The sequence below is a fragment of the Urocampus carinirostris genome, chromosome 2, assembly GCF_059441175.1.
Source record: "Urocampus carinirostris isolate Australia breed hairy pipefish chromosome 2, RoL_Ucar_1.0, whole genome shotgun sequence".
Classification (NCBI taxonomy): domain Eukaryota; kingdom Metazoa; phylum Chordata; class Actinopteri; order Syngnathiformes; family Syngnathidae; genus Urocampus; species Urocampus carinirostris.
In genome coordinates, this window is record NC_142350.1 from 37,060,507 (window position 1) to 37,496,341 (window position 435,835).

The 435,835-nt window shown below is 38.5% G+C and overlaps 6 protein-coding genes across 12 annotated transcripts; 3 read left to right on the forward strand and 3 right to left on the reverse strand.

The window, feature by feature from the left end:
- The first annotated feature begins 21,952 nt into the window (after window positions 1-21,952).
- On the forward strand, window positions 21,953-63,907 carry LOC148371793 (uncharacterized). 3 transcript variants are annotated; one of them, XM_088326405.1, is made up of 11 exons: window positions 21,953-22,108; window positions 22,634-22,799; window positions 22,923-22,994; window positions 23,094-23,161; window positions 23,539-23,639; window positions 25,420-25,536; window positions 33,721-33,795; window positions 51,971-52,106; window positions 58,561-58,643; window positions 58,717-58,813; window positions 60,512-63,907. In XM_088326405.1, exons 1-11 carry the CDS (start codon window positions 22,067-22,069, stop codon window positions 60,677-60,679), a joined length of 1,125 nt encoding a protein of 374 aa, XP_088182531.1. In that variant the 5' UTR covers window positions 21,953-22,066; the 3' UTR covers window positions 60,680-63,907. The 3 variants fall into 3 exon arrangements, with proteins under 3 accessions (XP_088182531.1, XP_088182530.1, XP_088182532.1); XM_088326404.1 differs by having other exon boundaries at window positions 23,085-23,161; window positions 60,512-63,905; XM_088326406.1 differs by lacking the exon at window positions 60,512-63,907 and adding an exon at window positions 59,152-59,323 and having other exon boundaries at window positions 23,085-23,161.
- zfpm2a (zinc finger protein, FOG family member 2a) lies at window positions 63,163-271,482 on the reverse strand. Of its 4 annotated transcripts, none has more exons than XM_088326401.1 (8): window positions 271,088-271,482; window positions 212,748-212,906; window positions 192,131-192,232; window positions 167,566-167,690; window positions 138,006-138,114; window positions 68,581-68,787; window positions 67,389-67,616; window positions 63,163-67,137 (listed from the first exon to the last, which is right to left on the reverse strand). In XM_088326401.1, exons 1-8 carry the CDS (start codon window positions 271,125-271,127, stop codon window positions 64,622-64,624), a joined length of 3,486 nt encoding a protein of 1,161 aa, XP_088182527.1. In that variant the 5' UTR covers window positions 271,128-271,482; the 3' UTR covers window positions 63,163-64,621. The 4 variants fall into 4 exon arrangements, with proteins under 4 accessions (XP_088182527.1, XP_088182525.1, XP_088182529.1 ...); XM_088326399.1 differs by having other exon boundaries at window positions 138,006-138,117; XM_088326403.1 differs by lacking the exons at window positions 138,006-138,114; window positions 167,566-167,690; window positions 192,131-192,232; window positions 212,748-212,906; window positions 271,088-271,482 and adding an exon at window positions 76,856-76,899 and having other exon boundaries at window positions 63,165-67,137.
- On the reverse strand, window positions 203,941-206,687 carry LOC148371795 (general transcription factor II-I repeat domain-containing protein 2A-like). Of its 2 annotated transcripts, none has more exons than XM_088326398.1 (2): window positions 206,163-206,687; window positions 203,941-206,000 (listed from the first exon to the last, which is right to left on the reverse strand). In XM_088326398.1, exons 1-2 carry the CDS (start codon window positions 206,395-206,397, stop codon window positions 204,550-204,552), a joined length of 1,686 nt encoding a protein of 561 aa, XP_088182524.1. In that variant the 5' UTR covers window positions 206,398-206,687; the 3' UTR covers window positions 203,941-204,549. The 2 variants fall into 2 exon arrangements, with proteins under 2 accessions (XP_088182524.1, XP_088182523.1); XM_088326397.1 differs by having other exon boundaries at window positions 203,941-205,124; window positions 205,194-206,687.
- A 17,869-nt stretch (window positions 271,483-289,351) lies between the features above and the next one.
- On the forward strand, window positions 289,352-310,290 carry LOC148371796 (uncharacterized). Its single transcript, XM_088327937.1, has 4 exons — window positions 289,352-289,673; window positions 293,394-293,556; window positions 309,785-309,935; window positions 310,017-310,290. The coding sequence occupies exons 1-4, from the start codon at window positions 289,634-289,636 to the stop codon at window positions 310,284-310,286; spliced, it is 624 nt and encodes a 207-aa protein (XP_088184063.1). The 5' UTR covers window positions 289,352-289,633; the 3' UTR covers window positions 310,287-310,290.
- Window positions 310,291-395,034: 84,744 nt separating this feature from the next.
- On the forward strand, window positions 395,035-418,772 carry dpys (dihydropyrimidinase). Its single transcript, XM_088326407.1, has 9 exons — window positions 395,035-395,426; window positions 401,831-401,989; window positions 404,470-404,649; window positions 406,119-406,308; window positions 406,399-406,555; window positions 408,424-408,565; window positions 410,790-410,932; window positions 413,970-414,177; window positions 417,053-418,772. The coding sequence occupies exons 1-9, from the start codon at window positions 395,175-395,177 to the stop codon at window positions 417,110-417,112; spliced, it is 1,491 nt and encodes a 496-aa protein (XP_088182533.1). The 5' UTR covers window positions 395,035-395,174; the 3' UTR covers window positions 417,113-418,772.
- A 6,258-nt stretch (window positions 418,773-425,030) lies between these two features.
- Window positions 425,031-430,753, reverse strand: dcstamp (dendrocyte expressed seven transmembrane protein). Its single transcript, XM_088327938.1, has 4 exons — window positions 429,725-430,753; window positions 427,442-427,771; window positions 427,291-427,358; window positions 425,031-425,242 (listed from the first exon to the last, which is right to left on the reverse strand). The coding sequence occupies exons 1-3, from the start codon at window positions 430,751-430,753 to the stop codon at window positions 427,314-427,316; spliced, it is 1,404 nt and encodes a 467-aa protein (XP_088184064.1). The 3' UTR covers window positions 425,031-425,242; window positions 427,291-427,313.
- Window positions 430,754-435,835: the final 5,082 nt, after the last annotated feature.

Genomic DNA, 435,835 nt, shown 5'->3' on the forward strand with positions numbered 1-435,835 from the left:
GGAATCCATGAAAAGTAGTCACCACCATGTTTGTCCAGCATCTTGCTGCTACGATATACTCATTTGGCATTACAGTTCCATCTTGTGGTCAACTATTACACAATGTACCTTTAAGGTTAAGGTAAATACGAACTTCGCGTGTTATTGAATCAAAATATAAATGTACGTAATACATTTTTAAATATAAAGCCAGATTCATGGAACAATCTACAAAATATAATGGTGTAACAAAAGAACACCCAATTTAACAATTTTATGCATGACCTACCAGTACGTACATTCTTCCATGAGTAGGGTAGAAAATTTGTTGGGGAAAAAAGAAAAATACTACTGGCATCATGTCATAAACATGTTTTATGACTAATACCTGTAACATAACAATATCAAAACTGTATTTATTTTTATAGATTTTGAAGAATAACCCATGGGGTCATTTTTGACCCCACTTATGCAGTACAGTTATATTAGCAATAATACTAGATACTAATACTGAATACTAAGAATATTTTGTGTTTACTACATCAGTTTTTAGCAAATTACTAAATATTTAAAAATCTTATAAAACCACAAAGAAAAAAAATGAGCGATGCTGATTTTCTCATTGAGCACGGCGGGGCAGTGGTTAGCGCTTGTGCGGCACAGTTCATGTCATGGGAACCTGTCGTGGGTTCAAATCCAGCTCCAGACTTCCTGTGCAGAGTTTGTATGTTCTCCCCGTGCTTGCGTGGGTTTCTTCCGGGCACTCCGGTTTCCTCCCTCGTTCCAAAAACATGCATTTCAGGTGAATTGGCCGGTCCAAATTGTCCCTGGGTGTGAATGAGCGAATGAGTTGTCTGTCCCTGTGTGCCCTGCGATTGGCTGGCAACCAGTTCAGGGTGTCCCCTGCCCACTGCCTGGAGATGGCTGGGATGGGCTCCAGCCCCCCCGCGACTCTAATGAGGATAAGCGGTAAGGCTAATGAGATGAGATGAGATGAGATTTTCTCATTGCATATGTTGATTGATACAAATATTCAACAGTTATATTCATATCACATTTTACAGTACAGTATAGTTAATAATGATCACTAAGATTGTAACATGCCATTGCCTGTCAATGCCAGGGTCCTCAAAGCAGGATGACAGTTTTTATCACTGTAAAAAAAAACAACGGCAACCGGGTGTTGAAGGTGCTGTACCTGAGTCAGATCAGGAGGCTTCTCCTGCTACTTGTAACCATGGAAACCAGTTTCTGTTTCATGTGGGAAAGAAAAACCCTACCCCCAAAAAATGCCTGGAGAGGGATGGGTGCCACCAGGCTGTACTTCCCATGACACACCACAGGATGTCATGATGACTGATTAGTATCACCTGTGCCGGCTCATTTGGCTCCAGCCGCTGCGGACTACCTTATTGGTTCCCCGTTCTTTTTAAGCCCAGTCCTTTCACTTGCCTGTTGTCAGTCCGTCAGCGAACTTCTGTTTCTTCAAGGCAAGTACTTTGACTCTGACTCCCGTCGGTCCCGCTTTTTGTACCAGTTTTTCCACCCTTCCGTTCCTGATCTCCCTGTTTGTCTCCGGCTGCGACTTCTTTTTTGACCCTGACCACGTTTGCCCCCCCTCCTAGCTTAGGACCCGTTTTTGATTCCGACCACGTTTTTGCTCTCCTGTCCCGGCTATCGACCTGTTGTTTCCGTCCTCGACACCGCCATCTCCCGCTCCGGAAGAACCACTTCCGCATCCGAAACAAGATCCGATTCTGTGAGCGGCTTGCTTCCCGCGTCCAGCGAGCACCGGATGGCGGGCACTGCCCTTCCTCTTTCTCTCAATAAACTTGAGATTAACGTTACGCATTTGGGTCCTGATTCCGTTCTGGTCGTGACACAGGAAGTGGTACGCCTTCGACCCTGGTGGTTAAAGGATTGCTTATCGTGAACTAAAAAACGTGTTTCTCTATGTTTTTGAGTCAATGTTTCATACAAATATTTGAGGCACCCCATATTTCAAAAAATGTTTGAAAATGATTACGTTTTTTGTTTTTTGTTATCTTAAATGAGCTTTTTGCATAAATTGACAGCATATAGTTTCTCTTATCATTTGCGGTCAATTGTCACCATAGCTCAGTAGGTAATAAATGCTTTTCCTTCTTGGTTAATTATTTTTCCGTAATTTTGGATTGTACTAGATTTTTAAATTTTTTTTCAATTTTGCTATATTTTGGAAAAATAATACTTAATAAGAGTAAAAATGACCAGCCAGTGAAACATATTTATTGTACAATTTCAAGCTATAATTAAACAAATGCACGAATATGTGCAAAATTGCACCCCTTTTTGATGTAATCTAATATTTTTTTGCAGAGCAACCAGGAGGTAATACAGGTTATCCCTTTCGTTTGACATTTTTGCCACCTACTCATATGGACGAATGCTACAATTACTCGGTTGATACCTGGAAAAAAAGCACTGTTACCTGGAGTACTGATTAAACAACACTGACTTACAATATTACTCAAATTGAGTTGTCATCTATACACCACATACTTATACCGCTGATACATAAAAACCACTTTACTGATATTAAACTGTATTGTTTTAGTTTTTATACACATTTTTTTAAAACCCAACATAATATTTTTATTAATATTGCATTTAATGTCATGTTTGTGACTGTTGAATATATACCACTATATTATTTTTCCCTTTTCCTAATTTTGTCATGATTACTCATTAATTTCACCTGTGCCTGCTCATTTGGCGCCAGCCGCGGCGGGCTACCTGATTGGTTCCCTGTCCATTTTTCAACCCAGTCCTTTCACTCTCCAGTTGTCAGTCTGTCAGCGGACCTCTGTTGTTACAAGGCAAGCATTTTTGACCCTGACATCCGCGTGTCCCGTTTTTGCACTCGTTTTTCCACCTGTCCGTTCCTGATCTCCCCGTTTGTCTCTGGCTACGACCTGTTTTCGATCCCAACCACGTCTGCTCTCCCGTCCGGCTTACAACCCGTTTTTGATCCCGACCACGTTTTTGCTCTCCTGTCCCGGCTATCGACCTGTAGGCTCCTGATTCCTTTCTGGTCTTGACAAATTTACTGTATTTTATCTTGTTCGTCCAGTTAAGTGATAACACATTGCTTAAAATGAGTAAAACGGTCTGTCATGTTGAAAACATTTTTAAAAGGACATTTTAAAATGTATATTTTTTCAAATAAAATGACTATATAATACTTACATTTACTACAATGATGTATGGGCGGCACGGCGGCTGAGTGTTTACAGTTCTGAGGTCATGGGATCAAACTTTCCTGTGTGGAGTTTACATGTTCTCCTGTGCTTGCATAAGTTTCCTCCGGGCACTCCGGTTTCCTCCCACATTCCAAAAACATGCATGTCAGGTTAATGGGCCGGTCCAAATTGTCCCTAGGTATGAATGAGCGAGCGAGTCTCTGTGTGACCTGCAACTGGCTGGCAACCAGTTCAAGGTGTCCCCTGCTTACTGCCCAAAGTTATCTGGGAAGGGCACCAGCACCCCCGCGACCCTACTGAGTATATGCGGTGTAGATAATGGCAATTATGTGTCTAAGGCACAACAAATTTGGGGCAGTTGTGCACTTAAAAGGTATCTTCAAACAATATTATTTACCCAAAAACAGCATTACCTGTTGAGCAGATAAATGAATATAAAAATACTAATCTCCTGCTGTTTACTGATATGGAGGAATACTACATATACTCTGCCGATCTTTTGAAGACCGCATATACTGTATACTGGACAATGGGACACTTTTGCAAATAATTATCAATTACATGAAATTGAACAATTTACTGTGGCCGACCAGAAAAGGCAGAAATACTGCACTACATGTAAAGTTTATGAAATGAAGACACAAAAGTAAATTTTCACAAGGACCATAAACACATTTTATACAATTTAACGTTTATGACAAAGTATAGCCCTGTGGTGATCCAACACAAAACTTGAATGAATCATCATAATGTCCAGGTCAAGTCAAATTCACTCATCAATTCCTGTTTACTTATAAATTTAGTGCTTTCATGCCTGTTTAATTTGAGATAGCATACAAACAAATTTAAAATCTCATTCTACCCACATCAAGATTATGCACACACTCATTGGAAAGCAAAACCGGTTAGGATTACATTTAAAAGTTGGATAAAGATTGCTAAAAACACAGAAACATAAAATTTTTGGGGGGTATACAATATGCACTATTTATGGTAAGATATGCAAATGCAGAAAATCTGAAAACAATGTGAGTTCCTGCCCGCAGAGTTGCAAGCTGTATTTTTTTTAAGTATAAATGAGAACTTGTTAGTGTATTGATTGATGGTGCACTTCAGCAGTCTGGGGCTAAAATCAATAAACACTGCCAAGGTGCCTGGAGATGGCAGGTTAAAGGGTTAAAGTATGCAGTGTTTTTTGAAATAAACCTGGGCTATATGTTAATTGAATGATTGAACATAAAAAGAAATAAAACAATACAAACCAGCAAGCTGTCAATTATTTTGGTGACCTCCCAAGTCTGGAGTCACATCAATCATTTAGCAAAGGTATGATAGAAAAAAAGGTTTGCCGTTAACAGTAGGTTTGAAGAATACAATATTGATGGGATAATTAATACGTTGTTTTTTTGTTTTGTTTTGTCTTTTTCCTATGTAATTTCCACCTGTGCTTGTCGTCCATGGTTCCTTGTCTCAATAAATCAGCCCTTAGGCATGTGTGTCTAGTCCAAGCTCATCTCATCGTCATGTTAGTATATCAGTGATGGGCCGTCAAGGCCTACAAAGCTTTGTCTTCTGGCCTCAAAAATATTTGAATCACGTGACTTCAATTATATCATGTCCCTGATAGTTCAGAATTGTCTGTCAGCTTCCTTTCATTGCTTTCTGCCTGGTTGCGCTGCTTCCAGATGTATGCTTTCATATTTTAGCATTTAACCAATCACATTTCCGCCATTTCTTGTTCCCAGGGTCAGTAATCCGTCCAGAGGCCTTCACAAAGCCTGTGAGACTTTTAACATCAGTGTTCGGGAAAGTTGTTGGTTAAGCAAATCAGATTCCGATTTGTTGAGAAGGCGCCTGCTCGCGGGCCTTAGGAAACGTCAGCGGTTTCACAAACTATGATTGGCTACCGTGCGGTGATGGAAGTATGACAACAAAAACTCCTATATCCACTGCTTCTGTTGAAGTGACATTTTCAGTCCTAAATCAAATAAAAACCTATTCCAACACGACAGGACAGGCTTGTCTTTCAGCATTAATTTCATCGGCGATATAAAATAATGTCTTGATGGAAATAAAAGGCACAGATGATCTTTATGAGAGAGTAATTGAAAACTTCTTGGGATAAGAAAGGAGTATGGACTCTTGCATGAATAAAAATCATTTTTGCTGAGTAAAAAGTATTCCTAAATAACCTTGCAATTTTGTGAGGTTATTATTGATGCTTTTTGTGTAAAAGTTTTATAGTTATTGAGGATCGGATCGATTTACCCTACTGAAGGCCTAAGTGTGAAATGCACGGCCCACAACTGGAGTTTATACATTTAGTTCTCACCTTTCTTTTCAGCCCTTCTCAATTGAGTCCTTTGAGTTGTCTGCCCACCAGAATATTTGCGGCGTTTCAGTTCACCTTTTTGAAGTTAACTCGAGAGATTTTGGAACGGTCGAAACCTTTGGATCAAATGATTCAGAATATGAATCGATCTTTTGGAACTTTCAAAACGTCTTTTGACTGGGACATTTGATGACCCATCGTATAATGTCACATCTACTAAGCAAAAAAAATGTTCCTAACCTCCCAGGAGGAACCTGGCAAACAGATGCCTGACTTCACCTCATTACAAAATCAGCAACTAGCATATTATTGCAATGGAAGCCACTTGAGAGATTAATCAAACCAGTGGAGAGAAACCAACGCTGCAAAACTTCCGGCTAGAAAAACAAGGTAAAATAAGAAAAACAATCAATAATCCTGGTTAAATGATTTGAGGTTATTGATGCTTATTCTTACTTTAATTTTTACTTTCTTATTGCGAGAAAAAAAAATCAAAATATAGTCAGCTATTAAAAATGATTTAATAAAAATATTTATTTATTACTTTTTTGGTCCTATTTCTTTGATCTTTTTTGTCTTTAGGGAGTGAGTGTAGAGAACCCAACTCCCTACCCAGTTATACACACACAGTTATAGAAATACGATTGACTAAATATTTTTTCAGCTTTTGATCTTGATTTGTTTTTCATTTCAAAGCGAAGTGAGCAAACTTTCCAATTAGGGGGGCATTGGGTTAAGAAAATTAATTGATTTGATTTTTTGTGACTCCCAATACAGAGTCTCCAATCTGATACCTTTGCAATTCATGAGAAAAAAGGAAGGGATGGGGACAAGAGTGCCAACAACCTTTTTTTTTTAGAAGTACTTTTTCTACCGTGATCTGTATCGTCATTATATTTCTACCATTTTCCCATGACGGGCTTGATTAATACGTCTACAGGCCTGCGGGCCGTAGCTTGCCCGCTCTAGGTTTAAAGCAAATGACATAAATGAATCAGCATTTGTCAAACTATGTTGTCCTCTTTTGTTACTGAGTAGAATATAATTCTAAATGAAATACCTAAACACAAAATGAGACAGTGAAATGAATTCATTTGATTTTTTATTATTAGATTTTTGTATCTGCAACTATCCGTATATTTATCTGGTGTCATGGTGGTTGGTTGTTAGTTTGCTTGTTTAGTTGGTTGGTTGGTTGGTTGATTGATTGGTTGGTTGGTTGGTTGGTTGGACCCTTTAACCACTAGGGCCATAGGGGCACCATTTCCTGTGGTGTGTCAGCCTGGTGGCGCCCATCCCTCTTCAGGCCAGGCTATGATAAAGAACGTTCACTTGTTGAATCAACTTAGAGTCTCCAGCATTTAGAAATTAATTAAGGGTGCAATTGGACACATACCATAGTGATAAGAACTGTCGGTTGAAACTCAAGTTCCGCGTAATTTCAGGCACATTCTGGATCGCTTTTGTAGTTTTTCATTACTACTTATCAGTAATTTAGTTTTGTGCTTTTTAACCGCTGTGCCGAGCCACACTTGTGTGCCCAGCCACACTTGCGTGCCCTGATACCCCGCCTAGTATGCCACAGAAAATTGCTTCATTTCATCTCTGCAAAAAGCAGGCCATTGGTCAGTACCTTTGCTCTCTTCCAGTGGCTCGCCGAATAACAGTAAGTGGCAGAAAGTAACTTTTTTTAAATGTACTATTTATCTGATACATTACAGAAAATATATTTAATAACTTTTCTTTGTAATTTTGTTTGACAAAGCTGTCTAAGTTTGCAACAAAATAATAGAATAAATTAATAATGTAAAAATCTTTTCACACAATTCTGACTGAAATTGACTGACTGACTTTTTTAAATGTTATTATAAAAAACTGAAAAAAGAAGGATATAGAAAAATGTTGGTTTTTTTCCATTTGAATGTTAATAGCGTTCTTTTTCCCAGAAAGAAAAACTAGATAACAATAACCGTAACCTTGAAAAACAGGTCAAAACTATGGTAAAATTGCAGATTACTGTAAAATTATTCACCAATATCAATAACATGTCTTTCTTGCTGAGCCACAGTGGCCACATACGACAGGAGAAAAATTCTACAGTAAAATTAAGCAGCATTATAATTACCCAATAGAAAATAAAATTGGTGCAGAGAATCAATTTTCACATATTTTCTGATGGATCGTGTGCCTCAAGATCTTTTGAATCAAAAAATGTGTGCCTTAGCTCAAATACGGTTGGAAAAAAATGATAGAGTGATCCAAATCATGTGCCAGGATTTGTTTGGATTTAGTTTATTTTAATTTTTTTAAAAAGCAACACACTATCTCACTGCATTGTTTCCATGAACGTCTGACAGGTCACATTTGCTGCCCTATAATAAAGGAGGATATATAGCGCACAAGACTTTGCTCAATGTCAGGACAGCAGGGGGAAAAGCAACACCTTAAAATGAGTGCTCCCTCCAGTCTTGGCACAAATGGCAAAGATGGTGTCAAGGTGACCTGATCCTGAAAGGATGCCTATTTCCAGCATAAACACCATATGTGAACATATTAGCCCCAAGGAACATTAGCTGTTTTATTATTCATAAGAAATACTCAATTAGAATACCAAGTGTACAAAGTCAGGAAATGAAAACAACGTATTGTTCATTTTTTTGGTGCTAAGGAACATGAAGAATTATGTCTATTCAAGACATGAGTTACAATATTCTTGTTCGCTTTTAGAAAGCAGACATTGTCAATCAAACATAGAGTACGTAAGGTAAAGCCATTCAGAAGAATATTTTTGGCAATAATATTTTCACCAGTCGTAGTCCATCATTTTATAAAACAATTGCACTTATATATAAATCAAGCTACAGAATAATCCATTATTTGTGCATGTAACTATAATGCTTTAAATTATAATGCTACTTGCAGTCCATGGAAAAGGACATCAGAGCCACTCAAGGAAAGCGACCAGTCAAATCTAGGGGCGGCAGTAGCTCAGGTGGTAGAGCGTTCGTCTTTGGATCAAGGGATCCCAGTTCGAATCCCGTCTCGCCCGTGTTACATGTCGAAGTGTCCTTGGGTAAGACATTGAACCCCTAATACCCCCAATAAGCAGGTTAGCGCCTTACATGGCTGCAGGGCCGCTATTGGGAAATGTGGAGCACATTGTAAAGCGCTTTGGGAAGTCATTGACTTGAAAAGCGCTATATAAAATGCAGATCATTTCATTTCATCTCATCTTTTTCTGAGTTTGGTCATGTGACATTCTCAATCAGAGCCATCATTGGCCTAGATTTAAATGCTTAAATCATAATAATAATAATCTCGATGGAGTGTTTGGTGAGTACAAACCTTGTTTTTTCATGTACAAAATGAAATATATTTCAGAACAACTGAAATGATAAGTTAATGCCAAATCAGAAGTGAAATATTTGGCTAAAGGTTGTCATACACAAATCTATGATTAAATATTTGCACTTATTTCCCTATTTCATTACAAATATTTATCATCCCAGATATTAAAAGGCCACATACATTCATGTAAAATTCCAAATTTATCATTTCTGCCTAGCCTACCTATACTGTATAACAGTAACGAGCTTTACATTTTTCACCTAGGCCTTCAGTTCCAATCTCAAAAAATAATTTGTTGTTCGCAAACAAACCAGCTCTATGTAGTGAAATTTCCTATTTTATTTCTGAAGACTCCGGTGAAGGAGAGATGTTGCCGACCCTGGCCCCCGCCACGCACCCGAATGTCTGGGTCTGACAGCCCCGGACGCCTCCGAGGCCGTGCGTCATCCGCGCATAATCTGCTCGGGGATCCAGTAACGTGGAATGCGCAAGGGGGGAAAGGGGAGGAAACAAAGGCGCAACAAGTAAAGCCTGTCTTTGGTAACAGATTAAACAAGACTGTAGAAGCAGAGTCAAAGAAGAAAAATGTCATGTGGATGATGAGAGATGAGATGAGAGAGAAGCATGGCTTGACCTGAACACAATGATTGATATTTTAGGCCTGACCTGATCTATAATTCAGATCGAGTCAGGTCGGCCCACCGTTACTGTATAATGATGTCTTCAGAGACCAGCCACCTGCTTAAACAGGATTACTAATGATAAACCCTAGTGCCTGAATTTAATTGACTGAATGAATGCATGGGACATTCAGGATTTATTCATGCATTGGTAAATAACAAAGTGATGTGTGCAACCGCTTGAGTCATACCTACAAATGTCATGCATTGTTTAAAACACGAACCTTTTTTAGAACACGTTTTTATTCTCTCTATTGTTTTATGTTGATTACCACAATTAAGAGGAATATTTGATCCATTGCAGATGTATGAGTGCACAGAAGAATGTGATTTGGAGAGACTTATTCCTTTGAACAGCTGCCGTGGCCACTATAAATGCATTAGGAGAGATTGACTGGATGCTTTGAGACAGGCCAACATGGGGCGGCAGTAGCTCATCCTTAAGCAACATAGACGTTGCAACCAGAGGGCAACTGATCAAGCCCTGGGTGCTGAGAAATGTAGAAATGACAACCGACTGTTGCAGAGATGTCAGCCTGCTTCCTGGCTGCAATCAGTGCCCCAGAACTTGACATTGTTCCCATTCCCTTAGCTCAAAAGAGAAGCAAGCATCCCTTTTCACACCTATTGAACTGACATCTCTCGTCTGCATGCCTGTGGTTGGATCCCGTTGTTATTGACATTTTCCACCCTCTTACCATCTGAAAAACAAGGTCACAGTAAGTTCAGCATTCTAAAAATGTGTGATACAATTGAAATGAAAAAGAATAAAAGGGCTAATGGGAAAAAAGCTAAAGCTCATCTTGGTCCTGTTTCCTTAACTACTTTAACATCTTTCACACTAGTACAGGGTGTTCCAAAATGGTTGACCCCTTTCTTGATGCACATACATGACAAAATACTCAATGGATCTCAATAAAATTAGTTGTGAAACTTTGAGGTCAATTAAATGGAAATTGTCAAAATTATTGGCCTAATAGATGGGGTCAAATATTTTAGAAGGCGCTGTATATTCATGAAACAAAATGATAAATTATAACAGAAAATAAACAAACAAAAATTCAAATTGTACCACCATTTCTTCTGAAGAAGTCTCTTACTTGAAAGTCCCTAACTCAGCCATTAGTTATCCATTTATGAAACAATCAACATACAGTATATCTTAAGATATTTTGATTAAAATCAAACATATGTAACCGCGGTGTACGTGTCCCACCAAAGATCCACATTCACGCTGGACTGGATGATGAGGTTTTTATTATTACAGTTTCTGCAAATGGATGAGTCACAACATTAGCTTTTTCTGCTGGGTCAGATCTCTTTGATCTCTTTGTAGTACTCTGGTAAAACTGACAACAAAGCATATCAAAGAGCTTTCTTTTCACTTTACAGAAAATACATTTTAGAATATCACAATACATGTATAAATCTTTGCATTTTAACAAGATACTTTTAGCAAGAGATCGTATAGTGGATTTTTAACGTTTACAATGAAGTCAACATGTTTTTCTTTACTCTGAATTTTAACCAACATCATCCTTTTTTTTAATGTATATGAAAAATAGGAATAAAAACAATAATGAGTATAAAAATGGGTCCAATTTACCTGCAAATGGATGAGTCACAACATTAGCTTTTTCTGCTGGGTCAGATCTCTTTGATCTCTACAAGGGGAATTAATATTTAGTAAAACAGAAACAAAACGAAAATAAACCTAAACAGCTTGACAATATCAATCACATTACTATGCATGTTGAGAGATTTGTCAGCTGGGGTTATAAAGTTTAAAATTAACTTATTTTGTGGAGCACCAAAAGATATGTCTTACCTTTGTAGTACTCTGGTAAAACTGACAACAAACCCCACCTCCTGGTCACATGTTAGAAGCCAAAACCAAACCCCACCCCATACCAGCAGATGGCACTGTTGGACTCAGCATTGCAGGACATTTACCAAAAACTATACACATATTTTAGCAGGAATTTCAATAAAATAAAAGTTATTATCACACCCGTTACATACACCCCCCTGAAATTCTGCTAAATATGGGAGTGCTACACTAAACAGAAAAAAAAAATCACATGCCAAAAAGGCAAATACTGATGAAAAAGAGGACACGAAAACTGGTACAGTATTACAAGGAACAAACTGAAGTGCATGTCAGTTCTAAAACTCTCCCAAAAAGGAGTGTGAAAAGAAAGGAGGCGATCAAACTCCTAACTAAGCACAGACTCAAAGATGCCTGTTACATCTCTGAAATATCAAATATTGTTCCTGTAGTTGTAAGTGCTCACATAGGCACAATTCTTGTTTCTTACTCAAGCTTTGTTACTCAAACTGAAAGTGCATCTCTACTGAACTTAAACTAGGAACTTGCAGATATTGCGGACAGAGGATTGTCACCTACCACATGGTCATTCATCTGACAAATAAGACGACTAGGAGGCCTGATGGACTGGCGGACCCTAAGACCATAACGGTTAGGTTGAGCACAAATAACCTGAGCTTGAAGGTCTGGGGCAGTCAAGTCTAAACAGTCAGTATCAGGGGAGTCTGCGTCCAGATGGTCAGTGTTCAATGGGGTCTCGTCTGGGAGACCCATACCCAAAGGGATCATGTTTTCAGAGCACTGTGATGGGCTTTCCGTATTGTCACTTGAAGTATGGTCAACATCTTGTTCGGGGATGTGATGACTTCCTCGACTGGATGTATCAACACTGCGAGAGTCGGACTGGGCATCAGATCTGCTGTCTAGTGAGTTATCCTCTACCTCTGGATGAACTTGCTCTTCACCTGCCTGTATCACCCAGTTTACTGTACGGACATCACTGTCTTCAACCGCGTCAGGTAAATCAGGGCATACATCACTTCCATGCATAGCAGCGTCAGACTCTGAGTGTTCAGATTCGCTGGCCAGATCATCCTCACAGGGCAAGAAGCTAACAGAGAGCAGCAAATTCCTGTGAACTACCTTTTCTTTGCCCGTCAGACAATCCTTGACTCTATAGACATTGAGATCAGGCTTGAGTGATATGACTTCATACGGGGTCGACTCCCACTTGTCTGCAACTTTGCGTTTCCCCGGGACACCTCTGTTGGCGATCAACACCCGGTCTCCCACGACGAGAGGTGATCCTTTGGCCCTACGGTTGTACAGCTTGGCATGACGAGTCTGTTCTCTGAGAGTATTCCTCTGTACAATCTGAGCAGCCTCATGTAGATCTTTCTTCAGATGGCGTACAAAGTCAGAGTAGCTGACAACAGCGTCATTGGTATTAGCATGTTGAAACATGACATCGACAGGGAGACGAGGGATCCTACCAAACACTAGGTAAAACGGTGCAAACCCTGTTGTCTCATGCTCTGTGCAGTTATAGCAGAATGTGAGCTGCTGCAGCATTTGTGGCCACTTTGCTTTGGGCTGAGGGGGAAGGGTTCTGATCATATCTCCCAATGTTCGGTTGAATCGTTCTGCGATACCATTTCCCATGGGGTGGTACGGAGTCGTATGGGATTTCTGCACCCCTGCCATCTCTAGAAGCTCTTTGATCAGTTTGCTCTCAAAATTAGCTCCCTGATCAGAGTGGATACGCCGTGGGAAACCATAGACAAGGAAGAAATCCTGCCACAGACGGCGAGCAACTTGTTTGGCGGTTTGATTTCTGCAAGGGAAGGCGTGCGCCATCTTGGAGAAATGATCAGTTACGACCAGGACATCTACAGACTTGTTCTCTTGCTCAGCAGTCCAAAAGTCTATACAGACCAACTCCATAGGCTCAGAGGTGACTATGTTCTTGAGTGGTGCACGGTTGTGTGGTTCCGGTGTTTTCCCTACTACACAGCGTTGACAGGATTTAACATAATTCACAACATCACGTTCCATGCCATTCCAGAAGAATCGTTGCCTCACCAGAGACAAAGTACGGTTCTGGCCTTGGTGACCTGCTGAGTCATGTAAACCTTGAAGGACTTTCTTTTTCAATGAATCAGGCACCACAAACTGGAAGATTTTCTTGGCCATGTGAGGATCTTTCCTTATTTTGTAGAGCATGCCATTCTGTACGGTGAGTCTGCTCCAATGCTTCAGTAGTTTCATCACACTAGGCGACTCGACAGCTCTCTCACGCCTGGTAGGTCTCTTGTGTCTATGCACAAAGTACATGGTTCTGCTTATTGTGTTGTCCTGTTCTTGTAAACCAACAAGCTGACTCTGTGGGAGTGCCGTTGACTGATCTCCCTTCTGCAGAAGATTGAAGTTAGCATCTGTTCCCATCACTTGACCCACGCCACCAGTGGACTGAGCACTGAAGACAGCAGCAACTTCTTCTGATGTCACAGAACCATTGGAGCCTGATGGAATTGCCCTTTTTACTGACTCGTCTGATGTCCCAGCACTCGCGTCTACAACAGCGTGACAATTGTTGGATACTCTGAACACCTCTTGCACAGTACTGTTGTTCACCCCGTTGACTTGGTCCAAGAGCGAAGTATAGGGCTCGGTAACAAGGCGATGACTCACACATGACCGTACAAATGGCTCACGGCTCAGAGCGTCGGCTACGATGTTCTTTGGGCCGGGAATGTACTTCAGGTCAAAATTGTATGCAGCTAGCTTCGCTACCCACCGCTGTTCACACGCATCAAGTCTTGGTTTGGTCAAAATGTATGTCAGTGGGTTATTGTCGGTCCACGTGGTAAAGTGTCTTCCTTTCAACCAATGGCTGAATTTATCACATACCGCCCATTTCAAGGCAAGAAATTCGAGCCTGTGTGCAGGGTAGTTGAGCTGGGAACGAGAGAGCGTCTTACTTGCAAAGGCGACTGGTCTGGCTACTTTTCCACCAGGTGGCAGCTGTGACAGGACTGCTCCAATCCCATCAAAGGATGCGTCGACAGCCAGAATAAACGGCGCATCAAAATCTGGGTGGGCCAGAGTGACACCTGTCACGAGGTCGTGCTTCAGTGTTTCAAAGGCGTTCTGGCATGCATCGGACCAATCTGCAGGCGTCAGCTTCACTTGACCTTTCTTGCGGGCTCTCTTGCGCTTATGCTTGTCACCAGATTCAGATGTGAGCCTGAACAGAGGTTTTGCCTTCGCAGAACATGCTTCAATGAAGCTTTGGAAATACATCACCATGCCTAGAAAAGATCTGATTTTACTAGGGCATGGCGTCTTGCCATCCGACTCCATTAGATCAGCGACTTGTACGTCATTTATCGCTCTCACTTTCTCGGGGTCAGTCCGAATTCCATCCTCACTGATGACATGCCCAAGAAATTTCACAGTCCGTCTGAGGAAAAAACACTTTTTGGGTGCGAGCTTGAGGTTGTGTTCCTTAAGGCGAGTAAACACCATCTGTAGGCGTTGGAGTGCAACTTCCTCTGTGGGGGCAAACACCATCAGATCGTCGAGGTAACATAATAGGCTCATGAAATTCTGATCACCAAATATTGACATCATCATCCTCATAAATGTTGCTGGGCTGTTGCAAAGTCCCTGAGGGAGCCGGTTGTACTCGTGAAGGCCGAATGGTGAGGAGAATGCCGTGTACTTTTTGTCGTCAGGGTGCAAGGGGACATTGTAGTAGCCTGACGTCAGATCCATTGTGGAGAAAAAGGCATTTCCCCCAAGTGCGGCCAAAGCATCAGCTTGATGCGGTAGTGGGTAGGCATCCTTTATGGTTCTTGCATTAAGCCTTCTGAAATCAGTACATACCCTTAGTTCTCCATTCCGCTTCCATATGAGAACAAGCGCAGATGCATAGTCGCTAGTCGACTTCTGAATAATTCCTTTCTCTTCCATCTCGTTCAGAGTCGTCCTCAGTTTTTCATACTGACTTGGTGGTATACGTCTGTAGGGTAGACGGAACGGCTTATCATCAACAAGGTGGATACGATGTACAAACTCTTTGGCCTCTCCACAGTCCATCTTATGGCGAGAAAAGATTGACTCGAATTGTTCGATGATATGAAGGAGCTTGTCTTTACACTGCAGCGAAACCTCACATGACTTCAGGTCAATGTCTTGCAGTCCCAGAGCTTCCAATGCACGCATCATGTCCTCTTCTGACCTGGGTCGGACCTCTTTGCTCTGTACACTCTGCACGTTGCACTTGACCTCCTCTGCATTGGGCAGGTCTTCCGCTGCGATACAAGGAGACACATCTGCAATTTTCCTGTTTCTTCTCAGCACCACAACTCTGTCCGTGGGATTAAAGACTTTAACAGGCACCCATCCATCTCCCCAGAGTGGAGTAACAACTCGTCCGACAAGGACTTGTCTGGGCGCAGCCTTAGATTGGGTTGGCTCAACGACCACTGTGCTCCCCGCTGATGCCCCGGCCAACTCAGGTAACTTGCCCCAAATAACGTACTCGGTCCGTGGATTCAGCGTCACGCAACTCTTGATCTTTACTGTCCCTACCTTGTCTGGAATGCAATCACCTCTCCATCTCTCTGTGTTGGAAAGCATTGACAGGAATTGACTGTGGTTATCGGACAGACCGTTGTCAGGAGTGGAAACTAATCTCCAATAGCCATCAGTACTTTTCAATTGAGTCAAAATATATTTGATGGCATTGCTGCCAAGGATCATCTGTTCTGTCTGGCCTGGCACCACCATTACTGGTATTATCATTTGGCACCCGTAAACTGTGACGTGAATGTCGTACATATCTCTGGGAGAAACTTGGTGTCCACCGCAGCCTACAATGACATAATCATCGGCCGTGTAACTCATCATATCAGGGAATTGCTGCAGGAGGTACTTAGCTGTGTCCTCACTTACTGTACAAGCCATCGACCCGCTGTCCAATAGCGCTCTGAAAGTGGGGCCTTCTTGCACAAGTACAGGTGTGTAAAACAGTTCGTCAGTCTCCGCTATTCTCTGAAACCCCTGAAAGATCAGCTTCTTCGATGGAGGTATCTTGTTGCTATACAACTCATAAATTGATTTATTATCTTGCATGTCAGGCATCACATCAGTGGTGGGAGGTATACTCAGTTGATCTGCACTGTTCTCCCCTAAGCGCAGATCAGTTAGTTTCCCTGAGGCAGTGGGACAACTTTCGTCACTGGACAATCACGTCGAGAATGCCCTGGGGCATGGCAGTGAAAGCAAAGGTTTTTGTCTCGGCAATGAGAGAGAGCACTGTGTTCGACTTCTTTGCAAATGATACATGGCTTGTCAGTGAAACCATTAATTCTGTCTCCAGGTCGCCTGGTTGGAGCTCGCCTTCTCCCTTGAAACTGGTTTGAGGTAACACGTATCAGAACCTTCTCCAACATACTAATAACGTCCATTAGAGAGACATACTGTGGGCTCGAAGTCTGAGGTGGCTCGTGCATGAGGGTTGGACCATGGTTCACCTCAGCTTTGTGTACGGCAATTTCCGCTCTATTCGCAGGTTGTTGTAGGGAATCTGCTTTGTAGCTCTTCTCAGCGTGGTATTCATTCAGCACCTCTAGTACCTCACATGCTGACCACTTTTCGATGGTTTTTGATCTGTAAGTGAGTGCCAGTTCCTTGCATGGGCAGTTCCTAATAAACATGCGAGTGACCTCTATTTCAGGGTTGTCAAATGTTTTGCCCTGCTCACTCAAGCACTCAGAGGCATGGTCAGCTGCTCTGTTTAGTCTCAGCCAGTAGTTATAGGGGTCCTCCTGGTGTTTGGGCAAAGTTGAATAAAAGTCAGCTAAAGGGACAGCAGAGTACTTGGTACAGCTAAAGTGTTTCCTGAGGAGACTATAAATCATGTCAGGGCGGGTATAGACGTCTATATTACTGTTTCTAATGCCAAACCTAACTACATCTTTAGCTTTTCCTCTCAAATGCATTTGGATTTCCTCTGCTTGCTCTTCAAGTCTCACATTACTCTTCTTAATAAATGTCTTCATTAGATCTTCCCACTCATGTAATTTTATTGAGTCTGAGCCATCCCCATTAAATGATGGTGGTTCTTTAACCTTTCTCTGTGTAACCACCTGAACCTGTGTTACATCTGACACATAACCTGGCTTACTCAATGTGTTTGCTACATCTTGTGTGGCAGCAGCGCTAGGAGCTACTGTATTGTGTGACTGTATACGTGAGAAAATGCTATCAGCCAATGTATGTCCTATCTCCTGAATAACATTTGTCATCTGATCAGCTACACCCTCAGAAATGTCACTCGTGCTCTGATTAAACATGTTTCAAATATGTAAATGAGTCAAAATCACAAAATAAATCAGAAGCCTGCGTAACACGTCACTGTATAGCAATTTTAAATACTGTGAGCTGATGGCATCATGAAACAATGTGGCAGGTAGGACAGTCCTCGGTTCGGAGAGTTTGATAGAAGTCACGGGTCACGGCACCAATGTAACCGCGGTGTACGTGTCCCACCAAAGATCCACATTCACGCTGGACTGGATGATGAGGTTTTTATTATTACAGTTTCTGCAAATGGATGAGTCACAACATTAGCTTTTTCTGCTGGGTCAGATCTCTTTGATCTCTTTGTAGTACTCTGGTAAAACTGACAACAAAGCATATCAAAGAGCTTTCTTTTCACTTTACAGAAAATACATTTTAGAATATCACAATACATGTATAAATCTTTGCATTTTAACAAGATACTTTTAGCAAGAGATCGTATAGTGGATTTTTAACGTTTACAATGAAGTCAACATGTTTTTCTTTACTCTGAATTTTAACCAACATCATCCTTTTTTTTAATGTATATGAAAAATAGGAATAAAAACAATAATGAGTATAAAAATGGGTCCAATTTACCTGCAAATGGATGAGTCACAACATTAGCTTTTTCTGCTGGGTCAGATCTCTTTGATCTCTACAAGGGGAATTAATATTTAGTAAAACAGAAACAAAACGAAAATAAACCTAAACAGCTTGACAATATCAATCACATTACTATGCATGTTGAGAGATTTGTCAGCTGGGGTTATAAAGTTTAAAATTAACTTATTTTGTGGAGCACCAAAAGATATGTCTTACCTTTGTAGTACTCTGGTAAAACTGACAACAAACCCCACCTCCTGGTCACATGTTAGAAGCCAAAACCAAACCCCACCCCATACCAGCAGATGGCACTGTTGGACTCAGCATTGCAGGACATTTACCAAAAACTATACACATATTTTAGCAGGAATTTCAATAAAATAAAAGTTATTATCACACCCGTTACACATACATGTGCAAGTTGTAATTTTACACACTGCTGTTAGGTTCAACATTCACCTTTTTTCTTATTTTCTCTTGTATTCTCCACTTTTTCATCTTTTCTCAACCAGACAAAGTCAGAAACATCTGGTAAAAACAGGTTGAAACCGCCAGGAATCGGCATTATTGGTCATTATGTCCCCAAAAGTCCTGATCCTGATGATGATGTCTGCTTTCAGCTTTGTCAAAGCATCATTGATTGTGGTTGCCTGTTCGACGAGAGCCAAGTTAGCATACCTTGCATTGAAGCAGAACCTCCACTGTGCAATTCAGCACCATGGTTAGCTCATCTGCCCACACACGCTGAGCATATTGATCAGCAAATAAGCATTCTTTGCGTTCTCGATTGCCATGGTTTGCCAGACACAGACCATGCCAGTAATCACAGCTATTTAGCACGTACCACTACATCAGTGTGCTTTGTGGACAGGCTTGTTAACTTTTTTTTAACTCATCTGGTAGCATATACTCGCATCAATTGCACTAAATGCCTAAGAGACCAGTTGCATTGTAGCTGTCAGTAAGTTGTCTCTTATTAATTGCTCTGTTTCTTTTTGGTGTCTGTGTCAAGGATTGAGCATATCTATTGTCAAGGTTAAACTTGAGATTGTATTAGGATAAAGACAAGAACACACTCTGAGTCGGAAACTACATTTTTGATAGCCCTTCCATCTGAGGGGCGTGCTTCCAAGATATGCTTCCAAGATCAGCTCAGGAAGGAACCATGTTCCTCCAATGGCTAGAGACTCATTTTTTGGGAACACAGACATAAAACAACACATCCGATTGGTTTAAGCGAAATCAAGTGAATACATTAAACGAATCTGATTGGTTTGGACAGAAGTCAAGTTAAGTCAAGGCATGTTTATTTGTTTAGCCCTTAATCACAAAGAGTCTCAAAGGGCTGCACAGATCAAAGACTATTGCAAAATACAGACTATTTTGACACCATCCCCTCATGTAAAACCTACATGAGGGCAAATAATACACATATTATCAACATACAATATATATAGGTTATTCATATGCTATAGAATAGAAGTGTGTTTTAAGCTTGGATTTAAACATTTCCACTAAGGTTGCAGATCGAATCTCAGGGAGAAGAGCATTCCACATTTCATTTCATTTCATTTCATTTCACAGCACCGGGGCCCGAATGGAGAACGCTCACGAGCCTGCCGATCTCTTCTTGGCTCTTGGGATCACTAGTAGACAAGCGTTTTCAGAGCGAAGGCTCCGGACCAGAACATAGGGGGAAATTAAAGCTGAAAGATATGAGGGAGCAAGTCCATGCATGATTTTATATAATACCAACAGAACCTTAAAATCACATCTTAAGCTAACAGGGAGCCAATGCAGGTTAGCTAAAATCGGGGTAATGTGATAAAAATTTCTTGTCTTAATTAAAAGCCTCGCTGCAGCATTTTGTACTAGCTGAAGGCTCTTAATTTTGGACTTCGGGAGAACGAAGAGTAGTGCATTACAGTTATCTAGACGGGAGGTAACAAACACATGAATTATAATTTCCTCGCATCCGACTGAGAATGCATAGGGCGAATTTTAGCAATATTGCGAAGATGGAAAAAAGCTGTTCTAGTAATATTCTTAATGTGTGTTTGAAAGGACAGATCGGGGTCAAATATGTTTATATGTAGTGAATAATGCTGGTCGCTATATGGCGTGTGAGCATAATAAATGAGCAATAAGGAAAGTGAAACACAAAAGGTACAATGCGTCACTGTGAAGAGAAAGGAATGTAGGGAGGAAAGCTCTTGAGCAGACATCCCGGCACTAAGGTGAATGCTATCTTGATTAATAGTTAGCGGGCCCCAAGAGTATACATTTGTTGCAAGAATGCAAACAGAACCTGGATACAATCTTTGGTGTTATGGTTATTTTGATCAAATCATACAAAGGCACATTCAAACTATAATCCAACTATAATTTCCTTTATATTTACTGTGAGTAAATTATATAACCTTGGATGTTTTTTTGTATTCAACTTTTAAAGTCATTGTCTAAATTTTTCCACTGTTAATTGCATTGCAGGTAATTGAAACCAATGTAAAGTTAGTTTTACTTTCGTTTCATTAATACTGTATGACTTTTTCTCTTATATCATGCCAAAACTATTACTTTTTATTTAAGTAACTGTGGAAATTCTCTTGGAGACGATTATTTGGAATTGTGTACATAATTTTTGCGATCAGATATTTAATTTGTTGTGGTACTTAACGCTACAAACTTGTCATGTTGGTTTCCCCCAAATCCCAGCAAAATATGTAAGATGTAGTTGAATAAGTGAACAGTGAACAATGTATAAAGCATTCTAGTTTAAGGTGTTTGGGCACACCTCATAGTAGCTATACTTCTGGCAATCTTACTTTGTTACGTTTTTATTTGAGCTTAGTGATAAATGTTTTTATCGAGAATTATTTTGAGCACTTTGTGTTCATTGAGTGTGTCAATAGCAATGCTATTCTTATGGATAAACCTCACGATTACATGTTTGCTTTCCAAAAAGTGTGCATCTTAATTTGGCTGGTCAGTTGGTTTATTTGTGTGTTTACAGCTTAAGTATTTGTCAAGTTTACTTTGTTCTAAATTATGCAAATCAGTATCCACACATCAGTAAACAATTTAAGCATCTTTGATACTGAACATATGTCATGTTAGTTCACATTTCAACTTGTGCATGTTCAATCTAAAAAACATCCCAAGAATTTTTTTCCTCAAACTAGCGTGAATTTGTGACATTTAACGACTCCTGCAGGCCAGAACTTAAATTGCATACTATACGCTTGCTTGCCAGAGCTCGCCTGGACACACCAAATTGAAATGTGAAAAATCACTACCAGTACCATGGACTCCATACGATAACCACTTATGACTACCACTAATATTACTACAGTATTCATAGAACACCTTGCAATCAGTGGTGAATGTATTTATTCATTTTTTTGGGGTAACGTAGTAACATAAAATGTTGTCACAAAGTTTGGACAGTTTTTAATATTTGCTTAGAATTAGTTTGTCGTTATATTAAATGTTAATAATGGTATCTTGTAATCCCCAAATCCAAAGTTCGCTTAATTGACGATACTTTGAGATCGGTATTTGTCTTTCCTCGGCTTCTGTACTACAACCAGGAAGCAAGTGAAACGTTGGCAGGCAATAATATTTGGATATTCAATTCATTTCCCTCGCTAGATACACACTTAAATTACTACATAAATAATAAAAAGATAAAAACTTACTCAAAATGAAGAAAAGACCTGAGGCTAAACCAGTTATTCCTAAAGAGGTAATGCAACGCTTGATTTGCAAAAAAAAGTGGACGAATGAACTCGGAAACGTCAAAAGATACATTTTTTGTAAGAAAAACCTGGGAAGAAGAATACATTGTTACTAATAAGTCTTAGAAATGTATTCCCTTACGATTTCCACGTGCTACACTATGACATTGTCTTGAAAGACTGGCAGAACAGAAGTTTTACCCCATTGATAAAGATTCCTAATAAAGATTAGGAATCACGGGAAAAGTGCACCTAAAAGGCTCAATCAGTTAATCTCCACTGTTTTACAATCGTTATTTGACCATTATTAGGAGGAACATGTATCATCGTGAGTTTTTTTTTTGACAACATGCTGCAGCCGCCAGATGAAAGTGTGTGAACACGTCTCCTATGCAAATTTGCTTATCCAGTTCAGCATCAAATGCTTTGTTTTAGTAGATTAAATATAGTTCAACAAAAATTATTCAATTGGTATACAATGTTGTTTTGAAATGCTTTGTAGAAACCTCAGAAATCTTTTCCCCTAAAAACAGGAAGCAGAACATGAAGAACAGAGTAGCAGAACTGAAGTTAAAAGTCAAACTTCTTACAGTTCTTTGCTTATGAACGTTGGAAAGTGTTTGCTCTTAGTCATCATCATCCCTCCTTTCCTCAACTATGCATCACTCCAAAGAGAAGGACAGATGTTGCTGCCAAAAGGTATTACATTTACAACAACCATTAGTGATTTATTTCAGTGCAACATATTGAAATTCTACAATGAAATCACTCAGAAAGTACTGGAAAGTAAGTTTTATGTTTTTGCTTTATGACTGTCTCCAGAGGGCCTGATTGTAGATGTTGGCTTGGGTCAAAGGATGCATCTCTTGTGCAAAGGACAGGGAAAACCAGTCGGTAATCAGTTGTTTTGCTTACACCATTTTGTGGCATATTTGTCTGTATGTGGCTTCCTTCTATCCTCAGGCTAACTAAAACCTGTTTTAGTTATCCTAGATGCACCAACTGGAATGTCCTCAGACATTTGGTTTTATGTTCAGGAAAATGTTGCCACGTTAACAAAGGTGAGCAATTGATAATTGCATTTATGAACACCAATTACTGTAAAATAAACTTGCCCATAAAATGATTATTAGTTTTTGTTAGAAAAAGTTACAAAATAATTGAAATAACTCTCAGTGAAAACTCATATTTTTCTAGAACAATTTTCCTCTTTAAAGACATTTTTTTCTGATGGGCATATACAGAACCTGTTTATTACTCTGCTATTTTGTCTGTGCTCCAAAGATCTTGCTGCAGGGAAATGTAAGGGCTATCAGCTTGTCCCATTTTATTCGTCCAAAATATGATCAAAGTTGGGTCACAGGCATGATTTGTTGAATTTTCTGACCTAGTTTGAAATCCATGGAAAAATCGTGTTCATCCATGACCTTCTCTGCAGGTTTGTACCTATGACCGAATGGGGCTAGGATTTAGCAAACGTCTAATGCAAAATGAAACCACAGGAACTGAGAAAGTTTGGGGAATCTCCACCACTGGTCGGTAGGTCTGTAAATGTTTTTATATCAACTCTATATCTGCAGTACAAATTAGTTCATGTTCACATTCTGGACTAGTTTTATATTGATAACATTTGGATCTTGATTGGATTACATTTTCTTCCAAATTGATGATCCACTGTAATATCATACTTTTCAGTTAGTTACTCAATTATTGAATCTCCAAACAAACCCAAGATTATAGCTAAAACAACTAAATCACAACTTGGATTAATTTAAACTCAATTTTATTGCAAATTCGCTATACTGTATACTTAGAGAAAAAAGGGGGGAATGGTATCTCATTTGTAACTTGTTATGTGTCAAAATAAAGTAATTAAAAACTGTCGTAAATATGTCTTGTGCATGTATAAAGACAACATTTTTCGACTGAATAGGGTAGGAATGACGGATGCCACATTTCTGGAATTTACCTATGTAATGCTATTTAGAGCTACTCAATCTTGCAGTCCCTTCCAAATGACCTTCTCTGTTGGGGTCTAAATCTGCCTATGGGTTAAGGACCAAGTCAGCATTCCAGTTTAACTTGGTTTCTACTCCACCAAACAAACAATTTTAGAGGCAAGCAATCTATTTTCCAGGCTTGTATATCCCCAGAGCTATTAAATAAGTGCTCTTTATTTAATCTTACGCAAAATGTGGCAACCTGAGCTTGATAGTTGGATGCAGTTCTGCCAAGGACAGAGTCAAACTACCATAGGTATTATCCCATGTACAGTGTACAGTGTTCTCGTTTGCCCGCGTCCCTGCGTCTTAGACGCGTCATTTTTGCTGGGGACGCATAGTGTCGAATCAAGGTGCGTCCCCGGGACGCAACTTTTTTGACACAAAATTGTCATTACTACCTGACACTTTTCTTAACAAAGATTTACCGCACTCAACTTTTCGTCAGGCAGATACGCCATTGTTGTTTTGGTCTCGCGGTTCGAGATTTCGTCTGCACGTCGATCTCGGCAAACGAGATCTCGTTACTCCGAGATTACGTCATTGTTGTGGTGGTTGTTGTCGAGTGAAAGAAAAGTATGCGTCCGAAAAAACAGTATTAAGTGAAAATCAACACAAAATTGCTAATTTCTTCAGTGTCAATAACAAGTCAAAACATAATGCAGAAAGTGATAACGGCAATAATTCCGGCACGAAAAAACGGCGGAGAAATTCTTCGGCAGATCGTGGAGGCAAGCAAAACACGTGTCTTGAAGTGAACGATTTGACGAAAGAAAATAAACAAGAATACTCCGAGCAAGAAAAGGACTTTTCAGTCAAAATGGACTAAATTATATTCCTGGTTACGCTATGAGGAGGATGATAATAGATTGGACCTTGAGAAGGCATTACAACTGTGGCGGGACAGCAAACCACAAATAATATACGAAGTGAAAAATCTGAAGTGAAAACTGCTTTGTATTACAAATTAACTGTGATAATTAAAACTGCATGAATATATAGACAAATATTTCAGCAATATTATTTTGTATAATGTACAATATTTTTGTGAACTGAAACATCTTGAAGTGATAACTGATTTGTATTACCAATAAACTGTGATTATTAAAACTTAATGAATATTTAGATTTATATTAAATATTAGTCGTAGATTTACAATTTCAACCTTGAAAACACTAAATTTTTTCAGAGGTAAAATGAACACTGAGTGTATGTAATAAATGTGTTTGCGTGTTTATATTTAATCTGGGAAAAATGTACTGTCAAAGATTAGAATAATTAAGAAAATATGGTATGATATGAGTTTTGTCGTCTTCAAGGATGGTGGATGATCTACATCGTCTACTGAAGGCTGCCGAGATCGCGACGCCTCTGATACTGGTCGGCTCAGAGATTGGCACACTCAACAGCAGGTTCTACAGTCACATACATGATGTGTAAGTTTCACAATATGAATAATTGATTACACATTGATGTTTTTTTAAATAACATCTGATACGGCCGGCACTGTGGTTGACTGGTTAGCACGTATGCCTCACAGTATAGAGTTTGTATGTTCTCCCACTGACAGAGTGTGTTTTTACCATGCACTCTAGTTTCCTCTCTCATTCCAAAAACACATATAGAGTTACTTCATGCTCATCATTGCTGTTTTTTTCTAAAACCTACATGAGGGCAAGGAAAAACTCAAAAACCTCAACATGAGGAAAATGAAGAAACCTTGAGAAGGTACCGCACATGACCCTTCCAGGATGACCAGGCTGCAATGGATGTTGCAATAACAAGCATTGCACAGATATTGTCAACAGGAAATATAGGTCAATTATAAGCTATAGAATAGAATTGTGTTTTAAGCCAGGATTTAAACAGTTCCACTGAGGTTGCAGATCGAATCTCAGGGTTAAGAGCATTCCACAGCACCGGGGCCCGAATGGAGAACCTGTGTATCCCTTCTTGGCTCTTGGGATCACTAGTAGACTAGCATTTTCAGAGAAAAGGTTCTGGGCATCAGGGGAAATTACATTTGAAAGATATGAGGGAGCAAGTCCATGCATGATTTTGTGTAATGCCAACAGAACCTTAAAATCACATCTTAAGCTAACAGGGAGCCAATGCAGGTTGGCTAAAATTGTGGTAATGTTATCAAACTTTCTTGTCTTAGTTAAAAGCCTCGCTGCAGCATTTTGTACCACCTGCAGGCTCTTGATTTTGGACTTCGGGAGACCGGAAAGTAGTACATTACAGTATTCGAGACGGGAGGTAACAAATGCATGAATTATAATCTCTGCATCGGACTGGGACAGCATAGGGTGAATTTGAGCAATATTGCGAAAATGGAAAAAAGTTCTAGTAATACTATTAACGTGTGTTTGGAAGGACAGATTGGGCTCAAACGTGACAGCTAAATTTTTGACTGTGTCACTCTGAGTTATATTACAATTGTCAATATTCAGAGCAGTTTTTGAGAACAAGTCAAGTGTTACCCTTATGCCAGACTTAACACTTTGCATTCAGCCCATTTGACTGGAGCACCTCTGTTGGTCTCATCTGACTGCAGCACCTTGTTCCTCATGCTATTCTATTATGTAAATGATTCCTGCTTTGAATATTTCCATAACTTTATCTCCGGTCTTCATAATTCTGTCTGTTTTCAAGTGTCCACTTTCACATACCTCTGAGCCAATCACCGAGCAGATGCATCCAAATTAAGACTTAATGCTCTCTGGTATTGTTATTCTCATCTCATCTCATCTCATTAGCTACACCGCTTATCCTCAGTAGGGTCGCGGGGGTGCTGGAGCCCATCCCAGCAATCATCGGGCAGTGGGCAGGGGACACCCTGAACTGGTTGCCGGCCAATCGCAGGGCAAACGGGGACAGACAACTCACTCGCTCAATCACACCTAGGGACAATTTGGACCGGCCAATTCACCTGACATGCATGTTATTCATTCAGGTCAAAAATGGCTCATTCAGAAGTCATCAGGGAACTTCTGGAGTCAGTAGGCTGAGCTGAGAGAACATGCGGCCAATATTTTTGCAACACCTACTCTTCTGTTTTTATCGTTGTAATTACAATATAAAATGTTGAAATAGCTTGCTTCCACTTCACGATTGTGTTTCACATGTTGTTATTTCTTATTTTATTTTTTTCTCTCCGTTTTTTAGCTTTAAGATTGAAGCCTGAAATTTGGCAAAATGACAAGACGTTACTGAAGGGGCTGATACTTTCGCTAGACACTACCTGCAAACTGATTGTTTTATGTAAATTTGTCCAACGACCCACATATCCGAATGACTCATTTCAACTACAGTGTTTGCCCCGTTCCTGATTTCCTATTTGTCTTATTAAATATTTACCACCATCAAACACATTTAACCATTACTCAGAAAACTCAAGCAACGCAAGGTTGCAGTGTTTAAAGGAAAGTGGCAGTGAGCCATGATGCACCAAGTGGACTCATGGTATATTGATATTTTTCTAAAATCCTGTCTTACATTATTAATGGATGTAACTGAGGTTCAACTTGGGTTTAGTCATTTTTTTGTAATACATCGCAATCGTGTTTTGCAAAAGTCAGAACTTTTTCACTATTTGGCCAATAACTCATTGTTAAATCATGAACACTGACCTTAAATGAGGATATTTTAACTCTGGGTTCCTTTGTTACCTCCCAGGTGATTGATCTTTTGGGGTAACTTTGTAATGTGAAAACCTTTTCCATGCTTTTTGGAATTCGTCCTCATTTGTCAATTCTTATAAATAGTTGATTTTCTTTGGATAATGGTATGCATCATTTGCAACTCTTTCAGCGGACTGTCTTTTGTCTAACAGTTACAAATTAAGCATTTTCTCAATTGAAAATGAAGCAGTGCAATGAATTTTAACTATAGTTGGTAAAAAAACTTAAAAGACTGATTACCCAGATTAAATTAGGCACTATTTGCACAGCATCATTAGAGGTTGTAAAATATTTATTTTCCAGCTTTGATTATTATAAGTAGTACGGATCTTGGATGGATGATTAAGATGGAAAAATTACGCACAAAAGTTTACTTTAGGAGAAGGCACATTCTTTCCTTGTCACTGTAGCTATAAACAAATGTAATAGTGGAACCTTTTAACCGTCTTACAATTTTGTTCTTACATTGTTTGTAAAAATATTTTCTTAAGCTATACCAAAGTCCAATTTTTACGCTTCCTAAAACAACACTACTCATAATCTTACTCAAAAATGCTGTATGGAATTTGGAACTTTGTAACACTGCCACCATCTCCTGGCTTAAAATCATGATCGCAGCCTTCGTCAGCTCGTTTATGATGCAATTGCAAGTACAGTGGGACCTCGCTACTTCGCGGTTCCACGTTTGCGGGTTCAGAGCTTTGCGGGTCTAAAAAAAAAAAATAATAAAATAAAATAATTAAAAATAATATTAAATAAATACAAATTTTTTTTTAAGCATTTTTGAAGGGGCGTCGCTACTTTGCGGATTTTCACTTTTCGCGGGTGGTTTTGATTCCCATTAACTGCGATAACCGAGGGATTACTGTACGTGCATTCCTTAGACCTACTACAATAAACTCTTATTTTCTCATGTTTTCGGTGGTCTGAGTGGCGTTTGAACTGTACTTGACCATTTTCATGCTACACTACCAAAAACCTGCGAGGGCGAGCATGAAGTCACTCTCGACATCCCGTCCCTCCATACCTCATTCCTTATGTTTTTGCCCCTAAAAGCTTTGCTAAAAGTAAGATAAAAGAAAATAAGCGCAGTGGGATTTTTTTTTAATAAAGAAATCAGTTGGGCATTGCTAACACATATTTAATAGAGAAAATATTCTACTTTCAAATTGTTAGGACACCTCATACAAAGCACCTCACCTTTTAGAGTCAAGTGTTTAACAAAGAACAAGTACAAAATGCAAAAGAAGGAATAATAAAAGAACTTTTTATTCTCATTTGAACAAATATAAGAAACCATAGTGTTTTGGATGAACCATGAGTCGCTGATCTATCAAATTTTAAATGTTTAAACTGTTAAAATATGTTATGTTGTGCTTCTCACTGTACCTCACTCATTCCCATTGTCCCTCTATTTCTTCCACCTAGGTGACAAGCAACATTGTGGTGATTAATGTGACAGGAAGTTAGTACAAGGGATGAAAGATTTAGTGTTTACTCAGGGAAGGCATTGCACCCTTAAAGGAGAAAATTAAGTAGTGGTGAGGTGACACCTTTCCCATTGGAACTATTACTCTAGGCATGAGTATGTGTGGTCATGAGTCTATTTCGACTTGGACATATTGTACGATTACACTGCCTCAGTTGGCCGAATCAGTTTAGCATATGCTGTAAATTTTAAAAAATAAGAGAGAAAAAAAACAATGTCCCAATGATTCTGACCTTGTAATACATTATTAAACACTTTAATACTGAAAAAAGAACTACATTTTCTTGATTATTGGAGACAGTTTACCTATAATCCAAAAAGTTTTCAGCGTTTTGTTGCAGGTATTCCACATTTAAGGTGGTTGTCACAATGAACATATCTTTTAAATATTCCCCTATGACTGCTTTTTGAGTGCATTGTAGTGACAAGTACAATAGCCTTGTATATCAGAACAAACAAATATCTACAATAATACATGCAAATCAGGAGTTCTCGGTATATTCATTTTAATTATACAGTATTTACAAACAGGGAACCTTTAGTTAAAATACAAGCAGAACACAAAAGAAGGATAAATTTAAAAAAGAAAGAGGAACGGATACTCTTTCCACCTGATACGTCCATCGACCTTATGTGTGACATCATAGCACCGGACCAGGACACACCACTCCCACCTGCTGACACTGTTAGAAGGATCACCTCCTTCCGAGCACACAAACAAGTCCTGTTTATTTGTATAGCCCTTAATCACAAAGATTCTAAAAGAGCTGCACAGACCAAAGATTATTGCAAACCACAGAATATTATTACACTCTCCCCTGATTTAAAACCTACATGAGGGCAAGGAAAAACTCAAAAATCTCAACATGAGGAAAATGAAGAGGTAATCCCTTTTTCCAGGATGACCAGCCTGCAATGGATGTTGCAATAACAAAAAATAAACAGATATTCATCCATCCATTCATCCATCCATCCATTATCTTCCGATCATCCGAGGTCGGGTCGCGGGGGCAGCAGCCTTAAAAGGGAAGCCCGGACGTCCCTTTGCCCAGCCACCTCCTCCAGCTCATCCGACGGGATCCCGAGGCGTTCCCAAGCTAGCCGAGAGACATAGTCTCTCCAGCGTGTCCTGGGTCGCCCCCGGGGCCTCCAGCCGGTGGGACATGCCCGGAAAACCTCTTGAGGGAGGCGTCCCGGAGGCATCCTTAGCAGATGCCGAGCCACCTCAACTGGCTCCTTTCGATGCGGAGGAGCAGTGGCTCTACACAGAGTCCCTCCCAGATGACTGAGCTTCTCACCTTATCTCTAAGGGAAAACCCAGACACCCTGCGGAGGAAACTCATTTCGGCCACTTGCATCCGGGATCGTGTTCTTTCGGTCATAACCCAAAGTTCATGACCATAGGTGAGGGTATGAACGTAGATCGACCGGTAGATCGAGACCTTTTCCTTTCGGCTCAGCTCCCTCTTCACCACGACGGACCGGTACAGGGTCCGATTGACGGCAGACGCTGCACCGACCCGTCTGTCGATCTCCCGTTCCATCCTACCCTCACTCGTGAACAAGACCCCAAGATACTTAAATTCCTCCACTTGGGGCAAGATCTCATCCCCAACCCCGAGGGAGCATGCCACCCTTTTCCGACTGGGTACCATGGTCTCGGACTTGGAGGTGCTGAACCTCATCCCGGCCGGTTCACACTCGGCTGCGAATCGCTCCAGCGAGAGCTGAAGGTCACGGCCTGAGGAAGCCAACAGCACCACGTCATCTGCAAAAAGCAGTGACGCAATGCTGAGGCCCCCAAACCGGACTTCATCCCCACCAAGGCTGCGCCTAGAAATTCTGTCCATAAAAGTTATGAAAAGAATCTGTGACAAAGGGCAGCCCTGGCGGAGTCCAACCCTCACCGGGAACGAATCGGGGCCAGACTCTGGCACCGGGCATACAGGGACCGCACAGCCCGGATAAGACTGTGCGGTACCCCATACTTCCATAGCACTCACCTCAGGGCCTCCCGAGGAACACGGTCGAACACCTTCTCCAAGTCCACAAAACACATGTAGACCGGACAGGCAAACTCCTATGCACCCTCAAGGACCCTGCAGAGTGTGTAGAGCTGGTCTGTTCCATGGCCAGGATGAAAACCACATTGTTCCTCCTGAATCCGAGATTCGACCTCCTGGCGGACCCTCTTCTCCAGTAACCCTGAATAGACCTTTACCAGGGAGGCTGAGAAGTGTGATTCCCCTGTAGTTGGAACACACTCTCCGGTCCCCCTTCTTAAAGAGGGGAACCACCACCCCAGTCTGCCAGTCCAGAGGCACAGTCCCCGATGTCCACGCAATGTCGCAGAGGCGTGTCAACCATGACACGCCCACAACATCCAGAGCCTTATTGAACTCCGAGCGGATATCATCGACCCCCGGGGCCCTGCCACCGAGGAGTTTTTTGACCACATCGGTGACTTCAACCCCAGAGATGCGGGAGCCCAACTCAGAGTGCTCCGACTCTGCTTCCCCAGAGGAAGACGTGTCGGTGGGATTGAGGAGGTCTTCGAAGTACTCCGCCCACCGATTCATAACTCCCGGGTCGAGGTCAGCAGCGCCCCACCGGCACTATACACAGTGTCGATGGCAAACCGCTCCACCCCCCCTAAGATGCCGGATGGTGGACCAAAATTTCCTCAAAGTCGGCTTCCATGGCCTCGCCAAACTCCTCCCATGCCCGAGTTTTTGCCTCGGCAACCGCCGAAGCTGCATTCCGCTTGGCCAGCCGATACCTGCCAGCTGCTTTCAGAGTCCCACAGGCCAGGAAGGCCCGATAAGACTCTTTCTTCAGCTTGACGGCATCCCTCACCGCCGGTGACCACCAACGGGTCTGAGGGTTGCCGCCGCGGCAGGCACGACTACCTAACGGCCACAGCTCCGATCAGCCGCTTCAACAATGGAGGAAAACTACACTGTTCCTCCTGAATCCGAGATTCGACCTCCAATATTTTATGTTGACAGATATTGTCAACATAAAATATAGGTTATTCATATGCTTTGGAATAGAAGTGTGTTTTAAGCTTAGATTTAAACATTTCTACTGAGGTTGCAGATCGAATCGCAGATGGAAGAGCATTCCACATCACCGGGGCCCGTATGGAGAACGCTCTCGAACCTGCGGATCTCTTCTTTGCTCTTGGGGTCACTAGAAAACCAGCATTTTCCAGGCTAAGGCTCCGAGCAGGAACATAGGGGGTAATTAAATCTGAAAGATATGAGGGAGCAAGTCCATGCATGATTTTGTATAATACCAACAGAAGCTAAAAATCACAAACAGGGAGTCAATGCAGGTTAGCTAAAATCGAGGTGATGTGATCAAACATTCTTGTCTTAGTTAAAAGCCTCACTGCAGCATTTTGTACCAGCTGAAGGCTCTTGATTTTGGACTTTGGTAGACCGGAGAGTAGTGCATTACAGTAATTGAGACGGGAGGTAACAAACGCATGAATTATAATCTTCGCATCGGACTGAGACAGCATAGGGTGAACTTTAGCAATGTTACGAAGATGGAGAAAAGCTGTTCTAGCAATAGTCTTAACATGTGTTTGAAAGGGCAGATTACACACGGGCAAATCGCCCTGCGAATAAAAGAACATTTCTTTAGTCATTTTGCATATCCAGGGAGTCTTTCAAACACCACTGCTCCCCCCAAAACTGATTCCTCTTACAGCTAACATTTCCCAGTTTTTTTATGCCAACATACGAGAAACTGCAAAGGAACAAAATCTTACAAGCCCTTATTAGGCACTCGCGTTACACTGTGTGGCCTGTTGTGTCATGACTTGAACAAATCATGAATTGCACTAACCCTGCGATCTAATCAGCATGTTGCGAGGTCGATCAATTTATTTAGTAAAACTAGACGGTCACGGAGGACAACCGTGTAGCCTGTGCAGTCCTTTGAGACATTTTGTGATTAAGGGCTATACAAATAAATGTGACTTGACTTGACTAATTTTCTGACCACAAAGAGATGTAAAGATGGGTACTTGTTAAATTTACTTTAACGTGTAACTTCTGTGGCTTATGTCACATGGCGGAAGTAAATGCAGCAAACCTGTGGTTTTATAACCCCTCTCAAGCATGATTTAAGTACTTGGCTCAAAAGCAGAAACTCAAAGTAAATTGCAAGGTTCAACCATTTTTCTTTTAGGTTCAGTTCAACAGCAGTGACAATTTCTCCCCAAGAAGCAGCATCTATATCAAACTTTCACATTAGACTTACATATTAAGGCGTGCGCCTCACTACATAGACCTGCGAGCCTCAACTGACACACTGGTTATATATTTAAGACCCCTAATTTACAGCTAAAATTTGAAATTATAGATGGATATTTATTGCTTCCAGAATAAATGATTATTGTGACTTGGATGACAGAAAATTGTCCTTTTTGTTGTCAGGCAAGTGACAGACCTGGTGTTAATCGATCCTATCCCAGAGGACATTTTTGAAGAGGAACAATGGAAAGATTACTGGTGAGTTAATCTTTTTTTATTACATGATATAGCGTTCCGTCGCCGTATTGCTGTTTAACTTTGCGTCTTCTGTGCATTGTGGATTTTTTTATATCTGCGGATTTTTGCCTACATCGCGCAATTTTAGCGCCACTATAATATAACCAATCCAAGAAAATGCTTTCTATTTCCTAGGCGATTATTGGGGCAATCAAAAAATAATCGTTTAGCTATATAGTTACAAACAAATTACACTGTATACAGCAATCCGTTCATTGGGGCAAGAAAGAGTGATGTCCTTAGGCAAATATATGTTGTTTTAAACTTTTGACATTAAGGGGACAGTGTTCATTATTTAGTGCCCCCTAGTGTTAAAAACATTAATTCATTAAAAATTTCCTACTGATTTAGGAAATAAGAAAAAAATAATTTAAAGGTTCGTTTTTTTTAATACTTGTAGATCAAGAAATGTAAATCTTTTTCACATATTAGAACCTCACCAGGTGGGAGCTAACATAATTTTCTGCCATCTTGCTGCAATGGGTACACCAAAATCTATTTTGCGAAAGGCCAGGCCCAAAAATGTGAAAATAAATGGTGCGATTTGGTCACTTTACTCTCCATAGTTTGGTTCCTTCCTTGTTCTTTTTACCACTCATTTTTGGCTGCATTACAATACAGCGACACCTAGTGGTCAAATAATGTGCACTGTATGTCCCTATGCTCCCATGTTTTTGGCTACAGTTAGCCAGCTAATGTTTACACTAGAGCTACCTTATTACATTTGAGCAGTTTTAATTCATAAAACATTCACATTGTGTTTTACATGAATTCATTATTTTACTTGGATGAATATGCTAGTGTAACACTGTGCCAAATGCATCATCATTATCATCATCATCATCATCCACATTATCATCAGTTGTTTCTGTTTTCTGGTCAGTATTCACCTTCTTGTCCATTAATAGCTTAAATTTCAAGTTAAGTCATGTTTATTTGTATACCCCTTAAACATCTACTAAAAACGAGAGACAGTTCAGTGTACATTACAAGCTATTTTTTTTAACAGTAACTTTTCTCAAAGAAGAACAAACTTCCTTGTATAATTTTCAATTTAGATCTCTTTTTGTAGTTTTAGACCTTCTGTATCCCACTGTTGTATGAAAGGATTTCTTTAAAGCACTTTTAAGCACTAAGCCTTCTTGTTTTATGATAAATTAATAAAAGAAGTACTTAAAATTAGCTCCTAGCAATATGACATTTAGTTATTCATTTCATATTGTACAATTTTAGCAAATCATTGTAGAATTGTTTTATTTTGATTTCATTTCTTTTGTTACTTTGATATGTCAGTTTCAGTCTTTGCCAAGTGTTTTACATGTACGCTCTCAGGCAGGGTTAAAATGTCTTCAATCCAATTCGAAAGTCTTGAAAATTTGAATTAGTGTCTTCAGACAGAGACATTTACTTTGGACCATGGGAAAGAGTCAATTTAATGAATAGTGGCTGTACGACAAATGTTCTTTGCCATGGCTAAAATCTGTGCCAGGTAATGGTATGATGCACCATGTATTGCGTGCAATAAATATTTGTGTTTTTTTTTTATTGTCGACTTGGTCCTAAATTTGATTTCAAAAGGTATTTAAAAAATCTTGAATTTAACGTGCATTACGCTTTAGGAACCCTGGCCCAAATTTTAATGTTAGTGTATCTCTTGTTAAACACTGTGTCGAGTTGTGGTAAAAGTGATTTTATGTAAAAACAAATTTGAATTTGCAGCATTGGGAGAAGAGCCCAAGGTTATTCAACTGTTTTGAAGGACTTACACGAGTAGATAGAAAGTGAGAGGATGTGTTAAAGAAAATAAAACCGCTATACAGTGTCAAGAAACAGGATTATGGGGTAGGGTAGCTGACTTTCTTGACTCAAGTTCCACACTTTTCCTTTATCGGCGTTTGTGGTGAGAAAAGTTGATTATCTTCGCTGGGCGGGCATCATTAGCCTGATTAAACGGAGACAAAAGAAAGTAATTTGCTGGTCTCAATCTTCTAGTGTTAAACAGATAAGTGGATGGTGTGGATTGTGATGCGGTTAAAACAGATTTTGTCAATGCGTCAGAAAACGGCTTTAATTCGGCATGTGAATGCTACTGAACTCTATATAATTGGACTTTTTTGATTATCATTTAAACACAGTTAATATAACAGATAACATACACAATTAAGGATGAAAATAGTATTTATTGTTCAGAAATAGACAACAAAACCAATAGACATTAATTTGTTCTGAGTACGTTTGAGTAAGCTAAGATTTCTTCTTTTTATAAATTTTCTATGTAAACCAATTATGCACATGCTCATTGTGAAAAGGAACTTACATAGGCTGGCTTCTCAAAAGGTCCAGAAAACAGTAGCAGGCATTTTTTGAAGAACACTTTCTTCTTCTTTGGGAAAACCATCCGTCATTTTTCATCTCTATTTCATTGAAACCAATAAAAGACAAGACATTTAATGTTTAATCAGATAAAATTTTTGGGTAATCTGCCTCAGCTCTTCAGAGAATTTGATGCTTGGTCATGTTGAAAGTTCTTTACCAATCTTGTTGAGTTACTCCTAAGTCCAAGCTTTCTGTTGTGATATTTTGCATTTGAAAATGGATAAACAACATCTAATTTAAAAAGTAAAAATAATTTTGTTTTCTAGTCCTGTAATCTGGGATGAAAGTTGTTTTTTACCTTGAATGCCGATTTATAGATGAGTCCTTCAAAATGGATAAAGAAAAGAAAATACCTTCTAATGCCCTTTTACCTATGACAAAAAGTGGAGCAGTTCTGTTTCTGGAACGTTTTGTGCTATTCATGTTGAGGAATGTCTAGAAATTAAATCACATGGGACATACATCTTATAATACAATTACAGTATACAGAGGCCATGTTTGTAGGACCAAAACAGACATTATGTCCTCAAACATTTCATCATAACGGTCCGATTTGAACGGTGGAGTTAAAATAGAAAAAATACTGGGGCACAGTAAAGGGATATCAAAATAATGCAGTGTAGATCTTTGCGTCACAGCATTGGCGCACGATTGGCCTGGAATTAGCTGGCTTTATTTAATTCCCATTTTGCCTGTATAGCTCAGCGGCGTCTTCATGAGGGTGTCTTTTCGTGCACGAGTTTATTAGCTGTTTGTTATTATCCATAGAAAAGATGGACTGCAATAGGGTGCAGGCTTGCACCTGAGAAAGGAGTCTGGGTAAACCAATACAGCTCTGGAGATTTGGAGGATTTACACATCAAAGCTCTGTTCATTAACCGATGCTCGCTCACAAAATTAGTTCTGTTGCGTCTTACAAAATGAACTGCCACTATCTCTATTTCTGTGTGTGGAGGTGAATTTTTGCAGGTTTATTCATATGCACTAATAAGGGTTTTGCTTTCTTACGTACAGTTTTTTCTCTGCATGCTATTCATTTCCTACCGGGCATGGATAATGCTTCTTGACGAGAAATAAGGCGGGGGGTTGGGCATCGGAGATTAGTGTAAATTCCGCCGTGTGTCTGTACAAATTGCATTTCAGACAAAAAAAACGGAGTGACTGACATCAGTAAGGCAGTGTTGTGCTGCATTCTTTGAGCTGTAGAACCCCTACATCTGCACTTAAAGGGCAGATAGCTTTTTATTTTGCTGCAGGTGCCCTCAGGGGAATGACACTTAAAGTATTGCAGACAGGTAACAAGGAGAATTATAGTCACCTGACAACATATACAGTGAAGAAAACAAGTATTTAAATCATGGAGGGGTCTTAAATTTTTATCGCAGGTGCATGCCCACTGTGAGAGGGATAAACTAAAAAGAAAAATCAAAAAATCACGATGTATTTTTTTTAACGATTTATTTGTTTGATAAAGCTGCAAATAAGTATTTGAACACCTGAAAAAATGAATGTTAATATTTGGTATAGTAGCCTTTGTTTGCTATTACTGAGGTCAAACGTTTTCTGTAGTTTTTCACCAGGTTTGCACACACTGCAGGGGAGATCTTGGCCCACTCCTCTACACATCTTCTCTAGGTCATTCAGGTTTCTGGGCTTTCGCTGGGAAACACAAAGTTCGAGCCCCTTTTAAAGGTTTTCGATTGGGTTCAGGTCAGGAGACTGGCTGGGCCATTCTAGAACCTTGATATGCTTCTTACGCAGCCACTCCGTGGTTTTCCTGGCTGTGTGCTTCGGGTCATTGTCGTGTTGGAAGACCCAGACATGGCCCATCGTCAATTCTCTGACTGAAGGAAGGAAGTTGTTCCCAAAAATCTCACAATACACGGTCCCAGTCATCCTCTCATTAATGCAGTGCGCTCGTCCTGTCCCATGTGCAGAACAACATGCTACCACCCCCATGCTTCAGAGTAGGGATGGTGTTCTTCGGATTGTACTCTTCATTCTTCTTCCTCCAAACATGCTTCGTAGAATTATGACCAAAAAAAATCTATTTTGGTCTCATCTGACCACAAAACTTTCTCCCATGACTCCTCTGTATCATCCAAATGGTAATATGCAAACTTAAGACGGGCCTTGACATGTGCTGGTTTAAGCAGGGGAACCTTTCGCACCATGCATGATTTCAAATCATGACGTCTTAGTGTACTACCAACAGTAACCTTGGAATCGGTGGTCCCAGCTCCTTCCAAGTCATTGACCAACTCCTGTCGTGTAGTTGCGGCCTTATTCCTCACCTTTCTTAGAATCATTTAGACCCCATGAGGTGATATATTGCATGGGGCTCCTCTCCAATTAAGATTGACCTTCATGTTGAGCTTCTTCCATTTTCTAATGATTGCTCCAACAGTGGACCTTTTTTCACCAAGCTGCTTGGCAATTGCTCTTTAGCCCTTTCCGGCCTTTTGGAGGTGTACAATTTTGTGTCTGGTGTCTTTGGACAGCTCTTTGGTTTTTGCCATGCTACAAGTTAAAGTCTTACTGATTTTATGGGGTGGACAGGTGTCTTTATGCAGCTAATGACCTCAAACAGGTGAATCTGATTCAGTATGATACATGGAGTGCAGTCTCTTAAGATTCAATAACAATTTAACTATTTATCCAAAGATATATTTTAGCCGGCTTATAGCTTCAACATTCGGTTGTTGTTTTCAAGAGGGACTGTGTAGAGTTTAGCACCATCTAATGGTGTAGAAGTTCATTCTTTAGAAAAAAAATCACTAAGGGGGAGGATGCAGGCAATTCTATTCCAACAACAAATGTTGTTCTTTAAACTGTACAATTTTTAGTCCGGCCTTATCTTTTTGGAGACGTATCTCCTAGTTCTACTTGCAGCTATTGTTTGAATTAATTTGTCCACTCTTGCCTTCAAAAATTTTATTGTGAAGGTGGTTGTCTCAGAGATCCGTAATTTAGCATTCCTCTTATTTGCTTTGTTAACTTGTACAACCTTCTCCTTCTCCTTTGTTTTCTGGTTTATGTAGCTCCCTCATTTGTTTTTCTATTTTACATGTTTTTGTTTAAAGGAACTGTTTGACAATATTTGGGAAGCCTTGCAGTACTTGTAATGCATATTCAGAGTTAATGACAACAACAACATGATTGTTGTTCGCTAGGTCACGCACAACCTCTTGCGTTGTTCACCCCAAATAAGAATCAGAAATAACTGGTGTTAGGCTTGTGGAGTGCGGTCTGTCTGAGACAGAAGTCGGCAAGCGTCTCTTAGGGCTTATGCGATGCGGCGCTTTGGCGCTCCTTAGCCGCTTACCAACACTTTTTCCCAAAAATGTGATTTGGGAAAAAGATATGGTTTCTGTAAGAGGAAAAACATGAAAACCTTTTTTAAAGGAGCTCTACGGAATTCTGAAATTATTCACTCTCTGCCACCATCTCCTGGTTTAATGTCATGATAGCAACCTCAGTCAGCATATTTGTAATGCGCGTGGAAGTACATGCATTTCTGAGACGGCCTTGAATAAACTCTTCTCTTTTCATCTTTTTTGTGATTTGGATTGGCTTTTGGACTACTAGAAGCAGGCCTTTTCTTACCTACACTATACATCTGCTACACTGACAAAAAAAAAAAAAATGACCTGTTGGGACGGGCATGAGGTCATTTTCCAGCATTTTCCCCATCCCTGATTCCTCAAATGTAATATGTTCTACCCCGAACAGCTATGTTAAAAGCAAGATAAAAGCAGATAGGCACAGTCAAAAATAAAGCATAAGGGCTATTTGAACCCATATGGGCATTGTTAACACATACCTAATAGAGGAAATATTAAACTTTCAATTTTTCAAACAAACCTAAAACGCACTTGACCTTTATTGTTTTCCAATGACTATTGACATATGCAGTATATGTGTACAGTATGTGTTAGTCTTATTTTTATAAGCGTATCATTTTTGCGGCTCCAAACTAATTGTTATGTTTATTTTTTTTGTCCGATATGGCTCTTACAACATTTGGGGTTGCCAATCCCTGGTCTGAGGCAATAGTCGCATTATCCTAGTTCACCACCAAGTGCCAATAATCACTAAACTCTTTACCAAGGTGAGAGCTTTTGAAGTGCTGGCTCCACAAGTGAAAAAAAAATGTCTCGGGGATGCAAATTTCTCCCTCTATTGTTGTATCACACATATTACTTAGACAGCAGGGATCTCTCTTAATTGAAAGAAAAAGCAAAAAAAAAAGCGTGGTGTTGTCTGTAGGCAAAATTACCTTCTTTCAAAGAGAATTTTAAGTGAGTGTTACTTCAAATGCTCTTTATCTCCTGGGTATTTTTTTTTCTCGCTGCAAATAATGCAGGACGTTGTGCTTAGGTAAATTCTTAGCTAGCTAAGTGTACAGCGTGTTATTATGCTTTCCATGACTCTCAAGACTGGACATTATTTGGAAAGACTACTGCTGAGTTACACAAAGGGTGTCAAAGGCTTTAGTAAATGGCAGTTAAGAAATTGCTTAGATAATTCTCTAATTTCGTCTGAAGAATTCATTTAACATTCAAGCTTGTTTCTCTTCTACAGAGTGTGTGGTGTGGACCATAAAACTAATTTAGCCCATTGGAAATATAGCTGCTCAGAGAGCAGAGACAATGGGGAACGCTCCTCTCTGATGAGATGGTCCTTAGAAATAAATTAATCCTGATTAATTTTCTTTTTCCAAATTTAATGCGACATAATTGTGGATAGTAAATCTCACCAGGATTTATTTTTCTATTTTTGGTCATACTCAGACATAAAAACAACAGAATGACATTGGTTTATGCTATCATTTCTTTCATTAAAACGAGTGGCCTTGAGAGAGAAGGAATTTATGGACGTATTACAAAAGAAGACATATACAAATATTCAAAAGGATTACAGGTATCCAGAGGAGGAATACACTCAACGCGCCAAATTGCTCATTAATCTGAGGTAGCATAGTGTATACGTCTTACATTTTCATGCTCAAGGGGAACAGTTATGCTTATTCTCTCCTCCAGCACACCTGATCCAAATATCAGCCTCTAAGCAATTGCTGAAAAGAAACCAATATATAACCTAATTGGGTTGATTCAAATGTTTTGTTCAAATGCAGTTCTCATTTGTTTTTTGTTGAACATTTGCAAAAATACGTAGAACTGTGTGGTACACAGTCGTGGATATAATATTGAAAAACTAGATCTTGAATAGTTTTGCCATCAGCTACAAATTGAAGTAGCATACTATTACCCTTTTCCCTTTTAGCTTTATTTTACTTTTAATATATGTCTATTTTATAAAATACATCATTGTATTTGTACATAAATCATTCATATAGTTTATTTATTCTAGCTAATTGCATTTAGCATGCATAATTAAGCTGATTTTTAATTATGTTTACATTATGACCGACTTGACAAACAGCGTCTCAATCTGTTGTGGTGTAAGGAGGACACCCTCTGCTCATTAAAGGTATTGCACATTTTTTTCATGGGGATAGCAACGGCATTTTAAATCGTTTGCAATACGTTTGCACCTTTCTTCTTTTTTTTGTTCTCTGCCATGTATTTCGTTTTGTATAGTTCTTTTTGATGAAAGGGCATCGGTATTCCAATTTTAGATAGGACAGGTTGTGTTTTTTTTCTACCTGTTCACTGAATCATTTTGACATGTTTTTTTTTAAACCTTATATTTGGCGTGAGCTCATTAGTGATTATTTGAGCTAATACGCTATGCGTATAGTTGATTTATAAAACTGCAATGATGGAGGTAAATTTCAATGTAATTTTAAGTTATGTTATTTACATTTACGAGACTTTAAAAAAATAATTTTCGTTTAGATTATCTTCGAAAACAAAATAATAAAGTTTGAAATATTTGTAGTCTTTATTGTGAATAAACTAACGCATTTATTCTGCCCTTGTTCCTTTATTGTATTTAACAGATAACGAACATGATTTAATCCTTGTTGAAAAAAGACTGAAGAGACTTGAGTGTAGTTTATTCTTTTTTAATGAAATATCAAGTCGGAATTTTTTGAAAGACTTTGAACATAAACAAAATTTTATTTTCAGGATATATCTTTGTACAACAATGAACAAAAATATTTTAAGTAGTAAGTAATGTGTATTTGTATAGCCCTTATTCACAAAGAGTCTCAAAAGGCTGCACAGACCACAGATTATTGCAAACCACAGATGATTATTACACCATCCCCTGATCTAAAACCTACATGAGGGCAAGGAAAAATTCAAAAAAAACCCAACATGAGGAAAATGAAGAAACCTTGAGAAGGGACTGCAGATGAGGTAATCCCCCTTCCTGGATGACCAGGCTGCAACGGATGTTGCAATGACAAATAACACACAGATATTGTCAACATTAAATATAGGTCATTCAGAGGCAATAATATATGTGTTTCAAGCCTAGATTTAAACAGTCCGTAATTGGTTTATGTCATGGCATCACGAAGATGCTGATATACTATTGGCTAAGTGTCCACCCACAGTGCCTCCTTTTCTTCCCTTTGTTTAGTGCAATATAAAACTTTAGTCTGTTTTAGTTTGGGGTCATAAGACTTGCAGATACATAATAACCACAGGAAGGAAGCTTCCAATTATCAAGAATTACAAAGACTGTTTTACTGAAGCAATCAGAAAGCAAAATGTGTTAAACCCGTCATATCAATAAAAAAGTTCAAGTTTAAATCTTACAAATGTTCAATGTTGAGCTTGGAGCCTGCTGTTCTGTGTATTGTCTGCCATGTGCTTTTATACTTTTTCCTGATGTCTGAAAGCCAGGCCCTAAAATGGCTTCAGCAAAACACAAGGGTCAAAAATAGAGTACAATATGTCTACTACCCTGGTCATATCCCTCGGGAGGGGTGACCGACAGCAAGACAAACACATACAAAAACAAAGAAGAAAAAGTAGCAAAAAATACACACAAAATTTTAGGACCATGGCCAACCCAAATGCCCAAGCACACAAACTGGTTAGGCACCTCGGCACCCAAGTTGGTCATGCTTTCGTCCCTCCAGATGAAACGGGACACAAGAAAGCGGCCATGACACAACACACTCTTCTGTTCAACAGCAGGGCCCGACAGCTTTCACTGGTTTACCCCTGCCGCATCATACAGGTGCCCTGCCCATCCGTTAGAACACGTCTAAACATCCCACTATCCTTTTACAACACCTCTCCACTCATTCCTATCACCAACAAGAGTTTTCATCTAAGCCCTTCAGGTCACTGGTTACCAGTTCAGACTGTACTCCGGCTGTAGAATCAGGCACCCCGTGGTCCCGGAGACTCAATGGATGCAAGTGTCTGCTCCTAACTCAAACTAAGGTGCAGCTCATCCTCTTAGTTTATTTTTTTATTTTTTTTATTCCGCATTTGAAAATACCCTTCATTTATTCACTTCTTCCTACAAAGGTCTTAGCAAATAATCACTTTAGTATGTCTCATACATAATCGTAAGTTGATCCCATGTAATAGGCTATGTTTAAAATGTTCCGTACTCATTGTAATAGTTGGCAAAAGCTCGTGTAATAGTTCATGTTTTTTTGTGCGAGCAAGCTCTCAGGTAACAGAGGCCCTGAATATGAAATGAGATGGTAATGAGATGGGGGAGCGGCGAGGGAAGGGAAGGAAAGCTTATCACTACAGGGCCAAATTCCGACAGTGAATTGCGCGGTTGTAACAAAAGTAACAGAGCGTCCATTCAGCCTGCACTAATCCAGATGGGAAAGTCAAACAGCAGAAAGTCCACGGCACAAACTCATTTCATCACTTTATTAATTTAGATATTGCCTCTCCGGTCCTGTTGGGAAGGATGTGGGGAAGGGGGTTAGAGGCATCTGAAATGACCAACAACGACGAGGCGTTCGGCTCCACATAACTCCCCCACTTGGTCTCCTCATGTTATCTGGTTAATTCATCCCGCCAATCTTGGCTGTCTTTACCCACTAAATTTCCCTTTGACACGCATGCCTTGCTTCGCATAATCCTCACTCCAGGGCAGAATTAAAAATAGGAGGGGTGGGGGGTGCAGGATGAAATTGGACAGGTGGCTGGAGAATCCTTGAAATACGGTTCAATGCCAGACCTTGGAATGATTGGAGCAGATTTGAACTGGGGGGCTGATAGAAGTTTTTCTTCCTTGTTATTTTTGGGATCAAGGGGTGAGAAAAGGGTGACAGGTGGAAAATCAACCAGCCACTTTAAACTCCCTTTAGAGTCAGGTCTAAATTGTACTGCCAGAATGACTTCAGGGAGAAACTGTGGCAAGGGAGATGAAAATGTCAAAGTGTCATTTTTCAGCAGTCTGATTTAAAAAGTTTTTCCACAGTGAAAGTTTGGAAATTACGAGAGGCGACACGTTTCATTTCCTGCGTGTGACTATTAATAAAATGATTGGGAGGGCTTCCTGTACCATAGCCGCTAAGCTGTCTTTGAAAAAGTTATTTTTAAGGCCTGAACGTCAGTTATGTTTTATCCATCAGCATGTTGCTATATTTGTACATGTGTAGTGCGTGTGTGCCTCTAACATGCAATGTTAAAATCAATGTAGGGTGCATGTTTTAAGGAAGGGTTTTCACTACTCAGTCCAAAAATATTGCCGACCTCAATCGGATTACTTCTTTTAGGGAAGCACGTTCAGGTGTTGATTGAAATATTAACATTAGTTGGTCAATGCAGCGTGTGTTTTGTGATTTGAGAGTGATCATACAAAAGCACGCTAAAGTGGAAGGCTGAGTGCTTAGCTGTTAACACTTGGTCATCAATCTGACTCTAAAATAGAAGTGGCCACATTTTCCAATTCACCAGCTTTTTAAAGATTTCAATACACTTTGTTTTAAGTTGATTAAAGTTACGTTGGTTGTATTGACATTTTAATCTTATTTACTTTCAAAGGTTTCACGGAGCTATTCAAGTTTTCATCTACCTTTATACGAGTTGCTGTTACGCCTAATTTTAGTTCCTGCACGGTGTGTTTATGGTTCAAGTGAAATATTAGTCATGTTGGTTGTGCTGAAATGCTAATTATCTACTGTAAAACGTTTCAGGGAGCTATTTACGTTTTTATGTACCTTATACAAGTTCCTGCTAAGCCTAATTTTATTCTCTGTCCTGTTAGTTTTTGCTTGAAGTGAGAGATTGGTCATGTATGTTTTTTGGTATTCTTATTTATTTACTGTGAATGGTTTCATAAATCTATTTAGGGTTTATTTGAGTTTCGAACAAATATTGTTGTTTCTTTTTGCGTTATTGAACATTTCTTATGCCACTTTTTAAGCCAAGTCAAGTCAAGTCATTTTTATTTGTATAGCCCTTAATCACAAATAGTCTCAAAGGGCTTCACAAGTTATTACATATAAGAAGTTTAGGTTATTCGTATGCTAAATTAGTTTGGAAATACACAATGCCTGGAGATAAAAAGAAAAAGCCTTGGACAGTTCCAGGGAATGGAGATGGATATCTTCGGTTTGAAGACAGACAAATTGGATATAAGAGAGCCACATGTACTGCATGTTTTGGAGGTTTCTCTTCTCCAGCTTAGGTGATGCAGATTTTCAGTTTATTAGCAAGCTGTGTGGGAGCTTGACAATTATCCAAGTTATTTGAATTATCTGTATTGGAGCAAAGAAACTCTAAAAACATGCCAGACATGCGGCTCTCGAGGACCGGGTTCGGCCATCCCTGAAGAGGGTCTCAGCTAAGTGTTCGTTTGCAAACTCTTAAAATTGCACAAGCCAATAAATATGAATAGTTCACCACTTTCATAGGTTAGTGGACAGTATTCCCTTGTTTTTCACAGGGATTGAAAACATTTTTGAAAAAGTGCCAGGGAGCCACTAGGGAGTGCAAAAGAGCTGCAAGCGGCTCTGGAGCAAGCTTAGCGAGTTCGAAGTCCAACTGTCTTTTGACAGTAAGAATGTTTTGATTACATGATGGCTTTGCGAGAAACTTGAAATTGAATAATTGTGCATAAATAATGCAGATTTGTCAAGCTGTTTTACTACGTGTATAAACTCAGACTGCAACATCATTGACCCAAAGGCGAAATCAGGCAGAAAAGGGGTGGGGCGACTGTTAGCCAGTCAGAATGCAGAACACAATGCACAATGAAAATCTACAAAGCTTTTGCACCAAATGAATATCAGCCCCAAATATCAGTTATCGGCCTCTTCTTGATATTAATAATCGGTGCCAGTATTGGCCCTGAAAATCCCATCGAGGTCGAACACTATTCTGTATACATGCCGAGCCATGTGACTGATCTTAAGCTGACCTATCCCTTGCACACATGACAAAGTGATAGAGAGGAGACCAAGTATTGATAGATAGATAGATAGATAGATAGATAGATACTTTAATCATCCCCGCAGGGAAAATTCACATTTTTTCTTGCTACTACTACATAAAAAAAAATCATTATATGTGCCAAAACTAGTTGCTAACTAAGGAGGGCTACAAAGATATTCTTCGGGCTGACATTAATCAGACTGATTCTAGCAATAATGTATACATTTTTTTTTCATGTCGTAGGAGCAATACTTAGTCTCCTCTCTATCACCTTGTCATGTGTCCAGGGGATGGGAAAGCTTAAGATCAGTCGCATGGTTCAGCTGTGTACTCAGCCTGCAAACAAGTGTCTTAATCGCGGCAGAATGTATTACTTTATTTTCCTAGACATATATATATTTTTAAAATGTAAGAAATGGTCATGAATGAGTTCATTTTCGTTCCTGTTTAGGCCAGCAGCCTAAAATCCGGTGCGGCCTATACAAAACAAAGTTGCGTTTCTTCCTTAAATTTCCACATGCGCCTATTAATCTTGTGCACTCTGTAGTCCAGAATGTACGGTATGTCCTTTCAATATACACTAAAAGTACATTACAGTATGTGTAATTTAACCGTTTCAGGCTAGTAATGTTGATCCCAGTTCCTGACTTTATAAGATAATGTATCAAAACCGGCAGCTTTTGTTTTTTCAGCATTTTTGCACACCACATGCACCGTTTACATGCTGTATAATGTGAAATTACTCATGCTGATATTGAGCGAGTACAATTGCTCCCTCCATCATAAATTAGGCTGACAATTGTGCAAAACTTGGATGTAAAGTGTGGAAAATTCTGGCCTAGTTCAGGAATAGGACCGGGACCACTGTCCCCCCCGGTGTTTGGTGGATGATCTACAGTGTGTTGGCAGCATTTGGGGGCAGGCTGTGCTGCTTGGAACGCCACTATTGACTAGGCTCCACCGGCTGAGAACGGCCAATTCACAGCACCAGTGAGCTAAGACCGATTAGGTCTCCTGAGTTACAAAATTGCCGTGCTCTTCTCTTTCATCAACCTTAAAAAGAGGATTTCTCATTCCCCAGGCAAATGCTTTTTTTTTTCCATCTGCAAAAGTTTTCATACTGAAAAACTCTTGTGGGTACAGTAGGACTACTGTACTGATTTCCGGTCACATTACTAAAAAAATCAAACCTTCATTTTACTGTAAATGTAATGATGTTTAACATATTATTTTGAAACGTTAAATATATATACAACACAAAGGATATAATTTTAAGGTCAGTCATATAAAAATAATTCAGTTAATTCAGTGTTTATTAACCTTTTTGGGCCAAGGCACACTTTTTTTTTTTAAATCAAATAATCTTAAGGCACACAATTTGTAATTAATACATGAAATTTAATTCCCAGCACGAGTGTCATTTATTTTTTTATGTTTAAATTGTTTAGGTTTAAATTATTATGATGTCAAAATTGACAGTATAATTTTTTTTCTCTTTCTTTTGTTGTCACATTTACTCTGCAGGTAATACAGGTTATTAATTTTGGTTGATCACTCTCCTTTTTTAATATATTTTGTAACCAGTTGTTGAAGGTTTATTACTTTTTAATCTTGTTTTTCTAGAAAATCAACAAATTAATACTTAAGATTAACAAAACTTATCTGCAAGTGGAAAACAAACCATTTTTACCTGTTTTAAGTTTTTTTTAAATAATTAAAGTCTAAAAACTCTCGTGCAAGATGTTTAGTTTACTTTGTTTGATTTGTTTTAGCATTTTCCCAGTGCAATCTTTAACGACTTCATCAAACTGAATAAGTTATTAAACATATCCCTCTGTACTCGAGCAGATAATTAGTGTATGAAAGCAGAAAGTAATCTGCTGCCATATACTGATATGACTGAACGTTAGTTACCCGACTGAAAACTGTAAGAAAGCAAAGATACTGACCAATGACATGCCTCTTTGTAAAGATAGAAATGGGACATTTCCTTCGGCACACTACCCTGTCCCCAGTACACTGGTTAAAAAACACTGCTGAAATTATGAATTTTTTTTGGGGGTGCCTCTAATAATTGTTTTCAAACTTAAAAAATTATTTTTGTATGTGATTGTTTATCCACCTTATTAAAAAGCAGGATTTAAATCGTAGGCAATTAAGAAATATTTTAAAATTTATTTAATTTCAATACTTCACACTTTTTCCAATACCTTTTTGTCCTGATCATTTCCCCAGTTTCTTTTAAAAAGCAGCATATTAAATGTTAAGTGTACGCAATTTATCAACACTTTTATTTGAATGCAATTCCCGGCCGAGTAGTATGCCAAAAATCTAGCTCTGCAAATGTTTCGTTTAAATGTGGCTTTTATTTAAATTTTCGGCACAACACAGACAAGCTTTCAAGTGTGCGTATTCAAAAATATTGTGGTAGCAAAACTAAATTTGGTTGTGGTGTATTTAAGCATTGAATACAAAGTAAAACCTACTAATAAAAACCTGTCTGAGTTCGTTTTTCGGCTTCCTTCACTTCCAAACCTTCGATTCAATTATCTTAAATTCTCTCGCGGCTGCTCGGCTTCCATTTTCTTCCGCTGCAGATGAAAACACGGACAGCATTCAAAGGAGGAAAAGTGAGCGTTTGGATTTGGATTGAACTCTGTTCCGCCTGCGGTAAATTGCTTAATACGCTACAAATACGCTACGGCATCAGCATCCATGAGCACTTCCGCTAACAATCCTATTCCATGCAAGCGGGATTTGATGGCACTCAAACAAGAGACGCTTAAAAGTCACTTGAAACACTTTCTGTTGCAAGTCTGAACAATTTCACAAAAGCATCGTATTTAACCCAAAAAAGTCGTAAGTCTTAGGTGTGACTCGACCAAGGCCCGAACATGTGACAACCCAGTCTCGGGCCGGGCGTCCAACCCTAAGGCCACAGAGATGCTCTGCATGTGAGACATGGCACGCTGCATGATAGGGGGCACCACACAATTTAAAGAAAAGTCTTTCATTTGCGCCTTATGGTCTTGAAAAGACAGAAAATTGATTTGATAATAAAAAATAGCTGACTAATTGAACTGTTGGTCCTAAAAATGCTTAAAAAGTAAGAATTTAGAAAACTAAACGGACTAAACATCAAGTGACCGATAATGGTAAAATTGGTTTTGTGACACAAAACGAAAAGAATACTGAGGAAGTCGTCTCGGGTTCGAAATGTATACATTTTTTTAAATGGTTGTATTATATTGAATCTGAGAATTTTGTTTTAATCGTACAAAGTCATTCAGAGAAAATATACGTGACCTTTTGATTATGCTTTGACATAAAAATATTGGCAGCCCATAATCATTTTTTACATTGGAAAATTTAAATAGCATACCGTTTAATAAAGCAACACTCATGCCAGAAATGTACTGCAGTTTGTAAAGGGACTGCGTGTATTATATGACCCCATTGATGGAATTGTATTGTGTAGTACAGGGGTGTCTAACATACGGCCAGCGGGCCGGAAGCGGCCCCAAAGGAAGTTCGATTAGGCCCGCAGGATATTTTAAAAGTGGAAAAAATGCACAAACGGCATGGAATTCACATTTTAATGAGATGACATACACGGATTGTCCACTAGGGGGCAGAGCGGTGCTGTTTTGATCAATGCAGTGTGATGCAAATTTGAAAGGCAGATTTGCCTCGTAGGTCTGGACAAATTTTATCAGTATCAACTACCGAGGTACCCCAAATTCACAGCCCTGGATGCTAACATTTTGTGCGTGTTTGGGGCAACCTACCTTTGTGAACAAATCTTCTCAGTAATGAATATCAATAAAACAAAAATGCGTTCAAAGCTCACAAACACACACTTAAATGACATTCTAAAGTGTCAGCTAGTCAGGACATGTCACCTGGTATTGATTTCTACAGGCGTTAAAGATGCTAAATATCAGGGACAAAAACAATTCCAGAATGAAGTCAGGTCAAGTCATGTTTATTTGTAAAGCCCTTAATAACAAAGAGTCTCAAAGGGTTGCACAGCAATATTGCGAAGACGGAAAAAAGCTGTTCGAGTAATATTCTTAACGTGTGTTTGAAAGGACAGATTGGGGTCAAATATGACACCTAAATTTTTGACTGAGTCACTCTGGGTGATATTACATTTGTCAATGTTCAGAACAGTTTTTGAGAACAAGTTATGGCATTTGGATGGACCAATAACCAACATTTCAGTCTTTTCAGAGTTAAGTTAGGTGACATCCATTCTTTTATCTCAGTGAGGCAGGCCTCTAAATTTCCAGTTTAGTGTGGCAGATTTTTCTATCGGAAGATATAATAATAATAATAATAATTTCCTTTGTATTGTCATTCTTTGTAAGAACGAAATGTCGATACACCTGACCCGTTGTAGCGAGCCGATGCAGCCGCAGCCAACAGAGGGCGCCGCCATTTTACCAATGTTATAAGTCTTAGGTATGACTCGGCCGAGGCGCGAACCAGCGATAGTTGAGTGTCATCTGCGTAGCAATGGAAACTGATATTTTACTTGGGAATAATATCACCTAATGGAAGCATGTAAATGCTGAAAAGAAGGGGGCCAAGTACTGAACCGTGCGGAACACCACAGGTAGCATTAAGTGAAGAGTACAGCTTTGTAAACACGAATCCTTACTGTATTGATTTAAAAAATGGGCAATTTAATGTTAGTCAGCAGCTTCACTACATAAAAGTAAGGTGGAATTCTGCTGTTCATGCAACTCCATATATTTTCAATATGTATTGTATTATTTATTGTATGTTTTAAATCAATATTGTTTATTTAATGGAGACATTTTTTTTACCACTAGTAGGCGCTAAAATTACAAATGTTGAATACGTGCTACCATGATTAAAATACTTTCTTGAAAATGTATTTATTTTATGTCCTTCAAAGTACGATTCATTGTCAGATACACCAAGGTTTTTTTTTTCTCATTGTGCTTTTTTTGCAATTGTTTATATATTTAAGAATCGCTTAATTGTTTTCCCTATTCTTTGACATCTGTCTCTGGTACAATGAATACGTATATCATTGGTGGTCTATTAGTTAGGATTTGGCGCTCTGACCACCTTGACCCGGGTTTGATTCCCATTGCATACAATATTTTGCGATTGTGGTCAGAGATACTTTTCGACCAAAACCGTAAAACAGTAATACCTCCTGTGTAACTGCACCCAAACTTTGAGTTATTTTTTATGTTAAAAAAATTGGTGTTATGCACAAGTAAATATGGTAATACACACATCCCCTTTAACTCTACCAGTGAACTGCCTTCCCCAGAAGGTAAGAAAAAGAATACAATTTTGATTAAGAAAATTAAAATGAAAAGAAAAGGGTTTTGTTTTTTTTGCGTGTTTCCTGCATCCATTTTGGGATTTTGTCTTTGCTGTGTATGCAGGTATGGTAAGCTGCTGCCGTCCCTTCAAGCCAAGCAGTTTTCAGCAGCTTGCGGGCTGAGCCGCTTGCTGATTATCCTGGGAGCCATTCAACCAACTATCAAAGAAAATGTCTCTGAGGAGATCATCCAGAGGCAGGTCAGGCTAATGCTCACTCCTCCACACACACTACAAGACAAGCCACAGAAGAGCATTCCCCACGGGGCGCCGTATTGATTATTCAAACCCGGCAAGAAAAGGCTGAAAATAGATTACAAGGTGTTTTGGAAAGCAATTTGAAAACTAGCGCAGCAAATGTGGGAATAAACGTGACACACATTCAGTGTTTCCCATACTATAGGAAAATTCTGGCGAGCCGACAGGGTGTAATTGGTCCCGGCGGAATCTCATAAACTTGTGCGATTAAAAAAAACATCATGGTATTTTTGAAATATAAATGCAAGGTTAATCAAAATAACTTAGGTTTCTCATTACATAAATGAGTGCAAACGCCATGGTGTGTATATGTGATTGCACTTGCAAAGATGAAAAAGTCAATATGTTTTATTTACATTTTGTTGTGTCGTGTGTTTTTTAGGGATTCCTTGTCGCTTGAGTTTAAAGTTGCTTAATACAAAAAGGTAAACGTTTTAATCAGCTAAAAGTTTTATGTTTAGTGTAAATATAAAAGCTTTTATAATTTATTAGAATTAAGGATTTTTTTAGATTATTTATTCATTTTGTGCATAATGTTACATTCCATCCATCCATTTTCTGCACCACTTATTCTCAGTAGGGTCGCGGGGGTGCTGGAACCCATCCCAGTTGTCTTCAGGCAGTGGGCAGGGGACACCCTGAACTGGTTTCCAGCCAGTTGCAGGGCACACAAAGACAGACAACCATCAACACGCTCGTTTATACCTGGGAAAAATTTGGACCCGCCAATTAACCTGCCGTGCGTGTTTTTGAAATGTGGAAGGAAACCATAGTGCCGAAAGGAAACACACTCAGACACGGGGAGAACATGCAAACTCTGCATAGGGAAGCAGGTAGCTGTATTTGAACCCTGGACCTCCACACTGTGGGGATGACGCGCTAACCACTTAGCTGATGTGCTGCCCTACTGTTACATTATCATTGATACTATAACAATAGAAGGGACCACCCAAAAAAATCTGTTTGTTCGTTTATTGTTTTTTGTTTTACTTTTTAGTTGTTGGCATTCATTATCGCCCTTTATAAGTTGTTTAGTGAAATATGTTTCGTAATGATAGTTAATATATTGATTAAAGCAACAAAAACAATTTGAGGAACTGAAAAAGTCTTCCCTTTAGTAAGCCGTGCCAAAAGATCTAGTTCTTTAACAAAGAGCCGTATTCCCATCACTAGTTAGAGTGGTTTATTCACGCACAAAGACTTGTGTCTTGCCTTAAAAATAAAGCAGCCTTAGACTAAATTACTAGTCACGAGTCAAGGTTTTTTTGTTGTCTAAATTTGAAAAAGCGGTAGATTGTCTTAAGAAGATGTAGGCGTTTTTAAGGGGCGGAAGCCGTAGTCTCGGCAGGTATGCGTATCTCATAAGTTGCTCATTACAATTACCTCCTGTAAACCAACGAAGAAGAACCGGCATCCCGTAGTAGCAGCGATCACAAAAGCAACAGTACTGATATCAAATACTGTAATTTACAAAATCATCAATATGCGTCTTACATTTAATTGAATTTAAAACTTGTATCAATGATTTGGTCGGTTTACTCGCTGATGCAATACCTCAGAAAAGTACAGCATTGGCATGTAAACAACACTAGTTAATTTTATTACCCTACTTACGAACGAAGTTCCGGACAATCGTTAGTAAGTTTAATTTGTTTATAAGTTGCTTCAGTGCCTTATTTTGTGTGAATGTCTCAGGTTTAGATAAGAATGTTTAAGGCTTGTATAAGTAACCTGTATTGTTTCGTACTGAAAAATAAACGTTTAATAAAATAAAATGCTCTTTAAAGATAAATCAAGTTAAGATTAACTTACTTTTGGAAGATAGGCTTCAAGAGTTATCCGACTTCCTCCTCCGTGGTAGAAAGTGGGCGAAAAAAAAGCGATCCAACTATTTTCTCAACCGCATCAAGCTTTCTTATTCCACTTTCATTTCAAAAGAAATGGCTTGCATCTTTGCACTTTACACCAACCATATTAAATGGATGCACGAGATATTAAACAATAAAAATGTCAAATACAGAATCTTTATTTATAACCTCAATGCCTCAACGAAATTTTCTATTTATTTTGCAACTTATTTGATTAATTTAAAAAAAAAAAGTGTGACTTTTCATGGTAAACACACTATTGTCCGAACGGTAGTTGATGTACTGACGCTGCCCTACTTACAAACGAGGACGATCTTTCGTCACTTGAATTTCGTAAGTTGCTTCAGTGCTATATTTTGTATGGTGAAGGTTTATATAGGTAGGTTTAAGGCTTGTATAAGTAACCTGAATTGTTTTGGACTAATAATAAACATTTTATAAAACAGTATGCTCTATAAAGATGATTAAAGTTGAGTTTAACTTACTTTTGGAAGATGCGCTTCAAGAGTTAGGCGACTTCCTCCTCCATGGTAAAAAGTGGCCGAAAAAAAAGCGTTCCAACAATTTTCTCAACCGCATCAAGCTTTCTTATTCCACTTTCATTTCAAATGAAACAGCTCGCCTCTTTACACTTTACACCAACCATATCGAATGGATGCACAAGATATTAAACAATAAAAACGTCAAAGTTCTTAGCGCCCTGGAGATACAGTATTGAATGTTTACACACGAACTAGGAAGTAGACGCCGGATTTCTTCTTCGGGATGGCTTCTGGGTGAGCTCTCGCAGCGCCACACGGCAAAAAAATAAGCACTACAGCACTGTCCTCTACTCAGAAAAAGATGCACACGATACGAAATCTAACTTACAGAAATGTCTGGATTTTTCAACATCCTGAAAAAAACGTTTTTCGTAAGTGAAATGGTCGTAAGTAGGGGAGTGTCTGTATATATAAATATGAAAACTATTACATTTACAAAAAGATTTGGTTAAACATGTCTTCCTTCAATTTTAGGCATACCACACAATAACAGTGACATCGTTTTTTAGTCGGATGGATATCGGTCTGAAAAATCATGCATCCCTCATGGTTTTCTTTCTGATAATTTCTCGCATCGACTCAGCCTCGAGTACAGTTGGACCGGCTTTCAATTAACAAGCGAGACGTTTATGCAATTCGAGCACAACGCTCCATGTTTGCCGTTTTCTTCCGTTGCCTTTCTGGTGCAACCACGTGCGCTTGTAGGTTAATCTGAGCAAGACTCGTCCTCTTTTCGTGTTCTTTCTGCCAGCCGCCCACCTCCAGTTTGATGGCAGAGGCGATGCGGGACCCGTTTCAGCTTTTCAAGTATTACAGTTGTTGCCAAGGAGATAAGCACATCATTGTGCTTGATTTTTTTCCCCCCACAACCAAGAAACAGGTCTTGTAGACAAGCTGCTCAAGATTGTGACGTGCACACACCGGAGGCTCGTCGAACTTAGTGAAGCGCGAAGTTGAAATCTCGAGGCCGCGTCCCGTTCCCGCTGTCGAACCGAACCGTAACACAGTGTTTGCCAATGCGTTATCATCACCAAATCAGCTCTGGAACTTCTACTTTGCCGTCATTTCCGGACTATAAGCTGCAAATGTTTGTGTGCATTTTTTCTTATGGTTGCCAGTGGCGCTTGAGCAGTAAAAGTAAAAGTGAGACAGGAGTTGTCAAGGAAGAAGTCACAAACACCAATCAAACCTATAGAAGAATAAGTTTAATTGCGGTTCCCACTGATCCTTGAAAAGACTTAAAAGGCGTTGAATTTATTATTCTTAAAAACATGGGCTTGATTCGCAATAAAATGTCTTGAATCTTATTTCCGAAAGTATTAAAAATGTCAACACATTCTTACGATTTATAATTGTCTTTGGACAGAAAAACTATAAAGAGAATAATCAACATAGCCCAGAAGATCATTGGCTATTCTCAGCACACCCTGACCAACGAAAGGAAGAGATTAATATCAGCAAAATAACATTAGACAACTCAATTGACAAATAAAAGTGTGACTTTTTCAAGGAAACACAAAATAGTCTGGGTGACCCCAAACTTCTGACTGATAGTGTATGTTTAAGCCTTTAAGTTAAAAACAATTAAGCTAGCCAAACAAAAAGGAAACAGCTGCTGCATGATGCTTTGCATTGATGAATCGATGGTGAATTGCTGGAAATGGTTGCGGAAGAACTGGAGCAATATATCCACCATCTATTTTCTGCAGCGGTTATCGCGGGGGTGCTGGAGCCCATCCCAGCTATCTTGGGGCAGTGGGCAGGGGACATCCTGAACTGGTTGCCAGCCAGAGACGGACAACTCATTCGCTCATTCTCACCTAGGGACAATTTGGACTGGCCAATTAACCTGACATGCATGTTTTTGTAATGTGGGAGGAAACCGCAGTGCCCGGAGGAAACCCACGTAAGATCGGAGAGAACATGCAAACTCCGCACAGGGCTACAGTAGCTAAAATTGAACCCTGGACTTACACACTATGGGGCTGCGTGCTAACCACAAAGTCTAAGTCAAAACAAATCTTTCAGGGATAACAAAAGCGGGTTGTCTAAACTGGAACACATTTCTACTGGTATGCCTAAGTTTTTGCCCTGTTAGCATTCAGCTACCATGCATGAAAATCTCTCACTTTTAGGAGAAATCCACCGTTTTGGGGGACTGACGTGCATTGTTTCGATCTGAGGAGAAAATGATTTCAGATGGGGAGAGAAGTTTTGTGAGATTTCCCAGAGTGTATCGGGCGTCCGGCGGTGGTGCGTTTGAATCAAATTCTGTAGTTTGCGCGGCCAGAAGTACCGTATTTTTTTGTGTGTAATGCACTCCAGGGCTTTTTCCATCTATAATTCTGAAAATCGTTTGGATTAAAACAAATTATTCTTTCCTGCAATCAGTAAACAAATTTGCCTCTAGGTGTTGCATGTGCTCCACCATAAAATGTTTTCTAAAGGATACTAGAATTTCCTACGCTGATAAAGAAAATTAAATTACATTATTACTTTGAGTTTTTTGAGTTCCGATATGAATTACTAATCCCAAGAAAATGGATTCAATGAACCACGCCGATTGAAATAACACACACCAATTTACTAACACAGAAAATAACACAGAGACGTTTCCCGCTATAATGCTCATCGGTTTGGGAAGATTTAAAAGTTTAGTATATTAAAGGTTGCGATTGCTCTGTATTGTTTTTTGGAGATCTGTGAACATTTTTGTTTCCGATGTTTTTTAGGGCTAGTGTGTTCCACGATTAGCTTTTTCCACATAAAAAACATCGTTTATTCTGTTAATATCAATTGAGATATTGATGTGTCGTGTGTTTTTCGCAGATTCCAGGTTGCTTGACTTGAAAGTTGCTTATTGTGAAAAAGTTTTAATGAGTTAAAAGTTCACTGTGGAGTGAAAAAAAAATCAATGTTTGTTACAATCGGGTAATCATCTTGTGCATGTTGCATTACTTTTGGTAATATACTTAAAGGGAGTCCTAAAAACCTTGATTTTTCTGCCTTTTTTTTCCTTATTTCCCATTCTTTTTTCTTGTTTTCCTCTTTTGTCTCTTTTTTCCCTGTTGTTTTCTGATTTTCCCCCACGTTTTCCTTCTTCTTTTTTTCCCTTTGTTTCTTTTTTTCATTATGCTTTTCTTTTTTTCTTCTTTTGTTTTTTTTAACTTTTTTGTTATGTTTTTTTTTGGCTGTGTTTTCTCTTTTTTTAAAAAATGACTTCTTATATACTGTTACATAATAATTGGTAATGCATAGATTAAAACGGCATGGCATCTGGGTGGTTAGCGCGCAGCCCCACGGTGTAGAGATTCAGGGTTCAACTCCAGCTACCACAACCTCCCTGTGTGGAGTTTGCATGTTCTCCCTGTGCCTTGTGTGGGTTTTCTCTGGACATTTCGGTTTCCTCCCACATTCCAAAAACTTTGCATGTCAGGTCAATCGGCTGGTCCAAAATTTACCTTTGGTCTATTTCTGTGTGCCCTGCAACTGGCTGGCAACCAGTTCAGGGTGTCGTCTGCCCACTGCCCGAAGCTAGCTGGGATTAGCTCCAGCACCCCCGCGACCCTACTGAGGATAAGCGGTGCAGATAATGGACAGATGGATTAAAGCAACAAAAACTCTCCAAAGGGTCTTCTGAGAGCCGAAAGAGCCAGCTCCTCTTAGTAAGCGGAGCTTATAGAGCCGGCTCTCTAAAAAGAGCCAGAATTCCCATCACTAGTTTACTTGGGTTTCTCTGTGCCTTTTACCCGTGTGTGTTTGTTATTTAAACTTTGAACATTTCTGTGTACGATTTTTCCGTGTAAATAGGCACATGTGGCTGATAGTCAGGTTCAGGTTAGCCATTGTATGTACAACATGCCTTTAAAAAAATGTATTGGGCTTGGCTTATAGTCAGGTGCGTTTTATAGTTAGGAAATTACGGTAAACATGTTCAGCCATCTTCTTTTTACTGAATTTTTACATTTCTGATTCTGTCTTCCTCAGAAATACCTTTTAAGCAATCCTACCCATCAAAGTAGTGCTGTGGATGAACATTACTTTCTAAATGAAAGTGCAGCACAAGTAAGGTAAACTAACTAAGATGATTTTGAAAAAATAAAAAATAATGATGCATTTAAAAAAAAACACCTTTTCTTAAAGGGACATCACACGATACAAGCCCCTCTCGAGCAGGACCTCAGTAAGCGTGATCACTGGGGATTCCTTTGATCATCAAATTCCAGATCACCTAAATCAAGTGAGTTTATTAACCTTTGAACAATCCTGTAAAAATCGCCGAATATCCCAATCCAAGATATACCCAAATAATTGAATGCTGCTCTTGACACCGTTTGAAGAGTTGTTCCAAACCGAAATAATCACTACAAGTCATCTTATTTGGAACATCAGAAATAGAAGGTTTTTATTCTCACCTAAATTTCCTTCTTTTGCAATCACATGCCTGCAGAAGAGAGTAACATAGGCATCTTAGCTAGGAAGCTGCTGGGACCATAGCTTGAAGCTTTACCAGGTACCTTGCCCAATTTGATCACAATTTGAAAAAAGTAACATTGTATTTTGCTCATTTTTCTAAAGGTATGTCAAGGCGTTCCATGAAGTGGCCATTTGGAAACCAAAACTTTACAGCTCAAAAACGTCTGCAATCGTGTATTTTTCTTGGCCAGTTTTTATACATTGTGAAAGAGTTGTAAATGTTTGACTTCTCTTTCAAGAACTCAATCACTGAATGGGCACATTAGCGTGTGTTAATCGCGTGTAATAAAGGATCCCAAGTTGCATTAAGCACGTTTATCTTCGTGTCTGATTTGAATACACATTGGAAATACACATACATATAGGTCGGCAATTTCAGGTTGGCTAACCAATGTGTCAATCATCATTTGACTCGGTCACTACTGGCTGATGATAATTAGAGCCAAAGTTAGCCCTAATAGGCTATCGTAAGCTAATGATTGTGAAAGAAAGCTTGCAATTGATTAAGAGTGGTTTGAACATGGCCAGAGGCCATATTGGAAATTATTTTGCAAGTTTGTTTACTTCTAAAAAGGAACTATGAGGCGAAAAAAAGGATTACAAGAAGGATCTTCAAACAAAATACTTTTAGGCACATTTTTTGGGTCATTACTACCATGTTTTGGAGTAAATATTTTACAGGGTTGGATTCACTGAACGTTCGTGAATGTAACCAAACCATATTTGCGGGGAATCCTATCATGTCTGCACTTTTAAAAATAAATGTGTCAAAAGAGTGCTTTGACTAAAAACTGCATTTCCCATAATGGCTGTCATGTACGATATCCGCCAAGTGATAGCACTGCGCTGCTAAACGCCAGTCTTTCATATCGATGCCATTGAGTGAAATTGAGAAATAAATGATCCTAAAAATGTTGGGAAAATGTATTATTTTCTTATACGGTAAGAGCTCTACATTCAAGAATAACTTGTTCCCAAATCGTGCTCTTATCTGGAAATGCTTGTATTTCGAGCAAACTTTCCCGATACAAAATAACTATTTAATTGGTTCCTGGCCTCCCAAAAACATCCAAGTTAATCTTAATTAGCTATAAAATACATCCTCCTGGTCATTAAAATCACATTCAAATGATAATTGAACATCAAAATACAATAATAACATAAATAAGATAATGACTTTAAAGCCTGACCTCTAGAGGTATCGCTGTATTGTTTTTGAAACATGACGTACGTGTAGTGACATTATTTTCCATACAACTGTAATGTTTTTGACTTGAATATTTCATAAATGAAGTAGAGACATCTATTTTAATGAATCAATCCCATTCAGTGTTGTCATTTCTAAGTTCCATCAGGCCCTTTGAGGACCATTGGAGTACGACACCCCTGCTCTACAAGACCTCAACAATGGAGCCTAAATGTATCATTTGAAAGAAGTCATCTTTTTGTGTGTGTACCCCAGATGGTATCCAAGCTTCAAAAGAAATTTCTGGAGAGGTCTTACCCATCGGTTGATCACGTTCACGTACAAGGAGGAGACCGTCGAACCATCTACGAGAATCCATCTGTTATCAGCCAGACACTAAGGAGGCTCGTGAGACAGCGACAGGCCAAACAGCAAAGCCAGTGACCCGTGAACAGAGCGTCAATAAACAACTTACTTTATGTTTGACCACTAGATGTCACTGTATTGTGCAACCGAATACTAAAAAAAAGCACAACGAGAATACCAACGACAGCTATTGACTAAGTCTATTTACAATGTGTTCAATGTTGCCATATTGATAGTATTTAATGCCCATATGCAAATTCATGTTCTTATATAAAACAAGTAGATGCAAATAAAAAAAAAAGTATTTTTCATCGTAATTCTTAACTATGACCTGATCTACAAACTGCATAAAAACAGCTATAATTAATTTTTCAAGAAAATGTACTAGCTCCAATCCAATACAGAATGTTTACAGAATGTACATTGTCACACTGATTTATTTTTATTTTTCAATGAAAATGTGGGTGTGAAGACTTTTCTTGAAGGGACAGTGTGCAATAATTGACCACTAGATGTCATTGCATTATGTAGGAGATTACAAATCCTGGAGCCTCAAAGTGACCAAACCGGCAAAAGAAAGAGTAGAAAATGAAAAAAGTGAGGGGGAAAAATGGAAAGCTTTTGATAAAGTGTCTCATAACAAACTTCTACAAAAACTGAAATGCTATGGTATTAGTGGAAAACTGCTTGAATGGATAACTGCATATTTGTCAAATCGTAAACAATGCGTAAAAATTGATGATGTTCTTTCAGCGTGGTCGGAAGTTTGTAGTGGGGTACCGCAGGGCTCAGTACTAGGACCATTATTATTTCTGTTTTTTGTGAACGACCTACCTGAGGCCATTCAAAGTAGTGACATCTCAATTTTTGCCGATGATGCTAAACTGTCGGCTTTCTTACCAAAAACCCAGGTTACAGGAACAATTGATTTTCTCCAAAATTACATTAAATCAGTTTTTTTTTGGTCCGAAAAGTGGCAACTGCAATTGTCATCTCATAAATGCTTAGCGCAGTCGTTTTTACATGGTTTTGTTCCACTGTATAACATCAATGATCATGATTTGCATGTTGTTACTGAACATAAGGATCTGGGTGTCACTCTTACTTCAAACGTAAAGTTTATCACGCATATCGCCAAAATTACCAACAAAGCCAATAACATAGCATCAAACATTTACAGACACTTTTACAACAAGAACCCAGCATTCTTAGTTCGAATGTTTTGCGTTTATGTTAGACCCGGGTTAGAATATAACAGCGTTGTGTGGAACCCTTACTTACTCAAGGACATTAACCTACTGGAAGGAGTTCAACGACGGTATACGAAGCGGATACCTGGGATGCACAGCTTGTCATATCCGGAAAGACTACAAAGACTGAACTTGGACTTTTTGGAGCTCCGTAGAATTCGATTTGATTTAATTTTTGTGTTCAAAGTACTGCATGGAATGATCGATGTGCCTTTTGATCAATTTTTTGAGTTCTGTCGTGTTGATGGTTTACGTGGTCACAGATATAAGTTACGGGTGCCTAGACCTACCAGCAACTTGCACGGAAACTTTATTTCTTTCAGGATACCAAAAATTTGGAATTTTTTGCCTGACCGGGTTATTAGTGCAAATACGGTGCAAACCTTTGAGCAAAGGTTGGCAGAAACAGATCTGTCAAATTTCCTTAGGGGAAATTTGACAGATCATGCTCACTCTCAGCATTAGTTTTTTTTTTCTTTGTGTCATGTTTTGATTAATGTATCCAACAATACCTGCAATAAACATTTCATTTCGTTTCAACGATAAAGACAACAAATGAACAAAGAAATATACAAAGGAAAAAAGCTAAGCAAAGAAAAATGAGATGGTAGACTCATGTTATGCAAAATAAATACAAATTTCCCTACCTCCTTTAAAAAGGTTATGTGGTTATATTTATGTATTTTTTCTTGTCATCCAAATCAATTTTGTGTTTTTTAAGAAAGAAAGTACTGTATTTTGCCACTCGGTGGCACTAAATAATACACACTCCTATCGTTTGAATCCATTTCTTCCATTTGCCATTTCCTTAGAATTAATTTATAAAATAAGGAGTCCACTTCAACAGATAGATAGGTTTATTCTGTTTTAATATTGGACAACAGCTAAGAAGATTTCTTTAATTTGACCATTACTGTCCACTGCTTTTGTTTTGACTATTAACTCATGTCACTATTGGCCAATCATGTTCCGGTTCTCTGAAATCCACACCCCTTAAGGATGATCTGTTTATTTTAAGTGTCTACTATAGGTTTGACTTAACACAGATATACTTAGGTCAAGTCAAGTCATGTTTATTTGTGACGCCCTTAATCACAAAGGGCTGCACAGACCACAGATTATTGCAAACCACAGACTATTATGACACCATCCCGTTATCTAAAACCTACATGAGGCCAAGGAAAAACTCAAAAACCTCAACATGAGGAAAATGAAGAAACCTTGAATAGGTACCACACATGAGGTAATCCTTTATATTTTATTATACAGCAACTTTTTGTGATCATTTTGTTGCTAAACAAACAGAACGATGGTGATTATTGTGAAATAAAAAGCCAAGCTCATCAGTTTATCCTGAGGATTTAAGTTTAATTATGACACCACAGCAAAATAAAAATTTCCAACAGATTTGGAATCGGATTCCATCCATATACATGCATAGCAACAACATTTTAAGAAACATGTTCTCCCATTATCAGGACACTGGAATGATAATCAGTATTCACACTGACCTTGTTTGTTAGCAATAAACATAATTATTTTTTTCTCCCCTCCCGGTGGGGTTACAAATAATTATATGCACAGTACCCATTTAGTAATACTGCTTTCAGTAACATTCCCTCATTTACAAAGTATTGCATCGAGAGCAAATTTCCAAAAAGGGAGACCAAAGTGTATCATGAAACAGAAATACGTGTACTATACAAGTATGCTGCCATCCTCTCTGAAAACATCCACATCTGGTTCCAAGGAAAAAAAGACAGACAGACAACCACATAGGAATGCAAAGCCATTGCGTGTATGCCAAAATGTGAAATGCACCACAAAAGAAGTGAAGAGTTCATCAGAAGCAGTCCGCAATCTCCATTTGGGGCATATACTCAACTCGCTACAGCAAATAAGAATACACAAGTGCCTCAGTCGCTATTTTTGTGTCTAAAATGCATCTCCTTTTTGTATCGTCCATTGTTTCATTGTGCCTACGTTACAATGTAAACAATATGAGTGCTACACAAGAATGACTATACAGTAACATTACAAACAACTCTCATATAAATTTCATTTGAATTTAAATTAAAATCACTACTCAATAATGATTGTGAAATAAATAAATGTGAAAGTGGCACCGATATTATCCTTGATTGGTTTTCTTCTCCTTTTCTTTTCCGGCCAATGTTTTTGCATGGTTACGTCATAAAACGACGGGAGGAGCTTCTCTTGATTGTCCACGAGCAGTTTTTAGCACTGCGGGATGCACTTTTCCGGAAACAAACAGTGTACCAAAACAAATTACCGTATTTCCTGGACTGTATGGCGTACCGGCAAACTTTTGAAATTTGAAAGTGCGCCTTTTCCCTGGTGTGCCTTATATACGGCTGACCAGATTGGAAGTGCATGAAGTAATTACTCTGTAGGTATGCCATATTCAAGGTTTTATGGTAATACCATGTTTGGGAAATGATTGAGCAATGATTGAGCAATGATTGATCAAATCGATAAACATTGCTGACCTTATTTTGAGGAACATCGTTTGTAACAGGGATTGAAATTGAGTAGAAGCGGTGGTTTAGGGACGCAGCATACATAAATCACTGCATTAAAATGTAACCTACACATATGTAGTCCTGATTTCATCTGCCTTATAGTCTGGTGCACCCTATAGTGTGGGGCTGGGCCATATACTTCGGTGTGCCTTGCAGTGCGGAAAATACGGTAAATCAAACAGGGAAATATGATGGGGGACAGAGTTGGAGTAGAAGATTCTGTTTTCTCATTTCACATGCTCCGCAGCATGTGACGAACAGTAAAACTTCTTATGGGTAATAAAGTTTGACAGGTTGTTGAACTGGATATCGCAGAGACGACAGTACTTGCTACTTCCGGAGGTGATTCCTCCCTTGTTGGCCGGCGGCGCGGCATCCTCGTTCGGCGATTTGGAGGAAGGCGACACGTTTTCGTTGGAGTCTGCCGGGTTTTCGGCAGCCCACGTCGGTGAGGGATTAACTGCATGGCCATCTGGCTGAGGCTGGTTTTCCTGTTGCGGCGCCGTGCCCGATCGTTCTTCCGGCTTGTGTCCCCCGTTGACGATGACCATGCCTCGGTTTTTGGGCAGGAGGGGGAGAGGCTCCTTGCCAGGATGCGGGCAGCCATTAGCGCTGGGCTGTTGAGTCGCTTCCTTCGTTATCCCCGCCTCACCTCCGCTGCCTCCCCCGTTAACGCTCTGTTCCTGCTCGCCGGATTCTCCCTGCACGGCTGGCGTCGCGGTCACGTTGTCGGTTGGCTTGATCCCGAAATATGGTGATATTTGCTCAGAACCTTTCATCTTCTTGATTGCTCCGGGATAAAGGCAGTGGGGCGGATACATGTTCTTGTCATCTTTTAACGGTATGGCCGGGGTTTCGGGAAAGGGCTTTAGACCTGGTACTGGCCCCAGATGAGGTGAGAACACGCCCCCATTCTGCACCATCACCTTCCCGTTTTTTTCACATTTGCTCGGGTTTTTGTCGTAAGTCTCACCAGTGTTGTTAGCGGGTTCAATCTTCACATCAGGGAACGTGGTCGTGTCTAGACTTCCCGTCTCATTGGGCAACGGGGTTTGTTGCGACTTCTGAGCAGTAGCAGCGGCGGTAGCCGGGCAAAAGTTCTGTTTGTGTGCCAAGTAGTTTTCTACTTTATTAAAACTGATTTTGCAAACTGCACATTCGTGGTAGTCCAACAGTCTTCTGGGAGAGCTACACGTTTTATCAGAGAGAAGAGAGCACTTTTTACTGAGGTCAATGGGGGCGTCTAACTCCATTTGCTCTCCTGTATTACATTTGGGAGTCAACATGGGTTTTGTGACAGTAAGGGAAGCCTCCAGGTGTTTGGGGACCATTCCTGGGAAGATGTCACAGCGGGGGTGAAAACGGTCAGAGAGGCTATCCACGGCTTCTTGGGACGTACATGGATTCATTGGGTGGATCCCGAGGAAGCCCGGTTGCCCCATTCCGGGTCTTTGGTGGTCCGGGTCTGGCAGGCACAACTCGTACATCTTCCTTCGCTTACGAGTTCTCATGGTCCTCTGCATGGAGGGCACCTTGTTGGCTGACATGCGCTTCATGGGTGGGTCGTGACGCGTGGCGCAGTAGTACTGCTTGTGCACCATGTAGGTCTCATGTCGGCTGAAGGTTATATTGCAGGCGTCGCAGGTGGTCTTACTCGGGTCGTTGTCACTCTCCACCAGACCGGTACTGGGTATTTTACCCTCCATCTGTTTGCCGTTGAGCCTGTCTTCAACACCTGTTGGTGTGGCCACCTTCTTCACCTGCCCCGATAAGTCCTTCTCTGGTCCTTTGGCCCCTGCGTTTATCATGTCCATCATGCTGGAGTTGAGGCAGGCTGACTGCATGAGGTGACTGTCGTTTTCGTTAGGGTGGCAGCCAGTCAACATGCTCACTGAAGTGTGGCCACTGTTGGGACTGACCGAGTCAGGGACCTTATCAGAAAGGGCGGAAAAATCGGGTGACTTTGCCATGTGTTGCCAGCGGCTGTTACAGTAGTGCTTTTTGTGCACCAAATAGTTGTCCAGGTTGCTGAAGGTGATATTGCATTCAAAACAGGTGGCGCCTTTGGGCATGAGAGGGCTGTAGATGACCGGCGGGTAGTTGTTCCCTCCGTGACGTAGCCTCCTGTGAACCAGCTCTGACATTTTAGCGAGTATTTCAGAAGCCTGGGGGACCACCGAAATGTCCTGGGAGAAAGCAAACTGTGACAAGAAGGGGCCCATGGGAAACGTAGGCATGTTATGCTGCACGGGGGAAGAGGCCAGGCGGGGGCTGGAGGGCTCTGATTTGATCCTAGTGTAAGAAAAACTGGCTTTGCTGCCCGGGTGTGCATCTCCCTTCTGAGCAGACAGCGTGGGCTTCTTCTCAGCCTTGTCGGCCTCGCCGTCTGTGCCGGTTTCCTTGTTGAGAGCTCCTTTGGGGCTTCCCAGCAGAGTGTCCTTCCTGTTGGCCAGCTCGGCGCAGGCCTGCTGCTGTTGCTGGAGGCTTTCCTCGGACCCCCTGGGGGAATGCTCGCTTGTGTCGCCTTCCCTGTGAAGTTTGTTGCCATGTCCATGTAAGTCCTGATGCTGTAAGAGTTCCCTGTGGCTCTGAAAGCTGATATGGCAGTGATTGCATCTGAAGGCCGCCTGTGACAGGTGAGACATGATGTGATGCTGGAATGTAATAAGAGAATCTGCCGTGTAGTTACAGATTGTGCATTTCAAGCTGGTGCCAGGAGGGAGGCTCTCTTCCATTTTGACACCTGTGAAAGAGATAAAAGGAACAACCTCAGAATCTCGCCTCCCAGTTCTCCTTTGCGGTAATTGTGCAAACCATCAAATACTTCCGCTTTATGCCAAGGATATCCCTCATGCTCTTGAGTTTTATTCGCTCAGGGACATATTGTCAGTGATGTCAGCGATGTTATTCAGAAATCCTCTACCTTTCTTGTCAAGATTTTTAAAATGAAGACATCTACTTCCCCCCAAATATTTTCTTCTCGAGATGACTCACCAGTGTGCGAGGTGCTCAGGTGGATCTCCAGGGACCTAGCCCCTGAAAAAGTCTTGCTACATTGTGGGAAGGGGCACATATTGGAGGTCGGGTGGGGTCCAGTGTCATTGTCTTCAACGGTCGTCTCTGGTTCCCTTTGCCGCCCGCTGCAGTAGTACATGAGATGGGCCTGGAGATTCCTTTCACTGCGAAACCAGATCCCACACGCTTTGCAGGGGAAGATGTCCTCTGGAGGAACACAAATAGAATCATCGTAACTTTTTAGGTGCATACCTAAAGGTGGGGTGCGTCATTTAAGAAGTTTTTAGAAGGTTAAATATTTTCTTTCTTTTTTTCAGTCTGCGTTAACAATGCCCAACTGAGTTCATACAGCCCTTATTTTTATTTTTCACTGTGCCTATCTGTTTTTATCTTGCTTTTATTAGAGCAGTATAGGGCGGAATACATTAGGTTCAGGAATGGGGCCTCGAGGGAGTGCTGGAGAGTCATGCTTTTTTTTTTTTTAATACTTTCTATTTGTCAGTGTAGCATAAAATGTTGAAAGTAAGAAAAGGCATTTCCTAAGATGAAACCCCCAAAAAGATGAAAAAAGAAGAGTTTATTAAGGTGTCTCTAAGAAATGAATGGACACGCATCATGACTGAGCAAATCGAGGCTGCTATTATGACTTTAAGCCAGGAGATAGCGGAAGAAAGTAGCAACATTTTAAATTCTGTTAACTCCTTTAAAAATGAAGTGATACAGGTATTATTACTTTTTTTCTCCAAAACACAGAATACCAAAAGCTCAGCCTCAAAATTCTTAGATACTTCCTATTCCTGTACTGCTACCACTGGGTTTGTGCCCTTTCTCAAGGGCAAACAAGAACACTGGACCATCTGCTTACCTCCCCGTTGAGCTGAACCCAGATAGCCTTTGCAAAGTAAACAAACAGACTATTTGCAAGAGGCCTGTATTTTGCAATTAACACGTTAGTCCGATCCTCAGAGTGTTTATGTGAACCCAAAACTTGAAGGTCATAGCTTCTTATCTCCAATGCAGAGACTCATCTGGGTTAATCGACGCCTTGTGGAGAAGACACTCCTCGTTAAGCGGGTGACTATGGGTAAGCTTGTGTGTGCATATGCTCACGATAGGAAGCACGTGCTTGTGTGCGTCTACCAAAAGAGCATCGTACATAAATGACGCTTACTGTTGACAATCGCAGTGGGCAGGATGGAAGCCATTGCAGCCTGCTGCGGCAAGAGTTGGATGCTGTCCAGCAGCCTGGCCGGGTACATGCCCTCGCTCAAAGACATGTGGTTGACGGCCTGCAGACGAGAGTCAAAGTCGACAGCAAATGCCACAAGCTCTTCGCCCTCCATCATGTTTTTGGTGGTGGTGCACCACAGCTGGCCACCTGGACAAAACAGATACAAGAGGATGTTTAGGTGTTGCTAAGTCAAAAACTGCAAATCTTTAAAGGAAATCTTAGTGGCATTTTTGCAGCGTCAAGGTAAGGCTAGACAAAACACATGGAAACAGTTGAATTTCAAACATAATGGTCAACACAAAAGCTGCTGCTTGGAAACTAAATATGACCCACAGCTATTTTAATGTTAATTGGTCTTGGAATAATCAAGATGATCAATCGAAAAATATGTGCCAGCTCTCAAATTCAAGTAATGGACAAAACTCAAAGCTACAGGGTAAGTTAAAATCCAAAGCGTTAGATGATCCTGGTTTAAAGCTCCCCCCCCCTTTCTTGTTTCCCATTTGCCTAACTGGTTTGTTGTCCTACATTAGTTTGTCAGTGACACCTTTTTACAGTCAAGTCAACCAATCGCATGAAGGTCAGAAAGTTTTCAGGAAAGCATATCTTAAGTAAGGGTAGAGGTAAGATCGGGCCTAAAAAAAATACAGCTTGACCCAATCCATTCCCACGGGTATTAAAGCCCAACCCAGCCCAAGCCCGACCAATTAACTCTGCATTACCGAGCCAAAAGCAAACCCAAAAGTTTACGTTTTATCTCTGAGGACTTGAGAGGAGGAAGGGTATTTTATGATGAAAAATGAAAGCCTTATATAATTAAATCGTTAAACAAAACTGCCTAAACATTTACGTCGTTTATATTCTGTGTCTGCATGTGTTACATTTACTGACAATTTACCACCATTGACAGACTTTTTTTAAGAGTTGACAGGAAAACCTTTAGGCAGTCAGTTATTTAGATGGCTTGGACATTAGGCCATAAAACACAGCAGCAATTTGTCTTTAACAACCAAGCGGCAATTTAAGTCAGTGAGCGACAAGAGAGGCTGAGGGACGAAGGAGAACAATTGCAGGCCGTCAACTTCATTTTTTTTGGTTTTAGTATCCATACATAGTTGTACTATAAACAGATACATATTTTTAAAAAAAGTCAGCAAGAGAGGAGCACAGCCCTGCCTGACCTGAACGTAATGATTGATATTTTAGGCCCGACTCAGGCATAATATCTTACCTATATGCAAGGGTAGGGTGTACACATTGTACTGTCAACCCAGTGGGCACCAAGTTATTTGAAATACCTTCTATGTATATTCTTTTGTATACTTGACTTTAGAATAATTTTTGTCTTGGTTTTGGTTATTTAAAATATGCTTAACCTTGGTTGGATAAAAACAAAAAATCAGAATCCGAGGAGAAAAATCACAGCTCCTCACAACGGCTTAGCAAAATTAGCTAATCTGACTGTTTTTATTATAAACCCCAAAAAGGTCTTTTACATTATTAGATTGTTGTGTTTTGGTAGCAAGCATTTCATTTTTTTTAAATCTTCTGAATGCATTCATTAAGTCAAGAAGGATGAGGGGGCTGTGGGTGTGTGAGGGGAGGTAGGAAAGAGCAAAGGCTTTAGCTAAGATAATATTTATCTCAGCACATGACAGGTTTTCAGCCGCACTCCATTTTCCATTGAAGAGATTAAAGTTTTTTAATATGACTATTTACAGAAATCTGGCTGAAGAGATAACAACAAACTATGATATGCTTTGGCTAAATGGCAGAATTAGGACATTGTTTCTGCGGAAAGCCGGACAATTAATTAAAGCACGCTGTTAGCTTTCAAAGATGTGCAAACATACCATCGCAGTGTCAGGCTGAGAGAGGACGTGATTTGAGCTCTAGCTGATGCCGAATAAAGAGAGTCCTGAAGAGAAGCGTAGGGGGCGGGTGGGAGTGGGCGGCAAGAAATGCTCTCACACATGCGTAACACTAATTACTCATGTTTACATGAAACCTATAACTTATATAAGTCTGCCTTAAAAACCGTCCGTAAACAGCATGAAAATGCTCTCGACCAACACTTCACGTCATCTGTTTGTTGGAACACCCTGAAAAGACATGTTTACAGTATTTTGACGTACATTTATCCCTCGCTGTATCGCGATTTACTTTACGCGGTTTTGATACTTTAAGGATTTTTGGCGTGCAACGTGCGGCGGGCATTGTGTTCTGCAGCATGAGGGTAAGTCGCCAAGAACTATGTGTGCGAGCGACTGTGATAGGCCAGTGTATGCTGTCAATACAACATAGTATTAACATTGAAAATCTATTTATCAATCAATAAGACTCTGGAGAAAGTCAAAAGAATGCAACGAAACCCTGATCACCACCAGGTGCTCAGTGGATTGTTATCTGGTCCGGAAATAGACTGACGCAGCATCATGGGGAGAAAGCAATAACAGGGCTGCATGTCCGACCAACTGCTACTATTACATAACAACTCTCTCAAGCTACCCGTGACGAGCCTGTAGCTCACCAATGTCTGATTCATTACCTATAAAGCGGATGACCTGGAGCTACAACTTGTGAGAAATTACTACATTGGTGACTTTTGAGTTTTTATCATTGAGTAGACCTGGCTCAACCCTAAGATTCTTGATGCTAGCGTGCATCTAGCCGGCCACTCTCTCCAACGTTTTGTTACACTAAAAGGACAATTCCACTAATTTTGTTGCATTTTTTAATCATAACAATAAAGACCATTCATCCAACTGCAATTCTGTGTTCTGTGTTTTTATTTGTAGATCTATACTTGTTCATTTTTTACAGTCATATATATTATATATTACTGTTATCTAAATGATAAAAAAATTGTTCTACTTGGCGGGTTTATACTATCGATGGACCTTTTTCGAACTAACCACTCCAAAAACAAAGGAATATTCGATGCTAAATTAAAGACATTGCAGGTATGTCTTCATTCAACCGCTATGGTATTAAAAGCACTGTCACAAATGTGTCCAAGGAGCAAAATGGTATTAAAATATGCCACCCGTGTGCAGGCTTACTGTCTTTGAGCGTGTGTGTGTGCACATCACCCCTTTTAAAAAGCAGTTCCTATCTGTCGGCCAATCAACTGTGACGAGACACACACTTCAGGGTGCTCCACTTCATCGTTTTGATTCTGTCATACCGTGCACTGCCTGGAGAGCCCCTTTGAATTTTTATCTCCTAATTAAAATAACAAAACTCCTCTCTACTGTCTGCCAGAGTTACAATCAAGGTAGATACAAACGCCGACTGGCAATGAAGGGGAATACATAACAGCCGGAGCCACAAAAGTTCCTCTCCTCTGCGTAGAGCGCTTTAGTTCCGACACGTTCGTAGCTAACAAAGGGAATTATGAAGTAAGTCCCGCACGTTGAGTTACAAATCGGTGTATTTGGATCGGTGCCGATCAAAGGCGCTGCGGACTCCTCGGTTGAAAGGAGGCAGATTATGCGGAGTGTGTAGAAATGTTTTACTGCTGTTGACAGCAGAATATGCCGCCGAATTGCATCCATTCAGTCAACCATGCCACTCTCCCATATGTTGGGTGCTCAAATGCTTGAAGAGGGCAGCAGGAATGGATGCACCAATTTGTTAGGGGCGAGACAGGGTTCGTACACCTTTTTCACGGCCAAATTCAAGCACTTTTAAGTACTTTCAAGGCCAATTTTGCAATTTCTCCAGTGGCGTTGATAGAAAAAATCCGGTGTTAATGGTGTATTTTGCAGATCCACATCCATATCTGGGATTTACATATGCAATTTTTAATCTTACATGTGCATTTATCAAGATGTATGAGTTTTAGACCTTGAGTAAATCGTGATTATATTTGTGAATCTGAACAATACGTGTGTAAATTTTTCTGAGACAAATCTCTCTCCATATAAATGTTGGGTAATTTGGCTTAAATTTTCATTTTTGAGAAGCTCTTGCCAACACTACCTTAACTTTTTTGCCTGGCCCATAATAAATGTCCATAATTGAGACGTAATCCTTGCACTAATACATATTTCATAGTACCCTGATTAGGTGTGGCAGGCGCCTGTCTTCTTGAGCGCGACCCGTAGGGGCGATAACGCTTCACAGGACACTGCTCTACAGTTTAATGCCAGCTGCCGTTATCCACGAGGGAAGAAGAAATTCAATGGCAGAGCAAAGCCACCAAAAAGCAGCGTTGGCATAATTTTTAGGCAGACCTTTATTTTAACATGGCAACAATTTCAAGAATTTACAAGCACTTCATCCAAAATCTTTGAAATTAAAATTCAATTCAAGCATTTTCCGGCACTCGTACAAACCCTGACTTAGACACTTTCAAAATATATGGTTTTGATTAATCCTGTATAAGAAGTATTATCTTACAGCACTCTAGACAATTAAAATGACGAACATCAGTTTTTTACTTACGAAGGCTGGCAAATGTTTGACTTGGGAGCCTCAATTGTTTTCTTTCATGTAGTAAACTGAATTCAATCAATAAAGCAAACAAGAAGGCACCAATAAACTAACAAATAAGAAGAGATGAACTCAAGCACCAGGTCGAGACAAAAATGAATAGAAACCCCCCCAAGGCAAATAATCTGGATCTAGTTAATCGTCAAAAGGTCCTTATTGTTTAAATAAAGATTTAAAAAAATAAAAATAAAATATTTTGCTTACATAAAATATTTGTGTTTTTATTCTGCTGCTTTCTTTGTATGGCTTATTTTTGCTTAACAAGGGAAATGGCAAACATTAAAGGTGATGTATAGAATTTTGATCTTTTTTACTAGCTGACGCCATCTTCGGGCTTGATCATAATTTCAGCCTGTCAAGCTGCTTGTGTGGCATATGCAAACATGTGCATTTTTTAGACGCTCGAAATAAACTCTTCTATTTTCATCTTTTCTGGAGATTGTGTTAGTGTTTGGACTGTATTTGAAACAGTACTTTACTTAGTTTCACCATTTTCATGCTACACTGACAGAAAACTGCAAGGGCGAGCATTAAATCAGTTTCCACACCCTTTGCCCTCTTTCCTGCTTCCTAATGTGTTGTGAGTCTCAAACAGATCTGACAAACGTAAAGAAAAATCAAATAGGCGTGGTGGAAATCAAGTCATAAAGGCTCTTTGAACCCAGTAAACACATACTTATTCAAGAAAATGTTCTGCTTAAAACTCTTTAAGGACAGCTCACACGATGCACCCCACCTTTAATAAGAGGAGCAATTGGCTAAGGTTGAAAGGTACGATAAAATGTTGAGCATTAGAAAAGCATTCCATCGAGGTGCAATATCGTCAACCCGCCACTGATACTTTGTTTTCGACGAAGCGTCCCGAACTCACAAAGGCGCCGTTTACGCGAGCGAAAGCGGGGTCAAGAGTGAGAGCGGAAAGACCAAACGCGAGTCAAGAAACTGGGCGAAAGGCTGCGAAAAGTGCAGCTTGCGATTTGCACTTGTTTGCCTGCTAACTGTCTGCGCTGAGCCGCCTTTGTGCGCCGGCCAATGCAGTTGGAATGAAGGCTATTGTCTAAATCCTCCTGCAGAGCACCTGATAAAAGAATAAAGAACTATGACATATTCTAAAAACAATGGAGGAATTAAGGAGAGACAATAGGCCAGCTGCCTCATTAAAACAATCAAAACGGCATCCTGTACGTGGTCCAGATAATTAAAAACCACTGCTTCCTAAAGTCTCTCAATACCATATCCAGCGGCTCACTGAGGCCCCGAGACCGGAGCTGGCGAAATGCCCTCTTCCCTTCTTCCTTTTGATTAATGCTTTATTTGAACACACGCTTGAAGATGAGCGTGCGAGGGAAATTCATGAAACGCATTTAGAATGCAACCCCCACCCCCTCGCTAAGTACTTACAAACTAATCAAACGTCTCAGGATGAATCACTCGGGGCATGCGCCACCAGAGATTTCAAAGTGCACACATCACAGAGGGCATTTTGTTTTAATTTGCTCACGTTGAACGACTTTATGAAAAACGGGATGGGAAATGTACAGTATCTACGGGGGAGGCAGGGCAAAGTGAGATACATGAGCCCCGCGTGTTTTTTTCGGGATATATATTTTTCTCTCGCCGCCCCGCAAACAGCTCGACGCGGCCGTATCTTAATGAAGTCGCAAACAAATCTCATGCCTTGTGCAAAGCTGCGAGACAACAAAGCGGCAGAAATAACAGAAGGGCTGGGATAATTAAACTGGCCCGAAGACAGGTATTCAAATGTCGGTGTGTAAACAGCGCAACTCTTTTAATAGTTTTGCTGTAAAATGCGTAGTTAAGCACATCAGCATTCGCCTCTCCCATCTGTCCAAACGCGTTGCGGAGGCCATTACGGATCTGGAGTGCGCTTGCACGTGCCGCGGCACCGTTTCAATGGGCTGACTCGCACGGGACCACCGAGGTCTCGTATTTCATTTCAAACAAGGTAGGGGCAAACATTTGGGAAGGGGGTTCGTACGTCTCTTGTGGATTTTTAAAGCCCATTGACCAATTTCTTCAGTACCGTTAATAGAAAAAATATGGTTTGAATTATGTATTTTGAAGAGCCACAATTGTATCTGCGATTTACACATGCAATTTTTAAGAATGCATCGTTAATAACTAATACTCCATGAATGCATTAATCAAGATTTATAGATCTTGAACAAAATTGCAAATACATTTATTTTTGAGAAACATCTCTCCCCAAATAGGTGTTGGGTAAAATAATGACCATTATTATGTATTATGTAACTCAAATATTCAGTGAAAAGTTCTTTCAATTATAATTGGGAAATGCTACCTTATTTTTTGCAGAGCCTATGATAAAATGTCCATAATTGCACTAATACACATCTCATGGTGCCCTATTTAGGCGTAGCATGCACTTGTCCTCTTGGGAGTGACCTGTAGGGAGCGATGACTCTCCGTAGAACAATGCCGTACAAACTAATCCCACTTAATCACAAGGGAAGAAGAAATGCAATGGCAAAGCGAAGCCACCAGTGCTACTTTCAAACAGACTTGTTGTAAAACATGGCAACAATTTCAAGCATTTACCAGCACTTCACCCAAAATTCAAGTACTCTTTAAACCTTGAAAACACAACATTAAAATTCAATCATTTTTCAAGGCTGTCGAGCACCCATCCAAACCCTGTTGGGAGGGTGGAAAAGTCGAAAATTACCGTACTGCTGTACTTCTGTACTAGATAACGCACCGGATTGAAAGCTGCATGCACACACTTAAGAATGAGGTTCAATCTTGTCTTCGTACAAACAGCACTTGATTTTTTTTAGCCGCAGGCTTGAACAGCCATAAAAATACCATACTGTGAAGAATAGTGCCAGACTGCTAGCCAGACGTATTTTTTGTGCTGTTGTCATTGGTGGTTGTCATGGTAACGGACCAGATTGCATTCACCTGACATCGTTCCTCAAGGATTAAAGCGACCCGACATTGATGCCGAAATGAAAGTTTAGGGCTTTTGAAAATAATGAATACAATACTTTTAAACCTCCCGTTTTCTGTCATTTATTAAATGAACTATTAAATATGGACTAATACCTCATTTGAAGAGCGTTAGAAATGTGAATTTCGTTCTGCATTCTGATTAGCTTAACAAGGGGCCTCAAGCTCAATTTACTTGGTGGCCACCGGAACTAGTTCATGGGTGATGTTGGGCCAAATCGAAAAAAAAAAAACATGATAAAAATATTCCACAGTTATGAAAAATAGCGTTTTAAAAATAAATTGCTCCTAAATACAATCTTATAATAGAAAAAAACATTTAAATGAATTTAACAGTAAACCAATCAATCAGTGACAAATTAATCCATAGTCTGTGTGGGCTGCACTTAAATGAGCAGTGTGCATTACTTGACCATTATTTTAGGTGTCAAATAATACACAAAGTCCATTTAAAGACAATGTAGATAAGGCATTTTTTAATTAAGCCGATACTTGATTGAAAGTTAAGATTGGTTTCAAATATTGATGAGCGTTACAAATAATAATTTAGCAATTGCCCCAAAAAGTAAAAAAAAATCCATTAATGAAAAAAATAAATAAATTGGTATACCTACTCATAACATTTTTGTCTGATTGCAATAGTTTAATCCGAAGTAAAATAGTTTTAAAATTCTTTCAAAATCTCTCTAAATGTTAAATCATGCAAGGGGAAAAAATGATTCGTAACCTTTGATTTTAGCCACTTCTTCCTGAGCCTAATAGGGATTGTAAGGCCATTTTTCTTTGTGTTGGCTATCCGGGCGCGATTGGCGGTCATTGGCTGCCGGCCTTAATTGTCAAGTTAAGCCAGTGGCGCCTGAAGCTGCCGTGAGGGCCCTAATTAAAAACCTTACTCTTCTCGTCTTCAAATCAGCTCCAGTCCAATGCAAACACACTTCACATACTCTGCGAATATGAACTGCAGACTGTTCAATCCTGGTTCTAAATAAAGCCCCACCACAGGTCAATTCAGCACCCCAATATAGGGAAGACCGATCCTGCCATATGTAGAAATAAATGAATAGAAAAATAAGTACCTATCAATATAAGCCATTTAAATAAACAAATGCACACATAAATCACGTAATACCAACTGTAAATATATGGCATTAATAAAATTTATTCATTTTGTATGCATTTTGTCATTTATTTTGTCATTTTTGCTGTATTTATTTTGTCATGTATTTTGTCGAGTAATTTGCTGTGTATTTGGTCACAACAACATGTTAAAAGAATGAGGAGGCGGGCCATTTGCCTAGACCAGGGGTGTCAAACTCATTTTAACTCGGGGGCCACACGATAGAACAAACATTCTGTCGGGGGCCGGATTAGTAGATTCAAGAGAAAGAAAATGAGAGATAAAGAAATAAGAGAAAGAGGGAGTGAAAAGGAGAGAGCGCGGGACAAAGAAAGAGAGAGAGGGAGAGAGCGTGAGAAACAGAAGATAAAAAGAGAAGTCGTGAGAGAGGGGGAAAGAAAGGGAGCGGAAAAAAGAAATCCAAAGAGAAATAGAAAGACAGAAGGATAGAAAAGAGAAAAGAAAGCACAAAGGGTAGGAAGAAAGAGAAAAGAGGGAAAAGAAAAAAAGGAAGTTAGAGCAAAAGTTAATAAGTTAAAAAGACACAGAGAGAGAGAAAGAGACAACAAGCAACAAAGGAAGAGAAAAAGAGAGACACAGAGAGTGAAAGGGACAGAGAGTGGGAGAAAACGGGTGGAAGAGAGAGAGAGAGAGAGAGATACAAGTACAGTGTCTTTGTTCGAGGCACCTTTCTTTGGCAACATCAAGTGGACATATTTCAACCTGCAGCTTGTTTTTCTCTTGCGCTTCTCTGAGTGTTGGATCGCGGGCCGGATTCAATCCCTCAGCGGGCCTGACCTGGCCCGCGGGCCGCCTCTTTGACACCTGTGGCCTAGACTATTCACCTATTGATTGATTAGCTATGAATTGGCTTTGAGTAAAAAACTCGACCCGCCCCTTTATTTGAGTAACATTTTGTTGCAACAGAATACACAACAAAACACATGACAAAATAAATGACGACATAAACACCAACATGAATAAATGTCAACAGAAATGACAAAACGCATCCATACAGGGTGTTCCAAAAACTGTATACACGTATTAAATAGCCTAAAACATTTCTGCTATTCATCCATCCATTATCTGCACCGCTTGCTTACACACAAGCATGGGGAGAACATGCAAACTCCGCACAGACGCGGTAATCACTCAGTCGCCGCGCTGCCCGTGGTTGGCACATCCATCCATCCATCCATTATCTGCACCGCTTACCCTCAGTAGGGTAGCGGGGGTGCTGGAGCCCATCCCAACTGTCTTCGGGCAGGGGACACCCTGAACTGGTTGCCAGCCAACCACAGGGCACACAGAGACACACAACTCACTCACTTCTTCACAGCAAGGGACAATTTGGACCAGCCAATTAACCTGAGATGGATTTGGAATGTGGGAGGAAACTCGAGTCCCTGGAGGAAACCCACACAAGCACAGGGAGAACATGCAAACTCCGCACAGAAAAGCTGGTAACTGGATTTGATCCCAAGGCCTCAGGGCTGTGCCGCAGACGCACCAACCTCTCAGCTGCCGTGCCGCCCCCTTTCTCATATTTAATTTTGGAGTAAGAATGGTCAAAAAACAATGTTCTGAAAACATTCTGAAAATGTGAAAATAAAGCTGAAGTGCAAATACTTGTGTGGAACTCTTTGCACTTCGACCTTATTTTTACATTTCTAGAATGTTTTCAGGGCAAATTCTTGTAAGACCGTTATCCCTCGTTCTGACTCTAAAACCAACCCTGAAATAAAAAGTCTACTGGCTATTTAAATACAAATAGTATAAACACGTTACAACATAAACAAATTGTCATATATTTAAGTAACACGTGATTTATTTTAGGTTCATTTAATGATGTTGCGGGCAGCACGGCGGCGCATTGGTTAGCGCTTGTACGGCACAGTCCTGAGGTAATGAGATCGAACCTCCTGTGTGGAGTTTGCATGTTCTCCCCGTGCTTGCGTGGGTTTCCTCCCGGCCCTCCTGTTTCCTCTTACATTCCAAAAACAAGCATGTCAGGTTAATTGGCCGGTCCAAATTGTCCCTATATAAGCGAATGAGTTGTCTGTCCCTGTGTGCCCTGCGACTGGCTGGCAACCAGTTCAGGGTGTCCCCTGCCCACTGCCTGAAAATAGCTGGGATGGGCTCCGGCACCCCCGCGACCCTACTGAGGATAAGCGGTGCAGAAAATGGGTGGATGGATTAATGATGTTGCATATATTTATAGAAATTTCTTAATTTATACATACATGCCAAAGTTTGGACTTTTATATTATCGTTTTATATTACAAAACGCAAAACACAATCCGTCTTCACAATAATCAAACGAAACATAACAACACGTGCTTGTTTAAACCCCAAAGTGTCAAACTTTTACCAAAACGGAAAGTGAATGTGATCATTGGAGCGGTTTGTTCTCGCACAAAGACTTGGTCGCACTTCAAAATAAAGCAGCCATGGACTCAAATATTAGTTTGGAGTCAGGATTTGTTGTTGTTACCTTAAAGGGGTTGATATTTTTCAAATAGCGGTAAAAAAGGGCCAAATGCGGTAGTCTAAACGGGTAAAGTGAGTCGTGTTGGCAGGTATCATATATGTAAATGAGAGGAATATCTTTTTTTTCTCATATACTAATCAAATCAATATTTTTTTCTTCCTTGCCCCTCTACCATTTTTTTTCACCCCTAAGAAACTAAAAATCTTTGCCCATCCTTGTAATAGCCCAGGAGTCCCAACCGTGGTTCCCCTAAGGACAGCTTAGGTGCCCGTAGATCTGTTTTCGAAATAGCTTACCAGGTCTGGGTAATTGTTGTTTTCTACTAAAATATATATTTAAAATAATTTACTGAGTCTTTTTAACCCTACAGCCAACAATTACCCTGATAATATGGTAATATGGTAACGCCATTGTAAAAAGTTGTTATTTTCATACCTGTCAACCTGTACGTTTTTGCCGTACAAAGTACGTTTATTATGCATTTTAAGACGTGTACGACATACAAGTAAATCTGTATGGAAAAACGCAAATTTGTCGATTATGGGTACCATCCGGTATACACTTACTATGACGAAACGGCAAATCAATCAACTCAAACGAGTTCGCCGCGGTAGCCTCTATCTCGGTATCGTTTTTTTTCGTTGCAAACGAGGCGAGCAGTTTGATGCTACTGTGCGCATGCATCTGCCACCTCGGATTTCATGTCATAGTTATGTAGTGAAAGGAAGTCCGTTTCTTTTTAGAGAACCGGCTTTTTTGGCTCAACTCATTAAATAGGGCTCTCAAACGGCTCACTTGCTTTGATGCATTATATTACAAACTATTATCTTGTATAAAGAAGTTAAGAAAAAAGAAAGTATAAAAGGAGAAAATGAAAAAAGACAGGTTTGTGATTATCCCTTTAATCAGTATATTACCAACAATAATTTAATGAATTCATAATTTGAATACGAAAATGTATTATTCTACTTAATTATATTTGCATGTATTTTTTCCTTCTACAGCGAACGTCCAAGCTACTTGATTTTTGAACTTTTTTATAATAAACCTCATTCATGTCGAGAAACTCAATATCTCACAACAAAATATTAATTAACAATATATTTGATATAACAAAACACATGCACAATATAACATGTTAAACTACATAAATAAACCCGTTTGGAAAAAAAATATGGTGCAAGATTATTTTGTATTTTGTAAGGGAAAATACGACTGTAAGGGCATGGAGCCGTGGAGGTTGACAGGTATGTATTTTAGAAATGCATATCAAACTCCTTTGCGCTAATTATCCTGAAACAGTAGCTCTTGGCTTGAAAAAGGTTGGACACCCCTGTAATAAACTAATCTTTACATCGGCACTGGACAAGACATCGCCAAACTCTACTTGTGTCCGGCTCATTTGCATACTGGGAGAGAATTCCACTCTCAGTATGAATTGTGTTCTTTTCAGGTTTTGGCACGGCCGCTAGGAGGCACTCTTCTCATGTTCAAGCTTCTGCTAGTGGATCGTGAGACATGAGAGATGGAGTCTGCAAGCACGAGTAAGTGTGCGTTTTGTCTTTGCCCTGAGGTAAACATCTTTTTGTCATAGGGACTGTTTAAAAAAACCCTTAAAGAGGAGTTTACATATAATATACATACACTGCATTTGTACATAAAAACAGTATGTTTTCATTTGAATTCAAACTTCCCCCAAACAAATATTGAATGTGTTTATACTCAGCTTGTTATGATTTGAGACAATTTTGGCATCAAGCTTTTGCTCATATTCAAGTTAAAGATATAGTGTTTACGACAGTGGTCTTAAACTTAATTTACTTGGGGGCCGCTGGAGGTCTGAATGTAGTTGGGCAGAATTATGTTTTGCAAAAGAAAACCTCCGATAAAAAATAAAAATCCACTGATGTCAAAAATATGGTTGATATATATATATATATGTATGTATATATACTTCACAAAGTACAATATAAAATAACATTAAGAATTAATATAAAAGTCAATCAATCATTAATAAATAAATCCATAATTTGATTAGGCTGCACTTACATGAAAGTGACAGGGTATTATTTGACTACTAGATGCCACTGTATTGTGTAGTGTAACCAAAAACGAGTGCTACAAAGCACAAGGAAGAACACAAACTACAGAAAGATGATAACTCAAAAAAAAACTGTTTTGTGTCTTATTTTTTGTCCAGCCTTTCACAAAGTATACGTGAAAGGATAATGGAAAAAATGAGGGAATGAAAAAGGGCAGAAAGAAAGGGAAGAAGAAAGGAAAAAGAAGAAAACAAGGGAGAAAGTAAAGGAGAGAGGATAGAACAAACAGAAAGGGAAAAATAAAAGGAAAATAGAAAAAAAACAGGGAAAGAAAATGAAAAAGAAAAAGAAGAAAAAACAAGAACAAAAAAGGAAAAAGGATAAAACGGGAAACACTAAGGTCCACATAAAACTATAGTGCGCAATAAAATCTAGCGCTTTTTAATGTCAAAGGATTGGCATGTATCCTCTTCTCTTGTCTTCTCTTCTCTTGTCTTGTCTTCTCTTCTATTGTCTTGTCTTGTCTTCTCTTGTCTTCTCTTCTAATTTATTATAGTCCATTCTCAAGCAGAACATAAAATACCTACATATGTATTTATTTTCCACTGTCGGAGTGCAAAACAACCCATTGCCAAGTAAAATTGGGTTCTACTTATTACGCCTTTAATTGAAAAGAGAATATTTCACACTTTAAGCATTGGCAATTTAAGACAATTTCGAGGGAACCATTTGGATTGGTGACAATGATTTCTTTTTTTTCTTCTTCTTTTTTTCTGAGCAAATGAGTTGCTTTCGTTACTCATGTGATAAAGAGGCCAATTTCAACTTTGGATTTTGGTCTGCCACTTTGGGCTTACACATTCCTACACTGCAATCCGTTTCTTCTCATTTATTCTCTCAAACACATCGAATGAAAAAAAAATAATGAAAAAAACTGTTGAAGTAAAGCTCCTGGCTCCTCCAACATGCTTTGCTCAGCTTTTTACTTTTTTTAGACAGGTTTGTCCCGTTGGGGTCTATATGAAGTCCCTTTTTTGTTGTGCCTGTATCCTGTTGACTGGGCACTAACCCAGGGGTGTACAAACTCCGGCCAGCGGGCCACATTTGGACCATCAGACCAAATGTTAAAAATATATTGATTATATGTATTAAATAAGGGGTTTCCAAATCATTTTTACCGAGGGCCACATGAGCTGTCTTCAAAGGGCCTGATGTAACTTATAAATGTATCCACTTCTTATTGTAAAATTAGTCTCAATGTATTGCTTAATTAAGTTACAAACATTACAGTTGAACCAATAAAATAATGCTATCCTTGTCCCTAGAGTCCAACATTCAAACAGCTGGCTACATGTTTCTTCACTCGCTTTCTTTTTTAGCTATTTATTTTATTGAACAAGATAAGAATCATATTTAAAGCAAAATAACTTTAGAGCAAGCTACATTGCATTTGGAGTTTTTCAAGAGCGTAAGTTTAGTATGGACGGAGGCATGTGCCCCCGTTGATAGCAGACAATCATTGTTTGGTCCCACCAATTTTATGTAATCACTTAAAGCCCTTGTGTGTTATATTTGACCGCTAGATGGGGCTGTTGTCTAATGCGAAAGAATACCAATAGCAAGCAAAAAGACACCGGACAAGCATAGCCGACTACTAGGAATGGATTCCGCTATGTAAAAGAAATACTCATTTCTTGATCTATGTTTTTTATTTTCTAAATAGCGTTGATAAGTCATGTATATTTGCCCAGTTTTCAAATCCATGTTTCTAATTTTTTTTTTTAACTGGATTGACGTTTTTTGTACCAGTAGGAGGCACTAAATATTACACACTGTCCATTTAAAAAAAATCTGCTACGTCCCCACCAATGTCAAGTCACGTCATTTTGAAATGGAAGCGACCAACAAGAAAATTGCATCGACCTAAATCAGGGGTCTCCAATGTGTTTTCTGCGGACAGGTTGTGAAAATAACTCACCAGTGAAGGGCTATTGTGATTTTCTGGGAATTTTGATTTCTAACTGGCATGATGATTTAGTGGTTGACTAAGCCTATGTTAACGACTTAAAAAAATCTCAATCTGGTCCTACAACATAACAACATACTAATCTGTATAAATCCATTTAAATCTATCCAAACTAAACGACTTCATGAATCCAAATTTATGCGTGTGTTTGTATGTGACTTATAGGCTTCAAAACGTCTGAACCGATTTTACCGAAAATTGACACAGTTGTACTTTAGGCCTCCACGAGTTTCTTTAAGTAGCTATTGTATCAACGCACTTCCAATAAATACCAACAAAATTGATATATCTGGTTTCATGGGGTCTGCTTTCCACGGTTCTCTCTCGCTCTCTAGCGGCCAAATTAGGTACTGCAGCTTCCAGCCACAGACCATTCTGAGCAGCCGAATTCTTTTTCTTTCTGCCAACAGTGGACCATTTACTTGTAACACGATGAGTCGTTATTTAAGAAATGCATACCACACTGGTAGCCTTTCGCACCAACATGTAAGTAGATGACAGCTTCAAAGGGTGGTGAGCCCTGGCCTACATCATCTTTTTCCCGCACGTATTTTGCCGAGGTTTTGGATCTGAGACAGTTATAGTAGATATACAAAATCAAATCAATAATTTGTTTGCGTTCTGCGCTTTTTCCAAGGTTTTTTTAAACCAATGTGGCCCGCCACTCTAAATGTTTGCCCACCCCTGTCACAATCACTATGCCATCCAGCTGTGGCCCTCGTCTGCCCCACTCTCTTATCAATCGTGGCTTGGAGTGAAGCAACCAAGGGGCCCCATTTCGGGTTTTTTTCCCCTTCAAAGACACCGACACGTGCCTCAGTTCTTCTCCAACATGGCTCCGGCCCTACACCACATGGGCTGGCTGGTTGTGCTGTGGGTGTGTGATTGCATTTTTTGTGTGATTATATGTTTGTGTGTGTGTGTGTGCGTGTATGGTGGATGCCAGCCTAATGCAAATGCTCGCCGTTTAAAAACTGGGAGGCTCTCTTTTGCCTCGTCTCTCCCTTTTGGAGAGGTCTACTTTTGGCCTTCTGGTGCTGGCAGTTCTTTTCTTACTCCAGAAGGACCGAGTCACAGAGATGCACCTGTCACCCACATTGGAATTCAAACATTATTGTCATGCTTGGGACAATTGAAATTAGCTTACCGCAGTGTTTTTCAGCCTTCTTGGGGGCAAAGCAGGCAATTTAGATTTATTTTTTGTTTACATAGTTTATATTATATTTGTTAGCAAAATTAAAAAAATATATATTATTAAAATGATCACATTTTAATAGTTGTGATCCCTGCCCAATGCCTGAAGATGGCCAGGATAGGTTCTGGCATCTCCGCGACACTAGTGAGGATAAACGGTGGAGAAAATGGATGGATGGACATTCGGATTGGTTGTACATTTCTTAAAATATTGATTGATTGACATTTAACCCCCACCCCCTGTTTATCCTAAGGTTAAGGTTATAATAAATTCTAAATCATCATCTTTATACGTACAATCATACTCAGGTCCCTCTAAGTGAGGCTCATGTTATGCAAAATAAATACAAATTTCTTGACCGATGAGTATTTAAAAAAAATCATGTTAATATAATAGTTTATGTATTTTCAATATTGTTTAATTAATTTATGTTTTTTTTACCACCAGGATGTGCTAAATAATACACAATATCTATTTAAGTATTATTTGCCTGTGATACTTTTTTGGAGCATGAGCTCAAACCATCAAGTTCACAAAAATATTTACCCCCAAAATCAGTGGGCAAATTATTCTGCAACATAATATTGCAGCAGAAGATGAGTAATTCTTTGATGGGGAAGATGGCAAATCATTTACCAATTACAAAGGGGTTTTTGTTCCGTGTAAAACTAGGGAAAGTTTCATGGCAAACATTATTTTATTGAGATTGTGTAGATTAAAAACTCTATATTCTTTAATTCTCTACTGTTTCTACTGTATTATGATATCAATCACTGCACCAGTTTATGACAACTATTAATCATTTTGTAGGAAAAGGCCCAAAAGCATGATTCATCTTGTATGCCTGGTCGGTGTTGCCCACCCGCTGCCCCCTGCCCCAGCTCATTGCCATTCATTGGTCCTGGCAAACCCCTTTGCTGCCCCAGGTATCGCCACGGAGCCATCTGGAGCCGACATCTGTCTCTCTATTGATCACGAGGGTTTAGCACTTGATCAAACAGACTGTGACAGGAAATTGCTCCTTTCCCCACAGAAAAGGCCAAATGCCTGCACGGGGGTAATAAAGTGGAACTCTGATGCAGTAACGGGTGAAGCGGGCAGGACCGCTGCTGCTGGATCGCCGACGCATCATCACCAACATTCTGTTTGTAAACCCCAAACAAGAGCCACGTCTCAATATACAGTTTATCCCAATTATCGAGGGTGATTTGTTTCAAGACAGTTATGATAAGTACAGTACCATTAAGTAGAGTTCGTTAAAACAGCAAGTAGTCGTATTGAGAACATTGAGTTATTCATTGATGTGTAAACCAGCGGTGTCAATCTCTAAACGAATATATTTCTCCCATGCGTATGGTAAGGAAACACAACGAAAAAGCGCTCTATAAGAGTGAATAGCAAACAGCTAATGTACTTCACTGACACTGGACATTTTTGCTGTAGCGACAAAAAAATATATATTTTGTAATTTTCTTACAAAATGCATTTTTATCAATTTGGTAAAAACGGATGTGGTAAATAACAAAGATTCAAACTATTTGGTAGCACTGAGAACCTCAACCGTCTTAATCCGTTTATTAGTTATTCGTTTATTTGTTTTTTGATTACGGACACCTGCAAAAGAAATTGCATTAGGATGCCAGTTCATTATTTCGACTATTATTCCTCACAGTTGTTTTTTATTGCTACTTTTATGCACTGTTTACATTATTGTCACTATTGGCCAATCATGTTGTTGTTCTTTGATATCCACACCGGTTCAGGCACATCTGCTTTTTGTAACTGAGGAGAAATAATTACTAGAAAAGGGGGATTAGGGTTGTGTAACAGGTTTGGCATTCGACATTGTGAGATTTTTTTTTTGTAAAGTCCTCTCCTGTTGTCTTTGCTCTTTGTTAAAAATTCATTGATGTCTTCTCAACTTCTTTTGAGTGTCTACTAAACGATGACCTTATCAATTAAAAACCTGACAACGAGCTGTTGATACGTGTGCTCACGTGACCCTCCGAAACCAGAATATTTTCAAATATTCCAATCTTAGACTGAATTTGCTGTTTGGTTAACTACAAAATATTGTGAGGGAAGAATGAAGCGGAATAGTGATTACAGTTATTTGTCAAGCTTTTGTAAGTAGTACACTTGAGTTAAGTGTGATATACACTCAGTACATATTGGAGTATAACCTGTGGCGTTCAATGTAATGCTGACACGGGAATTTTTATTACATCCGTCAGTGTAGAGTGCATTTGTTCCAGGAAGTCAGTGTAACATCTTGTTTAGCAAGTAGGAACAATTTTATTCTGAAGGTGACATTTATTCAGCATTGTAGAACACATTTAATTGTTTCTGTAGAGCCAAAGATATGTTTTGCGATGCCTACAGTGTTGGGATTGTCCTTTGGAATATGATGCAGATTTAGAACGAGGACACTAATTCCTTCCTCGCACCTCGGAAACCCCCCTCGTCCCTCTCCCCTCTATCTTCCACCAGTCTCCATCTTCCCCAGACACGAGGATTCTGATTAATCGTGTGACCGCCCCCCGTTTTGCATTTTACACAATCTCACATTGCCACGGTGAGATGTGCGAGGTTGTTTCGCCACTTTTGGCAAGCTGAAGAGATGTAGCCCAAGGAAGTAGCAGCAGAAAGTATAAGGCGGGAAAAAAATATGACCAGGGGACGTGATAAAAATTATCAGCAAGTGTGTTTTCCTGTTTGGTTTTAATCTACATTTAATTAAATTCTTATCTGCTGTGTGCTTATGGCTGCATTTGAATGGTGAGGCTGCATTCATTATGAATGGTAAAATTGAACTTGCTACTTTGTGTGTGGCCCAATAAAAGAAGCAAGCTCTTATTGCAGCGGATGCACAAACTGCGGCACACATGTGGAAATAAAAAATAAGCCAATTAAGATCGGTTTTTAAATGACTACTGTATCAAAACAAGATGCGGGAGCGCGCTTTATAATAGAATCTTGGCAAGGAAGAGACACATCTGACTGTTGGTAAACATCCCACAGTCAATTGTATTAGCGTTCGCCTGTTTATGGAACCGGCACAGTTAAAACACACGATCCATTTATCAAAAGATTTGATAATGTCAAATGCATTGTCAGGAAGTAAAAGGGTCAATGATAGGGATGGGCAACTGGAGGCCTGTGGACTGCATGCAGGCCCACACCACACTGCTTGCCGTAGTTACGGGTACGCTTTTACACGGGGCTTGCCATGATTACGGGTACGTATTCTGATGGGGCTTGCCATGATTCCAGGTGCGCTTTTGCACAGAGCTCCACGTGATAATGGGTACGCTTTAGCACGGGACTTGCCATGATTACATGTACGTTTTTGCATTGGGCTCAACATGATTATAGGTACGCTTTTGCACGGGGCTCGAAGTGATAATGGGTACGCTTTTGCACAGGGCCCCCCGTGATCACAGGTAAGCTTTTGCATTGGGCTCCACGTGATTCTGGGTACGCATTTGCATGAGTCTCTGCGTGATTACAGGTATGCTTTTGCACAAAGGTCGCCATGATCACACTTTTGCTCGGGGCTCGACGTGATTATGGGTACGCTTTTGCACAGGACTTGCCATGATTACGGGTACGTTTTTGCATTGAGCTCACAGTGATTTTGGGTACGCATTTGCATGAGACGGGGAATGATTACAGGTATGCTTTTGCACAAAAGCTCGCCATGATTGCGGGTACACTTTTGCTCAGGGCTCAACGTGATTATGGGTACGCTTTTGCACAGGACTTGCCATGATTACGGGTACGTTTTTGCAATGAGCTCACAGTGATTTTGGGTACGCATTTGCATGAGGCTGGGCATGATTACAGGTATGCTTTTGCACAAAGCTCACCTAGATTACGGGTACCTTTTAGCATGATGCACAACATGATTAAAGGTATGCTTTTGCACGGGGCTCAACGTGATAAGGGGTACGCATTTACACAGGGCTCTGCGTGACTACGGGTAGGCTTTTGCATGGGGCTCGCAGTGATTCTGGGTACGTATTTACATGCGGCTTGGCGTGATCAGAGGTATGCTTTTGCACATAGCTCGCCATGATTAGGGTATGCTTTTGCACGGGGGTCGCCACTATTACTATGTTTTTTCATGGGGATCGACATGATTATGAGTACGCATTTGTATTGGGCTTGCCATGATTATGGGTACGCTTTTGCATGGGGCTCGACGCGCTTGAGTGAGGGGGGCGGGGCGGCACAAAGGATCGCCAGATGAATGACTTTGAGCCGTCAGAGAAGGATCACGGAAGATAATCGCTCCCGTCTGCTGCTCTACAGTGCGTTGTAGCTGTCTTTAAAAGAATGTAGGCAGTCAAGCTACCTTTGCAGTTGCTCACAGGTTATCATCTGCATTCTATGTTTGCTTTTGAAATCTTAACCGGAAAATATTCGCTGTGGGGACAGGCTGGAAGCATCTTCCTGGCGGCTTCAGATGAGTTGTTGCACATTGGCACTTTTCTACCTCCAGCCTGCATAGCGCTATAGAAATGGGAATTACGGGTCTTTTTAGAGAATGGGCTCTTTTTCAGCTCGGCTCACTTAATAGTCTATTTCGGCTACAAACAGCTCTTTAGTTGTTTTTGATACTTTATTCCAGGGGTTTGGAAACTATGGCTCACGAGCCAGATATGGCAGATAAGACGTAGGCTATTGTAAAAATGAACTTGTCATATAAGCCACTTTTTTGTCTATTTAAGTTGCTGGCAAAAAAAGGTACTTTAGGTATACAAAGGTAATTGTATAGAGGGCGGAAAAGTCATTCAGAAAAACTCCTCATAGTGGCTCACACAATCGATGTGTAGCACCAATAAAAAGAAAGTTTTTTTCTTTATTGTTCACTTGATCGCTAAAATAAAGTCGATATCTTGCTGCTTGCACATACTTTGTACCTACTTGAGATGTTACTAACTACGATTCAAGATAATTTTCTGTCAATCGGTTGGTATGAACTGACATGTGTGCCCCTGTTCTGCCTCAACGATGCACACACTGCTAGGCTACATCAGACAGAAAGAGGTTTATATTACCAAAAATGAAATATTGTTTAAAAGTAGATGGATTCAGCTTTTCAGAAGTAACAAATTTAAAGGGTAAGACAGGATCCCTGAACAAACACACACAATACCAATTTTTGAGCAAAAGATAGAAAAAAGGCGTCTATAAGGGAGTCAAGGGAAAACTATTATATGAACATGCACGTAGGTCACAAAATGAACATTTATTTTACAAAATGATAGCCTCACTTGAAGGGACCTGACCTAATTGTTTGTAATCTTAGTACTACTGAACGAGTAGGTATTTGTATGTGACTTCAGGCTCAGAAATAGCTGAACCGTTTTTTGTGATCATTTACACAGTTGTACTTTAGTCCTCTGCCAATGTCTTTAGCTAGGTGTCGAGGCACCCCCAATTAATACCAACAAATTCGATAAACATCTGCTTTCATGTAAAAGCTGCTGTTTGGCGCTCTCCATTGGCTCCCTGGCGCATATAAAAAAAAAAAAAGCCACGGCCCAACAACCTCGCTCAAGTAGAATGCCTGGCCATGGCGAGCCCAAAAATTGTAGGCCCTTATATTATGCCTGTAATATTAAACATGGGGTGTAAGAAAGCCACCAATGTAGGCTAGCAAATGTGTTTGGAAATATGTTCTTCAGGGTATAATTTAACAATGATTGATTAGGCTTTCACAATATAGATACATTTCCAAGAAAATACAAGGTTTTTGTGGGCGGTCCCAAAGCCACTCTAAGGCTTTAGAGACAAGTTCCACTAAGCACTTTTGTCCTTAATGGGCAGCGGGCTGGATTTCCTTCAGAGAGAACACCGCTTCATCAGGCTGACCTCTCGTTAAGCGAGGACGCTAACTCACACAGCAGACAAATCCCAAATCTCCCCGAGTACATTTAAATACACACCCGTACTGAGACACAGACTGTGAGTACAGCGCCACATAAATTCCGATATCATAAATACTACTATCACACAAACAGAGAGGCCATAAAGCACCGTTGCCTGTGTCGGGGACTATAAACCTCTGGCGTTACTCATCGGGAATAAACACACATGCACAATTTACGGTGCGAGATCCCCTCTTTGTTTATCTTTTAAATAACCACAGTTTATCACTCCTCTGCATAAGCAAATTGCAGGCAATGTGTGTTGTTTTAACATTCGACTCAGTCCGGAAGATTCATTCCTGGCTATGAATTCAATTGTCTTTGCGCTATCGTGCACGCCGTAGGCACTGGGCCCTGTCCTCACCTGTTTGTTATCAACGGCCATCCTTGAATTGCCACCACCAGCTCGCGAGGCTCTGAACTTCTCACAATTACGCTAACAACTAATTAACATCATAAAGCACGTTGAAACTGACGGACAACACCCGCAACCTTCATTTGCACATGCTAAAATAACCTGTGCTTTTATTTTGTCGGATAACGAGGATTTGGAAACAGTCATTTGGCTCTCGGATTGCCGCCACTTGGGTGTTTTGAGAAAGGCCTTTAGGACAAAATAAGAATTGTCAAAACGGCCCTGTTAAAATACTTAAAGCTGTTTTTCCTTTTCCCTTTAGAAGAAGGCTTGCATGAACCTTGAAAGAGTGCCTGAAAAAACAAATTCCATTTCTCATTTAAATTTGAATATAAAATATTTTCAGGCATGCAGGAGTCGTGGACTTCCAGCTACTGGTCCGAATAACAATGTGCCGCTAGTCAATCCGAGACACTTTGCTGGCTGGCTGAACTAAGCTGGTTTAGACCGACAAGACGAAGGAAGCTTCCTCTCTCTGGAGTTTTTACGCCAAGTTCTTTTCTGCGAGAAATGACCACGAGACTTCTTAAAAAGTGCGTACAACTTCGAAGGGTGAGACGCTAATGCCCCGGTCATTACAGAGGAGGTAATACCACTATAATCTGCTCCGAATGATCTAAAACAGTGAATCTTAACCGGTAGGTCCAACTCAAAAGTGGGTCACAGACCTGTTTTGCCTCGGTTGCAGTACTTTGTAAACATGCCAACCTTTTGACATTAAAAAGTCACGGAAGACATTGCACAATCTGTATTACGTGTGAAACACAGTCCCCAGAATATGTATACAGTATATATATATATATATATATATATATATATATATATATATATATATATATATATATATATATATACTGTATACATACATATAAGACAAAAAACCCCCACAACATATAATTGATTGAAACCAGAAATGAAATATTGGAACTGTTAATTCACCTAGTTTCACTTAAGATAAAGGAGCCCTAGACTAAAGCCGTAAACTGGCCAAAAGATATCTAGTTCCGTTTTTCCGTTCTTTGTGAAACACACCGTCACCAGGAGGAGTCAAAATTAAGGTTTATTTTGAAAAAAGGAGTTAGTTTGTCAACATTTAAGACAAGAGTGCATATTATTCGACCTCTAAACGTCACTGTATTTTGTTGTGCAACCAAAAACGCGTGTTAAAAAGCACCGACTACAAAAACTCAAAATGACATAATAGCAATGTTTTTTTCCAAGTCCTTCACAAGCTTTCAGTTTTTTGTGGTACCCGTTGCAACAAGATGACCAACATTTATGGTCAGGCTCATGTTATATCAAATACATATACATTTCTCAACCAACCAAGTTTGAAGGGGAGGCAGAGACAAATCTAATTGAATAAGCACACACACACACCTCTGGGCAACGACTCCCTCATGATAAACTCTTATTTGTTTTTGTTAATATTATTTTAATCATGTTGTTACTATATATTTTATGTTAAATCACTCTTTGTCTTTAGTGATCAGGAAGCTGTGTTTAATGGCTTTTTATGGTTAACTTAGGTGCTTCTAGGAAATTGGGAAAGGACCAATTCATTTTTAATTATTTCATATCAGGAAAATTTGCTTGTTACTCAAGCAATTCAGGCTACAAACACATTCCTGGAACGAATTAAGCTCGTATGAAGAACTACCACTCTATTACATGTATTTCGGCTAATTATTCAAATAAATATAGTTTTTTTTACCACTAGGGGGTGCAATGTAATATACCTGTACACTGTCCCTTCGAAGGGAAGGTCATTTTGGTTTTCCTGGTCGTTTTGTTTGAAAAACCATGAATGCATTTGACTTACTCTGGGTTAAATTTCACATCTTTACATTAAATACATTCAAAAGTGGGATTTTTTTCTTGATTGAAGTGGTGGCTTGTTATTGTTATTAGGGTGTGATGGTGGGTTTCAAAGTAAGACCATTTGAGAACGAAGAATCTGAAATTTTCAAATGGGAGGCTCCCGAAGTGGATTGCTCTGATTGCGGATCCCCTGCATGTCCCATTTAGTGAATTAGCCATTCCAGATCCTACCCCCAATTGTCTATTTCTTTTGTTGCAGCAGTCAATGAAACATTAACACAGCTTTTGAAGCCTTCTCGGTTGCTTTCCCCCCAAAAGCCCCCAAACTGCAAAATATGAAAACAGATGATACCCCTATGCTTGAACGTAGGCCACCCAACCCCCCTTTGGCTCCTTAATGACACGCACATTCGCCGTCCCAGACATTCAGTGTGATCGAGAGACTGCGGCTGTTTATTAATAATGAATTTGGATGTTTGCATGCGGAATGTTATCAGCTCGCGCACAATCCCACCAATAGTTTGCCCTGATGGTGTAGCTGCGTTGCTCATTAGCAGAACATATTTAATCCAGAAGTTTCTTATCAAATGTCACACCTGCATCTCCAAATGGCATTTTCACATTCATTCGCCTGTATTTGGGAGATGAGGCTCCAAGGTGCTTTGCAGAGATTAAGAAGGAGAGAGAGTGCGAGCTTATTTTATCATTTAGCGGGTCTGGAAGGAATCCAATGAGTTTTTGTCTTGTTGTTGTAATTAGAAAGCCTTTTAAGTGATAACGCCTGCAACGGAATATGAATACGTAGCGAACAGGCCAGTACCCAACCGCCGCCACCCCTTTTCCCTTCTCTTGGTGTTTTCGAAATTGTTGAATGCGGACTTTTTGTTCCATGTACAACGAGGATTAACTCCGTGCTTCTGAAGTTTAATGAAAGACTTGAAAGTGCACACTTTCCTGGGTCTCCCTCGCTCTGACTCGGCAATGTTTTGTTTCTTGCAAAGGGATGGACATTTCCTTTTAAACTTCACGCGACAACAAATGAGTTTATGAGGGTTTTTTTTTGCTGTAAGATGTTGTTTAGAAAATAATGTTCTATCCTTTTTTAAAATAATATAGGACCTTAGTGACAGAGTGACGCATTGATGAAGTCGTTTTTTTCTTTAACTGATTTACTGATAGTAAAAAAGTTTAGGTTGCAGGTCACCTTATTTATTCACAGATACTAACTTCCCAGTGTACCATAAAATTTAATAATATTTGACCACCAGGTTCCACTGTATTGTGGAGTGCAACCAGAAACGAGGAACTACAAAGCACAAAAAAGAAAACTACGGAGATTCTAAGTGACCAAACTGTTCCAGTTTTCTCCTCATTTTTTGCCAGTCTTTTCACAAGTTGTTTGGGGTCCTTTTATCAGCAAGTTGGCGGACAATCATGTCAGCTCCCCATAGGTGAGGCTCTTGTTACGTAAAAAAAATACAAATGTCTTAACCTACGAGTATTTAAAGAAAAAGAAACGCACACATATTTGCCTAATATTCAAATCATTATTGTTTTTGTATACCACTGGAGGGTGCTAAATAATATATAATATATAGTGCATCCGGAAAGTATTCACAGCGCTTCACTTTTTCCACATTTTGTTATGTTACAGCCTCATTCCAAATTGTATTAATTTAATCTCTTGTCTCAAAATTCTACACAAAATACTCCATTATGACAATGTGCCAGTTCCTGCTCCTGAAAAACATTCCCACAGCATGATGCTGCCACCACCATGCTTCACTGTAGGGATGGTATTGGCCTGGTGATGAGCGGTGCCTGGTTTCCTCCAAACATGGCGCCTGGCATTCACACTAAAGAGTTCAATCTTTATCTTATCAGACCAGAGAATTTTGTTTCTCATGGTCTCAGAGTCATTCGGGTGCTTTTTGGCAAATTCCAGACGGGCTTCCATGTTCCTTTTACTAAGGAGTGGCTTTCGTCTGGCCACTCTACCATTCAGGCCTGATTGGTGGATTGCTGCAGAGATGGTTGTCCGTCTGGAAGGCTCTCCTCTCTCCACAGAGGAACGCTGGAGCTCTGAAAGAGTGACCATCAGGTTCTTGGTCACTTCCCTGGCTAAGGCCCTTCTTCCCCGATCGCTCAGTTTAGAAGGCCGGCCAGCTCTAGGAAGAGTCCTGGTGGTTCCAAATGTCTTCCATTTACGAATAAAGGAGGCCACTGTGCTCATTGGGACCTTCGAAGCAGCAGAATTTTTTCTGTATCCTTCCCCAGATTTGTGCCTCAAGACAATCCTGTCTCGCAGGTCTACAGACAGTTCTTTTGACTTCATGCTTGGTGTTTGTGATCTGACATGCACACTCAACTGTGGGACCTTATATAGACAGGTGTGTGCCTTTCCAAATCATGTCCAATCAACTGAATTTACAGCAGGTGGACTCCAATTAAGCTGTAGAAAGATCTCAAGGATGATCAGTGGGAAAAAGATGCACCTGAGCTCAATTTTGAGCTTAATGGCAAAGGCTGTGAACACTTATGTAAATGTGATTTCTTAGTTTTCTATTTTTAATAAATTTAAAAAAAGTGAAAAAAAAAACCATTTTCAAATTGTCATAATGGAGTATTTTGTGTAGAATTTTGGGATAAGAGATTAAAATAATACAATTTGGAATGAGGCTGTAACATAACAAAATGTGGAAAAAGTGAAGCGCTGTGAATACTTTCCGGATGCACTGTATGCCTTTTAAAGCTTCTTAATCAATTTGCTTCAATCGTTTTGAGCTATTCAGCTGATAATTCTTTCTGTTGTTCTTGTTTAATTTACACAATAAAATTGGTTTTCTTTAAAAGAACATTTAAGAAAAGCCTTACTATGTTTTGGACAGCATCCCAAAATTGTGTTGTGCGTTGTTTAGAACAACCCTCATTATTTGTTCATGTATGTTTTATCATAAATTGGGTAATTTAGTTTAAAATGTACTGCTAAAATGTATTTTTTTTTAAGTGCTGCTCCAAACAACCTGCCCAAAATGCATGAGCTTTCATTTTTTTTTGTAATTTGAAAACCCTTGTTTTTTATCCGGGGTGCTTCCAAAAAGGACCGACAATAGTCAAAACCCGCAAATTAGAAACATTCATTCATTTTTTGCGCCTTAACCCAGAAAAAACTGAAACGTTGATTATTGGTCCATCTCTCTTGAGTTGTTTTCAAACACTACCCTGAACCTAGACAAATGTAATATCACCCATAGTGACTCGGTCAAAAATCTAGGTGTTATATTTGATACTAATCTGTCGTTTCAGTCACACGTGAAAAATATTACTAGAATAGCTTTCTACCACCTCCGTAATATTGCGAAAATTTGTTTGATGCTGTCCCAATCAGATGCAGAGGTTTTAACTCATGCGTTTATTACTTCTCGGCTTGATTACTGTAATGTATTGCTTTCTGGTCTCCCGATGTCTAGCATCAAAAGTTTGCAGCTGGTTCAGAATGCAGCAGCTAGATTTTTGACTAAGACCAAAAAGTTTGAGCATATTACTCCTGTATTGACCAACTTGCACTGGCTCCCAGTCCACTTAAGATGTGACTTTAAGCTTCTCTTATTAACATATAAATGTTTGCATGGACTTGCACCCTCTTATCTCTCTGATTTGATTTCCCCCTATGTTCCTGCACGGAGTCTGCGCTCGGAAAGTGCCGGTCTACTTGTGATTCAGAGATCCAAGAGGTCTGCAGGCTTGAGAGCGTTCTCCACCCGGGCCCCGGTGCTATGGAATGGCCTGCCTCCGGAGATAAGATCTGCAACCTCGATGGAAGTTTTTAAATCAAGGCTTAAGACACACTTCTATTCCAAAGTTTATGATTGATGCCCACCTTATTATTCTTTATTGTCCTGTCTTTTTCCAATTGCCTGCCAGGTGGTGATAAGAAGAAGGATGATTTGAGATGAGTCAGCGGACCAACGTTTGACCTGACGCATGTGAACGCCTGCATGGACCAGCTGGCAGAGATGGGAAGCTGCGTCGTGGCCGTCATAGACTTTCTGGACTAGTTTACAGGCTGGGGGCCTCGCTGCTGTCATGCACTTTCCAGACAAATTTTCAACACGTTACCTAGTGTTTACTATGTTTGTGTGCTGTAATGCTAAATGAAATTCACCCTGGTCATCCTGAAAGGGGGATACCACTTGTGAGGTCCCTTCTCAAGGTTTCTCTTTTTCTTCACGCTGAGGTTTTGAGTTGTTCCTGGCCCGCATGCTGGTTTAATATCAGGTAAGTGTGTCATTGTAATCCTGTGCAGTCCTTTGAGACATTTTTGTGATTAAGGGCTATATAAATAAATTTGACTTGACTTGACATTAATATACACTGAAATCAAAGAAATAACCACATTTACAGGCTAAAGCATTCGTTTAACAAATAAAACCTTACACTGCAATGTTATTGATGCACAGGCAGACACACATGGTCAGGCAAATGTTGAAATGCAGGATAAATTTTGCAAAGCACCGAAAAGTAAACTGTGACACAGCGAGAGATCACTGTAATGACAATAACCAGTTGAGAAAAAGAATGGATGGTACTACGGTCTGGTTTCTTTATGTTTCCGGTATCACTGCTCTGAGATTACGTATTTCATTTTCAGTATTAAAAATTATGTCCTTCTCTCTGTTGTCATATTTATATATATCCATATACAGATCCAGAAACAGAGATAAAACTGAAAAGGTATTGATCCAATAATAGTAGTTCACACTTTTGGCTGTAACCTTAACCCTGCAGACATAATGTCATAGCCTCTTATCCTTTACTCTTAACGCCACCAGCCTATCTCGCACAAGCTGTCACCTCTCTTAATATGTTTCTCAAAAGCTCCCCTAAATCACAGAAATCATTGCACTTTCAGACATTTTTTATTTATTCTTTGCCCGCTTAAGAGTGAATCATGACGTGCGGTTTGGTTAAATGTTGTCCCTTTGTCCTCACGGTGCCCTCCGCCTCCCTCTTTCACGTCAACCCACAAGTACTTTCCGTCAAGGTAATTCCATTTTCTAACATTGGGAGAGCTTCTACACAGCAATTACTATGTCGGGTCTGTGTAATTGTGTCGGCTTACAGCGCATGACAAATATCGTCAAGCTAGACCCAGCGCGGTGATCCCGCGTGCGTGATGCTTTCGACATTTTCATTAATTGAAATCGTCACTGTGTAACCGCTCAGTATTACACTTGGGCAGGTATGAATGAAGGCTGCTTGAGCTTAATTACTCTGCAGCTAAATACGCATTGTCGGAAACCCAAATGTCACTCTTTATATCTGCCACAAATCACTAGTTTAATAAAGTGGGAGTAATAATTAGTGATCGCTTAAGCATTAAAATATTAATGAAAACTCAGAGCCATAATCTGAAACACTCTAGTCAAACATAAAAGACTTTAATGATCAGATGTGTCATCAACTTTTATTCTGCGTTGCTGAAAAAACATCCTAAATTGACATATGAAAATTGCGTTTATCATCTTGAAGACAGTGTAGATCTTGCATTGGTTCGGCTATTGCAGCCCATAGAAACTTCCAAGGAACTTTTAAGCACTCAGGGTTTTAATTAGCTCTCAGAGGGCCGTGGTTAGCACTGCACCTTTTGCACCTGACTTGGGGGGGAAGTTCCAGATGTTGCCCGCCGGGCTTTGCAGACCAACACTGATCCAATACACATTGGAGACAGCCTCCAAAAGGTAAACCCATTTTGTGGTTCAGTTGTTAAAAAAACAAACAAAACAAAAAAATCAATAACAGGAGAATATAGATGGTATCATCCAAATGACATGTATAGTAATCTTCGATTTTTTTGCTGTGGTTAGAAACAAAACTTTCGTCACAAACTAATACACATTAATTTCTGGTGTACGATACGATAATGAATACAAGATCATCTCAGGGGCCGAAGAAAACCTTGATTTGGCCCGCAGGCCCTAACGATGAGAAATAGGCCTTGGCGTGAGTTCCACCATTGAATTAAAATTAACCTTTCTTGTGACGGTAGCTAAAATATAGTGAGATATCTCACCCAAAATATAATCGTTGGGATTGAGCAAAGTAGAGTAGATAGTGCTGATAGTTTGCCTCAGATTACTCATATAATTAATGTATCATTAAGGTTTCATCCTTTTGCAAATACAAACCAGTTAGAAATGAGCAAGAAATCACGCAACAATTTACCACCCTGATGCTCATCATTCCACTGTTTCTTTTTTTCACATAGTGTTTCCCTCCGAGGGGAACTCTTGCTATAATTATAGTTTTTCTCGCTAGCTTCCCAAAAAACGATCGGCCTCATTAGTTTACGTGTCACTTGATTTCTTCTTCAACTTATTGTTTCTAGAGCACAATCTGATAATTCATTTTGAGCTTGGCATCATGAAGTCACTGCATGCATGTCCTTATTCACAAAGATGATATTAACTCCGTATTTTTACATATGGCTACAAAGAACCACATTAATTCATGATTGTCTTTTGCTGCACAATCTCATGACTCATGAAAGACCAGTTGGGAATTCTACACATCGACATTATTCTTTGAACAAATATTTACGATGGCATTAAGTCACAGTTATTCTCTCTTTACACCAAAGATGTGTTTGCTTTAAATTCATGCATTCAATTGTTGCATTTTACAGTATTTCTATAGAACTTACAAACATTCGCAGTCAATGATGATCTTCAGTCAATAGAAAGTAGGATAGGATTGACACCTAGATAAGACAGTATTTATTCAAACCAAGTCTTCCGTCTCTGGTGACTAACTACTTTCTTTCGTTCTCAGATTAGCTTTTATAAATATTGCATTTCGTTAACGGTTAAACATTAGATTTAACATTATATTCCTCTTTTAGTGTTTCTTAACCTGTGTGTGCCACAATATTTTGTTTGATGCACCTCGAGAAATTATCCAATTACGACTAATTGGTGACAAGAAATTAGAACCGGGCAAAATAATTAAATGTATTTCATTAATTTGCCATTTTATAAACAAACAATTTGAAAAAAAGCTAACTTGTGAAATAAAGAGTTGGGATTTTAACGAGTTGAGACGTTTTATTCGAATCACTAATTATCTATACAAACATAATTGCCCAGATTGACAAAGTGCCAAACCTTTTGGGCAAATCACTGTTAAGTATATTATTTAATGTATGTTAAAAAGGGGGAATGGTACAACTAATTGATTCAGTTTTTGTTGTCTTAAACCTGCAAAGGAGTTTGCTGAAGATGCTGAGGCTGTTCATTATTTTGAGTCAAGTCAAAACGTGTTTTAAGCTTAGATTTAAACATTTACACTGAGGTTGCAGATCGAATCTCAGGGGGAAGAGCATTCTACAGCACCGGGGCCCGGATGGAGAACGCTCTCGAACCTGCGGATCTCTTCTTGGCTTTTAGAATCACTAGTAGACCAGCGTTTTCAGAGCACTGTGGTTCGTTATTTTTATGTGCTATTTACATCATTGCCACCCTAACCCTAACCCTGTCTACCAGGCAATTATATGGTGATCTTAGTTATCCATACCCCTTAGTGCTGATCTGTTTTTAGTGACCCTAAGAATTTAATAAAAATAAATGGCTCAGGGGTCGGGCCTTTAGAACAGGTTGGACTTTCTTAACTGAAGGCTTCTCTCCCTTTCCCCCTTGTGAGTTCAAAATGAATTGATGTATTTTATCCTTATTTTGAGTGTCTACTAAAGTTTAACTTAACAATCACCTAGCCCAACAACATATATTTTGATGATCAGCAAAGAAACTACCGTGAATAATGCACAGCCCTAGTTTTTGATTAAAAAACAGTGTACAATTTGGTTTCACTTTTTCTCAGCTGAAACTAAACATTTTAAGTGACAAACATTGTTGAATACACGCGGACATGATACAAATGACTCATTAACTATGAACAAAGTACCAACATACGATTGACTATGTATCTAGATTTTGTACTCACGGTACCACGTTTTACAGAGTTGTTTTGACTGAATTATTTACCATAATTCCCCATTACGTTATACAACATCACAGTGTGAGGAAAAATAGTGTAATTTTTAGCTAAAATGTGATGCCGTTACCTTTGTCAATCGTAGAGGTGTAGTAGTTGTAATTTTATTCTTTCACCGCTGCAATCTGTGTTCGATTCCCATTGCATTCAATATCAGTCAACTGACCAATCAATTACAGTGATATATTACTGTAATACCTTGGTATAATGTGCACTCTATAAGAAACTTGAGTATACATCAATAGATACGGGAGAATAAAAAAATGAGGCCAATTTTTTTTTCTCTCTTTGTGGCTCAGTACTAAAATACCCGTGGACAGGTATAGGTGGCGCTCTCACCACTGTGACCCAGGTTTAATTCCTGTTGCTCCTGTTGCATCTAATTTTTTGCAATTGACGTCAGCGATATCTTTCGACTAATGAATCATTGCACAAATATGGTAATATCGTAAAACCTCATACATAATGCCATTATTACCTCCTTCTGACTCAGCAGTAGACAGTTAATAGCTATTTAGAAAGAGTTCATACAAAAATTATGAAAATTCGAATATAAAAACTAAACTGGAGTTATAATTTCATAAATATAACACTATCTACCGACACTGAACCTTGAGATTCTTTGCAATGGAAAAAAGGTGTCAGACACTACTTTGGACGACAAAACCACAAATTCTTCCCGAATCCAGGCTGTTTCCAGGGAACTCTTGTCATGTGCACGACTGATTCTTTGGAGCAGGCATAGGGGAATAAGTTGGAATGGGAAGAATACAGAGAACAAACCTGGCAGGCACGTTGAGGCCATGCCAGTCCTGCCTGCGCCACGCAGTGTGGCAGAGGGGCAGTGCCAGGAAATGTGGCGAGAGGAGGAAAGATCAAACAACAAGGGCTGCAGATCTCCACCAATCTGCTCTGTATTAATGCCAGAGCCAAGGAGCAGCTGAACCAGACGTGATCTTCAATGTGTGTGTCCGTATGACCATTTGCGGCTCACCGGATCAAATTAACAACGGCCTGGTGGCACAAGAAACGCAGTCAAAACTGTTAAATGGACGCAGATCCTTTTCCAGGTTTGCCGTCTGGAGTTCGCAAATCACACGCAGGTTGTTGCCGTTTTCTTTTAATACAACTGTCAATTATTTTTTTTCTTTACATTCAGTATGGACGTAAGACATTTGGCGGTATGGACCCGCCTGTCATCTCCAGCCGGTTGCATCTTGCTCCACAAATCGGATTTCATATAAATGCAATAAAGCAAGCAGACGGAAAATGAGCTCCGCGTTGCCATTGCTCCCCCCCAGACAGATGGCAAAATTTGTCAATATGCTTTCCAAAATTCCACGCAAATCACACGGCCATGTGTCCGTCTGCTCATCTTATCGGAGTACCTATGTTTTCTATATCATCTTTGTTTAGAGTGCTTTGAGGATGCTGACAAATGTGTTGGTAATTGGATTGAAGCAGAACTTTAAATTCGGGATTAGATGGCAATTAGAGGGTTTTCTTCAGTTGGCGGTAGGTTGTAAAAGGCTTAGTGTACACTATGTATAGAAAGAAAAATGGTTGCTCTAGACCTGTGGTTCTAAATTTCTACTTATTGACATATCTCAAAACTCATTTTTTAAGCAAGAACCACTACCCAACTGTTAATTGTAAAGTTTAATAGACATTCAAAATAAGGAAAGAAGACATCAATGGATTTGGAACTTACAAGGAAGTCATGGAGAGAAGCCTGCAGATAAAAACATCCAACCTGTTCCAAGGGCCCTCCCCTAAGTCCTTTCTTTTAATTACATCTCCTAAGATTGCCCTTAACGGTTTGGAAATCAAAGAACAGCAACACGATTGGTCGATAGTACTAATGATGTAAATTGTGTATAATATGCAAAACAACTATCAACAGTGCACAATAATAGTAAAAACAACAAACTGGCATCCTCTGAAATCTCCTTTGCAAGTGTCCAATATTAAAATAGAATAAACTTATAATCAACTAATGCAAAACTTCTAGCTAGTGCAGAGGTAGGCAAACTATGGCACACGGGCTCATCAGGCTTGTTCGGCTTTTTCACCCAGTCTGCTTTATAATATGTATGAAATGGTAAGAAAAAATACAACTAATGAAGAAGTGTTGACTTTGTGCAACTTTTGTCCCCAGTGTCCCCAAACATTCAAATAACTACATTTTTAGTTACATACTATTACCATACCATTAAACTAAATATTTATCACATTTCAATTCTGAGCGAAAAAGATCGCATTTTTTTTTTTAAAAACCTGATCAAGTGGATGTTATACATATGTATTTATAATCAATATTACACAAAATTATATATCATTAATATTATGAAAAAAATGAGTTGAAGTACTTTATTAAACTACATTGCTTGACTTTCCTTAATTTTTTTGGTAATGTTTATCCATAACAATTTAACTAAAAATGTCTAGTTATAAAATTAAGAAACAAATTATAATTTTAGTCTTATAGTATTTATAGTATTATACTTTCCAAGTCAATCGTCTAGTACTCCTCATCTTAAATATTATATTTCTTTGTTAAAGAATTTTATTTTTTAATACTTAAATAGCAAATGTATAATGCCCATCTGTATATTCTAAATGGTTCCTCCTGTGTTCACATTTTTCAAGAATAAAAACCCAATTCGATAATAATAATTTTCTGTTTTTAAATATGACTTCATCTTTTATTTTAATTCCCTTGAGTGCCCCTTGTGATGAGAAGTACAAATACTCCCTATTTAAGAAGCCCCCTTCTCATCAATATACGATTAAAAAGTCTACTATTAAGAGTGCATCTCCAGAAGCCATTTTGTAGTGCCGGCTGTGTCCTTTGAGGAATGTGGGAGGAGGGCAAATGTTCGAGGAGCAGATGCCACAAATGCTGAATCTCCCATTGGCTCATGCATTTTGGGGACTGACAGAGCATCTTATAACAATATTAGCTTATATCCCTCCTTGTCTCTTTCAAAAGAATCTGCAACCGCGGGCTGATAACGCTATCTGCTGATATAAGTCTCTCTGCAGCAAAGCGGGACGGGATCGTCGTTTCAGAAGAAATCTGGTCTCAAAATCTTGTCGGAGGGAAACTGTATGATATCGCCGTTATTCACAATGTAAGATAAAATTGCACAAGTTGGCAGCATGACTATCTTGTCATGTAAATAATTCAACAAAGGATTCCTCTATCTGTTGTGCACCCGAAAAAATATTTTCCTGCGCCAGTACAATATAAATTTCGAAGGAACATTTTGGTAAAGTGATTTTACAGCTTTGTTCGGTTTAGGATGCCTGTTTGTCATTTTGACAATTATTTCACACTGTTGGGCATTGTTTTGTCTATTATGCATTGTTTGTATCAGGGGTCTCCAACTCAATTTACTTGGGGGTCGCCGGATTAGGGTTTGGGTAAGGTTAAGTTAAATCGTGTTTTGGACAAAAACGTCTGATAAAAATGTCTACAGTTCTCGAATATATAAAAGAAATGCTAAGCAAAATAAGATCTGAAATAAAAAACATCAATAATTAATAGGAAAAAAAAACATTCCCAAAAAAAGAATCCATAATTTGCGTGCGCTGCACTCAAAGGGACAGTGAGTATTATTGGAACATTGTGCATTGTTTAGGGCAACCGAAAACGCTAATTACCAGGATGCGCTAGGTAATACGCACTTAAACTTGCATATTAAGGATGGGGGCTCCAATAATCATCTCATTGGCTCCCGGACCGCAAGTTTGAGACTGTGACTTAAAATTTTTGTCACCATCGAGCAATTATGTTGCTGTCCTTTGATTCAACCCCTTTAAAGGCGGATATGCCTTAATAACCTTAGAGATTTAATAAAAAGAAAAGGATCAAGTGCGTATTTTTAGAACGGTTGGAATTTATTAATTTCTTTGCTTACTATCACCGTCTACTAAATCATAAACTTATAAAGACTGAAATGCAAAAATAGAAGTCAATTATTCCAGACATAATTTTGAGGAAGCTCATATGGGATCAGTTAAAACATATAGAAATCATTTCCAAAAATTCACTTCAGATAATACTAGTGTGATGTGAGTCGAACCGCAGATGGCCATTCGTTTGATTTTGGACTGAGCTGCACAAAAAGCAGCCAGAAAAAAATGTACGTAAGCATTTTGAAGCTACTTGGTAGACTCAGACCCCCCTCTGTCTTTGTGCTCGAGCTATCACATTCTGGCTGGATGAGGCAGCGGGCGGGGCCGCCTCGTGAAAAAGTCATTTTAGCACTGAAGCCTTCAGTTCCGGTCATGCTCCGTACTGACGCAAATTAAAACTCGCCGCTAGCCTATGTAAATATGTCGCAGACCGCGTTGCGCTTAAATGAGCCGTGATATGAAAGACATCGGAAAGAAACAGAAAATAACGGTCCACTTGAGGGTGGGAGATTCTGACAGGTGAGATGGGTAGGGGGGCAGGTTTAGGACACAGGTTCATACACTTTTTTATGGCCAAATTAAAGCACTTTTTAAAAACTTTTCAAAGACAAGTTTGAGGTGGGGGAGGGGTTTTGTGGGTCACACGCTCATGAGAAAACTAAACAAAAAGGCTACTGAAATTAAATTAAACGAAGTTTTCAAGATTTTACAAACCTGCGTGTTGCGTTTTGGCGGATGGACCCAAAAACAGGGAAGCAGCTAACTATGGCAGGGTTTTTAAAAAGATTGTATTTAAAAACTAAATAAGGTAACGGACAAACACCGTCACAAAAAAACAACAACAACAAAAAAAAACAACAACACAATGTATCCAAACTAGAAAGAAAAAAAAACCTCACAAACCAGAAGAAAAGGTTTGGTCGCTCTGAAACTCTTTTACTTTTTATTCTGTTGCCCTGCACAATACAGCTAAATCTAGTGGTCAGGTAAAAAAACGTGACTAAGAATGTGGTGGACCAGCTTTTAACACCCAAAGTAAATGACCTGTTTAGCATAGCAGTAACAATCATAGTTTTTCACGTGTTTATAAACACCCTTTGCCTCTAATTCTCAACCTCTAATGAGACAAATATTCGTGTGTACATTACATTCATTAGGCTGATGTTGTTTATTGTTAAGATTACAGCTTTAGTTGTGCTCACGGGTTAATTGCAAAGAAGGACACATAGGACTCTACGTGAGGGGGGGACTAATATAATTTCTCACACTTACAAATGTAAACAAAAAGCATACAAAAGTGTATGTTTACAAACTGCAGTCTCATTCATCGTCATTAATTTTGTAAATCTGAGCTAAAGCTTGTTTTGAGACGACACTCAAGGCGATAAAAAGTAGCAAGTGAAATTCTGGCCGGTGAGCATCACAATGGGATGCGGCCACCCGACAGACGAAAGAGAGGAACAAGACAGTGGGGTGCCCCATGAATTTAGACAGAGTTGAAATTCATCACTTGCTTGGACACACTAGCCAGTTAACGGTAAGCACAAAATAATTTTTGTTTTATTTTGCTATCGGCCATTTCACCCTAAAATCATTCTTCAATATACTTGTATCAAAAACACCATGACATTTCAAGTGGCATGTGATATAGTCACTGTTGCAAGTTACTTCTCAAGTGATACTAGGATCTCCAAATAATGATAATTTTTAGATAATTCCCCACATTTGCCGGACAAAGATTTCTAGATCAAATACATGATTTAAAAAATGTACAATAATGCAATTTGTCCAATTGCAGTTGCCTTAGCGGGACGTCATCAGCCGTCAGATGCTTTGCACTTTGCTAACGAACACCAGTCAGACTGTTAACCTTTTTTCATTCAAATAACAGATAAAAATGAAATGATTCATTCAAAATTCTAGAAAAATATTTTTACAAAGGTTTTCCCTTGCTTATATTTCACATTTCATTGGCATGGCTAATATTGGTCATAAGCGGTTTTGTTTAGTCCAAACTTATCATCGATATGTCACTCCTATGTTAATAAGGGATTATTTTTCTCGACAATAATGTCAGTTAGGTACTTATATTGTTAATCATGCAAAACACTGACCTGATATTATAAAAATATGAAAAGTGCCTTCTTATGATTTCATTTTTTAAAAATTGTTTTTGGATACAAAACACCCGAAGTAGATGGGTTTCCTCCGGGCACTCCGGTTTCCTCCCACATTCCAAAAACCTGCAGTTCAGGTTGATTGGGAGGTCCAAATTGTCCCTAGGTGCGAATGAGCAAGTGAATTGTCTGTCCCTGTGTGCCCTGCGACTGGCTGGCAACCAGTTCAGGGTGTCCCCTGCCCACTGCCCGAAGATAGCTGGGATGGGCTCCAGCACCCCCGCGACCCTACTGAGGATAAACGGTGCAGATAATGGATGGATGGATGATTCTTTGCACAATGTAGGATTATCTCTTATTCAAAAGAATACATTTAATTTACAATCTAGGTAAAGACAATCCAATTTTTTATACTACTGTTTATGTTTTGCTTTCTTGCTCTTTGTCCTTTCTTATTTCAAATGGAATCCTTTTTTTTATGTCTCTCAAGCAAAGTTTCTGTATTTTTTTCATTATGCGCTTGTGGATGTCAGTACCACTTCATCATGGAAAAACATACACTGAAATGCATGCGAATGTCAAATGCAGTCATATTTCCCTGAACTCCACATTGATAACAGTCGAGCAACAAACCATTTCAGTTTACCAAAAGCATGACTAACATAAGGCCGTTCTGCAGACATGACCATAGCGAAAATAGCAAATTGCCAAAGGTGAGATCTCTGGACCTTCCATCCATGCTGTGGCTTCACTGCATTGATGGAGAAGGAAAAAAAGGAAACACATTCATAGTAGCTGCTATGAGAAGATGCTGATAAATCTGCCGGACCAGTTTGGGTCGCTCTCTGTTCTGCTGTTCCGGCTCAGATAGCAGAGGCACTTTACAAGGAGCCATCTCTCGCCCTGGCAACTTTGCGTGACCTTGCTTGGCTGAATTAGACTGTAAAATTGATTCAGCTCTTGTAATAAAAGGGCATACACATTATCAGCATTCTAATTATAATTAATACAAGCGGTAGCGGAAGGCCCATTATTTATGAGAGTAGCTCATAGTACGCAAACAATAATAATAATCAGCGGCGTATTTTTATTGATATGATGATGAACGACTTTCTCTCTTGCGCACAAAAAACAACAATGGGATGTGGCCGATCGCGCAAGTGCCGCTTATTTCATCGCTGCTTCCTTTCACCCCATTGCCCCCGTTTGCCTGCCGTCTTTTCCACCTCAACACCGCTTTCCTCTTTCATCAGTATCACCTTAGAGCGTTTCTTAATCAACGTTTATATGTCCTTGGGATATGCTAAAACCTCATCATTTGGGGCCAGAGTTGGGAGTAACGCATTACAAAGGATCGCGCTCATTCCCCTACTTGATTTTCTCGGTAACGAGTAATGTAATGTGTTCTTGATAACATTTTGTAACTTAACTGTCATTGCACCATGGTTCTTTACTCTGCTACTTTTTAAAAACAGATCAACAACGTTTACTGTACTGAGCCGTTTCTCCTCTGCTCATGGAGTAACATACAACCCTTACAACAGGTGAGCAAGGCTGGGAGGTTTATACCTACCTACAAATTACAAGTTATTAACTTACGGTGCACCGTTTTAAGAACATGTAATGTCTTCCAACTGACATTCTGATATTATTCATACTGTATATGCTCGCATACATAAGCCGTATTTACAACTATAAAAGAAAATAATGTAATCAGGAGGTCAGTTTATTTGCACATATTTGTTTGTGTGTCACATGTAGTGGATGGTTAGCAGTGTGTGGGAATGTGATGCCGCTTATACAAGAACAACAAAATCAATAGGGCAAATTCAAGCACATAATTTAAGTCTTTTTAAAGGTTAAATTATTTTGCAATACTGATTTACAAAACAATGTTGACTAAGAGAAAAAAATGTCTCGGACGATACCCAAAAATCGAAAAGGATCTGAGAGTGCCGGTCTTCTGGTGATCCCAAGAGCAAAGAAGTGTTCTGCTGGTTCGAGAGCGTTCTCCATCCGGGCACCGGTGCTGTGGAATGCTCTTCCCCCTGAGATCCGATCTGCAACCTCAGTGGAAATGTTTAAATCTAGACTTAAAACTCACTTCTACTCCATAGCATATGAATAACCTACTCTTCTCGTCGGCTGAAAAATAGTCTGTGTAATATAGTGTAATAATCTGTGAAGCCCTTTGAGACTCTTCGTGATTTAGGGCTATACAAATAAAAATGACTTGACTTGACTTGACTTGAGACAAAAAGCAAAATGGATATTGAGAGACTCAACTGTTAGTTTACAAGCTCACACGGTCGACTATATGAAGGTTAGTGTACAAGTTTTTTTCTATTTATTTTATCAAGTGGCTATTTTTAAGCGGTTGGTGTCTTCTCTCCTTCTTTTGAGTGTACTAAACTATAAACCTATAAGTATCCATACAAAATAATACAAAAGATAGGTGAATGTTGCTCATTTTGGGTGGTTTGAACCCAGGATTCATTTCTTGCTAGCTCCTACAGTGGTATATGTTTAATACGTATTAAAAAAATGAACTTAAATAGGTACATTCATTTTCATTAAAATGATTTCACAGGTTTATCATTAATTTGGAGTCGGGGGAACTTTAGAAGTATGCACCAATACAATTACAAAGAGGCAGAAGAATTTGCAGAGATAGTCTTGCAAAAGTATGGACAACTGGAAGAGTTAATTCCTGATTTTGAGAAAAGACTAGCAACTCCAAGCCTATACTAACCATCTTAACACCATTTCCAGTCACAAACAAATCATCACCACCAAGAAAATGATCATTATTTCGGAGGATGTCAGAATTAGGTACCTCCCCACGGATCTTTCGTACTACAACCAAAAAGGGGTAATAAAAAGAATATTTAAGAATCTGTTCCAAAATAAGCAAATAAGCTAATGTCATATGCAAACTTATATCGAACAAATATGATGACCCCGCCCCCAAAAAACAAGAAAAACTGGTCACCGAGAGCATCATTGTAATATTTTAAGTGGACACTGCTTTTTAAATACATGTTAACCGGAGATGTATAACGTTTTTGTGAACAAGAACAGACACATTTAATGTGTGTATCATTTTTTTTTTCATACACTGCCAAAATATGTTTCCCCTATATTTCATTCTTCCTCTTTTACCACGTTTAAGAGGGCCAGTGTGCATTATTTAGCACGTATGAATAATAAAAACAAAACAAAAACACTTAAAAATAAGTTGAAAATAAATACATTGGAATGAACAAAAATACATAAAGTATATGAACATTAATTTTTAAAAATAACTCCAGAATATGCATTTATTTTACATAACATGAGGCTCACCCAAAGGGAGCTGATATAATTGTCTGCCATCTTGGTGCTACATGTACCCAAAACCCTGAAAGAGACTGGGTACAAAAATACGAAGCAAAAAAATATGTTTACGTCACTTGGAGTCTCTGTAATTCTTATGCTTAGTTGTGCTTTTTAGCACTTGTTTTCGGTTGCACTACACTATGCAGCAACATCTAGTGGTCAGATATTACACACACTCTTTACTTATTTTACAAGTCGATCCATCCCTTATCTGCACTCTTATCCTCAGTAGGGTCGCGGGGGTGCTAGAGCCTATCCCAGCTATCTTCAGTCAGTGGGCAGAGGACACCCTGAACTGGTTGCCAGCCAGTCGCAGGGCATATAGAGACAGACAACTCACTCGCTCACTCACACTTAGGGACAATTTGGACCGGCCAATTCACCTGACATGCATGTTTCTGGAATGTGGGAGGAATCCGGAGTGTCCGGAGGAAAACCATGCAAGCACGGGAAGAACATGCATACTCCACACTGGAAGATTTAATCTCATGACCTTAGAACTGTGCCACGCACGTGCTAACCACTGCGTCGCCGTGCTGCCCCATTTTACAAGTCAAACAAGAAAAAAAAAGCAAGACGGATCATTCTTAAAATTTTTGTTTTAAATTAGAAAAAAATACTTAACATAAAAGCGTGTCGTACCATTTGCCATCATACCATTTTACCTCTTTGCAGTAAGTTAAAATATAAAGTATTAAAAACATGTCTTTTAATAATAATTTTCTTGCAATGGGTTACATATTGTTTTTTTATCGTATTGTTCTGGAGGAGCCAGGACTTTAATGGTTATCGCTACAAAAAAAAAAACATATGTTGTGCATCCTTAAAACAAATACAACTGTCCATCCATCCATTATCTGCACCGCTTATCCTCAGTAGGGTCGCGGGGATGCTGGAGCCCATCCCAGCCATCCTCAGGCAGTGGGCAGGAGACACCCTGAACTGGTTGCCAGCCAGTCGCAGGGCACACAGGGACAGACAATTCACTCGCTCGCTCATTCACACCTAGGGACAATTTGAAACAGCCAAATAACCTGACATGGATGTCTTTGGAATGTGGGAGGAAACCGGAGTGCCAGAGGAAACTGGAGTGCCCGGAGGAAACCCACGCTAGCACGGGAAGAACATGCAAACTCCACACAGGAGGTTCAATCTTATGACCTCAGAATTGTGCCGCACCCGCGCTAACCACTGCGCTGACGTCCTCAAATACAACTAATACTTGATAAAATTATCTTAAAATGGATTCCTGACACTCCAAGTGTTATTGTTTCTTTGTGAGTTTCTATTTTTAAAAAAAAAAGTTTAAGAACTTTCTGGAATCAAAAAACAGCAATTTCCTTAAATAAAAAGGCATGCAATAAGAGATCATTGTCCTCCTAAATATAACAGCCGTCATAAGCACAAAAGGCCATGCCGACTCAGTCACAGAGTAAAATAAAAGAGTGTGTCCCTTATATCATGGGTAGCGCTTATAATTAACTGTTTATGTATCTCTTGCCATTTCCCTTGTTTGATAATTATAGTCCACCCTGCCTAATTTTGCAAGGAATCGAAAAAAAAAAGTGCCTATCTTCCTTATTAATTCCCCTCGCAAATCCTTGATTATTTTCCAATTCTATCCTCTGATATCTTTGGCTGTGTTTGTTTCACTCGCTCCGCCAGTGAGCCGTCTGCCGTCCTTCTCAATCGCCTGTTTTGTTTCCCATTTTAATGAACAGTCGGATTCTTTTATTTCTCGACAAGTGCTGGATTTGCCTTATCACCCTCCGTCCCTTTGAGGGTTGCCAATTGGTTTTATCCACTGTTGTATCATTTCTTCGGCTTCCTCTTTTCCCCCCGCGAAGAGAAAGAACCACTTCGTCAACACGCCTCTCCGGAGCCGAAGATTAAAAACCTCAACATCACCTAGCTTCCGGCACCGCTCCCAACTGGTTTGCGTAAAAACTCAATTAAACCCGTCCCTGCTGAATTTCACATTACGGTACATTAAAAGAGAATTTTTCAGGCGTGATGACAAAGCCCGCGTGTACCTTTAAACCTCGGAAAACTGTCCGACTCTTCGGGGTTTTAGAGGCGCCTAACGCAAAACAAAGAAAAAAGAGCTTCAGGAGGAAAAGAAACATGCCCTTTGAATTGTTTATTCCTTTTGCAAAGTCAAACACAAACAAAGACTGAAACCTTTATCAATTGAATTCTACTGGCATCTTTTCATGATTAAAGAGAAGCGACCTTTAATGTAACAGAGAATTACCTTAACGTATAAATACATTTACACAAGCGTTGTTCCTAAGTGTCAAAATGTAAAAAAAGTTTTATATATATATATATATATATATACACATACATATATATATAAAGGGTTTGAGTCAGTATTCTCTGGGAAATATCTCAGTATGATAAATCACCATTAGATGGCAGGAGTGGGTTTGATCAGATTTTTGTCCACACATCAAGGAAGCCCAACATCCTAGAGTTACTCCCTTTTGACGGTGAATGTTTCTTTTTTCTAATGAAGGATAAGGATTCAAGTTCAAATGTGTGTAGGCGGCTATCATATGCAGACTAAGCGTAGTAAAGAAGTGTGGTGACAGTCATGACATATAAAATAGAATAGAATCAAATTTACTTTTATTGTCATTCTTTGTAACCATGCACACAGAACGAAATGTTGATACACCTGACCCGTACAGTTAAACTGTAGCGAGCCGATGCAGCCGCAGCCAAACAGGGCGCCAATAGTAACAGGCAGTTATTCTTCAACAGAGCTTATTCCTTTCAAAAAAGATGGCAAAGTATCCATCGTCATCTTCTGGTCACTGAGGGATGATGTTTTGTGTACGTCTGCAAGCATGCTGTCGCCCAAGGGAGCACGATCGCCATGGTGACCAAAAATGTATGATCCCTGAAAACACTGGGCGCTGAAAGGTTTTTTGCAAAGTTCATGCATCATTCATGCATCTGTTCAAGTGTTCTTGCAATACAATGTTACTTTAAAGGCAAGAGAGCCCTTGTGTTTATGGAAAGCATTGTTTACATATTGGAGAGAAAAAAGCTGTGAAGCTAAAATTCTGCATGAAATGCATCCTTTCACAAAAAGCTGTTCTCAGGTTTTCTTGGCAACAACTATTCTCAAGAAATAAGACATGTTTAACTGTTGTTTCCTAAACAATGGTATAAGCTAGAAACATACTTTAATTTCTAATTAAAGATAAAAGTTCAAGCTTTCTTTTTATATGTCCTATGCCTACATAGCTACAAACAACATTTTCTGTTGGCCTTCAAAATTGGGTCAAAATTAGCTGTCACCAGCTCTCCTAATTTGATGACAAGTCTGGCAATGAATGAGTTAACAGCGGTTGTCAACCCGGTGGAACCTTCGAGTTTTTGTGAGATGAAGTTGGGAGTCGAAAAGAAATGACTCGGCCTCCAGTGTGCAATACTGGGTGGAAAGGTGGCATTTAGTCGGGTGGCGCAGGTCGATGCGCGTCAACTTAATTCATCAGTGATCACTCACTTTCAACGACATGATAGCCAGTGTTAGGAATTATGTGTTACAAAGGAACCTTGTCCTGGAAGGCTATTACTTTTCTTTGTAACAAGTACTGTCACGAGTTATTAATAAAATCCATTATTCTACCGTCGTTATTACATGGGGCGTTACTGCGTAACTCATTAAATGCAGTGAATGAATTGCAATTTTCTCCGACTGTTGAAAGACCCTGTATCACTTACATTATCTCATAAAACCTTCGATCAACCCGCAACATTACAGTTATCTCTTTCTGTGTGGTGGTATACTTATCGCGGTTACACTACTTTGCAGAATTAGATTGTTCCTTGTGTTCTGCATTCTGTTTGCTAGACAGAGAAAAATTCTTTCTATCGCCAACAAAGTTGGACTTCTAGACCAGCTAAACTTGCTCTGACCCACATGGGGCTTCGTAGTAGCTCCCTGGCCCTTTTTCAAAAACGCTTGATAATGTATGGTTTCTGTAAGACAGACTTTAGGGTAAATGCAATTTACCATAATGTCCACATGATAGCGACAAAGTATGATGTAATTCATACAGTTGTGCAATAAAACAGCCAAATTATTTTTAACATCATAATTTGACAGTCCCGAAGTTATTTTTATTAAAAAAAAAAAGTAAATTTACAGTACTTTTTGGGGGTTGAAAAAATACCTGAGCTTGTAAATTGCGTTTGTTTTTGGAGATATATTAAATAAATAAATATATAAAGGTTTCTACTTTGCAGGTTTTTACATTTTTGGAACGCAACCCCCACGGAAAACAAGGGATTACTGTGTTTGAAGAGTGGCCATGTATGGTTCCGTTTCAGGCACAGATTACGAGAACTCTGCGTTTCTGGTCATGGAGGTTTTCTTTTTTTGTTCTTTTCCAGTGAAGAGGGGGGCGTGGCTTGTACAGGAACAAAACCCAAGGGGAATCAATGGGTGAGCACAGAACTGTCCATAAACGTGTACTAAATTTAAGTAACTATGCTTGTTTGCTGTTTTACGGTATTTGAGTTGCTGTCACTCAGTGACCTTTAGCAGCTGTTTTTTTTAATCAGCTGTGTAGCGTTGTGTTACTTGTGTACAGGGTTGGGTAGGGTTACTTTAACTGGATTACTTTCAATTACTTTTGGATTACTCCAATACCAAATATGCGAATAAAAGACAAAAGAAACTAAATATGAATACAATTATGACTCACAACACCTGGTAAGCTTTCTCTCCTGGCTTTGATCTCTTTGATCTCCGGCAAAACTAACATAAAATGCAACAGAAACAAAATGGAAATAAATCCAAACAGCTTGACAACATCCTTTGTGCCGTTCCATGTATTCTGTTACTAGCCAAGCCTGCACAAAATTGAGTAATTTTATTCATTTTTAGTTTCTTTTGTCTTTTATTAGCATATTTGGTATTGGAGTAATCCAAAAGTAATTGAAAGTAATCCGGTTGAAGTAGCCCAACCCAACCCTGCTTGTGTACTGCAGTGTTTTTGCTGTTACTTGCGTTGCTTTGTCTCTGTCCCCTTAACCTGTGTGTGTTTGTAATAAAAACTTTAAACACTGTACTGTTTTTCTTTGTAAATATATCATGTTTAAACATGCGGCAGAGATGTATATTTTTCTTCTATTGCAGAAAAAGAGTAAAAAAAAAATGGCTCTGCTTCAGCCAGGTCTTCTTTACAAGATGACAATCCTTCCCTCCCCCTCACTCTTTCCCTTGTTCTTCTGATCCTGGCCGTCCCTCCCGAGCAGTACAAGAATTTAAGGCAGTCTTTGAAGCCTCTTGGTGTTCTTCAACATTGTAAGACGCGCATGTTCTCATCAGGCTGTCAGCCCTGGGAAGGTGTTTTCGTGCTGAGATTAGTGGACAAGGTGCAGTCTGTGTTTTTGGCCAAACATGCCCATGCTTTGACACAAGGGGGGAATCAGACTCCAACTGGGCAAGGCACCAAGATCACTCCCTCTTCTGTCTCGGCTTCTTCTTCCTCCTCAATTCTCTCCAACACATGACATGTGTCACCGCCACAGATCTGCACTAGAAGATACAACTGGTTCAAGGTCGGGGCAAATCCCCAAAGCGGGGATGAGGAATCGAAACATAATGTGGAACCCTCCTTTCTTTTTACAGTAATACCTTACTGTATCGCGGTTTCACTACTTTGCGGATTATCATTGTGCAATGATATCTGACTGGTCAAACCGTCGCCCGGCCCTTTTCTGCCTGTGTCTGCATGTGCGTCAATGACGATGCAGCTTGACGAACCAACATTATGTATGCGCAAATATTTTTCAAAGTCAAGTTTCTGTATAAGACGTCATGTCAAAAAAACGCTCAGGACCGAAATAGCACCAAAGGGCAGAAGAAAATGCAAGAAACTTGAGACTTTTAGTGTCTTTTTTGCAGAGATGTTACTTGCAGTTGATGCAAAGTATGTCCAGTCCACGTATGATTTGGCTGTAGCTAGTGTCTGAAATGTTGTTTTTATAGCTGGGTTGGAACCACGGTGAACAATACAAATGTAACAATTTCAATAGAGCATTTTTTCATTATTTTTATTTTGTTGAAGTAGACATTACAGACAATGTAAATATATGGAGTTTTTTGTATGCATTTAAAATACAAAACAGGTCAGTGATGACCCTGTTGAGAAAATAATTCCATTAAAAGCAAATCGATTTGCCATTTGCTTAAGTCATAATTTTATGCTCATTTTAGGTGCTTGGTTTGTATATTGTACTTGATGGATTTTTTACATAAATACAGTAAAATAAGGGCATTTTATCAATATTAATTCAATCATTTTAATATGTCATTTTTATACTACATTAAAATATCAAGCATTTATACACTTTTTAGGACAGTAATCTTTTGCTATAATACGCTCTACTTTTCACTGTTTTGCTACTTCACGGACTTGCATTGTGCACAATGTTCTGTATTCTAAACCAGGCTGAATAGTCGGCCTTCACACATTTTTAACTTGCAGAATGTGTCCCCCTTTCAGAACATTCTCGGGCTAAACGGTCCCAAAGATAGTAGTTATTGGTCATACATGATAAATGTTTACAGTTTACAGAACTGTTATTTGTTAAACGAAGGTTTTGTTCTTTGATTTCAATGCAATGAGTATTTTTTGTAAAAAAAAAAAAAAAAAAAAAAAAAAGTATTTTTGGACCATTTCAATAAAAGTTAAATACAGTGGGACCTCGCTACTTCGCGGTTCTACGTTCGCGGGTTCAGAGCTTCGCGGGTCTAAAAAAAATAAATAATAAAATAAAATAATTACAAAAAAATAAAATGAAATTATTTTTTTTTTTAAGCATTTTTGAAGGGGCATCGCTACTTCGCAGATTTTCACTTTTCGCGGGTGGTTTTGGTCCCCATTCATCGCGATATCCGAGGGATTACTGAACCCTATAAAATCATACTACATTTTTTCAATGAGAGGAATTCCAAGGTACAATATTTCAGTTATTCCACATAAAATCCACGGTAATGGTAATTGCAGGGCCTCAAAGCAAAAAAAAAAAAAAACCTACCTGCAAGATTCGACCACCTTCCGAATTACAATCAGACTAAATGTGACTCCAGGTGAGCTAAAAACGAAGAGAAAAAGGGGCAGCGTGCAGTTATTTGCCAGTTACAATGCCCTAGACCTCAGATTTGGGAGTGCGGTGAGCAGAAAATCTGTTTACTATGGAGCTGAGTTCCTCTTCTGTGTGGATGAAAGATTTGAATAATTCATAAAGAGTGCCATCGGCATATGCAAAGGAAAAGCGGCACACCCTGCAAAGATGGCGTTCTCTATTGTATGCACTGTGCCCGTGTGCCCACCTTGCGAAACAAAACTGGATCAATCTTTGTTGCGGAATATGGAGAGGCTCAATAAGCCATTGAGTATTTAATTGTGCTAATTGACTCAAAAGCAGCTACAGTAAAATAATGGTATCGTCTCTCATTGTTGTAGCTCCAAAACTGCTGTACTTTTTTGTGCAGCCATCAGAAATTGTGGAATTTTTACTGTGATCCCTTCATCGCTTCGGTCGTCAGGGCACACCACCTGTGGTGTGTCTTGGGTAAGTAAAGCCAGGTGGCATAGACTAATACCACAACCAGTTTCTTCTTAAACCATTGAAATGGAGGGTAGTGGGAGAGTGGTGAAAAATATGTACACACACTCCATCCTGCCAGGTCGCTTTTATACTTATCTTGAGTGTCTGTCAAGGTTTGAAATATCAGAGAAAAAACAGAAATGTATAAAATTAATATGCCCCTGGATGATGTCTGGAGTTATGATGCTTCATAAATCCCGGTTTGATCACAGCGGACAAGCCTTAAACCCATGCTTACCTCATACGCCGAGCAGTGTTTTAGACAGAATTGTATTCTATTCGCGAAACAAATACGTTTTATCGTCGGTTTCCCAACTCGTTCTTTCTTTTAAGAGTCACAAATATCAAAAAGAAAGCAGATGGCAAGTTGACAAGCGTTACCTTTAATAGGATGGTGTAAAAGGTGAAAGCAAGGCTAAAAGGCAGCAAGATTGGATTGAGTGAGAAGCAGAAAGGGGGAAAACATGTTGTAACTTATCAGCCGCACTGCCTTTGTAAAGTCGGGGGTCTCGTGGCTTTTGTTTGTTTGTCTGTTTGTTTCTATCTATCTCCTGCCATCCACGCCGGTCCGTTCAGGCAACAGCAGCAGGTAATATTTCACGTCAAGATCCAAGCAAGCGTCCGACTGTTCCCTACAGTTCCGCAGCGACACATCCATCAGCGTCCCTCTTGCTCTCAAATGTTAACGTAGTCTGGATCTCCTTCTTTCCACCCGCTGGTTGGGATGTGTAAATGTTGTATAGCAGGGAGAGCCTAATTAGACCACCGTATGTAATCTCTAGGGCTTTACCTGTCAATAAGAATGTTTTGTGTGAGGAAGAAGCCTCTTTAAATGAAAGGCTTGGCTGTTTGATATGTAAAGCGCGCTTCACACTGTTTCAATCAGCCACATCCCAATGAGACAAGTTGTCACCAGAAGTACAACAATGACAACAAAAACAACTTTGCTGAACCCGATCGGGGTAGTAGTGTTCTAATTCAAGAAGTATGCTTCTGCAATCTTTTACTTGGGAGAGCGCATGCATGTTATACACAAGGTACTACATATGTATTTTTACCAACTAAGAGGCGCACCAGACTAAAGCGTATCTGATGATGAATCGGACTGTGCGTTTATTTATATCTTTCAGGACGACATTCTGTTCTCTCCATTCTCCAACACTCCATTTTGGCACTGTGAGTGAAAAAAAGTCTGATAATCAAATACAATCTAATGCCTTTCTCATGTCTGTATCACTAAAGGTCTAGTGCAGGGATGTCAAACTCAGTTGGCTCTGGTTCTGGATCTAGACTTTCTGTTCTGAGGCGGGCCGGATCAGGAAAAGAATGTCTCCTCCAAATTTTTAACTTATACTTTATCATTCAGCCAATTTCAGTAACCTTTTGGAGCATCTATTTAAAAAAGAAATCATTACTTATGATAAAAATATTTTTTTGACATACTCAAAAATTTATGACGGGCAAGATTAAATCATCCAATGGACTGGAACCGGCCCACGGGTCATATGTTTGACATCCCCGGCCTAGTGGATAAGTGTCAGCACTCTCACTGTTGCGATTCTGGTCAGTGACGTTTTTCGACTGAACAAGCATTGCACAAATACAGTACACAGTAGCACGCCGTAAAACCCTGTGTAGTAATGCTCACGTCTAAATACTGTATGCGTTTGTAATCCTAACCAATGTATTTTGCAATATATAAGGCATACTGCGTTATAAGGCACACTTTGAAATTTCTGGTCGATTCAGTGTTTTTGGGTGAGGCTTATAGTCTGGAAAATAGGCTGCCCGTCTTCTGAGCATATTCCCCTAACATTCACCCTCCTTCCCCTCTCCTCGCCCAGATGGCCTGTAAGGATGGCGTCCAGACCGACCAAATAACTGTCCCACAGTGGCTATCACACCCAGCAGTCTCTGACAAAGACCCTGCCCAGCCACGGTGACTGAAGCAAGCAGTGGTAGGGAAGCAAGCAGGATGTAATCTCTAGGAGCTGTTGATAAAGGGAAACACACAGGGTTTGGGTCAAAGGGATTAAAATGCTAGGGGTGCTGGGCAAAAGAAGGAGAGGGGCTACGGGATGGTGGCAGGAGCAGCGGGCGACCCACCCCATAACGGTGAGCAGTGAGAAGATTACAGGGGAAACGGCGCAAGGGGGATTCCTGTAAAGAGATGGAAAGAAATAACTGTGTATGATATTGGAATGCAGCAATAGTGACCAACATTCAACAGTATGCAGGCTTAGCCTGTTGAGGGCATCGGGTGTGTCGCTGCTTAGGTGACATTAGAAGTTAGTTTTATGGTCAACCGCACCAACTGAGAACAGGACACGTCTACACCAGACATTTCTGACACACGCCACCCGGAGCAGACCCCAGAATAAATTTCTGAGAATGTCAAAAAAAAGCATGTCTCGAAGTTGTTTCTATCAAAAATTATAATTTTTAAAACAAATGCAAACTAGATGCTCTCTCCTGCTAGTGTGCAGTAAATGTGTAAAAGAGCTGACAGGTTAGTAGCAGAAAATAGACATTCGTTTACATTTGGAACGTGACGTCTACATCTAAAAATATGGCGTGGACTCACTCCATGCAAAGGAACAGGGAAGGTGTTGCATACCTGGGGAATTGGTTTAGGTCCTAATAGCAGCCAGACTGCGATTACCAAGGGGTGAAGGGCCGCAGAATAAGCTGGGACATGGTTGCTATCGGGGTGTGGAAAGGGACAGGCTGACTCGGGTCAAGGGAACTCGCGAGGAGACACACAGGACCTCTGTGGGCAGCGGAATGGAGGATTGAAGTCGGAAATGCTGCACGTTGACGAAACCAGTATGACAATTATTGCAAAAATTACATATTTTATAAATAGATCCCATTTGACTTCACACATCATGGTGAGTTGGTTCAGGTACAAAACACAACTGTTAAACAACAGTTATAACATTTAATGGCAAAAAAATGGACCTCATAGTGTTATTAGTTAGTACTATTAGACCGCCAGATGTCCAAGTATAGTGTAGTGCAGGGGTCGGGAACCTTTTTGACTCAAAGAGCCATAAAAGCAAAAAATATTAATTTTATTTTGGGAAAGAGCCACACCATATATCATGAGACAAATTTACTAAATTGCTAAATCCGCGCCCCAGACAAAAGCTTAGTCTTCAGCACATTTATTTTTGATGATTTGATAAAAATTATGAAAAGAGAATAATGCCAGAGCCCCTGTCCCAAAATCAACAAACCACTTTAAACTTGTCTCTTTCTTGCAATTACTCAAGATCGGTTAAACTCCTTTTGACCCTTTTTTTCATACATATTGGTTTCAAAACCAGATGTAAGCAGTTATTGTGTAAAAACGTCACAACATTCTGCAAATAGGGAGCCTGATGAGCTCACTTTAGGCGCAGACGGCGTAGGGCGAGAGATGGGAGGGAGTGCTTGCACTTTTTGCATAGCTCTACCCATCCCTCCCACTCACCCAATCAAATGACTAAGTTCTCTTCCAGTATTTGGCGTATTTACAGTTCTGTGGATTCATCATAAGGTATCTGAACACTGAACACAGATGAAATAGTGAACTTTTATATAAAGGATTCTTTAGCGTTGTACAGCCAAAACGAGTTTTTTTTCCCCCTTTTTTTGTGTGACACCTTGACTGTAAATTGTAGTGAAAAACGTGCCCTATATATACTGCGAAGTAATATGGTGGTATTTAGCTTTGTTTGGCTTTGCGTGTACCTGAATAGGATAGATAACTCAAGTTTTGAACAAGATGGAGGAATTTTGCATGCAATCAAATTTGTCTCTGAGCCACAGATACTCATAGAAAGAGCCATATATGGCTCGCGAGCCATAGGTTCCCGACCCCTGGTGTAGTGCAACTGAAACCTAGTGCTAAAAAAAATATTTATTTATTTATTACTCAAGAACACACCCAATTACAGGTTAGAATATTGCACTTCACAATTATTTTTTAAAATATCTTATGTACTGTCAAATTACAATCTCAAAAAATATCTTGCCATTTTATTGCACAACTGTATGGATCCACTTTACTTTTTATGATACTTTGTCATCATGTTGACGTAATGGAAAATTGCATATACCTTCAGGTTTGGTCCTACAGAAACCGTTTTTTCTATTATAAAACATTTTTGAAAAAACATTAGTTGGCCCTAAAGAGCACCAAAGTCCAGCATGTGGCTCCAGAGAAAGTTTAGAAGGTCCACTAGTGCAACTTTGTTGGCAATAGAAAGCATCTTTCACTGTTTAGCCAAACAAAATGCAAAGTAATGAAACTGCAATAAGTAGACCGCTACAGAGCAAGAGATGACTGTAATTTTCTTGAACTAATAATCACTTTTAACATATTTTAGGACAATCAATATTATGGATTCATTCTTTAAAAAAACACTGCTCCGAGACCAACACTGATGTTGTGAACTACACTTACTGAATGAGACAAGTACAATGTAAACTGGACATGTTATCATAGCAAAAGAAGTTTTGGGATTGCCTAAGTCACAGGCTCACTTGAGAACTTTGTTCTTTCTTTCACTTTCTGCGTGACTGCGGTTGTCTAAATATTGCCAGTGCCATGAATAGAAATGGCATTTTAAATTAAGAACCGATCAGTTAGGGGGATGTCGAAGGTTCTAACTGAGCCTTTCATCCCTATGCAAACTTCACATGGTTTGGATAGAGTTCTATCAACAAAACACGTCATACACCTCTCAGTGGAAATAGGGTAGATAGGAGACTCAAACATATCAGGGTAAGACCCAAACATTGTACCCACAGCTTTCATTTCACAGTCGGTAGGGCAGCGCAGTTCAAAAGTCTTATTGTACATATTTTTGCCCTCAAGAAGCTGTTGAAACAGCTCACTTTTTACTTACATTTCAAATTGAATAGCCCTGTGTTTCAAACAGTCCAGCTCTCTTTGAGTATTCTGGTCGCTGGAGCGATGAAAGATTTGTTACCACTCAGTGCTCATGGGAGCACAAATGAAGTGGCTTTGACAAAGTTAAGACAACGACAGCATTGGAGCCCTACCATCTCCTTTACCTCCAGACAAACATGTACCGTATTTTCTGCACTTTAAGGTGCACCAACAAAAAATAGTCTTCTGTGATATTTAATTTTCATATATAAGGTACACAGACTAAAAACGAGAGACAGGGCTAGTGTTGCACAAAAAACAAATAAGTACCGTATTCGTGCATCTATTGTCCAGTCATAATATATCAATGACCACAACTGCATAAGATTAAATGCAACAAGGATGAAACCTGGATCGCGGCGGGGAGACTGCTGCTTTCTATCCACTAGGGATACGGATGACGTATGAAAAGGCATTAGGCTTTATCTCATTACCATACTATTTTGATTCACGGTGCCATGTTAGTGAATGGAGAAAACAGAGTGTCATCCTGAAATATATAAACACAAAATATCAGTTTTTAGGTGTGCCTTCTATTCTATTTACTATTTTGTTGTCTGATGTTTTATAGGGGGTACCAGGGGAGCTAATTACTATAGGTTTCTATACCCCTGCATAGAGCAATAGCACTTTGCCATCCCTGTCTTAGAAAGGATTCATGTCAAATACCGGGATCTTTGCTTGTGTGAAAACAATTTTATATTCATTTCGAACGATAAAGTTCACCAGGTTATAAGGCGCACAATAAAAAAAAACAAAAAAAACAATGCAATAATTATTATAAAATCAGGTATAACCACTGAAACATAGCTATATTTTCATAAAGAGTTTGTGGATGTAGAAGTTATGTATTTCCAATATTATGTACCTATTTTCTGGTCTAGGAAGAACAGAATTAAAAGACGTACTTTCAAAATATCTGGAAAAATGTTGTGTTTTTGGGTTAGTATATTTCATTTAATTTCATTTTCTTTTACCTAAAAACACACAAGTTCTGGAGCTTGGTATACACGAGCTATTGCAGTAGTATTTTACTGTATTTTCACAATGATTGATTGGTTACAAATATCGCTGACCACAATCGCAAAACATTGAATGCAACCAAATCTCTTGACCCACAAGACATCTATGATTTATTTTCAAATCACTTGTGCAAACCTTTTACAATAAATACGGTAATTCTCAATGGCTCTTATGCAGAGGCCTCCTTATTCCTTTACTTGTCTCACCTCGCGTACACTGAAACGTGAGCATTGCTTTTTTGCTCCATTACAAGTATATAGAGTTATCATGCAAATATGGTTGGATGGGGTGAAACGTGCTCTGGATGAGAGCTCGGTTAATTTAATGGAGGCAAGAATGTATGCAAGGGATAGATGTGAATGGCAAAGGATGTTTAAGAACGATCAATATCGATCGGAAGTAAACCAGTGCATGTTTGGGCCTCTGTTGATGAAGGGTTACATGGCATAGCAACTCAGCCCTTGTTGTGCTGTGGACTTAATGTTCGGTGTCATGTTGGGAAGAGCGAAGGGGAATTACTGTTTGGTGAATGTGAGTGTGTTCTTTACTATAGCCATTTTACAATAGGAGGATATGCCTTCGGTATATAAATAGATAGACAATAATAATGTAGGTATGCTTTTCTAATTTTATCCCCTATATAAGGGGCACTGGAGTAGAAGGCACACCTTTAAACTTCTGGCCAATTTAAGGTTTTTAGTTAAGTTTTTAGATTAAGTTTCACCTTATAGTCCAGATCATATGGTATACATTTTTTTCCACCTTTTTCTGGCCCTTTTTTGTCTGTCCCTTCCTCCTTCTCCCGCTCCCTTCTTTGCTTCCCTTGGGTCTCCGCGATGGATGGCCCTGTCTGACCGGGGCGACACTGATGTCTGCTCTTTCACACTTCTCTACCTACAGCACGCCTGTCTTCCCTCTCACAGCTAGCCCGCTCTTATTCTTTTTCATGGTAAATATGCAGACATCTACAACAAGCGAACAGTTTTTTTTCTGCTGCCGGTTCCATCAATTGTGGGCAGGATTATGCAAAAGCATAGCAAAAATTCCACATAACATTGTAAGGGGTCGTAGGAGTAATCAGAGCACATGCAGGGATTCATTTTTCAGTCTTAATGTAAATAATTTGGTGCTGGTCCAAATTTGGGTTGCTTGGCCTTGGCAGGGCGTTTGTACTCAACTGATTGAAATTCCAGTTTGTTTTGCCCAATAAAGAATAACAAAGTCAAATCCCAAAGGGGTTACACACATTTTAATCATTTAATGCAGGAAATAGTAAGGGTGTCGGAAAGCAGACCAATAGTGGTAGTTTGCATGTTAATATGGTTAATAAAATGAAGTTTGCCTGACAGAAATGTATAATGTGTACAGGAAGTTCACATGTTTTTCACCCTTTCATTAAATAGCCCAATTCAGTTAGGTAGACAATTAAATTATACATTTATAGTTTTGTAGCCACTCAAAATGAGGAGGTAAGACACCAATACATTTTGAACTTGCAAGGAGAACAGGAGAGGACTGTACAAAAAAAACCCTCACTATGCAAAATTCCAGTGTACACATTTTAACATGTTTACATGTTTTTATCACTATTTGGTTCATTGAATAATCCAAAACAGTTGGGTCAAGATTAAAAGTTTTTAGTTTAGTAGGCACTTCAAATAAGGAGAGAACACATCAATGAATTCTGAACTTGCGAGGAGAACACAAGAGGACCGAAGAAAAAAGGTCAAGGAAGACAAATTCTAAATCTGTTCTAAGGTCCTCCCCTAAGCCTGTTTTGAAAAAAATAAATATCCTAAATTAAAAAGAGCAGATCTGCCCTAAAGGGTGTAGGATTAACAGAATAAATTTATTATTAACAAAATCAATTTTTTTCTCTTATGTTTACTGTTCTTGCAATTTAATGTATACTCCTGAGCTACTTGTCTATAATTTTGTGCATTCAAATTGTTGATAATATTTTTTTTTTTCAGGTCTTAAAAAAATGTTAAATACTGTACGTAAAAAAATATTTCTTGCCTCCCTTTATGCCATTGCCGTTTGTTGCGTTCACCACTTTAACGGGGGTACAATTGCTAAGATACTTTGACCAGATTGCCCGATAAACCGAGTCTCAGATAAGCTACTAATGTTAAAGGTGGCGCAGAGAATAAAAACAGGGATATCACACTGATACGCTTCTTGAAGACAATGCTGTTTTTCATGCAGGTGGCTGAACAATCAATAAAATGGATTAACTGCAAAGCTATGTTAGAAAGGTTATCAACAAGTTCTCCAGTGTGACCACACTGGCGACCTCACAAAACAACTTTGTAATGTGTTGGAGCGTTTTCTCTGAGGAAAATCTGATTATGATGTGCCCAACCTCAGGATTAATTCCCAGGGATGTATGTTATCAAACAAAAAAATGGAAGCTGTATTTGAACCTAGGACGCTTTAAATGCAATGGTTGCAACTCTGTATTATCTTTTTATATTATTACACAGGGATTGATGCATCATTTGGGGCTTTTTTTCCCAATCCAAATATGTGTATCAATAATAAATAATAACCACTAAAACTAACTTGATTTTTGAACAAAAATGCACAGAACTGCAATTTGTACCTTTTAGGGTGGTGTTTAACCAGATGGAATTCTCTTATCTGAAAGCCCCTCTCCTGTTTCTTCTAGTAAGTTAAAAATCCATTCTCTTTTGAGTGCCTACTAAAGTTTCAACTTAACAAAACCTTTATTGTGTTGTTTTTTTATTTCAGTTAGCTTTATTAATATAGTAAACCTACACTGGGTTAAAAGGTAATTCGTAAATTTGCACGCCATATTATTCTCATTTAAAGTAAGATATTTTATAAAAAACAGCCGAATAAAGACTGTGAACAAAACAACAGAAACTGGGTCCAATTCATTTGATTAGTAAATACCAATTAGTAAATAAGGTTGTTTTGTTAAACTGAAATAGATGAGATGTTTTGATTGTTTGTCCCTTGAAAAAGTAGTTGTTTGAATCCAACTGTTAAATAGAGTAGCCATATTAAGTCTTACACAAACCCATTTTTGCTTATATTACTACAAATTTTATTTCACTCAATTTGACCCAATTTTGTCAAGTATCCCTTGATTAATATAAGAAATATACCAAAAAGTGGATGGATTTGACCCAAATGAGGTATTTTTAGTGCGTCTTGTATTATTTTGTGTTTTGTGCATTTAAACACAAACATACAATGCATAACAACCCACCCCGCCTTCAATAAATAAACTCAAACGAATAGGAAAAGCACAGTTTTGTCAGTACTTTGTTTCTCATTAGAACATTAAGATGTATTTCAAACCTAAAAAACGTTGTAAAAAAACGTTGGCATTCACCAGTAAAGCTTTATCCTAAAGCTTAGTGACAATGCTTTTCACACCTACTTACCACAGCAGAGATGGGGGTGGCGAGCTGGATCATAACCAGGCCTGAAAAGCAGGCTAAGGGCTTTTGGAAGATATACACTGAAGGAACTCTTTAATTACTGACTCAAGATCCCGGAGTAGATTAAAAACCCGGCCAGGGCTCATTTTCATATCTGCGGGATTTTTCAATGAATATAAAAATGGTCATTGATTATGCCGTTAAGAGGAGGGAATATAAAGCGCGTATCATCACATTAACTTGCGCTGATTAATGTAATAAAATGTGATCTTTTACACCCCATCTGTAACGAACAGATCCAATACCAGGGAGACATGCTCCAAATATTAAGACGCGGCTTCTCAAAATCCAGTTAACCAATTCGCTGTTCAAAGACAGACAAAGTAATAAGAAAGTAATGTACTAAATCCCGAGAACGGTGTGAACATGGAGGGATGAGCAGCAAAACAATGACTAATGCGTCCTTTTAACCTTTGTGTGAGTGTGTGCTGTGTATCTCTGCCGGTTTCCCTCTCAGGCTCACAATGAGCCTTCTGGAATGATCAATACTAAAGCATTTCACATCATTGATTATACCATTATGGACACGTTAAATGTCTGACACACTCTCATGCGGGCACATTAACCACGGGGAGGGTAAGAGCTGCCTCTTCAACTGCTGTTTTTCGTCCAGGGTATGTTTTTTGAAATGCTGTGCTTACAGCGAGTCCATGTACTTTGCTTGGATGATCATACAGCGGTACCTCCTTATAAGATCTCAACTCTTTAGAAGATCATACTTGTATCTCGAATTGGTCGTTTAACAAGTACATTTTCCTGATATGAAATAATTTTAAAAGAATTGGTCCGTTCCTATCCTCCCAAAAGCATCCAAGTGAGCTCTAAATAGCTATAAAACATATTTTTCCAAACACTAAAACACATTAGAACAGTAATTAAACAATGCAGTATTGAGATCAAAAAGATGATGTAATAGGATGAGCGCTTACCACCAGAGAAGTCGGCGAGACAGAGATTTGTGCAGGCTGCAAAGGAAGGGGTCGGTTGGTTTTTTTACAAAGAGGGGTGATGGAGATTTGATCATGCAGTACTTGTCAACTTATACGATTTCCCTATATCTTATATTTTCCTTTTTAACATTTGGAATTGTGTAAGCTGTACACAAATGTTTATACGGGAAAAAGATGAAATAAAAAACAAGAACGATCTTGTCTCGCCGATTTCGGCTCTAATCCAAATCATTTCAGTCACCGGCGGCAGACGATAATTTTGTCGTAGATTGCTAATATTGTCGCGGTATTCTAAAGAGTCTGTTTTGCTGTGAGTGAAATGGTTTTGCATTGTGTTCGTAAGGCTTATTTTTGCTTAATACGGGGAACCACAACCATTAATACGGGGAGCAATTTGCTGAGGATGATAGGTAAGAGACTGTTGATGACGCGTTAGCACTTACTGTACAATCAAACTTAAAGTTGCTGTAATTTTAAATGAACGTACACGCAACAATTCTTTACAGGACTAATTTTTTTGCCTTTGGTAGTTTGTATGTGCAGACTAGGACCAGCCTTTGGGATGCTCGTGACCTGGATTTTTGGTCATCTGGGAGCAATCTTTTTTCCAAATAAAACTCACATATCGAGATTCTTGTGTTTTGAGGTGCTCATATAAAGAAGTACCAATGTTTTTTTTTTACCTTAAATGCTACACTTACAGTGAGTCCATGTACTTCGCTCGGATGAATATAATGCCACGAGGGTGCAATACATCACTCTTATTAGCCACACCGGAGCACAAAGGTATCATAATTAACAGCGGCGGCAGGATTGAACGCTGCCCTGACATGGAAAAGTGGGCCTACTTAAGCTCTACAAGCCATTTAAATATGCACAGTGAATGGCACAACCCAAAAGCCTCCTGCTCGAAGGACAGCTCACGCTCATTAGCCTGACACCCTCAATGGCACGGATACGAGGGTAAACGGCTATTCTCGCCAACACACACCATTCTGCCCCCCAAAATATATACAGAGTAAAAAAACAAAACAAAAAAAACATTGGGTTGCTATCTATGTAAAAACAATTTAACACTCACCAGCGACCATCACTCCCTTTCAATACTATACCTTTATTGTGGTTTGTATACTAATAAAGCTAATAATGAAGTTTGTCTGAACAACAGTTATCTAAGAGTATCAGCAGTTTACATATTGTTTTAAACGACATTGGTTCAACAAATAATCCAATTCAGTTAGGCCTAAAATTAACTGCCTCAATTTATGGAGTTATTTAACGCAAAATGTTGCATCCCAATAAATTAGCGTGTATTTGGATTATATTTCACGCTATTTTCATAGGTTTGCTCTTCCTGCAATGTAGCATATACTTCTGAACTACTCTACTCTGAACTGTTTTCAAATTGTAGACGGTGACAAAAGAAATGCTTGGATGAGCCAGACAAAAAAATAAGCTGCAGGCGGATGGTCGGACTGATCGAATGTTGAAAATGTTCAAAACAACTCGTATAGTCTACTGAACCTATTTGACCCTACTGAAAATCTCACATTCCAATATGGGCCGAAAAAATACCATAGCTCCGTCAGTAATTTTGACATTTCAACAAGCATAGATGAAAAAATTCTCTGATATTAAAATCCCCAATACGATCTAAATGTATAAATCCCAATCTGTGTGTGTATGTGTGTGTGTGTTTGTATGTGACTTAAAGGCGGCTGAACCAGTTTTCGTGTCAATATACACAGTTGTTCTTTAGGCCTGCTCGAGTGTCTTTAGCTAAGATTCGTGTCAATGTACCACCAATACATACCAAAAATTGATTTACATCTGCTTTTGTGGGGCCTCCACTACCCTCTGGCGGTCAACTTGGGTACTGCAGCTCCAGTCCACCGACTAGTGTTGCCGGGCCATATTGATTGTTAACGTTAACTTAAATGAGCTAAAACGATTGAGACACCTTTGGTAGCTTGTATTTCACTTCAAAGAAAAAAAAAAGAAATTTTTAGGTTTGAGATACATCTTAATGTTTTAATGAAAAAGTGAAATTTTCTATCATTCAAACTACAAACTACAATAAAATAAAGTGCACAGAGAAATATTTAAACATGCAGAGTGAATGGCACAAATTCCTGCTCGGAGGACAGCCCACACTCTTTTGCCTGTCACCCTAAATGGAACGGATACAAGGGTAAACGGCTATCCTCACCGAAACACCGTTCTCCCCCAAAAAAGCACAAGCCCACACAACAGTGCAATAAAAGAAAAGATTGGGATGCTATCTATGTAAAAACAATTTAGTACTCATCAGCGACCATTCCTGCCTTTAAATACTCTCCCTCTATTGTTGTTTTTGTCTGGAGGTTTAGCCCGCGGTGAATGCAGATGGACATTTATGTGTCAGCAGCCATTATGCGAAATTTCAGTAATGGCGTGGAGTGTGTGTGTCGGTGGCCAATGCGAAGCGTGTCGTGTGGTGTCGGCGCTGGCGAGCTGAGCGGGGGAAAACAGACTGCCTAGTGGGAGAACAATGCACATAAAAGAATCCTGGGGCTTGACGTGGCTGTGAAAAGAACCATGGCAAGGCAGGACTGTGTGCCTATGTACATGTAATATAGACCCCGGGTGGGCGAAAGAAAATATATGCATGTTGAGTTTCATTAATAAGGTGAGAGTGCCAGGGGTGTGCACAGATAGACACTAGATGGTGCTCCCATCTTAGTACGAATCAGACGGAACCCAACTTAGATTTCTAGGTTGGATGAGATTGGGCATTAAACTGGTATGGCTCCAAACCAAATCCCCCAAAGAACTTTGTTTTAAATGATCCTGTGCTATATTACTACTGTAATTTTTTTGTTTTAAATGACAAAAAATGGAAAACAATATATTTTTGTAACATTAGCCTTCCATTTCTGATTGGTTGTGTAAAATGTTGAAAATAATGAAGCCAGTTTTGCAAAAACGCCTAATTGTATTCAACATATGTAAATAATAAAGCATTTTATGTATATGATACTTTTACACTAGGTATATGAGCTTCAGGGCCCACTTTTTGTCACTGCTACACTAAAATTTTGCGTCACTGAGTGTGACAATGACTGTTCAAATGTTCCATGTAAGCCCCACAACTTTTCCCTGTTACATCCGTCTTCATGCATCCCATTTAGCAAAATTACTATTACAAATGTGCAAGCTTTAGTTTCTGAAGCAGCCGCTCTTTTCCACCCAGCTACGCATCGAGCCTGACCGCACCGAGTTATCGCACGACTCAGTGCAATCAATTATTGTTGCGGCGGAATCATTAATAATTTCCTAATGAAAACGATTCTGTTGATCTCTCTTGTCTTTTAATTAAACATAATTAGTCGGCTGCTCTAAGCTTGTGGTGGGGACTCCTTTAGGGTACAATTTTGTTTTAATACACCGATAATGAAATTTCTACATTGTGCCAGTTGTTTAGTTATTATTCAGTCACGCCATTTTGCTATGTTCCGAGATAACGGATCATAAACCCTCACATGCCCTGCTTGCCGCAGTCTTTTTCAAAAAAAGAGGGTTGAATGTTCGACTCTCGTATCAACTCAAATGGTATTTAAAACACGGGAATGAAAAGCAAGGTTGCACGTGTCTACAAGAGCATTGAACAGCTCAGGGGTTTCACTCAACCAGTAATGAAACAGCAGCATAAGATGGGTCTGATTGCAAGGATTTAGTCTCTATGAAACAATACAAAGACTCAGCGATTTGGTTAATTCTTCTGTGTTCGGGCTTATGTAAAACATCTTAGTTACATTGGTCCGTTTCGAAATGAACAATGGCCCAATTTGCTCCAGAGGCTTGTTGGACGCTTTTGATATAAATGTGGCCTGATTAAAGAGGCTTACCAGTAAAAAGTTTTGATGACCTCAGAATAACCACTCCTGATATGCACATGTGGCATGTACATTGTTTTAGTGTTTTTGGAGGGAAACGGTAACGCGGGAGGAATAAATAAAATTGATTAAATGACACAGACGCCCAGTGAATGTTGTACTCATGACCCAGTTTCTGTTTGTTGAAGCAACATGTTTATTTTTCACTTGATTTAGCTTTGTTCATAGACTGTACATCTCTTAAACCAGGGGAATCTAAAGTGCTGCCCTTGGGCACCAGGTAGCCCCCTAATAATACCTGAGTGAGAAATACATGCAAGAACATACTTCAAATAAAAGTCATGAACACGCTGTATGGGGAAATGCGGAAATCGCAGAAGCTTAAAGAAATTTTAATGCTTTTCTACAATAGATATTAGCTCTAGCAGCAAAGTTTCCATATTCAGGTAACATTTTCTTAAAAATAACAAAAATAAAAAGCAGAAAGACTTTTATCAAATCAATCATTTAAACTAGTGTTTGTATGCTGTTTGCCACTTTCTAGGCTGCGTGGGTTTCCCTCAGTTAAATAAAGTGGAAACAAATTCAATTGTTGTTTTGCCTTTTTTTTCACAAATTCACAATTGATAAACACTACAAGATATTAAATTGTAGTGAAGGAAAATAGTATTGAGAGAAAGAAAACCCTCAATCCTCAATAAATGTTTTACAATCCCATTTTACACCCTAGAATCTTAATTCTAAAGCCTGACCTCCGAAAAGAACCCTTGGCCTCCAGTTATTGCACACTTTTTATGCCATTCATTTAGTAGTCCGGCCTCCGTGAGGGTGCTTTTTCTAGCATGTGGCCCCTGATCTAGAATATGGTTGGAACATTCATTAGACAAAACAGGGCATTAGAAACGGGAACTAATAATACATGTGACAACACTTCACAAATATAAATGTAATAGGAATACAAATTTTGGAGTTGTCTACCCTGAGCAGTAGGACACAACTGAAAATCATATGCATATTGAAGAGCCTTTGTTAAAACGTTCATGCCCCTCCTGAGAGTTTATCAATCTGTTGTTTATCTGCCCAGAAAATTCCCAACTGGTCCCTATCTTTCTCTCCGGGTCCCTGTCTGTCACCGTCACTTGCTCCTGGCGCTCCACTCTTACTGTAACACATAATTAGTCTGCAGACTTTCTTCCTGTTTCTAGAACTTCTGCGCTTCAAAGAAATTGTCAGAGTGTGGAGAAGAGCATTGTGGGAGTTCCAGGTGGATTTCTTGATAATGAGAGCTCAGTGGTAGAGTTGAGCGTTTTAGTAATGGCTGGCTGCGAAGGCTCTGCATGGGAGTTTAATGTAAAACAAACAGGGCTACGGTGACGGCCTGAGAAAGGCAGATATTGCCTTTGCCACAACTCCACTTCGGGGCTATTGCAGCCTCTTTTTTAATTTACAAATGAAAATTAGTCACAAATAATTTATATTCATGAATTTTAGGCATTCCGACGCCTCGAGCTCAGAAGGTTTTTTTTGCCTACCATATTTCAGGGACAGCAACTTTCCTATCAGATAAAATATCCTTTTTTTTCATTAAACTCACTTTCTACTTTAGGACTATTATCAACACTGCATGACGATTGCACTCACTTCGGGAAATATTTGGCGAGAAGTCCTATAAAGTGGAATACTGAAATCAGCTGGCTCCTTCAGTGCAGCCACTCAAACCAATCCCCAGTCAGATACTTTCCCCATAGATTCAAACTGGCGGACATCCAAAGCGACTATCTTCGCTAGCAGCCCCAAAGAAAGCCGAAACCACTGAAACGTGAGCCAGAACATATTCTGCAAGCATACTGTGCGTCGCGATATTTCCCTGTTTTCCATAAGTAACACATCTCAGGGAGCAATGAAGCGGCAGACAGAGAGGAAGCAGCGCTGGGGAAAGATATAAACAAACCGGGCCGTGGCTTTCAAGGTGGGAGGATAGTTGCAGTTGGACTCCGAAGAGAGGAAAAGAGTGGTTTCAATAAACACACGCTGTAATGTCCACACTTAACATTTCATTTCCAATCCTGTCAACCTATACTTTGTACCCGTACTTTATATGTTTTTTGATAATTTTAAATTGTCTAAGCCGTATGACAATTTATGTACGGCATTTTTTTTTTTAAAAGATGAAAACTTGTTTTTTTTCGGCAGACTGATCTCGCCTTGCCTGTTTTGGCTCTATTCCAGATCGTCTCACTCACTGCTAGCAGACAACGTCACATACATGCCAACCTTTTAACATTAACTCATTCAATGCCGTAACGTATAAAAATGTTTTAAGAAGCATTTTCCCTGAGTGCCACAACGTAAAAATACCTTTTTCTTGTTTTATTTAAAAAAAAAAAGTAGTATGAAGGGTTTGGCACGTCTCCTCAGTAAGTGTCAAGACTCTGGGAATGATTTTAGTATGAGAAATCACCATTAGATGGCAGGAGTGGCTCTGATCAGATGTTTGTCTTTAAATCCAGGAAGCCTAACTTCCTAGGGTTGCTTCCTTTTTCTAGCGAAGTAAGTTTGTGTATGCGGCCCTATATGGTGAATACGTGTAGTAAAGCAGTGAGGTGATAGTCGCAAAGCATGGACAAATGGATAACAGAGCTTAAATAGAGCTTATTCCTCTCAAAAGAAATAAAGAGGCCCATCGTCAACATCTGAACAGCGGTGGGATGACGTTCCGTGCACGCCCAAAGGAACGCAATCGCCATTGTGACCGAAATCGTGTAATCACTTCACTGTAAAAATTGAAAAATTCATGCCTCATTCATGCATCAGTTCAATTTTCTTGCAATAACATGCTATTTTACAAGCAAAGTGCCATTTGTTTATGGAAAGCATTATTTACAAATTGGAGGTACCAAAAATTATCAAAAAGATATAAACAAAAAGCAACACATTTTTGGGGAAACGAGTATTTTCGAGAAACTTGGCAAATTTCAACTTTTGTTTACTAAAAAATGGTTAAAGCAAATAATAAACTTCTTTTCTAATGAAAGATGAGGGTTCAAGCTTTATTTTGATATGCCCTAGGCCTATTAAATAAAATATTATTCTACATTGTCTGTAGGCCTTCAAAAATGAGTCAAAATGACTGGCACTGGCTCTCCCAAATTGAGAAAAATATCTCGCGTTGAATGAGTTTCTACTTTTTAAAGCCTGAAACACAATATGCCTCCATAATATTAAATGAAAATATGGAGATTTATTGCGATCGCTGGAGCGCTTTATTTAGGCACAAAACTTAGTCTGGTCAGGTTTGATTTTGTTTGGGCATGTCATTTGTTTTGTGTCTCCTTGTTCTTGTTACATTTTTCCTGGTTTTCTTAATAAATACCATCCTTCTTTTGAGCACCCCTGCCTCTTATGCTTCCCTGCTTTTGGGTCCACCCCCTAACACCTAACACGTAGATTGCTAATATTGTTGCGGTACCCTAGCAAATGTTATCCTTGATCAGGTGTTCTATTGGTTAATAAATACATTTGAGACACAAATGATTTGTGTTTTTATCCTACATAGTCTGTGTTGCTGTGAATTAATAGGGGCCCCTGTGTGTTTTTTACGTTTATTGCTTAATAAGGGGAATTGCGATCATTAATAAGGGGATCATTTGGCTGAGGTTGCCAGGTTTGCATTTCCCAAATTGAGACCCAGAAAAAAGTTTTACAATGCCTTAGTTTCCCTATCGCAGCCTGCCTCAGTGAAGCTCACAAACAGGCTGCTTTTGTGATACGGCGCATATTTGACTTCTGCAACTAGATTTAAATTAATTCGTCGTATAGTGTTATCGCATATCAGCGTTTAATGATTCGCTTGGCGGATTTCCCAATAATGAACTTAACACGCGACAATACCGAACAACTGTCACACTGGGACTTCATTGTGTTTAATTTAATAAGGTCGGAATGAAAGTGACAAACAAAGCTACTGTGAGTGTTCGCGTGTTACATGTGATGCACGTCATACATTGTCCATGCTAGCTAGCTCAACATACATGGTCAAAGAGTAGAACTAAAAAAGAAGGCTGAAATCCTGTTACTGCTTCAATTTTGTACCATAGAGAAATTTTGCAAGCAAAACGATTAGATTTTAAAGAAGTGCGTAATCTTCTTTAATAGCTTATCAAAACGTAAATGATCTGCAGATAAAGAGCACAAAGTTAAGTAGCCGGTTAAGAGGATAACTCCCCAGTGCAGTCGAGTGATTAGTAGATGAGAATTGGGAGAGTGAAAATCCGGGTAGCAAATCCCACTCCTGCCATTTATTCACTCCATTTCAGCTCTGAGGGTATTGTCACAGGGTAATCATTTCAAAAAAGGTCATAAATAGAGCTTTATTTATTTACCTTCAGCAAACACAAACCTAAACAAATACATAGTCATCATGTATTTATTTTGTGCCTCTCATTTCATTATCAGTCAAAGCCCAATTCTGACTTTATTTTTATTAAACACATTTTAATATAGCCATCAATAGCAGGAGTTTATGCAGTTAAAAGCCGTTTGGGTATACGGTAATCCCTCGCTGTATCATGGTTAACTTTTTGCAGTTGTATTTCTTCACGGATTTTTATCATGGATTGTGTTCTGCATTCTAATTGGAAGAACAGTCTGCCCCTTTTCTGCCTGTGTCTACTGTGCGTCAATAACGTTAGGGTCTAAGTCGTATGTAAAACAGTTTGACGAACCTAAATTACATACGCACAAACCGTTTTCAATTTTGGGTTTTTCTTATCACCATTATGTCAACACTGACATAAGCATCTGTCACTGGGCGGGTTCAAAAGGCAGAAGAACATTCTTTCTACCACCGAAAAAGTTGGACTTCTTGACATGCAAAAGCAAGGTAAAAGCCTTTCTATGCAAAATTTTTCTTATCCGATAACGTCCACATGATGGAAACAAAATATAATCTAAGGTAAAATAGTAGTGTGCTGAAATCATTTCCAAATGTCAATAGTGCAAATTAGTCGCAAGATTATTTTTTAAAATTACAATTTGACACTAGAGTTATTTGTACAAAACATTTATAAAGTAACGTATGGTTATTTGTTAATAAATAATTGAGCCTGTAAACAGGGTTTGTTCTTTGGTTTCAATGCATGATCACATATTTAATAAATAAATCATTAAAATAAATTATCACAGGGTCTTTTTGGAAGGTAACGCCACCAAAAGCGAGGGATTACCGCAATGTGCTGAAAACTGCAACCAAGTGTGTTCATGTAACATTGCATTTCTTTATCCTTGTGGCTGCCCTCCTCCAAACGTTTCAGAACATGGGTGGCTCAGAGAGGTGAGAGAAAGCAAAATATGACCAGGAGAGAGGCAGGAGTGAGTTGAGTGGATGAAGGATTGTCTGTGTCTTAGCGGCGGTTGCCGTGCCGTGTTGTGTTGCAGTGTGGTGCGATAACACCATTCCAGCTCTGCTTGCTTACCTTTGCTGTACACCACACAGTTGTTTTTGTTGTCCTCTGCTCCCTGCCAAGTCACATCCAGCAGCCACTTGGGGCCGGCGCTCAGCACCACCGGGACCGTGCTCTTCGTCTTCTGGAAGGCCGCAGATAAGACACAATCATTTGCCTATTTTGGTGATTAGAGCAACGCTAATAACCGACGGTTTATGCATCTGCTGCTCTAAATGGTCGGTTGTATACAGATAATTTGGAAAACTCTAAAGGAAGTCCATCCCAAACCATTTGAGTGTGGCGCACTGACAAAAAGTTGCGTTTGTTGTTGGAAAATAAAAATGAAAAACATGCAAGAGATTCTAGAAACGGATGTAACTTTTTACATTTTTGTGCAAAAGAGGAGCAACATTTGCATTATTTAAATTAAGATCGGTGTTTGCTTTCACATGCGTCTCACCAAAACTCTTAATGATTAGTTTAAAAAAAAACGCATATCCTGGCCACAAAGAGGAAAATGTCAAGATGCTGTAATGTCGAAGAATAAGGTGGCGCTCACGGACAACAAAAACAGACCATGCGCTTGTAGTGATAGGCAGACAAACATTTTTCCGCACTAGGTTCATTTGAAAAAAATTGGATTGTCTTTACTGACATTGCAGGATAAACATGTAATAAAGACCTAAAGGAGAAAAATAATCTAAAAGAATGTCAGGATATATAGGCAAACATATTTTCAAGGTAGTGCTTGAAGACTGGCACAAAATTGTAATAAGTGCAAAGAAAACTCGTGCATCATAACAAAAGTGCAATGGAAAGTAGTGCAATATTATTTAGACGCGAAATTTTAATACAACTGGCAAGATACATATTTTTCACAGTGTTGCACGCTTGTTTAGGGTAGTGAGGGCCTTGGGTAAGAAACTCTTTCTTAGCCTCTTTGCATTTGCATTTACTGCCCCTGCTTTGATGGTTTAACAATAAGACAAAGGTAACATTTGATACTTTTGAAGGAAAGTCCATTATCAGCGCGTACATCAGCCCTGTGCAACCATGCCACTTATTTGAAAAAGAATACTACTGGGAGTTTTGTATGTTTTTTTTTAAATTTCTGTTTACATATTTTTACATATTAGGGGTCTCAAACATGGTGTCCAGGGTGCCACTAAGAACAGCTGAGGTGTCTGCAGACCTGTTCTGAAAATAGTATGTGTGTGGTTGACTGTGTCTAGTAACCCTACTTCCAATAATTAACCTTGTAATAACATATTAACAACATAATAATAACATGATAAATTATTTTAGAAATGCATATCAAAAAATGGTTGCCCTTTGCGCTAATTTGTGAGACAGAGAAGCTCTCAGGAAAGGTTGGAGACCCCTTCCAAGTCATGTTTATTTGTATAGCCCTTAATCAAAAAGAGTCTCAAAGGGCTGCACAGACCACATATTATTGCAAACTACAGACTATTATTACACCATTCCAAACACAGTATTTTGGTGTTAGTAAACAAAATATGCTAGTATAATTCAGATGCGATCAGAAGCTTCGTTTCTATTTTAGCAAAAGTGATATAATATTACTCCAAATAATAAGATAATAGCAATTTCATACCACTCACTCAACTGAAATATTTAAGAAAATATATTACTGGCTTGAGTACAATAAAATAACATGCGAAAATCTATTGAGCAAAAAAACACTTCCTTTAAAGAGAAGTAACATACAGTGAAAAGATTACACTGGTGTATTATAGATCAATGTATCAAGATCATCACTTGGGCTGTATAAAACCTTCTCATGGGCTGAATTCGGCCCTCGGGCCTTGACTTTGACACAGGCGATTCAGCCAATCAGAATGCCGAATACAATGCACGATGCAAATCAATGACCGTGAAAAACTAACCACGTTATAGCGAGAGTTCACTGAACACGATAAATAGAGGAGATGACTTTGAAAACGAAGGAAGGAGTGTTCAGCGCTGAACTTTGAGCGCACTGCAGAGCGCACGCTATCGTCGAGATCTGACTATTCCCTGAAACAAGTAGGGAACATTTTAAGAATGAGTATCTTTTTCAAAGGGCAATTGAGGTGAGAGCTTTTATAATATGCTGAAAAATTATACTGAATGTGTAAAGTCATTTTTCTTCTTGGTCAGAGGTCAAAACGTGTGATTTTTGGGGGGAGAACGGAAAAAAGAGAAGAGATAGATAGCGTACAAGATCCTCTTAATAGAGTCCTGTGTGCGAGTGCCACAGTTTGCAGTGGCTGCATTTACTCAGCTATCATTTGTTGTTTTTCTCCCATGTTGTCTTTGGTTTAATGCTCGGCGTTGAGTGCATGTACATGCACCTGAATAGTGAAGTCTATCACTTCAAGGAAAACCGTCATTATTTCAATGCCATTACTTTTCGACCCCGAGGCCCGCTTCTTTATTTGGGTGTTACCAAAATAGTAATGGATTGCGAAAATGCAATCTCCGCTCAGTCCATCTGCATAATGCAATAGGAAAATAAAATGCCTCCTTTCAGGGCATGGCCACAACCTTCAAGGATGAATGCAAATGTCACACGAGCATGTTAAAGGTCTGAATTGGCACAGATATGCACGTAAGATGAGTGTGGGGCTGGGGCAATGCGTCTCCATGCCCCTACCTCCTTCTCTCCCCCTCCCTGTTTTCTCTTCCCATGAACTCCATGTAATTACATGGCAAAATCTCATACAACAAAAATACAGCATTTTTCATGAACACTGAGCATTTTTACCTGCAAAACACCTTAAAGTTCGGGTGCGCGTTATATGCGAGGTTTTAAGGTAGTATATTATCGAATTTGTGCAACGATTGATCAGACGCAAAACATTGGACGCAATAAGAATTGAACCCAGGTAGGAGTAGTGAGAGTGATGAATCCTAACCACTATACCAGCAGTGATATAGATAACGGCTAGGCAAGCTTTTCTGTACTGTATCATTGAGCAGTATAATTTCTGAACATTGCGGCACACCCCAATAATAACATCAATCATAATAGAAATACCAATAATAAGGCTTATTCCACTACCCAATCGCTAGACTAACAGGGATCTATTAACATATGAAAAGGCATCGATATGATTTAATCTTATCATCACACTATTTTCACTAACAGCAACAACCTGTACATCCTTGTTTTTGCTGAACTCTTTTCCATTATGCTCCATTACATCATTGTACAACGTGAGTGAAATTAGTAAAGTGTTGAGATAAAATTAAATGCATTTTTCTATGTCACCGACAATTTTAGTGGTTTACTGGTTAGTATTTTGTGCACACACACAGCTGCGATCTGGGTTTGATTCCCGTCGCATCCCCATCCGAGCAAAGGTGGTCACCAGTATTTATCAACTGATCAATCATTGCATAAATGCGGTAGCCAACTATTGTAAAGCCTTGTGTATGACGCACACCCACCCGCATGTTAAATGCACTATAAGCAAAAAATAAGGCACCTTTTTTCCTTTTTCATTTCTTTTTTGTGGTCCAGTACCAAATGTCCCACAGCTCAGTACCAGTCCACGGCCAAACACAGATAAAGATTATATACGAAAATGCTTTTGATGTTATCTCATTGCAGTAATCCCTTCCTGTATCGCGGTTTACTTAGGGGGATTTCGCTCCTTCGTGGATTTTATTTTGCATTGTGTTCTACTTTCTCATTGGCTAAAGGGAGGAAGGGTTTTTCTTGTTGGACTTCTTGCCATGCAAAACTTGCTCTGGAACCACATGCTGGTCTTTAGCTCTCCCCAATGGCTCCCAAGCTCTATTTCAAAAATGTTTCATAATGAAAAAATCTATGGTTTCTGTGAGACAGAACCAGAGGGTGAATGCAGTTTTCCATAGAATCCTTCTGGTGGCGTCATCTAAAGGAAAATGGATCGTGTCCTTAATCCAAACAGTTGCTCAATAAAACGTCAAGATTACTTGTATAATTATACAAAAGTTATTTGGAAAAAAATAAAACATTAAAAAAGTACAGTAGTTTTATTCTTTAAACAAATACTTGGACCTGTAAATTGGGTTTGATCTTCAATAAAAAATAAATAATTAAATAATCAAATAAATACATTGAGTTTTCTACTTTACGGCTTTTTAAAAATGCGACTTCCAGGGTGGCAGTAGCTCGTCTGGAGATCAAGAGGTCGCAGGTTCGATTCCCGGCTCCTCTGAGTTATATGTCGAACTGTCCTTGGGCAAGACACTGACTCCCTAATGACCCCGATAAGCAGGTAGTTCTTGCATGGCTGCTGCTGCTATCGGTTAGTTATAGTGTAAAAGGGAAAAAGTGTGAAGTACATTGTAAAGAGCTTTGGGAGGTCTTCATTGACTTGAAAAGCGCTATGTGAATGCAAAACATTTACATTTACTTCTGTGAAAACGAAGGACCATACATATACATTTACTTATATTTACAGTACCAGTGACGAATGTTAGTATTTGGAGAAAACAGAAAGTCGTCTTGAAAGATATATATATAAAAAAAAAAAAGCACAACAAGGGAAACAACTTATTGTTCTATGTGATGATGAATCGCTCTTCAAAGGACGTTTAATGAACACATTGCAAGATGGATGTTGGGATTTATTTCCAAGTTAACGTTAATCATGGCCGCATGCATTCAACAACGTTTGTCACCTACAATGCTTAGCCTGAGCTGGGAAAAAGTGAAAAACATGTTGTATCGATTTTTAATGAAGAATTAGTGGTGCACGTCTACACGGATAATTACGGTAAACTCCAAATGAGTGAGCATAAGTGGTGCAGACAATGCATGGATGGACTCCAATTGAAGATGTTAAATCTATACATAATTCCCATACTGTTATAACGCTGTGCAGAAAGCACTCTGCCCAAGCGATAAAAAAACAAAACAAAAAAAACAGACAATAAATTGTGTGGCCGATACTCTTATTTCTTTTCCTGGCATCGTCTTATCCAGCCTTGGCAGCAGATGAGAGAAAGACGACCTCTGTAATTTAAGTCATCCTGGATTTCACATTTCAAATTAGCCTCACAATAAAGTCCGCTATCTGGCTAACCTGAAAATCTCACACCCCTGTCAAAGCGGCAGAGCGGACTGGCCGATTGTTGCTACGACGACTATCTGAAATGGGAATCAGATTAACCCTTTCTTAGATCTCCAGACTGGAGCCATCTCTTATTCAGGTCTTTCTGCAAACCCCCTCCCCCATCCTTAGAGCCTTTGGGAATTTATGATATTCCAGCTGCTCTCTATGTAGCCAACAAAGATTCAACGCCGACCTAACTTGACTTCTAAGACGTGGTCCTCGCAACTCTTCCTATTTATGGCTGTAATTTTGTCACAGCGGGTGTTACATATAACTGGGTGAGCCGTCAATTCCAGTTTACTTTGCTTCACCCTTGTAGCAAACAAGTAATGACAGTTCCTTACCGCAGATTTACATAACTCATCCGCAGTGACAAAAGTGCTCTTTGGATGCACGGCGTTTAGCAGCCGCCGCAAAGACAAAGAGATGCACGAGAGCAAGTGCGGGCAACATATTTAGGATTAAGATAGTGTGGCGTCATTGCAGGGAGGAGTGTTTGCAAATGCAAATAACATTTGTACAACCGGATCAGTTGGCCTTAGTGGCTACTATGCAGAGCAATGCAGATTGACAGGCAGAAAATTACAATTTCCCTCGAGCCAGGGAGAAAAGTGATGAACTGGTTTTCCAGAAAACAACTCGCCCTTCATCCAGCGTATACAGTAAGATACTGTACGTGGGGCTGCCAAGATCAAATATTTTGGTATTGAAATCAAAATAAAGACAGGCATTTTGTTCATAACTTTAAATTTAACTGCTTGGCAGCTGATTTTTTCCTCATAAGTAGAAACATAAAGGAGATTTGTGGAAAAAAGCTGAAACAGCACTAAGTTAGGGTGGGATCAAAATGTGCACTGCGAAAAAGTCTTTTATAGAATTTAAGTAAAAATGTAAGCGTAAAATCAACATTTGAATTCTGTAAAATAGTCTTGTCTGTTTCCGTATTGTTTTCTTCCTTTAAAGGGACAGTGTGTAGTATTTTGAGCTTCCTAGTGATAGAAAGAAAATGATTCACGAAAAAAAAATAATATTGATTTGAATAATAAGCAATAATAACAGCATATAAACTTCCACATTTAAAAATACTTCTAAGTCAAGAAGTAAGCATTAACTTGACCTAACATAAGCCTCACTGAGAGGTAGCTAGACAAACAGTGAGAACAAAATGGTGCATATCAGTCACTTTGAGTCTGCTTGGTTTTTATTCCTCTTTTTGTGTGCTTTTTAGCACTTGTGATGTCCAGTCAAATAATATACACCCTTGTTTTCAAAACAAATTTTCGTTAAAAAAATTAAAGAGAAATGATAATCTGATTTGGCAGTGTTGTTCAAATTTGCTCATTTAAAGTATTATATATATTTTTGATTTATTAAAAAAATCAAACAATTAGGAATTGAGTAAAACGTTTTATTTTCTTATTTTAACAGAAAAAAGCAATCACAATTTTAGGAAAATATCCATCCATCCATCCATTATCTGCAACGCTTATCCTCATTGAGTCGCGGGGGTGCTGGAGCCCATCCTAGCTAACTAGTGCAGTGGGCAGGGGACACCCTGAACTGGTTGCCAGCCAGTTGCAGGGCTTTTAGGAAAATAAGTAAAATAATGATTACAAATATCACATGATTTTTCAAATTTCAAGTAATATTTTCTTATTCTATAATCTTTTAAACATGTTATAAAACTGGGTTTTACATTATATCTTTCTATTGTTTTACTAGAAACACAAGTTGAATGTAATAAAAAAAAATACCTAAAAAAATTACAGCAGTATGAAATTGAGCAAAACATACAGCATTAAAATAAGGACTTACAATCAAGTAATTTATTTTTTCGTTGCCAGATCAGTTCTCATTTAAAAAACATTTTTTATTCGAGAAAATAAATAAAACGGAAATGCTTTTCAGATTTGGCAGTGTAAAATTGTTTTTATTTATTAAATAAACAAGTTAAAATGTAGCTAAGTGAGAAAAAAAATACTTACAAGTAAGTTTTTATTTCTTATTGCAATAGAAAGGTAAAATTAGCAAAATACTGAAAATAATTCTCATGATTATTGTATGTTTTTGCTAAATTAAACTAATATTCCCTGATATTGTAATTTTTTGTATCCTTTCTCTTAGGTTAAACATGTAGTAAAAATGGGTTTCACATGACATAGTTTTGTTACTTCACTAGAAAACTGAATGTAGTAAAATGAAAAAAAAAGATAGATGTCGCTGTATGGTGTAGTCCAACAGAAAACGAGTGCTAAAATGCACAATTAAGAATACAAACCGTGGAGAATCAAAAAAGACTAAAACACACGATTTTATTGCAATTATTTTTGCCCAGCTTTTTTAAATTTTCAGGGAACATACACGTAGCAGCAGGATGGCACACATATAGGTGACACCCATGTTATACAAAGTATGTGCTGATTTTTCAAACTATGAGTATTGAAAAAAATGCATGTATATATGATAGTTAATGTATTTTGGAGAAAAATATTTAAAATCGATTTTGTCGAGAACAGAATGATAAAACTGAGATTTTTTTTTTTTTTATCTGTACTGTTCTATTGTAAATCATAAAAGATTTATAGGGGCAACTTTGATAATTATAATCCCAAAAAAGGCACTTCATAGAGTGAAAAACATAAGGTAAATGGGCACACACACACACATACATACACACACACGCACACGAGTAGTGATATAGTCTATCCGCCCTCTGCCTTCACCCCAGTGGTTTCAATACGCTCCATCTTTTTTCCTGAGCTGTGTTACCTTCCCCTGTGTAAGAGATACAGCCACCCAAACAGTGTAGTCAGCGAGGAAGTGATTACAAACTGATGCGCCAAATTCGCTATAAAATGAAAATCAATATTTCCACAAGTTGCTGCAACATAAAAGATAACCTTCATTGATTTTTGGAGACTTAGGCGTCTGTGATAAGATCTAATATAAAATTTCAGCCGTGCGGATTTGGATCAGAGCAGGGCAGCGGTTGGAACGATAAGTTCCGTGCACATCTCTCACAGCCGAATTTTTTTCCTCCCTCCCCCTTTCGGTCTTCCAAGGCAGGGCCGCTCTATTTATAATTGGCCCTGCGCGAGCAAAAGCTTCTATCGGGAATCTGTTCTAATTTTTATTACAGGGGAAGCTAAAGCCTGTTCCAGATAATTTGGAAATTTCAGGGGAATTGTGATAGAGCTGATGGCGCAGCCGGACCGACTCCAGAAAGGAGCTAACCTGTAATAGCCTCTGTGGCTGCGCTGATTAAATGTTGCCATAGATGAAAGAGCTGCCATCACCGCAATAAATTAACCAATCACACAAATCCCAAGTCGCTACTAATCCGTCCTTGATACCATGATCCTCTGATCAGCTGAAGGAGGTAAAGAAGAAAGTGTCTTGTGACACTCAGCCTGCCTCCGACTCCCAGCATCCCTCCCCGTGTAAACAACCGGCTAATGATATCGCCACTGACCATTTCGCCACCGGTGGCTGCTCTTAACCCGCTCCGTGGTCGGGGCAGGTGAAATCGATATCGACCTTGCTGGGAAATGATCATTTTCCTCATGCTTTTTTTCTCTGGCTCCCTCTGCCAAGGTCACCGGAGATGTCTTCTGACACCTGGGACGCAGGATTTAGACAACCAAGAGATCAAAACTGCACTAGGTGAATATCTTATGACGTCTCATCTCTCATCTCATTAGCCGTACCGCTTATCCTCATTAGGGTCGCGGGAGGGCTGGAGCCCATCCCAGCCATTTCCAGGCAGTGGGCAGGGGACACCCTGAACTGGTTGCCAGCCAATCGCAGGGCACACAGGGACAGACAACTCATTCGCTCATTCACACCTAGGGACAATTTGGACCGGCCAATTCACCTGAAATGCATGTTTTTGGAACGTGGGAGGAAACCGGAGTGCCCGGAGGAAACCCACGCAAGCACGGGGAGAACATGCAAACTCCGCACAGGAAGTCTGGAGCTGGATTTGAACCCACGACAGGTTCCCATGACATGAACTGTGCCGCACAGGCGCTAACCACTGCGCCGCCGTGCTGCATCTTATGACGTTTGTTGACTTAAAGGCAAAAAAAACTGTCATTTCTTGGATATAAATAAAAAGTTTTTTTTGGAGCACTTGCCCAAAAAATTGATAAAGAAAAATTAGCATCCTCCCAAGAAGGTGAGCTGTTTTAAACCCCTTCCCCTGTGACATAACAATACTGCTTATTGACATGAAAAACACACCCACTATGAGTATTTCTGCCATTGACCAAGCACATACCAATAATAATAATAATAATAATTTCCATATTGACCAATGACATGCACCTTTGAGAGAGCGAAAGCGTCTTAAAGTGAGACGGCTCTTGATTAGAGGGGAGCCGGCTCAGAGAGCCGTTTCATTCGAGCACGACGCTAGTTCTTTCCATACGTGTTTATTTATGTATAACATGCACTTGTGTATAACGCGCAGATGCCTCATGTTTGATTAAAAATTATATAACATTTTCTCATATAACAAACGTTGATTACCATGATAAAACTAATTTGTTGACAATGTAAACTATAAACACAATACCAAAATTGTTTTTTAAATATATTTATTTAATGTCCTTCAAAGTTCTAACATTTGTCTCTGGTCCAGTGAGTAAAAATATTCTAATGATAAGATAAAATCTAAAGCCTTTTTACAAGTCATCTGGATCACTGGCAGTCAAGTCGTTCAGCATTTTTACCCCAGTGATTTGTGTTTGATTCCCGTTGCATCCAGTATTTTGCAATTGTCGTCAGCAACAATATTTGTCTGATCAATCATTGCACAAATGCCGTAAATCCTCCTATATAACGCACAAATTGGAGGATTTTTGGGGTAGAAAAAAGTGCGTCATACACAAATAAATACAGGTGATCAATCAATCCATGCAAATCGAAAAAAAGCAACAAAAAATGTCCAGTAATTTCGTTTTTAAGTGAAATCTTATTGTCTAGCTATTTTGCCCAATTTTATATTTTAGTTGGTATTTCACTGGAACTAAAACAAAATAGTCGATTTTAACAATAAACAAAAAACAAGCGAAATTTGCTCACATTTTATTGAAATTTTAAAAATTACATAGTAGAATAGGACAATTTGTGTTATTTAGCGCCTCCTAATGGTTAAAAAACTGAATTCATTAAAAAACAAACAATAATCTTTTAAATAATAACGGAAAATACATGAACTTTCAAAGTAACATACATCTTAAAACACTGATTTAGTCCAAGAAATCAGCATTTATTTGACATAACACGAGCCTCACCTAAAGGCAGCTGACATACCGCCCATTCATGTTGCTGCTTTTTGATAACCGAAACCTTTATAGGGCGGATTTGCTTTTGTAACATAGGAGATTTAATTAAATGAAAGGGCCGAGGGGAGGGCTTTTAGAACAGGTTGGAATGTATTATCTGAGGGTTTGGTCTTTTTCTGTTCTTGCACATTCAAAATCCATTGATGTATTTTCTCCTTATTTTGAATGTCTTCTAAACTATAAACCTTTTATTAGGCCAGTTGACTTTTTCATTCAAAAGTGTCATGTTCTTAACATCACAAATCAGAGGAACAAGCTACTCTAGCCGTGGCAGGTTTAATTTTTTTTCCAACACAGAGAAAGTATAAAGGATTTGCACCTGTTCTACCAGTCAGTTTACAGCGGACGGCGCACTCACACCTTGATAACGCCCGTTACAATTAGTTGTTCACTTCGATGAAACAAATTGCATGTGGTCAACTGGAAATTTCATTAAGAGAGATTTTCCTCCAGCCTTCGTTATCGCCTCGCGTTTTAATATTTTCTTAGCCTCAAGGATGGATGGGTTGCAAGGGTCTTTTTTCTTTTTTTCTCTCTCAAATAATTGGACAAAGCTCACCTCGCAGCCTGTTTTTCACTCCTATTCAGGCTTACCCAAGAAAATGCGTGCATGTGTTTTTTTTTGCTCGCAGAAATAAGATTTTCTGTCATCACAGTGTAACCCCTTTTAAAAAGCGAGTTAGAAATAAAAAAAAAATCAAAGGATAATTCCACAGTTAAATAAAATATTGAAATTTTATAGAAAACACTTTGTTGTAAATATCTGATCATATAACTAAACTATCAAATAAGATAAATTATTTTAGCGAATGAAAATGATCTGTTATTCCCTGTTTGAACAAAGTTTTAAAGATAAGACATCAAAGACATCCTAGACATTATGGTGAGTGCCAATAGCCAGTTTTTCGTCGTTGCTTACTGTGGGCAGAGCATGCACGCATTAGTAGACAAATTTAAATTGTCCTTATTTGAATTCTCTTTATTGACATCCATATCAAAGTTGTGAAACATTGTATGCAATTAATTGGCACTGTAGGGTAAACATGTAATAAAGAGAGAAAAGTTTATCAAGATAATTAGGCAAGAAATATTTACAACATAGTGCTAAGAAACCGAAAAATCGAATAGTAATGGAAGTAAAAAGAATAATGCATTGACAGACATAACCTTATAATATGAAAATAATAATATGATAAATATGATAGCAATTGTTAGCGCAACCAAATTCGTATTTTTCTGAGTTGACTCCACCAGTGTGAGTCACATTGGACAAAAAACACAAACCAGACGAGTTTTGCTTCTGTTTCTCTTTGAAATATTGCTTGTGGTAAGGGATTATAGGAATTAAATCAAAATTGTGATTTACTTCTCATATATTATGTCGATGTTGGTTGTATTTGTATATTGTTACTTGACCTTCCCAGTTTCTGTGTAAATTTACAAGTTATTGTAACTAGCTCGGGCGCCCCTTTTGTGTTTTTTGACAGGTTGCCGCAGACGACTCAACGTTGTTAAAAGTTTTTTCTTTAACAAAAGACCGATACATATACATTTTATATTGGCCATCTCTGCAAACCAAGTAGCAAGCTCCCTTAGACCAAGAATCCATTAAATATCTGACCCATCGGAGAGATTCACGTCAAAGTCAGTCCTTTGACCTTGACTCCACGAGGACTCATAATGTTGAGAAACCAGTGATATCCATTGATTTCAGATCTCCTGAATTCTAAAATATCCAATTGTGTTTTCTTATCTTATTTGATGAAACTTTTTGCCTTGTTTTGATTATGTGATGAACTTTCTTGTCATTCAATCAAATTGTCATTAACATTTGAAGTGTAGTATTGTGTGACTTAAAATTCTGACAAAAAACAGATTTGGGTTGATTCTAAAACCATAACAGTGTACATCAATTTGAAGGTTGCGACCAATAATAGTTTATCAACCAAAAGTAGAGTAGATGGCCGGTCATCCAATTGATATTAGATACCAAACAGGGGTTAGTAAACCAATATCACCCAAATAAAAGTGTTCTTTTACTATCATTTATGTTAAATGTTGTCTGTTGTCTTGTCCATTGTTCATTAAATTGATGGCTTTTATCCAAATATATTTTGACTTCTGTGTTTTCTCTATTGAATTAAAAATCCAACCTGGAACTAGTTCAGTAGCTTTTCGTCCCTCTGTCTAACAGCCAAGGTGCTACAACGAGAAAGCAAATAGGAAATGCTTCATATAAATGGCCATGGTTACATCTGGCCAAGATGAGAAGATACCTACGTAATGCTTCAATTGCTTTTACACCCCTTCACCAAGGTTAGAGCATCTGCTACAGGGAGACTAAATAACAGAAATATGCAGGAATTGCACACTAATTCCCTTTTGAGATAGATCTTGGCTTCTACCCTGTCATAAATCAGAGAGTTTCGATATGAAATGAGGCAAGGCGCTCTAATCATTTCTGCATTTCAAATTGGATCACTGGCTCAATCGCTTGGCTTTTTAAACTGCTTGCCTAAGAGCAAATGTGAGGTGGGAGATAATTCAGCTGGAATCTCTGCCTGCTCGGCACAGCGGTTAGTTTACTGCTTGAGTGCGAGAGAATGCCGCCTCCGCCCTTCCCCCCTTTTGCCCGTCGTCCTCTTTTCAACTTTCTCAAATTGACTTTTCGTTTTAAAATCGATTAAATTGAGAGAGTCCCCGAATCTTTGAAGGGACACGCGTGCTCTTGCGCTCGCTATCAAAATATTTTCTTCATTTATTTCACCTTTTATCCCACTGGCTGGACTGTAAGCATCAAAGTAGGATTGCTCAGGCTTATTTGGCCTTCTCTGAAATATTCACGCAAGCTCGTATTTGAATTGTGCATGGGTGGCGAGGCGCGCGGACAAATAGTAAGTGCTAATAAAGCAGACAAATGAGCACTTCCCCAAGATTCTGCTTATATAACGGGAAATAACCCTAACGATCTGTCTCCAAATCATGGTATGCTTAAACATCTATGTAAACTCAAATGGAAGAGTGACAAATAATGACGGTTTTGTAAATAAAAGAAGGTGAAATAGAGGGAATACAAGTTTTGTTTTTTACTCATTCAATGGCTGCACAGTAGAACTGGATCATTGATGTCTAGTGCGGCCAATTTTTCAATGCAACTTGCAAGATATGTTTCACAGCAGTGCACCTGTTTCTGCTGAGGAAGAAACTATCTCTAAGTGGAGTGATAATGGACAAATAGTCTTTTAACATGAACACAACATTTATAATCAACTGATTGTTTTGATAACATTTGGCTTTAAAGTGACAGTGTGTATTATTTAGTGGCTCGTAGTTGAAAAAAACAACAACACCGTAATGATTTAAACAATCGGCAAAAAATACATGAACTATTATCTAAAACTGCCTTTTTGAAAAAATACAAATAGGTCGAATAATTAGCATTCAATGTTTCCGTAGTGCAGTGGACACATATGTTGCAAAGGAATAGGCTGCATTTACTCAAGACACACCACGGGAAATGGTGCCCCTTTAGTAGTTAAGGGATCTAACCAACCAACCAACCAACCAACCAACCAACCAACCAACCAACCAACCAACCAACCAACCAACCAACCAACCAACCAACCAACCAACCAACCAACCAACCAACCAACCAATCAACCAACCAACCAACCAACCAACCAACCAACCAACCAACCAACCAACCAACCAACCAAACAACAAACCAGAATTTATTTTAGATAACATGAGCCTCACCTAAAAGGAACTGACATAATTGTCAAACATCTTGCTGCTATGGGTAAAAAAAAATAGAAGAAAAATGTGGCAGTTTAGTCACTTTGACACTACCAGGTCATGGCTTGTGGGTCATTTGGTACCAGGCCACACAGAAATAAGAGAAAAGTTGCCCTTGTTTATTGCTTATACTGTATTTATCCATGTGTGCTTGCAATTTCTTTTTTACCAATTATAACCTCAAACTTAAAAACAAAGTTTATGAGGTATTACAGTGGTAAATTATAGTAGTTGGGCAATGGTTAATCAGTCCACACATACAGCCGATCAAATTTGCTGAATAATGCAAGCAGTGGGAATGAAGTCCAGATCAAGGCAAAGAGAGGACAACGTTCTACAACGTGACACCATAATGGAACATTATGGGAATGAGTTCAGCCAAATGTTGTACAGCATTTTACCAATCATGTGCGTCTTCAAGATAAAAAAGGTGATGCAACGTGGTACCGCGAGTGAAAACAAAGTGTTGACGACATCAATAGTGTCTTTTCCGCGTCATCAACCGTACCCTCATTGGCGCGATCCAGCTTTGATTCGTGATAATGTGCATGTTCAAGATAAAAAGCTTAGACAACGTGGTACCTTGAGTTGAAATATTGTGATGATAAAAATCCAACAGATTTTCCCATGTCATTTAGAGCCCTAATGATCTACTGAATAACTATGTGAATTTAGACTTATTATTATTATCATTATTATTATCACTATTAGAGTTATTATTACCACTGTTTCTGGTGGTCTGGGCTGCTAGAATAATATCAGACCCAGAACAGATCAGTGGTACGTAACAGGTTGCCGACCATTGCTTTATTAAAGAACATTTACGTGCACTTCCACTGTCAAAAAGTTTCATTTTGAACTTACCCCCTTTCCTGTCTTCCTCCACACACACTTTCTTCCCAGTCGTGTTCAATACCCCAAATTCAAATTTACCATCCTCTTCTGCTTTGGAGAACATTTCTCTCCCCCGAAGACATTTGATTTCAAATGTTAAACAAGAGAGCACTACATTTGTAATGCTTGTGCTGCAGGTCTTAATCATGTCTTGGAGGGCCGTGTTCAAACATGCACCTCCGCCGTGTAACATCCTCGACGCTTCACCACTCACTGTTTGAATTACGAGAAATTTCCCATTTGGATTCAATTGCTAAGGTTGTTTGATCTTTTGCATGTACTATATGTAAGGGCTGGCTGCCGACAAGTTGTGTGAGGGGCCATAATAGAAAACCGGGAACCAGTAATGTTCAGGTGTACGGATATTAATGCGGTCCCCGGGGGCCACGGTGGCAGGTGACATATTCTCAAGACGGATCTTCTCTCCGTCATTGGGGAATAAACATGCCCATCTCCTAAGAGTAGGATGAAAGGAATCCCGGGAGTCAATCAGTCAGCCGGGTCATAATAAATCCCTGCTCTCATAACGGCTCACATCAGCCAGACGCTGTCAATATAGACAAAAATAAAACGCCGGGCGTGATTCTTAAATAAAGTCCTTGACTTTCGATGAAGCTATCTGCCCCGCTTTAGGTTTAATATTCTTTTGAACTTCCGTCTTTCTCCGGGTGACTTAGAAATTTCACATTGCGTTAGAATTGCATCTCTCTCTGTGCTTTTTGTATTTCAGGAGACTCTCCTTGAGACTCAATTTTTGATTCATAGAATGAGTTCAGCGGAATATCAATTGCAGGGTTTGTACACCTATTTTATGGCCAGAATTAGGGAAGTTTTAAGGATTTTCAAAGCCATTTTTCCAATTTATCCAATACCAACAAATGAAGAAATCTGGTGCAAATCATGTATTTTGCAGAGCCACAAATATATCTGCCATTCCCATATGCATTTTTTAATCTTGCGTGTGCTTTATTTAAGACATATGATTTTTAGATCTTTAGTAAATATAATTGTAAATCAGTAAGTCCGTAAATATTTTTGAGACAAATCTCTCCCCATGTAGACACCTTGCTTCTTCACGCTTTGGTTATCACTGGTTCACTGCTTTGCGGATTATCATTGTGCATTGTGTTCTGCATTCTGATTGGATGAACAGAGAAAGATGCTTTCTATTGCCAACAAAGTTGGACCTCTCCACAATACATTTTAAAAATGTCTGATTACTATAGGATTGAGCTATAACAGCCACATGATGGTGTCAAAGTATTGTATAATCTGTAGTAGATCTGGTCCTTGATTCAAAAAGGTTATGGAGTAAAACAGCAAACTTATTTTTAAAATACAGAATGTGTATTTATCAGTGCATATGATTTTAGATATTTAGTACATTTTGAATATATTTGAGCTGAAAAATATATGTGTAAATATATATGGATGTTAGTTAAAAATGAAAGTAATACTTAGCTTTCATCTTCAGTTGAAGGAAGTTCTTCCCATTACAAAATACCACTAGGAAACGGTACAGCAATAAATGTCAATAATTGATATGTAATCTTTGCACTAAAACACATTTCATACTGCCCTGTTTAGGTGTAGTATCCATCCTCTTGGGTGCACCCCATAGGACAATGCCATACAAACTAATGTCAGCTGCCGGTATTTTTTTTCAAGCAGATATCTTTAGAAACCACTACTTAAAGCATTAACAAGCACGTTACCTACAATTCAAGGATTTTCCCCCCTGAAAACACAACATTTAAATTCAAGAATTTTCAAGGCTTTTAAGCATTTTATAGGAACTATGTTGATTAGGCTTCAGCTCTGCCTGAAGTTAGAGTGAAAAACAAAAGGACCGAAAAAAGTGTAGCAGATTTCCATACTGTTCACAAGGTTCATCACTAGCTGCACTTAAGGGAAATTGTGCCTTGGTTAATCCACTGTAAAAGCTCAACAATATTTACACTAAGTTAAGCAAATAAGATAACAACCTTGCCCCCCACTCTAAGCATTAGACGTGAACTCTCTTATCAGTGTCTCAGCACATGGACTGCAAAAAGATTGGATCCCGAGCTTGAAAATGCTCTTCGGTGCCCAATTAGTTTATAACATTCCACTAACTCGTTCTTCTGGTGAGATGGATAACAATGGGCGGGGGGACACTTTCAAAACTTTATTTCCCTATCCTCTTTAGGTCCAAAGTCTTAAAGGGACATAATCTAATCTCATCTCATCTCATTAGCTGTACGCTTATCCTTATTAGGGTCGCGAGGGGCTGGAGCCCATCCCAGCCATCTCAGGGCAGTGGGCAGGGGACACCCTGAACTGGTTGCCAGCCAATCGCAGGGCACACAGGGACAGACAACTCACTCGCTCATTCACACCTAGGGACAATTTGGACCAGCCAATTCACCTGAAATGCATGTCTTTGAAATGTGGGAGAAAACCGGAGTGCCCGGAGGAAACCCACGCAAGCACAGGGAGAACATACAAACTCCGCACAGTAAGGCTGGTAGCTGGATTTGAACCCACGCAGGAGGTTCCCAAGACCTTAGAACTGTGCCGCACACGCGCTAACCACTGCGCCGCCGTGCTACCCTTAAAGGGACATAATGTCTCATCTCATCTCATCTGCTACACCGCTTATCCTCAGTAGGGTCGCGGGGGTGCTGGAGCCCATCCCAGCAATCATCGGGCAGTGGGCAGGGGATATCCTGAACTGGTTGCCAGCCAATCGCAGGGCACACGGGGACAGACAACTCACTCGCTCATTCACACCTAGGGACAATTTGGACCGGCCAATTCACCTGAAATGCATGTTTTTGGAATGTGGGAGGAAACCGGAGTGCCCGGAGGAAACCCACGCAAGCACGGGGAGAACATACAAACTCCGCACAGGAAGTCTGGAGCTGGATTTGAACCCACGCAGGAGGTTCCCAAGACATGAACTGTGCCGCACATGCGCTAACCACTGCGCCGCCGTGCTGCCCTTAAAGGGACATAATGTATTATTTAAAAAAAAAAAAAAAAAAAAAAAAAACTTGGTTCACGAAAAAAAAACAATATTTGGATTAAATTTGTACTTAATTTATATAGCATGCGGCTTACCTAAAGCAGTTCACATAAGTGTCCACTAGCTTGCTGCTACGACAAAAAACTATCGAAAGGCTGGGCAAAATAATGAAATGATAAACGTTTTGGTCCCTTCAAGTCTCTTTAGTTTGAAGTTTTTCTTGTGCTTCGTAGCACTTTTATTTTGGTTGCACTACACAATAAAGCAACATCTCGTGTTCAAATATGACACAGTGTCCCTTTGAATATTGCTATAAAGCAGTGGTGGGTGGTCAAGGGCCTGCAAGATCTTCTCTATAGACCTCAACAAGTCTAAATCATGTGATGCCAATTATATTTTGTCCGTGAAGTAATTATAATTTATCTTTCAGCTTCCTTTCATTCTTTTTCACTGCTAGTGCTGCTTTTAGATGTGTGCTTTCATATTTAACCATTTCACTAATCACATTAATTTTAGCCATTGCTTGTTGCCAGGCTCGGAAATCTACCCGGAGACCTTCAAAATCAGTTCTGCAGGTCCTTAGACGTATCATAAGTGTGGATAATGTGGTTGGTTTAGCCAATCAGATTTCCAGTTGGCGGCACCATGGCCTTTGAACAGGCATAAGGAAAAGTTAGAAGTTCCGCAAAGTATGATTGACTAGAGGGCCGTACCAGAAGTATCACAACGAAGAGGTGGAAAAAACACAGTATTCCTCTGTCCAAATTTTCTGCCCTATATAAAAAAAAAAACTATAAATGGACAGGCTTGACCTTTAGCATTTGCTTTGATGGCGAAAAGAACTTCTCGATAAAACTGAATCGCGCAAACAATCTGTTCGACAGACTGACTGAAATCTTCTTGTAGAAAGAAAGGAGGATTGAATTTGTGCATAACATTTTTTTTTCTGTGAATAAATGTGGCTTTGTTCCTAAATAATATTGCAAGTTTATGAGGTTATCATTAATGTTTGTCTATAAGTGTCACAGTTGTCTATTTATCTATCTACCTTGGTCATATCCCTCAAGAGGGGTGACTGACAGCAAGACAAACACATACACAAAAACAAAGAAAATAAAAAAGGGAAAAAAAAACACACAAAATTATTTTTGAACCATGGCCAACCCAAATGCCCAAACACCCAAACAAGTTAGGCACCTCGGCACCTAAGTTGGTCATGCTTTTGTTACTCCAGATGAAACGGGACACAAGAAAGCGGCCATGTCACTCAGGTCAGGGTGACACAACACACTCTTTTGTTCAACAGCAGGGTTCGACAGCTTTTACTGGTTTAACCCTGCCGCATCATACAGGTGCCCTGCCCATCCCTTAGAACGCATCCAAACATCCCACTATCCTTTTACAACACCTCTCCACTAATTCCTATTACTAACAAGAACTCTAGATTCCACTAGATTTAGACCTCACAGTTGTAGCTGCAGTTAATGTTTTACAGCTATAAAATAGTTATTGAGGGTTGGATTGATTCAGACATAGCACTACCAAAAGTTTAGGTGTGAAATACCCTCGTAATAATTACAGATATGATTTAATCAAATAAGTAGATAGAAAAGTACAGCAAGAGCTAATTTACTGAGGCCTTTTTACCATTTGCGCTATCTTGACATCCCTATTTCTTAAAGATAGGTAGCGTCCAGATACTGATACTTACAGTGTCAGGAATTGTCTACCCTTATATTAAGTAAATAAATACATAAAGGTATATTGTGGGGTATATCATAGCTAATTGACTTGTAGTCTTTAACTGTGCTATATATGTAGCACATGTGCATTTTAGAACTCACAAATGCACTCAAAGGTCATGCCCACAGCATACAACTTGTTTGCCAGGTGATAAGCAGCTTTGCCCACAAAGAGCGTTTTTCAAATGTAAACAATCAAGAATTATCAGCCGCACTTGTCAGGGAAGTTGTTTTAACATATCACGAGAAAAGCCACTACAGCGACAGATGGAAGAGCAGCTGGCAGCGCTCAAACTTGTTTCATTTTCCTTTCGCTTTGCTTCTTCCACTTGCGCCTTTGCTTCAGTGGAGGTCTGCTGTGTGTTGAGGTGTTGAATAATCACTCATTTGGAGGAGACAAATTGCATTCTACACAACAGCGTGCTAAGTTTGCTAAAGTTCTGTATATGAATGGCCAAACTAGTAGGTACATACTAATTTGCACCAATTTTCAAGGTACAGTGTATATTATTTGACCACTAGATGTTGTTGTATTGTTTCTTGCAACTGAAATCTAGGGCTAAAAAGCATTTTTTTGTCATGTAGTCATTTCACAGTCCTAGGTTTACTTGTTGTGTTCAGGCCAAACTCGAGGGATCTTATCAGAACCGGGCAGTCACGCTGTGAACATCCATGAATAATTCCGCAAAAACTGAGCACATTGCGTGTGACGTCACGTGTCTTCTTCTACGCATGCTAGACACTTGTGGTATTCACACAGGAGATCGCATGCAAGTTGGAAATGTGAACGATGTCACAAAAACATCAGATTCAAGCCAAAACACGGAATTGAGCATTAAGCTCTGCAGTTTGAACATGGCCCAAGTTCTCCAGGCACGAGTTCAAGCCTGAGGGCCACAACTTCACGTCACAATGTAGGAATGTGCTGCGTTTGGGGCAAAAACCTGCATCCCGTGTTTTTACAACTCGATACTAGTGAGAGAGAAGCAGTAAAACCCCTCACTTACCACACATGAACTCGTACCAGCTGATCTTCCCTCTCGTTTCATAGTTAGATAGTTATACCTGTAATCTATATTCTGAACATTTTTATTGAATTTGGAAAACATTAAAATTGGTTGTGTCATGTTTGTCCTCCTATAGAAACATATTTAAGCAAATTATATTTCCCCGCATCATCTTTTTACATTTCTAAACAGGTTTGCTACTCCTAAGCCATGGGTTGCCGACTACCGCCTTCGACCAAATAAAAACTCAACCGTTTGAAATGTTTCCGGTTTGTTGTATGCTATATGATGGATGGTGACCGTTAGTTAGTGAATACGCGAGGGCAATGATAGAAAACGCACAACAACTAATTAGCATTGTAGCCATCGGATGAAACCTCAGCCCCGATAATGGTTCAATCCCAAAGACTAATTGATGCATGCAATCACGTAATGGTTCCCCTCCGAAAATGCGTGCCCATTATTTCATTAGACTAAATTCACATTCCCGGTGCCAAAAATGTTGGTGTGCCGTGCAGAAATTCAAATCCTGTTACCCCCGATAACGTCTGATGTTTGTGAACCAGATGGAGGAAGGAAAACGAAGCTTGCTCGGCAAAGAAACACACCAACACAAATCAGTTTCTACTTCCACGTTTTTGATTGCTTTAAGCTTAACACTTTCTCAGAATAAGAGTGTGTATTTATGGAGTTGATGTTGTTTCAGACCGCGTTCCATAGGTCCTATTCCGGGGTGCTTTCTTGCATATGTAATTGGGTGTTACTGTAAATAATTGCCTGAGCGTTTGCCAGTGCGATGATGGCGATGATTTGTGTCTTGTCTCATGTGTGTCGGAAACGTGAACGTGTATTTGTGCGAGTGAGTGCATCTGCCCCATCCATACTCCACTCTCAAGTCCCACTGATTCTCCTTTCCAGCCATGTTGAATCCTCTTTTCCTTATCAGGCAAGCCCAGGCCTGCATCAGGCTCTCCTTGCTATGACAGAGGCTACAACAATAGGCCCGCGATACCGCTGCTTAGCGCTGCGTTTCGGAGGGGAAACCTGCCACGGGCGCAGATTAACTACAACACACACACGCGCTGCAAAATAGATTGCAGCCACCAAAACAAAACATTTTTCAGAATGCCTCCTCTTGATTAATGAAGCAATGACAAGAAGAAAAATATAATTTCTAAAACAGAAAAATCCGCTGCCACTTGTTCAAGTTTAGGGGTAGCTAATATTGGATGGATAGGGTGGGCAAAAAAGGGGTGAGATAAATGGCTTGAGTGATGGGCTGAATAATTTTCTGTTTATTTTTTTTATTGGGGGGGTTTACACATGCCTGCATTCCTACCGTTGTACAATAATCACACTCCAATGGCTGACAGTCGTCGCGTCTCTTTCTATCCCAGGAGGAAATTAGGACAGTATCTTGACATTTTTGCTCTTTTGTAGTTGACAAGCTAAAGCTCTCTGTTCACAGCGCATAAACACACACATGCGCAGAGATAGACTAACATGCCTGCCAAACTTGGTGACTCTGCTTTCAATAATATGAATGTTTTTGCAATTGTCATCTCTAAATGTGAACTGGTTTAGATAAAATGCATGGGTAAAGAAAAAGAGAGCGTTGGAGTCCACAGTATTGAAACAATGTAGTGACCAAATATTATGATTTTTTTCACATGCAATTAAGCAGGTAATAACAGGCCTTTAAAGGAGCAAATCCATCCAGTGATAGAGTATTCATTTTAAGCATTACTTTTATTATTTTATGTTTTTTAATGTAGTGAAAAATTAGAAAAGATAAGAAATAAGTCCCAATCAAATGAGCTAAAAAGTATTTAAACATATTTTTAATGATACCTGTAAAAATAATACCATATTTTACGAGAAAAGGTAAATTATAATAAAATAAAAACAACAATAATGTATGGGCTAAAACACCCCGTCATTGGTTGAAACTGCAGATAGTCGCAGATGAGAAATCATTGTTAACAATTGTTTTAACTTTTTTTTTCTAACTAGAAAAATTATTTTCAAATTTAAAAAATGTTAATTCGACTACTTTTTACTATGTTGTAATGGGAAAAACCGTGTTCGGTAATAGTTGATTTGCTTTGAAGTTTGATTTCTAACTGGTAAGATAAATAAATCATTGACATGATTTTAGTAGTTGCCAGGGCTTTTCTTAAACCCTTCTTCTAGTATTTACAACTGGCAATAAAACAATTATAACACTGTTATGACAGAATAATAACACAAGTTGCTATTTCAGAAATGTATTTCAAACTGGTGGTAGCTCTTTGTGCTAGTCATTGACGAAAAGTTGAAAAAAGTTTGGCGACCCCTGCTATATTTATTATTTATTAATACTTTATACAGATACATAGTTTATCAAAAGTTATTTTGGTCTTCTAGCAATATATGTAATTTTTTTTTTATGTCATGCAATATCTGCATATTTAATATAACCATAATTTGATGCTCTGAGCAATTTGGAACAATTAAGACAGGAGATGAGATATTAAGATTCGAATCAACAATCAAGCTTGTCTTATGCATTTAATGGCTGTGTAATTTGGTCTAGAAAGACCCTCAAAACACATCAGGACTGAAATACTATAGACTCATTACAGTGCACCTTGACTAAGCTCTGTAATTAGCATTGGTAAAGCATTACAAGAGACAGCAACACCCTCATCAACACATTTAACAACAGAGCTGGAAATCTGCCTCTCATTAATAGCTTGCCCCCAAATCAATTATTAACACCTACAACAGAAGCCAAGCTCAAACGGGCCGAGCCTTTTTCTTCAGGCAAATGGCGGGGCACCTTTCCCTCGCCGTTCTGGCCAGTCGAGGTAATTATCGCTTTTAAAGACACCTGCTACTCAATAGCTTCGACCCAGGCTGTTCATTTAGCTCCCCTCGATCCGAAACATTTATGTCTGGGTGTCACGTTTAATTTGAGCTCATTTGGAAAGTGCAAAGACCGGAATGGCGCGAGAGTTTTTTGCACACAGCCCGTGAACGTGGTTGCCGCTCACTTGCACAACGAACACGGCTCTCTAATGGTAGGATTGATTTGACGGAGAAGTGAGTGATGAGACGCTGTTCTGGCAGCTCCATCTGTCAGAGCAAAAGAAGGCAAGTAAGAATAGAGATGCAAAATTTTTTTGTAGAGTGTTGTTATATAAATTAGGACTGTATTATTACTGTACGTATGAAGTTGCATTATAAGTACCGTATTTTCTGCACTAAAGGTGCACCAGATTAGAAAGCGCACTCCACCAAAATAGTCTTGTGTAAAATATTTTTGATATATGACACACTAAACAGGGCGCAAGGAATTAAACAAGGCAAACCTAAAAACCCCAAATTGGCCAGAAGTTTAAACGTGCGCCTCATTACTCGGTGAGGCTTATATACCGGAAAAAACAGTGGATAAGATTGGAAATTCATACAGTATATATAGAAATAAGTTTCATGGTATACCATATTTAATCAATGATTAAGCAATTGATAATTATTGTTGGCCCTAGTTGCAATACATTGTATGCAACCGGATTTGAACCTGGATCGTAGCATCGAGGGCGCAGACACATTAACACTAGAGCACCTGTGGCACGGAGGACAATGGATAAGGCATTAGAGATTATCTCATTACAACACTAATTTTATGGTGCCAGAAACACTAATCTGCATAGTGCATTTTGCTCTGCATTCTGGTTAAATAGTCTCTCATGTTTTACGTCCATTATGTTGCCAAAGACAGAAACAGACAAAAAAATATTATACAAACTCCTTTACGTACCTCTACATATCAAACCGCAATGTTTTTGATACACAGGTGAAGAAGTGGAGCGAGTGTTTAACCTATCAGAATGCAGGTCAGAATGCACTCTGCAAATCAGTGCTTCTGGCACTGAGAGTAAAAATAGTCTGATAATAGATAAGCAGTGCCTTTTTGTTAGTCATCTATACCACTGGTGGTCAAGTGGTAAGGTTTCAGCACCTTCACTGCCGCAACACCTATAAACTGATCAATCATTGCTTCATGTCCTAAGTGTATAAATAGCCTAACTGTTATACATGGATGAACAAGGTACCCCTTCCTATAGTATCAATTGTATGCACTTTATAGTCCAGTGTGCCTTATGTAGGGAAAAATACATGACAAAAGGCTTTTTGATAAGTTTTTTATAAGTCGATGCACATTATAGTGCGGAAAATAAGGCAATTTATACATACAGTACTGTGCTGTCCTCACTCTGAAGTATCCACTTTTCTGCCAACTTGACAGCTAGTGAAAGACGTCACGAATAACCAGCCTTTTTCACTTTAGTTGCTGGTTATTCGGACAATGACCTCCTTCATTAACCTTTAAGGTTGTTGTAAAACTAAAAACATAATACAAAATCCTGTTAGCTTGCTAACTATACACATAAATTCTAAACTAAGCTAAGCTATTCTAGCAACAATTCAAACAAGAGTATGTCTTTTTTTTCTGGGTGTTTCAAAACCAATTTAGTGAAATTGACTATTAATAAACAAATATAAGATGAAATGCAACACGTATATGTAGCTGTCCATGAATCCATACTGCAAAGAAAAATGTGTTTGTTTTTAATGCATTGCCAATTTAATGGATTCAAAACTCAAAACAAAAATCAAAACAATCTTTTTTTTCCCATTCTGGACCCAATCGCTGCCAAATGTTTGTACCCAATGCACCTTGCAACTCAGAGTTTGCCTAACCCTGTTATAAGGGCCACATGTAGATTTAGATTCTTGGTATATTTGTTTATTTTATTTTTCTGGAGAAAAAGAAAGAAAATTATTAAAGCTTTCCTTATTATTAATATTATTATTATTATTCATGATTGGATTAAAGAATAATAATTTTTTAAATGACATTTTCTTTTAGTTCTCTATTAATTAGTAAAATAAATAGTCTGCAACTGGAACAAAGACCAATATGATAGTAATTGCATGTTATGTAAAGTTATCAGCAATTATCAGACAACAAAAATCGATTTCTATTTATAGTATGTACGTATTCTTACGGGGCGGGGGGGTATGTTCGATACCAATTTTTTTTCAGACCGATAAATGTCTGAGTGACACCATTAGTACCGGTATATAAAATTGCCTTCTCTTGTTATTTGGAAATTAATAATTTGAAACCCGGGGCAGCACGGCGGCGCAGTGGTTAGCACGTTTGTGGCACAGTTCTGAAGTCATGAGATCCAACCTCCTGTGTGGAATTTGCATGTTCTCCCCGTGCTTGTGTGGGTTTCCTCCGGGCGCTCCAAAAACATGCATGTCAGGTTAATTTGCCGGTCCAAATTGGAGTGAATGAGCAAGTGAGTTGTCTGTCCCTGTGCGCCCTGCGACTGGATGGCAACCAGTTCAGGGTGTCCACTGCCCACTACCCGAAGATTGTTGGGATGGGCTCCAGCACCCCCGCGACCCTACTGAGGATAAGCGGTGCAGATAATGGATGGATGGATGGATGGAACATTTCTACTCCAAAAAGCATCTTAACACTTACGAACAAGAATATTTATTATGTGATAATAGTGGATGGATGGACAATTTGAATCCCTATAATTAATTTTTTAATTAATGCTCAAATTAATTTCAGGAATTTATTAATCCTCAAATCTACTGGCAGGCAGATATACTGCCTACCTGGCTAGCTACTATACACACTAGGGCGGCATTAGCTCAGGAGGTAGAACACTCGTCTTGGGATCAAGAGGTCACAGGTTCGATTCCCTGATCCTCTGTGTTATATATCGAAGTGTACTTGGGCAAAACACTGAAACCCACATGCCCCTGATAGCAGGTAGTTGCCTTGCATGGCTGACCCTGCTATCGCTTAGTTAGAGGGAAAAGGGAAGTGTGAATCACATTATACAGCAATTTGGGAGGTCATCATTGACTTGAAAAGCGCTTTATAAATGCAGAACATATTCATTTGCATATTCATACTTTTTTCATAGTTTTATAGTTATTTGTCATTAAATGAAATTTTATTATAATTTAATTAATCATGAAATAAAATGTGACTTGAAATATATTGCGATATGTCTTTCTACTAACATGAGGACTTATTTATATTTAACAGTTAGGGGATTTGTTTTATGTTGAGTCAAAGTTATCAGATATAATTAAATACTTAGCTTGATCAAAGTGGATGGAAAAAGGTGAATGTTTAAGCTAGGAATAAACAGGTTTTTTGAATGCGTTTTAATTGTTTGTGTGAACCAAATGTATCCGTAAAGTAGTTGATTATAATTTACAGTCATTATTTAAAATTTTCAAGGCTTAAAAGTATCTTACCGTGTTTTTTTCCCACAGCACATGCAACATTCTGCACTTGATTTTTCTTCTGAGCATAATCCATCACTCGGGTCTGGTCCACCGTTAAGGTCTGTCATCGCTTGAAGCCAACACATATTGGCCGCCTACCCGTTTTTTGTGTAGCGACAGGCTAGCTTGGGCGCACGCACACATTTGCTGTCTGCGATGCTGCATTTGGAGCCCATTCCCGGCGGGCATGGCAGCTTCCCTGGACAAAAAGTGCCTGTTTGGGACAGCCAAACGTGACAGGCCTTGATTGCCATAGATACCGGGCAGAATTTTTAAACGGTTGATAATAATGGGCTGGTTTTCACGTTTATATTAGATGAAAATGTGTTGTTAAGGGAAAAATAGCAACAATAGTTGCTGCTTCATGCTAAAATAATGCCTTCTAGTTCTTTTTTTAAGTTAGCGTGACTCAGCAGATCAGTGAAATGCAGACAGAATGTTAAAAAATGAATTGCAAAAGCAGCAATTTGACTGCCACCTATCAATCAATCAAAGTACTTCATTAAAAAACACACAGAGTAGCATTCAACACCCACCCCCATACATACATGCAATAAGGTCGCTGGTTCGCGCCTCGGCCGAGTCATACCTAAGACTTATAACATTGGTAAAATGGCGGCGCCCTCTGTTGGCTGCGGCTGCATCGGCTCGCTACAACGGGTCAGGTGTATCGACATTTCGTTCTGTGTACATTGTTACAAAGAATGACAATACAAAGGAAATTATTATTATTATTATTATTATAATCCCACTGCCCGAAGACGGCTGGGATGGGCTCCAGCCCCCCTGCGACACTATTGAGGCTAAGCGGGGCAGATAATGGATGGATGGTCTACCATCTACCATAGCATAAAAATTTGTCGATTGTAAGTACCACAACTTTGGATAGTTAAAAACATACTTAGATCTTAATCTTCACTGTTCGGTTTTACTTTCAAGGTGGAATGCTTATGAGTAATTTTGAACAAGCCACCTGTCGTTGTACCGTTTTAAGCTGAATTATGATGAGCTGCAATGCAACTGAAACAAGTTCATTGGCGTACGAAAATACTGTACGTCAAGTGCAAATCCTTGTAGAAGACAAGTCACATTAAACCCTGGAAAGCTCACTAAGACAATACTGCAAGTTGTGCTGACCTAGCCATTAATGAGACATACTGAGCAGCTGCTAACAGTCCGTATCCTTATGAGAGATGGAACTGAGGAAGAGGTGGGAAAGAAGCAAAGCATTGAAAGGGTCTCGTGAGACGAGCCACACTAGAGATCCTTAAAGGCAAGATGCCGGCACTTTCTCCATTTGCCTTTAATTGCGAGGAAAGTTTGGCATATTCTGTAACCCCATGCAGCCAATTAAAGCGTATGACCAGAACATGCTCACAAAATGATAGAATGGAATAAGGATCTGCAAGGTAGTGATGAATTCCTTGGAGGGCACTTAGTTAAGAACACATCACTCTTGCCAAGAGCAGAAACCCACGATTAACTGAAGCATTTTGTTCAGCAGTTTAGTTCGACTTTTTCCAGTTTGGACAAACTGGTATAGGTCTTCAATTATATTTTTCATAAATATCAGAGACTGCTGAAGTTTTCTTTTTGATACGTATCAGACAGATTCAGATGTTTGTCCAAATTCAGGACTAACTACAGGAACCACACTAAACCACACTATGGTTATAATAGGGCTCAAACTATTTAAAGCCACAGATCATTTCAAAATTAGGAGGACAGCTTGGATAAAGTGTGAAAGTTCTCTGAAAACGGTTTATTAAAGATGCTTTGTTTGAACAATCCAGGGAATCGAGCGGGTGGGAGGTGGATTGACTCTGAGTCCCAAATCCTCCTAAGTTGCCTTATGTGTCTTTGCAGTGGGAATGTGGGACTTGTTACAGTTTTAATAAGAATTTGTTAATTACTCCAAATGTAGAACAGCATATCAAACCCGTGGGGGGCTTGGTTCTCCATTGGTGCAACAGGTCAACGCTTAGCTTGATCTTGCGAGACAAAGATAGAAAGCCACCCATTTCTGGGTCGAAAACCTCTTCATGTTTTTTCCCTATGTTTTTAATTGAGTTTTCTTAAAAAGAGTTTTTAAATAAAGTTCAAATAGTTTCACCTTCTTTGTTCTAAGTTCCAAGAAAGTTTGCGAATATGAAATTAGTCTTCACCAAAACCCTAATATTGTTTTCTTGGGTTTCATTAATTTAAGAGACTTCCAAATCGACTCAATCGCTTAATAATGTAATTTCACTCTCATGTCCCTAAAATTGTTTTAATGCTACTTTCACCTTATTGTTACCTTTGATATGAAATGTCATTAACATACCAGTGTGCTGTTCTCGCTTCCCATCTCAATCTTCCCTTCGAACGGTCCCCAAGTTGTTCCCACAGGCAGCTGCTGACGACTATGGATGCGGCGCTCGCCATTTTTGAGGAAGGCATCGAGCTCTCCTGAAAAACACAAAGAAACCAGAACCGTTAACCACATGGCAGAATTCATCCTGAGTTCCACAGCAAATCGCAAAGACGTTCAGTCATTGTTTTCTCTCCTGAAACTTCCGTTCAATATCTGATAATGTCAGATGCCTGCAGTATAAACATTTAAAGGTAAAAGGTAAGCAGTTTCAAAATAGAGAAACAAATCAAGCCAACAGCCATCTAGTGGTGAGTTTTAGATCCATCCCGCAGTAACGTTACTTGAAAGGTGTCGTTTGTAGAGATAGTCTCCATGAGATGTTGCAGACGGCTGGCTGGATCATGGCGGGACTATTTTTTTTTTTCATTCCAGGAAGGCCCTCGTTATTTTTTTTGCACTCTACTTAATTAACAGTAGAATCACTGTTTGAACTACCGGTGCGCACCTCCCAAACACCCCACGCTATCGGCTCTCTTATATTGAGTGTACATTTTAGGAATACTGTTAAATCAAATAGTTATGACGAACTCTACTCAAAGTGCACTTGGGCTGATGTTCCCTGCAGGGACACATTTGTTTGTGTATTGTACAACGAGAGAATGCACCTCTCAACTGTGAAAACATTTACTCTTCTGGCAGACTCAAACACAAAACTACAAACGGAGGCAGTGCATCAATCACAGGCCTCAAATTGAGTTGAAAATACAATAAAATGTAAGAGGATTTTCAGTGAGAATTAAAAAACTTTAATTAGCTCTGCGTGTTTGACTCGATTTAGGTGTTGGCTAATACACTGGAGCAGAATAGATTTATTTATGTTTTTCAAAAGCAGATAAATAGAAAGATTATTTTTCTTTTTATTTACTTTTTTTTTTAATATCAGTAACACATAATATACATGACTGTTACAAAGTAACATCAATAGATCTACAAATCAAAACAGAGAACACAAAATTGCAGTTGAATGAATGGCTTTTATTGTCATTATACCATTGTACAACACAATTTAAGGGCTTTTCCTATCAGTGTTAAAAAGATAAAGAGCAGCCGGCTAGTTAAATGTAAATGGTCTGCATTTATATAGCGCATTTCAAGTCAATGAAGAACTCCCAAAGCGCTTTACAATGTGCTTCACACTTTTCCCTTCTACACACTAACTAACCGATAGCAGCGTCTGCTATCGGGGGCATTAAGGATTCAGTGTCTTGCCCAAGGACACTTCGACATATAACATGGAGGACCTGAGAATCGAACCTGCGACTTCTTGATCCCAAGACGCAATATCTCCTGAGTCAATGCCACCCCAAAGTTGCATGCTAAAAATGTCACAAATGTAGCAGTTAACCACCAGTTATAGCTCTAGGTCATCCATTTCATGGATAATTGATCTGGCATTGGTGAGATACAGGCACAACAGGGGTATTTAATAAGTAGTCTAGCAGTAGCAGTAGGCCAGACTTAAAGCGTCGCTATTGCTTTCCCTCCCAATGCCGCCTCAGTCTTTTCACGGACCCTATAACAATACTCCAAGCCCCTGGTGATCAACATTTCTTTGCGCCCTTCTGACTTTCCTCAGTTTCCAATATGATTGATTTATTTTCTATGTAACGAGCCGCTAAAATACAAACTGTTGGACACATTGACTTGTGCGCCCGCCCAACCCGCCTGTCTGAGAGCATACACCAGTCAATCACAGACACACACAGTCACAGACAGTCATTAAAAGACACTTATCATGTAATTGATCTTCATGCCAGTTATAAATTACATTTCCTAGTAATTCACGATGACCTATTACAGGCTAGCTTTTTTTCAAAATCGGTTTGCGGGCAACTCAGTTATTTTTAGGGCGATATCTGTTTCCCATTGGCACCAGGTTGGATACCCCTGCTTTAGCACAACATTCTAAACTTTAAATGGAACTAAAAAGAACTGACCCGACAATGGACTTGTGTTTCTGTTTTTGAAGATAAGTGACAATAGTGCTGTGTTTGGAGTCATATTTGTACAATTGTAGGGACAGTATTGTGGTAATACTAAAAAAAAATACAGAATTAATTAATTGTAATGGAAAAAAAACAGATCAGCTATGTTTATCTGGTTGTTTTAAATGATGCTATTGAGGTTTTGGTTCTTAGCACCGGGACAAAGGGCAAACAGGAACAGGAAGTCATAAAATTAGACACAATGGAATTGCCTCTAAAAACAACAATCATGATATAAGAAATATATATGTGTGTATATTAGTTTACACAATCAATGCTCTAGATTCAACACAATGGACATAGCCTTTGATATAGCGGTGTCACTGATTTGATGCCATTTAAACTTCCCAACAGTTAAGCAACACAATAGACTATTCAAGTACTTACCTAAATACCAGATGCGTATCTACAGCCCCCTAAAGTATCTGCCTTGTGCCAAGCTATTGCAATATACATTTGTATGCGTGTTACATGAATGAAAATAATCTGAAAATTAGATCACATTTTATGGCATCAGTGCTGATTCATCAACAGTGAGCACTGGAACACAGAAGACTTAAATGTCACACACGATGCTAATTCAGTGTTTCCCATACCATAGAAAGTTTCTTCCGGGCCACCATGGTTTAATTTGTCCCGCCCCATGACTAATACGGGGAAGCACGGCGGCACAGTTCTGATGTCATGAGATTGAACCGCATGTCTGGAGTTGGCATGTTCTCCCTGTGCTTGTATTGGTTTCCTCCGGGCACTTCGGTTTCTTCCCACATTCCAAAAACCTGCATGTCAGGTCAATTGACAGGTCCAAATTGTCCCTAGGTGTGAATGAGTGAGTGAGTTGTCAGTGTCTGAGTGCCCTGCAACTGGCTGGCAACCAGTTCAAGGTGTCCCCTGTCCACTGCCCAAAGACAGCTGGGATGGGCTCCAGCACCCCTGCCACCCTACTGTGGATAAGCAGTGCAGATAATGGATGGATGGATGTATATCGGACTTTTTTAGAATGCAACCTACGTGAAAAACAAGGGATCAGTGTACTACATTAATCTTAAACGTCACACGCAATGTAAATTTGTTATAGTCTTGCTTTCAGTCTTTGTCCTAATAATAGCGAATAGGTCTGCATATGTTTTTCTTTCCTTTCTGCTCTGGTTTCCCTTCTGCTGCACTGGAAGGTGGGTAAGCTCATTACGGAGAAATAATTAAACAGTGGTGCACAGCTGGTCGTCATCACCGAGATCAACAGCCGCCGCTTGATGCATTCTGTTTGTCCTCAGATAAGACCCGCGGCCTTTAACCGCTTGGATGCTAGTTGCTGTTTAGCGCCACTTGACACGCAGCTCCACCAATTTCCAGCCAGATTTTTCTTTTCTTTGCGACTTGCTTTCCGTTTTTTGGAAGGGTGCAGTGTGAGATGGGGGTTTGTTGTGCCAAGGGGTGGGATTGGGTGAGGTGCGGGTATTAGGAGCATTTTGTGTGGTTTGTGGTCCGCCGTACTCGGGTTCCAGTTGTGTGCATCTCACAACAAATGTTGCCTGAGGACCTTGCTGCACAGATGGCTGGTCACATCTGTTGCAGGTACTCGTTGACTCAAAAAAAAAAAAAAAAAAAAAAAAAAAACCCAAAAAAACAGGGATGAATAATGAGGTCCCTTTATGAACCGTCTACATGTTCCATGTTCATGAATATAGGTTTGAAAAAGTGAAATAACAGAATGTGGAATATGCACTCCCTTTGCAGTGAAGAGGTTTTGTTGCTGTCAGGGACTTTTTTAAGACAATGTTACAGGCTCGAGGCATCGTTGCTGTCATGCACTTTCTGGAAAAATGTTGACATATTACCAATGTTTTCTTTTTATTGATGTTCATTATGTTTTGTGTACTGTTAACCGATGCTAAATCTATTGCACTTTGGTCATCCTGGAAGGGAGATTACCACTTGTGAGGCCTCGTCTCATGGTTTCTTATTTTCCTTGTACTGAGGTTTTGAGTTTTACCTTATGCACATGTTAGTTTAAGATCAGGCGATGGTGTGATTGTAAATTGTGCAGTCCTTTAAGACATTTTGTGATTAAGGGCGATACAAATAAAGGTAAAAAAATTCTTGAATTGGATCTTAAGGTTAGAAATAAATTAGTAATGCTGATACTTAAATTGCAGTGTTTTTTACCCTTGTACAACATGCTCATGTTACAGCTATATTGTTTTCATCTACGGTACATGTGTTCAATTCATATATCACGGTATGCAACAAGAAGCTAGTTTTCAGCCACGACTTTTTTGGCCTAGAGGAAGCTAGTTTTCCAGCCTAGGAAAACATTAGGATGGGTTTAACCATTAGCTAACTTTTCCCATTAGGAAATCCATATGCAGCACGAAACACAGGATTTATTATGAAATGTGTCCCATGCTGATTGCAACATGTGTATAATACAAGTTTTAATTTCAAAGACATGTGTACATCCAACCAGGAGGGACATCAAGCTGCTGCCTCGAAATTATACTGGGATATGTAAAAAAAACACGTTGCTGTAAAAAAATCTTATTGTAAAGTATGTACGATGTATGATTTTAGAATGCATCATATATACTCCAGGCTTATAGGTCCGTGTTATTTGTGTATTTTTTTATGAATAAGTAGTATACATTGTAGGAACAGCAAACTTAAGGAAAAAAAACGAGACTCAGAACAAAGTAAATATACATACAGTCACATACTGTATTGTCTTATCAAATTCTGGAAAAAAGTGTCATCTTACATTTTCATAAAATTAAAAAGAAATTCTCATTGACACAGTAAAGGTTTGTATGTTAACCTATCACCACTAACCACTAAATCAATTCATTGACTTGACTTCCATGCAGCTCCCAGCCAGCATGCCCTTGCCACCTTCACCTTCTACAGCCCCTAACTCCACCTTCTACTTGCCCGTCCCGGCAAACCCAAACCACTGGACATAGCTTGATAAGATCATCATCTCTCGCTAGACTCTCGGTGTGCTCTTGCACTCCGCAGATACTTGGCAGAGCAATGAATGCCCCTTTGTTTGGAGAGATCCTCCTCCGATAGGACCCAAGATGCTCCATGCTGGCATCTGTTTGTTTTGGGGGTGTCCATTTTTCTTTCTCTACTGGCAGATGACTGAATACTATTAGGTTCTTTGGTGGCAAAATGCCAACCTGGTATGGTTTGAAGAAGAAATGCTCTTCACATGGCAAACAGAAAACAGGTAGACCAGGGTGTCAAACTCATTATAACTCGGGGGAACAAGGTGAAAAAGATCTTCTCACGGGGACCAGAGGAGTAATTTAGTCACATAATAAGTGTGCTTTAGCTGGAGGAATGGGGGTCTTTTCAGAGGCTCAAAATGAAATTGTGATTCAGGGATGCAGGTTTGGAGTATAAAACCATTTTTAAGGCCTTTTTTCCTCTATTATTTCCTTCACTAAGATTCAATGTAATGTTTATTAACTGTGCGTTTCTTTAAAAAAAAAGGAAAACAGCTGATTTAACTCTGGGAGACTCATGCAGACTGGGAAGTGACAGAAATAGCATACAAACACCAACTTAAATGATTGTTTTGATCATTAAAAAGTGTAATTTTTTTATTTGAAAAAGTGTACCTGAATATGGTAAGTTGGCGGTTAGGCTTCATATCTATCATAGAAAGAAGCTAAAGCTTCTATAATCTTATGCAACAACACGCAGGTGTTCTTTTTTGTGTGTAAATTTAATATTGACCATAAGAGCACACCCGTGACTATTATTTAAGTAAAATAACAATGGAATGAGTTTCCTCAATGTTCTTTGGTTGATCAATGGTAATCGTCCTCTGGCCGTCTTCAACTTCTTTGAATCTGCGTGAAAATGGCTTTGTTACATAAAGGACAATCCATTTAATCCAACCGTCTAAAATATTTACTCCAAAACACCAGATAATGCCGACAGATAAAAGGAATCCGTCTAAAACAGTTCTGCTTCGTCAGACGTTGCTTCTTGTAATCCTTTAGTTTCGCAACATTGTTTCCATTCACCAAAAAACAGACTCGTAAAATTATTCCGAATATGGTATTTAGCTCTCCCCTTTGGTTTGTCATAATTTCCATGATGAGGGTCTGTTCGTGCTAGTTTTATTCATGCACAAAGCGCAAAGTTATATTAAACTAGCGTCTTCCTCGACAAATATATTCCACCTGTCACACTCTTACCTTTACTGTTATAGATAATATTTTTCTCTTACGTCTTTTATTACATTTTTACCACGTCGGACCTTGTTGTCAAAAATGTACACAAATTTGTATCAATGAGAATAAAGACAATTCTATTGTATTTGTCTTTACTTTTATCCAAAAATTGTCGCGTTCTGTTTGCAATGATTTCTAACTCATATAACATTATATCGCGCATTAGATAGTTTTAGTCTTGTGACGGGGCAGCTGCTACTGAGGATACTACTGTGGTCGATCTGGGCCGGGGTCTCTGGTCCATTCTGCTACTGTGGCAGTGGGCTGTCATCCCTTTGAGTGAAAGTGTATCAGCCTTCGTTTTTTCCTTATACAGTTTCTCTGTGCCTCACTGTTGTTGTTTTCTTTTACGTAAACTTGGTTTTTCGTGATGGGATTTTAGGTTGTTGTTATTTTAGAGAGCATATACAATGAATGTGAAATGGGTTTTACAAATAAAATCAGATTGTAAGCTGAAATATTTTTTTTTATATCATATTGCAGAGACTGTTTGACATGTAATTTCCTATTCGGAGCAATGGCTGTTAATAATTCGAGAAGACGCATTGCTTAATGAAATTGCTCCTGTAGAACATCTCTATAGCTTTGGTTATTCCCACATCAAATTTTAAGACAGTTTTCTAGTTCAAGAAATGAGCATGAATTGTGAAATACACTCGTTGCTATTTGACATCTATGAAGACTTTTCCACATGCTAGCTAAAATTGTGATACAATGGGAAGGACAGCTCATAATAATAGTCAATAACAGTGAGACACTTGACATCGAACTGTGGCTTTGAATTAAAGCTAAAAAATGGCTGCTACTCAAAATTTAACTTGTGTAAGGCAATGGTAACATTTCTACTGAATCACAGTCAACTTGCTGGATAGGCAGCACTCTACAGACAGCAAATAGCCTGTAAATTAATATAGCACACGAGAGGCATATGGGGTGGAATAGAATGTATTTTATCAGTTCAACAAGAGGTGTCACATCTTTATAGCAGATAGGCTCGTGTGATATGAAATTTTGCAGCTGAAGGAGAAATGTCACACTGCTTTGATAAGAGCGATGAACTTTCTGCTTCCCCTTACCCAAACTGCTATTATCGGGTCTCACCGAGCAAAATGCAACATTTATAACCGACAGCTCGCACTATTATCTCTCAGGAGAGGCACTTGCTTTAAAACACCTCTTAGCAACCACACAGCAGATCTCCTCCTGCTCTTCCTCCTCACTCTCGGCACCCACCACCATTATCCCCCAAAAGCCTAAAGGGTGCCACTCCTGTCACTGTCCGGTTTGAACATTCGGAAGAAGGAATTGATCGATTGTTCCTGGGCAGCGACAAGATTTTTTGGGTGTGTTTAGAGAAAAAAAAAATAAAAATAGGTGGAAGATAGCTAGTTTAAAACACGTTCTGTATGTTAGGGCAACAAGAAAAAAAACATACAGTATTTTGTGCACTATGATGTGCAATTAAATATAAGGCTCATTTAAATAAAGCTACTCTATAAGCCAGGGCTGCAAAAACAGTCAGAGCATGAAAAGAAAAACTTGTTCTTTAGAGAATACGGTCCATGCAAATTGGAGTTAGATCACATTTAATGTAAATCTTAACCCAGCAATAGAATTAGCTCACGTCTTATTTTTGACAATGTGAACTTTTACAGTAAAGCTATGAATACACATTTTAGCAGCTGATAACTATTTATTCGTTATTTTTACCCCTTGAACCAGGAGATGGGAGCCAGATTTGACTTTTAAGAAAGGAAATGTATTCTAAAATACTACTGGAAGTATTAAAATGCAGTGGTAGTGCAGAGTTTCCAGCAGAGCCATCAACATTATAAATTACTCTTCTCACCAGGCCATCACTTTTATACAAATTGCTCTCTGGTAGGCGCTACAGGCCCCTAAAAAACAGAACCCAAGGGCCATCAACTCCCGAAACAAGCGTGCAAAATTGTGAAAAATATATATCTTGTGACTTATTTGGGATTTTGTGTTGCTGCTCAATATTATTGCACTACTTTTAATTGAACAATTGTTACAATGCACTATTTGTCATTGCACTATTACAAATCGAGCCTGTCTGTAAGCACTACGTTGTAAATATGCCTATACCTGTATATACAGGCAGTCTTTTATTTTTCTCTTTAAGGCCTTTGTCACATGCTCATCCTGGGGAGCCATGTCGAATCTGGTTGCATCAAATGTTTCACTACGTTCTTATCAATCAAAAGCAATTCAATTCCATTCCAGACAATTGAGGGAGGAGTTCAACAAAGAACCAACAATGTGAGTTACCCCCACTAGAATTAAATAATTAAAAAGGCACAGCTTTGAGGTCATGGGATCGAACCTCCCTGTGTGGAGTTTGCATGTTCTCCCCGTGCTGGCTTGAGTTTCCTCCGGGCACTCCGGTTTCCTCCCACATTCCAAAAAGAGTCATGTCCGGTTAATTGGCTGGTCCAAATTGTCCCTAGGTGTGAATGAACAGGTACGTTGTTTGTCTCTGTGTGCCCTGCGACTGGCTTCCTACCGCGAACCCACTGAGGATAAGCGGTGCAGATAGTGAATGAATGAATGAATAAATGATCATACTGAAAAGTGAACAAATATATTGCGATGTGATCGAAAAATTAAAGCAATATTTTTTCATGACTCCGTGAACCAGCTGTGCGAAGGGTGGTAGGTTTTCTTCTTTATAATGGGTGGCTTGCCATTGAACTTACACAAAGTCCCAAGATTCAAAGGTAAAAGACTAAAACTGCCCAAGTCCACCTTATGGGCAACTGGAGCTGCACAATTGACCATTCTGGGAAGTCTTTACCACTCGGAAAGGGCAGGAACGCGGTTTCTACGTCATTTACTTTCCTCCTAATCACACAAAGAGATCTGATGACAGTACTTGCGGTTTCTCAACTTGCATTAAGCTCCACTGGAAATCACAGGTACAATTTCCGGTTTCCCTCTAAAATAAACTTCCAGGCAAGTTACATCTTCAAATCACTTTTATCTTCTGGAATGTACACACAACAACAAAAGCATCAAACTGTCACGTATGGCCAGGTACTCAAAATCCAGGTCCAAAATATTGTTGTAATATAGAATGATTGCTCTTCACTGAGGTCAAACTTAAGCTGTCATTGCGCAGACGGATGCCGCCAGCTGCTCCCATCAAAAAACCTGGCAAAGTTAGCAAGCAGCCTGCTGGCTGACAACAATCTGTAAGACGTCCATCGTTGGAGCAATTTCCACTGATTGCATGTAAAGGGAGACGGAAAAACTTAAAGAATGATTGTCCTCATACAGAGATATGTCACGTATCATTGCCGACATCTAGAGGACATGCAGTCCTCGGGACGCAATTCAATTCTTTTAAATGCTTTGCTCCAAATTTCTGAGCCATCAAAAGAGCGTTACTCCTCTTGGGAGTGTCGAGATGATTGTGAAATTGATGGTCTGCTTACTCGAGATGAATTTTAACAGGCAAGAGGAAATTTCCATCCTCTTTATTTGTTCAACAACTAAAGGTTTAAAACCTGGAGTATGGCCAATGTTTAGAATATGGAAGCCATGTTTCGACCAATTTCATCTGCACTTGATTGTGTTTCAATTCTAATTTGCAATGATTGATCAGCCATAAATATCGCTGACCACAATCGCAAAACATTGGATGCAACAGGAATCAAACCCAGGTCGCATGGTGGGAGCGACCAGTCCTAACCACTTGACCAACAGTGATCTAAACAACATGTGAAAAGGCATTAGGTTTTATCTCATTATCACATTATATTACGAATAGAGAACGGGAAAAAAGAAAGTGGTCCTGAAATAAAGAAATAAACACAAAAAAGCACGCCGAGTGAAACAACTTGGAATATAATTTGTTGTCATTGGGACAAGTAAAAGCACAAAAGAATAAACATTTGTTTCTCTTACCTTGAAAAATAGTCATCATTTTTATCAAAAAATTAGGGGTGCATGTTATACAAAAAAATACGGAACATATTTTTATTTTTTTTAAGAAAAGGTTATTTACAAACACGAAAGAGCTTTGCCGATTTCAAGCAGGCAAGGAAGAAGCCACCAAATGACACCATGATACAGTTTTTCTTGCCTGCATGGTGACATTCGAGTGTTAATTCTTTACATGACTGTTTTAAGCACTCCTGAATCTCCTCCCAAGTCAATTACCAGCCTGCAACTTCCTCTGGGTAACGGGGAATTCTATTTTTTTCCCTGGGTGACCTAGTTGTCTTTTGTGAGTAGGTTTTAGCCGAAGCAGTTTGACAGCCAACAGATAAGATGGATTAAGCTTTTTTTCATCCAGTTTTGATGTGAACAGCGTAAAAGCGGGTTAAATCATTGAGTTTCAGGAGTATTTTTAAATGCCTGGAGATAGTGTGATAAAGGAGCTAAACCTAAGACTTGGGCTGGGAAGGTCAAGGTCGCATCTTTAGAGAGCAGTTACCCCGTGACAGGCCATCGTCCCTCTCTCTCGGAGCTAGCATCTATCGTCGTCGCGGCAACCTCTCTTCATTCCAAGAAAAGATACACCGGAGGAGTGAAACAAAATCCCGCTGGAGCTCAAAGAGCGCTGCACCCTCGCCATGTGTGGGTGCAAATGTGCGAGGAAAAGAGGGCCTTCCTGTCCCTGCTTGTCCCAGTTTGTTGAGGTTTGTGTGCGCCTGCAATTGCCTTTGTGTGTTTGTGTACTGTAAAATTCACCCATGAGCAACTTGCGCCATAATTAGGTTTAGATTATTTGCGTGGGCTGAAATAAAACAGCAATTAATCTGTTGATATTAAACAGGAAATGAGCACCAAATTAAGCCTTGCCATTTAGAGAGCTGTGTAACATGAACACAGACACGCATACATTTATAGATATATTAATAGTGTAACAACAAACAGGAAGAAGATGAATATTGCTGTTTAATTTAAAGCGGTGGTCTCAGAGATATGGCCTCCGGGACAGTTTGCTGAGGCCCCCACCTTAATATGTACGTTTAAAGGGACAAAGTGTTTTATTTAGCGTACCACCGACTGGCTTAATGTCTGACTATATTCTCACGACCCAGTCCAACAATAAGATTAGTAATAATAACAACAAAAATGCCCAAATCCACTGTGTAATCACCAGACTAATAGGGATCTACATGACACAGGTAAATCTTTAGATTTTGTCTCATCATGACACAATTTGTACCACATTGTACAACGTTGTTTTGGCTTAACTCTTTCCAATAATGCTCCATTACCACATTGTACAACATGGCACCGTAAAAATAGAGTGATGATGAGGTAAGACCTAATGCTTTTTCCCACTGTCATCTATAATCCCAATGGGGTAGTGTTGAGGATGCTGTCATGGTTGCAACCCAAGTTCGATTCCTGTTGCATCCAATGCCGAGCAAATGAGGTCAGATATTTCATTGCTCAATTGTGGGGGAACACTACTGTGGAACCTCGGTATAATGCTCACCAAAACCTTTGAGTTTTTTGTGATATAAATGCATTGTAAATGAAAATGAAATGATCTGCATTTATATAGCGCTTTTCAAGTCAATGACTTCCCAAAGCGCTTTACATTGTGCTTCACATTTCCCAATAGCGGCCGTGATCTGTGCAGCCATGTAAGGCGCTAACCTGCTTATTGGGGGTAATTGGTGGTTCAATGTCTTACCCAAGGACACTTAGACATGTAACACGGACAAGCCGGGAATTCGAACTGGGATCCCTTAATCCTAAAACGATCGCTACTGTATTAGCAAAAACATTTTTTTTTCTCTTTCTGTGAGGCCCAGTACCGAACGACCCACGGCCCAGTGGCAACCACTGATTTACTGTCTCCTAGTGTAAAAAAAATAAAATAAAAAATAAAAAATAAATAAAATACAATATATATATATATATATATATATATATATATATATATATATATATATATATATATATATATATATATATATATATATATATATATATATACATTGGTTTAAAAGATAAATACGTGAACTATCATATACATTTTTTTAAATACACCTAACTCAAAATATTTGCATTCATCCCACAAGACAAGAGCTTCACCTAGAAAAAGCTGACATAATTGTCTGCCATTTACCTGCTAAGGGTACCCAAAAAACCTCAAGCAGGCTTGGCAAAAAAGAAATTTGAATAAACATTTGAAATTTGAGTCTCTGTATTGTTCCGAGAGCTTTTAACAATTATTTTCTGTTGCACTACACAGTACAGCGACATCTAAATGTCCAAATAATGCACACTGTCCATTTAATGAAAGAGTTAGATATGGATGCTCCCTTCGGGGGGGGTCGTCACGACAGTTGAAATGAAGCTTAAGAGAAAGTTGATTCACCTTGCATTTAACTGTGGGTGATTCAACCCAAATCTGGGTTGACATTTGAAATAGAGAATATATCTTCTTATTAAGCTGATACCTGTTTGAATGCCACCCCTAAGTTGTTGGTGAGACCAACACACAGAACCGGTGTCAAAACATTATGTGTGAATGAATGAATGAATGAATGAATGAATGGATGACCTTTATTGTTATAATACAAGAATAATGTTTGTTCATTTGAGTTGTCAGCCCCACTGTGATGAAGTCGCATCAGCAACAGGAAAGGTGAAGAGAAAAAAACCCCACAACAAACAAGTCAATGATGCTGCACAGGGTCGAAGTCCAACATGTTTGCTTATCAGACGTGCCATCAGGCCAACACCGAGAGGTTTGTGCTCCAAAACCTTTCCACCGGGAAATATTTAGACACATTTTCCGGACATCTTTTCCCTGACTGCTCCTCATGTCAGTGACAGGGGAGCGTAATCCTATACACAGGCTGCTATTGTGAAATGAGAAACTAGCCTCCTTCACTGGCAGAGACCAGATGCACCTCTCCCTCTCTCTCTGTGTCCTAATCTGTAAACGACTTAAAGGAGCCTTATCTCCGGGCTCTTCTGCTTCATTTCATGCTTGATTTACTTTAATTTGTCTGATAGGGCACAAGGATTTGGAAATGGCCCATCTTTCGCTGGAAAATGTTCAGATTTTTCTCTGGCATTGTTGCGTGGAGGTTTTTTGACTTTTCGGCCCCATTCCCCGCTTTCATTCCTCCATCTCCATCTATCTCCTCACAATATTCGTATTTCTTCTTCTCTTTTGCTACTTTTTCCAGCGGAAGGTTGAATGAGGGGCTGGCGGTTGCTCCAGTGCAACAGTCTGTTTGAGTGCGTTTGGATTCAAGCTAACACAGGGGGAACTTGTGATTTTTATGATGGGCAACACTCTAGTGATATTTGCCTTTCAGATCGGCGCCGGGTGCAGAGCAGCCGAGCGCTTCAAACCACAAAGATCTTATGTTTAAGTTTAGAGGCGACTTCGGCGAGGTGGCGGCTGATAATGTTGCTTAGCACGGCGGCCGAGTTTTTTTACAGACGCCTCAAGTTTTTTTCTTGGAACGGTCTCGCGGGGGCTTCGCTGCTCTCGTCACCAAGACGTTTTCTCACTTGTGCTGAATGACAGTAAGGGGAGGGAGCTGTGATTAGAGAAGCCACGATCCTGAATAATCTCCATCCCCTTCCATCAATGAGCAAGGCAATGGAAAAAAAGTCACTAAAGAAGACACGGGCAAAAGAAAGATAGGAACCATGTGTACAGAGATGTCACATGCGTCTGCCAGCTCCTTTTACACACTCAAATCTAAATCCATGCAACCACAGACAGAAAAGTCTGGATGAGGACATTTTCAAATTTTTAACGTCAAGTGTTGAGGCTAACGTGTTACAAAAGAATGTGTTCCTGGAACACAATTACTTTTCTCGGAAACGAGTACTGTAACGTGTTGTTAATATAACTACTGTTGTTACTACATGGTGTGTTACTGAGTGGTTCCTATTAAATTAAGATCATGTATTACTTGCTGAATACTCCTGCATCATTCACATTGTCACATAGAACCCTCGATCGGCCGGCAACATATTCTAAAGAAAGGGTGGGCAGACTACGGCCCTTAAGTAATTTTAATCGGGGCCACTTCACAAAAATGTTAAAAATGATAATATACCTTATATGTATGTATATATATATATATATATATATATATATATATATATATATATATATATATATATATATATATATATATTTATATATATATATATATACACAGTATATATATATTTCGCTCGCTCATTCACACCTAGGGACAATTTGGCCCGGCCAATTAACCAGACATCCATATTTTGGGAATGTGGAGGGAAACTGGAGTGCCCGGAGAAAACCCACGCAAGCACGGGGAGAATATGCAAACTCCACACAGGATGTTCAATCTCGTGACCTTAGAACTGTCCTGCACACGTGCTAACCACTGCTCCTTTGTGCTGCATATATATATATATATATATATATATATATATATATATATATATATATATATATATATATATATATATATATATATATCTCATCTCATTAGCCATACCGCTTATCCTCATTAGGGTCGCGGGGGGGCTGGAGCCCATCCCAGCCATCTCCGGGCAGTGGGCAGGGGACACCCTGAACTGGTTGCCAGCCAATCGCAGGGCACACAGGGACAGACAACTCATTCGCTCATTCACACCTATGGACAATTTGGACCGGCCAATTCACCTGAAATGCATGTTTTTGGAACGTGGGAGGAAACCGGAGTGCCCGGAGGAAACCCACGCAAGCACGGGGAGAACATACAAACTCCGCACAGGAAGTCTGGAGCTATATATATATATATATATATATATATATATATATATATATATATATATATATATATATATATATATATATATATATAATTTTTTTTTTCACAAATACGCCCAACACTACAGATACAGATACATTACAGGTAAACATATTTGCATGCCTTCAACACAAACTGGTGTGAAATGTCACTGCATTCACATATGACCAAAAGACAAATGGTACAAAACACAGCACGCACACACTCAAGGAAAAGCATTGAAATTCATCCTACAGCCTGAATTTACTTAACTGCCGGGTCTGTACGTGACGATAAACAGACTGATGATCCGGCAACGCGTCTTTATCCGTGCTTTGCTTTAATTAACACTGGCTTGTTTGTTGGAAAGATGATTAATATGCCAACGAAAAAGTGCATAATTGAATACTGCAAGACTGGCGCAATCAGGAAGGAACATGCATTTTTTATGAACTTTTGATTACTGTTATCGTATACAATTATGATGTATTTTCATTCCCCTTGACAAGATGATTCCGCCTCTTCTGTTCATTGGCAGGGAAAAAAGAGGATTGACCAGTAGCCTTGCTTGGGTTGCATCACCAATGAGAACCTCTCATATCACAGAATATCAATGCAAGGGCCCATTCAAAATTGGAATGTTAGAGTTTCAGCATTTACAGTGAGCAGGACCCAGAGCATAATTAAGCAATGTCACGTGAGTGGAGTCAAGGCTATTGCATTTATAGCTGTTCTGTCGAGTTATTTCACATACCCTTATTTGAGAGCTACTGTTTTCAAACCTGCTGCATCCCCTGATATCAGCTATTTTAGCTATTACTTATGTTTATTGTTAATGTTAACTGTGTAATGTATGTTGATTCCTCAGCAACATCCATATTAACCTGGTCATCCTGGAAGGGGATTACCCCATGTGGGACATTTCCTCAAGGTTTCTAAATTTCCATTATGTTGAAGTTGGGTTTTTTGTTTTGTTTTTCCTTGCCCTCGTGTAGGCTTTAGATTAGGGGATGTTGTAGTGGTGGTCTGTGCAGCCTTTGAGACTCTTTGTGATTAAGGGCTATAAAATCAAATGTGACTTCACTTTCATGGCATACGTTGCAGAAATGTTTTAAACAGGGCAAACACTATATACATTTATGTATGGAGACAAAAAAGTAGACAAGCGTCAATCCACTCCATTCTTTTAACCCCACACACTTCCACCATAGAACAAGTATTTTTCAGTTGAGTAATCCAAAGTATACTCAATTTTCTCTTCTCTGGACCTGAATTAAACACAACAAAAATCCAACAAATCCCAATGCTACCTTTTGAATGTGTGTAGTCCCAAGGGCCCGCAGAGAAACGTACTGCAAAACAGCCACATTCAAAGAGCTCAAGAACGACGCAAATGGCGACTGGCCCCCGGGGGAAGAAAATGCACCAAAAGCTGTGCTTCAAGTCACTTTCATATCTAGTGACAACCCAATTCCTTAGACTTGCTCATGTGGACACAAAGTTAAAAGATAGCATTGTGAGTTTGGTCTTTTAAGTGGACATAATTTCCGTTGATATGGAGACAAAACGACCGGGACTGAAGTATCCTATTAGAGGCATTGTTACTCGGCTACATCCTACACATTTGTATAAAACTAGAATTGAATAGTGTGACATTTTTTTTAGATGATGAGAACATTGATTACATTTTGCCCTATTTTAGATAATATAACTAACAACCGTGAAGTTCCTCCATAAAGCCTCTTAGTATGCGGATCAGTGACTAAATTTGCATCAAGGCAATGCAGAACAGGAGTACAGTGATTTGTCTAATCTCTTGTTGCATATTTCATCATTATAATCACGGCCCGAGAATGTGCACGGCGGTGCTAAATTAGGGACGCTCCTCACACAGGTGACACCTCCAACAACAAACATAAATACTTGCAAACTATTTAGCTTTGATGACAATCTGAAGTTTTGTGAGACTAATGACCGACTTTGAAAATAAGCATCAGAAATCAGCCCAATTCAAGTTTTGTCAAACGATGTGGGAATAAAGCCCTTTAAGTGCAAGATAAAACTGTTCGTTTCACGGCCGAAACTGCTGTGATGCACATCCAAATTTTTTGATTAAAAGACGGCAGTGGGCAAAACGAACAGGGTGTTTGGTGGCGTCGTGCAGAGAAAGTTTTTAGTTTGCTGATATAACAGTCAAGTGTGTCTATAAGTCTACTTAAAAAGCTTAGGTATCAGTGGAGACAGCTGTGACACCCTCGTCTTACGATTCTGTCGAGACAGTGCGCTATCAAACCTTTCATACAGTTCCCAGGCTACATTTTGGGTGACAAAAGCTTTGCGAAAGCCTGCTGAAGGATTCATCTGTAGCCTAATATTTGCAATCCAATTTAAGTGGAGCAGCCGGAGTGGTCTGTGCAGTAGTTTACCAATCTTTGCTTTCTAAGACTCGCTGTGCTGAAGGCTTGAGGGGTTCAATCAATGGCGCTTTGATCTCCACTGGAACCATAATTATTTAACATTGTTACAAGGATTTCTCTAATCCATCCTACCATTAAATCCCTTTTACACCCTCATCTTCTGCAGCCTAATCTGCATCTGGGTGCTGCGTTCGTCTCTCTCCACTCGTTCTCTCTCTTGACTACACTCGGACTTTGGAAGAGCTGAGTGCAAGAGTTGGAAAGTGCAAGCAGTAACCTGACTGGACTGTTGTTATGTGAGCATTGCAGTGAGCATTAGAGATGGCATAATTCCCTGCCAATTATCAGTGACAACGATACGGTCGCAGCAGTGAGAGTGCCGAATCCTAACTATTTGATCACCAGTGATATAGATGACATACGAAAAGGCATTTGAATTATATCTCCTTACCACATTACTTTTTATTAACTGTACCAGACATGAGTTTTAGGTAATGAAGGAAACAGAAAGTCACCTTGGAATATTTTTTTTAAACACAAAAAAAAAACATGAGGGAAACAACTCATAGGTGAATCTGACATTGAAGAACATTCAATACAAAGAAAAAAGTGTACATTTTGTTTTGGTATTGTGTTCATAACTTACATCGTCAAAATATATTCTCGGATATTGTAAAAACTGTATAAGAATAAAAAAAATACGAGCAATTTTTTAATTGATTTTAAATTGATTAACAAATGATTGTTATAGGGATGGGTGGCGTAGTGGTTAGCGTGTGTGTGGCACAGTTCTGAGGTCAGGAGATCGAACCTCCTGTGTGGAGTTTGCATGTTCTCCCCGTGCTTGAGTGTGTTTCCTCCGGGCACTCCGGTTTCCTCCCGCATTCCAAAAACATGCATTTTAGGTTAATTGGCTGGTCTAAATTGTCACTAGGTGTGAATGAGCGAGCGAATTCTCTGTCCCTGTGTGCCCTGCGACTGGATGGGAACGAGTTCAGGGTGTCCCCTTCCCACTGCCCGAAGATAGCTGGGATGGACTCCAGCACCCCTGCAACCCTACTGACAATAAGCGGTGGAGATAACGGATGGATGGATGGATGGATGTTATCGGGATTAAATATATGGTTTATACGATTGAAAAAATTACCATCCAAAGTTATTTTGGGGACTGGTCTCTTATAAGCCTTTGGTTTAAACCTGTCATCTCATTTTTCTTTCCAGGTGATTTAGTGATGTAATGGTTGTTGCAACATGATTGAAAATAAATAATAAACAAGAAAATCCAAAGTCTTCCTTATCATTTGTGGTTACTGTGGCTGGTATTACAGTTTTTTTTGGGTTTAGAATGTGTTTCTGAAATTTTGGATTTTACTATTGTTTTACCTGTTTTAGTATACTTGTATCTCATTTATCTAGGATAACAACAAAAGTAACAAAGTGAGCAAAAATCATCTAACAGTCAAAATAAAAAAAATACTACAACCTAACTTGTTTATATTATAACAATAATAAAATCAGCAATTTTAAGTTCAAGATTTTTACTATATGAAAAAGAATGTTTTTATTTTGCATTACAAGTGTAAACAGTTAAACTAAAATTAAAAAAAAGTTATATCCAAATTTCCCTCTACTACCTTGGGAGCAGGTAATTAGTAACTAAAAAGGAAAAAAAATGGTAATCTGCCGCTAACTACTGATATGGATGAATATTACAGTTACCCTGCTGATCACTGAAAGAAGACAAATATACTGAACCACGGGGTGCTTTGATGCAGAGGTAAATTGGACAAATTCCTGCCGCTTATTAGACAGGGTCTGCACAAGCACACATGTTAAGAAACACTGCTCTTATTGATATGTACTTGTCTAGTTTTTATTGAAATATCTCATGACAAAACCCAATAGCATGTTGTAAACCAAACAATGCCATGATAAACGTTCTTTTACTGAAATATATGTGTTGGTGGGAGGGCGGTGCAATTGGTAATGCTGATGGATTATGCTGTAGCCATTATCACAGTCAAATAAAAAAATCTGGCTTCTGTTTATGACAAGCTAGCTGAAAACACTTTGCAACAGTTACCTCAGGTAACAGTACATAGTTTGCAACCAACTAGACAATTCTGCATAAACAAATATGAATAGAAAGAAATTTGAAAGCATAATTAAATTTTGATTGGTCGATCATATAAAACGCTAGACGATTGACATACACCGGACAAAAAATTAGGATGTTGTGGGAGTGTCACAAAACAATGGGTTTTGTAAAATCCAACAGGCTAAAATTTGGACAGTCCTAGCCTGAACATCGATTGGAAATTATTTGATCAAAAGCTGTGACAACTAATTTACCTGAAAATGCATTTCATTTTCCTCATGCTAATGTTTTTGAGTTTGTTGATTCAAATCAGGGGATGTTATAATTGGGGTTTGTGCAGCCCTTGTAACTTTTTGTGATTAAGGGCTACACAAATAGGCATGACTTGACTTGATACAGTTCAGGTCTTGCAGAATTGATAATCGATTAAACTCCTGCTTTGCAATGATTTTGTGGGACAAAGCAAACCTTCTTTGATCTCAACAGCATGTATTTATTCAAAACCCAAGGAATTCAAGTACATTTAATTGCATGATGCACGACAGTTTCTTCCAATGGTTTGTACTAGTGATCACTTTGGGTTGCAACAAAAGGTCCCACCGTCCTTTAGCAAATATTTGTGTGTCTTTGTTTCACCATGGCATAAATAACTGCATGGGCAACTACAAACATTTGTTAAGCCACCTGCCAAAGTACCGTTGCCATCTGGTCCTCCTGTTTTCCTAGTATGACATATGTGCATTAAACCTGAAATGTTTTTGGGTGAGTGCAGGAAGCAGGGAGGTGCAGAAAGACGATTGGCCGCAGACTACTCTGGATTGGATGGAGTCACAAATGCGCTTTTACATGTGAGAAAAGCTGCATTTTCAGCACGTGTGTGTTTGATGTCTGGAAAATGGAAGGAAATGGGTGACAATGGATCTTCCATTTTCATGTGCGTGGCTGTCAGGTAGAATCCATTGGCTGACCCTTTGGCCAACGGCCAACTGGCAGGAAGGGGGCCGTGCTGACGTAGCAGAGACAGCCAAGCTGAATGATTTGTGGACAAAGTGGCCACATGGCTTACGGTTCATTCGGTCCACAACCAGTCACAATATATATTTTACCAAAGCATCCTAAATGGGTAGCACATAGTCTAGAGTTCGCTTCACGAGGTGAGAATGAATCTCCGTTATCTACTCATTGCTCAATCATAAAGGACACAATTTTATTTTTTATTGTGGAAATCCAAACCCCCTATCCTCAAGGGTGTGTTCTAAATTTCACATAACTTTGGGGACAGGAGAAATTAGAAATAGAGTGCACCCAAGTGACTCTCGGAGCATTGCTCAAAAATGCCATTTGGTTATTTAGAGTGGCAAAAAAGGAGTGCCACATTACAGTTTAACCCGAGATACCTCAGGAAAATGTGCCAGCATAAACTACCAATATTTTGGAGTTTTAGGACAGTACAGTACATTTCTGAGCATACCCTGTACTAAGACCGACAAAAAAAGGAATGCAACCAGCAAGGCTTTTTTTCTTTGTTGGAAATTTCTTACCTTTACCTTCTTTGTCATCTTCATTATCATTTTCTTCTTCATCGTCTTCAAGCCACGAACTCCAAAATTTAAGTCCAAAAGCTGTCAGATAATTATTAGTTTCCTGATCTCATATCCTTGTAAGATTTGAGTTAGTCAGGGATTCGCACAAAAAAGTCCCTTTAACTATCTCACTAGACTACTTTTCTGTGGATTCCTCTTGACTTCAATATTAGTCGGCGGTAATTTTTTTAGGATCATCACCCTTAGTGAGGGCCACTCATCCAGTTGCTTTGGATACTCATCATCTTATTGACAGATGATCAAAATCATGTTTAAGAGGAATATTTATTTTAGTCATATCAAAAGGATGTTTTTCTACAGTTTTAACATATTTTAATTTTACCATACGAAAAGGCCTACCATTAATATTCTGAGTTTTGCTGTATCACCGTGATGACCACAACTTTCTTGAGACTAAATTCAAAATCATAGGCAGAAACACTTCAGAAGTATCGCCCCCATAATGTTCCTGTGGTATTGTGATGGGGGTGTGGTTTACATGCGCAAGCACTTAGATAAGGCTGCGAACAAGTTCATTAGCAAAGTTCGCTAGTTGAAACACGCCTTTCCCAATTAGCCTAGAGGAGAGCAAGCAAAGGGGGATGAGAGACACTGAGAAAGATTCCTATCGCAGCTCGTCCGTGAAAATTACAAGAATAGCATGACACGCTATCTACCGAATCAGCGGCTGATTGCAAAAGTGCCATGACGAGAAATGAACACGAGACAGAAGATCAGCACGCAGATTTGCTCGAGGACATACTTGTAAAGGCAAGGGGAGAGAAAGGCGGCTCGCTGGGTGTTCCACATCAGAGACCCGGCACTCGGAACAACACAGACAGCCAGCCATCAGATTAATATTAAGTCATCGTCTATCGTTCTCTGCCGCTGCAGACGGAGAACCAATCATAGAACAAGGGCCAATCACGGCCACTCACTTGATTTGTGCGCAGTGCAGATGAAAAAATAAAAAAGAAGAAACGTTCAATTACAGGATGTGGATTGTAAAGTCTTTTGTTGTTACTCAGCAAAAGGGAAAGTGTATAAGAGGTGTTTGAATAGAATCACTAAAGCAGGTGGGCATGTTCCGAGTTAACCCGCCTCATTAAAACGCTTGTCTCTCTTTTTATGCTGCGGCCATTACACGTCCTATTCAGATGCGCACGTGGACGTGGAGTGATTAAAAATTATCTGCGGGTGATCATAATCACACCTGCTTTAACTTAAGCCAGCCACCAACAAAGAACTTATTCGCAGCCGAGCTATCAGAACATTTACAAAGAGATTAAAAGCCAGACAGTCCCAAACTAAATAAATTTGCTTTAATCGCTTTGAGCAGGAAGTCGTGTCTTTTCAAACGACGCTATCTGATTGTCTGATTTGCTCTTTATTCAAATTATAACATGCCCATCTGACTTTTGCAGTACAATAGGAAAAATTAAAAAGGGAAATGACCTTTCATGGCAGCCTTGATGGCAGAGTGAATGGCATTTTTATGCAGAAAGATTAATTTTGGCCTACTCGACATTAGCCCAATGAGAAAACAGAGGAAAAGACATGGTCAGCCAAGTATTGGGATTCTTTTTCAAGCCTCCCTGTCAAGATGAAGCTGGGGCAAGCCGGATGTATGAGAGCTGGACGCAGCAGTTTTTCCCCCGTTCGGATGTAATACAGCAGAGATTAGGATACTGCGTGGAAGTCGACAAACCAAAAAATCCGCGTGATAACTGAGAAGCATTTGGGCTTTGCTTTAGCAAAACATGAAATGGACGACACAGAAAAAACTCCTGTGCAGTTCTACGAGGGCGCATATGCAAGGGACTAAGTCTTTACTGCCAGTCGGACTTGGCATCACTGAGCCTCTAATACTCTAAGTTGAAGGCAAGCAATAATTAGTTGGGCATGCATCTGGCCATGCGACTGTACGTCCGTCCTCCTTTTCAAAGTCACATTTTTCAACTCAGCATGTCTTGGCCCAAACTGTCTTTTCTCTGCATATGATGCCTTTTTTTTGTTAGGGCTCCCATAGTTCTGAGCTGACCCCCCAGCCCTGTCTCCCGACTGATCACAGTGATGGTTTATTACTGTCGTCCCGGCCTTCTTATCTTTAGCCGCCAATGCTCATTTTCTTCCACAGATTTAAATGCAAATGTGAAATTTAATGATAAATGCATTATCTGATAGGTATGATAACGCTGATTCACTGTCACTACAAAATACACACCCCAGGGGGCTTTTAGCTAGCAAGCACAACTTGCTCAAATCCACTTTTTATCCCTCACTCTCTCACTAGTTTTGCAAACGCCTGTACCTGCAATGCATTATTGGGGTCATTTTGCACATTAAATGGAATCATGTTTTGTGTGTTAAACAGTGTGTATTGAAGAAATTATCGCTTTGACAAAGTCACTAATGGTAAAAAAAGTAAATAAATTCCACTGGCTATATTTGACATTATTAACCTTTTCCAAACTTGACTATAGACAACATTTGGGTTTTGAATTGTTGTGTAATTGGGTAAAAACAAATCAAATAAGACCCATATGGTTACCTACATGTGTGTTTGTATAAACTCGAATTGGAATTAGAGGTAACCAGATCCAATGAGTATTGGCTATATTTGAGGCCAAGTCTAAACAAATCTGCATCCTCTCCCTCAAACTATGTATTCTGAAATCCATGTGTATTCTCGTCTCAACATGATTGCTGCCATGATGCAATATTATTTTTTTGTGGATCTGTCATTTTTTTCTCAGTGACAAAAATAATTGGAACCTATTGAATGATACACAGCCTCAGCACTGGTATTGGATGGGAAAAACCGGTATAGATCTATTCCTATATGTGATACCTGTAGAACTTTTGTTTGTGCTGCTTTATTACAATCAAACTCGCACTAGGTTACTTTGATCAGGGCTCTAATTATTCATTTAATTGAATGTAGAAAGTTAAGCAGAATTTATGTATAATTGTTCCCTGAGCAGAGTAACCACTTCGAAGTATCCATAGGCGAGGCAAAAAAGTCCAATTTGGGGCTGTAATTCCTTGTTAGGTGTCAGGCGACTAACCGTAAATGAATGTCAGCTAGAATAAGCGAATGTGAGTCATCTCTTAGGTTATTCTGAATATCAACTGTTTTCTAAATCTAACAGACTTATTAAGAGAACATTATGTGTATGCTTGTAAATCTAAAATTATTGTTGTTTAAGAAAATTCTGCGAGAAAAAAAATGTAATTAAAGAGACATCTTTTCTTTTTTAATGCAATAATGAACAGACAGACAGACAGACAGACAGACAGACAGACAGACAGACAGACAGACAGACAGACAGACAGACAGACAGACAGACAGACAGACAGACAGACTTTGAACATGTTTTGCTTACTTGGACCATCCCATTCGTCCTGCCCCACTGCGGCGTCCTTCGTCTTCACAGACTGGCTGTCCATTTCTGGTTCACCTCCCTCTCGGTTCACGTCTTCTTCACCTAAAACAGGAAAAAGACACAACCAAAGAGTTCTGACTGTTAACACAAAGTGATCTGTGGAAATATTTTCAAAGTATGCACCTTAGAGGAATTAGTTAGGGCTCAACTAACAATTAATCTTATAATCGATAAATCGGTAGATCATTTTTTTCCGATTAATCAAGCGGATTTCAGACAATTGTAATTTCCTTCTCTTCATTCAAATATTGAAGTTTTGGATGGATATAAAAATAGTGCACAAAACAACAAACTATTCTGTAATATAAAACAAGAAAAACAAATACAAGTGTTTGCGAATTAACTTGATAGTAAACTAAAATAAATAGAAATGTATGCTATACACATGCAAATATTTAAAATGAAACATGGCAGTATTATTATTTTTCTTTCTACTTTATCTGTTTTATTTACTTATTTTCTGATTGTATTCTCTGTATTTCTGAAGTATTGTCTGTTACCTTGAAAATTGTTACATTTGTTTCGTGATGAAACAATCAAACACTACAAAGTTCAAACTTCCATGCCAATTTTGTTTGTAAATGATGGAATGTTTAAGATTTAGGATTTTAAAAATGTAAAATAACTGTTTTATAAAAACGGTCTAAGTGCTCTCTGGTGGACCAAAGCGGTACTCTAAATCCCAGCGTCACTCTTTTTGCAGTTATTTAAGGTACTTGGTGGCTCATAAATCTCTTGAAACAATGAATTGATGATCTAATTAGTTGCAAAAACTTTTAATCATCACTTTTAAGGGACTTTATTGATTAGTTGTTGCAGCCCTAGAATAATTCATACATAGTTATCACTGTAGACATATTGCATGTTTATAACAACTAGTGTTTACTATTTTTGTGTACTGTAATGCTAAATTTAATTCACCCTGGTCATCCTGAAAGGGGGATTACCACTTGTGGGGTCCCTTCTCAAGGTTTCTCTCTTTCGTCACGCTGAGGTTTTAAATTGTTCCTTGCCCGCATGTTGGTTTAAGATCAGGTAATTGTGTAATCGTAATCCTGTACAGTCCTTTGAGACATTTTTGTGATTAAGGGCTATATAAATAAATGTGACTTGACTTGAACTGACAGCGATAATCTTATACATTGGAACTGAATTTTGTGGGTGTAAATGTACGATAGCATTTTAGGAGTAAACCCACAAGGTCCAGCTGGACACTTTTATGTCAAAGGATTTCCTATGAGTTTTTTGCAGGAAAAGGGGGAAGTGCCATTAAACAGGAAGGAAAGCCATGTGCAGGGAAGAGGTGGCTATTTATTACCGTTTGATCTATTGTGGAGCCAAGGAGAATGTGTGTTGTAGGATGTTGGGCTGATTTGCCGTCTTTGAATTCAGAGAGACTGCGCTTAGGGATATTTGGGTATCTCGCTCCAGGAAGCAAAGTGCTTAAAGCCCTTGTTAAATAGACACCACCTCCAAATGCAAAGAAGTGACAGTGATGGGATTGCTTGTTGAGCAATCTTGGATGCGCTTACTGAAAGGAAATTTGCATGTTCAGTTTCAGACATTTGCTGTCAAGGGCAGAGCCCTGCATAAAAAACTAAAAACGAAAGACCAAATGATCATTTGATGCAATTAACGTAAGGCAGATTTGTTTTCAATAAAGGGTGTGGACGAGGGCAAAATATAAGATTCCTAGTAAGTCATGAACATTTCTGAATATAGCAGCTCAGCTACCTGCAGTGAGTGTGTTCGCATTGTTTACAGGTACAAAAGTGCTTTGAATTGAGAGTTACTTTACGGAAATCTGTGTTTTTGTTAGGAATGGCACTGTTGCTGCATTGACATTTTACCGTAATTCAGAAAAGTCATGTTTTCATTTATAGCTGAAACTATCCTTTACCGGTAACGATCAATTTTTTGTTCATGTGTTCACTTATTAATTTATTGACGGAACAGTTAGGGCCTCACGGCAACATGGTTTGGTTGGGTTTCACTTTTCTGAAGGAGGGTAGCATCTTTTTGTCTCTCTCTTTCTAAGAAGAGCACAGAAGTTGTTTTATCAAAAAACAGTTTTTCAACCTTCATGAATGCTAAATACAGATTTAGGTTAATCAGATAATTTTCATTGTAAATGTTTGATAGCTTCAAAAACAAACCAAAGCTGTTGTGAACAGACACAACTGACCATATCACCTTGAAGAAAATACTATACTGTACCTTTTACCTCATTTTACAGTTAATTCTACCTTATATACAGCCATTGGTCATTTACATTGTAAGCACAGTCTTTAATATCTAAAAGGTAGGGAGCACAAATATGGATTAAACCAGTGATTTTCAACCACTGTGCCATGACACACAAGTGTGCCGGGAGAGATCGTCAGGTGTGCCGGGAGAAATTATCCAATGTCACTTTTTAAAATTTAAAATTTTATAAAACATTTATTAATCATTTTCTGCAAATATGATGTCATTGTCAAGTGTCAGTGCTGTAAAAATTGGGCGTGTTATACATTACATTGTAATTACACATACTGTACAGTGTACAGTGTCATTTTATAACAATTTTGGTTAGTGATGTGCCGCAGAATTTTCCCTATGTAAAAAACATGCCCTGGCTCAAAAAAGGTTGAAAAACACTGGATTAAACAGTAGCACCTATGATACATTTCGCCTTGAGTTGCATGACAGCTGACAAGACAACAACAACCATCCTTGGTAAAGTTCAGCATACACACATATCCCATCATACACATTTACTTATGTTTTCTGACATGACTGAGTTCAAACAAGGAAGAAGACACAGCCAAAAGGATAATCTGTCATCCTCCTACTTGAGTAGATGGAAAAGTAATATTGTACTGAAGTCTTCAAATATGACCTACTTCTAGCACATGAGGTCAATGCGACCTGGTTTTGTTTATGTGAGTGCTTGGGCAAGCGTCACTCTACTTCTACTCCTTTACCCTCCCAGTATGGTATCAAGACACACTTGCTATTTTTTGCTGGGATGCACTGTAAAAAAATCATATCTTACACCACTTGCAGAACATGTTGCCTGTTTGAATTTTTATTATTATTATTATTATTTTACATATATCTTATTTTACCTTGTTTTAAAGTAAAATAAGAAGAGCCATACTTTGATTTACACTTAAGTTCTTATTTGAGGCAAGTATAAGTTGAGTAAATGCTTCAAGTGTACTTTGCATTTGAAGCATTTAATTTAAAGAGCTTTTTGATAGTTTTTTTTTCTCTTTTCTGGTCAACCCGCAACTGAGTTTATCTGTTACATTTTAAAGAGTTTTTCCTAAAGGTTTCTTCTATTTTACCATCTCCTCAAGCTGTTGCAGAGGAGATGGTAAAATAGTAGTCCGTAGTCTGTACACCCCTTTGATGCGTCTTCTTATTAAGGACTTTTAACAATAATCATGACCTGACTTTAGATAGATAGATAGATAGATAGATAGATAGATAGATAGATAGATACTTTGTTCATCCCCGAAGGGAAATTCACATTTCCAGCAGCATCCCTGAGCTGAGAACAATCGAGAACAATCGAAAATAACACGGGAGCTGCTGGAGTGGCTGCCATTCGTGACGGCGCCGGAAGAAAAGATTCAATTTGAATCATGTACAAACAAACAAACAATTCATCTTTAAAATATTTTTAGTTGAAAAAATGGTTGAAAATGCGCCGAGAGAATACAAAATCTATATTTTCTTGTGGCTCTACTGGTAATATATGATTTTCAACATGCAAATAAGACAAATTTATTTTATATAAAAACCCCTATTAATTAACATTAATAAAATAAAGCCGGTATTATTCAGGCACTACTAGTAGCTTATATTTTCTATTTTGGAAAAGTATGCTAAAAAAAGTATAAGAATTTTCCACCTTTGGCTAAACTACAATTACCTAAAACGCAAGGAGAAACAACGCAAAATGAAAACAGATACACAAAGATTCTTGGTATATATTACAATAATGATCCAGTATCATCTCAGGGGCCAAAAAACTTTCTGGGGGCCGGAAGTTGCCCGCGTGCCTTGACCTTGACAAAGATGGTGTATTGAATAATGAGTTGGATAACTAACAGTATACAGTATAGCAAAACCTCCACACACAATATATAGGCTCTACCTTGATCTCAGGCAAACATGTTAAGCCCTGTAAGGAAATGTATTGCAAAAGTTTAATTATAGCCTGGGAAATAAAGCTATAAGATAATTCCTTAATTAAGGAGTGATTCAGTATTTTGTGCCTTCTGTCTAGTGCATTTTAAACACAATCGGCCAGGCGGCCTCACAGCAAACAACGTCATGGGGCTTTGATGAAGTTTCCCGCACAAATGTCATAAAAAAAACAGAGGGAGAAGGAACTGCTGTAGCAGTAGTTCTTTGCAGCGTACAGGGAAAAATATCACTTCATCGTGTTTCGCAATAGATTTATTGAGGTGCTCAGTTTTATTCACAGAGGTCTACAATAACTCATAAAGACAACGCCCGATCTCATTATTTGAATGGAGAACCAGTGAAACCTTATCAAGAGAGACAGATTGTCAATGATCATCTTCTAGAATAATCGCGTTCATCATAACTCACATTTGGCTTTGGTTCCTTTCCCCGTGGACTCGAGCACGGACACTGAAGCTTGACTGAGAAATGGTTTACCAGAAGATAAAGGACAGTGTAAACCCTGTTAAAAAGTGAGTTAGAAATAAATAAATAAAGGTATAGGTAGACATTTAAAAAATACTAAAATTTGATAGGGAACACGCTTTATTGATATTTGATAATACAACAAAATTATCAAATTAAATAATATTTTTAATGCGCAATAAATTATTGTTGAAAAAAGATATAGCGAGTGCCGTTAGAATAACTTCTATCATTGCTTGCTGCAAGCAGACAACACATGTGAGCGTGGACGACAGATAGGACCTGCTATTATTAATAGCAATTGTTGGCAAGACATTGCTTGGAAAACGAAATCTTTCCTTTTCAAACAGAAGCTACATTTTGATTCCAATCGATAACGGTGTGATTCTCAAAAGATGCAAAACCTGATCTAAAAGAATCTTGGTGAGTCTGTTTCCTTTTCTCTTTGTAGACTTAAGTAATTTTATGTTTGCTAAAAAATAATTGCTCATGGTCACAGATTATAACATTTAAATCAAGTTTAAGATCTCGTTATAATATTTGACGTCTCTGATTATTATATTATTGTACAATGTAACTTGACTTGACTATTTTCTGTATAACTTTATTGTTGGGTTATGAGTAGTTGCCTTTTCATGTTCTGTGATGGCTCGACGTTGGCAAAAATCTCATCTCATCTCATTAGCTGCACCGCTTATCCTCAGTAGGGTCGCGGGGGTGCTGGAGCCCATCCCAGCAATCATCGGGCAGTGGGCAGGGGACACCGTGAACTGGTTGCCAGCCAATCGCAGGGCACACAGGGACAGACAACTCGCTCTCTCATTCACACCTAGGGACAATTTGGACCGGCCAATCCACCTGAAATGCATGTCTTTGGAATGTGGGAGGAAACCGGAGTGCCTGGAGGAAACCCACGCAAGCACGGGGAGAACATACAAACTCCGCACAGGAAGTCCGGTAGCTGTATTTGAACCCACAGAGGAGGTTCCCAAGACCTTAGAACTGTGCAGCACACGCGCTAACCACTGCGCTGCAGTGCTGCCTGTTGGCAAAAATTATTCTTTAAAATAATAAAAAGCAATATTTCTCCTGCTGGTCTTTTTTAAAGGCTAGTTTATTTTATTCCCGGTAAAATTCCTCTATTCCTTGGACAATTGGAAATATTGGCTATCCGAGTTGCAAGCTACCCAGAGTGGCTACCCAGACCAGGAATCAAACAACGATCTGATTAAACATATGGCTACACATCAAGGTAGCGGTAGGAAATTGATTATTCATTTGGTCTTGACTTTGGACTGCTGAACTTTGAGAATCAGCCTGTGCTTAAAGCACATACCCATGGATTTAGGACCCCCTAAACTGGAGAGTATCAAAAATGTTTTCTTTGCTTATCAACCAAAATTACCGTAGAAGACCGGTCATTAAACTTAAATAGAAAAAAAAAAGCGTTAGTTAACCAAGATGAAAAAAACCTAAGATTTCTCATCTAACACTGAACCATTTTACTATAATTCATGTTAAATGTCTTTCATTGTATTGTCCATTGTTCTTTATATTGTCGACTTTGGTTAAAATTAAATTACTCTAGTGTTTCCTCTATTAATTTTAGCGCTAATTAAACCTAGCAATAGTCCAGTGGCTTTTCTCCCCATCTGCCTAATAGCATAGGTGCTACAATAGAGAGCGAGACGGCCGCTGGTCTGCCATGCATGAGGAAGATCCCGTGAGCTGCTCACATCAGTCCAATCACCACTTTATCAAAGGACAGCACTCGAGCTGAATCGCAGCACAAGGCATGACATGCGTTCAGGTCAATAAGCTTATAGGCAATTTACACAAACAATTCCTCGAGCAAGGTAGCAACAAAGTCGTATTGGCTTTTTCTGTGCCTTTTAGCATTGTCTCAGATCAGGAAGCCCTTGAAAATGTCAATGCATGTGTGCGAGTAAAAAGAGCTCACAGCTCTCTAATCCTGACCACCGAGGCTTGAGACAGGGGCACCGTTTCAGCATTATTGCATGAGAAGCGTTTGAAAGTCTTCAGACATGATCGTCCTTCGTTATTAATTTTAACTTTTGCTCCTTGGACCTTAAGCTTCACTTTTTAAAGTCATTTCAAGAACATATTTTTGCAAAGCATGTTCAAGAACAGTGTTAGGACTAATAAGTTACAAAGGAACGCGTTCCTGGAACACCATCACCTTTCTCTCTAACGATTAATGTAACGACTTATTAATACAATTCAACAACTCAACTGTTGTTACTACATGTTCCATTACTGAGCTACTTATCAAATGCAGATCATGAATTACTACGCCCTCGGAAGACCCCGGCGCCAGTCAAATTTTCACATACAACTCCGATTTAGACGTAAGATGGGGCCTAAAAAAAATCCAGCCACGCCCGACCCGTAGTTTTTAAGCCCGGCCCAGCCCAACAAATTAACGTGATTTGAGGGACTGAACCCCAGAGAAAGCCTGAATTTTCATTTTTTTTTTGTGAGGACTCAGGAGGAGAAAGAAACTGTGATCTGGGCTGACTCAATCCCCTGCTTCTCTGTGTCTGACACACCGATGCATGCGTGCGCAAATGCATGCTAGGCTGCGTAAATCCTCCACAAAGAAAAAGAAACACAGACAAAAATAACCAGTGGATAATTTTAAAAAACTAAAAGAAAGACCGCCGACTGGCCTGGCCCGAACCTGAACTAATGGTTAACATTTTAGGCCTGACCAAATTTCGGGTCGGGTTCGGGCCAGGTCCTAAGATCTTACCTCTGCCCCCATTCCACCAAAAAGATTCTTTGAAGTTTATATTTACCGTGAAATTCGGACTACAGAACGCACCTGATTAGAAGCTGCACCCATAACATTTTTAAAAGAAAAAACATTTTGTAGTCAAGTCAAGTCACATTTATTTATAAAGCCCTTAATCACAAAAATGTCTCAAAGGACTGCACAGGATTACAATTTAAGCCATTACCTAATCTTAAACCAACATGCGGGCAAGGAAAAACTCAAAACCTCAGCGTGAGGAAAAGAGAAACCTTGAGAAGGGGCCTCACAAGTGGTAATCCCCCTTCCAGGACGACCAGGATGGAATAGATTTGTACATACATAAGCTGCACCCGACTATAGGCCGCATGTACCCACATTGAAACATGAGATATTTACAAAGAAAAATGTTACACAGAGAGAGTTTTAATAATATGCAATACCTTAACTTCTGGACTTTTGATGAACAAATACATGTCTGTACAAAGTGACCAGTCATTGATATACGTCAACTCTTGGTTATGGTGACTATTTCAAAATATACTTATCAGAGAAACATGAAGATCAGTCTGCAAAAACATACCCGAAAACTATGAAGCCAGCATAAATTACCTTTACGTCCACTAGTCTTCTTCTACTTGTTTAAATGGCCTTGTTACATCAGGGAATATCCGTAAATTACAACCTTGTAAAATATTTACTGCAAAACACCAGTAAAGCCTAAAACATTTCTGCTTTGTTGGATGTTGCTTCTTGTAATCCGTTTGTTTCGCCACATTATTTCCTCCTACAAATAAACAGGCTTCTAAATTATTCCCAATATGGTAGTAAGCACTCTACTTTTGATTGACACTTTTTCCATAACGGGGATCTGTTCATGCTAGTTTTATTCATACACAATGCGCAAAGTTCATTTAAACTTGCATCTTCCTCGACACATGTATTCCACGTGTCTCACTCTTACTTTTACTGCTCGGGCGCCCTATCATAAATTAGTCGCATCATTGCATATGCCTAAGGGATGAAAGCTTGGGGAACAGGTTGCTGCATAAAGTCTGAATTTTACGGTACCTACAAAGTACTAGTCAATACAGTTATGGTGGTGCTGTCTCAAGCACGGGGTATGATTTATGACTTGCGGGCCGCATTGTGAATATGGGAAAGGGCCTGGGCTATGAAGAAAAAAAATATTGTTTGATTAGATTTGTTTTTTATCTGGCGATACAGTATCCCATGTTACTCAATGACACATGAATGAATGAATGGATGACTTTTATTGTCATATTACAGTGGTACAAAGATTTGAACTACCGTATTTTCCGCACTATAAGGCGCACCGGGTTATAGGGCGCACCCCGAAAAAATAGTTTTTGGTCCTATTTTTTGACATAGATAAGACGCACCGGATTATAAGGCGCTACAATGGGAACGTGGACAAAACAGTCAGAAAGTTAAGTCCAACTTATTACCCCCTTAACATTCCCAAAGACGCAAATACGTGTCGAGAACACGTGCGGATGCGGTGTCCATAAGATGTCACTCAAATGCATCGTTCCATCATTCGGAAGGTTAAAGTCTTGGGATTCAAGAAATGCTAACCATTCCTTGGTATCTATTTTCTTTTTCGCTCGCAACTTTACTGTGCATATGACAATAAACACTTGGAATTGAGTTTAATTTAAAAATAGACACTCCATTCCATCCATTATCTGCCCCGCTTATCACAGAAACATCAAGTTCAGTCTGAAACAAGATACAGGGACAATATAAAACCCGAAGTAGCTCACCGAAGTCGTTGTGTTCATAATATTATGCAGCCAATGTCCTCTTATATCCGTGAGGGTAGTAAATCCAGGAGAATAAAATAATTTCAAATACAGAATAGAAAAAAATGCTTTCTCTATGCCGTCAGCCACGTGCCATAAACTTTCATCTTTTTTGGCCAATTGCAGGCTTTGTGTTGCCGTTTAAGCCAATGCCAGCCTGTAAATGATAAAAAGGATCCGCTCCTTGACCTCCGAATAACTTTAGCCAATAGTGATCGATTCAAATGATGATTGACACATTGGTTAGCCAATGAAACGCCGGTAAATAAATCCCAGCATACCCCGTTGTTTTGGCCAATTGCAGGCTTTGTGTTGCCGTTTAAGCCAATGCCAGCCTGTAAATGATAAAAAGGATCCGCCCCTTGACCTCCGAATAACTTTAGCCAATAGTGATTGATTCAAATGATGGTTGACACATTGGTTAGCCAATGAAACGCCGGTAAATAAATCCCAGCATACACCGCGTACTACTTGGCGTTCGGGGGAAAATCTAGTCGGCGGCTGCAAGTTAGTTGGAAAACTTTGCAATTTTAAAATTGATCCATAAATAAGGCGCACTGTATTATAAGACGCATGGTCAGCTTTTGAAAAAAATAAAGGCTTTTAGGTGCGCCTTATAGTGCGGAAAATACGGTATTCTCTTAACGTGTAAAGTAAAACAAATCAAAAAGATAAAAATGTGGATAACAATAAAAATGCAATAACAATATATTAATGATATATAATAAATATGTGTATATTCACAGCGGCAGGAGTACAAAACAATTGCATATATGAGGAAAAATACAATGTAGGTTGAGCCAATTTTTCTGATTTGTATTTATGAATAAATCTCCATGTATCAATTACATTTCATTTTATGTGTTTATAATTCAATTTACAGTGGAACCTCGGTTTTCGAACGCCTCTCAGTTCGAACAAATCGCTTCTCGAACAAAAATTTAGAGAAATTCTTGCTTCGCTTTTCGTTCAAAAAATCGGAGTTCGAACGCCGGTACGCTAGGGTGCGATGCTGAGCGGCGTACGGGTGTAGATCGTGTAGATTGCCCCCACCCCTCGTGAAGAACTGTTATGACGTGCGCGAGCACTTCTTTTCGCTTTCGCTTTTAATATCGGTGAACGGAGTGTTTTAGCCCCTAATTATGCCTCCGAAGAAGGTCGGTGCAAGCAGCAAAGTTGCTACAGGTAAAAAAAGAAGAGTAGTGCGTACAACTATTGCATTTAAGAAATAGATAATAGCAAAATGAAGAAGGTGTGCAAGTTTCCCTTCTTTCGAGGGAATAGAGCATGGCTTCTGCAGACCACCACAAAGGTAAGAAATCCTATTCATAATTCTTCTCTTTATCCTTTAACCGCTCACCACTTTATGTGGAGACCCGGGTGCTAAATGACGTGTAAACGACCTGATTTTTTTATTTTTACACGTTCATGTTAGCGTAATCTTTCGTACGGAAAAACAATCTTTCGTACGGAAGATTACGCTAACGCGAACGTACGTTTAGCCTGGGTTAGCTTCATGTTTACGTTGATGGTAAACATTCGTGGTGTTGGAACGGATTAAAACGATTTTACATTACTTTTAATGGGAAAAAAACTATTTCGGTGATCGAACAAATCGGTTTTCGAACAGGGTTCTGGAACGGATTATGGTCGAGAACCGAGGTTACACTGTATTTCATAAATATGGTTTTGAAACACGCATAATGAAAAAAAGTACTATATCATGTCCTTCTTTTAAGCAGTAAATTTGAGAAATTGCATGAAAAAACACAAAATGCAGTTACAGTTGATAAGATAATGTAAAGTAATAAAGCCAATAAAGTCAATAAAATCAATAAAGTATATAAAAAACACCAAGGAATATTAAGAACACGAGTGTTACCAAAACACATGTTTTTATTAAAAGTACTTTTTTTGTTTTTATTAATAGTACTATTCATTGTTGTTAGATTTTTACCATTTTTATTGGTGGATCATAGTTTTCCCATCCCTGGCTTACACTAATGGGCTATTTGCATTTTTTTTTAAATTAATTTTGAATTAATCTTTTTAACATACATACATGTTGAATGCGAAACTACTTTTGGTTTTTCATTTTTATAAACATTTTTTTTCAACATTGTAGACATGAACATTTATGACAAATATAAAATGAATGTAACATGTTTAGATATGGTTTGGACGTATGCAAATAATGGATGAAGGACGTTTGACTAAAACGGGAAGGCCCAAATCTGGTTGGATGGATGGGGTGAAAAGTGCTCTGGATGTGAGGTCTGTTAATTTACTGGATGCAAGTGTGCATACAAGGGATAGATGTGAACGACAAAGGGTGGTTAAGAATGATTGATATCAAGCACATGATGCGGAGCGGAGTGTTATGGTCTCAATGTTCGATGTCAGGTTGGAAAGAGCGAATGGGAATGAATGTTTGGTGAATGAGCGTGTGTTCTTGACTCCAGCGACCTCCCACTAGAGCAGGGGTCACCAACCTTTTTGAAACTGAGAGCTACTTCACGGTTACTGAATCATACGAAGGGCTACCAGTTTGATACGCTCTTCTGAAATAACAAATTTGCTCAGTTTGCCTTTAGTTATACATTATTTATAATGATTAGTAATACTCACCTATGTAAAGACACTGATCATGTTAATGATTTCTAACAATGATTATCAAAAATGACAACAAGGTGGGAAACAGATATCAATATTCAACACTTTATCTCTATTAATCACAGTATTTGTTACATTTTCAGATGATCACTTACATCACTACATTTTAGCAAAAAATATCCCATTTGCACAAGCCACTGACATGCCCTGTTAACAAATCATGAACTATGTTGCAACATGTTTCAAAAAGTTAACAATTATGTAATGTTAAACAAAATCAACTTACATATTTTTAAATATGTAATACATTTTTTATTTCACATTTTGAACTAATGGCCAAGTCTGTGTTATGTTTAACAAAATTATAACTTTTAAATGTCATGAACACACTTTTAAATTGAACACAATTCTTCAATATTTTAATTCAACTTTGCCATGGCACTACCATGTTGTCACTGACTACATCTGGTATCCGTCCTTGGTTAGTGGGAAGACTGGCATTGCATGCTGTTCACCAGTGTGTTGTAATCTGGTGTGTAACTTGACACTGCAACTGTGAGTGAGTCTCTCAGATGTGCATCAGTGAGGCGTGTTCTGTGTTTGTTTTTGATGAAGTTCATGTCAGAAAATGCTGATTCACAGAGATAGGTTGAGCCAAACAGGCTGGCAACCTTCATGGCTGCTGTGCATACTCCACTGTACTTCTCTGTGTCAACAAGGCGCCAAAAGTTTGGTGCAGCCTGGTAGGCTTTGAGATGGAGATCATTTTGCAATGTTATAATTTCAATCTCCACCTGTCCAGCATCCAAGTTGAACGTTGCACTTAACTGCTCAGCAAAGCATGTTGTGTCCCCATTCATGAAAGGGTTGGAAATGAAGAACACACATGGTTCAAGCTGATGAAGGTCACAAAACCTATTCTCAAACTCTTGCCCAAGTCTGTTTATTACTTCAATGTACTTTTCTGCCACTTTTTCAAATGTCTCAGATGCAGAAGCATTGTCTTTCAGCACTGACTGCACAGAGGGAAAGTGCAGAACTTTTTTTCTCTGTAAATCTGCAGAGAATGCATTCATTTTGGCTTTAAATGCATTTAAAGCACTTATCATATCGACAACAGTCTTACCTTTGCCTTGCAGCTGGCAGTTCAGGAGGTTTAATTTCCCAGTAATGTCCACCAAAAATGCAAGGTCAAGTGTCCACTCTGTGTCCTCTAGCAGTGAGACATCTTCGCCTTTGGACTGCATGAACTCTTTGATTTCACGCAAAAGAGACAAAAAACGATGCAAAACTCGTCCTCTGCTGAGCCATCTGATTTCTGTGTGTAGCAGTAGGTCCCCATATTCTGCTGACATCTCCTCTAATAGTACCTTGAAAATCCTGTGCTGCTTTGCTTTGGAGCGGATGTTGTTTATGATTTTCACAACGGGAGTCATCACGTGCCCAAAGCCGATCACTTTCGCACACAACGCCTGCTGGTGAATGATGCAATGGTAATGCAGAAATTTGGGGAAGTCTGGGTCACGTTTACAGTGAGCGATGAAACCTGTCTGTCGGCCGACCATAGCAGGAGCCCCGTCTGTTGTCACCGCTACCAGCTTTTCCAATGGCACCTTTTTCTGCACGAAAAACTCCTTCACCGTGTTATAAATGTCAACTCCTCTCGTAGTTGTCTTTAAGGGCAGTAGTGTCAGGAGTTCTTCTTTTGTGGAGAAATCATTAAACACCATCCGGATAAAAACCAATAACTGCGCTGTACTGCTGCTGTCCACGGACTCATCGCACTGGAGGCTAAACCACTTGCACTTCGCCAGATCCTGCTCCAACTGATCGACCAAGTTACTGGACATAGCTGATACTCGTCTTGCCATCGTAGATGCCCCCAGTTGGACGTCGGAAAGAGTGGAGATTAGGTCGCTTCCATTTTTCTCGTCTTTAAATACAGTGTTAGCAATTAATAACATCGCTTCTTTGACAACTTCTCCATCTGTAAATGCCTTTTTTTTCTTGATCAGAAAATGTGTAGCTCTAAACGAGGCTTCGGTTGCTTTTTGTGAGTTTTTGGCCGGCCTCGTAAAAAAAGACTGTTGCTTACCCAGAGCGGTCTTTAGCTCACGGGCTTTTTCTGCCCGTAGGGCGCTTGCAGGTGGATATTTATCATGGTAGCTTTTGTGACACGTATTGAAATGTCTCTCCACATTGTGCCGTTTTGCTGTCGCCACGGTCGTCCCGCAAATCAGACACACGCAGGTTTCTTTTACAGTCGTAAAAAAGAACTCCTCTTCCCATTCACTGTGAAAGAGATACGTTTTCTTTCTTTTTTCTGCCATGTTTTTGGGGTACGAAAGTGCATACAGCGCCCGCTAGCTTACTCTCCACATCCCACAAGCTCTACTTTACTGCCCATAGGTAAATATTGTGCGCGTTAACCTTAAAGTATTTTTAAGATAGTATTTTTTAAATCTATATACATACAAGTGTGATTAAAAAAATAATAGCAACAGAACAAAATTAATTTTTAGACGCAGCTCTCTATGAGATGTGCTATTTTTGGAACAGGCCCGCGGGCGACTCATGTGGTCCTTGCGGGCGACCGGGTGCCCGCGGGCACCGTGTTGGTGACACCTGCACTAGAGGGATAGATAGAGAGATTGATACAGTAGATAGATAGTTAAAATTATGAATTGTAATAAGAGTGTATACTAAAAGTTTGAAGGTGTCACACATTTTTTTAAGCAACATTTTCCGTAGTCAGCATTCTTCATTTTTTTGTTTGACGCAAAAAAAAAAAGTCTGCACAAAATGTTTGTGATATTTTTGAGATTGATCCTTATTTTCAAACACTGCCCTGAACCTAGACAAATGTAATATCACCCATAGTGACTCGGTCAAAAATCTAGGTGTTATATTTGATCCTAATCTGTTGTTTCAGTTACACGTGAAAAATATTACTAGAATAGCTTTCTTCCACCTCCGTAATATTGCGAAGATTTGTTCAATGCTGTCTCAATCAGATCTAGAGGTTCTAATTCATGCGTTTATTACTTCTCGGCTTGATTACTGTAATGTAGTGCTTTCTGGCCTCCCGATGTCTAGCATAAAAAGTTTGCAGGTGGTTCAGAATGCGGCAGCTAGACTCTTGACAAAGACAAAAAAGTTTGAGCATACTACTCCTGTATTGGCCAACTTGCACTGGCTCCCAGTCCACTTAAGATGTGACTTTAAGGTTCTCTTACTAACATACAAATGTTTGCATGGACTTGTGCCATCTTATCTCTCAGATTTGATTTACCCCTATTTTCCTGCACGGAGCCTCCGCTCTGAAAATGCCGGTGTACTTGTGACTCTGAGAGCCAAGAAGTCTGCAGGCTCGAGAGCGTTCTCCATCCGGGCCCCGGTGCTGTGGAATGCTCTGCCTCCGGAGATAAGATCTGCAACCTCAGTAGAAGTTTTTAAATCTAGACTTAAGACATACTTCTATTCAAAAGCGTATGATTCATGCCCACCTCGTATTTTGTATTGTCCCGTCTTTTTCCGACTACCTGGCTGGTGGTGATACAAAGGAGAAGGACGATTTGAGATGAGTCAGCGGACCAGCGTCTGACCTGAAGCATGTCAACGCCTGCATTGACCAGCTGGCAGAGATGGGAAGCTGCGTCGTTGCCGTCGTTGCTGTTATGGACTTTCTGGACTAGTTTACAGGCTGGGGATGACGTTGCTGTCAAGCTCTTTCCGGATACATTTCAACATATTATCTAGTGTTCTCTTTGATTGATGTTTACTATGTTTGTGTACTGTAACTCAATGCTAAAACTATTCCACCCTGGTCATCCTGGAAGGGGGATTACCACTTGTGAGGCTCCTTCTCAAGGTTACTTTTTTCCTCACGCTGAGGTTTTGAGTTTTTCCTTGCCCGCATGTTGGTTTAAGATCAGGTAATGGTGTAATTGTAATCCTGTGCAGTTCTTTGAAACATTTTTGTGATTAAGGGCTTTATAAATAAATGTGACTTGACTTGACCAAAAACGTTAAACAGATAGTCATTGATACTGATACTACATACTGACACCAACAGTGAATACGTTTTCTTACCTCCACAAAAACTGCCATACCTTTAAATTTTAACAAAGTATTCTATCCTAATATCAGATTTACTAATGGCAATCTAACATTTCTCTAAATTAGGTACCTGATTTGTAGATGACCAATAGAAGGCATTATAGTGTCATTGGGATGATACCTTAAAAGTGTTTATATGTGACACAGATACCAATAACTTCAACTGGTATTTGCCCAAACATACAAACGGGTAAACATTTTGCACACTATTTAACTTTTCTATAAAGGGTTTACTCAGTAGCCTAGATGGTAGGGCGCCCGCTTTGAGACTGGGAGGTCGCTGGTTCGCGCCTCGGCCGAGTCATACCTAAGACTTATAACATTGGTAAAATGGCGGCGCCCTCTGTTGGCTGCGGCTGCATCGGCTCGCTACAACGGGTCAGGTGTATCGACATTTCGTTCTGTGTACATTGTTACAAAGAATGACAATACAAAGGAAATTATTATTATTATTAATAATTATTATTATTATTACATCCAATATTGACCACAGTAAACTGGGGCATTTGTTGAGAGAAGGCAGACGAACACGAGCTCTAACACCACTTAGTTTGCATGTTTTCAAGCCCCTGCTCCAAAATAATGTGTAATTAATTCGTTGATAGTTAGTTGCTGGTGGATAACACGTCCAAACTGATTACATTATCTTCCAAGCAACTTTTTTCCTCCAAAGTCAAGCATTGCTTGAAGACTTGTCAGGAAAATAGGTTGAAATTGTTTTCAATTTGCAGCAGCGAGACGGCTCCAATGGAGGAGGCGATTAGTGCGAGGCCCTGCCACTGTCTCTTTAAATGCCAATGAATTCCCATCATTACAGAATCTGGCAGTTTTCCTCCTTGTCTGCAGCCCGGCTCTTTATCTCGCTCTGCCTTCGTCTCTGAGCGTGTAGATCTGGCCCAGTTAGATTGTCATACTTAACAAACATTAATGATTAATTTCCTCCACTGAGTCAAATGGGGCTAAAGGGATGACTTGATTCATCTTATCGCACCACAAATTAGCATTTTCTCACATTCTCCTGCACCAACTGTGCATTAAAATTCCACAATCGCCATTCTAGAGGCTGGCAGCTGTGGCAAAGCAGCCAAAAAGACCTTTCCGTGCACTGCTGGAGATTTAGATTGCTTCAGCGGAGAAAAGTGTCATCTTTGATTCGGCCACTTTGCAGGTCATTCGGTCAAGATGTGTAATTTTGCCAGGGCTAAGACTCTAAGAATTTTTTTTTTGTCTATAATAATTAGAGAAACAGTTCCACGTGTGCTACATTAATGGAAACAGAACATGGGTCACTTATTAGTTTTAATAGAAAGTCAACATAAAAATGTACTTTTATTTGATTTAATAATGAAAACAGCATTCTGATTGAACTAAACTAAAAATATCGAGTGTTTATATGAATTGCAGAAATAGTTCAGTGCTTTAAAACGTCGATAATGTACGGTAATTGTTTGTTCTTTTTTTTTTTTTTTTTCTTTGTTAATGTACCAAAAACAATCAGTGACAATCAAACAATAAATTCCACTGAGTTGTAACTATTGTTTGTTGGTGATAGGAATGAGTGGAGAGGTGTTGTAAAAGGATATTGGGATGTTTGGACGCGTTCTAAGGGATGGGCAGGGCACCTGTATGATGCGGCAGGGGTAAATCAGTGAAAGCTGTCGGGCCCTGCTGTTAAACAAGAGTGTATTAAGTCACCCTGACCCGAGTGACATGGCCGCTTTTTTGTGTCCCGTTTCATCTGGAGGGACGAAAGCATGACCAACTAAGGTGCCGAGGTGCCTAACTTGTTTGGGCATTTGGGTTGGCCATGGTCCAAAAATGTTTGTGTGTTTTTTTTCTATATATTTTTTTTACTTTCTTTGATATTGTATGTGTTTGTCATGCTGTCGGTCACCCCTCTTGAGGGATATGACCAAGGAAGATAGATAGATAGTAACGATTGTTTTTTTAAGAAATAAAAGCAGTTATCCATTTCAAAGAACTTTTTAAAGAAATACAAGATGTTGACTATCTATTGTGTGTTGATGCCCTTGTAAGATCTGCAGGCTGGTCATCCTGAAAGCGGGATAACTTTACAGTATGTGCGACCACTTCTCAAAGTTTTTTGATTTTCCTAATGACAAGGTTTTTTCAGTTGTTTCCTTGCCCTCATGAAGGTTTTAGATCAGGGGATATTGAAAAGTTTGGTTTGTGCTGCCCTTCGAGACTTTTTGTGATAAAGGGCTATACAAATAAATGTGATATGAGTTTACTGTCTGCTGTACATGCACGGGACTTATTAAACCCTAGCGTTACTAACACATAGCAATTGAAAAAGCCTGGACAAAATTAACAGTGTTATAGCAAAGATTATTGTATTTGAAAAATTCTTAACCGCACTTGCATCTTTTGCTTTAGCTATGTGTGAACGCAGGGACGCCTGTACACCCCTTCCAGATACAAATCTAATCAGTTGAGACTGATGTGAATTATTGACGTTTTTTGCTCGGCCTGTGTCTAGGCATATCGGCATTAACTGAACCTGTCATAAGTCAGCCATCATCTCACTTGGAGGTTCCAAGCCTCAAACCAAGATGGGACATGAAGAAGCACTCCCTTCACCACTTATCTGACCAGTCTTATTTGCAAGGGTAAGGAAAATGGCTAAGGCTTTGGTGGCATTCAACTTCCTGACCTTTGCGCCTTTAAGCAGCTTTACTACTTCACCGCACTCTGATCAAAGTTAATAAGTGCTTCATATGTTAATGAAAATTGGTACTCTTCTTTGTGTTCCAACAGCTTTTTAATACCTATTATGGACTGAAACTTTTAATGGAGGTTTTAGGTCCCCCTGACAAGCCCATTTCATAGAGTGACTACACAGATACAAGGCTCAGCTAAGACCAGGGAGTCGCTGCTCAGTGGAGGAACCTTACACGGGAGACCTTATTCTCCAGAAAGTGCCACAAGATAAAGGCCACGGGATGAGCGGCTGCTTTAAAATCCACGTTCAAGTCCGCACATGGCTAATTACGCCGAGCCATCGCATTTGAGAGGGTTTAGTTAATCAAGGTCCCTCTTCCTTCTATAGTCGAGTAATAACACACTTAAACCATTTAATGCCGTCTGAAACGCGTCTTTCGTAATGCACGGCACTTTCACACAAGTGGGGTAGATTTAAGCCCAGCTGACATTCGTTTTAAATAGATCTAATTGAGAAAAGGATCATGGGGGGCTACACCTGATGATGGTGTAAAACTTGCCACGATTGAAAAAAGAAAGTGTGGATAAAGCATAACTTGGGTCTTAGGAGTCAAAAGAGATTTAGCCACTGGCAGTGCAAACCAATAATTAATACAAAACTCTGGCAAGACTTGCTTGTGTGTGACAAGGAACAGATTAATAATTTCCACCAGGGAAAACTCACAGTTTATTTTTTGACAACCCAGGACATGCAAATGATATTTGAGGCCAAGTTTAGTCACACGATTTTACCCAAAACAATGGAAAAAAAAAATCACCCGCTCCGACAAACTACTTTGAAGATATTCTGAGGGCGAATATTTTTTTGCAGCGGCAGCAACAGCCATCTATATCATAGCTAGCGGGCAATTACGAGCCTATATGCACATTACTTTGAAGTTTAAGTACACATCGTGTCAGAGACAAAAGGCTAAAAGCAGTCGGAGTGTTGCTAGTAATTGCAATTTCCAAACAAATGCACTCTTCAACTTTTTCCCGAGAACAAAAGAAAATAAATTGATACAATTACTAGGGCGCAGTCTACCTGAAACATAAAAGTGTATTTTCCATTCTGGAATGCAATCCCACAAGGCACATCAGTTTAAAGGTGTGAAGAAACAACTGTAACATTTTTAATTTGAAAGGAGAAACAAGGCCATTGCCTCATTAAAAACTCAAACATATCGAAACCGTAAGGGGAATGGACACCTGGGGTAGCAAAGACATGTGACCTGAGGGGATACAGGGGGTAGGCGGAGGGATTGGGCAACTCTGTCATCTTCTCACTGTAACCTGGAGAAGACCACAAATTAGTTCATGTGATGGTACGGTGTGACCAAAATGAAACAGAAGCACAAAGGCAAAATCTAATTGAATCAGGGTTCAAAGAAGACTGGCGCCTCCCGGGCAGGGCTTCTCCCCACTTTCTACTTGGGCCTCCAAACAGGAGCAGGTGCTGCTTTAGCGAAGTCGTGAGCCTTCGGCGCAACCTCAAAAGAAAGTGGCACGCTCTCCGAAACGTCGGGGCACCTTAGCACACCTTCACAAGCCCTATCAGTGTGCCAATCTCTTAGATCAAACCGCTGCTCTTCGGGAATAAAATATCAAAATGGATCGTTTCCACTTCAGATAATGAAGCTGGAAAAGTAAAAGAAAAAATATTCATGCGACGCTTGATTTGGGCAGGACTTTTATTAAAAGCCTTTGGCATGTGCTCCACTTATTTTTGATGTCTTGGCATGAGGGTTGCTGACATATTGTCTGGCATTGAGCTTCAAAAAGAGCGGGACCTTCTGGGGGATGACTGGGGTCTGCTTACAAAGAAGTTGACGCCACTCACCTTTGTTGCAGAAGAACTCCATGTCCTCGCAAGCCATGCTCTCCGGATCAAACTCAACTGGGAAGTTCTCTTCCGCCGAGAACTCGACTTTGCCCAGGAGCTCATTCTCCTCAGAAATACACTCCTCATCCTCTTCCTCCAGGCCATCCTCAAGAGGACCTGAGGAACATAAAGTGAAGTTAAGACACAGTTTCATCAGGTCCTTCAAGAATTATTTAAGAAAATGTGATAATCATTCACACATTTAGAGGTAACATAGTTGGGTGAATTAACTCTTTGGAGATTTGGGCTATATTAAACGCCAATTTCTTATGACATGTTGTTTTGATCGAATCGAATCCATCTTTTAGAATTCCAGCACAAAATGGTGCTTCCAGTAACACCCATTAAACATTTTCTATGAATATCTATAACAACCAATCTTTTGACATTAAAAAGCAGTAAATGTTTTCGCGCAAAACGCAATCCATCTCCAGAATATTGAAAAAAAAACAAATCCAAAGACACAAACAAATCTTTAATGATATTGATTATATTTATGTATAAGGACACAAATATCAAAACACTACTCAACTTTAGAAAGTCACAATAAATAATAGTAACTTTTTTTGTACGCGTTCAATGTTCAATTGTTCACTGCAGATTTAGCATTTGCTAGAAGTCTATCATCAGAGGCGTGTTCAGGAGAGTGAGTGATTGCTATCGCGAGCTATCGCTAGCTTCTGAACGGCCAGTGATTATTGAGCGCTCGCGTGCCCGAGTAATCACGGGAGAAAGACCGCTTACTTTGATTTCCAACATGGCGTCGACAGTGCAGAAGATAGAGGATCTCACCCTGACGAGTGCTGTTGGCGATGTAATATATCGTCTTACATTGCCTGGTAATGTTTGTGAACAATGCAAGACAGGTATGACCCTTCCACTGCGTTTAGGATAACCTTAACTGTGTCAATATGCGAACTGTCGCTCATATCAGCCAACTCGCTCAAAGCAAGCTGTAGAACGAAATCTATTGTACTGTCGTCGGCCATTTTGGATCAGTAAGGCAATCACAGTGAGCGATTACAAAACGTTCAGCAGTGCGCGGCAAGCGATTATCAAGAGACTACATGTCTGATCACTCTCCTGAACACGCCTCTGGATTCCAGTTAAAGTACTCCGTTTATTTTGAAGATGTTTTTTTTTGCTGCCAGAATTTCACATAGTGTATCCCTTAAACCATGAACAACTTAATATAAACTTTTCCTTTAATGCCCTTCGTTTTTTTGTGCGATCGTGTTGAGCTTAGTCTTGCTTCAAGATAAAGCAGTCGTAGACTAAAATACTAATCTTTAGTCCAGATTTGTATGTTGTTTAAATTTGAAAAAGAAAATGCATTTTTGGTTAGGGTTCATGTACTTTTGCTTATTATGTAAATCAGTAATGTTTTTCCTTTTAATGATGATTATATTTCACTACGATGTGCTAAAAAATGCAAAATGTCCCTTTAAGAAAGCCAGAGCTCATATTAATGTTAATGGATTCAAAACTTCAAGCAAAATTTAATGACATTTGTTACCACTTCTTCAAGACAGATAGCAACAGCAATGCTCAACTTTTGAGTTATCGTCAACACAGATAAAACAAGTACATTTGCCATGAAAAAACAACTGATTTTTTTAAAGGTATACGTCAAGACAATAATTTGGTATTTGGCTTGGTACTGATACCTGGAATTGCTACTCGCCCATCCCTTCCATCACTCCAAAAACGTAACAAAAGGGAAATTGTATATTATTTGACCACTCCATGTTGCTGTATGTTGTAGTGCAACTTAAAACGAGTGCTAAGAGCACAAGGAAGAATACTATTTGCAGACTCAAAGTGACCAAAACTCACCATTTCACCTCCCATATTTTTGCCTAGCCTTTTTGAAATTTTTGGGTACCTCTAGGAGCAAGATGGCTGACAATTTCATCTCTCTTTAGGTGAGGCTCATGTTATGGAAACTAAATGCTAATATCTCAAACTATGATGTTTTCTAATGAATATTTATATGGTATTTCACACATTTGTTTGCATGTATTTGAATCCATATAGTTACCATATGAATTTAGTAGTTCATGGAAAAAAAGACATGATTAATTATGATGAAACAATTTCATCACTTTAAAGTATTAGTCCGTTAACTCAATTCACTTTTCTCAACCGATTCTATTCTACTATTGTTGGCTTGTCCATAGAAAATACATTTTGCTTATTCTGATTGCCGGAAGGAAACTGTAACTCAGCCAAGGTCAGCCATGATGTTAATTACAGCCCTTGAAAAACAAGACGTCACATAGAAAAAGAAAAAAAAGTTCCATTCCAGAGTTTTTATACAGGCATCAGCATGGGAGCAGGAATAAAAATATTTTTATTAATTTGTTAGCCTTATCACAGGGTACAATGTAGGTTTTCCATTTACATTCCATGCCTCCAGGTAATACACCAGTGCAATCTTAAAGCAGACACTTTTCTCAGTGATTAATAACCACCCTGCACCACCTTACTTGCGCAGTATTATTTCTTTAAATCTAAATGATTTCAGAGTTTTGCTTGTAGCTGTACATCTATTTTGGAATTTGCATATTACCATTTGGCTTCCATCAAGGGCAACAACGGAATTATGCTTTTGCAGTCTGAATTATATTAGCTGTGCAAAACATCTCACCTAGCCTTTTTTTGTAGAGTTTCTTTACAATAGACTCCATCAAGAGGTTTAAAATAATACGGTTCAAGATTTTTCTTCTTCTGAAAACTCTCTCTTGAGCTTACGGTAATCATCATTTTAAGTTTGCTTGCAGCATTTTGGCTGCTGTATCAGCTTCTCCCTGTCCCATGTGTTGAGTTGCAGCCTCTTGTGCGTCACTTTGAATACCTTATTTTGAGTGTCTACTAGGTTATAATCTGCTAGTAAGGTAATTGTTTTATGTACTCAATACATTTATTGATATGCAAATAAACTATTTACAGTCAACAACATTACTCTTCATAATATTTTCATGGATAAAGGGATTTACATTTTACACTGCCCAAAATTATTTTTCTTTATTTTCTTATTTGTTTGATATGCATGAACGATGGGTGCACTTTGCAAGAGCGTTTCTGCACTTCATGTTTCCGTTTACTATGGTGATCGTGTTCCTGTAGATGTGCACAAAATGTCATGTTTGTCATCTTTTTAGAAAGAAAAAAACTGTCTGTAATCATTCATATCTTCTGCTGTTCCGACCACAATGCTTCCTGACACCTATACTCGCCATACAGGGACACCTAGATACTTCAATCTCTGAAAACATGAAGCAACATGAGAAAGTGGGGGATTCTTTGATGTGTAGACAAAGATCTGATCAAACCCACTCCTGCCATCTAATGGTGATTTTTTTTTTAGACTGAAATCATTACTAGAGGTAGTCTGGTTACTGATGAGCTGTGTCAGACTCTTATAATAGTTTTTTACAGTAAACCAAAAAAAACAAAAAAACATATTTTTTTTTATACATTATGGCACTAAATGAGTAAATATATTTCCCCCCTTGATTTTATTGTAATATAAGAAAAACAATACCCTAACACTATGTTTTGACATTGTTTTTGAGGAAAACGTGTAAATAGTAAAATAATGAAAACGGCAAAATGAGCAAAATTCTACAATATGTTAAACTGTTTTTTCTCTGTAAAATGAAAACAAAAATAAAAGGAAAAATAAGAAAGTAAAGTGAGAAACTGACAGGACTTAAGATAAGCTATAATCATTTTTGAGAAGATTGTTTCTTGGTGTTGAAAAACCTAAACTATTATATTTTACTGAAGAAAATTCCAAGTTAGATATATGGTAACCTCAAAAATATAGTTATGAAAATAACGAATATCATCTGATAATTGTCATGATTTATTTATCAAATTGTTGTTGTACTTTCTGTTCACAAAGACTTTGTTGGGTAGGGACTATAAAACAACCCAAAATGTTGTTACTATCTAAAATTGTTGCCTTATTTTGAAATGTCCATACAGGTAGTAAACTTTAATTTTGTGTATAAATAACGAATATGCATCTGTTGACTTGTGAAAAAAAAAATTCAGGAGGATGGAAAAAGGTTTTACGGTAGTATATTACCATATTTGTATTTTTCTCACAATGCAATTTTTTGAAGAGTTTGTACCACATACTTCAAGAGGAGATTTAAAAGGATACCTTCTTAAGATTATTATTTTTTTCCTAAAAAATCCCTCTTGAGCTTAGGGTAATCATCATTTTTAAGTTTGCTGGCAGCATTTTGCCTGTTGTATCAGTTTCTCCTTGTCACATGTGTTGAGTTGCAGCCTCTTGTGCGTCGCCCTAAAGCTCTAAAGCAAAGCTCTGATATCCTTTCGACACCTTTCAGTATATTTCTTTTATTGTGGTGCAAGTGAATCCCTCCACAATAATAAAGCATTGATTTAACTTCATTTCAACACCCCTTGCACACCTCTCATATTTCTAACAGAAAACCCAACCCCCTTCGATGTCCATCAACTGATTGCTCTTTTCATTAGTCATATAAATGAATCCTTTGTAGAGGTCCACGACAGCCCGAGTTCCGGACATGACACGAATTAGGACGCAACTAATAGACATTGAAGGAGTAGGCCTGCCGCGTTTAAATCAGGAAGCAGTTTTCCGATCCGATCAGGTGGCTCGTGCTGATTCGCTGAGAAGAGAAGTGAAGCATGACGAGACTCTAGTATCACTTAAGATGATGCAAAGAGATAAATAAGGGCGCATCGAGGGGAGATCGTATGACTGGCGTTAAACCCTGCCGCCAAAGCAATTGGAGACAGAAGGCGCGAGAAAGCAGGAAAATACATTTCGATAAACACACTCGCTACACATTCTATTACAGAGCTGAATAAGAGCTGTGTGTACAGCAAAACTATTCTTCCCCGGCTGCAGACAAACACAGCGCCACTAGTGCGTGTTGTACAAAATGGACCCACAGTGTTGTACGATAATAACGGTGAAAAGAGATTAAAGATAAACTTCATGGTCAATAAGACACAAAGATTGGGTGGATAAGAGGAGATAGAATTGCCGTTTAATAGACTTTGAATAAGGGCATCTCACTTCCCCTCTCCAAAAGATAAAAACTAAATGGGGCATTTTCAAACCAAAAGATATATATATATATATATATATATATATATATATATATATATATATATATATATATATATATATATATATATATATATATATATATATATATATATATATATATATATATATATATATATATACATATGTATATAAAGAAGGAAATACGCCATACAAATAATGCCCTTGCAGAGGCCAGATGGCAACTTCCTGCCCAAAACATAGACATTAGTTAAGTTTGTTCATATTCTCACGTTGACTTTATTATACAGTATTCATTGCATGGAGGGACCTGAAATTATTTCACAGACAGCAATGATAAAAATAATGACTTTCTAAACGACTAGGACCACACTCCTAACTCATTTTCTGATAGTGGTATCCCTGCTATATTTAGTTGTGTACTGTTTAAAATCCTGTCACATCCAGTGTGTGATCCGTGCTCTTCTGCTGAATTTCTATAGGCTTTGACGGCCAGGCCGCTGTCTTTGGCTTTACGCAATTATCATGCCTTCCCGAGAGTTCACTTGGCCAGTGGCACAGAGGATGAAGCTTTTTGCTTTTCAATTTATCTAAAAAAGAAAACAAACTTGTTTTTGATTGTCAGCATTTTAAATCAAATTGTACAGGTCATCAGAAAAATATTTGTTTCAATGTATAACTTTATGGAGATAAATATGGAATTATCTTACATCAGAGAAATGTATCTTTTTTAATATTAAATGCAAATTTATAGTTTTACTAAGTTTATTCTGTATTTTAATGTTGGGCGCCTACATGGGATGCCAGTATTTTGACAATTATTATATCACAATTGTGATCTAATAATATCAGGATAAATGAAATAAAAGAAAAAGCATATTTCTTTGTTGTTTTGAAAACATGCACCATTTACGTCATTGTCACTATCGGCCAATCGTGTTGCTGATCTTCGATAACCACACCCATTAGGAGGATGTGCTTTTGTAATTTAGGAGCTTAAATAAATAGTAAAGGCTTTTAGAACAAGCTAGAAATTCTTACCCGGGTGTTTGGACTCTAGCCCTGTTCTCCTTGCAAGTTTAAAATCCATTTATGTCTTCTCTCTGTAATTTTAGTGTCTACTTAACTATAAACGTATAAACGATCAAGATGTTTCACATACAGTATATATGTGAAATAACAGCAACAACATTAGTGCTTCATTAAAACTGGATCTTTTGCTGTTGAATTAAAACAATCCTATTGTTTTCAGACAAATGAATCCGTTCTCGGTCCAGTCAAAACATCTAACCTATCAAAAGACACATTTGTAAAGATATTTACACCCTCAATCTAGATCCACACAACGTACCTATACTTTTCAAAATTCCAGGTTTCAGTATCAGACACAATGTCACGGTATCAGTAGTCAACAAGGCGTACAGTTGAATAGTTTAACAAGTCAAAACCGTATTCAATCGCCTTTTGTCAAGCGAATTACACCCTCAATCTAGGTCAACAAGACACAAAAATATTTTTGTTAAAAGGGTTTCAGTGTCAGGCAATATGTTATAATATCGATAGTCGCCACAGAGTCTATATATTTTGAACCGTTTTTACGACCAAGATCTGAAGGCAGGCTATCGCCGTGCAAAACATGGCAATTAAAAAAGTAAACCAACATAGTGATTGTGTGTTTTTCTGGCTACGGGACTATTTGTTTCATTCATATCCATCTAAAATACCCATTTGATTTAATACAGCTTTGTTTTAATTTAAAGCATTTTTTGTAATATATATGTGGATATACCTAAGACCTTTGAGGAGACAAGCGTTCAAGACCATTTTCTAAAGGCTATTGAGAGTACAGGTCTTTTACATTCATCTTTGATTATGTAACTTCACAGTTAGAAAAGTAACAAACTATTGACCAATCAAGGCAAGAGCACTCACTACAGATACTGTATACAAAAGCTCTTAAGCCCAGATTGATACACGTCACTTGAAGCTTTACCTGCACTATGTTTGCCATTTTTAGAAGAAAAATGCCACTGCTTTGAAGAAAAAATAATCTGCCCCCATTGTGTGATTCCTCCTCTCCTTCAGGGTAAGCGTTGTAATCTGATTTTTGCATGCTCTTTGAACTGTGTCATCCACATTCATCAAGCTACCCTCTGCCTCTGACTTGGGAGAGAAAGTATAGCCACGTTTTAACAATCATAGTAGTGGGCATGAGCAGCCGATGGTAATAGAGACATTGGCCGCCTGAATGCAGCCTTGATCACCGTGGCTCCTTTGTTCATGGCATGGCCTCTGTCTGATACGGATCGCCCATGCAGAGTGGTGCTCCGGCATGGGTTATGCTAATGGCCCCACTCAGTTTAAAAAATGGGGTGATAGTCGCAAGCACATGATGGACGGAGGATTAATGAGTCACACAGGAAGAGAAAGCTAGTAGGGGTCTGCAAGCAGAAATTGTAGATTTGGGGTGCATATTTTGCAGCAGAAACTCATGAGCAGGAAACAGAAAAAATATCTCAATCTAACTAAAGGTGGGCAGATTGATCCAGATATCAATATTATCCATATTGAGCAAGTACTAGGATCTAATCTGTACTGTTGTTCTGGGATTGATACTGTCTTCCCTTTTAAACTATCACTATAATAGTGCTGTTAGTGGGTCATAAGATTACACAGTACACACATTCTAATTTTCAAATTGTATCAAATTGTGTTTACACATTATATGCGCTACTGACTTTATTTTCAAAATATTGTGTAATGGAATGTATTTTAGTTGTCTTATTGAGATCATTATAATAATAATAATAATAATAATTTCCTTTGTATTGTCATTCTTTGTAACAATGTACACAGAACGAAATGTCGATACACCTGACCCGTTGTAGCGAGCCGATGCAGCCGCAGCCAACAGAGGGCGCCGCCATTTTACCAATGTTATAAGTCTTAGGTATGACTCGGCCGAGGCGCGAACCAGCGACCTCCCAGTCTCAAAGCGGGCGCCCTACCATCTAGGCTACTGAGCTGGTTTGTTTATTTATATATATATTATACAGTGTTTGTATTTTTGTTACATTCAAGTCAAGTCAAGTCATTTTTATTTGTATAGCCCTTAATCACAAATAGTCTCAAAGGGCTAACACATTGGCTCTTTTTTGGGATTTAATTCTTTTGACTTTTCTGAATGAGTTTTTTAGTGTATTTTATTTTGTACATTGTTGAAGGTTTTTTTTCACTTTCTGACTTGAAATATTGAGCTATGAAAGATATTTGTCATGTTGACATGTTACATAGATAGATAGATACTTTATTCCTCCCCGCAGGGAAATTCACATTTCCAGCAGCATCCCTGTGCTGAGAACAATACAATAATAAAGCAAAAAGAATACAATATACAAATACCCAATGTGACGTGCTAATACCCACTGTAGCATGTTATATAGAGTATCTAGTATCTAGATACATACACTACAATTCAAAGGTTTGGGGTCACCCAGATAACAGTGTCTTTTTCATGAAAAGTCGCACTTTGTTCATTAATTACATGGGTTGCAAATTACAGTAGAGAGAAATTATTGAATGATAATTACAATTCCAAGCAAAAAGTATCTGCCCAGATTGATATCAATGATCCTTGCTACTCTGTATTTACACTGATAGAATCAATCTCCAAAATCCTGGTATCCCCTACCCTGACAGATGATGTTTAGTCTTTGAAAAAAGAAATCGGCTTAAAATGATTCTCGTGTGGCGTGAGTGTTTGTTAATTTCACGGCGTACTCTCCCACTATCCACCTATATGGACAGCTTTTGGCCTCACTGTGATAACTACAACTCGAATTATCAGCAAGTTTCACGGTGCGATGCACCTTCTGGCCCCCTCTATAGCTCTCCCCAATTAAACATGAGTTAATTGAGTCTGACAGAACAATGCTATCAATCACTATAAAGATGGAAATCGTATGTGTTCCTATATATGATAATTAACAACCAAGGGTTTGAATATAATTGTCTAAAAAACATAAAGTGGAAACTTGATGCAAAAACAAGAACATGAATTTGGCTGTTTGGCTGGTATTACTAAGGGACAGTGTGTATTCTCCTAGTGGTAGAAAAAAAATAATTCATTAAAGAGCAATATTGATTTAAATTGGAAGCAAAAATAGTGAATTATTATATGAACATGCATTTTTGAAATACTCGTAGGTTGAGAAATTAGCATTTATTTTACATAACATGAGCCTGGCCTTAAGGAAGCTGACATACGTGTTCGCCATCTTGCTACTAAGGGTACCCAGAAACCTAAAAAAGGCTGGCAAAAAAAATAAATCAATTAAATGGTGCATTTTGATCACTTTGAGTCTCTGTACTTTGTATCATTCTTGTGCTCTTATGCACTTGTTTTGGTCGCACAACACCATATAACATAGGTTCTCAAGTTGTAAAGTATCTTGGGGGGCGCGGGTGCGTTTGACCCCGGGGAACTGTTTTTTAACTTTCCAAAGAATCAAGTGCAATAGCACATCTACTAAATCAGGGAGCAGTGGCGCTCTTATTGGCAGTGTTCGGTTCACATTCAACCTCCATGCCGTGCATAGTGCTCGGAGTATAAGCATTGCGTATGAAGTGTAGATGTGAAGCGGAGCAGACCCCATGATACAAATAATAAACCTGGCTGAGGAGACACACTTATTGGGGCGGCGCAAGAGAATTTCTTCTTCCAAGGGTGAGTGTCACAGAAAATAATTAAGAAGCAGTGCCATACAGCAACATCTAGGGGTTTAAACAACACAAGGGCTACAACAACGAAAAGATAAAATTGACTAAAATTGATTATTAAAAGCGTTGCCAACTAATTACCTCACCGATTTGTCGTGTTGCGCCATATATGAGCCACTAAACACGTCAATCAATGCGTTTGATCTCATAGTGAAGTCGTAAAATTGTAGTACCACTTTGATTTGACAGGGGGCGCCTTGAGACAGTTTTCTTTAAAGTATCTTTTTTTAAATAATGTTTTATGGAACATTGCATCATTACAAACAAATTGGCATGAAACAGTCAAAAACAACAAAGTTAACAATGGAACTTATAGTGCTACAGAAGCACAGAAATAAAAAAATAACATAAATTATAAAAATATATGAAGGAAAAAAGTAATATTAATGATGAAATGTTAATCTCAACACAAAGTTCAGCCTTTTAATCATTTTGTATAATGTTGATCAAATTCCCAAATAATCCAACTCAAAAACAGTTTTTAGAGTGGGTCTATGTTTTTGATATTTATTGGCGGATAAAGATTTTGCCACACATAAAAATTTATTGCACTTCTTCATTATTGTTTTTGTGTGATATGTCTAAATGTAAAATGATCTTTGGATAAAGTGGTAGAAAAAGTGTATCCTACATATTGGCAGGGGTATAGCGTACATTTGCATGTATTTTTGTTGATTGTTATGCCAATTGGCTTTTTTATCGTTTTATATTATAGTTGTGTTGTGCACTGTTTTTTCTGTTGGTCCAAAACTTCAATATTATATATAATATAGGAATATAGGAGGAGAAATTAAAAATGTATTTTTTAAAAATCTGATTCATTGATTAATCAAAAGAATAATCGACCGATTCATTGATTCTTAAAATATGTGTTAGATGCAGCCTTTTATAAAACACATTGCTCCTTTAAAATACACACCTGCATTGTAAAAATCAATACTCCTTTGGGAAATCATTTTAAACTCTAATATGCTTACTTCTCTAGAGAAACAAGTAAAAGTAATGTAAAAACATATTATTTATTATATCCTAAGGACTATTTCTTGATTATTATTTTTAATACTTATATCCTGTGTTAAAATATGAGAAATTATGGAGAAAATTATCTTATAAAGCACACTGCAGATCATTATGTTTATTTCAATTATTTTTGTATTGATTTTCATAAACAATAATCCTTAAAATGTGCAATATTACCAGAGATCTGCTACGTAATTTTCAGGAACATTTATATATTTATATATTTTACTTATATCTAATTTTTCAATGAACAATCATTTATAAAATGAGCATTTTAAAGGAATAGTGTGTATTATTTAGTGCCTATTAAAGTGTTGAAAACGTTTAATTCATTAAACAAAACAATACTAATTTGAAAATCGGCTATTATACATGAAATCATATAAACGTGCATCTTTTTTAAATACTTGCGAAATCTGAATTTATTTTACGTAACTTGAGCCTTGCCGACATCATTGTCCGCCATCTTGCTACCACTGGTATCCCCGAAAACCCAAAACAGAGAAAAAGCCGAAAAATGGAAAAATGGTGTGGTTTGGTCACTTATGGTTTCGGTAGTTTGTATTCTTACTTGTTTTTTGTAGCACTCACCTTCAGTTGTCAAATAATACACCGTGTCCATTAAAGGATTATTTTACAATAACATAAAAACAAAATATATATTTACCTTTTGTCACAACTAAGATTTCAAACCTAAACCTGGAAATGTGCGTTTTTGGTGTTGAGGAATCTACACCACATGTGATCGACACCATGAGGGATGCAGTATGGAGGAAAAATTATTAACAATAATTATTTTTAAATGTACGAATCCGACCCTGTTCCACTATAAATATACAAATATATATATATATATAACTAAATAAAGCTAGTCTTTTTTTTGTATGCAGGTTTGAGACCCGTGAGCAGTAGTGAAAGCGAAAGAGCAGAAATGCAAGAAGAGACTTTGGGCCATATTCTCCTCTCAGCTCTAATGACCTTTGGGAAGTAGAGGGCTCCCTCGGCCTTGGAGGAGACTTAGTGTATATGTTACAGGGCTCAGGCCTCTAATTTAATCCTTGATCACCATAATGAAATAGATATCATTTACGCTGCCCTTAATAGGTTAATGTGTTACAGAAGGACCCATAGGAGTTCAACCATTTCCCGCAAGTCTTAGATCTTACAAGAAAACGAGCAGTTCTCTGAGTGTTTGCATTCTGATGACAATGAATGTGAAACCAATGCTGAGTAATTTATCTCTTTTAAATATCGGTGTTTGTTTGAATTCAGACCAAGGGTGGGCAAACATTTTGAGTCGTGGGCTGTGATGAGGTTAAACATTTGGCGAAGGGGCGGGGCCAGGACAAAACAAAACAACACACAGAGACATTGGGAACAAAACAATAACATTCCATTTTAGTAGTACTTACCATTATGTATATCATAAATATATTTTTACCATCTTTATTTGGGCCCGATCAAAATGCCCAACGAGCTGCCATGATCTAGAATGGGTGTCACCAATCTTTTTGAAGCTGAGAAGTACTTGTTGTTACTGATTGGCTCGAAGGTCTACCATTATGATAATTATTTCTAAATTAACCTATGTTATTACTATGTTATTAAAAGTTTGTAATTATTAGAGGTTAACCACTAAAATGTAATGTGAGTTAGAAAACTTATTTACTAGAAAACTGCTTTGACCCAACACTGGTGAGCTATTTTCAGAACCTCTCCGCAGGCTACTCAGGTGTTCTTAGGGAGCTATTTGGTGTCCGCGGGCAGACCCCTGATCTACACCATTTGTTTTCACGGCTGTAGACTATTGTGTAACTCCGTTTTGTAATTGCTCAGCAATCTAATTCCCATGATTAAAAATGGCTCACTTCCTAGATTTGGGACACAATCAACAGGCTTTTCACTGGGGATTGTTAAATTTATTCATGTTTTTTTTTGTAAAGGACACAATAGACTCGATATAGTCCAAAATATCCACATTCCGTGCTTCCGAAGACATTATAATTATTACAAAATTATTTTTACAGCGTGCATCATCTTTCTTTTGAGGACAAGAACTTTCATAAACGGCAAAATGCAAAAGTATTAACCAGATGTCAAAATATACTATTTCAAAGAAACAAATGATCTGTCTCAAACATCATTTTCCAAAATTACTTTAAGAACCAAACCGGACATTGGATCATGTCGTGTTTTCCAAGTAGACTGTTGCTGCGCTCAGTACGCCCAGACTTACACGAACTCACTTCTTTATACAGTGAATTGGAATTTAACGGGCTTGGAAACATGGCGGAGTTTGACGACGCCATTAAAATGTTGGAGGCGCCTTTGAGCGTGCCCGAAGGCTGTAGCAGATGCCAGCCGCTTTCTCTGCGGAGTTTGCCGGACGCTGCTTCGCTCTACCACCCACATCAACTTGCCTGTATGCAATTTACACATACAAGCTTTCTCGGTACATTGGTTATGCCAGTAGTCTCCAGTCGATGGCCCAGTGGCCTTTTTTTGTTCCAATACCTGTACCTGACATTGAAAATAAAGATAATTCTAATTTATGTGTCCCACTACATCCGTGTTACCAATTGTAAATTCCAGACCTCAGAGCGCACCTGTTAAAAAGCCGCATGTGCAAATTTAAAGCATCGTTTGAGGTGTCCCTAAAAAGGTAAATACTTAAATAAAAGTAAAATATTTTCTCTATTATGTGTATGTTGTTGGTGATAGGAATGAGTGGAGAGATGTTGTGAAAGGATAGTGGGATGTTTGGACGCGTTCGAAGGGAAGGGCAGGGCACCCGTATGATGCGGCAGGGCTAAACCAGTGAAAGCTGTCAGACCCTGCTGTTGAACAGGAGAGTGAGTTGTGTCACCCTGACCCGAATGACATGGTCGCATTCTTGTATCCTGTTTCATCTGGAGGGACGAAAGCATGACCAACTTGGATGTCGAGATGCTTCACTTGTTTGGGTGTTTGGGCATTTGGGTTGGCCATGGTCCAAAAACTTTTGTGTGTGTTTTTTTTGCTACTTTTTCCCTTTTTATTTATTTTTTTATTTTATTTTATTTTCTTTATTTTTGTATGTGTCTTGCTGTCGGTCACCCTTCTCGAGGGATATGACCAGGGTAGATAGATAGATAGAATTATGTGTGTGTTACCAATGCCCAACTGAATTCAAAGAGCCCTTTTATTATTTTTTTACACAGCGTCCATCTGATTTTATCTTGTTTTTTCCAAGGTTGTTCCATGACAGACAACACATTAGGAAATAGGAATGGGGGTCAGGGAGAGTAATTTTATGTTCGTCCCGGTGCATTTTTTTTGTTAGTGTGGCATGAAAATGGTAAACGTAAGAAAAGCCCTGTTTCATATACAGTCTAAAGGCCAACCCAAACACCCCCCAAAAATAAGAGTTTATTCAAGCATGTCTAAGAAATGCACGTAAGTGAGGAATGAGATGACTGAGGCTGCAATCATGACTTAAAGATGGCAGCAGAGAGTAATAAAGTTTCAAATTCCTGACTGCACCTTTGAGGAAGAAACTCAAATTGTTTTTTTTGTGCCATATTTTAAGTCACATGCTGAACAGCCAAATAACTCATTCATATCCATTTCTTACATTTTTAAAAAAAGCGCGGAAATGTCTAGTACAGAAAAGTACATTGTGCAGTGATTTAGACACTTCTTTGCAGACTGTGTCGGCAGCTGTCAATCTTAGTCAACTAGCAGTCCATATTAATAAAATCAGTATCAACATATACGCAGGAGCGGGACAAAACATTCTCAAAACAAAACTCAATGCCCCGCAGTGACTAAAATACCAAAGAACGTTGTGATTGTACAGATTTTAAAAAAAGGCAAGATTGTCCAAAATTGTAATACTTTACTGAAGAATAATCAATATTAAAAATATGGTTACAAAGAAAAAATAGTTAATACAAACAATAAATATTATCTTCTAAATGGGTATCATTTCATGTATTTATCTATTCGGTCAATTTCTGTGTACAAATAATTTGTTTATGTCAGAACCAGAAGAGAAGAAGACCCAGATGCATAACGTTTACTCACAAGTTTATTGAGAAATAGAGGAAAACAAACGCTAGCGATCCGGTGCTCGCTGGACTAGGGAAGCAAGCCGCTCACGGGATCGGAGCGTGATCATAATGCGAAAGTGGATCTCCCAGAGCGGGAGATCGTAGCATGGTCAAACGGGCAAAACGTGTCGATAGCCGGAGCGAGGGATCAGAGCGTGGTCGGTGGTCGAAAACGGGTCGTTAGCCGGAGCGGGAGATCAGAGCATGGTCGGTGGTCAAAAACGGGTTGTAGCCGGACCAGAAGATCAGAGCGTGGTCAAAAGGACAAAAGGGGTCGATAGCCGGAGACAAACAGGGTATCAGAAAGAGACGAGTGGTATACGTATGAAAAACGGAACCGACGAGAGACGAAGTCAAAGTGCTTGCCTTGCGTATGCAAAGGTATACTGACGGACTGACAAGGAGTGACTGGCGGACTGGGTATAAATAATACGGGGAATTAAGCAGGCAACAAGCAGCAGCTGGCGCCAAACGAGCGGGCACAGGTGAGGGTAATCATGACTGTTTACTTTGAAATACATGTTCTTATTGAAAGTTTTGATACAGGGAGCAGATAACACACTATAATTTTGGGTATACAGTACAGTACATAACGTGACAGAAGTTGCTGTAATGTGAAAAATGTATTTCCAGCATTCATTTTTTTTCAGGAAGATGAAATATCACTATTATTTCCCCCAAAATCTATTTTGAAGGTATTATTACATAAAAGCAATAATACATTTTATATTGACATATTTAGAAATCAATTACTCCTTAAGTAACTTTGATTGGCCACCGAGAAATGAACAAGAAAACAAAAAAAACTATTTAGGTGGTTTTTTTTTTTTAACACGACAGCGACAAAATGATGTATTTTAGTTGAATACTTATATATTCAGATAGCCTTTAAATCATTTATTTTTCATACCTGTCAAGCTCAGCCAATTGGACCTCTTATTTATAATGCAATCCCACTTACTAAAGCAACCATATATCTTACAAACACAGTGCGGCACCTGTTTACTCACGGCAATACACACTGTAGAGTAAAAACAAAGACAATTTGTGTAAACAAGTTAACTTTGCTTACTAATAAAATACACAGACAATTCTTTCAGCATCTTTCTTCTTTCCCCACTTCCAATAAATCCGGTGATTTAGGATATTCTTTGTAACAGAAACTGTCACAATTTGGTTTAATTTGCTACAAATATGTCAGAGTATCACTTCCCATTGTCTTCCTATACTCTGCATGTACTAGTTTCCCCTAATGGCTGAAAACTCACTTTCCGATCTGATCTGATCTTGCCCGAATGCACTTTTCAATTAATATATGTGTTTGTTAGCAATTAGCTATCTACGATAACATTGTCGTTGGATAGCAGTGTTTGAGATGGTCCGGATTAGAGCCGTTTAGGGGAAAATGAGATCAGTCCAAAAATTACCCCCCCAAAAAATTACCCTCCTGTACAAAAATTATTATACGGCGTACATATTTCAAATTGATCAAAAAACGTATACACTGACAGGTATGATTTTTAAATATATGGCCTTTAGACCAAGAACTTAAGACACTGCTGGCTATTAAAAGCCATAGAAGTGGTAATTTAGCAATATGGCGTTTGTTAATTCCCCTTTAACCAAATAATTTCCAATTTCCGTAGGTGGAACAGAGCTTGCTGAGTGATTTATCGCCATCGTTCTGTTTTTTTTTTGTATGGAAATCAAAGTTAAGCATGCGCCATACAGCTAACATGACAGCTGAAACAAAGCAGGTAAAATATATTTGGCTTTAATTACGGCGTTTTAAGTGAGCTTTTCACACAAACGTTGACTTTTAATGAAGCCATTGAGTGCAGCTCCTCTAGGGAGCTATCATGCTTAAGTGGGGGCATCCATCTTCAGCCATCAGCTCATCTGCAGACGAGTGCCGGCGCTGTTGAAAGCACGCTCACCTCGTACTGGCTCTCTTTATCTCCACTAAAAGTCTAGTCACTTGGGTGACACTAACAGTGGGGGGAAAAATGTTCACTAACTACAGTTGCTTTTTAAATTTTGCAAGAGAGAACAAAAGCTTCATGATTGTATTTGGTCATGGAGTTAGATATTGTAAAATCTGAGAAGATTACTGGAGTATGAGGCGAACCCAAAAAGCTAAAACTGTACAGAAATTTGAAAGTGCTTTATAAACAGGTGCACCTTACATATCGGAAAACAATGACATACAATTGGAAATGCATAGTTACAATTAAATAATACTGCATATGGTAATTACCAGCTCAGTAGCCTAGATGGTAGGGCGCCCGCTTTGAGACTGGGAGGTCGCTGGTTCGCGCCTCGGCCGAGTCATACCTAAGACTTATAACATTGGTAAAAATGGCGGCGCCCTCTGTTGGCTGCGGCTGCATCGGCTCGCTACAACGGGTCAGGTGTATCGACATTTCGTTCTGTGTACATTGTTACAAAGAATGACAATACAAAGGAAATTATTATTATTATTTATTATTATTGTTCCTCCTTTGAGAAACATAGAGAAGTCTTTGAGTCCCCTCCTGTGGTTATTACGTTAACTGTTTGTAGCTAAAAGGAAACCAGGGCTGTAACTAAAATTATTTTGATAATTGATGAATCGGTTGATCAGTTTTTTTTATTAATCGATGTATCATATTCAAAAGAGGTGGGCAATAGCCCAAGAGGAAGAGTGCTCGTCTTGGGACCGATAGTAGCAAGAATTTTGTTAACATTGTACAATTATGATATTATTACAAAATGCAAACCTAGAACTTGATGAGCAAGCTAGGAGGTCGGTTGAACAGTAAATAATGTTGACATTGATTCTCACCAGTACATTTTGCTACCACAGTTCTGACAAGCTTGAAATTATTATTCCAGATGCATTTCTAGGAGACAGAGCAAGTGATTCTTTCAAATGCTAATTGCAAATCCTCTTTTGTTGTTGCTTTGGACAAAAAAAAGGATAAAATGTATTGTCATTACTGGAATGAAAATTTTTAAGTATGGTAACGTTTTGAAAAAGATTATGTACTCTTGTTTGAATTTTTGTTGGAATATATCATCATATCTTAACTTGGAATGAATCTTTAAAGTTAGCAAGCGAACAGGACTTTTTTGTATTTAGTTTTTAGTTTTAGGGTGACATTTTAAAGTTAATGGTTGAAGCCATTGTCTGAATAAACAGCAAAGTCTGTTTTTTGGGTGAGAAAGGGGATACATCTGTGTGAGGACAGCACAGTAACCATTTATGAATGAACAAATTAATCTTATTGCTGAAACCAGATGTCATAATGTTAATTTATGTTCTATTAAATAAATTATCTTAATTTGAATGTATGTATTTTTTTATACAACCCTCGGTCTTACCGTAGTTTTCAATTCCATGCGCCTGATAATCCAGCGGCCCTTATGTATGAAAAATAAATCATAGCTATTTTTGGGTGATGCACTTCATAATCGGGTGCGCCTTACGGTTTGGAAAATACGGTATTTTACTGGGAATATGCAAAAAGAGTGTTAAGTGTATCAAGTGGTTCGGATAAAGCAATATTTTCCATGAAGGAATTTCAAAGAAATGAATCAATCTAAAATGCCAATTGTATTCCATTATGGGGGTTGTCTTTGGAAAAAAAATCTTCATTACTTTAATTCTAATTTGCCTCCACCTCCAGTTTCTACTATTGATAGGTCTACTTGCTAATACCTCGGAAGAGGGCGAGCAAATCATAGCAATAACTCATTGAAGAGCTGTGAGCTGAAGATATGATCTAAATATTACCAATGCCAAAAGAAAAGTGAAGTCTGATGAACATTTCAAAAGAATGGATCAGCTAAATCTTTTTCACTTTTTAATTAAAAGTAAAGAAAATAGGAGTTAATTATCCTGTTAAGATTAGCTGCTGGGCATCTTCCTGTAAATTGGTTCTAATTAAAAGGAAATTGTCAAACGACATTCAAAGCCAGCACTGTCCTTTAAAACAGAGCGAGATGGGCTTTTCTCTCTCCACCCCCCCCAAAGCAGCCCTCTCCCTCTTATTTCCCTTCTTCAGCCTCTCTAATTCTTGATCTGGCCTTGTGAAACTTTGTGCTGGAAGATTACGATTGCGCCAGGAGCACACACACACACTCCCTGGATAGCAGGCCAGCTCTCATGTAACCAGGAACATTTATGGTGAATATGCATTACAGAATTGTGGATTGTTTAACTGTGTTGTAAATTATATTTTCAATTTTATGTTGATTTATTTTTTGCCGTAAAGCCTGCATTCTTTTTTTCCAAGTTAGTCCTCCAGTTAATCAATAGAATAATTTTCGAATATTTTAAGGTTGACCTTTTGGTGACCACAGAATTATCACAACAGATTTTTCTGTTAGATTCATATCCCACCGGCAGAACATTAATTTTCAATTTTAAGACGAGTGATAGCATGAAAAATCTAATATTGTAGAGATAATTTGGGGTTGAAGTCTTTTTGAAGGGATACTGAGTAATATTTGACTACTATGATGTGCAATGGAAAATCTGTGCTAGAAACCCTAAGAGAACTACAAACTATGGAAACAAATATTTCTTCTCTTTTTTTTTAATATTGGTCACCTTCAAAGGGGTTCGTTTGGGGGTCTACAGTATTATGCACTTTTTATATCATTGTCACTATCGGCTGATCATATTGCAGGTTTTTATTTGCCACACCCTTTAGGGCGGATCTGCTTTTGAGGGAAATTTAATAAAAAGAAAGGGCTCAGGGTACGGCCTTTAGAACAGGTTGGAATTTCTTATCAAAGGTCAAAATCCATTGATGTATTCTCTTCTTATTTTGGATGTAGATTTATAGCTACACCAGTAAAATAGATTCATTTTGTATAAAATCAATAACTAAAGTCGGTAAGTGTATTTTCCTTGACATAATTTAACTCATTTACAGTATTTTTGAGTCAGGAGAAAGCTCACGGGTATGCACCATTCCAATTCCAAAAAAGAAAAATCCATGCTAATACCAAAAAATAATATTAGAGGACTAACACCATTAACTTCATGCAATTTTCAAGATAAATGTTATTTGGGAATGTAAAGAGTCATATATGTAATTGTTTTGGAATATATTTTATGTATCAAAACTACAATAGGTATTGCTTCTTCGTGTTAGTGATATCGATCAATAGTTACTACTATACTGTAACTATAATTTTTGAGTTTTTTTTCTTGTTCGTTTTTAGATTAGGGAATTTAATGGTGATCAATGCACTTATTTGAGGTGTTTTTGTGATTAAGGGCTGTATGAATAAATAGGTCTTGTCTTGATAACCCATTTGAATTAACGTTAGATTGTTTTGTTAAGAAATTTTCACTTATCAATTCAAATATCAAAATGAGTCATCTCTAAATTACAGACAATGCCCATTGATGAAAATATTGTACAAATGGGTTTGCATGTCAAAAGTGACAGCATATCTCTAAAATTAAATTCTTGCAGTACATTGCACACCATTGGATAATAGATTGGTGCATGTTTCACCAGTTCCAGAAGGCTTTTGTTTGGGTGTTGTTACACCTTTTATCTAATTTCATTGGGATTTCATCATTTTCACTTCCATCTGTGTACATTTTAACTCGGAAAATTGTAGCAGCAGCCAATTGGTAGATAGAGAAACCCCTTGCCGGGGACGCTCCATCTGCTGTGGCTAATGATGGTGCTCTCGGTGGCCTGGAGCAGAACTGTATGAAGAAGATTTACACCCATACAGCAACCCCCCCAACCCCCGGGCCCTCAGAATTGCACCTCTTTCTCACACAGCGTCAGTCCATCAATTTCCATATGATAGCTGGAAGAGCTCATAACAATGGACCAGCAACAATGACTTTTTGTCCAACTGACAAGTACCTTTTTGGTTAACATAACCTGCTATGGTGTGTGAAGGGAAGCACAACACGTATTGGAAGGCGGATGACAGTTACACCATGGAAATGGCGGCAATCAAACCTAACTTTACTTGAAAAGATGCTTGGTTATGAGCGGGACATTCAGCTAGTAGAGAAGAGTGGCTGTGTTTCTGATGTTAGAATAACTCAAAAGGAATTGCACAGTGCTGCTATTCATATTGACTTTGTTCGTGTTATTTATATGTTATAATTGCATGTTTGTTTTAGTAAAATGTTGACTTGCAACAAGTAAAAAGGAGGTGCAAAAATTAAGGTTCATCAGCAATTATTATTACATAATAAATATTCTTGTTCGTAAGTGTTAAGATGCTTTTTGGAGTAGAAATGTTCCATCCATCCATCCATCCATCCATTATCTGCACCGATTATCATCAGGAGGGTTGCGGGCGTGCTGGAGCCCATCCCAGCTGTCTTCGGGCAGTGGGCAGGGGACACCCTGAACTGGTTGCCAGCCAGTCACAGGGCACACAGAGACAGACAACTCACTCCCTTATTCATACCTAGGGACAATTTGGACCAGCCAATTAACCTGACATGCATGTTTTTGGAATGTGGGAGGAAACTGGAATGCCCGGAGGAAATCCCACGCAAGCACGGGGAGGACATGCAAACTCCACACAGGAAGGTTCGATCTCATGACCTCAGAACTGTGACGCACACACACTAACCACTGCACAGCCTAGCTGCACTCATGAAGTGAATAACTACAAATTTACAAATTATTAGTATTATTTGTTTTCTATCGAATGGAATAGAGATCTTTGTGTTGAACAAAATCAAACATTTTGCAGAAGTTAGAGGTCACAATTTTGTATACATCATATTATTAAAAAAAACAAACTAAAATTGGTCAGGCCAATTATAGGGAACCTTCATTAATCACGGGGTAAGCTCTTAAAAGAATCCATGATGGGCAACATTTGTGAAGTAGAAACCTTTTTTTACATTTATTTTACAATGAAACACTCCATCATGCATTGAAACCATAGAAGAAAGTATTAATTTTCCAAATCAAAGTAATGTATACTGTAACAGAAAACATGTATTCATTCATTTTTTACCAATAGCTTCTGTTTGAGGCACTGTTGAGCCAATCAGAATACAAAACATGCATGATAAAAATGTGTGAAGCAGTGACATCGTGAAAGGTGAATGCATGATAGCAAATGATTGCTGTATATGTAATATACTAAAAGCAACAGTGTGTATTATTTGACCACTAGGTGTTACTGTATTGTGCAGTGCACCCGGAAATGAGTGATGAAAACCAAATGGCAGAATACAAAGTACATACAAACTAGGGAGTATCAAAGTGACCAAAACACAACACATTTCTATTTTCTCAGCCCCACCCTTCGCAAGGTCTTTTGCTTTTGGATACCTGTAGAGGCAAAATGTAAGCTCCCACTAGGTGAGGCTCCTGTTATATAAGATAAATGCTAATTATTCGACCTCCTAGAATTTTATGAAAAAAAAAATGCATGTTTATTAAATAAGGAATGTATGTTTTTCTAAAAGTTCATTTATTTTTGCTGATTATTTAAATCAATATTAGGTTGTGTTCATTTTTAAATTGATATTGGATTTTTTTTTTTAATAAATGAAGTTTGTTTTACCACTAAAAAGTGCTATATAATACACACGGTCCCTTTAAACAAGTTATTTACTTTGATTAAATAATTCTGGTGTGAAATGAAAGTGTTTAAGTGAGACGTTTGGAGGTAGATTGTTTCCGCCTGACATTAATGATTTGCATTTCAAAATGGTTGCATTTTTGTTAAACTGTCGCCAAACCATTAAATAAGTAATTATTAAGGGTGGATGAGTACTGGTACTAGGAAGCAGTATCAAGCCAAACATTTTGAGGAAGTGTTACACATTATGGCTTTCGATCCTGGTGTCGGACAGCATACTTGTGGCCATAAAATCATTAATTTAAGTTATGTCTGATTAAGAGCTGGCATAAAGATTTCCAAAATTTTGAAATTGATTATATTGTGGTTTAAAAAAAGGGAACAAAAGACAAACTTCATAGATTTGAAAGGCTATTCACCAATTATTAAGATCTTTTGTTTTTGGGAAATGTTCACGGATTGGAGCATATCATTCTTTCAGCACTGGGTTTTACTATCACTATCGGGAAAAAAAGTGTCCGAATTAATAGTTAATCAACCAAATATTCAAATTGAACAAAAAAGAATAATTTGTGCAGTCATAAAGTGAAGTAAATATACATGTATAGGAACACATTTTGCGTATGTGTGTATGCGAGATAAAGGGGGAAGGCGCACCATTCCTCAGGGATTGAATGCTCACAGTAAATGGAAGTGGCACAGTTCTGACCTTTGAGCTACAGCATATGAGTAAAGTGAAGCAACTGTCAAAATATTGCTTGACAAATGACAATCCACTACGGCTGTCCCGAGTCTTGACATGGCATGCGAGTGGAGAGCAGTACCCTGCTGATCTTGACATTATAAATGCGGGGATTATCATGACAACAAACTGCTGCCTGACGCACGCCGTTCCTATAAAAAGTTCCCAACACTGCCAATGTCCCACACAGTATTCCCAGCAATATCGTAGATTTCTTTTTAAAAGCAGCATTTCAGAAATCTCTATGAGAAGATGTTTGAGAAGTAAGTCATACTGTACTTGCTCTCAAATACAACATAATACTTTCACCCATGCACAAACACTACTATATTCACTCGCAGGTTCTCCTATACTGTCATGCACACAAATATACTTTCTCACACACAACTATGCTCTCATACACACTCTACTATACTCTCACCCAAACTAGTATACTGTACTCTTATACACACATTATTGCACCCTCTCACACATCGCACTTTACTCTCACACACACTACTGTACGCTCTATAACATATTACTATGCTTTCATACACATGCTACTATACTTTACCTCTCATATTAGTATACACTCATACACACATTACTATACTCTCTTCCTCATATGTCTTTATTCTCCTACACACACTACTATACTAACTCACACTATTACTATACCCTCAAACACACACTGGTATGCTGTCACACACATACTCCTATACTCTTTCACACATACTGGGAACAACTCCAGATTGAAGTCGAACTGTACAACAAATCCACACAGATCAGTGTGCATCGGTTACCAAAAGTAACTAAAGTAAAACAACACTGAGAGGCGAGGTGATCATTACACTAGGTGTGAAAAAAACACTATAGTATTAGCAAATTAGTTATAGTTCAAAAATGAGCACAAGGCTGTGTAATTTGTTGTTGTTTCTGTTTTGTAATTTTTCAAAGACAAAATAATAATAAATAAAGAAAACATTGAGCTAAGAGCATCTTGAAATGGTACATACTGTCATAAACAACGTCAATCAATCAATCAATCAATCCATTTTAAGTAGTTTGTGTGAGAGAATATAGCAGTGCTTGTGAGAGTCTATGGTCGTGCGTGTGTGTGAGTGTAGTAGTGTGTGAGAGTATAGTACTATATGTGTGAAAGCATAGAAGTGTGTGTATGAGAGTATAATAGTATGTATGAGAGAGTATTGAAGTTTGTGTATGAGAGTTAAATAGTATATGCGTGAGAGTGTAGTACTGCGTATAAGAGAGTATAATAGTGTTTGTGCATGGATATGAATGTCTTATATAAGAGTATTGTTGTGCATGTGTAAGAGTATGATGTTATGTGTGAGAGCAAGTAGTATTTACATTTGTACATTTCCACCTGACAATCTGCGTCATTAACTTTATGACGTTTCTAGCCTTAAACAGTTGCAACTGGCAGCTGATATGTGCTTTCATTTAAGCCCATGCGATACAAAAGTCCGAAGAGAATAATTCATTCTCAAAATCGAAATATCACAGGTCAATTACTCGTAGTATGAGAAGAGAAAGCTTGTGAGGAACAAAGGAAGCCAGTCATAATTATTTCTTGGCGAGGCTGGCATGTCAATGGGCCGCCGTCTTTCTTGTGGCCAGTCCCTTGGGCCTCACATTTATCAATTCATTTTGTGTTTTTTAATGGACGGAAATATATTTACTTGTAGTGATATTATGAAGCTGTGGATGTTTACACTTGTCTGCGTAAAGATGGCCCGCTTTTTAATATTCTGTCATTTAGCAAATATACAGTATGCATATGAGCTTGTTGGCAGGGATTTAAATTAGGTCAGAAACGGAATACATCAATCGCAACCCATATGTGCATCTTGTTTTTCTGTCCCCCTCCCTCTTCCTCAACCATCTTTGCTCAGAAGCTTGGCGATGAAGCAGCTTGAAGACTGCAGAAGTGTGATATGTGAAAATCACATTTGCAGATGAGCTTGAAACTCCTTTTTAATATTCAGATATCAGACATCCGCCACTGAAAAGCTCACTAAGACGATCCGAGGAAAGAAAACGCGCAAAGATCCGCGCCATTAAGGGAATCTTAGCCAGCTCGGTTTACATTTTACATATTTCACAAAAATGTACCACCAAGTAAAACATCACGAGTTATCGGCGATAACAATGCTAATTTTTTTGTCACCGAGCGCAGGGAGATTCTGTCAAAATCCAAAGTCGCTCAGTTTTTCTCACTTCTGTGGCTTAACAGACTCAGCTTATTAGGGCTTTGATTTCTTTCATTTATCCCTGCAAAGTCACACAGGCATGTGATGTCAAAGACCGTCTAAGGTATAGTTGCCTGCCACAAGGCATTTAAACACTTGTCCTCATAGTTAGCTAATCGCGCATCAAACACACCAGCCCATGGACAGATGGACGGTAGCCCAGCTGGCTCCAAAGACGCCTGAAGATTGCCCGGTAACCAATGTTCACTTGCACCACAAAGAAAAGTCAGTTCGATGACCTTTGCTAGAGCTTAAAAGCACGAAGAACAGCACCGCAGGTTCTTGGGGCACAGTCGCTCTTTCACAATCGTTTTGCTACTTTACAGCCATAACCTATTTAATAAATGACAAAATATAGCCTGTGCAATTCCCCTGACCGCCTTCAATTCGCCGGGTCGTAGCCTTGTGCCAAATTTGTCTCCGTGCCATTTTAATTAAATACAGCCTAGGCAATCTTTACGAAGGCATTGAGTAAAACACCAATCTGCAAAAAAGGTGATAAGTACAAACACCATTTAGCTTTTGTATCAATAATAAACAGACACTTAATTGAATTATTAGACCTAATAGGCTGTTGTGGGAAAATGGCGTGTTTATATAAAAAAAAAGGAAATATTTGGAAAATTAAGTTCAGAGTTTTACATGAAACCCAGAAACACGGTGGCTTTGATGGGTTGCCCACCTACTTGCCAAGTGGGCTACAGGGTGATTTTTTGCATCGCTGATAAGCCTTTGGTAGGCTGCTAGAGCTAGGATGTACATGTTCATCTGTTTGCCAGAGGAGCGCTGGCTTAAGACGATGTGTGCCCCCATTTGGATGTACATGGAGGAGCAGGAAAGAGCAAAATGCCCCATTGTACACATACAAACATTTACACAAACATTGAAACATGAACACATGCAGAGATGCTTTCTGCATTGCATTCAATACAAAAACACAATTTTACATTTTGTTTGCTATCAGAGGACATCTGCAAGAAACATCTAGCAAAGTCTTCATCCAATTAATTGGTGTCTCAAAACCATTTTTACAGTCCCGATAAGATATTGATATCTTGTTTCAGAAGAGATTAGTGTGTGTGTTTTTTTTTTAATCTGAATTTGTCGATTTGAATTGGATTTTTCTCGATTAAATTAAAGACCACATTATTACCCTTAATTTAATACGGCTCTTTTAATTTTGGGTTATCCATTGGCAACACAAATAGGTAATTCCTTAAGTCTAACAGTTGTTTTAATCATGTAGTCTGCATGTTACATCCTGACACTGCCAGATAAAAAAGCACGAGAATGGATTGCTTGTATATGTGACTTTGAATGAAATACGCTGACATCCTTTCATTGGGTTGGTATCAGAACAATATCCATTATCAATAGCGGATCAGAATGCCATCTAAATATTACTTTCAATTATTAAAATATGTACTTCTGATCAGCTTCTTTTACAGCAAGTACTGCATGTATAGCTTACCACCAATGATATGCTTAAACACAGTTGTTTTGTTTGGGTTTTGCTTAATTTGTTATTTTCTTACTTACAATGCAAGGAGTTGTTGAATATGACATATTGAACTTATGACATTTTAACTTCATTATGCCTTGTATGCCTTTTTGTCTCAGCTCCATGGTGTTTGCATGATCATTTAGACAATGGCACATGTTAAAGCACCACAAAGGTCACACTTTCCTGCTACAGCTCGATTTCCATGTTTGTTGGACGGATTGGCAATTTAAAACAAAAATAAATATTTTTGAGGTTTGTCTGTGTGTGTGTGTCTTGATACATTGCCTGGTTTTTTTTTAACGCTAAATCAAGTGTCATCGTTTATACCATAAACTAGCCTTTTCTTGTATCTTGAGAAAAAGCACCATCTTCTGGGCTGCAGAATAGTGTAGCACAATCTTTGAATTACTTATTTTCTTAATATATTTTACACAAAATATTTTGACATCGCACATGTCAATGCATCTAATTTAATCCATCCAAGTACTACAGGTTGTATTGCCAGGATAAGAACGGAACTGAAAATGTTCCTGTTTGTCAAATAGTCATTGGAATTGGGTTTGAAGAATGTCTCGAATCATGATATTCTCAGGGAAAAGCAATAGTAGAGTTGCCTCAATTTCAGTGCTTATTATTGGTGAAGACTGTATTTAAACTTCATCTCATCTCATTAACTGCACCGCTTATCCCCAGTAGGGTCGCTGGGGTGCTGGAGCCCATCCCAGAAATCATCAGGCATTGGGCTGGGGACACCCTGAACTGTTTGCCAGCCAATCGCAGGGCACACAGGGACAGACAACTCGCTCGCTCATTCACACCTAGGGATAATTTGGACCGGCCAATCCACCTGAAATGCATGTCTTTGGAATGTGGGAGGAAACCGTAGTGCCCGGAGGAAACCCACGCAAGCCCGGGGAGAACATACAAACTCTGTACAGTAAGTCCGGTAGCTGGATTTGAACCCACACAGGAGGTTCCCAAGACCTTAGAACTGTGCTGCACACGCGCTAACCACTGCTCCGCCGTGCTGCCCACGTTATCAAACTTATTAACAAATATTTACAATTTTGGGGAAAAAATTGATTGGAATGTCGCAAAAAGCATTTTAGTTTACAGCATGGTGGTAAAATCTACCACTTTTCTAGTATAATTGTACGTTTCAACTTTTTATATACAAAAATGTGAGACGGTAAATTTCTAACATATCCAGCATTTTAAACTTCAAAAGTGTTTTCAAATGTCCACATCTATTTCAAATCCTGACTAATTTTCAAACTTGCTCTAATTTGTCATTCTGCTGCCAAATGTCCAAATAAACACTTCAATATCAAATAAACATTATCGCAGGTCAGACCTTTTATTAAGAAAACGAAAACAGGTTTTTAATGGCTTTGCTCTTTTGCCCACTCTCTGTTCACATTTGGACGAGTTTTACAGTTTTGCAGAGGAGACAATTCGCAGATGCAGGAGTTATCAATCCGAACAGACGTGCAATCCGGGTCCAATGTCACTTCTCCTCATTATGTTAATGGTTAATGCATGCAAATGAAAACATTCTAGCAATTTGATCTCTTTGAAGATAGTTTGGCATATTGTCTTAGCCGTGATGATGATAGACTTTTCTACCTTGCTTCGATTAATGCAGGACGAGTTTGTTTATTTTTAACAGCCCAGAGTTCAATTTCTAGAGCTACTGGTCGGTGTTTTTCACCTTCCCCTCACTACTTAACTAATTACGATTCAGGTACCATAAGCAGATTTTTCACGCTATTGGTGTTTTTCTTAATTAAGAAACAAATGAATTCTCCCCAGCAAAATAGATGGAACAACGGGATAGGGTGCCAGAGGCCAGATGCAGCGCTACTTAATTAGAAGTCACCCCATTGTCTGAGGTTTTTAATGAAGCTCCAATCTAAATGGATATCAAAAAAGCTTCTAGTGAAGAAAAAAAAAACGCACAGAGGACAGCCATTTAAAATAATAAGGAAATAAAGATAATGAAAGACAAATGACATGTACTGGCAGCCTGTGCTCCTTCCTTCAGTTCAATGCAATCGCTGCTCCCTTCACCTTTGTATGAGCCCTATTAAAGTGGTGCCTGCCCCACCTGCTTGAAGCTATGTCTAATGTTCTGCCAAACCAACATGGACACACTCTTTTCAACTTCTCATCAAAGTGAAAGTTTCATTACCCCGTGGATGCTTATCAACTAACTGAGGCAGCCGTCGACTTCCTGTCTCGACTGGAAAAAGAGCTGAGGCGAGCTCAATCCGTGTTTGTGATATCATTGTAATTTGTGATAGGCCGGTGTTTTGTTCTGGGGAGGACCGACACAAACTTCCAATTAGCTGGAACAAATTGTCACCTCTGCGCGACGCACGGGCGAGAAACGAAGGTAGACAAATCGGTCCGGGCCTGTGAAGCCCAATCATCAGTCTCGGCGATGCTGGCATCCCAGGAAGTGGAGATGATAACATCGGGGCTGCTTTGAGTGAAATAAAAACCCATAGTATGCCCATATGTGCTGCCAACCTCATCAGTCCTTCTTCAGACAGCATGGCTTAGCAGCTCCCAAAGGAAGGGCCGGTGCCCACTGATACAAGCCCAACAACCATCGTGTCTCAGCCAAGTATCCCTTTGCCCAAGGGCTGTGCCATCAATGCCATGACTTGTGCCAGAGTGGACCCCCACACCCCCAACCCTCCCAGGAATCCATTTCAAAGGCTTTTTTGTGGATCAGTTAGGTGTGATTTTTTTCCCCACTTTCTTGTGTGTTGTACAAAAGGCTGATTGAGGCCGATTGAAATACTTATTTAAGCATTTAGAAATTGGAGAGATTAGGGGGGGACACATTAAAAAAAAAATAATTAGAGTAGATTCATACACATGAATAATGAGGGGTGGCTTTTCTCTTATGCATATTAGAGTCCTGTAGGAGATTGGATTTGACTGCTTGGAATGGTCGGTGGTGCAGAGCTGCAGTACTCAAATTGGCCGCCAGAAAAAAAAACCCACAAAAGCAAACCACCTGAAAGCAGATTATTGGGGATGCATTGACATAAAACTTGGGCTAGAGTAAAACAGTAAATTTTCATAGAAATCGGTTCAGCGGTTACAGAGCCCATAAGTCACATACAAACACACACACGCATAGTCAGAATTTATAAAGTAATTGAAATTTAGAAAGTAAGATCAGATTTTCACTAGATTGATTTCGATGGATTTAGATGTACAGATATATATACATGGATATGTTTAATATGCCCTGGGTATTGGTACTAAGACATTTGATTAACTTGAATTGATTAAATTGATTTGCCGGAGATTTATTGTAATTCGTCTTTTATTTAGATTTGATTATTTCAATTATTTCAGATGAATGCAATACACTGATTCCTCATTTACACTCCCAAAATAAGTGCGTGATAGGCAAAATCTGAAACCTTTATTTTTTACAATTATGGCACCAGAAATACACTACCAGACACTGAAACCAGATAATAAACTTTTTTATACAGGCTCGGGCATTTTATTAACAAATACAAGTACTTTTTGATAAGCAAATAAATAAATAGCCTTTTTAGAATGCAAAACACAAGCAAAATGAAAATCCGTGAAGTAGCAAAACCGTGAAAAGTAAACTGCATTATGGCCAGTATTTTATTGAATTATGAACACATACCAGCATATATTTATTCTATTTTAGTACCAAGCGAATCATAAAAACGAGACAAATTTCGAATACAATCTGTTTTAGTTAAAGGAATGTGTAAACGTGTTGTATTCATAGGTCAGATGTAAACCTTTTTTTAATTTGAAGGATGAAAAGGCCTTTTTTTTAACTGAAATTTTACCAATAACACCAAGTCTTGTGTGTCTTTGTGTTTTAAGGTAAATCTAATATCTATATATAATTTGTTTAGAATTTTGGAAAAACTATTAGTTGTGTTTTTTTAAAAAAAAACCTTACTCTTATAATTGGAATTAGTTAATTTAGAATAGAGTAGAATATACCTTTATTGCCATTGTTACAAAATGGGTTAACATATTGTGACAACGAAATTGGGCAAAATTTGCATGTTTGGGTGTTAAAAAATGTGAATTACTTTCATGTCAACTTTATATATATTGGCAATGATGTGAAAACAGTCATAAAGGGCTTCACCTATCCACAGATGACAGATTAACATCATTCTTTCATCTTAATAATTTTTAATACAAAAATATTAATACTTGATATTATAAGGAAACAAATCAGACTTATCTATAGGTTTAACAAATGTTTACTCTTATTACACAATCAATGTCCCCAAAAAATTGCCTTTTAAATTTTATTTTCTCATAAATGTATTGGGAAAAGATGTCATCAAATAATCAATTTGTAGTTTATTGATTTAATGTAAGATTATGCAATACAATATAGACTAGATTTAGACAATTTATTTTCTTCGTTTCAAATCCAGCCCTAACATTTCATTGCATGTGTGGATGTGACTAAAATCCCGTTACCCAGATACATAAAAAAAATCTAAAGGAAAAAGGTATTTCCTTGTTTAACATCTATAATCATTAATTACCATAATCCTCTGTTTGTTCACTCATGTGCTTTCCACATTTACATCATTACTTGTTTATCTATATCTATGAATGAGATTAGCGGGGGAGATTACTAAACGCAGACAAACAAATAGCGTTCAAAGTCTGGAGGATAATGTAAGTCTTTTGGTGACTCCTCAGCTTTTTCACATCTACCGGTGGAATATTAGAACAATACAAGTGGATGTGCTCCATATAGTGTGACAGCAATAATAAAAAATCATCAGGGAGTGGAGGAGCTCATGTGTAAACACTCCCGCGCAACACGCATTTGCATGCTGTGTCCTCAAATGTAACGGAAGAGTTTAGTTCCTGATGAGGGCACAGTAGGCAGCAGTTTGGAAAAATAAGAATAATATATGTTAGAGGGAAAGCATCTTCATCAAGTGTTTTTTTTTTGTCTTGGCTTGGGAAACATCTATGGAATACTGATCTTGCAGTTTGTAGAAATACATATATAAATAAACAAATACCGACCAATATACTGGTATGCCATAAAAAAATATGGAAACATAAATAGATCACATAATACCTAAACATATGAGATAAATGCAATATATTCAATTACATTTGCATTTTTATATTTGGTTTGTCATTAATTTTCTTATTTCGGAATTTATCATGTAAACCTTTTTTTTAATTTGAAGGATGAAAAGGCCTTTTTTTTAACTGAAATGTTAAATGAGATTAGCGGGGGAGATTACTTGTCGTGTATTTTTTTATTCCTGTATGTATTACCAGCTCAGTAGCCTAGATGGTAAGGCGCCCGCTTTGAGACTGGGAGGTCGGTGGTTCGCGCCCCGGCCGAGTCATTCCTAAGACTTAAAAAGTGGTCGGCGGCGCCCTCTGTTGGCTGCGGCTGCATCGGCTTGCTACAACGGGTCAGGTGCAATCGACATTTCGTTCTGTGTACATTGTTACACAGAATGACAATACAAGGAAATTATTATTATTATTATTATTTAGTAATGTATTTTGTAACAACAAAATGTTATTTAAATGAGTGGGCAGGTCTAGCTGGCGGAGCTCATCACTTATTGGTGGATGGAAGAGTGCAGTAATCAATTACAGTGTCTTTCTTTACTGATCAACCAATGGGTAAAAAGCCCTGGCAACTGGGCCGCCTCCTCGTTTAAATATAATTTTGCTGTGACTAAATACATGACAAAATACACGACAAAATATATGAAGAAATGCACGACAAAATGCTCGACAGAGTACATAACAAAATACACCACAAAATACACACCAAATACACGACACTATACACGACATGATACATGGCAACCTACAAGACGAAATGCATGACAAAATTTTAAGAATACATAGGAAACAAAAATACCTGACAAATACATGAAAATAAATACCAAAATAAACAAATGAAAAAATGCATAAATAAATGAATAAATTGCATTTTTGTCATATATTTAGGTATTTGTTGGTATTGATTCATTTATACATGTAATTCTATTTATGACAGGCTTGGTCCTCCATAAACATCTTTCATGAGTTTAGAAGAAAAAATGTCCCGATTTTATGGAGGAAATTTGAACCAAGAAAACAAAAACGGCAACAGAATGGTGAAATTACACCAGCAAAAATAATGTATGCAGGTTTTGATGAGTCAACTGCGAGGCTGATTTAGTTGCCACTGCCAATGAAGAGACAGATCTAAGGAGCAGTTGGTTAATTATTCATCCTGCTGGCTTTACAGCTCTCATTAATTTGCTCCTTGTCGTGCTTTAACTTGCTTTGGAAGTCTTGAAGTCACCTGCATCTGATGCTGAGAAAGCCAGAGGACTAAAACATCTCTTCTCAGCCGTCCCTCAAAATACACTTTACTCATGAGAGGAACCTCTGAAACACATTTGTTCGATGGTGCTTTTAAACAAAGCATATATATAATATATTAACAATCATCATTCATCAGTCCATATTCTGTGCCGCTTTTCCTTCGTAGGGTCACGGGGGGGCTGGAGCCCATCCCAGCCATCTTTGGGCAGTTGGCAGGGGAAACCCTGCCAACTGGTTGTATCGTGTATTTTAAGATGTGGGTTGTTTGTTATTCTATCGTTGACGTCCAATTAAATTTTGTGTCAATTAAAATTCTTAAATTTCAATTGTAAATATTACGGGAAACTGTTCCATTTATCGAAAAACCTTGTGATTTAATAAAAATACTGTACATGTTGATGAATGGAGGTGGATCTGCTTAATCAGCCCTTTAGTACTCACCTACATTGATACAGAGTGTCGATACTATTGGCACATGCATACATGTTTTCCAACTCTATAAACGTTATTTCTAGCATTTATTTGCCAACCTGGGTGGCGACCGAAGCTGCACCACTTTGTTTTTTTTTCTTTTGTTGTTTTTAATAGATTATACTCCAACAGTTCTAAATTAAATGTATCCGCTACTTCCTAATGGGTCCAATTTGGCTCACTGTAACCTCCATTCCGCTTGGCCACTTTTTCACTGCCACCTGTCCATCACATTTACCCCAGCACAGCCCTACTGCAAAAACCTTCACTGTTAACAACCACACTGCCAAAGCACCAAAAAAAAGCAAAAAGCAAACTCCAAACAGTAGTCGGAAATCAATGCAAAGCTAATATTTTTAACCTGCCTCGACAGTCAGATGGCAGACAATGGATAAGCAATTCCACTGTTGTTTTATACAAAAGAGAAAGTACAGTAAATGTTTTCTCACATTGCACTTGTTAGTTTCATTTGACAAGACTTTTATAAAGGTACATTTACAGTATGTGCAACACACTCCTTTAAAGTACTTCAAGTACCCAAAACTTTTTTGTACATAAGTTTGTAAATGTATAAAATGTCATATAAAGTGTCTTAATGTCATGGTTTTCAGCCCATATCCAGTGATATGTGTGTTTCTATAAACTAAAGGACATTTTAACGTTGATATGAAGTTAAACATTTCAAACGACAGATTGTACGTACAGGTCAATGACCCAAACTTAAATGGGAGAACTTATCCCAGTTAAGTTCTATTTCAAGCTGGAAAATAACTAACAGTGCTGTGAGGGTCATGGGCCTGGTCGGTCAAGATAAAGAAAATCCTGCTGAAATGAACCATGAGGAAGCAGAGAAAAAAAAATCAAGAGAGGTGATATTGGTACAGTGTGCTTTGACCCGAGAGACCCACCTTACTGCATGATGGCACAAAGGTTTGAGTTAAGCCAAGAGTATATTATTTGTTGATTACTGGAGCTAAGTTTCGTTGGAATTTAGCTTAATGCTAATGCTAATACATAATGAGAAAGACAGACACTAAGCCGGTTTTCTCATATTGTGCTATATTTAGCAGCATGATGTCCATTTAACTGAAGCAAAACTTTTGTTTCTCCAAAGTAAATAAAGTTATATTTCTTGTGAATTAAATACACATTACTTTAAAAAAAGTATGAGTTTACTCGGTGGGTAAACCAAAACACACATTAACATGTGGTATTCGTTTGAATTAAACTCCTATCACAAGGCACCACTGCATAATTTTCTTGTTATGTGAATGTGTAGTGTACATTTTAAATGCAACTAAACTTAAAACAACTGTAGAACTATCCATGCTATGAGTATTACTCTTTTTTCAATATTGGATGCCTGCAAAGGAGATTGCATGGGATGCCAGTTCATTATTTTGATTTATTTGCTTACTCTTGTTTGTTGTTTTGACAATTATGAACTGTTTACATAATTGTCAATTTTGGCCGATTATGTTGCTGTTCTTTGATTTCCACACTCTAAGACGGATCTACTTTTGTAACATAGTCGATTTAATAAAAATAAAGGGCTTAGGGAAAGGCCTTTGGAACAGGTTAAAATGTCTTGTCAGAGCTCTCTTGTTCTCCTTGCAAGTTTAAAATTCATTGATGTCTTCTTTACTTTGAGTGTCTACTAAACTTCAAAAGTTTCAAATATAAAACCATACACGATGTAATCATTGGTAGTGAGTATTTTGGGTTATTGATAACTGTCAGCAAAAGCAGCAGATACTCAAATCAACATTTACTATGTCCACATCTGAGACATGTACAGTATCGCCACCATTGAGCCGGTCAATATACATCACTTCTCCACCAAAGGATTTAGTGCTTATCTGAAATGATATTCAATAAACTATGACCACAGAAATCTGGAGTGGAGTGTTCCTGCTCAGATCTGGCTTGTGCCGAGGGAAAAAAAACACTTTATTGGAGTTAAGATCTAAGTCAAGATTACCTGTAGAAAAAGCAGTTAGACGTTTGTTCTAGTGCACTTTATTCTAAGGAAGAAATTTCAGCGTCTCGCTTGTTTCCTACAAACTAAGGAATAGGGGTAACAGAATACTTTTAATGAAATATATAAATATACCCCAGTAAATTGCATTTTAATACATTCAGTTTGTTCGTATGATTAATGCGTGGGTCCAAAAATAAGAATGTTTCTTGGAAAAAGTGCATGTAAACCACATACTGTTGTTTCATCATGTGCCTTTTCAAAATGCCTAGGTACCCTAGTAAAATAAAAAAATCCTAAAATTGCCATGTTGAAAAGTTACATTTAACAATTTTTGTTTGGTGGGACTGGATGAAAAATCCCATGCGCCGCATGTGGCCAATGGGCTGTAATTTGTCTTCCGTTGGTTTAGTTTCTCAGTAGGAAAAATATATATTTTTTTTACTGACACCATTTGAAATTTGGGGAATTAAGCATTTGAAAAGGCAGAAAATTGCCAGGCAAAGACAAACAAATGTTGAGGTTGTCACAGTAGACTGAGTAGTGAATTAGGTAAGAAGCAGCATGTAAAAAAGGTGCTTTTCCGAGAATGTTTTCAAGGGAATTAACCAGGGAATTTTCTTTACAAGAAATTGTGCTTTGCAGCCCCACTAGTTTTGGGCACTTGTGGACAAAAAATCAACACAGCAAAATCCAGTTGTTTTACTCATTCCGGAGGAGGAGGGATGTCATTTGGCCACTTGCTGTTTATTCAAATTATATCATAGTTGCTCAGTGCTCAGGTAAGAGCAATTAATCTTTGGTACAACAATATCTACCATAACAATTGTTTTCGACTAGGGGGACCACACACAAAAATTGGTCAGATTCCCTCCTAGTGCTGAAAAAAAATTTATGTTGACTATACACAACAACATCTATGACTTATTCTAAGGCCCCACTAGTCAAAATGCCAATGAAGCATTGCTGGTCCTAATGTGATGCTTTACGCCCATATTATCAGCAGAGTGCACAGAATGATACTACTCGGTCATTTGTGTGGCCTAATTAGTTGCTGCAACTTGCCTACTGCTGTGCCATCCATTTAAAGCGCCTAGCAAAACGGCCAACATTAACTACTGTAATGCATGATTAAGTCTCTGAGCCACAACCACTGTGTTTAAAGAATTGTTCAAGAACCAAAGCATAGTTAGGAATCGTAAATATGAATATAATTTGTTTAGTATAAAATATTTAATACAAGAAAGAAACACCAGTTAAACAATAAACCTAACATACACAACATCAGGTACATATTTTGAGGTAAGAGCATAACTATGAGTATTTGAATGAAGGAAGAATGCTGGACGAGGTTGTGTTAAGTCACAAGTGTAGATGTGTGAATTGCCTTTGGATGCTTATAATATACAGCCAGGTGCACGTACACACACAAATTGTTAATTCCGTTGTTCAATAATAGTGGGCAGATTGATCCAAATATTGAGATTATTCTGACTCTTGTTCTGAAACAGCTGTCATATAAATATTTGTATATTTTTCTATATTGTAAAAGTATGGATTGTAGTTGATAAGATATCAAATAGACCATTTTAGTTTTTTTTTAAATGATAATTATAAACTAATTTAAGGCGGGAGGAATTCTATCATTCAATGATCATAATATTCCCAAGCAAAAAGTATTGGTATAGGATCAGTTTCAATCTATACTACTCTGTATTTACTTGGATGGGATCGATACTTAAAATCCCAGTATCGCCCACCACTATTGTTCAAAGTATAGCTTTTCTTGTCAGGCATTCAATAAATCCTTTGGTAGATGCGGTTAGAGCACTTGGACTAAGGATCTGATGAGACATGTGGGGTCTGTCACACACACTGTAAGAACATGTTAATGAACTGATGTAAGCTGGACCTCATGCACATTGGAGGGATATCAAAAAGCAATCAACGCCCCATCCCTGATGAGCCACAAAGATCCACAAGGAAAAAGGATGTCTCTGTGCACGTGATATTGTGCGTTAATATCAACCTCAAAGACTCAAAAGAGGGAATAAAAAATAAAAGAAATATCGAGTTCTTTATTCAACACAAGACAACTAAAGCTTAATTCTGGCACTTTTTGAAAGGGACTTCTGTAAAGATGCAGCAGATAGTCTAGGTTTGTTCTTTGTATGCTGAACAATGTTAAACTAATAATGATGCACAAGAAAAAAACGTTTGTTTTTCTGGACAAGGTCGTTGAGGATGCATGTTCTGCATCAAATGAAAACGTAATGCAACCCCAGAAAAAAAACATTTTATCATGAAATAAGTGAGTAAAATCTGAATGCAAAATATTTATATAAAACCATATAAAGTGCATAGTTACACTTTTGGCATTGTGCTTTTTACTTACAGTTCAAACATGGGCTTCAAAAGTATCTGCGTTAAAAAAAGCAGCATTCACATATTTTTATTAATCAACAAACATTGTTTCTGTTGTTATGTCACATGCAATCATAAAATCGAATAGATTTTGGCTTTGCAATCTTAGTCTGAATATCCGGATTCAAATACATTTGCAAGGTTATGTGATGTAATGCTTTTATTTATCAGTAACTACAAAAATAAAGTGGCCTGATGTTTTTTCCAACTAGTGCCCCCTGAACAACAACCCTCAAGTAGCAAAACTTGAAGTCTAGCTTGGCAAAATTTGGAATGCGTTTTAAAATAAGGATTCAGGTTTCAAAAGATACGATAAATGTCTACAGAGCTTGACACCACAAATGCAACACTCTCTGGAACTTGGCATAGCCACATTTAGAAATAAAAAAAAATTTATTACTATTTTTATAAATTTTGAAGTGTGCCTGGGAAATATGTGCTGAAAACATATTTAGAGAATTATGATTTAGTATTGAATTAGTTTTAAAGACTGATAAATATACAACATCAGATTATGTTAAATAATAATAGCTGTTTTGTTTTATTCATATTAAAATTACCTTTGCAAGTGTAACTTGAATGCAAGTGAGAAATGTATATTTCCCTATAATTATTGGTTTGAAAGGTGTAATTATCAACTGTCAATCCAGGACAATTTTTTTTCTATTTATAATTAAATAGGTTAGGGGACTCAATTCTATTCAATTATCACTGCATACAAATTGATAAAATCATGTCAAACTGACTAACAAAATTATGTTATGTTAATTCAAGAAAACAAATAGTGGATCTCAAGGGGCGATCCTTAACCCAAGAAACAAACACTCATCTAGTATAAAATGATACTTGATCGAACTATGATAGATATGAGGGATACAATTTGAGTTTGAACTCAAATAAATACAACGCAGTAGATATGCGGAGTAATAGAAAATGATGCATCCTAATCAATCCTTAATCTAATTTGACCAGAGGCAGTACAACCAATTCATTCCAGTAAAGACCATAGGTGTTTTCGCTCCAGGCTCCAGTGGAGAGCGCCATGTCAGACAGAGACCATCAGTTAGCAACGTACCGAAAGGGAGTCTGTATCACAATCTTATCTTCAAAGGACTTGGCAGGGGCTCAGGGGAGCTGTGCCACCGCCTCGCCTCGACACAGACACACACAAAAGGTGGGATTTGGACCCGGAACCGGGGATCTCTCGGCCAATGCCCAGGCCCAAAACCTGCCTCCAATTTGCCCGCGGAGAACAGGCAGGGTTCCTGCACATGCAGCACAACATCAGTGAGTTCATCGTTCTCCCTCCGTCGCTTCATCTATCCCCCCTTTTACCGACTGGCTAACCATTTGCTTCCTGGCTCGGTGGAAGGGGATGGGATCTGAACTCAACTTAGACACAGAGTTTCCACATTTCACAGATGGCAGCGAGAGGCTTTGCATGGAGGTGAGGAAATGGCGAGAGACGAGGAGACTGGAAAAAAAAAGGGAGCGAGGGAGGAAGCCTGAGCGCCGGTGCCGAAGCGAGGCCGATTTCACACCGTGGCAGAGTGCACTAAAGCGGGCTTGCTGTTAATCCACTCACTGAGGGAAAGGCCCGGAGCTATTCCACCGCCCAACCGCCATCTCCATCCACAAAGCCATAAATGGTGCATTATACAAGCGGGCTTCAGAGACACTGTTGATATGCTGATAGGTGATGGACAAAGACCAAAGCAGCCAACGGAAGCCAAACCGCATACACGACTGAAGGCTTTGCGCCGGACGGGAGAGCATACATTAATTCAAGCATGATCTCTGTACATGCTGAGGTGCAAAATCTTGCCTGAATGTCAAGGTTAGGACTGAATCTAACAATTATTATAATAATTCAATAGTTACCAGCTACAGAAACGATTAGTCAAATAATCGGATAATTATCTCTTCTTAAATTTAGCCTGAAGTTGATTTAATTATGTGGTAAAAAAATCACAGGAAAGATCAGTATAAGGAAAAATACATTGTACATTCTACAGAGTTGTACAAAAATGAAATAAAAATGCCCTATATAAAACCAATTAGGAAGAGTGCTTGCTCAGACAAACAAATCCATAAATAAAACCTGTCTAGATTTGTTAAAGACAGGCAAATTAATAAAAAATTAGAATCAAGTAAACATTTTTTATCAATGTAAAGAAAAAAAGCTCATTAGATACGCTTGAATAAACTTCTTTTTTGTCTTTCTTGCTCTATTTGAAGCAGGCATTTTCCTACAAAATATATGTGTATAAAATGTACAATGGATGTCATCAAAACCATATTGGTTGGAATGTTATTTCAATCTAGCCTAGGCAAGTCAGACGTTCAACCGTTCTAATGTTCGTGCATCACCGAAGTACTCCCATGATACACAGGGCCTGCTTTGCAAACTTTCCTAGTAGTCTTTTTATCGGCCGTATATAGGCTAAAATGCTCCCAAACTTAAGTTTTGGTACGCAGATTTGAATTTGATGCCATAATTCTGTATGTTACTGCTTAAGACAATGACACAAGTGCGAATGAGTGACTCTCAGCAGAGATTTTATTCATGTAGAGATGCCTAACTCCGTTGGAAAAAGGTGTGTGGCGACAATAGACGAAAACAGAACGAATTGCTGTCTATTCTATTGTCAACAATTTCGAATAATCGTTTCCTCCATAATTAATGTTAGCTTGATTCCAACCTAAACACAGTGATTGGCATCTAATGCTGTAAGGCTGCCATGAATACAGGACTCGACTTGACTAGACTACTCCCAATTTGCACCGCAACTTCATATCAACAGGATAAAGTCACTGAAAGTCCAAGCAGGAAACGCAACTTTTGAAAGGCAATCATTACCAATGAAAGAAGACGGGAAATATATAAACATGAGGGAATTTAAAAAAATTACCACAAAGAAAATCACAGAGTTCAGCGAATTGTGTAACGATAAGACAGCGACTCAGGCTGAGCCACAAAATGAGATGTTTTACATGAAGTGAGCGGCAGTCAAGATTAGAGCACCATCCTGTTTGGACATGAAGCCAATTGGTCTACTATCACATGCAGAGAAAATTTGAAAGATAAGTCAGAAGTATAAGAATTGTTCTAATCCATGTGTAACAAAAGGCGGAAGTATATTGGCTTTTCCCCTAAGAGGCACTGTATGATAAGCATCTTTGATGAAAGAAGTTCATTAGTTGTGTGCAGTGTAATGTAACATGTTGTATTATGAGCATTAAGCCAGCCTATAGTAAGTCAGTCTCTAAATGAAGCCTGGGTATTTTAATGGACAGCATTAGTTGAAAACATATAAGAGATAATTATGGTAATTACAAACCCATTTTATTCACCCTGAGTCTTTGATGAGAACGTTGTCATATCAACCACTTCAAACAAACAAAGAGTTGTTGTCCCTGCACATAAATGAAGTCCAGTTCCATTGGGATGGGAAGATTATGATTTGTATTGTTTGGCTAGCGGCAATGAATGGAGCCTACGTTTAGCACAATGAAAGTTTGATTAAAAGAAGATTCACATTCGTTGGATTTGACTTCCATTTACAGAGCCACTTCATTAGCAAGTGAGACCTTGATGTTCAAAGCAGCGCCAGACAAAGCTAATGGATGTGTCAGTTTTGTCCACGGACCTTAAGTGGGGCCGAGCCTTTCTCTTCAGTGTTTCCACTGTTACCTTGGAAATTACTGATTACTTTCTTATAAAGGTAACTAATTTCTATTACTCATGACTTGGTTATAAAAGCAACACTTATATTACAAGTACAGTAATCCCTCGCTATGACGCCGTTAACTTTTTCACGGTATCGCTACTTCACAGATCTGCATTGTGCATTGTGTTCTGCATTCTGATTTGTTTGACGCTTTTCCTCCTTTTTATTATTTGATGGTACAGATGTTATTTTGAGAAGAAAAAAAGAATACCTTTGTAAAGTACTTGCGTTTCATCAAAAATGTGAATTTCCCTCCGGGGATGAATAAAGTATCTATCTATCTATCTAAGCCTGTAAAAAGGGTTTGTTCTCGTGTAATATTAAAGAAAAAGAAGATCTACAGATTTTGCTTATCACTGTTTGACAAACTAGATTCTAATAAAGAAAACAATAAGAAAATAAAACAGTCTTTTCTAATCATCTTTAACGCTTAAATATTATTTGACAAACAATTACTAGCATCTCGGACGCTAACGTGGCGCTACCCAGAGCTACCCGGAGCTATCCGGCTTCAGCGCTGTTGGACAGAGACACGAAAGCCTGCGGGAAGCTGAGAGGAGGTGGACTCGCTAACACGATGTGGGCACAAAGATTTCCACCTGCTGCAGGGACGTCGAACTTTTGGACTAGCGTGTGACGTCATCCACTCCGCGGTGGCTAAACTACAACAAAGCACCCCGAGGGCATCCTGTTAATCTGTTAATAAACAACAAAGGAGACTGCTGGAAATGTGAATTTCCCTACGGGCATGAAGAAACTATATATCTAGCTATCTATCTACCTATCTAAACATAAAACAAACAAAAATGGTAAAGAAACTAAAATAAAGAAATTGCAAGTCAGCATTTTTTTAGACTGAACTTTTCAATATAAAACAAAAACGGTCAAAGTAGAGTTTGAAAATTGTAAGATAGGGTAGAAGTCATATACAGTAGTAAACTAGTGTTTTTTTAAAAGGTGCCCTGATCTCACAGTGATGGGCTGAGCTCCAAATGTTATTGTTTTCAATTTGATGACGTGTTTTATAACTTCATAGCACCTTGTCGCCAGCACAAGGAGTGCAAAATAATTTGATGTCGTTTACCTTAAATTAAATATTAGTTCTCGGTCAGGAGTGGACAAACCTTTTCGTTTGGTTAATTAAATTCGGAGAGGGGCCAGGCCATGAAGAAAAACAATGATTCATTTGATTATTTTGTATCTGCAGAAAGTCTCAGATTATGATAAATTGGCAATAGATAAGGTCAAAAGATCATTTAGACTAATCCAATTCTACTCCCTTGTATCTATAAATAGATATACATAAAGATTTTTACATGGACATGTTGTATTTCATTGTATATTTGTTCATAAATCAAAGTTGTTTTGTAACATTCGAAAACGACCTGGAGAGGGATCGGCGCTGCTGTATATGCCCATAACAAACCACAGGAACCTACTACCCAGGTTGTTTAGGGATAAGTGACCCCGGAAAATATTGGGTGTTTGTTTTCAAGCACTAAAGGGGATCATGTGCATTAAAAAACTGAAAATTCAAGCAGAATGGAATTGTTTGCTTGGAATTTGATAAACATATTGATAAAAAAAATAATTAAGGATTTTAAAAAGTGTAAGATATTTGAATATTGGGTGCAGCACACATAACTGCTTCAATTTTTTAACTTTTTTTTTTTTTTTTTAATACGAGGGATACACAAAGAGACACTGGAGACACGAGAGGCACCAAAATAACAATCTTGTTATTAGTACTTTATTTTACCATTATACATACATTATACATTTTTGTGTGGCACGTGGGATTAAAAAGCCTGATAGGCAACATGTGGCCCACGGCCCATGGTTAACCTACACCTTTTCTTTGGTTGAACATCCAAATGTCATTCTTCTTCGTTATTTTAAAATCTAACTTGATGCATTTTATGACATCACTCCCTGTAGCCCAAGGCATTGGGGATATAAAAACATTCCATAAATATTCTTCATGACAGTTATTGTCCATTATCTTTCATGTTTATCTTGGTTATAAACACATAAGGCTTCACTAAACTGTACGAAAAGGATATAAACATCACATGTGGCATGGAATGGACAAATTAAGGGTAAAAGTCAACGAAGAAACGCTTATTTATTTACATTATGCTTCCAATTATCTTTTTCTTCATAATTCAGCGTGGGTCTTCCTCCAAAACCACACGACACACTGTACATTTTTCCTTTGTTTTTTAAATCAAAATATGGGGGTGCTGTCTTATCAGATTCTGCTTACAATAACAGATCGCTTCAAGTTGAAGCTTTTGTTTAACTTACCCCATCCTCAGGGAACATTCAGTTCAAACAAGTCAAGAGACATCTGCCAGTTGACTGTGGCCGATGATGTCAACTGGCCTCTGCTGGTACCAGATTCCTCCACCACTTTCTATCATTCCCTGTGAGATTACTGCAATAGGATATTACTGTACAGACTATGACCATGTGTCCTGCCGCCACAAAGCTTGGGAACATATTACAGTTTGTCAAAGCGGGCTATTGCCAGCAAGAGATAGATACAGCGCTGGAAGAAGCCATTGACCTTTGTGTCCTTCATATTTGCCTAGCTTCCCCTCAAGCCCAATCTTGAGAGTGAAATCATCTGATCCCAAACTAACTGTCAACTGGCTTGTGATGCTGGCAAAGCCAACGGACATCAATCAATCAGATTTTCTCCTCGTCTATCATAGAAGCGTTTTTTCCCTCCTGTTTTTCTCAAGCTTATCAACTGACCCTGTTTCAGAAGCTTAAAAAAAGTTTAAATGGTCAAATGTGTATGTCTCAGTGATTTGCAGACGCTTCCTGGACTGAGGGCAATATGGGACGATTGTAGTTTTTCTATATCTGCCACTTAATTCCGCTGTCATTCCAGAAATCACAAGTTTGAGTCTGTTATCCTCGGTTTCAGAAATGCATGAAGCGGCGCAAAAAATCCAATCAGATAACTTGAAACAAATGGCATTTTATCTGGCTTACACCTGCTCACTGTAAGAAATGTTTGGTTATTACAAGATAAGCATTTTCTGAAACGTGCAAAGAAAATAGGCTAATTCTGAAATGATAGTGGCTACTTTTTCTCCCTGGATGTTTACTTAACCATTTAGCTAAGCTGTAGCCTGCTTTGGGATAATGAGATGTGGATATACATTTTGGATACTGTGAATCATTTCGTCACATTCTTTCATCTGATCTTCATAAATCATAGAAAGCACTTTCCAAAATCACCAACCAGTTTTGATTGGATGCAAAAGCCAATTCTTTAGGTCACCGCCTGCAGCACTTTCTGCTAATCACATGTAGAACAATACGGACTCGATCTCGAGTTTCGCTGAAAATGCAACAGCTTCAGCTACTTTAAAAAGCCGCTTATCAGAACACAGCTTTTTGTAAGTATTAACATTTTTGAAGTTTGCTTTATATTTTAAGCATAATTGACATAAATTGTTTATCTATTTTCAAAGCCTTGTCACTTGTTTTTTTCCACTGAACCCTTATGATATTGGGCCTTTCATGCCATTTGTCTTGCAGAAAATGCTGATGTACACATTGAACTGAAAGGCTCATTGGCTTAATCCTCTATTTCCCACCTATCCCTAGCACCTGGTGCTTTTTATCCAAATATAAAGTTGTGCAGTGTGATTTCACCCCACACCCCCCTTTAAAGCAGATATGGGGGTTAGGAGGACATTTCCCATAATTCCTGCCAAACTACAAATTTAGCGCACACAGTCTTTAAGGTGTCACTCAGTGATGTGCAAAGAACCATACATCTTTAAAAATAGTATTCACAAATGTATCCCCTTCATGACGGTTAGGACATAATTGCATTATTTGTTCATGACAGGATTTTCTTACAATCACCATTAAATATTATTTATTTTTAGGAGTCATTGTCATCTAAAATTCAGTCAAAACAAAAATGTGAAAAAAAAACTGTTAGTGGTTGGAGTCACACAAACGAATTAAATAAAATAAACAGAACGTTAAGTCAAATTAATTTTAAAATAGGTGACAGAACATCCGGATGCTAAAATGATAATGCCTCTTTTGACAATTTCAGGAACACACTTTTTTGTAGGCATAGTTAACGCATTAATAGTCAAGCAAAGCATGATGAAAGCACCATACATATCCTCAATTAAGAATATCATTAGAGTCATGGCAAAAGCCATACATCTCTCAATCGTGCATTGGCTTTAGTCCTAATCTATGTGCATCAACACTGTGAAAGGAAGACACTTCAACCAATATATGAACAATAAACAAAGCGACCTTTTCAGAAGAATTAGGTGAAATTAATTTTAAAATATGTTGCAGTGAATCCCCACGCTAAAATTTTAATGCTTCTTTTTAACATTTTCAGGAACACTTTTTTGTATGTATAGCTATAAAAAATTTACACAATGGCAAAGCAAAATATGATGGGACCACTATACATATACACAACACAGAACACCATTAAACCAATGGCAGTAGCCTCAACCTCTTAATTGTCCGTTGACTTCATTCCTAATCTATGTGCATCACCATGGTGAAAAGGGGAGTGCTAGTTAAATGAAAGAAGAATTCATGATGTGTGGCAGCATCTCTTCTAAGCCTTGCTATTTCCATTCTTGGCTGGGCTAGAAAATGTTAAATGAGGCAATTGTGTCCCGGAGGCAAGAAGAGGATGAAAAAAGCAGGCATTGCTCCTGCTCCTACCCTATGGAACATTCTGCAGCATGGTGAGACACATCCATGCACCCTGGCCCGCCGTAACTTACAGTGATTACCTAAATAGCTCAGAATTTTGTGTACCTTGAATGAAAAAGGACTACTTTGATAGCAAAAGTATTTAAGTGCAATGAGCAAGAAAATAGTTTGAGATTATTTTTGTTATTCCTGTATTAATACAAAATACATGTTTAAATCGGAAGCATTATCTACTTGATTACTTTTTTTTGTAAAAGTGATAAAAGATCGAAATTTGGATAAACTGTTTTAGGATAATTTTATCAAACAAATAAAATAAGAATATACAATAAGCATTGGACTCTTCTAAAATGATTCAAACCGATTATAGATGACCAACGTTGTACAATTTGTGTACATATTATCATATATCTGCTAATTTGCATATCACCCAAAGTAACTCGGTCAAAAATCAAGGGATTATATTTGATTCTAATTTGCCGTTTCAGTTACATGAGAAAAATATTACTAGAATAACTTCCACTTTCATAATGTTGCAAAGATTTACTTGATATTGTCAAAATCAGATGCTGAGATGATAAATTATGTGTTTATTACTTCTTGGCTTGTTAACTGTAATGCATTGCTGTCTGGTCACCCGATGTGTAGCATAAAAACTTTGCAGCTGGTTCAAAATGCTGTAGCGAGACTTTTGACAAAGACAAGAACGTTTGACGATATCACTCCAATAATACCTAACTTACACTGGATCTCAAGTCCGCTTAAAATGTGACTTACTAAAATAAAAATGTTTGCATAGACTTGCCCCCGCTTTTATCTCTGATTTGAGTTGCCCCTCTTTCTCTGCAAGGAGACTATGCTCGGAAAATGCTGATCTACTTGTGACTCCAAGAGGCAAGAAGAAATCTGTAGAATCGAGAGCATTCTCCATACGGGCCACAGTCCTGTGAAATGATCAGCCCCCAGATATGAGGTCTGCAACCTCAGCGGAAGTTTTAAAATCAAGACTTAAGACACACTACTATTCTACAGCTTATGATTGATGCCAACCTCATGATTTTCCTTTTCATGTCCTGGTTGGTGGTGAAATGAAGGCGAAGGAAAAAAATCGAGATGAGTCAGCTGACCAGCACCTGGACCTGAAGCCTGTCATGATTTGCATCAATCACCTGGCTGAGATGGAAAGCTGTGTCATTGCTGTTCTGGACTTTTTGGACAATTTTACATGTTACAGTATTTTCACGACCATATAACGCATCATATTAAAAGGCGCAGTCTCTATAGCTGGTTCTGTTTCTGTAACACAGGGCGTACCCCATGATAAAACGCGGGAGCCCTCTGCTTGGGACCGCATTACAACAAGATAAGCATATAGGTCTGCGTATTTAAAAATACAACAGAAGAAAAAACTGAGTTTACTTGTGGTATAATTATGTATTGATTACAAAGTAAAATACACGGATAAAACAAATTTTTAAAAAAGAGCTAGTGCAAAACAGTTTGGCACCAACAATTTTTACCGCTTGGAGGGGTGGACGCCACCAAGAAACAGCACAGGAAATGCTGCCCCTACAACCCGTGTGGTAAGGGATCCAACTAACTAACCAACCAACCAATCCATAACATAACCGTCAAAATCCTCGTCTTCTGTTTCTGACCAGGACAGCATTGCTAAATCTCCATTAAAATGTTTGCTTTCTTCACTTTCAGAGTCAGGTTCAGAGTAACTTTCCAAAAGCTTGAACAACAGTTCCGCCCAAGCATCGACAATCCATTCTTTTCATTATAATCGGCTGTAAATTTCTGCACTACCATAGTCCTGGTACAGGTGGAAACGAAAGCACCAACATGATAACAATAACTTTCAAATTGTTGTTGTGTTGGCATTTATGAGTGCTTTCGCAAACAAAGAATTAGGTGTGATGTCACTTGTCCTCTTCTGCTTGTGGGGAACTTGAAAAGGCAGAAAAGTCACAAGAGATAGCATACATGTCGAATTTAGTTGGAAATGAGAACGATCTCATAAAAACATCGGATTTCACCCAAAAATGTTGTAGGTCTTGACTGGGCCAAGGCTTGAATATGTGACCTCCCAGTCTCAGGGCAGGGCACCCAACTCTAAGCCCACCAAGCAGGTCTCTGACTGATGCTTTATTTGAGACACAGAGCTCACTGCACGATAGGGTGCGCTGCACAATTTGAAGAAAATTGGAGACCTATATGTGCCCCTATGGTCGTGAAAATATGGTACCTACATTTTTTTATTGATGTTGACTACGTTTTGTGTATTATTACCCAATGCAACATATATTGCAGCCTGGTCATCCTGGAAGGGGGATTAATACTTGTTTAGCCCGTTCTCAAGGTTTCTTATTCTCTTCATGCTGAAGTTTTTGAGTTTTTTCTAGCCCTCATGTTGGTTTCAGATCAGAGGATGGTGTATTTAGGGCCTGTTGCAGCTATATTTTGTGATTAAGGGCTAAACAACTTAAAGTGACTTAACTTGACTTAAAATATAAAATTACCGTAAATTCCGGACTATAAGCCGCTACTTTTTTCCCAAACTTTCAACCCTGCGGCTTATTCAGTGATGCGGCCAATTTATGTAATTTTTCTAATAGCCGCCAGCGAAGCTCGAATTCAAGGCACATGACGCATCTTACAAGCTAAACGGAATTGAGCAGTCCGATAAAGAAGGAAAGAGAGCTACTACACGCAAGGTAAATTACCTTGCGAGCGTGTTGCTAGCGTGTTTTTGATTAAGGGAGTGTGGAACGTCGTCTATATGACAAAGTCTATTACCCATACTGGGGAAGGCAACTTTGATGACGTCAATTATAAGGAGGTAGATGAGGATGGTTTACCGTGGTGGGGGTTTTGGGGTTTTTAAGGGTTATTGATCTATCTTCGTTATTCATTATCCATTATCTGTTATTGGTCAGTTCATAATACGCTACAAAGCCTAGGAGCCGGGACACTTACTCTCAGCCAAAAGGCCAAGCTAAGGTCCTAGCCCTAAAGCCTTGCTGCAATCATTGCGAATGCACCGTTCCTGACAAATCCTAACCACTAGGCTAGCAAGTTTTTTCTGCATAAACGGATTGGTTTTTTTAACAGATCGGTTCACTGTGTTGCGAGCATGTTTCTAGTAGCGTTTTGCTACCCTTCACAGGCACGGTTTGGGATGAAAGTTATAATATTATTATTAAAGCTTTGAAAACTCTCTCAGTGTACCGTCTTTCTTTGTAAATATGTGTAACCATGTAAAATATGTATATGCAACTGTATATTTTTGTAATGTATTTGTTTGTATTTATTTTGGACACTTATTCTGATAAGTCTTGCACTGACCAATTAAAAAGAAGGGGCGTAACAGACGAGGGGGATGACGGGAAGTGGGGACCGGTAAATGTGAGTGTTTGTGGACACGGCAGACAATAGTGGATATATATTTTTCCCACCCTTACCTTTGGAAATATACACTTTATTCCTTGGATTACTTTTAACAGGACCCGGACTCTGCAGGTCTGCAACCAATGTTAAGTACCGGTATCGTTTTCAGTTATTTTGCCGGCTGTGGTTTTTGAACTGTGAACTTCGTGTTCAGTTAAAATCGCGGGACTCAAAGTTGGGTTTGGGTTAATCTTATGATTACGTTACATATTTTAATTTGGGCGCATGCGGTTTATATTCAGGTGCGGCTTGTGTAAGTACAAAAGTGACCATACTCTCAAAATGTGGTGGGTGCGGCTTATAATCAGGTGTACTCTATAGTCCGGAATTTACGGTACATACTTTGACCAGGATGAGTTCAGCATTTATTGACATACAATATAAGTTATTGAGATCTGCTAGTGGAAATATACTTTCATAAACTCGTCACAAAAATATTCACAGATAAAATGCTCCGCAGATATTATCTATTGTTTCACTTTTCTCAAGCAACAGCACAACACATTGCCGCTACGACTTCCAATGGATCATATGAACCGTAACAACACTCTGTCGACCGGGTAGGGTGCTGAGTAGGATCTTTTAATATTCTGTGGCTGTGTTTGCAGGAAACTGATCCCCCCCTGCACACCCACACTGTCAGCTATACAGACACAATCCACAGTGACACCTCTGATAATCAAAGCTTTGTCTGGGTCTTAAAAGGACGTACTTGAACAACGGCAAGACCCGAGGCCCCCTTTACTTGTAATGGCCTTTGGACATCAATATTTAAATCTAACATCTCTGTTGTGATTAGAATGTTGCCTTTCTCTCATCTCCTCCACCCCTTCCCTTCCCTAAACAACAAGGTGGGGGGGGGAGCCCAAATCAATGATCTTTGAGTCCAAACTAGATTCCGAAGCAGTTTGCCACCCTAAGCAGCAAGATAAGATAAACTCTTTTTGACCTTACAGATGAAGTTGCCATGACAATCACAGAGTCCACTTCATTATTGATATTTTCCAGATGTTACAACAAATGGAACTAGATCCTGTGTTTGATAATCGTGATTAATTATTACCAACATTGATCCTACAACCAGGAGCCAAGGCTATTAACTTAACGCAGGCTGAAAGTCATTCTTAGCTAGAGGCTGCAAAGGCATCCCCGATATCAAATCTGAATAAACAGAGAGCTACATGGCCAGGTCATAGAAATCAATACACAGTGAAAAATAAAAATATGTTTAATTGTGATCTTTTAGTTTCATCACCAGAACAAGACCTGCACAATGGTAGCCCGTGCAAAGAGCTAATGCAATAGTAAAAAAAAAAAATCCAGGAAAGAGGATGATAAAGAGGAAACGATGTAAGGAAGTGACCTGCACTTTCGTTGCCCTGCCCACCTATCATATGGTTAGGCTTTGCAAGATGCAGGGCTAAAGTGGAAAACTTTAGACACCCGTCAATATCCAACATGATTCATGGCTCTTATGACAAAAGGAATCAGGAATCAAAGCAGCTTCTTATTAAACAGATGTAGATAACAGCTGTTATGATTAATAACTCAAACACAAATACATTTTTAATCATATTTGTCCAATTTAAAAAATATGTGTGTGTATATATATATATATATATATATATATATATATATATATATATATATATATATATATATATATATATATATATATATATATATATATATATATATATATATATATATATATATATATATGTGTGTGTGAGTGTGTAGATGTAGATGTAGATATAGATATAGATGTAGGTATCGATATAGATGTAGGTATGGATATAGATGTATAGACATAGATATATAGATATAGAAGAAATTAGGAAATTGGGTATCCTTCAGTAAGATTGAGAACAACAAATGATGTTATTGTGAGGGAACAGATGTTTCTGTTAATGATAGCGAAAAATCAACAAGAAAAACACAAAGTGACTGTCACCTAATCAAAAAGACAGACCCTTGACCATACAGCTAAGCAGACACACAGACAGTTTTTGATTTCACACCCCTGACACAAGTGACACCCACAGTTGCCAATGTTTGTGGGCAAGGGTGAGATTCATAGATCCATCTTTTGCAGCATGCATAAGTCTCAATAAGAACATAGCATTAAGTTGTGAAAAATATAGTATTTTACTTCTGCTAGAACAGACCGGCACAAGCTAATCATAATGTACAGTACATGTACTAATGTATACACAAGCACGTGCACCCACACACAGGCATACTCATGCACACAAACATTCATGCACTGGATGTTGGCAGACAATTCAGTAAACACTTCTCTTATCTTTTACAACTGTAATCTGCAACTGATAAATGTCCCTCAAAGATAGAAATGTCACCTGATGTGATATGAGCGGTCCATTCCAAAAGTAACCGTATGCAAAGGCTAAGCAAGATTAACAATAGAGCAAATACTATTGTTGAATGAATAAATATACTGTATATCCTGGAATGGTGAGGTTTTTACTAACCTAATACTACATACAGAGCATACCCGCACAAGGTAATTGTGTGATTGCTGAAATGCATGTTTCTGACTTCAACTGCTTCTGATTTCTCAAACGATTTGAACCATTACAACTTTCGCATGTTCAGAGAATGCATTCCCAGTGTGCAAATATTCCCCTTTTTCGGGTACCCCATTAATTCCCACTGGGATGTTCAACAATTCGTTCCAATTCCAATTTCATTGACTTGATAATTTATAACCACAAAATCTTCTATCATATTTCCTACATTGGACTCATTTGAAATGAAGTAGTAACCTCTTTTAATTTACCTTGATATTTATTCATTTATTCCAATTGAATCCACTTGTCCAAGTATGGATTCGTGATCATTTTTACTCGGGCTGTCACCTTAGCCAGGGAAACACTGTGACATCTGCATCCCAAATCGTGGTGGAGTGTTTTCATTTTGTAATGTATGTATAATGGTGGTATCAAACTTTCCTGGGTGGAGTTTGCATGTTCTCTCCGTGCTTGCGTGGGTTTCCTCCGGGCACTCAGGTTTCCTCCCACATTCCAAAAACATGCATGTCCGGTTAATTGGCCGATCCAAATTGTCCCTAGGTGTGAATGAGCGAGTGAGTTATTTGTCTCTGTGTGACCTGTGACTGGCTGGCAACCAGTTCAGGGTATCCCCTGCCCACTGCCCGAAAATAGCTGAGATGTGCTCCAGCACCCCCTGCGACCCTACTGAGGATAAGCGGTGCAGATAACGGATAGATGGATGAATACTGCAGATTTTCACAAAAGCATTCAATGTACCACGTATCATTATATATTTTGCATGTTTTCAACCATTCCATACCAGATAAAACAACATTGTTTATAATATTTCATAAGCATTCTGAATAAATCAATACTTCAAATTGTTCTACGCTTTTGACTATTACAATTCACTAGGTATTGTTTAAAGATTGTAAATTTCAATTTAGTATTTAAGTACAATTTTCTTGTAAAATTCCAAAATTATGTTTTCCTTTCACTATAGTCAATAATGTACAGTACACCAAGGTTATATTATCATAAAACAAGTGTGGCCGAATTTAACCGTACCAAACATACTGTATCGTGTAAACCAACAAATTGTGCTTAATGAAACAGATTAAAATAATTCATTGTTGGCATTGACTTTCTTTTATTTTAATTAACTTAATAGATGTTTAAGTCAGTTTGGCAGGTTCAAATATTGTATGCATTGTTAAATTATTGTTTTTAATTCAAATGTAAAACTCTTGCTCAATACAATGTCCGGCAGTGCGGGAAGATTGCAGATACTGCAAGTATGAATGGGTTCACAATGTCAAAAACTGCAGCAGTTTTTGAAACCTTGAACCAAAATGTCTCTTTGGTGATTTGAATGCAATGCAATTTTGTGAGGCTTCAGAGGTGCTAATTGAATATGCATCACATACATAATCAAGATGACCCGATTTGAACTTTTGCATGAGAAACAACTGGAACATAACTATTATTTGTAATGCGTTATCTTTCTGGATGTAGTATTAATTCAGATAGAGTTTACAATCTTAAAGAATCAATATTACCCTTTTTCAAGTTTTCCAAAGAGTAGTGTAGATAAAAAGAAAAACAATAACCCGACACAAGATTGTACACTGCAGCAGATTGTCTTTTGGGATGTGAGATCACTATCACAAGAGTAGATTAAGCATGATGACAGTGTGACAAACTATTAAGCCTTGGGAAATGTGTGTTCGATACAACCATACAGTTGAAGAAGAGTAATCGGTAGAGATTGCTATTGCACTCTGATTGGATAATGTAAAGTAAAAAAGAAGCAGCACAAATTCCCAGGTGGTCCGTATAAAGATGCCAACACAGTTAAGGCTAAAGCACTAAGTCAGTTTAATAAGCGCATTTGACATTAGATGTCTGAGAATGGTCGCAGTGGGCTGCTTCAATATGTTCCCATAAACACTACTGGAAGCACACCCCCTAAATCATCCAGATTCCACTTCATTCTGTGAAACTTTGGGGGGCAATTTTACAGAAAAATTACTCCAAAGGGCCTAGATTCAATTCAGCCTGTTCATATCTTTCTTTCCTATTGAGCATCTAAATGTTCTCTTCTCACGTCTACGGACACCAGCAACCACTGGAAAAAAGAAGAAATGTTGAGAAGAGAAGATACAGTGAATTTTGGCAGCCTTTACACATCATATTACAGCAACTAAACGAGATCCGTAAGGCATCCGCGATATTTTCTTCACTCCCGTCTGATTCTACCGACGTGCCTAACAATCTGGGCAATTTATTGGCATATTGGCACGGGGTGATAAGGCTAAAAACAACAGCAGCGAGCAGCTGGGCAAGGAAGATGAGCTGATAACATTGATATGTGCTCCCACACAAAACACCTCCACCGTTATCTTCTTCTATCAAACTCCTATTACAATAAAAGGAGTCTGGCTTTTTTGCTTTCTTGGAAAAAGGGTGAGTGGGATCGAAAAAGGTAAAAAAAAAAATATATACATCTAAATATATATATATATATATATATATATATATATATATATATATATATATATATATATATATATATATATATATATATATATATATATATATATATATATATATATATACATATATATATATATATATGTATACATATATAGATATATATGGGGAAAAAAACAAGAGAAGCAAATACATAATTTATCACCGTTTTATCGGTATATCCAGGCAGCCTAATCAAGAGTACTGAGTGACTATTTTTTGCCTTATCATCCAAAGTGGTGGAAACGGAGAAGGAATTATCAGGCAGCTGCAGATTGCTAGGCCAGAATTTTAATGGTAATAATCGGGTTTCTGATGGTATATCTTCCCTTCTTATCTTTCCCATTATCTGCCCTTATCTCCACAGTCATCGGAGCAAATTAATGGCGCTCTTTCAGCATTCCCTTTTTATCACTGCTCAGAGAGCACCCAAGGGGAAAGAATAAGCAAAATATTAAAATACTGCATAAATCACAATTTTAGATAACAGTCCAATGTATGCAGGGGGGGTGGCGGTGCTGGTGGTGGGGGCACTGCGCCCAACAACCTTTTTTGTCCTTTAGAATGACTGTCTGCACTGAGTTTCGATGCACTGGCTTTTTCCCTAGGGTTTCCTGGTTGGGAGAGAGGATCTAGGCTCCTGGTGACCTTTCTGGTGGCAACTGGAGCTTGATTATATGGCCGCACATCGGCTGCACATTAACATGATCTTACACATGACATATTAATTCACACACAGATGGGTCACAATGCTGAAACACATGTGAGACTTCCCCAGCTCGACAACAACATTTGGATGCTGCAACGGGATTGGCTCATGGGACGAGAAAGTCCGTCACTTTGTGTTCTGTTGAGTTATTGTGTTCTATGTTAGGATTTTGGTCAGCAACGTGTAGAAAAACATTTGATATTTTTTCCCAAAATGTTTGAGCTTGCAGAAACTGACATAAAAAATTAAAGTCCTGAAATTACATCTGAATTTAATGAATTATTTCTCGTAATAAGGACAAAGTTTTTACAAAGAAAAGTAGGTATGAACATAGAATTTATTAGAATATAAGATGTTTCAAAAATGTAGTGAATAAACTCATTCATTTTACTTCATTTGACATGTAAAAACTTAAATGATGATTTTATTATTATTATTATTATTTCTTTTTTTCATTTTTTTTTTCCAAAAAGATAAGATTGGAATTAGGTACCAAACTGTCATTGGAAACTGAATTTGTACAAAAACACAAAAAAGGCTATAATAATATCTCTATAGAAAAATTAACTTAAGCATGGGCTGTTTATGCAAAAAATGCAAACACACATGTGCCAATTAAAAGGACTTTTGTCTTTGTTTTAATAGGCAGGAGGTGTGTGTAATGCAGCGAAGACATACTAATTGCAGTAAAATGTTAATATTGAGACCTCCGATTGCAGTCCAAAAGTGCGTTAACTGGTTGCAATAAAGTGCTGAAAGAAACACAAACACGACGCACCCTGACTAATCGTACACACCGGCTGCATTTTAATTCGAAGAACGTCTGTGACAAATGCAGAAGGATATGAGTTTGACAAGTTAAAACGATTTTATTTATACAAATCAATAATACACTGGATTTATAAAACTGGTGGTGTAAAACAAGAAAAAACTCTCTTCACACTGAACTGTGATTTTTTTTAAATTCTATAATATAGTGATGACCGAAGATGAATTCCTTCACACACAAAAGATGTACTGTAGTAGTCCCATCATTTACCCAGATGAGAGATGGTATCGCTTTGACCTTTCATTAATCATAAATATAATGAATTGCAAAAATAAATAATATTATGTAGGTGCAAAACATTTTTAGAGAGTGTGAGAGATACATTTTTTTTAAATGTTTCCAAATAGCATCCAATCAAAACATTTAGAGTAAAATGTGCGTGTGTGTCAAGTCAGGTAAAAAAAATCCTGCATGAAGGGTCAAAGTGTAGTGTTTATGTAGTAATTGTGTTTCTTGATGTGACGTCTGTGCGTGGGTGTGTAAGTGTGTGTAAGTGTGTGTTTGAGTTACATCGTGGGTGTGTATGTGCGTGATTAAGTGTGCGCTTGAGTTGCATCGTGTGAAAATTGAAGCATCTCGGTAAAAAAAATTAGGACCATCTAGTCTAAAAGTAAATATGTTAGTTAGGCAATAATCACCCTGAAACTGTAAAATACTTAGATGGGAATATGCAATAATGACAAGATATGACTAAGTTATTTTTGTATTTGTTTATTTTTATTGTAAATAACTTATTTTATATTATGACCCTTGGCTTGTCTTGAACTCTGCTATTTAATCTTGTAAATGTTGTTGCACTATCGGCATGTCACTTTTTCAAATTGGTTTTGCATTTCACTTGTCTCTATTCTATTCCGTTCTATTCTATTCTATTCTAATAGAAAACTACTCTAAATATATATATATATATATATATATATATATATATATATATATATATATATATATATATATATATATATATATATATATATATATATATATATATATATATATATATATATATATATATATATATATATATATATTTGTTTATTTATTCTAGAAACACTTGTTTCAATTATTTTTGAGTACATCTATGAGAGCCTTTGTTCAATTCAATTTCTGATTGACGACCCAGACGACTATATAAACAGCAAAATCTACACTAAAATTACCGATACCGAATATGTGTTTATGGATATCAAAAATAACAAAAGCAGCCCGAGTGAAGTGGTTGTTGTACTAAAGAAAGAAGGATGAAACCAGAGTAAAGTGTTTATTTTACTCCGTCGGTTCTCACCTGAGGTAAAACTTTTTGAAGCGGCACTACGGGATTCGAACCCGATCCCAACTCACCTCTTTAAGAACCGAACCGACAACAAAATTAAGTGACAGCACGTCCAACAACACAAACGGCAGCATTTGATGTTTTTAGTGGACACGACGTCTAGAATTAAACAGCAATCAAGCGCAGCACAACATCCAAAGTGGCGAAAAATACATGAAACTTACGTTTGATCTGCCTGGGGTTGCTCTGCTTCCTTCGGGACATGCCTGCTTCTTGGCCGGTCAGTGAATCCAGGTGTAGTGTTGACAGAGCGATAGGTTTTGCTTCATCCAAGCAGGTTGGATTTTCTTTTTATTCTAACGGTACCAAAAGGGGTAAAGGAAGAAAAAGCGCCAATATTATTACTTTTTTTTTTAAATCGTCTATCGTTCCGTCTGTCTTTGCTTTATCTTTCCGTCCTCCCTGGTTTGTGTCTTTCCCCTCTCTCTTTTCCCTCTCTCTCTCTTCCTCTCAAAAGCTCGCAATCTCCCTCTCTTCCTCTTTCCCACTCTCTGGCGTCCTCTCTCACCCTCTCTGCTGTTTTTCGCCTTTCTCCCGGTAATGAGGCGGATGAGACTTCGCAGCGTTCTGTGTGCTCTGAGTGTGGAGGTGAAGGCGTTTCGCGCTTTTGTTTGAAGATGAGGCGTGTTCCTCATCGGCCACCGTAGCCTGGGTTTGCTGAACTTGAGTTGACATGGAATATAAGATATGATGGGTAATTAACATTAGATCGCAACATAAATATGATCTCAATTGTTGTATTAAATCATTCCATTATTGTTATCAGTACTATAAATGCCAACAATTAGGCTACTATTATAATTACTCTGGTTATTGAATGGTTGAGTGATATATTTTTCATTTTGTTTTCCCGATGTTTATCAATTATAAACTTACATTGAATAAACAATTGAAAAATACGAAGGAAGAAAGGAGCAAAATATATCCTGGTCGAGTGCCCCTGACCACCCAAACATGCTTCTCCTTAATCAAATCATTGAACTAACTGATCATAACAGGGTAATATTAAATTTGATATAAATCAGAGCTCATCATCACACTAGAGAAAAGGAAATAATCACAAAAAATACATATGAAATTAAATACTGAATTTCAGATTTTAATTTTTGATCAAACAATTTGATTCAACATAATCACATAAAAATAGATTCAACAATTTTAATAAATAGAACTGTGTATGTTTTAATATCTTTTTCAATCATTATTGTTTTCTGGAGTTTGAATAAGAGCTTGTATGTGAAGGGGCTATGTGGCTTGTCATTTCTAGTGTAATTCATTAACCTAACCTTGAATTAATCTTTATTTATATGCCCTCTTAAAGGTGTGAAGGCTTGACAAGTTTTTCAAGTCTTTGTCCAAGCTATTCTACAATTTTTATCCATTGCAAACATGGAGCAGGATTTTTAAGTTGTTCTTTACTCATCAATTTCCAATTGTTTGTCATTTTCTCTCATTATTATGAATGCATACGTGCCAACCCCAGCAAATTGCTTCCTGTATTAATGATTGCAATTCCCCTCATTAAGCGAAATATTACCAACAATATGCAGCACCTATTTATCTATAGACTAAATATAAGGTACCTTCATTACAATTAAATCATATGATTTGAAATTGCAAAAGGGTATTTAATTTGTTTTCTTATGATTTTATTAATCTGCACATTGAGTCTTTGCAGGTAAGCCACCCTCATCTTTGACACCATGAAATAAAACTAAATTACTTCACATTAAGTGCATATTAATGTATAATAATAACTCTAAAATTGCAAATATCAAAACTTAGAATTGTTTTTATTGTCCTTTCTTGTTCTATATTACTAATTGTTATACTATTATCCTTAACTAATTATTTTCAACTGTGTTATTTTGTTGTAAATTTTGTCTTGCACTTTTTAATTTAATGTGCACTTGACATGTTAAAATGACATTTAATTCTATCTATCTACCCTGGTCATATCCCTCAAGAGGGGTGACAGACAGCAAGACAAACACATACACAATAAATCAAGGAAATAATACAAAATAAATATATTATCCATTAATTAATTATAATTCATTGATCACAACATAGTGAGTATTGTACATAACAAGGTTAGACGCGGCACTCCAGGACAAACATGTCATAATATATATATATATATATATATATATATATATATATATATATATATATATATATATATATATATATATATATATATATATATATATATATATATATATATATATATGTATGCTATATCAAATAATGTCTTCAGAAAGTATAAATAACATGCCTGTCAAACTCCACCTCCTTATTAAATGTGGTCTATGGAACTTAAAAATGTTCTATGTTGACACGATCTACCGGCTAAAATCATCATAGCACGTGCAAGTATGTGTAAATCTTAGTTGCGCTCAAATAAACTCTTCTTATTTTCATCTTTTTTTGAGCTTTGGGTCAGCATTTGAACTGTATTTGAAACAGTCCTTCCCTTACTTTCAACGTATTTATCCTAGCTGAAAGAAAACCACGAGGACGTATGTAATATCACTCTGTTCTCTTATTAAACAGATATCCGTGTGAAAGAGCCTACCAAAGGATATTTACTAATAAATAAGGGTTTAAGAAATAACACCCTTTGCAATATCGACTAAAATGGACTCCCGTGGTCTAAAGAGTCCCATAACTAGAAATCACTCTCCTCAATTAGCCTGTTGGACTGCAGAGGAGGACAAGCAATTGGCCTGTGAAATTATCCCATAACCCAATTCCACAACTTTGGAATGTAGTGTAAAACTACGGAATAATTCATGGGACAGACGGTCAACGGTGGTTCACCTCTGTAAGAGCATCTGCTTTGCGAGTTTTCTCATCCTGTGCTCTCGCTCTATCTTATGGTGGCTCCAGTTTCAAGGGAAAGCTTTCCCTAATTCTTTCCTTCCATACGCTGCCGTAATGAAGGAATAGGGGTGGATGGCACTCATGAATTGCAGTCAGAGACATGAGTGTTAAAAAAGAAAGACATTTGTGAACTTTTATTAACAGATAGAGTAAAAACAATAATCAATTAATTTATCTTATCCAGTGTATACTGCATACTTAAACCTCATACATGTTTTTTCTTGCCTTTGTCAGAAATGTCTATTTTAACAAAATTAAGTAAAAAAAAAAAGAAAAACACTACCGATTCATTTTAAAATACTCTAATTGAAATTGTTCCAATTATATTGTTAGGGTTGGTTTCAAGCCAGTTCTTAAAAAAAAAAACGATTATAAAATACTAGTGACAGCCAAATCTGAAATAATAAGTGGACTTTACATATTGTGCATCAACTGCAAGTAATATGTCTGCAAAAAAGACATTGGAGGTGTCACTATTTTGCCACGTATGCAAAATAAGAATTACTTGGATACACAGTTATTGCACAGGGAAACTTTTATGCCTATTTTTGTTATTATTTTGTTTTGAAAACAGTCATTGCTCCTGGTCAATCTTGGCTGTTGTTTGTTTGGTCTTGATGATTTATATTTACTGCTTTGACCTGTTGTGCTTTTCCATTATATATTTGTATTAAAGGCGGGGTGCGTCATTTGAGGTGTCCTTAAAAAGTTGAAAGTAGAATTTTTTTCTCTGTTCAGTATGTGTTAACAATACCCAACTTAATTCAAAGAGCCTTTTTATTGTTTTTCCCAACACACCTATGTGCTTTTATAATACCTTTATCAAAGTTGTTCCAGGACACACAACACATTAGGTAGCAGAAAAGGGGGCATGGAGAGTGATTTTATGCCCATCTTTGCGTTTTTGTTGTTGTTGTTTGTTTGTGTTTTTAGTGTAGCATGAAAATGGTAAAGGCAAGAAAAAGGCTGTTTCAAATACAGTCAAACGGCAACCAAATCCCTAAAAAGATGAAAAAAAGTTTTAGCGAGCGCATCTAAGTCATGCAAGTATTTGATAAATGATCTGCCTAAAGCTGCAATCATGAGTGTAAACCAGTAAATGGCAGCAGAGAGTAACATAGTTTCAAATTCCAAATAGCATGTTCTACTGCTGAAAAAAACCCTAACACCATATGTGTTGTTATAGTTATTAATTCTAAAATGAAAAAAATAATAAACAAGAAACATATACAAGTGTTTTGTAACACCCCTTAGTAAAAGTCAGGTAACAAAAAAATATATTTATATAATTTTTTTGAAGTTCATTTTAATATTTTTTAAAATTCTAAATTAAGGGGTATACTGGCAGATAAAAACCTGAATATTTGAACAGAGGATGAATTTTAAATTGTGTTGTTTTTTAATCTGATTCATCGATTGACTGAAAAAAATAATTGACGATCCGTTGATTAGTAATTAATATGTATACATTGCTAGTTTTATTGTTTTCAGTGTATGTTAGAGCTGATTAAAGACACAGTTCGCTACCTACCTGCTAACACGGGACGTGTTACCTGACAACTAACACGAGAGGAGGGTTAAGTTGTGACCGCTTCACAGAAAAATCCAACGCAACAAAATTGCCTGTTTTTTTCTGATACATTTAGAAAAAAAAATCTTTAAAATAGTTCTCAAAATAAATGATTTGTCAAACAACCAATCAACACAGTCTACTGATACTATTGAGCTTTCTCCAGGCCCAGATCAATATTAATATTTGTTGGTTAAAAAAAGAGCTTTGTGCATGAGAGGAAGCAAAATTGGGAGCTGAAGATTAATTTAACGCCACTCCTAAATCCTGTGACTGCAGCTTGCTTGTTCTCTGCTGCTTCTGAGCCTCAGTGACTTGTTTGAAGCGGTGCGTGATTGACAGGTAAAAATCAGTGCACGTGAGGCAGTATATTTATTAATTTTTTTGTATGTGCCCTCACTGCACAGAGCAGATGGTCGTGATAATTAACATGACACTGTTTCCATCACAAGGGAAATCACTGACACAAGGTTGGTCATATTAGTAGGTTAAGGTATACTGTATGCTTTTGGGATGTTTCACAGCATAGACACATAATCAGATTATTAGGGGAAAGGTTGATTCGATGTGCTAAATCATTTGATTACAGCTGTCAAGTGAGATCTGGGGACTGTCGGTCAGTTTCAGTGCTGAGGAGGTGCATGTGTTGTCTGTTTTTCCTCAGTATTCTTCCAGATGTATGCTTTCATATTTAATCATTTAACCAATTACCGTATTTTCACAACTATAAGGCGCACCAGGTTATAAGGCGCACCCCCAATAATAATAATATTAATAAAGTATTAATATAGTATTAATATATCAAACAATAATAAAGCAAGAATAATTAATACCAAATTAAAAAAGGAAAGTAAAAAAAGTTACGTTGAAAGGCTATGGACGTTGATGGCGGTGGTGAGGGGGATGTGGGGGGTGAGGGAGTGGCGAAGACGGGTGATAGAACGCTGGTGAAAGTAAGTTGACCTGGTGAAGTTATTTATATGAGAGTTGAAGGAGAGTGTACTTTCAAGGATGACAGACTCTTGACCTGAGGGGAGGGGAAACAGACAAATTGTCAATGGAAAGAGAAAGGGTGGATTTGGTGCCATGAGAAGTAAATCAGTTTTATTGCTATTAAGTTTTAGGAAGTTGTCGGTGAACCATGATTTGATTTCAGAAAGGCAGGAGTTGAGTTTGGATGATGGGAGTGTTCTTGGTTTGCAGGAAAGGCAGAGTTGGGTGTCATCTGCAAAGCAGTGGAAGGAAATGTTGAAGGATACGGCCTGGGAGGAGTAGGTAGGTTATAAAGAGGAGGTACCACAGGACTGAGCCCTGGGGCACACCTGAGGTGACTGGAGAAGGGTCAGAGAAGAACTTGAATTGAATTAATTGAGTGTGGCCAGTGAGTTACCAGTGGAACCATTGGGGGGGGTGTGAGTTAAGCCAAGTGAAGGTCTTTTGTGATTTTGATAAGTGCAATTTCTTTGTTGTGACGCGGATGGAAACCGGACTTTTTTAATGAGTTAAAAGTTCACTGTAGAGTGAAAAATAAAAATCTTTATATGATTTGGTAGAACAATAGACTTTAGTCTTTGGTGCATTACCGCCCCCTTAGCTGACATTCATTTCCGCCTGCTAGAAGTCAGTGGTGTTAACATTTTAAAAATCTGATTGGCCAAGCTAACGGTTTGTGCGTATTTTTCTGTTAAAAATGGCTGGAGCTACGAAAGAGAAGAATTTTGAAATTTCTTTAAAAATCCTGTTAATTGAGCATTCAAGGTAATATTATTACTTGATGATGTAAGGATTTTCCCCGTCATTTTGTTTTTAAAAAAACGAGAATATATTTTACTGCCTTAGGTTCAAAACGGAATAGTCTTTGTGTTCGATAAATTTGAGAAGCGTAATTGTTTTCTTGATTTGAGTCACAGATTGTAACTAGGGTGGAATGGTGTGCCATCAAGTCAGACCAGATGAGAACGACTGCATTAGATTAAATGCCCCTTTTGAATTTCAATACTTGATCAGTCCGGCCCTTGACTCTTAGCCGTTTGTTATTTTATTTTTTATTTTTTATTGGGGCCTCAGTCTGTCTCGTATAGTTGTACTTCAATTATCAATATCAAAGTAAAACCTTCAAATCTTTAGGCATTTTTTTTATTGGGGCCTCTGTTTGTCTGGTATAGTTAGTTGTACTTTAAATAACAATGTCAATATAAAACAATCAAATCTTTTTCCAGATTGTTTTTATCTTTCAACAACCACACCAAATATTTTTTAATTAAAAGTGTGTAATTTTGAACATTTTTTTTCTTACTTGGAATGTTATATACAGAGTGACAGCCTCATGCTCCCACTTGGACTGTATGCAGCAGTGCTACATTTACGACATGTATGTCCCAGCTTCGGCCGTGACAAATTACTCGTTTGCTGTCTTTGAGGAGATCACACATGTCCGGTGGCACTGGGAGTGACAACGATCCCTTGGACACAAACTCCATCTTTAAAAAGCCGCCTCAGCAGCTAAAGTTGGACAGCAGTTTTACGATTTTGCCTGCTGTGGTGACACCCTCTGGCTGTTGGGGATTGGTTTGTCTCCAGAGCAGTGTGTGCCTATGTGTGCATGTAGGCCTGAGCCACTGGTTTCAAGAAATCTTCTTGCGTTTGCGATAACATGATTATGATGATGTCCAATTTTCGATAGTAATTCCGAATTTGAGACGCTGTTGCCCTGATATAGATTGCGGTCCAGTCGGTCAGTCCATCGATCTATCCAACCTGGCGGGTAGCCGTTCCTGCAGCAGCTAGCAAACAGATGTCTGAGAGAGTGCCCACTTTGCTGGGTAAGCTGCAAAAACCACCCGTGGGCTTGGAAGCCTCAGTGGCACTTCCTTCCAAGAGGCTTTACTCCCTACATCTCCGTCTCGCACCCCACACCCTCAACCCATCATCTTCCTCCCAAAACCATATCAATTGCTGCTGAGATAAAACTGCTGATACACTGCAAACTGCAAACAACATTAAATGTATTTAATATGCAATGATAACAGCTAGGTCAATCAACAACTTTTCACCAAAAGAATACAGAAATGCAGTGACTCTCAAATGGAAGCGTGTGTAGACCTTTGAGTATTCAAAGGCACTTTATGGGTACATAGAATTTCAAAACAATTACAAAAACGTTATCAGTTATTTAATAAATAACATTATGATTCATTAATAACTAACATTATGATTCATTAATAACCGACATTATAAATTATTTGGACATATACTTCAGGTATTTTTACTGAGAGATTGTACATAACATTGATAATTAATTTTTGACAGCTACACAACCCCAACAAAGAATAATCATGGGTGGTTTAATGCACTACGTAATTTGTAATTATAATGTGTCATTAAATTTAAAAATAAGATAGAAAAACAAGTCCAAAATTGGTAAGGTTTTAAAAACTCTGTGGTCTTTTCTTTTTTAACCCAAAAATTGAGTACCATATTTTTTAAACAATCCAAAAAATAGAGGGTTCAAACAAAATATACCTGACAACCAAAAGAAAATGACAGAAGAATTCTCTTTTTTTTCGGTTGGTACATACTTGACCCAATTAGTTAGTTATTTTCTTTTTAGTTGATTATGTTTTCCATTATTATTAAAAAAAATTAAATATATATATATTTTTATTTTTAACCAAAAATTCTTTGAACTGTTCAGAGGTATTTGACCGAGGAAAAAAAATAACAATGGGCTGTCATGATTGCTGATGCGGGGCACCTGAGTCTGCTCCGTTGGCGCCAACAGCCTCTTTTTATACCCCCGCCTTCCTTTCAACATTCGTCAAATCGTCTGCGAACCTTAGCTACATGCAAGGCAAGCTCTTTTGACTCCTGACTATATCCTGCCCTGTTTTCTGTCTGATTCCCGTTGCCGACCTGTTTTCTGAACCCATTTACGTTTTTGCTCATCCGTCCCGACCATCGACCTGTTTTTTCCTCGCTCTCGACATTGCCTTCGCTCGACACGGAAGTGCCTCTTCCACGTTCCTAGCGATCTGCTACCCGTGACCGACGATCACTGGATCGTGGGTGCAAGCCCTTTCCTCCTTCTAAATAAAGCTCAGTAAAACAAACGCAATTGGGTCCCCTCTCCGTTCCCGTTACGTGACAGGGCATCACTATAAGTAATAAGTTTGAGAGCCTCTAGACTTCAACATCATGTATTTACACAAAATAAATGTCCCTTCCCGTTGGTAATAGTGGCAAGTGTAAATATATATATATAATATATGAGGGCACAAATGTATCATATCTGTTTTGACTTAAATACAAATGCTAATGTACTGCATAATGCTAACAATGTACTTAATTGATTTATACAAATTAAAAAGGCACATCGCTAAAAATAACAAAGGTTGAGAGCCTCTCCACTTGAATATAATAGAATGACACAAATTAAATGTCCCTGCCTGTTGGTAATAATGGCGACTATAAATAAATAAGCGAGAGGAAAAAGCTATCATTTTCCCCTCCTGCTACTCTCAGTGTCCTATTATGGGGTCGAATCTGAGATTGTAACACCTCCAGGGAATAACAACTGCCTTTTAATGGATTAAATTACTAAATACCCTATTTCAGTTTCAAGGGCATAATTAGTTGAAGAAACTGCAGCTCCATTAGAAAAGAAGAACCTTGATCAGACAGTTGAAAGTGAAGGAATGCAGCCTGTCGTGTGATAAACACTTAACTGAATGGTGGAACAGCATTGAAATCTTAAGTTGAAAAACTGGTCAAACTACATTTGAGGAAGTTGAATAAAGTAACAAATAAAGTTCAGTTCTATAAAAAGTTGTTTTTGTTATTATGGGGAGGCAGTGTCATGAAGAAGGATGTCTCTGGTCTCAATAAACTGGCGAGGAAAGCGAGCTCTGTTGTGGGCACAGAGCTTGACAGCCTGACAACAGTAGCTGAGAGGGCACTGAAAAAGCTGCGGTCAACCATGGACAATTCATCACATCCACTGCACAGCATTATATCCAGACAGAAGAGCAGCTTCAGCGACAGACTGCTGTCACTTTCTTGTACCACGGACAGACTAAAGAGATCTTTTCTTCCTCATGCCATGAGGCTCTTTAACTCCACCCGGCGGAGTAAAGGCCCACATTAAACCACAACCCCTACATTGCATATTACCGTACTTTTATTGCAGTGTGTATTTTATGTAGCACTATTTAAATACTCTATACAACACACTACAGTGGGTATTAGCACGTCACATTGGGTATTTGTATATTGTATTCCTTTTGCTTTATTATTGTATTGTTCTCAGCTGCTGGAAATATGAATTTCCCCGCGGGGATCAATAAAGTATCTATCTATCCATCTATCTATCCAACCATATGTCTGTGTTCGACATTACAATGCATCTAAATGTAGTCTATGAAAAAAAAATAAACATCATATTTTATATTCTCCCTTTGAAGATACATTTTTTACCTGGTTTGGAATAATTAGCTACTTTTTTTTCTTACAATGCATTTCTGTCATGGTTCTTACATATTTGTTACTGACATTTTTCCGATGAAATGAAAATTGTCATTTTTTTTTCAATTATTTGCAAAACACATACCTGGGCGTAACCGAAGGGACTGTGTATTATCTGACCACTATGTAGCGCAAAAGAGTTCGAAAACGCATAAGGAAGAATTCAAACTACGGACACTCAAAGTGACCAAACCACAACATTTTTCTTCTTATTCTTCAAGTACATCTAGAAGAAAGATGTTGCCAAGTCCGTTTTGAAGGAGAGGGGGTTGAAGAAAATCCGACTTGGGATTGAAGGTAATTATTTTGTTACTGTTACTGCTGATGGGTTATTGTGATTTTTCTAGTAAATTTGATTCCAAACTGAGATATTTTTTAGCGATTGGTTTGATTTCCAGTAATTGCAAGCTTGTAATGACATTGTAATGACACTAGTTGGTATTTTATGGTCTGTGCAGCCCTTTGAGACTCCTTGTGATAAATGGCTGTACAAATAAACATGACTTGACTTGACTTCTTGTTTTTTGACCAGTCTTCAATATTAAAAAGAGATTAAACTATTACATGTATGACTCACTTTGTGTTAATCACTCCATCACCTTCATCAACAACATTCATGCAATGTAAAAGATTCAGATTTATGTATTTTGTTCATGCAGACCCTATTTTCTTGATTTGGATATTAAAAACTCGTTTTTATTATACAGTTCTGAAGGCAAATATTATTATTTCTACATAGATTTTATATTTGTTGTGGATCCAATCCATCCTAATTTCAATTCTCAGAGGCAAGACCTGCTACGGAAAACACCATGGTAATAAAGTCCATTGATGTATTTTAGAAGTGTGTCTGCTGGTTTATTACATATGCAGAGGCATCAGTGCACAGTAAAATGGAAAAACGCAATGCATTCAGAGAGAGGCAGGCCGCAGACGGCTCAGAAAATAAATCTACATCTGCCAAGCTCCATGCAAACGTCGACGCCATCCTTAATGGTGAAACCGTTGATGAAAAGAGATAAACATTTTAAATATTCAGACATTCCTTTCACCCGGTATCAAAAGCGTCCAGATGTGGGAAGCTGAAGTTGTTATCACAAAGCCAAAGACAGCCATTGAAAGGAATTCCTCAGAATTTTCAACCGTATAAAAGTATTTTATGGCATGCAAATAAATGGTAATTTTACACTACAAATAAAGACATGCAGTTGAAACCATCATTTTGGACTAAAACTCCACAAACAGGAGACACTTTTAATTTACCTTGCCTGTCTTCCTGTTAGATGCCTGCGATTGCCGCGAAATTAATCCATTTAATAATCTTGCGCTTAAATTTGGGGATTTACTTTCTTTTTAGGTTGTGTTTTTTTCCCAGAATATCAATAAGTTCCAATTGAAGACGGGATTCTTTCGCAATTCAGGCATGTGCGGGCGATAAGGTGGAGTTGGCATGAAGAGAGGCAGAGATGGATTAATTATGCAGAGAACATGGAAATTCTGCTTATCATCGCTTAGCAATGGAGCCCGGCTCACATAATCAGAAAACCAGGATAAAAAAAAATAACAATGCAATGGCACCTTCCAGCCCATCACCTACAAGTTAGATTTTCTTTCCCCTGTAATTAAAAAGTAACATACAATTATGTTCATATCTCATATGCAGACTTTGACTGGCTGTATATTGAATCACTGCAGATAGATTCATTTCGGATTCAAGTTTAAAACTCATAATTTGTATTGAAGTATTCGAAGTCAGTGTTTTTCAACCATTGTTCCGTAAGACCTCATTTAGCGTGCCACAGAAAAAGGCCCAATTTAACAGAAAAAACATTAAAAATATGGTAAAACACGAAAAATTTAGTAAAATAAAAAACTAAAGGAAATTGATTAAACAAAATGAACAACCTGAAGTGACCACAAACGGTAACAAAAACTTTACACACGATTTAATGACAAAAATGTGTGCCATGACTCAAAAAAGGTTGAAAAACACCGTTGTAAGCTATTTAAAGGCTAACTTCAAAGTTACCGTATTGTTTGGATTATAAATAGTTAGGCCGGGTGTAATACTTATACTCTGGTGAGGATTATGTGTAAAATTATTAACACATTATTTCATATCATACAATATATGTTTTATATGAGGTTTTGAGTTTTTCCTTGCCCCCATGTTGGTTTTAGATCAGGCCATGGTGTCATTTTAATCCTGTGCAGTCCTTTGAGACATTTTTTGTGATTAAGGTCCATACGAATAAATGTGACTTGACTTGACTTATATACATTACCAATTTATATTTCCTCAAATTATTTTCAAACTTAACCGCAAGAGGGCACTCTAGGCCTCAACATTGCCGGTGTTGTGCCGAAAAACATTCCACCGCAGGAAATGCATATGTCACTCACGTGAACATCACTAAAATGACTTGGTAGCTCATTTTTGTTGGACCGGTAATAGGACAGTAAAGCACAGAGCATTTGTACCTTAAATAGGAATCACTTTTGATCAAGGTCAAAATTCTTAGTTTGGCAAATTAACGCCACCTTTTTCTTCCAATTGCTGGACACGTAAACGAGTTTCTTATATTACGATTACCCAGCAATTCAAAACAGTAATTTTCCAAATATCACATGTATATAAAACTGTTAATGTGCTCTATCATAAAGCTTATCATCTAAAATGAACTGTCGGATTAATAACAGATAAAACGGGAGATGAACATTTAGAAGATAAGGCTCCTTGTTTGGCTGTTCTAATACATTCCTCAAAAATAAGAAAAATAAAATAAGAAATAAAAATAAAATAGAAATAAAGTTTTATTAATATTTATGCCAGAGACGTGTGCTATCAAATACATTTCAGATTCAGATTCAGATTCAGATCTACTTTATTGTCATTCTAGTATACGTGTATACAGAACGAAATGTCGATACATCTGACCCGCACAGTTTCCTTGAATGTACAGATATAAATAAAATGTTTTATTGAGTTGGAGTATTGAGTGCTAATAATATACTAAATAATTATGGCTATGTATAGTATTTTACAGTAGTGCAAAGAGTGCAAGAGGAGCAGCTAACCAGATGTGCAAAATGGGCAGTCAGGTAAACAAGTCAGGTAAACAGTAACAATAACACTGTAGTACAATAGTGCAGAGGAGAACAGATGTGCAAGGGGTGGCTAGCTATAAAGAACTGCCAGTAGTGCAAAAAAGTCAAACAAAACCAACAGATATACAGATTAGCAGCAGTTTAGATTTACTATGTGTTTGATTGACCATTTAACAGTCTAATGGCCAGGGGGACAAGACTATTGTGGAACCTGGTGGTCCTGCACCGCACACTGCAGTACCTCTTCCCAGAGGCTAGCATAGTGAACAGTCCATGATGGGGGTGAGAGGGGTCCCTGATAATGTTCTTGGCTTGGGATAGGCAGCGCTTCTGGCCAATGTCCTGAATGGAGGGGAGAGAAGTCCCGATGATTTTCTCTGCTGTCCTCGTCACCCTCCTCCCCCAAACTTATACTCCAGTGGAATTTATACAAGATTTTTCCTTCTTAATTATGCATTTAAAGCCCCTAGCAAAAAGTATGGAATGAGCAGTCAAGGGCAAGTCCTCACTCAGACATTTTATTCTGTAGAAAAAACTCAGATCACAAACATGAAACAATTGTAATGTAATTCCAAAGTGCAACAGATTGTCATTCAAACACAACTAAAATAAATTAAGAAAAACATTGCAATGGCCAGTAAATGAAACTTTAATATAGCAAGTGCAGGATACACATGTAATAAATGATTAAAAGAGAAAAATAAGATAAAATAATGTCATAATAAAAAGGCAAACATATTTACAAGGTAGTGATCGAAGACTGGCCTATGATGTTATAAAATGGTAATTGAACCTTAACCAGTCTGGAGGATATTGCCGGCTTGCACCACCATTATAACATCACACATGAGTCTTCTCACCCCGGCCACCACTTCTTTAACCTGTTGCCCACTGGTAGGTGCTACAGGTCCCTGAAAACAGGAACTAACAGGGTCAAAGACCTCATTTTCCCCAGGGCTATCACCACCCTAAATAAGTGCTCAAGACTGTGAAAAATATATATCTCTCTGGTTGGAAATTTTTGTTGCTACTAAATTATATTGCACTACTTCTCATTGCACTATTTTAACAACTTAGTTCAGTCTCCTAACACTACATTGTTAATATTTTTTAATATATTTGTCCTGACATTCTTTATTTCCTTTTTTTTTTTGAAGCGGTTTTTACCTGTTTACCTGGAGTGCCATGCCTAATAGCGTTACAAAAAATGTTCACAACTTTGTTATCAATGACAATAAAGCCAATTAATTTAAAAAATGATTAAAATAAATGAATGGATGACTTACACCAAATGTAGTCACTTTTACCTAAATCTAAACCAGAGCAATCCCGGTTTGTGTGTGTGTGTGTGTGTGTGTGTGTGTGTCTGTGTGGGTGTGTGACAAATAGGCTCCAAAACGGCTGAACCGATTTTCGTGAAAATATACACACTTGTACTCTAGGTTTCTGCAAGTGTCTTTAGCTCGATTTTTTTGTTAGGGTGACCCCCAAAAATTCCAATACAATCAATAAGCATCAGCTTTCGTTTGGTCTGCTTTCGCGGGGTCTCTGACGCCCACTGTGAGCAAATTTGGGTACTGCAGCTCCCGACCACCGACCACTCCAGCAGCCAAATCCAGATTTCTATCAAAACCAATAACTCGTTTGATGCAATTGTTTGTATGCAGAAGTTTTAACAAACTACGGCCCGCTTAGTTTGTCAGCTACATTGTAGGCTTGCGTTGCTTCAACCTTTGTTAGCGGAAAATTAAAACCAGTCAAAGCAGGACAGCAAAGAAATAATTCTACAAATGGGTAAACTCTGCGGCCAGTCAGCCAATGAAGACTTTCTCAAATAACGGAACGGCGCAAATCCCTTGAAAAGTTTATTCTTTTCACCCGAGATAGCTTTGCAGCCCGCTTGCAGTTTGCCGGCCTTTCAGAATGTGCACCTGTTGGTGGAACCTCGATTTTGCTTTTTGATCAGAGGGCACTTTGACAAAAGCGCGGGAGACGAGCTGAGGCTGAAAAAGAGGCAAGAGAAGAGATCCTTATCGAATGTTCTCCTCCGGACAATGAATTTTCACTCACCATTCAAATGTATCTGTGGAATGCTTGAGTGATTCATTACAGGAGATTGTGAAGTGTGACAATGGACCTCAGAAATGAGTGATGGTATCTTTTTGCTGATTTCATTTCCCTGATCCTTCTTATCCCTCTGGCCTGTGTACCTCTATTAATTAGAAAGTAGGGATTTCCACTCATCAAATGATGGGTTTCATGCTCCCCTCTGTCACAAATCTCCCGTCTATGCTATCTCTCATTCCCCAACCGATGACTCCTTTGGAGCCGCAAGTCCGGGTGGCTTTGGTGAATCATAAATATTTATAAACCGATTAAGAAAGAATAATAAAGTTATAAGACATTGGTTGGTTACCCTTGAACAGTACACTGGATGACTCCTCAAGGAAGAGAAACGTGTCAAACAGTGTCTAAAACAGGAGCGTCAAAAAGGCGGCTCGCGGGCCGGATCAAGCACGCTAAGGGATTGAATCTGGCCTGCGAGACAACACTGAAGGAAGCGAAAGAGAAAAATATGTCCACTTGTTGTTGCCAAAGCCAGGTGCCTCTCACAAACGCTGTACTTGTCTTTCTTTCTCCCTCTTTCACCTTCTCTCGTCCTCCCCTTTTCTCTCTTTCACTCTCTCTGTCTCTCTTTCTTTGTTCCTCTGTCTCTTTCTTGTGTCTATTTACTTTATTTTGCTCTCTTTTCCTTTTTAATTTTTCTCTCTTCTCTCTTTCTCTCTCTTTCTCTCTCTCTTTCTCCCATTTTCTCTTTCTCTCCTCTTTTCTCTCCTTCTCTCTTTCTATTTCTCTTTGGATTTCTTTCTCTTAATATCTCTTTTTTTTCTCACATTACCTCTCTCTTTCTCTTTCCTTTCTCCAACCTCTCTCTTTTTCTTTCCCTCTCTTTCTTTTATTTCTTTCTCTCTCGTATTCTTTCTCTCTAATCGACTAGTCTGCCCCCCGAAAGAATGTTTGTTCTATCGTGTGGCCCCCCCAGTCAAAATTTGAGTTTGACACCTCTTGTCTAAAGCGTTTTTTTGCTTTAGTTTATTTTGTTTTTCTGTTCTTACTTGCAGTGTTTCGAACATGTTTTGTTGCACAATGTTTAAGCTAAATTATATAAAAATACTTGGGATTTACCGTATTTTCCGCACTATAAGGCGCACCGTGTTATAAGGCGCACCTTCAATGAATGATATATTTTAAAACTTTTTCCATACATAAGGCACACCGCATTATAAGGCGCTATAAGTGCATGCTGGTTTAAGATCAGGTAATTGTGCAATTTTGTAATTGTAATCCTGTGCAGTCCTTCGAGACATTTTTGTGATTAAGGGCTTTATAAATAAATGTGACTTGACTTGACTTGGCTACAGTAGAGGCTGTAGTTACGTTATGCAACCGTTAGATGGTGACGCGCTAAAGGGAATGTCAACAAAACAATCAGATAGGTCAGTCAAACTTTATTAATAGATAATAAACAAGCTTTCCACAACTCCATTCTTTCCCAAAATGAATAAACAGCTGTTTTATTATTTTCTCCGAGGTAAAGCATTTTCGTGACACATCTTTAACATCTTTGAATGACAGCAAGGCATAACATTTTACTTTTCCTCCATTTAGTCAACACGCAAAAAAATGTCTGATACTGTTATGGTAAATTAAACGTTAGTGCAATCGCAATATAGTGACACTCGTAATGTGCAAAAACAATAACAAGTGCAAAACAATAACAATAAAGCAATAACATAATAACTTTAAAATGTAAAACGTAAACACACACCAAGTAGGACCACCTCTAAATTCTTTAATGTTAAGTTCCCGTGCCAGCGCTGTTGCCTTCATTCGAATAGTTATTGTACTGACACTTCTACTTGCTGCTCTTTATAGAAACGCACAAATAAAAGAGAATCGTTGTTTAATATTTCCCAGTATGCACAGCTCACTTCTTCTTCTACGGGAAAAATGGAGTCGGTGGCTGCTTCTCTTAGTTGCGACACCTTGCAATTCAATATTGATCCATATATAAGGCGCACCGGATTATAAGGCGCATAGTCAGCTTTAAAAAAAAAAAAATCAGATTTTATGTGCGCCTTATAGTGCGGAAAATACGGTAATTACATTTTAACCACTCGTTATTCATGGGCATTCAGTCATCACATTTTGAGATATATTTACTTTAGCTACTCAGTTCATCTGCAGCAAAATGACAGCTGAATGGGACAGTAACATGCGGTGTTGTTCATGTCTGGTGAGGCACAGATTTACAAGTACAGTATATGAACCTACATTGTATTCATCCTTTGATTGGCAGAGCAACAAAGCAATATATAAACTGTAAAATGAAAAAAAAACTGTTATCGTCTTACCAAAACCTTTATATGGAGTCTCTTTTTTCATTTTCATTTTTATTAAAGCATTAATAAGGTAATCCTTTACTGTGAAAAAAGTCCATGAAACGAAAAAAGAAAAAAACTTAATGGCTTGACTTGCTGTTAGCTCGCTAACTATTGCTAATTTTATTGTTCGGGGCTGAGGTGTGTATAAAATCAGAATCCATTGTCTCACTATCGCCCTCTGCAATGAGGCAACAGAATTGTGTGCCCCCCTCTGGATCTGCAGATGTTCAACACAGCAATATGTCACATATTAATTGTAGTCATCATATGAAGTAAACGATTCTTAAATTTTGAAAATAAAATCCAAACATTGTGAGGATGAATTAGAAATAACTTTAACTGTGAATTCATTCAATGAATCAATGTTTTTTTAAAATATTTTGTGCCTCACCTGAATTCTTTTGACTGCACATCATAGGAGAAAAGGGAGGCCTATTCATATACTAGTGTATTTTATGATTCACCTAAATAGCAACAATTACATTTCCCTTATTTTCCAGCATAAGTACACATCAGCCCCAAACCTCAAAGGTTTCAGATCTCTGGAAAAATAATTTAAGTCATATACAATAAAATCACTTTCGAATCACACAATAACATTTGCTCATTACAACTTTTGTAACAAGGGAGTGCACTCCCAATTGGTATTATATCGGTACTACTGTGACACAGGTATTTTGTTATGCAGTACTACCTGAACTCTAAAATATAAAATATATTGTACATCTGTAACAGAGTTGAAATTTGATTGTTTTGAATGTTTTTTTGAATTCTCACAAAATCTGTGTTTTTGTTGTATTACTGTTAATATTCCGGTACCTCATTCAGTTGTTAAGTCATGAGCGTCTGCGACTGTCTTTTTCGTTTGGCACTTTATGGGCATCAGCGCTTTAGTGAATTTGTAAGCGCTGAAGGTAAGATGTGCCCAATATCAGTTGGATAAAAAATGCATATTTTGCTAGACATATGAGCTGCTTTCGCAAATTATTTTTGTATATAAAGATATATAAGTTGTGCTAAATGATGTATATTAAAAAAAGCACTAAATAAGAAGTAAAGCAATACAGCTTGAAACGATGATGCAACGTGTTTTGATGCAAACACGCCACGAGGTGCGGCCTGTTGAGTGATGACCCGTTTTTTGTATCTTTAATATTTTAGATAATTGCAGTCGTGAACAGATGCCCCTGACTTTTGTATTGTTTTGTTTACTGAATGCAGGTACGTGGGAAAGTTATGTTCATTGTTATTATGGAAGTTTCATTATTAATGTGCTCGCATGTTGTCTGCTTGCCGTAGCTTGAGTGAATTTGTAAGCGCTGAAGATAATTGCAGTCGTGAACAGATGCCCCTGACTTTTGTATTGTTTTGTTTACTGAATGGAGGCAATAAACCCAGAGACTGTGAAGCCTTGTGTCGTGCATGAAAGAGGGTCGCTACACATCTTTATAATTGCAGCCAGTGCAGCTATAAATTCTTTGCCTATCATTGGCTACTGGTGACACAGAATCAAATATGTGCATTTATGCTGACCTCCTGATTTCATTATTTCATTTTATAGTTTTAAATCGGGCTTTTATGTGAGAATATCTACATGACGAGAAATTCAACGCCCTCCTACTCTGTGCTTGAAATGTCGCTACAATACCAATTCATTTGTACGTTGTGTGTAAATAAAAACACACCCATCTTTGAAGTAAGATTGCTAAAAGATCGAGAATTCAATCTAACAATGTAAAAGATGCAGGAGTGTTCAGCGGTTAGAGGACATTTGCATTGAATAAGTAGTGGAATAACGCAGTAACGCACCATGTATTAATAAAAGTAGAGTTACAAATCGTCATTAATGACACTTTACAGTACTCAGTACTCAAATGATTGCGTTCCAAGAATGCGTTAGAAAGGAACGAGTGAGCCCTAATATTGTTTAAGAATGCAACACTGGGATTTAGATAAAGTTATACAGTTCTACTTGAATTGTAAAATATACAATATACCGTACTCTGAATGTTCAAGACCGGTAGCCCAGACGAAAATTGCATAACACCCACAGCGACTCTTTAGTAGATTTTTAGGGGCAGTCGTGTGGCAAAAAAGTGCCTTGTATTATTAATGACACTCAGGAGAGCAGAAATGGCCAATTTCCCTGTTGTCTATATGACTAGGAGGGTGCTCGGGGGTGAAGTCCTGCAATTAGCTGTTGTATGTGGGTGGCCATTGAAGGCGGCATCGACTCTTGTGATGAGCATGACTGTAGAGGAAATGAGTGTGAACCGCCCCAAATAATTATCCATCCCCACTTCCTTCAACATGAAGACATTAATGTTGATTAGTCTTTCTAATTAGGTTATGCTTTTTTGATACAACTTGTGCTTTTCCTCCGGGCTGTTAAAAAAGATAATCTCTTTTTTTTGCACATTTGCATTTAATATAAATCCTTTTTAGGAATGCAAATTAGGTACAAAACAGAGGATTCCATGTCTTATATTTATGTATAGGAAACAATCTGATTCTTGCTATCCAACATTTAAAGATTGATGTGGGTCAAATGTTTCTAAAGTAGGGACACTCCTAATGAATCGGCTGTATAGTAAAAAGGCCCGAGATTGGACTTTTTAATCCAGCCCGTCAAACAAAAATGGTCAAAATATCATGACAATATCTATAATAGTAAATAAAGTACTACTAGTCAAGTCAAAGTTGCTCTTTTGGTGCCAGCTTTGTCACCATTGTCTACTAGTAGCACGGCGGCGCAGTGGTTAGCGCTTGTGCGGCACAGTTCATGTCATGGGAACCTGTCGTGGGTTCAAATCCAGCTCCAGACTTCCTGTGCGGAGTTTGTATGTTCTCCCCGTGCTTGCGTGGGTTTCCTCCGGGCACTCCGGTTTCCTACCACCTTCCAAAAACATGCATTTCAGGTGAATTGGCCGGTCCAAATTGTCCCTAGGTGTGAAAGAGCAAATGCGTTGTCTGTCCCTGTGTGCCCTGCGATTAGCTGGCAACCAGTTCAGGGTGTCCCCTGCCCACTGCCCGGAGATGGCTGGGAAGGGCTCCATCCCCCCCCGCGACCCTAATGAGGATAAGCGGTACAGCTGATGAGATGAGATGAGACTTTGTTTGGATTATAAAAAGAAAAGAAAATACAACAGACATTTTATAACAAAACTACTACAATAATACTATAAAAAATACAATTTCAGAAATATAACTATTGAAATACAACAGATATACCACTACAAAAATGCTACAGAAACAGTAACACTACAAAAGCCTATTGTATAAGTACAACTACAAAGAAATACTAAAATGTACACATATACTGCTACAGAAATATTGCAATATACAACTACAGTAATACTACAAAAATACTACAACGGAAAAAATATAAAAATACTGCAATGGAAAGACTATGAATATAGTACTACAGAAATATGACAAGAATAGTACTACACTAATACTACAACTATACTACAAAACTAAATATCAAATTGATTGCTGAAAACAGGGACCTACCATATTATTTGCCCTAATTTTAAGTGTTTCAAAACCCATTTGATGAAACTCAACTATCTAAAAATTATAATAGCAATAACTCTAACATTTGAATGCCTGTATGCATAAAGATGCATATATCTATAAATACAAATGAGAAAAATTGAATAGGTCTTTAGACTCAGAGCCCTGGCCAAAATTTTGGAACCCAAAAAGTTTTTCCCAGCCCTGTAACAAAGCAAGCTCACTCTTTTTCCTTTTGCAGCAGGCACAGAAAAACAAGATTCCGCTGTTATATTGGCCTGGAGTAAATTATAGTGAGATTCTCTCAGAGATGACAGATGGAATCTGTCTGTTAGGGCTTGATGTGGAGCTGCAGGTGATACACGATGTACGATAAGGCGATGATGTCATAGCTGCAGGTGCCTCATGAATACAGAACCACCCACCACCCCAACACTGCCATATGATTCTATCCCGGCCTGATCCTGAAGACCCCAATTTGCAATTCTCTTGAGAGCAACTTGTTTTAAATTTTAAAAGAAATTGAAAAATATCATCGCATAATATAACCACAGTCCAACGTAATGCACCCAGAACAAAAGTTGAATGCCACACAAGCAGGACAATTTCAACCATGTCATGTCAAGTCATGTTTATTTGTATAGTCCTTAATCACAAGGAGTCTCGAAGGGCTTCTCAGACCACAGACTATTGCAAACTACGGACTAGTATTAGACCATCCTCTGATCTAAAACCTACATGAGGGCAAGGAAAAATTCTAAAACCTCAGCATGAGGACAATGAAGAAACCTTGAGAAGGGACTGCGCATGAGGTAATTCCCCTTCCAGGATGACAATGCAACGGACGTTGCATTAACAAACATTCATTCATTCATTTTCTGCACTGCTTATCCTCAGTAGGGTCGTGGCTGTGCTAGAGCCCATCCCAGATGTCTTCGGGCAGTGGGCAGGGGACACCTTAAACTGGTCTCCAGCCAGTCGCAGGGCACACAGAGACTGACAACTCACTCGCTCACTCACACCTAGGGACAATTTGGATGGGCCAATTAACCTGACCTACATGTTTTTGGAATGAAAGAGAAAGCCGGAGTGCCCGGAGGAAACCCACGCAAGCAAGGGCAGAACATGCAAACTCCACACAGGAAGGTTCGATCTCATGACCTCAGAACTGTGTTGCACACACGCTAACCACTGCGCTGCCGTGCTGCTCTGAATTAACAAACAATACAAATAATAATAAAATATAAGATGATTAAAGTATAATATAAAACAAAAACTAAAATAAAAAGGATGACAAGGTTGAAATTGATGTAGCATTAACATACAACACATAGACATTGACAACATTGAATGCGGGCCATTCATAAACTATGATATATAAGTGTGTTTTAAGCCTAGATTTAAACAGTTCCACTGATGTTGCAGATCGAATCTCAGAGGGCAGAGCATTCCACAGCACCAGGGCCCGAATTGAGAATACTCTCAAACCTGGGGATCTTTTCTTGGCTCTTGGGATCACTAGTAGACCGGCATTTTCAAAGCGAAGGTGCCGAACAGGAACATGGGGTGATCTTCTGAAAGATAAGAGGTAGCAAGCAGGTAAATTTAAACGACATTGATTATTAGTCAAGTCATATTTAGTTGCCTTTATTCATAAAAAGTCTCAAAAGGCTGCACAGAACACAAAATGTATAGCTATAAAATGTTTATACCTTGTGATTTTTGAACTCATACTTAAAAGAAATGTTTGGACATTTGCGATGTTCCAGGTTTTTTTTTTTTGCCAGCAGAAACACAATATAAGAAACAATGTTTGATGTTTTTTCTACCGGATTAGCAAAATCAATGGCATACATTGGAATACAATAGTAAGTTCTCATCCGAGATATATTTTCTAGTCATAGATATCTAATTTAGAAAACTAAACAATTTATCAAGGGATCCGTGAGTACTGATAAAACTACCAAATTTATCAAGGGATCCGTGAGCACTAATATTAGCCTTCTTAAGGGGCCACTACCACCCAACACAGTATCCTTTGCCCTATAGCAATACTGTACTTTTAAATTAACTAAATCTAATTTTTTCGGGAAAAAAATGTGTTGGGAATTAAAGATCATTTTTGAATGCATGTAATTTGGTTTTTAGGAGGCAGGGAGCCAGGGGTATATACAGGAGGTATGTATAATATACAATGTTTGATAAACTTTTAAAGAGAGTAGCAGAAATAATTGTGATAACTTGGAATTAACCATTATGCTCTCAACATGAACCATTTTTTAGAACATGTTGGAATTTGTATTTAAGTGCTGGGTCTTCAAAATATATCTATACATTTTCTCCTAAATCTGAGTGTCTACTGAGCAATAGACATACCAATAATATTTTCCCCTGGTATGGCGATTACTTTGTGTCACTTTATTATGTCTATAATTTATAGTTCTTGGTTATTAAATTACCACAAGAGGGCAGTTGATAGTGGTTTTGGCTTTTGTTGCGAAGACCTGTACCAAAAAAAGCCTGCAATCACCACCGATGCTGAGACCCGGTAAATCGGGACTCTCACATCCTCACACACAATGTGTCTTTCAGCTTGTTTAATGTACGTAATATTACTGCATTTCTTAAAAATACTTCTTCACCCACAAGATTAATTTGCAATGTATTTACCTTTGTTGAAAGACGTGAGCAAATTTTGGGGGGTTTATTGCTTGTGTACTTAGAGTTCTAAATTTGATCACAATTGCATATAATGAACATGTTATTATGTAGTGCATATCAGACATTATTGACTGTACTTACTTAATTCACGTAACTTTATTACCCAAGGTGATCGAAAAAAATCAAACTTTGATTCTTGAAAAGCAGTTATTAGCTATAGGTGCACAGGAATGGGAAGAAGGGACTTGTGTTGGCAAGTTCCTGCTAACAAACAGGTATGTCTGTAGTTTTTGATAGAGGACATCTTCACAATGCAGACAGTGAGTGGGGTTTGAATGGCTTATCGTTATGAAATGAGGAAAAGTAAATATATGTCGCTTGTCAATAATTATAAATGTCTACCCTTTTGTTTCCACACAGCCGCTCTATATGTTGTTGTCAATGTGCCATTTCAGGCTCAGCTGCATTTCCGAGATATAGCGAGTGGCCATGTTGTTTCCGCTGTACTGTGATATTGCAGCTCGCTGCTCCTTTCATGCTAATGGATAAACACCAGCTAACAGTATATCAAGCCTCAAATTTTGTGGGTTTATACACAGAAATGCCTTTCATGAAAGACTTAAACACCAAAGATTGTTTTAATGGTATTCAGGGCAGTAATGCAGGAATTCTATTAAGTTCTTGGATTGTGTAGTAACACGGGACACAAGGACACAACTCAACCATACACCTTTGTAACTCTAGATTGTTCTTAATAATTAAACTGCATTCCAAGTTGTTTAATCAATATCCGAAACGATTAAATCAGTTACTGGTGGTCAGAGGGGGAACATGGAAGGTGATACAAAAGAGAAAAATACAAATATCTTTGGCTCTTGTATTGCGACGAGTAGACCACGCAAATACGGTCTATATAATTAACCTCTTTGCTGATAATGCACTTAATTACTTTAAATTGAGATATCTTCTTTTCTCTTTTCAAACGGTTACTCTGCCTGTGAGATTACAAAAATAATCCCACAGGCCTCCGAGGTGTTGCAAATGCAACGTCCCAATAAAACCTTGGCCTAAGCAGGCATCTAAAGCAACTGATTAAAGAGAAGTAAATGACAACAAATGTATTTGTGCAATCCTAAATCTGACCAAAGTCCTTTCACTTTTATATTTCTTTTGGCTCTGACAATGATAAAAAAAATGCTAAAATAGAAGTGGGTGGGTTCAGACAGTGGTGAACGTATTTAATCACTTTGTACTGAAAGTGAAATATTTTAAAATGTGGTGCATGTTCTGCAATTTTACATTTATAGTTTAGAATCATTACTTGATAATAACTGCCCATTCCCATCAAACTCTTAAAACAGTTAAGCATACACAAAACATTTCGAAAGCAAAAAGTTTATTGCCAGGGGTAAAACAGTACAAATATAAAACGTCAGAAACACAGACGTCCCGGACAATTTTTAGATATTCTACAGTATAAAATAGGCCAGCCATGTTGTTGTTCTATCCTAATGGTGCCAGCCAATATTCCTACTTCTGTCTTTCTTTGTCTTTTTCTCATGCTTATTTTGTTTTATTCAAGTTTCCTCTGTAGACAATTAGTAGAGAAAATTCCCAAAATCCAATAATGTGTTTGTCCTGATTAAACTATGTTGAACTTTCAAAAACATTTTTCAAAAATTACCTAAAATTGTTGTGTAGCCAATTCCTTAGATTAACTAAAAGGTTTTTCATTCCTTTTCCGGATAAAATTATCTAAAAAAACCTGATTTCCTCTAAAATGCAAGACGAGTTTGATGAATGAATGAATAAATGAATACAAGAATAAATAAATGAAACTTTTATTTCAAACATAACATAGCAAAATCAAAAACAAAACAGAAAATAAAACACAAACAATGTTATTGTACGTGTTCGAAAGGGAGTAGGTAGAAGCATATACTTATTAAATCCTACCCCTTTTACTTCATTAATAATTGTGTCTCACAGTTATGTTACTAATAGAAATGAGTTCTTCTGTGTATTTACATGTAAAAAAATAAGTCATGAATATACATATTTACATTGGTTCTGTTTGAAAGAATAAACTCGATTCCTCAATTTGATTGGTCAGACTTTTTTAGGCAGATAGTCTGTTTTTTTATATACTGTATTTGGCAGGAATGGGCTTACATACAAAGCCAAACAAATGCAACCAGGAACCGTCAAATAATTTTGTTTCTGAATGACATCTTGCATTCAAAGAACATATTGGTTTATCAGTGCTTATTTATGGAACAATACACTATGAATTAGTGCTGAGGCTCAGGAACATCAACTAAATACAATTTTACTTGGTAATGACTTGGGATGGTTTGCTGATAACAACGTGCACCTGCACTCACTCCTTTCTAAACATTATTATCCAATACACACATACGCACATTCTTCTTGTTTGTTATTTGGCAGTGAGAATAACACCCACCTATTTGCACTCAATCTTCTTTTGAATTCATGGCTCGAATCCGTTTAAATACCTTGTACAATTTGCCTAATTTCTGATGCCATTCCCACTGTGTAATTACAGTTCTCTCTCTCTCTCGACTTTATCAACTATGTAAAAGTAAGTCATAGACACCACTTTACCAGAATCGAAATACAATTTAATTCTACATTTTGGACTGTTGAACAACATTGTCCCGTGGCTGTAATTAGGAACAATTTATCTTATGTTTTTAATTTTGTGGATATTGGCAGGACATGTGGGACTTCTATGATAGGAAAAAGACAGGAACAAATGTTTGAAAAGCGGATTGTACTCCTTCACAGTTATTGTACACAGTTTTCAGTGAACGGGACTTTTTGGGTGGGTGGGTGTGAATATTTTCATGGATTTAAATTTTAAACACTCTTGGATGTTTTGAGCAAGTATAAATATTGTAAATGCCACAACTAACCCAGCTGTTTTACAAAAACTGCAGTTTCATACCACTTTTTATACTCACACAATATCCTAGTATCTTTACAGCTTTTAGTACATACAATTTTCAAGATTCCTATATGTCTTAGTAGGCTACTGTCTAACAAACACCAGTGATTTGGCAATCACTGGTCAGAAGAAGTGGGGCAGGGATGACAGGCGTGGGAAAACAGGAATCCGGGGCAAACGAGATTGATACCCGATACAGGATACACGAGCAGGATACTGGACAGGACGGAACAGACGGAGTCGATACCGGATACAGGATACACAAGCAGGATACTGGACAGGACGGGACAGACGGGGTCGATACCAGATGCAGGATACCGGAAAGGACGGGACAGACGGGGTCGATACCAGATGCAGGATACACGAGCAGGATACCGGATAGGACGGGACAGACGGGATCGATACCGGATACAGGATGCACGAGAAATATACCGGACAGGACAGACGGAATAGATAACGGATACCGGACAGGACAGACAGGATCGATACCGGATGCAGGATATACGAGCAGGATACCGGACGGGACGATGGGATGGATACCGGATGCACGAGCAAGATACCGGACAGGACGGAAAAGACGGGATCAATACTGGATACCGGACATGACGGGACAGACGGGATCGGTACCAGATGCAGGATACACGAGCAGGATACCGGACAGGGCTGGTCAGACGGGGTCGATACCAGATGCAGGATACACGAGCAGGATACCGGACAGGGCTGGTCAGACGGGATCGATACCAGATACTGGATACCGGAAAGGACGGGACAGACGGGGTCGATACCAGATGCAGGATACACGAGCAGGATACCGGACAGGGCTGGTCAGACGGGATCGATACCAGATACTGGATACACGAACAGGATACCAGACAGGATACCGGATACTGGATACAAGAGCAGGATACCAGACAGGATGGCACTGACAAGATCGATACCCGATTCTGGATACACAAGCAGGATACCGTAAAGAGTGGAAAAGCTTGCCCTGCAAGTGCAGAGGTTTGTTGATGGACTAACAGGAAGTGAATTAGAGCACTGAGTTTAAATAGGGGGGAGCCAATCAGGCAACTAGCAGCAGCTGGCACCAAATGAGCATGCACAGGTGAGGGCAATAGGCAATCATGACAATTCCTTATGGAAACTGTATTACATTTGACCAATAGATGTCTCTGTGTTGTGTAGTACAACCGAAAATGAATGCTACAACACACAACAAAGTATAGAAACTAAGTGGGTTTCCCCGGGCCCTCTGGTTTCTTCCCACATCCCAAAACATGCATAGCAGTTCGAATAGTGAGTCTGAATTGTCTCTTAGAATGAGTGTGTGATCTTCCTCTGTGTGCCTTGCTCGATACCAGTCATTAGTCTACTGCCTTAAGTAAATTGACACCTTTGCAACCTTCATGTGGATATTGGCTGAAAAATGAATGAAAGAATGAATTTGTTTAAGTACATGATACGTTTATACAGTAGTTAAGTGGACACTCATAATAATGATAGGAGGTATCGATTAATTTTGAACTTCCAAGAAGAACAGGGGAGGACTGCACAAGAAACTCTTACGATACCAAATCTTTTCTAAAGGCCTCCCCTGAGCCCTTTCTTTGTATTTTAGGGTGTGGCAATCAAAGAACAGTAACATTCTTAGCCGAGAGTGACAATAATGTAATAATGGTCAAGTGAGGTATAATAGCCAAAATAACAAAGTGGCATCCTATTAAGTCTACTTTGCAGGTGTCCAATATTATAAAAAAGAATAAATTAAGAATAAAATATTATTGTATCAAATAATGAACATCAAATACCAGCAAGATTTATTTTGATCCATCTATCCATCCATTATCTGCATCGCTTATCCTCAGTAGGGTCGCGTAGGTTCTGGAGCCCATCCCAGCTATCCTCGGGCAGTGGGCAGGGGACACCCTGAACTATTTGCCAAACAGTCGCAGGGCACACAGGGACAGACACTCGCTCATTCACACTTAAGAGCAATTTAGACTGGCCCATTAACCTGATATGCATGTTTTTGGAATGTTGGGGGAAACCGGAGGATTCCCACGCAAGCACGGGGAAATCATGCAAACTCCACACAGGGAGGCAGGGGTAGCTGGACTAGAACCCTGAACCTCTACACCTGCGCGCTATCCACCCAGCTGGTGTGCCGCTAAAGGTGTAACCATTACTCCAAAACCATTAGTATTGGACATGTAAAGAAGGATGGCAGTTTTTCACTGTTGTTTGTTATCTTGACTTTTGTGCACTGTTTGAAACGTTGCATTTTAATACTTTGTGCAGTCCTCTCAGGTCAAGTCACATTTATTTGTAAAGCCCTTAATCACAAAAATGTCTCAAAGGACTGCAGAGGATTACAATGACACCATTGCCGGATCTTAAACCAACATGCGGAGAAGGAAAAACTTAAAACCTTAGCGTTAGGAAAAAAACCTTAAGAAGGGGCATCACATGTTCCAATCCTCCTTCCAGGATGACCAGGGTGGAATGGATTTAGCATTGGGTAACAGTACACAAACATAGTGAACATCAATAAAAGAGAACAATAGGTAACATGTTGAAACGATGCCTCAAGCCTGTAACATAGTCCAAAGGTCTCTCTTATTCTTCTTGTCAACCAAACTATAAACTTATCACTAAGTAAACACTTTTTTCTGCATAGCCATAGCACAATTATTTGTATTTTACAAGAATTGTTCTCAAACAGAGCCAATTTGGAATGGGTCATTGTGAGTTTTTTTTTTTCAGACAGTCCCCTCCTGTTTCCCCTGCAAGTTCATTTATGTCTTCTCTCTTTTTTCTACTGAACTATAAATTTCTCAGAAAGAAAATTTCACAAATCTGCAAACATTTCATAATGTCATACCATTTTTTTAATTCTAAAAATTTGAAATTTTAGGGTATTTTATTTAGAGGGTCAACACATATAAAAGTAATGTTCATTAATCTATTAGCTCAATGCTGTAGGGATTAGGCACAACATTTATTTTCATAATCATAAAAGAATATCAAATAATGTGAGTGTTACTGTTTGTGAGATTTTTGGAAGATTTTTCAGTCATGATTGAAAAAGGTATTCCAGCGAGCGCTGAGAATACTTTTTTTTTTTTGTCATTTTGGTCCCGTGTTCCGGGTTGGAGCAGGACAGCTGTAGGGAAAGGCTGGTTGACTCGCCGCCGTCTGCCTCGCTCAGAGTCTGGAACAAAAAAAGCCTGAAAGAACACTGGGCAAACACTGACAACCCCACACGTGAAGCTGTACTCTTTCACAGCCAAAAAAAATCCCGACAACGTCTGCACTTATTTGCTATGAGCCAGTGTTGGGCTCGTTACTAGAAAAAGCAATTACTTACAGTTGCTTCATTTAAAAAGTAATGTCGTTACTCCAACGATTATTGACACCCAAAAGTAGAGCGTTACTCCGAACGCAACTATCTAGTTACAAATTACCGTATGTACTCACATTAAAGTCGACCCCCTAAAACTGCCTAAAAGCAGCACCATAATTCAAGAAATGGAAGAAAATGAGTACACCAATATGTGAAAACGGTGACCCATTCTTAGTTCTTGGCTTATCCAACTAACACGGTCAAAGACACCCCGTATCAAAACAAGATGTTGTCTTTTTTTCTCCAGCCATGGTATATTGCAAAAAATAATACGACAATTAAAAAGATTCAAATTCAGTCCTCCTTTCCCGTAAATTCTGTGCTAACATTTGCACCATTGATATTGTTGTTTCTGTAAATGCCACACCTTCTCCCCACACGCTGTCTACAATTCATTATTGTTGACACACATCCTAATATGTGCACATAAACTGGCCCCCTGATTTCAATATTTTATTTTAAAGTTGTAAATGTGAGTATATACAGTTACAGTAGGGAGCATTTCAGAATGTCGGCAGGGAGAAATTACAGTTTCTTGTACTCTGGCTGAGACGGCAGCAGTAACTGTATTTAGTCTTTTTATAGAAATCTATAGATATAAACATGCCAGCCCTCCTCAGTTGTTACATTTAATGTTGTTTTGATGGTGGGTTGAGGGTTTCATGACATTTTATAAAAAAAAAAAAAGGAGGAACTGGCAAACAACAGAAAATATTGTAATTCAAAACCTGCCCTCAAAATGTAGCAAAGTCAAGCATCATATCGTAGCGATAGTTGCATTACAAAAATGTATCCATTATGTGTTAAAGCAGTTTCTGAAACTCATGACAAAAAGTTACCTGGGCAGACAACTCTGAAAAGTTGCCTGCCCCATTTTTCCCAACTTGAAACACAATAAGACAACTAATCGCAAAAAAAAAAAAAAATACATTGTTGCAAGATATAAAGGATTGATAATTAGAATATATAACGGAACAACACTTTATAATTAGGTTATTATAAATCTATAAATAACATTTATTGCATGAATACGACATCGCTATTTTTCATCTGCCGTCAGTATGGACCCGTATTTACTCATATTCATTAATGCGATGTTTGCGTCATCTGCTACAAGCCACCTGAACTCCTTTTTCAACGCTTTTAATGTGCGTTTATGTTTTGTAGCGTCATAAATTTTGCTAGTTTCTTTTGAATATTTCTTCTGGGGCTGAGGTTTTGGCTTGATTCCTAACCACTTATCCATTTTCCTTGTGTTCTCTTCGCGTCTTCTTTGGAAAATGATATGCAAATGCAAGACCTTATAACGCTCGGGAAAGTCCGGAAGCACTAAGTTATTCGATGAAGGCTTCTGATTGCTTGCCGATCATGCAAAATTCCAAACCGAACGAAGATTTCGAAATTGGAAAAAGCAAACCTTTGATTTGAAAATAAAAATAAATAAATAAATAAAAAAATTGTATTTAGTTTTTTTTTTTTAAAGTTGATTCGGCTACCCGGGCAGAGGCGTTTTGTAAGTTGTACGCCCGACGTGAAAGATGCACGCTCCGGGCAGACGTTATTTCAGACACTGGTTAAAGTACTCTTTACTGAGGATAGTAATTGTGTTTCAGGAACGTTTTCCTTCGTAACATGCTATATCCAACACTGGTCACAGCCAACAAGATTCCCACTACCAAAAAACATCACCACTGCCACATTCTTCACTTTGTCGCTCTTAGCCACCATCAGGAAATCAGTCAGCGGCTAGCAAATATGTTCTCTGAGGTGTTCAAACTGCACACAAACGTTCTCGGCTAATGTGCTTCAACAGCTCATAACAACAAATAAGGTCAAGCATGTTGTAAGTGATTCTGGCTTTTCTCAATCTGCGTGCACTCTCACTGTGCAAGACTGGGCCAGGAGAGATGGCTACGATAGTTCGGGTGGAGGCGGGAACCGTTTTCACACTCCATAATTACAGGAACTGTCATTACATTGCTCACTCTTACACAAATACAGATAGACGAGCCCCCCTACCCTAAAAAAAAATAATATTATGCACAGACTAGGAGGAGAAAGTGGCTCACTTCTGTTTGCTAAATTAATCGCTTCCTAAATGGCTCCAGGCCAGGCAAAGTTAACATTTGCAGTTTCAAAGGTTTTCAGCGCTTGCAATGAGCCATGAAATTACTGCATGCCGTCGAAAATGGCAGCTGATGAAAAGCCCAAGGACCAGGTCCCACAGGCAGAGAGAGCTACGAAGTGAAATCTGGGGCTCAAAGTCACATTTCTGATTTCGAATCGTGGACAGATTTGCGACAACGCTCCGTCTCTCGGAGCCCAACAGTGTGAAACGGAAAAAAACACTCCAAAAAACAGCATAATATTCATCATTGTCTTTGAAAGGTGAGAGCAGCGTAGCCTTAACGATGATGTTGAGGTGCTCGGCTGCAGCCAAAATGGAATGACCCAAATTGCTTGATTAAATCAGGGTTGACTTTGCAGTTCTGCACTGCTTATCGCCGTCGGAATAATTAGGCTGAAGCGGTCCGGCTCAGCCTAGCGCAACCAGTTCGCACCAACACACTAATATACCACGTCTTGCATTTGCATATTGACTGAATTACGCTACATCTGGTCAGGAAGCAACTTTAACCTACTCACTCCTGAAAATTTGGAATTCTGGATGGATCATTGGTCGATTAGGATTGGTTAAAACCAATTTTCTTGTCAAGCGATACCTCATTTCTCTGTTGTTGGAAAAAAACGCACCTGGAATGAGCAGAGCATCTTGTGTATAAAGTGTGTGTATAAATCTCCAGTTGAAATATCAAACTTAACACTGTGTTAAAACACCACGAAAATATAAGCATCATCACACTCCCCTGAAGAGTGTACATTTGGCGTTAGGTTCATAGCTGTTACTTATTTCATACAATGGATTTATGCCATGATTCTTTCATAGTTATTACTGACACCTTGCCATTTAAAATAATTTTAATATTTTCTAATTAATTCAACAGTCTAAATAAGAAACAGTCAACAACAGCATGTGATGCTAATAATCATGAGTTGTGTTTTCTGAAGAAATTTGTTTTTTGAATTTTGCTCATGCAGCCCCAATTATCTTGACTTTGATATCATAAACATTTTTCATTATTTATGAAATTTAAATAATATTATACTATCATTTATGTCTTGCGGATCAAATCCATCCTGATTTATATTCTTAGGCAGAACTGAAAGGGAAAAATATATTGTGATAAAGTCTATTGATGTTTTCTAAAACTGTCTTTTTATTTCTTTTTTTATGAGTAGGTAGGATACTAATTACCACTTTTGATAAACTTGACACATTTCCCCCCAAATTGTGTGGAAAGGGAAAAAATGAAGAGTGTTAGAACAATTTTATAAAAATATTGCGAAAGTTAAATTACATTGAAGTTGAATGAAAAGAGAAGGACAGAAAACCAACATTTTTAAAACAAAGCATGTCTTACACTGGTGTTTATTCTTCGAAAGACATCCGTCTAGTTTGCACAAGAAAGAGATTGAGACGTGTTGACATTGTTGACAACAGCAGTGGTCAAACCAAGGCCCGTGGGCTACATACGGCATCTCTGGCTTTTTAATCCGGCCTGTCAAATGAAAATGGTGAATATATAATAAAAGTATTTAGTTAAAAAATAGATAATTGTTGTTTTAATTCCACTTGGTCCATACCTTATAAAAAAATAAACAGAATTCTATACATTTCTTCGATTCTATTTGATTGGATACTTGCTATTTCTCCTGTATTTGTTGTATTTATTAAGATACTAATTCAATCTCACATTGAAAACTTGTGATCTAGTCCCAATTTGTTTCGAATTTTTCAATGTAATCGGAGTGTTTCTAAATCAATTTGATCGAATTAATCTATTCAAATAAACATAAACTGAAATATAGCATGTATGTCTAGATACCTGCAAGTAAATCTATTCATAAACACATGAATAAAAAATAACAGTTTTTTTTTCCTCTTTTTTTGCCAATGTATACATTGATTTAATAGATCCATAAAAAAAAACATCTTTTCCTGTCACTCCAGCTTCTCTGTCAAATTTATAATCCAAAAAGTTGACCCCCCCCCCTAGGTTTACAACACTGTCTAACAATCCTAAACACTGCAACCTTGAATATGTTTGATTAACTGTTTCTACTGAAAATGCGCCAAATTAATCTTATAGAATAGTATTGTATTTTCTCAAAATGTCATTTGAATGTCTATTTTTTGGGTGTGTTTGTGTTGTTTTTTCCTGATATTTATTTAGGAAAGGCCAAACCTACTGCACTAACTGATAATTCAGAATTTCTCTTATCGTAATATATAGTAATACATTTGATTCGTAAAACTAGTCGATATATGTAATATACTTGTATTGAATGTTACTTTAGGTAAAAAAATATTATCAAAATATTTATTCATTTTCTGAAAACATATAATTCTGTCACGACCAGAACGGAATCAGGACCCAAATGCGAAGCGTTAACCACAAGTTCATTTATAGAAAGAGGAAGGGCAGCACCCGCGATCTGGTGCTCGCTGGACGCGGGAAGCAAGCCGCTCATGCAATCGGATCGTGATCCAAACACGGAAGTGGATCTTCAGTAGCGGGAGATGGCGGTGTCAAGGACGGAAAAAACAGGTCGATAGCCAGGACAGAAGAGCACAAACGTGGTCGGGATCAAAAGCGGGTCGTAAGCCGGGACGGGAGAGCAAACGTGGTCGGGATCAAAAACAGGTCGGAGCCAGAGACAAACGGGGAGATCAGGAACGGGTGGGTAGAAAACGGGTGCAAAAACGAGACAGGCGGGAGTCAGGGTCAAAATGCTTGCCTTGTAACAACAGAGGTTCGCTGACGGACTGACAACCGGAGAGTGACAGGACTGGGCTTAAAAAGTGACAGGGAACCAATCAGGTAGCCCTCAGCGGCAGGCGCCAAATGATCGGGCACAGGTAATACTGATCAGTAATCATGACATAGTTCATATTGAAAGACGATTTGATACGACTGTTTTTACTGCACTTGAGGAGACAGTGTGTCTTATTTAAGGCCTTCTAGTCGTAAAAATATCTGAATTCATGAAAAACTGAATATATTAATTTAAATAAGAGGTGAAAATACAGGAACTATACCATAAACCTGCATTTTTTTAGATACTCCTAAGTCAAGAAATTTGCATGTATTTTACATAACATAAGCCCCACCTAGAGGGAAACAGCATAATTTCCAACACACCTTGCAACTACGACCCCCTCAAAACCAAAAACCCTGCACAAGGCAGGGCAAAAAAAAAGAAAATGGTGTGGTAGCTTGTATTCTTCCTTGTCGTTTTTAGCACTTGTCTTAAGTTGCACTACACAATACAACAACATCCAGTTATAAAATAATACACTGTCCCTTTAAGAATAATCGATTCTCCATAAACACACGTATGAATGGATTTTCGATTGAATTGGCTAAATAATGCTGAAATACATCAAGAAGTAATTTTCATGTATGAATAAAAGAAGACTTAAATAATTGTATTCACACACCTTCCTAATATACTTTGTTTAATTTTAACAATAAATCATGTAAAGCTTTGCCACTACTATTGAAAACAAAATGTGTATCAGGTCAAATTTGTCGTGAGGGACAAGAACGGGGTGTTTATTAAAATATATATTAATTAATTAAAGAAGGCCTTACATTAGAATGGTGAAATGTCAACCGTTAGCAGCCTCATTAATGAAGGCCCCCGTGGGGATTTCTGCAGCATCGTCTTGGCTGCAACCTACAGGTCCTGTGGCCATCTTAATGTTATGCAGATTGATAGTTGACAAAGCAATTAATCACAGAGGGGAATAAGCATCTCCTTCATGGGTGCAGCGGGAGCGGCGCCGTTTCTCAATTGTGTTTTGTTTTATTTCAATTAGCAAAGTGCTTTTGATGGCTGCTGTGTCAGTAGGAGATGCATTTGATCAGATTTTGATGTAAAGGATTTTTTGTGAAATTTCATTTTTAAGTCAGCATAAAGAAAAGATACAGAACAGCAGTCATAAACAGTGTTGGCACTAACACATTACAAGGAAATGCAGTCCTGCAACGCAATTACTTTTGTTAATAACAACTACTATGTCACTCGGCTATGTTTAAAAGCAGATCATGAATTCCATTGCCTAATTCTTTGCTCACTGATCTTCCTTTACTCACGATGTCACTTATAACCATCGATCCGCCAGCAACTATCATAAAGTGCGGGCCTTTTTATATTTACTTACAACCAGGGTTGGGTAGGGTTACTTTAACTTGATTACTTTCAATTACTTTTGGATTACTCCAATACCAATGCTAATAAAAGACAAAAGAAACTAAATATGAATAAAATTACTAAATTTTGTGCAGGCTTGGGGAGTAACGGAACACATGTAACGGCAAAAATGATGTTGGCAAGCTGTTTGGATTTACTTTTATTTTGTTTCTGTCGCATTTTATGTTAGTTTTGCCGGAGATCAAAGAGATCACAGCCAGGAGAGAAAGCTTACCATGTGTTGAGGGTCATAATTTTATTCATATTCAGTTTCTTTTGTATTTTATTAGCATATTTGGTATTGGAATAATCCAAAAGTAATTGAAAGTAATCAAGTTAAAGTAACCCTACCCAACCCAGCTTACAATGTACAATTGAATACAGTTGAGCAGAACAATTTTATACATTTTAAGTTTTTATTTCCATGACGAAACAGCACCTGAATCATCCGTCACTGCAACATTGAAATACGACGGAAACAGTATTTAAGGAATGTATTCAAAATAAGAGGCCTTTTCCTAATAAATACTAAAGAAGGTTCAAGAAGGTTTATTGTAGGGGTGGGTGACACTGGTCATTTTGGTATTGATCGAAATAAATATAGCATTATTAGGGCCCATAGCCCCGCAAATGCGCATAACGTGCAATGCGTAGGGCATCAAGTGCCCAGGAGGCACAAAAAGAAATCACCGTCGTGAAAAAAAAGGTGTAACATGTTAAAAGTGTTGATAATATGCTCTAATATGGTTAAACAATACAACCAGCAGCATACACCAAATTTCCAGAGGAAATGGGTAAATCTGCTTGGTACCCCGGCCTATCGCCCGTCTCATGGTGCCCCCCTCCCCTCCCAATGGTTTATACGATTATGCCGCATTCACAGTTTGGTGAACACCTGTGAGAACACGGCCTCGAAACGCCAACGAGAGTCTGGAGTAGAGAAAAGAAAAAAAAAGAAGAAACGAGATGAAGCTTATGTGTCACTTGCCGGGAGTCAACGTTAAAATAAAAAAGCTCATTATTGTACCGTATTTTCACACCCATTTGGTGCACTGTTTTAAAGGGCGCACTCTCCTTGGTTCGAATTACTTTTTTTGTCGGCTCAAATGGCGCACTGATATATTTGATGGGAGTCTCCACCTACAATACCAAAACATGTGTGCATATTAAAAAAAAAAAAAAAAAACACTGAGAACAAAACTGAGTTTGATTGTGGTTTTATTACAAAGTAAAACATCTGAATACAACAAAATTTTAAAATCATTTGTGCTTAGGGCACCTAAATGGCTTCCCACGGTCCTGAGCGTAGTATTGATTGATACTGATCCAATACAATTCTTTTTTGTAGAAATGTCATGATCGTTGAGTAGTTGAACCCCCTTCCTTAGAGTTAGTAAATATTTATGATAAACACAGCATAAATATAATAAAATAGTTTCATTTTTTTATTAAATTATTACATTTCAAACTTTAAATGTATAAAAAAAGAAATCTTTCTAGTACAACTGTTCTCGAACAAAAGACAATGGAGTAAAACCAAAAAAGCAGCAAAATAACAAAACAACAAATACTGTATAACAATGTTAACAATACAACAAAGTATCCTCCATTGCACAATATTTTAAAAATAAGTCAGCAATGTGAATTAGGTTTCAATTGTCTCTCACTAGCTCTGTTCTCATAGTGACAACAGATTTTCAAATTTTGTTCAGAAACAGTAAAATGTTTTCATTTTTTGCTGCAGCTTATTGCACTCTGCAGGGTGAGCTTTTTCCAGGTGTTTATTTAAATTTTTGGTATTGCTACAGTAGTAGACTACTTTACCACATAAGTGACACTTGGAATTGTCCTGTTCTGTAGTTCCAAAGACAAAAAAAAATCCACGCTGCAGTGCACTTCCTAATTGTCACTGTCATTCTTAGTTTCCTGTAGGAGTGGTCACATAGATTTGGCCCTCTCTTCTGCCAGGCAGGCGGGATGCAACAGCAGGCCGGGAAAGAGGTGCTTAAAGTGTGCCTGTCAGTCAGGACGTGCCCTGAGAGAGAGAGGCTGCGCTCTCTACATAGAAAAGCATTGTTTTGAAGAAATTGATGGAGGAGCGAAGTTTCGATCCAGGAAAAAAGTATCAATCAAAAGTACTTGCTTGGTGTCAATAATATTAAAAGTTGCATTGATCTGCCCACCTCTAGTTTAATGTACCCTGAACTAACAAATATTTCCCAAGTATTGCTGTATTTTCCTAATGAAGGAACCCGATTACTTCGACCATAATAAGTTTTGTCCTCCAACACTAAGACTCGCAGCCTCGCAGCATGTGAAAACATGTTAACATGCACAAAACAATGGCGTGTCGAATGGACAAAAGCCGACAGCGTCTTGCAGCTCAAATACTGTTGTTTAAAGAATTCCACTGAACTCTGCTGCCATTTTCTTTCCTTTCTCTCCTAATTGCCATCGCCTCTCCAGGAAAGTCCTCTGCTTCTCCATCTGTCCCCTCCGCCACGGACAGAGATGCTCTAATCACCTCGCATGGCAAGCCCCGCTTGGGAAAAGACGACACGGCCGCCATACTGTCTCAGATAAAGAGCCGCTTCTGGATGCCAGCGCCTCGCGGGGGGTAAGCTATAAACACTGGCCGCAGCCTTGCATGGGATATGTTCAGCGATGTGCACTGAAATTGAGCCATTTCATCTTACAGATCACCAACAAAGCCCTGAAACACTCATGCCAAATGAGGCCTTTTTTCCTTTTTCTTTTTTTGTCGAGTGTATGTGACATATGCCGGCTGCCCATCAGTGGCTTACATCAAAATGGTCCTGAATGGAGGAGGAGGTTCGGTCTTGGACTCAAACTGCACGTTTACATTGGGGAGTATATTGAAAGTGGGCGGCAAGTATCACAGCAGGGAGTCCTTTTGGAAGCAAAGTCTCTTCCAGAGTTTGGGAATATAGAAAGTAATAATAATTGAAAGAGAGAGTGGGGATGCTGTGTGTTGTTTCTACAAAAATACATTGGTAGTTGTTGGGTGAATCGTTAAAGTTTTATCATCCTGTTCTTTAAAAAATATTGTCTATAATATTATAATGTAGGTTGAAGGAAAATAATCACAAGGCGAGTCTTAAAACCCTAAATTGTGCCCTATAGTCCGGTGCACTTCACATACCCGAAAATACGGTGGATGGAATTGAAAATGTGTAGTTATAATTAAATTACACTGCATATGGTAACAGTAATGGTGTTTTGAGGGACATATAGAGTGGTCTTTGAGTGCTCTACTTTGGTTGTACAAACATGTTTGACACATTTCAACCAATAATAAAAGGCGTTACTATAATAACCAAAACACATCAATAGTATCCTTTTTGTTTTTAACCAATTTTCTGGGTTATGTCAATTATTTGAGGGTTTGTATTTTTGTAATTATCTATGTTTAATCAAATAGATATAAAGTTTGGCTCATAATCATGTGTGCCGGTGTGAGCTCACTGTGCTGCCTATAAGAAACATAAAAATTGGTCTTGGAGTGACCTCATTTGCTTAACATGTTAATTGGTGCCAGAAGATAAAAATGGAAAAAATGTTTCGTTCTGATTTGCTAAAAAGTCGCCCCAACCTTTTTTTGCCTGTATCTGCATGGGGATCAATGATGTTGCGGCATAAGCTTTACACGTACTGTGCATAATACAGATTGACGAACCTTCATTACGCATGCGCAAAGTTTCTCTATAAGCCGTCATGTTTAAAAAAAATGCTGTGGACTGACAAAAGCCTCAAAAGACAAAGGAAGACACTTTCTTTTTCCAGCAAAGTTGGACCTCTTGACCTGGCATACTTGCTGTGGAGCCGCACGCGGCTCTTTAGCGCTCCTTGGTGGCTCGCTTTGTAAAAAAATGTTTGTTAATGGAAAGATATAGCGTTTTTGTAGATAAATCAGGAACTATTCGTAATGTTTTCCAATGAATATGGATGGATGCAGTACCTGTTTTCTTCTATATAGGACTTATATCATGCTTTTAATAATTTGCTTTCCAAACATATTTTTGTGTTGTTTGGTTTTTATTTGGTTCACTATGGCTCTTTCAACATTTTGATTTGATAATCCCTGCCTTAGTGGAGTTTTTGATAATGTGCACAATGTATAACAGAGTATTTAATAATTAAATAAATAAATCAATAAACAAACAAATACATGAATAAATAAATGAAGGTTGATAATTTGTATGTTTTGATTGTCGCAAGACCTTTTTGGAACGCAGCCTCAAGGGGAAAACAAGGGAATTTCTGTAATTATTTATTTTTTATGCAAACCTAGCTCTTACCATAGTTTTAATTCCATGCGTCTTACAGTCCTATGCGCCTTATATATAAAAAAAAAATAGATCACAAAAGACTGCCTTATAATCCGGTGCATAATATAGTGCTTAATATACGGTTCACATATTTTTTCAGTTCAGATTGAAGAGTTCTACTTTGTGTTGCGCCGTTTTTATTCTAACTTTTATGTGTGAGCCTTTGACCCTGGGCACGTTTTTCCAAACTTTTTTCTCAAGCGTAGAATATAAAGAGCAACTTTCCTTTTTTTGTCAGAAAGCTCTCTCATCTTGGCAGAGGAGCAGCTGAGGGATCTCTCAAACGATGACAGCCATCGTGAAAGGGCAGATAAGCCCGTGTGGCTTTGCCTCTGATTGTATGTTCATCTCATTTTGATCCAGCCGCGATTCTAAGCCGCTGTCTTGCACTCCTCACTCTCCCAACCGTTGATCTTCTGCATGTCATTGAAATCGTCTTAGAGCTGATCCAAAAGACATGGGGGGAAAGTGACTGTTTTTCAACCAACTTCTGGCTTGGCAAGTAAAGATAAGTTTAGTCTTTTTTGTTGCCATTCTAATGACTGACCATTTAATTTTCCTGGCTGTTTTTTCTCATTATTCCAGGCTTCGCCCCATATTGCAGGTTCAGTTCAATAATGTCCAGAAACTAAAGATTAAAAAGGTAAGAAATAGTAAGAAATCTCAGTTTTAACCTCATAACATTCTGACTGGGCTGTCAGACTTTTGAGAAGCGAAGACGTGTCTGCAATTTCACCAGTCAATGAAATATGTCATGCCACATATCATTGGAAAGCTTAAACTCTTGGGATTTAAAATATGATGTAATATACTCACAATAGAAACATCGAGATCAGTCACCAAAAAGTGCTCTCGTAGCCAGCTGATTAAACGATTCCCTGCAAACACGGTCTCGATACATCCATGACAGTTCACTGAATTAACTGTGTAAAATATTTACGAGAAAACACACAATTATGCCGACAGATAAAAAGAAAAATCCGCCTGAAAGCATTCCGGCATCGTTTTACAATAATTGTTGTAATCTTTTTATCATCATAACTCATTTTTACAAGAAATCAAATCGTAAGGTGATTTCTAATATGGCTGTTAGCCTCTGATCTTTGATAGACACCATTCTCGACCAATTGAAAGCTTTTTTTCATGGTCCACAGCCTGCAATCGACTATGAGAGCCTGTATTGAAAAAACTGACTCACATAACTTTGGTTCAAAAAATATTCTGCCAGTAGTGAAATATTCAAATGATGATTGACACATTGGTTAGCCAATGAAATCCCGCCCCAAAATATATGCATATGTACCGTATGTATTAAAAAAAAAGCCAAAAACAATCGTGCTTAATGCCACTCGGGATGCATTATTACACCCAAGTGTGCCCGATAAGTGATAGAGACATAGAAAGGGAACTAAAAAATTTCAAAATCATAAAATGTATTTCACAATGTCTAAAGAATACACTGTTGAAGAGGTTTTGGGATTGTACGTTTAGGACACTTTTGGAAATGCGCAGATATACTCTTAGAAAAGTGTGTAAAATACAAGGTTTAGCATTTTAGATTGTTATCATATTTTACCTGGGACCAGGTAAAGCTTCATGCTATTCTCTCAGCTGTTTTCCAGCCAGGATCCCCATGCTGCACTCATCTGCAGGCATGTAAATTGCAGAAAAAAAGTTTCAGGTGAGAATAAAAACTTTCTATTTCTTTATGTTCCAACTAGAATTACTCAATGTTAGTAGAACTTGCAGTGATTATTTCAGTTGGGGACAAAACCTAAGAGTATTTACCTTTCAAAAGAGACCAAAATTCTCCAGATTCTCCAAACAGTTCAACAACAACATTCAATTTACTTTAGTTACATCTTAGTTTGGGATTTATAATAATAATAATAATAATAATAATTTCCTTTGTATTGTCATTCTTTGTAACAATGTACACAGAACGAAATGTCGATACACCTGACCCGTTGTAGCGAGCCGATGCAGCCGCAGCCAACAGAGGGCGCCACCATTTTACCAATGTTATAAGTCTTAGGTATGACTCGGCCGAGGCGCGAACCAGCGACCTCCCAGTCTCAAAGCGGGCGCCCTACCATCTAGGCTACTGAGTATGGCAAGTTTTACAGGATTGTTAAGAGGTTAAGCATTTGAAGTATTTTTCTTGTGTAACCGCGGTGTACGTGTCCCACCAAAGATCCACATTCACGCTGGACTGGATGATGAGGTTTTTATTTTTACAGTTTCTGCAAATGGATGAGTCGCAACATTAGCTTTAATGTTGGCTTTGATCTCTTTGATCTCATTGCAGTTCTCTCTGGTAAGACTGCCAACAAAGCATATCAAAAAGCTTTCTTTTCACTTTACATAAAATACATTTTAGAATATCACAATACATTTTTATATCTTTACATTTTAACAAGATACTTTTAACAAGAGATCGTATAGTGGATTTTTAACATTTACAATGAATTCAACATATTTTTCTTTAGTCTGAATTTTAACCAACATCATCCTTTTTTAATGTATATGAGAAAATAGAAATATAAACAATAATGAGTATAAAAACGGGTACAATTTACCTGCAAATGGATGAGTCACAACATTAGCTTTTCTGTTGGCTTTGATCTCTTTGATCTCTACAAGGGGAATTCATAATTTAGTAAAACAGAAACAAAACGAAAATAAACCTAAACAGTTTGACAATATCAATCACATTACTGTGCATGTTGAGAGATTTGTCAGCTGGGGTTATAATGTTTAAAATTAACTTCTTTTGTGGAGCACCAAAAGATGTGTCTTACCAATGCAGTTCTCTCTGGTAAGACTGCCAACAGACCCCGCCTCCCGGTCACATGTCAGAAGCCAAAACCAAACCCCACCCCATACCAGCAGATGGCACTGTTGGACTCATCATTGCAGGACATTTACCAAAAAATATACACATATTTCAGCAGGAATTTCAATAAAACAAAAGTTATTATTACACCCGTTACACTTGTACTACTAGAAAAAAACAATAAAGAGCGACTCGCTACTTTGCGCTTCGGTTACTGCTGGTTTACTGAAGTTGTGTTCTGCATTCTTTTTGGCTAAACAGAGAAATATGCTTTCTCTGGCCAACAACCTGGACCTCACCACCCGGTAAGCCTGTTCAGCAGCCACAAGGGAAGGTTTGGCTTTGTTGTGACTGATTACCCGCTTTCTGGTAATGGATATGTTTTCTCAAACTAAGTATTAATCAATATTTTACAAAATACAATACATACCTTTCAATCTGAAGCCAGGTCAAAAGATAAAATGGTCAAAAAATACTACTACTGTTAATTAAAATGTTTCGCCACTCTTGTACCCTGTGTCCCTTGCTGTCGACTGAGCTCAAGACCAATGTGAAAATAGTTGGCTATATTTTTCTGAACAGAATATTTTTAAAATCATACATAATATATTTGAACCAACCCTATTGCCTATTCTGTTTACAATAGATATTTAGTGCTCAAACATGGACCTGGTCCGTTACAACAGATATAAATTCAAATATAGCACGTAGATGCAGAGGTCTGCATGCATACTTATTCAAAATGAGCAAAAATGGATATGCCTACTTTATCTTTATTCCATGTATTGCCGAGGTAGGCTGCAGAATAAAACACTGTTTTCCATGCTTGGACTGGAACGAGCAATGATAGATAGATAGATAGATAGATAGATAGATACTTTGTTCATCCCCGAAGGGAAATTCACATTTCCAGCAGCATCCCTGAGCTGAGAACAATCGAGAACAATCGAAAATAACACGGGAGCTGCTGGAGTGGCTGCCATTCGTGACGGCGCCGGAAGAAAAGATTCAATTTGAATCATTTACAAACAAACAAACAATTGAATCATGTACAAACAAACAAACAAAATATTCAATGATGACAATAGCTATCGTGGTGTCCCCTGGACTCGCTGAGACCAGAATCATAGCGTTTGTTTGCGTTAGAAATTTTGTTCTCCTTCTCCACGCACAAACTGGGTGTTACCCTTGGGAGCACAACAAGTAAGAATCCAAAATTCTACCTCTTTCACATAGAGTGGGAGAAGGTGTTTTTATCACAATGTCATTTTTAAAATGCAGCGCTTTGATTCAGGAAACTTCAAAAACCTTGTGTCAGTGCTGCAGACCCAACGGAAATCATGCGCACAGCACGACAGCTGCTCAAAGCAGATTGAGAACTGTCTGTCAGAGTTTGAAAAACGTTTACAAGACTTTGTTTTACTGGAGCCAGTCACCACATTTATGTGCTACCCTTTTTCAGGATGATGCTGAGATTGATTCACTGGCATCAAAAAAATGAAGGACTGTTTCACCTGAACTGTTCTGGAGTTAAGGATAAGATTATGAGCCGGCAAGATGACATTGAGCTGAAGTTCAGCGCTCATGGCCAGTTCTGGGACTTACTCACGGAGGAAAAGTGCCCCAAAATGAGGATACTTGACTGCATTATTCAGCTCTACTTATTCATGTAAGCCAGCCTTTTCTTACATGAAGATTATTAAGTTCAAATACCATTCCATCATGACTAATGGTCATTAGAACGCAGCCTGAGCCTGGCTAACAGTATCTACTGTCCAGACTACGCATCCCTGGCTGAATCCATTCACTGCAGGTTATCAGAGTAAGGTAATGATAAAAAATATTGTGGGTTGTATTTCAAAATATAGGCTCATGCAGTAATGCAAGATATATCGACATATATGGTACGAATAAAAAATGCTCAATAGACTATACTTATAAATAAATATGTTGTGCATTTTATTGAAGGTAGATCACCTTGACATGGTCATTTTTTGAGTAGCTCACAAGCGGAAATGGTGTAGGCACCCCTGGTATAATAGGTAGAATACACTACATTTTTGTTAAGCGTCGCAACGAAAATCTTACTTGCTGTAGATGCCAAAGCGACAGTGCTGTAGCTTGGGGAGTTCCACACTCCCGCACATGTCCCCCACTGGGGAAGTTGTGTTCACTGCTTGACAGAATATGCGGCGGGCAAGGCACTCCTTTCACTTAACTTGACATTTGCAGCCCCCGTGTCTGTGGCGGTTCTGGTGCTGTGTGACACGAAAGGCCCCCGAAAGTATGCACCGCTGAACACCGCGGACCCTAAATGAGATCCCATAGGGAGCGCCAAGCTGAGCACGTGGACGCTTAAGAGACGTATTATCTCAGCCGCTAATGAACAATTGTACAATTTCTATCAAAAGTAGACACGCCTCTATGGTATCTGCTCTAAATACTGTCATGATAAAGGGGCCTTTAAATGAAGGGGGCTTCGAGGGGGGAGAAGAAGAAGCTCCGAGCCGTCAAGAGGGGCCACTGTGGTCAGGGGGAACGCAAGGAGGGAACGCCTTTATCTGCTACTTCCTACTCCGCTCCCTTCCGACATTAATAATCTCTCAGAGCAGGAAATCACGCACGGCCGTTTGAGATAAAACGCAGATGACAAAATATCAACTTCCTGCTACAAAATTCAAAGCCGTTATTAGAATATCAAGCACCGGAGATAATTAATTTTGACTTTAATTACTGGCGCAGATTAGATCACAGGTTCGAGATGGGTTATTAAAACAACTGGGGAAATCTGCCCACATAAAAAAAGTTAATTTTCTTCAACCTTGTTGCTTAACCTGCTTGTTGAGTGATGCAATTACACGTACGCGGTGCAGACAAGGGTTGATAGGATGAAGATGAAAAAGACACTTGATCACTTTGAAAGCCGCCAGATTTATATTCTTTTTTTTTGCCAAAGACACTCAGAGATATCAAAAAGATGTCTGGGAGTTTGAACTAATATCATATTCCTAGTGTGAGTGACATAAATTCTCTTGCAAATTATTGCGGAAATGTCCTATATTAATTCATGTTTTTAAGAACCACAAAGAGGGAATCGTTTTCGGACTCACCAAAAAATCAGAAACATGTTTTTGAGCACTGTTCTGTTAGGCATCCTGGTTTAAAGGAACATAGTGTATTTGATAGGTTTATTCTGCTTTTTTATTCTGTTTCCTCATTTTGATAAACATTGCACACTGTTGTTTGTTGTTTTGATGATTACATTATTGTTGCTATTGACCAATCTTGATGCTGTTTTTTTATTTTACACACCCAGTATGGCTGTTCGTTTTTTTTTTTTTACCTTGAAGATTTTATAAAATAAAGGGATCAAGGGTAGAGCTTTAGGAAGGGATATCATTCTCCTGTATAATTTTCCCAATATAAATTTCTTAGGCCTCCTTGTAGGTTCAAAATCCATTGATGTCTTCTCTCCTTATTCCAAATGTGTCTTCTAAAGTTTAAACCTAACAGTAATATTTGGGAAGAATACAAACTGCGAAAACTCCAAGAGACAAAAAAACACCATTTTATTTTTATTTTTTGCTCAGACTTTCAGAAGGTTTTTGTTTTTTGGTGGTATTCTTTGCTGCAAGATGGTGGACAATTATGTCAGCTCCCTCTAAGTGGGCCTAATGTCATCTCAAACAAATGTGAATTTCATAACCTAGGAGTATTTATAAGATATGATATTGTCTTTTACATGAATGACTTGGTCCCTTACTCCTTGCTCAAAATATAACTTATTTTGTTCCTGTCCAAGCCGGACCACTCTTGCACACTGGCTTGCCCAAACAGAACTGAGCCTTTCTTGCTCTTGGCTTGTTTTTTGCCAAATCAGAAATGAATTTTTGGGTGTGTGGTATTAGCAGCTTATACTGCCAGCCTCCTTAAGGTGAGTTGCCAGGGCAACCCCTGAATGTTCTTTAGTTCACAAATCAAAAGACAAAATCAAATCTCACAACTGAATCATTTTAAATAATTGAATTAGAGCTATCATGGGGTTCAATGCACCCTTTTGACATCATTTCATAGTTTATTTTGACATTACAAACAGGTAATGAGAAGTTTTTCTCGCACGCTTTCACAGCAAGATTGATTCCAGTGAAGTCCAGTTGGGGGAGGGGGAAGGAGAAAGAAAACAAGGGATGGGGGCTAGGATGCTGTGTATGTCAGTTTGAAACAAAGGTAAAATCTTGGGCCGGAACCAGACCCGGACCCGGCCTGAATTCGGTTGTCTTAAAAAGTCAATCATTAAGTCGGACCGGGCTGGGTTTCTTGCTCGACGTTTTATTTTACTTTATTTTATTTATTTATTTCATCCCCTTTGTGGAGGATCTGCACTTACTTTTACGGAAGTAATTATTTGAATGACTGCTTTTTACTTCTGCTTGAGTATTTTTTCTAAAGTAACAGTAAGTTACTTGAGTTGCTTGTTACCTGAGTAACACACTCGAATCAAGTCAATCGGTTGGGTTTGGCCGGATTCTGGCTTATATACCCGCGAGCCAAGTCGGGTCCGGCAGCATTTTTTTAGGCCCAATCTAACCTCGAGTTTAAAGCAGAATGTTGTCCCCAAAGTTGAATTCCTTACACCAGTAAAATTTTGATTCGCAAAACATCTAACAACTGCAAAGCTCTTGAAGACGAGATTCTGACACACATAAGTTACTTTCGCAATAGAATTTATTTCAAAATCATCTGTATGTTTCTCCCATGTCGTTAATATTGAAGTCTGGTCATGGTCATGGATTCCTTTAACGCCTAGGTCGTCACGGCACCACGGAAGATGCAACTCTGGACAGCTCTCTTCACTGTTGACAGTTTTTGGCCTGTGACGTGACCTTACCACTGAAGTTTTGTCACTTCATAACAAATAACAGTTCTTCGTAGGGTCCAATGTGCTCTTTCATGGTGTTACGCACTGTTTATTGTGTCAAGTGCTCTTTGTACCTGATGCCTAGAGGTTTACTGAAACATCACAGCTCCATGGCCTGGATTTTATTTTCCAACTTTGCTGTGAGCACAAGCATATGGAAGATTGAAGTAACCAGCTCTTCCTTTTTTGATTTAACTGCAGTGTTCTTGTCTTTTAAGTTCGGTTTGAGTCTGGCAAGTGTGGCTGTGGTTAGAACAATTGTGATCATGATTTATGTTCTTGACCCCTCTTCTGATATGCCAGCTCCAACATACTGACATTTTGTGATAGGTTCAAGATCCTGGTGGTTACTGGGGATGTGAGTGTTGATACTTTTGAGGTTGTTGGTCCTTACTGTTGGTCTTTCTGTAGCAGTGCTAGTCCCCCCCCCCCCTCTCTCTGTGTTTCTCTCTCGAGGAATTCATTTCTAGTGTGTCACTGAGTAAAAAGAACAAGAGACACTTCTATTTGTATAAGGAAAGCACACTGCCCCAGTAGCACATCTGTTCATCAGCTAATGCTTTCACCAACTGTTCTCTGGTGTCTGTTGTCTTTAAACGGAAACTTTGCCCAAACAAATATTACTCTGTACACATTCATCCAGCTCCCGGCCTTACTGTGCGGAGTTTGTATGTTCTCCCCGTGCTTGTGTGGGGTTCCTCCGGGCACTCCGGTTTCCTCCCACATTCCAAAGACATGCATTTTAGGTGAATTGTCCTGTCCAAATTGTCCCTAGGTGTGACTGAGCGAGTGAGTTGTCTGTCCCCGTGTGCCCTGCGATTGGCCGGCAACCAGTTCAGGGTGTCCCCTGCCCACTGCCCGATGATTGCTGGGATGGGCTCCAGCACCCTCGCGACCCTACTGAGGATAAGCGGTGCAGCTGATGACATTCATGTGTATGGCAACATCGCTTTCAAAAGATGCTTTTGCTTTTTTTCCATCAAAGACAGAAGAATGGGCTTTCTATAAATATGTTTCATTCAATCAGTATAAGATGATTTTACAATGACTTGAATTAAATTAATTACACTTACTGTTTCACGGATGACATTTTTTGTCATGAACAAAAGAAGACAGAAAATAAAAAGATACACAGAACAATTAATACACACCATATTTACTATATAAGATTGATTGATTGATTGATTGATTATTGCTCCAGCGAAGGTCGGGGGGTCCCGTCCCTGTGCGTTGAGCCGACCAGATGAACCAGGTTTTTCCAATGCTGGCGGTCTTGTGCCAGCTGTTCTGCATCCTCTACAGCAACTCCGTGTTGTTGGAGGTCGCCCGCAACGACGTCGAGCCATCGAGTGCTGGGTTTCCCTCGTGGTCGTCTCCAGCCTGCTGCCTTTGGGTCAAACTGGAGAATGGCTCGTGTCGGATGGTCTGGTGGTAGACGAAGGACATGGCCAAACCAGCGGGTGCGGCGTTGTGCGACCAAGGAAGATGCTCGGGGCTGGCACGTGCGGGCTCTAAGCTCTTTATTGGAGACTCGTTGGGGCCACCTGATGTTCTCGATGGTTCTGAGAGCCCTGCTATCAAAACCGTCGATTCTTGTGGCCAGGGTGCCTTGACGAACGCCGCTGGAGATAGTAAACCAGTCGGAATCAATGCCGTTGATACGGACACAGCTCTCTGCGTTGCTGTAGAGTAGCTTGAACAGGGCTATGATCTTGGGTGGTGCTCCGAGAGCTTGGAGGATGTTCCACAGTGAAGAGTGGCAGACGGTGTCAAAGGCGGCCTTCAGATCAATGAATCCGATATATAGATGGCGATCTTTACGGAATTCACGGGTCTTCTCTATCAGCAAACGGACGGCAGAGATGTGGTCCGTTGTGGAGCGGTTGGGCATAAAGCCAGCCTGCTGGGGACGGCGGCAGCTTCTGATTGCTGGAAGGGCACGGCTGAGCAAGATCCTGGTAAAGACCTTGCCCGGGATGGAGAGTAAAGTTATACCTCTGTGATTTCCACAGACAAGCCTGTCACCCTTGCATTTCCAGAAGGGCATGATGACTCCTCTGGTCCAGTCGGTGGGCAGCTGCTCCGATTCCCACACCTGGTTGAATAGGCAGGTTAGCCACTCCACCATGCCATCACCGCCGGCCTTGAGCATCTCGCCGGTAATGGCACAGATGCCGGGGGCTTTCTTTGTGTTCAGCTTCTTCAGAGCAGCTCTCACTTCCTCGGGTGTTACAGGGTCTGTGCAGCAGGCGTCGCTAGGAGGTGCTGTGTTTGCAGCCACTAGGAGGGTGGGATCAGCCGGGATGGTGCTGTGCTGCAAGAGGAGGCTAAAGTGCTCCTTCCAGCGCGCGGGACAGTTGGCTTCTGTCATGATGAGGTTGCCGTCTGAGTCTTTTACCAGGGCTGTCTTTATGTGTGGGCCGCTACGGGCTTGGCGTAGTAGACTGAATACGCGGCTCATGTTGTTGTTGTTGGCCGCGGACTCAAGCTGTTGGGCTTCTGCCTGCCAAAACCTCTCCCTATCTTCAGCAATGGCCACATTGCGCAGGCGGTTCAGTCTCCGATACTCCGTGAGGTCGCCTCGGAGCCGGGCCTCACGCCGCTGGTCTATGATGTTTAGTGTCCTCTCTGATATCCAGGGCTTTCTCGGGGAGGATCGCGGGCGTCCGAGGACATTGTGAGCAGACTGGAGGACACTTTCCTTGAAGGCCGCCCAGTCTGTCAGCTTGTCAGGAGCCAGGGCATCGAGAGTGCGGCTGATGGAGCAACTGAAGTCTCTGGCGATGTTGGGGTCGCTGAGTCGGGAGGAGTCGGGGCGAGGCAGAGTCTTGTGCTGGTTGGCTCGGAGCTTTAGCTTGAGCTGGGCCACCAGCAGACGATGGTCTGTGTTGCCAAGCTGTGCTCCTCTGAACACCCGGCAGTTGGTTACAAACGACTTCCAGCGTCGTGATATCAGGATGTGGTCCAATGCCTTCCTGGTTCTGCCATCTGGGCTGTACCACGTCCAGTGATGGATGCATTTCCGGGGAAACCAGGTGTCAGCAACACAAAGGTTGTTTTGGTGGCAGAGGAGGAGGAGGCGGTTGCCATTGTCGTTTGTTGTGCTGTCAACGAAGGTGGTGCCGACAGGTGAGCCGGGGGGCCGATCATTGCTGGATAGAGTGGCGTTGGCATCAGTGAGGATGATGGTGACATCGTGTGGTGGGGCTTGGTCGACAGCCTGGTGGAGTTGGTCAAAGAACGCGTCCTTCGCATCCTCATCAGCGACATCAGTGGGGGCGTAGGCGACGATCACTGTCATCTTGCCGTGATGGTGGAGGAAGCGAGCAGACAGTAGTCTGTCGCTTATTGGTGTCCAGCTGATGAGGGACCTCCGGAGGGCTTTTGGAATGGCGAGAGCCACACCGTAAAGGCCGGTCCGACTCTCGGGGCCACTCCAGATGTAGCAATGGTTGCCAGCTGTTGTTTCACCATTGCCTTGCCATCATACTTCACAGAGCCCTGCCAGGGTGATGTTATAGCGACAGAGCTCTCGGGACAGCAGGGTGGCAGCTCCGGGGCGAAGGAGTGTCTGGACATTCCAGGTGGCGACACGGGTCTTACGACGAAGGTCGATCCGTACTCGTTGGTCGGGGGCAGGCTGGGGTCCGTTCCCGTGTTGGTCAGTCCGGCTTCTTTCTCTGGTCAGTTTCGTAACAAAGGGGGTTTTCTCCTGGGTGAGTTGTTAGCCCTCCGCAGGATAGTCGGTTGGTGGGGCTGCCACCTCACAGCGTACCGACACGCTGGGGTCTTTGTTTGTCTGGAACCTACCCCGGAGACCGGCCCGCCATGGGTGACCCTACCAGGAGCAAGCTCCCGACGGTATCGCTCTCCAGGGTCATTGGAACACGCAAGCCCCCTCGCCGCATCAAGGCCAGACCCATCCGAGGGGGACTATATAAGGCAGGGTAATATCTTACTTTGTTTATATGAATTTGAGCAGTGGGCAGGGGACACCCTCGATTGGTTGCCATCCAATTACATGACAAATAGAGACACACACATACCTGTAACTAAGGACAATTTATTCTGACCAATCAACCTGCTGTGAATGTTTTTGGAGTGTGGGAGGTATGGGGAGTTCATGCAAACTACACACTGGACCTCTGAACTGTGAGGCAGATGTGCTAACCAGTCATTGACCATACTTTTTTCTGCTTTATTTATTTTTGTTTATAAATGTACTTACCTATATATCTATTTTCATTTTTCATATTTTTGTCTTCTCCTTTTCCATTCTTTTTGACCCTTTCATTTTCTCTATCTATTTATATTTTGCTTACTTATTTTTTCTGGCCTTACTTTCTTTTCTATTTCTTTCTGTCATTTTTATTTTTGGTGTGGTTGCACATTTGTTTTTTTTCTTTCTACATGGACAAATGCTTTTGCTGCATGGTGAAATTGTTTTTAGTGTACTTACTTAATCATAGAATAATATATTAGGATGTTTTTAATGTCATTTTTGTAGCAAACTCTCTGTCCGTCTTTCCGTCCATCCATCTTTTGACTTCTCTAAACTGAACTTTTCTGAATGAATTGTTCGATGGTGGACCTGTTTGATGTAATTTGACAAGCCAGTCCAGATTGTGATGAAATTCTGCCATTCAGTCTCCACCACCATTGCTCTCGGTTGCAGCATGACAATTCCTACTTCAACATCTCTACACCTGTATACTGGAAATGAAAATATTGAATTTCCTTGCAGAAGCTTTCTGCATGGGACAATCAAGGTTGAGGCCCCTCCTAGGTAAAATCAAAAAGGAATTTACGACAGAAATCTATGCTTTTTTTATTTTCAAAGAAATCAAAGCGATGTGTTTATTTTATTAACTGTTGAATTTATTAAAGAATTAATACAGCCTTGAAAACGGATTGCTTTTGATTTGTGCAATGCATTTCGATGTAGTGATTTGTGAGAGCGTTGCATTAGTTTCAGCTTTTTGCTGGACACACATCCACTTCGGCACATAATACAAAGCTATTTCATACCTTTCCCTGAACATTTTGCCTGAACATTGCTTTCGGATTTTCGAGCTTAACCTGTAAATGTGAAAAATGTTCTCCTTATGGTTGGTGGACTTTTCGAGAGAAACAGCTATAAATGTATGAATGAATGAAGTTTGATGGTTGATATTTCTTAAAGCTATGTGACATAAACCTGTTATGTTTATTGTTTTTATCTGGATGGTTGTGCTCAGTAGCACTTTAAAATGTTACTCTATTGGGTAAACAAGTAGTGTTCTACAAAGTTCATTCATACGCAAGCGTGAAACACAGGTCTGTAAATAGTGCAAGGGGACCAGAGGCGCGTAGTCAGGGGAGGCAGGTGAGGCACAGCCTCACTTGTCATCGTGGAAATCTAACATATAAAACAAATAAATTTAGCATAAAGTATAACACATAAAATGTTCATATTATTTCAGTGTTTACGTTCTTTCTCAATTTAGCGTTACTTTTTAAAAATTTATTTTTAGAAATTGGGGAATTTTAACATTACATTACGAATATCATTGTAATGATTAGTTTATGTAGATGCGGAGTGAGGCATACAATTATCTTGCCTTATAGCAGATGACGATAGTGAGACCAAGGATTCTAACTAGGCGGACCACTCAGCCCCAAACAATAGAACTAGTGATAGTACAGTACATCCCTGACAGTCAAAACCTGCAAAGTAGCAACCTTTAATGGTTTATTTGTTTTATTATTTGATTATTACTCAAGCACAAACCCAATTTACAGGCTCCATTATTTCTTTAACAAATATAAGTAAATTACTTAAGGACATGATCCACTTTACATCATACTTTACACCCATCATATGCATTCACCTTCTGTTTTTTTCCCTACAGAGGCCATATATTTTTCCATAATCAAACATTTTTGAAAAAGTACCAGCGAGCCCCTAGTGAGTGCCAAAGACCTGCATGTGGCTCGAGAGCAAGTTCAGCAGGTCGAGAAGTCCATTTTTGTTGGCAATAGAAAGCATCTTCCTCTGTTTAGCCAATCAGAATGCAGAAAGCAAGGCACAAACAAAATCTGTGAAGTAACGAAACCTCGATAAGGATACAGCAAGGGATTACTGTATTAGCACACTGACAGCAAGTCAAGTCATCCAGTATATTATTTTTAACGTTGCATGAAAATAATGGATAACCTGACTTTGTCCACAAGAAGAGGCACATAGACTTCATTTATAGGTTTAGGTAAGATAATAAAACATTGTTTTTCTTTGCTACTGTTTTGATTCGTCCGTAGAACACATAACAGAATAAATCTCTAAAATAAATACATTACAAAAATATACATATTCTACAGGTCTTGGCGCACATATTCTACAGGTCTTATTCTTACCTTTTATACTCCAGCGCCGCTGGTGGCCATTAGAAAAATTCCATAAATTAGCCGCTTCACAGAATAAGCCGCAGGGCTGAACATTTGGGAAAAAAGTAGCGGCTTATAGTCCGGAATTTACGGTAATCTAAATTATTTACTCACTGACTTGATAAGCCTCTATGGTATCTGCTCTAAATACTGTCATGATAAAGGGGCCTTTAAATGAAGGGGGCTTCGAGAGGAGGTAGGCAAGTGACCCATTAGCTCTGGTTTACAATGGTTCCATTTTTCATCATAAGAGGAAATGAATGATCATAAAATCAATGCCACACAATATCAAAGTGACTAAATTAAAGACTTTTACAATCTAAGACCCTGCGAAAAAATACGCCCGTTTTAGTTTGTGGGTGCATACGTGTGTGAGAACTCATAGGTCTGTGTGCGAGAACTCATAGGTCCGTGTGCATGCATGTGTGTGCTAAGAGTGTGTGTAAAATCAGTTCAAGAACAAAGATAAAAGCCCAAGGATGATGTTATCTGTGGGATTGAAGAAAGCATTGGAGAGAACGATTGGTCACAATCACTTAATCAGCCCAGCACCATTCATGTCTTTCTTTATATGCTATTTCCAGTGACCCCAACAGTCAATTTTCGTCGTGTGTTTGTGTGCACATGCGTGTGGCAGGGAGCATCAGAATAAAGCCTGACAAATTTCAATGACAAGGCTGTTATTGAATGGATTCGCAATAACAACAGAGAATAACAGCTTATTAATTGAAGAATAATATCAAAATAATTCTTTAAATTTGAACAAACAATGTTGCAGTAAAAATAAATATCACAATTGAGTTTTTTTAAAATGTCTCTCCATTCTATACTCAACTCAATACAGATGTCTAAATTATTTTTTATCCATCTACATTTTCGATAGATAGATAGGGGGAGCAAGCAAATGCAACCAATACAGCACACATTCACACACATGTTGGTGATTTTGGTGGAAGCTACATAAAATATATGTTTTTAACATATACATAAAGTGCAGTGTTGTGTTATTATTTTTAGTTGTGATTTGTGTGTTGTGTTTTTTATTAGTACATTGTATATTTGATAGCACTGACCCATTTAAATACAAAGGAAGTTTTGTTCGATCAAGGGTCAATAAGAAGTACATGGAAAAGGAAAATAGTCAGTCAGACTGCCTGTTCCTATCTAAAGAATTCTACTTACACCTCATGCTATACAAAGCATCGTCGTTTTACACTTTTTCAAATCTATAAACCTAAGGACCAACATTTTGCTGTATTCAGAGTCTTGATAAGCCGAAGGTGATTCGCGTAGTTTTTATTATTATAGACTTTTACCAAGGGCAGCACATGAAATATTCAATATTAAGTCTTAATGATTTTACCTATAAATACATATACAGTAGTATGATAAAATAAGCAAATAATCCTTTTTCGAGTAAGTAACAAAACAAATAACTGCAGTGCAACCTCAGTATTTAAATGAAAAATCAGAACTCAAACAAACCCGAACATAGCCGAACTCGTGGCTGAGTGAGATGAGCAACCATCTTGGCTACACTTGCCCGGTCGGGTAGCATCATTTGGAGAGGGATTTTCAGTCCGACAACATGTTTTGAGTATTCATTGTGATTTAGTGCATTTTATTACCTTTTTTCCCAAAATCATAGGTCCCAAAAAAGTATGTGATAAGGGCAAGGAAAAGAAGAAAATGATTAGAACAGTGATAGAGTTGAAGAACGAAATGAATTATGACGATAGAGTGTCAACAAACCACTGCTCGGTTAATGCTTTAAATTGTTTTATATTTTCATCATCCATCCATCCATTATCTTCACCGGTTTTCCTCAGTAGGGTCGCGGGGGGTTCTGGAGCCCATCCCAGCTATCTTCGGGCAGTGGGCAGGGGACACCCTGAACTAGTTGCCAACCAGTTGCAGGGCACACAGGGACAGACAATTTGCTCGCTCAATCACACTTAGGGACAATTTGGACCGGCCAATTAACCTGACATGCATGTTTTTGGAATGTGGGAGGAAACCGGAGTGCCCAGAGGAAACCCACGCAAGCATGGGGAGAACATGCAAACTCCACACAGAAGGTTCGATCTCACGACTGCCGCACACGCGCTAACCACTGCGCCACCGTGCTGCCCATTTTCAACATTATCACTTTTTTTTTAAATTATATTCACATTTTAACAACCCTCAATGTTTAGATACACACTTTATCAATATTTGGTGTGTTAATTGTTGTTAATGTACACGTTTTGTTAATATTTTGGATATTAAATGAAGTAGCAAATAAATGGCATTACGTTATATGAGAAAAAAGTTGAAGTTGACGGTTGAAGACCGATCCCGTAAGCATTATGATCTAATACCTGGGCACTCCAGCGCTACAAATGCTCGTTTAGCATCTTTCTGAGCAACAGCTTTAAGGCTTTATACAAATACTTCATGTATTTATACTAACTATATTAGCCTACTATCAAAATGAGTTGGCTACAAATACGGCTCTCAGCAAGATTTTTTTTTTTTTCCTGACCTCATGTACAGATTTTCTTAAAGCTAAATAAATAACATGATAACAGGCAAAAAGAATGGCATCATTAGGAGAAGTCTAAGTAGAGTAGTATAAATATTTGTTTTATTAATATTTTCAGTATTTTGGAATGCATAGGAATGTATAAAAATAAATAATATTGTTTTTAATGGGAAAGGAGTTTTCCGCACTCGAGAACTTCAGTTGTTGAACACTGACACAAGAACAGTTTATGGTCGAGTATCAAGGTTTCAATGTACAATGACATAAATCAATTTTAATATAGTATGAAAGCTGTAAATAAATGCATACACCAATATATATAGCAGTTATTTTGAAGAAACCTAAGTATTAATTCATTCATTTTTTGAACCACTTATCCTCACCCCCTAGGTGCTAGAACCAATTTTGGGATGACATCAGGGATTGATTGCCAGGCAATCACAGGGCACACATAGACATACAACCATTCACAGACACGCATCCATACCTAGAGACAATTTGGAGTCACCAATCAACCTGCCATGCATGTTTTGGGAATGCGAGAGAAAGAAAACTGGAGAAAGCCCACGCATACCCCGGAAGAACATGCAAACTCCGGGAGACCGTTAGGTAGAATTAAACCCGGGTTCTCTAACCCGTGAGGCAGATGTAACAACCAGTCATCCACTGTACAGCATTACTAGAATCAGTTCTTTAGGAATGAGCATTCAAAAGATGAATTCACTAAAAGATGACCCTGTTGTCATAATTTCTCATTGCACTCACCTGCACCAGCTCGTTTGGTGCCAGCTGTTGCTTGTTGCCTGATTAATTCCCCTCCTATTTATACTCAGGGCGCCAGTCACTCCCTGTCGTCCGTCAGCGAAGCTCTGCATACGCAAGGCAAGTACTTTGACTCTGGCTCTCTTTTTCACCCGTTTACCACTCGTCTGTTCCTGATTCCCCGTTTGGCTCCGGCTACGACCCGTTTTTGACCACCGACCACGCTCTGATCTCCCGCTCCGGCTAACAACCCGTTTTTGACCACCGACCACCTTCTGATCTCCCGCTCCGGCTATCGACACGTTTTGCCCGTTTGGCCACGCTACGATCTCGCACTCCAGGAGATCCACTTCTGCATTCCGATCACGCTCTAATCCGGTGAGCGCCTTGTTTCCCTCGTCCAGATCGCTGGCATTTGTTTTCTTCTATATCTCAATAAACATATGAGTAAATGCTGCACATCTGTGTCCTGTTCCTGTTCTGGTTCTGACACCTGTTGCCTAATTTCTCTCGAAGGGCATTATTAGTGTTTCCAGTCGTCACCCCGCTACTTTTGTAATTAGAGTGCATGCGTTGTGGAAAAGAGAAGCTTGCCGTTTTCCGGAATGTCACAAAAATAAATGCACTATATTTAAAGACACATTGTTTATGATGTAGCAAAAAGTAATGGCTTATTGTCCGGGATTTACGGTATTTCTTATGAGCTGAACACTACTCATTGCCCAAAATGATGAGTAGCCACGATCCATAATGGTCTTACCACTGTTCATTGGTGGCTGCCAATTTTTTTGTGTAATTGCAATTGACTCAAGTGTCAGATGGATTTTTTTTGTTCTTTACTAAAAAAAAACAGGCTCAATTCATAAGTCTATTAACAAGCTGCAGTACTGAGAGTATTGCTAGACAGAAAACCTTGTATTTCATGGACGAGTCACTCTCAACTTGTTAGTCACAGTCCCATCCAACATTATACTGTACTGTGGCCTCTCCCAAACAAGCTTATTTCTAAAAGCTGCTGAAGCTTAACTCAAATCCTCCGGATCTGAGTCCCTGTAGAGATGCTCATAAAAAAAAGAGAAAAAAAAAACCCTGGCCTGTAGCATTGGAGTTGGACGACACCCGTTTACCACGTTCTGCAAAGACGGTCCCGGCGCTCATTTATGAAGCCTTTAGTTGTTCATGAGTCTGCGATTAGCAGATTTTGGGTTTGGTGGCAGCTCACTAGTTGTAAATGTCAGCGTGGACATGGCTCCCTCCTACCAGAGCCTATGCTAACATGGCCCCAATGTAGCGACCCCACATGTGTGCTGCATAACGGCCCTTACAGCCTCGGGCAACAGAATTTTTCGTTTCATACGCAAATGCAGGATACACACTTGGTTATTGATTATTGTGCCCTGGTGCAGTTTTTCTTAATCTTTTTTTTAGCCATGGCATACATTTGATGTCAGTCAACAATGTTTAATTATTCATTCCCTGCAGCAGTTCCATATTTGTTTGTTTTTCAAAACCTAAATGATCATGTTGCATTAATTACTGTATTTTCCGCACAATGAGGCGCAACGTGTTATAAGGCGCACCTTCAATAAATTATATATTTTTAAACTTTTTCTATACATAAGGTGCACCGCATTATAAGGCGCTATAAGTGCATGCTGGTTTAAGATCAGGTAATTGCGCAATTTTGTAATTGTAATCCTGTGCAGTCCGTCGAGACATTTTTGTGATTAAGGGCTATATAAACAAATGTGACTTAACTTGACTTGGCTACAGTAGAGGATGTAGTTACGTTATCCAACCATTAGATGGTGCCGCGCTAAAGGGAATGTCAACAAAACAGTCAGATAGGTCAGTCAAACTTTATTAATAGATAACAAACAAGCTTTCCACAATCTTCATTCACTCCTAAAATGAATAAACAGCTGTTTTATTATTTTCTCTGAGGTAAAGCATTTTCGTGACACATCTTTAACATCTTTGAACAACAGCAAGGCATAACATTTTACTTTTCCTCCATTTAGTCAACACGCAAAAAAACGTCTGATACTGTTATGGTAAATTAAACGTTAGTGCAATCGCAATATAGTGACACTCGTAATGTGCAAAAACAACAAGTGCAAAACAATAACAATAAAGTAATAACATAATAACTGTAAAATGTAAAACATAAACACACACCAAGTAGGACCACCTCTGAATTCTTTAATGTTAAGTTCTCGTGCCAACGCTGTTGCCTTCATTCGAATAGTTATTGTACTGACAGTTCTACTTGCTGCTCTTTGTTCAACAACCCACTGTTCAAGTGTGTCCTCTAACTGTGGACATCTCGCTTTTATTGCCACGGAAACTTTGTTTAGTCTTCCTTACTTGGCGCAGCTTATCCTCATGCTTCCTTCACTTGTTGCTGCTCTATTTCCATGTTCTACTGCGTGACTGATCGCCTTGAGTTTAAACTCTGCGTTGTAAGCGTGTCTCTTAATAGGAGCCATTTCAGGGTCTTTATACAAACGCACAAATAAAAGAGAATCGTTGTTTAATATTCCCCAGTATGCACAGCGCACTTCTTCTTCTATGCGAAACATGGAGTCGGTGGCTGCTTCTCTTAGTTGCGAGACTTTGCAATTCAATATTGATCCATATATAAGGCGCCCCGGATTATAAGGCGCATAGTCAGCTTTTTAAAAAAAAAATCAGATTTTATGTGCTCCTTATAGTGCGGAAAATACGGTAACTGTGTAAAATTGTTCTTATCATTGGGGTCACCATGGCTCAGGAATTACTACCTGTGATAAGTTCATTATATTTTTATTATTGGACAGCCGCAAAGGAGATTGCATTGGATGTCATGACCAGAACAGAGACAGGACCCACTTGCGTTGCGTTTTTCACACGTGGGAAGCATGTCGCTCTGAACGCGCAAGTGGATCGTCCGTGGCGAGTGATGGCGATGTCGGGAACGGAAAAACGGGTCAGGAGCCGGGAAAGGAGAGCAAAAAGGTGGTCGGGGACGGAAGCGAGTCGTAAGCGAGTCGTAAGCCAGGAAAGGAGAGTAGACGTGGTCGAGGACAAAAAAGGTCGAAAGCCGGTACGGGAAAGTAGACGTATTTTGGATAAAAAAAAACAGGTTGAAGCCGTGTGACAGACAGGAGCAAAAAACAGGTTGGAGTCAGGGTCGAAATAAAAGGCCTGCCTAGTGTAAACTGAGGTTCGCAGACGGACTGACAAAAGGGGACAGATAGGAGGGGGTTTAAATAGGGACAGAGAGCCAATCAGAGTCCGAGGTAGTTGGCGCCAAAGGACCGGGCACAGGTGATGCATATCAGTAATAATGACATAGGATGCCAGTCCATTATTTTCACTATTATTGTGCATTGTCGTTCAACTATTACGAACGGTTACATCATTGTCACTAGTCATTTTGATGTATGTAATGCAGTGTAATATTGAATTATAATGACTATATCTGATAAGTTTATTTTGTTTTTAATATTGGACACCTTTATGAGGAGATTGCATGGGATGTAAGTTTGTTATTTTGACTATTATTACTCATTGTTTTGGCTGTGCACTGTTTACATCATTGTCACTACCGGCCAATCATATTGCTGTTCTTTGATTTCCAAACCCTTAGGGGCGGATCCGATTTTGTAACATAGGAATTTCAATAAAAAGAAAGGGGTCAGGGGGTGGCTTTTAGAACAGGTTGGAATAGCTTATCTGAGGTTTTTCTCCTTGCAAGTTGAAAATTCATTGATATATTCTGTTATTAGTTTGAGTGTCTACTTGGATAAACATGAATCAATGTATTTTCTAATGGAAACTAATATATGTACAGTATTTAAACATAATGATGATGATATATCCAAAACGATCATTGTTAAAGAAGCTGTGAAAAGGTGTGGATTATTCCAAGATGGACAAAGTTGGAAAGAAAAGAGAGGAAATAATTAGCAATGAGAAAAACTTTGACAATAATGAAACTACAATATGACTGTCATACTTTATTTGACCCCTTGTAAAAAAGTCACATTAGTAATTACACTCTGAAATGTACCATGAAATTGTTATTGTGGATTTTGCTTTTGAAAGTGTACCCCCGCAACTGTTCTGAAAATGAGATGCCGAGTTCCTTGTCCAATTCATGCAGATGAGCTCCCCGTCCCCCCCTCGCAGTCTCTGTTCCTACCGACGCTGAGGAAAATAAAATAATACCCTGATAAAACGGAAATATTTTATGACAGAACGATAATCATTGCAAAGCGTACGTGCCACTGATATGAGGCCGTTGCGGATTGGGGGAGGAGAGCAAATAATCCTTTTTGTGGGCTTTAAAAAAATGAATCTCAGGTGAATCACATCAGAGGGGGGTGAAAAAAAAATAGTCAAAGACAGTTCCAAGATGAGCCAACTCTAGGAGAAAATGACCTCCTCGTTTTGGTGATAAAGTTCTAGCCAAAATATGATATCAGCTAGCGACGTGACTCATTAGAAATGTGTGTATGGCGCGGAGGCAGCTTTCTCTATCTGCCGCTGCCTGGCTTGCTGACTGATAAGAGGCAAATGCAAATGTCCTGATAACAACTGAATGCAAATATTTATGATATGATATTCCCTGGGAATTATGTGTGGATAAAACAAAGTGTTTTATTCCCCTGTAGTCCTTTCAGGTCTGCCCAAACTATTCTCTCCGTTTTCAGTCTGTTTGTCTCCCTTTTTTTCCTTTACCATTTCCATTTCTTCAACATGATTGGCCCACTGTATTATGTTAAGCTATTTGTTTTCCAAGGATGCTAATTAGTTACTGTAATTACGGCGATGACAGTTGCTAAATTGTTTTTAAAGCATTGCTGTGCGCCTGTGCTAGAAGATTGTGCTACTTATTTTAGGATTTAGGCATTTGCTGGAAACACTCCCACTCCAAGGCCAGAGTAGGAATTTTTGAACAACAAAGTGCCAGTTTTCTAAGCAAAGACATTTTTGAAAATGTCCGTCAATTTGCACTAATTGACTGCATGGTGTGGTTTCTTGTCCTGTTGGGGACTTGTTACTGATAGGATGTCTCGGGGGATCAGTATGGACATGAAAAACCTTTGCTCACTGGGAACATAAGTCACACTTTTTATGTTTACTGTCACCCGAGAAACAAAATGGTGTTCAAGGCACATTTGTAATTATTGCTTCCAGTGAAGCCTACATACCCTTTCAAGTGCAGTCGACATTAATTAGTGAGGACTCAGACACTGGGGGGAGGTGGGCTTGATATACACTGAAATGGAATTTACTAAACTACCAGTGCTGCCTGGCAATATCTGCAACTACGTGCCGAGTCAAATCATGTTTATTTGTTTAGCTCTTAATCACAAAAAGTCTGAAAGAGCTGCACAGACCACCATCACAACACAAGCTGAACTGAAACCTACATGAAGGCGAGGAAAAATTAAAAAACCTTTAGCATGAAGAAAATGAAGAAACCTTGAGAGGGGGCCACACATGAGGCAACCACCCTTCCAGGATGACAAGACTGCAATGGATGTTGTAAGTACATCAACAGACAATGCACAGACAATCTGTGGATTTCTTATTGGCTTTTGAAAGAAAGGCTCTGAGCAGGAACATAGGGGTAAACGAAATCAGAAAGATATGAGTGGGCAAGTACCTTCAACATTTTGCATGATACTAACAGAACCTTAAAATCACATCTTAAACTGACAGGGAGCCAGTGCAAGTCAGCTAAAACTAGGGTAATGTGATCAAACTTTCTTGTCCTGGTTGTGCCGACTGTGGTGTATGGTGCAGAGAACTGGAGCCTGAACGCAGATTTGAGACGGAAATTAAATGTTTTTGAGAAGTGTTTGAGGAGTATGTTAGGAGTGACACGATTGGATAGATTGAAAAGTTAAATTGTGAGAGACAGAACTGGAGTAGTAGTGGAACCGAGCAAGCGTGTGGATAAGATAGTACTCGGTTGGTTTGGACACATGGAGAGGATGGATGACGAGCAATGTTGAAGAGGATCTACAGAGCAAAAGTAAATGGAAGGAGACCAAGAGGAAGGTCACGATTGGAGGGTGTTATGAGTACACTGCAGGAAAGAGGTATGCATATAGTGGAAGCTAGAGCTCTTGTTGGTGATAGGAATGAGTGGAGAGGTGTTGTAAAAGGATAGTGGGATGTTTAGACATGTTCTAAGAGATGGGCAGGGCACCTGTATGATGCGGCAGGGGTAAACCAGTGAAAGCTGTCGGGCCCTGCTGTTGAACAGAAGAGTGCGTTGTGTCACCCTGACCCGAGTGACATGGCCGCTTTCTTGTGTCCCGTTTCATCTGGAGGGACGAAAGCATGACCAACTTGGTTGCCGAGGTGTTTAACTTTTTTGGGTGTTTGGGCATTTGAGTTGGCCATGGTCCTAAAAATCTTTTGTGTGTTTTCTGCTACTTTTTCCCTTTTTAAAATTTTCTTTGTTTTTGCATGTGTTTGTCTTGCTGTCGGTCACCCCTCTCGAGGGATATGACCAGGGTAAATAGATAGATACATGGATAGATACATAGATAGTACCTCCTAAAGTGTAACTGAAACAACAGATTAGGGTCAAAGTTGACATTTTTAAGGTTCTTAACATATTCCATTTCATCTCACATTTTTAATCAAGTACTTCTTGCTTCATGTAGATTGAACACCTGAACCTCAAACACGGCTCAGATTACGAACACTGATCTGTACACATTCTAATGGTACATTGCTAATCAAAAGTTAGTGCTTTTCCATTCCAACATATTTAATTTAAGTATTTGCCAGAAATGCTCTCTTTACTAAACACCGAATTGTAGGGTTTTTGGTTAAAAAGTATTTCAATACTTTCTTGTAAATTGTAAATATATCATTATATTAAATGTAAATTTACAAAAATATAAGTTTCCCGCAATTCGTGACAAAATGCTCCGTAACGTGTCACAAAGGCTTCAAGTTTGCATTTTTATTGACCAAAATAATCTTTAACATTTTCATTCTGCAGTTATGGATTACGAATTGTTTCAATTTTTTTTTCAAACTGGATTGACTCGGGAAATGAAAAAAAACAACACCGCATTTTAAAAATGTTTTTAGCGGATTTGTTCTTATGGGTGTTTTTCCCTACAATACTGTGGAGTGAGCATTGTCGCTCTGCCACCTGGATGAATGTGAAATTAGAATAATCATTTAACACTTTCACCCAAATTTCTGGTAAGTTGTGCTATTTTATGGTATTTTTTGTTTCTGTGGTCAAATAAATCATATTTTCAAAGCCTAAGTATTGATGTATTATTGTATTCATCATGCGCCTACTTTAAAGGGACAGTGTCTATTATTTGACCATTGGATGTCGCTCTCTTGTGTCGTGCGACCGAAAACGAGTGCTAATAGCACAAAAAAAAACACAAACTACAGAAACTCAGAGTGACCAATCCACACCAATTTTAAAGACCATTTTTATACCCAGACTTTAGCAGTTTTTGGTTTTGGGGTACCCTCAGCATCAAGATGACTGACGATCATGTCAGCTCCCTCTAGGCGAGGATCATGTTACGTCAAATACATTTTTGGATTTACGAGTAATCTAAAAAATGCAAATTCATATGATAGTTTATGTATGTTTTCTTATTATTTAAAATATTGTGCTTTTTAATTAATTAGAGTATTGTTTTACCACTAGGAGGCACTAAAGAATACACACTGACTCTTTAAGAAAAGTGTAGTCGCCTAATTTGAAATAACCCACCGTGCGTTGTAAGTAGTCAAAAACAGCTTTTGAAATTCAAACATCTTATTGACTTTTATAAACATCAAGGGGAGAAAAATTGAGGAACTCAGGTGAGTAACCACAACACTATGTTCACATCTAAATGGTTGATGTAAAAATTGTTCATTTAGTCTAGCACATTTTGAAAAGTTGAATCCTTCAGCCCCGCCTTTACGTAATGAATCACTTCTTGAACATCGCATGACACTGATGCAACAACAAAGACATTTTGGTAAGACATTGTACTCTCCAAGTCTTTCTACTTTCACCATTTTCCTAATGTGGGATGGAGCGGTCCCAGTCCTGGAGAACCCAGAGCACCAGACGACCAGCTTCCTTTTCAAGCATTCAATTTTAATGGTATAATTGGATTTATTATGAACGCAATCAAACACTCTGCATGTTGACTTTAGTATTCCCTGGTGTGCTGCAGCTCTTCCCTAAAGCCCAGACGGAGAGGATTGGTGAATGTACCTCAATGTCCCATGAGCAAGCTTTTGTTTTCTGGAGCTTTGAGTTTACCGTCTCGTCTTTTGGAGGTTGAACCACCGGCTTTGGGTGAACATTGTGGAATGATTCTCTCCTCAGAGTGCGGAAATGATTTGCTTGACTTTAAAAAAAAAATTCTTGCACTTTGAATTCATAAATTACACTGTAATTTAGGAGTATGCAGATCAATCCAAATATTGAAATTATCAATACTAAGTATGTACTTGGATCGGATCAATACTATTGTCCTGGGATCAATACTTCACCCCTCAACCAATTTCCTCAAAGTGCCGCTTTTCATTGTACTGAAGATGGATCAGCACTTCTTTCTCTCTCACCCAGCGCCCCTGGCCACTCTCTAAGTTCATGCATGAATGAGTGACAGGCAGACATTTAACAGTGTCCCTACCTGGTCTACTGCTGCATCTTGCCAGCCAGGCAGAAGAGAGGGACAAACGTATGCCCTCATCCTTACCACAAGCTAAACATGAGAGGCCAACAGGAAATACAGCGCTGTGCACACTTTATTTCCCCTTTCAACAACAAAGAAGGTCAATGCCAAGTGTAATTTGTGTGGTAAAGCAGTCCGCAACTGTGGCAAACATGCTACTGTTCCTGAACAAAATCCTATAAATCGCCAAAAGGGCCAGCTTGTTACATTGTTGATTTTTTTGGGGTCTGACAATCTTGACTTTTGCTCTTAAACAGTTGTTGGAGAAGAAGTGTTTTATTTTTCAAATTGTCATTTACACGATTTGCACTTTCTGATTTTTTTTTCCAAATGTTTTGCAATGGAAGGTATAGTTGTTATGTTGACCTAGTTATATTTGTATATTTCTTACATTGTTGTTTTTTCTAGCTTGACCTTCTTGCAGTTTGTTCGGAAAAAGTTTTAGTAGAAATATTTATACTTACCGGTATTTTGTCATTCTGTTTAAATTGTAGTTCTTTTATTCAAAAACAAAACATTTTTAGTGCCTAAAATCTATGTGCTGAGTTAATTTTAAACATAAACTACCTCAGAAGGGAGGGTTCAATGATTTAATGACTATGACATTTTCAAACAAAAAGTATCGGTATTGGACCTACAATGTATTTACTTGGATTGGATTGATACCAAATTCCCAGTATCTACCACCCCTACTGTAATCCAGTCCAGTTTTATTTATAAAATAGACAATAGAGGTACGATTTTTAACCATATAGTAGAATTGTCATTTAAGAAAATTCTTCAAAAACTATTCATTGCATTTTGTTAATAAAGTACACATTTAAAGAAGAAACTAGCATTTCTGTCAAATAAATCTACAGAACAAATGCGAGCTATCAGAAAAAAGCATTACAACCACACACATACATAGATGGATATACACAACCGTTCCTCGACGCGCCCTGGAGTTACCTCCTTCAGTAATTAAAGCCGACTGCACACAAAACAAACGAATTTCATTCCTCCTTTTTGAACTCCCTTGGAAATTACGTAGGATTAAAGAAAGTTAGTTGCTAAATGTGTGTGTATATCTGTAATTTAATTGCGTTCGAGGCTATTAATTAATACGGTTCTTCCTTTAATGGTTAGCGTATTAGTGCAATTAATTAACCTAGTCGTCTTGATAAAGTGGGAGCAAGACGGTATACGCACTGCAAAAAAAAATCATTGTTTCACTGGCAGATTAATTTTGCTCATTTGATGTTTTTTTGGCCTCATTTTACATGGAAAAAAATTGATTAAATATGAGAGAATATATTTTAAACAAATCTTATATCATGTAATATCGCAGATGTCTATCATTTTGAGTTTTTTCAAGTATTTTTAAAATATTTTATGAATAAATACATTCTTAAACAAAATTACAAAAAAAAAAAACGGTGTTACTTAAAATGAACATTAAAACTATATTTCAACACCAAAATTTGGCGTGAAATAATATGAACATTTTACAACATTTTTCTTACAGGTGTTTTAGGGCGTTACAATGTAGTAATACCATTTACTGTATACAATTGTTTGTGGTTTAGAATCTTGAGACTGAGATCTATCAAAAACATTTTTTAAAAAATGGTGAGTAGTGATGGTCGTTATTTAGGTTTACCCACCAGGGTGGGCAAGAAGAAATCTTGAGGGGGCACCCCCAGTTCTGGCTTTATTTTACTCTATGCATTTCTCCAGGCATAGGACAGCTGCATGTAGGACACCGGCTGAGGTTGGAAGAGGATGGAAACACTGCTTCTTTTGTAAATTGCTCATTCAGTGTTGTCGCGGCCAACAGTAACTGATAAACGTGCAATAAAGAAGTAGGCGAGACCAACTCTCCGTTGTTTGTTTCCTCTAACCAGTGCCACATAACAATAGGTTTCCCATATATTTTGATTGGGTGGGCACGACTCACATCTGGATGGGCTGTGCCCATGCCCATCCACCCCCCCCCCCCCCCGCACACACACAAAAAAAAATCCGGCCCTGGCGTTGTGTTTTATAAAGAACCAATAGTCTTAAAACAGGATTCTATCTATATTTTATGTTAATAGAAAACAAATTAAGCAGCAAAATCCTCAAGTTTTCCCCTTTTCAGAGAGCTGCCGTTTGGATACCTGCTTACCAGTTTAGGGTATGTAAGGAGAGAAAAAAATGAAAAAAATTAACCTCAGAAAATGTCATATGTACATTCTCAGTGAATACATGGTGAACATTTCTGAATCGAGAACACGATTGTGCCAATGGCGTAAAAAGTGACTATGGCATGATAATGAAATAAAATAATTGACAGAAGGAGGGTCTAAAGTTATTTAAGGGACTAGCTTCCCATAAATGTTAACTTTAACCAGTCATCCTTTTTTTCTTTTCAGGTGATTTTTATTTCCAACATGCCTGCAATGGAAACGAAGGGGGAAAAAAATCAAACTCAAAAAAGATGGCAACAAAGTGATTCAGGCACTTTAATGGCCTTCGATAAGTTTATAATTCAGTAGATACTCAAATTAAGGAAAGAAGACATCAATTGATTTTAATGTTGCAAAGAGAACAAGTTAAGATCCTACACGCTTTTTGACTGACAGGATACACCAACCTATCACAGTCGCACACACAGACAGTTACGCCCACCCAACACACAAATACAACCTACCCCTGTGATAGTATATGCCTACTCTTAGAACACTTCCACTTAAAATGATATGATTCATCTGAAAGTTTGATTTGCTCTGATGATAAACACCTTCAAAAAGTGTTTGTCTTTGATTGTGGCCTAACTCTTACAACATAACGTGTAATAACTTTGGCCACAGGTGACGTTTCTCGTTTTTGCCACACCGATTATATTTAAACAAACTTCGTTCGAACATGTTTAGAAAGATATCAGAGCGGAATCATCTGTTAGCTTTATTCTTATCCGGCATAAATCAGCGGTGGGTGGTTTTGGCCAGGATTTTGGACGTTGGCGTTCAGTAAATTGATGCCAGTTTGGAAGCATAAACATGCAGCTTTTATTTGCAGTGCCACATTACCTTGAATGCAAATGACAGCATGACCTCAATTTTCTGCACAGAGTGAGTGAGCAAAGAAAAACGACATAAAAGCGCTCTGTTTTTGCAAAGTGCTCCTACAGTCACAGTTTCATTTCAATTAAAGACAAAACATATATGCCGTTTGATACCGAATAGCCCTCTTTTATATTCCCTGTTGATATGGATTTAATTCGGAGAATATATATATATATGTATATATATATATATATATATATATATATATATATATATATATATATATATATATATATATATATATATATATATATATATATATATATATATAAATATATCCCGAGCGACCTAGTCCCCACAATCAACGATCACTGGATCGTGGGTGCCAGCTTACGTCTCTTTTCAAATAAAACTAAGAAAATAACGCAATATATATTGTCAGGAACCAGGAACGGATTGCTTTAGTTTCTTAGTTTTATTTGAAAAGAGACGTAAGCTGGCACCCACGATCCAGTGATCGTTGATTGTGGGGACTAGGTCGCTCGGGACGTGGAAGTGGCACTTCTCTGGCGAGCGATAGCGGTGTCGAAGAGGGAAAAGCAGGTCGGGGCCGGGAAACGTATAGGAGTCAAAAACAGGGAGTCAGGTTCAGAAGGCTTGCCTTAGCGGGAGCTGAAGGTTCGCAAAGATCAGACGCCGGTAACAGGGAGTCAGGGGGTTTAAAAAGTAGCAAGGAGCCTATCAGCGACCAGGGCTGCAGCCGCAGGTGCCCAGAATCAGTAATCATGACATATATAATATTACCTGTTATTATATCTCATTTAAAGGTAAGGTGGGTAATATTTGACCATGGTATGTACATCCAAAAACTACAGAGACTCAAAGTGACCAAAACACAATATTATATTTCCTCACTTTTTGCCTAGTGTTTCACAAAAGAAAGAAAAAAGAATTAAAGTAAGTTAAAAAAAGAAAATAAGTGGAAAAACAGAGAAACATATGAAACTAAAAGAAGAAAAGGGGAATACTGTATAAATGAAAAGAAAAAACAAAAGAAAAATGAAAAAATGAAAAGTGGGTAAATATGAAAAAAATAAAAGGATTAAAAAAAATCCACAAAAAGGGTAAAAAGAAGAGAGGAAATGGGAAGACAATAGTGGAAATAGAAATAATCGAAAGAAAAAGAAAGAAAAATGAAAAAGAAAAGAAAAACAGGAAAACAAATCTTTAAATGAGCACTAAGTAACTCACAGTGGAACCTTTTTTTCTTTTCTTTTGTGAAAAAAATTAACATTATGTCCAAAATGGATGGAAAAAAAGAAAGAATTCCCTACTGGGTATGAGGAAAGCCTTGAAAGCGAAATGGTGGCCAATCATGTAAGCTCCTTCTAGGTGAGACTCATATTTGTCAAATAAATGCTAGTTTCTTGATCAGCAAATATTTTTTTAAAAAGTGCATGTTTACATGACAGTTCCCATAACTTTGCTTATCATTTAAATGAATATTGTTTTTTACCCCACCATGGTAGGGCAATGGAAATCATGTAAGGCCTCACATGCTTGACATTAAATTTGAGTGAAATAACGGCCATCTCACTGAACAATTACCACAAATTAGGTACTTGCCACTCAGACCTTTTGGAGGACTCAATTCATTTCGACTGCATCAGCTCTACTGCTTGCTCCGTGCAGACAAGCGGCGATGTTCAGGAAACGTCCACAGGGAGTTAGAATATTTCCCTGCGCCTGTGATTCTCCCAGTGGGGATAGCGGTTGCAACTGTGTGACTTTGTATCTCATTTGTTCGGTTATGTAATTGGAGCGCTGATAATCCTCCAGGAATGCAAGTTGTGCACCTTGGAAACAAGGGACAGACTCGTCAACATGCAGGCAAGCGCAGGCTAAGCCGGTAATTGCTGCATGTACTAATATGAATTGCAATGTAAGACGTCGTCCTTCATTGTATTAAGATGTATCTATTTCAACAAAAGACTATTTTAAATAGCGCAGCGTTTTCCAAACTTCTTTGAGTCAAGGTACCTTTTTTTCATCCCAAAATCTTGAGGCACTGTATCAGTTGGAATTATTTTAAAAATAATTCCCAGCAACAGTTAAATGTTTTTTTAAAGGGACACTGTGTAATATCTGACCACTCGATGTCAATGTGTTGTCTAGGGCAGGGGTGTCGACCTCATCTTAGCTCAGGGGCCACTTGCTAGAATAAAGCTCTCATACAGGGGCCAGAGGAGTAAATTACTAGCATAAAAAAGTGTGGGCCTTAGCTCTAGGTCTGGGGATTCTTCGCTGGTCCACAATTAAATTACGATGATGGTCGTCTTAACATAGTTTTGGCATGAACGGAGGGGACCTGTCCACCCCAATGTCTCGCAATCATTGTTTGTGCTAACCAGAGGTGGGTAGTGTAGCAAAAACAATTACTCAAGTAAAAGTACCGTTACTTCAGAATAATATTATTTAATTAAAGGTACAGTAAAAGTAGTCATCCAAATACTTTTTTGAGTAAAAGTAAAAAAGTACTTTGGATTTTTTTACACAGATCATCAAATTATCCAATCAACAAAAACACATTACATTTAAAAGAACATTAGAAAAACGAATGTAAATTTAAGTGCTTTAACAAACAATAAAATAAAAATAGTATAAATCTAATTAATAAATAAAGCACATGTGGCACCAAATAGCATATCCAAAGCCCCAATACTTAACAGGCTCTGCAAGCAGAACAGCAAGCTAGCCCATGAATCGAACAAAGGAAACATTGCATATTGTGGCTGGTGTTTGGCTCCCTCTTTAAGGGCAACATGCTTTTGATGTGTGGCTAGAGGTGCTCCTCTTCTTCTGTGTTTGATTGTCGGTATTGCTAAGCGACATTTTCGCTCAGTTTCCTCCGTAAACAACGTTTCCCCCGATGAAGTTGAATATGGTCACGTGACGAGGCTGCTACGTTTGGTTGATTAAACATGGTAGAGCCTGGCGGAGTTCTGCATCAAAATAAATCTGCCTTAGCGGAGACAGACAGACAAGTATTTGCGTGGAGTGGATTTTTTAAGTAACAAAGTAAAGACTTCAATGTTGCCTGATGTAGCGGAGTAAAAGTATTGTTTTTTTCTTCACGAATTTACTCAAGTAAAAGTATAAGGATTTAAAAATACTCCTACGAGTACAAAATTTCCCAAAACTTACTCAAGTAAATGTAACAGAGTAAATGTACTCCGTTAGTATCCACCTCTGGTACTAACCAATGCTATGTGATCACTTAAAAACTGCACTATGTCCTCACAAAAATCAAGTCCCTGGATTAAGGGGTTTAAGATTCGGTTTAAAATGATTCTTTTGATATTTTTTTCCTTCTGTATTTTCTCCTTCACTGAAGTTCACTAGATGTAGTTTTTATAAACTGTGCATTAACAAAAATATAAGGGCAAATAATTTAAATAATTGATTTTTGACTTTTAAGTCTTTTGCACTATGGTTTTAATGAAAATAGTTACTTGAATTTGGGAACTTCCCTGTTAGATATTACATCTTATATAGAAAGGAGCTTCTTTAAACTTATGCTTTTTTTAGCATCTTGCAATATTTTAATCTTGGTGCTAACCAATAATTTCCCATCACTGTAGATCAAAATTGTAGTTTAGTAACAAACACGTGAGTGTAATCATATTGCATTAAACAGTGCGTCCGTGATTTATATTTTAAGTCAAAAAAACATCAGAATGGGTGTTCCCAAAATGTTCTCTGGTTGATAGACTGTAGTCATTAAATACAGCTACAGTGGGTGGTTTGCTTTGAGGGTTTCACCTGGCTTTTGCGACATCCAATGGACAAATTGAAAACTCAATTTCATTTTCATTTTTTATAGTGAGGTGATTCATTTTTCTCTGGTGCTTTCCATCGCTGTCTCGCAGGCCCGATTCAATACGTTGGGGAGCTTGATCTGGCCCGCTGGCCAAGTGTTTTACACCACTGTTCTAAATTCTGGTTCTTGTTTATATTTTTTTACCAGAAAGGTTGCCAGATGTAACTAATTGGGATTAAAATAAGTTGAAGCATAATGCTGATATCATTACCTAGTTACCCCAAAAAAAGACCACAAAAATCCTGCACAATTTGAGCTATCGCATCAACTCTGATCATAAATATTATGTTATCATGCTCCTAAAGAACATTTGAGGCCTGTATCTTTATTTTATTTATCTTTTTTATCCTAACATAAGAGAGGAAACTTAATTCTGAATCCAACATCTATCATAAAGGTCGTGTGCATTACTGAAAAACTGTAGATAGTTACAGTTCTCTGTACAGAAAGCAGTCCAGAGTTGCGTCCTCAGTGGTTAAAGGATCCATGAACTATGAAGTTACTACTTATTCCGTTTGAAAAGTAATTCAGTTACCCCAGATTAGTGACACCAAAAAGTTGAACGTTTCTGTGAAAGTTACGAATTACTATATAAACCCGCATAAATGCCAACCCCCTAAAACTGCAATAAAATAGTCACACAATTAAATAGTTAGAAGAAGAATTACACCAACCTGCGAAAGCAGGGAACCCTTCATATTTATTGGCTTGTGCAATATTGAGCGCTTGCAAACAAATACTTAGCTGAGACACTTCATATCCATTTTGTCTATGGGCTTTAAACCACTCAAAGATCTCCTTCTCCATTCATGGATACTGTCTAGGACTTTTTTTTCCTCTAAATTTTTATCTCTAAATTATGTGCTCATGTTTGCCCCATTGATTTGCTGTTGGTTTGTTGTTACTGTATAAGCCACACCCCTCTCTCCATGGGCTGCCCACCATTGCTATAAGTGACACATATCCAAATATATGCATAAAAGCTGACCCCTGCTTTTTAGTATTTTATTTTAGAGTTATGTATGGGACAACGTGGGTTATGCAGGAGTTTGCAGGTGACACTATGTTGTTTTTATCTTCATTAAATGAGCAGCGGAATAACGCAGCAATTCACCATGTGGTAACGACAGTTAGACCTAAGATTTATGGCCCGAGCCCGAACCCGAACCCGAACCCGAGGCAATTTCGGGCCGGGTCGGGCCTGAAATGTCAGTCATACGGTCGGGTCGGGTCGGGTTCGGTCCTGCTTTTTTTTTTTTTTTTTTTTTTTTTTTTTTTAAATTAATTAATAATTATAAATATATGTTCATTAAAAATATATACTTAAACTATGTATGGATACTAGACCAAGGAATCCAATAGAATACGATCGCTTTTGTCGGAAGCGTACATTGACGTTGGTGACATTTTCATCCGCGTTAAAAAACGCAATTTGCAGAATAAAATCACGCTTTATTGTTTAAATAAACGCGTTATATAGACTAGGATCTCCCAATTATTATAATTAGCTCGCTTTATTGTTTTAATAAGCGTTTTATATAGAATACGATCAGGGGGGGGGGAATTTGCATAGGAGTCGGAAAAGGGCACAACACGTCAACACCCCCTCAAAGAAAGTGCTGCGCTAAAATCTTAAGGACGTACTAATACTGCTGCTGTGGATTATGGCCCAATGATCAAGTCGTCAAAATGACGGACGCCCTTAAATGTTTTCGCTACCTCAAAAAAAAAAAAACGTCAATGACAGATTGTCGCTTAATGTAACATCTGCAGTGCAGACACAGAAATATAAAAGATGTAAATGTTTATACAGTTTTATTTAACTTAGGCCTAGATGTTGTAACAAAAGGCAGAGTTTAATTTGTTATCATAAATCACCCCTCCTTATAAATAAAATATGTAATTTCGGGCCCCTTTCGGGCCGGGCCAGCAAATCCAGTTAATTAGTCGGGCTCGGTCCGGGTCGGGTTTAATACCCCTCGGGCCTGCGTCGGGCTCGGGTGCTTTTTTTTGGCCCGATCTTACCTCTAACGACAGTAGAATAAAAAAAAAAGAAATGTGTTACAGTACTCATTGCCAAGAAAAGTAATTGTGTTCCAAGAACATGTTTGTGTGTTATCACCAGAACTCAAGTCCGATATCTTTCTGTTGTGGTTTCCTTCACTTGACCCTCCTCCCGAAGTCACGAAGGAGCATCAACTCGAACCCTGCAGGGAGCGAGGAAAACGGGAGGGCGGAACAAGTGTCAGTATCACGCCGGAGGTGACTCGCTGTACAGACACCAACAACATCACATCATTTAACCTTTACAACATGCGTATCGATCCATCTGCTTGTTATCACGCAGTGATCAGAGCTCAGCTCGGGTGGCTCAGCTTCGGGGGCTTGTTGAGTCTACCTCCCGATATTATTGAGAGACAAAGAGATCCCTTATCTTTTTTCAGTCTGTCCTTTATTGAAAGTCTTAACTGCAATTGTGGTAACATTCTTTAATCAGGCATCTTGTATGGCACGCATACTATACATTTCAGGCTATGTTTAACATATACTGTAGATATCAGGTAGTGCTTTGAAATTCTTGCTAGAAAATGTTAATAATCTACTATATACAGTACATTACTGTTCAAGAGTTTGGGGTTACCCATACAATTTCGTGTTTTCCACACTTTAATTCAACTTTGTTTTATCAAATGAGTATTCCAATGTCTGTGTTCTTTGCCCATATAAATCTCTTCCGGTTGTTGACCACTGCCTTTATGGCGAGCATCTCAATTGTGTCTTCACTTTAGATGTTGACACTAGTGTTCTGCTGCTGCAATTTAACGATGCTGCTAGACCCGTAGGGGGTCTATTTCTAAAACTAACGACTCTAATGTTCTTGTCATCTCGCCACTTCCCTCTATACTCTGGTTAGAGCCTGTTTGTGCTATTCTCTGAAGGGAGTAGTACACATCGTTGAAGGAGATCATCGGTTTCATGGCAATGTCTTGCAAGGAACAGCCTTAATTTCTTGGAAGCAGAATAGACTGTCGAGTTGCAAAAGGAAGTTCTCTCTTTCTGGCCATTCTGAAAGTTTAATCACCCTCACAAATGTAACGTTCAAGGTAATCAACTAGCTCAAAGAAAGGTCAGTTATTTTAACCTCTCTAACCAAACTAAACTGTTTTCAGCTGTCGTGACATAACATTGTACAAAGGGTTTCTATTCATCCTTCAGCTTTCTAATGCAATTAATGTACTGTGAGAACACTGGAGTGCTGGTTGCTGGAAATGGCACTCTGTACACTTGGTGTATGTAGATATTGAATTACAAAACATACATTTGCAGGTATAATACTAATTAACCACGTTAACAATGGCTGTGCATTATTTCTGATCAGTTTAATGTTATCTTCTTTCAGACAAAAATAGTGTTCTTCCTTAAAAAATAAGCACATTTCTAAGCGACCCCATACTTTTAAACTGTAGAGTATTTTTTTCCAAGCAAATGAGTGTAAAAAGCCCTACTGCTATCACTTCTTCTGTGAATGTGAGATATGTAAAATGCGTCTTTAATAGAGTTTTTAACTGTAGATCTCGAACAGGAAAATTGGACATACATTCTAATTGAATACCTGGTTGAAAATGCACTCTGTACACCATTATAAATCATCTGGAATCAGTTTTGCTGAACTCCTCTCTCCCTCTCACCCACTTTGCCAACACAGAGCAAGGCTTTTCCAGCCTCTGATAAGTGTTAATAAATTACCTGAATTTGAAAATTAATGGCTAGCTGCCTGCTGAAGGGAGATATCATTGTGCTTCATGAATATTTTGATTTTGTGATTAGATCAAAATGTGTTGAATTCCTAAACAGCCCCCTTGTCCAAGCCCTCCTGATCATAAAGTCTTCCCTACTTAAAAACGAAGAAAAAAAATACGTTCCATGCAAATGTGCTGATATGGAATAATTAGAATGAGTTTTTCCAGTATTTTCTTCAGGTAATATTTGCATGTCTTTAGATCTCGGCTCACTGATCTGTTCCAAGCTTAGGGAAAATATGTTTTTGTGCAGCATACCACCGTACCAATCCACCCCCAAAGCCCACCTCCATAAAAAATTTACCTTGCCAGGCGAGATAATGGCTTATATTGTGATGTTAAAGAGGCTTGTATTTACAAAAAGAAACAAAGGCGAGGCATGTGCCAGCCCTGGAGAACATTGATTAGGCTTTTCCTGTCTCTTTCTATTCACACACTGTATCAGTGGCATTCCAGCTCCGTGTGCTGATGGGGATCAAATAGATTTCCACATTTTCTCACATTAACAGGTTTGAGAAGGCGAGGAAAGAAAAGTGTGAAAACCTACGTGGGAAAGGGTGACATTTTGCAAAGTGTTGTCTCTGTTTATCTTCCAACTCATATTGCCATTAGGTTTTTAAAAATCACTCCATGAATATGCATTCGTATATATGAAATCATCCGCTAATCAAACCAATGCCTCTTGTTTTTCATTAATCAATCAAAATGTTTACATTTTAGAACAAATTTAACTGTGTATCCGTATGATTTTATCACTGACTAACACAATATTAGAGTTAGGGGTGCACCAAAGTATCAGTCAGATAATTTATTGGCCCCATTATGTGGGTCGATATTCAGCTAATCTCGTTTAAGAAAAAATATTTTTTCCACCAATCTGTATTCAAAGGTCAATGTGATTTTCTAGTAGAATGAGTTTTTAGTGGTAGATTTAGTCTATTCAACACTCCTAATAATAACTGACCTGGTAATAACATAGTAACCACATATATCATTAGAACTGCGTTTCAATTTGGCTGCTCTTTTAACTAATAAATGACAAAAAGTAGCTTTCAGCTTGAAAAAGTTTGGAGGCCCCTGTTCTACTGCAACACCCCGTTCTTATTTAAAAGAACAGCGTGTTTTATTTCGCGCGTCCTGGGGGTAAACGATATTGATTTGAACAATAAGGGCAAATAAATGAAGCTTCATATAAACGTGCCTTCTTTGTATTCATTTTACATAACATGAGGAAGCTGACATGTTGTCCGCCATATTGATGCTACAGGGTCCTTGAAAAACCAAAAACCTTGTAAATAGTTGGGTAATAAAATGAATTAAAATATAGCGGCAGTGGAAAAAACAGTGAATAAATGCTCACTTCACACCAACCCATTGCTTGGACTGGGTTTGGCAAGTACTGATAAACCTCAAGGCCCTTTCCTGACTGCAAACCAAAGACCCCACTCAAAACAATATAGAGACTGAATAACAACAGAATAGATATATAAATATTTCAAATGATTATATCAAGAATTAAATCATTACACTCAAATCAATGAATTATTAATTGCATTAATTATTACTTAATAAGATTCCCTGTTGGTGAAAACCACATCTTTTTCCAAGCAGAGCAACAAGCTACATTCTGCACTATTTCAAGACCAGGCTCATGTACAGAAACTTTCTATTACTCAAAGAAAAATATATGAAGTCTGAATGATTTTTTTTCTGGTACTATACATATGTTTGACTTTTTTTTTTTTTTTTAAATTAGCCTCTCTTGATACATGCTAATTATAGTACTATCAAAAGGTCTTGTGACAAAATAACTCAAAAATACTTCAAAATAAAATTTACTTCTTTGATGGGCCTCAATCCTATGATGGGCTACATTCCAATATCCTATTGCTGCAAAATACCCCTTGCATCGGTTGATGAGAATGCCAAAAAAAGGAAAACTCGACCCTTTTCTACCAAATGAGCACTAAAAATCAAATATGTCATGCTATTTTTCAAATAGTTGACCTTCTTCTATCTTGGTGCCTGCAAAACACTCCGAAAAACCTGGGACTGAAACAAGCTAGTTTTCGGCACATTTTGAGTATGGTACGTACTGCTGCAGGGGCAGTATGGTAGCTCCTCACACTCTTTTACTTTGATGGCAAGCTGTTGCGAAAAGAGCAGACTTTATCTTTACACCCTTTTGCTTGTGAAAAGATGCTGCTCTAATGTAGCATGTGTCACGGCAAAAGAAACCCGGACGTACTGTACCTTTTAGCGTTATGGTGTCCATGCGGAGTCGCAATTTAGCGATGACATTGGAATCAAAACACACCAATATCGTTGAAGATGCTTGCTTTTCGACGTTGGAGGCCAATATTCGTTTTCTTTTTTTTACATTACTGCATTTTTCTTTTTCGAGAACCAAACCAGAAACATTACCAGGTATTGTTCATACTTATTCTGAGGCCACATGCATAGAACAGCTATATTGATGTAATCTGTATTTGCGTAATAAGAACCACTGTCATGCAACAAGCTCATGCACTATAAATACCCAATACAAAATTGCTCTTGTTATAAATTTATAAAAGTAAAAAATATGATGGTAGAATGAATGTAACCTACTTTTATGTTTTGGGCATTGTTTTATGTATGTTTTCTCAAATTATTGTATTTTCTAATACAGTAGTCCCTCGTTTTTCTGCAGGGGTTTGGTTCTAAAAATGTCCTGCAATTGTGAAAACTAACATAGTAGAAACCTTGATTTATTTATTATATTAAATACTGTATTATACGTTGAAATCAAAGGACAAACATAGTTTACAGGCTTTTTTTAACGAATTAAAGTACTGAACCTAAAAAACATCTTTTACAAATATCTACTGTACTGTCAAATTCTATTTGTAAAATAATCTTGCTGCTTTATTGCACAACTGTATTCATTACTGACTCGATCCACTTTACGCCAGATGATACTTTGTCGCCATCATGTGTACGTTACGGAAAACTGGATTTACAATCCTTGATTTACATTGACGACCCAAAATGTTGAAATAATTATATCAGACAGGAACAAAAACTAAAAAGTATGCCGTGAGCTGCAAAAAATGAATCACCATGTATAATAGGACCTTTAGGAAGGAAACACGTACCTAACATTGGAAAATGTTAAGAATATTTTCTGCTTGTCCGCCTACAGAAGCCACAGATGTTTCCTTTATCGAACAGTTTTAAAAAACAGCCATTATGGAGCACCAAAGAACCGTATGCCTTCAGAGCAAGTTTATCAGGGTGAGAAGTCCAGTTTGTTGGCGTTAGAAAGCCTCTTCCTTTGCCTCTTGCTGCTTTTGCCGTTCTAGAGTGTTTTGTTGGCATGATGTCTTTAAAAGAAACTGGAAATTGAAAAAGATTTGCTCTTATGGAGTGCAGGTTTGTCAAGTCAAGTAAAGTCAAGTCATGTTTATTTGTATAGCCCTTAATCACAAAGAGTCTCAAAGGGCTGCACAGATCAAACTACAGACTATTATGACACCGTCAAGCTTTTTTACATTTGTGTACTACTTAACACACAACATCATTGACACAAAGGCAGACACAGGTAGAACAGGGACCCGACTGTTAAACAATCAGGATGCACAATGCACGATGCAGGAAGAATGCAGGAAATCTAAAAGAAAATGGCGTGCTACCAAGCTTGAGGTTTTCCATCAAACCTGGTGTGACAGCTTGTTAAAGTATAAAGCGGCCCTTGCCTCTGCAAAATCAGCCTACCTTTCGAAGGTGATTGCGTCACAAAAGAACAATCCCAAAATCCTCTTCGACACTGTAGCATTGCTTACAAGGCAACAGATTATCCCAGATAGGTCTACACATTCAGCCCGTGACTTTATGGTCTTCTTTAATAAGAAGATTCAATGCATACAGGAAGAAATTTCTAAAGACAGTATTAATACAACACATACATGGTGGCTGTCCAGGGAATTTGTCGCGAATTTGTCCCGATTTAGTGAATAATCTTAAACAGGTGGTGAATACGGCCAAACCAACAACTTGCCTGTTGGACCCGCTTGCGGGTTCGCTTATTAAGGTCTTTTTGGGGTCCTTGGACCTTCAGTTCTAAATATTATAAACATATCACTCTCCTCAGGTGTAGTTACAGCGGCTTTTCAGTCCGCTGTTATTAAACCTACACTGAAACGACCCAACCTTGATCCAGAAAGCTTATGTAATTATAGACCTTTGTTAAACCTACCGTTTCTTTCTAAAGTACTTGAAAAGTAGTGGCACAGCAGGTGAATGATTTCATATCCGAGAACAATCTTTTTGAATCAATGCAATCAGGATTCAGGGCTAACCACTCTACTGAGACAGCTCTGATTAAGGTAACCAATGATCTCCTACTGGCAATGGACTCTGGCGCTTCATCACTTTTGCTGCTGCTGGACCTTAGTGCTGCTTTTGACACAGTGGACCATAATATCTTACTAGATAGGTTGGAAAAATGGATTGGTCTCTCAGGAACCATCCTCTCATGGTTCAGATCCTACCTCTCAGATAGGACGCATTGTGTTAAATATGGCGAAATGACATCTGAGCTTGGCCCCCTTCTTTTCAGCATTTACATGCTTCCATTAGGTGATATTATTCGCAAGTATAATATCCGTTTCCACTACTACGCAGGTGACACTCAACTATATCTTCCGATGGAGGAATCTGCCACATAAATTGTGGAAATTTGGAGGCCTGCCTCACTGAGATAAAAGAGTGGATGTCATTCAATTTCTTGCGTCTTAACTCTGAAAAGACCGAAATGTTAGTTATTGGTCCATCTAAATGTCGTGATTTATTCTCAAAAACTGCACACACAGAGTGACTCAGTTAAGAATTTAGGTATCATATTTGACTCCGATTTGTCCTTTCAAACACATGTGAAGAAAATTACTAGAACCGCTTTCTGCCATCTTCGCAACATTGCTAAAATTCGTCCTATACTGTCTCAGTCAGATGCGGAGATTATCATTCACGCGTTTGTTACCTCCCGTCTCGACTACTGTAATGCACTACTCTCCGGTCTCCCGAAGTCCAGAATCAAGAGTCTTCAGCTGGTACAAAATGCTGCAGTGAGGCTTTTAACTAGGACAAAAAAGTCCGATCGCATCACGCCGATTTTGGCTAACCTGCATTGGCTCCCTGTTAGCCTAAGATGTGATTTCAAGGTTCTCTTAGTATTATACAAAATCATCCACGGCCTTGCTCCTTCATATCTTTCAGATCTGATTTCCCCCTATGTTCCGGTCCGAAGCCTTCGTTCTGAGAGGGCCGGTCTTCTGGTGATCCCAAGAGCCAAGAAGTGTTCCGCTCGTTCAAGAGCGTTCTCCATCCGGGCACCGGTGCTGTGTAATGCTCTTCCCCCTGAGATCCGATCTGCAACCTCAGAGGAAATTTTTAAATCCAAGCTTAAAAAACACTTCTACTCTATAGCATATGCATAACCTATACTTTTTGTGGACAATATCTCTGTATTATTTGTAATTGCAACATCCTTTGCTGTCTGGTAATCCTGAAAGGGGGACACCACATGTGCGGTCCCTTCTCAAGGTTTCTTCATTTTCGTCATTTTGAGATTTTTGAGTTTTTCCTTGCCCTCATGTTGTTTCCAGATCAGGGGATGGTGTAATAATAGTCTGAAAAATAGTATGTGTAATAACCTGTGCAGCCCTTTGAGACTCTTTGAGATTAAGGGCTATACAAATAAAAATGACTTGACTTGACTTGACGATGAAAATCTGAGAAGTAGCGATAACAGCGTTACGACAAGGGATTACTGTAGCCATTTTGGCATTACTATAGACAAGGAATACACTTTGGTACATGATGATGGCAGATATTCAATGGGAAATGTTGTGACTTCAAATCTTAGAGTGGAATTCTTTCAACCCTTACTTTGAAGCATGCCGCTACACTGAGTGTGTGCCCGGCAGCTGCACGAGGCCCCAGGGACCAGCCTGTGTAGATTGGGGCTCCTTATTCCACAGCTCATTAGTGGAGAGTGAAAAGAATCCGCACAGATGGCTGTCAATGTTAAAAAACAAAAAGTCAGTTCTGTGCGACCTGTCAATAGAGGGTTGGGTTCCTTCGACGCATTTATGTGACTGCCGAATTCAAACAATATTTGTTTCCGATAGTTCACCCAGAAAGTCCAAAATTTAAAATGCACGGTGACATCTGAAAAATGTGTTTTCTAATGAACGCTCGGCCGACTGCACTCGTCAGTCATCACCATAAATTACTCCTACTCATCTGACATTTCTCCTTGCTACAGATGACAAGCTTGTCTGGTCCAAACAATAGAGCGCTAGAAATACGGAGCAGAAAAATCTGCAGAGATCAATTAGATTTGTTACTTGTCAAAGTTAGATTGAAGTTGGCTACTCTAACGGGGTCTCATAAATTATTTCCAACCCTGTCACCTGCTCCTGTTAATAATACAAGTGAATTGACACTCACAAACAGTGTTGGGCATGTTACTGAAAAAAGTAATTAGTCACAGTTACTAATCACTTCATCTAAATAGCAATTTAGTTACCCCCGACCCCCCCTCAATCGTGTTACTCTGAAATGGACGTTATGAAAAACTGCATTTACCTAGTGTTTTTTCCTACAGAAGACAAATATTTTTCCATGAGCTAACATTTTTGAAAAAGCTCCATGGAGCCACTAGGGAGCGCCAAAGACCCACATGTAATAAGCACTGATTTTTTTTTTACCAATGGTACGTTGCAGTACTCGTTACTCAGAAAAGTAATTCCGGGAAAGTGTTCCTTTGTAACGTGTTAGTCACAAAAACTTTAATAATGCAAGTGAATTGACACTTGAACTGACACAAAATAGCATGTCAGTAAATCCAAACCGCAAAAATCTGGCTCCAGAGCAAGTTTAGCGGGTGGAGAAGTCCAACTTTGTTGGCAATTGGAAGCATCTTCCTCTGTTTAGCCAATCAAAATGCAAAACACAATCCACAATGAAAATCCGCAAAGTAAACATACTCAGATAAGTAAAGGGCAATACAGCAAGGGTTAACAGGATTGCAAGCAATATTATTCCAAAAATGACCAATATTTAGCACACTTTTACCATTAATTCTTTGCTCACATTTGCCCCATTGAGTTGCCAGTTTGTTGGTTCTGTATGACCCATCACCCCTTACCCACAAGGTGCTTACCATATGCTACTGGTGACAGACAAACAAACATGAGCATATAAACTGACCCTCTAAATTCATTATCTTATTTTATGTTGGAAAATTTTAGATGTGAGTACATAGGTAAGGGAGAATATTTACATGAGGAAAAATTGAGCGTTTTCGTATACAGTGCTTGAGACGGCACCACACTAACTGTATTTAGTTGTATTTTGAATCTAAATACGAATACCATTGATTGGGGGATATATGAGACAATGTAAGCTAAGTAATAGTAACCAGCATTAAGTGAGCACTTGTTAGGTAATAGAATAGACCCAAATGCAGGGAAGCACAAACTGAGGAAGTTCTGTTCAAAATAAGGAAAGTACTTAAAAACAAAACCCGGAACAGAGTAACAAAAAAGGGTCACAAAACCAACAGAATGTGAAGACAAAATCAAACCTGACAAATTTTAAACCAGAAACAATAAACAAACAGGAAAAGTAGATGCAACAAACAAAATAACAATGTGGTCTGTGCAGCCCTTTGAGACTCCCTGTGATTAAGGGCTACAGAAATAAACATGACTTGACTTGACAAACAAACAAGGGGTCATAAAGCATATCACATGTCCAAACAAAATCAAACCCAATGATATTCCAAACAGAAACAAGATCAAACTAGACATGTAGATGCAAGGATCTATCCATCTACCCTGGTCATATCCCTCGAGATTGGTGACCGACAGCAAGACAACACATACAAAAATAAAAAAAGAAAAGAAAAAAAATACAAAGGGAAAAAGGGAAAAAGTAGCAAAAATAAAAAAAAAAACACTCAAAATTTTTTGGACCATGGCCAACCCAAATGCCCAAACAGTTAAAAGTTAAGCACCTCGGCATCCAAGTTGGTCATGCTTTCGTCCCTCCAGATGAAACAGGACACAAGAAAGCGACTATGTCACTCGGGTCAGAGTGACACAACACACTCTTCTGTTCATCAGCCAGGCCCAACAGCTTTCACTGGTTTACCCCTGCCGCATCATACGGGTGCCCTGCCCATCCCTTAGAACGCTTCCAAACATCCCACTATCCTTTTACAACACCTCTCCACTCATTTTTATCACCAACAAAAGCAAGATGCAAGCAACAAAGTAAAAAAACAACAAAGAATCACAAAACAAAATAACTTGCCTGAAAAAAATCAAACCCGACAATGTTCAAACCAGAAACAAAGACAGAAATGGAAAATCAATAACCCGACCCCGTGTGCTATCCAACCAGTTATTAGGGTCAGGATACTGTACAATATAACCGGACAGATGTGTGGAGATTGGGCTTAGGTGTGTCTGTCTCCACACCCGGTGAGCACCCTCTTGGGGAAGGTGGCATGCGAGATCCTAACAACACTTTATAATGATCTGCATTTATAAAGTAGCGGAGTGACGCAATAACCCACCAAGTAGAAACAAAAGCAGCGTTACAAAATGTCACTAATAATGCGTTACAGTACCCGTTATTGAGAACATTAATTGCGTTCCAGGAAAGTGTTCTTTAGTAACGTGTTAGTCCCAACACTGTTGTAATGCAAGTGAGTTGACACTAGCAAAACAGCATCACAGTAAATCCATACTGTAACACTCTCACGCTCGTAATTATAATTGATGGAAATTGACTCGACCTTGCAAAATATTTAAGCAAGCATTTTTTTTAACAAATAATGTCATCTTATGACTTCAGGGCTACTATGCGTTTTAATAATGCATTCTTTTGAAGAGTGCTGCATGCGAATTAGCCAAGAACATGATAGACTTTAGCCAATTAACAACAAAAACAAAACAATTTAACACGCCGCAGCAATACACGATGTATAGCAGGGGTAGGCAAACTACAGCCGCGGGCCACATCCAGCCAGTCAGGCTGTTTCATCCGGACCGCCAAATGACAATGTTAAAAGTATATTAATATGTATAGAATAGTTAAAAAGAAGGTACTGCAGTGATCCTTCATTTTTCGTGGGGGTATTTGCGACAGTCAATATACGCAAAGTAGAAGCCTTTATTTCATAATACTCTTTTATATATTTAAAGCAAAGAACAAAGCCTATGTAGGGGCTCAAGCATTTGTCCCACAAAATAAAAGTGCTCTCCTTAATAAAAAATGTCTTTTAAAGTAACTTCAGTGCTGTCCAAATATAGAAGAAATAGTCCAACTGCAATAATGCACTCTTGATTCCAAACAGGGTTGAATATGATCTCAGGCAGGGTTGGGTAGGGTTACTATAACTGGATTACTTTCAATTACTTTTGGATTACTCAAATACCAAATATGCTAATAAAAGACAAAAGAAAGTACATATGAATAAAATTATGACTCACAACACGTGGTAAGCTTTCTCTCCTGGCTTTGATCTCTTTGATCTCCGGCAAAACTAACATAAAATGTGACAGAAACAAATTGAAAATAAATCCAAACGGCTTGCCAACATCATTTTTGCCCTTCCATGTATTCCGTTACTCCCCAAGCCTGCACAAAATGTAGTCATTTTATTCATATTTAGTTTCTTTTGTCTTTTATTAGCATATTTGGTATTGGAGTAATCCAAAAGTAATTGATAGTAATCCAGTTAAAGTAACCCCACCCAACCCTGATCTCAGGACACTACAGTACCACCTTCTGACTTCAGATGACATTTTGTTGCCATCGTGTGGACGTTATTGGAAGACAAAATTGTGGCCTAAAAATGGTTTCAACTCCATTGAGCATGTGGAGAAGTCCAACTTGGTCAGCGATAGAAAGCACAGGCAGACACAGGCAGAAAAGTGGTGGGGCTACTGCTTAGCCAACCAGAATGCCGAACACAATGAAAATCCGCAAAGTGGCAAAACCTAATGTTATATCATTTATAACGCGCACTTTTTTCTCAAAAAAGTACTCAAAAGTGTTATACACGAGGTTTTACGGTATGTATTACCATATTTGTGAAATGATTGATCAGAAACCTTTGGATTCCATAGGAATTAAACCCTGGTCGCATTAGTGAGAGCACCTAATTTTAACCACTAGACTGCCAGGGATATAAATGACATGTGAAAAGCATTTGATGTAATCTCATAATCATGTGATTTTTACTCACTGTACCAGATACAAAAGTTAGAGACCCAACCTTGATCCAGAAATCTTATGTAATTATAGACCTGTGTCAAACCTGCCTTTCCTTTCTAAAGTACTTGAAAAAGTAGTGGCACATCAGCTGAATGATTTCATATCGGAGAATAACCTTTTTGAATCTATGCAATCAGGATTCAGGGCTAACCACTCTACTGAGACAGCTCTGATCAAGGTAACAAATGATCTCCTACTGGCAATGGATTCTAGCGCTTCATCACTTTTGCTGCTGCTGGATCTTAGTGCTGCTTTTGACACAGTGCACCACAATTTCCTACTAGAACGGTTGGAAAAAAGGATTGGTCTCTCAGGAACCGTCCTCTAATGGTTCAGATCCTACCTCTCAGATAGGACGCACTGTGTTAAATATGGCGAAATGACATCTGAGCCCTTTAATGTTACCTGTGGTGTTCCGCAGGGTTCAGAGCTTGGCCCCCTTCTTTTCAGCATTTACATGCTTCCATTAGGTGATATTATTTGCAAGTACAATATCAGTTTCCACTGCTACGCAGACGACACTCAACTATATCTTCCGTTGGAGGAATCTGCCACACTAAACTGTGGAAATTTGGAGGCCTGCCTCATTGAGATAAAAGAGTGGATGTCACTCAATTTCTTGCGTCTTAACTCTGAAAAGACCGAAATGTTAGTCATTGGTCCATCTAAATGCCGTACTTATTCTCAAAAACTGCTGTGAACATTCACAAATGTCACATCACACAAAGTGTTAAAAATTTAGGTGTCATATTTGACCCTGATCCATCCTTTGAAACGCATGTAAAGAAAATTACTAGAACCGCTTTCTTCCATCTTCGTAACATTACTAAAATTCGTTCTATACTGTCTCAGTCGGATGCGGAAATTATAATTCATGCGTTTGTTACCTCCCGTCTCGATTACTGTAATGCACTACTATCTGGTCTCCCGAAGTCTAGAATCAAGTCTCTTCAGCTGGTACAAAATGCCGCAGCGAGGCTTTTAACTAGGACAAAAAAGTCCGATCACATCACACCGATTTTGGCTAACCTGCATTGGCTCCCAGTTAGCCGTAGATGTGATTTCAAGGTTCTCTTAGTATTATACAAAATCATACATGGACTTGCTCCCTCTTATCTTTCAGATCTGATTTACCCCTATGTCCCGGTCCGAAGGCTACGATCTGAGAGTGCCGGTCTTCTGGTGATCCCGAGAGCAAAGAAGTGTTCTGCTGGTTCGAGAGCGTTCTCCATCCGGGCACCGGTGATGTGGAATGCTCTTCCCCCTGAGATCCGATCTGCAACCTCAGTGGAAATGTTTAAATCTAAGCTTAAAACTCACTTCTACTCTATAGCATATGAATAACCAACTCTTCTCGTCGGCTCCAGAGCAGGGGAATGTATAATAATATTCTGAAAAATAGTCTGTGTAATATAGTGTAATAATCTGTGAAGCCCTTTGAGACTCTTCGTGATTTAGGGCTATACAAATAAAAATGATTTGACTTGACTTGACTAGAGAATGGAAAAACAGTGAGTCGTGATGTCGGAAATAAACAAATGCAAAAAAGCAGAGTGAAGGAGACAGCTCTTTCATGGTTAGGGGCAAAAACGGTTCGATAGTCGGAGCGGGAGATCAGAACGTGGTCGGTGGTCAAAAACGGATCGTTAGCCAGAGCGGGAGTTAAGAGCGTGGTCAAATGGACAAAACGGGTCGATAGCCGGAGACAAACGGTAAATCAGGAACAGACCAGTAGGAAATGGATGAAGATGGGACTGACAGGAACCAAAGTCAAAGTGCTTGCCTTGCGTATGCAGAGGTTCGCTGACGGACTGACAAGGAGTGACTGGAGTACTGGGAATAAATAGGAGGGGAATCAATCAGGCAACTAGGAACAGCTGGCGCCAAATGAGCTGGCACAGGTGAGTGCAATGAGTAATCATGACGTGATAGGGTTTCACAGACCACAGATTATTGCAAACCACGGACTAGTATTACTCCAACCCCTGGTCAAAAACCTACATGAGGGCAAGGAAAAACTCAAAAATCTCAAAATGAGGAAAATGAAGAAACCTTGAGAAGGGACCGCACATGTGGTAATCCCCCTTCCAGGATGACCTGGCTGCAATGGATGTTGCAATAACAATGAATACACAGATATTGTCAACATAAAAGTTTTTCATATGCTATAGAATAGAAGTGTGCTTTAAGTTTAGATTTAAACATTTCCACTGAGGTGCCAGATCGGATCTCAGGGGGAAGAGAATTCTACAGCACCGGGGCCCGAATGGAGAACGTATATGAGAATTTTCTTTATCCTTCCCTTGCCAAAGATTTCAACAAATGCATCCTGCATCTCAAAATATTTGCACAACCTTGATGTATGTGATATTGTATTTAGTTACAGACTACCTGAACACTGTAATCATTACAGTCTAATGTAATATCGTATGCATACCAATGTTCCCTCTAATTTTCCACGCGTCTGAGCGTTCACACAAAGTCGGTGAGCAACGCTTGAAACAACAGTGAGCAACAGCAATCCCAAGCGTGGCAAGTAAGTCATTATCAAACATGTCCAAAACTTGACATCAAGTTACATTTTGCTGAGTTTCCGGCAATGCAAAAACAATTTTCACTTTTGAAAGAATTGACTAATGTATTATTGCAAAGGTTGTACGGCCTACAAACTTCATTTGTTTTCACTAGATTTCCATTTCTTTTTTTTCCTGGTATCTTTTGTCGCATAACACTGACATTTTTGGGGGCTTATTTAGTCTGTATTTAATCACATTTTTTAGTGGAAGTACAATGTTGGCAACAAGATTCACTTGATAGAATTGGAAATTATATGAATGCAACACAAACTTTTTTCTTTTTCTCAGTTTTTAAAGAATTTATTTTTTTAATTCCTTTAAAAAAAATCTAATTGTGCTTATTTTTTCCTAGCTCTTACTTTTTTCTTTGTGTTCTCTACTTACTTTTTTTCCTTTGTTTCTTTCTTGCCTTCTTTTCAGAATTTTTTTCTGAATTTTTTCTTCTTTTTTTTCTTCCTTTTGTTCCTTTTTTTCTCAGCTTTTCACTACTTTTTCATTTTGGTATTTTTTTCTTTTTTGTTCTAGTTCCCCTTGCTTTAAGTCATTTTGTGCATAATTTTACATAATTTTTGGTCATATAGGGATGAAAGAAGCAAAAACAACCTGGAGAGCCGTTCAGGACCCGAAAGAGCCGGTTCCTTTTAGTGAGCCGAGCCGAAGAAGCCGGTTCTCGAAAAACTCTACTGACTTTACTCAACTTCGTTCTACTTCGATCTTGACTTGAAAATACCGCATTTAGAACACAACGTCAGGGGAACCCGTGTACTTTTACCTTCATGCACTGTAACTTTGACTTATTTCGCTTCTTAATTAGCAATTTCGAGCCCTGATTTTTGTGAGCTGGCTAGATTTTCTTGTGCGCGGAAAAGCTCTGGGTAGTGCGCAATTGCGAACACACGCAGCTTAGAGGGAACATTGCGCTGGATAGATTTTCTTGTGCACTGAGAATGTGCGGTTGCGCACGCGCGCAGCTTAGAGGGAACATTGATGCATCCTAAACTGTTTATGAGAAAGATCTGTAAATAAATCCTATGGTTAAAAGAAACCAAAGAAAAAGTATTCAAACTCCATTGCTTAATAGCAATATCTGAAGTTAGTAAACGAAAAGTGGTCTCGTTCAGTCACTCCAACATGGATTAAAAGTTGCTCTGGTCCAGAGACGCTACTTTTCAGTAGTTGTACATAACAGCAATATGAATGACACACGAACTGACCTACTTATGGGGTTCCGACACTTTCTATCCTTTAGCCTAGTCTAAAAATAACCCTGTGGCCAGTTTTAGATTCATCTCAATGAAAACCCTGACAGTTTTACAGAGTACCAGTGAAAGAGCCCTGCTAAGCGTCCTCACCTCTCAAAATGCATTTTGGGTGTGCATGCGGATATCGTTTTCAAATGAAGATAAACAAAACATGACCATATATACTGTCAGTATAAAACACACCAGTGCAGATATGACCAACGTGCCTTTAAAAGTTTTAATTTATCCAGGTGATTCCCTTCATGGGGCAATAAATCAATCACAAGCAGACAGTGCTGTTTCGTTTTGCTTCCTAGCTCAGAAACCTTCATCAGTTCCTGCAAAGACACGCAGGACTAACCCCATTATAACAAAAAATCTTTCCCATTAGCAGAAAAAAACTCTCCAGTATACCGATAATATGTGTTTCTTATTTTAGGAATACAATAACACTTATGAAGTCATCTTCCAGATGGTGTTTCATTTTACAAAATATTTTCTTCCAAGATTAACGGTAAACACTTAAAATGAGCAAAATTATATAGGTAGGTCATTTTATTGTTTTAGGAAATAGTTTCAACCAAAGAAAAAAAAATAATAGGAAAAACAATCCAGTATATGCTAGTTAAGTTTAATTGTTTTTAGGTCATATTTTCTTTCAAGATGAAAGAAAAATACTAAAAATCCCTAAAATTAGGTTATCTACCCAATGGCACATAATTTCTTGTTTTCGTAAACAGAATGAAAGAAAAACACTTAAAATGAGCAAAACAGCCCCCCATTTTCTTGATAGGTTTGCCTATTTCTAGCCAAGATTTTCTTCCAAGATAAAAATAAATAAATACAGAAAACAAGCAATTTAGGTTCTCTGTGAGAAGGTAGGTCATTTTCTTGTTTAGAAAATATTTCCTACCAAAATGATTAATACTTAAAATGAGCTAAACGACCTATCTGCTAGATTGGTTTGCCAAATGTCAGCATACAATTTATTTTGTTACTTCCGAAACAAAAAACAATTCGTGGTGGGTAAAATATCTCGGATTAATTTTTTGCAGTGTAGCAACCCCACCGTTTTATTCTCCCTTTTGGATGCAGAGTTCAATTTCCTTGAATAGTATTGCTCTTTGGAATGCAATTGAAAAGTCATTAAGATCCTTGTCAAGTGGGCTTTTTCGTAAACAAGTGTGTCTCTGTAAGATTATCCTGATTACTGTTCTATTCTGTTGTAAAAGGTTTGTGATGATGCCTCAAATGTCCCAAAATGTATAGTGTATTTTGAATTTTTTAGAGAAAAAAATATTTGAGTCCTTTTGAAGGTAAATCATTTTCCAGATTCTAGCAAAGGTTGTTTCTTTGTTTCATGAATCCATTCGGGATTGTGCGGAATCACAGTACAGGAGCACAGATCATTACAGTTAAACTGTAGTCTTCTTTTAGGGCAGGGTTTGGTACAATGAAAAGCAGCAAGGCACCAGTGTCCAGAACACCAGATGCAAACAAACAAAAGAAAGGCAAACGGTTTGGAGGTCCAATTAGTCCAGGCGGGGAAGTTGACAGTCCAATCATTCATTAGGTAGTACTTGTAATCCGAGTGGTCAGGCAGGGAGGAGTTTGGTATACTCGATAAACAGCGCTGTTACATTAGTGCTGGGAAGTTAAGACAAAGACAGCAAACTAGCAAGGAACCAAGGGGTTCCACTTTGGTCACAGCTGCCGTAGTTTGTATTCTTTTTTGTGCTTTGCGGCTCTCGTTTTCACTTGCACTAAACAATAAAGTAATCGAATATTTCACAGTGTCCCTTTAACATATTGTTGTTTTTTAAGGAAGGTGGAATGGAAAGGGAATGCAACTGTGTCTTCAGAGTGTGTGGACTCGTTTTTACACAATTTAATTCCCTTAAAAAATAAAAATCAGACTGCAGAAGCCGGCCCTGCTACCTTGTGTTGCCAATTTGTCAAGTCAAGTCATGTTTATTTGTGACGCCCTCAATCACAAGGAGTCTCAAAGGGCTGCAACGACTACAGAATATTGCAAACTACAGACTATTATGACACCATCCCCTGATCTAAAACTAACTTGAGAGCAATGAAAAACTTTGTGCGGCTAAGCTAGTTCAGCTAGCTTCACTGCTAGCTTGCATGTTGACCAAAATTCATTACCTGGTCTGCTCCATTCAATCTTCACAAGCGTCAAACATCTTGGAAAACAACAAAACATTCGAGTCAATGCCCCAAGAATTTTTCGAAGGTTCATTCAGTTGTTCCTTTTGTGTTATAATCAAGATTCTGGCGAGCAATCACAGCGATGCCGCGCTTCTGTGATCATTTACTTTAACAGGAATAAATTATAGTCAAGTCCTGGCTTGTGTCCAGGCACGTTTCCTCTCTCCATTTTTTTCTTGTTCTTTTTGTCGGTTTCCCTCTATAGGAATCTTCACTCATGGTCGCCATGGTTTTCTTTAAGATGATTGTGAATTACAGGCTTTTCATATAGTGTTATGTATCTTGGTGGGTCTCTATTTGTGTGAATCAAAGAAGACGGCTTTCCGTGTGGAGCCGCACAATAGTGTGACAGCTTGCTTTTTGTACAAAAAAATCACAAATCCGCCACAGGCTGCAGCAAGTAATTAGCGGATAATACATCGATGGATATCTTCTTCACTGCTTTAAATAGTGCTAGTTTGATCATCACGGTAGAATCTCTAAAAAAACAACACTTTTACTTATTTACATGTTTTTCCTATAATCAGTGCTCTACTTCCCTTCCCCCTTGCAAGTTCCTCTCCTTCAGCGTTCCTTCTCTCAGAGCATCTTGGGTGCATTGAGCTCAGACAGCAGGATTAGTCAAGGATCCATCTTGAGACACAGATAATGTTTTGCACACAGACTTGCACTCCCTCCACCGTGGCTTCCGCCATGATGATTAGAACTCCAAAACGGCACCAGAAATGCCTATTTTGTTCTTAAGCTCTTTTTTCTCGCTACACCCTTTTGTTGCGCCGGTTTTGTCTGCCATCGTTTTAATGCAGGGTTGGGACCATCGTGTTAAAAGGGAACGTGTTCCTGAAATGCAATTACGTTTTCTCATCAACAAAACATCATTAATACAAGTTGTAACTCTATTATTACTACATGGTACATGCCGGTGCTTGAAATCCTTGATTGAAAAGTGCTTACATTTTGGTTGATTTTTTAATCATGTTGCAACAAACATCACTTAACAAAAAGAAAAACAGGGATGACAGGTTGAAGCCAAAGGCTCATAAGAGACCCACCTCCAAAATAACATTTCTCCTATTAATAATGATCATATTTTACATTATTTTAAAGCCATCAGGTAATTCATTTTAAAATGATTACATTGTTTCAATCACAATATACACAGGATTGGACAATCTTGAGGATTGTTTTCTTCTTCACACCATTCTCCCTATTTCCTAATATGAAGCATGCAACCTGATTCTATGCGGCATTTTATGGTGCTTTTTGAATGTTATTGTATTGTATTATATTTTGTTTATTTTTTTCTTATTAATCACGTCACAATCACAAAATGAACAAACAAATATGTAAGCTGCAAATTATATTTGTATCCAACACCTATATGGAGTGAGATTTGTTTCAAAAATGTTTTACTCAAGATCTAAAAATCCAATGTTTCGATAAATGCGCACGCAAGGTTAAAACATTCATATGTAGATCAGAAATATATTTGTGATTTTGTAAAACAGATGTTTTCTTTTTATGGTACTGGAGAAATTCAAAAATTGGCTTTGAAAGTTTCAGAAAAGTGCTTGGATTTGGCAGTGCCACAGGTATACTAACCCTTGAATTTTGTTATTCTCATACTTAAGAAATGCAGATCACGAAACACAGTGTCCTGTTAAAGCTGAATACTCCGGCAACTCTCACAGTGTCACATTCAACCCTTGATTACATCCAACAATTGATTAGCAGGCAACGTCACCTAAGGTGGGGAGGTTATTTTTTTTATCTGCAAAGTACAACTGAATACAGTTATGATGGAGTTGTCTCAAGCACAGAGTACAAGAACGCTGAATTTCTTCCTATGGAGATACTCTTCCTACTGTTTGTTATTGCTTCTAAGCTGAATTTACAACTAGAAAAATAAAATACTGAAATCAGTGGGTCAGCTTAGATGCGCATATTAGATTGTGTGTCAACAGTAAAGAATGATAGGCAGTGCGAGGGTAAGGCGGCGTGGCTGCGTAGATGAACAACAAACCAAAGAGACATCAGTCGGATGAACGCAATCACAGAATTTTGGTCTCTTTATTTGTAAAATAATTTGTGCGATACAATGTCCCTGGAGGAAAAAAGCAAACGTCTTGGACAGTACCCAGAAATGGAAAATTAGATCTTTGGGTGGTTTCAAGCCCAGAGACTTAATGGATATGGAGTGTCTTGAAAGCTCTCAAGATTGTACAAGCCAAGTAGTTTTAAAGGGTTCACTGCTTGAATTGGTTAATGTACACATTTTATTGTATTTCTTTTATTAAGTGGTTATTTAAATGGACATGTTTTATTGTATTGCTTTTATGGGATGATTTTAAAGCAGTTTTTAGGGGGTCGGCTTCTTTGCAACTATATATATGGTAATTTGTAACTAGGTAGTTACTTTCAGGGTAACACGTTTCTTCTTGTTGTCAGTATTCTGGGGGGTAACAGAGTTACTTTTCAAATGAAGTAAATAGTAACTGTAACTAATTACCGATTTTCAGTAACGCACCCAACGCTGTTAGTTAGTGAAGAGAACGGGAGCATCTCCCTGCATTTTCTAGTCTCACTATTGACCGACAGCGACAAGAAAGAGCCGCAGGGCTGTTTAAAAATGCTCTCGGGCCTCCCTCGCATTTGCTAAACGGCTGCAAGTGGGTCGAGCCGCTACACGTTTTTTCCTCCCTTCAGAGATTCAATTATTCATAGCATATCTATTGGGGGCGTTCAGAATAAAATGAGCAGGAAAGTTCAATGAAATGTTTGTTCAATCATTTGAACACACACTCACTTCGGGGTGTGCTGCCTCACCTGTCTGTCATTGTGATTGACAGGCGATCAGGGGGCTGGGTGTTTTGCAAAGTTTACACAAATACACACTTGTAAGGGGTTCTATAAAAGTCAGAGGGGTTCACTTCACAATTCATTTATTTGCTCACTTTCTAAGCAAGGAAAGAAAGACATTGAAAAAGGTGGGATAGAAAATTAAATTATTTAAAGTATGATACTCATACACAATACTCCAAACATGTCTGGCCTCTCAGTGAACACTGAAAAGGCCGTTTAGCACCAATTTAAGGATCGCAATTACCGAAATCAAACAAGCTGACATTGAAATATTAATAGTCTCCACTTGCGCACATGAAATTATTGCATGTTTTGTGTGATTGTCAAGAGGGGTGAAAAGCGCTTCAGTTTCAAACACGCACACAATGCAACGGAGAAGCAGCGCCTGTGCAAAATTTAATTTCCAGGCGGGCCCCCTCTTCCCTCCAGAAGACACTGAAGGGACTGTTCTTTTTTGCCTGTTGAAAAAAAGCCCATTATCAAAGTACTGAGATATGATTAAGCTGACATTTTCTTAAAGAAAACGTAAGAGATGGAAATAAAAAATGAGAGACAACGACATACTTCAGATATTATCAGCCGGGGTTTGCGGGGGTGCCGCTCTGTGAAGGAGTTCATTATGGAGAAAGTTAAAAAAACGAGTCCGGTGGTGTTCATATCAGAGGTATGCATGCCAAATGCACCTGCGAGATTTCACTGTCAAGCACTAGGCAACATTACCGCCCTCACCGGTAATATTTGTGTAAAAAAAAAAAAAACAGCGGGCTTAAAAAATATGCATACAAAACAGTGCAATGACATCTGGAAACTTTTCTCAGTGAGAAATCAGTCCATGGTTTTGCCAACATCAAATCTTTCTAATCTACCCTACTTTATAAATCATGATTTGTCGATTTGTGTGTGTGTGTGTGTGTGTGTGTGTGTGTGTGTGTGTGTGTGTGTGTGTGTGTGTGTGTGTGTGTGTGTGTGTGTGTGTGTTTTTTTTTATGTGACTCACAGGCTCCTAAACAGGAAAACTGATTTTTTTTGGTGAGAAATTACATAGTTATACTTTAAAAAAAGATGAAAAAAATCATAATTTATTTGAGCGCCTTTAAGAGAGACACACGTCTGTACACCCACCATACATGCAGCTTGACAGAGACGGCATTGTCAATTTCAGCCTGAAGATGGCATTAGCAAGCAGAATATTTTGAAGTTACCGACACCACTTTTTAAAAAGGAGAGAACTACATATACCAGATCAAGGGCGTAGGTTTGTTCTTGTCATTAGTGGGGACATAGCACATGTTTTGAAGTCCCATAAAATTTGTTAGGACAAAACAATGATTGTTCGATATTGGTGAGGAGACTTCCCTGTCCATGCCAAGACTACGCCCTTGTTCCAGATATTATCATCTGGGGTGGTTACTGCTCTGTGAAGTAGAGGGAAAGTCCAGTGGTGTTCCGATCGCAGGTTTGTATGTCAAACACACCTACAATATGGTAGTGTCAAGCAGTGCTGAAGGCAAAACACTCGACTGCAGTGGCCGTGCACCCTATTAGGCCCAACTTGAAACCATTGCACAAAAGGACATTTATTTTACATGTTTTTTTTCCATCAACAAACTTAGTTTCATACTGATCTGGAAAAAATTCCATCAGATGAATGGTCAACATAAAAAGTTGAATATGAAAACTATAAACCTTTGGTGACAGTGGTTCTCGACCCTTTTTAAGTAAAGGGACCCCGAGGAATGTCTTCAGCCAAGTAACCCAATTTACAGCATAATACTTTTTGGGTGGAGGGGGGGTGATAATAATAATGGTAGATTGCTATCATAAAAGAATAATGCTAGAACATTATTATTATTATTGATAGTAATAATGATAGAACATTGTTATTATTATTATTATTGATAGTTATATTATTGTTATTATTATTATTATTATTATTATGATTATCAGTGGTAGTAAAAGTAGCAGAAGTAATAGAATAGAATAGAATAGAATAGAATCGAATAGAATAGAATGTATTCTCATTGTAACTTGTCAAATGCACAACTAAATTAAAAGTGCCACCTTGAGTGGGCGGGAATTTACCACAAGATACAAATGAGTCATGTTGAAAAAAAACATACACTGTATAGTAGTATCAGATTTGTTAAACCATGTAGTTTCTTTTTTGAATTAGCAGAATAATTATGATCGAAAAAAATGTATTGTTATCAAAAATGTTGTACACTTCAAAAAATGTTCCTTAAAAATTTGAAGTGTAAAATAAATAAAACAATCTTTGAAAGTAAAATGTTATCTATAATAATAATTATGCTCTTTGAAATATATATATATTTTTACAGTTTACCTTAAGAATTAGGTTGAGTAAAATAACTAAAACATGTAGTCGTAAGGTATGAATATATCAAAAATATTATAAACTTGTTTTCATAAAATGAGAACTATTAAAAATACATAAAATAAAATTATAGGCGAAGTGACCAGCGTACACATACAGTACATTTAAGAAGTCCTCCTTAGTAATCCCAGTGGATATTTGTATGAGGACAAAAAATATATGTCTTTACATTCAAAATTAAAAGACTTTTCTATATAAGAACAATAGCATATAATTTTCCTGAAGTAATGACAAAATTTCATTGTTTATGTTAACATATTTTAAGATTGTGTTGTCTTCATATGTTAGTAAAACATTTTGACTAATCATAGTTTTATTAAGTCAGTACCCCTAAAATATTTTCTGTACATTCCACTGTGTTATAGTCATTATTTTATTTTCAGCCAACAGAAATGCTGTTGTTATAATTATCCTGAAAACTGATCATTCTTTTTGCAAAAAAAAAAAAGTTGGCCGAAAGACTTGAGGACATACATCCAGCATGGCAGGGAGCTGCCAGTGTCCCTTGTTTTTTTTTTCATTGTCCCTTCCCAGGCAATTAAATTAAAGAATATAGCACACAAGGCGAAATACATGCATGAAGGCAGGTATTCCCAGTGTGATTTTATTTTATTTTGTCTTAATATCAAAGAGAGCCAAAAGCATTCTGGCAGTGCCCGTGGTCTGGCAACGGACATAACATATAAGAAACGTCAGACCTACAAAAAATCCCCACAAATGTATTTTGAAAACATCGCATTCGCTAGCATGAGTGAATACATTTGTATTTTTGTACTTTTCACTTTTTTTTCTAGCATAGTGCAACAAAAATTATATCACAAAATAAGTAAAAGACTCAAAATGACATAAAAGATGACAAGTTGAAGGGTAATAGGTTGAATGTCTTTGAAATTAGATGTTTTCGTACTATGTGTGGAGTGACACAACTGGATAGGTTAAGGAATAAGAAAGTAAGGAGAAGAACTTTTGTGGTGAGAGGATTGCTGAGAGGGTTGATGAAAATATTCTGAGATGGTTTGGACATTTGAAAGAACGGATGAAGGCCGTATGACTAAAATAGTATGTAGGGCAGAAGTGGTGGGAAATAGAATGAGATGAAGGCCCAAAACTGGTTGGCTGGATGGGGTGTAACGTGCTCTGGATGAGAGGTCGGTTAATTTAATGGATGTAAGTGTGCATGCAAGCGATGGATATGAATGGCGAAGGATGTTTAAGATTGATTGATATCGATGCACATGATGCCGCGGAAGTAAACCAGTGCATGCTGCCGGGCCTCTCTGCTGATGAAGGGTTGCATGGCACAGCAACTCACTCCTTGTTGTGCTGTGGGCTTAATGTCCAGTGTCGGGTTGGGAAGAGCGAAGGGGAATGAATGGTTAGTGAATGTGAGTGTGTTTTTGACTCAAGCCACCTCCCATAAGGGGATATGGCTTTGGTTCATAAATATTTCTACAGAAAGACAGACAGACGGACGGACAGACGGACGGACGGACGGACGGGTGGATGGACGGATGGATAGATGGATAGATAGCTTGATAGATAGATAGATAGATAGATAGATAGATAGATAGATAGATAGATAGATAGATAGATAGATAGATAGATAGATAGATAGATAGATAGATAGATAGATAGATAGATAGATAGATAGATAGATAGATAGATAGATAGATAGATAGATAGATAGATAGATAGATAGATAGATAGATAGATAGATAGATAGATAGATAGATAGATGGATGGATGGATATATATATATATATATATATATATATATATATATATATATATATATATATATATATATATATAAAATATATAATATATATATATATAATTTACTTTTTTGACTGTAACAATATGTAGAGGAAAATAAAAATGGAATAAAAGGAAGAAAAAAGCTGTAACAATACGTAATCAGTGTATTTTTCATTTTCATCTACCCTTTTTTATATGTGGCCCTTAGTAGAAAATGTTTGGACACTCCTTTAGAACATTTGTTTTGTTGTTTGCTTGGTTCCTTATGAGCAGGAAGCTTTTCAAAGAAGCAGATATTTTTCTTTTCTTTTTCATAGCAAAGATGTTCACTCCTAGTTTGACCTTATTCTGTGTTGATGATTCAGATCTGCGGGTTCCGAGGAAACAATTTTCAATTGAGTCTTTCTTCCGGTAGATTTGATGTGCATTCAGTGACATGATGAAAGCAAGAGATCTGAGTTCAGATATGAGATATGAGAGTACGTTTTGATTTATCGCCTGGTCGAGCAGCTCTTTCTTCTGTGTGAGCTGCTCTATACTCGCCCATTCGGTTCTTCTCCGTCTTAAGATTTCACCTCGTTTGTTTGATATTTTTTATACTGTGCAGGTAAACTGGAAACTCAACCAGTTGGACTAAGCCTGGTTATTTTCAAGACGGTGTCAATCAAGTTTAGGTATTTAGTTACTGAACTAAGAAGTGCTGAGCTATGTTAATGTTTGCCTGAACCATACTAGATATGTTCTTCCTATTTCTGAAGAAATACTTAAAGGTTTGAACGAATATGAAAGAGAACCACGGTGTTTAAGTCAAAACATGCGGCAGTTGAGAAAGTTGGGAAATCAGTGTTATCCCAGTTATGACATTAAAACAGTAAAAGCACATGTAAACAACTATTTTATTTTTTAGAATGTTGGTTAGCAAAATCATGTTAGTTAATGAATAACAAGTTACCTTTTTTAGATGAGTCAATGTCAAAACACACATTTTTCTTTTTTATATAGTTTGTTTAACTGGTCAAATCACCAGGGACTAGGGCTGTCCTTACGCAGGAAAACACACAGCTAGGGCCCATGATAAAAATGTTTACTGGATACGGCCTCTGGCATTAAATCAATAATATGTGGCCCGCCAGTAATGTTGACAACAATATAAAATCAATTTGTACAAAAAAGAAAGCAAATCACAGTTTCACTAGTTGATGGCAGTATCCCTTTGGCCACCTTGCCCTTGGCGGCAGTAAATTAAAAAGGAAAGTTGGCTGTGAGGGCCGCCGCTTCGAGTACAAGTAGAAATTGGAGTATTTTTTTCACCAAAAATTAAATATCTGCCTAATTTGCCAAGAGACTGTTTTCAAAGAATATGAAATAGAGGCAGTGCCAGACGAAACATGCTGACGAACAAAAGTAACTGGAAACGAATGGTGTGAAAAAGTAAGACAACTGGAAGCTATCTTAACAGCTTTTAAACAAGGCCCTGCGAGTCGAAAGAAAGTGCTACAAAAGACAATGAGGTTGTGACGCTTACCGCCAAGCACCGTGAACCTTTCTTGGAAGGTGAATTCATTAACGACTCTTCAAAGACTGAATATCCGGCCCTCACACATTTTCAGCCTACCAAATCTGGCCCACTTTCTGAAAAGTTTGGACACCCCTGCATGACTTACCACCGGTCAAGTATGTAAATAACACACCCGTCTCCTGTAACGCAACAGCAAGCAAGATACTGGAGAAATACACTTTTAATATGTGAACCAAAAAAGCACATTAGTAAACGTAATCATGTTGTGACAATAACAGGAATGTAAATTTTGCAAAAGATGCAGCATTGGCAAAAAATATCTTCATTGTTCTTTTGGCAGATAACTCTGCTCATATGTTGCAGTTCTTGTTCCTAATTTACTGTGTAATATTTCTTCATCAACTTTATTTTTTTCTGATATTTAAGTAAAGTGTTTTTAGTATTTAGCTGCAAGCAAGGACAACTTTAGTAAGTAAATGATACAGTGAAATAATAGCAATACTACCTAAAAGCAACACATTCATATAACCACAAAATAACAAAAAATGCACCCCCATCTTTTTCACTTAAAGGGACATTTATTTGATGCAATACTTGACCAATAGATCCACTCTTTCTGACCCTAGGCGACCAGACTAGTTAAATAATGTCAACTCCAAATGTTTACCTCAGTTTTTCAGGGTTATGCTTTATTATTCAGCCTTCGTTACTAAACATACCCAATAAATTATATTCATGGAAGTCAAGAGATCTTTTCTAAACAAAACACATTTATATACCCGGCATCACTCCCGCTTTTCACCCCTGAAAAACGCCGACTGCTTTAAAAAAATTTTTTTTTAAATCAAACAACAAAACATCTTGACAATCACTTTAGATTTTAGTTTCAGTAAAATATGCCAGTTTTAAACAAGCAAATGTTTTTTTGTTTTTTAATATATGTGAGACAGATTGTGTTTTGAGCATATAAATATAGCCGTGCGAAATATATCTACCGTATTTTAATGTCAAAAGGTTGGCATGTATGCATTTTTTCACAAACAATGGGGAAAAATGTCAACATTATTTGATAGAATGTTTTAACTGGTTTATTTTAACAGTTAAGTGAATGCAGTTTTAAACCTGAACCAAGTCACCACGCTATACAAACCCAACACTGCCACTCTAGCTCCCGGATATAACATTTGGTTTGAATTTGTTTAAAAAAAGCATGACTTTTGATAGAAATGACCAAGAAACAAATTTAGGAAAGAGCGCATTAAATTTTGACTTGGCTCCTGTATTGTGTTGTACAACCATAAATGAATGCTACAAGACTCAAGTGACTGAACCATTTTTCTTCTATCTTTTTTTACCCAGGATTTCAAAGATTTATTGTTACCTATAGCAGCAATATGGCGGACCATCGTGTCAGCTCGCTTTAGGTAAGACTCCATTCATTTATTCATTATTTGCACCACTTATCATCAGCTATCTTTAGGCAGTAGGAAGGGAACACCCTCAACTGGCTGCCAGCCAATCACAGGGCACCCAGAGACAAAAAAATCTAAACGCACAGTCATACCTAGGGACAATTTGGAAACCAGAGTGCCTAAAGGAAACCCACGCAATCACGGGGAGGACATGCAAACTCTGGAAGGCTGGTAGCTGAATTTGATCCCATGACCTCAGAACGCCAATAAATGCCAATTACTTGACCTATTTTTTAAAAATACATTTTTATATCATAGCTAATGTATTTTTGGTCATTGTTTATATCAATATTGTTGTTGGTTTTTTTTCAATAAATTGAGTTTTTACTTCTAGAGGCTCTAAATAATACACATGTCCCTTTTAAAAGACTGTTATTGGCACTGATACAGATGTATTGCATATGTAATTGCCCAACCTGATATTTAATGCCGACATCACGAGGAAGCACACCAGCCTCAGGGTTCTGAAATACCTTATTATGGTATCAGTTACTAAGATATTGTTGAGTTTACATTGTACAAATACAGGAAGTGAATTTCAGAACATAAAACATGTCTTCATAATTTCACTAAAGTATCCACTCATGCAATGCGTTGCACATTTGTATGGTCCTGAACACTCGTGCCGTGTTAATAAATCTGACCTCGGCTTAATTAGAATAACAGAACATCCTCCACTGAGGAAATAAAATCAGCAGGAGAATTTTCCAAACTAATCGCTAATTAAGATTATACATTACGCAGGGAAAAAAAACATGTCAATGAAGATGCTACACTTTGGTAAGGGAGATCCACCGAGTGGTGCATTGAAAACACTTTCTTTTTCTTTTAAACGCAGTCTAGCTTTGCTTCTTTAATTGCTAATTTTGTGCCATTGCTCTTTTGACCGTCAGAGGTGAGCGGGGCCAGCAACGCAGCCACAACATCATAATTGTGCTGTAATAACTGCTGCTACGCTCTAGTCTTCCATCTTGGCCCCCGCCACTTGCGAGCGCTGTAATTCGCCGGCGAGGAGCGTTAAGAGGATATCATTATCGTGTGTTTTCACCAGTAAGCTGCAGATTTAGTTAAATATAGTTGCATTTTTCTGTGTGTTTCCTCTCCTTTCGGGTTTTGCATTCAAGCTGGGTCAAGCCCGCCCCTCCCGTGGCGGTTCTTTGTGAACGGCGCTGCCAAAGCGCCGTTTGCACCGTGGAAGGAGCCAATATCGATGCCGTGCTTGAAAATGGGTTCGCAAAGCACGCTGGGAGCTGGGGGCAGGGCCAAAAACCAAAGTACAGTGGTAGCTCTTCTAAACATGAGAATTTCGGAGTATGAGTTAGGGCTACAACAAAGGATGGATAAAACGATTAAAAACAATTATTTAAAGTCAAGTCAAGCCATGTTTATTTGTATAGCCCTTAATCACAAAGAGTCTCAAAGGGCTGCGAAGACCACAGATTATTGAAAACTACAGACTATTATTACACCGTCCCCTGATCTAAACCTTCATAAGGGCAAGGAAAAACTCAAAAAACCTTAATAAACACAATCTACAGACTATGAACAGGACACACGTTGTGTCGGAACAGCAGCACGAAAAAGAATAGTTCACCCAACATGCTTAGATGTATTAGTATGGTATTTGCCGATTTCCCATGACTGCTCTGATAAACCGGTCCTCTTGGACGCTAACGGTCACTAGCACACTAGGAAGTGAACATTCAAGGTGAGTTTTGTCAAACAATTTGTTGATATTGACTTATTTTTTATTTTCTGTATGAAATATTATTTCTGGAAACCATTCACTGCAAAACATCCAGTTGGATATATGAGGAGAGAATGTATGAACGAACAGGCTGTAAAAGATCCAATAAGTTCATGGTTTAGTAGACAATCGAAATAAGGAGAAAATACATCAAGGGATTTTGAACTTGCAAGGAGAACAGGAAAGGACTGTACAAGAAACCCTCACAATGCCAAATTCCAAATCTGCTCTAAAGGTGAGCCTTTTCTCTTTAACAAATGTCAGAGCAGCAACAGTATTGCCCGACAGTGACTATGATGCAAACAGTGCATAATAGTCGAAATAACGAACAGGCATCCAATGCAAGCCCCTTTACTGGAGTCCAATATTAAAAAACAGAATAAACTTCCATCCATCTATGATCTGCACCGCTTATCCTCAGTAGGGTCGCAGGCGTGCTTGGGGATCATCCCAGCTGTTTTCAAGCAGTGGGCAGAGGACACCCTGAACTGGTTGCCTGCCAGTCGGAGGGCACACAGTTAGACAGCTCACTCATTCACCCTTAGGGACAATTTGGATTGGCCAATTAACCTGACATGCATGTTTTTGGAATGTGGGAGGAAACCAGAGTGCCCGGAGGAAACCCACGGAAGCATGGGGAGATCATGCAAACTCCACACAGGGAGGTTCCATCTCTTGAACTCAGAACTGTGTTGCACACGCACTAACCACTGCGCCGCCGTGCTACCGCAGAATAAACTCATTATCATGTTTTCGAGTAAAATTCATTGTCTCATTGTCGCCGAGCTCATGTTTTTCGTGTTGTACCTAAAATATTTTTAAAATGAATCGTAAAAATGAAAAACAATCAGATTTGAAACAAGCTTAATAAGACAATTTTACTACGAAAGATGTTTATTTTATAAAGTATTTATTTCAATCCGTATTCTCCTTATATTTATAACTGGACTCTTCACAGTGCATGGTTTCCTGAATGGATATCTATCCATCCATTATCCGCACCTCTTATCATCAGTAGGGTTGCGTAGGTGCTGGAGCCCATCCCAGCCATCTCCGGGCAGTGGGCAGGGGACACCCTGAATAGGTTGCCAGCCAATCGTAGGGCACAAAGAGACGCACAACTCACTCGCTCATTCACACCTAGAAACAATTTGGACCGGCCAATTCACCTGACAAGCATGTTTTTGGAATGTGGGAGTGCCAGGAGGAAAACAACGCAGGCACCAGGAGAACATGCAAACTCCACACATGCATGAACAGATTTACTCATTTTAAAGCACAGCAAGAAAAAACACACTGAAAGTGAACAAAAGTATCTCTAATTTTGCATTTGAAATAATTTAAATTAAGCAAAATTATCTGCCATACATAAAAATTTTTCTTATTTTAGTGGGGAAAAAAAGCAGGAACCATAGTTAAATGAGAAAAAATAGTGATCTTCATTAGAATATGAGCGTGTATTTGTCGTAGTGTAAAAACAATTGAAATTTGTTTTTTGAAAATGTTTTCTCAAAGGCCTTAATTGAATGTGATGTATTGTTTTCTTTTATCCTTTATCTCAAAGACCTGGCTTTCTGTGCTCTAACACAATAGAGATTAGTTCTAATTTGTGTTTACATGAATTGAATTACATTTTGAGAGAAGTACAAGTGTTTATTTCAAATTCAAGTGATTGTAAGACTTTTGTTTGAATATACATGTGTGGTCCCTTCTTAAGTTTTTTTTCATTTTACCCATGTTGAGGTTTTGGAGTTTTTTTCTTGCCCTCATGTAGGTTTTAGATCAGGGAATGGTGTAATAATAGTCTTGAGTTTGCAATAGTTTGGGGTCCTTGCAGCCCTTTGAGACTCCTTGTGATTCAGAGCTATACAAATCAACATCACCTGACTTGACTTAGATAGATAGATAGATAGATACTTTGTTCATCCCCGAAGGGAAATTCACATTTCCAGCAGCATCCCTGAGCTGAGAACAATCGAGAACAATCGAAAATAACACGGGAGCTGCTGGAGTGGCTGCCATTTGTGACGGCGCCGGAAGAAAAGATTCAATTTGAATCTTGACTTGACTTGACTTAAATACATGGTGGGAATAGCTTGTTAAAGTTTCCACACATTGTGGAGGGATTTTATTCTATTCTCATACCTGTCAACCTCCACGGCTCCATGCCCGTACAAACCGTCATATTTTTCCTTACAAAATACAAAATAATCTTACACCATTTTTTTGGGGGGGAATGATACATGATGGGAAATCCCCAGGCGGCAGACGCATGCGTACAGTAGCATCAAACCGTTCGCTTCGTTTGCAACGAAAAAAATGATACCGAAATAGAGGCTACCACGGCGAACTTGTTTGACTTAATTGATTTGCCTTTTCGTGATAGTCTGTTTATACCGGAGGGTACCCATAATTGACAAATTTGCATTTTTACGTTCAGATTTTCTTGTAAGGCGTTCTTAAACATACTTTGTATGGCAAAAACGTACAGGCATGTATTCTTATCATTACCATGGCATTAAATCAAATTAGATATTCGATAACTGAATTTAATTGTATTCATATTGAATTGGATCAGACTGAACAGGGAAATAAAAAGCAAATTGAATTCCTGTAAATCAGAATTGACTCGATTTGGAGTCATAACCTGCCGTAATTCAAATACACAAATGTCATACATAAATGAATAGAGTATGTTTTTTTTGCTTGCATCTGTGTGTTTAAAATAACTATTTGAAAGTATAGTTTGAAACAGTTTAGTAATCTATGCAAATGTATACTGAATTGATATATGGCATTTAAGACCTGACACCGTATTTAAAGTTGTACTTCAATGATTGATTGTTCGTCATACTTTGTCAGATAAAGACAGTTCAGCGATCGTCAACCCAGTCTGAAGTTTGTCTCGACCATTTTCAAGCGTCATGGAAATTGTGCAGCGCTGTGTTGATTTGCGCAATTTGTTTGCATATTTATTCAGATATTCAGCTGGCTTATCTATCGGTGCAGATCATCAGCAAGGATAAACGAGGCGAGACGGGGGAAGAATGGAACGTGATGAAAGGTTGATGATTGATTCAAGTATTGGATTCCTGAAAACAACGAAATTATACTGTGTCCTCGAAGGAACTGTTGGAAACAAAGCCATTGTGAAACGGATGTGCAACAAATCTGTTTAATACAATACGGCCTACTTCTCAGCAAGAAAAACTGTGGTATTTTTTAGTAAATTAAACAATGAAAATATGAGATGAAATCAATATCAAGTCGCTCAAGAGTTGTGGATTGAATATGTGCATAAGATCTTTAGACACTTAGTTATTTAGGGAGTTATTGTTTATTTCTTGCCTCAAATTTACACCCACACAAAATTGCACACATTTTCTGACTTACCTATTCAAAAAAGGTGTGACATCAATTTAATGCAAGTCAGTTTTGACCCATTCTACTTAGATAATGCTATCCAAACTATCGCCCAGGGGCATTTATGGCCCCCTATCCATATTTAAGTGGTGCGGTACTAAAGTGTGATTGAGTTATTCAAAAAGAAGTACCACAGAACAAATGCACAACTGTGTCTTTCTTACTCGATGTTGACGTACTTGATTATCAAACATGAAATTAAACATTGAATACTACAAAGCTACACAGAAAAATTACCAATGTTGATGTTGAGTCGGAGATAAGGATCATATGTTTACTGAGGTAGTGTAAAAGGTTTACTCTTTAAGTTGTAACTAAATCTTTTATTTTAAGGTACTAAGTAATACTTTTGATTTAAAATGGTTTATTTTTAGGTAGCTTAGTAATTATGTTAATTTAACACTTAAAATGTAATTTTTTTAAACTACCTTAGTAAATATGTAGTCCTTATGTACGAATATTAAATCAATTGTATATATATGCACAGTATAAAGGTACACAGTAAAATATGTCTATTTACAGATTTTTTCCCCCCGGTTTATATACCAATCATCCGTAGCATTACGATACATTTCATAACTTATTTTTTTTGGATGAAGCTGTTTAAGATTGTAGATTTAAATTTGCAACAACAAAAAAAGCATGTATCAAATAAAGTTACATAAATATTGCACATAGTTTTGCAGGTTTTATCTATTAGTATAAAAATTTTTTGGGGTAATTTAAAGTAATATTTTTCCAGAAAAAAACAAGAGAAAAATTTAGTAAAATGGGTCAGAAAGGAGGGCAGCACGGCGGCGCAGTGGTTAGCGCATGTGCGGCACAGTTCATGTCATGGGAACCTGTCGTGGGTTCAAATCCAGCTCCAGACTTTCTGTATGTTCTCCCCGTGCTTGCGTGGGTTTCCTCCGGGTACTCCGGTTTCCTCCCACATTCCAAAAACATGCATTTCAGGTGAATTGGCCGGTCCAAATTGTCCCTAGGTGTGAATGAGCGAATGAGTTGTCTGTCCCCGTGTGCCCTGCGACTGGCTGGCAACCAGTTCAGGGTGTCCCCTGCCCACTGCCCGAAGATGGCTGGGATGGGCTCCAGCCCCCCCGCGACCCTAATGAGGATAAGCGGTACGGCTAATGAGATGAGGTGAGATGGGTCAGAAAGGAGGGCAGCACGGCGGCGCAGTGGTTAGCGCATGTGCGGCACAGTTCATGTCATGGGAACCTCCTGCGTGGGTTCAAATCCGGCTCCAGACTTCCTGTGTGAAGTTTGTATGTTCTCCCCGTGCATGCGTGGGTTTCCTCCGGGCACTCCGGTTTCCTCCCACATTCCAAAAACATGCATTTCAGGTGAATTGGTCGGTCCAAATTGTCCCTGGGTGTGGCTAAGCGAGTGAGTTGTCTGTCCCCGTGTGCCCTGCGATTGGCTGGCAACCAGTTCAGGGTGTCCCCTGCCCACTGCCCGATGATTGATGGGATGGCTCCAGCACCCCCGCGACCCTAATGAGGATAAGCGGTGCAGCTAATGAGATGAGATAAGATGGGTCAGAAAGGAGTAAAATCCGAAAAGACAGCAAAATAATGAACCAAAATGAATAACCGTTTTACCTCCCGAGACAGTCAAGTCAAGTCAAGTCATTTTTATTTGTATAGCCCTAAATCACGAAGAGTCTCAAAGGGCTTCACAGATTGTTACACTATATTACACAAACTATTTTCAACCGACAAGAGGAGTAGGTTATTCATATGCAATGGAGTAGAAGTGAGTTTTAAGTTTAGATTTAAACATTTCCACTGAGGTTGCAGATCGAATCTCAGGGGGAAGAGCATTCCACAGCACCGGTGCCCGGATGGAGAACGCTCTCGAACCAGCAGAAGACTTTGACCACAAACGGCAAACAAACACTTCATAGTGATCATTCAGGCAACGTAATGATTTAAGCCTTAAAAACCTACATGAAACTGGTGCTGGGATTCAATTTTTAAACATTTTCTTTCAATGATCAGTGTGCATCGAGATTTTTTTTATGAAAAAGAGTGCCTTTGCTTCAAAAAGGTTGGGAAACACTGGTCTACATCATTCTGTGACATTTCATGAAAGAAGTGTCTGAGATTGCACTGTTGATGCGTGCAAAACCAAATGAATGATCACAAGGGACTGCAGAGGAGACTACAAAATGTCTCCTCTTTTGATTGACACTCGATACTTGTACATGCAAATCGCAAGCGCTTTTTAAACTGCGTCCTTTGCACACTTGTTGCTAACATTCTGACCTTTTATTTTACCACAGTGACACTTAGAAGACATTCATTTCACAAACGAGGATATCATGAGCTCTGAATGTCATCTGTTCCTCAAATGCACCACAGGACGCTGCAGGACACTTAATTAAACAATATCCACGAGGCCATACTCTGCTCAATGCTGTCATCTAGTGGCCGTTTCTGTAACTTGCTTAGGAAGTTTGGATCAGATTTATCTGTTTTATTTGCGTTAATGTGATTACTCCGCGTGCAGATTCATCTGCAATTATAGTGAGCGGCATTAAAACACTAATTAATTAACTCATTTGTGACGAGAAAGATTATTTCTCGACAAACACGAGTTTCCCCGGCTCGTAGAAGAGAGCGCCGACGCTTGTGGGAGTGCTGCTGCACAAGCCATTTTGATTATCTGCAGAAGCATGTACTTGCAAATCTTTTAATTAACAAAGGCGTCATGTGTGTTTCTTTTTAGCACTTTAAATGTAGACGAGAGAAAGCCACTGAGACTTATAAAAATAGTTGAGAAACGTACATGTGAGCGTGTTTTTTCACAAGGGAAGCTAGCTCACAGAAAAAAATAACATAGTCACCCCACACTACTGCTTTTCTCCCCTAAAAACGCCTACCAATATTTCCCCCTTCAAATTAAAATACCCCCCCCCAAAAAAAAATCTGGATGTGAGACTAGTATTTTAGTCTACGTCTGCTTTTTATTATGTAGTATTTTTTGTTTAAGTTGTGTGGATGAACAAAACTATTTAAAAATAATTCATAGGATTTACACTTCCAAAATGCATTTTGCGAAATGGTTAAATCAAGATATTGATGTTAAATGTTTATTTTTTTCCGCTAACAGGAAGGCATTTATTTTGTCACCCCTTGGTTAAAACCTCCGTCCATCCATGCATTATCTGCACCGTTTATCCTCAGTAGGGTCGCGGGGGTGCTGGAGCCCATCCCAGCTATCTTCGGGCAGTAGGCAGGGGAAACCCCGGAACTGGTTGCCAGCCAGTCGCAGGGCACACAGGGACAGACAATTCACTTGCTCATTCGCACCTAGGGACAATTTGGACCTCCCAATCAACCTGAACTGCAGGTTTTTGGAATGTGGGAGGAAAGAGGAGCGCCCGGAGGAAACCCACGCAAGCACGGGGAGAACATGCAAACTCCACACAGGAGGTTTGATCTCTAACCACTGTGCTGCCGTGCTGCCCATGGTTAAAACATTCTGGTATAAAATCTGTAATGTTATTGCTGTTAAGGTTGACAAAGGGTTTATACTATATTGGATGGATATTGTTTTTGGAATGCATGACTCTGCAACATAAATTAAAGCCAAATGAAATCTTTATGGTCAATCTTATTCTCATTATAGTTCAAGTCTACACTCACAAATGCAAATTTATGGGTAGAAAAATCTCTTTCATCGCCTTTCAGTGTGAAGTAAAACGAGACATTTTGTGCATAAAGCTTGCCCACTGCCAGAAGGTCATTAACACTATTAATATTTGTAGTCATTCTGGTATCTTTTATGTATGTTTGTTTATCTATATTCTCTTGTATTTTTATTGTTATTACAGTTTGGTTGTGATGCTAACGCCAGCCAGTTGCAGGGTACACAGGTTTCTAATATTTCTGAAGTCTGATTTTATCGAAGTTCTGTCGTTTTTCGTAGTGTTACTGTAGTTTTACATTTGTACTATTTTTGGTGTATTACTGAAGTAATTTTTATGTAGTGTGTAGTAGTATTTTTCAGTATTTCTGTCGTATTTATCTTCTATTTCAAAAGTAGATTTTTTTGTCTTATAGCTGCAGTATTTTCGTAGTTTTTTTTTATTATTACAGTAGTTTTATGTTTATAGTGTTTTTTAGTATTACAGTAATATTATGTTTTTTAGTATTTTTGTACTTTCTCTTGTATTTTGAAGTATTTCCATACAAGACCGTTTGTTGTATATCTGTAGTATTTCTGTAGTATTGCTCTAGTACAGTGTTACTGTAGTTTTATTTTTGTAGTATTTTTGTGATATTTCCATAGGATCATTTTTCGAGTATCGCTATAGGTGTAATTTGCAGTATTTCTGTTGTAAACATCTTGTAGCAGTATTTTTGTAGCAATATTTCTCCAGTAGTTTTTAATATTCTAGTATTATGTATTTACATCTTTTTAGTATTTCAGTAGAAGTATAATTGATGTATTTCCAAGCAGTATTTTAGTAGTATTTCATTAAAAATATTGTAGTATTTCCATAGTTGTATATTTGTCATATTTCATTTTGTACTATTACTGTAATTTTCTTTTTGTTATATTTTTGAAGTAAACAATTCTGCAGTATTATTTTGTAATATAGTATTACTGTAGTAGTATTTTGGGATTAATTCTATACTATTTTTTTATTTTCAGAATGAAAGCAAAATGTATGAGGTCTCTGTTTTTAACAACAAACAAACAAACAAACAAAAAAAAGCAAAAACAATAAAAAAACATCCTCACATGTTTGGCTCACTGGTGAAATTAATGTATGACTTGCAAATAATGTGAGGCGCTCAAATTGTATTCAATTTTATCAGTTTAACACCAACCTAATGATGGCAGTTATTCTTATACTGTTGATGAAATTCCTCAAAAAATATTAGGAAAGCAGATGTGGCGGAATTTCAAGATTTATGATTGAAGGGGGACAAACTTTTTCATCCGATGCATATTTGAATCAACACCTCGGTTGCAAGACAAGATGGTTAAAAACAAGCCATTTATTACAATATAATAGATACAAACTGAATATTCTGGACTTGTGAGTACAAAACAAGGCTCTAATGGTGTTACCGATGCCCTGTAAAAAGGGCTGAAATAATTTATACGGGCAAGGGGCGCTACACAATGTTATTGGACAATTCCCAAGGCACCAACTTCACACTAGTCCTTCATCCAGAGTGAATCCTGACAGTGGTTATATAGAGACGTCAAAACAACTTGATAAAGGCAAATAGTGAATAAATCACAAAGTAAATGAATACATTCAAATATGTTGATTATCACAAGGTGCATTAATTACCCAAAAACTATTAACTTGATTATAATATCAATGTGATGATTTAAAAAAAAAAAAAAATGAAATAACTGGAAAATATACATTATTATTACTATATGATGTGATACATTTCGAAATTACAACCGTTTTACAACAGATCTTTATTCGGTTATTTTTTGTGCTTAATGGTTTTCTGTACTGAGTAACCTACGTTGATGGTTTGATTTGTATTCTTTAAATTTTCATAGGGCGAGAAAGATAGGTATGAAAATAATAAAGTTCTGCTCCTGCCTATCCCCCTTTTTGAATGAACATCAACAAATATAAGTTGTTGTTTGCCACTTGTTGTCCTTTAAGAAAATGAATTGGCTGAGTGATGGTCGTTCCTCTTTTTCCATACCTGTCTGATTCATTGCGCATCAGCCATTTGACGCGACCGTGCAGGCTTGCACTGGAGCCTTGAGATCAGCACGTGGGCCATACGTTGCGACTCTCCGGAGCAGGGGACCGAATTTCTCCACAACGAAAAGTTAGGTGATGGCTTCAGATTTAACTCCATGTTTGCTGGTTGTTGCGAATGAGTGTTTTTTTTTCTGTACAAAGGAATATCCCCAAATCGACTAGCATTACAGCAGGGAAACTTTTTGTTTTGTGCTTGTAGCTTTCAGCGGGCGAAAACTCCCAGAATCTCTGGCGCGCCTGCCCCGCCCTTTTCATTTCCTTTCATTGATTCTGTGTTAATAAAATGTGTGTCCTATTTTAATCGGTCTGCGTTCATTGATTCAATTTTCTTGGGATTAGTAATATACATCAAAACTCAAAAAACTCAAAGTAAAAACGTATATTATTTTTTTAGCAGTGTAGGAATTTCTAGCATCCTTCTGACAAAAAAATGTCTTTACTGATTGCAGAAATAAAAAAAATTGTTTCAACCGTAACGATATTCAAAATGAAAGCTAGAAAAATCCTTACAGTAGGTACTGTAAAAAACATGTACTCAACAAAAAACACTAAAATACACAGTTTTGTTTAAAAAGTGACCCTGACTGAGCACACCCAATGCAGTTTTTACATTCAGAACTTCAAATAGATTCTAAATAGGCATGAAATAGAGAATAAATAATTCATAAACCAGAAACTCATTCAATTTGAAATGGTATCTTTCATCTTTCACTTAGTACCATGGCTATTATTCAGTGTTTATTTCCTGAATAATCGCCATCTTGCTGCTGTAAAGCAAATGCAGCATCATGTGTTTATTTCAAGTTGTCTGCAAATGTTATCCGGATGCTGTCGGCCTTGCAGGTGATGTGTGAGTTCAGTGAAAGGTCGTCACAAACGGGATGACATTCTCGTTTTTTGATGCAGAAACATCTGAGTGCGTTCATTCTTGCGGGTGCAATTAAAGAATGTTGCTGACTTTTTTGACCGGCGCGTTTGTTTTTCTCTATCGGGACATTGATGCAGGGGTCGGGGACCTTTTTTACTAAAAGAGCCATAGGAGCAAAATATTTTGATTATATTTTATGTCAAGAACCGGAACAGGATCAGGACCCAAATGCGTGACGTTTCTCACAGAAGCTTTTATTTTACGTGAAATGGGGAATCATGCACGTTAGGCAGCGGTCTGGCGTGGAAAGACAGGAAGCCAGAGACCGACGAGATCGATTCCAATTACCTGAACAGATATCGGACAGATGGGGTCGCTACCGGACAGGATGGAACAGACAGGATTGATAATGGAACAGGATATCCAAATTAAAATGGACAAACTAGACGGGAAAAAAAAACTGGAGAGAATAATAAACAGGAAAAAAAACAGATGGGACCGAAACTGGAAACCGATATTAAACAGGACAAAATAAACGGGTACAATACCGGACAGGAAATACCACCAGGAAAACAGGACCGAGTCAGAACCTACGTCTTGCGGGGCAGAGGTTCGTTGACAGGCTGACAAATGAAGCTGGAGAGTGCTGAGCTTAAATAGACAGAAAGACTTTCTGTCAACGAGTCGCAGCTGGCGCCACATGGGTAAGGCTGATTGGGCGCCATGGCAACCGTGACATTTTAGGAAGGAGACACACCCTATATTTTGAGACAAAATTCAACAAAACCTCTAAACCCGCTCTCCAGACAAAAGCTTCTTCTTCGGCACATTTTCTTTCACTGTGAGATAAATGAGATAAAAACCAAGTTACGAGAATTTTAGACTATACCACCGTAGACCGCTCGAGACTGCTCACTGCCAGAATTAGCTCGTCCTAGTTAGCGAGTGCGTTTTCCGCCATACAGACCTGATCCCGCTCGCGTGTGTTTTTGTTATCACGACCGCTCGTCTGGACCTGACTTTAAAGTCATTTTATTATCATCTTATTTTTCTATTACTGATGTAGAAGTAGGGCGGCACGGCAGATGAGTGGTTAGCGTGTCTGCGGCACAGTGCAGAGGTCACGGGATCAAACATTCCTGTGTGGAGTTTGCATGTTCTCCCCGTGCTAGTGTGGGTATCCTCCAGGTACTTTGGTTTCCTCCAACATTCCAAAAACATGCATTTCAGGTGGATTGGCCGGACCAAATTGTCCCTAGGTGGGAATGGGCGAGCGAGTTGTATGTCTCTGTGTGCCCTGTGACTGGCTGGCAACCAATTCAAGGTGTGCCCTGCACAGTGCCCGAAGATGGCCGGGAGGGGCTCCAGCACCCCCGCGACCCTACTGAGGATAAGCGGTGCAGATAATGGATGGATGGATGGATGGATGGCTTTTTTGTTTTTTGTTTGAACAATTTTATTGACACTACTAACAGCAAATAAACAATGTGAGGTTTGAACAATTTTTCTCGACAATCTTAACAGCAATTAAGCATATTCACAATTTCGTTATTCACAATTTCGTTTTTTCTGACAATTTGACGTTTTAGCAATTTTTCGACATTTTTAACAGCAATTAAACACACAATTTCGTATATATGTTGTAGCCAGAAGCCAGAATGTTCGTGAGTCTTTGATTGTTACCTTTTGTTTTATCCATGGGTTGGCACCGTTTAAGTTTTAGGTGTAGATAGGTAGAATTACTTTTGTTGTCAGGTCTCCTAATAAGTAGGGGAAATGGTTTGGACCCCTCAGCTGAACTTGAAAGCTGGTTTCCCATTGTTGTCACTCGATGTTTATCTTTTGTACCCTGCGTATTTTAACGAACCTAAGTGAAATAGATAGGATTGTCTTTCAACATGAAGACTCTTTTAAGCATGTTACTTTAGATCAAAGTTATGTCAATGGAGTAAGTAGCTTATGTGACTTCAGGTAACACCTATCATGTCTGCTCAGCTCCACTCACATTCGGACACCTCAGTCGTTCCGTATTGTACAGAACTCGTTTGAAAACTGTATTTTGATGTTCAGACACTATTCAAAATGGGGCTGCAACAGACAATTATTTTAATGATCAATGAATTGGTCTGTTATTTTTCCAATTAAACAATGAATCAGATTTTTTTTTAAAATCACATTTTTAATTTTTCCCCATTTCTTCAATTATAAAAGGTAAAGGTTTTGGTCAGATAGAAAAATAGTGCACAAAACAACAGTATATTGTTTGTACATGATTCAAATTGAATCGTTTCTCCGGCGCCGTCACGAATGGCAGCCACTCCAGCAGCTCCCGTGTTATTTTCGATTGTTCTCAGCTCAGGGATGCTGCTGGAAAAGTGAATTTCCCTTCGGGGATGAATAAAGTATCTATCTATCTATCTATCTATCTATCTATCTATTCTATAATATAAAACAATAAATAATCAGAGTGTTTCTCGAATAGCTTAACAATAAACAAAAGACTATGCTATACACCTACAAATATGTGGGACACTTTTGATAAAATGCAAAAAAGGGGGGCAAAATTAGAAGACCATGTGAGTACAGTAAAATACAGTCTCGAAGCACCATCTGCATGACCAAAGTGCTAATGTGAGTTTGATGCTAAATCAAGAGGAAATCGTACAAAAAAATGTGATCCCGAGTCACCCTCTGCTGTATTAAAGTGGTACTACAAGTGTATCAGCCCAACCATACACTAAAACGTCACAATGAAATTCAATTATTTTTTGCGCGACACAATGAATCTATGATGAAATTAATTCCCAACACTTTTAATAATCGATTTTATCGCTACCGTTGTAGCCTAAATTTATTTTTAGTGATCCGGATGGTGTTTTATAGCGTTTTTAAGGTTAAATTGGGTGATTTTGGAAGGCCGGGAACGATTTAATTGCTTATCAACTATATCGCTCGAGATATGAAAATTCTTGATATGAGCACGATCTGGGAATGACTTTAAAATGTATCACTGTATAATGGAAAGCATGAATACGCACACGTATGCATGCACACACACACACACACACATACACTACAATAAGGCAATGAGCAATGATGGTTGAGGAAATAATCATGGATGAGATACACTGAGCCCCTGAAGAAAAGAAAATAAAACCGTCTGGTAAATTTCCATTGTACTCATATTTATGTAAAGTCTTTTTTGATATCAAGTTAGATGAACAAGAGCTCTCGGTTAATCGACCTCCGTGACATGTCCGGACCAAAAACTCTAAGATCCGTGCTAGGGACGCTTCGCTCCTGTTTCTAAATCCAGCGGAATCCCAACTTTCCTCTTTGAGCAAGACGACACAGATACTTTTGAGGAGATGCCATTGCTGCCTCATTGCTTTTTCACTTCCTCTGATTACTCCTCTCATCTTATGTAAATCCTCTTAAGTCACATGTTATTGTTTATTGCAACTGTGAAGGTTAGGTGTTCCTAAGCCCCGTGCGTGCGCTTATCTCGCCAGCGCACGCATCTTTGTTTGTTGCTTGGCTAATACACTAATGTGGATGAGGAAAGTTGTATCTCTTGATGCAGCACAGACAACCAATCTGGTGCAGTCAAAAGCTAATCTCCCCCATTGGCTAACAACTCCTTGTGAAAGGGAGGCAAACACATGCAGCTTGGATATCGCTCCATTATCGCCACCATATTGTTAGTGGGGGGGAGGATTTTAAAAGAATGTCACGAATGCAAGTGCAATTTTGGGACACTTTGCTTTTCTGACACAACAAAAACAAAAGTTATTTTTAGCCGGTTAAAAGGACCATTTTTTGACTCATCACCATACACTGCTCTCTTTAGATTTAAAATATATTTACTCATTCAAACAGCAAACTCATTGAGAGCCAGAGTACAGACCATAATCTTACACTGGTTTAGTACTGGCCACAGGGGTCTCCAACGTGGTGCCCTCTGAGGCACAGGTGTCAAACAGGAGGCCCGCAAAAGGAATTGAATCCGGCCCGCGAGACAACACTCAGAGAAGCGCAAGAGAAAAACAAGCTGCAGGTTGAAATATGTCAACTTGATGTTGCCAAAGCCAGGTGCCTCAAACAAAGACACTGTATTTGTATTTCTGTCTCTCTCTTACTTTTCCACCCCTTTTCTCCCACTCTCTGTCCCTGTCTCTTTCGCTTTCTTTTTCTCTTCCTTTGTTTCTCTTTGTCTCTTTCTCTCTCTGTGTCTTTTTAACTTATTTTGCTCTATCTTCCTTTTTTCCTTTTCTCTCTTTTCCTTTTCTTTCTTCCTACCCTTCACGCTTTCTTTCCTCTTTTCTCTGCATTGGGTAACGATACACAAAACATAGTGAACATCAATAAGAAAAACATAGATAAGAAGTAAAAATATGTCTAGAAAGTGCATGAAAGCGCGAAGCCTCAAGCCTATACAATTGTCCCAAGAGTCACAAGATATCCTTCCTCATAAATTATTGTCAGTTTAAATGACAAAGCAAATTTTCCCTTGCAACAGGAACAAAGTCTTGACATTAATATAGAGCATGCATACATTTGCAGACAAACTGCAAATCCTGCTGACTTAAGCGTCTGTTAGGTTGGAGTATCGATTGACGGAATGAAAAACTATCTCATACGGCAATGACACACAATGAGCGTCAAAGGCATTTCTCAAATCAAATGATTAGTCGCTTCCAAAAATGATAACACGAACTGCTTGTGGTAAAATTCAGAATGCATGTGGCTGAATTTAGTGATCGTATAACGGAAAAACATTGTGTGCTGCCTCCGGTTATCATCAAAGTTGCTGCCAAGATGGTGGATCATCTATCCGTTTTCTTCAATGTTTGCAATGTTCTCAGGGAAGGACAATTCTGCAGACATTTGTCAAAAGTGGGAATGGAGAAGGGGTGTTCGCTACAAATGGGAGATGTATTAATTTAAAATCCCCAAAATGTTCACATTTGAATATTTGAGGACCAATGCTCTGTATGTATCAGTGTTTTCCCTCTTCACATCAACAAGATTGTTAATCAGGTTTTTGTTAGCTTGCTGATGAACCAGTTGTGTAAAAGTGCTTTTACATTACCTAGCATTAGTGCTTGGCTAGCATTGCTATAAAACGAATCATCCCAACTTGCAAAAACTGGTTGAAAAGATGTTTAAGGGACTGACAGTTTCTATCAAAAAAATGTCTGAATTTGGTTTGGAGTGGAGGTTATGTAAGAAGGTCACTGCCAATCCGGATCACATCGGATTATGTAACACAAGGGTGACAATTTGGGGGCTATATTTGGTTTATGCTGGATGGGCAAGCACAATTTAATCATATATGTCTAGTTTCAAATTAAATCGTGCTTAAAAGGCACCATACATTCTTTGGCCCAAAATCCCTCATACTCATTTATATTTAGATGTGCAATAGAATGTATTTTTGACCCACCTTTTAGCCTCATAAATCTACTTCAACTCTCTTTAGTCATGTATTCATCCATCCACCCATCCGTTCTCTGCATCGCTTATCCTCAGTAGGGTCGCGGGGGTGCTGGAGCCCATCCCAGCTATCTTCAGGCAGTGGGCAGGGGACACCCTCAACTGGTTGCCAGCCAGTCGCAGGGCACACAGTGAATGACATCTCATTCGCTTATGCACACCTAGGGACAATTTGGACCGGCCAATTAACCTGCATGTTTTTGAAATGTGGGAGGAAACCGGAGTGCCCAGAGGAAACCCATGCAAGCACGAAGAGAACATGCAAACTCCGCACAGGGGGATTTGTCACGTATTCATTTCTGTCCAATTTGTTTGTATGTGGTAGTTAAAAAAAATGTCACTCTCGATATGAACTATATTGGATTATAATAATATTATTCTGTATATGTTGGATGGGATAAGACAACTTGATAATAGTTGTTTATTTTTGGGAATAAAATCAGATTTGACCTGAAATCAAACTTGGATAAGACTTAAAAATGTTTTTCTATTTAAATTTGCAGTAGAATTAATGTCTTTTCGACCCACCTTTAGCCTCTTGAATCTACATTAAGCCTACTTTATCAACATATTCATTTATTTTTATGATTTTTTTCAGAATTTATTTTTAGCTTCCAGTTTAAGTCCAGTGTTTCCTCAAGTGAGAGGGGCTAGGCCATCTTGCACAAAATTTGTCTGGAGCACACACACACCCACACAAAGAAATTGAACAGATGGTTGGAATGAATTCATTTCAACTGAAAATGTAGGGCAGTTCTTATATTTCTTCTGGTAATTCAGCAAAAGTACGATTTTTTGTCATTTTGCATTCAAGAGGTTATTTTTTGCCACCATTTGTGATAAGTTCATTGTTGAGTAGACGCTCAAAATAAGGAGAGAAAGCATCACTGGACTTTAAACTTGTAAAGAGAAGAGAAGATCCAACCCTCGGATAAGAAACTCCAGCCTGTTCTACCAGGTCTTCCTGGGAGCCCTTTTCTAGTGTGCCGCAAAAAAATTGCCAAATTTCATCTTTGCACAAAAAGCACACCTTTGTTTGGTATCATTGCTTTCTTCTAGTGATCAGCGGAGTATTTGTAACATTCCTCCAAATCAGTAGTCGGCAGTAGATTACATTTTTTTTCCTTTTCATATACTAATTATCTGCTCATAAGGCAGTACGGGGATATCTCATCTCATCAGCTGCACCGCTTATCCTCAGTAGGGTCGCGGGGGTGCTGGAGCCCATCCCAGCAATCATCGGGCAGTGGGCAGGGGACACTCTGAACTGGTTGCCAGCCAATCGCAGGGCACACGGGAACAGACAACTCATTCGCTCAGTCACTCCTAGGGACAATTTGGACCGGCCAAATTACCTAAAATGCATGTCTTTGGAATGTGGGAGGAAACCGGAGTGCCCGGAGAAAACCCACGCAAGCACGGGGAGAACATACAAACTCCGCACAGTAAAGCCGGGAGCTGGATTTGAACCCACGCAGGAGCTTCCTACGACCTCAGAACTGTGCCGCACAGTTATTTATATATATATATATATATATATATATATATATATATATATATATATATATATATATATATAAAATTCAGTAAATGTTTTGATAAAAGTGTTAAAGAGAACACTGGAAAAAAATCGAACATAGCTTAAATCTTGCACATTATTTTGCTGATTTTGATTGTATTGTTTTTTCCACAAAACTTATGGCTCATAAGTAATGTTTTTTTTCTAGATGATTAAAGGTGGCACTTAAAATTATTATTCGAAAGAAGTAAACTCTAGCAATTATCCTTATCAGTAAGTGGCTTCGGATCCCCATTTTTATGCCTTTTCCTCCTAAAATGTCTGCTTATTTTGTTCAATGAAGCTGTTTAGGATTACAATGAAAAAAATAGGGAAATAAATAAAACAAAGTAAATATATTGCGCTTTATTTTACTGATTGCAATGTTTTTTTTTCTTAAACTTTTAAAAAGTTGGAAGGCAGTAATAAATGTTTTTTTCCTCACTGGCAGAACTTTATTTACTTATTTTGAATATTGTTTATCTTTTGATCTTTCTAGAAAGAAACAAATTAAAAAAACTACAACAAAATCAAACAAAGTAAAACCCTTGCACATAATGTATCTGATTTTAACTATATTCTTATCCAACTGTAAACTAAAAATAAAAAAGTTGGAAAAGAGGTTTTTTTTTTCACTGCCCGATACTCTTACCCCTTATTTTAAATGTTGTTATTTATATTGTTATTCATCCCCCAAAATATCAAATACAACAAAAATACAGCACATCCTTTTGATGAATTAACCTTTTTTAATACTACAAAAGAAAAAGAAAAAGTAACCCTAACCCTAACCCTAGCCCTAGCCCTAGCCCTAGCCCTAGCCCTAGCCCTAGCCCTAGCCCTAGCCCTAGCCCTAACCCTAACCCTACCGTGCAATCCAAAATTAAGGCCCAATTATTAACCAAAATGTATTAGCTCCTAAGCCACGGTGACCACAATTGATTAAAAAAAAACTATAATTTCAATTTAAGTCATTTTAGACCTAATAGAAAACAAAAACACATTAAACAGGTAGTGGGGCACATTTTTGAATATTATTACGTTATTATTAAGTGTGCCTTGCTACAAAAGTATTGTAAAAACCCTGGTATAAATGACACGTGGCAATTTGACATAAATAACCCATGCAAGTGTAATAGAAGGGTAATTTACTACCATCTAGTGGTTGAGTTTTGTATGGCAACTCGAATCAAGTGGGCTGTTTTTTTGTGCAGCCCCTTTGGTTAAATAAGAAAGTTCCCCGAGTTCATGGCCACAGAATTCTATTGGGACAAACATTCGCAGCGTGAACTTTGGAGCACAGCTAAAAAGCTGTCACTTATTGAAAGACATTTCGACTTTCTACTCGACTTTTTGCAATTTTTTCCGCATAAACCGACTGCAGTTGCACAGCACAATGGCAGAACCTCGCGGGATCCTGATCAAGGGAGGGAAAGTCGTCAATGAAGATTATTCCGAGTTCAGTGACGTTTACATTGAAAATGGTAAAATCGTGGAGGTTGGACCGAATATTCGCGTGCCGGAAGGGGTGAGAATTATTGATGCAAGCGATAAATTGGTGATACCTGGTGGGATTGATGCACACACCCACCTGGAAGTGGTTTTCATGGGCACCAGGACTGTGGATGACTTCCATAGTGGAACTAAGGTAAAGCATGCTTTTGGTGCTCTGACTTCGTTCTCTGTTATCAATTATTCGAATTTATGAACAAGGAATCAAGGGTGCAGTTTTGGCATCGACGGAGGTGACGTGTCCCCACTAGTTTTGTCCCCGACTCCCCACTAATATTAGGTTCAGGGTTGGGTAGGGTTACTTTAACTGGATTACTTTCAATTACTTTTGGATTACTCCAATACCAAATATGCTAATAAAAGACAAAAGAAACTAAATATGAATAAAATTACTAAATTTTGTGCAGGCTTGGGGAGTAACGGAATACATGGAACGGCAAAAATGATGTTGGCAAGCTGTTTGGATTTATTTTCATTTTGTTTCTCTCGCATTTTATGTTAGTTTTGCCCGAGATCAAAGAGATCAAAGCCAGGAGAGAAAGCTTACCACGTGTTGTGAGTCATACTTTTATTCATAGTTTCTTTTGTCTTTTATTAGCGTTTTTGGTATTGGAGTAATCCAAAAGCAATTGAAAGTAATCCAGTTAAAGTAACCCTACCCAGCCCTGATTTTGTTATAAGATTGAAAAATGCACCATGTCCTCCACCCTTTCCTAGACCAAACCTACACCCTTTTTTATAATATATAAAAGGAACTAGTCATGGAAATTTTAGCTTTTTCTTTTCAGAGAACCTATTTTTTGGCTTCCCTACGGGTTTTTATATATTTTTTGTTCCTTTGTTCAAGCTGCGTCCAAAGTCCGACCCGGGGGCCAGTTAAGGCCAGTGATCCAATTTATACTGTCCCAAAGACTCTATCGAAGAATTGATCATACGTGGGCGCCCAGTAATGTTGATCACAGTATAAAATGAATGTTTACCAAAATAATTTTTTTTTTTTTAAAATCACCATTTGCACCAGATGATGGCGGTAGCAATTTGGCCACCTTGCCCTTGGCTTTCAGTTAGAATTTTAGCCTACCCCATGGCGACTGCAGATAAAAAAAAAGGAAAGTTGACTGTGAGGACCGCCACTTCCAGGATGAGTGGAATTTGGAGTATTTTCTTCACCAAAATTTGAAACAACTGTGTCTGCCTAATTTGCAAAGAGACTGTGGATGTTTTCAAAATAAATTGTTTCAAAATAAATTAATACTTATTGAAAGACATTTCGAACTTCTACTCGATTGCAAACTGTTAAAAATTGCAGTCAAAATACTAAGTATTGTACTGTATTAAGAGGTACTGCCAGACAAACATGCTTACGACAAAAAGCGAACTGACAGCAAAGCACCGCAAACCTTTCACAGAGGGTGAATTTATTAATAACCGTTCAAAGAATGCTAAGCTGAATAGTCTGCCCTCACACTTTTTCAGTTAACCAGATATGAAGTTTGGACACCCCCCCTTTGGTCGATCATCCACATCTTACCAATTCTTATGTAACATTATGCACGCAGGGACTTAACAATTTGATTTTAAAAAACATTTGTCTGTCTGTCTTTCTTTGTCTATCTCTGTCTATCTATCTAACTTTTAACTAACTTAAACTTTTAACTATTTTATTCCTAGCAACTTAAAGGGACATTTTGTATTGATTTGAATACTACCGTATTTTCCGCACTATAAGGCGCACCGGGTTATAGGGCGCACCCCGAAAAAATAGTTTTTGGTCCTATTTTTGACATATATAAGACGCACCGGATTATAAGGCGCTACAATGGGAACGTGGACAAAACAGTCAGATAGTTCAGTCCAACTTATTACCCCCTTAACATTCCGAAAGCTTGCAAAGACGCAAATACGTGTCGAGAACACGTGCGAATGCGGTGTCCGTAAGATGTCACTCAAATGCATTGTTCCATCATTCGGAAGGTTAAAGTCTTGGGATTCAAGAAATGATAACCATTCCTTCGTATCTATTTTCTTTTTCGCTCGCAACTTTACTGTGCATATGACAATAAACACTTGGAATTGAGTTTAATTTAAAAATAGACACTCCATTCCATCCATTATCTGCACCGCTTATCACAGAAACATCGAGTTCAGTCTGAAACAAGACAATATAAAACCGGGAATAGCTCACCGAAGTCATTGTGTTCATAATAATGTGCAGGCAATGTCCTCTTATATCCGTGAGGGTAGTAAATCCAGGAGAATACAATATTTACAAATACAGAATAGAAAAAAATGCTTTCTCTATGCCATCGGCCACATGCTATACGCATTCATCTTTTTCGGCCAATTGCAGGCTTTGTTTCGCTGTTTAAGCCAATGGCAGCCTGTACATTATAAAAAGGATCCGCCTCTTGACCTCCGAATAACTTTAGCCAATAGTGATCGATTCAACTGATGATTGACACATCTTTTTCGGCCAATTGCAGGCTTTGTTTGCCGTTTGAGCCAATGGCAGTCTGTAAATGATAAGAAGGATCCGCCTCTTGACCTCCGAATAACTTTAGCCAATAGTGATCGATTCAACTGATGATTGACACATTGGTTAGCCAATGAAACGCCGGTAAATAAATCCCACCATCCACCGCGTACTACTTGGCGTTCGGGGGAAAATCGAGTCGGCGGCTGCAAGTTAGATGGAAAACTTAATGTTGATCCATAAATAAGGCGCATTGTATTATAAGGCGCATGGTCAGCTTTTGAAAAAAATAAAGGCTTTTAGGTGCGCCTTATAGTGCGGAAAATACGGTAATCAAATTTACTCCACCCATCATATTAAAGTTTTTTTTTTTTATAGTCGTAGGTCAAGAATTTTTTATTTATTTCACGTTACATGACGGTCACCCAGAGGAAGCAGACATGATTGTCCACCATCCTGCTGCTAAGTATATCCCCCCCAAAAAAGTTTGTGAAAGCTGGGCAAAAAAAAAAGAGGAAAATAGTGCATTTTGATCACTTTGAGCCTCCGTAGTTCTTATTCAACCTTGTGATTTTTAGCTTTTGTTTTCGGTTGCTCTACATCTACACGATGCATAAAACATCTAGTGGTAACATTTTACACAGTGTCCCTTTAAAGTCAAGCAACACAGAATCCCTGAAAACACAAGACACAACCAAATATAACGTAACGACAAAGAATAAACTATGGAACAGAAGAATAAAAATTAAATTTGTTACGGTAAAAAAAAAGCTTTATGTGAAACAGAAGAGCCTTGAAAATCAAATATAAATCACAGAACTATGAAGTTAATTTTAAATTTAAAGTCAGCAACACAACACCCCTTGAAAAAAAAAATGGATATCAATCAATGTCGTGCGCCTCCAAGAGAAACAAAAAATATCTCGAAGGGAGCCGGCTCATGACGTTACTTCAAAGAGCCGGCTCATAAAGCCGTTCCACTCCTGAACGTCCCATCACTGAAAGGAACAGCCTGATCTTGAGTGCCACATAGTGGTGAAGTAATAGAAAGCAACAATATTGAATGATCCACACAATGTGACCATATTTCAGTTTACAAACCGAATACCAATTATTTCATGTGAGCGAGGGAGATGAGAAGCAAGCAGTACCAGTAAGGAAAACTAGCAATAATGAGCCTTGTAGCCAATAATAACAGGTGTTTTTAACCAGTGTCTCAGGGTGCACTGGTGTGCCATAAGACCTTGTTTAGTGTGCTGCAGGAAACTGCTCCATTTTATCTTTTTGTTTCTATTTGCAAAAAAAAAAGAATGCCATCGTTCAGTATATTTGCTTTTGTCCAGTGATCAGCTGAGTTACTGTAACATTTATTCTTATCAGCAGGTGGCAGCACATTTCTTTTTCTTTTTCTTTTTTATATTCTAACTATATGCTCATGAGGTAGTACAGGGAAATTTAATTTAATATTTATAACTTATTTCGCTTGATGAAACTGTTGAAAAGTATTGTCGATTAATTGTAGATTATTTAGCTGATTTTGATTCTTATTTCATCAAGAAAAGAGATGGACAAAAAGAAAGGAAAACGGAAATAGTTAAACATAGTAAAACATTTTTGTCCCGCGGATCCTTTTTGCTCTTTTATGTATCATCTTTGATATTTTTCTAGATTCAAGAGGTGGCACTAAAAAAAACATATACAAGAAAATGAGTAAAACAAAAAGCGTATTATTTTGCGTATTCTAATTATTTTACAAAAAAACAAAACATCTTTTAAGTAAGTATTTTGTGTGTGTTATTTTTCTAGAAAAAAACAAGATAATAAATTTCAAAACATTTTAAACATTGCCTGTAATCCAAATTACAGCAAAACCATGACCAAAATCAATAACCTGTAATAGCCAGAGTGACCACGAATGATTAAAACCGTTATACTGTCAGGTTACGTGGCTTGAAAAAAAGGTTAAAAAACATGAAAGTGAAATTATTTGTAAACATTTTCGATAAATGGGGTGGCTCCAGATTTTTCAATGAAAATAAACCATGGCACAAAATAGGTTATCGAACACTGAGCTAGAACCAGTTGAACTGGATAACAAAAGAAGCTGGTGAGAACTTCCTAAAGTGGATTGCAAGATCTAGCTTAGGTGGTTAACTATTATTATTTTCTGGAGTTGAGTTGTGAAAAATAAAAATATTTAAAAAAGGATTTTATTTTTTCTTCGTAAAGTTTTGGGCTTTAACTACAAAATATGAACTTCTAAGATTCCTAAAGCAACTAGATACTAAGAATATTGTGCAGCTTATAATGCCAATTTATAGATAATTTCAAAATACACACGTTTTTATTGAACATTACAATATTTGAAAAAAAGCAAGCAGTGTTCATTTTTACTCCTCTAGGTGGTGGTCTTGCTTTGTACATTAGATACAAAGGCTAGTACATACAGTACAATACATTTCCATTTAGACAAATGCCGTCTAAAGGAATGAATCCATATCGCAAGTGCTTTGTGAAATTTCAGGTTTCCATCACTATGTATGTTTTAAACACTAAATCATCTGTTGTATCCATACTAGATTTGTACAATGGGAATATTATGCCCGCAACTTTGTTGTTTGCAGTTTTTCAAGTGATAACATTGTCTAAGAACCACTTCTAACCTATAACATGTGTTATTGGGATTTTTTTATTTTTTTATTTTAATGTATCAATATTTGGCAGCTCTGTATTCCTCATTTTAAGTTCATAATTAGAGACTTTTAACCAAGTGGAGTAAAATAACTTTAATCGGTTGTGTGAAATTTCAAATAAAACTGAAGATGCAAATAACACTTGTAGTTTTATAGAACCAAAGCCAGTAATACATTTACTAATCTTTGTCTTTTATTAGCATTAATCTACTATGTTGGTATAGATCAGGGGGTCAGCAACAGGCTTCTTAGTGGTTCCCTGGCACTTTTTCCAAAACATTTGATGATGGAAAATATGGTTTCTGTAGAAGGAAAAACTTGATGCAAACATCCATCCATCTATTTTCTTCTGCTTAGCCAGGGTCCGGTCGCAGGGGCAGCAGCCTTCGCAGGGAAGCAGCCTTCGCAGGGAAGCCCAGGTCTCCCTATCCTTAGCCACTTCATCCAGCTTCTCCGACGGGGTCCCGAGGCAGTCCAAGGCCAGGCTAGAGACATAGTCTCTCCAGCCTGTGCTGGATTGTCCTTAGGGTCTCCTGCTGGTGGGACATGCTCTGAACACCTCCCGAGGGAGGCCTCCTGGAGGCATCTTTGTCAGATGCCTCAGCCACCTCAACTGGCTCCTCTTAATGTTGAGATGCAGCGGCTCTACAACGAGTTCCTCCTGGATGACTGAGCTTCTAACCTTATATCTCTAAGGGAGAGCCCAGCCAACCTGCGGAGGAAACTCTTTTCAGCCACTTGAATCCAGTATCCTGTTCTTTCAGTCACGACCTACAGTTCATGAATATAGGTGAGGGTAGGATTGTCGATCGCTTGGTAAATCGAGAGCTTTGCCTTTAGGCTCAGCTCCCTCTTCACCACTGCGGAACTGTACAGGGTACGCATGACGGCAGACGCTGCACCTATCCGTCTGTGGACCTCCTGTTCCATTCTAGCCTGAACAAGAGCCCGAGATACCTGAACTCCTCCACTTGAGGCAGGATCTCATTCCCAATCCGGAAGAACCATGCCACCATTTTCCAACTGAGTACCATGGTCTCGGACTTAGAGGTGTTGGACGCAAACATTCTTAAAATTTTCTTATGAATACAGATATATACAATATATATATTGTACAGTATGTGTTGCCTATTTTATCAGGCTTATTCTAACAATTTTAATTCATTTGCAGTTCGAAATGTATGTCTTTTTCCTTTTTTGGGGGGTGTGTGTGTGTGTTGTCTAACATGGCTCCTTCAACTTTTTGGGTTCCCAACCCCTGGTATAAACGAACATGAGACTAAGTATCCTGGCAAAATTTCACCTTCTCTCGGTTGACTGTGTGCTAAGGTGGCTAAACATTTTAGCAGTTAATATTTACCTCTACCCCTTCAGGCTGCCCTAGCAGGAGGAACAACAATGATTGTGGACTTTGTCATCCCCCAAAAAGGCGAATCTCTTCTGGCGGCCTACAACTCTTGGCGCCAGGCAGCGGATAAGAAAGTCTGCTGTGACTACTCTCTGCATGTTGCGGTCACATGGTGGAGCCAACAGGTGAAAAAGTTTACTTTGCTAACTCGTATATTTAAATTGAATGACACTGCGGAGATGAAGACATTGCTTGTGAGCGCCTGTTTTTTTTTTTGCCTTTTTTGATTTTTGTTAGGGAGTATCACAAGAACATCATCATTAAATAAACAACAAAAACAATATACACAATAATATATTGCATTGTTACGTGGCCAAAAGGAGTTGGCTGAAGCAGAAGCTGCTAGATGCCTATCCCATGACAATTATCTCTTGCAGTCATATTCAAATCTAAAAGAGAAAACACGACCCTACCCTCACTAGACAAGAAAAAAAAATACATCTCAGGCCCGCAATTATACTACTAATGCCGTCTATAACATCTTGGACCTAAACAAACTCTTCATTTTTTAAAACATTTTTTTAACCCAAATATAGTATTTTATAGTCTATAAGGTGCACTGGATCATGAGGCACAACCCCCAAATGTACTCTGGTGTTATATGTATTTTTCATATACAAGGCACACTAAACTATAAGAAAAATTGATTTAAAACAACAGTAAGAGCTTTGGTTGCATACAAAACCAATAAACGCATTAGAAATTAAACTATTATTTCATGGAACATAAATTTACATGATGGCATCTTTTTTCACCTCTAAATATTTTTTTTGTAATAAACAATTAATTCTGTTCACCTCAAGAGACAAAGACCTCTATATATTTCTCAAAGGCAGAAGTTACAGTGTGCAGTATGAATTAACAACAATTCATTTTGTACAAAATGAACAAATATATTTCTTAAATAAATAATTCATACTTACACACAATTATTGTCCAAAGCGGCAGTAGCTCAGGAGGTAGAGCGATCGTTTTAGGATTAAGGGATCCCAGTTCGAATCCCGGCTTGTCCGTGTTACATGTCGAAGTGTCCTTGGGTAAGACATTGAACCCCCAATTACCCCCAATAAGCAGGTTAGCGCCTTACATGGCTGCACAGATCACGGCCGCTATTGGGAAATGTGAAGCACAATGTAAAGCGCTTTGGGAAGTCATTGACTTGAAAAGCGCTATATAAATGCAGATCATTTCATTTCATTTCATAAATGCAGATCATTTCATTTCATTTCATTACAACAAAAGTGGATTTGCAATGAGCGTCTAATCTGCCGTAGAAGTTCTGCATTTGCCTTCTGTATTCTTTTTGCAACCAACAATTAGCGTGTTAACCACAAGAGGGGACTCAAAGACCATATTATATGTCTCTCAAAGGCAGAACAGCTACCATATGTATCATAATTTATTCGTAACTATGGATTTCCAATTGTATCCTCTGTATTTTCTTGTATATAAGGCACACTGGATTATGAGGCACCTTTTTTTAATTTCTGAACTATTTGGGTTTTTTATTGGGTTTTCACATTATAGTCTGGAAAAATCAGTGCTCATAGTATGAGTTTTGAATTGATATAAATTATGGATATTTTTAATGTAATCATCTAAATCATTCCACAAATCAGTACCTCTTTGGGTGGCACAATGGCTTTTTAATGTTGAGTATATTGGACTTCTAGATTATGGATAACCCTCAGATGATTGGTGTCTTCTCTGTAGAAAAACCATTTGGAATATTGGTTGGGAACTTGCATTTGAATCATAATAGAAATTTGAGTTAGGCTGTATCATAAAGTTTTACTTTTTTTGATATTGAAAACTATTAGTATGTTGTTTGTGCCCAACATTATGCACAATCCTAACAACTTTTCCCCATAGTCTCTATATTTCCCTAAATATCTATACAATAACCCTAAATAAAGCAAGTTTAGTGAACTGTTCAACATATAAATGTTTGTTTTTGGTCAAAAATGTCTGCATCTACTCATCACTGCAATGTTATTTACTAATTTGGATTGTATATTATTTATATGAGGTATCCATTCCAACTCATAATATGGCTAACATCACGCGGAGAAACGTATACTTTTCTAATTCAATGTGACCTATCTTTATTTTGATATCGGTGTCTCTGTTGGATTTAACAAATACCGTTGCATTTATGTTTGGTACCTTTTTGACAATTTGTGTACAGTCAATTTCAAATAGACGACCAATTTAATGGACTTATAGCTAAACATTTATGTATCATGAAGCTTGATATTTCAGAAGTGTTTCTGAAATAAAAGAACATGTGTTTAGGGTTTCTTGTTTTAGACACAGGTATGTTGATAAGCTGTGTGCATTGGGTGGTGTTTTCCTACTTAAGTCCAATTTGCATAGGCCGCGTATTTCCTGTCCGTGGGCTTTAAGACCGATTGGAAGCAGCTCCGTCATTTTAATTTTCCATATTTACTGTAGATCACATCTTCCATGGTAAAAAATATAAATTCTTTATCGTCTATCCATTATTTTCAGACAGCTTGTCCTTCTTTGATAGATGATAGACCGGCCTTTTTGGTTCTCCCAAGGACAACAAGAATAAGGTTAATGTTTGTTTTTCCCCTCCTAGGTCAAGGAAGAAATGGAGATTATCGCCAAAGAGAAAGGAGTGAATTCCTTTAAGATGTTTATGGCGTATAAAGGTCTGTACATGCTGCAGGATGCAGAACTGTATGCGGCCTTCTCGCAATGTAAGAACGTTGGTGCCATAGCGCAAGTGCATGCTGAGAATGGAGACCTGATTGCGGAGGTTGGTGAAACAAAATAATATTGACACATACTATATGTACACTTGCACAAAACAGCAATCAGGTAGAAATACTCAGTATATTATTATGACCTCGGTCAGTTCTTCATAACCCGTGAGAAGCGGAACACTAGCTTGCAATTAGACATTGTTTGCTGTGCTGCAGATAATTCCCCGATTTAATCTAATTGTGACAACGAATAGATAAATCCTCATTATCAGTAGGTGGCAGCACTTTGCCATTTTGTACTTCATCAGACGTAAAGTTGAATCAAGTATTTTGGAAAAATTCAATAGACCAACACAACAAATAGTTCAAGGGGGCAATTAAATCAACGTTAATGTGTTTTGTGTGTGGTAAAAAGCAGTTAACAGATTTGGTCAAGAGTACACACCAATGTAGTTCAGTTAGAAAATTGTATTCAAAAATCAACTAAAATAATCATTTTTTCACGTAAAACCTTTAATAGAAAAACAATTATATACAAAATAAAATAAATTGTCAGTGTAACATGTAAATGGAGCAAAAAAAAGCTAAATAAAATACCATAGTTTAAAATAGTACGTCTAGGTATTTGAACAAAAATAAACAATATTAAATTATACCCAAAAAAATACCCCCCAAAAAACTGAAATATAAAGAAGAAAAAAATAATATGAATGTATGTGTGTTTTATACTTAAAACTCCAAATATTTTTTTCATGTTTTTTTTGGGAAACAGGTAAAAATTGTGAGTATTACTTACTGCTCACTTACTGCTTTAATAATTACACATTTTTGGGGATAAAGGGGTTATAAATAGGGGCAAAGCTAAAAAAATAAGGTAAAAATATGTAGTGAATTATTTAAAAAAAGTGTTTGTGTGCGTGTGTGTGTGTGTGTGTCAACTGGGGCTACTTTTTTGCATGACATAATAATTTTAAAGTTAAAAAAGAAATGTGGAGCGGAGCATTTACCTTTTTAACCATTTCTAGAGGCAGAATGGTTTTATATTAATATTCGACAAAGATGACGTGCCTTGGCTTGAAGTCAAGTCCTGTTTAATTTGTATAGCCCTTAATCACAAAGAGTCTCAAAGGGCTGCACAGATAAAAGACTATTGCAAACTACAGGCTATTATGACACCATCCCCTGATCTAAAACCTACATAAGGACAAGGAAAATCTCAAAAACGTCAACAAGAGGAAAATGAAGAAACCTTGAGAAGGGACCGCACATGAGGTCATCCCTCATTCCCCTTGAAAATTGTTAAGAAACACAGACTTGGGCCACATTTCTTGCTTAAGTCATTGTACAAAATCAATGTAGTAGATATTCACGATAGACCGGCAGACCAAATTGGCCCCTGTTTGATTTTTTTTTTTAATAAATACTTTGTCAGACAAACTTAGATGGCGTGGGAATTTTTTTAATACTGCTGTACTCTACGTAGATGTTCATCATCATTGGTGTTCTCCACATCACTCTACAGGGAGCAAAGAAGATGCTGTCAATGGGCATCACAGGACCTGAAGGTCACGAGTTGTGTCGCCCTGAGGAAGTAGAGGCCGAGGCTACCCAAAGAGCCGTCACTATTGCCAGTGCGGTCAACTGTCCTCTCTATGTGGTCCATGTCATGAGCAAATCTGCAGCCAATGTTGTGTCCAGAGCACGGAGAGAAGGTGAGGGAGGGATGTGAATATTCCATAAGTTTCCGGTTTTTAAGTTGAATTAAGTAAGAAAAAATAAGTGAAGCTCTGATCTCCTGACAGGGCATGTCGTGTATGGGGAGCCCATCGCGGCTGGACTGGGAACGGATGGGACTCACTACTGGAACAAGGACTGGGCCCATGCGGCTTCCTTTGTCATGGGTCCTCCCCTAAGACCTGACACCAGCACCCCCGGGTTCCTCATGGACCTTCTGGCCAAGTGGGTGCCTTCCCTCGATCATATCATTTTATTTCCATCTACTTTCAGATTCCAAAGATAAATATGTCAAATTCTTGTATACAATGCCTTGCAAAGTTATTCAGTTCCTTGAATTTTAACATATTCCATGCTTCAAACAAAGATAGCAAATACATTTTTGGTCGAGACTCGACAACACATGTGAAACAAATGTGAAGTGGAATAAAATTCACTGAGATTTTTTTTTGCTTTTTTTTTAACAAATAAAAGTACTGAAAAGTTGGGGGTGCAATGTTTTCTGCCCCCCTTTCACTTTAACTTTGTAACATCACCTTCAAAGCAATTCATCTGCAAATAATCGAAGGAATGTTTCTCAGTTTTGAATATTTCAAGCAGTGATTTGGTGAAAAAAGTGTACATGTTTTGTCCCGCGCTGTTTTTAAAAAAATGCTTGGGTGAGAGACAAAAATTCTCACTCATTTTTCTCTGCAACACAGGTCAAACTTGGTGAGATGGGATGGAGAGTTTGCGAAAATCAAATTTCAGCTCTGCCCACAGATTCTCCACCTGGACTTAGACTTGGTCTTTCTGACACCCACATATATTTCATTGTTAACCATTCCATTGTAGATATGGCTTCATGATTTGGATTATTGGCATGTTGGAAGATAAATCACGGTCCCAGTCGCAGGTCTTTTGCAGATTCCAATGGATTTTCTTCCAGATCAGTCCTATATTTGGCTCCATTCATCCTCCCATCAATTCGAAAGATCTTCCCCGTCCTTATTGAAGAAAAGAGGCTGCCACCATCATGTTTGACAATGGAGATGGTGTTTTCAGCGTGATGACCTATGTCACTTTTACTCTAAACATTGTTTTTCGTTGTGGCCATAAAGTTCAATTTGGTTTCATCTTAAGGGAATACCTTGTTCCACGTTTGTGGTTCTCCCTAGGGGTTTATGGCAAACTTTAAACAGGTTTTTTTTATTGGAAGACATGGTTGATTATTTCCACTCTTTTGCAAAAGCCACGTTTCATCCTTAGTGATCATTGGCTTCTCAGCTGCATCTCTGGTTCGTCTCCTTGTTTGAGGTGACAGTTTAGTGGTATGACCTGGTAGTGGTAGATTTGCAGTAGTCTGATAGTCCTTCCATTACAATATGTTTTCTTGCAAAGTGTTTAAATCTTTGGAAAACTTTTTAAGTCAAAATCCAGCTATAAACCAGCCTAAACAGTATCTCTGACCTGCCTGGTATCTTCTTTGGTTCTCTGGATGCTCTTCATACACAACCCTCATATTTACTATCACTAGCACATGAATTCTATATTTCATTTGGGACAGCAGTTTGCCATTCAGAGATCTTTGCTGAAATTCTGAAGTTTGTTTGCTGTGCTGAAATCATTGGGGCCGAAAAACATGTCACACGCCACCCCCCACCTTTTTTTTTTACCAGTAAAGTATATCCTTTTTTCAGTTCACTTCATGATTGTATACCAACTGTTGGTGACTCTTGACAAAAATTGTAGCTTTATGCTTTGAAGCCTGAAATATGGCAAAGCACTCTATCTTGCTTTTTGGGATTATATAGCACAAAGGAGACAATTACCTCCGGGAACGGTGCATTTGCAATGATCGCAGCAAGGCTTTAGGGCTAGGACCTTAGCTTGGCCTTTTGGCTGAGAGTAAGAGTCCCGGCTCCTTGGCTTTGTAGCGTATTATGAACTGACCGATAACGGATAATGGATAATGAATAACGAAGATAGAACAATAACCCTTAAAAACCCCAAAACCCCCCATTCTTAAGTAATAAGTGAAGCTTTGATGTTATTATTTTGCTAAAATCTCATTGTGTTATTTTTATATAACCTCCCCCTTATTCTATCATTAGTGATGACCTCAGTGTGACAGGGACGGACAACTGCACCTTCTCGGTTTGTCAGAAGGCACTTGGAAAAGACGACTTCACCAAGATTCCCAATGGAGTGAACGGTGTGGAGGACAGGATGTCCGTCATCTGGGAAAAGGGAGTTGTACGTCAAAACTTTAAATTTTCTCAGACATGCTTGTTATAGTGATACAGTTGGTGTTCATCAAGTAAATAACATCTATAAAAGAATTGTAATTACGTATTTAGACATTATACATCTGGAATACAACAGGGAAAAAAACATTTAGATGCCAGATTTATGTTTTTTTTTTTTTTTAATAATTGAAAGTTTTGGGTGGCATTGGTACTGACTGATTAGCACGTCTTTCTCACAGTTCATAGGTCCTGGGTTCAATTCCAGCCCCCAGCCTCCCTGTTTGAATTTTACATGTTCTCCCCATGCCTACTCTAATTTTTTTCCCAAATCAGTGTTGTTTTTTGTTGTTGTTGTTGTTGTTGTTTTTTTGTTTTTTTTTACAAAGAATTCTTGCTGCTGTAACAAATGTGGTTTGACATTGTTGTAAAAAAGCTTGTGTGGCTACCACACATAAGGCCTTCTTATGTTCATGTTACCCTGATTACGGGCACTGACACTCCGCTAAACAATCCACAATGTGTAGTGTAGAACTACAATTTGGGTGTGTTTCTTTTCCTTTTTGGCCGAAAGGAAGCAACATCGGTTAGCCTTTCATATCATTTGAACTGAATCAAAATTAATTTCAAGTTACATTCGTTTAGCCCTAATCATAAGAGTCTCACAATATTTGACTTATCAGAAGTTGAGCTGGTTTTTTGAAAGTAACTCGTGTTTGAGGCAAAACTTGAAAAAACAAAAAAAATACATAATATTTACAGATTTATTTCAAATAGTTTAATGTAGTCTGGGAAGGATGTGCAAATAATTGTACTCTGTTGTTCAATATGTGTTATACTGACACTGTTTCATGGCAACTGTTGTTTGTATGCACTTCGTAAATTGTATAATATTCGCTGATCTTTTATTTTGACAGAGTTGTGGACCTATTCTGTGAACGTTTCAGACGGGAACTGCAATTTGCTAATTTTCTGACATGAAACAGCAATTACAATATTCATTATGATCTTTTTTTAATATGTATTTAGATATAATTATGACAATATTCAAGCAGCAGTTGTCAGAACCTGAACAGGAGGAGGACCCAAATGCGTAACTTTTTCACACAAGCTTTATTTTACGGGAATGGGGCAGTCACGCGCATGAATACAAACACAAAGTGATTCGGCGATCGCTGGGTGGGAGAAGTAAGACAGAAGTCCAGCATGGAAAAACAGGAAGCCAGAGGCTGACGAGATTGGTACCAGATACCAGACAGGCAGGGTCGATACCGGACAGGGCAGGACAGACAGGATCGATACCAGATACAGGAGCAGATACCGGACCGACGGGATCGATACCAGACAGGACGAGACAGACGGATCCATACCAGATACTGGAGACTGGAGTCAGATATCAGACAGGACGAGACAGATGGATCAATACCAGATACTGGAGACTGGCACAGGATATCGGACAGGATCAGACAGGCAGAAACGATACCGGAGAATGTAGCAAGATATCAGACAGGACGAGACACACAGGATTGATACTAGACACTAAGGACTGAAGTCAGACATCAGACAGGACGAGACAGAGAAGAACGATACCGGATACTGGAGACTGGAGTCAGATATCAGACAGGACGAGAACGATGGGATCGATACCAGATACTGGAGACTGGTGCAGGATATCGGACAGGATTAGACGGGCAGAAACTATACCGGAGACTGTAGCAAGATATCAGACAGGACGAGACAGACAGGATCGATACCAGACACTGGGGAGTGGAGTCAGATATCAAACAGGACGAGATAGAAGGGATCAATACCGGACAGGATTCACAAGCAGGATACTGGACAGAGTCAAAACACATGTCTTGCGGGTGCAGAGGTTCGTTGACTGACAAGGGGTGAGTGAGAGCACTTAGCTTAAAAAGAAGGGAAGCCAATCAGGCAACGAGCCGCATCTGGCGTAAAACTGGCGGGGCCAAGTGAGGGCAATGGGCAACCGTGACAGCTGTTAAATAACAGTAATTGCAACAGAGCATTTGTAGCACTTTGTCTCCTGCAAACTGCAGGACACGGATATCGACATTTATCCACTACAGCTGAAGGTGCGTTTTCTTGCCTTAGATTTATATTGCAGCACTTTCAAAGAAATCACACATCCACGCATCTTGGCTTGTTTCAGTTGCTTGTGATTGTGCTATCTCAATCAACCGGGCTTATTTGTGTTCTTCTTAACTGTGCAGCACAGCGGCAAAATGGATGAGAATCGATTCGTAGCCGTCACCAGCAGCAACGCAGCGAAAATCTTCAACTTCTATCCGCAAAAAGGCCGCATCGCCAAGAACTCAGATGCTGATATAGTTATTTGGGATCCCAAGGCATCAAGGTGAGCGACCTCAATTGGGTTATTCATGGGTCAAGTTTTAATGGATCAATTAAAAAAATAGTAGCTTATTGATTTTGTACTACCATTTCAGAGACGAATTAAATTTAATGGGTTTTTACCCAAATACAACATGGGCAGTCAAGCTATTCAAATGTTTTAAGTATTTGAAATGTACTTCAGTATTTTTTTTTACTTCTTACTTTAAAACTCAAACGTATGTACTTTTTTCTGTACTTTTAAATTAAAACAATTTACCCGATATATGAAATTAAAGTATGCTTCTTCTAAATGGACTCACTTTGTTCTGTACTACAGTAAAAAACAGTTTGTTAAATTGAAATTGAACAAACGAAAAATTGCACTTGAAATGAAACATTTTTAAAATTGTTGGACAATGAACTGTAAGCACAAATTTGGAATTTACTGAATACTATTTTTAAATTTTATTTAAGTAATGATAATAATTTGCAGTAGCACATTCTAATTGTTCTGTCTTGAAAACAAAACACACACCAGGCACTGAAAGTAGCTGTGAAACGTCAAAGCACTAAAGGTGGATTAGCTGCAGTTAAGCATTGGGTTAGCAGTGACTCATGAGATTTTTATTTAGTCAGAGATAAATTCAGCTAAACATACCAAGGATTACATATACAATACTGAATGTTTGAAAAATGAATAAAACAAGGTTTTCTTCTTTCCAGCGTCTCTTTCTTAGCACTGATCCTAAAAAGTCAAAGGAGAAGCCCATAGAAACGCTAACAGGAAATGTATCATTCCTTTTTCCTTCAAATTACAAACATTTTAACTTAAATGCCTTTGGAAGAAAGGCCAACATATAAAATGTCACTATTCAAAGCATGCAATTGTTTTTTATTGTGTGAAAAAAAATATTAATTGGTTTACTTGTTCTTTTGATCAATAATGAAGGCTTAGGGAACAATTACCATGAATAAACTAAAATACATTTGTGTTTTCTTTGGGGTCTGTGAAAGGTCAATCTAGTAAGGGTAGTGATTTATATACTTTGACTTTTATTCGAGTACGTAACAATAGTTCTGGGAAGCAAATGTTGTCATCTTTGTTCAAAAGTAATGAAACCATCTTTGTTTTTTCTTCTCGGTTTCTGGAAATGTTAAAGGTTAATGTTTTTTAGGTGACAAAATTATTATCAGGCATACGTTTGAAAGTGCAGCTTGTATTTCATTCTAGAATGAGAAATCTTAAACGTGCCAGGGCCTCTTATTTGAACCCTGTGCAACATGTGCATATTGGGTGTTTATACTTCATTGGTGTGCCAAACTTTTGAGTTGCCGGCCGCTTTGGGTTAAAAACATTTGGCAAAGTAGTTGGACTAAGAGGGTGGGGATGATTGATGAAATTATTTCAGACAAAGTCTGGAATCTGATACTTCTGCAATACATAAGGCAAAAAAACTATCCATTTTTTCTCAATGAATATACTTGCAGACTTGTATATGTTATATTTTATTTGATATTTGTTTAAAATTAAACCATTTCATCAAACTAGTTTTGAAACGTCCAGAATAAAAGCAAACAAATATATTTCTTGCCTTTTTTAATCAATAATACGCATTTAAAAAACTCAAAATAAATCCTGACTCACTCATATTATTAGGTAAATTTCAGATAATATGCTAATAAAAAAATAAAAACATGAAAAAAACAAAACAAATATGGAATGGTTTTCTTTATTTTATGAAGTTGGACCCTACATAAAGACTGGAAAAAGAGTGACCCCAAAACAATAATTATTTATTATTTTTACTACCACACTAATAACATAACCCTATGACTGGCTGGCAACCAGTTCAGGGTGCCCCCTGCCCACTTCCAGAAGATAGCTGGGATGGGCTCCAGCACCCCAACGACCCTGCTGAGGTTAAGCGGTGAACATAATCGATGAATGATTTAAAAATAACATAATTGCGTAGGTCGTTTTTAGAACTTTTGAGGAAAAAATGCCAATCTCAAGAAAAAAATAATGTAATGCTTTTTGTTTTGTTATCTGCAATATGATGTGAAGTTAATCCTGGCAAAAATCTCAGTTTGGCCCAAAAAGTGAGTCATGCACCTTTGTTATTAATGTAATGAGACATTTTTGTGTGGCGGGGCAGATCGAAAGGCTTGGTATGCGGGCTGTAGTTTGCCCACCCCTGTTATAGCTTCACAGATATTGCCTTTTAAATCAATAATAAATATACTATTTAATGGAAATAATGGTTACGTGATAAGTAAATCTCATTTTTATTTCAATGTAAATCCTGATCAAAAAGACGTCTTTTTCTTTATGTGGCGCGAGGTGGGTGCCAACACACACACACATTATGTAATCTAGACCGAAAATGCGCTTTCAACAGAATCTGGGCTGCACCCCTGAGGGAGGTCGGAATGCACCAGATTGCAGAAGAACTCATTCTCTCCAGTTTGGTGACTTAACATAAATCAATATGCTCGGCTGAGTTTCAATTGGTTGTTACCGTGAACAGTTTCATAGTTTGACCCAATCAGCGTTCTTGGTAATCACTCTATCTTGATGTATTATACTTTTTTTTCCTTTTTTTCAATGTTTAATTGCTGCTTCTGTGAATTCATCTGTAAAACTGTGCAATTAATTGCTCTCTGTGCAAGTGTCGCTCCCTATAACATCCGATGCGAGAGGCTGTGAACGCTTGCGTAACGTTGAGGAAGCTTATGTCACATACAAAAGGTTTATTGGGTGATGACGAAGAAGTTATGATGATGAAATTTGTGTCTCAATCTTGAAAAACTCACATTTTTCCTTTTTATATAATACGTTGAAATCCACTGAGACTGGCTGCGCTTATCCAGGAAAACACTAAAAGTAAATATACTAAAACACACTGGTCTCTGGTATTACAGCTGAAAACAAGTCACTGAAACAGTACATTAATATGGAAACAAAAACACACATTTTGAAAGGTAATAATTTAGTAAATCCATATTGACTACATCTCCCTAATCTCAATCTTTCTTTGCCCTTTTTTGTGTTCCGACAGGAAGATTTCGGCCAAGACACACCACCAAGCCGTGGACTACAACATCTTTGAGGGGATGGAGTGCCACGGTGTGCCTTTGATCACTATTTCCAGGGGCAAAGTGGTCTATGAGGGCAGCCAGCTTAAGACCACGCCTGGCTGGGGACAATTTGTCCACAGAGAGCCCTTCTCGGAATTTGTCTATAAGCGAATCAAGCAGAGGGATCAGGTCAGTGACTCATTAAAAAAAAATAGAAAACATTTTTTTTAGACTCAAAAGATTTAAAAAAAACCTTTGTATTGCAGCAGCGCCTTGTAATAATGAACATGCTGAAGTTAACTGGCCAGCTTGTTCGACTTGTTCTAAATCTCTCAATCCTTGTTAGGCTGGAAAAGCGGTACTTTTGCACCAGTCGATAAAAAAATAATGGAAAAATGGCGTATTTTATCCTTTACATAGATATCTCAGCTTTACTAAAAAGCAAGAACGTAGTTTTCGCATGGAGGGAGGGGATGTGACCTCACCAATACCAAGCAATCATTGCTTTGTACCCTCAATATAATCTGATCTCTTACAAAAATGCCCGATGTCCTGACCAATTCCAGGACCAAACTTACACCCTTGCTTAAAAGTGTTTTTTATTATGGTAAATGTAACTCAGGAACCACCTAAAAACTCACAACATTGCTGTTTTATACCCCAAGAAAAAAAAAAAAAAATTAGAATAACTGTTGAAAAGGTAGCATAATTTTAGAGTGGAATTCCTGCTACTTCAAAGGATAGACTTAAAAGAGCACAAAAAAGGGAAAAACAAAAAAAATTCAACATATTTATATCTTTCCATGCATTCAAGCATCATTATTCATAATCCATCATTTACTAAGCACATTTCAGGTAAAACATTTGCTGAGAAACATGAAAATGTTGGATAACATGTGTTAAAATAATAAAACATTATTTAGATCCAAGCATCAAACTGTTTTTTAATTATGGGGTTTTCCAATAATGTTTATTTCTCACAAAATGTTTTTGTTATGTTTTTATTTTTTCATATATATATATATATATATATATATATATATATAAAATTTCTTTGTTTTATCTTATAATTTCTTACTTCCAAGCTACCAATTAATTTATAGGAACAAATACTTGGTTGATTTAAAAAAAAGAGATATTTTTCTGGATTTTGGCAACCATTTTTACATTTAGTTTAGAGTCCGTCTCATACAAAGACAGACTTGTTATTTGGAAATAATGTATTTAATCCATCCATCCATCCATCCATTCATTTTGTTTGCGCTTAACCTCACTAGGGTCGCGGGGGTGCTGTAGCACCCGGCCATCTTTGGGCAGTGAAGTGGTTGCCAGCCAGTTGCAGGGAACACAGAGATAGACAACTCACTTGCAGACAAGTCACTTGCTCATTCACACCGGCTAATTAACCTGACATTCATGTATTTGTAATTTTGGAAAACCGAAATGCACGGAGAAAACCCATGCAGGCACAGGAGGAACATGCACCGGGAGGCTGTAGTAGCTGGAATTGAACCCTGGACCTCTGCACCATGGACTGCGTGCTAACCACCCATCCGCCGTGACACCCTAATCCATCCATTATCTGGACTGCTTATCTTCAATAGGGTCGCGGGGGTGCTGGAGCGCATCTCAACTATCTTCGGGCAGTGGGCAGGGGACACCCTCAACTGGTTGTCACCCTGTCGCAGGGCACACAGAGACAGACAACTCACTCGCTCATTCACACCGCTTTTCTTCCTCATGCCATGAGGCTCTTTAACTCCACCCGGCAGAGTAAAGGCCCACATTAAACCACACCCCCTACATTGCTTATTACCGAATTTTATTGCAATGTGTATTCTATCTAGATACTCTATATAACACGCTACAGTGGGTATTAGCACGTCACATTGGGTATTTGTATATTGTATTCCTTTTGCTTTATTATTGTATTGTTCTCAGCGCAGGGATGCTGCTGGAAATGTGAATTTCCCTGCGGGGATGAATAAAGTTAGTTATCTGTCTATTTATCTACACCTAGGAACAATGTGGACCGGCCAATTAACCTGGCATGCATGTTTTTGCAATGTGGGAGGAAACCGGAGTGCCCGGTGGAAACCCATGCAAGCACGGGGAGAACATGCAAACTCCACAAAGGAAGGTTTCATCCCATGACCTCAGAACTGTGCCGCACTTGCGCTTACCACTGCGCTGCCGTGCTGCCCCAGACCCCCTATTATATTTCATTAAAAAGTAATCAGTGATTTATAACGTAGAGTTAATACGTTAATAGTTAAGTAGAAATTCAAAAAAAGGACAGGAGACATCAATGAATTTTGGGCTTGCAAGTAGAACAGGAGAGGAATGTACAAAAACCTTCAAAATGCAAAGATTCTAGAGGTCCTCCCCTGAGGCCTTTCTTTTATCATATCCCCTATGTTACCAAAGAGCTTGGTACAGTAACATTATGGATCAATAGGGACAAAAATGTAAACAGCGCATAACAGTCAAAAAAAACAACTGCATCCTAAACAATCTTCTTAGCAGGTGTCATATAGTAAAAACAAAAACTCTGTTCTTCATTGATATCATTCATTCATTATCATCACCGCTTATCCTCAGTAGGGTCATGGAGGTGTTGGAGCCCATCCCAGCTATCCTCGGGCAGAGGGCAGGGGACACCCTGAACTGGCTGCCAGCCAGTCCCAGGGCACACAGACACTTACAACTCACTCACTCATTCACACTTAGGGAAAATTTGGACCGGCCAATTAACCTGACATGCATGTTTTTGGAACGTGGGAGGAAATCGGATTGCCCGGAGGAAACCCACGCAAGCACGGGGAGAACATGCAAACTCCACACAGGAAGGTTCGATCTCATGACCTCAGAACTGTGCCACTGCACCGCTGTGCTGCCTTTCATTGTGATCAAGAAGAATAAAAACATATCCGAACAAACATGTCTTTTTATTTGTCACAATGATTTCCCAATTTTTAGTTGATTGATATCGAAGTGCTGGGATCTGATGGTAATTTAGATGTCACATCACCTTTTCCCTCACTTTGGCTTTTTTCTCTTGCAGGTGTGCCAACCTACAGCCGTGATCCGGAAGCCATATGAAGGAAAAGTCATTTCTTTGTGAACTGCAACTTTTTTGGTGTCCACCATCAGCGCTTGAATAAGTCAACAAACAAAAAGTCAAATGAATGCATATTTTCTATCAGTGTTTTTCAACGAGTATGCTAGGGCAAACTGGTGTGCCGTGAGACCTTGTCTAGTATGCCGCAGGAAATTGCCAAATTCTATATTTGCAAAAATATATGCCATTGTTCAGTATATTTGCTTTCTTCCAGTGATTAGCTTCTTATCTATAACACTCACCCATATCAATATAGGGCAATTATTTATTCATGAGATAGTAAAATAATTGCTTTTTTAGATGAAGCTATTTAAAATTGCACAGCAAATACAATAATATGATTAAAGTACAAATTGCACAAAATCTAGCTGATTTTAATTATTGTTTTCTAAAAAAAACAAACTGAAAAAGTGAGAATATAATAAGAAAAATTCTTCCACTGTCAGCTTTTTTTTCTTTTTCATTTTTAAGGGACACTGTGTAATACTTGACCAAGAGATGTATTGTCCAGTGCAACTGAAAATGAGTACTTCAAAGCACAAGGAAGATTATAAACTACGGAGACTTAAAGTGACCAAAAGGCACCATTTTACGTCGCAGTTTTTTTGCCCGGCCTTTTTTAATTTTCTTGTGTACCTGTAGCAGCACGATGGTGGATAATCATGGCATATTATGGCAATGTTCTAAGAAATGCGCGTTGATATATGAGTTCATTAATTTGTACTTTTTTTAAATTTCAGTATTGTTTTATTTTTTATTTTTTTTAGGACTGACATTTTTTTACCTTAAGGAGACGCTAGATATTACACATTGTCCCTTCAAGTACGATATTTTCCATATTTGCTTGAAAAACAGATACTATACTAATATTGAGAAATGTATAATGAAATTATAATAAAGTAAATATAACAACATTATCAATCAAAATGATTAACGTGCACTATTTCCTAAGCTAAGCTGACCTCAAATGATAGTTAAAGCTTTATACTGTTAATTTAAGCTAGTCGATATTTTTAAACTTCAAAAAAAGAGGAGTGTTTACCTTTAGAATAATAAAACATTAAGTTCAATGCCATGTTATTTAACATCCTTGCTTGATAATATTTAACCTTTCAATAACTTGAAATGAATACAAATTTGTTAGTACAAATGACTTTTTTCTCTGATTCTAGTAGCCATTGAGACTATTATCATGTAAACCTTTTACATTTGCGAACAGTGTTGGGTGCAAAACTGAAAACAGCTGTTACAGTTACTTTTTACTTCATTCAAAAGTATCTCTGTTACCCCTCAGATTACTGACACCAAAAAGTAGCACATTACTCTGAAGGTAACTCTCCCGTTACAGATAACTGTATACTCTGATATAGGCCGACCCCGTAACACTGCTTTAAAATAGCCACATAATACCAGATATATAAAAAATTATGTACACAAACCTGTGAAAGTAAACATGAAGCATTCATATTTCTCGGTTTGTTCAATCTTGAAAGCTTACAAACAAACACTTAGCCGAGACATTCAATATCCATTTTGTCTCTTGGCTTCAAACCGCTCGAAAATCTCCTTCCCCACTTCTGAGTGCTGCCTAAGATGTTATCTTTTTTTTCCTGGGTATTGTGTATTGCAAAAATGATATTACAAATAAAAAGACTAAAACTCATCAGACTTTTACTGTAAATTCTGTTTTTAAGTTCGCCCAATTTACCACACACAAGCTACCCCTTTCCCCACATGACCAAATACAGACGCTGCCCTACTTACGAAAAAGATCGTAAGTTGAATTTGTTGGTAAGTTGCTTCAGTGCTAGATTTTGTATGTTTAAGGTTTGTATAAGTATGTTTAAGGTTTGTATAAGTAACCTGTATTGTTTTGAAACTGAAAAATAAACTATTAATAAAATAATATGCTCTATTATGTTACAAAGCAGGCTGAATGATAAAGCATCGTACTGAAAGACAAAGCTACACATTAGGCGTTAAAAATTCTGTGGTCTGTGAAGCCCTTCGAGCCTCCTTGTGATCAAGGGCAATACATCTCATCTCATTAGCTACACCGCTTATCCTCAGTAGGGTCGCGGGGGTGCTGGAGCCCATCCCAGCAATCATCGGGCAGTTGGCAGGGGACACCCTGAACTGGTCAGCCAATCGCCTGGCATATAAACATTAATTTACTTGACTTTAAAGATAATTAAAGTTAAGTTTAACTTACCTTTGGAAGAGTTAGGTGACTTGCTCCTCCGTGGTAAAAAGTGGACGAAAAAAGCGATCCAACAATTTATCAACCGCATCAAGCTTTCTTATTCCACTTTCATTTCAAAAGAAACGGCTTGCCTCTTCTTTACACTTCACACCAACCATATCAAATGGATACACGAGATATTAAACAATAAAAATGTCAAAGTTCTTAGCATGCTAGAGATACAGTGCAGTCTGTTTACATTACACACGAATGAGGAAGTAGAAGCCGGATTTTTTCTTCGGTGTGGATGCTGGGTGACCTCTCACAGTGCCACACGGCCGAAAGAAGCACTGCAGCGCTGTCGTCTACTCGGAAAATGGTGCACACAATTCAAAATCTAACTTACAGCAATGTCCGGATATTTTTCGACATCCCGAAAAAAACATTTGTATGTACCGTTTTGCATAAGTTGAATGGTCGTAAGTCGGGGAGCGTCTGTATGTGCATTTAAGCTGACCCCCTTATTTCTATATTTAATTTAATAGTTGTAAATTAAGTATATATGGTAGGGAGAATATCTCCATGAGGAAAAATGCATCGTTCTTGTGTGTTAAAAGTTTGGCGAAAATGTGTTTTTTTTTTCTTGGCTCAAAACAACTCAGTATTTGCATATTCAGTAACACGGCACATTACAACATCCAGTTCATCTTTGTCCATAAGAGCAGCTCAGTTCTCTTCCCCCCCCGCTTTGCATTAAAGGTCTGCGGCTGTCGGCGAGCGTCATGCGGGAGCTATCCGTCGGGCACGGCTCTGACGTGGATTTGCACCGCAGGCTCCTCTGAGACATAATGTGAGCATATCGGGTTGCCTCACGGGTCACTGGCACCGTGTGACTCACTCAAGGCCCAGTCAGGCTTCTGATCTACCACTTCCTCACTTTACCGTGAAGGAAGTGATTGTGCTGCTCGGTAAAACGACGGAATTGTACAGTAGCATGTGTGTAAAAAGGGTTGCGGTTTGGTTGTATTTCGGGATACATGAGTGTATATAAATAGCCATTGACATGGTTTGAGTACTGAATATGTAGGACGAGAAGTTAATTGCATCTAGAGAACAGTCTTTTCTGTAACACGGCCCAGTTTATCGTCTGACAATATTTTAATAGCCCTGCCCAAAGACAACATTGTGACAAAATACACATCAAAATAAATACTAAAATAAATACATTAGAAAATGTGTAAATATATGAATAGATTGCAAGAATTACATGATTTATTTATGTTAATTAATTTATTTTTCTATTGCATATATTTGAGGGTATTGTTTCATTTACAGGGTACTCCATGTTACCTATCATAAAGTTTAACACAAAATATCACGTGGAGCCATGTTCCAAGTATTCAAAAATACAAACTCAGCAATTAAACCGACCCACACAAAAAGTGTGTTGGAGTTGTGCAGTTTCCATGAACTGCTTGTCGTGGCTTTGACATTGAGTTCCATGTATTCTTGAACTGCAATGATCGATCTTTCCTCCAAAAGGTTTTATGTGGCCAACAGTTTGATTGTAACGGAAGTTTATTACAACACAAAACTAACTACAAAGTGACAGCTAGTATTTTAGCATCTCGTTGCGTTAAAAAAAAAATCTGGAATAAATCAATCAAATCGGACCTTGGCGAAAGTTGAAAGAGCGCATCGTAATACTGAAAATGGATTGCTCCATGGATTGCTATTGCTAAGAAACCAAGGTGGCGTAGATAGAAAAAGCAAAAGCAGGGCTGCAGATCTGGCCTACTGTTGCGGCTATGTAACAACTCTCATAAGCTGCCCTTATCTAGCCTGTATTTCGCCAAAGCCAGACCCATTATTCATTAAATGGATGACTTCTAGCTAACAACTTGTGGGAAACCGCTACATGTGTAACTTGGGTCTTTAAATTATCACAGAGATCTGGCTGAATCCAAGAATCCCCGATGCTAGCGTGCAGCTAGCCGGACACTCTCTACATCACTTTCCTAAACTCAGAGGACAAGCCCTCCAATTTCGTTGTACTAATGTATAACGACAATAAAGATTATTAATTCATTTATTCAACTGAAATTATGTGTTTTTATTTGTAGATCTATAGTTGTTATTTGTTACAGTCATACACTTTATATCATATGTTACCAATATCTGATAAATAAATGTTTCTGCTTCGCATATTTTGACTATCACGGGACTTTTACGAAACACAACCGCCCGCGAAAAACGAGGGAGTACTTTACATAAATAAAACAAAATTTGACCTGGAAATATGTTTTTTTTTTTTTTTACTTAAGTAAAAATATCTAGTGAGCTGAGTCATCATTTTTCCTCTAGTGTCATGTTAGCTTTGAGGTGTTTTGTCAGTGCTCAAACTACACTTCAAATTGTTCTTTATGGCTGTCACCCCTCATTGTGAGATGACGCAGACAAAAAACTCCAAACAATTTGCTAGATCAAACCAAGTTGAGGATACCACTTACTAAAAACATTTCTTATTGTATGATAAGACCAAGAAACATCTAATTGGATCAGATGGTGTCAAGTATATGTCGGCAAGGCAAGGTGACGGACTAGTCCTGCATCTTGCCAAACCTTAACCATATTGGAATTTTGTTATAGTGGTGTGTGCACGAATTATTGACATGTCTTCAATTTTCACCTAATGGTTTACTTGTGATCCCAAGAGCCAAGAAGAGATCCACAGGTTCGAGAGCATTCTCCATTTGGGCCCAAGTGCTGTGAAATGCTCTGCCCCGTGAGATTCGATCTGCAACCTCAGTGGAACTGTTTAAATCTAAGCTTAAAACACACTTCTATTCTACAGCATATGAATAACCTATATTTTATGCTTGATTACTGTGCTGAGCATCTGCAGATACAGAGTGAGGGACAAAGGTCTCTTTCATCATAATAGAGGGTGATATTGAAACCAAAAATTCTGATTTAATGCACGACTAAGCGCCGAAACCATACAATTAGTGAAAGCATTAGCAAGCTAAAGCCATCTAGTGGTTTTTTTTGTCTCGTGGATTTTCTTCATATTTTCATATTGTACTGTCCTTACTAAGAAGTTTTACCTTCTTCACCAGCTAGAAAGTGAGTTAATGTCGTCCCGAATAACCAGACTTATTTCTTTTTATTACTGTTTATTCTGACAATAGCCTCAACCCTTGCTCTCATAAGGTCGCCGTAAAACTAAGAACAAGGCACAACAAGGTCCCGTTAGCTTGCTAACTAAGCAGGTATACTGTGTTATAAATTAAGCAATTAACAATTCAAACAAAAGTACATACTTTTGTGTAAAATGTAATCATAAACAAATATCTTTTGTCAAGTAATCACAATAAGTTTCATACTTTCAGACAACTTTTGTTTGGTGCAACAACAAAAAAGGATTTGCAACGAGCGTCCAAAAGTCTGCGTCTATGCTGCCATCAAAGTTCTGTGTCATTCCTCTTTTTCCTTTCAGCAACAGTGAACATGTTAACCAAATACAGAGCACTCCAAGACCACTTTATATGCTTCTCAATGTCAGAACACCTATCTAGTGATGCTATATTTCAAAAGAAAGAGTATGTAACGTATTACTCTGCTGAGCGTCTTCAGATGCAGAGTGAGGCATGCAATTTTCGTGTCTCATGTGAAAGGGTGATTGTAAGACCAGGGATTATAGTTTGGCAACAGTTGTTTTTTTTCACTTTCAAGCAATAATATAGGCACACTGTTATAGATCGCATTAGTGCCATTTTGTTAATACTCTCGTACAGAAGTGGGTAGTAACGAGTAACATTTGCCCCGTTAAATTTACTTGAGTAAGTTTTGGGACATTTTGTACTTCTGGGAGCATTCCTAAATCACTATATTTTTTACTTTTACTTGGGTAGATTTGAAAAGAAGAAACAGTCATCTTACTCTGCTACATTATGCTGCATAAAGGCCGTTCCTTAAGTAACTTAAATCCCCCTGCACGTAAGTACGCACATTTATTTTTTTTCTCTCCAGTGATAGCCACTGTGTGGCTCAAGCCAAGACCCTTCTAAAAGGGCAGTGCCACATACCAAGTAGGTGGCTGTTTTAAAGCAAACCGGCGGGTGTGTGATCGGCCATTGAGCCCAAAGGTAGAGAGAAAAATAACTCCACAGAAATCAAACTTAAAATGTATGAATGTAATTTTATTTACTTCACCTTTTTAAAAGATTGCTATTTTATAAGTTTTCTTTATTTTTTTTGTTGGCCAGAGAAGGGGCACATTTTTAAAAAGTGTTTCTTTTCCAATCCTCCAAAAAATAATGACGATAAAAAATATACAATTGAACATGCCATAATTCATTCATAAACTTAGTCACATCATTCTCCACAGGATGTGCTGCACCCAACTTAGTCATTTTGATAGTAGTCTAATATTTATAGATACACCATGCGTTGCATTCTTTCTAAGACTAATATTAGGCTTTTCATTTTTTGCGGCTGCTGTCAATTTCTTTTTCTGTTTTTTTTTGGGTCAAATGTGGCTCTTTCATCATTTTGAGGTGCCCACCCCTGGGGTAACTTGTTGTTCTGCCTGCAGAGCCTGTTAAAAAAGTACTTGGGCTTTAAATGTGCGCTTGTTCTTAATTTCTTTACTATTGTAATTGTATTGTTTATTAAAGTTCTTAAATTTTCCTTTAATATACTTAATCTATTATTACATTAAATGTAATTTATTGTTGGAATGAAAAGATGATCTGATTGAATCGTTGATTAAAAAATAATAGATAAGACGTGGCTACAGTTTCTCAGTAGTTGAGTAGTTTTTTTTTCACCTTGTACCTTTTACCTTTAACTCAAATAATTATTTGGATGAATGCTTTTAACTCCTACTTGAGTAATATTGTTTTGCAGCAGCAGTACTTTTGGTTGGTTGGTTGGTTGGTTGGTTGGTTGGTTGGTTGGTTGGTTGGTTGGTTGGTTGGTTGGTTGGTTGGATCCATTAACCACTAGGGTTTTTGGGGCACCGTTTCTTGTTGTGTGTCTTGGGCAAGTACAACCTAGTGGCACCCATCCCTCTCCAACCCAGTATGTGTTTCCTCCCGGACCACTGCACTACCTAAACATTTGAGTAAAATTTTTGCTTCTCTAACAGCTCTGTCTTGTAGGAAAACGTGGGTGAAGCAAAGCCGTTTCAATGAACACCTGCATGATGTCAATGCGCAGTGACAGCGAAAGCGGGAGGAGGGCTGTTTTGTAGCGCTGTTCACTGCACATGCAAAGGACATCTGTCTTGGCTTATGTAAGCAGCACACAGTGCCTCTTTATGCAAACACACACACAAGGTGTCTTTTTTGTAGCTTATGATTAAAAAGCTTTGTACTTTGGATAGGAGAAGAGACGGCTGTAAGAAAAACACACACCTTAGTTTTGCTGAATATAGTCAAGTCATTTTTATTTGTATAGCCCCTAATCACAAAGTCTCAAAGGGCTTCACAGGTTATTACACAGACTATATCGCACAGACTATATTACACCGACTATTTTTCAGACTAAGATTACACGATCCCTTGCTCTGGAACGAAGGAAAAACTCAAAAAACCTCAACATGAGGAAAATGAAGAAACCTTGAGAAGGGACCGCACATGTGGTATCCCCCTTCCAGGATTACCAGACAGCAAAGGACCAGACAGCAAAGGATGTTGCAATCCCAAATAATACAGAGATATTTTCCACGAAAAGTATAGGTTATTCATATGCTAATGAGTAGAAGTGAGTTTTAATCTTAGATTTAAACATTTCCACTGAAGTTGAAGATCGGATCTCAGGGGGAAGAGCATTCCACAGCACCGGTGCCCGGATGGAGAATGCTCTCGAACCAGCGGAACACTTCTTGGCTCTTTGGATCACCAGAAGACCAGCGCTCTCAGAACGAAGGCTTCGGGAAATCAGATCTGAAAGATATGAGGGAGCAAGTCCATGTATGATTTTGTATAATACTAAGAGAACCTTGAAATCACATCTTAGGCTAACAAGGAGCCAATGCAGGTTAGCCAAAATCGGGGTGATGTAATCAGACTTTTTCGTCAACATTTCACATTAAATTCTTGTCAGTCATCATTTCAACTCTGGCTTGGATCAGTGTTTTCCAACCTTTTTGATCTAATGAAGCCTTTTTTTCACCCCAAAAAATATCTCGAAGCATGGCGCCCAACGTAAATGTTTAAAGATTAATTAATGGCGCCAGTTTCATGCTGTCTAAATAGACAGTATAAAGTTGTTCTTATCATTATTTGTGGTCAAACATGGCTGCGGAGGCAATACAGGTTATTCATTTTGGATTTTACAACACTTTAAACATGTTTCTCAAGATTTTAATATTTTTATCTATTTGCTTTTGTGATTAAAATAAAACTTAGAATGAGCAAAAGTGATTCGGAGGTAGTACTGTACAGGTTATTTATTTTGGATTTTTTAAAGTTCTAATTTATTTGTGTCTTGCTTTTCTAGGATCTGGAAGTTATACAGGTTATTTAATTTGGATGTGTTTTCAACTTTTTACTAACTTTCTTTCCTAGTTTTTTTTCTAGAAAAAAATAACAGACACTATTTCAAATTTGCATAGATGATCTGTAGATGACACAGATTATTTATTTCGGATTTTACAAACATATCTCCAAGGTGGATATTAATTAATTGTATATAATTTGTGATATATACATAATTTATATACATATATATATATATATATATATATATATATATATATATATATATATATATATATATATATATATGTGTATATATATATATATATATATATATATATATATATATATATATATATAAAATTGTTTTTTATATTTTATAAAAAATAACAAAATAATCACTTTAAATGAGCAAAAATGACCTGGGGGTTAATAAAGGTTATTTATTTAAGAGTTAACCAATTTTTCTAGTTGTTCAAAATTCTTATAATTTTTTTCATATATTTGTATTGTTTTTCTCAAAAAATAAAACAATAATAATTACAAGCAAAAATAATCTGGAGGTAGGATTTTACAAAATTTTAACCTGTTCGTCAAGGTGTTATTATATTTTTATCTCGTTTTTTATTTTTAAAATAGCAAAAATAATATTTATAATGGTTAAAAACATATCTAGAGGTCATACAGCCTATTCATTTTGTTTTTTCCCATTTTTGTTACCTGTTCTTCAAGGGTTTTTTAAAGTTGTATCAATTTTTTTTCTAGATTGGTTGGTTTGTTGGTTAGTTGGCTCACTTAACCGCTAGGGTTATAGGGGCACCATTTCCTGTAGTGTGTCTTGCGCAAGTACAGCCTGGTGGCGCCCATCCCTCTCCAGGCCAACATTTGTGTCCATCAGGTCTTAAACACTTTTATGCTGAGCAAAATTTTTTTGGAGGTAGTACAAATAATTTATTTGGAATATACAAAATTCTTATCTGTTTTTTAAAAAAATATATTAATAATTGAAATGTGCAAAGATGATCTGGAGGTAATAGATGTTGTTTATTTTGGACTTTACAAATGTTCAAGGTTTTTATATATTTTGATCCAGTTTTTTTATATAAAATAACAAAAAAACAACAAAAAGACCAACAAAACAATTTTTTTACCACATTTTAACAATTTTCTTTTTATTTCATTTTTTTCCTAAAATTGGAAAAATAGTCATTAAAATATACAGATTTGTGTTCAATATTTTTTACTTTATTTAATTTATTTTGAATAATTAATTAATTAGCGGACAATTGTAATAAAAAAAAGGTTGAAAGTATAGTAATTGGCTGCCACCTACTGATATGGACGAATTTCAGTTGAACATTGGAAGAAGGCAATATGAATAATGGAACTTTTTTGCAGAGATTATATTATTGAAATTTCCTGCGGCACATAGACTAGGTCTTGCGGCACACTAAAGTGCCCTTGCACACTGGTTGAAAAACACTCCACTTTAGGAGAGGTAAAAATAAGAATACCAATTAAGGACATCAGGATTCCCTCATCTGACCTCTTCTGGGAAAAGCAGCGGACACCAGAAATGTGCCTGTAATGCAAAGACAATGAAAAAGTTTATTCAAACTCCATGCTTTTTATTCCTGATTCATGCATCAGTTGAATGCTCTGTACCTTCATTAGGAGTGACATCAAACTGCTCTCCTCTCCCCGCTTCTTTTTCAATCTTTTCCTCAGAATTTTGGCGTGCAGGTACTTAATTCTGTCCTCGGCAGCTGCCTGGTAGAATTTCTCACACACCATCAGTCGAATTTGGGCTGCCTTGGCCGCCAGCGGTGCCATAAAGAGCAAAGTCAGCAGAATAGCAGCCAACGGGAGCAGAGAATTGTGCAGAAGCAGTTTGGGTTTAGGGAGGCACTGCTTCTCAAACAGTGTCACCGAATAGGAAAAGTCATTTTGGTGGTTCTCCTCACTCAAGTAGACACCGATTAAGGTTGCCACCCCCTGCAAAAAAAGCCGTTTGAATTTATGACCAAACCGTTTTATAAGACGCACACCCTAAAAATAGTATTTTGTCATTTTTTTTTTTTTCATACATAAGGTGCACAGCACTGAGACTACTGTACGATCTACTGTGTGTATTTGTGTATAACTATTGGGCTTTATATACACTTACGGTATTGCTGTTCAACATCACAGTCACCCAAGCCTATGCGCCATCTTTAGAACACAGTGCTGAAGAAACTGAGGACTTTGTGCCCAGGTTCAACACATCATAGACAAAACACCAAAGGAAGATATTATTATCCTGAAAGGCAACTGGAACGCTCAAATTGGTGTGACTGCTCACAGGGACAGGAAGACTAACTGAAAAACCTCCTGGACGAACATTGGCGCATTGCCGTTGCGGTCAGTCACCTGAATAAGCCAGTACTGTATCTCAAGTTTCAACATGGGAGCATGTGGCTTAAAGTCAGGTGGAGGTTGTGTATGTAGAACGTGTTTTTCCTTTAAAAAATACATTGGTTGTGATAATAGACCAGAATTTACAATACACACACCAGCGGCCAACAGGTGCGGAAGCGTTTCTCCTTGGGGCATCGAGGATAACAAGATATTTCAAATATTTATTTTGAAATATGATTTATTTATGAAATCATGAAATTATAGGGGCAGCACGGCGGCGCAGTGGTTAGCGCGTGTGCGGCACAGTTCTAAGGTCTTGGGAACCTCCTGTGTGGGTTCAAATCCAGGTACCAGCCTACCTGTGCGGAGTTTGTATGTTCTCCCCGTGCTTGCGTGGGTTTCCTCCGGGCACTCCGGTTTCCTCCCACATTCCAAAGACATGCATTTCAGGTGGATTGGCCGGTCCAAATTGTCCCTAGGTGTGAACGAGCGAGCGAGTTGTCTGTCCCTGTGTGCCCTGTGATTGGCTGGCAACCAGTTCAGGGTGTCCCCTGCCCACTGCCCGATGATTGCTGGAATGGGCTCTAGCACCCCCGCGACCCTACTGAGGATAAGCGGTGTAGCTAATGAGATGAGATGAGATGAAATTATAGTTTGTCATTCTTAAAACAGAGAAAATTAAAAATACATTCTATTGCATTCTATTTATATTTATTTTTAAATATCTAATACATCATTTTAGAACAATGTCCCACAATGCAAAAATAGAAGTTATTTAATACTGATTATTAATTATTTAATATTGAATGAATTTTATTTTTTAGTATTTTAACATATTCTAACCTATTTTAAGTAAAAATTAAAAAAATAACCTTTTAATCCTATCGATTTTAACCTTTTTTATTTAAATTTAAGAGAAAAAATAACATTTGATGATAATACTATAATTTTGAAAAATTCATTCTAGTAAAATGACAGTTACATATAACATTGCTTATTTAAAAAAAATTACATTAACATACAAATAATATTAATTCATATTAGTTTAATCTCCACATTGATAAAGAAATAATTCTGCTCTTTTTAAGCATTAGTTTTTTGTATTTTTAAACACAGTTGAAGAATAAAAATAATGTTAAAAAATGATTTTTTTTTCTCGTATTTCCTTTTTTGTATAACATTTTTATTTTAAAGTTAAAAAAATTCCAAAGTTTAATAGATTTTTTTTTTAAATGTTCTTTCGTCAAAAAATGAGCGAAAGTGATGGTGTGAGTTATTAAAGAAAAGGAGTACTAATTTTTAGGTAATATGGCCAACATTGGAATTTTTGTACACTTAAGCAAGGTAAATTTTCAATTACTATTTGCAATTACCTGGATGTAGTTGGTGCAATATCAACTCTAACTTGTATAAACAATGTTTAGGTTTTTATTAAGTGCTTGCAATTTAATAAAACACATTAATAAGCCAAACATTGGACACAATACACCCATGGGGTTTTCTATTTCTGATGAAGTAATATCATGATTAAGTTCAATAACAATGACTTACTTTGAGGCTCAGCAGCAGAGGAACATGGATAGGTTCCAAGTCTGACAGCTTAGTTGTTATAATAACAACAAAATAATACAACAAAGCATCAACAGTCATAAATATGACCCAAGCAGCCAAATGGGAAAGGATAGGAATTCCAAATTTGAGCAGCACTTTTCCTTCCTTGGCGGTGGGACGCAGGGACGGCAGGCACGGGTACCGTTTTTCCTCGTCTGCCGTGAGAGGAAGCACGTGTGGCTTCCTTTCCGCCTTCTGCTGCTTGTCAAACTCCATGAACTTCTTGCTGATGTAATTATTTTTGTACTTCACATCGGTGCAGTACTTTCTTACGTGCAAGCTTATGAACATCAATAGCGCAAGGAAGCTAAGAGTCGGATAAACAGCTTCCTTGACAGAAGAGATGGCGTTGAATAAGGTGACCGCATATTTGACACTTTGATTAAGCTTTAAGTCCGCTTGGGCCAGCCTCTCCTGAAAATGCTCCAAGTCCACTTTGGGTGAAATTTTTAGCTGTGAGTCGAGGTTGAGCACTCCAAGATCAGTCACCCCTTGCAAAATATGAGCCAGCCATTTTAGCATGTCCACATAGTTCTTGAAGGGAGCCGTGACTGACTCTTTCTTGGCCTTCAAGTTGCAAATCATGCTCCTGACCAAACCTGTAAGGTTCTCTAAAGTGTTGTGGATGTTCCCGAGGACAACGATACCCGTCCCGGCAGTTAGAAGCAGACTGCGACTTTTCTTGGTAAAAACAGATATTAGGAATAGCGTGAACAAGCAGCGTGCTCTCCGTGACAGGAAGAGGGTGAGTGTCAATAGTGATCCGTGGATGGCGGCGACCCCCCCAGAAACTGCTGGTCCACAAGGCAGAGTGTAGATGAGGTAGAAGAACAGCAGAGAACTAAGAAGGAGACTTGGGATAACACAAATGAGGAGGAGGATGACACTTTTCCTGAAGCTCTCTCTGGAGTTGCAAGTGTAAATATCTACAGCCAAAATCACAAAGTCTACAAGGCCTCTGGTGATCATTGTCCAAAGACTTTGTATCTGTCGTGTGGATCAAGTTGTCTCGCAAGTCAAAACCATAGACATCGACACGTTTGTCTATTATTGTGTTTGCAAAAGCCTTAAATAATGCTGAAAGAGGATGTGGTTACAGACCGCAGTTGTTCGTCATAATACTGTATAGTAATCTAAAAAAAAAAGAGGGAAGTAACAAGGAGGAAATAGACAAACATGTTATTACATTTGTGTTTGGATCTGTTTTTATGGGATAGTAAACAGTTATGTGCACAGACATTTAGGAGCATGTGCCATCCATCCATTCATTTTCTTCAGCCCATCTAGGTTCAGCCTCGATTGGGAAGCCCAGACTTCCATATCCCTAGCCACTAGGGATGGACTATAGTTGGAATTTTGGGACCAATTTGACCCAAGTATATACAGGGTAGTATCAATCGACACCTATAAAATACTGATTTTTGCTTGTCTGGTCTTCATAAAATTTACAACAAATACAGAAGTCTGCTTAATGGTAAAACTCTTCTGAAACAGCTCTTTAGACATTATCGACCTCAGTGAGTGCTTAATGGTTATAAAAAAAAAAAGATGAACCACCCAGTAAATAATACTCACTGCTACTCATAAAGAATCCAAAAGTCTGCGCAAGAGGAAAGACGCCAAAACTGTGCAGTAACTAATGAGAGTGCAGCGTCCTAACTGAATCCAGAGGTTCCTGCTCACGTGCATCAGAATTCAGGACCATCTAAGTTTTAGGAGACCTTGTTTGAGGAATGTGACAATCTTGCCAACTGGTTATAAATCAAGCAAATTTATCTGTACTGGCTTCTTTGAAAAGCGGTAGAAACATGCAAGCGGACAGATTTACAACAACTTCTGTCGCTTATCTAAGACTGAGGAATTAATTCAGAATCATTAGTTCTTCTGATGTCTTCATCCAGACATTGTCTTGGCGACCGGGACACAGTCAATTAATAAGAAGAGTCTCCTGAAGCTGGCATAAGGTCTGAATGACTTTTGAGAAGTCCAGGAGCACGTCTGCATGTTGTATTTACAATGTTAGGTCAACCCGGCTATTTATAGATCTGCAATGTTTGCACCAACTGCCTCAAAAGTTATTTTAAGTTGCGATCCATTCTTGCTGACGAGAGTAACTATAAACATTTAACTCCTGCTTGCTCAGTGTTTATTATGGGGAGTGCATCCATTTATCTGCCACAATTGCCTTTATACAACCAAACCAATAATTTCGTATCCATGCTCATTGGTTTGAAAAGGTAAGGCCTTGTATTTTTTCTGCTAAGACAAGTGATTCATTTTAAACTGTTTTATTATAGCCTTTACACGCCCGTGACATGCAGTCAGGGGAGGCAGTTTAGGCACAGCCTCACCTGTCATCATGGAAATACACAATTCAAAATATGTTGAATGGTTATATTTATTCAGTGTTGAAGTTCTTTCGTATCGAACTCCAAAATGTTTGGATTTTCTTTTTTAAAAAAATGCTTATTTTTCACATTATATTATGAATATTACTAATAATGTACAATTAATGTGTAATGAATTATTGCATTGAGTGTCTGAAGAAGTAGTGAGGCAAGCATTTCCCTTGCCTCACAGAAGAGAGACCAAGGTTTCTGATTTAGGGCAAACCTGAGCTCAAAACAACGGAAGGGAGGCCTTGGTTCTTACCAAACCATCTGCATGTGTCACTGGATGAATAAAGCTGGTGCCTTGGGATTTTTTCACTAACTTTTGTGTTTGCACCTTTTGGTTTATAAATGACAAGCAAAATGGCCTGGCATTTCCCGGATTGGAGTTGCCGGGCAATCTACTTAGGTGAAGTTGGTGGGGTTTTGATTTGTTTATAAAGTGCCAGGAAGCCAATAGGAAGTGCCGAAGAACCGCATTTCCGCAAGCAACTCCAGAGTGGCTTGTACACAAAAGCAGATGTTTATCAATTTTGTTTGTATTTATTAGGGGTTCCCTGACACAAGACCGAGCAAAAAAACCTCCTAGAAGCCTATTTTCCAACTGTATACATTTTCACGAAAATCCGTTGAGCCGTTTCGGAGCCTATGAGCCACATACAAATACACACACACACAGACACACACACACGCACAAACACAGATGCAAGTCGGGATTTACATATAAGTTTAGATGGATTTGATTGTCAGCAAGTTTGAAAGTGCACCCGTGAAACCGTTACATTCTTGCTCTTTACTCCCAAGCCAACAATATTCAGTTTTGTTCATTTTTCTTTTTTTTTGGTAATAATATATTTTAACGGAATAGCTCAACTCCAGCACTTGTTTTTAACCCGTCTTGTCTTGCATCCTGGTTGTTGATTTGAACAAGCAGAGGAAGAAAAAGTCTGTCCTCTTTGAGTGGTTTCTTTAAAAATCTCCTCAAAACGTTTTTCACATTGTAATAATGAGGTGTTGTGTCCAGAGTTTTGAGGAAAGAAAATGATTTTAATCTATTTTTGAATTTTGGAAGAAATGCTGTTAAAACTTTCCAGATGAACTGTATCCCACCTACCTTTTATCATCCTGCAAACATGTTCTTTGTCAGTTAAGGGGGCCTCCTAACATGCAGAGATTGGTTGACTCTGGGAGTTCAGGTCTTTGCTTAAATTTTTAAAAATATCCTGAAAAATTACAAGCGTCCAAAAGTCCGTGTCAGCACAACAGGGATGCAAACTTCGGGCCTGACTGACTACAGTAAATGTTCATGTTCCAAGATTTACTTTTTCATGTTTCCCTTAACGTTTGTGTATTAGTCACATTTGGTTTGGTTTAATTAAAGGGGCAGTGTGTATTAATTGGGTACTAAATGCATTGTGTAGTGCAACCATACATGAGGGCTGAAAAGCTCAAATAAAAATGCTAACTGGGGAAGCTTAAAGAGACCAAACTGCACCATTTTTCTTCTATTTATTTATTTATTTTTACCCAACCTTTAGACAGTTTTTAAGGGTACCCGTAGCAGTAAGAAGGCGGACAATTATTTCAGCTGATCTTCATGAAATGTAAAATAAATGCGAAATTATAAATGTGAATATTCAAAGAATGATTAATAATAGTTCATGTATTTGACCTTATTATTCCAAAAATACAGTTTTTTTTACAACTTGCAGGTGCTAAATATTACACACTGCCCCTTTAAGGAGTTTGGTAGTCTGCTAAAGTTTACATTGGCTAGCTGCGGGGCTAGCGGTTAAGTAAGTCGTCAGCAAAATCAGCTTAATGGCTACAGTGTGTGTATTTGCTATATCCAACAATCACACAACATTAACAATTAGTGTATTATCATTTTTTAATTTTTAATTTGAAAAATAACTTACATAAATCTCTGTACTCAACCATACTTAACCAAGACATAGCCTTGGCATTAACACATTGCACAAAAGAGAAAATCAAAAGGCATTCAAAAGGATAAATAACATGTGTTTTTTTCTTTCATTTTTTTGTCATGTGAGGCATTTTTCCTGCTCCAGGAGAGCGTCGTCACGGCTTCGTGTTTATTTAAAATCTGACATCTATGTATGTATGTACAGTGGAAATCAAAATGTAAATATATACTGCAGATCCATTGTGACGAAAAAAAATCCTTGGACATTAAAATCTGTTCTTTTCACGTGGAAAAGGAATAATGCCCCAATCGTTTTCATTCAGACATACTGCAGCTATATGATTCATATACCGCCCAGACATGAGACATTTTTTTTTAAATCAATACTATAAATACAAAATAAAAAATAATCAGGTCTTGGCTTGAAAAGAAAACTAAGAAAAATATACTAAATTAATGTCATTTTCCTTAAAACGAGGAAAAAAAAATCTGTGGCAATATTCCATAATATATGAACTTGTGATTAGCTCATCTGATATACTGGACTGTCTCAGAAAATTAGAATATTGTGATAAAGTTCTTTATTTTCTGTAATGCAATTAAAAAAACAAAAATGTCATACATTCTGGATTCATTACACATCAACTGAACTATTTCAAGCCTTTTATTATTTTAATATTGCTGAATTTGGCTTACAGCTTAAGAAAACTCAAAAATCCTATCTCAAAATATTAGAATATCATGAAAAAGTATACAAGTAGGCTATTCAACTAATCACCTGAATGATCTAATTAACTCGAAACACCTTGCGAGGGTTTCCTGAGCCTTAAAAACACTCAGCTTGGTTCAGTAAACTAAATCACTGCTGATCTGACTGCTGTCCAGAAGACCATCATTGATACCCTCCATCAGGAGGGTAAGACACAAAAAGACATTTCTCAAAGAGCAGGCTGTTCACAGAGTGCAGTTTCAAAGCATATCCACAAAAAGTCTGTTGGAAGGGAAAAATGTGGCCGGAAACGCTGCACAACCAAGAGAGATGACCGCAGCCTTAACAAAATTGTGAAGAAGAGCCGCTTCCAGAATTTGAGGGCGCTTCAAAGACAGTGGGCTGAAGCTGGAGTCCAGGTATCAAAAGCCACAGTTCACAGACGTGTCCGGGAAATGGGCTACAATAGCCGTATTCCCATGGTCAAGCCACTTCTGAACTCAAGACAACGGAAGAAGCGTCTGACTTTGGCTATGGAGAAGAAGCACTGGACAGTTGCAGAGTGGTCCAAAGTCCTCTTTTCAGACGAAAGCAAGTTTTGCATTTCATTTGGAAGTCAAGGCGCCAGAGTCTGGAGAAAGGCTAGAGAAGAGCAAAATCCAAGTTGCTTGAAATCCAGTGTGAAGTTCCCACAGTCAGCAATGGTTTGGGGAGCCATGTCAGCTGCTGGTGTTGGTCCACTGTGTTTCATCAAGTCCAGAGTAAATGCAACTGTGTACCAAGAGATTTTAGAGCACTACATGCTTCCATCTGCTGAAAAGCTCCATGGAGATGAGTATTTCATTTTCCAGCATGATCTGGCACCTGCCCACAGTGCCAAAACCACCAGTAACTGGTGCACTGACCATGGCATCACTGTCCTTGATTGGCCTGCTAATTCCCCTGACCTGAACCCCATCGAGAATTTGTGGGGTATAGTTAAGAAGAAGATGAAAGACACCAGACCTACAAATGCAAATGAGCTG

Coding starts and splice junctions, on each gene's coding strand:
- LOC148371793 (XM_088326404.1), top strand. CDS start 22,067: ATGAAGAAAAGACCTGAGGCTAAACCAGTTATTCCTAAAGAG. Junction 22,109..22,633: donor AACCAGTTATTCCTAAAGAG/GTAATGCAACGC, acceptor CCCTAAAAACAG/GAAGCAGAACATGAAGAACA. Junction 52,107..58,560: donor AGGAGATCATCCAGAGGCAG/GTCAGGCTAATG, acceptor TGTCTTCCTCAG/AAATACCTTTTAAGCAATCC.
- LOC148371795 (XM_088326397.1), bottom strand. CDS start 206,397: ATGGCAGAAAAAAGAAAGAAAACGTATCTCTTTCACAGTGAATGGGAA. Junction 205,125..205,193: donor CTGCCAGCTGCAAGGCAAAG/GTAAGACTGTTG, acceptor CATTCTCTGCAG/ATTTACAGAGAAAAAAAGTT.
- zfpm2a (XM_088326399.1), bottom strand. CDS start 271,127: ATGTCCCGAAGGAAGCAGAGCAACCCCAGGCAGATCAAAC. Junction 192,233..212,747: donor GGAGTTCTTCTGCAACAAAG/GTGAGTGGCGTC, acceptor TTCCTGTTTTAG/GTGAAGAAGACGTGAACCGA. Junction 67,617..68,580: donor GCCCACTGCGATTGTCAACA/GTAAGCGTCATT, acceptor GTGTTCCTCCAG/AGGACATCTTCCCCTGCAAA.
- LOC148371796 (XM_088327937.1), top strand. CDS start 289,634: ATGCCCCTGACTTTTGTATTGTTTTGTTTACTGAATGCAG. Junction 293,557..309,784: donor GATCTTCTGAAAGATAAGAG/GTAGCAAGCAGG, acceptor TCGCCTCTCCAG/GAAAGTCCTCTGCTTCTCCA. Junction 309,936..310,016: donor ATGCCAGCGCCTCGCGGGGG/GTAAGCTATAAA, acceptor TTCATCTTACAG/ATCACCAACAAAGCCCTGAA.
- dpys (XM_088326407.1), top strand. CDS start 395,175: ATGGCAGAACCTCGCGGGATCCTGATCAAGGGAGGGAAAGTCGTCAAT. Junction 395,427..401,830: donor ACTTCCATAGTGGAACTAAG/GTAAAGCATGCT, acceptor CTACCCCTTCAG/GCTGCCCTAGCAGGAGGAAC. Junction 404,650..406,118: donor ATGGAGACCTGATTGCGGAG/GTTGGTGAAACA, acceptor ATCACTCTACAG/GGAGCAAAGAAGATGCTGTC.
- dcstamp (XM_088327938.1), bottom strand. CDS start 430,753: ATGATCACCAGAGGCCTTGTAGACTTTGTGATTTTGGCTGTAGATATT. Junction 427,772..429,724: donor CTCTGCTGCTGAGCCTCAAA/GTAAGTCATTGT, acceptor CTTTTTTTGCAG/GGGGTGGCAACCTTAATCGG. Junction 427,359..427,441: donor TGATGTCACTCCTAATGAAG/GTACAGAGCATT, acceptor TTTGCATTACAG/GCACATTTCTGGTGTCCGCT.